Genomic DNA, 456,335 nt, shown 5'->3' with positions numbered 1-456,335 from the left:
CCTCCCTTTCCTTCGTCCTCTCTTCTCTGAGAACTGAGAACATTTTAAGCTTGTGGAAGCTCCTTTACCTTGTATGCCCATGACCATGCCCAGGCCCAAGCCCATCCGTGTCGTACCCCCAAAAAAAACTTGTTCAAAAATTCATTTTTCTCGATTGCAGAGCACTAGGGCTTTACTCTGTGTGTGTGTACCCTCTATAAAGAGGGTATTACGATTTGACTAGCAACCAAGAAACTCTTTATACCCTTTGATAATTGTATGGGATTGGAAATATATATTCTTGATTAGCATAGAAAGTCGGTCTAACAATCGATGATCGGTATCTTCTTCCAACTCCGATCCCTATATCATACGAATCCCCTTAAGAATGATAGATCTTCCAGGGTATCAACAGTTTCTGCACCAAAATCTCGGCTTTCTATCATTCTAGTCATTTTTTGGTGCTTCCTCTTCTCCCATGCACCGCTTGCATTCCGTACCACGCTTTGCATGGCATTTCTTGTTGCTCTCCACCCCAGGCCCCCCTCATTTTCCCACTCCCACTAACCCTCTCTCCATTTCCAACGCTCTAGGTACTCCCACACTTACATCCACCGTTCGCTTGCTATTTTATTTGCTGATTTAATCGCGTCTTGAAGCTTCCTTCCTGTGACTGTTGCTGCTGACGTTGGCGGAGAGCTAAGACGCTGCCGCTCTCTGGGGGAGCGGGAGGGGGAGGGGGAGGGGCAGTGGCAGAGACACGAGCACATAGACCCATAATCAAATGTAATGTTCCGTGGGGCAAATCCCCATAGCCACAGGCCACGGGCCGTGCAACAGCTTGCCCCCAAGGAGGAAATGCTAGAAAGACAGATGGAAAGAGAGGGCGACTAGGGGTAAGAGATTGAGAGATTGAGCAGCAGCAGAAGAAGAAGAAGAACAAAATGATTACGAAACTCAAGTGGCGAAAAAGTGGCCAAACGAGACTTGAGTCTCGAGTTTTGAGTCTTTGGGCCATAAGAACATTATATTTCTGTTATCGGCCACTCGGATTTGACGATTTTCTGCGAATAATTTTGCGAATTTTTGTAGTTCTACGAAAATATTTAATGGCACAACTAAACGGCAAAAAAAGAAGAAATTCGATTGAATTCGTCACTCTGTTTATTTTTTAAGAAATTTGTGCTGTATTATTTGGAGTACCCCTAGACACACCTGTATAATATTCGTGTACCTGTCTAAAGGCAGGCAATCTTAACAGCTAAAATTATGGTAATCCAGTCTGAAACAGTCCAAAGGTATTAAAGCCCGAATGGGGATTCCTTAGACTTTGACACCACAAGATGTTTTCATTCAGACTTGATTCAATCAATGAAACTCAAAGAAATACACTTATTTTATGCGAAAGATTCGAATCTGCCTCTCCTTCAATCAATCACTGAAAGTCTGAAAGAAATTCAGTTGTCAAATTAATAATTCAATTATTTAAATACAGAAACAAATCGGAGTACCTTTTACTCCAATTTGTAATCCAATCAGTTACCAAACAATTTTTAAGAGCAATTATCGTTGCACTCGAAAGGCGTTTTACTCATCAAATAATGACATTTATCGCAACAGTTTGTTATTTGTGTTTATTTCTGGCATTTAGCCTTTTGTTTGAGCAAAAATACATTCATTAATCCAATTAAACAGATCAATAGTCGAACGCCGAACAGTTGCAGCAGCAGAAAGTGAACCATTGACCTTCCTTTCACTGCTTCCAATAGTAACAATATACAGAGATGGAATAATGCCAAAGTAAGAACATCTTAATCTTTCCGCCGACCCTCGACCCACGACCCACGGCTCGACTCGAGTTCTCTGCAAATTGAGTGAATTCGAGGCTGGTCAATGCCTGGTCCGACCCGGACCGGACCCGGACCCAGCAACAACGGACAGTAGAAGTCTTTGCTCTTTCCCTTCCCTTTCCATTCTGTTTATTTATTTTCACTTTTCATGATTTCCACTTTTCTATTTGCCTGTCTGTCCCGAAAGACGGACAGACAGACAGAGAGGCGGACTATTGCTAGAGTGTATTACGTGTGCACAGACATATGGATGTAACTGTGTGTTCTCTCCGCGTGTCGTCAATGCGGGTGGCCACGGGGCGTATGCTTGATGTGGATGTGGATGGGGATGGGGATGTGGCTGTGGATGGAAATGTCGATGTAGATGGATAGATGCAGGGTTCTCCATGTGCCACGCGACATTCGACGGCAAGTCAAGCGAATGTGTCAAACAGTAATAATCAGCTTCAAGGCAAAAGCATTGACAATGCCTCACTAACAGACAGAAGCAAAAACACAATACAGTGAGCCCTCTTCGAAGGGAAAAGGATCACCCTCTAACCTTCGTGTTGTTCCATCGAGGGCTTCCTCACTGTATACTCGTACCACGTGTCGTATACGTTTCGTTTGTGCCAGCTTTCACAGCCTTTGGCATTTGTGAGCATTAAACTCACATTATACTCTCTCATTGTATATGACGCTCTCGAATGCATCGAATTTTCCGACTGCCAAACTGCCGACTGCTGACAAGGGTTACCGGGTTCGACATAAGCCCACGGATTGCCCACAGATTGTCTCCGGGGCCAGTCGCCGCATTAACATCTGTACGTCAGCCTCGTTGACGCTGTCGCTCTGACGCTGTCGTCGTCTCGGTGTCTCAGCGTCTCTTATCAAGCGAATTGAGCTTTCCATTCGCACGCAGCGAATAAATTTACGAAAAAACAGAAAAATAACAAGGCCTACGGCTGGGGATAAGCCGCAACGGAAAATACTCTTCTTGGTTTTATATATGGCTAGAATTTGAGAGTAATGAATTCTTTATTACTCCATTAGCAATGCTTATTGATGGACACAGGCACAGAGACACGGCCAGATATTTACGGACGGACTGAATCACGGGATAGATAGATTGACGTACATAAAAATGGAAAGGTTAATGGACAGATACGAGACAAATATTTACCTACATGAACAAAAACACTGATTGAATCCATATGTTGAAGGTAATTTCTAGGAGGGAAAACTTAGGGACAACACTCAGAGACATTCTGGCTAAAAAGACAGCAAGAACGGACAGATAGACGGACATTAATAGGGATTAGACATAAGGACACACATTTATATGATAAAATCTAAGCCTTCTAAGCCTGGCAAACCTCTTACTTGCGCTTTAGTACTCTTATTAAGTGTAGGGACGGCAAAGGCAAATATTTATATGCCTACATACTGGTAGAGTAGGTACATACTCGTATGTAGTGCACAGTATGGCTGGAGGGGCTCTAGAGGTTAGAGGGCGGGCCTATACTATGGGTGAGGGGAGGGGTAGCCAGAGGTATCGTCGACGATGTCGCGCGTTTGACTGCACTTAATGAAGTCTGTCCCGGACTGACTAAATTGACTTTATTGTTGTGCAAATAGGCAGGAGACGAAGAGGGAGAGAGGGCCCCTCCACTACCATCCTCCTTGTTAAGTATGTATTATAATAATACGAGTATATTTACATACTTAAGAGGGGGGTGGAGGAGTGGAGGAGCCTATGTGGAGGGCGGAGGCCTATGCAAACACTCATTGCCAGTGCGTGCCAGTGCGTCTGTCTGCTCTTTGTAGTTAAATGTTATAAATAAATAAAACATGGGCACTACCTCGCTACCATGCCCACCTCCCACCTTCCATCGCCCATCCAACACCCACTTTGCACGCTGTAAATGCGCTATAAATATTTCATGGCAACGCGCAACGCGCAACGCGCACCGAGCCGTCATTTAAATAAATAATTTTCAATAAGGTTTAAATAAATTAAGTGCAAATTGAATTAAATGTGTGTTGGCTGCACTCGTGTGCTGTGCCGTTGTCGTGTGGCTTTTGTCGCTTTTGTCGCTGCAGCACGCAAGCAAAAACTAAGTTATTTCATGCCTTTTCATGTTTTTCCATTTACCGTTTTCCATTTTCTTCGTTTTTTTTCTCCCATTTTCCATTTTGCCACTGCCACTCTATGCACTCCATGAAAATTCCATAGAAGAGGAGCCTGTGGGTGGGGGACTGTGTTAAGGCTTCAATTTGAAGTTTCAGCGTTTCAGGAAATTTCGTTTGTTTATTTTGGCTGGTTATTGAAATTTTCAATAAAAATATGAAAACTATTTTAATAAAAACGAAATGTTTATGCCTGGTAAGCCAAGCAAATATTTCAATATTTGTGAAGCGAGCATAAAACATCGATTGAAATGTAGGACAATGTAAATATTTTAAATTTCATTGTGCATATGAAAGTTTCCTATAAATACGTGTATGTCAGGAGGAGCTTTACAATAAATTCTGGTTTAAATGTTTGTGCAACCAAGCAAATATTTGACTTGTCAAATTATTCAATTGAGAGAATGCACAGAATGGCGGAATACACATAACTTAAATACATTTTACCTGTTTGCGGTTTACATTTTTTATAAAACATGGAAATAGTGAAAATAATAATTATGTTTAATTTTTGTAGCCAATAAAAACAAACACCTGGAAAAGCCGCATAGCAGAATTAAATATGGGTTTATTATTCAGTGATAATTATTATTTTTATTAATTATAATTAATTATGGATAATTATGCAAACAAACAAAGTTAAACTACAAAATAATGGTTATTTGACGGCTTTTATTTGTATTATAACTAATTGTGGAGTCTATGATTTTTTTAGCCAATAAACTCATCCACTTGGATTAGCCGCACAGCAGACATTTTTAATCTCTAACATTTTCCATGAAAACCAAAAATTTAGGGTTTTGTATAATATAAAATAAATATAATTCAAATAGGCAAAATAGTTTCAGGTCATTAATAATTTTTGGATATAGTAAAGGGACTTCTCTGACAAATTTAAGAAAACTACATATGATTCGTTTTATCTTCATGAAAGCTTGATTTAAAATGGTATAGTTAATGGTGAGTCATTTCCTTCTGTTCTCATCAAGTCTTTCTACACTAAAATGTTTAAAAAAACCAATATTAGTAAGCAAATTTGTTTACCCTCCCCCGGGGGCTGTCACTTCAGATCTGACTGTTCAGGTTTTATGTTGGAGCCCCCTAATCCCCAAGCATTTGATATAAACGTATTTTGGGCGACCATATCAGCTATCCGGCAATAACCCAACAATGTCAACGCACATCAGATAAGACCTCCTACCATTTGGATACATATATTTGTACACTCTTATCTGGGAGTAATAAATTACACGTATGGAAACGCCTTTTATGAATGAAATACATTCAGGGGACAAAAATAAATATATACTGTTATTATTCTGGTCCCATTGGTGGGGAAATGATAACCATTCATTGATCTGGAAGTTGTCAATGTAAATAAACATTCGGTAATTTTATTTATAAATAAATAAATATTATTACCTCAAACAGGATTCAGTAGGCGTTCAATGTTCTGAGCATATACCTTGATTATTCCAAAATCAATCTAAAGTGCAAGTCCTGATGCGGAACACATACATATGTATGTATTTCAATCCCCTCACTACAGAGTATTTTCTTCCTCAAAAATGTTTTAAAACCAGATGTTGTGTGGGCGATGTTCCGTGCAAATCCATCAATAAACGTTAAAGAAATATATCATATCACATTTTGCACCATGAAACATTCTACCAATCCCCAAACACAGGACTTTGTGTGTAAACAAGCAGACAATTTGAAATGTTTGATTTAATAGCGACACATAAATTTTCCCTTTTTTGCGAGGATTATGATGAATCCAGACAGGGGGATATGGATACCACAAAAGGGTCTGCTGCCCCACGCATTTGTGGCAGGCGCAGTCATTAATCTTGAGCATTTCAAATGAATTTTCACACATTTACAGCCAGACAGACGTAAAGCCACAGCCAGACGTAGGCCTCCGGAACCCTTATCAGGAATCATAATCTATAATCCACAGTTACCCCTTACCTAAACACGTCACAGCACGGACACAGTCGGCCTGCTGTCCCGCTCCAACTTTTTACAGTAACGTCATTCACGCGTCAAGCGGGAGGAAAAAAGTTTGCCGAAATTGAAACACTTTTCGGGTGATGGCGAGCTGGGAGCGAGCTTTTAATTAATATTAATTTGCATTCCCTGACACTGACACTGTGACGTAATATGGGCGCTCGCCCCAGTCCGAAGGGAGGAGAGGGACAGCTGTTGACCCAACGAATCCATTTGAAAAGGTGACGGAGGTGAAACAACAAAATGATCAATGGACCCAATAACTCTCGTCAAAGCACCGCGTCACGGCAGCAGTGCGTGTAACTGTACACGAGCTTAGCTCTCTCAAAGTGACTTTGATTGAGGCTTTGGCCTCACTCCACTTGGAAGCTCTCATCTATGCTCTCTGTCGGCTCTCTGTCTGCATATGCTCTTTTTATGCACATTACACTGAACGTCCCAAGGGGTATATAAGCACTGCACATGGAGGAAAAGGTGGTTCGATGATTTGATGCAGGTCCAGTGGCAAATATCCAAATGGCTATCCTAGTACTTGCTGGCTTCCATCTTGGGGTACATTTCATGGTCGTAGTGTATGCTTCTCTGATGAGAGCCCTGTCACACTCGTGCTAAAGGGTATCTGATAGTCTTGTAGCCGCAATTGTTTGCCTGTGGGCTTTTGGGTTGTTTTTTTTTTGATTGCTTTAAATTGCTTGAGCTGGCTTGACAATCGGCGCCGTTCGCCAGCCGCGTGTGTGTGGGTGTTGGTATGCGCCTTTTAATCGCCACAATAGATTTGACATTCAGTTAAAAGAACCGTTGCCGTAACGTAGTAGAGCCCAGAGTGGAACCGAGTAATTTTCATTTGACTCATTGTCTGGGGATGCCACTTGACGGCGCTTAGTGGTGCGTGGCTCATAATTTACCTTTTTCAGCGGAAATTCCCACAAGGTGGTCTCCCTTTGAGTTTCCCCCCTTTTTCGGAGAGTCCAAAAAGAACCGCACAAATTACATACACGTGTTGGAAGAAGACAGCAACAGAAGCAATTTACAAATTTACGACATTCCACACTCATTACACCTTACGGCTTTTTTTTGTGGTTCGGTTCTGTGGCCACGCCTCTAGTCCGGGCAGGGCAGGGCAGCGTACGTCCACGTACGCCCATGCGAAATTTCGCATACAACTTCCGCGCGACTTTTTGGGTTTTTATATGCAAATTTTCATTTCTTATTCTTACGTTTCTTACGTTTTCTTTTTTTGTACGTTTTCCATTCTGCCTTTTCTTGTATTGTTTTTGCTGGGAATTTTTCGACGTTGTCGTCGTTTATTCTTGACTTGGACTTGGGTTTCGGTTTGGAGCTGTCCGAAACGAAAAGCATAAAAAACAATGGACGAAAAGGTAGAAGCAGAAGAAATTTACTTTTCTTATCGGCTGCGTTGCCCGAGTAGGAGGTATGCACCTTTCCCTACCTGCACCCCTTGTGGACGTTCTTCGAAGTCCGAGTATTTGCATTATTGCTTTTGCCCCGATCCCCTCCCCCACAGCTCCCCCGAGCTCTGACTTTGGGGAATTACCTATAATGACGGGCACTTGCGGCTGGTGGATACGGATGGTAACAGTCTCTCCCGGTGATGGAGTGCTTCCTCTAAGCAGTAATTTCAAGATCATTAAACAGCTGAGCCCTGCCCAAATGGGAGAATCAAATCACATGGTACTCTCTGCGTTGGTTGTGGCAGAGGAAGAGGCATAGATGGCATAGATTGAGATACATTTACAGGGCAGTGGTACATCTCTGCAATTATTTAATCAAAAACTTTACATTGAACAACATTTAACTTTAATTAAATTTGTATGCCTTTGCGAATCAGAATAATTTTGCATTCTTTTAGTCTCATTATTTGCTCTCTCAGTCGAAACTTTTTCTCTTTTCAAGGAAAGAAAAGGAAAAAGTGCAGATTCAGTTTTCTCGCTCTCTTCTTTGGCAAACATTGTCTGTCCTCTCAACTTAACTTTCCACTCAGCCTCGGGACACTCTGCCTCCAACCACCGCTACCCACTCCATGCACTCTTTTATTCCCACTTATTCTTATGACTCTTGTTCCCATTGTTGTGGATCTGGTCGTTACCATACCCTAGCAGGAGGTACAACGATTAGGAGTACTCGTAGATGTTTGCCAGGCAGATCCGATCATATAAAGCCGATAGAACTGCGATTGAGGTACAAAGGATAGTTCTTAATGACCTTTAGTGATTCCTAAATAGTCCCTTTGGGGTATAGCGTCCATTGGCAGCATGGATTTGGTAGGGTATCAACAGTTTAGCGTTCCTTTGTCCTGTGTTCTCATTGTTGGTCTTGTAAGTAGCTCGAATTGAGGAAATGGTTGGGAAAATATGGCTAGAATGGAGGGAACGGGAATGGAGGGGGGTTCAAGTTGAAGGACATGACTAAATTTTGGGTGGTTGTTGTTGTTGCTGTTGCCTCTGCTGTCGCTTTTGCTTTATGAAATTCAAATTGGAAATGAGAAAATGGTGGAAATGGGAATGTCGGAGGCAAACGAAGGAACGAACGGCAAGAATCCGTAATGACTTCTCCGGAGTCCAACTTTATGGAGCGTAAAAACTAATTAATTACACGTGCAAATTGTGATAAATTCCATTTTCTGTGTCACCACAACCCCCCCCCCCCCCCCCCCTTTACCACACCCCCATTCAACCTAATTATTCCAACTTTTTAGTGCAGTTCTGTGTGTTTCATAATTTCATTTACATACAAGTTTCAGTCTTTTTCACTTTTCCATGCAGATTTCCATCGATTTCTTCTTGTGGCACTCAGGGGTGGAGGGGGAGGGGGGTCGTAGGAGGAGGGGGAGAATGTTGACCACAACAAGTGTCCTTGGGCCACTTTGCTGGTATCCACACAGCACTGCAGCACATCTCATTTTGGAGAATTTTCTATTTATATGCACTGGCCTCTAGCGGTCACAGCTGGTCATCTCCCTCTTTAGTGCCCCTCCCATATGCATGTCCAGCCCCCAGAGACCCCCCCCCCCCCCCCTCAGATTCCTCTACCAGATTAAAAATTCTGCATTTGTTGCGCTGTTTTTGTTATTTTTAATCAGACGACATCCACGCATCTAATTATGTTCTTAGTGATTCACGGGCGCCACGCTCACTTGGCTCTCTCTCACGGGGGCCTGCACTTTTCGAATTTGTTTTGAGCGCCAAGAGTGCCAAGTCCTTATAATTAATGTTTGCAATTGAACTTGACCCAAAAATGTGTGAATAATTCACAGTCGAGAGCAGATGCCAACGACTACTGGGGGCAAGCCCAGATACTATCCTAGTGGGAGGCAGGCGGCAGGAGGCAGGAGTCGCAGGCTGCCTGGGAGATTTCAAGTGAAATTGCTTTGGACTTGGGGCCAAGTCCTATGTTACGAAACTCGACACCATCTGTACTGTCTGTAGTAATTTATACGAGGAACAAGAACAAGCCTGTAAATGGGTCAATGGGAATGCGTTGTAAATACTACGAGAATTTATGCGCTAACGGAATGAACAGCAGAAATGTGTTTTTTGCTTTTGCTGCAGGGAAGGGATTTCTTGGGAAAAGTGTTTACTTTTAGAAAATCATGAGACGATTTATTGGTTTCTAGAAATGGTTTCAAAAATTAGCTAGGTGAAAGAAGGATGAGAGAGAATAATTTCTACTAGAAATATTTACATATTTATTAAAGCCAACGACCGTATACAATTTTTAAATATTTTATACTATCTTTATGAATATTTGTATTAATTTAATTATGTGACAGAAAAGACAGTTTATTTATAGAGTAGATGTTTCGACTTTTGTTTAAACTGCTGTCACGTTTCAATTAACATACTAATGCCAATGCAAACGATTTTCTGTTAATTTATTCATAACATAGTCTGTCATGGAGTCGTGTTCCCTCTTCCATATCGGATTGATTTTTTGTTACATTTTGCTTTTGTCCACAAACTTAGTTCTGCCGTGACATAATAATGTTATTCCCTTCCAATGAATTTTATCTGATTAACGAGTATTCCTCTGCTGTTTTGCCACTTAATCTCTCAAATTGCGTGTTTATTTAGTTAAAAATAGAGCTGATATTCTTTGTTTTTATTATTGTTTGGCTTTCTTTTGTTACTTGGGAATTGTGATTTTGAATTTCCGCGTAAAAAGAATTGTTTTCTTTTTGACCAGGTTCTCTGGAAAAGAATATAAATACAATGCAAATAAATTTTAAAGGATATATATATTTAATGTGTTAAAGAGACTGCCAATTCGCACTTCTGTTAGAATTCCCCGTTCAAGTCAACAGCCTGCTTTAAGACCCACAATTATCACCCAACAATTGTTCAACTTTTGTTTGAAACTTTTCCTAGAAACATTTCGCGCACTCATTTTCCATATTACCCCTTTTTCTGCTCTTTATGCAAACATTTTTGACCTAGTTATGGGATTCCTTTCACTTTTTTTGCTGTCGAGCAAATGGATTCATCTTTGCAGAAAAATAAACTTGAAACGCTTTCGAGTGTGGAACTATCCCACTCCCGTTCCACTCTTCCCTACGGCACTATATCTTCTCCCATTCCCTTTTCAGCCCTATACTCCGTCACGTCCTTTCAGCCCTATACTCCGTCTCGTCCTTTCAGCACTATATCGTTCCTCGCCCCTCCAGCACTATATCCTCCTCATCCTCGTCTTGCCTCACTCTGGTATTCTGTTTCTGGTGCCATTACTCTCTCAAATTGCCAACTGCACAAAGTCGTCGCTTCTGTTCTCGTTTGATATCAGATGCATTCATGTTTAGTTTTGTAATTAAAACTGTAATTCTACTACAGTACGCACCCGCAGAGTGATGGAGGGAGGGGGAGTGGAGTCATTAGCATGCAAATGTATGCCTGACTGAAAGGGGAACCAACTAAGGTAACCCCCAACTCGCACAGAAACAAGCAGCGAGCGAGAGCGAGCCTGTGTTTGTGAGATAAGTGAGAAAAAGTGTTGAAGAAAACCGTCATTGGGGATAGTTCCGCCAAAGAATACCCCTTACATGTACCAATCAAACACTATTATGCCAACGAAAGGCAAAGACAAGATCGTAAATTACTTTTTGATGGAAACAGTGTCATGATTCGTCTCATTCTGCCTATAAACTTTATCTTATCACAAGGTGATATTCAGTAGATAATTGCTGTATGTCTTTCGAGAGATTGCTACCACAGCTGCCACCATTTCTGTGTTTGAGGAGAATGACGGCGGAGGGACAAGCAAATAAGAAAGATCTTTGCGGTATCTGGCAGTAGAAAACTCTTTTTAACAGCTGTAACCAACCCACCCGCAACACCATCATGCTCTTCGACCTCACATGTATGGCGTATACAAATTTCATTGCATACTTTTCAGCGCCCGAACGAAATTGCGGCTGCCGCCTGCGGGGCACATCTGTGACAGCTGGCCCTGGCATGTGAATGTAAATGTGAATTTAATTGTGCTACCCACTCACGCACACACACACGGACACGCAACCCACTCTAAGCCACAGCCGCAGCCGCACGAGGGAAAGGAGTGTTGCAGCTGTCAGTCAATCAGAAAGATGGCGTCGCCTGTCGCCGACTTGCCCTGAAAGTTGTGCCAAGCCAAGCTCCAAGGGGGGCACGGAGGGCTTTTATAATAATTTCAAATGTTTATAGTGCGAAATATACACACACACACACGTACATACTCGTATATTTGATATGCACATGTATACTATATTTATATGCTGGCATAGAACTGGCATATATCTATAACGCCTTGTCGCCTGCCCGTTGGCTGGGTTCAGGCTTAGTCGCTTTTGCCTTTTGCTTGCTTCCTTCCTGGGCAACTTCCTGTCACGCTTGAGGGCGGGCTGGCACAACCGATTGCTATATAAACATTGCCCCTATGCCAGCCAGCTACCTCTTTCTGCCGCTCTCTTCCCTGCCATCGTCTTCTGCTCTGTTTGCCATTTCAGTGTTTTATTGAAGACGACGTGCAGGAAATTTGAGCAACGCAGAACCCGAGCAGCCAGCAACCAAAAAAAAATGGGAAAGAAAATCCATTTACGTAATTACTTGAACCTAAAGGATCCGCCAAAGGATGCGCGCAACGAGACCTTTTCCTTATTAAATTATTGAGGAATTGCTTAGTCGCTTATTGGAATCTGTTCTGCAACTAAGTCCCATCGATTATCCTGAAAGTTTTCTCATTTTCCCAGCCCTCCAGAGCCGTTAATTATATTATACTTGGAATACATATTTTTGCACAAGGGATTGCCTCGCTCCTCGGGGCAGCAAAGTGAGTCGAACTTTGTTAAAATTAGCATAATTTATGGTCTTAGTCCTCTGGCATCTGCCAGCCCTTCGGGGGGTTATTAAGACCCGAAATTTATGATTTCTGGCCAGAGGAAAGGATCTTAAATCATTTTCCTTGTAATTTGTGATGCATCAATGAAGATTTCACACAAGTTTTCTTCTTTACAAAACAAACACACGGAAGGGACCACTAAACGAATCAATCCCCCACAATTGCTTAACTTTTGTTTAAACTTTTGCCAGAAACATTTCCGACCAAGTAACACAATCCTCTTAGACGAGTATATCTGTTCAATTTGTATTTGTATCGCCTTCGGAAGGGCACCCACCAGCAATAATAGAAATCAACTTCGTGGAACTTTCTTCTCTTACCAAAGTTTTGTTTGCCATTGCAGGCGTGGCTCTTTGTGGAAAGCATTTAATAATGTAAGGCGATTCCGGCCCTAAGACTAGGACTGGCCATTCTGTAATTACACACGAGTTCAGCGAGCAACAGGAAGAGGGACAGACAGAGCTGGATTGTCTGGACGGGCAGGATATACCAGGAAAGGACTCAAGAGAAACCCAGCCAGCGAAACGGCGTCCAACAAGTTGTCTCCAGGCCCAACCAAGAACCCTCAAACGAACTTGGACTCAAACTCAAACACAAACTCAAACACAGCTCGCTGTCCAGGGCGCTCTCTGACTGCCACCCGCAACCCAGAAGGGACCACACCCCCAACACCCCAACACCCCCACACAGAGGAGAAGCAAGCAGCAAAACGGCAGCCGTGGATACCAAAGCGCTGCGCAGTTCAGCCGCCACTGTGAAAGCGACATCGACGCCGTCGCTGGCACCGGCACCGGCACCGGCATCGTCGCAGGCACCGTCGCTGGCAATCTGTCAGCCGCCCCCACCCACACCGCCCTATCAGCGGCTAACCAAAGCGCTGCAATGCGATCCCCGCTGCGGACACGAGGTGAGTGCAATCTGAGGTGGGTGGGCGTGAGGCGGGAGTTAGTGGGCAGGGGCCAAGAGGGCACTAACAGGCGATTCTCTAGCAGCAAATTTGAGGTAAAGTAAACAACGTGTATCTGTATCTGTATCTGATAATCACCCACATACCTGTAACTTTTTCAACTAAGTGTGAAACGGGGGCAAATACTTGTACATTTCTAAGTGATTTTCAAAGAGCGATGGGGCTAAACGGAAAGAGCTGCCTGTTCCCTTCTAAGGCGACAAAATTGGCTAAATTTCAGGAAGTTTTTTTATACAAAATAAACTATTCTGTATAAATTTTTTGGTGTTTTAATTTTAATTAAAAGAGGTGTTTTATTGAATTTTATTTATTTGAAAATATATTTCAAGATGGCGGCTTCAGCCACCACCAAAGAAGCCGCTCTCGGCAGGCGCGTTACCTTCCAATGCCTCCGCATGTGATATGATATTAAATATTTATAAAATATACAAATGACTATCAATTATATTTATTCATGCTTTGCGCAGCCAGGGCAGGGTCCCCAAAATTTCATTTGCTTTAGTTTGAATAAATAAATGCAGTATTTGTTTTACAAATAGAGCCGTTTGCCTAATACCCATATTTAATATTTGCGAAATGCAATCATAAAGATAAATATAAATACCCATAATTTGTAGGCGTTAAACAAATTTCGAAAATAGATAAATGTAGCACAAAGTTTGACAAACAACATTATCATTCTACAAATCTTATAATTTCTAGTTCTAAAAGGAAGCCAAATTTGTGTAGTTCTCGGTTAAAGTTTATTTAGCAAAAAAATGTCTTTGGGGAATAAACATAATCGAAGTAGTATTTTCCTTAGGAAGATTACGGCTAATAATATAGCTACCCCTTGAATAGGATTTCTTCTTTAAGTAAAGGTAAAAGAGTCATTAATTCAAATGAAATCTAACTGCTGAAATCTCATATTCTTAAGTCCTATATCAAAAGCCCTCTCCTATTACGTCTCACTTTACCTTAAGGATCCTTAATCTCCCATTGTATGTGCATAGTAAACCATTTGACGCTCAACAACCCGCCATGAATTTATTCCGCATTTCGAAGCTTCCGCTGAACAAACAAATTTCCACTTGGCCCAGTTTCTGGTGTCAAAAGCATCTAAATTGGTAGGACACAAATTTCATCTTCACAAAGTGTCATGCCAGGCCACGGAACTTATTGTGCCAGATTAGCGTGTCCTTGCGGATGATGAATGGTCTGCTTGTTCATGCTACGAGTATAGGTAGAAGACCATGCAACCTGTACAATGTACGATGTATGTGGCATGCGGCATGCGGCGACGGCGGCGGCACAAAAAGAGTTCACCTCTGACATGCTGACGTCACGGCAGCTCAGCTCCAGTGTAGGCCAGACCCGGCCCAGGTCCAGTTCCAGGCCATTGTCGCCCCTTGTGTGTGTTAGCTAATACACAAACCCTCTGCAGCAGCGCTGCAATTATGCGGAGGTTCAAGGCTAATTTGCTTGTGCCCCAATGGCTTTGAAAGGGGGGAGCGCGAGAGCCCGAGAAGAGAAAACTGTCTGTATGTGTGTGTGTGTGTGTGGGCTCATGCACCGTGGAATTAAGCTCTGTGGGGGGGGAGAGAGGGGGTGCTTTGTATGTGCGCGTGTGACCGAATGCAAGGCAGCCGCATTACGTATACGCCGCGTTTCGTTGCGTTTCGCCTTAATTAACGCCCACACACACACAAACCCCTCTCGATGGCTCAAAAGGTGGATTAAGCCAACCAGCCAACAGCAGAAATAAAACAAGAAAAGCCTAAGCCTTAGAAGCAGAGGCGTTTAATACTCTTAGAGAAAAATAGGTTCTAGGGAAACCACAAGGAGATTTGCATAAAATATATCTTTTGAAAGTGAGATTTGTATGATTTGTTCGAGATATCTTTGGAAACAAGCCAAGCCCTGTTTTCCTTATGATATATACAGAAGGACCTTTTATTTTCGACTCTGAAAGAGTATAATATGCCTGCAATAAGCAACAAGCAGCGGCAAGTGGAAGCCACGATAAGTGCAGCCACAGTTCAAATTACATTAACAAAAAAAATGGTGCCCCCTTGACCTTGACTAATTGTGAGTCCAGCAACAAGAGCGAGGGCGAGTGCGAGGGCGCGGACGAGGGCGAGGGCGAGGGCACAGGCACTTTTCGAAGACCACATTCAGCGCACACTATAAATGGGGGCAGCACTCGTATAACAATAAATTAGCGGCCAACAAGTTTCGGCCCGGAATATGGAGGCAGTCAATGTTAATTGTTACAACATGTGTACCCACCGCAAATAATCGCTGCATTCAATGGCCCAAGCTCAAGGCGGTCTTTAGTGGACTTTTGTCCCTGGTGGAAATCAAACAAGGAAATTGCTCATACTTTGAGTGCCTTTTGCACATGCAAATACTTGAAATTTAAGTTAAATGAATGCCAAAATGTATTCCAACAAAATACCAATTTATTATCCTTGCGGAAGTCCTAGGATCTCTTTGCTTTGTATGGTTTCAGCCCCTAGTGTTTGGGGTTAATGTGGGGTCAAAACAAAGCCAAAGACGAAACCATAGACTCAAATGGAGTGTGGGAAAGACAAATTGTTTAACAATTGAATGGAAAACATATATTCACGTATATGAAAAGGCCAAGCCAACAATTCAACTTTGGTTTACTTTTGTGGTGGCAATGGGAAGCGGTATAAATTTGATTTAATTATATCCAAGCCATGCCAAATGCAAGAACAAAATGTGTGCGCTTGCTGTTAAGTAAAGATACTGAATATGGAATAATATATTGCTAGTTGTTTGCCCATAAGAGAATCTTGTATCTCTCACATCCGTAAGTCTACGCACGGTCATCGGATCGTTCTGTATCTCAAATAGAAGAAGCGCAAGCCTGCAGATACTGTTCTGGAAAGCTTTGCTTTCTTCGAATGAATGATGAATGGGCTCTATTCCGTGCTGTGGAGATTCAGAATCATAGAACCTGAGTGAAAAAAGTATTAAAAGCGTCAAACCCCAGCAGCCTAACCAGGTTGATTAATATAAAATGTATAAGAAACAAAAGTACTCAGATGTTTAGAGTATGTAGCAGAAATCAATGGAGACCTATTGTCCTGTTTAATATCATATAAGGACTAAAATAGGATTTTATGTGAAAATAGCAGATATAAATTTAAATATTTCTACCTTCCTAATTCTTAATTTTTCCCACTTGGTCTTATCTTCCAGGTGACCATTGGCCGTCGCATTGGTCTCTACAGATTCTGTGGCGACATCGGTCGCGGCAATTTCTCAAAAGTCAAACTGGCCGTCCATCAGCTAACGCGTGGTAGGTTTCTATATTAGATTTCCATTGATTATATATTGACATCCTCCTATTCGATTGCCAGACAAGGTGGCCATTAAGGTGGTGGACCTGGATCGGGCTGGACTCGATGCCAAGGCGCTGCGGATGCTGTCCAGCGAGATAGCCACTCTCGAGTGTGTTCATCATCCGAACATCTTAAGGTGAGACCAAAAGCGTACACTGTGTAATGGCATTCCTTTAACCTTCCATCTCTTGTAGGCTTTTCGAGGTGGTTGAGACTTTGGGACGTGTCTATCTGGTCACCGAGTGGATCCGCGGCGGAGAGCTCTACAACCACATCACCCAAGGCGGTCCCCTGAGGGAGATTCATGCGGCGCCTCTATTCAAACAGCTCCTGCTGGCCGTCAAGCATATGGTAAGATCTAAAACCGAACCCCATCGAGATCCTTTGATAACTCTAGTCCTGAAATGCGCTTATAGCACAGCCTTGGCTATGTGCATCGCGATATCAAGGCGGAGAACGTGCTGCTCCTGTCAGAGGATCGCCTGAAGCTGGCCGACTTTGGTTTCAGCACACAACTCATCAATGGTAAGCCATTACCACTGCCATTGTTTTACCTGTTCTAAAATATCACCAATCGATCCCTCGGATAGGTGCCAATCAGAAGCTCGACACATTTTGCGGCTCACCGCCATATGCCGCCCCAGAGCTCTTCTCCGATGATCATTACATAGGCGCCCCCGTCGATGTCTGGGCCCTGGGCATTTTGTTGTACTTTATGGTCGTAGGGAATATGCCTTTTCGGGCCCCCACCATACCGGGCCTCAAGGCAGCCATTCTTAAGGGGGACTATCTGCTGCCGGGACAGCTCAGTTTGCCCTGCATAAGATTAATACGTAAGTGAGAGATCCTTGAGAGAAATGGAGAGTCCTCTATCTTTTGCACTCCCTTGCAGAGCGCGTTCTTATCCACATACCCGCCCAGCGGCCCACCATCGATGATATGCTGAACAGCCAGTTTGTGACTTGCCCCAAGCTGAGCGCCGACCTCATGCAGTACGAGATCAATCTGCACAGCAAGCCCGTCAAGCGATCCATCTTCTGGGTGCGCACCAAGTCGCACCGCCTGAGAAAGTCCGCCTCGCTGAGGGACCGGTATGCGGAGGTGGTCAAGAAGCCGGCTATTAGCATGAACACGCGCCAGCAGGACGAGATGTTTGTGCAGAACTTTCTGCAGCCCATTGAGCTCGGGCACGAGCTGCTCCTGCAGGTGCCGAGCCAAGTCAAGGAGGCAACGGCCGAGCCGGCCAAGCGTCCTGGCAGGCGGTATCTACTCTGCGGAACGCTCAAGAAGAAGGTCACGCCCATGGAGACGGAGCCCGAGAAACAGCTGTCCTGTTCGAATGGCAGCCAATGCCCCTCCGCCAAGATAAATCCCTGGAACGTCGAGGTGGCCGAGGATTGTCCCCTGTTCAAGAACTACGATGCAGAGACGGGCAGCTGCGTGATGCTGCCCACCGCCACCGAAGATCTCAGCAAGTTGGGGGCTCTGGAGTTCGAGGCGCGCCAGCTGCTGGCCGAGCTGGGTCTCTCCTCGGAGATGCTGCTCAATGCCCGCCAGAGTGGGCCCCGCTCGGACATCATTGGGGCCTATCGGATTGTGGTCAACCGGCTGCAGAAGCAATCGTGGCTGGCCCGCAAACACGTCGAGATGGCCCTGCACATTGAGCCCAAGGTGGAGAAGCGAATCGAGCGCTCTTGCTGTATACTCTAAGTAGGGTCATAAACCTGTTGAATGTTTATATTACTCACCTGGTTCTGGTCGATCTTGGGGTTCCGTTCCCCCAAAGAAAGGTAATCTTAGTTGTCCATAGCATACTTAGTGGGGCTACAGCAGATGATTGTCTAGGATTGAATGTTTTTTATATAAAAGAATGCTCAAAATGTCTCAGAGAGATGGCTGCTATCAGTCGAAAGCCTTGGGATCGGGAAGTTAGAGCTTTGTCACTTTTAAGACCAAATTTTACGATGCCAAAAGTTGAAATCGGAGTGTAGTGCCTCGATGGAGTACCAGTTTCAGACAGCAATCATCTCTGACTCCTTCGCACATGTATCTTAGATCCGATCCCAATGGTCCTGCACTTGCCCAAAGAAGACACCCCTTAAGGCCAGCCACAATTACCCCTAGAGATGTATGCTATGGGTAAGCCTTTCTTTGGGTTGGGTTTCAGCCACAGGACCTGCCACAGGCCATGCCCAATTAGTGTCAATTTTGCCAGCTGTAAGAGTCGGCAGAAGTTTGTTGTTAACGTAGTCTCGTTTTTCCTTTGGTTTCCTCCTCATTAACCCAGCAGCATAGCGAGAAAGTTCCTTATTTCAAGTAGTTTGTGTTGTTTCAAACTGTTACAGCCGGAGGCGAATAGTGAAATTGATATATAAAAATATATATATATACCTACATATAGTTATACCATACATATAGTCCAAGTATTATGTATTTAGTTGTTGGTCCATTTTTGAGCATACATATACAGGCGAATATACGAATATGAATATGAATATGAATACATCTATAAATATGAATATTGCGATCTTTGAAAACCCTCTCAATGTACAACGTTGCATAAAAATGTTTAATTGATCATCAAAAAGCATGAACAGTGTGTTTTTTGTGTATTGTCTCCCGTGGAGTCAATCTCGTACTCGTACAATAAAGCAGCATTATGAAAGAATCGTAATCGTACAAATCGGAAACATATTATAAACTAAGTCTCATCCAATCGCCAAGGTATATTCACACATACTATATATAATGTGAGGCTCTACCGCTCTCCTCAGCTATCAAACGTTTTAGGAGCAATCTCATTGGGCATTGGGCCTTGCCCCTTTATGAATACACCTTGCACTCTCTATCTAGCCTTATTATATTGCATTTGCAGCATCCGCCGGGCTCTGCTCTCTGCCGCTCGCTATCGCTGTCGCTGCCTCTGTCGCTCCACTTTTGCTTATTGTTGTTGCTTTTGTTCTTTTTGGCGCAGGGCAGAGAGCGAGAGAGCCAACTAACTGGGGCTTCTCTCAAACGACGGCTCTCTCACTGGGTTTGCTGCCGCTGCTGCTGGTGCCGGCAGCGTCGCCGTCTCTTACGCTCTCTTCTGTGGAGTGGAATGGATTGATAAGACGTTGGTTTTGAGTGGAAATTGAGTGAGAATTTTATGGTAAGATGGAACAGATGGAACTCTCGATTTAAGAAAGAAATATTGTGTGCAGCAATCTCAGACGGACGCGACTGTTAAACCTAATCAAGATCTCGCCTCTCCACATTACCGATTACAACAACAAATACTCACCTACTATGGCAAACGAGTCCGAGTCTGAGGTGCCGGCCGGCCAGTCAATATCCGGCATGGTCGGCCATTCAATATCCTCCGCCGTGTCCCAGTCAACGGCGCGCGTCTGGCTAATCTCGAAGAGCGCCGGCGAGCACATGCCCAGCACCTCCTGGCGCAGTTTCTCGAGTAGCTGCTGAAAGCTGTCACTGGTCTTGCACAGGAAGCAGACGGCCAGCGAGGGATCCATGGCGGAGAAGCTCAAGCGTGCCGCATGCTTCTGATGGTAGGTCTCGTCGTGTTCCTGTTCGCCTGAGGAGGTCTTCTGGCCCACCACGCCCGTCCTTTGCGTGGTGTGTGGATCCAGGTACAACACTTCGTCTTCGACGTATCCAAGGAAGTACAGAGCCTGATTTGGACGGCCGCCGATCATGCCACAGCTGCTGTCCAGCTCGAGACAGCGTTTCAGAGCTGGGATGTAGATGGGATTGATGTCGCTGATGCCCAGCCGCAGGGGGATTATAAGTAGAAGTGGCTTCCAGGCATCTCCTTCCAGGCAGAGTGAATCTACAAAGAAATAAGCGAGGAATAAGCATGGACTCCTTGGATTCCAGTTCAGCCATCACTCACAGACATCATCGAGGACCACAGTGCTGTCCATAGCCACATGGACCACCAGCGAACACCAGTCATCGAATAGCACCAGTTTTCTGAAAGCATCAGAGTAATCTCAGATTACAATCCCTCCTATATACGAATGGATATCTCTTCTCCACTTACTTGAGGATCTGTGCCACTGTATTGGGTCCCAGCCACTCGCCCACCGCCTTGTTCTGGGATTCACCCATAAGGGCGATCTGGTGTATGGAGTAGTAGCTCTTGCGGACATCTTCAAAGCGATTCACAATCTTGAGGTAGGTGGCATCCTGGCACTCGGGTGTCCAAAACCAATCGCGTCCCAAATGCAGGTCAATAAGGGCCTGAGCGAGGACCATCTGGCCGCAGCGCAGCATGCAGCCCCATCCCCTATCCGTGGTGAGCTGCACCTCACCTAAGGGCATGAAACCGTGGCGATAGGTACACCACAGTCGGGACTGTATATCCCTTCGGATGACTTCTAGTTCTGTGGAAAGGAATAAACGATGATTGATGATTTGCCTCTAGTGTTGGCGTCCACCACTCACCCTGTATGGCATTGTATCGTCTGCCCAGCACCCAGACGTCAGTGTTCCGTTTGGGTATATCCTCTGGCTCGCCGCTGCCCACCGCCTGGCCTACGGCACTGGCCAGGACGCTGTCCGGACCCAGATAGGCTTCGAAGACGCTCTCCATGATTCGCGTTAGCTGATCGGCGAGGATAACCAGCATGGATGGAGGCGGAGTCCTAGATTCCCACCTTCGTCGCGGGCGTCGCCTTCCGTTTCGTTTCCGTTAATTGCCTGCCAATGACGTTTCGGTTTGTCTCTGGCTCTGCCTCTGCTCGGGCTCTGTTTCTGCCTCTGCCAGCTGCCTTTGTTTTGGCCTTTTATTGTCGCCTCCGCTGCGCCCTGCTCCAACACCCTGGGGGGGTCACAGCAAATGCATTTGTTGTTGGCAGTGTCTGGTGCTGATTACACCTTAAATTCGTATTTTCTGCTTCCACTATGTATTTTTTTTTAGAACTCGAATTGATTACAACGATAACAACAGCGACGTCGCTGCGCTGCCACGACGAATGTGTTGACGTCGTACCGCGAAGTATTGGAAAACGTCATAAGGTTAACTAACAGTGCGCCTAACAGCACCAGCTGTGCTATTCTTGAGTTCAAGGTATATTAGCCGAAAGGGGTGGGTTTGGCTAGCATGCGTTGCATTTTCTGGGCCGTGTTGATGTTGTCCATACCCTCTTTTTTCTCAGCAAGTTTGTAGCGGGCGGATTTGAATGTCGAGCAGGAAGCAACGCCACCTGAATAGCAGTAATATGATGGAGAATTTATCTCAGTCCCAGTGATTCCTAAAAAGAGAAACCAGTTCAACAAACAATGGAGGTTCAGCAGAAGACAAAGCTCCGCCTGAATGGGGAACGACACTCCTCCATAGAAGAGCGCTGGAAAAGCGAGGCTGCAGAAAATGACACAAGAAGAATTCCTAAACAATTTAACGTTGATTTAATTAGCAAAAAAAAAAATGTACGTGCGCTCCTCAGTTAAGCAACTTTAAGCGCACAGAATTTGTTATTTAAATCGAAAAAATCATCCTCGGGCTCGGGATCCTCTACCTGCGCTCGTAGCATATCCGCATTAGGATCTGCTGTCTCTGTGGAGGCAGTCGCTGCTGCTGCCTTTCTCGCCGCCTGACGTTCCTTTTTGAAGCGCTTCTTTTGCTGGACTTTGAGGGCGGCCTGATCCACCTCCGTCTGCTTCCAGGAGGGAATGAAGTCCGCACACCAGTCAAACAGATAGCAATAGAAGTCGAAAATCAACTGGGAGTCGGAGAGCAGGTAGTGCTCCACGTGGTAACGCACATCCGGGCGATTCCTCAGCAGATCGTACAGATTGTAGAGAAAAGCTCCGCAGTAGAGCTGGTTCATTCGAGGACTCGGCAGTGGGTGATCCAGAAGGGAATTCAGGCCGTTTAGTTGGTAGACCACCGCCTGGAACTCTGCGAAAGCATGGAGCACCGTTGTGGAGTATAGATCGAACTTCTTCTTGAAGATCTCCTGCATGTGAAAGTGGGGCAGGAGACGCTCCTGCACAAGGTAACAATCCGATTTGGGCACATGCGCCATCCTCTCTGGCACGGGCAGATCCAAGAGGGAGGGTTTCACACCCCTCTTGATGCCCTCGGCTGCTTCCTTGTCCCGCACGGCCCTCTCTTGCTTGAGGATCTTGCCAAAACGTCGATGGAAGGACTTGACCTCCCTCTCGGCGGGAATGGTCACATCTATGGTTCGCAGGGCAACCAGACAGAGCAGCAGGGCATGGAGATGCAGCAGGTCGCAGTGCTCCGAGCGATGCAACCAGTAGACAATGGCCAGAAAGTACAGCCGCAGATCCTCCGGCAGTCTTTCCAGCTGCGCAAACAGTTGCTCCGTCTTGGCATGAGGCACTTTTGATTCGAACACCGCTCTCAGGTGCCGGGCATCCGGTGCGGAAGGCACAAAACTATAGGCAGGCGGCTTCTCGATGGGCATCTTATGGTATCGCACATTGGTCACCCTCACAGCCCGCGTAAGGTATGTGTACTCAATGGGCAGGACGGCACCCTCGCCATTCACGCGTGGCTCTGTCTCGGAGCCCTCCACATTATGGAGCAACGCAAACACATAGTTGAGAATGGGCAGAGCCAGCTCGTTGGAGTCGTGGTGGGGAAAGTGCTCGATCTGTGGGTTATTGATGTACTTTCGCAGGTGCAGTAGGTCCACAAAGAAGCGGGATAGGTGCCCCGGGTAGAGTTTGTCCAGGAACCATTGCGGGAACAGCAGGGTTTTATCTTCCACTTCTAGTTCGGGGCCGCCTTCCGGTTCCTCTTCATCTTCCTCGCTGTTTGATTTTGCTTCGTTTTCACCAGGAGCTGGCTTGTTTTCGTTCTCTTCCTGCTGCTCCTCCTCTTCCTCTGCTCCGTCTGCGTCAGAAGAGTCATCATCCAAGCCCAGAGGGTCTTCTTCGTCACTCTGTTCCTCCTCACTGACTGGCTCGAAGTAGGGGAAAGCATTCTCATAGTGATCCTCAAAGAAGTCGTACGCGTGGCACAACTCATTTGAGTACCCCTCAATGGCGGCGTTCACCTGTGCCACGAGCGAATCCCTTTGCGACTGCAGAAAATCAAAGATTATTAGAGAAATCTGGAGGATCAAGAGGAAAAACCAACCTTTTTCAGCCTGGAAAGGACCTTGGCCAAGGCGGACTCTGCTGTCTCCCCGCGCAGCCATTGGAGGGTTACCCGAATGCGTCGCTGTTGCTGCTTCAACTTCTTGCTGCGGCCGGCTTTGCCCATTCCTGCAGAAAAGAAGTTCCTGAAGGCAGAACGGGCTATATAATCGTTGCCCAAAAGGGCGGCGAACAGCGGCAGCTTTTCCGCACTGAGGGTGCCACGACCGCACAGATGCTCCACGCGGTAGATGCAACAATCCAGATATTTGTAGGTCTTTCCAGGCTTCGCAGAAACCGTAGCCGCAGCCGGGGTCTGTATGCCGCCCAAAATTTTGTTGGCTTTTGTCCGCTTTTCCATGTGCTTCGCCTGGGCGCGACGCAAGTCCCGTGTATCCTTCGGTTTGGAGTGCTGCTTCACCTGCTTGGTCAGCACCTTGACGGTGAGCGTGATCAGGGGTATGTACTTGACGTTGTGGATGTAGAAGTCCGAGTCGTACGAGAGCACGGGGCAGTTGAGCTTCCTGGCCAAGGCCGCCAATTCGTCATCCGCCTCGAATACGCAGCGCATGATGGGAACTCCACAGTCTCTAACGGCATCCACAAATACCTCCTTCAGGTGCAGCGGGAACAGGGTAATGGAGGCATTTGGATTGATCTTCTTGATGACGGAGATTTTGCCCCTCAGTCGCTTACCAACGGTTTGCAATTTGCGCTCCTCGTAGCCACCATCCATGAGCACATAGGGACGGATGCTGCACTCGTCCAGGACCTGAAAGAACTGCAACACAGCGCGATAGAAGTCATCGTAGTCCCCGCCAAAGGCCGAGTAGCAGCCGGTGACATCTTTGTACAGATTGCAGGCCAAATTATCCCCATCGATCACCAGGGCTGTGGAGTGCAGCTCGTACGGCTTCAGATAGATCTCAGCGCGCTGCGCTATATAGCTAGTAAGGCCGCGAACTCCCATAATACCCCCTGCACTTGTTGTTTATTTTGTGTTTTTTTTTCTCCGCGTGTTTCACGGCAGTGCGACCGTTTCGTGGGTGATAAGAATTATAGCCAAAAGGTGGTAAAAAATACCCAAAAATACCAGCTACCCACTATTTTATGAATATTTAAAAAAAAAAAACAACCCATTAACCGCGAGTATATATTTAAATGAAGAAGTTTAGCACCGAACTTGTGAAAGATATCGCAACAAAACTTTTTTTGATCTACAAGTGTCGTAGGCTCCAAGCTGTGTATCGGGATCAAGACATTTATACAGAATATAAATCAGATGCATGGATAGAGCTAAGACATGTTAATCTGAGAAGAAGTTGTTGGTAACGTTTAAGGTCAGCTTGGCAGCAGAACTTTCATATTAATTGCAGCAAATAGGGTATACAAACGCCCATAACATTGGTTAAATGCAACAAGTGTTCAAAACCTAACCTCATGCTCACTTATATTTTATGCTTTGACCTTTCTCATTTAAACCTTAATTTAGATGAAATCCACTTATCCTGTAGAAAATTGATTCATTAATCGGACAAAATAGTGGGTTCAAGCTTGCGTGCCTTAACTAGCTAGTAATTTTCAACCGAATATCAAAATCGAAGAATATGATTTCTGACTTAACCCATTGTCGACCAGTGGGAATTATCATACTCCTTAAGAAAATGATTTAACCTAAAGTATTTTGCCGCAGTTAATGGGAAAGATATGGTGGATGAATCTACAGCAAGAATGTACAATCAGTATTGTTTTCCACGATTTTATTCAATCTGCCGAATGTTTAAAAAGAGGGGGCACAAGTGGGTTAAGTTCATGTGCCCACCGGTATATTTGCGGTATATTTGGAAAATTTGACGGTATATTTCAGACGGTACGTGGCGGGCACACTGCCGCACCAAATGTTCCGCAACGCGCAACATAACGAAAAAAATTTCATCGAGACTGCGCTGCCGACGAGTAAAAAATCATCAGCAATTTAAATACCAAGTTAAAGATTGTGCCCTGTTTGAGCTAACTACGAAAACACACACACGAAAAATACCCGAAAAATATATTCAATGAAAGTGTGATTTGGAAACGCCGTTTAAAATTGTCGAGCGCGTGCATATATACGGGTTCCGTTGGTTGGTTTTTTCTGCTGCCTGTGCTACCACTTTACCTTTACGTTTACCTTAACGCAGCAGCAGCAGCAGCAGCAATACACTCATTTTGTTCGTGTTAATAACTTTTTGTGCGTCTTTGCTTTGTGGTCGCCATTCATTTCATATAGTATTATTTTTCTCTTGGATTTTTCTTCTTTCGGCCGAAACAACTACAACAACAACAACAGAAGCAGCAGCAGCAGCAGTAGCAGAGAAACAGCAACAAGCAGACAACATGGATGAAAGAGCGAGCGCGAAGATCATCATATACTTACCGTAATCGTATCGTGAATGAATATCTTGTCTATGTGTGAGAGGCGTGCTCTACGTGTGCGTATGCGTATACGTGTGTGTTCGTGTGTGTGTGGGAAACCGACCCCCCAAAGCATTAAATAAATAATCGTGTGTGCAAATAAATGTTCCAAAAAATAAAAGAAATTGGCCAAAACGTAGCAAAGAAAAGTGTGAAAATTTATACCCGACTTGGATCAATCGACAATCGCCATTAAGTGCACAATCGTATGGAAAAGCTCTCTCACTGTAGGTCCGGTCCCTCTCTCTCAGTCACTCGGGAGTGTGTTCGTTCTCAGCGATCCGTTTACTGTTTCCCGTGAGTGCGCCTGTGTTCGTGTGCGTGTCTGTCCCGAAATTTAGACAGTGTTCCCCGTAAGCTCTCAGTAGAGTTTGGAGCTGCCTCAACCTCGTCATTTGTTGGATACGGATCAGACTTGCAGCTTCCATCAGGATCAGCATCAGCATCAGGATCAGGATCTTTTGCAAAAGGTACGTTATAGTGTAATAGAAATTGCATTCCCATTGGCCTGTTACCCAAGGCCATTTATTCCAGGAATGCCACACAGGGTTCGAGGCTTCTCTCTCACGTTTCCTGTCTTCCGCACATTTTCACACGTTTCTGTTTCTGCTTCTCTTCCTGCAATTGCAATTTTTCGTCGCTTTTCTTTTTTGATGATTCCCACGCCTTCCGGGGCCTGCCTTGGGCGCAGGTTTTCAGGTAGTCAAACCAAGAAAAAACCCCGAAAAACTCTCATTTCGTTGAAAGATTCCACTCTGTTGAATGCCACCGTAGGTGGCCCTAGCGATGGAGAAATCCAAAAAGAAAAGAATTGAAATGTTTTCTGGGACAGGAGGAGAAAATTAGACACACAGCAGCGAAAATTGAGTAAAATTAGCCACCCGCTGATTCCCGGGCCAAATCGCTGGAAAAATATGAAAATTGTATTCCGCACAAACGCACTGGATATGTGTACTTATGGATAAATCATCGTTATTATAATCTGAAACTGCAGCAGCGGCAATTTGGCATCAATTTGGATTAAACGCCAGGCGGTCGATGCTGATTTTGTAGGATATTATTGCTCCCATTTTTCCGAAACCCCATTATGTAATTTTCCCCAAGTGCTGTTGTGCTGCGAAATCAGGTTGATTGCAACACAGATAGGGTCGTGAAGAAGGAGGGGGGACAGTGCGACGACGACGATCTGGCGACCGCCGACAGTTGCCAGCAATTTCCGGCGCTTTTTTGGCAACTCGAAAAATTGGGCACAAAAGTTCATCCCAGGAGTTGAAATGGAAAAATGGGTTCACGGAAAGGGAGCAGGATAGGCGTCGCCGCAGAGTTCTATTCCGTCTATTCATATACCATTGTCCCCTTTTCCCCATTGCCCAAAGTGGTTTATAGTTTTCCTACAGCTGCTTTTGGCTGCGATTTTTATAGTTTTTAGTGCTAACCCTTGAAGAGAAGTCAGTGCAGAAGGTCGACGCATTGATACCTAAGGAAAGAAAATAACTTCAAACGCACTGTTGTAAAATATTCAGCCATCTTTATTAAATGGAAAACTTGACTCCATTTAGCTTAAAATATAGAATATCATTTAGGAAACCAGTTAATATATAGAAATGTGTGTCTGTTGCATACTAATTCGAAATGAATTGACACCCTTGATACCCTCTGATTGCTGGGTACCATAAAAAGAGTTTGAATTTCAAATAAAATCCACACACATCGGCGTGGAGGAGCAGCTGCTGCTGCCTTGCTGCATTTGTATGCGAGTGTGTGTGCGTGCGTGTGTGTGTTTATGTCTCAAATGACACTTGCGCCAACGTCGCTGCTGCTGCACAATATTTCTGTAGAATTTCATAGTAGGAAGTGCAGAACCACCAGCAGCAGCAGCACCAGCAGCAATAACAACAACAACAACAACAACGCACTTGACGATTGTCCGGAGAGTGGTGGTGGTATTGTTGTCCCACTCTCACCTGCCCGCCAAGCGCAAGCAAATAGAGAGTTAGACAAAGAGAAATGTACTCGTGGTAGATGGATGCTCGCCAGCCCTAAGCCGTGTAGGTGTCCTACCTTGTAATACTCTCGTCGAGGGAGGGTATTATCGGTTCGATCGGTTGTTTGTAATGTCGAGAAGGAAGTCTTCTATCTACGAGGCTATCAAATGTCTCGCCTGTTTGCGATTTCCTTGGTTCTTACTCCAGTTATTTGGCTCAATTGTCCAGCAGTCGGCAATTATTCAATTGTCTTTGATTAAATGTGCAAATTTGTCTAATGTTCTCTCGCTCGCTCTTTCTTCTCTCTCTATGGAGTAGCGGATGTGGTCGCTTAAAGCTGCAACTAATTGCGATTATAATTTGTCACTGATCTCACTTTCTCAATTGTGATTTGTCTACAGTTGGACAGAGAGAGAGAGAGGGAGAGAGCGGGAGAGAGCAATTATGCGTCATTAAACATTACACACATGTGTATTTACCGTTGAATGGTACGTATCTAACGCCTGTCTGTAATAAAAAACCATTGCAACACTCGCCAACAAGAACCGAGAATAAGAAGGAACCTTTGGTTCTGCTTCTTGACCTACAAGCCAGCAGCGACTACGCGGCCAGCTCCCAGCATTTCCTGCCCATTTATATTTACTGTTAATTATTGTTTATTTTATATACATATCCATGCATATATGGTGTGAGGGAGAGGGTGGTGGTGCGGGGCACATTGGGCATTAGCTAATAAAAGCTTGCAAACAATATTCCAAATTTCCAAATTGTTTGAAATGCAGGCCCCAGCTGGCAACAGACACCCACACACACACACACACACACGCATACATGAAAAACCAACAAATAAAGTAATTATTTCCTTTCACAAGCTCCAAAATCGGAAAAACATAAAGAAACAGAGGGAAAACCGAAGAAGCCTCAAACCAAAAATAACATCCAAATACCCCCATACGCCACTGTGTCGGCGTCGACTTTTGTAGTTGTGTGCCGTTGTTGTTGTTGTTGTTGTTGTTGCTGTTGCTGCGCTGCCTCTGGTCTCTGCTGCAGCGGATCCAACACGTGCAGGCGCAGGCAAAATATAGTGAGCGAGTGCAAGAGAGTAAAAGCAAGAGAGGAGTGGAAAGCGCGAGCGGAGGGAAGTAGACAAACGGTTTTGCATTAATCTCTTAATGCACACGACAGAGAGAGAAGGAAGTTTTGCGAACCGAAGCTTGCAATACCCTTGCACAAGCAATATATGCATGTGTGTATATGATCTTATATTATACTTTGTTGACAGCAAAACCAACATACTCTCCGAAAGAGTAATATACAAACGGAACTCGATGTGATTGACAAGTTTCGTTGGCGCGAGTGTGCCTGTGTGTGAATGGAGTAAGTGGAGTGAGTAAATGAGTGAATGAGTGGAGTAGAATGCATTGTGAATGAACCGCACACCACCGCACTGCTTACGTATGTATTTCTATGATTGATTCATGCAAAATAGCTTTATTTATAGACCAATGAGATGACTAAATTGGCTGTAGGCACCTTTTCCATATCCGTTATGCCCGGCCGTTGCTGCCACTCCTTTTATCTATATTTGGCCGCGGCCACGGCCTTGCCTACGCTCTACTTCGGCTATTCTTTACGTTATCGTGTGTCTGGACAGGCATTGATCATGTACCCTCGTTACCTTACCGATTGACAAACCGGAACCCTCTCCAGCAATATCATTCGCGTATATGTATCGGCGCTAGCGTTAGCTCTCCCTCCGCCTTGGCTCTCTCCTGTGTATCCGTCTCCGTCTGTGGGTGTGGGTGTGGGGGGGGGGGGCGACGGCATCGGCATCGGCTTGAGTTGTAATTTCGCGAGTCGTATCTGTCTGTCCCTGTCTGCTGCCCATAAATCATGCGTTTTGCAGTCAAGTTTCTTTTATTTTTTCGCCTCTTTTTGCCTATTTATGCGACGCAGCGGCTACCGTGAGCGATGGCGCTTACGTCATGGGGGCCGGCTACCGTACATATTTGGCCATGTTTTACTGTTGTCAATTGGCCAAATGAGAGCCAGCATCAATGCAAAATATTGAAAGTAGGTAAAGAGTGTGGCACTGGCAACAGCCGATTCCGATTGAGTCATCGTCCCCATATTTTCCACAGTTGTGAAATCGCACTCGCGTATCCATCAGATATGTACTACAAGATGCTCCACACATTTTTGTAATTAATAATCTTGGATAAACAGCTGGAGAGTAGAAATATCTATCTCAATCTCTCTGTCATCCGTTGCCCATTTGTTCCATTTTCTTCGGCTCCTGCGATTTTCATTGGAAATGCAATCATTTTTTGGCCAACATTTATCCATAATTCAATAAATTTATGTACAAACAGCCTCGTTAAACGGAAAATTATAACAACTCTTTCGTTCGCATCGATCGTCTCCTTATAAATCTCCTTTATATAGACATTCGACATTTGTTTTGATTTGCCTACGTTCTGAATAGCATATAAATCGTGCAGCATTCATGAATGGAATAATGAATGGGATGGGAAATGGGTAATTGGTTATTTTTTTGCATCTGCTTTTTTTCTTTCTTTCTTCCTTCGCTTTTTTCTGCGGTCTGTGGTCTGTGACGTCAGGGCGATTATAGAGTACTTTGTAGGCCTTTAATTTAAATAGTTTTTGTAATTCTTTGATGGGTTGAACGATGGAAACAGTAAGATGTAAGGAACGGAGAGCATTCCATGCGTTCCATTTGCAAATTTATCCTTTCGCTTATGCGAAATTTACACAGCAAGCTTGTACGTCATTCGACGAATTTCCCCCATTGCAATAGGGATATAACGCTTATTCATCGACACAGATATTACAGACTTAGTGACTCAACTCTTGGGCCTCGTAACAAACAACCTCCCAAGTTCTTCCGAATGAATGCCCCATAAAGCCACTAGGTATGATTAACCGAAAATATCCATCCATTCAGCCGAAAAGCGAAACCCACTCATCATAGCAGCCAAACAGCTGACTAACCCACACTCTTGATCGATCCGTACAGTGCGATCGGGTACAGTGGGTGGTGCATACGGAGTAGATTACGAGTAGATCCAATATTTACACTACATTGATGGACATATATGTACCTCATACGAGTATCTACAATATGTTTACCTAGTTTTGTGTTTTGTGTTTTGTGTGCTTTGTGGGGAGAGGCGGCCTGGACTGAACCGAATGTTCTCTCTATAGGATCTTGCAGCTTATTTATTTATTTATTTATGTGTATAGATATTTTGTTGCTATTTATAACTGGCATACTAATTTGTAATTTGTTTAATGATTCACTTAACGCTCACTTTATGAAGTGTGGGAATTTGAAGACCCAAGAGGAGGCCCCTCTAGGCCCTGTCTACGCGTATTGTATCGGGAATCCGTTGAGGAAAGAGCTTCACAGAGTGTTGACCCAACGAGTTATGGCTGATAAGATTATTTCCAAGAAGGCCATAAAGAATATTCCCCGAGGTACTAGCAGGATGGATCCGGAGTGGGAGTGGGAGGAGTCTCCCCCTCTGTCTCTGCCTCTGCCTCTGGTGCTGCCTCAATCAATCAGCATTACCTGCCGCTGGGCTTCCCATCTATTTCCGAATGTAAACAATGTCTCTGGGATCTCGAGGATCGCTCCCCCTCGCTCTCTCGGCCGCTGCTGCTGGAACATAAACAACTCATTTCAATGGACCATCAAACATTTATTCGCAATTACTGGATCCCAGTTTTATTTTGGCAGACCTTTTTCACGTTCCCAGACTCGGGATTTCTTATCAACGGATTACATCAAAATGTTTTGGGATGTGTCTCCCTCTCCCTCTCTCTCTCTCTGGCCAGCAGAACCAGTTTTCTTGAGGTTTCCTTTGCCACAAACCGAGTGAAAACCACAATAATAATTCCCATAATTATAACAATGCCCCACAACAAGAGATACAGATACAGAAATCCAACCAACGAAAAAAAGAAGATATCCAAGTGTCGCCGGCCCCAAAAAAAAAAAAAAAACACAACCAAAAACCACAACAAAGCGAAAGACACGAAAAAAGAGAAGACCAAGAGAAGACGCGAGTAGAATCACAGTGCGGTTTGGACTTTGAAATACAAACTTTTGTGGTTACAAGACATTTTTCTAGACCACAGAGAACTGTCTCTGGCTCTATCTCTGTCTCTGTCTGTCGCTCTGTATTTGTGTCTCTGTTATTTCTTTCGTTTTTCATGGGCAAAGCCAAAGAAGTTGTCAAAGCCAAAAGCGAGAAAAAACAGAAGGAAACAGGGTTGGGTAGGCTTTGGGGCAAGCAGCTTTAGATACCCTTTTGGGGGAGGGCCAAAGTTCTTTGGAAATAATAAAATTAAAGCCTCAGAAGATTTGTCTCTCAACCGATTGATCTTTGAGCTTTGGAAGTGTCTAGCGAGCCCATCGACACCAAACCAAACCGCGACCAGATCGCAGACAGATACACTAACCGACCGAGGGGCACTGCTGCATGACACGCTACACGGTACTTGTATAACCCAGTCGGTCTCTCAGGTCTCAAGAACAATCTGTGGAAGGTTTTCAGATATGTAAAGATTTTTGGGTAAGCTTCTCCCAAATCAAGTGCTTGATCAGAACTAGAATACCCTCTAAAACGAGGGTACCCTCTAAAAAGGGTACCCAATGAAAGAACGACAAAGATACAGCGAAGAGGAAAGATACATGAGGAAGAAAAAGAAGGTGTGTTGTGTGTAGGAAATGATATGGATACAAAGCGACGCAAAGTCGGAAGAAGAAGTATTCCCCAACAACAAAAAAGAAGTTGACGAAGAAGTGTCGAGAGAGAGAGAGAGAGGAGTAAGAGGAGAAAGAGCCGCAGAAGCAGAGCAAAATGGTCTTAGTTTTTGTTTTTGTTGTTGTTCGGTTTGCGGTGGTAAAACTTTAACAACTTCTTGAGAGTTTGAGAAGGGTGGAGGGGGGCGGGAGAGGGCGGCGGAAAATCAAGTTTCAGCCCAGAGATAAACAACAGAATGGAACAATCATACAATCATGCACATAAGTATGACAATGACAAAGCAGAATGGAAAGCATTACAAAAAAAAAAATGTTGAACAAAGTTTTATGAAGGGAAATGTGCCGTTAGTAGAGTTTAAGCTCAATTAAAGTTCCATTCCAGCAGTCAGCAGGCGGTAGCACCATTCGCATGTCGCAGATGCGACAACGTTTACGCGTGACTGGCAAAAAAAAGCACAACAGTTGATTGAATCGCCGAAAAAACAGCTGATTTTGTATTTTTCCGCAGTTACTGTTTCAGAACATGAATATATTTTTGTAGGAAAAACATCGAAAAATGTACGAGTACCCCTTCGCTTATGGGAACATTGTAAAACGAATCCCCACGAATCATTCGAATGTGGAACAGGGGGGGTATGGTTTTAAACTACAATTAAAACACGTCGCCGTGGTCGTCGTTGTCGACCATTTTGGCTTTAACTTCCATTTCAATTACTGCCAACAAAAGAATGGTCTTGCCACTTGATGGCACTTGTCGGAGAAGGGGGGGGAGGGGCGGGAGACGAGACGCTGCAGTTTCGTTTCGTTTCGCTCCAGAAAAAAAGGCCCCGTAAAAATGTGTCATGGCTGGCAGTTGAACTAAATTACTTTTTGGCTCGAAGCTTGCCGCCGACTCCGTCGCCGACTCTGCTCTCGACTCTCAATCATTGGACGTCGTCGTCGCACCTGATGAGTGTTGTGCTGTGCTGTGCTGTGTGGCCCGTAATTTGTTGGCTTCCTGCTTCTGCAACAAGCCGCTGCACATGCACCGCTTGGCTACACTTTATTTTAGCCCTGCCCCGCCCCCCTCTCTCCCTCTCTCTCTATTCCTCTCTGCCGTTTGGGTTCAATGCGCCCCAGGTGCTTGGAGGCAGGCTCCTGCTGCCGCCTGCCACACGCAAAAATTGATAAAGCAAATCCATCATGTCCTTCGTTTTTATCCGTATTTTTCGGCAAATTAAGGTGCCACTCGGTGTCTGACACGGCCCGAGGCAGGGCGGCGGCAGTCATGCCACTAATTACGCCCACCCACATCATCTTGACCAAAGTTGAATGCCTCCGATGACGACGCACGTGCCCTCACATGTTTCCCAAAGCAAAAAGGTTAGGAAAAACCTAAATGAGTGCAGAGACAGTGGAGAAGAAAGGGTTAGGATAGGGGCTTCGAATGAGGCGATACCCTGGGACTTTGTGTGATTTGTATATGGTTTTATGAGTGCCTGGCCGAAGCAATGCTGCTTTTAAGCCTGCTAAAGTCAAGATTTGTGGCTTAAGAGAGAGAATTATCGTAAAAATATGAAATGGAAATCATCCAGAAGGTATTATTTATGATCCTATAAAACAACGGTGGGCAGTCCTTTAGCGAGACTCTAGTCGAGAATAAATATGCCGATTTGTGCACACGCTATGTATGTTGTTTTTTCAATTCTCGGACATTCTCGAGTCGAGCATCAATGTGCCGTATCATGGGAGAGCTGAGGGAGCAGTTGGCAGCAAGGACGTGCCCTGCTTCAGTCAGAACCATGACTCTTTCCATTAGTCGTCCATTACACGGTATTTAAACGAAGTTTTGTTAGAGTATTTTTCCTCTCTGGCTTTCAGAGTTTTGTTTTCTTGCCTCTGCCTCTGACTCTGCCTCCTCTGTGGCTGTGGCTGTGGCTGCTCTGTCACTCTTTTGTAATCCGCACGTAAACCGTTTTACTTTTCCCAGCGAGACTTTTATGCGAATTTCATAGTTGTTTTAACCCTTTTCCTTAATGTTTCGCACACGTCAACCTACAAAAACACAAAAAACGCAGAAGAAAGAGGAAAAAATAATAAAAAGGCGCAGAAGCAACCGAAGAGGTTACAAAAGCGTCAGAAAAGGTCACACACCTTGATTTCTTGTTGGTGGCTTGTTCCATTCCCGAAACGTTTCCCCCACTGCGAGGATTCCGGAATCGGAATCGGAATCCTGATTTGCCCAAAGGAGAGGATGAAAAACCAGTCCAGGACGACACCCTGTGCGCAGGTGCACCTCATCGTTTAACCCTTCTGCGTGCAGTGCGGCGGCGGCAGCGGCGGCGGTCCGCTTCAATTTCAATTTTGTAAATTGAGTTTATATTTCGATTTATTGACACGACAACCAGTCCTGACTCCTGACTCCCGACTCCCGACTCCTGACTTCAATTACGACTGTCCTGTCCTCTGTCCTCTGCCCTCTGCTCTCGCTCTTCCGCTCTCCCTCTCTCTTCTGTGCTTTGCACTTTGACTGACATTTATTACCATTTGTGCGCTGCTCTGGGTTTCCTGGCGCTTTTGCGATTTATGCAATGCGCAGAGCAATCGATGAACAACAATGGCGTCCCCCCAAGGTACAGTACAGCCAAGGGGTACAGGGTCTGTGTGTGAGTGTGTAAAGGGAAAGGATGAGTGGGAATTGTTTGGGTTTTGAGTGGAAATTGGTGTACTCTCTGTGAAGAGAGAAGGGGAGAAGCTTTTTGAAGATTGAAGACTGATTTTTTGGTCAGAATATCATTCCAAATAAAAACCTACTTTTCAGAGAACAGTTCTTTGTACATAGATCCCTGAGCTCAAAGAAAGATTGATCATGAAACCCACTTCCTTCGTCCCGCTCATTTGAATTTTCCTCGGCCAAAAGTATTTCCTGGTAAATCCCTGGAATTATCTTTGAGCGATTCCTTTATTTGAAAAATCAAAAGAAAAATCTGAAATGTCATGCTGCACTCGTATTCAGGCAACAACGTGGCATGCCGCACCAGCAGCAGCGGCACCAGCGAACGTGTTGCAAACAAAAAGCAAAAGAAGTGCACATGCAAACACTGGACTGGCCCCGGCCCAAAAACCATTCGGATCGCATCGCATCGCATCGGATCTTTTCATTTCCATTTGAGGGGAATTTTCCACTTGAGTTTTTCCTGTGTGGACCCATTCATGCATACCAAAGTCCCTCTTCCGTTTTTCGGCCCAAAAGAAAAAAAAAAGAGCGACATGTGTTTGAGATGTTGTGGAATGGAAGTGACTGGAAGGTGGAGGAGTAGGAGGAATGTGAAGAGTAAGGGGAGATTTCTGTTAAACATAATCTCAATTTTCATTTTTCACCTGCCGCCTGCCCGCATCCACTTACCGCTTCTCCCTCTTCCTCTCTCGCTGTCTGCCTGCCTGCTTGCTGCTTATCAGCGGCAAAACGGGCAACAATTTGTCTATTATCGGGTCTGGGCCAATTTTCGGTTTTCTTTCCATTATTCTCTGTCTTTCTCCTCGTTCTCTTGTTTCTCTTTTGCCGCTTGCCGGTGCTGCTGCTGCTGTGATAAATGTCCAGAGTCGGTAAATCCGCTCAAGCCTGATTAAGTGAATTATTATGCCAGCCTCGGCTCGGTTCCTCTCTCGGGATCTCTCTCTCTCTCTCTGGAAGGCTACTCTCTTTGCCATTCGTCATGCATGTGCAGGCACACGAGCAGCAGCAGCGCTGCAGCAGAAGCCACGCATCAACATCAACAGGAAAATGCAATGGCATCTATCGAGGCTTGGGATACCCTTGAATATGGATTGCCATAGAAAACATATGTAACAGAAATTCCTCAAGCTTTGTTGGAATGTATTGAGATATGTCGCCTGGCATAAAGATTCGCTTTTGATCAAGACTAGAATTCACTTTAAAGAATTGCAAGGGATTCCTTCAATCATTTCATAGAAAACAACATACCCTCCGCAGCGAGCATAACCAGAAGCAACGGCACTCATCAAATAGTGTTTATGTTGCACACACATTCGACTGGCGAGAGAGCGATGCGATGCGATGCGATCCGAGCCTCTCCCGACACGCACATTGCACTCTTTCTAATCAGCCGAGCCATGAGCCGAGCGAGGGAGCGCTTGTTGCATTTGTACCTGCTTGACCTGCTGTTCCATCGTGCTGCCTCTCCCTATCCCTCTCTCGCACTGTTGCTCTTGATCCATTTCCATTTCTATGCATTTTGTGCGTGATGCTCATTACGCATCTCTCTCTCTCTTTTGCTTTGGATTGTTTTTGTTTGCCGTCTCTGCCGCTGCTTCATTGAGCTTTGGTTGGCTGCAGTCACGTCAGCTGAAACAGAAGCGGCAGCTGCTGCTGCTGCTGGAGGAGGAGGAGGAGGAACACCCTGGAAGTGTCTTGGAAGCAACGTGGAAGTGGGGAAGGCGTGGAAGGGGGGGGTACAAATTAATATAACGTTCTCTGATTCCATGGAAATGCGAGTACGCGCCAGCAATTGACGGTAGAGTAGAGATCATGTGAAGTAGATTATGGTCTTGAGTTTAATGGCGAAATTATCCAGAGAAATTGCATAATTATCAAGAGCCAGCATCTTGGCATCTGATTTAATTTGCAGTTAACTTGGAAAGAAAAACACATATGTAGCTCCCAGGTCCCTGGTGGGGGGCGGGTTTTGTGGAAATATGGAAAATGTTTATTGCTAGTTTCAGGAATATTTACGAAGGCCTTTTTCCCGGGAATATCTGAAAGTCCCCCCGGAAAGAAGAGTGATCTGAATCATCATAGATTGAAGAAGGAATAATAATTCGGGAGGTATTCTTACCCAAAAATATCAATCATTCCTTGACCGGGTTCTTCTTCAGTTTATCAAAAAATTCACATCTGAAAAAGTTCTCATACTTTTCTGTACCTAAAAATAACCTCGAAAACAGTTTTTCTGTTTCCAATAAATTAGAATTTTAATTGGAAATGCATTTGAAATTTCTTCTCTAAACAAAATGTCATTGGGGGGATCTTGGACCAAAAACAAAAACAAAAACAGAAGCAACTTGAACGAAATTAAGTTCTCAACAAAGTCATAACGAATGGAAGTCTATTGATGAACGAAAGGAATCAACGGATAGCAATCGATTGGTATCAGACCCCAGCAAATGGCGGCACAGCGCACACACAGAGAAAGTAAACAATCACGAGGCTGAGGCTGAGGCTGGGGCCGAGACTGTAATGCCGCGTAATTGGCCAACTAACTCCCACAATTTTATTGCCTTATTCTATGGACTAATGGCCATAAATTTGTGGGCTATCTGCGCCACTGGCAGTGGAACTTTAGCTGCATCCTGCCTCAACTTCTGGGAGATTGTGTGGCATGCAACCCCAGACACGTCAACTTCTCGTTAAGATAAGGCACAGCCCAAGGAGCCAGAGGTTCCTGCTTCGGGATGGAAATCAAAGTGGAAATTGTCGCATGCAATGCACTGTTTCGGGGTACGTTGACGTCTGGGAGTCCTCGGCCTGGGATCCATGGCTGGGAGTCCTGCGCGCTTTTGGCACACGCCATCTGTCGTCCCTCGGGGGAACCCAACCAACTGCCAAATGCAGTGAAGCCTATCCTCTTGAGGCCTCCTGCTGCTACTTCTCTTCTTTTCTTCTTTTTTTTGGTAATAAATTACCAACATGCAAAAGGCGAAATGCAGCAATAAAATAGCAGCAGTAGACACATTTGCCACGTTCTCCCCCGCCCCACAACTTTACCCTAGATTCGCGTCCCTGCTGCCGCTCTTTATTTGGCAACTTTCCAGCCCCAGCCCCAGCCCCGCATTTCCCCATTTTTTGTTTTTGTTTTATGTGCTAATTTACTAGAACGACTTGCTGAAATAACTGTTGGTGGTTACAGGACGAAGGGCGGTGCCTCTGTGGCCGAAACTCCTACGAACCGACCGTCGCGACGGACGCCTTCGGCACAAACAATTAAAACGCCGGCGACGAGCGGGCCGACCGATGGACGGACGTTTCTCCGATAAACAAGCCAAGATAAGGCGACGACGACGACGACCACACAGGTCCCACCACACACCGACCCGAACCGACCCGACCCGAACCGAGGCGAAGCGAAGCGACGAACCCATTCGCAGGTCTCTCAAGACTGCAGCAGCATATGCTACACATTTGGTCAACAGTTTTTTGTTGTTGCTTTTTTGTGTTACCAATAAATTTCCGAAATACTTACCTTCTTAGCGTTAACATTAACGTTAACGGTTACCTGTGTGGCCAACACGAGAGGGCGAGGGGCGAGAACGAGTGCATGGCAATTTTTTCATTAGCGCTTTCAGCAAAAGAGCTCTTCGGGGTAGCTGCCGGTCCTCTAAGTAGCCCTCCAGGAAGGTGTGTTCCCGTTGAAGGATGAAGGTCTTTGGTCTTTCGACTTTTCGGTGGCAAGCAATTGCTGCAATTCCTGCAATTGGGAAAATTTCAACAACTTTTTAAGGGTCTCTGCCACACAGACACACAAGAGAGAGAGAGAGGGCAGGGGGAAGAGTTCCATAAGAACGATAATAGGAAGTGGGATTGGAAATGGAAAATAATAATGATATGGCGGGGAATCTAAACTGAATCTGAATTGAATATCTTTCAATTCTTCGAAGTAGGAGTAAAGTAGTAGAAAAGTAGTAGAATAAGTTGGCAGAAATCGACAGAATCTTTTTTAAACAAAATTCCCCAGTAGAACCATAAATAGCGACCGAATGGGAACTTTCACTGTGCTAAAGATCATTAAAATTAATAAGAAAGTAAATCAGAAATGATTTTTAATTAAATTATTAATTATAGTTATCACAGATCTATGGATCTATTGATAAATGATCATTCAAGTCCAACAAAATCCAAGAAAATGGCCAAAAATAGAAACTGTTTCGCCATTTGGGATACATTATAATGGCTATAGCCTCTCTTTCTGGATATCTCTGGCAACCCTCGCTTTTTGGCAGTAATATCCCCAGCAACCCATCCAAAACCCATTTCGTAATCAACATCATCGCCTCTTCTTGGATCGCTCTTCATTCCAGAGTCCAAGACTCGAGGAGAATGTGGCAGCCGCAGCAGAAAAAAAACGTATAAGAATTCCTCCGTGCAACGTGCAACGTTCGTTGGGCTGTTGTTGTTGTTGGCTGGTTTTTTTAGAATTGCATTTTTATTGTCTGCCACTTTGTTGTTACCAATGTTGGTCGCCGCCTGCCGCCTGCCTCTGCCTCTGCTGCTGCCTGATGCCTTTTTGTATAAATAAACCATATGGTTAAAAGCGTAGCAGAATAATTCTACGAGCGCCTGGCCTGCCTCTTTTTTTTGTGTGTTTTGTTTGTGTTTTTGTTTTTTTTCTTCTTACTCGACTGCCCATCGTCTCATAGGCATCGTCTCTTGTCTCCCGTTGGCCATCATCGTCGTCCACATCGTGGTTCTGTTTCTCTGCTGCTCCTAACTTCTTTTTCTACTCTGGCTCTGTGGCTCTGTGGCTCTGTAGTTCTGTTGTAGCCGTGTGCTGGTTCGAGATGGGATGATGGAGTTATGCTTCAGTGCGTTTGTAAATGTTTTATCAAAATGTCTTGTGCCGTTCGCCCTTCCTTGCTATGCCCCCCCCATGCCACTCTTACAGAGGGTAGATGCAGGTATTTTGGTATTTCTGTACCATAAACTATATGAATTCCAACTGAATTTCATTATAAACCATGTCCTTGGGAATGATATGAGAACTTGGAGACTTTGAGAGCCGCAAAAATGAACAAGAAAAGATCAGAAAAGGATCGCCTAGTCCTTGGAGGCCTCGTTGGGGAATAAAGATTCTCGGAATCAATATAGAACCATAAATTTTGACTCAGGACGCAGTCCGTACTAGATCCATAGTCATGAAAAACATCGCCACTTTTCTGCTGTCTACATAGAAAAATCCCTTACCCTAGATTGTTGTTTTCTTATACTTTCATTAAGAGAGTATTTCCTCAAATAAGTCTCATCTGTGGGTCCTCCCATTCGATCACTTTTCGTAGCTTAACAGGGTATCCCCTTAGTCGCATCACTCTTGCCCGCTTCATTCGTTAGAGCTTCCCTCTCTTTGTATTTGTTTTTGTTTTTCTGTTGTGTTGTTGTTACTTTTTGTTACATTTTCTACGTCCATCGCATTTTACGATCATTAACCGCAAAACATTATTGTGGCATGTTCTCGCTCGCTGCGCTGGTTCCTCCACTGCTGCCACACCACTTCTGCCACTCTGCCACTTTGGCACTCGGTTTGCCTGCTGTCTTGGTTTGTGCCACCTCTGAGCTGTGCTCACCTTTCCTTTTGATTTTCCTGGAAATTGGCCTGCGCCACACAACACACAAATGTGCTGAAAATTGGCGGGGCCTGCACCTCCTCCTCCTCCGTCGCCGCCCCAGCCCACGAGAAGGCGCTGCCCATCCTCTAAAAATTTTGTTTGGTGACCTCTGAAGAGATGGCGCCGCCCTGGAGGTTCCTCTGCTGCTACCGATGATGATGATGGGGGATTAGGGTTGGGGGGATGCTGTTGCCAAGTGAACAATTTCCCAGACAGCAAGCAGACACAAACAAAGGGGGGAAGCAAAGGGGGCAGCAGCATCAATGAAAGCGCACACACAAGATATAGATACAGTGCCAGAAACAGATACATCCACATCTACATCTGCAGATATATAGATGCAAAGATACACATCCGTGCGGCTGTCGGCTTCCTCTGATTTTATATATATTTCTTTTTCTCTTTCTCTTTTTTTATAATCGATCGATTTCATGCGCTGTGCGACAAGCCGTAAATCACACGCTAGACACAGACGCATCCACAAGATACTTTATCTATAGCAGCCCTCCTCCCCATCTCCCCATCTCCTCTGTCCGTGTCTTGTATTTCGATTTCATGGCGCTTTAGCGCGTACAGCGCACCACAAATCAAATGCCATCTCCAGCTAATTACTGAATCAAAATCACATTAAACTCTTCCCCAAACTTGGCCCCCGGTCGGGGGCTGGGGTCTCCTCTGCCGTCTTCTGTTGTCTTCTGCTGGAAATGCATCTTAATTGTTCCGAATGGTCTCCGACGGCGGCTTACAATTGTTGGCCATCATCTAAATTATTTGCCAAAAAGTGTAGAGAATGCGATTCAAAGTTTGAGCCACGTGGGAAACTTTTTATTTTCGGGGGGAAGAAGTCTCGGGAAAGTGACCAGAATTGATATTCCAAGCAGAATATTTCCCATAAGCGAACGGATACATCCAGTGCTAATGCTAATGGAACTATGGAATGGAACAGAAATCAAAGTAAAGCTTAGGAACTGTAATAAACTTTTCCATTACTGCAGATTCGTAAAATGTACGAATATCCCCATAGAAATATTTCTGTAAAAATGTTCCATAAGCGAACGGATACATAAGCTGACAGGGGAACTGTGGAATGGAACAGAAGATAGCCAAAATATCTACGGAATATGAAAAATGAATGTAAAATTGAAAGGAAAGCCATGGATGTGTAATACTGTGGTACTTCCGTGGAATATCTGTGCAAATGTTTCCATAAGCGAATGGATACTCTGTCAAATGGAGCTGCGGAATGGTTTAATTGGTTCTGAAGACTTTTTGCCTGAACTGAGAAATCTGTAAACCAAATTTAGATTTCATGTTTTTGCTGTCAAAAAAAAAAAACATCTCCTAATTGGTTAATAGCTACCCTGGCATCAAAATGGATATCGATTAAATGGGATACAGCCCTGAGAAGGCAAGGCTTTGGCTGGCAACCCACATGCCTGCCACAAGTTGCAATTGCAACAAGAAGCAGCAGCAGCCGGCCTGAGTTATCTTTAAGAAGGGGTTCCATTTAGATGCCTCCTCCTTGCCTGGATGATCACATTCCAAGAACCATATCGTTTAAAGAACGCACTCGAAACGGGGTGGGGGAGGGGCACGAAGTATCATTAAAGCAACAGCAGCCGGGCATTTAATCACAGGTTCGTTCTCTCTGCTGCCTCTGCAGTCGCGGCTTTGCTGGGGATATGTTTCAATAAATTCCAAGCAAATCAAAACATACAAAACACATCCCAGCTCCAGTGGAAAGAGGGAGAGAGGGAGAAGGGAGTGTGTTGCGGGGAATCGGAGAATCTGAGAACTGGGCGCACGCGTAATGGCTAATGAATGCGCGAATGCCTTGCGGCATCTCCACACATAAGTCAATGTGCAACCCAGAGAAACACAGAGACGGAGACGGAGAGGGAGAGGGAGACGGAGTGGACTCCTCTCTCGTTGATGGTCAGCGATCTGTTGCTGCAGCCTTGCCCTTAGCGCAAAAGGAGCCCAGCCCAAAAGGCAGCAGCAGCAGCAGCGATATGGATGATATGGAATGATGATATGCTGGAGTAGAAGGAGGGTAAGCCAGAAGACGTTATGGTTCATAAAGCAAAAACTACAGAAGGCAAAAAATTGCAAGGGAAATTGGATTTAGGCTCAACTGAAAGTGGGAATACTCTTTTCGGAATTGGGAGTTGTATTCCGAAAAGTGAACTTTTGAACGATAAATAATGCCATTCTAGGGTTAATAGTTTCAGAATTCTTTCAGAATTCGAAATCTAAGGTAATTCCAAGTTTTTCTTGAGCTAAATTTATAATCATTTTGTGTCCTTAGCATATTCGGATCGGATACTCATTTGGAGGACTTATTGGGAACATTTGATTTAATTAGATTAGATTCAATTCCCTAAAAAGTATAGCATTTTGGGTACCGCTTCCTTCAATATTTTAACGGGTTTTTGAAAAAATGGAAAAATGGTATGAATGGAAATTTCTAGGTTCTATAACCTGTACGAAATCTTTAGGTGTAAAATATTCCTAAACGTTTTCCTAGTTTATCCTTTATTCCGATCCTTTGTTGTACAGATTATAGTCTGCTGATCAGACATTCGACTACTTGTCGAATCTTTTCTTTCTGTGCCTTTTGCTCTCTTTTCTCCACCGCAAATCTCTTGTTAATTTGTCAATGCCCTTTACGCAGGGGAAGGGCATGCCTTAAGACTGCGGAGAGAGAGAGAGAGGGGAAGAGACAGGCGGCAACAGCCGCCAAACATTGGGAGAAACATCTGCTGCGCTCTGCCGCTGTCGCTGCCGCTGCCGCTGCCAGGGTCTCTGCTGCCAGTTGATGAACTCGATTCCACTTGCTTGCCGTCTCGCTTGCACTTTTCAAAGCATGGCTTCTCTTCCCCTTCCCCTTCTTCTTCTTCTGCTTCGTTCGTCTGTTGCGCAGGCGCACAAGTACACACTCACACACACACACACGCGCGCACATGAAACGGCTGGCACTCACTCCCCCCTCCCTCCCGTGCTCTTCACTCAACGATCGGCTTGTTCCCTCTCCTCGATCTTCGCTCTCTTTCGTTCTTTGTGCATCGTCTACAATGTCTTTGATACCCTTCGCAGAGAGAGCGAGTGAGAGAGAGAGGGGAAGAACCGAAACCACTGTAAAACAATCAATCAAAAAACTGTCTATTTGAAAGCAGTTTTCTTTGAACGTAAAATATTTGAAAATTCCTCCACAATTCGAATCGAAAATCTATCAACAATTCGGTGTATCGTAGACCTCAAAGGGTATCAAATGGTTCGGTACGTTTCTGGTAATCCATTTATAATTCTCATGCCTCGCTGCAATGCATTTTTCACCCCGCTTTGGGCCCTGGCTCTACTCCACCTCACTCACTCCTTCCTCGTTCCGCGCTCCCTCTCTTTCGCTCTTGTGTTGTGTCTTTTTTAATTTGGTTCACAAAATACCTCGCGTTGTTGTTGAAATTCTTTAGCAATCATTCCGTCTTCCTCTCCTGCACTTCTGCCTCTCCGGAGAGTCTTATGTGTGTGTGTCTCCCTCTCTCTCTCTCTCTTTTGTCTGGCAGCAGTCTCTCGATTTTTGACAGGTGGTGGAGTTTTGTATTCAATTTCTTTTGGGAGCGACTTTTGCTCTTGGGTTCGTTTTTGGGTTCTGTTCTTCGGTTCTTCATCTTTTTCTTCTTCTTCTTTTTTTGCCTATTCATAAAAATGAAAATGTGTGGCAGGCAGACAGCACAAGGAGCAGAAGGTGGAGAAGGAGCGACAAGGGTGGGCAAGGGGGTTGGAGGGGGGTCTGAAAGAAGGACCAAAACGCAGACAAAAGATTGCCCCAGACAGCAGACATATGGAGCGAAGAGCAGAGCACCACAGATGAAGGATGCTGTGGGTCTTCCATGCTCGATTCTCGATACTCGATTCTCATTCCTTAGTTCAATGCACTCTTTGAAATTAGTTTTTGTTTCGAGACTAATTGGATTCTCTTTTCTCTCTCTTTCAGTTGAAACCCTGGCCAGGATGCGGCTCTAAGCGAGAAGGAGACAATTCCCCCCGTCCCCCCCACCCGGAGAGTAGAAACCAAAAGCGATGTCCAAGCAAGTGTTCTCGGCGCATCCAGCGCTGGCCGTGGAGCAGCTGCAGCAGGCAGAGCAGGAGGAGATCAGCAGCTGTAATCCTCACCAGCAGCAGCAGCACCAGCAGCGATCATCCACGGCGCCGCAGAGCAGGCGGCATGGCAAGGCCACGCCCAAAAAGTACACCATGAGCAGGAGCTGTGCAGGCGGAGGCGCCACCAGCGCCCCTAGCACCACTGTCCATCAGCCTAAAACAACAACGATACCCGCCATCAGTAGTCCCCCGGAAGCGATCAGCAGAAAGACGCTGCCGGTTCGAACGAATTACGCGGCCGTCGACGACGACGACGACATCGAGTGCGAGGACGTGGACGAAGTGAACTTTGGGCAGCCCCGCGATCAGACCGAGACGGAGACGGAGACGGAGACTAGACAACAAAACACCAAAGACTGCGGCACGGATGAGACGGATCACGTCCAGCAGCGGCACAAGCGGCATCCACACAGCAGCAGCAGCAACAGCAACAGTCGGCACCATCCGCAGCTGGAAGACGTTGGGCGCGGAGCAGCAGCACCAGATGAGAGCGATCTGAGTAGCGTGATTAGCTCCCCGTCGGTCAGTACCGTGTCCTCGCCCCTGTCGACGCCCACGCGGCTGCCACAGGCACTGCAGCAGCAGCTCCATTGCTGCCAAAAGGTGTCCGGATCGGGGGCATGCATAGCCGGAGGAGCCAGGCCAGCGGCAGCAGCTGGTGGCGAGTCCCGAGCGCGGACGCAACACCAGGGCCAGCACTCACACCGTCACCATCACAGTCAGCAGCACCACCATCACCACCACCATCATCATGCCAACGCCGCAGCGGGTTGTGCGGGCGGAGGAGGAGGTGGAGGAGGAGCTGCAGCAGCCAGTGGATCCTGCAACAAGAACAAGAAGCTCGATCCCCGGCTGAGTCCGTCGCCCTATCGCCAGCTATTGCCCATTGCACTGTGCCTGCTCTCGTTTGCGACAGTCTTTGCCACATTGATTGTCTACATGGACACGACAGGTGAGTGGCTCCACATCCATCCTCTAGGCAGATCTCCCCCTCCCCACTACCCTCCCCCCTCCATCCATCCACAAACCAGAGAACCTTCGTCCTAACTGTGTTTATATTTAAATTTGATATCTTTTGGCATATGCCTCTCGTGTGTTTTTTCTTTCTTTCTCTCTTTTTTTGCCTATACCGGATGTAGGCTGTGTTTGTTCTGTCGATCCTTGGGATCCTTTGGGTTCCTTTCCCGGTAATGGGCACACTTTTGAGATTAGTTTACGCATCATCAACACTGTCCACTGTCCACTGTCCCTCTTCCCTTCCGATGATGCCATCTTTTGTCATAGATCGCTGCCAATCTCCTCTCTCCTCTCTCTTCTCTCGTTTGTTTTTTGTCGTGGGCGTGTGTTTAGTGGCAGCATTGTCTTGTGGCGCTGTGGCGCTTCCTGTCTGCAACATCACTTGGCAACAGGCGCAGCTGTCGCTGTCCCCAAAACGTTGCCCCTGCCCTTCCAGGGAGAGAGACACGTGCTGCCTGCCACAAAGACAGCCGCCTCCACGTCGAAGGAATATCTAATTGCCATTCGATAGAGTGTGTGCTTTCAATGCTGGAAGGTCTGAAGTCTAGAGTGGAGTTGTAGAAACAGAATGATTCCATATTATCACCTCAAGCAAAAAAGAATTCCACAAATGCTTGAAGGCAGATACAAACTGTATCTAAAGCTTCGATAAGACAACAGCAGAAGATTATACGATTATGGGGGTGATATTTGTCTAGTATTTCCAGCAAAAGCCTTCCCTTGAATAAAGCGACAGAGAGACAACCTTGTCACTTATAGATCTCTAGATCTCTAGATCTGTTGATCTGTAAGTAAAAGATGACTCATCTCAGAGTCGTATCTGTCGTATCTTTTTAGTTAGCTAGATGGCCATCTATCCACATTACGAGTATTTCCAGATCACAGACAAAAACACACAATCTGTCGGATGAGGCAATTTCTTTTAATTCGCTAAAATACAGACGACAGTCGGCGGTCGTCCGTCGGTGCCAATGCCATGCGAGATACGAGATACGAGATACATCCCAAGCGGATCGAGTAGTACGAAAAAGTATGTACAAAATAAATTTGCTTAATGAAAGCGGAAAGCATTTTTACAAGCGAAAATTAGTAGTTGATTTTTTTTTTTTTTTTTTGCATATGAAATGTGCTGTGCTCTCTCTTTGGATGGACCGTCGTGTGACTCATGCAGCCAAAAAACGAGTGACTAAGGGCCCAGAGAGGCCTAAGATACCCCGAAAGACAGAGAAAATCACTGTCAGACCATTGATTGTTGTTGCAGCTGTTCAAAGTTCTTCGACTCCTCCTGCCCGGACTAGAGACATTTTAAAATTCCACTCAAGTGTTGGCAATTTTCTCTGTACTTCCTTCGGCAGGCCTGTCGCCTGCCTCCGGCTTCTTCCGTAGCGCCAACATTTCTTCGTTTTGTTTTGTTTTGTTTTGTTTTCTTTTCTTTTGTGTGGAATATTTTTGTCGGCACTGTCTGGAGAACTGGAGAATATGCAAATGCCATTCAAAGAATGGCAATTTTACAGTGCCATTTGTCAGCTGTGCCGCTCAGCTGATGGAAATGGAGGCAGTCTGTGGGCTAGTGCAACGGGGGGAGGCTCTTTTCTTTACAAGGGTTCCATTTTCAAGTATTCTCCATCCAAAAGCAACTTTTCTTAATCTCTATTGTTCCATTCAAAGAGTTCAATTCTTAAAGCGTCTTTTATCAGTTTATATCGCTATAATCGTTCCATTTTCTTGTGTAGGAATAATGGTTATGGAATTTTTTGATAAGATAAGATAAGAACAGGAATTTCTATAATTTAGATACAAGAAAATACTTGTAATTCTAGGAATCAAGTTAGATATAACTTGAGCCCTTTAGAGTAAGACTTTCCCTTCGTTCCAAACTTGAAAATAGTCTACCGTTGAAGGCCCGCCCTGTAATGGCCTATCTCTGGGACCTGCCTACCCGTATCGGTTATTACATGAGTTTGCCAGCACTCCATAGACCCTTGGAATGGTGAAATCTTAAGTCTTTGTTTGTCACCAGCGTTTAGTCAATCAGTTGTGTGATGATTAACCGAGTGTTAACGAACCAAATGAGTGTCCCCCACATGCATTTGTTGCTCATTCGATAGGTATGCGTGACTACAGTTACTTGTTGCCTAAAGTAGAAATATTAAGAGTTTGTGCATGCCAATCGGTTCTTAAAAATTGCATTCCACAAATTAGTTTTCCAGGCAAACGAACGATGTAGTTTGGAAGCATGCCGATGAGCCAAATGTTTAATGGTTCTGGCGCTGTTTCAATTTCTGGTAGTTGCATTTTTCTGATGTGCAGCTCATTTCAAGCGACTCTTGTTTGAATTTGAGCGGACTGCAATGACGACATTCTTTGTCCATAGCACCAATCAGCACTTTCGGATGAGCGTCATATTCAGTATCTGGCTCGTACTCGAATGCGAGGCGAAGGAATAAAGTGGATTCTAGATATCATTATATAAATTATTGATAAATTTATATTTTAAGCGATAACTTTTCCACGACTCGATACCATCGATAACTAAACAATTTAACCGAAAACTAGATAACTTTATCGACTAACTTTAACTAGTTTTATCGATCATTAGATAAGGATTTGTCTTTAGTTATCTGTATTTATATGGTATCCGTTCGCCTATTTTTCTTTAAAAGGTATCCCATAACGAAAATAATACTTTGAAAAATCCCTCTCGATGACTTCTTCATAAATATATTCTTTATGTCTTTTTCATTCAGTTCCCCATGAAATTCGATATTAAAATGATTATTCCGAATGATTTCTTGTCATAAACGTAGACAGAAATGCAAAAATGTGGCTGGCTATTTTTCTGTTTTATTTTTTTGGTGAGGCATCATCAGATTGATATAAAACTGGTGCTACCCCGTGATGATGATTGCTGTGCTATAAATATGTCGTTTCATTTGCCGAAAGGGGTTATATATCATCCTCTTATTGGTCGATAATATACCATTCGTACTCCTCTTTTGTTTCCCATCAAAGTCGTCGCCACATCGACTAGACACACGACTGGGGAGAGCTGCCACTGGATCTGGACTTGGAGTTGGACTTGGAGTTGAAGTTGGGCGTGTCACATGTCCCAGACCCAGACCCAGACCCAGACTCATTTTTATGGCTCATTGATGGCTCTATTAGGTTTATACGAGCGAACGGATTCATAAACAAAAATAATCGTAAATTAGCCAGGCATTCCTCCTCCTCCTCCTTCAGCTGCTGCCTGCTTCTGGTGCTGCGGAACAAAAGCGACTGCTTATAAATTTAACACGTTCCAAGATTGGAGGGGAAAAAGGTTGAGGGCAGCGAGCGGAGCTTTGTGGCAGACCCAAAAATATTTCCCCAAATCATGCACTTGACACAGACGGAAACCCGTCTTGGAAACCCGAAAGAAAAATGATCCCAAAACCCCAAACCAAAGTAAAACGAAAATCCGTATCAAAGTGAAACGAAAAAACCCCGCAGCAAAATGCGCTTATTAAAATGACAAATTTGTTTGTCGGTGGTTCTGGAATGTGTGTCGGCTTCCGATCTCCGACCAAAAGTATTCCCCATCTCAAACTCCAACTCCATTCCCATTTCCCAAGCTGCCAAAAACCTTTTGGGCTCATGGATGACTCTTGAAAATCCCAAAAATTCCAGATCTCACAATTGGTTTTTCTTCAGATTTCTTGTGTGTTTTGTTTTTTGTGCTGGCCTATGCGGTGTCTTCTCTTCTGTTTTGTTACACATGCCCTCGGCCGCTTTTCTACTTATTTTTCTGCCACCAAACCATTCTTTCGTTCACTTCTTCAGAAACTGATGATGATGATGGTTAGAAGGGCCCCCAAAAAACTACAATCCCTAGATTTGTTGTAAGCGTCACGTTTTGTGGACGGCAGACTGTTGATTGTTGCCATGACCCAAGCACTTTTGATGGTCTCTCTTTCTATCTCTCTCTGTGGAAAGATTCGGAATCGGAAATTGCATTTGATGTTTTGGCGGCAACCTTAAATGCGATTGTGTTGTGCGATCCTTGATGGATAGTCTTGAAAAAGGATGAGCCTTTGGCTACCAAGAAGTTATGGAAATTATGGGGATTTTCTTACACAATAAATGATTAAAAATAATTATAATTGAAATAGAAATTAGGGGAATTACAACCGGATGTGGTTTAGAAATTAAAGAAAGAAATTCTTGAGAAAATCATTAATTCAATTTACGTTAAAAACTTAGACAAGTGAGGCTTGAAATGTTAAGCAGGTAAATACAGTCTAAGAGCGGAAAAACGGTCCACCTCCCATCGAATTAACCGAGAGGCGATGCTGGATGACGCGCGACACGTCTGATCCAGGAATATAGTAGATTTACTATGAAATATGTTGAAAAAAATAAGGATCTGTAGAGAAGGAACGCATGAAACGGACTGGCCGAGAGGCGCTGCTGCATGACGTGCGATTGGGAATGATGGAATGAAACAATTGGACTTTCGAGCCTGTGGAATGTTACTCAATATGGAAATCGATATCTGAACATAATCGGAACAAGGCAATCATCAATCGATTCTCGTGGAATCCCTGGTTGTCCACCTCTTCCGCCTCTCTTAGGCGGAATGTCCGTCCACTCACAGAAGCTTTCACTGTATTTACTCGGGGTATTTGTTGTTTACGTTTCACTTTTGTTTTTTCTGTTTTTCGATTACATCCCCAGTGTCAAAAGTGGAGGCTAATGACACTGCAGCACCTGCAACCTCCCACCCCCTGGACAAGCAGCCAAAAGAAAAGCACGAGCCAAACAAGTGAAAAGCGGCAACGTTGCGTGGCATGAATGGATGATGGCAACGGCAACACACCAACAGCCAACACCAACATCAGTGGTGCAGACATGGCAGCGAGCGGTGAACGGTGAAAGCCGCCGCCGCCGCCGTCAGCTAATCGATGACTAAGTAATCGCATGGCGTCGATAAGTAGGCTATGTTTGGATTATGACACAAAATGGTGCAAGCAGCGAAGGGGAGGCCGCGGGGGAGTGGCACAACCAGAAATCAACCAGAATTATGTGCGGGGCGGCACGACACGTATTTGGGGTAGGAAAAAGGTATTGGGGCTATGCTTTGCCGCCGTACGAGTACACGTGTATTTGACAGTTAAGATAAATGGTAATAAATTGATGGATTTCATGGAATTCGAATTGGGTGTTTCAAAGGATACGCGTACATTATGGAACTGTGGAAAGATTTATGCACATAAATCATAGGAATATCAAATTCATATAATAGAAAATCGATTTAGATAGAAGACATTTGAGAACTAGTCTCTAGGATTCCATTGGAATAGAGATTTGGCGATGCTTAGGCAAGGATTTACCCGAAAAGACTGAAAAATTCAGAAGAACTGATAAACATATTTGTCCAATTCGAATTTCTTATTCCAGCGAGTTTGATTCTTCTTTCCCACGCGTTCCCCAGTGGAATGCCGCGTGATGCAGCAGCGCCTCTCGGTCTGGGAATTGCGCGTAGCCAGAGCGTATTTCTTGAAGTGCGTGACACCTCTTAAGATATTTAATTTCCAGTGCAATTTCTAGTAAATGGAAAACAGCGTTGACAGAATGCTCTGTGCAACGCCCCCCTTCTAAAAGTGGGGGCGTGGCTGTCTGTCAGGGGGCATTAATCATGTTAAGAAGGCATTATCTTTGCACTTGAAGGCGATTACATGGATGTCACATTGTCTGTCTGTCTGTCTCTCGGTTGCGGTTCCGTTGGTGACAATTTGCAAATTGCAACTTTAATTGAAATTCACAAAAACACACATACACACACACATACCACCACCACCACTACTACTAATGACTTAATTCCCGTTAAGCACGCAGCGACAGCGACAGTTGAGGTCGCGGACAAGCCCCTCATTTGGACTGCTTCTAAGCAGTTTTTACAACAACAACAACTACAACTACAACTATTACTACAACTACTACTACCCTCCCTTTTGCGACCCATCCACCGGATGTCATTCAGCCGCCACCGACCACCACCTACTCCTACTCTTCGTCTGGCCATGTGATTCATAATTTCGTGTGCAACATTGTGTTGCATGGGCCCCCCCTTTCGGCACGCCACTCTGAACATCAGAGAAAATCCACCCCCGCAGCGTCATCGTGTCGTCGTCTGCTGTGTCATGGTTCCCTGGCAGCGACTCTCCCCCTCTCACCCGCTATCGCAGATGGAGAATGGAGATCGGAGGAGGCCCCCGCCGCCAAAGCGCAGCGAGTGCTCAATTTGAAAAGCAAAGCTCAAATGGCATTATCACAGCATGCGCCAAGAGAGTGTACGAGCCACCAGAGCATGCCACAGCCACAGCCACAGCCTTCTTGCGGGTTGGGTATAGGTCTGTGCCACCCGCATTTGGGTCTCGGGTTTTGCAACCCTCCCTTGCAATTGCGCAATTTCTTTTGCGTCGTCGTCGGCGTCGTCGTCGTCGTCGTGTGTGTTCCCCATCGATAAGGTTAACGGCAAGGAAAACTGATGGAAAACTGCCCTCGAGGGCGATTTCGTTTAGAGATATTTCAATCAGGGCCCTGATAAATGGGAAAGAAACGTTTAACGCATTAAAAGAGGCTCAATCGAGGGTTTACTCGTTAGTCAACACTGTTTTTGGGGGAAGGAACTTTAACCGCTGCTCCACTGTTCCAAATTTCCTATTCGTTTCGCTTATTTTTGGTATGAAACGTGAAAGTATCAAGAAAGTACCGAATTTATCGGTAAGATACAGTCTCGCAGAGAGTTCAAAAGGTTTTCTTTAATCACTGTTCCACTGTTGTTCCAAATCTCTGAAAAAACACATTGAATGTTCCCTTCTTTCAGAGCCTAAAACGTTTTATACTCTCTGATTTTCCAACAGTAGATAGAACACGTCACCGTCACTCCTTTAACCGTTTTTTTTTCCAACAACAGGAAGGCACTTTTCTTGCGTTCTTGATAAAGTTGTTTCTCGTCCCGCCCCCCTGCCCCCGCCCCTGCCCTGCATTCAAAAGTGCAGTTTCACACTTGATCACGTGATGCAAAAGTTTACCCTGCATTGCCCTTTTGTATTTCGCCACTCTTTAATGGCCGGGCCTTGTGCCAGGCGGTGATTAAGATCCGACCCACATAGATTAGGCCCCCACACACACACACACACAGAGAGAGGGAAAGAGAGAAAGAGAAAGGGGGGGAGGCGGGAACACACTTGTGCTAATAAATCAGCGTTGTCGCTGGTTCTGTTCTGTTCTATTTGTTGGAACACAGAACACATCACCATTTACCAATATATAATCGCACAGTCGTACATCTGAGAACGACACAGAATGGAAATGGCCCATTTAGAATAGCGCCAAACGGGCAATTACCCGATAGACCCAGAGCCAAAAGAACCAAAGCGTTGCACAAATCAATAACACAACCAGGCAATAGGCACAATTCTTATTATACAATACAATTTAGTGTAGAAGGAGGATATCCCCCGCCCCCCGAAAGCAGGCACACAACTCCAGGACCCCATCCGTAACCATTTTAATTCTCATTTCTGGCTCGTTTTTGGGTACGGGCTCTGGGATATTATACAACATTCGACTACGACGTTGTCGTAGAGCCCTCAAACAACAAAACAAACTGGTAAAACATTTAACAACATCCAAGTTTCGGGTACTTTTATGCACATATTTACACTCGAAAAATGCACAAAAAAACGAAGACAAAATAAGGAAAAAAAAAACAAAAATATAAAATATAAAAATATAAAATAGATATAAACAAAAAATAAATTTTCCAATATTTTCAAAATAATAAATTTATCAAAAATTAACAAAATACAAGAACAATTATGAAAATTAAAGCAAATGAGACACGTGTGCCTCAAGAATAAAGTTTTAATTTTACACGCTCCAAAAATAATTTTACACTTAAAAAATTCAAACATCAATCTCATGTAAAGAGGTAAAGAGCGATCAATACCAATGTTCAACTAAGAGTAGTGCTCGAATGATTCGCTCCACAAATTTCCCATAATCGAACGGACACAATCGTTTCCTTTGTTCCTACGGGAATTGTGGTATTTAAACGTTTTGCATCGACTTGCCTTTCAACTTACTCATTTTCCAGTACCTCCCAAAACTGAAACCCCATTTTCCCCCAGGTGTATCGTAATTTTTTCTGCCAGTGTATAATTATTTGTTGTTTAACAACTTTTATTCGTAATTGAAAATGTATAAAAGTTGTGTGGGTTTTACTTTGGCCAGAGCTCTGCGTTCCTGTTTCTTTATTTGCCTTTCCTTTTGTTGAATTATTGAATAGGGCAGGGCGTGTTGTATGCACCGGCGCGGTGGCAGGGAGGGCAGGGCAGGGCAACGGCAACGGCGACGACTGCGCTACCCCTGGAATAATCTGAATAAGTCAGCGCCTCAGGACGACGACGACGACGGCGACGAGGTCTCGGTTCAACTTAAAGTTTTTATGCCGCCACCGCCGCTTAACCGCAATTAAACGTTGTGTGTGTTTGCTCTGTGCCCCAGTCGTTTGTCGAGCCGCCATTGAATATAATTTTCGGGGCCCTGTCATTTGTCTTGCCTGCCACCCTGATGGCCCTGACGACCGACCGACCGACCGACGAGGACCGGCGACCCCTTGTGCAAATTAGAAATGTCAGCTTTTGACACCAAAATTGCGCTGCCCTGCCGCCCCGAGGGCAGATTTTTGGGTACCCCCCGAGTTTCTTCAATTTCTTTTATCGGATTTACATGTGCCCTCGCATTTAACCGTTTTAAGCGGTTTTTATTGCACAGAACAGCTGCCGTCGGATCGGGGGGTGGGGGGGAGCATTATATAATGTTTTGTTCCATTCCCGTTTTCATGGCATACCATTTTCGGGGCTGGCTCTCGAATTCCATGCTGGTTGTGGCAGACAAATGATTCAATAATTCTCTTGACTTCTAATGGCACCATAATACGTCGGAACCTGAGACGCGGACGCGGACGCAGACGCAGACCCGCTATCAGATTTCCACACAACGCGCGACTAATAGTGGTATATATTTTCCTCGTTTTCTTACGGTTTTGGGCACACTTTCCCTACCAGTCCATTACGAAGGTTCGACGGTTCGGGGGCTGCGACTGGGACTGGGGCGTTAATTAGTCAAAGTTTTCACTTGGAAATTACTGAAATGTCTACTCCGTTCAGCTAAATTGTGGCCTGTTCGGCCCGTTCGTTCCTACCACTCGCTTATATGTGTACCATCTGTAGCTGTATCTGTATCTGTATATCTATTATAATAAACTTTATGGCCATTTTGTGACCGAAACATAAAAAAAGTTTTAGTCGCAAAAATTTGCATGGCACATTTGGGCGTTGAATAGACAGCAAAAATACAAATAAAAAAAAATATAAAAAATATATGTATGTAAAACGGCTACGGTTTTTGGGTGAGGCGCTCTGCATAATGATGGGAATTCGCTTTTGACGAGACCCGAGACTGAGGACTGAGGGAAAATATACGAGAATTATGGGGTTATTAGAAGTAGCCGAAATGGAAGATCGATTTGAGTGGATGTGCAGCCCACGCGGACAACTTTTTCTTGAAATTTATTGCAATATACTTTTTAGATTGAAAATGTGTCCCGTTTTGGAAAAGAATTTTTGTTAATCTCAAGCCGGATGAAAATCTTGGAAGTAGAAAATACAGAGTCTTGTCCTTGTCCATAGACATAGATATCCTGCCAGAGAAAGCCGTTTAAAGATTTCTTGTTTCATTTCCACAAGTTCCAAATATCAGATGGACGGTGCTTTTTTTGGAAGCTGTACCTGAAATAAATTCTGACCAGTTCTCCCCTCAATCGGCTCACGAAAACTTAAACTATTCCCAAAGAAAAACTTTCAAACCTTTCTTCATATGTTTTCCATTTCATTCCTCGCTTTTTTTTGCTCCATTCCCCTTCATTCCTAACCTCATACCCTTGACGCTTTAATTGTTGTATAATTCGGGCAAGGCCTCCCTTCTTTTTTGGCCGCTTTGGCTGACCAGGTGACTGCCACAAATTGCTGCAAGTACATTTCGTATATATTTTAATTTCTTTTGGCCGGCTTTTACGATTGCACTGTTTCTTCGGCCGGAGGGCAGGCAAAACGAAACAAAAAGTGGAAATTGGCACAAGGAAAGTGTGAAAAGCAAATTAAACTTAGTTTTTTTTTTTCTGCACGTGGAGTGTGTGGCAACTGAAACAAAACTATGGCAAATCGTTGACTTTTTGTTGCTATGGTTTATGGACGGACAGGTTGGGCCACAGGCCCCCAGTCGCCCAGTCCCCCAGGCCCTGTCATGAGTAGTCAAGTGGTAGGATAGAAACGAGGCAGGCCCGGTCATGTGCTAAATATCAAAGGCCGTGGGCCCATTATATTGTATGGGGCGGCACAGCAGCAGCGGCCAAGCCGGCGGGTGAGGGGGGGGGGGGGGCTGGCTTCGTTTCAAGGTGAGGTCGTGGCTGCCAAGTCGGATGTTTCCTCTCGACCTTCGATGGGGTCCTCCCACCTGTCACGCCCCACGTTTCACACTTTCACCTTTCAAGAAGTGTCTTGGCATTTAAGCTAACAATTTGGCTAGGCGCTGGGCTTTAGATCTGATTGCTTATACTTTAAGGCGTTCTACTATTAAAGTGAACATTTCTGCTTGACTTTCACCTGAATTCCATTTTGATTCGTGCCTAACCTTGAATGTTTCATTACTGCATTCCACTCTGTTCCTAACCTCACATTTATCAACCTTCAAACGTTGGACGCGTCGAAGCGTGCAACCGAATTCCTTGAATTTCTTCTCCTCAACAGCTGTTTTCGTTTCTAACCTCTTTCTTCGTCGTTCCATTTTATTTTGTTCCTAACCTCACATTCAGAATCAGCAATCGCTTAATGGATATTACTATTGTTCTCAATCAACATCCTTTATCTCCCAGTGTTCACTTTCATATATTTGGTCCATTCCACGCTGTTCCTAGCCACGCACTCCTTCTATTAGAACAATTCACTCTCAAAATATCATGACACTTGGCCATATTTCTGCCAAGTACTTCCCCCAAGCCCTTGGCTTTACATCTCTTTGTAGTTGCAAGAGCATGTTCCTCCGATTGAAGTGCCCTCAATTTGCCGAAATGCAAATGTGGTGGTCAATGCGCTCCAATTGGCAGCGAAGCGTGGCCAAGTTGGTGCCTAGCACGCCATGCCTCCCACTCCTACTCCACCTCCTCCTCCCACTCCTACTCCTCCTCCAGTGGTGCAACAGATTTTAATTAAATCCAATTACCGACCAACGAAGAAACAATATCAGCTCCTCCGACTTGAAGCCTGCCCCATAACTAATCTTTCAATATCTCGTTTCTATCTTTTCTCCTCCGCCACACAGAGATCCGCCATCAGCAGTTCCGCCTGAGCATGTCGCGCGACTACGAGCTGAATGGCGTTGCGCAAGACGATCCCAAACTCATTGCATTCCTGCGCCATTTCGAAATGGGCAAATATATGGGCAAGCCATCGGTCAAGGCAGCTGCGGCGGCGGCACAGCCCAACACGGGACTGGGCGTTGGAGTACCACCAGCAGCAGCATCAGCAGCAGCAGCTGGAGGATCCCTCAGTTCCTACGGCAACAGCAGCGGCAGCACAGCTGATCAGTTGGCCCACTATGTGGCCGATCTGTTGGGCGGAAAGATGGATGGAGCTGTGATCCAGTCGCTGAGCGGTCCGCTGGCCCATCTGATCACAGCGCCCTGGCTGAACGAGCATCTCAATTGGATGGGAGTGCTGGTGGAGCCGGACCCTCGCTGGTACTTCACGTTGCGCAACCAGAATGCGCAACGGGCGCGCATGCAGGTGGTGCAGGCCTGTGTCTCTCCCAACACGTATCCCAAAGAGGTAAGCCCACGAAACTCGAAAGATAATGAAGATTTTAAGCCAACTATTTCGTTTGCGTTCAGATTACCATACACAACGAGGATGTGCGCATCAACAGTCTGCACGACGAGGAGACCTCGTGGTTCAATTCGCGTGTCAAATGCTTTCCGCTCTACACAATCATGCTGGCATGTGAGCGCACCGAATACGATTTGCTCAGTCTGGGCGTGCAGGGGCATGAGCTGGAGGTAAGTGAACCCGAAATAATTGTAACACTTTCACTAAACATCTCCTCTTTCTTTTTTGGGTTGTACAGATCTTGCAGACGCTGCCCTTTGACAAGGTGAAAATCCAAGTGATATCGATCCATCTGCTGGAGGATCACGAGGATGTGCACGACTATGTGCTGGACATAACCAGGTTCCTGGCGAGCAAATCCTACAAGCTGCAGCGTCGAATGGGACGCAACTACTTCTATCAGCGTCTGAATGTCGGTGCCACGCGTACGCGCAAGAAAGACATCCTCCTGCTAAAGACGCCCTAGACGCTCCTCTAGAAACGATCATCGACATCGATCCATCAACTCACGAACAACGACCTAGGGCCCGAATTGTTAGAGAAATCCGTGTAGAAGAGAAGTCCCGGCTAAACTTTATGTTCTAATGATAATTATTACAATACCGTATGCTACACTATATATACTATATACTATATATATATATATATATACAGATATATACATGTTGAATATGATTATGTACACGCTAAAAAACATACATATATATACTGTATACCGATTATGATATGTAGGATTCTTAGTTTTTGTAAAACTCAAATCTCTCTTTATTCTTTCCGATTTCTTGATGTTATTATTTCATTTATTATTTTGTCGAAATTTGTTTATTACTATAAATATATATATATACCTTATACTATATATATATATATATATGCATATATAACGTATTATGATTTGCTATAAGCTATGCTAAATGAATGTTAGGCCTAAGCCGTCGTGTGTGGCAGCCAGCAGCATGCCCAGCCCCAGCCCCAGCCCACTTTCGATGTATAAATTATAAATTGCAAGGGGCCCTGGCTCTGCTATTAGTCGTAGTCCTCCCTATAACACTATCCATCTATCTATACCCTTACCTATACCTATATGCAAGTCTATATGTTATATCGAATGCTTTATCTAGTAATCCCTAAGTGAACTACTACTAAGCGCCCGAAACGACGACGATCGATGAATGATGAATGATGAATGAGAAAAGCGCAGACTACACAACACAACATTTAAATTATATTAAATTATTGAACCAAAACGAAGCACATCCATATACACACACACACACCAACACAACCATTGTACACACCAACAAACAAACACACAACACAAACATAAGCGCAAGCGAATAAATATATAGAAAAAACTCATTTGCAAAAATCTGCTTTCAAACTCATCTCATACGCATAGTTAAAACATAAGAGAACCCACAAACACATAAACATATTAAATTAAAGAGAATCGAAACTATAGGCAGCATTCATACACACACACACACACACTCATGCACATTTTATATGTACTAGAAAATAAATCAATAACTAAATAAATAAATGTAAATGTAGCAACGATGCAACGATGATTAAATGTAAAAACCAATTCGTATTTCAATTACATTTTAGTAATTATGATGTATTATTATTTTTTATATATGAATGCACACTGAAATATATACAGAGAGAGAGAGTCAAATATGCTACGGTGTGAACTCGTTACACCTCGCCTTAAACCCCCCACACACACACACCTCCAAGAAAGAAGGAGAAACTCCCATTAACAGAGACACAGACACGCACCACACACAGAAAGATTGACGTAGAGAATCAGTGCCTTCGACTTAGACTTGAATAAAAGAAACCAAAATCTAAGCATACTCATAGAAACTCAATTGAAATTGTTGTACATATAGGAGAGCACCACATAAATACATAAACACATACTCGCAGCAGCAGTCCCCAGAACAAAACACTAACTAGTTGCCGTCTTGTTAAACTTGCCTTACCCCTACCCTTACCCGAATGGGAGGGAGGAGAGGATCCAGAGGATGGACGATCCAGCCCGAGAAGTCTTTAACCAAAACCAAACTCAAATCCGTCACAAATCGATCGCTATGCGAGATACGAATTAACAATAGACAAATACAAAACACAAACACACATACACATCACACACCACACCCTTAAATTTTAAGTACAGTGCTAATGTCTGTTTTGTTTTTAAGACTAATTCTACAAATTTAGTTGTATCTTGTGTAAATTAGCGTTTAAACCAAATTTTAAGTAGGCTATTATGATAACTCCTTTTGATTTGGTCTTGTCCACCCCCCATGCCACATTGCATCACCCCCTATACCCACACAAACACACACATACACAAGAAAAAGGCTAACTCATTGCTAAGCTCGAGATCATCTAGAAATTGTATTTAAAGCGAGCGATAAACGTAAGAGAACAAAAACAATTTATAGTTAAAATACAAAATAAAGAGTACACAAAAATTATGAAAAATTCATCGACTTTTGGTTTTGACACATCAATCAATCAATCAATCCCCTTCAATCACTTTCAGTTCACATTTCAATCCTTACCCATACCGAAATACTATGATATATCTATGGAATATACCCCAAAACAATTGTTTATCTTATGAAATTGACTTGAAAAAACTGTTGGAATACACAGAGATACGAGTACATATTCTAAACTACTAGCCTAAAGGAAAAACCGATCAAAACTGATCAAAATCGATCGAAACTGAATGCGAATGGAAATTTTGAGTGCATCTTTGCCAGCAAACCTTATTCTATATATAGTTAGATATTTGCTAACAAATTGATTGAAAAAGCCGGCAAACTACTATGAAAAACCAACTAAAGAATACCAAACAAAATTTACACAAATTCAATGAATGAAATAAAGATTTACATGAAATGTAAAAAATAAAAAATCAAGATTGTTTGATGTGGAGTTGAGGGGGTTCATTTAAAATAGGACCTAAAGAGTTTCAAAAATCACGGAATCATGGGAAGGGACCTCTGAGAATAAACCTGTACTCAAACTTTTGAAAGATCTTTAAACGTAACTTAGAAACAGGATTACAATATTCTTGTAATAGGATAAAGAGGTGTAAAGTAGCGCTGCAGAACATCCATTTAGGAACGCGGCAGGTGATTAAGTACATTTAACTCATAACTTCGTTAATATAACAAAAAGTCTTATACGTAGTCTGGCCTATAACTCTGGAGCCTAATGATTTGATTGGTTTTCAAAATATTCTCCAACATGCATCCGCTGAAACCAATCTTTAAAGCAATTTTTGCACTTATCTTAAACGATTGTTGTGTGGCCAAATGTAAAATTATGCTGTATCTGTGTTGAATGTATCTTGGTGCATTTAATGGCCAAAGATACATCTATCTCATGGTATGGCATATGACATAGCCAATAGCCAGTGGCCAATCCAACACAGCGAACCAAGTTGAATCCACGTAAACAATCATAAGACAACATTTCAAGCTTTTTCGAAAAACTCGAGGCATTATTTGGCGAAAAATTACCAATCTTATAAATAGAAGAGGCGATTCTGACCTTGTAATACAAAAAAAAGGAATTAAAAGGCAGCCCTCGTATACATAGCGATTTTAACTGATTTGATTTTGCGTCGATTTCGATTCTGTCAGCTGTTTCCAGACCACTCTTAAAATCTTTCCGACTTACGAAACTGATTCTGATTGGGACTTGCTTGAAGTCCACAGTGTTTTATTCTTTGATAGCGTTTTATTTGTGATTTCTAAGTTATTCAATCAACTGAATAACTTGATTTCCTGCATATTTTCCAGGCCAACATTCCTTGTGAATAGTCTCAAAGGCCAGGCAGGCAGGCAGGCCCTATGCCAATGCCAATGGACAACCTGTTGCAACGCTGCCAACCCCACCGGAGAAGTCAAAGTGCAAAGCTCAACTTTTATAGTGACTGAGCGCTTAGCCTCGTAGTCCGGGGCGTAATCCCTCACCATCCGGGCGGATGCAGAACGGAACTCATTAAAACGGCATTAGCATGCAGGTCGCTTTTTATGTCGAGTGATCAAATTAATATGCCATGAGGAGTGACGGAGCCGAGTGTAATGCCCACCCAACTGCTACGCCTCGGCATGTGGCACGGTCATTGTCTAGGCCTGGGGGTGGTGTTGTTGTGCAACGGGTTTTAGGGGACGGACTGACACTGCATTGGCGCCACCAGAAAAAAGGGTACCTGGGAGGTTGGGCGTGTGGGGATAGACGTTATACGCCTCCGTTTGCCGCCTACGTCGGCAACAGGCTGTTGTTGCTGCTGCTGCTGCTGCTGTTGCTGGTGCTGGTGGAGGAGCTTTTCTGTCCGAAATCCCCAGCCCACACACAAAAGGAAGACCAGCGCAGGCGCCTCGCTGACACACTAACACAAATGCATGGGACAGGCGCAGTGTGTGGCACTAAAACACTGGACTGTGTGGCGGAGCAGGGATTCCGTTCGGTTCTGGGCACGAAAGTGAAAGCTGCGACTTTCAAACTGTTGCGTCGTCCAGGCAGGGATTCGGGACTTCGAGCAAAATCAATAGCAATCAAGTTTTGGGCCAACAACCAAACAGCTGTCAAGCCAACCTACGTCAAAGGGAGACATTGTTGTTGCTCTGGAGAAGCTTTTGGAACTGACTGCGGTACAGTTTTCAGAGTACATTGGTGGCCACAGCCAGTTGGGAGCATTAAAATTGATTGAGCTGGAGGCTTGATGGGATATTTCCAAGAGAAAAGTTTTATATTTCCTATGCGTTGTGTGGGCTTAAGAAGGTGTCCTCACTTTTTCGGACACTACTGTATGACAAATGACATTTAAACTTCACACACACGCGCCCACATGGACAAAGCTTTCAAAGCTTTTGCCTTAATAAGTAATGCGTGTGGTGTGCTTGCCCTAACCTACAGCACTCACACACACACACACACACACTTACAGTTACGAAAGCGAGGGAGGGAGGCAGGGATGGGAGGCCCTAAGCGAAATGCGTAGGAATTTGAATACTTTTTGTTGTATGAATTGACTCTCACATATGGGCGAGTGTGTGTGTGTGTGTGCTTGTAACTGAAACTCCGAAGACCGCGACCGAGACACCGACAGAGACAGCGACACAGGCGACCGAGACCCCAACAGCCAAAGCTGCCTCCAAACGAACGGCTTTTTCAGTAGGACAGGCAGTCCTTCGGCTGACGGTCAAACGCGAGCGACAAGCAAGACAGTGGGAGCAAAGATATAACAGCAGTGGCAGCAACGAAACAGAATCGAATCCAACAGTGGCAGTGGAGCAGAGCGGCGGAGCAGTGTGTGCAAGAAAATCAAAAAAATTAAAATGTAAAGACCGCCCCCTACCGACCCAACACAAAATGGTGTTATATACCAAAAACAGTTAACAATATTTAATGGAAAAGCCAAAAAGCAAACCGAACAAATATGGCGACATTCGAAAGAAAGCTTTTTGATTCCGTGACAAATTCCATTCCCTCCAGCGAAAAGTGTGCGCTGTGTGTGTGTTTTTCTTTATTATTTGGTGAAAAAAACGAAAATTTGACACTGAACTTCATTAAAAAGACTCTTACATATATGTATATCCGTGTTGGCTTGCGTGTGTGTGTGTGTGCGGACAAAAGCAGTGCCACAGACAGGATGCTATTTAAAGTGACAGCCCAGAAGCATGCTACAGAAAAACACCATATGCTGGGGACACCAGCCACCGTGCATGCGATGTTCGTTGTTTTCGTTGCTTTTGTTGTGGGCGTCGTTCTTGAGCTCCTTTAAGATGTGACGGGCACAGCAGCATGCAGCTGGAGACCCCCTCTCCGACTTTCCCTCTCTTTCTATTTCTATTTTAACCGAAACGGTCAACTTTTGGTGTGTGTTCCATGTGTGTGCGTGTGTGTGTGTGTGTTGGCTTATTGCGTCGTTAGCCTGGCCCCCTGGCTTCTCCCTTGCCAGGACCCTATCACTACCCTTGTTCAGACGTAGGCGTGGAATAAATTTCTTTTGTTATAAAGCAAAAAAAAAATAAAATTCAAACATGTTGGCCATATCAACAGCGAGGCGGCAATTAGACGCCACCACACACACACACACACACACACACACACACAAACAGTGCCTACAAATCGTACGTCATCCGTGCGCCTGCGAACACCTGCACTGTAGACCGCCCACACACACACACATACACACCCAGAGAGACAGGGACCAGAACACCCACACAATCAAATGTTACCGGCGCTCTCGTAAGCTCTTCGACTGGCTCTCTTTTACACTCTCTCTCTCTCTAGAGCCACACACACTCTAATTCATGCTCTCTCCTAACGTAGTTTTCTTTCGGCTTTCTGCTGTCGTCAGTCGCTGACGTTATTTGTGCGTCAAACAGAAGTTTCCGGCCTGGCCATAAGAATCTTTCTCGAGCACAAATTGATCACAAGTTATTTATTTTTGTCTCGTGTTACGACTCTTTCCAGTACGTGTCCATTCATAAGCCCAAACAACCACCAAAGAAACAAAAAAAAACGAGAGAGACAATATAGGAGAGTCCCCCAGGCCCCCAGAAATCGAGAAAACCCTTAAACATCCATCAAGAATTTGCATGTCTTCGTTCGTTTGCGCTGAAAATGAAATAAACAACTACATGAGCCACGCCATAAATGTCAAACTGAGGTAAGTTACTGCAAATTGCATGCATATCTGCCATATATAGTGTATATATCGTATAAAAGAGCGCCCTTTGGGCGAGCTGGCTAAGTGTTTTGACCTTTGGTACAATATACGTACAATATATGGCAACAGGTGCCGACTCTCCTCCTGTCTCCTGACTCCTGACTCTACCCTCGTTCTGTCCTGCAAAGGAAAGCAATTAACGGCGCGTGTTTCTCGATTACGAAAGTTCTTGAACCGTGTAATTCTAGACATTCAATTAGGTTCTAAACAAGGGATTAAATAAGTTCTGCCTGGAGTATCTTTCTGGGTGTGGGTTTATGGGTTTTTCTGCATTCTACGCTACAGATTACAAAATCGAAGGCTTACATTATATATTAACTTATCGCTTATCTGATTAATTATAAGTCGTAACTTATTGGGACTTTAATTTAAGGAATCTGCATTAAGTCTTAAGCACTCTGCCGATTAAAATACCTCGAGTATCCTCACCAGACAGATTCTCGGTAAGTTTTTGCGGCACAGCAGCAGTAGCAGTTAGCACTGACCATGCTCAAATTGCAGCAGCAACCGTGTTTTAAAGCCCCAACTGTTTTCATTCCGATATTGGGAAAATTTTCAAGAGAAAAATGTCGAACGAGACAGCCACCACAAGCATACAGTCCAAGCAAACCGTCTCCAAGGTCCAGGAGTACAAAGATACTCTGATCCAGATGACAGAGCTGCTGGTGACCAGGCGCTTTCCGGAGATAATCGTGCAGCTGAACGAGCTGCTCACAACCCCCATGTTCAAGGAGCGCAATGTCGAAGAGATACATCAGGATGTTAACATACCGGTCCTGCCGCCGGATCTTGTACAAAATCATAGCGATAGCAGTGATAGCGATAGCGATGGCCATGGCGATGACCAACCGGAGAAGAAGCGTGCTCGCAACGATATTGTGGTGGGGTGCCCAGTACTGGCGCTGCCAAGCGGCTCCGTGTCTTGCAACCAGTCGATCTGCGAGATAATCGACGTGGTCAAGCCCAAGATCCGCGCTCTGATAGAGCATGCCAATGTCTTGAAAATGTGGATATCGTTCATGATACCGAAAATCGAGGACGGCAACAACTTTGGCGTCTCCGTCCAGGAGGACACTCTCACCGAAATTCGAGCCGTCGAATCGGATGCGGCCACCTGGTTCTTCCAGATCTCGGCCTACTTCCGCTCGCGTGCCAAGATCGTGTCGAGTCTGGCCAAACATCCGTACATCGAGGACTACCGACAAGCCGTCACCGAGCTGGACGAGCAGGAGTACCTCAATCTGTGGCTCGTGGTGTCCGAGGTTCGCAACCACTACTCCTCGCTTCACGATTTAGTCGTCAAGAACTTGGAGAAGCTTAAGAGGCCGCGCAACGCGAACACCGAGAGCTTGTACTAGATATATCGAGGATGTAACATCTAAAACTATAAGAGATCCTTCCAAAAGAGTAATAATAACAATACAATTCAAAGTAAAGTTAAAAGTTAATTAATTAACCCATTAATAATTATAATAACGTACGTCTCGTGTCTATAATGTCTTGTGGCTAAATGTCTGCTTTTTTTTTGTTATTAGATCGCTGCTAGAGCGAATTGAATGGCTGCAAAGAACTTAATCTGCAATGACCAGGTACATCAATGTTTTTTTAAGTTTTAAGATGTTTTAACTTAGACAAAACAAAACCGAATTTACCTATATTAAGAGGATTTTGGTTTGGAATAACATGATATTAAATTATTAATACAATTAATGATAAGTACTACTCCCAGCTGCTGGTTATTTATCTATTCCATTTCAAATTTAAGTTTCCATGTCATTTGATTGGAATTTTAATGACACATGATACAATTTTTTAATGAATCAAATGATATTGATTTCCTCAGAATAAGAATAATAACAGTACAGAAATTGATTTCCATGAAAACATTCATAAATTGAGCCAACTTTTGTTGAAAGAAACCTTTTGTTGTGGAAGTTGTTTTTCTTGCAAATTGTTTCTTTATGATTCTCTTCCGAGACTGCTCGGTTCTAAAAAGTGGTTAAAATCCAAATTAATTATTCTTTAATTTCAAATACGAGTAAGGTATGGATATGTATAAATGTATATGTATAAGTATATCTTAATTAAGTCTTTTAGAGTTCCTCTACAGAAAGACGAAGCAGAAATTTGTTCTTCCTTTTCTGCCATAAAGCCATTGAAGATTATGGGTATATGGCCGTCCCAGTTCCCACAGTATTGTATCTGTGTACTTATTAAACTCAAAAATGGTGCATGTTTCCATGGTTGGCAATGGCTCGCCTCCACAAATACTCGTATCATTTCCTATAAATCTTTTTGGCTGATAACGAATTTGTTTACATAAAAGTTTTGTATGATATATGTGTGTTGTGGTATTGATAAGTTATCTTCACAGCGTTGTAAAAATATGATAAGAAGGATACACAATATATGAATCGACGAAAGCCTGAACCAGATTGTTTTCGCTGCTCTGAGCACCGCGGCATCCCTTTACGACTTTGTTTGTGGCAGGACGCTGATGGCGTACCAGGGCGGACACGTCAGTTGTTGTCTGCAGGTGGCAGGACATGTAGCTTGGACATAATTTGAGTCTGAATATCGTTGCCATTGACGTTGGCGATGACGATGATGGCGGGACGGAACGGGACGGTGCGCTGCGCTGCGGCAGCCATGGAATGCCTGGAGCAGCATTCATTCATCAATCGGAGGCCTGCTGGGCGTGGGCTTTGTGTCAGCTCCATTGCGTTTGATTGGATGATATTGACATTGCTGTGATGGGCCGTATGCAGCAGGCAGCAGTCCGGGAGCAGCAGCAGCCGCAGCAGTAGGCACAGCAGCCACAAGTGCGTTAAATATAGCCTGGCCTGATCCGGGCCAGAGCAGGACCACTTCTCTGGCTATAAATGTCACACAAAAGCCCGCTGTTTGATTAAGAGCTGCGTAAACAACCGGAAGCGGTGTCAGCACAGAGGCGGATGGTGCTGGATGATGGCCGTGCAGGCGTGGACAATGGGCGGAGCCGCAGGAGGCGGTTCTGGTCTGATGGACAGCTACTAAAAATGAAACGAAAATATTTTCGCGTAAACATAAACAAGTCGCCATATAAAACTGAAATTCATAAGCGGACCAATACTCGTATAAAAGCGCGCTCCGGATCCCGTCCTAAAAGCAGAACTTACGACGCCACTTTGGTGTAATATTAAGCAAACACAGATACACACAAGCACTCACACACACGCTCAAACACTCGAACAGTGGGGCAGCTATGAATGCATGAATATAACATTATGTTTTGATGGCCTGTAAAAACAAAGTCTAGCGAATGCACAAATATTTCTATACTGTCCGGCCGATAGCCAAATACACAAACAAGTTTCCGTTTTTGGGGGGCATACAAACAGCCAATGAATCCGGTCTTGTCTGGGAAATGGAGGCGAAAGTAGGCTAAAACTCGAGTGGATTTCATCCACCTAAACTTTAAGAAGAAAATGTTTAAGGTGGTTTATGGAGGCTCAACGGAGTCTCGTTTAAAATTGCATTAAATATTCTGCCCATCAGAAATTTAAGGTTTAAGTTTCCTCTTAAATTTGAAAGGGTCAAATATGAGTTTGCCTGTATACATATAACTAATTGCACAACCTTTTTTCATTGCATAGGACGAGGGTTCCAGATCAATCCTTGCTTCGATACTTTTCCTGTCCCTTTCCCTGTCTGCTACTGTCTTGACTTCAGGAGCAAGGAAATTCCTAAGAAAGGAAATAACTATGTTAATTTCTCGACAAAAATTTTTCTTTGCAACACAGAAAAAAGGAACGGCTATTCCGAGAACGGAAAAATTCCTATAAATTCACAAATTCCTATAATTGTCAAGACTTTTCTGTCTCTCTTGCTCTTTATGTTAATAATTATGATAATCATAATCATGGATATACATGGCTAGTGCAATCATCATTTGGCATTCATTTATATAACTTTTAATTGCAAATAAGAGCTCTGTCCTTTCACGGAGCGCAGATTCCCGACTGCAAATCCACCTGAAACACGAATTAATTACCAGCTTAAGTCCTGTTTTCCCGGAAAGCCAATTCAACCCCATCCGACTGCTGATGGATGGGTGTTAAGGTGGGGTGTTGGACTAGGATCAGGGTACGGACAGCTACTGAATGCAATTAATTTTAAACTAAACAAATATTAATCATAATTCCCATTGGCTGGAGGAATCCCCGTGCGATATCAGGCACGTAGGACCTAGCTCAACAAATACCCCCCACCCACAACACACGCCCATGAGGACACACACGCCTCGGAGCAAACACACACACATAATGACATCAGAGTAGGGTCCTGGTCCTGGTCCTGTAATGCCGTCATATGGACAAATGTCTGTATTACAAAAACCTCGACTACGACGAACGACGACCGACGACGACGACAATCCATTTACTTAATGAGATTGCAAGCGTTTTGGTGACATTGAAAACGCGTTTATTAGGGTTGCCCCCATTCCAGGCAGACCCTTCTGCTAGCCTGTAGGGGTGTGCCAGGCGGCAGCAGCAGCAGCAGGGTGCAACATCCCCCAACCCAAGACGGGGGCATAACAAATGCTTATGTGAGCCAAGTTCATTCATAAAAGGAGCTGCGTCAGGCGTCAGGCCAACAACAGGAGGAGAAAGGCGGGCGAGGAGACAAGCGAACAAAAACAGGGAGAAAAGCACTGGGTACACCCAGAAAATGCTATAAATAGCCCAGGGAAGGCACACCAAGCGAGTGCGGGGGTATATCAAGTTATAAATTTTCGGAAAAATGAAGAAATCAGTGAAGTGGGAGAAAGTAGGGGGCAGGCAAGCAGCAGGGAGTATAGAAAGCTGGGAAGTAGGGCGGGTGGGTGGCAGGATCCATTGCGGTTGGTCGTTTAAGCTTAGCTCAACAACTGACTTGGCACTTTCTAAAGAAGACAGCAAGTAGCCGTGCCGTAAAACGGAAAATGAAAGGAAATTTAGGCAAATACAATGTGCCTAGGAGGATGGTGCGAGTGGGAGAAAGTTCGCGCTGTTGCTATTTTTGGACCCCCAGCCAGGGGGGGCTAAGGAGGGGAAAAGCCCAAGCAAGACAGAGACGGAGAAGTTTCGCGAATGCTCCTCTCTACTCGCACAAGCACCGCCTCCACAGAAAGCTACACGTCGAAAGCTTTTTCGTGGGCGTCGCGTCGCCGCCGCTGTCGCTGCCAACGCAACAGGAGCGCTAGGCAACAGCAGCTGCTGGCGAAGCAACAGTGAAAGCTTTGAGCTTTTACCACTTCCCCAGGCCAGGCGCACTTTCCAAGCTGGAAAACTGGAAAAGTCTTCGACTCGTCGTCGGTTCGCCGAAGCTCGTGCGTGGGCTTCGGAGCCTCGGGACCGCTGCCGCTGCTGCTGCGTGCTCTGCTCTGTCCGTTGCTACCTGATGCTCGGATGCGACTCGACTTTCGGTTCAGTTCAACCTGGGGAGCGCAGCGGAGTGAACGCTGGGCCGAGTGTTGAGCGGTTAAATAAGAAAAGTGCCTGAAAATCCCAGCTAGTGTTCTGCGCCAGCTACTTCATTGCCAGCGGACCAGAGAGTCTGCCCCGACGACTCTCTAGTGTGCCTCTGCCTGTGCCTGTGCCCGTCCTGTTCCTGCTCCAGTCCTGATAAGCAGCCCTTCGACCGTGTAAGCCTAACATATGGCAGCCAGCATCGATGCCAGCCCTCGGCTTTTCATATGGTGAGTGGAAATGGAAAAGGAAAAGTAACAAGAAAAGTAAAGGGGGAAATATTAAATGCAAAACTTCTGCATCTGCATCTTTGTGACTGTATAATTTTTGGGGCATAAGAGCAGGGCCAAGAGTGGCCCTGAAAGTGTGCACATACTTTTTCAATTAAGTGTTTTTTAAACACAAATCCGACAGGCAGGGTTGCAGCGTTGTAACGGTGATCAGCGTTGACAGCTGCGCCGCAAAGTAGGCAACTGTACTTACGATGCACTCAGGCAGAAGCGAAGCTGCCAACTCGATTCGATTCGGTTCCACAAACTCAATTATAAAATGTAAATGAATCTCATCTGGCCGTCCGGTCCCGTCTTGTTCCGTCCTCCATAGTTCATTAATTCTCTCGACTCGATGACAATTGGCATGTGTTGCACGATTTTAACAAATTATTACGAAATTGCGCAGCCAAATGAATACTAATTTGATTTGCAGCACTGTCGAAAACAACAATATAGCGCAGAAAGGCCAGTCCAGTTAGTGAAGAGAGAATATTATTTGTGACAAGCTGAAAATGAATTATCAATTTCCAGATAGATAGATAGATAGCCGCGACCGATAGATACAGATAGAAAATAATAGGGAGTAGGCAGGGAGTAGATACAGATAGAACACAAATTTATCTACACGCACAAAAGCCGTTGGTGGGAGGGAGCATAAAGCCAATGTGCAGCGCAACAGTATCGGGTATCCAGTACACCTCCGACCTGTAATTTTCATGGGATTTTCCTGGCGGCGAAACTGCGCAATTTGTTTTTCAAAGAATTCGAAAATTGATTCCACTTCCACCCTCCAGTCCCTCGCACACGCACACACCCACTGGGATGCACAATCAGGAGTCCGCATTAACAACATTATCAGTCGTGGCCTTCGCTGGAAAAACCCTCTGCTTCATTATCCTTGGGTCCGGGCTCCTGGCTCCTGCCTCCTACATCCTCATACACGACAGCTGCATTTATTAAGGGCCAACAGAATAAAAAATATGGCACATAAATGCCAGCAAACGGAAATGCTTATGGGCGGAGCAGAGTGAATACCCGAGCATGCAGCGGGGGCAATTTGTTGCAAACTCAAAGGGTTCGCTGGAAGTAAGCACGTAAGCAGCTTTGCAGCAGCTCCACAAAGGGGTCCAGGGTCCACTGCAGTCTGTACCTTGCTAAATTCCTTGAGTACTCACATTTCCTGGGATGCTTATAATTGGTGGGCAAAAGCGCTGGGAAATGGTGTAAATGGCCAAAAGGAAAATCAATTTTCTACAAGTTTGCTCTAAGAAAATAATTCTTTCAAATTAGAGTTTATAGACCAGTATCTGGTTTCTGCATAACAATCGCAAGAGGCTCTTGGTAATTAAGAAAATAAATTTGATTTGCATTTCGGTGTAAAGAGATTTCAAGGAATTGTTTTCTTTTGAGCCTCAAATGTAATTCCATTGAAATCGTTTCACAGAGGGTTAAATAAACTCAATTATAAAATGTAAATCAATTTCTTTCGACTGTTTTTTCATGCGAAATGGGAATTGCATTGCAATTAAAATATACTGAAAAAGTGAATAATATACGTACAAATGCACATGCAGAATACTAATTGTTTGTATGTATTATGAAGTAAGTGTAAGAGTAAGAAACTTATGGAATACTTTAAGAACACAAATACCGATTGTATTCATTACAATATCACAGAAAATCTACTTGTTGCATACTTAAGTATTATATAAAACGAGTTGGTAAAGGTCCACGACAGTACGGTACCGAAAGCACCACCGCATGCTCTCTCGCTTTCTTTGTGCACTCTCTGTTCGGAAAAGGTCCAGATATAATGGTGAGGAAAGGGGCAGGAGACATGGACAAAGCAGACCGCGCACCTCCAACAATTTTTATTTCATTTGTCATGATTGGGGAAGAGAGAGCGAGAGAGCATGCGGTGGTGCGGACCTTTACCAACTCGTTTTAAATAATACGTAAATTGACATGGCTATGTACTTGGCAATCGATGCTAATCAATAATAACCCACTAACCCAAACTAATGAATATATAGTATATATTTTAAAGTTATAGTTATATTTGCTTTATATACGAGTAAATCTATATACTTGAAACGAGAGTTCACTCTGAAATAATAATATATGTATTAATTCGATTAATTTCCGCTCATTTCTTGGCCACCCTGAAGTTTAGGCAACTGTTGATTAGGGAAAAACCATTCGAAATCAAATAATTTCCATTAGAATTTCGACTGAAATTACTAAAATACTCATAAGCGTTATTCCAAAATCTCTCTCAATTCAATTCAGTCCACTTAGGAGAATAATTATAAGCTGATCCTCCTAACTCGGCAAAATTGTGGAATTACCCGAGGCTGCCACTTTTGATAATTGTCCTGCCACACACAGCTGGAGCACCACTCCCGACCCCCTCCCGCCCACACCCGAACCACTCCGACCCACACCCCGCCCACTCCCGGACCACTCCCAACCCACTTTCAATTGCCGAATCCAGCTGGCAAGTTATCTAATTGCTTTTCACATTGTGTGTGTGTGTGTGTGTTAGAGAGAGTGTATGTGTGTGTGTGAGAGTCGGCGGAAATCCCCTTTCATGCTGTGTGGGCCCTAAAAAAAGCGAATTATGAATTGTGTATTTGCAGTCGTAGATGGGTTGAATGGTGCACATTGTGTAGGACGGAAACGGAGTCAGGATAAAAGCGATTTGTTATCCTTTAAGCGGGACCAAGCATGTCCCCCTGCCCCTGTGCCTCAATTACACAAAAGGATCTGAGGAAACTTGAGCCTGTCGAGGCCTTAAATCAACTGTGCCACCTGCCACTCCCACTCCCACTCCGACTCCCACTCCCACTCCCACTCCGAGTAGACACACCTCCACTCAGGACCTTCGTTTTACGCGCTTTTGTATCAGTCCCGCTCTGTTTGCCACCGCTCGAGCTCGATATTCACAATAATGGAACCCTAAAGAGCTCTAAAGTGCAGGCAAACACCTGCCAGGGCCCTCTCGAATCCCTCTCGAACCTGATCCAGAACCTAAGCCCAGAACCCATTTCAGCCGCACCAAAGGGCAAACACGCATCAAATCAAATGGCAAAAAGCTTGCAAACACTTCACTTCACTTCGGGCCAAAATATATCAGCGAATACCCAGAGGCAGTGGCAGAAAACCCACATTTAACCCGACAGATGGAAATGGATATGGAAAAGTCAGAAAGAAGAGGCAGTGGCACAGCCAGTGGGAACATGAAGCAAATACAGACTGCCACATCATCGGCGTCATGATTAGCTCAGCAGTCTATATACACAGGGAGCCCCAAAAACCTTATGTGATGAACTGTGCCAGAGGGGAAGAGCCACCGAAGCAGAAGAAAAGCCAGAAGCCAAGAAGGAGACCCTAAGCCAAACAGCAAGCAGGTTTTCATACTCGGGCGCACAGCGGACCGACAGATGGCACGGGGCTGACGGGAGCGGACAGGCGTAAGGACAATGGTAAATCTTGCAGATTTTGGTCAAGAAAATACCCAACGAAATGTGAAACCCAAATCAACTTGAAAGTGAATAAAAACCACCAAAAAGGAATAACTTTGTAAGTAGTACAAGCACTAGGCAAGCCACCTCCACCGCCACAGCCGCCAGGAGGCCGCAAAGCGAATGAAAACTTTTTAAATGTTGCGCCTGGACACACCTTCACCGGAAGGAAAGGAAAAGGAGGCTGTGGCCCTCAAATAATCTCAGAAAAAATGGGACTAGCGACTGATGTACCTACGAATCCTAGATATGTGGCAGGTCATTGGAAATCCCAATAAGGCAGAGCGGGAGTAGTAAGAGGAGAACGAAGGCCTGGCTGGGACAACAGCTTGAGACATTCTTGCAACAACTTCTGTGTTCCAGCTCCTGGTCAGTGCTCCAAGAGGCAAGCACTTTGGATTGGCCTCTAAATTGAACGGAGTGGCTGTTGGGGTTGGTAGTAAATTATATTGCCCCCCGCTGCCTTCTGCTTACTGTCAACTGATTTGTATTTCAGCGGTGTTTTCAATTCCGCTGATTAAAGACGACCCGAGAGCCCGAGAGCGGCCAACTTAATCAATTTCCGGAAGAACTGTTCCGTTCTGTACTGTCCCCCTCTTTCTTCTTGAAACTGTGTGGGTGTCCTCCCACGGTGTGGAAACTCTGCCCCTCTCCACAGAGCCTCCTGCCGACACGCGCGAGCATTTTCCAGTCATCCACTATAAAGCCAAGAAGCCAAGAATACAAAGTTTCTACTTTTCCGCTGAAAATTTTTGCGCAAATAGCAGAAAGAAAGAACGAAGCAGCAAAGGAGCAAAGAAGCGAAGAAGCGGAGCAGCACCACCCGTGCACGTGCCCAACCAACCCAGCTACTATACGGTCTGGTGAATCCCCACAATGCAAAACTAAAGCCTTTTTTACGGCTGCTGACGACAGCTGCAAATTAAATAAAATTAAGCCGAAAGTTAGAGCCAGCTATTTATTAAGTGGCTTTGCGTATTGTCTCCGCCAGGCTCTAACGGAGGCCCAGCAGGGCGACGGGAGTCCCCCCCCCCCCCCCCACCATTTTAATTGAACGAGTACCTACCGAGCATAGCTTATAGGGCCGCGGCCGTCACCAGCAGCAGCAGTGTACCACTTGCCACATGCCACCTGGCAGCAGGAGCATCGTTCCTTTTGGAACGGTGAGTGCCCGCAAAGTAAAAATGCAATCATCGTCAAAAATGTGTCACAAAAACCCTTAAAGGAAGGATAAAGCTGCACAGAATGAACCTCCGGACCAGCATAGACTATGGCAAACAGCTGCAGCTAAGTGAAGAGTAAACTGAAATGCAGCGTCAGCGGTACAAAAGAATAAACTAAGCGATTACTTTTCCCCACAAAAAAATATGTAAAAATAAAAGGAAAATGCCAGACAACGATAGTAACTGCAGGCAGGTGAAAATTGGCAACAGTGCGGCCACGAAGATGCATATGAGCGATGAAGTAATAATCTATGGTAAATGGATCATATGACGCAACAATATTTGACGACGAAGAAAAACGTACACATACAGGCACGCAGATCTAGTATGTCTGCGAATACGTGTGCACACATACAATCAAATCTCAGTCGTCCGATGCCTCACGAGTGATGTCACCGACGCGCACTTCCCCGAAGCAAACGCGCATCGATGTAGAGCAAGACGCTGCTTGTTCTAGTGCGAGGCCACCCCAGTAAGGGCATGTGCAGGCGCGTGACAGCTTGCGGACGAAGCCGTGGACACAAAGCAGATTCTCCAGGCCTGAAAAATGTGTAACCGAAACCAGAAAGAAGCACATGTACAAGATCATGAGATCATTTTTATTGTTGAATCAATCGTAAATTGTTAAATGAAATGATTAGTGGTTAAATGATTCGGCGCTTAGTTGCTGGCCAGGGTGAGGGCCATGATGGCGTTCACCACATCGTTCTCGTTATCCAGCAGGGCTTTGATGGCCTTGGTGCGCGAGCAGGTGGCCTGCATCTGGACCAGATCGATGTCCTTGTCGTCCAGTTCCATGAGAAGTTCCTCGTCGAACTCCGGCTCCTCCTGGTCGTTTTCATTAGCTTTAGCCCAGGCAAGGGCCTCCCGCTCGCTCTGATCGGCTGCGGTGGCGTTCTCGCGAAAGCGCTCGGCAGCCTGAGCGGTGGCCATCTGGGTGATGTCCTCGACTTTCACATCGCCGAAGCAAAGGTAAGAGTCGCCGACCTTGAAGACATCGGGCTGATCGATATAGAGCAAGATGTTCTTGTTCTTGCGCATCGTCACGCGGCTGACGTTCTCCACGGGCTTCAGGTCTAGCTTCGAGAGCAAACGGCGGGCCTTCTTCTCGCCACGCGACTGCCTATGTGCGCCGAGGGGCATGGCCCCAGCTTGCGGGTCCAAACTGCCCACAGCATCAGTCACATCGTCATCAGAGTCCACCTCGTCATCAGACAAAGCCGTGCAAGCATGGTCCCCCAGCTGGGGGTATTTCTTGGTCATCTCCATCAGTTGCTGCATTGCTTCGTTGTAGTCCGGGTTTTTGCTCTTCTTTGAAGTGGAAGGGGCTTCTTCGTCCCGGCCAAAGGTAAGCGCTTTGTCCAGCCACATATCTTTTGTGGCAGCTTTAAAGGCAGCTTCGCCGACATTGATAGCGGCCGTGGCAGCGGCGGTGGCAGAGGCCGTGGCAGCGGCGGTGGCAGCGGCCTTCTGATTCTTTTGCTTTTTTCCCATCTCGTCTTTAAATTTTCTGCAAAATTGAGAACTAAATCGAGACTTGTACGTGAACAGACCCACAAAATATACGCACTAGTTTTTTGGATTTTTTTTGTGATGTCGTGACGACCAGTTGTTGTAGAAGAAAAAAGAAAATGTGCTTCCGGAAGTTTGACAGCGTTGTCAGGGTTGCCAGGATTGTAGAGTGTTTCGACACTGAACTGTAACTGAGAATGTTCTAGAAAACAAATAATGCAATGAGTGGGTAGATCTATAGAAAGATATTCCGTTTAGCAGCTAAATATTTTGACAAATTATATTCCTGAAACCGATTTTTGCTCAGGATTTCGCTCAAACCAGGGCTGCAGTGGTACTGCGCAAAGTGCTCAAAAGCGCAAACGCGGCCACACCAGCTGGTTGTTTACATTTTGTGATTTCCAACATGGCGATCGTTAACGTTTTTTTTTTGTTTTGTTTTTTCGTTGTAGACATTTCTTTGTAAAAAAAAGTGCGCCTTTCGCAATGAGGGATGAAACAGGCCAATAAAAGTGGTACAGATCAATATCGATTTATAAATCAACTCTGTACAACACTAGTGTTGTTGTACGCTCATTCCTATTTTTTATTTCGCTCGTGCTTCTCTTTCTGTTGAGCCGCAAAGCTGATTTGAAAGCAATTATTGGATTAATGGCTGGTATCTCTAATAGTATTCAACAATAGCATTGTTTCAAGACCTTATAAATTAACTTGGAATCAAATACAGGCATTAGAAAAGCATAAACTCTGGAATCTTAGTAGGCCTTCTTTCAACTTTATTTTAGCCAAGTTTCGTGTAGGTTTTGGGCAGTCAGGTCTCATAACTTTTTGGCTGTTCATTCCGTTCACATCAAATGTTTCCGACAACATTTATTTTGGTTCTGTACAACAAAATTCTGAAACCAAACCATTCGAGATGCCTTTGAAGTGCATAGTCCAGTGCGTCCACAAGATAGCACACAACCTAATCGCAGCCCGGCCCGCAGTGACGATTACAAGCGGAGTAAGTCCTGATGTGAGGTCTGATTTGATCGAGTCCTCATGATCTGTGATCTGTCTTTGCAGGGCTGCCAGGTGCCCGCTAAGAATGGCCCTATAGCCAATATGATCTTCTTCGCGGCAATCGCCTGGCCGCTGTACGTGTGCCTCATGCAGGACGTAATCATCATGCTCAAGGAAATGACCAAGAAGATGACGCGCAAATAGTTGGAGCGTCGTTTATAGGGTGATCAAACACACATCCATACAATACACGGGTCATTCCATTGACCAACTAATACTCAAGATTTTTCGTGCTCATACCGTGCACCGCCTGCTCCTGTTAGGATGCCACCAGTTACCCAATTCCAGCATCTTTCACATTTTTAGGCCATTGCTGTTGCTCTGCTGCCCTGGCCGTTCCTTTGGGTTACAAAAAACTACACTGATCAAGTTAAGTTCTATAAGCGTTACTATAATCAAGCTCCTCTCCATAGAACCGAGGGTTGAGCGGTGGCAGAAGATCTTCAAAGCCTTCTGCCACATACAGATACAAGAGTTCTTTTTACATTTTACAAAAACTTCGACCATTCAAAACTTACATAATACTGCTGCAAATGTAACCCGAAACCACAATTACTAAAATAAACTGTTGGTATTGCGTGATTTGTATTCTTGTTCTAATTCCCCACCTCGAGGCCATAAAAGACTGTCTTATCGAGGGATACAACTGGTTTGAAGATTATATTAGTACCTTTCATCTGTTGTTCTTTGCAAAAAATGTGCTGCAAGGCGCAAAAATAATCGAAAATCGTTCGAAAAGAACGGAAGTTTTTGCCACCACTAGGCCCGTATGCCCCAACGAATGTGGTGTGATGCAAATTAAAAACCAATCGGGTCGTCGCTTTAAAATCATTTTATATAGAAGTTTAATACCTTAATAATTTGTGAACACAAGTTTGAATTTAATATGCATGAATGTGTTATGCGTTATTTAGCAAATGGAATGTTCAGTTGGCGAAAAACTTTCATCTGCAACCGACGGAAGAAACCGCACAGCAGCGCAATTTGTATTGCAGCATGGTAATAAAAGTTTTGCGTTAACAAATTTGCAATTGAAATTGAAATTGATGATTGAAAATCCGTAGTGCAGACGTGCCACGTGCCAGCTACGAAATTTCGGGCCTGACAGGGCCAATGGATGGAACTGGCGACGGAGTGTTAGCGGAAAAAGCGAAAGTGCAGCTGTCCCCGCGGCACGCCAGATCCTATCCGATCCCGGCGGGGTCTGAATTTGTATTTGGTTGGGAAAACACGTAGCTTGTCGCCGCGGGTGGCAAAAGCCAAACGGAAAACAGAGTGAAAATGAAAATGGAAATGGCATTGCCAAAGGAAGAGGAAAAGGAAAAGAAGCTGTGGTTTAATGTCCGGGGTCAAGCGGTGAGGCGCGGATGGGGTGCCGAGTGACCGTGCAACAAATGTACGTTTGAAGCCATTTTCATCCATTTTAATTGCAGCTGTGGCAGCAGGATTGTCTGCGGTTCTGGCCACCGAAAGTGCCGCACAAACAAGGAGCTCAGAGCCGTGCGGCGGCGCCCGTGGTTGGTGCCTGCTGCGGTTTTCGGAGGCGCATTGCCAGCGGCAGGCCAGAGTCGTGTGTGTGTGTGGAGAGTGGATCCCTAAAAGCCTGCCAGTTAACTATATTTAAGATAAAAGTGCCACACCCTATTAGTGGACCCATTCCGCACTTGTTGCAAGGTCCAGGGCCAGCAATCCGTTGCACATTGCATTCATATCCGATTCATATGTCTTCCTCCGAGATCTGGATGTCTCTGGCGCGGCTTAACCCTCGCTGATGCGTTTTTAATTGCTCGGTTCTTTTAATTAAAGTATGAGGCGAAAAAGTCAGGCGCAACCCACCAACGACCAACGACCACTGGCATTGCCCCTTCTCTTTCTCCTTTGGCAATAATTAAACTTTATCTTCGGGTCAGCTCCTAATTGAGTTGCATAAATTATGTAATGGGGAAGAGGGGAAAACAACTGGCAACTGGCAACTGGCGGATGATGCAACCGCCGCCCCTCCCCACTTGGCTAAGTGGCTTCCACCTTAATTGAATTCAAGAGGAGAGGCCATCTAATCAGATATTCGCTATTGCCAGTCATAAATTCATATCAGCCAGCCCACAGTATTGCCAGGAGTCCAAGGCAGGCCGAAGTCGGCTTTTAACTTTTCGGTCGATTCGATTCGATGTGGAAAACTTTTTGTCTTGGCTGGCACGTTCGTCCCATGATTAATTATCCCGCCCCATATGCTGCAGTGAGTGTCATCTGGGGCTTCGCCCCCCCTCTGTCCACTTTAGTCGAGGCTTAGTTTAGCTTTGTAGTTTGGTTTTCCTTTTTGCTTTTCCTGAGACGCGGCGCGACGGCCTGCGCATGAAAAATGAACCCAAGCCCACAGGCAGACAGGCTGGCAGGCAGGCATCAGCCAGTCCAAGGAGCAGAAGGCACCAAGGAGACATCACCACTGGGTCTGGGTCTTGGCCCGGAGACGGCGGGTCTGTCAAGGCAATAAAGTCCATTAGAGAAGCCGCTGGGTGCTGGCTGCTGGGAGCCAAGAATCTGTAACGCATTAATCATGCAAGTTTCAAGAAATGATTGAAATCATATTACAATATGATGGCCCCTGTTCCAGCCATGTTTCGACGGCGACTGTTTGCCCATACATATATAAAAAGATGTTTCTGTAATTGAGATGTTAGCCAAGACATTTATATTGTACTTCGGAAACGATATACATATGTACACACGAGTATCTATCCTTCTTGTCTTGCCTGGCTTCTGTTGATGTTTAAGTTTCTGTTGAACTAAGAGCTAAAGTTCAAGGAAAGTAAAACAGAAAACTAGTAAAGATTCTTCACTAGCTGCTGCTTAAAGTGCATGAAAGAACTTACAGTAAAAGAACTTACAGAAACCATCTCTTAATCAAATTGTGACTAAATTTATGGCTTTTTCCTTAGTTTTTCCACAAGTTGTCTATTAAATTAGGAAAGTATCTTTTAGTATGGACTTAGTAGGGTGTATCCCTTAGTCACATGTCTTTTTCCTCCTTCTTGACAGGTTATTTCATTTGGTTTTCGTGTTGATATTGCTTTTGTCTTGGTCCATAATTTGACGGTTCTTTTTCGGGTTGGGGCTTAATCTGCCACATCGCTGCGGTCGAGCTGTTGATGAGCTGGAATCCCATTTTGGGGGGCGGTTTTTGCGGCTTGGAGCGAAATGAATGTCGGACCCCCATCTGAAATATGTCAACCTTGAGCATGGGGCTGAAGCGCTTATCGCCAAATGACCCCAGACGACGTCGACGACAGCCGAGCCTTGTCCTGAGCCACCCAACCGCATCCGAATCCGCACAGAACCACCTGCCCCACCGCAAACCTGAAGCCAGTGAAGCGGCAAAGAAAATCAATTTCCTTTGCCTCCGGCTTCTGGAGGGGGTAAGAGGAGTCTGGGCCGAGCTGAAGTCTGACATTTATTACCATATAAGGAGCCAGGGACTATTCGGAGTATCCGCGGGCCAGGACCCACACAAAAGACGAACAACTAAAAAGCAGCAAACAGGAAACTGCAGCGCGACAAATGGCGCACACCCACACCAACAACAATAAGGAATCGCTCCACCCACTACCACCGCCACTCCCACTCCCGCTCCCACTCCCGCTCCCATTCCCGCTCCCACTCCCAAACCCCCAAGCATTTTCCTTCCCTTTTAAGGTGCTCCGGCATTGTGTGCATATTGTGTGAAAATATGAAATATGGAAATGCCGGAAAGCGAAAAGTTGTCCCTGGCACAATAAAATGCAATTTCCCTCAAGAGGCAAACGGGGCGTGGCCATGCTGCGAATATACATTGCTAATTTCCGTTAACAACAAGGAGGAGCATTCTCTGTGTGTGTGTGTGTGTGTGTGTGTGTGTGTGCGGATTCCGCCCAGATCATATTCCACACCCCTCCAGAGCCAAGCGGGAGAGCAAGGCTATTAGCAGAAAATGTTTGCATACATTTTTGAAATTTTGTAAAGAAATATGAGGAGTTATGGGCCAGAAAACAAGCGGGTTTTTCACTCAAAGAAAATGATTAGTTCTGAAGCCACGGTGTTTCCATAATAGGACTAGTTTTTAGATATAAATTAACCCCTTATCTGGAGCCACAGATACTGATTTTCTCTATGGTTTTTCCAGGTGTGCCGATTATCATGGCAAGCAATGTAAAACAACAACAGCAAGATCAATGCACAACCAGTGAAGAGCCGACGCTACAGAGAGTACGATCAGTAGTCGAGGGTCGACCGTCTGGACCCGGAGGATGCCAAGATTGGCCTAAACAGCGATCCCAGCAGCAGCAGCAGCAGCAGCAGTACCACCACCGCCAACAACAACAGCATCAGGGGCAGCATCAACGGCAGCCGCGCCAACACGAGCTACTGCATCATCCGCGTAAGCCGCTCCCGGCACTGACCGCCCGTGGCCGCCTGCTAGTCAGTGAGGGGGCTCGACGGCGGGAAGTGCGGGGCTGTGGCCGAGCTGGTGCCGAGGGTGGAGTCGGAGTTGGCGGCGGCGGTGGCCTGTTGTGCTGCAGCCTGGACGCACTGAAACGGCCGGCCAAGCTGCTGCAGTTCGGCTTCCTGCTACTGATCCTACTCCTTGCCAGCCATGGAGATCTTGTCCAAGCGGAGGGCAATGTTGGTAAGTGCTCTTCAAAGTTAACCCATGACCTATCTCCATCGGAATATATCCCCCCATGGCCCTGCCACACATAAAGTGTTGTGCTAACTTTTTGCCCGCTTCTCCCATTGTGTGTTGCGGCAAAAACATTTACAAGTTTAATTAAAACTTTGACGCACAAAACAAGCACGCAACACAGCCTCTGTGCTCCGTGCACCGAGCACCACCTCTGTGCAGCTTCCTGTGCCACCAGATTGTCCATATCCACGTGCCCCTCCATCTGTCCACATGTGCTCTGCAAATATATTTTTAACTCGTTTATCCAGCCCATGCATAATCCAATTGGTATCGCCAGGGACCAGTGACCAGGGACCTGGGACCAGGGACCAGGGAATGCGGCCCACACTCGGCCTTTGTCCATTTGCATGTGCATCTGCATGTGTGTGTGTGTTTGAGCGGCCAGGAAATGGCCTCTACGGCCGGAACTGGACCAAAAGCCAGCTAAACGAGTTACAGTTGCCAAACGAAATTATGAATGTGCAACAGGCCCGAGTCATACGACTACCAGCAGAGTCACTCTCCTCTTAGGCAATTATGTGTGGGTCAGAGGACTGGGGGGTATGATTTGGGTCCAGCTAGTGGTCTGTGAATAGTAGGTGGTCGATTAGTACTGTCAACCAATTGATTAGGACATCAATTTGTCTGATTTTTGAAGATTAAATTGAGTTTCCAGGGTTATAGGACTAGAAGGAGATTAGGTAGTTGATTTTCCATTGCTCTTGTTGATTGATAGATGATGAAAAGCAATATCCAAGTACACCTTGTAGGGATTGTTTGTATGACGAATTGAAATCTGAAGTCTTTGATTTGATTAAGAGTGTATTTTATCCAAATGATTTTCTTTTAGACACAAGTATTCAAGTTCTGCATGAATAGGTAACCGAATAGATTCGATGGAATCGATTCTACATATCAGTACATCGGATTGAACGAAGCAGGCATCGTTCCCGCAACGGTTCAGATCCGAAAATTTCGGGTTTTTTTTCTCGCTCACTCTCTGTTTGGCTGTTATGCAGAAAGAATGGGCAAGGCAGTGCTTTGCGCTGCAATTCCAGTCACACTTCTATAAATCGTTCTATAAATTCGAGAATCACAATATTGGTCTTCCACAGAAAGTTTTTCTTCTAATTTCATTGCTTTATGTACATTTTGTACTTAATTTTAATACATTTTAAGCGACATCGGGGGAGGGGGGGGGTTTGTTTCGCCCTTTTTCCTATTTGTTAGAGCTGCTCTCCTTTATTTTGAGAATCAGAAACTTTGATGAAAGACCACTGCTTTATCAATAAACAAACCCCCTCTTCCGAGCTTCGTTTGCTCTTTTAAGCCTCAAATTGTTCACCTTTTAACAACGTTTTTGTCACCTGCCGAATGCACCGACCCGTACGAATAAAAACCAACCGAGCGTTAAAACCAATTGCATATTCGACTGCTCATGAATAAGAAGAAATACTCATGCTAGTATATAAATGAATAAATACAATAATTTCATTGATTGCAAAATTGAATTTCCATATAAATACGGATATATGCATATCTGTTTTTTCCACATACCCGTAGTTTCCATATACACACGTTATCCCGCTGGCGTAATCGGATTGTGTGTGCTCTTTGGTTTCCATTTAAGTAATTTCCATATATTCAATTTTCGTAATTATTTCATCCACGCATAAATTATATTCCACCGCAAAATGTAAGATTTTGCCATCATGCCTCAAGTCGTGCTTTGGTTGAGCACTCGCCAGCTTATCATATTCATCTTTGCAACATCCTTACGTATTCATGGCAGCAACTGGCGGTAACTGGTTTAAGCCCCACAAGGAGTGGGTGGTGCGAGCTGCCACAGGACTCACAGTTCGTATCCTGGTCAGGGTACAGCTGCACACCGATTCACTGCTCGTATCCTGGCCTGGAACAGCCTCGCAGCTTGTATCCTGGTCAGGGTACAGTCGCGCAGCTCGTATCCTGGCTTGAAAAACCCTCACAGCTCGTAACCAGGCCTCGTTGCACCCTCTCCCAGCTCGTTTCCGGATCCCGGGCAAGGTACAGCTTCCCGCTGCCATGACAACAACTAGTTGCTGCTGTGGCAATGCTGCCACTCCCACCAGCCACCAGCCACCAGGGGGCTGGTGCCCATGCAAATTTGCAGCTTTCGCTTCATGCACGTCAGCAATCATCCCACAGCCCACAGCCCACATGCAAAGTTAGGCACGGGGGTAGGCGGCGGGGTAGGGGGAGCTCTGCTCTGCACATCCATTTATGCACAGCCTTGCGCAAATATCAACAGGAGCTAGGTCCTGGGATTTATTGATTGCAACTGGTGCTGCTACGCCCACACGTCCTGAGTCCTGCGTCCTGCCTCCTGCGTCCTGCCTCCTGCCTCCTGTGTCCTGCAGGGGCTCTCACTCATCCTGCAGGTGTCTGCAGCACAGACGAGCACAAGTACACACAAACTGGCAAACAGATAAATGTTCCGGCAGTGCAGATGACTGCTCCTGACAATGGGAGACATTGTTGTTGGCCGTGTCATGTATGTATAAATTAGCTGACGGGCGGGAGGCGCCACCAGCACAAGCAACATCATCATTAGCAGCAGCTGATGCTCCGCTCCGCTCCGCTCCGCTCCGCTCTAGTCCGCTCCGATGGTTGGCTGCTCCACACCGAACCATGGGTCCTGCTTGGGTCCCGGTCCTGGCCTGTTGTGCAACTTTTGATGGCAGCACAATAAAATTTAATTAACAGCTGCAGCACGAGGAGGAGCTGTCGCTGTCGCTGGAGTCCCTTGTGAGTGCGGTGGGCTCCCTGTTGCATGCAACAGTCTCACACATTGACCTTTGCCCGCCAGCGAGGCATGACAGGATCACAGAATGGCAAAAACAACTTCATTAAACTGACGTTCCAGGACAGGGCCACACCCATCGTAATGGTGGAAAGGAACTTTATCTGCCCGCCTCTGCTGCTGCTGTTGCCGTTGCCGTTGCTGTGTGCTGCATATCTATTAATTTCATTTGTAAAACAAATATTTGCACTCACCGACAGGCCAGCCCGAGGAAGAGAGGAGGAGGGAGAGACAGTAGAATTCTCATATTTTGCGCAGTATTTTCTGCATTTTCTGCAAATGAAAATCCCAATCTCGGTCATATGCAAAGCCTGAGGCAGAACCAGAGCCCGAACCCGCTTTGCCTTGCTTTTGCAGCGAATTGGTTTTTACAATTTCGCGCATTTTCACATTTTCAAATCAGACCCGAATGCATTATTAATTAGTTGGCTGTCGGACTGCTGAAAGGCCCCGGACATTGAAAACTTTTTAAATATATGCAGTGCGACGTGGACGTGGACTCGCCTAATGCAATTCCCATGTAGAGCCCCAGCCCCAGCCACGTTACGTATACGCCATGGAGTTTTTCGACGCATCATCGAAACCACAATTGTCCATAGGTACTACCACCGAGTGTCTATGTAAATGTACAAAGGGTTAGGATTAGGTTTAGGCTTAGGGGTGCTCTATACAATGGTGGAATGTTGGTTGTGGCTGCGATCCTAATACCCGTCAGAAAGGTCTAACCAATTCCGATTGCATTACTCGTAAGTGCTTTTGCGGTGTGCAGCTTTCAGCGGGAATTATACCCATTCAACATGATAGATGCTGGCTCTTGAAATCCCCAAAAACCTAACGCCTTAAATTCAAAGCTTTGTGTACCTATCAACTGGTTTCTGGTTTTTCTGCTAAAAAAAACTTCCGATTCCTCAGAGAATGTGTCTCGAACAAAAAAACAGACCAGAGGACTCAAATTTTTGTTTTTTTTTTTTTAATAATTCTTTTGGGACTTTGAAGTTTGAAGCCCGAAAAATCTCTTCTACTCAAAAAATCTCTTTCTCTCTCTACACATCCTTGTTTTTTGCCACTTCCAATCCCTGAGATATATGCTGTTGATCTCCGGGCATCAAATCTAAACTGGCACAAGGCTCTTGCCATCCTAGTTGCAACTTCCAACTGTGTGTGTTTTTTTTCTCTGCTTGCAACAAATAAGTTTTGCACAAGGCCCAAAGCATAATGGATGGATGACTGCGTTGAGTGGCGCAAATGATAGTTGGTTTTGGATGAAAGTTGGCATCCCCCCCGGTCCACCCCCGGCGCCAGTCTCCAGTTGGGGAGAACTCTTATCGCGAATGTGAGCCGGAAAAATAATTGCTGTTCAGCAATTTGAGGCGCTTCTGCTTCAGGGTTTCCCTTTGATTGCAGCTCCAGCTTTTGGCTTTAATACGATGTCGGTACTGGCTGCTGCTGCTTTCCCCGACGGCAATTTAATTTATCAAATGGTGCGGGGCCCAGGCCATGCCCCCGCTCGTGCCCCTGCCCCTGCCCGGCAAACAACTTGCAACTAATGAAAATGCACTTAATTTGCGCCACGCTCAAGTCATTTGGAACAAATTGCTGTCTGTTTATAAGGCGGAGTGAGGGCTGCCAGTGGGGGGGTGTGGCACGACCTCCTCCCTGCATTGTTAACGTAAACATATTGCCGACATAATCGAAGAACAGCGAAAGGAGGACTCCTTCCTTGCACTCGAGTGCTTCCAAAAGTTTTGCAAGGGCGCTCGGCTGGGTGCCCTATTACTTTTCGGCTTGTCAACTGATTGCGCGCTCAATTCTCGAGCAAAATGTAACGAATGTACAGAGAAAACAGCAGAAAATACCGACTACCTCTGTAGCAGAGTTCGAAACTCTTCTGCCATTCTGAAAGCGTTTTAAGCGCCGCAATTACAGCCAGAAAGAAGGCTCTAAGCGCATTCTGTGTCTATGTACCTTTAGGGCTCAAAACGCACTATGTTTCCAAGTTTTTGTGTAGCTTAGGACGCACTCTGTATCTGTGTTCTCTCTCTCCCTCTCTGCCTTTCTCTCTGTGTGGCAGTAGCTGTTGCATGTTGGTGCGTTTCCGTCCCCGTGCCATTAAGACGGGGAAAAAGATTTATGCCAGTTTTCAGTTTAAGTTTCTCTTGAGTGGATTTGACCAGGAAAAGTGGAAAAGCTTGCACTGTTGGATGGCAATTTGTTGCTTAATTTGTGGCAAATATTTCCCAGGAAATGTCTACTTGAAAAGAAGCAAATTTCTCAAATATCTGGAATAAATAAGAGAAAAATTTGTGGGCCACAAAGGAAAGCTTAAATTTGTATTTGCACAAATTCTTTGAGCTCTCACAAATGTTCCAAGAATGGTTTTTGATCCTAAAAATAAATATAAAATTCTTTCATCTGCTTTGAAGATTCAGATAATTTTAGTACCTATGAAATTTACACAAAATAAATGGGAAGTTCAATAGATATTGGAAACATGCAGCTGCCTCTTAAAATATAGTATTTTGTGTGCTGCTATAGAATTATGTCGGCTCTCTAATCCAGTCATGGCTACAATTTGTGGCCCCGTCTCTGTCGGATGTGGTGGCCATCGTGGAAATTCAATTATATGGCTATTGGAGCGCATGATGGCCAGGCAGCCAGTGGCTGCTGTCTTCCATCAATACTTGAGGAAAGTTAATTAAACTTTCCGTTCTGAAAGGCCTTCAATGGCTAGATGAAGATGTAATTAAGAGATAAAACTCAGACAATGGAGCACACACATCATCTCGTATGAGTACAGTATTCGAGATGTGTGCGGTTACGCCCACCTGTACTGTCCCTGCCGCCACCCCTGCCCCGCAATTCTCAGGAGCCGAAGGAGCAAGGTCCTCGGTCCATCCTTGCCAGCCAACTGTATCCCATTTAAAGATAAGCAATCGAGCAGAAATAAAGATATTGAATGGGCAATGAAGCATTTCCAGACACGCCCACGCCCAGGCCCACTCCCAACACCCACCAGCCCCTACCAAGGACCCGCCCGAGTGGCAGCAAAAATTGCAGATAATGACGAGAGCGAGAGAGAAAAGAGCAGCTGGGCGAATGACAAAAGCCTGGCTAATGAATAATAACCGTAATCATCGTTAAGATTCAGGCACATCAAAATATACAATAACCAAATAAATAATAGCAATAAAAGAGGCAGACATAACGAATGGCCTCGACGAGGTGGTACCGAGCACAAAAGGGGGGAAAATAATAATAAATTGAAGGGGATTCCCAAATAAATGGTACATAATTGTGGCTACACAAATTAAGCAATGGAAATATTGATTATAAAAGAACAAATTGATTCCCATCTATTTGACTGAGAGTGGAAAATCTCAGAGGTTAAAATATTTGTGTTATTACGAATTGAATTGATTTTTACATAATCGTTTTATTTTGCTTTTAAGAAGGACCTTTTCCGTCTTATTACACAAGTCCTTACATTCCCCTCTCAATTTTTACATATTTGTCTGCTATTTTCTGTAATTTGTAATACAAAATATCATTAATTTGAACTATAATCCCCTATATTGCTACTTAAAATTCATGGGGATTCTCGTAAGCCTATTCTACGACACTTTTTAAACAAGTTTAATGGATATATTAGCCCTCCACCTCTGCCTCTGCCCTCCCGACCTCGAAACAGTCAGTCCCCGGATGCCCCGTGTGGGTAATGGGCATCGGAATCGCTGTCTGGCGGCGGGCATCGACATCTGAAGAGGCGACCGAATTGGCAGCGAGAGAGTGTCATAAAAATTAACGTGGCATCGTAAATATTTTGACATCGGGCTCAACAGAGTACCTACATACATGGCAAATGTTATATTTGAGTGAAAATATGCGTAAAATTGTTCGAAAGAACTCACAAAACAGACACAAACACTCGAAAATGCAAAAAAAGAAAAACCTATAAAAGAAAAAGAGGAAAATGGAGAGGCAACTGGTTGCTATCCCCAACGCCACTCCTGCCCACTGCCTGTTTTTTCCGGATTATTATTTCCTCATATGGAAAATGGGTGTGGCCCCCACCGCGTCGGCAGCCGCAAGGCAAATCCCAGCAATTACTTTGTTGGCACTTTGTTTTCGGGTCGGGTCGGGTCTGGTCTGGTCTGCCTTTTGAAGTTACAATGCCATTTTTGTGGCTTTTTATTCGGTCGCCATTGGCCGTGGCTTCCATTAGACCATTTTAAATGGAACAGAAACTAGCGGAAGCCATTCATATGTTGCGTAATGTATGTAAATGTATTTATTTGACACAGAAATGGGGGCAGGAGGGCGGCGAAACCTTTGCCAAAAGCAAATAAATGTTAATTTAATGTTAATATTGTTTACTTGGCCTGCAAGGTGTAACAAAGGCTGCTCCAAGGGCTCCAAGGGCTCCAAGGAGGTTCGGTGTTCGGTGTAGGGGTGTAGGCAAATAGGAAACCAAATGTCAGGCACTGGTGTGTGTGTGTGGGCGAGTGTGTATCTGTGTGAGAGTGCTTTGCTTGCGGCAAGTGTAAAAAACACAGATGCTTGGGCCAGGGCCCGGGCTGGGGCCAACAACAACAAAAACCATGTAAAATTCATTGAGCAAATGCCAGGAAACCAGCCCCCGAACAGAGCACAGAGCGTGGGCGGGGCAGCAGCTGCTCTGGGCGGGATAGGAGGGGCTGGTAGGATGTGTGCTTACCCTCTCCAGGAATCGTAAGTCTCCAGAATGCCAGGACACCATGCCCCAGGACACCAGGGCCTAGGACATGTGTAGGCGTGCGGAAATTTAATAAGGACTGGATTTTTATGTGTTACGCATACGCAAATAAATAAGTTCCCCCATGCAGCCAGGCAGGAACACAAAATGTGTATTTATGTGTTTGGTATACAAGTATTTTGCCTCCTATAATCATGCCCCATTGGGCCTCCCCTAATTTGTTCTTAATACACACACACACACACACACATAGAACGGGCCATGTTGAGTGACCTTTTGAGCTAATGATTTGATTTATCGGCCCAGGCCAGGCCAGCGACAGAAAGGCACAAATTAATTTTCTCCACCTGCGTTGCATACTTTGCGGCCTGGGCTCGTAATTGATTCGAGCCTGGTCGAAAACAAATTAAGCTCGAAAATAAAACAATTAGAGCCGCTTAATGGCCAAACAACTGCGGACATTGTGCCTGCTCATATGGATTATTTAGATTAATATACTCCATTAAAAAAGGATGACATGTAACATTAAAATTGTGCATAAATTTAATGAATTTAAAAAGGGCGAGAGAATGGACGGTGGAGTATTTTAATTGTTTTTAAATGCTGTTTGAAACAAATTTGCGCATTCAATCCATCCCCAACTCAAATGAGGCTTGAAATAAATAATGTGAATTTATAAAACATTTAAAAATGGTCCAAATCTGAGTTACTAAATGATTTCTACCTCATTTGCATAATTTTTGGTCATATTTTCAACCACTAAAATTAGTCAAAAGCGAGATTTGGCGATACACACATTAATGGATAAATAATGGGCTAATAAAAAGAGCACCTGCCACAATAGAAGCTCATACCCTCAACAATTAAAGTCTTTAAATATGAATGCATTTTTGTTATATTTTGTAACATCTTTAAATCCCCACAGGAGAGAGTTTTGATGGTTAAAAAAAGTTCTCTACGAGTATATCTAATGTTTTTATGGCAAATTAAACTTAATCCTAAAGAACAAAGTTCCAGCTTACTCAATTTATTCATGCTTAAATTTCCCCTCATATTCCTCGAGGTATAAGAACCTTCTGTAACACTTTGTTAGACATTTAGCCAAATGCCTGAACAACATTAAATGGTCTCTCGGGGGAACTTTGAAAAAAGGTACAAACTAAAACACACTGAAAAACTTTAAATGGTTTTCGGTTTCTGTTTGAACAAGGTGGAAGCACTCGAAAGTAGAGCGTCAAATGTTTGGCCAAAAGTATTCCGGCAGTTCAATGATAACACTTGGCCGGTTCCATCCGATTCTATCGGACACCCCCGGCCCCCACCCAGTGTTTGAGCAAAAGTTTTTCGAGCACTTTGCAGTTGTTTTCCTTCCTTGTGGACTCGACTTCGGTACGACAACGGCCATAATTTATGCAAAAAATCTAATGAATTTTTCATGCCCTGGGAAACAAAAAAATAGCACAAACAACAAGAGCACAAATTAATGAAAATTCATGAACGAGGAGTCCTGGTGATGGGCAGCGCCTTTCTTTTCCTTGGGCCGGGGGCCCTGCCCTTCCCTCCATTAATGAGCGCAAATTAAAAGCTGCCTAAACATTCATGAAAATCAAGGCAGAAACGAAGGGCAGGGTGGTGCGAAAATGGTGAAAAATGTGTGCCCAAAATAATAAGCAATCAGGATCTGTGCGTATTCCTTTATGGTAGATTGGAAAAGTAATTGCACATTAAAGCCATCGAAGCGCGAAGTGACGACAACAAATGGGAAACTTATTTGCATTTAATTAAATCAATTTGGGCGCATCGTAAATTCGTTGGATCCCAGCCTTCTCAGACGCCCACAGCCATTGCCACAGCCACGGCCTACGGCCGAAACCACTCCCACACCGATGATTGTGGGCGTTCAACAATTTATTTTATTTTCCGTGTCTGAATTTCGTATAAAGCCAATTGCTGGGGGGATTTGCATAGAGGGGGGCCCCGATTGATCCTGCTTATGCAAGGGATACCTATGCCTGCTATAAATGCAAGGTGGGTGCAGCAGTGGGGGAAGGGTATTAGCAGGGCCCTGCTTTGGGTTTGTTTGCTGACTGGCATCGACTGGCAAAATGCAATGTAAGCCTCAGGGGGTCTGGTCGGGTCTCCTCTTCGGAGGCAACCTCTGGCATTAGTACTACGCCCAGGGCACCTGCAATCAGGCATCATATTTGAAATTTTTTATTGCGATTTCGATTCAACTGCGTTTTCGATTGCGCAGCATCCGCCTTCGCCTCCGCCCCCGACTCCGCCTCCGGATGCGTTTCCTACTGCAGCTTTTGCTTATCCCACGTTTCAATTTCAGTTTTGGGGCAGATTCGTTTGCAGAGGAAGTCCTTGCTGCAGGTCCATTCCAGGTCACTTTCGAAACGGAATTTCTAATAAATCGCACATAAAGAGCCAACCAAAGAGTGAGAGAGAGGGGGGGCAGGTGGTACTCTGTGAATGAATTCAAAATTGATGTGCAATGCGGACACCCGGATCCCGGACTCCGACTCCGACTCGGCTTTGGACTGGGGTTGGGGCTCAATTTGTTCCACAAAGGAGATGGAAAAATCTTTGCAGCTGCAGAGACATGGTAATTAGACGGGCGAAATTCGTTTGGAATTTCTGTTGGCCATGACGACAGGACATGCAGAGACAGTGGCTAATGAATGAATGAACGAATGAATGAGTGAATGAAGTGAGGTGAGGTGTAAGGGGGGTATGAACATAATAGAGAGCTGCCACTCTTCATTCTCTGTTTTTTCATTGGGATTTTCATATTGGATTTTCAGAGCTTTCAGAATTTTGTTTGTTAATTTTTCTGCTTAAGAAGAAAGAAGGAAAAATTAATTATGAATCTCTTCACTTATCCCCCTCTTATCCTTGCATTGTTCCTAGCATTCTTTATACCTCCTCTTGGATTGTAGCCTTTTGAAAAGTACAGATTTGTTTCGGAGGCCACTTGACATTTATCCGAACAATGCTGACATCCAGCAGTTTGTTGTTTGATGAACCGTCCCAGCAAATAAACAGCTTCGTTTGACTATAGTTGTGGAGCGACCACATGAGTCGGTCATATGTCCAGGACTCGCACTCATTTCTCTCCTTGTAGCTGCCGGTCTGCGCTTTTGTCAGGCTCTTTATCTTCCTCGTGCTGGCCCTAGCCCTGGCCAGAACTGGCACTCAATTTATTAGTGCTCTTTGGGAAGGAGCAAGCAGAAGGAAGAGACTCAAAGTGGCTGCCATAAAAAGTTTATATTTATGCTGGACGTTCATTTGGTGTCGAGAAAAGAGCGAGAAAGAGAGAGAGAGAGAGAGGGAGACAGAGAGAAACCAGGGCCTCCTAATTGCGTGCCAAATTTGTGTGGGTCTCGGTGGGCGGGGAACGGGGATGGAGCTGGCAGTGGGCGGCGGGTCAGAGTGCGGGGGCCAAAAATATTTGTTTAGAAATGTGGCTAGATAAATCAACGAACCCGCACAGTGGGACAGACGAGGGAGACCACCTCTCGACCCCCGACCCCCATGAACGACGTCAAACGTGTTTAAAATTTATGAATAAAATGAGTTGGCATAAATCAAGGGGCCGGCGGCGGCACAGATACAGATACAGATACAGCAACCCAAATGGAAAAAAACAAAAAAAAACCTGCCCAGCAACATGTTGGAAAAGGAAGCTAGGATGTCCTGTGCCGTTCCGCGTGGAGGTGGAGGCGCTGGCTGGGATGTCGCCAAAAGTAGGTGGAAGCTAGTTCCATTCCGAATGGGGTGGAGGAGGCGGGGGAGGACGTAGAATGCTCCACTCAAAAGGAATGTGGCTGGTAAAAAGTTGGCGGCCCAGCAGCTCCTCAGTTGCTGTGAAATGCCGCCGCTTATTTACACTTAATAAAGCTGCCAAGCCAGCGACAACTTTTTGCAGCAGCTGCAACTAAGCCGCCATTGAAACACACACAGTTGCATGGGGCACACATTCTCCCCGCGTGGAGGCACTGCATCCACTAGAAGCCTTCTCCCTGGTGTTGTTTTGTTTGCTTTGAGCGGCATAACGCGGCAGGTCACGGCGGGGCGCTGTGCGGTGCGGGGCATGTGTGGCAGAGCATTAAACGCTTTGCAAGTCAAGTAGGCGAAAGCGGCGGCAGGAGCAGGACTTTAATGCATAAACAGGCATCAAGGCTGCCTGGCACGGCCCTGCTTGCCGGGATATGGGAGAGACATGCCCGTCTCTGTCTCTGGCTCTGGCTCTGGCTCTGCCTTTTGTGTACTTGTTGTGCTGCCCTTTAACGAGAGCTGTGTGGAGGGAACACTTGCATCGTGTTGGCTTTGCCACAGGCCCTGTCTCCTTTTCCTTTCCTTGTCTTTGTCGTGATTAATGTCCTTTGTTATTATTTATTTTCTTTGTGCCTCCCGCCGCCTCTTTCTGACAGTTGTTTGCCCTAGAATTGACACGTACTGTCAACGCGTTCCATTGAATATTTGTGGCCCGAGGGGCGTCTGTAATGCGAGTGCTACAATGTCTTTCCTTTCATCCTTTAACGTATCCATTTTTTTAAATTTTAATAACTTTTTAAAAGATCCAAGATCAAAAGTTGAAACGAAATACGAGAATGTAATTTCTTAAATTTTTGCTTCGTTTCCTAAAGAAACTTTGAACTTTTCAAAGATTAAACGCTCTTCTGTGACCCAATTTTTGTTGTGACTTTGTTAAGCTTTTAATATAGCATTAAATCCTTGTAAATTTTCTTTTGGGAAAAGTTTTGTTTCTGTAGTACAAAAGCAATAAATAATATAATATTCTCATACGAGTGCGTTTGAACAGCTTCCATTTTTCCAATTAGAGCAGATTTTATCGCCATCCCAAGAGTGTATCTCATTCTCATACATTTAATATGTACGGGTATTCATTCATTTTATAGACTGCCAAACAAGCCACGCCACGAGCACAAGTATCTGGAGAATACCACTCGCATCGCACCACTCACCAAAACTGTCCCATAAAATGATTGTTTGCATGCTTTTCCGGGAAGGGATGTTGCTGTTGTTCCACCAGCTCCAGTGTGCACACACCACATACACACGTAATCGTAATCGGAGTGTGGACATTCGTTACTGTCATTAAAGATGTCGGCGGGCCTTCGACGCCCGTTCGCCGAGCATTACACATACCACACGTTGTACACATAGAGACACGTGCCGTGTCGTGGCCGGCAGAACAACAACAAAATATGTTGTTATGAAATGAAAATCTGGGTTTCTTTAAAGAAAAAAAGAGAACGAAAAAAGAATGCCTTGACCCAAAAGCAAACAGAAGCTGGACACCGCCTGGGACACCGTGCCGAGGCGAGGCGACATTCTCAGAATAAACAGCCGAGGAAAGATTCCATTCCAGAAGGTTCTCTCCTGCTTTTGCGGAGGAGCAGCAGCAGCTTCCTTTTAACTATGTGAAGCTGTGGACATCAATCAAAATACAGGGGCAACCACACAGGACTGGAGCATGAGCAGGAGCAGGAGCAGGAGTGGCTGTGCGGTGCGGTGCGTTTGGAATTTTCAATTTCGCTTGGAGGCGGAAAATTTATTAAATTGTTGCGTCGCTCTCTCCCCCTCTTCTCTGTCCCTCTCTGTTTGCCTCCTCAGCCTGTGGCATAATTTATGCTTAGAAAATGAAATACGATTTCCCGCACCCCACCGCATCGCCCCGACCAGCCCACTCTCTAGAGCCAAGGATTCAACCGCAAAACTTATCAATCAATCCAGACCACAATAGAACGATTGCCTCGACTGACATCAGAGATTTTGATTTGTTGACTGGCCGGACCGGCTCGATGAATGCATTTCCAGTTTGCAATTTCTTTTGCGGATCTCCCAGGTCCTCGCAAATCGAACGCTTCACCCGCATGATGTGCGGGGCAAATCGAATACTTCACTCTTGATGTGTGAGGGGGAAATGGCAGCCTCCATAAATAATAGGAGAGGAGAGAGCTGAGAGTAGAGGGTAGAGGGTAGAAAGAAATAGCCAGACAGACAGGCAGGCAGGCAGTCTGATAGTTGAACCGACAAGGATACTGTTGCCATAAAAGCTTTTAGCCTCGATTCGCATGTTTCAGCTGCTATTTTCATTGCACCTGGACCTGGACCTGAAACTGAAACTGAAACTGGCCTGTGAGGGCGTCAAAATGGCCCACGAATGTGGCATGAATTGCGGATATTGCGCATACGCCGTGCGGCCTTATAATCAGCCAGCCGTTGAGGCACAGGGAGAAACCGAAGAAGGCAACCAGAAAAAACAGGAAAACAATGCCCGTACTAGACCCTCGACATCGGCCATGAGGCCGCATATTTATGAGAATGGTCTAGGGAGACCCTTTCAGGCCCTGGATCCCAGGCCCTGATTGGTCTCTTAAAGCGTCATTGTTGACAGGATGAGGGGGGCTCACCTCACCTTTGCTGCACTCGCAATTAGACCGCGCACTTGCCACAAAATTGCCCTTGCCACTGGACTGGACTGGAGCACTCATTTAATTAGTTTCTATTTGCCGTTCCTCTTCTGGCAGGCAGGTCACGTCCCGAGCGGGTCTGGCCTATTGATAAATAGACAGATGGATGTTTTCCCCACATTTATTGACGGCTTTTCCAGAGTGCCCCAAGAGGGACACAAATGGAAGTTTATAGTACTTGCCCCGGACATGGAGTGCACTTCAATCTGTCGACTCGACAATGCTGAAAGGAGGAGAAGAATTCTATAGAATGCTCAACACTGTGTCACATGGCCAAACAATGTGGACACTTGACTGCTGACTGTTCCCCTGTGTTGGCCAAGAAATGTCTATGTATCCACTTGAGCGGCTCTTTTTCTCGCTTTCTGATGAATTCATTAGAATATTTACCACTCCCCTCGCTCATTGTTTACCAGTTACCTAATTTTTGGGGCATTCAAAAAGGGTCTAGGTCCAGGTCCAGGTCCAGTTTCCAGCCATGTCCCATCGCACGTTGGGATTAATTTTCGCTGCTTTTTTTGTTGTTTTTTATTTTTAGTCGTGACTGCAATTATTCAGCAATTAAAAGGAAAACAGCGGTAGGAACGTGACCGTGGGTGGAAAATGAGAGGCGAAAGAGAGGGGGCGGGACGCTTTGTGGGTGGTGGCCAGCCAGCCTGGCCGAAATGAAATTACTTTGGCTTAATTAATGGCCAACGAATGTCGAAAATGCTGTCGCTGTCGTCAGCCCCAAAGTAAAAGCCAGGCAAAGACCACGAAAACTGTTGACAACAAAGTTCCAAAGTGACGCCACTGGGGCGTGGAGTGGAGTGGAGACGGAGTGGGGTGGGCTGGAATGGAGGAGTCTAAAGAGGCGGACGTGCGTTACACATGAGGAAGCCATTGGAGGAGGCAAATTTTTCAGTGGCAAATTCCTGGGAATCTGCTGCGATGCGGGTGTTGACGTCACACACAACGAGACAGCAGCAGCAAAGCAGCAGGACGACAGGCATTTGAGTAACGGCGAAGGATATTTTTCGGGGCATCCTTATAGCCTGCCTGGATGGCAGCTCCTGCTGCCGCCTCCCCTCCATGCCTCGGGGCTACGGAATTTGTAGTTGTCTTCGGAGGGAATGGCAGTTGTTGTAGATGTTGCTGCTGGTGCTGGTGCTCTGACGCGGCTACGGCTGTGTGTTAGACATGTGCGACAAGCTCATAAAAAGCGTTTATTTAGCCAAGAGTCAAGCAAGCGGCACATGACACCAAGCAACGACAAAATGCCGAAGATGAGGAGGGGGCATTCAAGCCGAAGCTGAGGTGGAATGGGGCATGAGTGCCACGGTCTGGGGCGGATGGGGCATGAATGTTGGCACTGAATTGGACAAGACCTGTGCCTGGGGCTGGGTTTTTTGGTTTTTTTTTTTTGGTCTGGGTCTGCTTAGCGTCGTAATGCTGATTTGGCTCTTACCACATCATTATGTCTCAACTGAAAGTCCCTTCTACCCACTGCCTCGACGCCTTTCTTTTACCATTTCACCCACACACCACCAAAGAACAACTCTTTCATGTGCTTTCTTTTCTCTCTTTTTTGTGCCTTTCTTTGCAGGCTGCCAGTTTGTTAGGACGCTATGCATACCGCGCTCCGAGGTCTGCTATGATGGTAAGTAAGCGATAAGACCAACACCAACACCCAGTTAAGATGGACTTAAGCCCCAGATTGTGGCTATCAGTGGGCATGTACAATGGCCTCAGCCTCAACTTCGTGGAAATTGAATTTCCCCCAACTAAAAGCGGATTAACAGGATAGTTTTCGGGGGCGGGCCGAATGGGAATGATGCCAGAACATGCACTAAATACATTTGGCATTAAGGATGTTAAATGAGGGCTAACGTTTCAGGTTGGGGTTTTTATGCGAGTGAATAAAAGTTATTCGCGGTACACGGGTTTTGTTGAACTAAAACTTTTTTGAATGAGCGAATAATAATACAAAAGTTATTACGCATATAAGAATTAAAAACATTTTAATTGAGAGTGAGTTACATGAGGCTATGAAATACTAGAGAAAAAGCCCTGAGCCCTTCCCACAAATTAAATATTTAATTTAATTTATATTTAGTTCCAAATGTATTCTATTTAATTTCACTAATTTTGTATGGTGTTTCTTTTTACTATTCCACTTTTCATTTCTTTCAGTGCAGGGGGTCAAATGTCTGAAATTCAAGGAACTTGATATTCCATATAAAGTCGCATAGAAACACACAGGGTTAGGGCTAGGGCTAGGGCTCTGGCCTCAATTGCTTTAAGTGCTGGAAACCCAAATACTTACAATGTCAGTTTTCACTGTCGATTTCCGCTGCCATTCGCAATCTCTTTGCACTGCCACTCCCATTACACTCCTGACTGGATGGCTGTTGCCGAAATGCATCTCGAGACTCTAGCCATTTTGTGGGTCAATGTGCAAGGAGTGGGGAGTCCGATTCGAGCTAAATTTTAGCCCCGTGCATATTATTCGTATTTGCAGAGCTCTTCAATGCTCTGATGCCACAAAACGACACCAAGACAAAGTGTAAAAGTGTAAAAGGGTAGAATATCAGAGATGGGGGACTGCCAGCTGCGACGGCGAGTGTGTTGACTGCCAGTGCATTATCGAGAACACACTCAATTACTTATGTAAGCCGGATGTTTGGGGGGGGGAGGGCGGCAGCCCGAGAACAATTGGAAAAGCAGCTGCAGCAGGAAAACCCTGCGAAAAATGGCGAAAATTGCAGAGAAATGGTTGACCTGAATAGGGGGGATGGATAGGGTTAGGGGACGCGGACGTCCCACACATACGAGTACTCGCATGTGTGCGGACTGCAGTCACAGTCGCAGTCACAATCGCTGCAGTCACGGTTCCGCTCCGTCCCGTTCCGTCCGCAGGAGAAGCATTTACATTATGCAAATTACGCTCGAGACAAGCAAGCCACAAGGATACAGGGATACAAGGATATGCATTTAAATGGTCGTAAATCACAATGAAAACAAAAGGTGCTGATGGAGGGCGCTGCGGCAAAGGAAAACCGCCTGCAGCCTGCATCGTGTACCCTGCAGAGGGGTTCCATATCTCCATTGTATTACCAGCGGAATTAATGCAGTTACACGCCCTATTAATATCGAGAATAAAGATGACAATCGCGTACTTCGGAATGTAAAACATTTCCAATTGGTTTCCCATGGAGCTGCCATGTAGGAACGTAGGAAGACCCAGTGCAACAAATGATTTGAATGATCTTTCTTTATTTCTCGTTTTTCAAGACAATATCTTTGGCAAGTGCATCCCTACCACCGGCGTCGATGTTGAGGACATTGAGAAGTAAGCAACCGGTCTCCAGGCTTTCCAGTTAGCCAATTAACATATTTTTGAACCCCCTGATTTATAGGACACCCCTCACTGAGGAACAGTCTCGTCTGCTGGCCACCATGCTGGAGGAGCTCCAGGGCGCCGGCTTAGGCTGGGACCATCCGTACGTGCAGTGCCGCATCCAGGGAGCGCTCTTCTCGCTGCAACGCCAACAACAGCTGCCTCCAAATCTGTGCGCGAACCTGGCGCCGGTCCCCCCGGAGTTTGGGGATCCGGCCAGCGCCATGGCCTATGTGAGGTTCACACCACCCGAGCCGGAGGCCGATGTCGAGTACTACGATCAGCCGAGTCCGAGTCAGGCGCAGTTCTATCCGAGGCTGCGAAAGAAGCAGGCTCCTAGCGCCGATGGGGATGATGGCTACCTGGACAGCATGCTGCAGCAGCAACACCAGCGGCAGCTGCAGGACCGTCGGAGACTGCGTCACGATCCCCTGGAGCTCGAGCACTTTGGCAGCCCGGATGGACATGGGCATGGGCAGGGCGCTCAGCTGGAGACGCCGAGCGTATTGGACGCCTTCTTGGACACCGAGCGGCAGCGCATGGAGCGCGAGCAGCAGTTGAGGCTGCAGGCCGAGCAGGATGCGGATCGGAAGGCGGAGCAACAGAACCGGCTGGAACTCTACCAGATACTGGCCGCGTCCGAGCCCGATCCGCAGCCCTATCAGCGCAAGCCTCAGCCCAATGCCATGGACCAGCTGGAGGCCATGGTCGAGCAGCAGCAGCAGAAGGAGAAGGAGCAGCGGGAACTGAAAGAGCAGCAGCAGGCCAAGGTCCCCGTCCCCGTCTACGTGCCCGAAGAGGTGAACGATTCCAGCGAGCTCTACTTTCCGGATAACTTTACACCCTTCAAGCGGACCAGAGGGCGCGCACGACAATACGGCCCCGCAGTCCGCGCACCACTAGTGGGAGAGGAGGAACAGCCGAAGAGTTCCTTTTTCCGGGAGCTCGCCGAGGAGCAGGGCCTGGCCCAGGAGCCGCTGACTGTTCGGCATGGCGAGCTGGCAGCCGAAGCCGATCTCGCTCCCGAGTTGGCTAAGCGACGTCCGCCGGCCTTCAGTCAGCTGGATCCGAGTGACGTGAACTCCCAGGAGCAGGGCCTGGCTTTCGAGTCGAGTCTGCTGCGCAACTCCCTGACGCCGATCGAGGAGGAGGCTATGCTGGCTTCGAACAGCTACCCTCCGCGCGCCAACAACCAGCGGCTGTACACGGAGGGAGGACTCCTTCTCATGCCGCAGGCCGATACAGGCATGGATCAAGATCCAGGCATGCAGTCTGACGATCCGCGGGCTCTGAAGAAAACGCTGCTGGCCAACATGCTGGGCTTTGCGCGGCACGAACGGCTGGACGTGAAAAAGCCGGGGCCTCAACTAGGCCCCCCGGCACCTGGCCCCGTGGATACCGTCGAAATGAGCAACCAACTGGAGACGGAGAAGGTGCACAAGGTGGATGGGAACAAGGAGGTGCTGCCCGCACACATCAAGGGCAGCGACGAGGACGAGGCATACAAGAAGAAGAAGGTCGTCATGGAGCAGCACTCAGCCGAGGATCATGCGCCGCACACCGTAGACACTGAATATGCTCATGTGTTCGTCAAGAACCCGTAAGTGGTGCTTGGTCCTTTACAATGATGATCCTTTGATATAATCCTTTCGGTTTCTTGCAGGATCGACAGTTGGTACGATGGGCAGCGCATAATGAATGAGCTGGCGCAGATACTACACATGCAGGGATACTTTTCTTATTTAACGTGAGTTCCCTTGCTGCCCTTGAGTCCATATATTTCACTCCAATCTCCTTCAGCGTTCAACCACACGAAGTCAGCTTCCGGGTGAACTCAGACAATCCGGAGCGCAAGACGGCCGGCGATGTGGCACGCATCATCAACGAGAACCGGGGCGTCAAGAACAACATCCAGCGACGCGTCGGCTTCTACGTGCTGCATGCCGGGGTGGGTGACAAGGTCAAGGATCTGCAGGACCCGAGTGTTTCGGCCTCGCGCATTGAACTGGACGAACAGGGTCCTGATGTCACCCACATCATGGCCTACATGTTCGCCGGAGCCGGGGCGGCTGCGGTGATCGTGATCTTTGTCACCCTGATCCTGATCAAGCGGCACGACCGAAAGCGCGACAAGCTGGGCGGCCTGCAGTCGGGCATGGCCGGGGCGGAGACCTGCAGCAAGGACTACCAGGAGCTGTGCCGTGCCCGCATGGCTGGCAAGAGTGGCAGTGGCGGCGGCGGCGGTAGCTCAGTGGGTGGCGCAGCCGGAGGTGGTGGTAGCTCCACGGAACCCGCCCAGGGTGGACGCATCACATCGCTGAGCAAGGAGAACGAGGGCAGACCACCGTCCTCGCGCTCCAGCACCTCGTCCTGGAGCGAGGAGCCCGCCCTGACGAATATGGACATCTCTACTGGACACATGGTGCTGGTATGTTCTCACCTGTCACCTGTCGCCTTTTAAAGAACTAAGACTTAAGCCGATTCTGTTCTGTCTGCAGTCTTACATGGAGGATCACTTGAGGAACAAGGGACGTCTGCAGCGTGAATGGGAGGCTTTGTGTCGATATGAGGCTGAGCCAAGTGCTCGAGAAGCTGCCTCCCAGTCGCAGTGCGTGGGTCTGAATCGGCCCGGAGCTCCCTTGCCGTACGATCACTCACGAGTTGTCCTCAATCATTTGGCCAATGCCGAGGGTCTAGACTATGTGAATGCATCGACGATTGTGAGTGATTCAGCCTCAACTTTTGCACATATACATATGTATGTCATATATTTATTCCGATTTCAGACCGATCATGATCCTCGGGCACCCGCTTATGTGGCTGCTCAGGGGCCACTACCATCGACCCTGGCACACTTCTGGCAAATGATCTGGGAACAGGGAGCCGTTGTGATTGTGGCTCTATGCCGTCTGCAGGAGAACGGAGAGGTGGCATGTGCGCGCTACTGGCCGGAAGAAGGTGCCGAGGTCTATCACATCTATGAGGTGGGAGAAAACTGGAATCCTTAACCCCAATTACTAGTAATTGTTATTGGTATTGCTCCAATAGGTTCACCTAGTTAGCGAGCACATATGGTGTGACGATTACCTCGTACGTTCTTTCTACCTGAAGAATTTGCGCACAAGCGAGACCCGGACCGTCACCCAGTTCCACTTCCTTTCGTGGCCGCAAATGGGAGTTCCTGCTCAGGCCAAGGCACTGCTGGACTTTAGACGGTGGCTATTCCATTCCCATTCCCCCCTTTTCATTTATTTTCCACCCTTTTGAATATTTTTATTGAATTTATCTTTCAGCAAAGTGAACAAATCCTATCGAGGTCGTCGATCCTGTCCCATCGTGGTGCATGGCAGTGCCGGAGCTGGTCGAACCGGTGCCTACATCCTGCTGGACCTGGTGCTCGAACGAATGAACAAGGGTGCGCGTGAGATCGACATTGCCGCCACCCTGGAGCACTTGAGGGATCAGCGGGCCGGAGTGGTGGCCACGCGGCAGCAGTTTGAGTTTGTTCTGATGGCCGTCGCCGAGGAGGTGCACGCCATCCTCAAGGCCCTGCCGGCCAACACCTCGGGGGAGAAGCGAGAGCTGGACAAGGATCCTGTTGTGGGCACCGGCGCCGTGAACAACAGCAACGGCAGCCACACCAAGGAGCCGCTCAAGGAGGACAAAGCACAGGAGGCGGCCGAGGAGGAGGCGCCCACCAGCAGTGCGAAGGCCGCAGCAGCAGCCAAGGAGAAGGATAAGGAGAAGGAGCAACCCAAGGCGGCCGAGCAGAAGAAGCAGGCGAAGAAGTAGGTCAGCCGGATCCGGGATCGAGATCGGGATCAGGATCAGGATCAGGATAGGATCGGGTTGGAAGGAACCTCAGGTTAAATGATTGTTGCAGCGTTTCGGGGGTCTTTTTTCGTTGTAGTTAGAACTTTGAACTTTGTGTTCCCTTAAGAGCGTATGATTTGGCGTGAGCATTTGGAAGGTTCGAAAAAGGCTAAATGTGGAGCGATAGGAGTTGGCCTTTTATTAAGCTGTTGTTTCTCAACGCACATCTATCGGTTATAGGTTCTAGATTATAGGTTATCTGTTATCCGTTACATGGTTCTTGAGTTAGCCACATTGCACCGCGAAAGCGCATGGAGCACGAGGGGGCGGTGCTTGCCCCCGCCGATACGCTGCTCCGGGGCGTGCACCAGCCCGTCACGACCGGGGTGCGTCCGGGGTGGGGAGAGAGCCGTTCGCTGGCCCCATGCGTGGTGCTAATCACTACCTAATTGCACCTATTAACATATACGTATATCTATATACAGATATATAAAGAAGAAGAAGAAATTATTTGATATATGCAAGAATATTTACAAGCATACATATACTTACGCATATTTGAATGTCTAGGTGTTAAGCATTGGATTCAATTACGGGGCATTTTACTTACAACTTTATTAACCACTTACTCTATTCGATATTTGATATTCGATGTGCTTGATCAAAAAACCCAGCTGAAAACAATCGAGCTAAATGGTATACATATGCCGCTAACAACAAGCCCCAAAACCATACACCCACACTGTACACTGTACACTGTACGTCACGGCAACACACAAAACACTTATCCCCCAAAAACACTGAACACTGACCCACAAACATGGAACACAACATACAGTCGAAACATACATACATATACCAGAAACATATATATACCTCCATATCCACGTGGATGTGGAGGAATGGAATGCAAAATTCGTACCTAACAAAAATCTATTTACAAAACAAACATGACGCAACAACATATTGATGTGTATGACAATTAATTATACAATGTTATATACTTACACTTACAAATATATATGTATACAATATATATTATATATTATTATTCATATACAATACGGTGAATGTCATTGTCTATCTAGCCAACTAATGAGTGTCTAACTGAATTGAATTACAAATTATAAATTAAATTGAATTGTATTGTATTGATTATTGTTTTACCACACCATGTGCAATGTATCAAGTACGTATATAAAGAGAATTATCAGTTTAAGAACGCTTCACTCTTTACCCCTCACACAGTTGAATATACGTATCTATATATACAACACATATATATATATAATTATCCAACAGATATATGTACGATAATGTAACAAGTCGAGTAGGCACCGGGGAGCCCGGCGCCTCGTCTCCCGCTCCCACTCCCACTCCGTTTGGCGGACCAGTTTTCAATTCATGATATGATCTACTCTCATCAACTGGGGCAGCTAGAAGCTGGGCCGCAGATGGGGTGGTGTGGGGTGGCGACTCGCCGGGGCCTTGGGTGCGGTTAGGGAGTATGTGCCACATAACAAGCTTTTTGAAGACAGCAAGAAACCGTTAAGCCATTGGATTCCGCAACAAACTGATCAAAAAAAAGAAAGAAAAAAACCAAAAAAAAAATACAAAAAATTAAGAAACTTCTACTCGTATCATCACAAGAAACTCCCCACTCAGGCATGACCTTTGAACGATTCAAACGGACAAACAGTAAACGAACTAAGAGAATATATAACTGCTGCGACACACGGTATTATGCGGTCGATCAGCTGCATGACACGCTACACGAAACACCCCCAGGAATGGCCACAAAGATACAAGAAACCGGACCGATTAAATCAGACACAAATATCCGACTACGAGGCAAACGATCAGAAAAAAAATCACAAAAAAGACCAAAAAAATATACGAGTAAAACCAGCAGGAGATCCCGAAGAAGATACGCTGTTTAATGCAAATGCTGCGAATAAGCAACAGAAAAAATATTCAAAAAAATTATCGACTATCGATTAAATAAGAAAGTACCGTAATTAAAGAGTTTTATGTAGAAGTTGAACTAAAAAACTAAATGAAAAACGCGTTACAGTAGTTCCATGTACTAATTCAAGATAAGAAACAGAAACAAAACATTTCAACTAACTTTAAGCGAGAAGCAAAAGCAAAAACCAAAAATAACAGAGTTAAAGTTATAGTATATACAAGAATTATTATCTCGACGCAAACGTTTTTGTTGTTTACATATATCCTTTGTTTGAACTAAAACTAGAACACAACTGACACTACACTACAAAATAAAAGCAAATGAGAAATCAATATTACAATAACTGTGGCAAGTCCGAACAACATCCAAGGGCTTGCAAAAGGCAAAATTATTAACGTGGTAGAAAAACAAAACAAAATATGACGAGATGTTGAGAGGAGAAATTATTACATTACAGATTACTGTTTTAGAGAAAAATATTTAGTAGTGAGTTTTTCGATTGATTTACGAGTACTTGAAGCAACGTTTTTCAGAGTTAATTAAAATACGATACGACAATTTCAATTTAAAACGTCTTCGATGAATCAAATTAAATAAGTGTACTAAAACTTATCGTATTGTAGTCGAACACACGTAACGACAAAATTATTGATGTATATTTTAACATAACCATAAACATAACCATAATCTAAATATGTATTATCTTAAAGAAGGAAAACAGCAACCATGCGTAGAATATTGAACGGAACTTACACATAACACAAATAACAAATAACGTATAACATAATATAATTGAAAAAAAACAACACTAATGTTTAAACGGATTTCTCCATTAACTATATACATATATGTATAACATTATATCGATGTGTAGTATCAATATGCCCAATATATAGGGCTTGTCTACACACAAACCCAAACCCAACAACAAACATTCCAAATCGAATCATTACCCAAAACTAGTTTCATTGATGGTGTAACATAGATATACAAAAACATTAACTAACTAACTCACTAACTATATTCGATAAGACGAAGGATGCGGACGAACGTATAGCTGAGACATCTCTAGCAGATATCAGCCGAAATGATCTCCTCGTACAGAGGAGCACAAGTGTAGAAGCAAACAAACAAAAGAAACAAACAATTAAGCCCCTGGAACTTGACCTTTTCTCGCCGCGGAGACAGAGTCGCTTTGTGGGCCACAGTAGAAAGATCTATAGGAAATGCGGGTGTTAGAGAATACAAACTTCAAACCAAACCAAACCATCGACCGACTGACCAGACGAACCCCAGAACGACAAACAGAAAATGGTTCGAGTTCCTAAACAAACGTAACCCAGACCCACAACAGCCGAACGGACGCCAGACCCAGGACCACGACCACGACAAGGACCAGGACCAGGACCAGGACAAGGACAAGGACCAGGACGGGCTGTAAATACGCACATCTTCGGACTCCGGACCGGCAGATACGGACGGACTACGACTACAACTCCGACTACGACTACGGTATAGATATACTGAACCGGAGCGCGACTCTTCGGACCGAATCGGACAGATCTTAGTCTTAGGCCTACACAATGAGATTCTACTCGTCAAACGGGATAGCTAATGGGGATTACGGGGTGAGGGGCAACAGCCCGGCCTGTTCTCCGTCGGAAGGAAAGATCAGGTAACGAACCAGGGGACTATTTGATAGCTTAGACGGGAAGAGAGACAGGACATTTAACATGACCGAAAGTACTTGCTAACTTGCCCACAAAAAAATGAGCGCAATTTTCTTAAAATCTCGATGTGCTTAATATATATATATATATATTTACATATATTTTAAATCAGTTTGAGTTTGGTTAAAACGGAAGATAATATACAAATACAAATAAATACAAAATACAAAACACACAGAGGGCAACATTCGATCATAGCCGCCGATATCTCCAGCATATATATGGGATCATTGAGATCAGCATGCGTATAAGGCATGTTAAGCGATCCAACTAAATTAATTACCTACAAAAAAGACAAAAGAAGAGCAGGCTTTCATACATTTTTGGAAACAAAACTAAACCAAAAGTGACAAAATATCTGATTAAGAGGGGCGATTAGCAGATAAGTGAAACATTTAACAATATCGATGTGTATACAATATGCTACAAACAAATATAGATATATATTCCGCAAAGTACATATATACTTAAAATATATACCTACATATATTATCCATTTAGCCACTTGGCAATGATTGTGTTATTAAGCAAAACAAGAACAAAAGAAAAGCAAAGAAAGCAAAAAATACAATTGAGAAAATGCAACAAAAAAATGGTAAAATCCAGCAAAAAATTATGCTGGCTGAGGCCACTAAAATTAACATTAACTAAAACTGATGACATGATAAAATGATAAATTATATATACATACATATATATACTATAATACACACGAAAACGAAAAAAAACACAACCCAAAAACATCCAAAACACACACAAGACAAGAGATCACACAATTCCAAGACATGGAGCATACCTATTAAAGGTTTTTTGTGCAAAACTACATAATTAAACTATGCAATTTAAGTGTTTTAAACATAAACAAAAAACATATTATATGCAATTATTTATGAGAATTATATAACCGATATACATATATATATATATATGTATACATATATATATTTAAAGTACATATATTGATGCTATTAACCACTCTAAATTTATTGGGAGAACACACGGAACGATGACAAAACAAACAAAAAATGGTAAGAAGAAACCCCCAAAACAATACGAATGTATGTACATAGCGCCATTGTGTAATATGCGCTACAAATACAAATAAAAACTATGAACTAAAAGAAAAGAAAAGATGAATTTCGAATGTAAAACCATATATACAGATATATGAACCTATATAATGTGCTGCATGTGTAAATGATATAAATGTAAAGTAAACGATACCTACCCCACACAGAACAGAACAGAGCAAAACAACAGCAACGCTGAAGCTGATCTGTGGAAGGTACCGAGATGCAGAACAGACCCGGTAATAATTACGATTACTATTATAATAAAAAGCAAACAAAATAATAAAGAGACCCTCTTAAGAAACTACAAACAACAAACCCCGACAAACCCGATGATCACAAAATCGAAGTCCATACAATGATATTTTGGTAACATTCCCCATTTCACTCACTGTGGAAGAAACCATAGTCTGTTTGTCAATTTAAGAGAACAATAAATTCGGGCGCTGCGGGCGCTCTAGTTGAATATTTTTCCAAAACACACAAGACGCACAGCAGCAGTAGCTGGCTCTAACAAATCACTGTAACAAAACACCACTTACCGCCTACACTACAGGGCCTCTGAAAAGGTATTGTAATACTTAATAATAATCTGTAGAGTTGAATAGCGCAATGCAATGCGAAATACTGATAATATCATACCCTGATAACCTGATAACCAGATAACCTTTACCATAGTCCACCTAGAATACTTAGCACACTTGCACGCGCCCAAACTCGATTCCTACGATGTGCATGCTTACATAGAGACGTTTCTCAATTTTCTATTTTATTTGCCTACTAATTTTTACATTGTCCAATAGTCGCATGCATGCCTACACACCAACCACACTGAACTCTGGGCGACTCAAAAATCTCCCAAATCACACGTATCCACAAAATGAACACATCAGAACGGTATAGAAAATATGTGGCTTTGACCCCATATCCCCATATATAAGGTACTACTACTCGTAATGATAATTGTAAATTGCAAAAACAAAAAAGCAAAACTGCTCTGCAGGAAAAGCCACCACAAATCTTCCCAGGAAGGATCCAGATCTATAAAAGTGCTCAGCGCCTGATAGGCAAGTACGGCGACACTAATTTTATAAGATTATAATCACACACGCAGATGCTTTTGAGCTATTTAGCTCATGCAAAAACACATGCTAACTAACTATATACTAACCTAACATATATAGATAAATGCGAATGCAAAAAGCTACTTATGTTATTTGTTGGTTAGTTGCGAAAACAGCTCTTTTTCGGCCCACAAGTGGTGAAAATGACTCAATAGACAGGGTGCACGCGGTTATTGCAGAGAATCTTCTCTTGAGCGATCCACAGAAAGTGCACACGGTAAGCATATATTTTTCGATCTCATAGAGACGCAGAAAATATTAACCAGTACATACTCTTAAACAATACAATAACGATAACCAATAGAGTAGTGCACGCGGCTTATTTCAGTAGTTTCTTTTTATTAGCGATCCGATCCATAAAAGCGCATCAAATAATAGAGACAAACCATATGACCTTAACCAATCGAAATACATATAAAAAGGTAGAAGTAAATGTGCACGCGGTTTTTTCAGGCTAGAGAATTACGTGAAAGTGCACTAGTAAGCAGTTCGCTTCGGTCTGAAAACAGACTCTTAAAATATCCACAATATTTAAACATATAACCACAAGAATTTATTCAGAATCTAATCAATTTATTCAATATTATACATACTCAAATATATAATTAACATGTTTGCAAGCATTAACAAAAAAATCGTAAAAAAATTATAAAAGTAGAGAGAAAAAACGTACAAAAAAATTATAAAAGTAGTGAGAAAAAAAACGTAAAAAAAATGATTAAAGTAGAGAAAACTCAATTAACGAGAGTTTTATTTGATGCAAGAAAGAGAGGAGTGTTAACTGAAAATTTCCAATTAAATATAATGCACCTTTTTTGTTCAGTCAGTTTTCGGTCTACCGAACGAACCTACCCCAAGAACAGCAAGACCCAGAGACCCACAGACCCAGAACTAGACCAACACCTTCGTAGAACTAGTATTAGTAGTAGCACCATTTTTTTCGCTTAGCTAAACTTCAACCCTCTTTGCGCCTGCCTTTTCCGCCTTTTCTTTTGCAGTATTTTTTTGTCAACGCGCCACCCATTGCGGCGCGGTAGAAGAGTGGAGAGGAGAGGGAGGAACACCTAGAATAAAATCGGGGAACAGCCAATTTTATACGCCAGCTGCCGGCCGGCAGACCGGAGGTGGTTCGGTTTGGTGGTTCGGTGGCGTGTGTATACTGTGGGTACTGTGTGTGTGCCTCGCGTTTCGATTTCGATTTCATTCACTTTTTGGCACACACCACATCATCGTCGGTCTGGCTGTTTCTGTTCGCCTGGTAGAGATGTCGGAACATTTCTTTGAAATGCCGAAATGAAAGGCAAAAAGCCGCCGTGCAAACGCTTTGATGATTTTCCGCATGCCGACACTTCCACCACCACTCGGTGCCACTGCTGCTGCCACTTCCTCCATAGCCAGACAGCCAGGCCAGCCAGCACAGCCAGCCAGCCAGCATTGACGATGACGACAAGGAACGGGAACGCTTTGATGACGCTCTTCTGACCGCTGGATGATGATGTTTGCTGGTGTTTGGCCATGGAAGGCATATCAATTTAGGGGAGTGGCATGCGTGACGCTTAACCGAACGAGATTATAGACTCGACGTCGACTCTTCTTCTCTGTTCCTGTTTTTGCCACTCAGGCGGCTGGGGCTGAGGCAGGGACTCTACTCTGGCAAAACCGCAGGCGCGGCACTCTCTTTGTTGTTCCAAGCGCTGGCTGATGGCTGCTGGCTGCTGGCTGGGCGTTGCCTAACAGTAACAGGAGCAGGAGCCGCAGCAGGAATAGCTTTCTGTTTTCTCTGGTGCATTCATATATCCATTAGAGGCATCAGCATCAGCACCGGCACCGGCACAGGCACCTCCTTGCGTAGCCTGGGGCATGCAGCATTCAGTAATTTGATTCTAAATGTTGGCTACACATAACAGCATTGTGGGAGGCCTTACCATTGACTCCTCAATAAGCTGGGGAGTAGGACAAGTGCTTTTTACGATTCATCAAAGCCTACCCAAAGGTGTGGTGGGGAAGAAATTGAAGAACTATAATATCGAAAATGTGCATAGTCGTCTGAACACGGTGATGGGGTGTTCAAAAATATAATTATATTTGTAGTGGTTTTTTTGTTAATATGATACAAATTGAATATGCAAAATAATTTCTGATTTTAATTATTAAAATCAGGAAAACCTCCCATTTTGAATATTTATTATTGTTCAAGTTGTGAAATGTTTTATCCTTGTTATCTTAGAATAAAGGTCTGTTAGCCTATTTGCTGATGTGTTAGGTTCATATTTATAAATATGAAATACATAACGTATTTAGATGTATGATACGCACTTTAAAAATGATTTTGGAGAAAGTTAAGCCCCATCTGCGTATTACCTCAACATTAGGCACATAGAGATCCTAGCTATTGATGCCAGTTACCCCGGTTTCTGCCCGGACTCCTTCATTTGGGAGCGATCCTCCGCTAGGGAAAATCTGTCCTGGACCATCGATGGACTTTATTTCGCTGATTCGGCTTACACTCTAGAGAGTTTTGTGCTGACTCCCTAAAAATATAATAATAACTCCCTTAAATAATTGACAGCACTGAAAAAGTCGTACAAAATTGAACATCTCTTCTTCAAATCAAAAATGGACCGCCAAAACCAGTTTCATGGCGGCCAGCTCGTGTCAGACATCGGTATATCGATAGAAATTTACTCAGAGTTGTAGCATATTTTTGGGAGTAAATGTAAAAATCAAGTGAAAAGCTTCGAAAAAGTCAGCGCGATTCGGCGTGCAGTGCTGGAAAACAAAAAGTAACAAGACAATTTCAAAACTTGCGCGCGTGAATCTGCCTGATCAATACCAATTCCACTTTGACGAGCAGCTCCAGCGGTGTTGACCGCCTATGTCTTCAAGGCTCAGGAAATTTTCCATATATGTATGCACACAATTGTCCCCACAGAATCCGTGTCGTGATAGGCGTCATATGAGTAGCCGAAAACTCGCGGGTGCTAAAAAATTAATTCTCAAAATTGAATAAATTACGCGAATTACGTAACAGGCGAACAGAAATGGCAGCAGAAACAGAAGCATTTTGTGGCAGCTGAGAAAACCGCTTAGGAAAACTCACTCGCTCGTTCTCACACACAGACACGTTCACCCCGGGAAATGCTTTTCCTCCAAAAAGTCAAAAGTATTAACAAGTACGTGAAAGAAGCAGCAAGCAGCAGCAGCAGCAGCCGGCGTGCCACTTGAGCAGATAAAGAGAGCAGAGCACTAGGGAAACACACAGGGAACAGGGTGAGAGAGGAGAGTGAGAGAGAGAGAGAGGTAGAGGTGGAGGGAAGGAGCCATAAAACATTTTTCATTGCCACATAAGGCGAGGGGTGGCTTCTTGAGGGGGTTGCAAATGGATGTCGCACTATCGGGAAATGTTCAGACGGAGAACCAGAAGGAGAGAGAGAAAGAGCCGGAGCAAGAGCCAGAGCCAGTAAGGGGGATGTGATGCCTGCCAGGCGACGGCGATGACGACAGCGGTGCTGTGGCGTGTGTGGAGAATCATCAAAGGTTACCGCTGCGGCTTTTCCGCCTTTGTGGCAAATCCTCAAAGGAATTTTCCGATATTTGTAGCAGGCGACCAGCATGCAGCAGCAGGAAAACTTGACCAAAGAAAAACCAAACTCACACATACTGTCGACCCCGCCACATCGAATTTTCCGACGTTTTCTTTTTTTTCGTGTGTTCGTTTTCGTTTTTGCGCTTGGGGAGAAAATTCGCTTTTCATATGTGGCTGCCACACACACACACAAGCAGACAGAGAGAGAGAGATAAACAGACACACACATACGTGAGTTATCGATGGGATGCTGTCGGAGCCGAGGCGGAGAGGCAGATGGAGACGGCGTGCCGTCTGACGTCGATCCATTTGGCGAGCGAGAGCTTTTCCCAGTGACGCCATGAGACCACTGCCCCCTGATATCGGGAATGGATGGGGGTCTGGTCCCAGGTATTAGATTAGGCAGCATTTTTACGAGCCGGCAAAAGCCTTCGGGCTGCTACCAAATTTGGCAGCCCATAAAAAATCTCATTAATGTGGCAAACAAAAAAGGCCTGACATAAACGCACAAATGCGCATAAACATTAAATTTTATGAAAAGAAAACATGCCAACACTAAATAATAAAAAAACAGCGAGACCCAAAGACACCCAAAGACACTCAGAAACACTTGGAGCCGCCATCCATCCGCATAAATTTAGCGAATCAATGAAATCGATTATCAGGCTTCATAATGATAGATTTTGAATTCGAATTGAAAGAGCTGTGTGAGTGGGTGAAGGAAGGCATCAATGGGAGAGGGAGCCGGCCGATGAGTGTGCAATATTGAGTGTAATGTGTTTATTTTATTGTGGCGTGTGGCTGGGGATTAGGTATTCCCCACTGTGTTGAGGAGTTGCAAGTAATATGGGAGGGGGAGTGTGGATAGGAGAGAGGGGGTCCGTTGGATATCATGCCTAATTGGTTGAAATGGCATCAATATCTATTGCTTAGTATATAGTAGATCCGACGATTCGGTTACTGTCAAATCAGAAAATTCGGTTAGTTTTCTCGCTCACTCTTTGTATGATTTTCTTGTATAGAGAATACTGAGGATTATATGGACTTATGCACGACTCTAATATACCATATTTTAAAATTTCAATAGTTTCATATAGCCTTAAAAGGTGTTCCATATTTTTATATTTATCGAGTGTAGCCCTTCTCCATGTTTTTCTGCATATCGTATAGTTTCGCGAACCTCATAGAGTGTATATGAACTTCGTCACAGCTCACTGAGCATTCGCCTTTTATTGGTGTTGCTATTGGCACACTGTTGTGGCATTTAGTGTGAGTTTATGCCAGTGTCAGCAGCTGGCCCACAACCATAACCCCATCTCTCATAACACCAGGCTGGCTATATTTGGCCCATCACGGCTGCCCGACCCATGCCCGTGCCAGGGGTGAGGGTTGAGAGGGTGAGGGTGAAGGAGAATCATCACAATCATTCCGCTCGCCGAACCATTTGGCGCGTGCTCAAACAGTGCCATCAAAGCACTCACAGTTGGCCAAATTCCGCTTTGTTTAGTCTGCGATGTGCTCTCCTCTCTCCCTTTTTTGCATCAAAACAAATGTTCGATTGAAACTTTTTCTTTGTTTGCACCAAACTCCATAGAGCCGGAGATGATATGTTGATGTTTTTTCCTTGTGGTCGCAGCAGACTGCGAGGCGTCGGAAATTTTCGCACGGAATGGCCCGGGAACGTGCTCAGAATCAGCCTTCAAATAATAAAAGTACTAGAAGTTGTATGGTAACATATGGATGGGAATGCATATCATATGGGTGTAGAGACGGGGTAGTCCATAATGAGATGACTTATTTTTGTAGATATGGTATTTTATGAGTGTAGAGTTTAGGAATAGGAAAAGGTTCTGACAAATTTTAATTCATTTTAAATAAAGCTCTGAGTGCAAAAGACAGTATTCCCTTCGTTTAGAATGCTCATGCGACAAAGAAAATCATCATATCATATCTGTCTCAACATTCCTCTCCCACAGAACTCTACCATGGAGTACAGTACTCAGAAGAGGGCCAGACAAGTGTTGTGGTTCACAAATTGGCACTTGTTTTAAGCACCCAAGAACATGGAAGAACAGCGCACATAAATTCAATAAATATCAATAAAAAATATTTAAACAGCACAAGCTCGAGCAACATCAAAAGCAGTTCGGCCGCCTCACAAAAGGGAGCCAGCCAGAGCAGAAAAGAGAACCAAATTCTGACTCCAACAGAGTCAGAGTCAGAACACGGCAACGGAGGCAGAGCCAGAGGGGCAGCAATAACGGTAATCATATTAACTAAGCGAGCGAAAAGTTTAATTGAATTGCCCAAATAAAGGGAGAGAGGAAGAACAACGGATGCGCTGAGATGATTATAAAATATGCCAACTGCTCGACGACAATGTGAAACGCCAAAAAGGAATTTTGCTTAATGGCAACAACAACCGCGAGAGCAACAGCGACAACAGCAACAATGCTGGCAATTAAGTGTCATGAATGGCAGGAAGTTTGGGGAGCTGGAGAGCTGCACCAGAGGCGACCTTGCAATGTCGCAACGTGAATGGAGAGACAGCAGAAGGAGGAGATGTGGAAGAAGTTGGGGCTGCCTGTTAACTTTGCCGCCATTTGTCTGCTGCCTGTTGTTCACTGGCAGCCGCTAACTGTTAACTGGGCCTGTGGCTGGGTCTGGGTCTGGGCTTGGCCGCCCCCAACTGCATTCCAACATGCCATGCGAAAGACCCGAGTCGTATCTAACTGCATGTTGCATGCCACTCCATGACAAAGTACCCCTCTATTGCCTCTGTGGCTGGGCTGTAAAATTATTGCTAATCATAATACAATTTGGAACCGTTTTTTGAGCCAGGCTAACACTGACATTTGCATTGGCCGCTGGAAGCGGTTGATTTTGTCTCCCTTTCCCTCTCCAAGGTGGCGACCGCTAATTGCTTGGCTCAAAGAGTGCCCAAAGAGAATGTTGAGATACGGTTTGATTAGGGTAGGGAATGCTGCCTGCAGAACAATGTATTCAATTAAACAGGAACTCTCTGGAAACTAAAGAAGTAATGTGAACAAATGAGGTTTAATCGAGGAGAACTTAATTGGCGTGAACAAGTACATGGAGATGATGTTTTTTACAACACAACATTTTGTTAATTTGAATGCATTTCAAGAAGATTTTCTTAAGCCAATAATATGAATTATTAGAGCTTATTACAAGATCCATAGAAGTACTATAGAAGCATCGGAAAGATACTTAACAATGAGGGAACCAACGGTTTTACGTTTATACGTTTTGAAAGGAGATCTATGGGAACATTGCCACCTTTCTGATAACAGATGTTCAAATGTAATTCTGCCATCTTGCTCCGAACTAACGTTTTTAAGCTATGATCCGCAGAAACCAAATACCGCTTTGTCCCATATGTTGGCAAATTCAAGCGTATCATTTATTTGCGCAGACGCATCGGTTGAAGCATATGTATAAGAATCACACAACAAAATGGGAACAGTTGTGTGTGATGAATCCCTCCCTTAGACGGAAACCAGAATCATGAACTCCCTCTAAAGCAACATGTACAGATCGTAGTCCTGTGCGCAGGCGCCGCCCTCTCCTGAGCTGGATAACAGTTGGCCAGACCTGATCAGGACCCCATTGTTGCTCTTGCTGATATTATCTGGCCTTCTAATGAATTACGGCACACTTTTCAATTAGATGCATGTTTATACAATAATTTTGATGATTCCAGGGAACGCATAGAGATGTGCCCCTACGACAGACAAAGGTCGTCACGTTCAATATGCCAGGAAAGACACAGGGGCGGGAGAGATCTGTCTGCGGGTGAGCGATGCCTGTGGACTCTGTCAGCTGTTGCCACTTCTGGTTTGGGCTGGGTGTTGACTATAATGCAGCCACCCTGTGGTCCCGGTAATTATTTAGTATATTCGTAGTGTGTTGTAGGCAAGGTGAAACGTTGTTGGAGGTATCCATAGAATGTGTCAGGCATACGGCATGATGAAAAGTCATTATGTGTTCAACAATACAGGGAATTACTTTTAGGTAACTATAATTGGATTGCCAAATGTAGTTAGATGATATTTTGGTACGATATATTACGGAGAACTCAGGAAATTCATATTATACATGCAACATACATACATGGAACTTTATCAGTTTATAATATAACCAAGGGACCTTTAAGTGAAGTTCCTTTTCCGAGTCTTTTCAGAAATGAATGATACTTTGGAATCCCTGTTTGCTGTATGGATTAATTTGTTTCCTCAATTTTAATCCACTCATAATACGAAGTACTTAAGTCTTAATATCCCCAGGGGGTAAAGTACACATGTACATACTTGGGAATGTGTTCAGATAATCGCATAACTTGTATTAGTTGGCGCCTGGCTTTGTCAATGTGTCAAGGCAATCTGACAGGCATCTCCGTTCGCGCTGTCCCACAATTGGACTTGGAATACCCGCACTAGTACTCGTACTCGTTTGCCTACGCACACGGCGACGGCGACTCGATTGAGATTGCAATTGCAATTGCCATTTGAATTAAGTATTGGAAAAGAGGGGGAAAAACAGAAACAGAAATTAAAAAAATACTCGTGTCTGCAGCTGCAGCAGTTTTTGTCGCACTTTTTCCGCTAAACTTGCAATTGTGAAAAAAAGTAAGCATAGTATTTTGTGGTCTGAGTTTTTTATTGTTTGGTGCAATATAATTGCAGCCTCTCTGGGGGACAATGACGGCGACGGAGACGACGATGATGCTGGCCCTCAAGTGCACACTTCCTGTCATTTACATTAACAAAGTATTTTCTGCTAGTTTTTTTTATTTTTATTTATTTTCATAACGCACTCAATGGGTTCTGAAAAGCCTGTGGCCATTGTTCGATTCGTAACGGGGCCTGGATCGGGGTCGGAGTCGGAGACCCTGGGGTCGGGGTCCCTGGCTGTTGGCTGCGACTGCGCGTGACGCACGTGGTTCGTGGCTCATCAGAGTGGTGCAGTGCGTAGGGGTTGCGATTGGAATCGGTTCCCTATGGCCCTTGTGGGGACCCTTGGGGTTGGTTGCTCGAGCCCGCAGCATTTGCAGTTTCCATTTCGAGTTTTATGTGCCTCGCCTGCATTGTTCCAGAGCCTCGCTTGTGCCTGCCACACGCACTCGGCTGTGCCCTGCCTCCTTGACCCAAAACCCAAGACACATTAGACCCATTACCAGCAGCGGAGGCAGCCACAACAGCAGCTGCAGCTCCTTGGCCGGAGATCAAGACGGGGCAGGCGGACAGGACGGGCGTGTCAAATGAACAACCGGCTGTTGCCATTCCTCTAAATCAAAACGAGCCGGCGAGCAAACAAATTAAGAATGGGAAACTCAACCTCATTGTTGGACAGGAAAATGGGAAAACTCGTCCTCATTGTTCTGTGGTCTTTCTTCGCCCTTTCACATCGACATATGTGCAGCTTCACAGTTGACTTGGAGGCAATTAGCAGGACTCGCACTCGCACCCTTGCTGGCCACCGCTGCCACACCACTTTTCACTTTCTGGCCACCGCCCATGCAAATAGGCCTGAGTGGCTGTTGATCACAGTCCAACCCACACCAGCAGCACCACCGACTAGTGAGTGACTCCTTTCATCCACTGGTTCGCCACCACATTTGCAGCTGGCATTCGTGTTGTAGTCGTCGTCGTTCTCGTTGTCGTTGTCCTTGTCATTGTCAGGGTCTAGCTGTTTTTACTTTTTTGTATCCTTTCTTTTGTGGATAACATTTGTCAACAATTTGCTTTTCGGCTTCGTACCTTTTTCAAGGGGTATGCCAGTATGTAACAGGGATATATTGCCGAATGTACAGTTTGTCATAAATTTAGAAGGAGTAGATAAAGATCCAGGGTATATCGGGATCTTGTGCCCCTGCTGCACCCATTTCAAAATGTTGCACCTCTATAACCTTTTACAGGTCATCAAGCAATTCGGTGCTTTGCCTCTTTCTCATCTGGCACAATTTTGTCTGGTTTTCGGACTGTTGCGTGATTAATTGCCATATTTTGTGGCATTTGAGGCCCTGCTGTTGCCACCGCTTTGTGTTTGGCATTGCCAAAAAGGATGCAGCTTTCCTTGGGGCAAGGCCAAGCTGCAAATGGGCCAGCCCATATAATTGCCGTCTGCGGCTATCCACCAACAGCTGCTGCAATCACGCAGCCTGCTCTCCCGACAGCCTGTGGCGATATTAAAATCCACTTAGAGAGGCGCGTGGCGCCGTCAGACAAACCAATTAAAGTAAACATTGAGTATCTGTAAATCCTTTTAGCACTAAATCTATATGCGCTATAATTGCAATATGAGATGCCACTCGAGCCTCCGGATGGCCACCCTTCCGCTTTCCACACAGTATCCTTTCCTAGGGTGCTACCCCTTCCTTGCCACCTATATATATTGTTTAGTCATGTTTTGTGTACACTCGCAGTTGCCATGGCAAATCCCTGGGCTCCTGTGTCTGCGCATGCGCAACGGAACGCGGCAGCTGTGTGCTGCTGACCTGCCCCCGCCGGGCCAGGGCCAGAGCCAGGCCAGGTCGCTGACTTTGTAATCCTGCGGAAGTTGATTTTATCACGTGGGTCCATTAGTTACCTTTGGTACCACAAGGCAGCGGCGCATAGTTCAAAGTTCAGTCTGGAAACTGAAACCATTCGATAGGATGGAAAGGGGCTATAAGTTTTTCCGGCTAAGAGCTGTGGTACAGAAAGTGGTCATCAAGAAGAGGTAGAGCCTTCTGTTGAGTACCTTAATATTTTAATGTGGAAATTCAAAGCCGACAAACCATTTACCCCCACTCATTGTACACTATTTGTGTTGCTCCGAAGGATGTCATTTGGAAGCATCAATTTAATGTGCGAATGTACTGCAGAAACAGTTTTGAATCTAGATCAGTGCCGATGAGCAAGACATTTAATGATTCGGATGGTGTGTCAATTTCTGGTAGATGCACTTTTCCATTATTTCTCCATAGCACCAATCAACATTCGGATGAGCGGAATATTCGATATCTGACTTGTACGAATGCGAGACAATGGTTTCTGGCTCCAGCAGGGCACTTAGGTCTAAGACTTTTAGTCCATTGAATAGCTGAAGCTCCATGATCTTGGGAACAAGCTGGAGGGAAATATTTCAAAGTGCGGTGCACTTCCAATGGTCGCTGACAGAGCTCCCATCAATAAGAATGTCTGTGGAGTGGAGTGAGTGTCTGTAACCTCCGGAGGTTAGACCAAAAATGCCATCAGTCATTAATCTAATTTTTCTATTTATGGCGAGCGATTGATGGGCAACCACGGCAGAGGGCAAACGGGAACCGCCGGCCGGCGACGACTTGACAATTGGCGGCTAATTATGCAATGGCATCCCGAAAACCAGATGCCTCTCTAATGAAACGGAGAATTCTCGTACTTGGACCGCTGCAGCGGCTGCAGCTAAAATTAATTGGCCTGCCCGACAGCCCGACAGCCCAACAGCCGCCATGATGCATTCGAGGCGATAAGACCCGCTCCCGAGACCATTTTCCATTGGAAGCGATGCCATCTCTCCCCTCCCCAGTTGGCAACGTTAGAACACTCAGAATTAATGGGCCGAGTCAAGAGGCGACAGTTTTTTCAGTCAAATCAAATTACATTACATTCGCATTCGGCTTTGTTGCTACTCGTATGTAAATCTGTGAAATGGAACAACCAATTAATAAAATGCGATACTATCTGAAGGATGAGACTGTGCTGCATAACAAGAAGGACGACTGCTGGATCATTATACACAATAACGTCTATGATTTGACGCCCATGATACGGGATCGCTTGGATCACTGGAATACCGTAGGTCTTAACAGAAAAATCTCTAAATTCTTTGCTCTATTCCCATCTTCTATCGAATCTTCTGCAGAACATGGATTACTTGGTAGCTCATGCGGGCAAGGATCTAACACATTTCTTCCATGAGAATGGGGAGCCCCGCACGGAGATCTCGGTTAGGACTGGCAGACCGCGTGTCCTCTTTCCACCTATCCTGGAGGTGGCTATCAGTGAGTTTGCCAAGACCAATGGCGCAATGTGGAGTCAGGATCCCTTCTATCACATTGGGAGACTCACACGACGTGCACGCCTTATTCGAATCATCAATGCCCTGACGGCCCAGACCCTGTTCATGACCGTGTGCGATGAAGACACTATCTACGACATCCAACAGAAGTACAAGCAGCACTACAATCACCATGCGGGCAGCTACGAGTGGCGCAAGTTCTCCAATGGAGTAAGTTTATCTCTGTTCTCCAGAGACACCCCTTCTTGAATGATCTCTCCCGCAGGGAAAGGCCTGCGGCCAGCTCGACCTGAACGGCACCTTGGACGAGAACGGTCTGATAGATGAGGAGGACTGCGATGTGGAGCTACCGCCCCCCTCCATTTGGCTCTACTACACAGATGATATAACCATTGCTTGAGTTCGAGTGGTGTCAAAAGTTTACAGGTTTTGGGTTCAGTTTATTGGAAATTCGTTGTGCTGCAGCCAAGTAAAGCTCATTTCAGGCTAGACTGCAGTTAGAGTTGGAGTTGGTCCAACCATTTATATAAATTTTAAACAAATTTCAACAAATGTCATGGTCGACAGAAGAGGGTAATAGGTCTAAAAGTGCAGCGGAGTTCCATAGGGTCGGGTCGGATCTATCTCTGGCTCTGAATATTTACGTGCATTATTGCTCCTGGGTGCTGCTCTTGGACTTGAATTGGCTCTTGGACCGGGTTCTGGTCTGGCTCTTGAACGGACTCTAAATTATGCGGGCTGGTGGAGCTGGAGCTGTGAACTCGTGTATGACGATCGGGGTGGTGTCTGTAGGTACACCGCCTGCAGCTGCCCAGTTGGCACGCGTTGCAGCTACCACTGCCACTGCCACTGCCACTGCCCCGGCCAAAAGGGGGAGTGGAGTGTCGTGCTTACTGAACTGTGAACTGTTTTTCCAGTCCTATCCATATACCAGTACCAGTACCAGTATACCGCATTAGCCCTGGCTAGAGTTATGGCTTATGGTTCTTGGAAGCTCTCCTCCTAGCCACTGGAGACGCCCACTTGTGTTGGATCTGTCTTGGGGCTTGTGGTTTGGGCTTGGGCTTGGGGTTCTTTATTCTGCCTCCTTCTCTTGTGCGCATAAATAATTAATTTCAGACTCATTTTGCTTAATAATTTTTTTGTTTAGTTGTTTAATTGCAAACCAGTTCTCTCGGCCTGGGTTGAGGTTGAAGTCGGGCCATAAATGGTCGTCAGTGCGGCTGTGTTCTTAATTTACATTGAGCAAGCGACGTGTGACAAAGAGGCCAAGATACTAGGCACTGGAGCAATCGAGGTATGTTGTGAATTATTTTAGCCGCGATGTGTGTAGGATTTTTGACAAGCCGCTGGGTTTGGCACCCGAAGGTTGCGGATATATCAATCCGCAGATCCGCAGATACTTTCCCATGCTACAAGTCAACAAAAACAGAGGCGCAGAGGCCAAAAGGAAACAGCCAAAGAGCAAAGGGAATCAATAGCCAAAGCCAAGCCAACCTGAGCTAAGACATGCACAATCTTGTGAAATACTGTTCTCTCATACCTGTTTCTGAATCTGTGGTACCTGGCACCACCTGACAGAGAGCGGGCACGATGACTCATCTGCGAACGAACACGTTTGTGCATGTCGAACCATGGGAACAGGAGCAACGCAACTCCATCCAGTATCCAGTACCCAGTACACATATCGAACATTGGTAACCTGTCCTGTTGTCTGTCTGGGCATCAAGGTACGGGGGAGCATCATTGTTAATGGTGGGTGTGGCATAGGGGGAGCACTGCCCAGGGCTGCTCTATGGAACTGCGTTTGTCGTTTGGCCAAACCCGTTTTTGGCATGCCTCCGCGCCAGTTCGTTGCCTAAGTCTTTTGTTTGAAGCGCCACAGAGTTCAATGCGCCGCCTGGGCGTATAAGTAAGCGAAATGCATTTGCGTATTAAGTATTCATTTGTGGACAGTGGTAGCTGCCAAGATAGGGAGCAGGTGTTACCAGTAGGAATAGAGTAAATGATGCTATTATCTTATGTCATTTGTTTGCAACTTACAGCTTAGTTGATGAAACTCAAATATCTGAACGTAAAATCTTCCTGCTGAATCGCATTTTCAAAGTTTGTCATGCCACGGCCCCGACCTGGCTTCCAAGTACATGCCACTGGCTGACAATTATTCTAAAAGAGACCAACAACGGCGACATCTGCCCTGACAATGGCACTGACACTGACAAAGACAAGATCCAGTGCGCTTTTCACGGCATTCCTTAGGATCAACCAACATCAGCGCGGATCGACAGCACCCACAACCACAGCAGAAGTACGAATGTATGGAAGATGTAACCCACTTCAGATGTGACTGTGACCCATTCCCACAGTCCTCTACCTCCAACAAACAGCCATGCGTAGTCGTCAAGGCAGCTAAATCTGAATTCTATGCCGGTCGCATTCTTTCTTTCTTTCATTTGTTCCTCTTTCCCAAGGCATTTTCCAGGCGGAAGTGGAGGCTCTCTGGTATGCGAGCAATCTTCGTCGTCGGCGTTTTCGTCTAAGCCCCCGATCCCGCTCCCCCAGCGATTTCCCAGCTAAGCGAGCTAATTTAGTGCTTAGCTCGAAATAAACTGTTCGCTTGGCGGTTATTTTCTCAGGTTGTTCCTGCTCGTGTTGTTGATTGTGTGTGGCTGTGTTTGTGTCTGAATCCGCTTTGGGGGCAGAGGAATTTATGCAGATTAGCAGTAGAAATAGAAAGCCGAACGAGCGGAATAGTCGAAATGTTGTGTGCCATGAAGGTCAGCCACACCCAAAAGGAAGTACCACCATTCCAGCAGCCCCAAAATAGCCATCCTATACGTACTAGTAGATACATCCGTTATGGCAATCAGTGTCATTTTCAATTTCTTTTACTGTTTTAATGTAGAGAACTCTACTGGGCCTCCGTCTCCGCCTCCTGCTCCGCACCTCTTCAAACGATTCTGTTGGGGCGTTGGTTTCGACTTCCCCCATTGGACCTTTGCATTTGGCATACAAAGCATTGACCGCTGCCGCTGCCGCTGCCTGCCTGCCTGCATTTGGCACTTGGAATTCCACACCAGCTACAACAAATTAAATAATAAATACGAAGGAAAAAAGAGTATGCGACAATAAATAGCGGAACCAAATTAGGAAGTGGCCACGCCACGCCACGCCACACCACACCACACACCACAAAGTCCCCAACTCCATATTCGGGTGACCACCGTACAGGACAGCAGCAACCGCAGCAGCAGTCAAGTGGGTCTTTGTACGGTCGGGGAGCATAGACTGTCATTGGCATACTAAATATGATGGAAGTGATTGATTCGGTGGCTTCTGGGCTGTGGCTCTGTGGCAGTTTGGTTAGAATTGGGATTATACTATAGCATTGGCCAGCGGCTCTTTCGAGTTGCAAATAAATTATAAATAGCCACTTAGAACAAATAGTTACGCTTTAGACGATGTATAGAAGATATACTTTCAAAGGGAATTTACTCCAGGAATATATCCTGTAAAAATTATGCAATCAGTATATTTCTAAAGCTGGTTGGTTCGAACAAGTCACAAAGAGATTTCACTACATATAGCCAAAATGACTTATAATATCTTTTTGCTGATTAGGTTCATCTTCTCCGAGGGTATTCCCTTTAATAAAATTCACATTCGAGAACCGAAAGCAAAGAAAAAGTGTTAAAATTAAGTTCCTCCAATCTGGAACTTCCCTCAATATAAGTTTACATATACCCGAATGCCTCCTTCGAGTTCTTTCAAATTGATATGCAACTTTTGCACCTCTTGAGCTTGGTGAGTATTCATAAATTATTCAAAGCTTAACTGCTTCCGTTTTGGACGAGTGTCTGTCGGTCTGTCTGTGGCACTGTCATTTCTTCGATGTGGATGTTGCCTGTGCCCCGCCCCTGTCTGGTACTCGTATTCTCTGGCAGATTGACAAGGTTCGACTTGGCCTGCGACTGAGAATGGGAGTGGGGATTGGGTCTTCGAGGGGGTCGGGGTCAGCGGGAGGACGCTGCACTTTCTTGTGGTTGGATCGGCTCGCAGCTGTTTGTATAAATATCCATTGGCAATAACAATTTCGAATGGCTGCCAACAACGAGTTTATTTTACATTTTATTGTATAATTTTCGGATGTGGTTTTCGAAGAGAAAGAAGCAAAGACAGAGGCAGAGGCAAAGGCAAAGACGTGGCATGGTCGCTGTTCTGTTCTGTTCAGTTCTGTAGAATAAATTAACGCGTGCAACTAAATAAAAATAAATATATTTTTATATACATTGGGGTATGGTCTCCGGGGCAGAGTTCTGGTTCTGGCTGAGTGCCCTCAAGGTATGTCGCAAACGGAGCTGGACTTGGATGAAAATGGATGTGGGGGGGAAAATAGAGGTGGAGACGGAGACAATGGGGCGGTTTTGGTTCGCAGCGTTTCGGAGGCCAACATTCTATGCAAATTTAATGACAGCCAAACCGTCACTCAGCAAAAGGGTTAAGGTTCGGCTGGGCCCGGGCTTCGCCTCAATTTATGGATATTAACACAATATTTGTTGTCGCCTGTCGCTTCTTGGTTAATTACCAGACGAGCCGGGCCCTTTACTGGGAATCCCTTTGCCCCCGTGCAATCAAATGTTTCCCATGCAAATCGCCTGCCAGAAATCAATTAAAAGCACACGTGACATTCAAGTTCCCACATTTGTATCCTTCCATCCATTCCTGCCCCGATTGTCATTCGGCTTTTCCTCTGGGGCTCTGTTTTTTGAGTTGACCAAATACTTCCTGTGTCCCGTGTCCTGTGGCCTGTGCCCTGTGTCGAGGGAGTTTCCTCACCCGTTCGCTGGCCTTGTGCATCCTGCAGAGCGTGGGAGCGGCTCTAGCGGCTGGCAATAATTTCCATAGACCTAAGTTCTATTGATTTATGCCCTCGCTTCTGCGGGTTTCAATTGATTTTTTAAGTGGCTCTGCGGATTATCAAATTGTGATCTGAATTTTGAGTCGTTTTTTTGGTACAGGGGGAGGGTTTTGCTGTGGGTTTGCCAAATTGAATTGTTTACTTGGGCTTAGGGGAAGTGTACTCGTCCATTAAATGGGATTTGATTTATGCCAGACAAGTGTCTGGGTGGCTGGGAGAGGGGCTTACAGATTCTAACAATTTATGAGTGTGGAGAGGGCCTGAGAAGGGTTAGAACTGTGTGAAATGAGGGTTGGTCTGATGATCTGTCTTTCGATTCTTTCTCCTCCCCACTGACCACAGTTAAAGTCTTTAGCTCGAAATGGAAAGGAAACCATCATCATTCTCATCCATACAGGTCTCAATCTGGTGTATACATTCACTTATTTGGATGGTAGACTCGTGTAACTCGTTTGGCCAACATAAACTGAAACAACAACGACAACTTCACTTTCTAACAATGATTAGTTGGCAATCTTCTCTTTTCTTTTCCTCAGTTTCTTCTATAGAGTTTTTCCCCACCGAGGAGTAATGAGCGCTTTTTCAAGTTGATAATTACGATGAAACAGCAGAAACAGAGCCAAAAGCAGACAGACTCAGACTGAGACTGAGACTGAAACCCATATGGAATAAGAAAACCGAAGCTAAATCAGAGGAGGAAACAAACAGAAGCTGAACAGGGAGGAGAACCACAAACAGAAGCTAAATCGGAGGGAGAATCATGGCCAAGACAACTACACCTCATTTGGTTAGCCCTAAAGGGTCCGGCATGGCCTGGCCAACATGATTTGTCTTTCTTAGTCCATTCCTTTGAGAGGAGGGGTGCAGAGGCTTAGGTAAAATATTTGTTTGTACATGAAAATACCAGTAGCCGATTTCATGTGCGTTTAATTCAATTATGTATAGACCTGGGTGGAGTGTGAGTGTGATATTCTGAGAGCAGCGTGGGAACAGCTGGGACTTATGTAACTCATTTGGGCTCCATTGTAAGGTGTCCATCAAATTCCCATAGACTTATTAAATACAATGAGCTGGTTGTAATTTCTAAGCTGATTTCGAAGACAAACCCTTTTGCAAATCAATCAAAGGCGCATCGCCCTGACAATCCAATTACGAATGCAAATGTTGGAAACAGTGTTCCCAGAACAATTCGCAGAAGAACCCGAGCACCAGGCGCTGTTCTTCTGTGAATAGGGGAACCCTTGTGGATGTTCAGGAGAGAGAGAGAGGAGGATATACATTTAAACTCGAAGCTGTAACACTTTCCTTCAATTAAATAAAAACTTTCAAGCCTCACCCGCATGCAAATACATTCAAATTTTAAAGAAATTTTGAATAAATCAAATGGAATTATAGACATCAAGCCAGCAATTAAATGATGTTACACTTTCATAATTAAGTGGAATTGCCTTTTAATTAGTAATTATTCTCGCATTTATGGGGGCACGCTTTTATGGTTTACGGACAGATTGACAGAGGATCAACCCCATTCATGGCGGGAAAACTTAATCTTCCTGTGTGTTCCATGAGGATCAACATCAACCCCATGAGGGGCACTTGGAACTCCAACTCCAGCATTAAGGCCCGGTATGAGGCCCGCACTTGGTCGCACCACACCACACTCTTGCTTTCATGTCAACCAGCCATTATAATTATCGCGACGAGCCTGCTCTGCTCTGCTCTGCTCTCCATCGCTCTCTCTCCACCGCCACCTCTGTCTTTTGGAGCATTTTCCAGAGCTCTTTTCATTACATTTAATGCCACAAAGGAATTTGAAAAGCATAACAGCAACAAAGGAATACTCGAACGAGCACTGACGTCGCACTGGTCGGCCAAGTAGAACCCATGGATGGAATGGCTGGCAATGTGGCTGCTGGTGCTGGTGCTGGTGTAGGGGGATGGTGCAGGGGGTTGGTGCCGGGGGATGGAGCTGTGGACGCGCTCGGTTGAGTTTCATGGATCAGTTGGGGCGGGCTCGGCCTCGGCTTTGGCTCCAGAGAGCAGCTCCAAAGTTGTGGCATGTTCTGTTTTTCTCGTTGCTGCTTTTGTTGTTGTTGTTGATGTTGTTATTGTTATTGTTGGAGTCATTACCGGCATGACAAGCACAAAAATGCGTTGTTCGTGCGCAGACGGAGCCACAGGCCGCAAAAAGAAAATAAAGTTGCATTTAACTAGTTGGGGAATAGGGCTAGGTCCAGTCTGCTAGTTGCTCTAACTATGCAAGCACACACTCGTCCATGCACATATCGATTAATAGACTGAACTCGCTTGAACCCAGTGCCGGACAACACGTGTCGCAGTCTGGAATGGGACCTGGACAGGCCGAGCTGATTTCCATATCTATCTCTATCTCTATCTGTCGGATGCACTTGGCTGGCTCAAACTGAAGACACTCGTACTTGTGATAAAGAAGAATAAGTCTGCATTCAGCCAGGCGTGTCCCTATAAGACCAGAGACAGATGTACAACCAAATGAGCTACTAATTTGGAACGACGAATAAAGTTCGGAGGAAGATACTCGTACTAATGGATGCAGCCAACAGATTCTAATTTTAATTTAACCCAAATTATAACTTCTAGAAACGGTTGAATTGTTATCTTGAAGAACAGATTGAGGTGGCTGAAATCTGGTAATTTCTCTCTTCAGCAAATCCGAGTATATCCACATAATTTGCCTAGAAAATAAACATCTTTCCAGGTCATCTGAATCGGCATGAAAGTAAATTCTTAAAGCTTATGATTCTCTTCAATCTTCAAGGCAGCTATGGTTATGGCCCGACAATAACCTGAAATCTAAGCCAAACTATATTTGGCAATAGCCAACATCAGCTCAGCGGCCGCACCTCGTCCCAGTTGAGTAGTCAGGTTTCCACTGCCGAAATCGAAATCGAAATCGAAATCTCCAGCGATTGTTGCCGGGCGAGTGAGCAGCTCCAATCTCCTCCAATCTCTATCGAGTGGCACACGAGTATAAAGTTTAATATTTTGGAATCTGGCTGGATAGCTGTTATGATTATGATACGAGTAGCAGTGGATCAGTCGTACCTTAAGGCATTTATGAAAAAATGCACAAAATGTTTCAGACTTCCGTTTGGGTAAGTCATCCTGGGGACTGGATCGTGTTTCAGGGCATCCAGTTTTCGGAGGCAGTCCCATTCTGAGGCTGGACAACCGCAAAGTGGAAACGGAAGTGTCGCGCCGCCGTGTAGACACTGGATACTGGACATAATGGAGCCGACAGGTACTCGCATAAGATAAGATGCCATCTATTCGCAATGACCTTTAGGACTCGCTTGGCACAGAAACAGAAACCAAAGCAATGCGGCACTAGCCTCAACTTCAGCCACAGAATGCAGTGCAGCCACTGCAACCTGTTCCAGTGCCACTTTTTGTGACCACTTTGAAGCTAAGTTGGATCTAGTCAACTCCAAGCGGGCATGGTGATCATTTAGCAGCAAAAAGGTAGCTATGAATGGTAAATGGCAGTCCAGTCGGTGCGGGCCGCTGAAATTACATGTCCAGCAGCATGAAAACGCCGCCAGCTGCCAGTTGTGCCACTCGATGGGGCGAGCGGGCAGTGGGCAGTGAGCAGTGAGCAGTGGGGAGAGGAGAGAGAGTCTGCAGAAGCCCTCGTCACGTATTGGGAGGTAACATACATGGGCATACTTAAGGGGCAGTAATGTGGTTTATCATCAGCAGTCACTGAGTACCGGACCAGCACGATACGGTCATGTTATGACAAGGATGAGAAACCGAGAAGGCTCGAGCCCAACTGGTTGAATAACCCCCCACACACATGGATCTCCAGTGATGCGCAATTGGTCGGGCGGAGTCGACGGAGAAATGGTTTTTGAATGGCACTTGCCGAATATCTATTTCAAAGCAATAAGCCTACTGTAATGTGGTTGAAAGTTATACACGAGATACGAAGTTAAGCGTCTTCAAACGACTATAATCCTGTAATCAAAAATTGTTCAGATTTTGTAAGACCCTTTTCTCCAACTCAATGTCAAGCACATCCTCCACATGTGGCTGTCCTGAGCATATCTTGAACCTCAATACCGCCAGATCTCTACGCATCTTTTCTCAGCTCTTTTTCTGCAGTTCAGTTCAGTTCAGTTAAGGGCAGATCATTAAGACGCCAGACCAAAGAGAGAGGGAGAGAGCACATCCGTAGAAGGACATCTGATCGCTTTTTGTCGTGGCATTACACAACCGCAACAGAAACAGAAACAGATCCGGGGAGGAGTGGCAAGTGGCAAGTGGCAAGGGGCAGAGCAAAAGATGAAAGTGCAGAAGAGACGATGGTTGGGTCCCCAAGCCGAAAGTTGTTGCCATTTCTGGTTGCTAGTTGTTGGTTGCTGGTTGCGTTGCTCGTTGCCTCTTCTTGTGGCTTCCTGCAGCTTACGACGTGTGACGACATGTAGAACTAATTGTCGTCCACTCTTCGTTGGCAAGCTGTTGGGTAGGGGGACTCAGGCTTTGGGGGGACAGGGTACTGAAACCGGGACCGAGTCTGGCTCTGGCTCTGGCTCTGGCTCCGTCGCTGTCTCTGGCAGCAATTGGCTGCACTGTTCGCCTTGTGACAGGCATAAATCAGTTTTGTTTTAGTAATCGGCGCAGCAAGAAGTCACTCAAAGTCGCCGCATGCAGCCCAACACCTGCCGCCACGCCACAGATATTGGTATCGGCGGTATCCGTATAGCTAATGTACGGATTCTGAGTTCTGATCTTGAAATTTTCGCGTGTGTTGCGTCATAATTGAAAACGATCGTCGCGACACCTTAAATGGTCTCCCTAGTGACAATCCCCATCAGTTTTTTGGCGGGGACGAGTTGGAAACGAGTTAATTAGTCGTGTGCTCCGGGGACTACTTGATTTTGTTTGATTTATGTTAGAGTGCTGGCTTGTCTGCCATTCCCTGGCCAAAAAAGGCGCAGCAGCAGAAGCAAGAGCAGGCTTGGACCGAAAAAATTAGCAACATTTAGTTAATGCACATAAATAAGATACGATACCGAGACGTGAACCAAGATTCGGCATTCGGTATTCGAATTGTGTGTGCGAGCTGCGAGACACCAAATTGGGCAAGTCGTTCGTGTGCCGTGGCGCTCTCCGTGTGGGCAGATTTCCAACAAAAGGAAAATAAATGACGAGTTTAAATAACACTAACAATCGGCATCGGTAGAGTGTCCCCAGAGCCCCCGAGAGTCTCGCGGCTTTGTTGGTTAATGACTGGTGCGCCATATTTGGCCAGATCGAAGCGGTAGGCCGCTCCCTCTCCCCCGGCAAGATGCCCGCCCCGGCCGCTATAAAGGCGGCCTCTGGTCACACGACCAAGCTCAACAATGGCAAATCTAACACCAGCCACAATACAAATAATAATACGAATACGAATATTAACAACAGCCACAACACATTATGCAATTCGATCGCCCATCTAAGCGACTCAAGGACCAATCTCACTGTCAACACGCCCACCACCTGCCAACGCTTAAGGTAAGGCATTTTTACAGCTCTTCTTGGTCTATGCGCCAGCTATTCGAAACAAGTTTATCTACTATAATTCCTAAAGTGTTCTTCCCTTCGCAGTGCGATTGCTGGATTAATAAATTATGCTTCAGAGTGGGTCTGTCTTTTGAATGTGCAAATATGTGTAATTTGTCGTGTACGAAATTAATGAAATATTGATTGAAAACTATCCAGGCTCTCCCGACTTTATAGCTGCCTTTTCAAAGACATTTTATGAGTAGATTATCATCAACAGCATTTCATTAGATATTCCTATAAAATGTTGAATTTTCTTGTATTCCACAGCGAAATGTTTCGACGTTCGATAGCCAGCAGCACCCAATCGAGTTCCAGGGAGAATACCTACGAAGAGGTAAGCTGAGCCATAGATAAGCCATGCCAATTGTAATTGTAATTATGTAGATCGGGATCGCGATCGAAAAGAAATATTAATGAAGTATTGTAAGGGAAAACATTTCATATTTCAACCCTAGAAAAATAGATCATTCTTGCGAGTACCTGCCTTGGGAATCCTTGCTTGAATGCACATCAGAATTCGACTAATTAATCAAACAGAATGCCATTCCGAAGACCAGGGAAAACAAATTGGAGTGAAGAAAGAGGCGACAGCAGAGGGGGGAAGTTTCCTTTACCCCTGCGGAAAACTGGAAAACTGGCTCAAATTTCCAGGCGGTCCAAGTTGATTTACTTTTCATAATAATAAAAATCTTTTAGCAAGCCCCTTCACACACATCAAAGGAACATAATTTACAAACAACTCAAAGACGGAGACTGCCTACCGTGTATCTGTATCTGTAGCTATGGCTATGCATATCTATGTATCTATAAGTGCGTGGCGTGTAATCCGAGCCAGTGGCCTAAGATTCAGGGAGCAGACGCGCCCAGAAGCAGAAGCAGCCGACGACGCGTTCAATTTATAAACAGGCCGAGCGCTCAAGTGTGCCAGCTGCCAGCCGATGTATCTTCGAGATACCTTTTCTATGCCTTTTCCTATTGCTAAGATGCTGCGGCAGGACCAACGTACCGCGCCGCATCCAATGGCATGGCATCCTTCGAGGCGGCAGGCAATGACCTGCTTTGGAATGTCAGACAAAAACATCTGTCGCCCTGTCTCTGTTTCTGTACAAAAGGGATCGCCTTGGGGTATATTCATGGATCCGTCCGGGTGTCCGGGTGTCCTGGTGTCCTTTCCCTTGTTGTTACAGGCATCGGCCTCCTCGATTTGGCGCGCAGTTCGACAGCCCGACTAGGATGTCTTCGATTCTGGTTTATGGAGCCGCTGCCCTCCGCACAGGTTTCTGCCTGTCTTCTGACTCTTCTCTGCCTCGCTCTCTCTCTCTCTCTCTCTCTCTCCTGGAGCACAAAACATCTGCCTGGGCTGGGTGAGTAGTCCTTTTGATAGCTCCGGGGCATTAATTGAAAGTAATTTTCTTCTTGGACTCTGAAGATGGCGGCATGGTGATAAGCCAGTCATGGGCATCAGGGCCAAGGATTGTTGCTGTTCCTTGTGCCTTGACAGTTTCCGGTTACAGGAGATGACAACCCCCAGTTTAAGATCAAGATCATATCCTACCTATGATGTGCACTTAACTTAAGATCTGCATTGTATTGCTCATTCCAATGAGTTATTTCAAGCTCATGCGTATCTCATCTGCTGGCTAAGTACCATTCTCCACTCCATTATGATCTGGATTATATCCACATAAATGAATAGTGATTAGCTTATCGAAGAACCATTGGGACCACTTATGGCACATCTGTTTCTTCACTCGACATTACACAACAACCAATGTGTCCGACTTCAGAGTATTTTCGATGCCAGACGACCGCAAAAGTCTTGGCTTGCGATCTACATAAGGCAAGCCTCATGGGCACTGCAGTTCTTCCACTGCCTGCCAATGTATCTGGCAGATATGCTTGCCATAGATATAGATATAGATGTGTGTAAAACGCATAAAATGGCAGATTACCACGCTCGAATGCCTTTCTTATGTGAGCTTTGAATCGATTTCATTTGGAGCTGCAACCGCAGCTTCGGGCGAAGATGCAATTCGAGCTGGGGATTGAGATGCAGATGGAGGGGATCGCATCTCAAGTTGAGCGTGTGGCAGGCAGACGACGTTTTGCTTTTCTCCGAGCTGATTCTGATCATCAGCATCAGTAGCGTCATTGACAGTTGGTTTCATGTTGCAATTAGTTGCGGCAACTGATAGATAGCAGTTAGTGAACCCTAGCCCAAGTTCAGCTCGGTTTCTCCTGCTAATCTAATGTGGAAAGTGCAAGTGAGTGCACTCAACTCAAACATTTCTCTCCGCTAAGTCTTCTTTGCCCTCAGTACTCGCTCGCTCGTATATTTGTTTGCGTTTTATTGCAGCGGCCTAATCAGAAATCAAATATTTTTCTACGCCTCTTGGGTTTTATGGCTGCCGTTGCGGTTCATTCGCCTGCATCGCCTCTGAATCGGAATGGGGATCTTGGATTGATTGGTTGCACTCAAATATTTGACAAGACTCCTCCATAGATTCAAACTACTGTGTGAGACTCGAGTCGGGAATGGAACTGGAAGCCGGGAGCCCGCTTACTTTCGGGGGAGCCGATAGATAGATGGCCCCTAATCGGAACACTTGTTTGTCCCCAAAAATGGGCCCATAAATTACATTTACTTTGCATTCTCAAGGGGTGATGAACCTGCTCGAGCAGTTTTTAATTTTGTGCTTAATTGTTTGATTTACGAGGCTAAGAAACAATTTTCATATTTTCAAATAGAAATATATTCTATCTATGAGAACCTATTGATAAATTCCTATTCCATTTAAAAACTTTTGGATCGTTTTAAGTTGTGCGACATTATTTGACACAATTTCCACCCTTTTAAAACTTTTCCCACTTATAAGTAATATAATAAATGTCACCTTCTATAAAAATGTCTGTTTTTCAATAGACATGCGATGGCAGCCCGGACTCCAGTCATGTCTAGGGCCTGAAATCGCGTCTTGGGTTCGCCCTCGCGACCTCATTGAAATGCAAACAGTTACAAACAGTATAGGGTGTATGCCCCTCTACCTCGATCTGATGATCTGTTCATGTTATTATTAAAAACACCTAAATGGGTCGCTTCGAAGGGGATTGGGTGGGGTTCTAGGCACTGGGTACTGGGTACTGGAGACTATGGATGGGTCGTGTGTTTGTGTGCTTTGTAGTGCAGCACGTACAATAAATTAGTGACATTATAAAAAAATTAAAAACGTGAGCTCCTCTAGCGGGGAATATTTTGACAATAATAAGCAGCTTTGTGTGTTGGCTTGTCTCCACAGCGAGACCCCAGCCCCAAGAGCCGCCAATTCACAACTCAAATAACGTGACATGGAATGACCAAACCCCAAGCCCCAGGTCCAGAGCAGAAGATTGGGAACTGGGAAGAAGTTCGGGTACGAGTGTGGCGTATGGAGATGGAGTGTGGAGTAGCAGCTGGCTTTGTGAATTTGTTGTGTTTGGCTTTTGCTTTATGCGTTTTTATGTTTTATAGTGTAGGCCTCACAGGCCCGACTCGGCCCCGCTCTCATTAGCATGCCGAGCACGAGAAGTTTATACTTTTCAGCTCTTCTTCGTTTTGTTGGTAGCGGACGGACAGGCACAATTGTCAATAAAATTACTAGCCCGGCTTACAGCACGCACTCCACTCAGTCCGGGTCGGGTCTCACTTTGAGACATTTACAATCCGTACCTCCAGCTCCAAACAATTAACGAAATGAAAAGGCCGTTCGGCCTGATCCCACGCTTTTTCAGCTGATCGCGAGTGAATCTCACAGTTTACAAAAACCAGGGGAAATGTGCGGCATTTAAATAATTTTTCGATGCCAGCCCACACAGCCGCCACAAGCTGATGATTTGTATAAATTTTATTGTTGAATTTATATGCGAAAAATGCATTCCAAATGAGTCTCAACAAGATTGTTGAACAAACTTTTGTTGGCGTGAACTTTTGCGCATCTGTATCTGTATCTCTGTATCTGTATCTACCTCCATGTGTGTATCTGTATCTGCTTCTCTGCTTGTTTATCATAATCGTATACAGCGGAAATAAAGAAGACACAAAATGTTAGATACAAACCCATCGAATTCTACCTGAATCTCATCCAAGAATTCTTTTCCCGCAAACTGGTGAATGAACTGAGGAATTATATCTTTCTCTGTTTCTCTCCTGCCTATCTGGGGTTTTCTCTAGCCCAACAAATCTCTTGGCCATTACCAGCTTTTTAGCTGGAAATTAGTATGTCGTCGCACTTGACTTTATCTACGCACAGCGGGTTGGGTTTGGCAGGGAAAGTCCTGGGACAGGACCGGACCCGATGTTTTGCACACATTGCCCTTTGGGCAAATCCTGTGTGTGGCATGTGACAAGTGGCATTTGGTAGCACGGCATGTGGTCCGCGAGTGCATTCAAATGAAGCGTGCAGTAGTCAGGGGATTCTTCTGGCCCAAAAATAAATGTATTATCATTGATGGAATGATCTTTGGGCGAGCTAATCTGTAAAGCAGAATATCTTTCTTTTTGGCATTCGATGTACTCGCTGACTTCTTCCACGAGTACCTATATAAAACAACTTTCTATTATGGCTTCTCACTATTTTTAACCCCAAAAGAGACAACAAAATTCACAGCATTTCCTCATTAGTTTTTTGTTAGGTGGGGGCACAATGGTTGATGGCTGCTGCTGCTGCTGCTGCTGATGATAATTAAATCAACGTTGCATGACACAACTTAATCAAAACTGAGCCAAGCCGAGCCCAAGCTCAAAACTGAAAGTGAATTCAACTGGCAAAAATAAAGTATACTACGACAGATACGAAGAAACCACAAATGAGGTCAAGGAACACGGTCCAAGCCCAGGGCGAAGTTTGGAGGGGAGAGGAGTGTCGTCAACTTCCACGGTGGGCAGAACCTCTTCCCAGTGGCTCTGAGCTCTAACATTAATGATATTTCTGGAGATTTGAATAGTCTCCCAAAAACAAAGACAAAGCTCTCGGGAGGTGACTCGGGGACTGATGTCATTGTCTGGTGTTTATCAGCCCATTTACGTGCCAAATCAGCAGGTGAAAGTGTTGCAAAATGAGAGGCGCACAAGCAAAGCAAAACAGCGAGACGACTTTGAAGTGAAAATTGTTTTTCCCCGCTCCAAAAAGGAAGGAAAATTCGCAACGAAAAGTGCACTCCGCCAGGCAATGGAAATTTTCCCACACTCTGGAGTTGGACGTGTCTGAACTTTGATTAAACCGAATTGGATTCCATTCCGGCGCGGCGCGGTGCGGATCCCAGGTCCCAGGTCCCAGTCCCCAGGTCCCAGGCTGTTTCTCGGGTAATAAATGTGTAACATTCTGTAATAGCTATCGTGCCACATGGAACCCCATCCTCCACTCCACGCCTCCTCCATGTCTCTGAGTCATGGGTGATTAGTCAGCTGCGTGTTGCCAGAACGGAGCAAGAATTTCTGGACAAGTGAACGGCCTTTGAACAGCCCCACTGTCGGTCCAAAAGTTTTCCTTGCACCCAGCCTTTTCCCGCGAGTTCCCCGCGTTTAACGAAGCGAGTGTCACTCGCACCAATCGCTGCCATACCAGTCGCTGCACCTGTTTCCGTTGCATAATTTTCCAGAGCAAACACCACAAATATGTGTGTTCCTTTATGAGTCTTTCTTCGGACTACCATAATATTTACATGCACCTCGAAGTAAACGAGCCCAAGCGAGGCATTCCAGGCGAGGCGATGGTTCTAATGAAGTTGTGAGGGAGTGTGGCAGGTGTCCGCCGTTTCTGGGGCAACCTAAGATCCCTGTATGCACCACGCTTACCTTCTAATAAGGGATCAGAGAATAGTTCTCAAATTAGTTTATATTTATTGTTCAATTTGGGTGAAAGGTGCAGGAAAAGGTCGCAAATCATTAGGAAATATGAGTAGTTCTATAACTATCTAAAAGAGTCGTTGGATAAGAAAAAGTTGCAGAACAGCTTTCCAAAGTTATAATGCAGAAACCAAGTATGAGTAAGTGAGATATAGGAAGAGATCTTTGGATCTATTTCTATTTTGTTTTTCTATTTTACACTTTGAATCTGGATCACACCTCCAGCATTTACGTCTCATCTTTGTTGCCACAGCTTGTAGTTATTATTTTCTATTATCTCTAGGGCCTTTTATAGCTGTCAATCAATACCCCGATCTGCATTTACAGCCTTGGCAAATATAATTACAATTGTTTGCCTTTCTTTCCATAAATCTTGCTACTTTATCAGCCGAACCTCTCGGGCCTATTCTGAGAAGTACATCGCAGACTATACCTCGTGATTCTTTTTTGCACTGCTAACCATCCGCAACTAATGCAGGAGAAGAGCAAGAGCACCAGCAACCGAAAGGAGAAGAGACCTGAAAACGAGAACGAGGACTTCGACTGGATCGGGAGGAGAGCGGCGTGTGCGGTTGCCCAGGCCGTTTATTGTTCAGAGCCTTGGTCCAACTGTGGAAATCATAAAAGATCATAAATAAATAGCACAGAAGATTTACATTTGCCCGGGTATGTGCCGACTGCAGGGAGCAGCAGAGTCTGAGGGTCGGTCACACTTTAATTACTGGAGATAAAGCGAGTCTAAGCGGATCTCGGGCTGGGAAACGCACACAGAGGAGACCAAACCAGAGACAGAGACAGAGTCCGGCCAGTCGAGTGATTCATGCTGATCTGTCGCTCGGTCTCTTTCTGTGTATATCATGCTCCGTGTCCGTCTCCCTCCGGGTAATTGATACCCGAGGTGTTGATTTGGAAAACAAAAAAAACTGTTTGCTTATAAACAAAAGGCCCTGCTATGTGCTGAAGCAGCAGCAGCAGTCAGCAACAACTGAATTTTCGGGAATTTAGATAAGGAGAGCCAACACTTTTGTGTTTTCATCTGAAACCGGGGACCCAGATAAGGAAGCCATCGGAATCCAGCTTCGGTCACACCCATTGGAATAAGTAAAAGATCTCTGAACCCCACCTAAATGCAAATCAATGAACCATTAGAAACTCTTTTCTTTACGGTAGGTCCCCCACATCTCACTCCCTGACAGACTGACTTTCCTGACAGCCTGATTGTGGGTCTTCAGCCTCAACATCAACTTTAACAGCCTCCTGATAAGCCAAGCGGTGGTGACTTATCAGTGGATGGCCACAAATATTTGATCTCCAGCTTGTTATGATTTCTTGAACAAATGTTGAATGTTGAATGTTGAATGTTTATGCAAGATTAATGGTCAGGCGCACGCCTTCCGACTCCTCCTGCTCGGAGGGCCACCGAAACTTAATTTCATATACAAATTACATCACCGCCGACTTTTCTCTGATCTTGAACTATTAATTAGGCAAATTTCTGTTTGATTGGTGGCTGCGCCAGACAACGGATGTGAATGTTAATGGGGATTCAAGTTTGAAAATTGATCTGGGAACGTTTTTGGATAGGAAACAGTTCAGTTTTGTACGGGAATATTTAACTTTTATTCAACTCAGAAGTTGAATGTTGCATAATCGCATCTATACGTGCATTTCAACAGAACGTTGGGTATAGAAAAGAAAGGAAAAGAAAATATTTTATATCAAGAAAGATCTTATTTAAGCAAAAATTTAAATATTTCAAGCGTTTAATCCTTAAACGAAAATAGAAAATCAAACAAAAAATATTTGCGTACTTAGGAAAATTCAATATGTTCTCAACAAAAAAATGTAGATAAAAGAATCAAATGAACTCCGGAAATCTGCACACAGCATCTGACATATTTTTAAACACAAGAACCCATGGCAGAATAGGATCCTTTTGGTATGAGACCGATCGGATCCTCTTTTGTGCGACACCTTTGGAAATACTGTCAATAAGCGCATTGTTCGATGCCAGCCAAATGCAGCTGCTGCGTATCATTTGCTAGGCCAGAGAACAATAGAAGAGAGCTGAACAGGACCGAACAGGAATGCACAGGATCTGGCAGAAACATGTTCCAGGCAAAGGACGACTTATTGGCCAGGGAAAACGAGAGAGGCACAGACCCAGAGCATCTGCATCTGTCATGGCCGACATGTGCCAGCAAGATGCTAACGAATATTTGGCGGTAAAAGCAAAATGGAATTAACACGAACCAAAATAATAACAGTTATACTGTGGGCAGGAGGCGGGGGGAGACGCACCAATTAATCACGAGCTCTGGAAAATCTGGTCAGTCTGGAGAAACTTTCGGCTCAATGATGGCTCTGAGCTTCTAAGCGGCTTTCGGGCCATTAACAGAGAGTGATAGAGAGAGAGAGAGAGAGAGCCAGAGCCAGCTCTCTCTCTGGCTGTTGCTGCCACTCTCTCGATGCTCTTACTTGGCCAAAAGAAGCAGCAACTACTTTTCTTGGTTTTATGACTCTTTTTTTCGGCAACGGCAACATGCTCAGTCAACCTTGGCAAGGCCGTTGTTGCCGGTTTTTTATGCTGCCTGTATGGGTCTGGTCTGTGTCTGTGTGTGTATCTGTGGGCTGGTCCATGCCTGTGTATTGGTTTGCGTGGGTCTCTCTGGTATGCGGCCAACGGAAGTGCGTTCGGTCTGTAATTGCCCGGCCAAACGACATCCCTCTAGCCCCTCTCGACCGACTCCTGGCCAGCAGATGGTGCGGCCCTTTGGTTAATTGCACCGCCAATGCATTGCTGGCATCATTAGACCACCGTTTGGGTGTTCGACTATTGGGTAAATATAGCAATTACTGTATCCGTAATATGTCCTGTTGCCAAATTGAGTGGAAACCGTTGCCAGCCCCCACTAACAGGATGAGATAAATTGGAAATGGTCAAAGCACATGTAAAAGAGGAAGTAATCGCTTAAAAATGTATAGTAAATTTAGGAAAATTGCTTGGAAAACGCTTTAAGATTGAGGAATTTCAAATCGGTTGGAAAATTTGATATACTAAGAGCCAAAATAGAGGAACATGTGGTACAAAAATTTCAAATGTTCACTTGAAACTGGCTCAAAATGAAGAGTCATTTTATTATTTTATTTGCACCTTGAACTCTGAGAGCTCTCTATAAATAAATACAATAAATACTGTTTCATTAACAAAAACCACAATTGAAAGAATCGAAAGATACCCACCAAAGGTGGTCTATAAATTTCAGCAAATGGAAACATTGAATTACTACTTATTTGAATTGCTAGATTTGATGTACTGCAAAATGTATCCGCTTTCGTATGAACAGTATTTCATTATTGTACGATTTCAACCACCAGTCCAGTCTCTCTCATTCATCTTTGTTTCTCTGGCATTCTCTCTCTCTCTGTCTCACTCTCCAAAACAACTCTCCCCCGCTGTAGGCATGCAATATTCACTCTCTCGCTCGAAAGTGCAATGCCAGAGCTGATCAACGACTGTTGTCCCGCTTGCACAACCCCCGAAGATACAGATACTATATACTGTAAACCTTGATTGTGTGAGTGAGCGAAGTATCTGTGTGTGTGTGTGTGTGTGGAGTCGCTACCAGGCCCGCCGCTGCTTGCCACTGCCTGCCGCGACTGCGTCATTTCAGTTGCTTTCAAGCAGGCAACGCAAACGGTTCGTTTTTCGGTCTCACGGAAAGAAGTATCTGAAGATAGAGTATCTGTAGCTGAAGCTGCAAACGATACGCGTGCGCCGTGCGAATTTCGCCAAGTTTTGAAATAGTTGAAATCAGTGATATCAGAAAGCCAGACAACAATCAAACCAAACTTATCATGTCACAGTGCCTATAAGCAGTGAAACAATCAATAACAACAAACTAAAGAAAAAGCAAAGACTTGCCAATTGAAACACTTTTGGATTAGTTTCAAGCTACCAAGTGAAGCTACCAACGAGCTACCGGAGATCTACCAAAATGGTTCGCAGCCTGGCCCAGTGGACCAAGACGCTGAGCTTTCCCTCGCGCCTATCGCCCAACCGCAACTCCAAGGATTGCTCCACATTGGCCAGCCCCGTGCCGCCGCCGACGCCGCCACGCAACAAGACGCACAACCATTGTGCCACCTCGAGGTCCTCCTCATCGACAGTGTCCTCGTCGCACTCCTCGTCGGCCAATTCTCACAGTTCACCGACGCCAGGAAGCAATGGCACCAACAACAACAACAACAATATGCCCATAACGGAACTGGAACAGATTGTAAGTTATCCAAAAAAATGCAGATATTTCGACTGGGAGTACGAGGAGTATTTTCTCCCCCTTGGGGCACTTCCTGTTTTGGCAATCCTCAGCTGAGCAAACAGCAAAGACAACATAAAAGCTACTATGCAAAGCCATGCATTCCCTATCATCGGTGCATTCCATGCTGATAAAGCTCATTGACCCAGTTGAATGGGCCATATGGCCGGACAGGCAGGGCTTAGCCGCCACTTACCACCATTATCAATCAATCAGTTTCATCAGTTTCGTAAAACAAATACCCGTAGTCGTACCCGTATGTAGACCAACTGGGAAAGCAAACCAAACTGATAGCGAGGGGCATACGGATTTCCACACTAGATAAGCGGGTTTTTTTGATTTCAACTATCGAATATTCGTGCCCACTCCACCACATCGATCTGATCGATCTGATCGATCTGAGGCTATGCAATTACAAAGAGTCCCCACTGTTTCATGGCCAAGTTGAGAGCAATTTGCACAATTTGCTGTTTGCTGTTTGCTGTTTGACAAAATGCCGCTCACTCAGAGAGAGCCCGAACAGAGGCCCGGGCCCGCCCAGAGAGAAACCCCTGCCTGACAAACATATGGCCGGGAAAATAGACATAAAACAACGCGTCGGACGGAGAAGAAATTGAAATAAAAATCCGAAAAGCAAACAGGATGTAGACACGCTTGAACAGCCCTGAAGGGAATGCTACGGTATGGAGTATGATATGGGATGTGCAGCAGGGACAGCTCAGACAGAGAGAGAGAGAGAGACTCGGGTCGGTTGGGTACACATCATTGGGCGACACATGCACACATGTGCACAACGTGGCTGACAATTACGCGTACCCAGGGCTCCACATGGTATCGAAGGCCTCGACTCTGTGGGTAAAGGCTTACGAGTGAACTATGGAGGAGTATAAACCAGGGAATGGGCATGGGAATACCTAGAAACTATTTGTTCGTTTTGTGGAAGTTCTGATTGCATTGAAAACGTGGAAGATTCGGGGATTTTGTATTAAATTTACATGCGAGCTAAAATAAGATTCTCTTGGGATAGTATGCGATAGAATGCGGATCTTGTGCAGCAATCAGAACCCCCGTAGACCATGGTCAGACCTCGTTGGCATTCTTTTGCGAACCCCCTTTGGACATTCTCTATGGTCAATGGATTCTCCATAAAACGAGCTGCATTCATCGGAGGCCCAGCCGCACCCATAGAGCACGACAAAGTGGCGCTGAGCAACATGCCACACTTTTCATTCGTTGAGTGGAAATGGAAAATCGTGAGCAACAACAGTGGCGCCTGCGACGCATCCGCGGCAAATGGCAAAGTTGAAAAGCCCGTAGCCCGTAGCCCGTGCGCTTCAGCAGACCGTTAGACAAAAACAAAAGATACAAAAGATAAGTGGCAGAGTGGCACAGCAGCAGAGCTTATGTAAGTCAGAGTAGCGCATATTTGCCATTTGCGAAAAGCGAAACAAGTTTCTTGTTTTGGTTCGTACAAGTATTTGGCCTGCAGCGGCGTTTTAGACTAACGATGTGGATTGCGGATTGGGCCAGCATCTGGAAAAGTTGCCCAACGGCTTTTCAGCCACGGTGCAAAGTACAAACATCCTTGGCCAAAGTTAACCAGTTGCCCCAACTAAGCCACCACACCAGCCACATTACTGACGGGGGCGTCTGCCGCTGCCGCTGCCCCATCTAGTTTCCCAGTTCATGCCACAATCCCAGTTGGAATTCGAAGCATTCCTCAATTATGGGCCGTTACCTCTTGTCTCTGGCTCGAGAGAAGCGAAGCACTTCCGTCAGTAGAGAACAGACAGATACAGATTCCCACAATCTGAAGAGATCCTGTTGCTTTTCCCACACTTTCAACGGATGCCAATGCCAAGCCTGCCTAGAACGTGCTCTAGCAATGCCTTACATTTCGCTTTCGATTAGCATTCGATTAGCATGCCGTTGATAATGACACATTTCACTCTGAGACCCACCGAACCAGCCGAACCCGCCGAACCCGCCGCTGACTCAACAGATTTCTTTCTTTCGCCAGGGACCTTGTCAATGCGAAAGAATTGCGAGAATTATTGCTAATGCCGGCAAGAATTTCGACAAGAGTATGACGACCCCACTGGCTAACTGTCGTTTCCTGTCCCAGTCCAGACGGCCGGCAGCTGCTTATTCGGGCCAACAACAGCAGCGGGAAAAGGTCAGACCCGCATTTTACAGACACCAAAGAGCCAAGCAACCAAACAGCAGCTGCCAAAGGCAACAAAAACCAAAATAATGACAGCACTGCACAAAAATTCACCTGCCTGCAAAATACCAGTACTGAACGCTGCCTCTGAAGTCTGGCAACAATGCAATGGAAATCCAGAACATCAGGGGATCGTAGTCATAAACCTAGATATGAGAGCACAATCAATGGAAAATACGATCGATTCACCATGATTAACAGGAAGAGTATAAGCAGTACAGGCTTCTCTATGATTACCAACAGTACAGCAATAATGTGTGTTATTAATCCCGATCCTGCTCGAGGACATGGCTGATGATGCTGATCCAGAGCACATGCCTGTGTCTGTGCTTGTGACATCTGCTCAAAGTGATAGTACTCTTTGTGAGGGTATCAGATGCACACACACACACACACATCTTCGATGGCTGCTGTTTCCATGGGCAAAGGCAGGTGCAGAGAGGTACGGCGGGAGCAGCATTGTCTACTTGTTTGGAAATCAGCTGCTCTGAGCCTTCTCGCCCCCCGTCTCGGGCTCAGGTGAAACCAGTTTGTGGTATTGGCCATGTTATGTTTTCGTTTTTTTGCAGCTGTCTGGCTGTGGCTCTGGCTTTGGCTCAGCCATTGAATGATGTTGGTTGTACGAGTATTTACTGCTGTTGCTGCTGAAATTACATACAAGCCGAACCGAGACCGAGTTTTTTCTTTGTGAAATTCACAAAACTGCACATCAGCTGTTTTGCCCGCTCGCTTCGCATGGAAATTCGCCAGCGCTGCACTTTTGCTGCATCGGGCATCGGAGGTATCGATGCATTTTATTGGGTCACTCGATAACATCATCAGCAGCAGGGAGCAGGGAGCAGGCAGGCAGACCACAAAACAGTTGGAAGCTCTGTCGTGGGAAGTTTTGGCCTTAGGCAAACAGCCAGAAGCGATCTAATTAGAGCTCCAGCTGCGGGTAAATAAAAGTATCAAAGACATTTAGCACAGTTTTCATAGAGCTTATGCTGTTGATACGCCTCGTACTAATGGCTTACCCCTCCCCCTCCCCAAAGTGTCTTATGAATGTTGAGAATTTCTTGGGCAAACACCAACCAGAAACTCCAAATAAAAAAAACTAATTCCAATGCTCACGTACCAAATAAAAAGCATGCCAGAGGCATCGTTGGGCCCATGCCAAGATTTCCCTCTCCAGTACATTGCCCTGTTGCTGGGGACACAAATGAATGTTGGTTAGGAAATTCTGTGTGTTAACAGACGCAACGGAAGTTGGCCCAGAGGGGGCCTTAGGTGCTAAGTCCCCACTCCACAGGCATCCCACTGATGTTGATTGCATTGATGATCTTTCTGTTAGCGACTGACAAATCGTGTTACCCTAAAAGAATGGATCATTATTCATGAACATTCATTATTAAACTGAATACAATCAGATGTAGCTCTAATTTGTTTCACAAAGCTTTACTTTGCAATAAAACATTTCCATTGGCAGTGTATTTAGATCATTTATTGATGTACCTTCAGATCAATTGATTACAGCTCATGTTATATCACTTCTAATCATATTTATGGCTAAGAAGACAATTACAATAAATCCCCAACTAATTTCAAGATAATTTAAATAAATCTACAAATAAATCAGTAATTCTTACCTCCCCCCAAAACGAGCCACCCTTCAAATGAAAGTGCCTTCCGAGATCAATTTGTCTATTAATAAAAACATGACCAAAAAATGTTCCCTTTGGGGCTTTCAACAGAAGCATAAACAACGCCTTGGCATGGGATGGGTTGCTGTTTGCTGGCTGATTGAAGCCAGTCCAGACCGAAACCGAACCGAAACCTCCCCGATCTGCTGGGTCTGAGGCTGAGGCTGGGGCTGGGGCCATAAAAGCCTTAAAAATAAAACAAACTTCTTCGTCTACGAGCGCCTTGAACTTTATGGGAACTTGTTCGGATCTACTCTGGAAGGAGAGGAGGTGGAAAGTAGACTAGACCCATGCCAAGAGAGATCGGGCAAACGGGCACATGTCTTACACGGAATCGAATTCATTCGATGTCTAAAATTATAAAATTGTTTTCCTGCTTATATCTAACTTAATTTTTATGATCTGCTGTGCCCCGCCGCAGTGCTGCAAAGTGCACCCAAGTGGAGTGGAGCATCGTCTGCCACTCCAGGAGACTCCAGGGGTAGAGATGGTCCCGTCCCCCATAAAAATAAAACACAATCCGGCAACTGCTGCGGCTGCCGTTGTCCATAAATAATTATCTTCACTCTTTTTATTTCATCTCTTCTGTGTTTCCACTTTCATTTTGCTGAACATTGATTTGATTTTGGAGTTGGTGTCTATCTGTCTCTCCGTCTTTCTTTTTTTTTATTTTATATAGTTTTATAGTTTCTTTTTGTTGTACTCGTATTTCCTCTGCATGAAATTTGGCCACGCTTTCGTGTGGAATTTCAATTGGATTTGTCTAGAGCTTTACATAAGAACCAATCAAATGGAATGACGGTCTCTGGGCGGTTGAATAATGCTTCATAATTATAGGAAATACTCGCGGTTCTCTGCTACTTTTTGGCACTTTAAAGAAAAGCAAAAGTTGCCTAAAGTCATATAATTATATTATTATATTATATAACAAGCAGCAAACGACCTCAGCCACTCCGCCGGAGAAGTGGAAGTCAAAGTAAATTAACCTCGACAAGGAGGGATGGGCTGGTAATTGCCTCTAAAAAAAACTTCATCTGCTTTATAATTGTTTGGTTTCCCTGTAAACAGTCGGTATTCGTTGACAAACCGTTGGAGGAGAAACCATCTTTTGATCTCTGACTCTGTGCCTCTCTGCTGCTGCTCCGTTATGCTCCGGGTGCTGCGGCTCCATATCCATGTTCTTCATTAAAACATCGACATGAAACAGGCAACGAATATTTGTGTAAACATGAGCACAATTTGTTTATGGTATCTCCAGTTGAGGTTGAGTGGCAGCTACTTCCTCCATGCCCCAAGCTGTGGGTGGCTTTAAGCTTCATTCAAACTTCATTTCAAATGGATACGAGTAATTGGTCCATGGCCCTCTAGAGAGTTCAAATTCGATGCTACAGTTCAGCGCCTAATGGTCTCAAAGTTGACATAAAACAGAAACAAAACTCGTTTTCACGTTAAATGAAATTACCAGCAAAAGGCAGTTCCATAGAAATATGTGCTCGTATGTATTATATTTTACTTCTTCTCTGTTTTATACTCTATGCCCATTCGGACGCACATGGGATCCGATCTCAACTGAACCATACAGAGACTGTATCTCTCTCTGGCTCTCTGCTGCGGCCCCTTCCCCCTGCACCCTGCCCCATGCTCATGTGTTAATTGCTTATTATATCTTCGTTTTAATGTCGCGTCTACAAGTTGTCTCTTTCTCTGGGAGTTGGGTACCCACAGACTCATGCCCCGACCCATGCCCATGCCCATGCTCATGCCGGGGGCAGATGCAGCGACATGTTCATTTATCAAAAGTCAAGCCACGCTCTGGCTGGGGCTGGGCGCCCCCCACCCCATGAACAAAACTGCAGATAAGGTCAATTAAAAGAGTCAACCGGAAATGTCGCGACGCTCGCTTAGGAGCTGCACGGAGCCGTTAGGGGGCGCCTACCATAAGAGTCTCTCGTGCTGGCATATTCCCCGAATTGGTTTGTCCTCTGCCCATCTGTATATATTACTCATATTAATGATTACCCAAATATTAGATGTCGAAAATCCATATGTATCCATGGTTCGGAGCCCAGAATGGGGGCGTTGTAATTAGATTAGGAATCCAGGCACTCAGCCAGCAACAGGCTGTGGCATGCAACTCATAAATATTTTCGCACAACAACGCAATTTATTATTTTAATCTGCCGGATGTGAAGTCGCACTCCTCGGTCCCATTCCCCAGCTGCAATTAAAAGGAAAATGAAGCAAAGAGAAATGCAGAATTGCAGTTGGAAAAAAAACGATATCTACTGGGGAGCCAGTGAAAAGCGGGTGCAGTTCTTATAGGCAAGAGGCAGTCAACCGATGAAGATGAAGTCCAAGTGTTCGGGAGAGTGCCCAAAATGATCGTTAGAAGCAACGTCGCAGTAGGACAGGGAGGACAGGACAGGAAGTGTCTGTCTAGGTGTGCCTAAGAACATGATCGCTCATGTGTAAAATAGTTGACGGGTTTTTTCCGTTGAGAACAACCGTGAACGAGAGGAACAAAGAGGAAAAACAAGGTGCAAAGCAGGTAGCCGGAAAATCAATATCATTCAGGTTGGGTTGATCGAGAGATAAGCAGGGGAAGCATCCTCGAGGGCTGCTTATCGGGTTTTGTAGGCGATTTCCAGTCACCTATAAATGGAGGGAGGAACCACTCAGATCACAACAGTTCCCGTCCAACTTCCGCACTTGAAAAGCCGGTTTTTCTTAGATGGGTTTTTGGCAACGATTTGGAAAATTTCAAAGCAAAGTAAAGCAAAGTTTTTTATACCAAACGAAAGTGTGAAAGTTTTCTATTCAATGTATAGATCGTGTCCATATATCAACCTGCATATATTCCAATATATCTCATCTTGAACGATGACTAATCTCCGAATTTCCCTTTCTTATATTTCCAGATCTATCCCGGTCCAGATCCCAAGCACATCATGGGCTCCCTGGTGTTCTGCATCCACCACAAACAGGGCTGCAAGTGGTCCGATGAGCTCCGCAAGCTAAAGGGCCATCTCAATGCCTGTAAGCACGATGCCACACAATGCCCCAACAAGTGCGGCGCCCAGATCCCACGGATCATGATGACCGATCATCTGCAGTACACCTGCACAATGAGGCGCACGCGGTGCGAGTTCTGTCAGAGCGAGTTCTCTGGCGCCGGGCTGGAGGAACACAACGGTAGCTGTGGCCAGGAGCCAGTCTACTGTGAAGCCAAGTGCGGACAGAGAGTTCTGCGCGGGCGGATGACCCTCCACAAGTCGAAGGACTGTGCGAAACGTCTCCGCCGCTGTGCCCATTGCCAGCGCGAGTTCTCGGCGGACACACTTCCGCTTCATGCGGCCCAGTGCCCAAGGGCTCCATTGGCTTGTCCGCAGCGCTGCGATGCGGGTCCGATTGCCCGCGGAGAGCTGGAGGCGCATCTGCGCGATGAGTGCCAGTCGCTGGCTGTGGCCTGTAGCTTCAAGGAGGCTGGATGCCGCTTCAAGGGCCCACGGCAGATGCTGGAGGCGCACCTGGAGAGCAATGCGGCGGCTCATCTGTCGCTGATGGTAGCGCTGAGCTCGCGCCAGGGCCAGCAGATCCAGATGCTGAAGTCGGCAGTGTCCAAGCTGTCCATCAACTACACGGGCACCCTGCTGTGGAAGATCACCGACTGGTCGGCCAAGATGACCGAGGCGCGGGGCAAGGACGGCCTCGAGTTGGTCTCGCCGCCCTTCTACACCTCCCAGTACGGCTACAAGCTGCAAGCCTCCATGTTCCTCAATGGCAACGGACCCGGCGAGAACACCCACGTCTCTGTGTACATTAAGGTGCTGCCCGGAGAGTACGATGCTCTTTTGAAGTGGCCCTTCTCGCACTCCATCACGTTCACGCTGTTCGAGCAGGGCGCCCAGAGCGGCCAAGGGGGCGTGGCCGAGTCCTTTGTACCCGATCCCACTTGGGAGAACTTCCAGCGACCCTCCAACGAGCCCGACCAGCTGGGCTTCGGATTCCCCCGCTTCATCTCGCACGAACTGCTGCACAGTCGACCCTTCATCAAGGACAATACCGTCTTTCTGCGCGTGAAGGTGGATCCCAGCAAAATTGTGTCCGTCTAGGTACCAGAGACGAAGGACCCCGACCCCACCATTAGCCCTAGACATTTACTCGACTTCTGTAAATACTGTGTATTTAAATTTATGAGTAAATCCTACCGTAGCCCACTCCCTGTACAGCCACGGGCCCTCAGCGACAGCTTCGGGCGGCAGTTAGCCGGAAAGTGCTAACTGGCCTTGGAATGCTGTCCCAGACCGACCCCCGACTGCGTATTAGTCATATTCACTCGTATTCAGCATCAGCTTCAGATTCGTGGACTAGGTTCTTGCAGTGCTGGAATTAAACCAAAGCATACATACATACATACATCTATAGAATATAAAATAATAACTTAATGAAGATAGTACTACCGCCTTATGGGTACGCCTAAGTTTGTGTGTTAAGTCTTTTGTTTAGAGATTTGTATTTTTGCGCGCAATGCGAACACTTTCAAAAGATCTTCAAACTAGACCGTACGCTCAAAAATCAGTTTGTGGATAATAAGTTGCATGTACATAGAATAACCGAGATACCGCAATCGCAATCGTAATCGCGACCGCAACGGCAATCGCACCGCAGCCCTAGTTCTAGTTCTAGTTATAGCATCTAGCATCTAAACCAACGCATTAGTCATTAGTACCATGAACATGAACGTAAACCATGAGAATACAACTTTCAGCATAGTCAGAGATAAGTTTGTGTTTAAAAACTAAGAAGTCAAAACTACAATAAAATCAACTATTCGAAGAAAAGAATCTTTACATCTTTACAAACATATTTTAATATATAAAACGATAAGTTCAGGGCAGACCTAAGGAACTGCAAGTGGATTACAACATAAATTGGAAATGGTTTTGGTATGCTATCTTTCTTTCCAGTTAAATCTACATGCGATAACTACATATGTATATCGAAACTTTAAAGAACTTTGTCAAACTCAAAGGTGCTGCTAGAACTTAATGGAATGATGGGTCAGAAGGGATTACAAATACTCGTAGTTTGACTAGGGAAAGCGTTTCTTCAGCAAACTTTCCAGCTTCCGAATGCCCGTCTGGGAGCTGCCATCCGCATTCTTGTCCGCACTGCCCGTGAAACTGCCGACGCTGAAGATGAAGGCCCGCTTGGGTGTGGCGGATGAGGCGGTTGTCGTTGTGATCGTTGTAGAATCACCTGTGGCACTCGAGGCACCTGGCTCGGCATCATCAACAATGCCTCCCGGATGAGTGTGATCTGTGCTTTGGGTTTCCTCATCGCCGCTGGCGACTGGCTCAATTAGACCACTAACCGCTGCCGCCGACGCCGTGTGCTTGAAGAGATCTATCAGCTGCAGTTGATCCACTCGCTTGACCGCTTTCATGTCAAGAATCTTCTGATACTCTGCAATGGTGATGTCTGGCAGCAGCTTCAGCACCTGCTGCGTAAAGTGTGCTGGCGGCTGGACTGGAGTCATGACCACCTTAATAATCATTTCGGCCCGCGTCATGTCCTTGACCACCACCTTGGTGTAACTGGTGGGCGCTTTGCGATTCACACTCGACCCGACCGAAGGCAGCTCCAGTAGCGCCGTCTTCAGCGAGTGCGTGTCCAAGAGAAGCTGTTCACAGCCCAAGACATTATTTGAGCCATCCGAAAGGGTGAGCTTGCATCTGTACAGCACATTGATGAACTTCGGAATGAAGGCGGCCACGAAGCGATGGCAAAATTGTGTAAAGTATTTACGTGAGCTGGCTAGCGTGTCCCGGATGGTGGGCACTGTCTGCTTAAAGTTGCTGCAGATGCTGTTGATGAATGCGCTCTGATCTCCCACGTTGTTGATATGCTGCCATTGCACCTTCGCCATGGCCTGCAGCGAGGTCTCGCATCCAGCCTCCAGATCCTGAACCAGCAGTTGGATGCAGTTGGAAATTATTCTACGAAAAAAATCATATAATATTAGCATTGCATTCTGTAACGTATACAGAGAGAGGAGCACTTACCGATGGAACACATCCTTTTCCTCACTCATATCGATCTTGGCGACATAGCCAGCGGTGACTTTCTCCTTCAACTTGTCCTCCAGCTGCTGGACCGTCTCCAGGCAGTACTCGCCAGTTGTCAGGACGCAACAGATCCTCACGAGATCGTCGCGTGTAAATCGTTGCGTATCGCCCTCCTTGAGGAAGTTGTGGAACACCTGGCCAGCAGCCGAAGAGAGGTTTTGCATGTCGCGGGTGAGCAGAGAAACGCTCTTGCCAATGGAACTGCTGGTGGTAGTCGGAACGAGCTTAGGGGTGCTCCCCTCGAGCACCTTTGCGGCGTACTCTCGAAGGTATTTCTTGAAGACCAGAGCCAGGTCGTACATGGGTTGCTCGTTGCTCAGTTGATTGCACTGTACCATGCACTTCTTGTAGAACACGAACAGATCTCCAGAACTGGGGTACACGGTGGTCTTGGCCTCGGCGAACTTGTACGGCTCCCGGGACATCTCCACGAACTTGTCCATTAGCTCGGACAGATTCCGATCGATGCTGCGTATGTAGATATCCAAGTGGGATTTGAAGCACTGTCCGATCTGGTCATGGAACACAGAGATGGCGACAGGCGCATCTGCCCCAGAAGGCGGCACCAACACACGCGTCTGCTCCGCGGGCGTGGCTCCAAGAGTAACTCCCGTGAAGCGTTTTGATAGCAGTTGTTCGAAGGCCTGCGTCTTGTTGATGGCAAAGAGTAGCAAACGAACATCGATCTCATTGCTCCGCTTGGCCATTATCTGCGACAGCTGCTCGCGCGTCTGCCGACAGAACTCCACGGTTATGCGCTCTGAAACTTCCCAGTCCAGTGGAAAGACGGGTCCGTACTTGTCCTCAAAGTCTAGCAGGTGGCGCTTGAGCCATGCATATCGCTTGTCGATTTTGTCCAGCCAGGCTATGTCCTGGTTCTCATGGAATAGGTGCATGTACTCTTCCAGCTGCTGGGCAATGAACCATTTGAGCAACTCCTTCTTCACTTTTGGATCCAGCACGGACATAACCTTGCACGCATCCCCCAGTTGATTCAGTCCCAACCTATACTGCTTCTGGCCCGAAGGCTTGGAGGCAAACGCCTCCTTGAAGTCCTCGGTGATTTGCTGCGCCAAAGTCACCTGTATTTTGTCTACGCTCTGGGAGAGATTCTGCAAAAAGAGTATGTATGCATGGATGCATAAGGTTCAAAGAGAAATCCATAAGCACTCACCTTGATTTCCTCAATGTCGGAGAACTGCTGGAAATGCTGATTAACCTCTGTGATGGCCTGCAAGGGATTCAGAATCTCCCCGTATGACCGCCGCTCAATCAGCTGGTTAAGGCTCTCGATTCCTCCGACCAGCATATGGAGATGATTCAGCGTAGTAATGGCCGATGTGAGGTTCCGCTTGGCACAGTCCAGCTGCTTGATGTCGCGCGTAATTTCCTTGACCATCTCTTCCGTGCGCTCGGCACGCGTCTTAACGTCGATAATGTGACTGAACAGGGAACTAATCACCTTCTGCGCCTCGCACAAAGCCAGTTGTCCGTCCTGCCCCGTGTTGGTCTGCCCGCGCACCACGGATCGAATGTTGTCATCTATCAGAGACACCTCGCACTGCATCTTCTGGATGGTCTCATCGATGCCCACCAGCGATTGCTCGTTGGGGAACAGCTGGTTGATGTAGTCCACGGTGTTGAAGTCGGGTGCATCCATAGGATCCTCCGTTTTTAGGACCTGAAAACCGACCCACAGCATTGCGCTAGTATAAGGTATTTTGCGGCGTTGGCGGTTTCTCACCTTGTCGATGACCTGTTTCACCTCCTTCGAGAAGTGTATCTTGTTGTTGGCCACCATTTTTTCGGTAGTAGCCTCCGTCTCCACAGCCACACCAGCCTCGCTCATTTTAATTCGTACGTTGAAATTTCTTAAATTATGTTTTTTTGTTATGGTTTTTTGTACGTTTCAATGTGACCGCGGATTTATTTATCAGTCTGGCCCTCAGAAATATACCAAAATATACCGTAAATATACTGACGAATTCAAGTTCTATATTCCGTGGAATATATTACCAGCAATATCATAAAATGTATATAAAATATATAATAAAAATATATTATAAAATATTATACAAATATAATATATATATAAAACTAGCCACGCCTACATAATTTCCTAAAACAGAGCACATTTTTAGAACCCCTTCCCCTCAACGGGAAAAATTTGGCATTAGGTTTGGTCAAACGGCTGCACCTTAGCATTGGACTAAAGAAGCATCTACGCGTCCACGCCAGCGAGAAGACATTCAAGTGGTCAACTGGCACAGGTTCCTTTAGCTTTTGCTCCTTTCTCTATTGCAGTTCCAATACAAAGTTGAGCTGGAAGTTACGAAGGCCACTGTCAGTGGAGCTATATTCCATAAAGTGGCCAGAAATGGTGACACTGCGCACGTGAGAACTGGACATCAGGACATTTACCTTGGCCCCTGGGGGATGGGCTTCCATCATTGGCAAGCGACGCAGGGCATGGACCACACACCAACCAGCAACTTTGTCGAGCGAGCTAAAGAAGATTGTGTTCGGGTAAGCCCTCAACCACGCGTATCTGGGTATTCTGGTCGAGATTTTGATGCCGTTCGGCAGTCTGGATCCTCACGATCCTGGGAGAGTTGGTCCTGCACCGATCTGGCCCTATTTACCCGAGATATAGCGTTCCGAAGAGTTGGATTTTGCATTTCATTATTATACTGGCTTTTCCGTAGGCTATATTTCTGCTATCCGTCAGCCGATCGGAGTGCGGCATGTCTTTTCGTGATCGGGAGAGTCCTGACAATCGATTGCAATCGGAAAACGGGACATCCATTTTTCCACGATTTTTGCAAAAAATCATGATGGTTACATCATTAAATTTGCCAAAAATCGGCCTCATTTTCATAGTCGAGATTTTGATGCCGTTCGGCAGTCTGGATCCTCTCGATCCTGGGAGAGTTGGTCCTGCACCGATCTGGCCCTATTTACCCGAGTTATAGCTTTCCGAAGAGTTGGATTTTGCATTTCATTATTATACTGGCTTTTCCGTAGGCTATATTTCTGCTATCCGTCAGCCGATCGGAGTGCGGCATGTCTTTTCGTGATCGGGAGAGTCCTGACAATCGATTGCCATCGGAAAAAGGGACATCCATTTTTCCACGATTTTTGCTAAAAATCATGATGGTTACATCATTAAATTTGTCAAAAATCGGCCTCATTTTCATAGTCGAGATTTTGATGCCGTTTGATTCTCTGGATCCTCACGATCCTGGGAGAGTTGGTCCTGCACCGATCTGGCCCTATTTACCCGAGATATAGCTTTCCGAAGAGTTGGATTTTGCATTTCATTATTATACTGGCTTTTCCGTAGGCTATATTTCTGCTATCCGTCTGCCGATCGGAGTGCGGCATGTCTTTTCGTGATCGGGAGAGTCCTGACAATCGATTGCCATCGGAAAAAAAGACATCCATTTTTCCACGATTTTTGCAAAAAATCATGATGGTTACATCATTAAATTTGCCAAAAATCGGCCTCATTTTCATAGTCGAGATTTTGATGCCGTTTGATTCTCTGGATCCTCACGATCCTGGGAGAGTTGGTCCTGCACCGATCTGGCCCTATTTACCCGAGATATAGCTTTCCGAAGAGTTGGATTTTGCATTTCATTATTATACTGGCTTTTCCGTAGGCTATATTTCTGCTATCCGTCAGCCGATCGGAGTGCGGCATGTCTTTTCGTGATCGGGAGAGTCCTGACAATCGATTGCCATCGGAAAAAGGGACATCCATTTTTCCACGATTTTTGCAAAAAATCATGATGGTTACATCATTAAATTTGCCAAAAATCGGCCTCATTTTCATAGTCGAGATTTTGATGCCGTTCGGCAGTCTGGATCCTCACGATCCTGGGAGATTTGGTCCTGCACCGATCTGGCGCTATTTACCCGAGATATAGCTTTCCGAAGAGTTGGATTTTTTTTTTTCCGTAGGCTATATTTCTGCTATCCGTCAGCCGATCGGAGTGCGGCATGTCTTTTCGTGATCGGGAGAGTCCTGACAATCGATTGCAATCGGAAAACGGGACATCCATTTTTCCACGATTTTTGCAAAAAATCATGATGGTTACATCATTAAATTTGCCAAAAATCGGCCTCATTTTCATAGTCGAGATTTTGATGCCGTTCGGCAGTCTGGATCCTCAGAGAGTTGGTCCTGCACCGATCTGGCCCTATTTGTCTAAGATACAGCATTTTGAAGATTTGCATATCATTAAAATACCATTACGTTATTTAGCTCTTCCTTTTATCTTGGCAGGTCGCAACCTCGGGTGGCTAGGAATGCTTCTTGCGTGTCGTAATCACCGATTAGCCCACCACTGTTTACCAGGGATATCACCCTTTTAGCCTTCCGGTTCATATGACGATGACGGCTGTCCACTCCAGAAGCCTGACGCCGGACACTACGCCGTACGCCGCATGGGACATGATTACTGACGAGCGAGGCTGTGTCCTTTGGCTCCAGCAGGACAGAAGCGCACCCCTTGCAAGACTCTAGCCAAACAAGCCATCGCCATCCTTCGACCTGTCCATCGAAAACAAGACTTTGACTATGCATCCAACGGATGGGCTATTCCGGCTACTAGAACCAAGAAAGATATCCTTATTGTTAGGTTTAAGGATATACGCGTCTATATATTTAGATAGTAGATACAAATGTTTTCCAATTGTTTATTTGTTTATACTAAGCTAAGTTATGATGAATAAAACCATTGAAAAATCATCCTTGCTGTATCCTGTTTCGGGGAAAATATGACGGGGAATATAGGGAACAAAAGAGCAGAAAATATTTAATATTTTTTATTGGGGAACATGTCCTTGATCCTTGAGAAGGACTTCATTAAATCAGGGACATTTTTTAGAGCACAGGAAGCCGTCGCATGTCCTGATCGGGCAACAATTCTGGGAGAAAACCAGAAATATGTATCTGGCGAAAATATCCTTGGTCCTTGGTCCCTGATAAGGACTCCATTAAATCAGGGACATTTTTTAGAGCACAGGAAGCCATGACACGGTCCATCCCACAAAAAGAGAAAAGAAAGTATATTTGTCTGTAGAAAGTATCCTTGATCTTTCGTCCTTGACAAGGAAGCTATTCTGAACACAGGAAGCCGTTGCACGTCCCGATCGGGCCACAAATATTGGAAAAAACAACAAATGTTGTCAATTGTACAATTGTTGGACAACAACAAATTTAAACTTGCGGCCGCTCAAATGTCCAAAATCGAGAATATAATAACTGGGATACCAGGCGAACAGAAATCAACAGAAGGTCGCTCATTTAAAAAAAAATCTTTTAATTTAATTTTTATTAACATGTTTTTCAAACCCCAAAAGTATGCCACAGCATTTTTTTCAATCGCTAAAGTTGCTTGCTGCTGATTTCTGTTCGCCTGGTATTCCAGTTTTGAAATTCTCGTTCATGGCCACTTGAGCGATTGCATGTTGAGAGTTATTGTTGTACAACAACAAAAATTTGTTGTACAACAATTGACAACAACAACTTTTGTTGTTTTCTCCGTTATTGGTTGCCTAATCAGGGCGTGAGACGGCTTCCTGAGATCGAAAAAATGTCCCTGATTCGATGGAGTCCTTATCAGGGACCAAGGACCAAGGATATTTTCGCCAGATACATACATATTTCTGGTTTTCTCCCAGAATTGTTGCCCGATCAGGACATGCGACGGCTTCCTGTGCTCTAAAAAATGTCCCTGATTTAATGAAGTCCTTCTCAAGGATCAAGGACATGTTCCCCAATAAAAAATATTAAATATTTTCTGCTCTTTTGTTCCCAATATTCCCCGTCATATTTTCCCCGAAACAGGATACAGCAAGGATGATTTTTCAATGGTTTTATTCATCATAACTTAGCTTAGTATAAACAAATAAACAATTGGAAAACATTTGTATCTACTATCTAAATATATAGACGCGTATATCCTTAAACCTAACAATAAGGATATCTTTCTTGGTTCTAGTAGCCGGAATAGCCCATCCGTTGGATGCATAGTCAAAGTCTTGTTTTCGATGGACAGGTCGAAGGATGGCGATGGCTTGTTTGGCTAGAGTCTTGCAAGGGGTGCGCTTCTGTCCTGCTGGAGCCAAAGGACACAGCCTCGCTCGTCAGTAATCATGTCCCATGCGGCGTACGGCGTAGTGTCCGGCGTCAGGCTTCTGGAGTGGACAGCCGTCATCGTCATATGAACCGGAAGGCTAAAAGGGTGATATCCCTGGTAAACAGTGGTGGGCTAATCGGTGATCACGACACGCAAGAAGCATTCCTAGCCACCCGAGGTTGCGACCTGCCAAGATAAAAGGAAGAGCTAAATAACGTAATGGTATTTTAATGATATGCAAATCTTCAAAAGGCTATATCTTAGACAAATAGGGCCAGATCGGTGCAGGACCAACTCTCTGAGGATCCAGACTGCCGAACGGCATCAAAATCTCGACTATGAAAATGAGGCCGATTTTTGGCAAATTTAATGATGTAACCATCATGATTTTTTGCAAAAATCGTGGAAAAATGGATGTCCCGTTTTCCGATTGCAATCGATTGTCAGGACTCTCCCGATCACGAAAAGACATGCCGCACTCCGATCGGCTGACGGATAGCAGAAATATAGCCTACGGAAAAGCCAGTATAATAATGAAATGCAAAATCCAACTCTTCGGAATGCTATATCTCGGGTAAACAGGGCCAGATCGGTGCAGGACCAAATCACCCAGGATCGTGAGGATCCAGATCGCCAGATTGCTGCAGGATCAACTATCCCAGGAGTGTGTGGATCTAGACTGTCTAACGGCATCAAAATCTTCACTATGAAATGAGGCCGATTTTTGTCAAATTTAAGGATTTTTTTGCAAAAATCGTGAAAAAAAGGATGTCCCTTTTTCCGACGGCAGTCGATTGGCAGGACTCGCCCGATTGCGAAATGACAATTCCGCTGTCGATCACTGCTGCAGCGGACGGAACGCCACATTATCAACTCAGCGACACATCAGCGGCATCATGGCTATGGTCCGCAGCAGGAAAGCCAATGGCTGCCACAGAATCATCCGCGGAGGGGGTACCGATGGCAAGCGGACTGGAAAAGCGGAGAAAACAGCGTGGGACTCAAGGAAGATGGCCATGGCAGTGTCCGGACCAGGTTGGTCCAATTACCGCTGATACAAAGTCCAGAGCTTGTAGCTAGCCACTAGCTTGTCCAGGATGGCTGCAACACTGCTGGATGGCTATTTAGCACAATCTCTTTTTTAATTGACATCTACTTATGGTTGATTAGTTTAATTTATGAATATGAGTAAACCATGACTTCTATCACTGCGAAAAGAGCGAATTGCTTCCTGGTCCCGTACTCGAACCAGCCATCGAAGCGCTCAGCATAGAAGTATCACGCTGGGAGGCTGTGGCCGTTCGCTGGTAGCGCGCTATGTGATCGAGGGAGTAGGGCAGAATGGGACGCACGCTGTGTATTTCCAGGAGCGTCAGGTTATCCAGCTTGGCGTATGTGCCTTCGCCCTTGATGAAGGCATCGATGGAGGTGCGCAGCTTCGACTCGCGAATGTCAAATATATCCTTGATGACAGTGCGTAGCTCCTCACAGCGAGGCACATCATCCGGTGCGGTGCTCATGACCAATTGGGCCACAACCATGTAATGCTCGGACGGCATTTTGGTAAAGAATCTGTGTGGGGCCAAACTATAGAAAGAGCTTTCTGTACCGATATGATATGTAACTTACTTGGAGCGTTTCTCTTCTTCTTTGATCTCCTCGAGTATGTCCATGTCCATCCATTCGGGCGGCACTATGCGGCACTTTTGTTGTTTTCTTAAATGCGTTGCCATCCACAGGGGTACGAACACAGGGAAGCCGGCTCGGAACGGGCCCACCGAGCCATAGATAAGGTGCAGCGGCTCGTTGGAGAAGTTGGGAATTATGCTTATCATGCACTTTTCCCCAATAAACTCAATAATGGCCGGATCCATGGATGGTTGGCTCTTTTGTTGTGGATATAAACAATTCAATTTGATTGGTATGGGCACACTTTTGAAAATACGTTCACACTTAGAGAATGGAATTTCTGTCTATCGAAAAGATCGATATGAAAAGTGCTAGGAGAGCAGGTTTTCAGCCCTGGTAAATATTCGGCCGTTACAAGTTCCAAACAAGCGTTATACGCGCAGCGCACCTTTGCTTACATCACGAATATCAGGGCCCGACGTAGCTTTTGTCGCCTCAAACTATTGACGCATGTGGCATTTATGGCTACAACTATCAAAATGTGCAAGCGTAATGCATCGACCCTTGGCCAGAGGTTATCAGTTATGGACCGCCCGAAGCGCAGCTGCATCGAGCACACCTTACCTTACAAATCTGACTAATTTGTGCTCTTGATTTGAAGTGCAAATTTGTTATTGCAGATTCCGATTCTGATTCCAGCAACTATTGCCAGCCGCCAGCCACCAGCCACCAATCACGTAAAACGCAAGCGGAGCGTCGTGATAAGCGCATGAATACCAAACATGATCAAGTGATCAAGTTCAGCAGAGTTTTCCACTTAGTATAATCCAGCCAAAACAAATCCCCTTTGCATCACTCCGCCTGCAACCTACAATTAACCAACTCAGAATAAGAATCTTGTAAAGTGCATTAGATAAACAGAATGCAGACGCAGAGAGCGGACAATATCTTATCAGTGGGATAGCAAATAACAATCGTCTCAACCAGGTGGGGAGGAAATGACGGTCAATACAAGGTTAGTTCTGTGGGATCGCCGAAATGATTTAAGATCCAGGTATCGCACGGCACTGTACTCTGTTTCTGCCTTCGCAGACTGCAGACTGAAGACCGCAGACTGCAGACTGCGGGGAACTACAAACATAAACGAAACCCGAAAATAGAAATAAATATAAATATTCTATGTACTTTTCGGATGTTCTTTAGAGAGCATCCAAACTAAAGCTTGTTTACGCTTCGATTTGTTGACTTATCGCTAGGAAAGGCAATATTGCCACCGCCATCGATCTCTGGGCAGATAGGGATGGGAAGGCGGCGGGCGGCTGCTGTTGCCGTGAAACATTCTCCACTTGATAATACCAGGCGCGGCCAGTTAATTCTAGAAAAACTAGCACGGATTTGCCTGCCGGCAAACTGCGGCTCCGAAACCCCAATATAACATATTAAAACCTCGATCGTAGACCCTTGAGGGATCCTGTCACAACCCAGGATGCAAGTGGGTCAAAAGAGAGACTTTGGATTGGTTCTTACTTGATTCTTTTCTCTGGCCATAGCCAGGCGAGCCAGCGAGTGGAATTAGCAGACTCTGGCACGTTTCACACACTCGTAATCAGTTGGCTATACTAATAGACTAGAACGCTGGACTATTTTCTGATAAGCCATAAGATGAGATGAGAGGAGAGGGCTGTGGGCTCTAGGTTCTGGTCTCTGAGTGGACGTGGACTGTGGAACCCAAGTGGGAGGTGGAGAGGTGGGGTGGGCTCGATGCGCATCAATTTTTAGCAGAAAAGTGCGACTTGAGCGAGTAGTTGGCTTAGTACTTGTCTATTTTTGGCAGGGTACGGAGCTGCTTCTGGCTCCCGCGAGAAAACTATATCTCAACGCTGCTAGGAAAACTGGAAACAGTTTTTCCAAAGTCTCCAACACAGAGTAGGTTCATCCGTAAGCGAATTGCACTGGACAGATAAGGCGAAAGCCCTCGGCAGTTGCTCTTCAATTTCAATCAGCATTCGAAAACGTTTTCGGCTCCTGGTCGTGCGCTCTTGTCTCGACCGTCTATATAAGTATAGGCGATAGAAGAGGCTCACTGATAGATCGTCAACGTCCCAGGTCCAGTCAGTGCAGTTCATAAGGTCCAACAGGCAGGTGTTTATTCTCCACATTCCCATACCATCCCCGGCTGTTATAAAAAGCGATCTCACAACCAATTTAGTCACAAATTATGTGCTAATTTTGGCCCTTTGCATCCTCGAGCAGTTTCTATCAACGTTCCACCAACACATTCTAAATCGATCGTAGAGCATCTCGAGCTGATTCTCAGCGGAACGGAACAAAATGCCCGACACGGAGATCATTGTGACCAACGCCGGCGAGCCCTCAACCAAGGCCAGCTTGATCGTTGTCTCGAATCGCCTCCCCTTTGTGCTGGTTCGTAATGCCAAAACTCAGGAGCTGGAACGTAGGGCCAGGTGAGTGATATCTGATATATCCTTGTAAATCAACGACTATTCAAGTGACTATAAGATGAGAGTATCTGAGTTAAAATTGTGTTAAATATTGTTAATTTCCTTTACGTAATCGGACAGAGGCTGAATATTCATTGTATGAGAATATCGACTCAACTGTTCAAAAAGTTTAGAAATTATTAACTAGCCCTAAAGGTAGACTTGCTCTGATCCAATCCAATCCAAGTCGATTTCACAATTTGAACGCTGCAATAAGGACAAGCAAATATTTAGTTCGGATTGCACCCATACAAAGAAAACCGATTAATTATATTCAATAGAAAATAATACGAATAATTCAAAAGTTCCATAGTTTTTCTTGTCAATATTGAAGAGGTCGACTTTCAAAGTTTTGTCAAGGCAAACTTTCATGTTCGTCGCACTCCCAAAAGAATCCAAGTAACCCAATTCAGATCGCAGGCCTATAATTTGCATTGAAGATAAGTAACCTGGCCGCCACCCAATCCCAATCCCCGATAGGGAAATCAACCTAACTACGTATGCTTCAGTTCATCTACGAGTAGCAGTTGAGGTTGTTTCGACACGCATGCCTTATAGGTTGTCAACCTTATCAGCGGAGAATACGAACACACACAGGGATGGATGGAAGCGAAGGGAACTGAACTGAACTACAGCCAGACGGGACCAGAGCCCAGACCCATGGAAGCATATGAAATTAGAAAACAAATTCAATACGAATGGCGGGCGACGACGACTCGCCTTATCAGCGAGGTCTATTACGCGTTTTTGACCCTTCTAGAGTCTGTGAAAGGGGTCAATACTAGTCAGTCGGAGGGGCATTATATCAAGGCATATGTTCGGAACGGAAGGCGAGAATTGAACCTGACACTGAAAAAAGTTCGTCACGTGTATGGAATGGGGGCTGGAGAAGGCGAAGCAACAGCTCCCCGACCTATGCCAGGAACGAAGTTACAGCCGTAGTCGGTCTTGAGGTCTAAGCATTCGATTGTCTCGAGGGCAGTCCGGATCCAGAGACCCGTAGCTTGTTTACAATTGCCGTTTGAGGCGCTGATTTTATGAGCTGGCTCCTTATCAGCGATCTGGTGTCGTGCACTCTGCATAAAATGGGCGGGATATTTACAATCACATCGACGTAGGCGCGAGTCTGTATGCGAGTATGTGGCACACCTTATAACGTTCGCTTCTGTTCTGCTCTGTGCTTATTTCAGTGCCGGTGGCCTCGTCACTGCCGTCTGTCCCGTGGTTATCAAAGGCAAGGGTCTCTGGGTGGGCTGGTCCGGCATCCATCTTGAGGACCCCAACGAGGCTATACCCGAGTCGAATCCGAACGATCAGACCCCCACCGCCGGCCTCAAGTCTGACCAAGTCGTCTCGGTGAACATCGACGCGAAGATTTTCGACAGCTACTACAATGGATGCTGCAACAAGATGTTCTGGCCGCTGTTCCACTCGATGCCCGGGCGGGCGAACTTCGGAGGGGTGCACTGGGCTGACTATGTGACGGTGAACAAGCACTTTGCAGTGCGCACCATCGAGGCCCTGGAGAAGTGCCTGGCCAATAATCGGGGCAGCGAGAAGAGTCCGCCGATTGTGTGGATCCACGACTACCACCTGATGCTAGCCGCCAACTGGGTGCGCGAGCATGCCGAGGAGAAGAACCTGCCTTGTCGTCTGGCCTTCTTCCTGCACATCCCGTTCCCACCATGGGACATCTTCCGCCTACTGCCCTGGTCCGATGAAATCCTACAGGTGCGCCTCCCTATCTTCCGCCCCATTCTTATCCATAAATCCGTCCTTTATCGTTTCTTCGTTTTTTAGGGTATGCTCGGCTGCGATTTGGTCGGGTTCCACATACAGGACTACTGTCTAAACTTTGTGGACTGCTGTCAGCGGAGTCTGGGTTGTCGCGTCGACCGGAATAACCTGCTGGTGGAGCACGGCGGGCGCACAGTACGCATCCGACCACTGCCCATTGGAATTCCGTACGAGCGGTTCGTGAACTTGGCGCAGAACGCACCCAAGGTGCTGAAGACCTCGAAGCAACAGATCATCCTGGGTGTGGATCGACTGGATTACACCAAAGGCCTGGTGCATCGTTTGATGGCTTTTGAGGCGCTGCTCCTGAAGTATCCGCAACACAAGGAGAAGGTGAGCCTGCTCCAGATCTCGGTTCCCTCGCGCACAGACGTCAAGGAGTATCGCGAGCTGAAGGAGGAGGTCGATCAGCTGGTCGGCCGCATCAACGGTCGCTTCACCACTGCCAACTGGGCACCCATCCGCTACATCTACGACTATGTGAGCCAGGACGAGCTAGCCGCCCTCTATCGGGATGCGGCCGTGTGCCTGGTGACACCTCTACGTGATGGCATGAATCTGGTGGCCAAAGAGTTCGTTGCCTGCCAGATCAATGATATTCCAGGAGTCCTCGTAATTTCGCCCTTCGCCGGTGCAGGGGAGATGATGCACGAGGCACTGCTCTGCAATCCGTACGAGGTAAACGAGGCCGCCGAGGTCATCCATCGTGCCCTCACCATGCCAGACGACGAGCGCGCCCTGCGCATGGCACGTCTGAGACGTCGCGAGGCGGAGTGTGATGTCAGCCACTGGATGCGTTGCTTCCTCAAGGCCGTAGGCGCTTTGGAGATGGATGATGTGGGAACCACCACCATGCAGCCTGTCTCTGTGGATGACTTCGACGACTACTTATTGAAGTGAGTCGAATGTGACAGGGTTAAAGAATCCTCTCTCAAACTAATCCGTTAATCAATTAGATACATCGGGTACAATCACAAGCTAGCACTGCTGCTGGACTACGACGGCACCTTGGCACCGATTGCTCCGCATCCGGATCTAGCCACGCTTTCGCCAGAGATCAAGAATGTCCTTTACAAGCTGTCCAACCACTCCGACGTCTATGTGGCCGTCATCTCAGGCCGCAATGTGGACAATGTAAAGAAAATGGTCGGCATCGAAGGCATCACATATGCCGGCAACCATGGTCTCGAAATTCTCCATCCAGACGGCAGCAAGTTTGTCCATCCCATGCCCATGGAGTATGAGAAGAAGGTCAGTGATCTTCTGAAGGCTCTCCAGGATTCGGTGTGCAAGGACGGCGCCTGGGTGGAGAACAAGGGGGCACTGCTCACATTCCACTACCGGGAGACGCCCAATCATTTGCGCGGGGACATGGTGGATAAGGCGCGCTCTCTCATGGAGAAGTACGGCTTTCGGGCAACGGAGGCGCATTGTGCCCTGGAGGCTCGTCCTCCAGTTCAGTGGAACAAGGGTCGCGCCTCCATTTACATTCTGCGCACATCCTTCGGTGTGGACTGGAACGAGCGTATTAAGATTATCTATGTGGGTGATGATCTTACCGATGAGGATGCCATGGTGGTACGTACAGAGAGCCAGCACAGCCCCACTCTGGGAAATCAACTTAAAAAATAATCCAATCCTTTAATCCTATAATAGGCACTCAAAGGAATGGCGAGAACTTTCCGAATAACCTCGTCGGACATAGTCAAGACCGCAGCCGATCATCGCCTGCCCTCGACGGATTCCGTGTACACGCTCCTCAAATGGGTGGAGCGACACTTTATGGGTCGGAAGGCGCGGGCCAATTCGTTAACCTACAGGCCGACCAAGGGCGATGGCGTGCAGATGCAGATGTCGCTGGAGGTGGCTTCGACGGCGAACAATCTGGACGTGTAGTCTCATATATACTCGTGCATACTCGGATATACATATGTGTGCCCTCATAGCTCTGATAACTTGTAAGATTTTAAGAATAAACAAACAAAAATTGTAGCTTAAACAAATTTACAATTGATTAGGGTTTTCATTTTCTTTGTTTTTGTTACTCTATGGAACGTTCACTGTTTTTCTCTCCGGTTGATTTAAACACTAAGCGATGCATTAGAAATTGACCTAATTATGGGACAAGACTAGCCACGATATGATAAAGAAGAACAAGAATATTGGATAGACTGCGAGCGGTTTGCGATGCGGAGGCTGACTCTGGCCCAGGAATATAAACGAAGCTGCAATGGAAGTCAACGGCAGATTAGTCAGACAGTCCATAGAGTAGCTAGAGTTCAACTCACCGTACGTTGCCCAGGCAAAGCCCATGGTGGTGGTGACAAAGCGCAAAAAAAAGAGCAGCCGTGTCTGTGTGGAAAGCAGGATGATGCGGCAAACAATCAGGGAAATGGCCACGGGCGTCAGACAATAGCCCAAGACGCAAACGGACTGGAAGAATGAGCTGCATGTGCAAAAATATGTCAAATAATCATGTAAACATGTCTATGGAATTGTTGAGTAAATAATACACACATATTGCCACCTAGAAGCTTGGAGTTGAGTGTAACAATGGCAGCTCCTATCCACACAATGACAAAGACCTGTGCAAATTCGGGGCCATTATCGGACATGCTGTCGGCGGAAGAGGAGCCCTGCAGTATGGTGGCCATAAAGGTGCACAGCACCAACGGACCCCACAAATCCCCTGAAACGGCAACGAAAGGTTATGAGTAAACTGCTTACGACTACACTTCCTGGTAACGAGCACACTGCGATGACGTACAATCACGCAACAGACTTGACTTCTCCTTCGGGTAGAGAACATGGTAGAATTTTACGCCCACGGCTCGTATATCCCTGAGCACTGTCTCCTTGATGGGCTCATCCAATGTGTTGTAGTCCGGCACTCCATTCTGCGATGTTGTCGTTGTGGTTCGTTTGCCTGGTATGGACATGTCTCCCTCCAAAGAGGGCGACGGCGACGTGTTTACATCTTCGAACATCTGTGAAATCATCACAAATAAGTTAGGGTCCAATTTTGTGACACTGTCCGTACTCACATCCAACTTGGCATCCATTCCAATCGTATTATTTTTGATAAATTAAATTACGTTAATATTAATATATTGTAAACAGTGTGACCGCGGCTTTATCGCCAAAATATACCGTCCGACACTCATAAATATACCGTTTCATTTTAAAAATATACCGCAAACATACTGACGAATTCAAGTTATATTTTACATATTCCTCTATTTTGATATTCCGTGGAATATTACCAGCTAGATATCACATTTAGCCATGGCCACGTAATTTTGTCAAATTGATGAATTAATTTTTTACCTAACTGACTTATTTAAAATACTTACTTTTATAGGAAATAAGTCAAACAAAAAAAACGAAACAGGATAGTCGTTCATATTGCTAAATTTTTATATTCCGTTTAATATTGCTGGCTAACTAGTACCGTCAGCGCTGCCCATATAGTTTTATACAATTAATTAATCAATTTTCTACTTGACTGGCTTATTTTCAACACTTGCATTTATTGCATTTTGCGTAAAAAAAGGTTTTCGTTGACAGGAATGATAAATGCGCCGGTGGTTCATTATATTAGGTATTGAGTTATCGATATACATTTTTTTTATAATATATTTAACAGTTTCCAACTGAATATTTATTATTATAAATATTATAAGAATAAACCTCTTTGACTACTTATAAGAATAAGCCTCTTTGACTACTTGGCTTAAAGGTGGCGTGGATTAACAATTTAAACAAAAAAATCGAGCACCAGTGTTACCCCAATTTGCACAAATTTAAACGCAATCCTCTAATTTTTTTCTAATTTTTAGAATTGGGACTACACTTTTCGCAAAAGAACTCTGGGGACTACCACGAACAGGAGAAATTTAGTTTTCGAAGCATTGCAATCGACTAGTCCAAAGAAATGACTGAATATACTATTATTCCATTGGAAGATTCGTTCCTGGTGGAAGAATCCGAATGGTTGTTGCAGTGGACTAAGCTAAACTCTGAAAACTGCGACGATGGAGCAAATAAGAGCGACGCGGAAATGACTGAATATACTATTATTCCATTGGAAGATTCGTTCCTGGTGGAAGAATCCGAATGGTTGTTGCAGTGGACTAAGCTAAACTCTGAAAACTGCGACGATGGAGCAAATAAGAGCGACGCGAAGCACTCGAATTTGATGTTTCATTTAAAAGAAGTGAAGATCTACAGGGAACAAATAGACGAGCTGAACTCAGAACATGCCTTCTTGAACAAAGAAATGGAACTTGTTAGAGATTTGGAAAAACAAAAATGTGACCTGCAGCTTTATAACGCGCAGAAGGAGAATCTAACTATTGAACGTGATGGTCTGCTACTGCAGTTGGAAGAGGCGAAGGAAAAGTATGCAAGTATTCTACAAAAACTGGATGGGCAAAGCAAATCGATGGTGGAGATGAATAAAAATTTTCATCTGGAAATAGAGGAGTTTGAGCAACGGCAAATTGATATGCTCCATGCCATACAGCTCCAAGACGAAAAACACTTACTCCAAGTGGATATGCTTGAACGAAATCTTCAAAACAAATATTCGGAGGTCAACGTTGAACGAAATCTTCAAAACAAATATTCGGAGGTCAACGTTTGCGGCATTTGTGTCACCCCCTGGGACTCGGGTGGCGTGCATCGATTGGTTTCGTTGCCCTGCGGACATCTCTTTGGTGACAAGTGCATCCGGGAACACCTACGTCGAGTGTTACAATGCCCAATTTGTAAGGTGATGGCATCGGAAGAGCATCTTCGTTATATCTATGGTATTAACATCTTGCCTTATGAAAATTAAAATTAGCATTGGAAACTTTCATCTTAAATTGTCACTAAAAAATTTGACACTAAGTCTTGCAACAGTTGAAATGTTGAGTTTAATATTTAATGAACACCTTATAAATTCATAATAAACGTATGCTGTAAAATGTAAAAGATTTCAAGTCAGAAATTAAAACTGGTGAATGATTTCTATTCAGTATTCCTTTCCTTTTCCAGCCTTTTTGGTGATAGTTTTTCTTCTATAAATGCGGAAATATTTATCATAATTAATAATACAGAAAAAAAAACGAAATTTGTATACCCTTTCCGTCCTGTCAGCCAACGTTTGGCTGCTTCAATATTCATAAGTCAAGAATCTAGTCTTCTTGCTTCTTAATATACGATTCCAGAGTCTAAAATTATAGTCTTTATTAGGTATAGGATGCGTCATTAAATGCATTACCAACATCATAATAGTAATACCCTACGCAAGGGAATAAAGGAGTATACCGAATTTATCCAAAGCAAAAGTAAAATCCAGAAACAGTGTCACCCCACCATTTTTATAATGTACTTTTGGGCAGTGCGGCTAGACTTTTCGCAAAAAGCATTCAGGGGACTACCACGAACAGGAGCTACATACATCTTTAGTTTTCAAGGCAGTGCAAACAACTAGTTCAGAGAAATGGCTGAAGAGATTATTATGCCAATGCATGATCAATTGGAAGATTCGTTCCTGGCGAACCCTGAAAAGTACAACGGTGATGAAAATAAATGCGACGGGAAGCACTCGAATGTTTTGATGCACTTAAAAGCTGTGAAGAAGGAGTGCGGTATCTTAAAGAAAAAAGTGACTAGAATGGCTAGAGTAAATAATGACTTGAGGAACAAAATCCCGGAAAATCTTCGTGAAGATTTCGAGAAGCAGACATACAAGGTTCAGTTTGTTCAGCTGCAGAAGGATCAACTTGCTACTGAACGCGATGGTCTGCTATTACAACTGGAGCACGAGATGGACAAGTATGCAAGTGTTCTACGAAAACTGGATGAGCAAAACAAAACAATGGAGGAGATAAAAAACGAGTTTCTGCGCGAAGTTTCTGAACGTAAAAAGCTGCGCGCAGAAGCTCTCAGTGCTCTAAAGGAGCAGGAAAAAAACCACTCTCTGGAAATGGATAAGCTAAACCAAACAATACTGGAGTATACTTGCTCCATTTGTCTCAGCCCCTGGGACACGTTTGGCGAACACCGATTGGCTTCTTTGGCCTGTGGACATCTTTTTGGCGACGACTGCATCAAGATCTGCTTAAGCCGTGCGGGAGAATGTCCAACTTGTAGAAGGTCGGCCCATACTGGTGATCTACGCTATATATGTGATCGTTACCATTCGCTATAATATATCGAAATGTACATAGAACATTAAATATTGTGCATGTAAACGCATAATAAATGTATAAACTAAAGTTTGCTTTTTAAATTGTATTTTGTCGCTAATTTCCTTAATGCGGGGAATTTTTTGTTTTCGAGAGATATGGCAGCACTGTTTTGGGAATATTTTCCGAGCTCGGCTAGGTCACACTGTGGCGAACAGCTGATCGGCAAAAAACAAAAACTCCAAATCGGAAACAAATGGAAAAACTGTAAAAACGATGGTATAGGCGGCAGCGATTACTTAAAGTGCATCCGAATGCGAAAAAACACTAGCAGTAGGTTACGGAAAAAATGCAACGGAAGCAGCCGATCGACCCGGCATGCAGCACCGCCTTCGAGTCGGCGGAACACCCGCACCCGCACCATGGTCTCAGCACAAAGATAGCGCTTCGGCGACTGTACGAGGAGATTGAAAAGGTGCTATTAGAGCATGAGCAGCAATACGGCGCGGAAAGGTGAGGCAGTTATTAAGCCTGCAAATGACACCCAGTAAGATAACTCCTATTATTCTACAGCTCCTATCGGAAGTTGCGTGCTGCATTCGTGAAGCGTTATGACAGTCCTCTGGGCTGGCTGTCGATTGGGACCAGTTTGCTGACAAGCGGAGCGCTGCTTATCACTGGTATGTTGTGGCCCGCGATCTGTTTGCTGGCTATCTTATCGCTGGACTTCTTCGTGGTCATCAGAGAGAATAATTTGCGGCGCACGGAGATATTCCGAAAGACGCGCTACGCTCTGGCGGAGCTGCAATTGGCGGAACAGCATTTCAGCGACGACTGGCAGCCAACCAACTATCCTCACCTGAGTAATCCCATGTCGCCCTGCGTATCCTTGCAATGGACCTATCGTGATGGCATACTTGTCAACCTCCCTTGGGCTCTATTGGTGCGCGGTGACTGCATTGTGTTGCGACCTGGGCACATATCACCCGGCCCTTGTCATGTGCTAGAAACAAACAAGTTCTTTGATGCCAATGAAATCTACGGTGCGGCGCCCATGGGAGATCCTCCTGTTAAGCCAATGGCGCGTCCCCCCTTGCCCAATCTCGTTTGCTGCTTAGAGAGAACTCCGTACCTGGAAAATTTAAGCATTTGCCTAAAGACCTCCCTAAAGCGACCGCCAACAATCTACAATCAGCAGCGCTATCTGGTATGAAAAGCTCAACAAAATACGTTTAAAATGCTGTGTCCCTAAAAATGTGAATATTTGTGATTTTAGCTGGTGACCAAGTACATTCAACAGTGGGGCTTCATCAGTGCCCTGATCATCACTCTCATATCGGGCTTGCTGCGCCTGCATGGCTATGGGCTGCCCACCGACGAGAAGCACAATTGGCGCTTTGTGCTCGTCGAGTCGCCTGCTGCTGCCATAATTCCCCTGCTGCCTCTAATCTTCCCGCTAATGTGGATATCGATGAATCTTTGGGGCATTGCCCGGCTACAGTGTTTCCTAAAGACCCCGCAAGCTGCCATTGAAAAGAGTCCAACAAAGTCGTTTGAAGAGGACCTTGACACTCCCTCCTATGACTATGAAAACATATCGATGCTGCGCTCAAATGTGCTCCGCATCTGGATGCAACTGTGGAAAGGGGACAGCGAGCTGCTGCCCCGTTCGGCTAATTTGGTACAAGTACTGGGATCCATTTCGGCCCTCTGCTGTGTGGACAAAAAGGGTATACTATCGTGGCCCAATCCCACTGCCGAGAAGGTCTTCTTCCTGCACAATACCGACGAAGACACCAAAGATGACGGGGCGCGCAGCCAGGCTTCCACTCAAAGCGAAAGCGATGACATACCCATTGTAGATGAGGATCACAAGGAGCGGGGCATTGTGGCCGAGGTGTTGGACCTCACGCATGACCAGCACTGTCCCTTTCGACTGGAGTTCGACGATCATGAGTGGAAGGCGCACATCAAATCCCTGAAACCGTTGGGTGAGTCAGTCCTTGGAGGAACTCTCCAATATATTCCCCATTTTGACAATGAATACTGATTGCAGGTCTGGCCATACTGCTAAACACCTGCTCGCCGCTGACCCATGAGCACTATGCCCAGTTCTGCGGACATGTCACCGCTGTGGCGATGCTCGACAAAGATTTGGTGCCCGTGACAAACCGGTATGCGTATGCACTCATTGAATCCAGTAAAAGCTTTTTGCATGGGTACGTAGTTCCTTGCCATACTCATCGCTAGTTTTTGCCTAATCAAACAAGTCACAAAATACAATCGATTATTTTACCATATAATCGTCTATAGTCTAATGATTTTCTCCAAAACGGTATGCCACATACCACAAACGCCAGCCCGATTAGCCCAAAAATTAGTCTATGTTTTGGGTTCTTCGTTTTTTGATTTTTGACTCCAATTGGACGTATTTCCCTCCAAAATACAGTACAAGATACAAGCGATTGGTAAAGTTTTAAAAAATTACTCGTATTTTTGATTTTCAGTAACTCCAGCAGATGCTTACTAAAATATTAGCCGATTATCATTTACCCGCATTGCGCACTCGAACCTTGCACCTTGAAATAATAATACATCGAACCTTGAACTGATTCTGATTCTATTTTCATTTTCATTTATTTGTACTTGTAAATCGAGCCCGTCCACGCCCCATCTCTCCTTAGCCCCCTTCCCATTTGGCATGCTATTTTAAGTAACAAACATTCTATTATTGTCGAGAACGCTTAAATATAGTCGCCCGTCTACCTACCCATCCATGCCTTTCCGATACGCTTGCTTGCATGCTCACGCGGCGACCTTGCATCTTGTACCAGTTCTAATCGGTTCTCTTCCCATTCGTTGTCAGACGCTGCCTGTGCGAGCTGGCCAAGCAGATTGGTTTCACCGATCATGCCACCGATCGCTTTGCACTGGAGGGACAGCTGGCCAGCTATCGGCATTTGGTAAGCAGCCGAATTCAAAAGCAACCCAATTACGACTATCAACTAAAGGAATTTCTCATGTTCCACAGCAACCAGATGTGGTGCGTCGGGATATACGCTTTGCGCGACAGCTGCAGCTTTCGTCCAAGGTGAAAGTTCCATTTCCGCATTCCCTGTCCGTGGTGATGCGTGAGAATCCGGGGGGCTATCTGTCCCTCTTTACGCAGGGCACGGCGGATATTATTCTGGACTGTTGTGACGATTTCTGGGATGGCCAAGACTTGCACCCGTTGTCGCCGCAAGATCGCAAGCGAGCCCTGGACTTTTACCAGCGCAGCGCGCTGACCTCCTACTGCACAGCCTTCGCCTATCGACCGTTACGGCATGGAATCCACGGAGCCTTGAGCGGCCCGCAGCAAAGCGGCGGCCAGTGTTTGTACCTTGAGCTGCCACCGGAGTCAAAATTGCGCATGCAACACGTAGACAAGTTGCACTGCGACTTCCAGGGCGGGCATCATGTGAAGCTAAGCCACAGCATCAGCACGGACTCGCTGCTGTTCTCGGAGAACAAAGACGAGGATTGCAACGATGTGGAGGGCTGCTTCGAAATGCAGTGCCACCAGGTGTTCATCGGCATGGTGACCATGCAGTACCAGGCCCAGAACGACATAGTGCGGCTGGTAGAGCGCCTGGAGCGGGCATGCATCCGCTTCGTCCACTTCAGCAAGGAGAACGAGCTCCGCTCTCGCGTCTTCTCCGAAAAGATGGGCCTCGAATCCGGCTGGAATTGCCATATTTCGCTGCTCAGCGAACCGGAGCCGGAGAGTGAGAAAGAGAAGACTACTGCTACTGCAGCAGTCACCTCCCGAGGCATTTCGCCCAAAAACGCTGGTAAAAATCAAGCCACCTCAGAACCTGCCACCACTGATACCACAGCTGATTGCGTGGGCGATGCCCATGCCCATAACACTCATCCTCAAAGTGCCAAAGTCATGTACATATCGCCTCCCGCACCCGCACCCGCACCTGCTCCCACACCTGCATCCGAATCCGCACCCGCAGTTGAGGCAATAGCCTCGTCCATTGCTAAACCCACTGATATTGTAGGTGACCATGTGGATGCCGCTGCTGGTCCGGATATCAGCTATCTGCTCGGGCCGCCCAACAACTTGGAGTCCTCGAAAACGCTCAGCTCCTCAGCACCCGGGGCCATTTCCAATCCGGATGAGTGCCACCCATTGAATGCGGCTCTGAGGTCTGAAGACGCTAATGGAGGGGATGGAGTTGATGCCGGAAGTGGGGAGAACTCGGAGAGCTTGCAGCACATGGAGCCGGCAGGCGACGGGGAGCTGGAGACGGAGACAGATCCCAATAGGCTCAAGCAGCGACACTCGCTGGACTCTGCCATGGACGAGAACTGCCGCTCCTTGAGCACCCTCACCGAGAGTACCGATCAGAGCGCACCCATCAACTTTGACATGTCGAATCGAGCCAAGCTGCCGCGCGGCATTGAGAACATCCGGCCCCATCTGGAGCAGGTGGACAATGTGCCGCTGCAGGTGTCGCTCTTTACGGACTGCTCTGCGGAGGCGACGCGCCAAATGCTCGACATCATGCAGTCCTACGGCGAAATTGTGGTCTGCTTGGGCAGCTCGGCTAGTAACGCAAATGCCGATATCTTCCTGCAAGCGGACTGCAGCATTGCTGTGGAGCCTCTATATCCGCAGGTCTGTCAAGACGTCGACGCCTACACGGAGGCTAATATCCAGCACAACAAGTGGCTCTGGCAGCGCCAGGCAGACAAGGGCAAGGCGTCGGCGTCCGACGATGAGCAGCTGCTGGAGTGCGGTCTTCACGGCGCCGGGGCACGTGCCATGCAGTCACCGGCTCACACCGTCTCCCCTCTGTATCTAAGCCGACTGCTCAACTCCCTTCCCTGCTCCATAGCCATTTGTCGCGACGACCCACTTTCGTTGGTGGCCATAATTGAGCTATCACGCCGCTTCTCACTGGGCCTGTGGAACTGCATACAGTACTGGGCCTGCTGTGCGGGCACCATATCCATTATGAATGTGCTGTGCGCGTGCCTCTCGCTGCCGCCGATTCTCACGCCCCTGCTGGCCATCTATCTAATGTCTGTGCCCGTGCCGTTGATTGCCATCTCGCTGGCCCATATCGATGTGGATCCCAAGATTATGAATCGGGCGACCAGCAAGAAGCAGACCGACTATGATTCTCGTGCTTTTGCATTTGTAATGTGGTGCTATGGCTGCAAATTCCTCGTTCCCATTATATCTCTGGTAAGTGGAGTTGTTTTTAAATTGATTTTCTCGGGATAGTGAATTTGTTTCTCTTCGTACAGCTCGTTACCTACTGGATGTGCATATCACAGTCTAGCGTCAGTCCCCTATTCAGTGCAGAAGAGCAGATTCAGGTTGGGAGCGAGTTCGATGATGAGAATTTCTATCAATTTCTCCACTTGGCGCGCAGCTGTGCCTTGCTGGCCATACTCCTACACTTTGGTAACCCAATTATTTTTGACTCTGTTAACTGTTTGCTTAAGGCTTTCTAATCAACTTTCAGCCTGCATATCCATTACATTTGTGCATCGGGATCATGCGATCTGGCAGCGAAATCCGTTTACCAATCGCATTTGGGCCATCACCTGTCTGGGGCTGGTCATGTTCCATTTTGGCATCCTAGCTATACAACTGGCACTAGATGACTTCCTACAGAAACAACTGCCAAACCTCTGGATGACCATTCTGATACTTTATGGGAGTAGCCTGCTCAGCTGGATTGTCAGCGAGCTGGCCAAGTTCCAGGAGAACAAGTGGGTACAACAAATAATTGATTTAATTGATATTTAATAAAAATATTTATTCTCCAATTTCCAGGGTCAATGCGCGCTATCAGCGCCGTGCGCGACTCGATTTCGGCACAAAATTGGGTATGAATTCGCCCTTCTAGGCAGTGGCGCCGGCGTTACGTATGTACCTAGGGCCAAGGCTGTATATACATAACCACCACGTTGGACACGCTTTTCTTGATTACTTAATGCTACAAACTAACCTTTAGGATACTTCATTTCGTGTCTGTTGTGCAGAAGCAGCATTTGTTTGATTCGTTTTTAGCTGCGGCCTCGTACTTTTACCCATTTTTACCGAATAGCCTTCCACACGATTGTGTTTATTTTAGTTCTGTGACACCCCCCATCGAAACGCATTTTATGTTCTTGTTTCTAAAACGGTTTGTTTCGTGTTCCTCTCTGTACTAACATTTAAAAAGACTTGCAATTACTGTATGAAATATATATGTATATGTATGTATATCTCTTAAAAAATGAAAACCCAATCTTTAAACAAGTAAAAGTAATGAGAATTTGAAACGTCTGTCGGGAAAGTGGCAAGCATTCTGCGTTATACCGAGAACTGGTTCTCTTCGGATAGCATTAAATTGAGATGTGAACGAGCGGAGACAACAGTATATAGCACGCCCGACCAGGTGCTAATCGGGAGAGACACGTTGCACTAGCAATTGCCGGGGTTTCTGACCCACATCCAACGGATCAGACATCCCCATGCCAAGGGAGTTGACAAATATTTTTGTATTTATTTCAGACTAGAAATCTTTTAATTTGGGTTACTCACGTCTTCAGTTAGACGGACTAGTAACCGTAATTGAATTGGTATAATTAACCATAGTTGGTGTACCGATATTTAGGAGGATGTATTAATATTAAATTTTCATTATCATACGACATTCTTTTCTGCAGCGGGCCGCATACTCGTAAAGCAACAACTCATGGAGATGAAAAATGTTACTAATTAGGTGCAAGATTTGCTGGCACACGCCCCGGCCAGCTAGCCAGTCTACTGACAAAAACAATATGGATGGACATGGCAGTTACATATCTCATAAGCACATGGAGAAGAGATTCGTTTGGTGGCAGAACCGTGCTGAGGAACTTATGTATAACGGAAGATGTGATCAGAAATGTGGAGTAACAATTCATTAGCACCTACGACGTCGACGAAATGAAAGTGCTGCTGCTGTTGCTGCCTCTGCTGTTGTGGACGGATAGATCAGCAGTATATAGATCACTTCTAGTAGCACCTTTTGCCCGGGAATCTGGGTCATGAAAAAACGAAATCACGAACTCGGGCTCCAGGGAGTCGAATAAAACCATTCCAACTGTAGTACTTCGTGGTATTCGAGAACTTCGCGCGACGCGATAAGGTGCCATTTCGGAGCTCCTACCAGTGGATATGACGAGTGTATAGCCCTAATAACTACTTTTCATTAGAGGCTAAGTGTTGAAATTAATCATTTACTCGTATGATAGTGTCCTGAAGTGTGCAAAGAAATACAGATACAGACACAGATACCATACCATATCATGAGAGTCGAACGCGCTAGGTGGGTGCTGCTGGCGTGTGTTGTCCTTTTCTTTGGCTGTGAACAGGTTCGGGCATACTCTCAAGTGTTGATCACTGGCGATCAGGGACCACGGATATTCAAGGCCTTAAATACGGATCTGATATTCCCCAAAACGTAAGTAAATCCTGGACAAAAGGATGGCCGAAAGAGACTCTGACTGACTCCCATCCCGTCCGCACACAGCTTCAACTCCAGTGAGAATGTCTTCTCCACCACTGAGGCGCCAGTGGCGACTTCCTCCTCCACAACAACGATTCCGCCTATTCCCTACAACCATCAACCGGAGTCGGTCGCGGAGACAACCAGTTCACCCGTTTTTGTCACTCCCTTGGGAGCGACCGAAGAGAAGGAATCAAATGCTGCTAATGAGGAGCTCCATTCCGAGCCGAGTATCGAAGGTGCCTCCACAGGACGGGCCGTCGATTATCGGACAGCCTATCCCTTTGGTCAGCTAATAACCCCCTTGCTAAAGGCCCAGCAATACAGCTCCCGACCTGCACAGACTCGCATCTATCCACAGGAAAGTCCCTCCCGGTACTCGTCTTCCTCATCACGGAACCCGAGTCGCTATCCGGCTGCGAAGCCCTATTACAAGAAAGGTATGTGGGGAGAGTCTCCTTTGAATTCAGTCGACGGATAACTTTAAATTTTGTTAAACAACTTTGAACTTTACAGGAATCAGCGACCGCTTCACTCCCGGTGAGAGCACTGCCGCTGGTCTTTTCAAGGGGCAGCACAAACACAATCATTCCCATGGCCAGGATGGCAAGGTTGCCTCTGGTTCCAATTCGGTGCCTTCATATGTCCCGCCAGGAGATGCTTACTCCTTTCCGCCCCTGAACACAAAGTATCCGTCGCCCTCCCAGGACCCAAAGGCGGCCTTGCCATCGGATACCGTAACAAGCTACTTACCTCCCGCATCGGGTGGCCTGAGCAACGCTGGTTATGTCTATCCGGGACCTCCAATGCCGGCTTCCACTGGCTACAAGTACCCTGGGCCTCTGGTCGGAGGTAATGGGGATAAGGATGCAGCCGCCAGTTCTCCCAGCGCGGCTCCGGTAGCAGATGATGATCAAGGAAGTGATGATGTGATTGGCGTATTGCCCGCCAGTGCCATGGATAATCTGCCAACAAAGGATCAGGATGGAAAGGATGCTGGGGATGCCGATGGAGGGGACGCTAACAGTGGAGGCGATATGGGTATGCCTAACACTGGAGATGATGGGGGAGATAACGGTGATAACTCACCTCTTCCTGCCCTCCATAATGACGGATCGCATGGAAACGATGATCACAAGTACGATCCCAGCATGGAGTACGCTACTCCCCCACCTGGATGGCTTGAATCTCACCCTGAATCGGCGGCTCCCAAGCCGGAAGATCACGGTCACGATCATGACCACATTCCAGACCATGATTCCATACACGATCACCACCACGGTCATTACCCGGGACACTTTGATTATCCACTCGCCTCCTATCCAGACGACACCTATCCCGAAGTTCTCTACGATGATCACCCGCACCATCACCATCACGTTCACCACCCACCGCCACCTCCTCCTCCTCCACCACCACCACCACCACCTCCTCCAACTGAGCCCCCACCACCACCACCGCCGCCAGAGCCACGTGTCAAGAAGTACAGTTACTTCTACATTGGCCGCAAGCTCTGGTACATCCCTCTGTACTTTACGGTGTGGTTCAGCTTCTACATTCTGTGGCTGATCATCAAGTCCATTGGACGGCACAAGGTCAACCTGCCAAACCACTACGTTTCGCGGCGCAGTGCGCCGGACTACTTCACCGAACAGGGCCGAGATGAATACATCAATAACATGACGGTTAAGGTGCTCGAACACATAGATAGCTTTAAGCAGAAATACTTGAACTGATAAGGGACTCTACGAATTATTTTTCGGCTAATAAAACATAATTTAATTTAAAAAGAAATTTTAAATATTCTTCGTCGTATTTGATTTTTATTTTACCAGCGAAGGATATATGGACCCTATTCGGTACTGGCCGAGGGGAGGCGGATCTGTCGAATCGTGGCAAAGATTTGGAATCTTCTGCACTTGTACTTCGAAACTCTTATAAATTCCCATATGTGAAAGGACACATTGGCATTTCATTCCGTTTTGTTTCATTAAAAGATGCTTATGCATTCCAAAAAATGTTCCCATAACTAAAAGGACACCGTCGTTTCGAATTATCATATAGTTCCTCTGCTACTTGGGTGGTATTTTTTTTTTGCAGGGATTCATGCAGCTGGAAAAATAGTCTAGAAATTTTCTGAATATTGGATATTTATACATACCACGATATGGTTTGTGCAGTTATCGTGTCTTTCCACTCACTTTGTTGATGGGACACTGAAAGTCTCTTGGCCGCTTGCAGCAGTCGGCATCGTGGACATTGTCACAGTTGTCACAGGTGGTACCATCGCAGCGCCAGAAGACGGATATACAGTCCTTGTTCATGTCACTACTCCCGGATAGCATCAGATGTTTGGGACACGAGCAGACCAGACGTCGTGAGTACTGCGTGTCACACCCCACTGGCTATGCAGTTGAGGAAACAATTTGTGAGCCGTGAAGATACGTGTGATTGCGCAGCACTTTCGCATCCGGTGTCCACACGGCCCGGATGTCGGTGATCTGCGACAGACGATGCAGGTCCGCGGAACGACGCTCTCCGTTGACAGTCTCCGTCCAGCCAGTACACAAATCCCCTAGGCGGCAAGGAAGTGTCCAGACTATCCCCCCAGTCTGGCCCGAATGATGACCTGATGGCTCCCGACATCTGTCGAGAAGAGCAGACGCCTCGCCTTCATGGCATGCACGGCAATGTTGCGAGGCTTCTGCGAGCTCGCCCAGGAAGCAAAAAGAGGCAATCTGGGTGATTGGGCAGGGCAGCGCCGGCTCTACCGAAACCAGGCACCACATTGACTGACTTTAGGACGATGGTATTGCCGGTAGCCAGTGTGTGTCCCAGTTTCCAGGCCAGTTTCAGCGATGGTCTGCTCTGTGGTCGGATTAATGGTTTGAAATGTTTTGCCCGATTTGCTCTTGTGCCACTTACTTGTTGATGAACACTCCGCGTAGAGCACATCCGGGGTGGTCTGGGGGCTGAGGGAGGGCAGAGTAGTGGGCCACAGCTTTAAAACGGCCGTCCACGGGAAAATCGAATAAAAAGATTACTTTGATTTTTTTCCGCAATTCAAATGGCAGTGTTTCGATAAGTCGCGACAGCACAATTCATATCGATTTAATTTTGACCTAAAAAATACCGAAAAGATTAAAATACCGTAGGCAGTCACCCTGATTGAAAATTTATATCGATATATTATATCATATCGACATAATACTATCAATATATTAAGTCCCATCTCTATACACTTTGTTTATGTTTTACCTTTTTCGCTGTAATTTGAATTAACAAACTCTCCAAGATGTCGTACATGCTCCCACATTTACACAATGGCTGGCAAGTGGACCAGGCCATACTCTCCGAAGAAGATCGTGTTGTGGTAAGAGATTCCCAGGCAACTGTGCCTCCTCCGATGTCATCCACACTGTGCTCTCCGCAGGTTATACGCTTCGGCCACGATTGGGACCCGGCCTGTATGAAAATGGATGAAGTCATGTACAGCATTGCGGAGAAGGTGAAGAACTTTGCGGTCATCTATCTGGTGGACATAACCGAGGTGCCGGACTTCAACAAAATGTACGAATTATACGATCCGTGCACGGTGATGTTCTTCTTCCGGAACAAGCACATCATGATTGATTTGGGCACCGGCAACAACAACAAAATCAACTGGCCGCTGGAGGACAAGCAGGAGATGATTGACATTGTGGAGACCGTGTATCGAGGTGCGCGAAAGGGTCGTGGTCTGGTCGTATCGCCAAAGGACTACTCCACCAAGTACAGATACTAAGGTGGATGGCGGCAGTAGGAGCTGAGATTAGTGTTCGAGTACCATCTTTAGGTCTAACAAATTGATCCCAAATACAAACGACTGTGGCACGAAACAAAGACTTTTGTGTATATGCATTTTCTTCTGGTTTATTTTACACTTGTCACAATTCTCATTGATATCGCTAACATTTACATCAATTTTCTTCTTTTATATATGTATAGGTATATATAACATTTAACTAAGTTTTGGTTTTTAAATAGCTCGTACTTTTTAAAAATTTTAATTCTTTCGTTAAAGTAATCTTTTGCATTAATGATTCTGTTTTGTAATAGTACTTATATTTGTTTTGTATCGATTTTCAATTGCTTTCATTTACCAATTTGATCAATTATTCTTCAAGTTTACAGAGCTACGTACATATGTACATACACTCGTATGTACTCGTATAAATATGGAAATTATATATGCATGTAATATGGATATGGAAATCAGGCCGGGCTGTGGCTAAAGTCGGAAATGTTGGTGTTAGTACAAAAGTATAAAAGAAAACGTCGCAACGAAAATGAATCAAAGATATCTAGATTAGTAAATCTGTGTATATATATTCGAAATTCGCTAACTGAATGTTTGGAAACGACATCCAACATTTTGTCTTCATTATGCGCGTCTGCATTTCATTTCTTTTTTATTGTTCATGTAATACAACAGCTCAGTTTTTAAATACATATTCGTTATGCTTAGAATTAACAATTGGTTCCGCTACTCATTATCTTATACAAGTTAGGTTTGCTCATTGTTTTCATTAAATGTATTATATATGTATGTTTATGTATAATTAGCTACATTATTAGTTTATATGTATATTTGCTCATTTGAAACAAATCAACGCTACAATTACAATATTTGCGAACCATCATTTCCTCTTACTCTTACCTACCAGCTTCAATCTTCAGCATATGTATAACCAACAATTAGATGATTTTTTTTTCTTCTATATATTTTTTTGATATACTCGTACCGTTTTAATTCCCAATTTCTAATACCATTTCCTAGGCGCCATTTGAGACGGATCTCATCGTACAAAATACTCACTAGTTTTTAAAAATATTCAAATAGGGCTCGATCTATACATAGTATTAGTTGTATATAAATATACATGCATATACATATGTATACTCGTACTTATGCATAGGAAAGGTACAAATTAGGCTCAGGCTGAGGCTCAGGCATGTGAGAGAAAGTCTCTAGAGTTTCGTTTCTAGCGGTTGCTTGGGTTTTGACGAAATTCAGTTCTATTATACAATAAATGGTTGTATTCAACAACAAACTGTGTATTTTGATTTGAATAATACCAGTTATTTGATTTGTATTCCACTTCACATTAATCTGCTTTAGCTTTCCTCACTTTCGGAGCAAATGCAGTTTCATAGAAAAATAGAGATGCGTAGGTGGGATGAGTTAGGAAGTTGTTTATATATGTATTTTCTTTATATTCTTTTGTAATCATTTTTAAATTTATATTCGTTTTCGTAACACTATTTTCTGACAACAACTCTATTATAATACCAACAATTTGTGTTCGAATAGGCAGGACGAAGGAGATGTGGAGATGTTCCTACAAATTCTGCACATAAGAGACATTTAGGCATTTTTAAGTAAACCCTTCGAGGTCCTTAGGCTTGTTTCGGTCAGAGTACTTCAGTTGCAAGGATAGATTGATATTGATCGTTGAAAAGTTGTCCTTGTCGTGCAATCTATATTCTAATTTACAATACTTTAAGTATTTGGCTGCTGTTTAAGACACTAGAACAGTTTTCATTCCATTTCAGGGATAGAAATAGATAGAGATAGAGAGAGTGATATATTCTAGCTGCTGGCGATCGATATATCTATAGAAATATATATAAACTTTAACCTCCACTCCTTTTGTCTGCATACAAATATATATATTCGTACACATCTCATCTCTTTCTGTAGATATAGATAGTGTGAAAATAAATCCGAGTATCACTACTTAACTTACAGAATCCTATTAACAATAATAGACAACAGTCTCTAAGTACGAATACATTGTTGCTGCTCTTAACCTTCTTCCTAACCTCAAGATATAGCTATACATATAGGTATAGTAGGCGTGTACTATAGCTACTGGTATCTGCATACACACTCATCCGTCAGTCTGTGCCGACTCGGAGTAACCCAAACTAACTTATACTGTGACTAAATGCGCTTAATCTAATCCTCCCAATATTAATATGCCTAAATACTCGTTTCATGATGGCTGGTCTTGAGCAACCCAGGAAATTGGCTGCCAGACCATGCGCTTACCAGTGCGACAGTGAAAACCTCTCCATCATCAAAGACATGATTACTTCAGGGACAAAAGATTGCACTTAGGAATTATAAAAAGGATTCTTATAAATTATTCGGAAGAAAATATCATCAGCTAATGATCAACTTGTGCTAACGGATGGATATATTTACAGAATAAAAGATATTGAGTAGTAGTAACTTTGAGAATACTGAGGAAACTATTTAAAGGAAAAAGTCGTTAGTTAGGGATCCCAATCTTGATAATCTTAGAGTCCGATTCTCGATATTATCACATACAAAATGTATCAGTAGAATCAATCTTGACTTGGCGGTTTTCACTGTAGCCCATCAGCCCATCACCATGCATACAAAAGTCGGTTGCTAAGCTCTTAAATACTGGCCCGGCCCACGGAACTGCATGCGTACTAGCAGCGGCAACAAACTGGGCTAGAAGAGTGTCTCCTTGGACCATTTTCTGGAAGTGCCGGGCAGGCTGGGATCGCGTTTGTCTTCGCCAGCCTCCACATTATCATCGTCTACATCCTCGTTGTCGTTCTCGTTTTCGTTCTCGTCGTCGTTTGGCAGCCTGATCAGGGGAAGCTCTAGCATGACGGCGGGCGTCGCAGTCGTTGTTGAAGTGGTGGTGGCTCTGGCTCCCACCTCATTGCTGGGCAGGCTTAGGTTCGTGGCGCTTTTGCTGATGCCTGCGGTAGCAGTGCCCTTTCGCAGTATCAGGTCCTTGAGGGAGGAGGGCACACAAATGCTCTGTGGGCGTGTAGCTATCACCGAGTCGGACTTGGAGGAGGGGCAGGGATCGTGATCGTGCACCAGTCTAGAGTTGAGTGGCAGTTGAGCTGGTTGCAGTGCCGGAGCCTCGCGGGCCTGGGAACACGCATAGTTATTGTCCATCCGGGGACTTGTGGTGGCGCTGGCGCTGGCACTGGGACTATGGCCGGGACTGGGAGTGGAGCGACCCACGCTGATCACCGTGTTCATACTGCTGTACTGTGTGTGGGTATTGGACTCTCCGCCACCGGTTCCTCCACCTCCGGCCACTGCGTCCAGGAGTCCCAGTTCCGTGTTGAGTGTGGAACAAGTGTCATCCTCCGTGGTGGTGGTCGTTGTGGTTGTCGTCGTCGTGGGCAAGCTCTGCGGATCGCTGTACTGCTGCAGCAGCGGGCCCCGGCGCGGTGGACTGTGGCTTACAATGGCGCCAAAGTGTGTCTCGAGAGGCACCGCCTCGGCAGTCACTGGCAGAACATGGCCCTGGAACTGTTGCAGCGGCAAAGACTGCCCACTGTGTGGCCCAATGAGAGACACACGATCGCTGGAAGCGGTACTGATGGTGCGATGCCGTTGGAGCAGCGGTCGACGTGGCCGGGCGCCCGTTCCTCCCCCACCCGCCGTAGCCACGCCACTCAGGCTCATCCGCTTCAAAGCAATGACCTGGGGCAAGGGATTGGGCTTAAGGTCGCCACTGGCCTGCACCGATGTGCCCTGGCCCTGTGCCGCTGCTGATTTTGCTGCCGCTGCGGCAGCTGCTTCGATGACCGCCATGGCCACGGCCTGCTCCTCGCTGTCGCTGCTCAACTGCTGCATATCGTCGTCGGTGTCTGCGGGACTTTCCAGCCCGAACACAGAGTCCTCCTCGAGGGAGCGCAGCTCGGAGTCGGGGCACTCCAGCGAGGAAATCTTAAAGGAACTTAGTGAGGCGAGTGGCGCTCTTTTTTCGGGATTTCCATTGACATTCAGCGGCACCTTGGCCGAGACTGAAATGGTCCCAAGGCTGAGACTACCATTCAGGCGGTCCAAGCTCACGGGAGTACTGTCCACGCTGATGCTGCTGGAGGTGGCCACCGTACCCGTACCCGTACCCCCATCCCCACCCGTGCTCGCAGGTGCCGCTGCATTGGCCGTATACGGGAAACTGTTGTTGTTGCTCTCGTTCCGCTGAAGCTCCACGAGAGTCAACTTTCGCCTCACTCCCAAACGGAGCTCCTCCGAGGGCGAGTCACAGAAGTGGAAGGCCTGATGTGCGCTGGTAGGCGGGGCCGATTGAATGGGCTTGGGCAGCGGCAGCCCCAGTTCCACAGTGTCCGCCAGCGCGGTCTGGTTGTAGGGATACACGTCCACGGTATCCGCACTTATCGAATGAATCTGCTGCTTACGTCCCGCCTGGGCACTGTCCGGATCGTAGGAGACAATGCTGTGCTTTCGCTTAACGCTGGGCGCACTCAGGCACGAGCTCCGCGGCGGCGTCGATGTCGATATAGCCATGTTCGAGGGATCGTGAATGCTGCGCTCCGACGGACACGGCGAAGCCTTCGGCGTGGGCTGTATCACCTGGATGTCCGGGTAGTAATAGTCCCAGTTCTCGATACTTGATGTGCGCGATGCCGTCGATAGCTTCCTCTGCAGCGTCGGCGGCAGATTGCTCATGCCCAGCGTATAGGCGGAGGTGCGACGCTCTAGGTAAGAGCTGTCCGTGCTGCAGCAGGTCATGGCACTGCTGCGACGTGAGTCGTGACCCTAAGGATGAGAACAAGAGAAGGATATTGGTTGGAGGCATTGTATTTCAATGTGTTGTTTACTCACCGCCATGGGTACGGACAGAAAACCCTGCTTGCTGCGCGTGGAATCTGTGCGCTGATGATGTAGGTGTTCCGGCTCGTCGCGAGCATCCCTCTGCATGTACTCCTCGTGCTCCAGCTCGTCCTCGGTCTCGACAAAGTAGTCGTCGGTGCCAAAACTGCCGCCCATGGGATAGTTGCTGAAGATGCGCGAGGATTCCGAGCCGCTCTTGCGACGTCCTATGGGACCGGGCGGACCGCCGCCGGCGGACATGGCCGAGTAGGAGAAGCGTCGCGGTGGCTCCAGGAGATAGCTATAGCCCATGGGGACACCAGCACCCACGCCACCTAAAAAAAGCAGGAGGATTTAGATTCGTAGATTGTAAGAAATCCCTTGATGAACCTACCCACTGATCCGCAACGATAGCCTCGGTTCAGCAATGGCGGGGCACTCACATTACCCAAGGAGAGCATCCGCTGGCGGCGGTACACCATGGCATCGTACTCATCCGGGTATATGGACATCCCCGTGGCTACAATGGCCTCTTGGATCTCGCGCTCCTCCTCCTCTTGCATGCACAAGGAGGCCACTGCCGCCATCTTGGGGTCCTTCAGCACTTTCAGGGTCTCGTTGCTGCTGCTCCGACTCTTCCACACGATGAGGAACACCATTAGGCCAAAGAAACCGCCCAGCGTGGCCGCGATCCTCACGCCGGTCATCACGTCGTAGGTGGCGAAGAACTCCTCCCGGATCCTTGCTCGCTCAGCGGCATTCTCGGCGTCGGTCAGATTTCGCTCGCCCGGAGGCAGCAGTGGCATGTAGGGCGTGGCCGTGTTGTGGGCGGGTGCAGGTGCAGCGGTGCTTTCATTTCGTGTGGCAGTGTTGTTGTTGCTGTTGGTGTGCGTCGGCGGTGTCGGTGATGGCGATGGAGTCTCCTGTAGGACATCGGCGCTGGTATCAATGAGTGCTGCCGCTCGGGGCCTGCTGTTGTTGTTGTTATGGTTGCTGGTGGCACGGCGGGTGATGCGTTGAGGCAAGCCTGTGGCATGACTAGGATGAGGAGGAGGTGGTGCTGTTGCAGTGTCTGTTGCTGTTTTTGCTGTTGATGGCGTTGCTGCAGACGACGAGGCACGTCGTGAAAGTTTTGCCATCTCTATTGAAACATTTTCTGCAATCGATAAAGAGTCAACAAAAGAATTAGTATTCGTTTGTAATTTCATCAATCTCATTCATAAATCTAAATCCCCAATACTACTATATTAAGAATACGTTTAAAGCAGCCAGGAAAACAAAACGTCGTCTTGTCCGCAAGCTCTACTAAGGAAAAGATTATCGACGACTATCGTCTTCGGCTTCGGTGTGGGCGTCTATAGGGCGTCTCTGCATGAACAAGCTCTACGTGGTGGAAGATCAGCGGCTGCCGGCACACCGCCTCTTATGGCGACCCGCCCTACGGCGGTTTGGTATCGAACCAACAGGAAATTCCTCTGGAGGTGCCACTGGATGAATTCAAAGTGATCCTCGAGTATATTTACTCGGGGACGCTGCCTCAGTCCAAACTGGACTTGCATGCAATCATCGGCATGCTTAATTTGGCCCATCTTTACGGGTTGCAGAACGTCGAGGCTGGCATAAAACAATCTCTGCTGCAGAAACTGGATCTCAGCAATGTGTGCATGATACTGAATGGCGCACGCTCAACCAGCTGATTGAAGAATGCCTTAAATTTATGGACCGCAATGGGTCCGATCTACATAAGCATGATTTCTTCGAAATGCTGTCCAAAGAATCACTTGAGGAAGTTTCACACTGTGTGCAAATGGAGTCGCCACAATCCGAGCGTGGACATCAAGCGGTCATCTCGCTAGTACGTCTCCCTCTTAAGACTATCTATGATCTGGTGAAAATGACCACTGGAAAGAATCTGCCCTACCGTGCACTTGTTTTGCCGGTGGTGAATGATGCAAGCCCGAGATGATGATGTCTTCGATCTGAGCAGCGTTTATATAATCGACTTTATTTTAGTGACTGGTTGTAATGGTGTGTACTTCGTGGTAGTTTCTTTTTACAAGACTCACTGGGATCGTGTAGGATCAAGCAAAAATGCATGCCACTTCTACTTCGAGGCGCCACCCGTGCGCTACATTCGTATCGTAAGAAGGGCTCAAGCCTTGGAGGCATATAAACTGGAGGTCAAATGTCTCTGCAAATAGTCGTTAGTCGTACCGAAGATTAAAAGATAATAGATTTCCAGAATGAAAGCAATTGTTTTGAATGTATGATAAACAGAAATCCAATAAAATCATATTTGAACGACCTTTATGGAGGAAACAATAATTTCTTTCAATCCCCAACACTTCTCACTTCGCCTCCTATTTTCCATGCCCTAATGACTTCCGTCCATCTTCCAGCCCTCATTCTTGTTTTTCGTCACGCACTCCCGCACTCCCGCCCTCCCCTTCACGCCCACAGCAATTAAAACGCCATAAACTCATCCACATTTCTTGGCGCATTCTTCGCCAGCGCCTCAAAGTTTTTAATTGTTTTCAGCTTTTCTCTCCACCCCATCCCACCCATTCCCCTTGTTTACCCAGTCGACGACTCCTCTTTTTCTGCACCTTTCCATTTTCCTCTTGCCACACGCTCTATGTAGCATTCGCTTTGCGAAATAGCTTGGTAAATTTTTAACATTTCGCTAAAAATGAGTAAATTAAGGTATATACATATACATATATACACGAATATGCTATATAGGCGAGAGTTTAGGAGTGTACCATCCTCTCCTTTCTCATTTTCAGCTTTCACTCCCAGTTTCCTTTCTTCTTTCATCATGTCATCTAACCTTCTTTTGGACAGTTTCTACCTAAACTTTTTAGATGCCGGTATTCTTTTGCCATTCGTACTATTCGCAAGGTTTTCCCAAGAGAATTCAGTCGGGTTAAGGTACAGCGATATCCTTGGATTTTTGAACAAGTTGGACGCTCAATAATTCAGAACGACTTTGTACCCACAGTTGCCTGTTGCCGTTTCATGTACATATGTACATACATACATACATTTGCCATTGTCATTGGCAGCTAGTTGGCCAGGACTCGCCCCCTTGCCCACTCTCCTCTTCGCACATAATTGTTCTTTTTGTATTGAAAGTCGCGCATTTGTGGAGCTTCGCTCTGCTGATTTTTCTATCTCAGTTGTTCTTTTCTCCCACACAATTCTATCCATCTCTTGGTCTCGTTCCACATTTTTGTTGTTTTATGTTTTACATAGTTATATGTATGTACATTTGGACCATGTTCGGGGAATGCTTGCTTGAATTTCTGCCAAGGACATGGCCAGTCAGTCAGAGCCGAAATGATTATTGTAAAAGTTTTGGTCGAACACTCGTTTTCCACCTCAAGCTCCTACCTTGGCTTATTCCGCTTCTCCATTTCTTTTCATACACTTTATTTTCCTATCTCTCTGTCTGTTGATACTTCTCTCTCTCTTTCTCTGTTCATCGTTGTCTGGCAAACAAAAAAGTTTTAATGGCTAGTATACATTGGCCATAATTCGTGTCCAACTTCCTTGCACATAATGAGAAAAAATGTAAAATAAAATTTGCAGTCGAAGCAGTTTGAAGTGATTTTTAATGGTCTCACAGTTGCCGCCGAAAACTTTTACCTGGCAATTATACATTTGAGTTCTCCTAATGGCTGACTACTTTTGGTCTACTTTTGTTCTACTAAATTCAAGGTTTGAACAGCACCAGTCCATTTGATAAGACAAATTGAATTAGTATTTCAGAGGGTCAAACAATACTTATAATTTATTCTTAAATATTTCCATACATTTATAATAGATGTATTTCCATATTCCTTCCTTCGTTCGTTCAATATTTACTTTTATGTTCTTCCACACATTCAATTTATATCCAATCATCAAGAAAGAAATGAAATTACATTCAAAAATTGCAAAATGAACAAACGAAAACGAAAACGAAAGGAGAAAAGCTTTTCATCGCGAGGGAACAAAGTTATTGAATACTTCTAATAAGTTGCAGCTTTCGTTGAGCATTCACTGGCCTTCGATGTACGGAAAATTGAGGCAACAACTCGTATATGTACATGCCCCAAAAAAAAAAAGAAAGACAGAGTGTTGAAGCTACAGTTGAGCTGTATTGATGGATTAGCACATTTGGGGATTGGGGCTTAGCCAGGCACCAAACTGAACGGATAATTGCCTGAGGGTCGCCTTCGGTATACGAGTATACAATGCAGATAGATATGTATCTGACAAAAAAAAGAAATATATACATAGAGTACATTAACAAAGTCCGCGTGATGAGTGTGTGTGCGTTCTATCAACGCCATATCGATGGTGGAACAGGGAGACATACTCGTACTGGGGAAAATGAGCGGAAAATGGGTAACCAAACTAACCAGACAACAACAATGGGTACAATGTGTTGCTTGTTGCTCGTTTCTCTGTTGCACGAATGATGAATGATGGTGGTTAGACAATGTACAACGGACAAACGGACAAACATGCTGACAGGCGGCCTCGACTCGGCTCGGCGTGGACTTGAATTCATGTATACGGTGCGTATGCGTAATGTGTATGAGATATGGAAGGATGGATGGAGAGTATAATAATTCATCATGCCCACGGCATGTCTGCCCTATATACATACTTGTACGAGAATCTGGCATTTGTTGTTACTGTCATATTTTTTGTGCCTTTGAGCGCATATTCACCAAACTTTGGCAAATGAAATTGACGGCAAATCAATTGAAATTGTATATAAATATACTTGTACGTGTATATCCGTACTTTTATATATAGATTATGTTTATATACACATACATGTAGTACTCCCCCGCACAACAATGTCTTTGTCTGGCTGTGTGTTGCACATTTTGCCCCCACATAAAATTGAGTTTTGCTTTGAGCTGCGGCTCTTTCCTTCCCTCTCTGCCTCAACAAAGGAAACCATTCGTGTGGATTGAGGCGTACAGAAATAAATACACAGCAGCTGATTTGAATAGAAACAAGGGCATTTGTATTGAAAGTTTCGTGTTTAATGGGATATACTTATTTCAGCGCGGATTCAGCCTAAGGGCTGCTCCTGGGGTTTTCGAATTAAAGAATAATTTTATAATAGTTTTTGATCATTGGTTTTCATTATTGTTTTCCAAGAATACGACTACTTTCTGTCACAATCAAATAATATATTCACAGTTCATATTCCCTATTTAACTGGCCAGGATTGTCATCTCTCCCACACGCACCACCTCCTAAGCATCTCAAGTATGCCGCCCACACAGCCAGACACAAAATACAGAAAGAGACACAGACACAGACACAGAGACATAACCACCTAAGCGGCTTATAGAAGCATTAGGCAAATGAAAATATTCAGCAGCAAAAATTTGTGGCCTTTTTTTGATTCGATTTACATTTTGTACTTATCTTTCAGCTTCTTCCCTGGCTTCGAGCTTCTTTTTAATTAGCTAAAATGTTGACTAAGCGGCAGAATTGAAAATTCTGACCTGCAATTTAAAGAGCCTCCAAAGAGAGGCTACCAGAAGCTTGCAAGCTGGATTTTAAGAGTCTGCCAGGCTTATTAGTGTCTGCTTTGTCTATGGTTTGAGGCAGGGACACAATGGCACAGAGCCAGCCAAATTATGAGCATTATGGCATGCCCCAGCCACACCTACAAGTGCCTACAATACCTACATACCATCTTGCCACAGAGCTTGGGCCCGTCCCGTGCGCCATTTAACAAACATTCCGTTAATCTGCTACACTTGGCAGCGCCATGGCCACGAGGCTGCTGCTGCCTGCCACATCCGCTCCAGTGTCTGTGTCTCCACTGTATGGGGCACTGCACGGCACGGCAATGGGTGTCCTCGTTGTTACTGCTTATTGTTGTGCTTTTATTGTTACGGCCATGTTTTTTTCTCCCTCTTCCCGCCCTTCCCTCCTCTTACTCCTAATCCTCCTCCGTCTGCTGAGCCTTCTGCTTCTCCTTTTTTTGAATGCTCAATAAAAGGTATGAGGATTTTGACGGGATGTTTGCAGCTACGAGCCCTAACTGGCTGTTACTTTCAAATATAGATGTACAGATCGAGAATATATCTGCCGATCTATCGAAAATCAATTTTTTGTAGGAAAAACTGTTTTTTTTCCGAGGCCACAACAAGAGCGATCGAGTCTTTAAGGGTATTAAAAAGTTCGACTTCGCAGATAGTCTGCTTTTCTTGTTGTTTCATTTGGGGGCATTGTTGGCTGCCTCTTCCTTCGGCCTGCCCCCAATACCCCCTGTAGATATAAGAGCATATATATGTTCTTTTTGTCTTTAGGGCTAAGCGTTTTACGTTTATGATCCCAACTCAGACCCCAATACATACCCAGGCACAGACATGAGCCTGAATCCATGTGAGCCCGCCCACGGGCCACGACACGCCTTCAACGTTTTTGTGTCGCTGGCGAATGTTTGTTGGAAACCGAAATGACTTTTGAATTGCATTTAGGTTATTGCCACTCACTGGAGCACAAATTATGCACTTAAAGTCAATTTTTTTGACAAACAGCCACGCATCAGGAATTCCCAATCCAAATCCCTCCTGCCATGACAGAAATTCGATTGCTTGCCCTTAAATGTGTCACGTTTTGAATTTGTTCTACTTTTAATATTTGCTCAAATATTTACCAGGACTACGTGCCTGGCCTCAGCAAAAATCGCCAAGGCCCTATGGATATAACGATAACTGACTGGAAGATGGCCTCGAGGGCCACTCTCCCGTCTCTAAGCTGCTGGTGGAGTGACTTCTGAACCATTTTCCTCCGACTTTGTGACTTTCTGACTTTCTGGATCTCTCTTTTTCCATTTTGTACGTTAATAATTTACTGTCAACTTGTATATTTATTGCTTAATCACTCGGAAGACCACAGATAATATTCGACGAATGTCTGTGCGGAGTTCTGTTTATGTTTACATATACCTATGCATCTGTGTTTGTGGCCTGCCTATAAATCAAATGGGAAAGCATTCGGTTTGGTAAATGAAGTCAATTTGTAGTCAAAAGTCAAACGCTTTGTGTGGATTCAATTGCTGAAGCACTGGGCTTAGGGGCAGATTAAAGACTGCCTGGACTGCCAGGATGTTGAGAAATAAAGCAACATGAAACGGATTAAAGGTGTAATAGAAAGTTAATCCCATACAGAATGATGATATATGGACTAAAGGTGATTAAAATTCCAGTAAACACAATTTAAGAAATTCCATAGGAATTCATTCCAAAGGGTTCTATTGGAGCCGAGGTAACTGAGCAATCATAGATTTATTAGATTTCCAGCAATACAAAGAAATACCAGAAATTACTTGATGATTAATTTATATCCCGTTGTAGTTTTTGCACTCGATAAAACCCATCATTAGTCTATGGACTTAAGTGCCCAAAGCATCCATAAAATAGCATTCACATTTAGTGGCTAATGATTATCCCAGTCTCGACCTAAACTTCCTCATGGCTCTATAAAAAAAACCATTAAGCCTTTGCTATTGCCATTCCGAATGCTGTGAAAAAGAACGCCGGTCGAGCAGCTGGCTCTGGCTCTGGCCACAGGGGCCTGCGAAGTAGTTAAATTAACAACTAATTTAAAACAATTTTTATGTGGCAGCCAGACAAATGGCTCGCCACCCAATTCTTTGCAGTTCCCGCACGAGCAAATAAGGAGCATGGCCGTGGACATGGACAATGCTCGTAATGTCTGTTCTGTCACTGGCTCAGGCTGTCCAGAAGTCCCGTTGATGTCCTCTGTCCTCTGTTCTGGACTGGACAAAGAAGTCTAGACAAATTTATAACGACTCTGTTATCCTGTTTGTGGGACATCGGCATCAGCAACAACAGCATTCCGGGCATTCCATTTTGGACATTTCATTTTGACACAAAGATTGACAAATGGTTATGTGGGGGGTTTTTGGGGTCAGCTGTTGTTGTGACATGTGTGTGACGGGGAGTCGTGTCGTCGAGTGTTAATTAAATGGTGAAGTCGAGCAGCAGTTCGCTTCAGTTAATTTTGTTCACTGGTGTAGTTTATTTCTAGTATAAAACATTAAAGAAGGGCTGGCTTTGGGAGTCGAATGCCGTGATACCCTTGCAGATGCAGCGGTTCAATTGTTGGCTTAAGATATAGTTATCTGGTTGATATTCTTTATAGCTAAGCTATGTACACAAATATCTCAATCTGAAACAGAAGAGTTTTTGCTGTTAAAGACTTTTTCTGTTCCTTCACTGCGTTAAAAAAATATTCTGAAAATCGTAATACCCACCTGCCGGGGTGTAATAAAGAATTGCAGACACACACATGGCGTATACGTAATTTACTTCAACGCCACAACAGATGACATTAAGTATCGCTCTCATATTGTCTCTTTCTCTCGCTCTGTCTCACTTAACTCTCTCTTTACTGCTCTGGCGACACTTGACTTGTGTTTTAGTATATAGTATATGCCCATCTGTATCCTTTACAGCGGCGTTAAAGTGCCAAGCAAAGAAGATATAATGAAAGCGCCACAAAGTATGCAATGGTTTTCCAAGCACCCACCCACATACACACACACACACACACGGACAGAGGCATGAGTAGTTGAGCGTTTTCAAGTGCGGTTGTTTCGAATCACGGGCTCCTGATTTTCCGTTTTCAGCATCCGCGCTGCGCGTGTTACCTGGAAGAAAAACTGTTGAGAGCAGGTTGCTGTCGCACCGGTACGTACTGCGTATAAAAACCGGCCCCACCGGCATCCCGCTCTGTTGCAGGGGCACAATCAGTGCGCTCCATCCAGCAGGGGAAGGGGGGGTGAACCCTTGTTTTGGCGCCTTCCACTTCCACTTTCCACATTGTTGGTGGAGGGGAAAAAAGGAATTCTCACTCAACTTTTCTTCTTTCTTCTTCTTCTCGTCCGGAGCTTCACACACAGCAGCTGACTGCGCCGCCAGACAGGTGATCGCGTAGAGTTGCCACACGGACGGTGTTGCCAGACAGCCCCGATCTACCCAGGGTTGCCAGAGTGTTGGAAAGAGCTGGATTTGCGCGCCAACGGAGGGAGATTTCAAGTTCGAAATTCAAATACTAAAGTAATCAACGGAATGGAGGAGGAGGAAAAGCTCGCCTTCAGGAAGGGTAGCATGCTCGCCCGATCGCCGGCACCCGAGCCATCTCCATCTCCAGCAGCAGCGGCGCAGAGTCGGGACCTTGACTCTAGGGAGACCCCCAAGAGGGTTCGGGACCCAGCCAGCCCGGGAAGTTCCCAGAGGCAAACGCCGCCCAAGAAGAGCAAGGCCCACCAGGAGGCCACCTGCCTTGAGAACCTCTCGGAGCTGGGAAAAATCCTTGATGAGGTTCAGACCAGGATGATGGACAAGAATACGCGTCACATCAACATGGCCACCAGAGCACTGTTCGTGCGCATGAAGGAGCTGCACTCGAACATCATCCAATCGAGCCAAGAGGCCGCAGCGGGTAGGTGCGCGCCGCAGGAAGGCTCCGACGCCCAAGGCCTGTGCCCGAAATGCTCACAGAGCACGCGGAGCGCAGACAAGGAGCAGCAGACAACGACCGTCTGGAGGAAAGATGCCGCAGCGCAAACCGAACCGTGGCGCAGACTTAGCCAGCCATCCGTGGCCGAAGGTCCATTGGGGGAGCCGGGAACCCCACCTACGCGCCCAAGGCAGCGAAAAGGAGCTATCGCAACCAAGAGGACCCTTAAAAAGGCCCCGTTGCGGCCACGCGGAGATGTGGCGACGACCAGCGCCACGAGGCAGCCCAAGAGCCCCGGAATCCCGGACAGCGAATGGAGCGTGGTGGCCAAGAGGCCGAGAGCAGCGCGCCGCGCTCGCCCAGACGCGGTCATAGTTCAGGCCCCCGGGAAGTCGTACAGCGAGGTTCTGGCAATGGTCACCAGACGGCACGACAACCAGCTTTCTGACCTGGGAAGCTGCGTCTCCAAGGTACGCCGTACCACAAACGGCAACCTGCTGCTGGAGGTTGCAAAAGACAGCGTGGAGAGTGCTGAGGGCATGAAGGCCAGCATCGCACGTGTCCTCGGCGATGGAGCGTCTGTGCGAGCAATGACGGAAGACTCGAAGGTGGTCATACTGGAGATACGGGACATCGACTCCCTCGCGACGGAGCAGGAGATCTGTGCCGCTCTAACTCGCCAATTCAACATTGACGAGGGTCGAGTAAGAGTCCGCAGTCTGCGCCGCGGATACGCGGAGTCCCAGCTGGCGGTGGTCAGCTTGCCCTTCTCCCTGGGCCAAGCGGTCCTGAAAGGCGGCAAGGTGAGGATCGGCTGGACCATATGTAGGATCCGGGAAAGAGATGGACTCCCAAGGTGCTACCGATGCCTGGAACCCGGGCATATCGCACGGAACTGCAAGAGTTTAGTGGACAGGAGTGGCTGCTGCATCAAATGCGGGGAAAAAGGGCACAAAGTTGCAGAATGCAAAAAAGAGCCTACGTGCTTTATCTGCTCAGCAGCTGGAAAGAAGGAGGTCACGCACCAGGCAGGCACTAAAAACTGCCCAGCTACGCGAAGCGGGGTCGGCAAAACCAGGACGACATGCAGTTGATTCAACTCAACCTGAATCACTGCAGGGCCGCACAGGATCTCCTGACACAGACGGTGCGCGAGCTTGGCTCTGATGTGGCACTCCTCAGCGAACCACATAAGGTGGGCAGCAGCAGCGACTGGGCCACGGACCTTACTGGCAAAGCGGCCCTGTGGCTCTGTGGCGTCGACGCGCCGCAATTGAGCGACACCAGGTCGGCTGACGGATTCGTCCGAGGGTATGTAGGCGGCATATGGTTCTACAGCTGCTACCTGGCACCCAGCCTCTCACTGGAGACTTTCAGCCGCATTATGGACGAGCTGAGCTGCGATCTGCGAGGACGGAACAACGTCGTAGTCGGAGGCGACTTCAACGCCTGGGCCCTGGAATGGGGGTCCTCCCGTACTAACGCCAGAGGCCGCACGGTGCTGGAGGCTTTTGCCTCTCTGGACGTCGTCCTTCTGAACGAAGGGTCCCAACAAACTTTCAGCAGGGCAGGTGCAGGGTCGGTCATCGATCTCACCTATGCCAGCAGCGCGCTGGCCCGGCACGCCCGATGGAGGATCAGCGACGCATACACTGCCAGCGACCACGAGGCCATACTATGCACCCTGGGCACCCTTGCCCGATCGAGAGGCACCCCGTTCCGGCATGGGAAGGCGTACCGCCAGGACACGCTGAGGGCCCAAGTCTTCGCAAGCGCCCTTGAGGGCTACTCTGCAAACGATGCAGACGGAGCCAACGACATGGCGACCAAATTTGCGGACGCACTTGAAGGCGCCTGCGACCAGAGCATGCTACCGAGAGGGACTTTCCGGAAGCACAAGGATCCAGTTTTCTGGTGGAGCGAAGCGATCGCGGCTCTCCGTAGAACCTGCCACCGGGCCAGAAGGCTGCTCCAGCGAGCCAGAGGCACACCGCGCTTGGCGCGATGCAGCGAGTCCTACAAAGCGGCGAGGAAGGAGCTGAAGACCGCCATAAGGAACAGCAAGAGGGAATGCTTCCTTAAGCTGTGTGATGCCGCCGAAGAGGACCCCTGGGGAGGCGCGTACAGGATGGTGGTGAAGAGGCTGAACGCAGGCAGCAAAGCTCCAACGGATCCAGAGGCACTGAAGTGTATAGTCAGGGTACTGTTTCCTCGAGGACGGCAGATCCCTAGCTCCCTGCAGTTCGAGCATAGCCCAAGCGACATCTGCGAGGTTACGGAAGCCGAGGTGTTGCAGGCAGGCAGAAACCTGATACCTAGGAAGGCTCCGGGTCCGGATGCGATCCCCAACAGCGCGTTGAAGCTGGCACTTCTTCTACTCCCGAGGGAAGTTGCGGGCCTTTTCAACAAATGCCTCCAGGAGGGGACGTTCCCCGAGAGGTGGAAAAGGCAACGGCTCCTACTACTAACCAAGCCGGGCAAGCCGCCAGGGGTGGCCTCTTCCTACAGGCCCATCTGCCTTCTGGACTCCATGGGAAAAGTCTTCGAAAGGGTGATCGGAGCGAGGCTGAGCGCAGCCATCGAAGCAGCAGGCGGTCTCTCCCAGAACCAATACGGATTCAGGAAAGGGAGGTCGACGCTGGACGCCATCTTGAGGGTCGTACAAACGGCGGAGGCAGCCATTGCTGGGACCAGGTGGAGAGGCGGAACCAAGTCCTATTGTCTGGTGGTGACACTGGACATAAGGAACGCCTTCAACTCGGCCGACTGGACCCGGACGCTGGAGGCACTGAGGTCCTTCAACATCCCGGGCTACCTACTGAATATAGCGCGCAGCTATTTCAGCAATAGGGTGCTGACAATGGACACATGTCAGGGCTCTAGGGCATACGAAGTCTCAGCCGGAGTCCCGCAGGGCTCCGTTTTGGGACCTCTGCTCTGGAACGCTATGTACGACGGGGTCCTACGGCTCCCGATGCCAGCCAACACTAACCTGGTGGGCTTCGCTGACGACGTCGCAATAGTGGCGGTAGCGAAGGAACTTGCCGCAGTGGAGGAGCTTGCCAACGTCGCCATACAAGCCGTCGAGGCGTGGCTATCCGCCGCGGGGCTGGAGCTGGCGGCCCAAAAAACGGAGGCGGTCCTGATATCCAGCCGTAAAGTGGTCGAGACCGCCAGAGTACAGGTTGGTGGGACCGCGATCGAATCGCAGAGGTCCATCAAGTACCTTGGAGTCCTCATCGACACGCGCCTTTCCTTCAAAGAGCATCTGGAATACGTCCACACGAAGGCCGGTGGGACCGCGGGAGCACTATCCAGGATGCTGCTAAACACCAGAGGGCCAAAGCAGGCAACGAGAAAACTGCTGACGAGCGTCGTGACGTCGCAGATGCTCTACGCCGCTCCGGTGTGGGCAGAAGCCGCGAAGGTGAGGAGCTACATGCGAGGAGTAGAGGCAACGTACAGACTGTGCGCCATTAGGATCGCGTGCTCGTTCCGGACCATCTCAGACGAAGCCGCGTTAGTCATTGCCGGGCAAGTCCCGCTCAGGGAGCTGATAAGGGAGAGGAAGGAGATCCATGATGCCATGACGGACAGTGCAGCCGAGGCACGCTCCAAAGCAGAAATTAAGGACGCCGCCAGAAGGACCAGCATAGACAGATGGCAGACTCGATGGGACCACTCACCCAAAGGCCGATGGACCCACACCCTCATCCCAAGCATAGCATGCTGGGTTGAAAGGAAGCACGGCCAGGTGGATTTCTACCTTACCCAGGCACTGAGCGGACATGGCTGCTTCCGCAGCTACCTCAAGCGCTTCGGCCACGAGACAGAGGACTGGTGCCCCGAGTGTGGCACAGGCATAGAGGAGGACGCTCGCCACGTCCTCTTCGACTGCCACAGGTTTGACCTCGAGCGTCAGACATTGGAGACAGTAGCAGGGTCCAGGGTCAGCACCGAGACTCTGGTGCCGCTGATGCTGGCAGACCCGAAGGTGTGGGATGCGGCCGCGGAGTTCGCCTCTAGTGTGATGCGCACGCTTAGGTCCTTGGAGAGAAGGCGGAAGGAGCAGACGGAGTAGGAGTCCACGCCACTGCGAAGCAATGCTTTGCGGCAGTACCGCAGTCCGCGGGGCCCCTAGTCCCAACACACTCTTGTCCGACAAATATAAATTGTAAATATTATAGAGCAAATAAATAAGTATATGAATATAAAAAAAAAAAAAAAACAGAGGCAGACACGCAGGAAATAAACGTCGCTTGAGTTAACAATTACACTGACACCATTAAAGTTCCGTGCTGCCACGCCCCCGCCCAGCAGGGGTAGCACGTACCGCCCTCCGTACACACCCATTGTTTAGCGAGGGCGGGCTGCATTCACAGTTTTTTCACTCCCATGGTCTTTCCCCATTGTTGCTCTTGCTCTTCCTCATGCAACTGCCGTTGACATGCCGCCTTGGGTCTGTATGCATGGAAGTGGCAGTGTGCTGGTGACATGTGCCTGTACCTGGCACACAGATTGCACATTGTCTGCATCTGCATCAGACACCTTACATTTTCTGTGGTCTTGCAACTTTTTTTGTCCTACTACAGCTGCTGGTCCTTGTCCTCCTGGCCCGCCTCCTCCGCCTGTGACACTGACAACTTGCAACTTACAACTTACGAGCATTTTATGCAAACGACTGCAAACTTTTGCCCACAATTGAGCAAATTGCTGTCCGGAAACGGAAATGTGCTTTGATTCAATAGCCAGAAGGGACCAGACCCTATTTTCCCATCTAAAACTTTAATTTGGTGGAACCAAAGAGCCCCCGACAAGTAATTTAAAAATCCATTCGCCCAAGCTGGAGCTGGAGCTGAGGCTGGAGCTGATGCTGCTGCCCAAATGTGTATTTATCATAATGCCAATGGCTCTTGCCACCGAGCTTGCAGCTTGCAACAGTTGCAAGGGCAGCAGCTGCCTCCATTAACCCATTAAAAGCCCACAACAAGGACCGCAGCACGTAGATGCAGGAGCAGCATCCGAGCAGCCAGCAGGCATCCGGATCTTGAGAGCCGCAAACACAGCACGTAGCCACTTCTGTTCCGCCGGAGCGACAGACACAGCGAGCTATAGCCAAAGGGTTGCAGAGGGGCTGGTTTCGGCTTGAATGGGATGGTAGATAGTGGAGAAGGATGGCGCACCGAATGGAAGTTACGGCAGGACAGGTAACTATGGTCGAGCACACCGCTTCAGGTAGTTCGCTGCTGCAGCCACTCGCTGCAACATTGCCATTAAATCAGAGTTAACAACTGCCTCTTCCTGTCTGCACAGTGGGTGCCGAAGTCATATTTCTTCGGAACACATTTCCATACCCCAAACGGTTCTTTCTTTGATGCTAAGCGTTTCAACTACAACTACAGCCATGTCTAGTTAATATCTAAGTGCGGGTATCCAGGATATTGGCCTGCCAAGCATTGGATCTCTTCTTTGTTAGAGAGAACGCACGACCTTGGGATTTGTGTATTTGTTCGTTAGATTGCCAGTTTCTCCCATTGTAATCTATTCACGAGACCTGTTTGCTCATGGCACAGATGCTGTTGTGCTGCTTCTTCCGCAACTGCTGAAATCACGACGAAAAAAGTTTAAACTGCGGCAACAACTCGGGCTTTATTTGCAACAGAAAGGAATGAAAAAACGTGCACCGTGCTTCGCGGCTGACTCGCCGAAAAAACAATTATTTGTAGAGCAAGGCTGCGGGAGGCGGAGCGGAATGGTGGCTGGGTGGCGCACACTGTATATTTATTCTAAGGCCAGAAGGAGACACCTCTATATATATGTATATAGACAGAGACAGAGAGAGGGGGGAAAGGTATGAGAGGGAATACAAAAAGAGAGGCAAAATACATTGCAGGAGCAGAATACCAACAGACGCCAGCTAGCGGACGCTGACAGCCACTGGAACATATGCCTGGAACAGGGAAGAGTGGGAGAGGAAGAGCGAAAGAACCGAAAGGGGGAGTGGAAGAGGTAGAGGTAGAGAAAGGAAGAGCGACAGTGCTGCCAGGGCCACCTGTTGTCAGCTGTTCGTGCTGCACTTCTTATACCCTGGCAGAGGGCATGATGATTTTGATAAGCAAACGAGTCAATAGATGCCTCTGCATTTGTTTTCCAAACTCTTAAGTATTTGTTTTCCAATGTTCACTTCCAGTGAATTTTCCCTTTCCGCAGAGTGAGGATCAGGGTATCAAAGTCTTCGATCCCCATATCAGTGTTTCCTTCTTGTTTCACGCTATTTCCGACCTCTGTCGTCGTTGTCGTCGTCGTCTGTCCCTGTCCTTGTCGTTGTTGTTTTTGTTGCTGGCGTCAGCTGGCACGGTGTTTTCTTTCTTTTTGTCCCGCAATTTTATTTCATTTCATTTCACTTAGCCATTCGCTTTGTTGGTTTTTGTTGCTCCCGTTTTTCCATTTCCCATTCCATACACATTTCTATTCTATCCGTCTCTTCTTTTTGCCTTGTTTTACATTTTGTAATTGAATACTTTAAGTGATTCTCGCTCTTTGGCTTTTTGCTAGTTAATTGACAAAATGACTCTAAGCAAGGGCCCATCCTCCCCTTCCCCACCACCCCATTCGGCCCTGTCCACAGCAAAAAGCGTCATTTAACTCTGATTTGAAAAGATTCAGAGTCACAAAACAAATTGAAAGGGTCCTCTTCATTCATACGAGTGGGTCTCACAGATGAGTCGGAAACGTAGAGCAGATAGGTCATGTGTAAATGGAATCTGTAATTAGTGATATTGATTTGATTTATATATGAATTAATTGATTTGAATGGGTTGGACATATGTACATACTATATCTATGTATTTCCATTTCAGAGACCCAAAAGAAGCTTCTTCAAGGAATATTCAAAGACTTCAATTACATACATTTGTTATTTTTCCTTGGAATACTTACAGTACAGTTCCCAAAATATCCCAAAATTGATATGAATTCACAAGAACGTAATCGTAAAAGTTAACCCTACGTTTTTTATGATTTCGTCAAGTATGCCATGAGAAAAGCAATGACCCCTAAAAATAGCTAATTATGCTACTTCCCCGTAATTAATCCCAATTCAAAATAATAAAGATAAGCGCAAAAGAAAAACAAACAAAAATAAAAGAAAAGCCAAAAAATAATGCTTCCAAAGTTGACCCCGACGTGATTTGAACACGCAACCTTCTGATCTGGAGTCAGACGCGCTACCGTTGCGCCACGGAGTCCACATAAGTCACGATGCCTGCCACACAAACCTAAAGCCCCAATCCAGTGCTCGATGAATGCTTGTTGTTGCTATTCGCGTGCCTAAAAATAATACCCCACTAAATAATGCGCTCGACGCTACGTCACTGCATTCCGTACTGTTCTCTCTCACTCTATCTTTCTCTCTCCCTCTCTTTCCAAAGTACTGTTCAGGTTATCTCTTTCAATTAGTATTTGTATTTGTTGCTTTTGGTACTGACATAAGGCGTTGTGGAAATCGCATTTGAAAGAGATTAGATGAAGGTAGAAACCCGCTTCGTTGCTATTATTTAAGTGCAACATTGAAACGGGTTTGCAGAAAAGTGTAGTCACGAGTAGATCGCACCCAACACGTTATTGCAATAGAAAATCGAATGGTTCACTGAACAGGTCTTTGGATAACTTTAAATGCCAGTACAGTAAATTCGGACTATGTGGTACGAACGATTTAAGAATATTTTATAAGAATAATAATGATAGCTTGCTTATAAGGAAATAAGTTAAGATTGGAACACCGTAAAGTCATACAGAATTGATAAAGAATGGTTTTTCAGAAACCAATATCACATCGAAGATATGTACATAAGTAGAAGCGATCGCTAGAGCATCAATTCATATAGCTAATGACAACTCATATTTGAAAATATGAAATATTATCCCAAAGAAAGCCAAATGTGTCAATAAATGTTATTTTCCTATGCCAAAAGCTGACTGAAATTGATTCTGTCAGCCAGTCGTTTGTCATTTTTGCCATTAGTCGAAGAAGAGGAACCGAAACAAACAAAGCAAATACTATATTAACAAAAACCGCATGGATGTCAGACAAATATTGTTGTTTGTACTCAGTATAATGTCTGTATTAAGCTAACCATTCCAAATTGTTGTCACAGAAGCAAATTAATTGAAGTTGCGATACTTCAGAAAGAGCACAAGTTGATGATTGAAATGTATATACGAGCAGTAAGTACTACAGTTAGTGTTTAAGCATATATAATGATGATTACTCTACTCTAGTCATGGTGAATGGTCCTTTCAAAAAATTGTCATTTCATAGTATTCATTATCTCTACAAACATCAAATGAATCTTTCATTATTCCATATCCATCCATTCAAAGATGAAACAGATGAAAACCATTCCCCTTCTGAATATTTGATTTGCTCGCCAATTTATGGAACACATAAAGCGGAAAATACATTGCCCTCTACTGATGGAGAACAAGTTCCATTTATATGATTCCATTTTATATCAGAAATACCAGAGAAAACACCTCAATGAATGATAACCAGGGAAATACTATTTATAGGTTCTTGATTAGTTTGGCCCCAAAACTTTTCATGGCGCACTTGAATACATTCGGCTATAATTGTATGCAAGCGTGAATCCCCCAGGGCGCCACACGAGTCGGAGATCCGCCACCAGATGGAACCCAGCTCACCACAATCCCCCTTCCCCCACACACACAGTGCTATTCAGGCTTATAGGGCGCACACTAATAAATACTCAACAGTTGCACATTTGAAAATTTCAGTGGAAAATGCGAGGGAAAAAGGAGGCTGGTCCTGGACTGAAACCAAATAAAAAGCGAGAGATTCGCTTTACCCTTGGCGCTTCTTATGACCTTTGCTTGCAGAGGGCTTGGTGATTTTGAGCAGTGGTTTGGAACAAACATCATAGGCTTTTGCCATTTTCTGAATTTTCAGAAGTAGTGATTTAATAATTATAATGATATCATATTTGTATCTACCACACGAATGATTGAATTAAGATCCTGCATTTGATCGGTATACCAGTCTCAATCTATCTGATAGGGTATCAAAAGATTCGTCCTGCAAAGATTCGACCTTCCTTTCTGGTTTGTTTTTTTAATTTCAGCCGCAAAAAGTTTTTTCTCTCTCGTGTCGTCCTTTCCCTGGGCCTCTGTTTGTGCATGGTCGTGTGTTCTGTTCGTGTGCGTGCATGGCTCGGCTTCTGTGCGTTTGTGTTTGTGTATCCTGTGTGTGGCTGATGTTTGTATGTGGGAATCACACGAAATTGGCAGCCAGGCGCTCAGATAACTGCGTAGGCGTCGCAGCTCCACGTGGAGCATCAAATGGCGCAATGTGCAAATGTTGAGAGTACTCTTTGGAATGGGAAAAAGAAGTGGAAGTGAAAGTGGAAGTAAAATCTGCCTTTGTTTGCCTCTGTGTGAGTGTCTGGGCATGGTATGTGGGACTGTACTCATTAATAAGTGAGCAAGAGTAGCACAGGACCAAAGAGGGATAGGAGAACAGACTGGGAATCATCTTGGAACAGGAGCAGAAATCATGCAAAACTCACACAAAAAGCTCACATAAAATCCCCCAAGTTAATGGCTGCTTGCCAACTTTTTTTGCTTTTTGCTTGGCAGCAGTTAAGTAGTTACTGCTCGTAGTGCTCGTGCTGCTGGGACCCAGCATAAGCTCTACTTAATTCGTTTAAGGGAAACGCAACACAAGTAGCTTTCCACATCCACAACGTTCGAGGTTGGGTTCGGTTTGGTTCGGTTCGGTTCGAGGCGAGAGGCAGGACCCACAGAGCGTGACAACGAAATGCGGATGAGCGAGGACCCTAGGAAATATCCACAAAGCTCCTCTTTGCATGGGGAACTACGCAAATGAAGTTAAGAGCAAGCCGCTAGTTAGTTAGTTCCGGTTTGTCATTCCATATGTAAATATATGGGCTTAAACTTTAAAGCGGCTTCCAGGCTGCCAGGACCTTTGAAGTGCGAAAAGTTTAAGGATGTTTGCAAGTTCGAAATCATTTAAGGATGATGAAAACTAGTATGGTTCATAGGCATGAGGGGAGTAATACGATAATATGATTATCATTTAATTGTTTTATTAATTGTATAAATAAACAATCAGAAACCTTAAATTTAACTTTAATAAACCTTAAATGGTTAAACTTATACATTTAATTGATGAAAATTGCAATTAATTGTGTTTGCCATAATTTAATGTCATTAAAAAGAACAAATTTCTTGAATTAAATTTATATAAATTAATATTTTTCCACGTGGCAACTAAAGTGCCCTGCTTTTTTCACCCACACTTACTAGAGCACACAAAATCCACCCTAGTACCAGGAAAATTTTTATCGAATCGAACCGAACCGAACCGAACCGAGATTTATGGTAGGCTATTTATATACCACACTTAAGGACACACACTCATAGTGATGGGAAGGTTTTATAGGGCTTTTGCTTGATTAACTGTGACAATAAATGTTGATTAACAACTTGGCCAACGATTTGGAACCTAATCAAGGTTGCCATAACAACAGATAAGATATGATGTGTAGTTTACACTTAAATGTATCCTGAGGATTGAATATGATTATATTTATGGATCCATCAATCAATTCCAGCTTTAGCCGCTCAAAGGACACACACATTTTGGAGCTTGTTTAACACCCCAGGGTGTTTTCACAATTTTATCCTTCACTTACTTCCTTACACTCACACGTGCACTCAGTCGCGTAGGTATGTGCATGTGTGTGCAAGTGTCAACATTTATTTTTTTTAATTAACTCTGCAGCATCAACATCAGCAGCAAGGAGAACGGCAGTTGCACAAACTTATTTAATTAAAATTCGCCATTGAAGCAGCTAATTAGATTTTTTTAACCGCTTTCATTGTGCTTGTTGTTTCTGGCCATGATGATGATGTTGTTACCATTCTTGTTGCCGTTGCTTTTACTGTCGATTTGGCTTGGTTACTCCAATGCCCCCACACCCCCAGTGCCGCTTAACATAATTTTTGTCGAGCTGGCCATAAAATAGTTGAAATTATGTTTGCTTTTGTCGACTGCGGGACACGAGCCACAGGCCACGGGCTACGGGTCCCAATCCAGGGCCCTTTTTGTGCCCCCAGCCCCAAGGCCACAAGGCCGTGTCCAGCTCTAGCCAGCATAAATTTGCATAAATTTTGTGGGTGCACAATGCCAGGGGCCACCACCTGATCCCAAACCCATAAAAGATTGGGCAACCCGAAAATCGATACCGAAACTTACCAGCGAATGGCAACAAATTAATATGATTAATTGGCACGTTGCTGGTGCGTGGTAATGGCAGCCACTAAAAAAGAATGCGAATCGACTTTTATTTAGGTACTCGACTATGGAAATACCTGAGTAATACCTTGATCTATACTAGAGTTGCACGCTGATTGTTCACCCCTTACATATACAGCAATACCCATCACACTCTAGCTGCCCTTCGCCCATAGGCTACTTCTTAATTCGGCTGCCCCTTAGGCCCTTATGCCCAGCAAATACCCTGGCAGGTTGCGGTACACTTTTGCAGCTATTGGCAAAACCAGGCCCTGGCAACCGACCCCTGGGCAAAAGTTACCTCACAGCAAACAGAATCACTGCCCCAAACCTCGCTGACAGCAGGGCTTTCCAGGGCGGGGGAGACAAAGTGTGCGAAGCGAAAGTGGGGGGAAAGAGTGGGCGTGGGAGGAGAAATTGGAAGGCAAAAGTGGCTGTTGTAGGAGGCAGGGTCGATTGGCTTGACGTGTTTGTTTGAGGTTACGCGCGGACGCTAAACTGGATGGATGGAGATGGAGAGCACTGGACTGATTGACACTACGGGTGAAAATTGATGTCGCTGGTTACGGGGCAGGATTCTCTGGGTTCAGGGGTCAATCAGGGGTCGAGCCACTTTGATAGGGATTCACTTTGGTGGGGTAAACTATGTTCAATCGCTATTGAATCTCATAAAATCGAATGGCGACTATTCAAAATATCATCGGCAAATATTGAACAGTCGGTGTTGAAGCAGGTGTGAAAGCACTTGGCTGTACCCGTATCCACGGATGTGTGCTTTGAGTATATTGGGCATATCCATTAATCAGTCAATGGCGTGTTAATTGGATACATATTCCTATGGGTATGTACATACATATATGACTTATTATATGAACGTAATACGTGTGTATACTTGGAAGTCTGTTCGAAACGTGGGCCTTGTCTTTGCGTTTGTTTATTTATTGATCGGCATAAAAAATCTTTCGATATATATAAATATACCTGCAAAATTCTTTAGTTTTTTTTAGACCATGAATTCCTTTAAAAATGTTCACCCTTTGAAGATTTTTCATAATGTATGTACATATGTATATTTGATGGCATCTACCAGACGTCAGGCAGAATATAAAATAATACGATTTTGTATATTTTTTAGGCAATATTTCAAAAGTGATTCCGTCGATCAGCTGTTGGAAGCAATGTGGCTAATAAAGCGATCGGAAATAAGGCATGTCTGGGAGTCACCGAAAGATCTGATTTGCGAAAATATCACAGCATGATTCATGTGCTTTTATATACGTGTACGAATGCTTGATGCACTTGCTTGAGCAACAACAAAAAAATACCCTCAATAGACCGCGATTTATACACAGTTTGCAGGCAGAAATACTTAATCTTGCTCACATATGCTTTCGAATAAAATATCTGGCAACGTCATAGAGTGCAATAACAAGGAATACCCTTATTGAATAGGTCGATGGTAGGTTAAATCATCGATAGTCACCATCGATTAAGCACGAATCGAACAGGCCTTCTCTTGCAAAGTTTCTGCCATCTTTTGGCGCCGTCGGAATTCAACTAAAAAAACGTAAAAAGTAAGTGAAAATTGCATTATTACATGCAAATATAACATAAAGTACAATGTATTAACATATTCCAAAGTCTGCAATTGAAGACTCTTCTGCATACATACGTTCGCACATATTTCTACCTTTTTTCAATCGGGCATATGCAGCACGTGTTTTTCTGTGCATGTGTCTGTGGGAGGCGAAAAATATGCATATGTGTTGCGCGTTTTTGTTGAATTTTGTGCTAATTGGCATTGCATTTTGAGTTTTTTTCAGAAAACTAATAACGAAATATGTCGACTATCGTAAAACTGCAATCTTCGGACGGAAAAATCTTCTGTACGGACATTAATATCGCCAAGACCATGAAAACGGTTGACCCTATGCTAAAGAATCTTGGCGCCGATGAGATTTGTCTGCTCCCCAAGGTGGATTCGACTATTCTGGAAATGGTGCTGACCTGGGCCGAGCACCACAAAGACGAGGATATGGAGAAAGTGGTGACTGCTAAGCCATTTACCATCCCAGAGTGGGATAAGGAATTTTTGAAATTGAACCAAGAAACCCTGTCCAAATTAATGATAGGGAGCCATTATTTGAACATCGAGCCACTGTACAAAACATGTTGGATGAAAGTTGCTAATATGCTTAGGGCTAAAACTACTAAACAGATTCGCAGAATTTTAAACAAACCTAAAATGTGGGATAAAGCAGCCGAGTAGGAAAAGCGCCCAATCGTAGTCACCTGTAATAAGCGAATAAACATGTATACACAACTTTAACCGTTTTTATTGAATAATTATCATCAAGCAACACATTTTGGAGTTTGCGTGGGCAAGAAGGGTCCGCCCTGAAAGAGGAATTGCGGACTTTGCTAAGCTGATCATGACATGCAATCTTATATGTATAAGTAATTGAATTAAGGGAATGTGCAGCCACTAACTCGATAAAAAAAATACAAGAGCATTAATACCTCTCGCTCACACAGATTTTCCCATAAGATTTTTATATCTGGCCCGAATTGTAGCGGAACAACGCTATTGGAGTGTACATCTTACACTCGTTTATATCGTTAAATTCTCACTTTACTTTTAGTTTACATACTTTCGCCATTTCCAAATATATTCACAAAGTTACAATTTAATTTTGATCAAGAACTGAAAAGAAAGTACACTTTTTCTCGTTGCATTCTTGGCAGGAGTTTCCTTACATTTGCTTGGAAATGCCGAGAACTCGTCTCGTCTTTTGCGACAACTAATGTCCGCTGGGTGTTTAAGCGAGGCGACCATTTACGTAGAATTGCAACAAAAAGTTTTCAACAGAAAGAGAATTTTGCATAATATTAGACATTTTCAGAATTAATACGAAACTTAGCGCTGGGATAGCGAACTCAATAATTGCGCTTGTTAAATATTTAGAGGCCCACTCGACTGCAAACAACTGAATAAGGGCCAAGACCAAGACCAGGAAAGGCTGCTATCCAGCTATACAGCAACAGGCAACAAGAGAAAATAGAAGAGGAATCCTGATTTTATATAAGCAAGGACAAGCACGCAGAAAATTTCAGACAGGCGTTGGGCGAAATGTCGAAGGCGAGGGCGAAACTATGAAATTCATTGAGAGCAAAGTTGAGCACAAACTAAAGCAACAAGTTGGGCTCTAAAAAGGGGGATATTTGTACGTACCATGGGGCACGCCCAGCAAGGATGTCGGGCCGTGTAAGCGTCACTTAAAATAAACCCGAAGACGTTGCTAAAATGTGCTCCGTGCATACTTGAAACAAGAACAGATTTAAGTGCACACACACACTCAGATACACGAGCTCACAGATACACTCCAGCTGGTGTACACGGCGTGGAAAATGTGAAGGCTGTTGCCGTTCATTGCGATATATTTTCGTCACTTAGCATTGAGCCAAGGCACTGAGTCCGAAACGAACCGAAACCAACACCAAGACGTTTGCCACATTAAGACACGCAGCGACACAAACACTTGAGGACAGCCAGTCAGCCAGTCAGCAAACGTATACGTAATCTTCCTGTAGTAGCTTTGTGTGTGGCATGAAGCATGGTGTCGTGTGCGTGCGCGTGCCTTAATGAATGTGTGTGAGTGGCACACACAATCAAAGATAAGAAGTCGCCATCTCCACCCCACCATCACCTCTCTCCCACAGATAATGATGAGTATCATTAAGTTGAGCAGGGCACGCTGCTGTTGACATTAAGTTGTGCGCCTTTTGCCATTGTCCTGCCCGGCCCTCGAAGCTGTTGTTGTGCACTTTCAGGCGATTTGGCACACGGCCCAACCTTGATTTTCTCAATTTTCCGTTGTTCTATGTATACCCTGGAAGTGGTTCTCATGACACTGAGCAGAGTTTTGCAATTGAAAGAAAGAAGGAAGAAACTGCTTTCCCATTAGCCATGAACAGACGAGCCTCTCTCTCTTTCTATAAGAGCTAGTCATTCACTTTAAAAGACAACTTTGCACAAAATCCAGATGACCGTATCATTTAAAAAATAAATTTGCAAGGGTATTAAAACCTTCGGCCCCCAAAACTGCCTTCCTTCCTTTTTTCTTGTTTTTTTGTTAGTTTTTTCCATTTGCCAGCCATTTGGTGACATTTCCCGTTTTGGATAAACGCATTTCCCGCGGCCTTCGACGAGTCAAAAAAAGCAGAAAGAAATAGAGGAGGGAAAACCTTTGACACTTTGGCAATCAAGGCAGCGGACACCTGTGCCAGTGGGTGTGGGTTTGGGTAAAGGTGCGGGTGTGTCATTGCCGCAGGTGAGCGAAAAAAAAGAGGAAAAGCGCACTCAGACAGGCATTGGCGTGCATAAATGCATTATGGGGCGGGCATAACGGGGGCGTTTACACCCTTTTTCCACTGGACTGATTCTGCTGGGAAAACTTTGCTGAAAAGCGAACAAGCTACATAAATATTAAAAGTTTTTACACGATTTTACTTTCGCTTTGCGACCAACAGAATCCTGGTCCTTAGAGATTGTTTGCTCAAGCACATTTTTGGTCCACTCATGAAGAATAAAATTTCAAATTAAATTCCAAGTCACTTTCTTTATTTCTTTAAATTTATATCTAGTGGATATAGCAACATCAGTATGTTTAGGTAAAGGTACTCGGATGGACATATGTGCACGAACAGCACCGTTGATGATCGGATGATGATCTAAGATGCAAAGAAGAAAAACTCGGAGCTTAGTTTTACTTAGTTTTTCACAAAAGGAATAATGATACAACTCATATGAAGTTTCACAATTAAAACTACAATTTTATTCCTCAAAGAAACACCGGTTTTTCTTTTGTCTGGGTTAAAGCCAAATTCACCTAAATAATACAATTTCTGTGAATTATGATTATCTAAACAAATTGTATTTATAATTTTTGTATAAAGAAGAATATCTTGGAGCGGAATAGATGATATTCTTTAATATATTAACCTAAAAATTTACCATTTTTGATAAAAGCATATTAAAAAAAAATGCTTTTCAAAGAAAATTATTTATGTGCAATTTCGAGAAAATTTAATATAAATTTGATTAAAATAAAGAAAATCAGCATAAATTTCCATGATATTTTTGAGAAGTGGAAACAAGGCCTACGAATATATGTACCATAAACCGCATCTGGTGGATGGGGCCTTAACGCAGTTATATCGATTTGCGGATGTCAGCTATGCTACGATTATACACACATACTGACACACAGACTCACGAACACACAGGCAGAAACCCACACACAGACACACAACTATGGCTGATTGCTTTGCAGCTTTCACTGGACTTTTTTTTGCAGGTCGTTCTTTTTTGGGTCGCTTTATTTTTTGCTGCAATTTCTTTTCATGTTGCCATTCATTGATACATGTCTGTGTGCTTGTATGTGTGTTTGCGTCAGAGTATGTTTGAGTGTTTTTTCCGTGTCGGTGTGCCAAAAAATATCAAGGCAAAAGCATACGCCTCTCCTCCCCACTCTCATCCGCAAATGCTTGGCAGAGTTTACACGGTTATCTGATAACTTAATTTGATTTGCTGCTCACACAGCTATTCACCCACACACAAACACACACATGTGCACCCTTAGCTACAGCCACTTGCACCCAAACAATGGCATAGCTTCTCATCGTCTATTATGTGGCTTTCTGCTCGATTGGCGCTGCCTTTGATTTCTGCGCTATAATTTTCGGTGCAATTTTTCATTGCATACTTTGGGGAGCATTCTCTTTATATAGTCATATGTATTTGTGGGGTTGCTTGGTGTTGTATTTGTATGTGTTTTTTTTCCATATATACATAGATATAGATAAAATATCGCTGCACTTAAGGGGAATATTCTCCCAGGCTAAGCAAGACTCGCAAGTCCATTGAATGCAGTCGAATATTAAAGGTGATAAGTGCCACAAGTGGAACTATCAAGAGCTTACAGGAACAACTCTGTTGGACTTCTTAATTTGGGGTATCAAAGGAAATTATTTACCTATTATTTCCAATCGAACCAAAGATGTTATAGACATCTTTGTGAGACATGTGAGACATTTATTATTCCATATTTAACAATAACAAAAAAGTGTCTTCAAAAAAGTACGAGTGGCTTTCTGCAGTCCTAATTTAATATGTATATATAAAGTCCCAGATCCCTTTGGCTTGCCATCAAAGTGCGTAAGCAAACAATGGGAAAAATGAGATTATGATTGGGTAAAAACAAAAAGGAGAAACAGCTTTAAATAATCCCCGAAGAGCTCTGAAAATTGTGTCAACAAAAAGGGAGTATTCTTTCTGTTAAACCATTTAAGACCATTGTGTAAGGTACACTTTATTTATTTATTGAATTTTCTGCCTTGAATTAAACAATTTCTGAATTTTCTGCTCTTACGCTCTGGCTGATTTTCTTGCCGTTCGGCGCGACTTAAGCTGCTTTCATATACAGAGCCGACGAGCATGCAAAGTTTACACACACTTACATTTTTCAGTTTCCACATTAACATTTTTTAATTAAAAACGTCAGACGGAACCGAGAGGAGCAGAGCAGAGCAGACAGACATATGTACGTCTACGGCGAACGTTGCACGTGGCGGCTGAGTGATGTGAGTTGGAGCCTTATTTTTAATGTGGCCGTCCCTCACCTGAAGCATTTGGAGCTATTACTGACTGCTGCTGCCGCTGTTGTTACTGCCGTTCCCGCTGTTGCTTCTGCTCCTGGCAGTTTGTACATTTTTCTTGGCTATTAAGCATGCATAATAAATGACAGATGCTTTTCAAGCTCCTCGCACAGAAGGCCATTTAAATTTGTTCTTCGCTCTTCGTTCGGTTTTTTTTTTCTTTTGCATAAATTATTGAAATTTTTTTTCCATTTGGCTGCTGGTACCCGCTGGCACGTGTGTGCCCTTCCCCTTTACGAGTACGGGCCGATGCATGCATGCACACTTCCGGTCAATGAACGTGCCGTTCCAGTTCTTGGTCTTTTTCTTGTTCTTGTGCTGATTCCCACTGCCATATTACGGAGATAATTTGCCGTAGTTTGCCATCGAAAGGGGTCCATTCCCTTGAGAAGCTGGCCAAAATGAGTTCGACCCACAAAAGAAGGGATAATGGAGAGCAGCAGAAGAACCAGCTGGGGAGCAGGCAGTGGAAGGCCCAAGAAGAACCAGAGTAATTACAAGTAAACAGCGGCAGAAGTCCCAGCCACACTCAGGTCGGGACACGGAGAGCAAGAACGAACAAGAAATACGGGTATACGCCGACAGAAGAAGAAATTCAGCTTCCATGCAAATGACCGGAATGGCACAGTGGGTAATAAACGAAAGAGTGTGCGACGAAAGAACGAATTTTAGAAAAAGTTCCCCTAAAATTCGAAAAAAATTCAGTTTTTTGTAGCACATTTGGCAGTCTCAGTTTTGTCTGCCCCCCAAGGTGGATTCGGAAATGGAAATGGATTTCTGGAAATGGTGCTGACCTGGGCCGAGCACTATAAAGACGAGGATATGGAGAAAGTGGCGACTGCTAAGCCATTTACCATCCCAGAGTGGGATAAGAACTTTTTGAAATTGAGCCAAGAAACCCTGTCCAAGTTATTGTCCGGATGCATTTATTTGAACATCCAGCCCCTGATCATGATATAAGCTATGCGCAAGATGAGTATTTCACTTTTCGGAATTCCGCCGGATGTGAAGGCTAAAGAAGACAAGTAAGAAAAGCGAACCATCAGCTATAAACGTTATGCTGTGAATAAATAAAACCGAACGCATAAATTTTTGAAATTGTAGCTCCATGTGTCGGGATAAAGGGATGAGAGGAAACGCTGATCATTGCTGAATTGCTGATCAAATTCATGTACATATGTGGAGCAAACTACAAGCGGATGTAGTAAAAACATTACAAATGCAGTTCACGTTCCTTTTACCATTGCCGTGCACATTTTTGGATGCATTGGATGCCACGCAGGGCTTTGTGCGTCTTCCAGTATGTGTCTGTCAGTGTTATCGCTTACCTGTCTACATATTTGGCTAACATACATACGCCCATTCATACACAAATGTGTAGAGCTAACAACACACAACAAGCTGAGGCCGTGGCCCCGCGGGCGCCAAAGTCAAAGTCGTTTGCGATAAAAGCCCCCTGACATGGACAAATTCAGTGGAAATTGAAAATTGAATACGAAATTGAACTTTTACCTTTCGGATGCCCCGGCATGCAGGGCAGCAGAATCGTGCAAAATTTCCGTACGGGAAATTTGCCATAATTGTATCGAATGTCGATGACATTGAGAACAGGAAACAGTTGCTCCCATTTCTGCAGCAACTATAACCCGAAATTAGTATGTGCAACATTATATTTCAATGGAATATTGTGTCCCCAAAACGGGAGAAGATTTATGAGCATAGACATATCCTCGGAAAACTATTAAATCTAAATCAGCCAGAAAATACATTAAAAATATATTTTTCACTGGAATACAATTAAATTCGGTGTTCCCCAGCATTTGTGACTTGTCACAATCAGCTAGAGCCGGGCAAAGCATCTTTGAGGCCTGGAGATATACCCGAAAATATTCGTTATCGTCGCGCCTCAGACACAATCAATATACACGACGTATACGCAACGTGCCGAGACGCAGCCGCAGGCCGCAAAGCCACCGCCAAGTCGCAGCACAATTCATAACTGCCACACCTCACCTGGCCAGGGTGAACAATTTTTTAAAAAATTGGATCAATATTCTCCAGCAGCAGGAGAAGCAGAAGAGCTACAACAGCAGCAGCAGCAGCCGCAGCAGCACCAGCAACAGCAGAAGGAAGAGGAGAAGTGAGCCCTTGGCTAAGACGTTGACGTGGCAGCTGTATGTCCTTGCAAGGACAATTGTGTGTCGCCGGGTGGCCCCAACACTCCGTACCCCCACCCAGTGCCACCACATGTCGCACCCCTGGCCCAGATTTCTTTCTGGAAAATGTGTGAGCTTTTTTTGTATGATTTATTTTGGACTAAATTCAACTCATTTCAACTCAACGCTCGCTCGACTCTCAGCACAGCTCTGACCTCAGGTCGGACTTCATATTTGCACCTTCAAGTGCCAATTAGTGGGACTGTGCCACGTGCCGCTGCCACGTCCCACAGCCACAATGAAATTAACTTACAAATGCCCCAGACCAGTGTTTGCCTTGAACGCAGACCCGAAAACCAAACAAAAACTCACACACAAAAATCCAAATACCAAACAAAATATCGACATCCAGGGGCTCCAGGGGATCCAGGGGGAGGGGCTGCCAAAACAACAAGCGAAACAATGTTAAAATAAGCCGGATTGTTTACGAAATTCGAAAAGTAATGGCGTTTAAATTACAAATTTTCGATTTATGTCCGAAAGGAGAAGCTGCACAGAACAGAAGCAACTCAGAAAGAAAATCCACACGGATGAGAAGGAAAAGGAAAATGGGGTGGAAATTGGTGGGACACACATCTCTGTAGATGCAAAAATGAGCTGCATAGTGATAGTGCGTATAAAGTGGAAGTGAAATCGCTCGAAGTCATTCCACAGAAGACTGGCCAATCAATGAAAACCCATTTGATTTCTTAAGATAAAACTCATTGGACCATCCCATTTGGGGTAGGGTATTCAAAGACACCACACCGCAGCATTTTACAGACCGCAAATGTGAAAAACGTTTGGCAAAAATTGGCTCGGCTTTGATTAATTAACTTAAAACAGCTATTGACATATGTGTGGCTGAACAAACACACAAACACACGGACACACACAGTAGAGAGCAGACCGGACAGATAGATAGATAGAGATGCAAACGAACGCGTATAACCAGATGCAGTCACACAGATACGAGTACTCGTGGCTGCACCCATACTCGCACACGGACATTGGCATTGGCATAAATTTAATTGAATCGTGCGGCCAAGAAGGGGAGGGGTCTGTCGCTGCAGCTCTCCCTCGTCCATTAATGAACTGGGGCACACGGGCACGGAACACGGGGCACCCACAGAAAGCAACATGTGTGGCAGAGAGCGCGACAAGGGGCATTTCCTGAGACATGTCCAAATGGAAACAGAAATTGGCGTTAATTTATCGTATTTTTTGGTGGTTAATTTTCAACGAATCGATATGATGATATGCTGGTTAAATGTTTCAGTGATAGTTTTTGGGTTGGAAATATTTATAAAAACAATAATGGTATTCCTGAAAGTTATATAGATTTTCTTCTTATTTGTTAGGTATTTCTAGTGTTTGAATCACATTCTTTACTATCAATAAAATTAAATGAATTCCAATTGATAACATTAGCTTTTCCAGCCACCCTACAACGTTGAAATGTTTGCTCAAAATATTTTGCAATCTCCCACTGAAATCGTTCAGATCGATTGAGTTTTCGAGTCCATTAGGCATTCGCACTGACAGTTATTGAGAGCGAGCCATAGGCGCGTAATTGTTTTGTTTTGCTTAATTTGAACAGGCTTTTGTTTGTTGTACAAGCACCTAAAAATAACCCACAAATCTCACGAAAATGTAGCCTGTATAAATCTGTACATATGTATAATATCTACAAGATGAGCAGGTATGTATACCCACGCCACGAGTACGAGTACGTGTATAAGCAAAGCCAGAGGAGGAAAGGGAAAAGCATTTAGCTGATGACTATAGACATAAAAGTGAAATTGACCAAAAGCAGAACGAAACGAGCCATCAAAATTGAATGGGAATCCTGTGACTGAGGTTCGGTTTCACTTGGGGCTCGTATTGCTCCTCTTGGGCGTTGATTGGCTTGGTCCCCGCCGGCCAGCTCCCTCCCCTGCTCATCCAACAGACAAAAGTCAATGGCAGACAAAGTTTTTCGGGCCACCTTGGGGCACTACTGCCTTTACCGACTTTGGTGTTGGCAATCATTCGCAGGATTTGAGCCAAAACAAACAATATAAAATATAAAAAAAATCCTCGTGGAACCGAACTCGAAGCCCCATTAACTGCGCTCGAGTGGATAACCTTTTTCGGGTGGCTTCGAGTGGAATTTTTAATTGCGAGAGAAAAGTGCGTATTTTTCTGGTCGGGATCGGGATGGGGGTCGGGTCGGGTTCGGCTCCGGGTCCGCTGGAAATGGGAGCAAATTCATTTCAAAGAAATCACTTCCTTCAAGACGAAATGTTTTGGGCCAAACTTATTACGTTCTCATTGTGGCCAATGGGGAGTGCTAGCAGGGCGCATCCTTCGTGTTTGTGTCCTTGCCCCGACTGGGGCTTCAGCCTTGTGCCGCCTTCACGGACAAGCAAACAAAGCCGAGTCGACCCACACTGAAGAAAAACGAAAGGGTTCCCTAAAGCGGCACGGAGTGGAGATGTTGGGAAAGAATTTATCCAGAAACGAACATATTAGGTATGTATAGGCCTTATTCACGCTTTTGAGTTCAGAAATGGAGATGAGAAACCCTCAAAATGTTTAATCTAAGATAAATATATTCTTCCAACCAGATAGAGTTTTCATTCTCATAAGTAAAAGATCCTTGAGATCTTGCTCCACCAATATTTTGGATTTAAGAATACCTGATAAATCGTAAATTAAGAAATAAGATTACAAAATGAAAGTAATTTTTCATAAAGATACCTCACAGATGCTCTATAGATTCAACCTTACTTGAAGATATATTTTCGAGTTTTCAAAACTCTTAAAATCCATTTCGGAAACTATTGTCTATCTTGCTTTTTTCTCTCAGTGTAGACGATGGAAGAAGGGCAGAGTTAAGGGGTTGAGGGTGTGGCAGAGTGCTGCTTTGCATTTAATTACGCTTAAAAATTAATTAATTTCTTTTTTGTGTAGCCGGGCGGGCCCTGTGGAGTGACTTGAGACATAATCAAGCTGCCGCTGCCGAAGAGGACTTCAGTGGCGTCGACGTCGTCGCCGGCACCCTAATGTATGCTACACTCCGGCCACTTTTATCTGCCTGGCCTGGCATTATCCTTGTACTTGATGCCCCACTGCCTTGCCGTTCAGGGCAGGCACAGGTACAGGTACAGAGGTACAGTTGTATGGCCTGTCCTTTCAGTGGGTTGTGCGCACTTGTGTGTCTTAAATAATTCAAGAAGCGCAGTTTTCGCGGTTTCCAACCACAACAACAGCAACAAATGCCGGGCCAAGCATTGTTAAATGCCAAGGATAAATGGCCGTGTCTGGGTTAAGCTCTACCCCACACCATTGACGGGATATACATACGTATGTAAATAGCCACAAGTCCATTATCCTTCGGATTACAACGTTCAGATATGGCTTTAATGTGAGATAATATATATTACCTTAAAATATCTACCAAAGCTTGTAGTCACCTAAAGCTCTTGGAATACCTTAAATAGTTTGGAATCACTCAATGGGAAGAGACAGGTACAAATGGAGTCCATTGCGGGGAAGAACTTTATTAATTAATTGTTAAGAAAATTAATAGAAAAGCATCAATTTAAGATCAAAGAGATGTCTATATTGGTTCTGTATGTGCTCGAAACTTTAAAAAATCTTCTATAAATTGCCCACAAATACTCGTATGAGATTGTCCTTTAACTTGACGACTCACCTGTAAATACAGAGAAACAATTTCATATTAGCTCATATGTACAATTATTTTTCAATATATTTTATAGGCTAAATAAGTCATATCACATATATAATGCCTGAGTAGCGGGAATAAAAGTATAGCCTCGGCCCTTGCTGCGGCTCACAACGTTCCCGTTCTTTTACTAATGGACTCTGAGGTCTAAAACTTCTTTGTTCCAGTTTTTCCCTCCCACCCCACTCGAACCACCTTTCGATCTCCCATTTCCATCTCCCTGTAATTGTTTACAATTGTTTCTAGACACGAAACAGAGATCCATTTTCGACAGTATTTCGTTTTTCGAAGTGAAACAAAGACTACTAAGCGGTTTACAGAATGCAATTGCAGAAAAACAAAATTTTTAATAACTCGCTATGGCGCTGTCATAAACAATAGCGGCAGAGGCTGCAGCACCCACAGCAGCCACAGCAACAGTAAACCTCAAGCAGTGCCAGCCGCAACAACAATTGAGTCAATTTTGCATTTTCAAGGTCCCCTGGCAGTGGTTTATGATACCCTTACCAAGGGTAAAACGATTATACGTTTTGCCTAGATGATTGCAATGCAAGAGAGGGCATGACAATGGACTATTTAAGTGATCCGCCCGGCTAACTTTTAATACGGAGTCCTCACAGATCAAAGCAATAGTTCCCCCACTTTCCATGAGATTGAAGTTGTCACATTTACAATCCACAAACCTTATTATATCATTCAAGTGTCTTATTAAAATAAACCAGTCTAATGATAGATCTTTTCGTTCCCTTGTAAATCTGTAAGCGTTCTTTAAGATAACACCTAGTAGATTTTTGTAAGCGTATCTGATGCTTCGACCTTTTATTTCTAGTTTATATTACTTTAGGTGCAGTCGAAAGCAACGGAAGAAGCACACGAACAGCACGGACAAACCTGGGGACGGACGAACGGCTTGATGGACTGAATGGGGATTTTGTGTGGGCCACAGCTGCTGATGCTGCTGCTTCGGCTCCTCGTTTCGCTTTCCTTTGTTGCTGGATGGCAGCAGCATAAAAGTCCCGAATAGAAAACTGTTTGTTTACTGCACTGTGTGTTGAAAATTTTTCGCTGTTTTCCAGCAGTTTATTTTGCGGTCATGCATTATTTAGTGAAGCGAAAACTCTGCTGAATATTTCATATTTTGAATGGCAAAATATATTATTATAACAGGGTGTAAGTCCACTAAATTAATGTTCAGCGAAATACATTGTAACTGTATAGATATCTGAATTGGATATGGAAATACCCCGCATATACGTAATGTGAAATAAATTGCTTGCATTTGTTAATGAAAATTGATTGCTTACAGTGGGTTTTTATTTTTAGAAATTTGTTCCTAGATGGTAAACAACACAATTAGGAGTATAGTGCATTAGAATGCATTCCTTGGATAGGAACTGTAGGAATTGTATTTTCGTATACGTCATCTTTAATAGTGGTCTTTTATTTGGTTGCAGGAGCTTTTCTTGCACTACACTTTCGTCATTCATCGCTTACACGTGACTGGCAAAATGCCAATCATCTAAAATGTAGGCACACGCTGTAGTTTTTGTATTAAATGGCAATTCTTTTCTTCATCGTTACTCATCGCATAAACGCCACTACAATCTAGTCCTAAAAGAATAAGCAGTGAGCCAACATCTTCATCGTTAGCTGTTGAAGCCTTTTAAACACATATATCATTGAAGGGTAGAACATTTTCCAGACTTTAAAATGCAAACCTCTCTTATTCTGCCCAAAAAAGAAAGTTTCTGTACGAAAATTGTGAGCGACCTTGAGGTTACACATTCCCCAGCTTGACGCATACGAGTATCTGTTTCCTCCACTATAAATATCCGTCGAAAGCTATAATTACAAACATACAAAAATGTGTACACACAGATACATACACACTTTATATGAATGACTTTGCTTAAAAGCATTTCTTCTATCGTATATACTACATATGTACGTTGAGTTGGTTTTTTGTTTCTTGCAAACGTAAATAAATGCCGAATAAAACACATGGCCGTTGGCCTTTTAACGCAGACGTCCCTCCCATTCCCGCGGGGCGGAACAGGGACAGGAAGCAATTTTGTTTCGGGTATACATATACGGAAAGGTATATGTATTGATGTATGTGGTATGTATGGTATGTCTGCATCTGGTGGGGGGAGTAAAGCGGGCAGGCATTCCCCAAAAAATTAAAAGCGCTGAAAGTATAATGCAAAAGTAAAAGCCACACAAATGGCAATAAAAATAAAGCATTTCGCGTGTATCTCATTCACTTTGATATGGACTTTAATATCATTGAAATTATAATGATGTGTGTTTTTATGTACGACCATAAAAAAAAGAGAAAAGAAAGCGAGTCGGAGGCGCAATCTCTGGCCCCAAGCCTCGGGACACCCCGACGTGGGGGACCAATTTTCATCGCTTGGTCACCTGAAGCCACACAAACACACACACACACACACATAAAGAGAGAGCATAGTGATGGCCCCTGACCGTTGGTTCAGTTTTTGACCCTTATTTAGACACCTTTCCGGCCCCCCCCGACCCCAAGTCCTCGTACAATTTGTTCACCTGGCCGATTTGTTATTTATGCTGCGTAGCCTCGTACGTGTTGATTCTTTATATATGCAAATTCCATATCCGTATGCGTATCTATGTGGTAGATAGCTCTATTGCTGTATCGATCGAAAGTTTATATTTATGCCAAAGCGAAAATTTGGTCTACATGAGAATTGTTAGAACGTTGTGGATAGAGGTACATATGCTCTAGAGGTGAAATCTACCCACTATTTTCTGATGAAAATTATCCAAATGAATACAATACATATTCCGGTATTTAAAACCATTTAAATAAACTTGAACGGTGACTGTTTTCTTTCTACTTCTTGAACTTCTTAAGATTGCCTGTAAGCAATACCCACCTTGCCTTAGACATGCCATAGTTTCCAGGAAATCGAGAGACCTCTGGCAAGCAAATCACTTGCAAATGTTCGACTGCCTGTAAAAATTTGCCAACACATATACATACATACGTATCGCACTCAGATGATTTGATGGAAATGTATATTTCAAGACCAGATCCATCTGAGGCCACTCTCAATTCAATTAATCTCGACCTGGGAACAACGCAGGGCCATTCGCTAATTAGGAGAACGGCCTGATTTAATCAAAACAAAACACCAGTTACATAGATACGCAAACACACGGGGGAAACCTAACCCCATACTCGTATACCTCGAATATGTGTAGGTAAACCCAGTACGTGTACTCACAGATGCATCAATTATGTGGCCCCACTAATTTGTCTATATTTTGGGGGTGCCCGAATAATTACTGACAGCTTGGCTTTGGGGTGGAGATGGACTCTGGGGTGGACGTGAACAATCAAACCAATATTTGCACTGGCACCACAAAACCCCATGAAAACCCCAAACGGGGAAAGACAGCGTCACATAATCGAATTATGCAAGGCGACAGAGCAGCAAACGAATGACACAAGTCGATGGCATATAACTGGATTAACATATACGATAACTTCATCAGCATATATATCCTCCATCGTGGGCATATTTGTCTGTCTCTCTCTCTCTCACTCTCTCTCAGTTTTAATTTAAATGCGCATACCAAACAGGCAGGCCCTGCTCTTTACTGTCATCCGAGTATTACTTATTCCATAGCACAGCATAGCACACCCGACAGACAGCTCAGAAAATCGAATCTTTTAGTCAAATTTCCGGCAACACAAGCGATACAACAACTTGGAGCGAGAGAAGAAAACAACAAGAATTATGCCGCAGTCCACAGTTTGCACAGTCCTGGTTTTGATGCTGATGCTGCACTCAATTTGCTGCACTAGTTTGTTCAATTTCCAGATATTCACCGACACAGGTATGTAGCCATACGTTGTGTAATTGCAAACGGATATAATTGAAGGAATATCGCCCACAGCATATCCAGATAAATGTGTGGTTGATGGGGCAAACATTCGCTTGATTGTCGACAGTGGGAAAACGCAGAGACATCCTGATAGGTGTGCTTTGATCGAATGCCATCAAAATGGCTGGGCCCTGGTGTACGAGTAAGTATTTGATTAGTATTCGATGTACAGTACGCGCTAAAACAATGGTCCACCCGTATGTTTTCCGTTATAGATGCACAAGGAATGCACCACCGACCTACTGCAAGTATTCCGAATTTAAGAACCCCGACGCCGCATACCCCGAATGCTGTGAGATGGACATAACTTGCAACGATATTGCTTGGGAATGATCTGGAAGTGGCCTTATCTTACCGTCTAGATGTGTTTAAATTTTAAATTTATGTTTGTTTTTGGAAAAGGAAAAAGTAAAAATAAATTATTTTTGTTGGGCACCTAAAAACCATGGTCATTCAATTGGCAATACTTCCTTTGCTCCATAACTTATTGGTTTCGTTACCATATTTAAAACATTTTTCAAACGAGATCTCTGCGAAACCTGTCAGTATACAATTTGCTTATAAATTAAACACAAAATTAAAGCTTACGATGGCCAAAGGATACTTTAACCTACTGGCACTAATGGTGCTGTCCAGCCTTCTAATCGGTAGCCAGACGGCCGAGTGGCAGATACGCTACCACAATCCCAGTGAGTACCCGACTTCCGCACTCCGCGTTTGTATATTCAGAAGCATGTGTTTCCACAGACTTCCCAGGCAAATGCACCATCTCACCCGGCCTGGTGCTCAACGGAGGAGTGAGTATCAAAGATCCGACGCACGAATGCCGTCAAATTGTTTGCGGATCGGATGGCATGACGTTGTTCCACAGGTAAGCAGGGGAGTGGGGGAGACGGACTCTCGACTAATTGACACGACTCTCGACAGCTGCGGAGTGAGTGACCTGCCGAAGAGTTGTCGTTTTGGGAACTACACCCATCCGGAGCTGCCATATCCACAGTGCTGTAGTCGGCAACGGCTCTGCTTTTGAACAGAAGGCCGATCCGTAGATGTCATCACATATATAACGGATAGTATTCTTTGGTTTTCAGTCCGTAGTAATCTATAGAAACAAAATGTTCTCTCTGAAAGTTTTAATTTTTTTCGGTTTGCTTTTTGCCTCCAAAGCAACAAAATCTGAAAATTTCCTTAATTTTGATTTTTCCCTTAACAGCTATGTGCATCCAGGTAAATGTATTATCAATCAGAGTACTATAGCAAATCTAATAAAAAAATATTCTATCGTTTCTTTTCAGCCTATCCCGGTCGGTGTGTCATCGATATGGAGCCTGCACTAATCACTCTTGAATTGGGGCAGTCGGTCAGTTTACCCAACCTGCCCTGTGTATCACTCCTTTGCGTTGGAGACGGCTATGGCGCGCTCTACAAGTAAATATTGTATTGGATAACAACGCTACATTTGAGTTACCCTAAGTATCTATCCACAGATGTAACCATTCCAGCCCGCCAGAATCATGCCGTTACGGAGAATTCCTGGATTTGAATGTTGATTTTCCGGAATGTTGTAAACGCAAAGTTGTATGCGATTAAAATTTGCCGTCAGTAAAATTTGTAGTCATAAATATTTGTTTCGAGTGGGGTAAATAAAATAACAGAATCACCACCATTCTTTTGCTGATATTATTTTTTGATTTTATGGCCCATCAAGGATGCTTAAGTATTGAAAAAGCAGGCCAGGCCTATCGTTAGCTGTCACATATCTTAACATCATTGTATAGGACATATCATATTCATACTCTCCACAGAATGTTGTTCGCTCTGAAATTGCCAATTATTTTCGGGCTCGTCCTGGCCGTTAGGATTGGGGCCATTTCTGCTGCAATGTCCGTAAACAGCTACGAGAATCCAGGTGAGATATTTCATATACGGGCAGTGGGAGTTCTATATCAGATCTAACGAGCTACGAGTCCTCTTCAGGCTATCCCGGTCGGTGTGTTATTGATACACCGTCTTCCGTTGTTCTGCTCGAGTCGGGCCAGGCCTTTAAGCTGCCGAACATCGACTGTGCCACAATATTCTGCATTAGCAATGGCTGGGGCTCGCTCTTCACGTAAGTATTCTGGCAAATAATATTGCTAAAAAGGATTTAATATAGAGGCTATGCCCACAGCTGTGAGAACAAGGCACCGCCAGATGATTGCCGTTTCTCAGATGCATTGGATCCGAATGCCCTCTATCCAGAGTGTTGCAAGCGTCGCGTTATATGTGATTAACGGTTGCAACCATTATTTTGTTACCAGTTAAATTTCAATCCAAATTTGCCTACCAGAATTAAATACCATAACATCGCAGAGAGTCACTGCGTTTTACTGCCTGAAGGACATGCATAATTTTGCTTACCATATACACTTGTGGGCCATAATTTTCGTAACTCTTTTTATTGGTTTTTACGAGCTTCTTGGCAGCTATTCCCGTGGCACATTTCGTCGGCCAAGGTTCTGTCCCTTCAGCTCTGTATATTTTTGCTATCCTTGCCGTTGGCCTTCAATGGATGGATGCTTTGGCATCCCAGGGGATGGAAAATATTTCCAAATCAGCCCGAGGGCCACAACAACTGCTGCAACTCGTATTGCCGGAAAGATAAAGGGCAGCGGAGCGGCGTGCAGAAATTGAAACCACAACAACAACAACAACACTAATTGACATTTGAATGCGTTTGTGGGGGCATGAGGGCGAGGCGGATTAAGCTCCATTGCGGGTCAAACGTTTCAGCCTCGACCATCCGACCATCCGACCATTTGACCAGTCGGTCCCATGTCCCATTGGCCATCCCAATTTACGGCCAATTGCATTCTGACCTTATACGCTTTTCCACAAAAGGGTATAACAATTTTTCAGCATTTAAGGGATATTTCGGCTATATTTATGGAAAAACAATTGTAAAAGTCAGAGCGAATAAATAGTACGGGTATGCAGGGGAAAGTCTGAGCCTAATTAAGGTATTGACCTAGAGTTCTACCCTCAGATGATTCAAGCGGAGATGCAGTGAAATATATTTCATATTTCAATTAATTCGGTAAATCGATAGATATATAAGTCCATTTCCTGGCATTATTCTGCCCAAGTCAGGTATGTACTTGAGTTAATCCGCAACACAGGAATGGATTTGGCTACCGTGTTAAGTGCATTTAACGGAAACTAATTAAAGTCCCTGTCGTTGGAGATGATTGGTGCATGTTTGCAATCCGTACATCGAATAAATTAGTAGAGGATTTAACTGCATATTGAAGTACGTGGAGTACATGCAAGTTTGCATGAATTAAGACATATTGTCATTACACATTTGAGTATTTAAGGCTTTCATTTCAATGCCTTCGAATGCTAATCGGCGTCTGCTATTTCCTAATCGATTGTGACTCTCTTGAATCGAAATGCCTTGTTCCCCCAGGACGTTTCACGCCATAAATTGGATTCATTCCACGAGTAGTCCTGGGGTTTTTTGGCAAGTGAAAATCAAGGATATTCATTGTGGCTCCACCGAGGGCCTGGCCATGGGCTGGACCAAAGTTCTTGGAAAACCCCTGCAACCTATACAGTGACCGCAGTAAGTTTTCCGTCGCAAGCCAGAGAAACAGCAAGCCTCAGCATAAAAAAAAAAACAAACGAAAATGAATATTACAATTTTTTGTGCTGCACAAAACTTAAAGGCAGCATATGCCCGAGATTTTATGTGTGTGTGTGTGAGTGCCAACGTGTGCTTGTGTTTGTAAAAACACATGTACATACAACATTTATAAATTGGCTGCAAAGGGGGGCATAGGATTGAGACCTGCCCGCACCCACTCCCACTGTCGGAGAAAGATGTGTGTGATGTGTGTGTGTGTGTGTTGCGTGCGGGCCAAAGGTGAAGGTGATGTTGGCTGTTGGTTGTTGGCCAGGCTACAAATGTGTACATAAACGGAAACTGAAATAAAAGGACAAGAAAAAGAGGCAAAAACGAGAGAGCTCACTGAAGAGAAAGAGAGACGGCCGAAAAACTCACAGACGAGAAAGAATGCAAAAAAAAATACAGAAACAGAAACTGAAACTCAAACTCAAATTTACCCGCTGCATGGCATATAAAATGTAAAAGGTGCAAAGGAGCTGCTTAAAATATGCAAAACACACCGAATATCCCACCAACAGGCAGACAGACAGACAGACTCATGGTCGTAAGTATGTGCACAGGGAAAAATGAAATGGAAAGTACTTAGAGAAAAGAGCGACACGTACAAGTACTATCTCATCGAGAGGAAAAGTAATAGAATTTCTGCCAAAAAGTAAATTTGATTTGCCAGCAATATTTATTATTTCCTTCATTTTGTCTGCAATCGCTTAACACTTTTTATTAATTGATTGATTTTTGGTTCTATATTTTAAATAATTTCGAAAACAATAAAATGATTGCACCACTAAGGGTTTTTTATACGCGATACTCAAAGAAACACTTTATGTACATGAACGTAAAGTGTATCCATTATTTGTTTCAGTGTATTTACATTTACTATATACCTCCTTTCGTACGTACATTTTTGGTGTAAAAATCGGCCAACTACTGCGAAAGTTTATTTATTCATTACCTTTCACGCGCTGTCTGTGCCCCGGTCGCACTCACCGCAATACGCAAATGGAACTTTAGTCGATTCTCCGACCAGGGGGATGCCCGCTCTATAAGGAACAAATCGGTACTCGAAAATGCACGAACTATTCACAAGATTATCCTTCAAGTAGAAGAGATGAAGGTTAAAATTTCAAATACTAGAATGCATAAACTGTGTCATCTTAGTTTTCTTATTCTGGCTGAACAGTCTTGAACTGTTCCTGGTTATAAATAGATCCAACAATAGCCACACGAAACTTAGATTTTCAATCAAATAGTTTTCATAGTCTCACTCAATTTTAGGATAAACGACATCAATAAATATTTAACTATTTAGGCGATGGATTATATTGAAATAACACAACCGCAAAAGCGCACCATTCCGTCTGGATACTCGTATTTATGTGTATTTTTGCCAATAAATGAACAGTACCCGGAACTATGTATATATCAATCAATTTTTGGCATAAAATGCCGGCATTTAATTTATTTTCATTCATTTATTACCAATCGCTATTTTGGCTGGAAAATCAACTAGTTTTAGACAAATAATTGACAATTCACGACGAAATCTGAACAGGTGATATCCGAGCCGAATAAAAATATATTTTGAGGAGAATTTTACCCTTTTTATTTGTTCCTTTACAATGTTGGACGGTGAGGGTGGGTCCTCTGAAATTGAATTTTATCCAACCAAATGTCTGTTTGCGTGTAGTGTATTGCTGGCTCCATTCCTTTTTTATGTGGACATAAATTATGGGACTGTTGCTCTTGTTTTACGAGCTGTTGCCAAAGATGGCTGCCATAAAAATGTCTGGGGCGGAACGGAGGAAGCACCCGCCTGATTTGTAGTAGTTGAAACATGAAGTTTTGCATGAATTATGAAAGAGACATCTTCCTCCAACCCATCTACTATTCTATTCTATTCTATTATTTATAGGCAACCAATTGGACGTATGAGTGGCATCAGTGGGGTGTATAAATATCATTGAGGGAGAATTTTATTTGCACTTGGTTATGGGGAGCAAAAGTTAAAGGCTATAAATATGTTTTGTTGCTTTATATTCAGTCTATTCAGACGAAGATTAACTATAAATATAGTTGAATGCAATATATAATTTCTACACTGTATTCTAATCTCTAATATATCCATTGAAGTTTTGTGAAATTCTAATGAAATGAACATCAGCCATCGAGCATTGAAAAGCAATTAGAAAACATTGCCATTATGCCGTAGTCCGCCCTGTTGTCCCACCTGTAGTTTGCTCAAAAGTAGGAAACACTAATGCCATTAGACACTAACCAGTTTCGGGCTAATGGCCACGGCCAGGCACTTGTTGGCCATTGGCCACTGGCCACTGGCACTGTTGGCTAATTTTAACAAACAGTTTCCATTACACGACCATTAGGACCAGACGGGGGTGTGATATGTCTAGGGATCTGAGCCACGTTAATGACCATTTCTGGACAACTTGCCACAAATCAAAGAGTTTATGGACATTTAACGCTGATTTTACGGGGCACATGCATGGCGTCATTCGTGACGAGGCATGACCCTGGTATGAAAATATTTGCTAAGAAAATATCCACAGAGGGCGATGGGGTTTATAGCTAACCAAAAAAACAAATTAAAATGAAATGAAATCACAAATTACAAAGGCACACAATGAAGTCAATCGGCGTAAACACGCAGAAAAAAAACGAGCAAAATTTATGAACAACATGAGAAAACGATTGAATCAAATAATCAAACGAAAATTATTCTAGCCTTTCAGAGCAGTCTGTGGAACAATTTGGGGCGGGGGCACTGCCCCATGAATGGAATATGGCTATACCCTTACAATTTTAGAATATTTTCAAGACTTTCGACACCAATTCATCTGTTTCCTGTTGGTGGGACTTGTAATTTCATCGAAAAGTCAATGAATATTAAGTACTTTATTAAAGAAGGACTCAGTGGATATTATTTCTTTATTTCATTATGGGAGATTTCCTGCTTAATTGTGGTATGGGAAAATAAATACTTATACTGAGCAAACAAAATGAAAATATACGTAGAGTATGCTCGTATTTAATGTATGATTATTTCTGGTTAATTCATTGATGCGGTCGTTTTCATTTCAGATTTTAATTATGCGCGTAATTTTTCAAGCAAATGCGTATACTATCCGCGGATGAATTGTTTATCTGTCTGCTTTTTTATGAGGTTTTATGGCTAATTTAAGTCGGTGGCTGCTGCTTCAAGAGAATTCGGTTAGGGAATAATCGATTGAGCAAATGAATTTGATGGGTGGATGGAGTGAGGAATGGGCATTGAGGAATGGAAAGAAATGCTTGCACTCACCTTCAGAGTAGGCCACCGACTAGAAACTGCTGTGCTGCGCCCAAGGATTCACAAAAGATGGTTTTTCCAAAACGTGAGGCCGCACAAAAAACGACTGACGCTGAGGCTGAGGGCGAGGACGATGAAAAAGCCAGAAACCAGAACGCGGATAGATGGGGTTTTGTCGGACGGGAGATGGAGATGGGGTGTCTATGCCGTTGCGAGTTATTCTTGTCCAAGGTAAACACCACCACACGCGTGCTCCACGGTAAAACGGAAAACGAATCCGGGCCGTATAGCCTGCCACGAAATGTTGCCAATTCTCTGTTGTTGTTCAGCTAAATTCATGCATCACCACCTGGCCTTTGTTTCTCTGCCTGCTTTTCTCCGCACTCTCTGTCTCCGAAACACTTTTAATTAGGCTTAACTTTCACATGAATGGCCTGGAATTGTCTGGAATTATCTGCTGGAATCGGAATGATGATGATTACTGTTTGGTATTGTTCTCGAACAGAACACCTTTCGCCTCATAGATATCAATCCTCAATGCCAGATTGCGTATACGCCGCGTCTGCGCCGTGACCAGAATGAAAATTCAATGAAATTCGCTAATGGCATTTCAATAAAGGACCAAAAAAACCAACAAGCAAAAACAGAACAGCCTAACCACAATGAAGCCTTTGCATGAATAATGCATTTTATTTATTATACAACTCGAACACAGACATCCTCTGGGCCAGGCTGCACGGTCTGTACGGGTGTTGAATAATACAGAAGCTGTCGCTTAATAATGCACAGCCATGATGAGACTCAGGGCGGACCAGAAGATGAAAGAGGAGGAGCTGGTAGCTAGTAGTTGGTAGTTGGTATTAGTTGGCCAAAACCCTATTTTGCATTAAGGTCATCCAGCCATACGACAAACTTTAGCCCAGATGTGCAACAGTAATGAAAAAGTTTCAGACTTTGTTTAAATCTGCTCTCACCACCTCCCTGCCTTCCATTTTCTCTATTTAACTTTTGGACAGGCAAAAAAAGAGATTAAAACAAATCTACAACAGATTGGAAGAGTACCAGTAATACCCGCCCTGAATTATAAATAAAAACTATACAAATTATACGAAAATAAAATTGTTATCAGTTATATGATAAAAAATGTTTGACCTTCAGCTAAAAGTGTCCAGCGTGAACTCTTTAAAACTGCTAAGATATGGTTTTTGAAGATGGCATCATTTCATATGCAGCTCATAAAAGCCGTATAGAAGGATGACCTACCAGCACCTTCTTAGATGACAAGATTTTAAACCTCTGCACCACCTATTTGCCCTGTAGTAAGTCTTTGGCCGACAAGAAACGATAATCAATGAGATCGATCAATCGATAAAAGCCTCTTGCTAGCAGTTAGAGTTGCATTCAGGAATTTAAATCAAAATTAACTTGATATTGTGCATCCTTCTAACGAGTACTTTTGTGATGTCTTGCTGGTAGTCTCCTTTGCGGTTATTTTATTTAATACCAACTTAACATCATTTTATGTCATTGGAATAGCTCGTTGTTGCAACTCGTATTGCCGCTATTGACAGAACGTGTATTCCGTTACCGTTACAGAAGCTTACCTGCCACAGAACAGAGAGAAAGAGAGAGAGAGAGAAAGAGAGAGGAGAAAACGCAAGAGAGCGTAAGGGTACGACAGAGCGAGACAGGTGTCAATTGTGTTGAGTTACCTGTTACATGCCCTTGGCTAACACTACGAAAGTACTCGTATGTGTGTGTGTGTGGCAGAAAAGCCGCAGTTTCAGCTCAGATTCAGAACCCACAACGACTGTTGAGGCTAGTGAGACATGCTACTCGTACAGGAATCGTAAATTGCATGCAAATGCCCCACGTATTGGCATAAAAAAAGAAAGCGACAAGAAAGGACATTAAAGTTTGTGGCCTGGCAACTCCGTAATACAGAAAAACAGAACCCTAAGAGACACAAACACGAGCATAAAATTGTAATATTTTCGCGTCACCATCATGATGCTGCTGGCGATGATGATGATATTTTCTGATATTTTTCATTACATTGTTGTACTTTTACGACTGTTATCCTTGAGTGAAGAACTTGCGACAGGATGCTAACCCACACATACAAGCCAAATGGCTGAACACACACACAGTCACACACACGTAGACGCATGAGCGAGGTGAGCGAGCTTTTCTAAAACCGTTAGTTTTCCGCAGCAAGAGAGAGAAAAACTGGAGGCAGACAGGGAGAGAAAGAGAGAGAGAGCGGAGCGCGTGGGAGAGCAAGGCTGTGACTGGGAGAAAGAGTGTGGGCGGACTTTTCACCTTCGCACTTTGAATTTTTGTTATTTTTTTGAATTTGAATATATTTTAAATATTTTTTTTTTTGGTTAGGATTAACAAAATATTTTTTTTAACAGTAGCCACAAATAAAACCTTTGTTTTAACACTGGCCAGACTTGAAGCACGCACTAAAAATCACTTGGATGTTGGCATTCGCTGAATGTTTTTAGTTTAAACAATTTATGAATATATTTTTTAAATATTTACAGACGCGCCTCGACAAAATGCACAACACACGGGATGTTGTTCCGTCGCTCGTCGAATCACAACTGACCTACGGAAAACGGCTCGGCTCATCGAGTCCCGCGGTCTCGGAGCCGTATACGTATTCAAAGTTTCCGAATTCGGCGTAAATTTTACTCTGCACAATTTCCATTGAGCTTTCTTTGAATACGAGAGACGAGACTACTTTAGATGGACATCACTAGACTCTGCTAATCATGATCTATAATATATACTATGCATATTTTATGTGCGTTAAAAACCAACCGATTTTATTAATAATAATATATCCTCTTGAAGGCACACACACACAGATACAAAAATATTATTCTGCTTTTAAATAAATTCCGTTACATGGCAACTACACAAAGGTGAGCTTACAGAAGAGACACCTGCCGACGAAGCAAGTTCAGAATATTTACCGGTAGGGCTGCGCCACTGTCCAAACATATTATTACAAGAGGAACAAAATATTTTCTGGGTCGCGTTTAATATTTATTTCATTTTTCAAAGATCGTTTAATTAGGCATTAAGAATTTCACGATTACAGCATTCGGGATAGTCAGCATTCGGTGCTGTGTACTTGCCAAACTTTTGTTTGGGCTGTAGGCCAACAACTCCACATCTAAATAAATAATTCATAATTACTTTCTCATGAAAATCGAATGTTTCAGTTCTTAAACTCACGTCTGTATCTGTCCCTCGCTATTCTTTCCGCACACCACACGGGCACACATATTGGGGTGACGAGCCGACTGCCCGTCGTTCAGAACAAGTCCATCGACGACACATTTTCCTGGATGAGCAGGGTCTTTAAAGATGCCCCGAGAGACGGCTGCCTCAGTCTGAGTGCCGACAAGCATAAGAGCGGCGATCACCAAAACGATTCCTGTAAGCAGCTGCATCTTCACCTCATCGATTCAGAACTTTGACTAACAAACTGAGTGTAATCTCAGACTTAATATGCTTCTATTTTGAAGAGGGCTGGTCGACCGGTTCAGCGAGCAAAAATAGATCTTGATGTGAGAGAGTACAGTGCTTATGGATCGACTAAATTATCGCTTGAATGCTAATGAAATTATCAATATTCTAGTATGGGATGTCATAGTTCAGGAAAGTACTTTTAGATTGTCTTTTGAAAACAGACAATGTGTGCATTTCTATTTTTCAATTTGCTTTTATTTAGAAAATTCCCTTATTCTCAAGTTACTCAATAATTTCACGACGACAGCATGCGGGATAGTCAGCTTTTGGGTCAGTGTATTCGCCAAACCTACTGCCGGGCGGTGGAGAAACCTTGCCACATCTAATTGAATGTTCAATTATCACATTATTATTGAATGTATGCCATATCAAAACTCACATGTGTATCCCGCCTATGCTGTTCCTCCCGCACCACAACAGAGCGCACATCTTGGGATGTCGTATCCATTGTCCGTCGCTCAAAATGAGGCCATCAATCACACATTTGCCAGGATGTTCTGGGTCCGAAAAGACCGCTTGCATTGAATCTGCCTCAGTGCCAGCCAGGAAAAGTGCGGACAGAACCAAAAGGATTCCCGCAAAATGCATATTTACTATAGTAGTTCAGAGCTTCGACTGACAAGCTCAGCGTAATCTTGAATTATAATTTAATCAGTTAAATGCTTATAAAATTTCAAACCAAATTTTCAAGAGTTGGGTGCCTCTTCTCTTCTCAGCGGCTGCTGCTGGTCCATGTTAATATGATAAATGATCCCGGGCTTAGCGCTTGGAGCTCCAATCCTAGCAGGAGCTCTTTGGGTGTGTGAAGGGTCGCTGAATAACTGAAAGGAAGATCCACTAGATTATAGATCAAAATATGATCATAAAATAACAAATGAACGAACAAATAATTACTGGCAAGACGTTCCAATTTAAGGACAATTTTGTTCGAAAAGGTTGAACCAGGTTTGACTTCTCCGATGTATCTTGGACTTTTTATTTCTGTGTTAATTTGTTTTAGTTAGCTCCAATAAAAGCAAGCATTTCAAATAAGCCAGTTAAGTAAAAAATTGATTCATCAATTGGATAAAATTATGTGGGCAGAGCTGAGAGATCTATTTAGCTAGTAATATTCGACGGAATATCAAAATTTACCAATATGTAAAATATAACTTTAATTTATCAGTATATTTTACGGTATATTTTAAAATGAGACGGTATATTTTTGTATATTTCTGCGGGTGGGTTGGTATATTTTAACGATAATCGCATATCGATAATAACATCAATAATCGCAGAAAAAACAAAACAAACAAAAATAAAATAAATAAATAAAAATAAAATTTGTTTAAACAAAAAATGTCCGACGAATATGCGTGTGTGTCCAAGGGAAAGCTTAAGCTTAAGAACGACACAGACCTGAAGAAGAAAAAGAAGAAGAATAAGGGAAAGGACAAGGAACGCGAGGCACTGCAAAAGTCATATGTGGAGCAGCAGATCGCTGAGACGAGTACATCTTCATCAGCAACAGCAGTCGGCAGTGGGTACGAGCGTAAGCTAACCAAGGCGGAGCTGGCCAGCAAGAAGCAGCAGGAGAAGATGCGCAACAAACGGATCATGGACAAGGCCCAGACCACACACAAGGAGCGGGTGGAGAAGTTCAACGAGCACCTGGACTCTCTGACCGAACACTTTGACATACCAAAGGTTTCCTGGACGAAATAAACGCAGATACGCTCCCAATGCTGTTATTGTAACTTAAATATTAGGTTTACCAATAGAAGCGTTAAGTAATTTCGACTACAATGTGGGGGGTTCATATAAGAGTGGCCGAAATCGAAAAATCAGGATGGCACTACTAACCTAAATACACATTTTCATATGTAGTTTTGATAATCATATACAAATCAACTTAAAGAGGGTTTTATATAGTTTCCAACTTTCAGTCCAGTAAACCCATATGCTAGTGCTGGTGTCCCGCGTCTCCGTCTTCTTAAGAGGCTGCTTAGCGAGGCGATATCAATTCGAACATGGCATACTTCCAGGTCCATGAGCGCACCAGCTGCTCAAACCGCTCACGTTCGTGCTCATAGATGTAGCCCACTTCTGGCTCCATGCACACCTCTGTGTACGGATCGGTGAGTAGGCTCTGTACCGACAACAAAACCTTGGCTACGTTTAACGCCAGAGACCAGTTTTGCTGCTGGAAAATGTCAATTCCCACATCGCCATGCCGCGAAACATTTGGATGTAGAATTTTGGTTAGAAAACGCACTGTGGGTGGTGCCATGGGATACCGGTCTGGGAAGTAGATGAACAAGAAGAATTTTCCGCCCTCGTAGGGACTGCCCGGTGGCCCCAGTATCGTAGCTTGCCAATAGTTGTTCTGTCGATCCAATGGGATGGCGGAAATGCCCTCCGACTCGTAGCTGTTCACAAGATTAGCCTCGCCGCGCAGAAAAATGTTTCGGATCGGATTGTCCTGCTCGTCGTCTTGCGGAGATTGCCCGCGTCCGCCCATTTCGATTAGGCAGGTGCGACAGAAGCATGACGACATCAATGCTCCGTACAGCTTGTGCCAGTCCGGCGAGTCCGAGAGACTCTCGAACAACGGCCAGCGCTGCTTAATGTATGCCTTCCACATGCTTTGCGCTGTGTTTTTGCCAATAATGTCGTGCCACTGCTTGCACACTTCGCTGCACATCCACAAGGACATGTCGTCCAGGTAGGCAAATATTTTCAGCAATATCTCAACAGGTATCCGGTTGATAATACTCTTATTGTCCGCTGCGTTACTACTGCCAGCACCATTGGCATTATACTCATGAGACCGCAACCTTCCATCGGCCAGCTCGTTCATGAAGTGCGGCAGACCCAATGGTGCCATAGGCCGTGGCCTCTTAACGGGTAACAAGAACGGATTTACGGCACGCTCGTTGTCAAAGTCACGTTCAGGACTTTCACGTCGTGCCGGCGGTTGCAGGGCAACCAGATCTTGTGCCTGCTGTGGCAATTCCAGCTGTTGGACCACCGCATCCGCCTCATTGTTCACTGGGAGCGGGGGCTGCGGTTGGTGTGGCTGTGCTGCGGGCTCTGCATCTTCCAGGTCTTCGAATCCCATTATGTCCACATCGTTTTCAGTTTCCTCATCCTCCTGCTTGTCCTTAAACGGTGGCTCATCATTGCCAGAATCCTCGTCATCAGACAGTTCCGTCAGCATCTCTTCGGCCAGTTGTGCGTTGTATAGAAAAGCATGGCAGGCCCCGCAAAGGGGCTCCCCAAAGTTGGGACCGTAATAGCCATTGCACACCCAGCAGGTGTGGCTATTCTGTGGACGGTTAAATTCCATTATTCACAAATTGATGACAAAACCCGGGTTCGTTGTATACACACCGAAAAAGAGAATGTGGGCTCTGTCAGTTGCTCTTTAGCCTTGTCTGCATCTTCTGCGTCGTCCATTTCATCGTCGCTAGCGTTTAGCTCATCCAACAACTGCTCCTGATCTTTTTGCTGCTGCGCTGACACGCAGCTAGTCATTTTTTCGGGGCACAAAAATCTAATAAAAAAGAATTCGGAAATCAAGAGTATTAGGGATGTAAGATCGTCGATACATTAGGCCGCCAGATGACAGAAATGGCTAACACTGCAAATAAATAAGCTAAATGCTAGAACTGTATGTGTATGTATCTACACCCCTAGAATAATATTTTTGTGGTTTCAATGTATTTATTTCAATTGACGAGCGTCCACTTCAACATCAGCCCTGATTTGACCTTTTATAAGATCTTGATGATTTTACATGTACAATAAACAAAATTAGATTGCTCTAGCCGCTCATCAAGACGGACAGACAGACATATGTAGTTATTAAAGCTTACTAAAATATATGTACACAGTATACAATTCTGGGTGTAGCACAAATCCATTTGCACGTTTTGTCTCTCACTGTAACCCTTTTTTCGCAGAAAAGTTAGCAAAGTCTATTGTCAAAGGGCTACTTGAAATTCCACTTATAAAAATGCTAGATATAGATTGAAATATGCTAAAATCGCAGCACTGGTGCGCATCGATATCGTTGTCCTCGATAAGCAAAACAAATCAGCTGCAACGCCACACGTGCAATATTGATGCGAAAATCTGCTAGGAAATGAAGCCGAAAAAGAAGTTGGGTAGGTTTGCAAATACACAATACATATGTACTGCTTCAAGTGAGCAACGTGTTTCCTTTTCAGGTGTTGGTCTCAGTCGTGAGGAGCGTCAGGTGCTTGTTGTCGGGGAAATAATTCAAGAGCTTCTGGCCGCACACGAAGCCAAGAAGGATGTGAATTTGAACCGCATGAAGTCGCTTATATCTTCCAAATATGGACTAGACAGCTCGCCACGATTGGTGGACATAATAGCCGCAGTGCCACAGGACGCCAAAAAGATCCTTCTGCCCAAACTGCGCGCCAAGCCCATACGTACAGCGAGCGGTGTAAGTTGATAGAGACCTTTGGCAATGTTTCTATTCCACTTAAATCTTCGTTTCGTACAGATTGCCGTCGTTGCAGTTATGTGCAAGCCCCATCGTTGTCCTCACATCAATATGACCGGCAACATCTGCGTCTATTGTCCTGGCGGGCCTGACAGCGACTTTGAGTACTCGACGCAATCATATACCGGCTATGAGCCCACCTCCATGCGCGCTATACGAGCACGGTACGATCCCTTTGTGCAGACGCGCCATCGCGTCGAACAGCTCAAGCAGCTGGGTCACAGCGTGGACAAGGTGGAGTTTATTGTAATGGGCGGTACCTTCATGTGTCTGTCGGAGGAGTATCGCGACTATTTCATACGCAATCTGCACGACGCTCTCTCTGGTCACAGCAGTGCCAACGTGGCCGAGGCTGTACGTTACTCTGAGAAATCTCGCACCAAGTGCATTGGCATTACAATTGAGACACGTCCGGACTACTGCCTCAAGAGGCACCTCTCGGATATGCTCAACTACGGCTGCACCCGCCTGGAAATTGGCGTGCAATCCGTCTACGAAGATGTTGCCAGAGACACAAATCGTGGCCATACGGTGCGGGCTGTGTGCGAAAGTTTTCAGCTAGGCAAAGACGCCGGCTACAAGATTGTGGCCCACATGATGCCCGACTTACCCAATGTAGACTTTGAGCGTGACATTGAGCAGTTCATCGAATACTTTGAGAATCCTGCCTTTCGTTCGGATGGCCTGAAAATCTATCCCACTCTCGTCATTCGCGGTACCGGGCTCTATGAGCTGTGGAAGACCGGACGCTACAAGTCCTATCCACCCTCTATGCTGGTGGATCTGGTTGCCAAAATCCTGGCCCTAGTGCCACCCTGGACACGAGTCTATCGCGTGCAGCGCGACATTCCCATGCCGTTGGTCAGGTAAGCAAGTAGCCGATGAATTCTGTGACAAGCTTAACATGAGTACCCTTTTCAGCTCTGGGGTAGAGCACGGTAATCTTCGAGAGCTTGCCCTGGCTCGCATGAAGGATCTGGGTACCACATGTCGTGATGTAAGGACACGCGAGGTCGGCATCCAGGAGATTCACAACAAAGTTCGGCCCTATGACATAGAGCTAATCCGACGCGATTATGTGGCAAATGGAGGTTGGGAAACGTTCCTCTCGTATGAGGACCCCGAACAGGATATACTCGTTGGTCTACTGCGTCTGCGCAAATGTTCGCCAGATACCTTCCGGCCGGAGCTGAAGGGCGACTGTTCCATTGTGCGGGAATTGCACGTCTATGGCTCGGTAGTTCCGGTAAACGCTCGTGATCCCACCAAGTTCCAGCATCAGGGATTCGGTATACTGCTGATGGAAGAGGCGGAGCGAATTGCAGTCGAAGAGCATGGCAGCCGCAAGCTGGCGGTCATCTCGGGTGTCGGCACTAGGAACTATTACCGGAAGCTGGGCTACGCGCTGGACGGACCCTACATGTCGAAGATCCTATCAGAATGAATTTCATGGCATTGAAATATACATATATATTTTATCACGCCAGGAGCCGTAGGATTTCGCTACTTAAGACTAATGGGCCTTATATATATATATCATACAAATACATAAATAAATATGTTCTTTCCTGACCGGGAAAATGTCGAAGAGCATTCTCTTGCACAACTAAACAATGGCCTCCGCCGAGCCGAAGACCAGGAATATTATCCAACCTACTAGATTAATGCCTGCCGCTGCGCTGAAAACCATCGGCCAGCTCTGGGTCAGCTCCAGTATGTGACCCGCTAGATAGACGCCGAGAAAGCCGGGAATAGCTCCCACCGTGTTCATGAGGCCAAAGACACTGCCCGAGTGGAGCGGAGCCAGATCCTGCGGATTCACAGTCACAGCATTGTTGTGGAAGCCCGTGCCGCCAATGATGATGGTCATGCAAATCAAAGCCGTGTGGAAATCAGACGTACGGCTCATCACAAACAGGGCCAGATTCTGGGCGGCAAAACAACAACTCTGGATGAACTTTCTCACTGTAGTCGTGTGCCAGTCGCGAGCTAGCAGTCGCGTAGTCAAATATTTGGCGAACAATGTGCACGGCGGCAGGGCCAGCCAAGGTATCATGTTAACCACCCAACCCTTGGCGTGCGGGAAGCCATCGTGGAAGTAGGTGGGCAGCCACGAGAGCAGCACAAAGAAGCAATTCATCTCACAGGCATGCGTCAGGACACAGGCCCAAAAGGACAGGCGACTGAAGTAGCGCAGCCAGGGTACAGTAGTCTCCGCCGGCGTCCTATTTGCGGACAGACGCGAGGGTGTGGCAATGTTGATGATTCGATTCCGCTCTCCGGCCATGGCATAGTAGCGCAACACCAACGCCCAAGCAAATCCCATCAGGCCAATCACACGGAACACATACGACCAGCCAAAGTAGTCGAGCAGAAAGGACCCCATAATGCCCGTGAGTAAGGTGCCCAGTGCAGAGCCGGCAGTCAGCAGGCCAAAGAAGCTGCTGCGCTCGTTCGGGCAGAGGTTCTGAAACATAATCCAGATTAGATCAGATTACATCAATGTTAAGACATTCCGACTCACCTGGCTGGTAAGGCTTATCATGCTGGGAAAGTGGACGCCCTGAAAGGCTCCGTTCAGTATGCGTATAGCCACAATAAAAGGAATGGCATAGCTCTTGATTGACCCCGCCGACCAGATGATCGTGGGCATCAGGAATGTGATGAGCGACCAGCCAATGGCTGCAATCAGTATAACCCTTTGGCCACCGAATCGATCGCTAAAGTAACCGCCCACCACCTGCGTCAGAGTGTAGCCCCAAAAGAACGAACTGAGGACGGTGCCCGAATCGGTTTTACTCCACTTTTGTGCGGCGGCCACCGCTGGCACCAGCAATGGCATAGTTGTCCGTGTCGAGTAAAGCATACATGTGCCTGTTATCAGTGTGATGAACCATACGCGTTTCTCGTGCCTAGAAAGAAGAAGGGACGATCAGAATTACTTGGATCGTCGTGCATACGTACACTGATTCTCACCTTGTCCATATGCTTTGCGTGTCCACCAGCTCACCACGCAGCAGCGAATACTTTAGTTTTTCATCCATGGTGTTTAATAAACGGTTTGTGCTGTGTGTTGTTCCTATTCCAAGAGCTCTTTCTGGCTTTTCACGTCACACATTTCACCTGCCAACTGCTGTGTCGCTTGGCGCTGTGGCATGTTCCGATATTGGGGCGCGCGCTCTGTTGTTTACATTCATTCAGTTTCGGGTAACACTTTTTATATTTTCATAGAATGGGGCTGTGCGTGGCTTCGTTTTTACGTGGCTGTTTTTCACGCAGCATCAAAGCAAGCGATAGAAATGGAAAATAGTTCTGGCACAGTCTAGCCGACCAGTCAATGCACTACGCTTCTCCGTAGTTTCTGACTCCAGCCATATATTTAGTTTGCTGCAAATTAGGTGCTTAATTTATGTATTTTCGACTCAAACTCAACTTCAAGAACTAAAAGCGAACGGAAAGCGAATATTCCTCAATGTAGGGTGCAAATAAAAAAGTGGCCATATTCTTCGAAACAGACAATAAAAACAGCTGCCTGTCAGTATTGCCACCCTGTTTGAAAATAAAATCCTCTCCAACGGTGCTCTGCAAACCGCGAAATCGAATCCATATATCAAACGAACCGAGTAATAAATAAATAAAAGGCCTGCACTTAGTTTAGTAGTTTATCTCGAGAAAAGCCTATTAGAGATTCCAAGCTAAACTGAATGAGAATTCTGTCACACCTATGTTTATTTGTCATTTGATTTGAATTTAATTTGTTTTTTTGGGTTGTCAAACGAACTAAACTAAGTTCATTGTATAAATCCGAGCATTTTACTGGTATTCCGACAGCATCGAACACACGAAATGAAAGACAAAAAAACAACTGACTTGAGCTCGCAGCAGGAAGAGAAGATATTGGTGCCCCAGTGGTTATGGCGGGAGCGCATCGAGCAGCGTACTGTGCCACAGCACCAGATCGAGGCTTTGGTCCAGGAAAGTGGCTTTGAGCCGAACACACCGCTATCAACACAGTCAAAGCTAAGCCCTCCGGAATCTGATCCATTCAACATGGGGCCGGAAGTCCCCTTAAGCGAAGCAGATCGAACTTTTTTCGGGATTTTCAATGCAGCGCGCCAGCACAGACTGGCTCAGACCCACAAGTTCTGGACTTTACCCACTTCCATGAGTGCCAAAGGGGGGCCACGGCAAACAAAGACCCTGAAAGCGTCGGAGACACAAGAGCCTCCGATACCCGTTCCCGACTATGAGGTCCTGTGGCGGTTTGAAAAGATTTCATACACCGAACTCCAGATGAAAAGCCCTCAGTGCCAGCTGGGTAAGTTTGCCACTTGTCTCGGGCGCCAAAAATTATTCCAATCCATTCCTTTCAGCTCCCGCTAATGTCATGCTGTCGGCGATCCGTAATTACTGGTTCGACAACCTGGAGATACTGGTCGAGTCACAGTTCCTTCACGTCGATCGGTTTCTGTTCACGTACTTTGCCAAGAACTTCAGGAGCTGCAAAAGCTCTGTGTTGCAGATCCCCGTGTCGAAGGTTGACATGTGCATGCTCCGCCGGATCTACGACTGGATGCTCGGGAATGAGCAGGTCATTCAGATCAACAGAGAGCTGATACCCTTCTTTAAGGCAGCCAAGTTCCTGGGTATTGATGAGCTGGTCGACCACTACCGTTCCGCATTCAGTCGTAGCCCTAGCGGCGGCGTCTGGGAGCAGAATGCCCTCCGCACCTATCTGTCCGCCGGCAGTCAACGCTGCGAGGAAATGATGATCATGATGCTGTCTCGGGTCCGGAAGTGCTTCCTGCCTCTGGTTGCCGCGCAGGAGTTCCTTGAGCTAAACGCCCGGGAGATGGTATACCTCCTCCGTTTGAAAACGATCTGCGTGAATGGCGAGGAGGAAGTCTTCTTCGCCTGCCTCCGCTGGCTAGAGCACGCATGGGAGGAGCGGCAGCAGTACGTCTTCCAATTGATGTCCAACATGCATGTCAGCCTTCTCCCGGCCTGGCTGCTACGCTCTCTCGATACTCAGTGCGATAACCAGATGATCGCTGAGGTTTTCAGGTCGCCCGACTTCCAAGATTGGCTGTTCGAGAAGATCAAGGAGTCTTTAGCGATCTCCGCCAGCATGGAGTCGGCTCGGAACGCAAAGATAATCGAGATGCCAAATATCGAGGAACTCGAACGCTCGTGGGTCTACTGCGGTGTGCCCCACCACCATGACAGTCGATGCCCGAACTACCGACAGCTCAACTACCGGACATTTAAGCTCTTCCTGCAGCGCTTGCAGGAGCAGTCCGAGACCTATATGGAGAGCCTCCAGAGCATTCCAAACAGGGCCTGGAACAGCTTTCCCTGCTGCCCTGCTGTGCTGACCTCAAGGCGTCATAAAAAGCGCACCTAATTATAAAACGAAACGGCTTTTATTTCGTTTGTGTTTTTTCTCGGTCTGTCCCCATTTTGGGCGCTTCCTCGCAGCTCGCTTTGTTCGACAGGACATTCTCAAGAAGCAGGAAGTCGGTATTGTGTTGGCCGGTACAATACATGTGCATAGAACTATAATAGTTCACAGCCCATACGTGGGCTTTAACATGGAATTGTAAAACATCAGTCGCCGGGCTTTTGCCTGCAGCTAAGAATAAATTCTTGGAATAGTTTACAGCTGGAAAATGTGTAATGTAATGGGAATTTCTTAATAAATTTAATCGCCGGTATATAATTGCAAAAATCGAATAAAATAATCAGTGGAGATGGTATCTATGGTACAATTATATTATAAGATAAATTCAGATTCTATTTTTTTGGCAGTGCATCTTCATCTGTGGGATCACAGTCGGCACAGTGCCAGGAATATCCGCGTATCTTTGGGGACTTCTTCAGCGGCGGATCCAGGCAGGCAAAGTGATAATGCTTGTGGCACTCGTCGCAGGTCACAACCTGGTTGGCTTTTCCGCTTTTGGTGCACACGCAACAGTTGATCTCCACTATGGGCTTAGGATTGGAGACACGCGGCCGTCCCACCCGCGGTGTCCGAGGAGTCGTCTTGCGCGGACTAACCTTGCGTTTAGGCGATGGGCTCTCGGGCAGGGGTGCCGCTGCCTCCTTGGGATCCTTCAACTTTTGCGGCGATACTGCCACGGCTGGCATCACAACGGGCACCAGTGTTTGCTCTGGCGGGACGATGTCCTCGACCGTTTCGACGGAGGTGGGGCGCGACGCTTCGTCCACCGAGCGAACTGCATTGGCGGGAACATAGAAATACTGAGATTCGGGGGCATCCTCTCCAGGCAGGCGCATAGTCTTTAAAATGATTTTAATGGTGTTGCGTGCGGAATTGGCCAGATTCTGATTCTGATTTTGAAGCAGTGACTCATTGAGATGAGCGCGCTTTTTCCGCTTTCGCTTGTGCTCCTTGGTGAAGGACTTCTCCGTATCCGAAGAGAGATTGTGCTTGTTTTTATGCTTGTCCTTGCGCTTGCCCTTACGCGATTGTTTACCACTCAATTCATCAATGGAGTCCTCGCAGCCAGACAGCATCGTGGTGCTAGCCGTGGGCGCGGCCAAGGCAGCTGCCACTACAACAGTGGCGGAAGTAGAAGCCACTGGAACTGTGCGAGTAGAAATCATGAAACGATGCCATTTTGTGAATATTTTATGTACCTAATCTTACCATTTATGGGGGTTTTGCGCGGCGACTGTTGTCTTGGTCGCTTGGGCGACATGGTCAAATCTACGAAGAGATCTGAGTTGCCAACAGCAACTGGGATGGATTTGTTGAGCGCTCGCTTGGCCGACGTATCCCTGGGAAAGGCGGAACCAGGAGCAGGTACATCGTCCAGCGAATACCGATCGACGTAGACCAGACTACCGTCCTTGTTGAAGCGAGTGCGAGATTTCCTGGGGCCAGGCGATATCTCCGTCACAGCATCGGATCCATCCGACTTGTCACAGCACTCGGAGCACTGCCAGCCATACTGCTTGGACTTCTTCGGGGGCCGGGTCAGGGGAGGATTCAAACAGCCCAGATGGTAGTGCAGATTGCAGGTGTCACACTTGACCAACAAATGCTGGTCGTTGTTCCTCTTGCAGATGCCGCAAGCCATCGCTGCAATGGCGGTCGGCGTCCCGGTGTCACACGGCGTCGTTATGGCCATCCTGCCCTGTTTCGCCTGTGTGCTGAGCATACGCGAGGAGTCCAGTTTGGTTCCCGGTGGCCCCAGGTGCGCCAGTGGAAAGCCCACGCCCATTTTAAGAGCCGCTGCCGTTGGCACCGATATGGGGCGCTGCGGCGGAGTGGGTGTGCTGGTTCTTTGCGGCGCCTCTGGCTGGGGACGGCCAATGAGGTCCACATTGGGAAGAGTGATCCCGGGTGCGATGTGCGAGAGGTTGCCATGCAATGTTCTGATGGTGGCCAGGAGTGTGTCTCGCGTAGACTTGACTGCTTTGCGCTCCTCCAACGACAAATCGTACTGCGCCCGAAGATTGTCCTGGTCCTTGGACAAGATGGCATTGTGGCTGATCAGCTTCTGCTGCTGCTGCCGGAAGTCCTCCATCCGTACAATGCGATCCATATAGTAGGCGGTAAACTCAACGCTGAAGGCGGGTGTAATGTGCCACTTCTTCCGGATGTCGGTCAGGGCATTGATGTGGGCCTCACGCTGCTCCATATGCTGCACATCGACGGACATGATCTCGGCTTTGGCCAGGAGGCGACGGCAAGCAGAGGCCGAAGTAGTCAGCAATCGCGACATCTTCTGGGTGGGCACCCATGGAGTGGGCTTTAGTTCCTTGTGCTGGGCGTACTTGAGCTGGATCTTCGAGAGCTTGCGCTGAATGCGAGCCTGGGCGGGATTCGTGTTCGGTTCGTCCACGGGCTGCTCGCTGGAGGCCAACTCTTTCTCCCTGGCCTTCTGCAACATGTTGAGGCGGAGAGTGTGATAGTTTCGTCTTCGCTTCTTGATCATCTCCTTCTCGGAGTGCACCTTGCAATGGGCGTAGAAAGGATCTGCCGCATCGTCCTCGTGGTGGGCCTCGATGAGGAAGCCCGCCACCTGGGCGCACGTGACATGGAAGTAGGTCTTGCACATGCCCGCATCGCAGCCAATGCAGACCCCAGTGCGAGCAAAGAGCGAGTTCTCGCACAGGGAGCACACCTTGGCCCCCCACTTGCTATACTGCATCTCGAAGAGCGTCACCGATGACAGCTGCTCCACCTCACCGAATGCCACACCGGGCACGTAGAGGGCACAAATGAGATGCACCCACTTTCCCACGTCCGTCTCCTTGTAGATGCCGCCCTTATTCGGGCACAGTTCGCAGTCCGGCTCGGAGACGCCGGCGCGGCAGGCCTCACAGAACCACGGCTCCGTTGAGCAGGTGGAGTTGGTGCTGGAGATGCTCACATTGTCACTGACGCCGTAGCAGCCCTCGTGGACCGACACGCCGCAGGCATCGCACTCTACAATCTCGTTGACGTCGTCACTTCTCTCCCCGAGACAGACACAGCACATTCGCTTGGCGGGAGCACTGGAAAGTTGCACCGCACGTATAGCAATAGCCGCTCCCGGGACTGTCCCGTAATCATTGCCATTGATTCCATTTTGCAACGGTACCTGGCCCGTGCCCGTGCCCCCACTATCAGCCAGGAGCTGTTGCAGCTGGAGCGTGGAATCGTCACTTTCAGCCTCGGAATCCGCATTAGAGTCCGATTCACTGCTGCTGGCATCACTGCTATCCCCCTCGCCATCACTCTCGTCCTTGCAGCCATCAATGTCTGGACAAAAGTCACTATCCGATGAGCTCTCTCCCAGATCCAAGTCGAGCAGGGCCTGCGTCGATATCTTCGGCTGGCGCGCCCGCTTGAAAGATGCCATAATCCAATAGCAACAAAACAGTGGTTTTTTATATTTTCGAACTGTTTTGTTTTGTAAAAATTGAACTTTTTCTCGTTTTTTTCGCGGAGTGTGACCGTACTAAGGGGAGGAGGACTGGCCGAGACCGCCTTGTATAATTGCATCATGGGCCGAACAGCTGAGCGCTTATGTATGCAACGAAAAAATGAGTCGGGTGAAAAACTTTGAATGGGCTATAAAAATGGGTATAGACAACAGGAAAAAAACAGCAACAAAAAAATTGGGTATAAAAAAAAAACGATAAGTCTCGTACGATCCTCACCTCGCAAATTGTTTCTTCATGGTATATAATTCAAATGGGGTGGGCTTTACCTTGCATGCGTTGCAATTTCTGAGCCGTGTTGCCTGTTGTCCATACCCCTCTTTTTCACAGCGACTTCAGCGGGCGGATTTGAAAGATCGGTTGCAATTTGAAATTACTATTAAGACGCAGGGTTTTTAATTCCCCAAGTCCCCAATTCGATTTTTTTGTTTGTCCGTGTTTGCTCGGATTATATGAAGAAGAGACAATATGAAGGCAAGAGGTAAACAACCACACTCGGCGGACTAAAGAAGAATTCTGCGCAGCGTGGATTACCGTGGAACCGCTGGCCCCCACATGCATTTTGCAGGCGGAGCTGTTCGACATGTACTGGAGAGGGTCGGACTCTATACGCTGCACTACGATGGACGCACCCCAGCTGAAAACTTTCATAGCGGGAGACGAGACGCCTCTACTGGATGGCAAGCGTCAGATACTTGTTGGCGGCCAGGACTACGTGTACTAAAGAGCGATCTAAACACCGAATACCGGAGCACATCGTCCATTCGGGCATCACGTACATAAACTCGCTGTTGGTGCTCCAGATCGAAAGCAGAAGTCACAGCATCAAAGGTCAGCCTCTTGACCACCTATGGACAGCCGTTCGACATTGTTATAGCATAGTCATTGATATAGACAGCGGGGAGGGTGTGGCCCCAGTAACTGGGAATAGTGACATGAACAAGGACTGTATATCCGCCTCCTGACGCTGTGACGGCCAAAAGGAATGCCCAGCGGATCAAAAAATGTAACTTATTAATTATTAAGACGCTTCTAATGTAATCTAAAAAAATTGATGTTTTTCCAGCTCTAATATGATATTCATATCTTATCGTATAGGGATTGTACTGGGACAGAAGTGCATACATGCACGCAATATGTATGCAAATATAATTTTCTGTCAAACTTAAAGTAGGTATTATGATAGGTCCATAAATTTAATGTATGTTATGACAATAGCCTAAAAGACCTCCAACTGCTCAATGGGCAGCCACTTGGAGCTCTCCAATGCATCGTATAGACGACGATCAGAATCGATAGCCTCGCGATTCATTTTATCAACGTCCAGGACGAATTTGTGTTCCACTAGGCCAAAATCAGGATCAGTTTCACCATTGGAGGCGGCACTTTGCTGCTGCTGCTGCTCGTACTGAGCGCTCCGCTGTGCGCTCCAAGCCTCCGCATGCTGGGCCAGCGTCTGAGGGTTCGAGTGGGACTGTGACATGGCCTGTTGGTAGTAGGCGGCCGCGTCTGTGATGGAGGGACCAGCCTGTTCGTAGTATCCCTGCCAGGCGTTGTAGCCCTGCCAATAGGTGCTGGTGGGATCATAGTACTGTGAGTAGTCCGCACCGGCGGCAGGAGATGATGTTCCTCCAGCGCCAGAGTAGCCGTAGTTGGTGCTGCCACTAACGCCAAGGGCAGCGCCCAGCTCCGATTTTGGCTTTGGCACAGCATTGCATATTTTGATCGGTTTTGTTCCCAGGCCGATGAACCCATTCATGTCATACAGCGCCGACTTCTGCTCATCTTCGATGCCGAAGCGCACGAACCCGTATCCTTTGGAGAATCCCAGACTATCCAAAATCACTTTGGCAGTCTTGATAGACGTGAACTTGCTGGAGAAAATCTTGTACAGCTGATAGTCGTCCACGTCGGAGCTAAGGTCGCCAACCCAAACGCTAAACTCGCGCTCGTTGCCCGGCAGCTTGTACGAGTTGCTGGCGGAGTTAAGACGGAAACGCACGATGGGATTGGTGCCGGGAATTGGTTTGCCATTAAGCTTGTGCATGGCATCAAGAGCGTGATCGTCGGATATGAAGTTGACGAAACAGTAGCCGGCTGGCTCTCCCGTATATTTGTTACGCATCAAACGCACTGTAGTCGGATCCTCGCCCATTTTTCGGAAGGCAGCAATTATAAAATTCTCCGTCATGTAGGACTCCAGCTGCATTTAGTTTTGAATGTTAGCAAAGGTTTTTCAACGAATACTTTATGGTACTTACACTGCCCATCCATAGCTGACAATGTACGGATGTCATTTTGTAGTTTAAGATTAATTAATAACAAAATTTTATTTTTCCGCGTTGTCGAGATAATAAAAACAATCAGTGTGACCTTTATCGACAAAATATACGGCCTAACCCCTAGAAATATACCTAAATATACCGTATCATTTTCAAAATATACCGTCAATATACTGACCAATTCAAGTGCTATCATACAATTCCCCGTTTTTGATATTCCGTGGAATATTACTAGCTAGATAGAACATTTAGCCATGCAGTCATAATTTTATACGATTGATGAAACAATTTTCTATTTAACTGGTGTAGTCTTAATACTTGCTTTTCTTCCTTTTTAGCGAAATAAGACTGGCGACTGACACTATTTTTGTATTGTTTGGTTTTCATTCAGCTTATCGATGCGCAGTGTATATCGGTACTTGAATTTTGACAACACTCTTTCGCAATCGATTTGGATCATTTAAAACAAAACAAAACATTTGGAAATATGCGTCTGACGTTGACCCGCCTTGCCGCGCTTACGCCGAAACTGAAGGAGCTGCGCATCGTATTGGATCCAACCGGCGATGCCTCCAAAGGAGCAAGGTTCGCCATGGAATGGTTGCTCTTAGCATTACATAATTTAACAAAATAAACCAATAATTTCAGGGAATTTGTGCAGAAATTCTATCCCAATCTGAAGAGAGACAACCCCAACCTGCCAATCATGGTGCGCGAATGCGCCGGAGCCCAGCCACGGCTGTGGGCACGCTATGGTAATTATATAAACTGCACCCAGAACTCCAAATGGTCATCTGTAAATACATCCTCTCCAGGTAAAGGCAAGGAAATCTCCGTGTCGCTGACTAACCGGGAGGCTCCAGACATTCAAAAACAGTTGGAAGCGGTGGGCAAGTAAACGGAGACGCTTAACTAAAGGGAAACGAAACCATATCTAGGCGATATTAAAATTCAAAATAAAAACACCCATCTCATCCACTGTCGGCACAAATTGTACTACATCTTGTTATTTTAGTCTGAAAATCTTACATACATATGTAGAGATTCTCTGGGCTACATTAAGTAAACAGGTAACAAGCTCAATCGCTAAACGGCGGCAGACCAAACTGCTCCGGCTTGAAATCCTCCAGGGACCGCAGCACTTGTGTGGCATGGGAGCATCGCTCCTCGGACAAGCGTGGATCTGGTACCATAATCACCTGCATGCCAGCACTTTCACCAGCCGTCACGCCGTTGGGCGAATCCTCAAACACCAAGCACTTGGACGGATCTGGCGTGTCACCGAACCTTCCAGCGGCCACCAAAAATATATCGGGCGCTGGTTTGCCGTTCTTCACCTCGGCGTCGGTGGAGCCGCACACCTTGTGATTGAACAAATTGAATAGTTCCTTGTGGTGTGTGGACTTCAGCTCCACCATGTCGGCTCCGGAGCTGGTGGCCAGGGCGAAAGGTACCTTATTGGCATGCAAATGACGCAAAAGGCGTGCGGCACCTGAAAGATATTACGAAACAAAATTACGATTGGTGTAATTCTCGGTTTCAGGTAACATTCGAATGGGAGGGCATGCTGAGAGCGCGCAATAGATGATGAACGGGAAGCCTTTTAGAGTACTGGCGGTGCTAACCTTCCAGAAGCGGAACGTTTCCAAGACGCTTGTGGCACATATCCGAATAGCGCTTGAGGAAGTCATTCAACGAAATGGGCAAATTGCATTCGCTGATGACGATTTCGGCCGATCGCTGTTCCGTGGTGCCCATAACCCGAAACCGCGTTGCCACCGGATATGGACGGCCATAGGAGGCGGCTATTTGCTTAGTGACCTCCTCGTATATTCTCTCAGTGTCTGGAATGGAATGTTAGATACCAAAACATAGATTAGTACCTGGCATCAATTGGGCATTCCCCATTAAGGTTAGCGCATTGTCGCGTTGTTGTTTGGCATACTCCTCCCAGGTGATCGGCAGTTCGTATGTATTGACCATAAACTCAGCCACCTGCTGTGTCTGCAGACCCATTAGCTGCTCCTTAACATCGAACGTGAACGTCTTGCCGTACGGATCGAGTACTTTTTGCGCGGCCTCCGTGTATAGGCGCTCGGTGTCTGGTTTGTGTAAGAGACGCTAATTCAATCACAATCACAAACGCATGCGACACTTACCCAGCAACAGGCCGTCCATATCGAAGATGCAGTGGGTCACATTTCTCAATACCTTTTTGGCCATTTTGTCTTCCTCCAGTACGGCTCTTATGTAATGCGGTGGTTGTCAGTTAGTAAATTTGTCCTAAGAGCTGCAATAAACACACGTTAGAACGTAACTTCACTTCGATACACGTTCAGATCAGATGTTCTGCCAATCTCCGCCTCTCTCTTTCACCCTTGCCAAGGTCTTTCGTCTTCTTATTACATTTAATTCGATGGTGTCCTTGACCCAAGGACGTTCCACTGCCAAAATATGATAAGCCTTGACCTACACGTAACGTTTGCCTCGATTCCTTCGTGAACAGTGTTTACTGGGGCTTAGCCCACTTAAACCCCCTGCATTTAAAAAGGATGCTAACTAGATAATTATTCTTGTGGATTCATGCAAATCTTCACTTCAATTCACCTTTACTTGAAATAAAACCACGATATCTTCACCTGAACTGCGCGAAAAATCTCCAAGACCCATAATTTTCGTGAAGAATTCACACTGGTCGACAATGGGTTAATCCCTGTCCACTTCGGAGAAAAAAATAAGTGTGACCGTGTGGCAACGCTCGTCTGCAAAAAAAAAAACAAACACAGACGCCAATTTTTAATTATTTTCAATTTTTCCGAAATGGGCGAACGCTACAATATCCACAGCCAGCTGGAGCATCTCCAGAGCAAGTACATCGGCACCGGGCACGCGGATACGACCAAGTTCGAGTGGCTGACCAACCAGCACCGGGACTCGCTGGCCAGCTACATGGGGCACTACGATATACTCAATTACTTCGCCATTGCGGAGAACGAGTCGAAGGCCCGGGTCCGGTTTAATCTGATGGAGCGCATGCTGCAGCCTTGTGGACCACCCCCCGAGAAGCTGGATGATTAAGCACTCATATTATAATTCATGAAAATAAATGTACAAAAATTTCCTTCTATTTGAGCGTCCTTTAATATAGCCCCCACAGACAACGCCCCACGTTGTGGTTTCTACGGCGCACTTATCGGATCAGAAGTGCTCTTGCAATTGCATTCTGGCACAAGAACTCTCGGTTGGAGCAACTGATAGTCTCGAAACCCTATTGAGGACCTTTAAGCAGGAACGCTGTGTAGTGCTCTGCAAAGGTTTCTACGAATAGCAGACGTCTGGATCTGGATCGATTGTTAAGCTCCAGCGGATGGCAGGGCTCTTTGATGGGTGGGATAACGAGAGTGGCGAAAAAAATGTATAGCCACAGTATTATTACCTTCCAGTCCAGCAAAATCGTGGACTGGATGCACAATCAAATGCCATTTATACTATAAACAGAGCAGCAAATGAATGACTCGCAAAAATATTATTTCTAATTGAAATAATGTGCCGTCACCAGGACCGCCGGGTGAACGCCACAATGTAACAAGCCCATCGAGCTGGCAGCAAGACCATGATGGCTAGGCTAGCGGTTGCAAAAATCAAAGCTGAACAGAGGGAACCCAGTGATGACGGGGAAAGAGATGGTGAAATCCTCTCTGGATCGCTCTCCTGTTGGTAGTCTTGCCAAGCGGCCACATTACAGAGTTATAAAAAAGGCAGCCAAGAAACGTAGCTGTGTCACAAGTTCACGTATTCTAAATTTTCATAGAAAAAGATTGTTTTTCTTTTAAATTTATTAAAAAACAAATACATTTTTGATGTTCGAATGTAATCCGTTTGCTTTTTTCTGACGAAGAGGAATCTGAAAAGAAAATGAAACATTATAATGGGGAATACATCCAAGGAACATAACATCTTTGAACTACAGTTTATCTATAGTAATTGCATCTTATATATTAAAGCACTAAACGCACCTTAACTTAGGCGCTCAGCAAGCACACACCACCGGCCTTCTTGATTTTGTCTTCAGCCTTCTTGGAGAAGTACTTGGCCTTCACAATGACGGGGCGGGCGGGCAGATGACCACGACCCAGCAGCTTGTAGTAGCCCTGCAGAAAGAAATTGAACTGATATTAAAAATTGTTCTTCATGCGAATCGGTAGAGGCTCCATTTGCTTGTGGCTGTGTCTTTGATCTGTAAGGCTTTCTCTACATGGTGAGAGCAATTGTACGGTCGCATTCAGTCCGCCCATCGCCTTGGGGATATCTTCATGTTCAAAGACACAGCAAACAGCAGCAAAAAAAAGAAAAAGGGTCAAAGGTTTCAACTCACGAATTTCACCAAATCGATGACGGGAGCCTTTGTGCTCTTCTCCTTCTCCAGCTCGACGAATTTCTCGGGACCGACCAGGGACCAGAGTTTGTCCAGGTTGATTTCGGGCCTGAACTTGTGCTGGCGGCGCAAGTGGAAGTTCCTCATACCGACCTTGCCGAAGTAGCCAGGATGGTATTTGTCGAAGTTGATGCGGTGGTGGTGCATGCCACCAGCGTTACCGCGACCTCCGGGATGCTTGCGGTGCTTGCCGATACGACCATGACCATGGCTGACATGACCACGCAGCTTTCTGGTCTTCTTCCGCTTGATATTTGACTACAAGTAAAAAAGTAATTCGCTTTTAATTCATGTTTTCCTGCACGTGTGACAGCTGGCACGACTGCGGCCAATGGCACGTGTGGAGGTTATGTTGCCACGCCGAAGTCGCTTTCACCGTTTTCCTCACTTTCACATTGCACACTTTTCTTTAAACTATGTTCGGCCAAACAGCAGCACACTTAATTAATCCCAGCCATACACAGGTGTGTTTATTTTCCCCTAAATCGAATTCAAAATAACACAACGTACTCACCATCTTCAGAGTTTGGAAAAGAAGGAAATAAGTGAAGTTGGCTGCGCTTAGATGGATATCGATATCAGAAATATACCGAAATATACCGCATCATTTTCAAAATATACCGTCAATATACTGACCAATTCAAGTTTATTTTACATATTCCTCGTTTTCTTTCTTCCGTTTAATAATACTATCTATATGGAAGATTTAGCCATGCCCACTCAATTTTTTACGATTGATGAATCAATTTTCTACAAGATTGGCTAGTTTTTAATCCTTGCTTTTATTGTATTTTGACTAAAACAAGGTTTAAGCCAAATAGTTCAACAAAAAATCAGTCGCAATGTTGCTGGTATTTAAAGACATTATGCGCGTATAGGCCTTTGTACACCCTATTTCGTTAATTTTATATGAAGATCAAACGCAATTTATTAAGACCTTTTCTCAAATTGGTATTCTTTAGACATATTCAAGTACATTATTAGTACCTTGTATATATTTATCTCGACCCTGAGCCTTGGAAGACAAACGTATTCACAATTCTATAACATCCATTTCCCCCAGGGTATGTGTGCATGGAATGGGACTCATTGTTGTCAACCGGTTATTACTGATTCTACCCGATTCAAATAAATACCAAAATATACGGTCTCATTTTCAAAATATACCGAGTGGTGCGCGCCAAATCGAACTTTTTTGAATGTGAGCGACAAGGATTTAAATGTTGTCGACCGGGCCTTTATCTATGCCCACTCAATTTTGTACGATTGATGAATCAATGCTATACATGATTGGCCTATTCGAAATACTTGCTTTTATTGGATTTCTATATAACATTGAAAATTAAGTGCTGTTAGGCGCACACTTATTTCGAAATCAATTTTGAAATATTTAATAAAACAGCGCTTTTTCTGGCCAACAATTTAATGACATTTTAAACTTCATCCACTAAGCGAAAGCGCTGATGCTGCTTTTCTGGAATAACGTTGAAAAACTTCTTATAGATTGTTTGGTTCTGTCGTCCGGCGTAGTTTCTCTGAACCCAGGAGTGGTCCCAATTTGGCTCGATTGCCTCGCAGGTCACGTAAACTTTTCCGTGCTCCATGGCAAACAGAGTTCCATTGCGTCCAAAGCCCACCTGATGGATAAACATTGATTAATTGACATCGATGCTGCTGTGGTTAACCTTACATTCAAGCCCGGATGGAATCGAGTTGTCAGCTGTGTGGCCAATATTGTGCCTTCAGAGACAATGTGTCCGTCCATCACCCGCCATCCACGGTGCTTTGGTCTGGGATGTCCTTTCTTATTCCGGGTGCTGCCGCCGGTCTTCTTACTGGCATTACGTATGGTGGCTACGGAAGCACTTGCAATTAGATCGCGTCAGCAGGTTGGGACTATTCAATACGTACTTATCAGAGGCTGGTCTGCTTTGAGACACTGCAGCGACAGTTTTTGCATTATAGTAAACGACATTTCGGAGTTTTTAATTCAATAAATAGCGACAGGTTTTCTTTTGTTTATGCAATTCCAACTCAAGTGTTGCCACACTTCACAAAAGAAAAAAAATATATGTTAGACGCTGTGCTGTTAGACGCATACAGCCAGCTGTTCAGTTCAAGCTGTTGATGTGATTTTTACCCTAATCCATTAGAGCAACACTCGCCGACAAAGAAAATTGTTTTTTCCGGCGTTAGAATTAAGTCTTTTGTTTATGCAATTCCAACTCAAGTGTTGCCACACATCACAAAAGAAAAAAATATATAAAATCCCGAATTGCAATGGATGAAGAACTATGCTAACTACCCTATGCTGCTTAAATTATACAAAAATCTAGCAATTTGTCTCTTTATTTGCATCAAAATAAAGAAATATTTAAGCATTGCAATATAAGTATCTTGGAATGTGCTGTTAGACGCATACAGCCAGCTGTTCATGACAAGCTGTTGATGTGATTTTTACCCTTATCCACTAGAGCAACACTCGCCGACAAAGAAAATTGTTTTTTCCGGCGTTAGAACTAAGTCTTTTGTTTATGCAATTCCAACTCAAGTGTTGCCACACATCACAAACGAAAAAAAATATATAAAATATATTTAAGCATTGCAATATAAGTATCTTGGAGTGCATTGGAAAATGTGCTGTTAGACGCATACAGCCAGCTGTTCAGTTCAAGCTGTTGATGTGATTTTTACCCTTATCCACTAGAGCAACACCCGCCGACAAGAAAAATTGTTTTTTCCGGCGTTAGAATTAAGTCTTTTGTTTATGCAATTCCAACTCAAGTGTTGCCACACATCACAAAAGAAAAAAATATATAAAATCCCGAATTGCAATGGATGAAGAACTATGCTAACTACCCTATGCTGCTTAAATTATACAAAAATCTGTCTCTATTTGCATCAAAATACAGAAATATTTAAGCATTGCAATATAAGTATCTTGGAATGTGCTGTTAGACGCATACAGCCAGCTGTTCATGACAAGCTGTTGATGTAATTTTTACCCTTATCCATTAGAGCAACACTCGCCGACAAAGAAAATTGTTTTTTCCGGCGTTAGAACTAAGTCTTTTGTTTATGCAATTCCAACTCAAGTGTTGCCACACATCACAAAATAAAAAATATATAAAATCCCGAATTGCAATGGATGAAGAACTATACTAACTACCCTATGCTGCTTAAATTATACAAAAATCTAGCAATTTGTCTCTTTATTTGCATCAAAATAAAGAAATATTTAAGCATTGCAATATAAGTATCTTGGAATGTGCTGTTAGACGCATACAGCCAGCTGTTCATGACAAGCTGTTGATGTGATTTTTACCCTTATCCACTAGAGCAACACTCGCCGACAAAGAAAATTGTTTTTTCCGGCGTTAGAACTAAGTCTTTTGTTTATGCAATTCCAACTCAAGTGTTGCCACACATCACAAAATAAAAAATATATAAAATCCCGAATTGCAATGGATGAAGAACTATACTAACTACCCTATGCTGCTTAAATTATACAAAAATCTAGCAATTTGTCTCTTTATTTGCATCAAAATAAAGAAATATTTAAGCATTGCAATATAAGTATCTTGGAATGTGCTGTTAGACGCATACAGCCAGCTGTTCATGACAAGCTGTTGATGTAATTTTTACCCTAATCCACTAGAGCAACACTCGCCGACAAGAAAAATTGTTTTTTTCCGGCGCTAGAATTAAGTTTAAAGTTTAAAGTTTAAAATGATGCAGTGGGGCAACATTTGTCGCATCTGCAGCAGCCCCGCAGACTATGAGATTTTTGCCAAGATACCAACGTATTTGCACGGTACCACAAATGAGTTTCTCAATTGGCAGAAGCCGATAAACATATTGCTTGAGGAGACGACGGGTTTGAAAGTACGCCTCGAATATTCCAAAGTTACGAAGTCTTTCAAGTGCTGTCTCTTTTCTAGAACTCTACAGACGATGGACTGCCACGCAACATATGCGCACCATGCATTTCGTATCTAAAGCACGCCGTCACATTCCGCGAGCAGTGCATTAAGAACGCACTCAGTCTTAAGCTGGCGGCGCTCTATCAACAAAAGTCGGTGAATATATCGGAGAAGAGTCAACAAGATAAGGAGAGTGCACTGTTCACGGCCGAGGATCTGCGGTATGTGGAGCAGCGGCCTGTGCACAACCTGTTGTTGAACAACGCCGTGAAGCTGGAGGGGACAAAAGACAAAGTTCACAAGCAACTGCTCAACCAGAACGTGCCACAGCTGAGCGTCAACTCCGAACAACGAACACAGTATTTAAATTTATTATACGACAAGAATCAGCACTGTAATGCCTTCCAGAGGCAGGCAAAGCACAGTAGAGACATGGAGCTGCCGAGCACCAGCGGAAACGTCAACGGAAATGGTGTTGTCGAGGACGAGGAAGACTATGTCGCTGTCAGCTCTAGCGATGAGAACGAGGAGGCTGCCCTGCTGCGAAAGCACAAGAATTGCTACAACTATAGCGAAACGAATTTCGAAGAAGACGATCCCATGGAGCAGGACCAGTTGCGCGATATTAAGGTCACAATTCCAGAGCCCATGTGGAAGGAGCGCAAATGCCCTGCATGCCTTAAGCGGTTCATGTTCGAGGACTCCCACCAGACGCATCTGGACAACTGCGTTGAGTATCAGTTCATCACATTTGTGACCGAGACGACTAAGTTGCTAGATATAAGAAAACAGAAGATGGTCTCGCCCCACGAGTTCATCAGGCGCATGATCTTTGCATTGCACAAAACCTGCACTTGGCTGCAGGAACATTCCATTGACACGCTGCTGGCCGAAAAACTGAACCAAGTAAAGGTCTCAAATGGTGAGAAAACAGCCGAAGCACCGACGGTAGAGTTAGAGGTGAAACTTGACGATATGTTCGTCTATGTTAGTGGTACGACAACGCCTATTACGGCGGAGAACAATGTCCTATATGCGATTGCCCGCTCGGAGAGTACGAATTCTCAGTGTAAGCCAAAAGCGATTGAGCGCGAGAGTACTAATTCTGCGATTACTGATTCCCCAAGAGCCTCGCTGGCAGGGGTGAAGAAACCCATTCCCATTCGCGTGAAACCCGCAAATAGTTCGATCGGAATGGGTCTTCGACCCTCGCCGCAGCAGAGTCTGCGACCCTCACCCCCGCAGCCCAATGGGAAAAAGCGCAGGGAGCCTCTCGGCTTGGGACTTCGGCCTCCAGCGCAGCAGCAGCCAGACGGCGACAAGCACATGGAAAGGGTATCGTTTCTGGAAAAGCTGCAGCGTGCTGCAGTCACACCCGGTTCAGCCACTCCTCCTGCTCAGGCGGCCCCTCCATCATTCTCGGCTCGCTGCGGGCAGTGCAATTTACCCTTTGACTCTGTCTCCGACTTGGAGATTCACAATAGTAACTATCATAACAGCCAAAACGAGAATGAACCTACTATTAACTCAGACGACGATGCCCAGAGGCGTCGTATAATTGCCCTTTTCGAAGATGATATATAAGTTTTCCAAGTGTATATCGTGATATCCCCATAGTTTTGTTTTTTTCCAAAGATTTCATAAGTTTAAAGTGTTTATGTTCGAGATTCCAAACGTATTCTTAGCTTTAAGGTGTATTCATGTTGTTTTTAAATCCATCTGCAATATTTATATTTATTTCATAAGCCTATTTAGTTTTTCGTAACAACTTCTCATATAAAGTACGCACTTTTTAAAGACCAGGGCTTGGAACTAATGGAAATTAATCTAATCCTCAGACCAATAAAGAGATACCCAAGACTTAACCGAAACTACTTATGCGTACACTTTTAATTGTTCCAACAATAAATTGCTGTCCACAATGTTTAGACTTAGGAAATTCTTAAGCAATCGCATCAAGTCATATCTAAGATTGGAATCTTGTAGAGCAAACAGCCGGTTTAGGGCATTGACAAAGTTCTCGGGCTCCGCCAAGCACCCGAGCAGCTTTGGGTCCCCCTTGGCCAACAGGTTGGCCATCACTCGGACACCATAGTAGATGCGCATGCTGCCGCCGGCGGATGAGTCCCAATCGGTTTTTAAATTGCCAACAAAGAAGTTGACCAGACTTTCAGCTTGCTGCACGGAGAGATCTTCTTCTGAGCAGACGATATTTAGTTGATATATAATATACATATAATAATCGCTGCCTGGATCTGTTGGGAGCTTCTCATGCAAGTGCTCGACAATGTACCTGCGATCCACGGCGCTCACAGTGCAGGCTGCGTGGGTGGCAATCAGGTACAAGCAAATGCCAGCGTCATCCTGGAATCTGTTCAAGTCATCGGTGGGCGCTGTGTAGAGTTTCCACAATTTTGGGACTATCTGCATTTGCAGCAGTGTTTTGGCTGCCTTCTCGCAAGTGGCCAACATGTTGGCCAGTGTCCAAAGACAGCTTCGTTTTAGCCGCTCCTCCTTTCCATCCAAATATGTTACCAAATAGCTGCCCGCCAACGCTGTGATCTTCTCCGACACGTGACCATCGCCCAGCGACAGGTTGCAGAAGCATTCGGCGGCATCGATTTGACGCTGCATGTTTGGACCTGAAACGCATAATCTATATAAACTCTGGGAATAGTTGGGTGGGGGAGATCGATTTATAAATACCACTTAGTTCCTTAACAAGCACCTGTATGGCTCCCGGGATCCCAGAGAATGTATTGATATTCTCGTTTCCCTGTAGGAAAGCATGGCTCAACCGGTACATATCCTCCGATGTGGCATGCTTGCGTCTCTTGATCCTGGCAGCCAGTCCACAGACATCCTTTGCACTCAGATTCTCCAGCTCGCTAATCTCGCTCTTGATCTGCCCCAAGCCAAAGCGCAAGGCATCTGTTGCATTCGTACGAAATATCTGGCGTTGCTCTTTGGCATAGCTGCGGATCTTAAGCCGAAGCATGGAATCCTCGTTTCGAATGGTTGTCTGCGAGTCCATTTTTTTTGGTTTAAAATTTTAAAATTGTAAATTCACAACAAAATTAAACAACAGCTGTTTCGATAAAATTCAGAAATATACAGACGGCATTCAAGTTCTATTATACATATTCCTCGTTTTTGATATTCCGTCGATTATTACTAGCTAGATTGGACCTTCCGCCCTGCCCACATAATTTTATACGATTAAAGAATAAATTTTCTACTTGACTGGCAAGTTTTAAACACTTGCTTTTATTGCATTTTGCGTAAAAAGAGGTTTTAGCGAAACAAGTCAAACAAAAAACAAATAGCGAAATAGGTCAATCAAAACAAACGGAAAAGGAAATTCGTTCATATTGCTAAATTTTGATATTCCATTGAATAATGCTGACTAACTAAATCTCTCAGCAATGCCCACATAGTTTTATCCCATTGATGAATACATTTTCTACAAGATAGGATGGGTTTTAATCCTTGCTTTTATTGTATTTATTGTAAAAAAAGGTTTAAACGAAAAAGTCCAACAAAAAAAGAATCACTATGTTGCGTGTAGGCCTTTGTATACCCTATTTTGTTAATTTTATATGAAGATGAAACGTGATTTATAATGACCTTTTCTCAAATTGATATTCTTTAGACATATTCAAGTACATTATTAGTATTTTGTATATATTTATGTCGATCCTGATACCTACTGAGCCTTGGAAGACAAACGTATTCACAATTCTATAACATCATTTGCCCCAGGGTATGTGGGCTTGGAATTAGCAACATTTGTGTATGGAATGGGACTCATTGTTGCAAAAGCGAACTGCGGCGCAGCAATTGGAACATCTGTTTCGCGCCTAACAGCACATTTTTCATACATGTGTGTTCGCACATAACAGCATAACATGGTAACAATTGGCGCCAAAGGCTCCTTTTCAGTTTCAAATTCAAACAATATATATATGTGGAGGCGATACATTCTCCATAAATGAACGCAGTTTTTGTAGTATAAAAATATAATTATGTAAGTTCAATTCATCATTCTCCAAGAGCTCTTGGTGGATTAGTCAACAATTAGATAACAATAAAGTTATACAAATATTCCGATACGGTGGGCTGGTGTGACCCCCCCACGAAGGGTTAAACTCCTGCAGCCGATCAGCTGGTTGCAGTTCGGTTTTTTTTTTTTTTTTCGTGAAATGTGTTGGTGTCGGTCAGTGCGCGGGATTTTTCGTTAAATTGCTTGAAATACTAATCAATAACAAACAATTCATGAAGGACAATACAAGGAACAAAGGACGGTTCGATTTGGACTATGGTTTTCGTGTTTTAAGTAAGTTTTCCGTAGAATAAAAGTAAAGGAAAGCGAAGCCCTAAACTTTTGTATGTGTGTGCCGGCTTCAACAGGTGCATATGTGTGTGTGCGTCTGTCGAGCGTTCAGTGGCTTTGGCGGCGTGTACGAAAAAATATAATTGTGGCACGTCCAGTGAAGCTCTGCAACGATCGCAAGATTGGACTTGCATCGCCTTGGCATAAATGTTCGGCCACTCGCACACACACACCCACTCATGGAACGGGCTCACTGGACAAAAATTTGCCCAGTCTCAAGAAAAAAGTAAAGCCTCTTCAGGAAATTCACTGGCCCGGGTCCGGTGGATGTATTCCGTGCCTGGCTATGGGGAAATTGGACTGCGTTAAACCCTATTCGAATGGCCCGTCTCATTCTTGACACTAACATTCAAATTTCGATCACTAACTCTTACACACACTGTGACATATTTAACTTAGTCCACGTTTTTTGATTTTTGCACTTCTATATATCCCTTCGCGGCCTATCTAATACATCTTGTCCTTATATCCCCAGTAATGGATCCTGGCTCCCCCTAATATCATCATGCACCATGGAGCATCTCTGGAATTCCCATGGATATCGTTCAGGTGGGACTGGAACACGTTATATATCTGATGGTAAGAGTTTTTACATGAAAAATATATTTTTTAAGCGACAAAACGCACTCCTCTGTAAACAATTCTGAATATGAACGAAGTGTTTCGTTTATTTCACACTTTACTGGGAATTTTCGATAGATAAATATTTCTTAATCAACATAACCAACCTTTTGGGGTTCGAACTCACATAATTCCAGCGCCTTGACGCGATTTTTGTGGCTCAATTCGTATTTTGTTTTGCTGGAATCTCTTTCGATGGAATCTGGAAATGTTCTTTCTGTCCAAGGAATAGTTAAATTTATTCAATATATACACGTGCTACCCTGATTTTTACACCCAAAAGCCCATAAGAAAGTGTTGTTCAAACATAAAAAGTAAGTGAAGAGCACAATTCAGTGTACTCTCCGACAGAAATTTGTATATTTTATTAAACGTTCAGTCGTGTTCTTTATGTGGCGTATCAGGCAAATGAGTCATACCGGAGTCAAAAGGGTAAGGAAGTCCAATGTCCATCTGCTACACTTTCCACGATGAAATGATTTCAATGAACTTTCTACTAGAATACCAAAATATACTCCAGATTCCGAACCTAACTATTTACTAAGATAAAATAACAGAACGAGTGAATGCCAGAGCGGTTTTCGCTTTCCGCCTTTTCACAGGAATTTCTCCGTAATCGATTCAGTTTCACCTGTCCGGTATTCCCTTTCGCCTCTGCCCAGTTTTCATTATCTTTTGCCGAGTTGTTATTGCCTTGGCATCTTAACAACCTTATCCCAACTCATCCACATACACATCCACCCTCCTGGAGCACTCAAGTGCAACTTTACTTTTAAGTGTACGAGCGACAAACTTTATGGAATGGAGAAGCAAAAACTTTCGTTCCCTCAGTATCCTCCTCGGCTTCTGCGGAGTGTTTATTATTAAAAAATTTGTTGCCATTTTCTGCCCTCAGGAAACTTTGGCTCCAGGGTTTATGACCAAATTGCGTGCACACGTGTACAACACCAGCAGCAGCGGCAGCGGCAGCCGGATGGCCAGTGAGGGCCAAAGGGTGTGTCTGGGTGGGTGTTTGGGTGTTTGGGGAGTGCAGCATCCGTGACCGAGAGAGTGTCGGAGTCCATGAAAGGCGATTAGGGTCAACTGGCTTTGGTTAGTTGGGCAGAAGGCAGAACCCGAAAAGGAAAACCCCTAGACCACCTGTTGGCTTATCGTTTTGATGGCTCTCTCTCAAAAGTTTTTGGCAATTAGTTTCATCGTTTTTTCTTTCAGTGTTACGGGGGTTACTGTGCTTTAAGTTGAGATACATCTTGTTCTGGATCTCAGACATAACCTTTTCGGCTTGGAATATAAACGTTGGGACATCAGGGAATATCCCGCGTCATTCAGCAGTGCCCCTCGGTTGGTCTTGGACCACTTGAAGGTGCTGATTTCCTAATATGTGAAAGGATATGGGAATTACTCTCTGTTCTGTGGAGATTACATGATTATGTGATAAAACACCTTTTATCATTTGCAAAGGGTATACATGGCTTCATATCTCTGAAGCACAGCATCCTTGTTTATTCTGATGTATTTTTTTTGTTGCTTTTTCACATTAATGCAGTTTTACTAACTATAAAGTAACACAAAAACAATTAAGCTTAGTGCTAAAGTTAGACAGGAAGAAGCGTTGGCGCTTGACTGGGTTAAGTTCTTGGCATAGTTTTGCTGTATGCTTTAGCAGGGAGACGATAGAAAGCGGAAGAGTACGAGGGGCAGAGTGGCAGAGGGGAAGAGAGGGGCAAACGAGCAGAGTACTCAAAGCGTCACCGAAATCCCCAAAAAAAGTAAGACTAATATAACACAAGAGTCGACCTATAGCTAAGGCAGTGGTAAGGCTTAAATGCTAAACATAATCATTGTCCAAGTTTGAAGATCGTTGAGGTCGTTGGTCGTGGCCCGTTGGCTGCATTTTGAGTTCAGTTGAAGTGTGGTTGTTGTTTTTGTGGGTTGGTGTCCCCACCAGGTTCTACCAGGCATTGTGCCGGCTGTTGCTGCTGCTGAGGCGTTCGGCGCTGCCAGAGCTCAGTTCCTCGCTATCGCGACGTAGCAGCAGATCCTCCCGACGAGTGTCCTCGCGACGAGTCTCCTCTCGACGGTTCTCCTCTCGACGGTTCTCCTCTCGACGGTTCTCCTCTCGGCGGTTCTCTTCGCGACGATTCTCCTCCCGACGACTGTCCCTGTCCTCGCGACCATCCAGTCTCTCCAGCTGCCAGAGATCGTTGTTCAGGAGACGGCGACCATTGGACCAGCTCAAAGCAGCCCCAGCACGACCCCCGTTCCCGTTGAGGCGCGTGGATATCAATCCATTCAGATTCGAGTCCAGCAGCAGGGGCGAACCACTGATCAACTGAGCCTGGACAGAGGCACTGGCGGGCTGGGCGAGGATCAGCTGCGGCTGCGAGGTGCGTTCAATGGTGAGGCGGGCGCTGGGCAACTGCCGCCAGGCGTCCAGATCGCGTTCACGGGTCAGCAGAGTGGTGCGGGACGAAGAAGAGGATGAGGATGAGGATGGCAGGCGGGAGAGCAGTGTGGGTGGATGCGATACGACGGTGGCCTGGACGCTCTGGCCGAGCAGTTGGCTGGCGCTGGGCAGGCTCTGGGCCAGGAGCAGGGTCTGCTGGTCTCCGCTGAGACGCTCGAGGAGTCGCTGGCTCTGACGACGCTCCTGCTGCTGACGACGCTCCTGATCCCGCTCGCGCTGCTCCCGCTCCCTTAGCTCACGTTCCCTCAAGTCCCGATCCCTAAGCTCACGTTCTCTCAGTTCCCGATCCCGCTGCTCCCTTTCGCGCTGCTCCTGCTCCCGCTGCTCGCGTTCGCGCTGCTCCTGGAGGCGCTGGATATCGCGGAGCTGTTGCTCCTGCTGCTGGCGCTGCTGTTCCTGCTGCTGGCGGAGCTGTGCCGTCTGCTGGACCTGCTGCTGGAACTGCTCCATCAGCTGCTGGGCCTGGACTCGGGCCTGGTTCTCGGACTCGCGACGGCTCTGGGCCTCCAGCTGCAGTTGGCTGGCCTGCTGGGCCTCGGCCAGGCTCTGGGCCTCGGCAATCGCTTGGGCGGTCAGCCGCGACTGCAGCTCCTCGATGCTGCTGTACCGGGAGGAGGACGAGGAGGCGCTGCTGATCCTCTGCTGCTGGTGCTCATCCACACGCTGATTCGAAACGATGGCATTGAAGCCGCTGGCATCATCGGCCGTGTACTCCACAATGCGTCGCGTGCCGTCGGGCTCGATCAGGGAGTACTGTCCCTTGACCAGATCCCCATCCCGCTTCTCCTCCTGCCGCTTATCGTCGCCGGTCAAGGTGTCGCGCACATCGTAGGCGAAGCTGTACTGCGGACGACTGTCGTAGTCCTCGCTGGAGTTGGGCGTGATTGTGGTGGCATCGTCGTCGTCCTCGCTGTTCCCATCGTTGCCGTTGAGATCCCCGCGGAGCTGCTGCTGCAGGCTTGAGGAGGATTTGCTCAGCTGGCTCAGGGCCGATTCCAGGGGTCGCAGGTACGAAGCATGGGCCACATTGCAGGTCAGCAGGCTCAGGCAGAGCAACAAGTAGGTCTGAAATCAGATAAATGAATGTCCAATAAATCATTCGATGACAGCATCAATTGGCTATTGAATTTGCGGCTTGCCTTCCCTTTTATTTGGCCATAAATTTGACGTGTCTAAAAGCGTTTTACAACAAGATATCCCTAATTTTGAATGCGAATATTCGTTCTTCTAAATTTTGGGACATGTTCTTGCAGAATTGTCCTAAAAGCTATCCCTAGTTGAAACGATATTTTGATGGTTTTATTTTTATTTCGCAGATTTTCAAAGGGCATTTACACTTCTTTCTTTCTTTGTTGGCCCATTCTAAATTGGCCCAATACGCTTTTGGCTTTTATCGTTTTGTAATTTTGATTATCCTGATTTATGGGCTATGGGCCCTTGTGGCCAAAAGCTTTTAACATGACACCACAACACAAAACACGGAACACAGAATCCTGTCGGTGGAAATTTATGGGCGATGGAAAACTTACCCGTTTCATGGCTGCTGACTGGTTGGACGGTCGGTACTTGGCAATTTGTTTAGCTGGTGCTGCTTCGGTTTGGCCTGCTGGCTGGTCTGCTATACGACTGATGGCCGTCCATCAGCCATCGGTCGTTTTATATCATCTAAAAAAACTATAACCCGAAAACACTTGATATGCAGCAGCTTTCAAATTTGTTTAGTTAAGGTTACAAATGACCTTCCCCAGAAACAGATACGCGTACGCTCTTCGTACCTGGCATTCACTTTTCAAGCTGCACAAATTGTCACCCACTAGCCCCCAAAACAACAGTGAAAGAGAAAGATATACACACTGGAGGAGGAAGTGGCCGGCGGGAGACAGAGAGAGAGAGCAGCTGATGAAAATGGCAGACGGAAATTGGAAATTGGTTTGGGCCTGGTCCAGTCTCTCATTGACCGAATCGCCCAGTTGTTGTTGGTCTAATGAATTTTGAAATTTTTCGCAACTGCAGCTCCAATTGCAGCAAAACGGTCCGGTGCCATCCAGCATAGAGCATAGAGCATGGAGCATAGAGCATGGAGCATACAGCAGTCCATGGACAAAGGGGAAATACGATATCTGGCTGGTGGCAACAAGAGGCGGCCGGCCGGAACGGTAACTTTAATGGACTTCCACTGTAACCAGAGCACGCTTTATCGATTAGTCGGAGATTCATTATACGACAGGTTTTTCATCATTGTTACGGCCCGAGCCCCGACACATTTGTTTGTTGCACATCTCTCTGGAGGGACTAGAAAGTGCAGGGCGGAAGCTGATTGCGGATTGTGGGGCTTACGGAAGATTGATTAAGCGAATGGATATTGTTTCTCAATCAGAAGGGGAACAATTTTGAGGCCCAGGCTTTTGATTGTAGGAATGCTTTCGGGGGGAGAGGGGCTGGTAGAAGTTTGAAGGAAAGTCTTTTGCTGTTGGAAAATTCTGGTTTATGCCAACTGGGAGAAGGACTCCTTCCCTCCTTCACAGAAGGATCTGCCAAAGATCTCTGGGGGAAATTCCTGCCTGGACCTCCAGAAAACCTCTAAGAACAACATTTTTCACAAATTTAGAGACGATCAGGACAGCGGACAGAACTAAACCGGAAAATCCCCCCTCGCTTGTGCGAGATTTATTAATAGAGACCCAACGGGGTTTAAGGATGTGACACTGGGTAAAGCGAAGCGTACAAACTTTATCAGCTGTGAAAACAAAAGCCAACACATCCCAGCCAGTGGCAGAAGCAACGAAAACATCGGCCAACACCATTGTGTCGGTGCGTATACCCGTGAAAACAAGGAGAATTCATCTAAAGAGGGGCCCAAACAATGGGAAGAGCAAAAATAACAAGGGCTGAAGCGGAGGCGCAATGAAAAACAAAACAAACAGTGGGAAGGCGTTAGGCGTCGACTGGGAGGTACCCTGAAATCGAATGTGGAAAATACATTGAAATAGAGAGGAGCACAGACGGCTTAGGAATACTACAGAAAAACAAAGAACCATGATGATTATATGGGTATTTCCCCCAAATTTTCCACCACTTTCATATAGTTTTGTTTCGATATTATTTTCTAAATTTATTGAAAGTTAAAATTTAACCAATTGACATATAATTTCATTAATTTTGATTGGTAAACCTATTAAGATACTTGAAAGCTTTTATTACCTCGGAATTCGTTAAGGAACGCCAGGAACGACCTCTGCGGATTTATAACAAAAAAAAAAAGTTTTTGGTATTTAATAACTTGCAAAATGGAAACTCAATATTTCTTTTATTAATACAAAAAAGTTGTTTACAGATAATCCTACAGAATTCACAGAGTTGTGGTTTTTTGGTCAGGTGGTCAGGTCATATTCAGGCTCATATCTTTAAAACCGTATGTTCGATTAGTGTCGTTTTTTGGGTGAATATAGGACTATCTAATTACTATTCAAACTGGAAATTTATTTTTGAAAATTGTACTTTTTTCTTTATTTTTTTTGTAGCGCCAGAATGGAAATGCCCATATTCTCTGTCACTTTACTCTAGCGGGGTATGGCAAGAAAACTGGCTGCAAAGGAAAAAATTGTCATGCATGACTGAAATACAAGAAGAGGCCGAAAGAAGAACATAAGCAAAAAACCGCCCACCCCCACACACACACGCATACACACACACACACACACATCCAGAGGGGCCGAGCTCTTCTGTTATTCATGCCGCGAAGCATAGTTTTAGGCGCCGCGCGGCACCTCTCGTTCGGGTGTCCGTCCGCCCGAATACGGTAACATGTGTATCCTGCCCTGCCCTGCCCTGCCCCATGCCATACCCCATTGTTGGACACTTTTTCCTGCCCCAATTCGCCGGCCGTGTGTTTGTCTTTGAAGCGCGTTTTCCGCTGTTTTTTGCCATGTTTGGCATTTGGGATCCGGGGATGAGCTGTGGGCAAAAAGCGGGGTAAATTGAATGGCCAGCAGTCGACAGCCGGCATCAGTCCCTGTTGTAATTGAGTTGGCTGCACAGAATGGGAATATAGTTTGGCCAATTCTGTCATGCACTGCACTGCGGAATAGTACATGGAGAAAATCCCTCGCCCGGGACCTTTTTCCGGGCTAATTAATCACTTCTCACTTTTGTTGCCGGGCCACATGTTTTTTGAACAATTTTCCACAATTTTCCAACTCACAAATAATCAATTTCAATTGTCGATTGCCCATTGCCCATTGCAAGTGCAATTAAGTTTCTTGTTTTCCCTGATGGAGTTTTTATTTGTATAATTATATAATAATTTGCAAAATCTAAAATGAAGGGAGTGTGTGGGTTTCTATGAGGGTTTGTGCCTGTGGATCATAGGATTTATTTATTAATTTTTGCTGGATTTTATTTTCTTCTTCAAACCAGAGAAAACGTCCCCTACCTTTTAAGAAAGATCAAGATCTATATAGATCTCAGCTATTGTGACTTTATGGAAGCAAAATTTCAGCACAAAGTACCCAAAATCTGGTATATATCTCATTTAGAAAGGGTATTTTACCTCTGGCATATTTTTTTCGGGCATTAATTTATTTGTTTTTGCTTGGGTTTTGTTTTAATTGCAATTACAAGCACACTTTTAAATAAATGATGACAATTAAAACGCAGCTGCAATTAACATTCATTGAAATGTAGAGCCTATCAAATCTATACAAATATTATGAGGGGATATCTATTTCCCAAATGAAAACCTAAGCATAACCTCTACTAAAATATTTAGGTTTCTGTTGATTTCTGTTGATTTTTGTGGAATTTGTTCCCTGCAACAAAACAGATTCCAAATGCAATGGAAATTGTGATTGCATGGCTGGGCTGCCTGCCGCTGGGCATTGCTGCAACCAGAATCCTGTTATGTTCTGGTCAAAAGTGGAGGCAATTCCATCTGCGGCGACCAGGCGGATGCCTCTCCATGTCACCAATGTCAGGAGTCGAAGTGGGGATCGCTTGGGGATTTTTGGACAGACCGAAAATAGAGCGCACTCTTGGCCTGGCTGAGAGTGTTTCAATTTATTTTTCATATTTTTGTTTAACCGCTTTTTGTTTTACTTTCCCATCGCTGCAGTGTGCGGGGGGGAGGGGGGCTCAAATTCCCCCAGCACACACAGCAGAATGCCAAAAGTTAAAATAAACAGCAATAGACAGCAAAAACGCAGGAGGATAGAGCCAGGACAACAGGCAGGAAGGCAGGAAACACTTGAAAAAAGTATGCCAACAATATTTCTGCCATCTCGCTGGCTCTCTCACTCTCACTCGCCCTGTCTCTCTTTCTATCTATCTATCGCTGTGTGCTTTTGTGCTATTGAAAAGGAAATGAATGGCAGGCAGAAAAAGTTAAATCACCTCCAGCAATTGGGCTCTGACTGTGGCTCTGTGGAATGGTGGAATGGGGGGTGGGGGGAGGGACTGGTGTCTGTGTGGCACACCAGCAGCCACTGCTCTACGGCTCCCTCGGGTGGCGTATGCGCAATATTCGCGCATCGGCCCCTAAGCTGCGGCCTGAGCCCTGGAATTTGTCGCATTTTCTTGGCCTACACTTACCGAGAGTATAACGACTTCGATCCGAACTTTGGGGAGCTTCGAAAGAACAAGTTTCAATATCTTTTGGATGGGTATCGATATGGAAACTTAGACCCTTCTTTTCCAAGGAAAGGGTAACAAATCTTTCGGTTGTTGGGTTCCAGCTTTCCATTTCTTATGTTCTTGCTTGATTTTATTTGGTTTTTTGTTTTTTGTTTTGTCGATTTTCTATTTTCTATTTGCTGTGGGAAATTGCTTTCAATAATGACGGAAAAGTGTTGTGCTGGTGGGACACGGGCTTAATGGCTGCTGCGTCGCTCTGGAGATGTTCGCACTTATCCTTCAGTCACTCCTTCATTCAGGCAATTGGAATGCACTCATCGTTGTGTTGGGCATCAATAAATTGCCACGTTGCGGTGCGAATCCTGGCGTGTCCTTGGCCACACTCACACACACACACAAACACACCTCATGTGCATGTCCGGCAGCGCCTTCCTGCCTTCCAGCCTTCCTGGTTACTTATGCAGTCCGTTGTGTCCGCCTGCAATGCCAACGGCAGGCTCATCGTCATTTGCATTTGTTCAGAGGACGGATAGCGGACGGCCAGAGAGGTCCTGGTGCCGGCGAGTGGAATATATTAATATATTTCGCATTTCCATGGCTGCAAACATCCTTAATGAAAAGGGATCCCACACACACACGTCCATATCGATTCGTTTAATCACGTTCACGCCTGCTTGCTTTTTTTAATTTATAATTTTGAGTGCTTCAAGTACGTAACTCGTCAATGCCATACGTTCTCTCAACTTTGAAGATTATCCATCAAGAGAGCATACATTTCGGAAGAGTTTCCACGGGGTTTTGCCCCAAGCCGATTGCCAATCATTGTATGGAATGCAGTGGAAACATATGATCCCCCTTTCGCGAGAATTTTAATTAAAAATCAGCCATAAAATACGAGTGTGTCGGAGCCCTTAAAAGTTTCGTACAAATTCGTCGATGCTCTTAAGCCCAATTCAATTTGAAAAGTTAAAGAACGGTTTAAGGCAGTGGAAAATGTGTTTGCAACACGTACGTCTTTCGGGTGCCCCAATAAAAGCCCCAGCCATAAGTCAATAAAATGTGAAAGGGAAAACTCCACTCGAAACGTTTCCCAATGATAGGGCCCAGAGCCCAAGGGCTATGAATTTCACATGAAGGAAGGACAGACAGCCCATGGATATCTAAATTTCCATCACCAAAAATGCTTGTTGAATTTTGTGTTGAATTTCAGAACTGCAGAAGGGCCGTTGCGCAGGTCAAATCCCCTTTTGTTTGGGCTATAAAAGTGTGTATAGTATTTTTTATTTTAATTACACGAAACACGAAAAGCAGCCCAGATTTCATTCAGATTTATGGAGGGCGAAATTAAATCTGGCGGAAAATCTGCGACTGTGGAAATTAATGAAAATCTCATTGGAACGAGGAGAACAAAATCAATTACTGGCAGACTCTGGACTCTAGATATCTTTCACCTGAACGACGAGCGCGAAGAGGGAGTAGGCCGTCTTGAGGGTGACGAAGAAGGCATTCAAATTGAGTTCAATGAGACCCCCAGCCTTAATCACACGACTCCGGCCGACCAGCGTGAGCTGCGTGAAGATGAGCAGGTCACGGCGATGCTCCCGCGACTCCTCATACCATTTGCTGGAGAATATGGCATAGGGAAAACTTTGCATCTCTTCGGCGACCACGCTGGCGAAGTAGCAGGCGGGAAACAGCTGAACGCAGATCACGGCAATGAATATCATGTAGTAGAGCAGTGTGATGATGTCCCTGACGAAGAACAGCAAATAGCACACAATGATGCAGAGACTGGCCCCAGAGCAACCCAATTGAACGAGCTGGGCGAGACTCACAGTGTGTCGCGTTAGACGATGGAGCCTGAGAAGAGAAGGAACTAAAGTTCTGGCTGATTAAATGGGTACTCTCCCACCTCATTAGTATTTTGTGCTGTTCTATATAGTTCCAGAGCTGCTGATGATGATTAACACTAGGAGACTCCTCGTCCTCCTCTTCGTATCCCAGTTTTCGCATCCGCAGGCCCCACATATGGATGTGACCGCCCAAAAAGCATAGCGTCAGTGGACTAAAGGTGTCATTGGATACACCCTGAATGCCCTCCAGCACTAGGCAGATGCTCTGATATCCAAGGGCGATGGCATACAGATATCCGTTCCCCTGCCAGTCGAACGGGAAATAAGCGGGATACACCAGCATCCGATCCTCGGAGGCAATCAGAATCATCAGGTTGAGCAGAAACAAGACGTAGATGACGACAAAGCTGGCGTACAGACACCGCGTGAACCGTCGCGCCTGGCACTGCAAGTGATCCACGTAGTAGCGATGCTCCTCCTCGCTGTCCACGTATCCGTCCAATTCGATGAGCAGCTTCTGGATTTCCGCAATCTCCTGCAGATGGTACAGATGGGCCACATGCTTGAGGCTGCAGGCCGCGCAAGTCATCGAAATGGAGAGGTTCTGGAAGAGCTCAGCGGAGGTGGGCTGCATAGCCAGATTGACCAGCAGATGCACCGGAAACAGGAACGTCACGAGCAGATGCAGCAGCCCCACGTAGATCTGGACAGGTCGCTGCGTGGCCCCGAAGAATGTGGGTGCCATCAAACGCATACACCACCAGAAAGGCTGATAGACGCGAACACTATCGATGACGGCGGCCATCCTGCACCTAATGGAAGCGGCAGCCGCACGCTTGCCACCTTTTATGCGCAGCGTGTGGCATGAATATATACTGACGAAAATCAGTACAATTTTAATTTTTCAGTGTGGGCTAAATGACATTTAAACGGCGCCAATGCAATTTTCATAAAGCCTCCCGTTAATGGCCGTCCATTAAGCGGTAATTAAAATTAAATGAATATTCAAATTTCCACTTATTTTCGCAGCGACATGGCCAGCGTGAAGAAGGAGTAGGCCATTCGAATGGTGGCAAAGAATGCATTCAAACTAATGCCAATCATGCCGCCCGCCCGGATCTCCACCTTCGCCAGCGTGAGTTGCATGAATATCAGCAGAGTGCGACAGTATCCGCGGTCCATTCCCACCCAATTGCTGGAGAAGATGGAGTCCGTCAGTCGATTGAGCTCCACGGATATCAGGGTCCCATAGTAGCAGCAGGGGAAGAGCTCCAGCAGCATCGCCATAAAGTACACGCCGTAGTAGGTCCTTGCGAAATTGTTGTCCGCAAAGAAGAGAATGTTGACGAGCGTCATGGAAATGTTGATGCCACTCGAGATGAATTGTCCGAGTTGCGAGAGGTGCATGGTGCTGCGCAGCAGTTGCACGATTCTGGAAGATATATCTTTAGAAGCCGGACAGATACGCGTATGCGCTTACTTCATTAGCTTTCTGTGATCCTCGATGTTGTCCACCAGTTCTCTGACGACTGTCTCCTTGGGTAATTCCCTTTTGTAACCCATCCGATTCAATCGCATGGACAGCAGCCTCACATGCCCTGCAACCACACAGAATGTAATGGGGGGATACGAATCGTTGGCTAGGTTCTGCAGAATTTGTAGACTGACGCCAGCAATTTGGTAGGACACACTGAGCCAGTAGATCTGTTCGGATGCCTGAACATCATAGGGAAACCAAGCAGGATACAGCAGCTTGTGTCCTTTGCCGAAAAGAACAGTGGCTATGGCCGCCGCATTCGACAGGCCGTAGGCGACAATGAAACTCTTCCACACAAAATTCGCCTCACGCTGGGTGTTTCGGTCAAAGAACGCCCGCTCCTCCTCGGTCAGAGCCCTCTGATCCAACTCCAGGAGCAGTCCCTCGATGCTCCTGATCTCCTCCAGTTTCCAGCGAAAGCAGACAAACTTGAAGCTGGCAAAGAAGCAGGCCGCTGTGATGGGCAAACCTTTGCACACATCTCCCAATGTTGTCTCGTAGAACAGTCCCACAATCAGATGAATCGGATACCAGAAGGTCACAAAGATGGTGATTAGTATATCGAGTACTTGCAGAATCAAGTGCTCGCCCCCCACACCCAGCAGACGCCAATAGAGCCAATAGGTTCTATAGATGTCTTCACTCCTGACAACCGGCGAGGATAAGTCCATTTTCTGAACAGTGGAGCAGCCACCATGACGGCTGCCGTTTTATAGAATCGGTTAAGGTGTTACACGCCTATCATTAGATGAAGGTCCACCCACTATTACTCGTGTGTGAAACCAATCATTATCATTATTAGTGTTAAACACTTAACACCTGCTTTGGACTTGCTCGAAGGTGCCCAAAGGCTTTGTGGGAACCTCCCGCTGGCTGGCACTTTCACGGAAAATTCTAGGTTTTTAAGCCTTTTACGAGTAGCCGATGAAAAGTACCAGTTGCAGAGTTATACCCTTTCAAAGGGTGTTTCAATTTTCTCTTAAGCGAAGCCTCCACGACCCCATCAAATATGTGCATGCATATGTGTGTTCTCAGTGTATTTTGGTCTGTTTGCTGTCCACGAATTCACTACGAGATTGCTTGCAGTGTTATTTTCCGTTGCCTTCCTTACGATTTACCGTTTGTTAGTGTCCATTGTCTGTCCCATTGTTGTGCATGTTTATTCTTGTTCATCGCCTGTCCTATCGTTGTGGAGGTGTTGAGAGTGAGAGAGTGCGTAGGCAGAGAGAAGACTCGCTCAGAGATGATCGACAGGGACAAAAAGAATAGAGCGCGCGTTGACAGTGTTCCTCTGAGGCAATGTGTGTGGGTTAGACAGAGAAAGAGCGATATGGTAGGCCAGGATTGTCTTTGAAGGATGGTTTGGCAATGCTCTGAGATTAGTTGAGTCATTGGAGTCCCCAGACAGTTGCCCCGCGGAGTATTTCACTGTTTGACCTATGTATTTCAATGGCAACAGATCCCAAATCTATTAGAAACCCGACATCCATACTACATACAGTAACTATGGTTTTCTGTTTTTATACAAAATAGCCTCTAACTTTTAAAATAGTCCCAATCAAATGTTGCACTTCTGTTAGTGTACGTGTAGATAAATACTAAAAAAATACCATATAAATACTAGTTATTATTGGGGAAAATACAGAAAAGTATTTGATCTAAGAGACTTGAAGAGATAGAGAAACCTGCGCTAAATATTTTTTGGTATTTTCTAGTAATTTCTGGTATTTTCTAGTATTTTCTGGTATTTACTGGTATTTCTGGTATTTTCTGTTATTTTCAAGTATTTTTCTCTTTTATTGAGTTAAATAAATAATATTTTTTAGTATTTTCGGTATTTTCTGGTATTTTCTGGTATTTACTGGTATTTCTGGTATTTTCTGGTATTTATTTTTCTCTTTGTATTGAGTAGAATAAATAAACTTCACGGGTCAAACGCTCTACCATTTGGCGGCCCCCAAGCAAAAGAGGAGAAAACAGGAACAACACAACGAGAATTTCCTCTTTTCTGCTCTACAAATGTTTTATATAATTTATGATAGGCATAACTTTCCTCATAAATGCCTGATGCTCAATTTCCACAATGCTTGGAGCTCACTGGACAAGTACACTGCGAAAAACCCAATAAACGTCGATGGGGAAATCATGTCACTTTCTCAATTGAAATATTTAATTTGTGAGTTTTTCTCAGTGTTGAATCTGGTCCGAATAAATGAAATTTAAGCGGCCACAATGCAATTTTCAGAAGGCCTCCATTAATATCCGCCATTAGGTGGTAATTAAAATTAAACGAATATGCCACGGAATGCCACTCATTAACGGAACGACATTGCCAGGGTGAAGAAGGAGTATGCCATTCGAATGGTGGCAAAGAATGCGTTCATGCTGATGCCGACCATTCCGCCCGCCTTGATATCCACCTCCGTAAGCGTGAACTGCATCAGTACGAGCAGAGTGTGGCAGTATCGTCGGCCCATTCCAAGCCAGTTGCTGGAGAAGATGGCATATGGCAGCTTATGGAACTCCATGGACATCAAAGTGCCGTAATAGCAGCTTGGAAAGAGCTCCAGTACCATGGCCATGAAGTAAACCACGTAGTAGATAATCGCAAAGCCGTTCTCCGCAAAGAAAAGTATGTTGATGAGGACAATGGAAATGTTGATGCCACTCGAGATGAATTGTCCAAGCTGTGAGAGGTACAGTGTGCTGTGCATCAAGCGGACAATTCTGAAAGAAAAATAATTAGAAAAGAATGCCGGGCTAAGGAGACAGCTCTTACTGCATTAGCTTCCTGTGATCCTCGATATTTTCAATGAGTTTCTTTGAATTTCCATGCTTTGATGCCTCGTCGTGGTGTCCCATTCGTCTCAGGCGCATGGCCAAGAGTCTCACGTGTCCAGCAACCACACAGAATGTCATCGGGGGATACGAATCATTGGCCATGTTCTGCAGAATCGTAAGACTCGCTCCAGTGGCCTGATAGGCAAAACTAAGCCAATATCTAAGGGCTGAGGCTTGGACATCGTAGGGAAACCACGCAGGATATATCAGCGTTCGTCCGCTGCTGAACAAAACAGAGGCTGTTCCCGTCACTGTGGCCGATATTCCAGCTGCCACATAACTTTTCGATATGAATTCCGCCACACTTCGAGTATTCTGATGAAAGAATACACGCTCCTCTGGACTTACGGCTCTCTGATCCAACTCCATGAGCAATTGTTCAATTTTCTTGATCTCTGCCAGTCGCCAGCGAAAGCAGATGATTTTAAAGCTGCAGAAGAAACTTTCCGCTGTGAAGGGTAGATTCTTGCACACATGCCCAATGGTCCGCTCTTGGAACAAGCCAATGATTAGATGTGTGGGATACCAAATGGTCACAAAGAAATTGAGTATTACATCGAGTAGATATCGCAATGGATACTCGCCCTCGACACCCAGGAGACGCCAGTAGAGCCAGTAGGTTCTATAGATGTGTCCACTCCTGACATCCGGTGGGTCCGACGCCATGTTCACGACAGTCTAGGCTCCTCCCAGACGGTTGTGGCTCTTATAGTCGGGCCTAGGAATAATTAATTATGACACCTTTGTTGGGTGGGCGTAATTGTTGACCCCATAATTACACTTAATAAGTTTTTAACCTTTTCACACTTGTCTTTAAATAACTAATTATTTAAAATGACTGTGGGTATTCCGACGTGCGTCTGGTGGTAGAGTTTCACGCAATTGCGACGTGCTCACACGCACAATTTCGTTATCTTTGTTGGATTCGTTCGATTATTTATTCTGCTCTACCATTTCGCCACCATATTTTTAGTTAACAATTTCGTAACTAAATGAGCTTATTTTCGCAGCGACATGGCCAGAGTGAAGAAGGAGTAGGCCATTCGAATGGTGGCAAAGAACGCATTCAAACTAATGCCAATCATTCCGCCCGCCTTGATCTCCACCTTCGCCAGAGTGAGTTGCATGAATATCAGCAGAGTGCGACAGTACCCGCGGTCCATTCCCACCCAGTTGCTGGAGAAGATGGAGTCCGTCAGCCCATTGAGCTCCATGGATACCAGGGTACCATAGTAGCAGGATGGAAAGATCTCCATTAGCATCGCCATAAAGTACACGCCGTAGTAGGTCCTTGCGAAATTGTTGTCCGCAAAGAACAGAATGTTGACGAGCGTGATGGCAATGTTGATGCCACTCGAGATGAATTGTCCGAGCTGCGAGAGGTGCATGGTGCTACGCAGCAGTTTCACGATTCTGGAAGATATATTTTAAGAATTTAGACATAAAAAGAAGACAGATAGTTCCAGATATGCGCTTACTTCATTAGCTTTCTGTAATCCTCAATGTTGTCTTTTAATTCTCTGACAATGAGCTCCTTGGGCTTTGTGAGATCATATCCCATTCGACTCAAGCGCATGGATAGGAGTCTCACATGTCCAGCAAGCACACAAAAGGTCATCGGTGGATACGAATCATTCGCAAGATTCTGCAGAATCGCCAGACTATGTCCAGCTGCCTGATAAGCGAAACTTAGCCAAAAACGCTGATCCGATGAATAAACATCGTAGGGAAACCAACCGGGATATAGCAGCTTTCGTTCACGTCGAAACAGGCCAAACGCTGTGCCCGTTATAATGGCCAAGAAGGCGGCCACGAGAAGGCTTTTCCAAATGAATTCCGCCACACGGATCGTTTCCCTATAAAAGGACGAACGCTCCTCTGCAGTGGCTATTCGCTGATCCAACTCCACAAACAGCTGTTGGACTTTCTTGATCTCTGCCAATTTCCATCGGAAGCATATGATTTTGAAGCTCGCAAAAAAGCAGGAGGCCGTGATGGGGATACCTCTGCAGACCTCGGCCAAGGTTCCGTCGCAAATGAGGCCAACGATTAGGTGTATGGGATACCAAATCGTCACAAAGAAGAACTGCATAATAAGCAGTAGATATCGCAGTGGATGTTCGCCCTCGACGCCCAAGAGACGCCAATAGAGCCAGTAGGTTCTATAGATATAATCACTCGCGATAACCGGCGAAGGCAACTCCATGCTTGAGACAATGGAAACGCCATCGCAAAGTTTCTGCTCTTATATTTAGCTCTGGGGAATAATTAATTATGACATGTGTATGACTAAATAATTAATTAACCACAATTACACAGCGTTAAACACTTTTAAGCATGCAACGTCTGTTCTGTAATAATCAGAAATGGGCAAAGGATTAATTGAAAGAGCTATCGAGAGTGTGAGGCTAGACAGTGAAGTGCCTTCTGGGAGTAGGGGTATTAAAATATTCTTTATAAAAGTTTCCTTTTCTTGTAATCTCTGTTTTATTAGCACGGAGCTCCGTTGCAACGGCAGCGGCACGGACAAAGTTGTCTTAATTCGACATTAATATCTTCCAGTTGCAGCTGCTGCTTCTACTGCCAAATGACGGGGCAAAGGGCTAAGACCAAGTTTTTTCTGCCGAGGTCATTTATGGTTTTAAGAAGAGCCACAGAGACAGAGACCGACGAGGAGCTGCATATTTTGCACTCGTTTTATGGCCTGTACTTTGATTGTCATTGCTTTATGACCGCCCCAACCATCGATGGCTCTTGCATGCAAATTTCCAAAGAGCAAGACATGGTTTTAGCTGACATTGTCTTCAGCAGAGAGGCTCCTCCCTCCTCTGAAAAGAGAGGCCATGTCAAGAGCATTTTACGCTTACTTATCTGTGTAGAGTGCACATCCTCTCATCCCACTGTTCTGTGTGTGTGTGTGTGTGAATTTTCGACAAAAAGTTCACTTTTTTCGTTTGGTTTAACTCTGCGTATACGTAATCTCACGAAATGAGGAAATGAGGAACCGTGACAATGACGTGAGAATACCGCAAAATAAAACGTGGAAACAAAAAAGTGGAGCAAAAACGAAAGTCAGTGCTAACACTTTGAGATATCCTGTAATGAAAAAAACATTTAAGAGCTTCCCTTTCCTGTAGGGGGAATCAATCCATATTTTATTTATTGCTTTCCATGTTTGAGTACATCCTTTCAAGATGTTTAACATATACCTAAAATGACGAGTAATGGAAGTAAGTAATAAAAAGCAGGATTTTGATGGATGGACAGAAGCCAATGAAGACTCCAGGAAGAATTCGTCTCGGTCGAGCAGAGTCTGCAGTATGTACAGGTGGTTGAAAGCTGTGGGTCTCAGAAAAGCACCAAGAACTGTGTAATTTTATAACAGCTATATAATTCGGGGACAGATATTTCTTCACACTCTCACATACATTTAAACTCCAAGAATCACAATCGAAGTCGGTTTAAATCTCGCTCATATGACCCTCTTTCTGAGCGACTCCTGCAGTACTTACTTAGGCAAAGGACAAGAGTAACGGACAGAACATTTGAGATTTGAGTCCATTCATGCTCTGAGAATAATCCTACGACCCGACCACACACCAAACCCATATACCCTTACGACCAAGGGGCACAATAAAGGTGAGGGATGGAAAGGGAAGGGAAAGGAAGAGCAGTTAAAACTTTTTGCGGTTTCTCTCCGCCCACTCCACACCACTCCACACCAGGGGCAAAAATGTTGCAAAAGTTATTTGATTTGGAATTTTTGTTAAAGTTTGTTGCCTTTTCTATACGATTTTTCGACTGCTGCGAATGTGTTTTACTGTACAACTAAATTAATGAAAAATCACAACTGTGTGCAAAATGTAATTTAATCTGATATCTTCTTTTTTTCTGTGCTGTGACGAGGCTCGAGGGCAAATGGGGCACGTGGCATTCGATAAACTTTCGCAGGAAAGCGTCTGACAGTTTTCAAACATTTATCAAATGGCAGAAGTGAGTCCCCCCACAAAAACTTCGAACTTGTTGTATTGTTTGTACTGTAATTTATTTGATTTTTCCTCTTAGATATTTTTTTGTGCAAGTGTCTAGCTTTTATTAGCATTCCGCGCCACAAAAAGCAAACAAGAAGGAAACATCAAGTAAACAAAATGATGCAAAATGCATCAGTTAATAGTTTAATGCCCATAAAACAGATCCCTTTCATCTCTAGAGCCAGAAAAACTAAGAATTTCGGAAACAAAACCATGTCTCTGTCTTTTTTTTTTGGCAAAAGCCAATGTAAATTTTGTGCTGAATATATTATGATAAATAAATTTGAATGTGTATAAAACAGAACTTTGCAAGGAATAGAATTTTCATCTGTTAAGTATCTTTAGTTTTATGTGCTTTCGGTTCTGAGAAATACTCTGTATGGCTGATTGATAGGTTAGATACAGATACTTGGGGTTTCATTATGGCCTCCAATTTCCCCTAGCCTTATTCCAAGTCTTTTGTTTATCTCCGTTTCGAGGGCATTGTGTCAAGTATTTATCGCTTTATCGCTTTATTGCTCGTTCCGTTATGCTTTGTTCAACTCATTTTAAACGATTTTTCACTGCGAAAATATATACTTAGTACGTACTACGTATTCCCAGGAACAGCGCACAACAAAATTGTGTTTATGTTTTCGATTGTGGTTTGATATTTTCTAATTTTTTAACCACCAGGAGGTCAGGGGGGGTAAAGTGGAGCCAAGAAATCGCCCAGCTGCGTTTGTTTACTTCGGTCTAGTCCCGGGGGGGGCGGGGTGTCTGTACGATTATCTGTGGGTGCTGCAGCCAGAGGTGTAGCGCCAAGGGGGGTTCCAGAAAGAAGATAGAAACCCCCTTGGGTCGCCGCTCCTCTTGCCTTCCTCCTCGTTTTCTGTGTATCCGCAGTACTTGCGGCAAACTCTGCTAATCGTCTAATTTTATCATGTGGTTTTCCCCATTTAAGTGCCTCCAAGTGTTGAACGATTTGTAGTGTAGTTCTCTTATTTTCTCCAAACCACATGCCCAACGCCCCGCTCCCCGCCCCTCGCAAGTGGCTTTCCCTTTGCTGGAATTCCTTTCGAGTGCATTTTGCTTCATTCTTTGCTTATCATTAGGGTAAGTGCTTGCTGCACATTTGACCTTGCCACGCCTACTCATTAGAGGGTGAATGTATGAAATGTATGAATGTGTGACCAGGCCCCCCCAGGCACCCAAAAGGGGTTTTGTTCTGTATGAAAATTAATTTGAATGCCAGAAAAGTGGATGTCGAGCGAAAGCAATGCTGGTCACGCGCTTTTCATATTTGTTAGCTTCTCAAATTGCGCATACGCCCTGTCTGCCGGGCTGCTACGCTGGCAATCAATCAAAAATGCGCTAACATTACGGAGCCTGCCGCCCGAATCCGATTGCGGGCTGTCCTTCGTCCGTGGCTCATCTGCGGAATCCGTACAATGTTTCCGGCTACAATTTAGCACCAAACAAAAGTTTCGCTTAGTCAGAGGCCGCTCCGCTTGCGAAACAGAAGTTGTGGGTCGCCGTAAAGTTTGCCCCACGAGTGGAATGGAATGAATTTCGAATGATGGAAATAATTTCTATTCATACTGGAAGATGATGCTGAGATTTGATAGAACTTTTGGAGACGGAAATATGGCACCTTCAAGGGGTAGAATCCACAGAATCTATCGCCTGAAATCCAATCCCCTTTGAGATGTAATAACTGACACCCTTTGGGCTATGTAATTCCCCTTCAATCACACCTTTCTCAATGGTTATCCCCATATGTCCAGATCAGCTGTTATATCTCTAACTGTCATATTAGAAACCTAATAATTGCTCTATTTCTAGGTGGAGGGTGGAGGCGTTGTTCCATTTCCTTTCGACCAGCATATCGTTGTCGTAGCAGACGCCCACAAATGCAGACATTTCAATTGTTGTCAGTGCCAAATAATGTTTGGGGGTCAAGCCTCAACCGTTCGGGACATTATTTGGCACTCGACCGACTGGGTTCTGAGCCTCTGCTCTGCTCGTCTATCCTTCTCTCTATTCGAGCCGCCTTCGAGAGCTGCCTGCCGCATGCTCCTTCGACACATCCGTGTCGACGTGGTCGTCATCGTATCCGTAGCACAAAGCCTATGAAATATGAAGCAATTGACGTGAAATTGATTGTTCTGCTCCAAGCAGTGCGTGCCCAGCTCTTTCCCTATCTTTCTCTTTCCCTCAGTTCTCTCTCTCTCGCTCTTTCTGCGATGGCATCTTGCGGTTTCCCGTTTGCGCTTTATTAACTACAACAACCATAAACTGCAGGGCATGCCACTACCCTCTCTCTGTACCACATGCCACGTCCTACCCCCACCTCTCCATCAGAGCCAGAGCCAGAGTCTGTACGAGTACGTCTGCCACTTCACCGTGTGCCACACTCTGCCCCACAGAGCGGCTGCCTCTCGCTTATCGCTCATTTTACACGCTGCCAGCTATGCTAGGCGTTGCCGCAAAATTCCTTTCAGTTGGCATATTTTACGTGCCAGGACGACGGCCAGGAGACCTCCTGAGTGCTCTGCTGCCAGGAATTACGCTACTAAGTTCTCTATCGAACTATTTGTACTTGCAGGATTCTATGCCATTCCCTGGCGTTCGCTCCCTTAATTAATGTGATGACTTGGGGGTCAAACAAAAGGTCCAGAGCATCATCAATACATGGGGCACTGGGCGCTGGGCACTGAAGGGCAATCATTCATCACGAGATGAAAAGGGCACAGGGTTAGCATTGGTCGAGGAAGGTACAAACCATGTTGTTCGAATGGGATTTCTAATGAGAGTTCTTCAAGTTATTCCTAGAGGAAGGGTTGTGTTTCTAGAACTCTGGATTCCAATCGAAGATGAGTAATTGTTTGGATAGTTTTTTAAAAGTATTCCCCATCCCTTAATTACGAAACACATTTTGTGGCCACATCTTTGGACCCTCGAATACGGCAGTTTTTCCTGAGTTTTTAAAGTCCAAAATTCAAAATGAGCTGCCATTTAGCCAGCGACCAAATCCTTCGGCTTTCACCATATGTCAGACATTCCTCAACCTGCTTAGGGCCTTAAGGACGACAACGGCAATGGTTGGTCATTTATTCCCAACCCAACGCCCAACGCTACTCGTACTTACCTTTACACACACGCTCCATTTCCATTTGTAGGCAATTTTTCAAACAGAGCGACAGAGACAGACAGAGCGCAAAGTCCGTGCGTTCCCCAACGAACAGTGGGGCCTTGGGTACTTGCAACTGGCCAAAATTTAGCTTCTGAGAGAATAAAAGAAATCTTCATGAAATGTACTGCATTGAAACTGCATTCTTCCAAAATTTCAAGGGTACTTGGTTCCAAGATGAAAAGAAAGCTTACGAAACATCAACTTTGTAGTCTTTAAATGGTAAATTTCAACATACCCAATGATACATTGGTTTTTATGTATTTTTAAACATTAGCTTAGATAAAAATCCGATTTTCCAATTTTCCATATTTTATATTATCAAAACCACTCACTCTGAAAATTACCCACCCTTTTTCCAGTCAGGCCCCACTGTGCTCGAAGCACATGGCGCGAGCTAACAACATGTTTCCGCAACATGTATCAGGCCAAACGTTTCTCGTAACAGTTTTACAAATGAGAAAAGTTTACCACTGCAGCAGCATTCAATAATGTTTCCGCAACATGTTTGCAGCTCAACGCAGAAATGAGTATTTTCACTCAAAATCCACTCAAATTTCTCGATCCAAGCAGCGCTGCTGCCGTCGCCGCCTGCCGCACGCGGGCAAAATGGTCTCACAAATTTTTCGGCCGCGTACAATGAAACAACAAAACAGTGTCGAATTTTGCTTCGAATTCTCGTATTAAGAATATCGCCTGGAATCTGCTCTAAGCCAAGTTACACGCATATTACATACATACCTGTTTATGTGGAAATATAGAGACGAGTTCGTGATCTGTGTTTTGTGTGCCGAAGAGCTCGGTTCTCCCCGTTCACTCTGCAGCTAACGGTACGCTTGCTCTCTCAATCCTTCTCTTTGATCAGCAATAAATAAACGTGCTGGAGAAAAACAACAACAGCATCTCTGTGGCCGTGCGTGTGTGCGAAAGTGTGACCAAAGCAAAGGACGGAAAGAGCCGCCAGCTCAAAAGGAATGCAAAAACAAAAGTGCAGCAAGTGCGAGAAAAGGAAAAGATAAAGGAAAATAAAGAGAAATGTAAAACTTGGACATGTGTGGAAAACGCTGACTCTGATTTACTTTTGTTGTTGTTTTTCAATGGTTTTCAATGGCCGCAAAACAAATGCAAGACAAGATAATGCCACCTTTTGTTTGGCGCTTTGGCGCATTTCCTTTTGTATTTTCTTTTTGGCCTGCAGTCAACGCCACTTGTATGGCTTCAAAAATAACCATAATTTGTCCTTGGCCATCGAGCGGCTATTTTTAATGTTTCTGTTGTGTTTCCCCGCCAAAAGGTTTCGACCCAGCGACAGAAACAGTATAAAAAGTGAATGAAAAATAATATATATTTAATTTAATTGAACAACAAATGCCAGAGCGCGGGGAGTGCGTCTCTCTGATTGACATACAGACATACAGAGGGTGCCCCAGGCGCCGCAAGTGTCCTGGACTCTGATGGATGGCCCCCCGTGTGATTTGTGTGTTCTCTTGACATTTTCCTTGCACTCATTTTTCCCCATTTTCCTATTGTTTTTCTTCAATATGTCACAACACAGTCCATAGAGGGGTGCGGGCAGGAGGGGGCTGAGCTAATTTCCAAGGGGAGGGGCAGAGGCATGTCACCAAAGCTGACGATCTGTTGACGGATTTCTTTTTCATTAGCGTTCCGGCACAGTTGTACAATTTACAATGGATTTTCCAACGCCCTCAATAATTGATGTGTGAACGGCATTTGGGAATTCGGAATTGTCGCTTCGAATGCCAGTAATTGTTCAATAATTTATTTATGACAAGAGGAATATTTTAGAATAGATAAATGGAGGCACGTTTTAAAGAAGAAACTAGTTTAAATTTATCAAAATTGTTAGGAAAAACAATGAACTTTCAAGAGAATCCATTACCATTCTCAGATCTGATAGATTGTACTCTTTTCAGGGGTTAATGATAGACACTACAGTCCCTTGAAATGTACAACCTTCCGTTTAAATCCAAACATTTAATGTTTCTATTACCTTTTCGTGGCTTTACCCAAGGATTGAACGAGCTGTAGCGAAATTTCCCAGAATTGCGAAATAAATTATTTCGGTTAGACAATCGATACCCAACTTTTTGGTTGATTTAACGACCTTTTTTCATTTTCGCTACCGGAAAATGTGCATTACAAATGAGAGGGGAGTGGGGAGGCCTCCTTGACACAAGGAAGTAATGCAAATTTATAGTCGCACCCACGCAGCCACACGGTGCCAGGCATTACGTACATGTACGCCCCCCCGCCACAGGAGCCCCTCCCCCCCAAGAATCCGAGCCTATGTCAGGGATCGCCTACACGGAGAGAGGACACGTTCTCAATAATTTGCACACGTAACCGGGCACCGACCCGACCCAAGTCGACCCGGCCCGACCCAAGTCGACTGTAATTAATTTATGCAATAATTTTTCATTGCTGACATAACTTGGAGCATTTTTCCACAGGAGAATGTTTTAATTTTAGAACGAGTTTTGTTTTAGTTGCCTTAACCCTTGGGGTCGTCCACTAAATTTTGCTGTAAGCCAATTGAAACGTTACTCGTAGCAGGGGGGAGGGGGGGGGGAAGTCCCAAAAGTTTTGATAAATGACTAAAGACAAGGAACATAAAAGGTGGAATGGAGACAGAGTTTCGAGCCGTCACGAGAGGGACATGGCCATGAATGCCGGCCATTAGGTTAACTGTTCGTAAGGACAGGAAGTCGCACCGTTATTCTCCCGCTCCCACTTCCTACTCTATTAATTCTAATCCTCTTCACTTTCGTCATTGTGCTTGGCACTTTTTTTTTTTTGGACACTTCACTTTCGATGATTGGCGGCGCCACTTGGCAGCCCCCCCAACAATAGTGTGGCATGAGAAATAGTAGCAACCAGCGACAGCTGCTCTTTTAGGGGTCGCACTTGACAATTGCCATCAAGGACAAAGGACAAGGAAATGCCACGTTCCCTTTGTATTTTTTGATGTCCGAACACGCAATGCGATTGAAGGGCCACACGGGGGAGTTCTCTAACAAAAATTATGGAGGGCTGTTGTGGACGGCCTGGGAATATCACAGAATCAAGCTCCTTCGGAAAATAATTACAAATTCAATATTTCTATTCTCTATTCATGATTTACCTTCATTTCCCAACGAATGCTGGCAGTTTTTGGGTGCCCCCTGCCACCACGGCCACTGTGGCCTACCCTCGATGTGCCTGTGCCCCCCCTTTGGTTGGGGACACTAAATGTCAAGTGCACGTGCTGCTACAAAGGTAGGCAGCCAGGCACCCCTTCCGCCTCTCCCTTCTGAAAACTGGTAGAGGAACGTGACGTATGACTGATACGTACAGATCTTAACTGCTTTTTTCCTGTGGAGGTAGGGCTGCGGGTGTGCCATCTGTCCCTATATTTGTGTGCGTGTGTGTGTGTGTGTGTCTGTGGTGAGTGCTTATTAAATATTGCGCATACGCCGCATGTGTCGAGTCGAAATTTTACGAGGCCCTGCAAATTGATTTCGCGATACGGCAGCTGCCAGAAAAAAACTGACAAAAAACCAATCAATCGGTATCTAAGCAAAAAAAAACCGTGTTTTACACAGCCCTCAGCCCTCAACCAGAAGCAAAACAAGTCGCAATATTTTACAAAAGCAAACTAGCTCTGCGACCGCACAAAAACGGAGAAAACTAAATACCCGAAACGGACAAAAAACAAAAGCTAATTACGTTTTGAGGCACAATTGGAGTGGTGGAAGCCCGGAGAAAAGCTGAGTAAGTAAAACCCTGCCATGACCTTCCCCTACGCGTAGTTTCTCAATCCGAAATCTGACCCAAAAAAAAAGAAGAGAGAATGGAAACCCGAGAAAATGCATGCATAATGCAAATGCAAGTCAAGGATAGTTTTTGGCAGTGTTCTGGAGGAGGAGGAGGGCCGTGGCGTCGGCCTGGCTCGTGCCTTGGCCCTGTTCTAATGCACTTACAATGGGGGGAGCGGAGCCAGCCCCCAGCACCCAGCCCCCAGCACCCAGCTGTTTGAGTTTCCAGCTCTTTTGTCTGCCCGAAAGTTTTATTTGGTTTCTGGCAACAATAATCTTACATTTAATTATACAGAAGATTAGGTTACCAGTGGGCGTTACACGGCTCCTGGAAAGTATTTAAAAATGTTCATTTTTCTAGAGGAATGAGTAGAGAACCTGCTCAGGCATAATTGGGAAATATCTAGTTGGAAAAATGTGTACAGGTAGAGAAAATTCAATGTTCAGCAGAAAATCTCACAAAAATATACAATATTCAGGGTAAATATTTTGTTTATAACAAACCAAAAGATTTATTTCTCTCCTTGGTTGTTTAAAGGCACTAAAAATCTAAGAAAATCTATGAAATTTTATCATCTAATTAGCAATTTTTGAGGAACAAAATAAACAAAATATGGCAAGATATTACGTACAATGTTGCCCAGAATTTTCGAAGGTAGCATTTATTTTTGTATTAAATATTTGTAAAACTCAAAGACAGGTCTTGAGGCATCTTTATATCTTCAGAAGTATCACATATGATTTATACCTCTAGGTATTCCCCTCCCCCCTTGCAATATGCATGTTCCCCCCTCTAAGAGGTAGAGTATAGCCACTTCTCCTTGAAAGCTTCGCTGGTATTCTTTTTTGCGTTTGTAAAGCGTGTTTTAAATTTTCTATTTGCCTTTTGATTTGCCTTTTGCGCAGTATGCAAAATAGCAAAAAACACAGAACTATGTATATTGCAGGAAAACAAATTCTTGCCTTGCACTACCCTACAAATCATAGGGTATATTTACTCACAGATGCACCCACAGCCACAGCATTCAAGACTCTTTTTGAGGCATTTTTAGAAAACAGATCTACGCCTTTTGCTTGGAATGGGCTTTAGGGATTGGAAAACCGAAGAAATCCTGGGATATGACTTTTGAAAAGTACCCAAGAAATGTATCATATGATCTGCTGAAGGAGGGGTCGAGAGATCGGCATGGTTCTGCCTGGAAATTCACTATATTTGCTCCATCCTTTGGCCTTTCTCTTCCACATATGTACATGCCTTGTAGGGTACTCTTTAGTCTACTCCCAGCTCCACCATTCCGTTTGTTTTTCTGCGGTTCAATGGCTCTTTCAGTTTATTTTTGCGCAATGCTCCAATTAGGAATTTTGCGCATCTTTGTAGCGAATACTGCCCGCCTGCCCGCCCCCCGCCTGGCCCCTCTCTTGCATTCATTTCTCGATTCCAAAACTAATTAGCAAAAGACTGAATTTGAATCATTTTTCAAAATTAATGGATATTTTCTGGCACTGTTAATCACCTGCAACCAGAAGCCGAGGCAAAGATCCAGCGACAGGAGGCAGGAGACAAAGGACGAGTCCTTTGGTGCCTCGTTGGGACCCTTTGAACTTTTGCACTCTTGAACAAAAGCGCTGAAAACTTTGTGGCAAAGTATTTTCCATTTTCTTCAACCATTTTCCATTATGCATGTGAGTGTGTGTGGGCGGGGGGTGGGGTGTGGGGGCCTCCTTTTGATTTATTGTATGGCCTGTGCCACCGCCTGCTTCTGGCAGCGAAACTTTTGATATTTCATTGTGATTATTTGATGATAGTTTAAGCACTGACTTTCCCGAACCCATAACTTTTCCACAGCACACATTTTCTTTTTTTTTTTTTGTGGGCGAAAAACCCGTATCTACAATGGGGAAAATGCATTGAAATTTGTAAAGCTGTCAATGCAGGAATACACTCCAATATTCGTTCGATTTGAAATGAGAGAAGTGGTTCTTACAAATGTTTTCCTTCCCCCCAAACGAAACAGACAATATTTTCCATTGATAAATCGTTTCCGTTTACAATCGCAGCCCCCATTCCCCCATTCCCCCATTCCGACGGAATATTATTTATCTGGAGCAGCAGCCAGAAATTCAGAATTCAATGAACTGCAGTTTGCCTTACATTTCGAGCTGTTTGGGCGGTGGAGAGGGGGGAGCATTCGAGTGTTTCCCCCATGCATATTACGTATACGCAAATTTTGTGCTGATGATAATGAGAGCACGTGGTCTCGGTCTCGGTCTCAGTCTCGGTCTCTGCCGCTTTCGTAATTACACATTTAAGCCATGTGTCATGCATATTGAGAGGCTCATTAAAATGTAGTGGCAACGGTGGGTCGGTTGGGTGCTTGAGGAATATTTTTTATGAATCTATTTATACGGAAACTAATGGCTCGTTCTCTTGAACACATAACTTTCTTTCCTTTCTTGAGGACTTCCTGCTGGCTCTTCTCGTTCAGGTGATTAAATTGCCGCCTGGGGGACAGAGGGTGAGGGTTTTTGTGCCTAGGAGCCAGAACGAGATCCACACAACAATGGGGCATGGGGGCATGGGGCATAGCATACATTTCAGGGCATATTTCATGAGCTGTTAATTTCCTCCATGTGTGAATGCAGAAGACGGGGAAAGCGCTTTTAATTGAAAATTCACACGAGAAAAGCGTGGCAGCGGGGCAGGAAACGGCGGGGAATGTGCCGCTTAAACATTCTGTTTTCATTCTTTCTTCCGTTTTTGGTAAAACGGCCAACAATGGAGGTGCCGCTTAAGTGGGCGTAAGGACAGACAGCGGGGAAAGCCAAAGCGAGAGAAAGTCAGAGCTAGAGAGAGAGAGAGAGGGAGAGCGCACAAAAGGAGGTTAACAAGTTGAAGCTGTTTTGCTCTCACATCTAGAAAGTCGTCGTTTATTCTCTGGCTTCTCGCCTGGAAATTATGTGCGAGAAATATTTTTGCAGCACAGTGAAACGAAGGATTACAGGGTGCACCCTCCCCCCCGCCACCCTCTCACATAACCCCCCCATCAAGTAGGCCAAAGTGAGCTTAACACTCGGTCCCGCCACGCCACTGGAGGAGGCAACAAGGCAAGGCGAAATTAGATGACGCTGCCTCTCGCACACACGCGTACTTATAGATATGTGTGTGTGTGTACATCTGCCGAGTGGAAACTGTTTCCACATTCAGTGCGGCTCCACCTGCCGCATGCCACCACCTTCGGCTGCCCCATGCCGCAGGCTACTCACGTGAAAAGGCCTGCAGCCTAAATGGGCCACTTGCATTGCCGCTGCCACCAAAAGGCGCTCATGGTGTGTGGAGGGGCGGCTGGGAGCCTTGAAACTAACGGGAAGTTCCGACTCAAATGTCACATGGGTTTTCGTTATGTAAGTGCAAAGCTTTAAACAAATACGGGGAACCCATGCATTTCGGGGTGCTCTGATAGCATAAGAAAGTGCTCTTTATATCAGTTTATTGTATGTTCTTCTAACCCTCTGCCATTTATCTATCTATCATTTCATCATTGTCCAAACGGTAAGCAGGAATCTTGGAAGGAGTCATAGATTTCCTATAATACAAAAAGCAGAGCTAACAGATTTTATTTGAAGGATTTCCTGTGATATCATACTGAAAGATGTGTCCCCTTTCGCTTCCTCATATCGAAAAATCTTAGGGAAATTCTTTATTATAAAGATACGAAACGTGAGACAATGATTTTATCCATTAGATTCCCAAAAATCATGGCAATGGGATCATTATTATAATGAGAATGAAGAAAAGAGTTCCAAAGAAGGCCTGCATCCTACGCTTCTCACTCCTTGCTCTCTCCCAGAGTGGCTTTTTTCCGACTGTAAATATTGAAACATCGACTGAGGCTAGACAAATTTATTAATAGATTTATTTTATTCATCTCTGACTAATATTTTTGACCGAAATATACAGTGTCGGACTTAAGTGTAGGCACAGCAATAACTTTCCAATTCACTCCTGTATTTAGAGCTTTTCCATCTCCATTTTCCAAAGAAAAATAGTTTTAAACAATAAATTAATAAATTTCCTATAAGTTTAGTTAATTTTTAATAAGCATGACTTTATTACATAACTTATTACAATTTTTTAAATGAAAAATGGTCTAAAATTTGTCTTAGAAAAGTGTTGTATATAGAGCCCGAACCCTAGAAGCACTTTCCCTCTAGCCAAAACAATGTTTTTCGTTTTGTGTTTTTGTTTTTTTGAATTGATTTTGCACTTGTTTTTTAATTGCTTTTCGCACGAACGAAGCCAACGAGAAACAAACGGAAATTGAAGCAATTACCAACGAAAATGAAACAATTTGATTTCGAATTCAGTTTCGCATTTGATTTCAATTTATTTAATCAATTTTCTCACAGCTAATTCAATGAATTCTGAATTTATTTTGGATTAAATTTCAAGTATTTACTTAAGCCCGAATATTTGCTAATTTTTGCTCAATTGTTGGACAATTTTGGCTTTTAATTTGGAGCTAGAATTAATTGTAGTTTGAGTGGAAATTTTAGTGCTTTGCTGGGAGTTTTGTGGCCACTTCTAGACTCTGAAACGTCTGTTATTTATGTTGGCTTGGAGTTAAGACCAACTTTCGTGGAGCTCCATTATGTTTTTACACTTGCCAAATGATTTATATGAATCTAAAGATCCATACGTTCTGCAGAATGGCTTTCCTTCGGGTAGTCCTTCCTTGGCGTTAAATGTCAACGTTTTAGAGAGGACCTGCCTCCTGTGGCCCCAAAGCACCTTGTCACTCAGCCATGGCCCCAGGCGAAGGTCGGCCAAGCGGGTCTTTGGTTTGGAAGTCTCATTAATTGCCTGGCCGTCGTTTGGGCCGTCAGGAGGGTATCTGTTGCCCAGCAACCGGACAGCCGCAACCCGTAACCGTAACCGTAGCCGTAACCGTAACCGTGTCTGTGGCGTCTCCAGGCCTGGTCGCTGGTTAAACAAATCAACGCTTTCATGGCCACTAATGCAATCAGGCCGCAATAATTTTAACGCTCAGCGTACTAGCAATTTGTCATTTTCTATTGCACTGCCGGCTGCTGTCGAGCAGGGGATGGGGCGATGGGGGGGAAAAGCTTTGGCATTTTCATTTCCATTTTTATGCGCTTGTCATCGTTGGGAGCTTCAATGGGGAGGGAGAGGGGAGGGCATGGTAAAGGGATTGGCAAGGGGATTGGAAGGCATGGTAGGGGGGGATGGGGATGGAGATGGGGCTTAAGTGCTGCCATTTGCAGCTAGAAAGCGCCTTAGTTGCCTTAGTCTCATTTGAGATACTACGCACACAGAAGCGCACACACACACACACACGTGCACATGGATACAGACAATACATAAGTGTGTGTGTGTGTGTGTGTGTGTGTGGACACACGTTGAGATGCTTTTTAGTTGATGGGATTGCTTAAGTTTTCTCCTTTGCTTTGGCTCCTTCTTGGGTCTTCTGTCTTTTTTTTTGTATACCCGGTAATTGGAGAGTATTAGAAGGGTATGTTGTGGTTGGGCAAACCCAAGGAGGCCATCCTTAAACGGTGTCCATAGAAAGAGGGAGCTTTTATCGCACTACTTTTGGGAAAATCACCAATCAAACGGCTAAAAGTTGTCGTGGAAACATCTTTCGATATCTGCCTGCATGCCAGGGTATGCTGTGGTCCATCCTTTTGCCCCAGTTAGTTTCTCCTAGCTGTCGCAGCACTTAAATGGCCAGCAGGAGAATATATATGTCCTGTCAACACAGTAAATTTTAAACAAAAATACCGCCAGCCGCTGGCCAGCCGAAAGCCATTTGTGTGCCGTCCAGTGTCCCGATTGGATCGATTGGTTCTATTAGATTGATGCAAATGAATCACTTCCTCGAGAGTGTCTGTGTGTGTGTGTGTGTGTCTTGTGGCGGCCCAAGTCAATTGGAATACAATTATGTGTGTCCCCAGAGCAGAGGAAAAAACACAAAAAATCAATTTAATTTTCCCCCGAAAGCCACGCCAGAGAAAAGTCAAAGTTGTTCTCAGTGTTCGGGCACTGGTTCTGTGGTTAGCCAAGCGTTCAATAGATAACACACACACACACGCACGCACACAGATACCCCACACCACAACCACATCTATCACACACACACACACACTCACTTAACATCCATTAAACACTTCATAAAATGGTCATTTCTTGTTCTTGTTCTTTTCTTGGGGTTTCTTGATTATTCCCCCCTTTCACCACCCCCTTTCTCCGCCCCTTTCTTTGTGTTTTTGTCATTTTATTGCGGCATACTTTCGGGCTTTTTTTTTTTTTTTGGGGGATGTCTGCCTGCCTTCACCCTTCTCTGCCGTCAATGCGTTGGAATTTTTTTTCGGCAGTCAATAAATCGATTTCTCTGCATTATTTATAATCACTCTGTCACGCAGGAGGCGGGGGGCAGGCGACAGTAGGCCTAGCAGCAGACAAAAGGCAAAAGTTAGTTACCGAAAAAACCCCTTTGGGAGCCTTTTTCCCCCCACTCTTTTTATCCTTCGCTCTCGCTTTTCATTTGTATCTGTCGATCTGAACAATCAGTGATTTTCCGCGGTGCTTTGTTTGTGGATTTTCGTTAATTGTTTTGGCTTGACTGATTACTTTTATTGATTCCGGCTGAAAGACACAACAAATCACACAAAGGGGAATACAGGATTTTGTATTTTGTGACTTGTTTGGATTGCGTTCATCAAAGGGCTGTAAACCTTAATGGACGATTGGCTATAAAGACATTTGAATGTCATGAACAAGTCTGGCATGAAAATGGAACTAAAATAGAGTCTTTTGTCTGTCCACAATCCTCAAACCGGAATTACGCAGAGCCGAAACGTAACAATTTATGGGAAATCAAATAAACTACAGCTATGCACTGAGAGAAAAGGGGGATAGTAAGAAGAAATGTACCCAAATTTGAATTAAATATTTGGGTTTTAAATACAAAAATATTTACATTAAATACAATTCACTTGTTTTATTTAAGAAGGTATTGGCAAGTCTTGTAAATATTAAATTTTATGGGAAATATATGGGATATGGGCACTTCCATGAAAAAGTCCACCACATTCCAGAGCGACAGAGGTTTAAATTTTCGTCAAATTATAGCCATTTTAAAGAGACATCAATGCCCAACATTTATCGGGAATTCACTTCAATATATTGTCTCGACTTTCGCTGAAATCTGAGTTCGAATTGGTCGTCGCGAAAACACGAAAAACATATTTTTGTTCCGTGGGAATGCATTGGCTAAAATCTAGAAAACGAATAGTTGCCCAAAATCTACTCAGGCAACAATCCTAGGGCTAATCAAGAGTTATTTCATAATAGAATAATACTTTTGAAAATTCGTTTTATTTTGACATTTTTGCAATGCGTATCCTCTCGTTCGAACTTTGGGAAATGCCCATATATAAATATACAAAAAATATACAAATATTTTATTTAAATATGAAATATTTTTAGATCAAATATTTTCCAAGATTTTATGTTTCCACTCTCTGGGAAAATGTAATGGCATCAATATTTATATTTAAGTGTTACACTCGGATCTCAGAGCGCTGTCTTCTCCTTTCTCCCGGTGCACTATGGTCCAGAAGTCGTTTTTTTTGGCATAAAGTCTAGTTTTAAAGCTATAGCCTTGAAACTTTGCACAATTATTTTGAGTATTTTTATAAAATTTCGGTTTTTTTTTGTTTTAGATTCGACCACGCCATCGACCCCCTTCCCCAGAGAACCTCAGATTTGTTTAACACAGAGCTCGAAATTAAAGCTAGAGCTTTTAAATTTTGTACATATACTTGTATACTTGTACTTGTTCTTGTTTTTTTTTTTGCATAAAGTCGGAAGTTTATATTACATAATTTATTACATTTTGTTGTTAAATCATTATATATAATATCTTATTTCAAATTATCTATATTTATATATAAACTATGGAAATTTATTACACACTAATTTTTTTCTTAAATGACCTCATCTTCTTCTTCTAGTTCTATGTCGTATATATTATAATCAGAATCAGAATCAGATTGCGAGTCATTTTCGTATTCACATGAATCTTTGCTTTCGGTAGACGGCAACTCCAGAAGGCTTAATACTTCTTTGGAAAGAGGCTTTTTCTTGTTTTTCCTTTCCCTCTCCTTTAAACAGACACTCGATAGTAATGGATCCGAGGAATCCATCGCTCTATAAAAAATGTCAGTCATAGTATTTACCCGACTATTTTTTCTTGCATGTGATAATCTGTCTTTTTTGTACATTTTATTCCGTGCCTCTGAAGCATTTTCTCCTAAACATCCAAGTGGAACCAACGTCGAATTGTTTATTTGAAAACCGTGGACTAATACTTTATGAATCGTAGGGGACATTGGGTACCACGGATATGTTTGCATATATAAGCAAAAAGTACTCTCACAAAAAGAACGAAATTTTTCCGAATTTATATAATAGTTACACGAAATTGCGATTAAGATTATGTGAAAATTATTTAAAAGGGCTACGCTAAAGTTGGTTATGGATGATAGTAGCTTAGTGTTCGCAAAAGCTCTTCTTGCCGTATTCCCATCATTGCTATTTCCGTTGCCATTCTGCTTTGGCATGCTTATACGTAGACCCATATCTTCCCAAATCTTTTCCTGAATATATTTTTTCCGAATTCTCATTTTTATCTTATTATCACCTTTTATATGCCATTTTTATACCCGATACTCAAAATGAGTATTGGGGTATATTAGATTTGTGGTAAAAGTGGATGTGTGTAACGTCCAGAAGGAATCGTTTCCGACCCTATAAAGTATATATATTCTTGATCAGCATCAATAGCCGAGTCGATTGAGCCATGTCTGTCTGTCCGTCTGTCCGTCCGTCCGTCTGTCCGTCTGTCCGTCTGTCCGTCTGTCCGTCCCCTTCAGCGCCTAATGCTCAAAGACTATAAGAGCTAGAGCAACGATGTTTTGGATCCAGACTTCTGTGATATGTCACTGCTCCAAAAATATTTCAAAACTTTGCCCCGCCCACTTCCGCCCCCACAAAGGGCGAAAATCTGTGGCATCCACAATTTTGACGATACGAGAAAACTAAAAACGCAGAATCGTAGAAGATGACTATATCTTCTAGAGTGCAAAATCTGAACCAGATCGTATAATTATTACAGCCAGAATCACGAAAACAATTTCACTCTTTCTCGCTCTGTCTCACTCTAACACACAGGTTTCATGGTCGGTTTTGCCAATTGCAAAATATGAGTTCAAGGATCTCAGAACCTATAAAAGCCAGAACAACCAAATTTGGTATCCACACTCCTGTGATATCGGACCTTGACCGTTTCCTGTCCAAATTTCGCCACACCCCCTTCCGCCCCCGCAAAGGACGAAAATCTGAGGCAACCACAAATCTCAGAGACTATTAAGGCTAGAGTAACCAAATTTGGTACACACACTCCTTTAAGATGTCACTATAAAACGTATATCTCAGAATTTCGCCCCACCCCCATCCGCCCCCACAAAGGACGAAAATCTGTTGCATCCACAATATTGCAGATTCGAGAAAACTAAAAACGCAGAATCATAGATAATGACCATATCTATGAGATTGCTGAATCTGGATCAGATCAGATCATTTTTATAGCCAACAGGAACAAATCAATTTTCACTGGCTACGCAGCGCCCGACGTCACGCTCAGACTGATTTTCTGTCTCTCTCGCACGCACTCTTTGTCGTGTCGTTTAATATTAGCGGCGTCTGCCGGAGGAGAGCCATACTGACTTAGTATCGGGTATAACCGTAGAGTTGCGGTGTCCGCAGCAACTCACAACGTTCCACCTCGTTGTATCTCTATTCTGTATGATATGTTCAAGACAAATTCTAGAAACCGGATCCAAGCATGTAATGGACTTACTCCAAATTTCAAAGCTCCAAGCTTTGGGGTAAAGGTTTCTGAACTAAAATCTGTAATTTCCAATACTTTTGTCGGGGTGACCCCACATATTGGACAACATTGAGTAGATTTAGTTCCAGTTAATACGTTCAGCACTTTTCCATCTATAAGTGTCATATGCATTTCATAGGTAACTACTATGTCAACATTCTCAACTAATTTATAAACAAAGGGTTTAAGAGTGTTAATTTGAAAATCTAAATCTTTTTTTTCTATAATTATGTGCGCAGTAGTTTCTTTTACTAGATCAATTTTTAGCGGTCTGCAAAATCTAATAGACTGCGGTGTTCTATTTGTCCAGATGTTCCGATGATAGGTGTCTGTAATTTGTATGGGTATAACAGAAGTTACAAATAAAGAATGATCGGAAAGCTGACTGCCAGGTATTTCAGTTAAAAACTTCTGCTTGTATATACTATGACCCGTTGAGCCATCAAATCCGTAGCTGCAGATTAATTTGATTTCAGATGCATCCGGGAACTGCTTGAAAACATCGGACTGCAATTTAATTATTCGATGTGCTGTATGATCCAAAAGATTTTGTAATGGCACTCGAGCAGTAGTTTCCATTACTTCTATGCACTCTGGTCGGCACTGTAATTTAGCTTCCATTACTTTATTATAGCTAGGATAAATGTCGCAGTTATGCCTTTTATTTAAAAGCCTAGTGTTTGTATACTGCTGTTTGTTGAGTGAATTTTCCAGGAGGTAAGCTAAAGCTTCATCTGGTGAAAGTGCAATGGGCTTTTGCAATTGAAGATGCTTTTTCGATTCAGTCGGGTATTCAGGTGTTCTAATTGTTTTTGTTAGGACAAAAGCCACGTCGGTCTTGCGTTCTTTCTTAGCAGAAACTGCCGCCGCATGCATAAGAAGATTCGTGTTATTATTATTATCATTTGCAAGATCAGACGCCAGTTTCCTTTTTAATCTTGTCCCTGCATTTGTATAATGTAATGTTGGACGTCCCATTTTCTTTGGTGTCTTACAATTTTCATCAACAATAATTGTTATTTTAGAAGCCATCCATTTAGCATGGGTGGTCATAAACCGTTCCATCATTTTGTTGCACTTCAGAAGGTTTCTTTTAATGAAGGACTCAAAATTACTGATTTTTTTATCTATTTCTCTTTTTTTTTCATTTTCCAAATGGTTGTTATTGATTTTACTGTAAATCCAATGTGAGACAGATTTTTTTTGGCGATTGTTGTTGCGCCAAATATCGATGAGATCGCTATGCAAAAACTCGAACTTTCCTGAATATTAACAAATTTAAAGAAAAGGGGCCAAAACGGGCCAAAGTTGTTACTTTCCAGTCAATTACAACATTTGTAGGTACAAACTCACATAGTTAGTTTTTCTCAGCAGAACTCAGTTCATTTGTTATATTCTACGAAACACAGGGGACGCAGTTAAATTTTCTACAAAAATTCACATAAATTGGACATTGCACAACACTTAAATCTTGGGACTACACATAAAATAACTAAATACATTAGATACTACAAACCTTTATCTTCATTTTCCATTTTTAGCCGAATTTATTTGAGCAAATTTACTCGATCGCCACGTAAAAATGTAAACAAGTAATTTGGCGCCAATTTTTTTTCCCACAATCAGCTGATCGATTGTTCACTTTCAAAAGCTCGCCAAAATCTTCAGGGGAGCTAAATAATTTTTTTTTTTTCATTTTTAATATGTATGATGAATTTACTTTGAGAATTTGCAAGAAAAAACCTAATCCATTCACATAAAAATTTCGACTTTATGCCAAAAAAAACGAACTCTGGACCATAGTGCGGTGTATGGAATTTCTGAAATTACTACATAAATCGAGTGGGTGCCTGGCGAAAATCACGTGGCAAACAGAGCCATTGAACCGCAGAAAAGCAAACGAAAGTCGGAATATGAGAGTCTACCGAGGGATACCCAGGAAGCGATTAAGCTAAGCACACTGCTAATAAAAATGAGGAAAAATGACAGAAAATTGTTCCTATCTTTCCTGCATTTTCGGTTAAGACGTTGCGCGTCATGCGGCAGCGCCTCTCGGTCGGTTGGGCGGAAGCAGCGCTGCGTTCTTGCCTGGGATCTGCGCGTAACAGCCTTGTGCTCGTGTCGCATGGGCAGCCTGTAAATAATTGTTTCAATCTTAAGCCTCTATTCCAGAAAACATTCCAAAAGTCGGAAAATTATAAAAATGTTCTTAATCTCAATCCTTAATAATTCCTTGGATTACATTTGCCTCTGCCCAAGTCGGAATTCATTTGAATACATATTCCCAATGAAGTTTCCCTCTTCGACACGCCCCCCCCCTCTGTATTTGTACCTTTCTGGCCAGAACATCTGCTGCTTGGCCAATTCTATTTTATCTAGAAACATTTTCCGGCCATAGCCCTCTTTGTTTTGCTAGCTTTCGAATCGTTTTAACTTGGCCAAGAACTCAATTAGAGTTTTGTTGTGATTCCATTTGGACAGCGGGCTACGTACAGAATTTTCATATAGAAAATTTCGGGCTGTTTCGGTCGTTGGGTCCTGCCTTTGGTTTGGGGTTTTTGGCTTTTCGATTTCAAGGCTCTTGACGCCGGCTTTGCGGGGGACTGGAGTGCTTTGGCAGTTTTCCTTGGTAATGGGAAAAGTTTCGCATTTCTCTTCTTTGCCCCATAAGTTTTTTTTTCCGGCCATACTAGTTTCGTTTTTGAGGCGTGCTAAATTTTGTAATTGGCCAAGAGCAGAACCTGTTGGCCAGAAGGAGGGTGGGCGGGAGGTGGCTCCTTCATCGGATCTGTGGGGGAACCGCAAAAGTGCGGCCCAATCATACATTATGTATGACATGATTGGCGTATTTGTGGCGGCATCGAATGGGATTATGGCCTTGAACTTTTTCCGCCCCCCCATCCACCCATCAATCCATCCACCCAGCGTGGGCCCTTGTAGGGCGCCCTCCAGTGGCTTTGTCATTGATTTATTGGCTTTCAGCTCTCTTTCTCCGTCCTCTAAATCATGTACAAGTGTCTGTGGTGGGTGGTGGGTGGTGGTGGGCGGGGGGTGTGTGTCTGTGGTGAAAGAAATTTCATTTAAACTTGTTCTCGACATATATTACTTTTATCTAGCAGCCCCACGGGGAACATTGTTTTAAAAGCTCAGGAAAGTTGTCGTTTTTCTTAGCCGAAACACCGCCCACTTTTGCATAATTAAAAGCCGCAAAGACAGGTGCGAATGAGAGCAAAGTTTTTGTGCCCCTGACACGGTTTTTGTAGGCTTCACTAAGCGCCTTTTGGTCCTTTAACTATGCAGCCTGACAGGCAGTTCCGTGTCCCCACAAATCCCATATACGCTCTGCCACTTAATGCCCAACAAATTGCCAGCGATTGACATAATTTATGTCAAACACAAGTCGGGTTAGGTGTGTGTCCTCGTCTCTGGCTCCCGGGGGATCAATAAAGATGCCCCAAAAAGGGATGACAAACTCTCCGAGACCCTCGCCCACGCACAGGCATCCTTATTCGCTTTAACAGCAAAAAGAATACGAATTGTGTCCTGTGTCCAATCATCTATGTAAAGTTGGTGCATGGTCCAGAGATTAGACGACCTTTGTCCTTGTTTTTGCCACCAAAACGGGGTGGTACGAGGTGTGCGGTTCAAGGGCTGACAATCAATTTCTATACGATTTGAACAATTGATGCCAGTCGCTCCATCAATCGGCTTTGATTTGAAGAAAATCTCTGCCGCAGATTGATGGATGCATTGAGAACGAGCGCAGGTTTTTAACCATTTTATTGGCGTTTGATTTGGAGTCTTAGAAACTGTGAAATGGGGAAGGCAAGAGGAGTCAATTCAGCCAAGAATTTGCGGCATTAAGTCCCTCCCACTAGGGGCTGGGATGAAGATACTCTCGAGGCAAGGCACCGCTTGTGTGCAGTCAGGATCGCCTGCGCGTTTGGGACTAGATGGTCATCGCAGGACTAGGTTCAATAGTAGAGAAAGTGAGGGAAAAGGCCGAGCTATCCCCCAGGGATACCCACAATCCTCCCAAGAGAGCTGCGAGGGAATCCCCCAGGCACGAAAGCATCAAGAGATGGCAGACCAAGTGGGATTCTTTGACCAAAGCAGGGTAAACCCATGGACTTATGCCAGACATCAAGCTGAGAAAAAACACTCTCGTTGGCAGTCGATACCTCAGCTCCTTCGACCTCTCTCTCGATAGAGAGTTCACATTGAAATATCTTTTGTATTCCCTGTATTCCCTTCATAGAAGTACGAATATCATGTGTATATTTCCTACAAGTAAGCGACCAGATAGCCGTTCAATTTGATCATAAAATTCAAGTAAAATTCGTTGACAAAATGCACCACCTTACACCGAAATGCAAATGGTGCGGCATCTTCGTAGTGTTGATGATCTCCGTTGCCCTTTACTACGACACTCAGATCAATGGCCAGGGGATATTTGCGGAGTCCGCCACAGGAAAAGCCTTGAAGGACGCCGGAGTACTGCCACTCCTGCAGAAGGGCTGCGATGTGGCCTTGGTGGCCGGCGCTCGGGGCTTCCAGTGCTATGAGAAATACGTGGATCCCTATGTCGTGATAGTGTCCCAAATGGTGGAGGATCTCGTGCGCCAGTCCTTGAGCGATGCGGGAAACGTCTACGATTGGGCAAAGGGATACTTCAACCAGAGTTGGACCCTGCAAGTGGATGTCGTGGATCAGTATGCCCCGAATTTGTCGAAAAAACTCAAGGCCTTTGCCTCGGGGGCCATGGAAAGCTACAATGAAACCGCCACGATATTGGACAATAACTTTCATCAAATGATCATCTTTGCCTGGAAATGCAACAGGGAGTTCCACGAGAAAGTCGATGAATATGCCAAGCGGCAGTTGTTCTAAGAGCAGAACCTTATAGTCGTTAAAACTGAAGGTTCTTCTGCCAACAAAACACTATGACACAGAGAGAAGGTCACCGAAGAGATATACCCACAAAAACATAACCCAAGGAGCAGATCTTAAAACTTAAATTTTGTGACATTTTTCCCCAAATGAAAATCAATTATAATTCATTTTCCTTCAGCAATTTCCTTGTACATTCAATTATCTCTGAAACTCTTCATTTTTCCTTAAACAAATTGTGTTTCCTGTGCAATTTGCTTGCTGGCCATCGTTTGAGATAAACAAAAATGTCTTTTAAATGTTGGCCATTAGGCAGAGTGTCCCTAAAACAGACACCCAAAGGTATATGCCTGATAAGGACAATCCTTGGCAGGGGACAGGGGGGGGGGACAGGAAGCAGGCACCGTTGAGCCGCCTCCCTCGACGTCATCGTCCGTCACCCATCAGCAGCCATCAAATCCCGTCGCAGTCCCCCCGTGCCCCGTGCCCCTCCTCACTCCCCTCTCCTGCATGTGCTGTCCAGCATCCTGCAGCCCGGCCCGCCCCGTCGCTTCAAAGCAATGAACTTTAAGTAATTTGCTTTTACTGCCTGACAAGTGACGAGTAAAACAAAATGTGGCGCTCACTTTTCTACTTTTTATTTCAGTTTCAGTCGAAGGGCAGGGCCGGGGTATGATCTATTCTAGGGCTAGTATGTGACGGGGATTTTCGGATGAATTTCTGCGAGATATGTGCCAAAGAAAGTCGCGAAAAGGGGCTACAAAGCTATTTCCTACCAAAATCATCTGTATCTATGGATTGCCTAGAGGCAAGGGGGTATTCTTTAGTCGTAACGCCTAGCCCTCGCTTCATATTTGCTTTTCTCCCGTGGCAAGACTCTCTGGGAGCATGGTGGCCTGGTGGCATGTTATCAAAATCAATTTGCGGGGCGTCCGGGAGACAGCCGGCTGCCCAGCATCAAGCTCAGTTTGTCGCCTATTTTGGTGCTCTATTTTTGAGTTTGCAACTTGTTGTTGCCACTGCCGCTGCCGGTGCTGCCATTCTATTGTGCAATGTTCCGGAAGGCTGCTTCGTTTCAGCAAAATGCGCTATAAACAAGAGCCATCGCATAAAAAGCGAGCACAAGTGTGTGTCTAACCATTTGCCAGATACGTATCTCAGCCGGCAGTCCGCCTCCCGCCTCCCGCCAGTGGGAGTGTGTACTGCTACCAGTACAATGTTTGTCGGATGATTGAGTTGGTCGCAGCTGCAATTTATGCTCTGGCCTCGCAGCTGGGGCTCTGGTGCTGGTGCTGGTGCTGGTCCTGGCCCTGCCACTGATTGCCTGGTGGGTTATTTTTCCTACTTTTCAAGCTTTGTGGCTTGTAAGTGGGAGATTAGCCTGGGATCTGGTTGGGAAAAATTAAGGGATACAACGTTCCTCCCAAGTTTAAGCTCGTCTTTAGAGGTAGTTCCTCTGAAGTACAGATGTTGCCCAACGAGGCTTGAAATCCTTTGAATTCCATTAACGTAAGCTACCCATGAAATTGCCAATTTATTATATGTATAAATATGTATGAGTGTGTGTGTGTGTGTGTGTGTTTATGCCTATAAATATCGTGCATATATTAATAGCTTCCGCTCTAATGTATCTCCTTTCATAGCCGCCCCACTCCCCCATTCCCCCGCACTTTGTGTACAGCTGATTAAATGACCGCAAAAAATAAAAGCTCAACAAGAAAATACATACCTCATCACATTTCCCATTTCCCATTTCCCAGCGGAAAAACACCAGACCACAAAAGCATTATGTTCCTTTTCCCAGGAAGGCAGGAAGGAAGGAAGGAGAATGCGACTTTGTATCTTGGAGATTGGAGATTGTTTTTTTTGTAAGCTGCTTATTACAGCTCAAAAATTTCACCGGGCCCTGGCACTGGCCTGCAATCTTCGCAAAATTGTCAAATATTTTTAGGAAAAAACACAATGAAATAGAGTTCACTTTTGTGTCCTAGAATTCCGCAGAGGGGACAGAGGTCCTGCCGAAGGTGGACTGCTTGTAACATTGTTTTAAAAGGACAAACGTCTTGCCTTCTATTTGGGTCGCCAAGCACTCAGGCAGGGGCCAACAAGAGAGAGGGAGAGTGGTGGGGGGGGGGGATGTGAATTCCACACATCCACACTGTGACATAGGTATGGGTGTATCTATGTGTGTGCCTTAGCCAGGTGACAGACTAAGCGCCTTAAGCCGGTTGAGAGAGCACACCTAGACGACACCGAGCAGAAGAAAAAGAAGGAGGGACAGGGTACAGGGCACAGGGCACAGAGGTTCTGGGTTTCACTTTCACTGGAATTTCATTAGAATTTCGTCGCAGAAAGATGTACTTGAATTCGAATGAGAACTCGCTTGAATTCGACTGCTTTTATGGGCTCCTGAAGGAGTCAATCGGAAACAAAGAGGCACGAGTGAATGAGCCTTCATTCGTTCCACAAAAACTTCTTCTTAAAGGATTTTTGTAGATTTCTGTGGTCCCCCGTTCACTCTTGACATCCTGGAACCTAGATTTAAAACTTTTCTATGCGTGGGGCTACAACTTTCCACTAAATTGAATTTTCTGTGGACCTGAAGTGGGGTCTGCCAGCCAAGGAGGACTTAAACTATCGCCAGGATCCCGGCAACCCGGCAACCCGGCAGCCCAGCATCTGTAGTTAATTTCCACTTCCGAGGCAGATTGTCTAGCAAATAGAGTAATTTAAATAAAGCGTTGCACAAATGTGCCTGACAGTTTTCTTCCTGCTTGGCATTCGCTCCAAGCTGCTCCCCGAGCAAAGTTACAGGCATGTCAACACACACACACACACACACGGACAGCGAGGAGTCGATGCTGTAACAGATAGAGATACACTGGCAGATACAGATACATTCCGTAGCATCTGCCCGTTGCACTTGTGCTGACGTTTGGTTATTTGATACAATTTGCCAGTGCCAGTGCCAGTGCCAGTGCCAGTGCCAGGGCCACTGCTCCCGGACGTTGCTCAATTTTTGAGGCAGTCAACTGTGCAACGTGTCGGTGGCAAGCCGCAGAGCGCAACACCGAAAGGGATGGCGATAGATGTGGGCCAACAAAGTGTCCTAGCCCGCAGTATCTGCATCGGAAAGTCTGCTACGCGACCAGCAATAAATTTGCATATTTCCTGCCCCCCAAGCGGAATGCTGAGGCAGCACTCCAAGTGAAAAACAACGACAAAAACAAATTGTTTTAAAACGAAAATAGCTAAATAATAAAAAAGCGCCTGAAAGCGGTACAAGCACATTGGGGGCTCCTCCTCCTCCTCCTCCTCCGGCTCTGGCTTTGCTTTTCTTGTGCCACTCATCAAATTTTCATGTGTTGAGAAAATTGAGCCATTTTCCAGTCTCCATTCTGGCATTTTATTTTTGTTTATTGCCTGGCCGTGCCGTGTCCGTTTATGCGCATAATTTATGCATAAATTTCAATTACCTTGCGCCCCAAAGTATGCCCCGGCAAATTTACACACAGCTTGCGACTCGCTTTAATTCACTTACACTCGAGAGGGAAGGCAGGGAATGGGGCCGGGAATGGGACAGCAGCAGCATTATGTCATAGTCATGCTGGGGGCAGACCCTCTCCCCCCTCTCCACCCTCTAGTACTTTTGTTTGATTTATAATCGGAGGTGTTCATGGGGAATCTACCCGTAAATTGAGATCTTTCGACAGTCACGAAAGGTGTAACCGAGAGAGAGAGAGAGAGAGGGCGAAAAGGGAGAGCAAAACCATTAAGATACAAATTTGATTTATAATCCAGAGGAAATAGGGAATGTGCTTCAACGAAAATATCCAATGAATTTCGCTGGGAATTGATACTTTGATACGCAGAAATAAACCATCATTTAAATGGTAACAGATATCGAGGAAAATTCCAGTACATAATATACAAAATAAATATAATGGATTTGCAATTTTTGAGGAATTTTAGGCGGTCAGAAATGATTAATTTTTAATTTTTTTTTTGCCCAAACAAAATTTAAACATATTTAATCAAATATGCTTCTAAATAATACATCAAAAACTACACAGCTTGTGGCTTTTGTTGCTTTTGACTATGTTTATAAATCGGTGGATTTTCGGTTGATTATACAAGCCTTTTGGCCAAAATTTTGCATTGATTTAGGTGCCGCATTCAATTTGCTTTGTAATTAAAACGAAAATTGCTGTAACGCTGCTGGCAAGCCTTTTGGGCAGCGAATACTCGTAATACCCATGTTATTTTATCCGCACTAATGAATTTCACATTTTAATTCTTCATCAAAACGTGCCACACATTTCTACCAGTCAAATTCCAGGCCCTTTCCGCTGACCGTGAACGCCGTTTGAGTCCATATCGTTTTGCTTTTTGTTTTTGGCTGAAACCAACAGAAGTGATGGGGAAAATTGAATGAAATTTGAAATTCAAAGCACGTAAAATGTGCCACACAGGACGAGTACGGGAGTGCCAGGACGAGTACGGGAGTATGTCTGTAATTTATATGGGCAAATATTTGCGTGCCCCCAAGGGTGGGGGGTAGGGGGCAGGAGGTGAAGTAGGAGTCAGAGTGTGGCGGAACCCTTGACTCATTACAACTTCATTAAAATGTTGATGCCCTGCCCCTGCCCCTGCCCCTGCCCACCGGGACACCAAATGTTGCACACTCGGCAGATTTCGCCCTCCAGGGAGAACCGGACCGGAGCCAACACGAGAACTTAATCGAATTGCAGGACCAACAGGACCATAGGATACGTGTGTGTGTGTGTGTGTGGGTGGATGGACGACAGCAGCTGCAGCTTAACGCAATCATTAAATTTTTATTGATGATCAGCCATGGAGCGTCCGCAGAATCCCAAAAATGGAACTTAATGGAAATCCAACCGAAAGGCGACCGGCAAAGAGGCGTGAAAAATATGCAAAGTGACAAAAGGGAAGGCCGGAATACGCCGCTAATTCTGATGGATAATTAATTTTGTCGGGCCCCGATGTCCTGTTCGCTCGTTGTTGCCTCTCACTTTGGCATTAATGAATTTTCACAGCCCCATAATTAGATTGCTCTAAGGGGAAAATGACCAAGAAAACAGCGAGAAAAATAAACGGCAAAAACTTGTGCTAAAAATAAAATGGGACTCACAAATAGATACGAAAAAAAGGCATGAGATGTGGCAACGAAGATTGGATGCTCTGGCGGTGGAAGGAGGATAGAAGCTTGGGATTACCTAACGGTTATAGTGGGGTGTATAGTGTCCGGCTTCGTAGGGCAAAAAGGCCTGAAGCTAATGGAGTATAACTTATGGAAACAGAAGGATCATGGCCATGAATATATATATATATATATATATATATGTATATATATATCTATATCAAGAGCCCTGCATTTGAAGTTAGTTTCATTCATTCTGCTAGAATCTCCGACATAGCTTTATTATTCCATCACAACGCTCGTTTAAAACTTTTCTGTGTCTGATCCGAAATTTTTATTTTGTTTTCTCGCTCACTCTTCACTTGATGTGCTGATTATTTGGCATATCCTGCTCTAGACTAACAAAAAATGAGTTTCAAATACAGTAACAGCATGTTTTGTTCCAAACAAACGAAATATATTCTTTAAAAATTTCCTTCAGGGCCAATAAAGCCGAAAGTGCATAGCCGAAGTCCGACGAAATCCGCAGTACTTCGTAGCACAGTCGGTTTTTAGCGATTCGGTGACTAAACGAAGGATTCGTAATAATCAAAAGCATTCAAGAGGCACGACTATAGCTAAGGAAAACTGTGGATTCCTTCACGGCTCTAATCTATAACTCTTGGAGTGCATAACACCCACTTCCCTGCCTGGCAAACCTCTTAAGAAACCCATTGTACCCTCTCCCACTTGTACTCCTTAGTGTAGAGGAACTTTGTCTGTTCGGGCATTATGCAAACGTTGCAAAGGCCAAGACGATTAGCAGGCGGCAAATGCGTAAACGAAAGGAACCATGGGACGCAGGACTCTCCCTGCTCGGGCTGTACTTTGAGCTGCGTTAATGAGTGTCATTACCACGCTGGCCGGGCCTCAGCAGGGGCCAGCAACCGCCCCCCAACCGCCTCATTAGCCGTCTCAGCGCTTGTTTGGGCCAAGTTGGGATCTCAGGCGAATGTTGCCCAAGACCCATTAAGAGCAGGAATCTAAGCGACAGATTCAAAGGCCAGGGCATATGTGTGGCTTCATAAATCCAAGCTGGCGGGCCCCAATCCATCAGTGGCCACTCGAGTCACACTTCCTCGATGCACGGCTACGGCTGGCATGCTAATGACTAATGGGCGACAATCAGAGCCAAGGGCCTGCGAGTCCTAAGCCGTATTGAGCCGTAACATAATATTTATAAGCTGGCATTTTTATGCCAAAATATGCACGCAGCAGACGACGACACTCGCAGTCAAGTGGGGCTCCAGATCCTGTCCAATGGCCAAGGAATCGGCTTAAGTAACCTCATATCCCATATCCTGTCTGTGTGTGTGGGTGTGTATAAGTAAACAGGCTCATCACTTCAGCAGTTGCCACTCGAAAGAAATCCCTCTCTAAGCGGCAGACTCCGTCTTTCGTTTCTGTTTGTGTTTTTGTGGGGGCCTTCCATATTTTGATATTCATGCGTGGTGTGTCCTGTGTTTATGCTGCATTTAAATCTCTGCTCTGGACACCTCCTAATCGACTGCCTCTCCCCTTTTTCCTCTCTTTGCAGGCGACGACGACAACAAAGCGACTAAAAGGAGCCAAAAAGGTAAGTCTTTTGGCCATTTGATGTCTATTGTAATCAGGCAAAGGTCCTGTTTTGGGGGTCAACAAATAATTTGCATATTTTTCATCTCTTGGAAAAATGTTTCATTTCCAAAAAAAAAAAATATTCACAGAATAAAACCATTTTTCACTGTCAATCTGAATTTGGCATATGGCCATGGAGCGTGCTTTCTCTCTCTCTGGCTGGGCCCCGAATAATGGGATTTTTAAGAGATATTTTAAGAGATTTTCGTTTGGCTTGAATGGCTTTTTGATGAGGCCTGAAAGAGTAGATACCTTGCTGGGAAATGCAACTAAAAATCACAAATAATTATGTGGCTTCTTCATGAAAAGCCCGAGAATCGATGCTTAAATTTCGTTGGGGCTTATAATTGTGATTCATGGGGCCGCACCTGTCCCCACCGCGTATTTGTGTGTGTGTTTGCTTTTGATAATTGTATAAAAAATCCTTGCACACACACATCAACAAGGCTACTGCTGCGTGCGTGATTAATTGCCCGCCGTGTCAATATTTATTAAGCCCCACCGCTTCGAGCCATCAATTATGATTTATGGCTCAATGGGAGGCAGCGCATAATTAACAAAGATTTGGCGCCTGATCAAACAAAAGTGCCACAATGGACCTGCAATGCAAAACAATGCTCTGGCGAGGACGACTACGAGGACGAGTACGAGTACGAGTATTATTTGCACAATCATGTCCTGTTTCTGCCGGCGAAAGGGTTTTAAATAATTAGCTGCTTCCCCACTTCATTATCGCCTGTCATTATTGGCAGCTTTAATTGTATGTGTGTGTGTGGGGGTGTATCCTGGCAATGAATATCATTAATTATTATTACAAAACAATTAAGGAAGGATTTGTGGCGGCACTGAATACAGGACACTGCAATGGCAATGAATTTTTTATGAATTGTTTATCCTTCAGCCTCCAGGAGGAAAGGCAACAGAGGGGCAGGATACTGAGGCTTCTTTGGCGCGGATCTACGCTCCTTTGATCTAACTTTAAAGCAAATTTAAGGATTGATAGAAAGAGCAGCCATTAAACTAGAGATTTTCCCTCCCCGCTCCCCCCCCCCCCTCTCTCTCTCTCCCTCTTGGCCACAAATAATTAAAGCTGTCGCCATAAATGGAATAATTATTTCTGCATTAAACTTCCACGGGGCTCCACTGGGCTCCACTGTGCTCCAGTGTGGGCTTAAGGACACAATTTTCAGATTTTAAAGCTGCCATTAAAAAAAAGGCAAAACCGGAAAGACGCAGGCAAAAGCCACTTTACGAAGAAGGCGTGGCCATAAAACGGCAGTCGCGAAGGGGGGGAGGGGGAGGCATTTGAGTGTCGACTTCTGGTTTTCCCGGGGAGGACTCCCCGCCTCCTTGTGTTAATTTTGCACCAGCGGCACCAGCGGAATCGCTAAGGCTAAATAAGTTATGTCATTTTGGGGCGCATTTCATTTTACTCGGTTGCCATAGAAATTTAATAAAGCAGCGTCGTGGAATTATTAGCATATTTAAGGCAGCCCCAAGTGCTCCGGACATAAACATGAAAGCCGGCATTAAAGCCGGCAAACCCAAGGAGTGGGGGGACGGGGGGAGCAGCGCTCATGTGGGGCTCAAGAAGCAGTTAATAAAATGAGGCGACAGAGAATTGTCTTACATTATGCAGAACCCGCCACACGATGCGGGGCAGCGACTCGGGTACCTGCCTGAAGGCCAAGGCTTTCGACGGCTGACCATCGCAAGGATGGCTCCTGCATAGTGGAGCGGATTAGCAATGGAAATGTGCAGAATTTCAATTGATGAAAGGGAAAGTTATTTCATTTCAGTTGATGACGTTTTTGCGTTGAGAAAAGGTAGAATTTCCCTTTGATTTTTGTTTTATTTATGCCACAAAATGCAGCCATGAAGCCCATGGTTGGGCTCCTGCCTGCTGCGTCGTGGCTTGTGTCCTGCCGGTACAATAAATACAAATACAGTTTAATTGCATCAATTGCAAAGTGCTGGGGAAATCTCATTTCCTCAAGCAGGCCACCCACATCCTTTGCTTGACCAAGAGAAGGATGCGCAGGAGTCTCCAAGGAGATGGAGATGGAGAGGGGGAGTGGCTTGGCTTGGCTTGGCATATTGACCAAATCCGAAATCCATTAGCCAAACCGATTATTTATGAGGGCTTTGGTTTAGAAACTAGGCTTTTCGTTTGTTTGGTGGGGGGATGGTGGGAGGGGGGGTTGGGGGGATGGAGATACAGATTGAGGCAAGCAGCGGTTTCGTACAGCAGATACGATAACGTACAACAGATGTTAATGCCTCACTAGGCAAAGTGCGTTTTGCTGTTGGCCTTTTGTGTTGACCACGTTGCCTCCCCCCCTCCCCCTCCATTGTTATCTCGATGATGATGATGATGGTGTTGTTGGTCAGTATGCGGCATTTGGCCCGCCCTTGCCCTTCCCCAGTTTTTATGGGAATGTGCCGCTAAGGGCATTATATCGAATTATGTTATAAATATGAAATATATTTTCGGGCATTCCTGCAAATACGTGTGAGCATGTTTACTCACGCTCCATGCCCCAAGCCCCCCAAGCCCCCACGCCCCCCTTGCCATGTCCCACGAAAACTGCTGTCAATGGCATTTGCCTGGGCTTTTATGGTATTTTATGTGAGGTTCGTGGCAGGCAAAGAGCGAATCCTTGTTGAATAATTAAGGCATTATCATTGTGCCCTATGTCATGTCCTGTCCAACGGCCAGGTCCAGGGACAACGGCCTGACACTCATTTAAGGACGAACATTCATGAATATTGAAAATTTTCAACTGAGAAATGAATGCTGCCGACAAACGACCTACGAACACTGCAATTCGCCACTATATGTCACGTTTTGCCACTATGTAAATCTAACTTATATTCGCGACACGCACTGTAGCAAAAAGCATGAAATACTGCCTCGTATCGCATGCCATTTCCATGCAAATTTCGGATTCTGTATTCCTGTGTTGCACTATGGAAATTCGCTCATGACATGTGTACTCTGCAGATTATTTAGAGGCTTTAAAATAGAGGGAAATTTAGCATATCAGAAGGCACTACAGGAAAGAGGACTGCATGATAGATAATAACCTGCAAGAACCCATTGTCGAATATACTCTCAGGTGGACTCTTCCGGTCCCTTAGGTAACGCCCACAGAACCCACAGGCAAGAGTAAATATTTCTCTGTTTCCTGTAAATATTTATGGGTTGACAGATTTGTTGAAAAAAGTATGAACCGATTCGGTGGGAATCGGTATTGGCGCCTCAGAAATCTCATTATTTCGAAACGCTCTTCCAAAACGGATTGAAAGACGCATTTATTCTCATTTTCGCTCTCATTATTTCGTAAAGCCCCTCTGAAACGTACTACAAGACGCCGGTGTTGCCCTTTTTTCTGTGTCAAATCCGCAAATTTCGGATTTTTTTCCTCGCTCACTCTCTAGAGACCCTCCCTTATGTTTTCAGGGCGAATTTAACGAACTTTCTAGTGGTTTTCTTCGGACTTGGGGATCTCCCCGAAGTTGTAGGGTCCCTGAATGGCAGATGAATGATCTCTGGCCTGAGTATAGCTGTATTTTTTCGGGTAATCTGGTCTATTCTTTCATTTGCTGTTTGTTGAAAATGAAATTCCCACTAAAAATGGGTTTTAATTGAGTTTTGGAAGTATTCCACAAAGATTAAACTTCCATTGTTCTTTCCTTTGTTCAGACCATTAACCCTTTTTGTTTTGTATGCCTGTAAGCCTTGTGTTATCCCTTTATATGGGGGCCAAATCCTCTCAGGCATGCAAATTAGTTATCAGGAAAATTTTCAAATAAAACTGCCTCCAAGCCCAAACCTGCATAAAAACAAACTACTATCGGAGCACACCCATAATTGCGCGTAGCTCCTAGAAAATATTGTGCAATTTGCGGTAAAATTAACTGCAAACCGCAGAGAGGAGGGGCAGGGCGGGGCGGGGCGGGTTCAAGGAATCCATAAAATTGCCTTTTGCCAATCGTTATACAACATTATCGTTGCATAATTTCCGCTAATTTGTGCACCCAATAGCCCCAAAACAGGGACAAATGCAGTCACCAACGAATCCAGGATGTGAGGCGCAGGGCGTGGGGCGTGGCGGGTGGCGTGTGGTTGGTGGCAAGGAGTCAGTGCCACCACCGGCTGTGCGGGTCATTTGTTGGTTATGCGGTCACCCTTCGGCCCGGTCTGGCCTGGTCCGGCCCTTTACATAATGAGGGCACAATAAGTGACTCATAAATGTTATATTAATTTAGTGTGGCACACAGACATGGCCCCTATATCCCCCCCACCCTGCACTGGAGGGAATTGTCGCATTAATCGACTCGAAGAATCAATATTTGGCTTGCAATATACGAGTATTACATCAAAATCCCAGAATACCAATAACATTTTAGGAGAGGAGCGATGAAGGACATGAGCCACGAGGTTGCTAGAAGAGGATACTCGAGAAACGAGGCTGTCGACCAGGAGGCCCCATAGTCGCAGACTTGATGCTGAGGCCGCCCCAAAGTCTTGCAGCCTCGAGTAGATTTTGTGCCCGAGCATGCCGTGCCTTTAGTTTTATTGATTTATACCTTTCGCCTTGATTCAAATACTCAGTTTACAAGTGCCTGTTGCGGTCTATATTTTGTGGGTATTTCTGGGAAACTATTTTGATGGGGGGGAGGGAGGGAAACGAAGGCATCCTATCCGCTCTTTTCGATGAATGGAAGTTCGGGGTCCTTTCTTCTTTTTTATTCAACTGCAGCTCTCATTGAATCACAATTTCATGGATTGTGGGCTTAAGAGACTCCCATTTTGGGATCAATATCGAAAGCCAAAGTAATTCCTTAATTGCTCCATTTCAAGGTGCCATAAAGGTGCCATAAAGGTGCCATAAATGTGCCTCAAATCGATGAGGCTTTTGTAGGTCAAAAGTCTTCCGTTTTGGCCGTCTTTGCATGTTGTGCCCCCTCCACAGATGCTTTGTTCTGTTGTGCCACTTGTTATGTTGCATGTTGTCTTTTCTTTTCTCTTTTCTCTTCTTTCATTTTTATTTTATTTTTGGGTTGGCTGAAGCTCTCCGGCAATTTGTCATGCAGCACACACATTTTTTGTTGTGTGTTTTTAGTTTTTCTTTTTGTTTTAAGTTTAGGTTTTTTTTGTGTTTTTTTTTTGGCTGTTTTTGTTTTGTTTTCCGAGAGCAAAGCAGAGCAGAGCAGAGCTGGGCTCTAATTGCTGCGGCTGTCGCTGTTGGGGGCGCCGCCATTGTGGCACGAACAAATTATAAAAACACGAGAAGCAGGAACCTGCCACAGCCGCTGCCACTGCCACAGCCACTACTCGTAAAAGTGAGTAAAGGGCAGCAACAATTGTGTGTCGTCCTTGCCTGACCTTGCAACCAGAAAAAATGCTCATTATGCTGTGCTTTCGGGGGCACCGCCAACAGAGTCGTCGCCGGTGGACCGTGCGCCTGCATTTTAATGGTTGCAATCAAAATTTCAATGCATTGTTAAGGGGCAAAAGTCTCGCTGTAATAACAACAGGAAACCCCCTTGAGGGCCCAAAAGCCACAGGAAAATATGTGGCTCTCGAGAGCTCTGGCCCGGCCTATGCTGCGTATACTTAACGTTCTAATTGGAAAGTTTACCGAAAATTATTGCCTCCTAAAAACAGACACAAAAATTGTTGCAAGACTCTCGCTCTCTCTTTTATGGGAAGCAACAATGAGAAAGTTTCTCCTCGAGCTGTAATTAGACCACGCCCCAGTGCCCTTTAACCTCCTCCAGGCAGGGCGTGAGCCGTGGGGGGGTGGGAAAACGATGAGACAAATGAATGAGGGAATATAATAGTAAAGGCAAATAAAAGGAAAGCAAGTCAAGAGCAAGAGCTCTAGGACCAGGCAGGAGGCGGGGAGGAGCAATTGCTTTTGAACCAAGGACCATCTCTAGCAAGGATCCCAGGACCAAAAGCAGTTTAATTTCATCAGAAGATGATGCTTCTTTTGTTGGCAAAAAAGATGGGGAGTTGTCCTCCAAGAGGGGGCGGAGGAGCAGGAGGCGGATGTGTAAGCACATCAGCAAAATGCCTGATGATAAAATAAAATGCCAAATGTGCTCGCATTATTCAAATGTCATGATAGTCTAGTGGAATACACTCACAAACAGAAGGAGACAAAAGACAGGACGCAGAGGAGAGAGGAGGGAAGAGAGCAGAGACAGTGCATTACCAGGAGACAGTTCCGAGCCGAGGGAGACGGACAGGACACACATCAGCAGCACAGCACGCACCACACAGCTTGAGTCGGAGCGAAGTCCTGACTTGTGGCGGGGACACCCAGGATCTATGGCCAGACGAAACCACAAACACAGTGGTGAGGGGGCGGTGGGGGGTGGAATCTAGAAATTTGAACTATTGTTTAATTTACCGTGAAATTTGCAATTTAAACCCACTTGATGACTTGAGAGAAAATTGTTCTCGATGGGGCATAAAAACCTAATAAATGCCAGGATAAAGAAACATCATTTATAAACATGAAAGCCTAGTTTTGATTAAATTAGAAAAGCAGCCAAAGAGTAAGAGCCTTTGATTAAATTGTGTCGCAATAACCATGGCAAAAAAAAGCCCCCAAATGTGCCGCAGGAAAAACCCGAATCCTGGTGTGGGCAACATGCCAAACATTTTTTTCCCTCAAAGCCTCAACACGTTGTTAAACAAGTGGTTGATTGTGCAGCCTCCAGGCGTATGGGGAGCATACACTTTGGGGGATATTTTTAGACCAGAAAATGCTGATAAATATGGGATATATCGAACTCCATTCTGGGGCCCCCCCAAAACCCAAGTTTGTCAAGCTTTCAACGCCACAATTACTGACTTTGTTAATTGCAATTTCATTTCATTTTCCCCCACTTATCCTTGACAATTTTCTTGTAATTTCCACAACTACTTTTCCTGCTGCAGGGATGATGATTCCGATCTAAATGCAAATGCAAATGCAGACTGAAGAGTGCATAAATATGCAAAGCCAAAGGATTTAATTAGGGCAACAAGTCTGTCTCCTCCTTCAAGTTTTTCAATTAGAGTTTGCTTGTTATTCAACGGCTCATCCCCAGCCACATCCATATATCACTTTGCGCCGGCAAGGATGCTTAAATCCTGCCCACAATAAATGTTTCACTCGAGCTTTTTCAGCATTTTCTTGGCAGCAGTTTAAACGCGAAAAATGTTGCCAGCAGGAGGGGGATCATTGGGTCAAATCCTTTATGGCTGTGTGCCGTGCCTCATTCTCATCCTCATGATGTCTGCAAGCACTCAGCAGGATACGCGTACATTTGTTCCGTGCAGACTACGACGTGTGACAAGGCATAAATAACTAAACACCTGCAGAACGAAACCCATTCCCACAACCTCACCCACTCCCCATACCCCAGCCCCAGGCCCAGCACCACTCTTTGGTGGCGTCATAAATTACACAGGACTCTGACGTTTGCCGTCAATATACGTATCCTTGGGGCTGCCTTGGGAGACAACAAACCCAAAACGTTGCGTTGATTTTTAACCGCCAAAAATGCCATGAAATTCCTTCGATTCCTGTTCGTTCTTGGCGCCCCCTGGCGTGCGGCGGCAGGAAACTCCCATAGCTTTGTGGTGAAAAGCTCTGGGGGTCCTTAAGAGAGCCGTACAACCATAGAGTCCTGGCCATCAGCTGTTGGGCTGGGTAAATAATATCAGAAGGGAATACTAGGTAAATCAATAGGAAAAAACGCATCCTCAAGGTTAATTTTTGTGATAAGAAAAAATGGGAAGAAATTATTACAAAAATTAAGGAAAAATGTAAAAAAATAGGTTTTTTATATGCCTTTTTTAACATAATTTTTCTATAATTATAAGCCTGCTTCTTCGAGTAAATTCTAGCCCTGCATTACTCCTCTGCCTCGCTACCTCTTCCTCTCTTCCAAGCCTCGCTCTTTGCTGTGAAAAAAAGCTTTTATCAGACGCTCTGATTGAGGCTCTTTGGGGGGCCACGCATCAGAGCTTCCGCTCTTCGTTGGCCTGCCCTGCTCTTTGAAAGGACATGATTTGCTGGTCTCGTCAGTTGATTGGCAACACGTTTGCCGGAAGGTAATACCCCGTAGCAGCAACAGGAAGCCACCGCCGTGCCGTGTCCGTGTCCGTGCGACGACGCTCGTAGTTTCTCGGGAATCTCGGGCAATCTCGGGGAATCTCGGTTCTCGCACCTACAATCGTGTGTATGCATAGTTCTGAGCCTCGCAGGGCCAAACAAGTTTCCGTGTTTCGAGTGGCAATATTAATTACTTAAAATTCCCCAAAAAAATCACATGAAGAGATAAGAAAAGTTTGCTTTGGCGAGTGGAGTGATTGGAGTGGAGGACCTTGTCAACTTGTTGCTGGCAGAACCTGTTGCCCCGGTTGCCCCTTGTTGACCCTTTGGGTTGCATGAAGTGGACCCAACAAATCGCTGGCTTACTGCAAATATTTGCTTAACAATTTGTCTGTCTACCAGGCGGCATGTGCCGTGCCTCATGCCCCATGCCTCCCCGTTTTGTAAATCAAGAGCTTAAGGCCCGAATGGACAACGGCTGGCACTGGGACGAAGCAATTAGGGGCTCAGAGGCAGAGGGACAACTAAATTTGCATTAAACACATTTTAAATTAACAATTATGTAACCCAGGAATAGGAAATCCACGAGAAGGGGGAGGGGGAGTGGCAGACACACCGCTTAAAACCTGACCGTAAGGATGGATCCTTTCTTCCCGCTGGCAGGCTGTATGCCAAACAATAACAAAAGCGGATTAACACTTAACTCAACGGCGATGATACGACCCACCCAGAAACAGAGCTGCTCTCCCCCTCTCCCTCCCCCTCTCCCGGCCCTTCTCTCCTTCGGGCTTGGTCTTGACCCAACCCATGACCCTTTTGTTCAGTCAATCTAAAAGTGGGGCAGGTTGGGCAGGCAACCCTTTTCAGGTAGAGTTTTTCCAGGGTTTGTTGGCCCAAATAAAAATCTACAAAAATTACACTCAACTACAAAAAAAGGGCGAAAATTTAAAGCATTTTCCCCATTGGCCCCTCTTTGATTGTTTTTGAGGGGACATTTTTCCGCATTAATTTTGATTATTTATTCAAAAGCTGGTAAATTTTGTGTGTTGTGCAGTGTTTTTGTTGTTTTTTGCCTTGTTTTTGGTGCATCAAGAAGTGAGCAGCCAATTGTTGTCCTTAAGCCGCAAAATATACCCAAAGTTTATGTTTGCTGGCCCTTTATTTTTATTTACGGCCTGAAATTTATTTCTGGACCCTGGACACCACCACCGAGCACGGAGCAGACAAGTGGCCGAAGAAGGATCAGAGTTTGGCAGCCCCAAAAACTCCGTTCCGTGGTCCATTGTCCTGGCTGGTGGTCCACTTTTCCGGGTATCTACAATATGTATCTGCTGCTGTCGGTTTTGCAGCTCCAAATGTTTCCAACTGAGTTGATTACTCTCCATCTCGCGCGCGCTCAAATCAAAGGCAACAGCAGGCTGCCCCATGCCCCCCCATGACCCCAGTGCCCCAAGCCCCCCCTGCTAACCGATGGGTATCCTTAAATTTTCAACATTCTCTTTGGATTTGGTTTTGGTTTGTGCTACACTTCTTTTTTATGGCGGGATACTGCGGGAACAAGGGGTATATGGGGCTTGGGAGGGGTATATGTAACAGGCGGAGGGTAGGAAAGAGAATCTTAAAGATTCAAAGAGCTCTAAGCCCTGGCTCTAAGCCATGTAGTTGATATCTGGAAGTGTTTTGCCTATAGATATTATCGAAAGATCCACGACATGGGCTCCATTTCAACCTATTTCCATCGGATATCCTCCTATATTTCCTCTGAATATGTTCCATCTGCTTCAATTAAATCCCTGCCAACATTGGGTATCCCTTAGTCGAGTAAGGACCTCCTTTTATGCTCCCCTTTGTTCGATATATGTTGGTATATCCCTGGCTGGTCTTTCATCTGTACCCTTATGGCGTGACCTTGCCGAGTGGGACGATGTGGGGACTCATGAGGGTTTTAGGATATTTGCGAGCTAAATATTTCAGAATTAATTTACCAAATTAAAGCCGGTCTGTCGGTCGGTCGGTTGTCTGCTTATCCAAGCCACTGAGCATCGCAATTTATCTGCAAACATGGACGCACACTCCCACAGATACACACACACAGACACACACACACACACACCTAGGCAATGATGAGAGAACGCCCCAAAGGTATTAATTAGTATGGAACAGCGAACAGCTACAAAAAATACAAGCGAATGGAACTAGAACTTGTTATAATGCAATAAAGCATAAAACACACCCACAGATGGTCGTGGGGGAGATCCATAATATCCTTCTCGAACAGCCAGAGTCTCAGATTTTGCTCCATTTCGCGGAAGTCTATCTTTTGTGCCACTCGTATGGTTACAGTTCCACTCGGTAGGTGTTGACATGCCACACAAGACACACACAGCACAACAAAACAGAGACAGAGACAGACATAGACCACATGAGCCATGAGGCATGAGGCATGATAATAAAGTGTGGGGCAAGACAACAGATAGTGGAGGAGGATGGTAGGAGGAGGAAAACGCGGATACTAGTGGGAGAAAATCAGCATAGAAAAGCAGGGAAATAGTAGATAGCAGAGGCGGAACAGCCCGAGAGTAGAGATGGAAAACAGCAGATACTCGTGGAAGCAGGGGGGGGGGAGGGGGGGAAAGAGCAGCAGCTATCATACAGTATTTCTCATATTTTTATTCGTAAATATTTTACCAAGAAAATGATTGAATGCAAACGCAAAAGACAGAGCCCACGAGAGCGCTTTTGCGGCGGTTGTGTGTGGATTACGATACGGTTCTTTGTGGCAAATAAAACCACAATTTGCGAATGGAAAGACCTTTTGAAATGCGTTTAATTGTACGAGGAAATACTAGGACATTTCGCACTTTGAAGGTCACGCCCCAGCCGCAAAAGGGAAAACCTTTATACCGATTTTTTATTGTTTGTCTCATTTGATGCGGCAATTTCCGACGCCTTTCCCGCCGGGCGATAAGCGGGGAAAGCCGAAAAAGAAAAACCGAAACCTCTAATGTATACATTTGAATGCCATTATCACACAACCCCTGCCCCGCCCCGCCCCGCCCCGGCCCCGTCCCGCCCTGCCCCAGATGGAGCTGGCGGCAATTTAGCCACAAAAAGCCAGCAGGCACTTGTCTGTATTGTCTGTGCGGTTATGCCCTGCGTATCTGTATCTGCAACTGTATCTGTATCTGTATCTGTATCTGTGTGCTTTGTGGGCTGTATCTCTGTGTCTGTGATTATTTCCAAGCAATTTACTTTCATTCGTCGTTCATTTTAGAGAGCTCCCAGAAATATGCCAGCACAACCCATAGGTCCTGCCTGCCTGCCACATTCTCGTTTAACCTGGGCTCGGCTCTGGGTAATTCCGTTTTTATTGACTGCAATCATCAGGGCACTCGGGTTTATTTCGGGCCAAACCAACACGTGTATTTGTGCAGTAATTCCCCCCAGAAATTCTACCTCTTCCTCCCTCACTCCCACTCCCTCTCCCTCTCTGTGTCGTTTTGTAATTGCAATTTTGTTAAATATTTTTGGTCGAATGTTAATTGAAACCACGCTTAAATTATGGCCAAAGAGGGTCGACAGATAAACTGCTGGCCAAAGGGATAAATCCGCCCACACACAGCGGGTTTTGCTGTTGCACAAAAAACGCTTTCGGCATTTCAATTAACGTTGGTAAATGACATATCTGGTGGGGTTTTTATGGCTTAATTTGGTGCCTGGAAATTCTTTTTTCGGGGGGGAGTTATTAAACTACTTTTAATCAACGAAAATAGTTATAGATTAAGAGTTTAAGGGCCTGATCCCTTGCCCTTGCCTCGGCTTGGGTCCACTTCTAAAACTCTATTTCGGGTCAGCAGGTGTCAAAATGTTTGTTATCAAGTGAGTGCGACTGCGATTCCAGCGAGTGCCAAATCTATAGAACCCTAGCTACGTGGCTCTTGTGTGTGCAAAATGTCAAATTTGAATCTGTCGAATGTGCCACGTCGCCTGGCCCCCGGCACGGCCACACCGGTGACCAGCAGCGGCAGTCGAGGGCCTGGCACAGCGGTGCTGACGGCACGCCTGACCTCGGCCAACACGGTGACCAGCAGTGTGGAGTCCTCCCTGGGGCACCGCGAGCAGGAGCAGGTGCAGGTGCCAGAGCCGAGCCAGATCCCCACCCAGGAGCACCATCATCGGCCCGTGATGGCGGCCACATCCTGTCCGGACTCGCCCATACGACGGGTGTCGTCGAGCTTGAAAAATTCCGCTTTAGATTTCGCCTCACGTTTCTTCAACAAATGCAAAGCGGCCACATTTACGGTGGATGGTGCCACCTATACAATCGGTGAGTGAAACGACAAAAAGAAGGGGTATACGGATTAGGCAATCAAGGCCTTCGATCGTGCAGTCGGGAGACACTGGGGAGTGCCTAGAATCATTGGATTTCCCTCTGGAATCTGCCCTTATCTTCCCTCGAAACCAACATACCCTTTCGCCCTCTCTGAATACCCTGTAAATGAAACATGAGGTCAACAAGTGTCTGTGGACACAGCGGGACAGAGAGAGAGAGAGAGAGAGGCGCAAAATAATGGCCCGAGAATGAAGCATTGAAAATTTGTTATTTTGGCATTTCCTCTTTTATTTTATCACCTCTCCCCCCCCTCCACAGCGCCCATGCTCTGCGGCATTGATGGGCAAGGTCATCGATTGACATTGGCCAGGTGTTTGCTTTCCCTTTCCCTTTCATTTTCGATTTTTCGTTTTCGTTTTCGTTTCTTTATCGATTCGGTTGCAGCAGCAGTAAAATTTGTAATTCAATGTGGTTCCACGACGACATGTCAGAGGGAATGTGTCCTACGTCCCACGTCCTACGTCCTACGTCCTACGTCCTGTGTGCCGTGTCCTGTGTCGTGTGGCGTGTGCGGAGCTGATGGATGAAAGATTGATTGCAATTTAATAAGCTGTTTATGGAGGCTGGCCACAAAGACACAGACGCTCTGAAAGACAGAGCTGCGGCATATTAAAGGAAGGCGAAATATATTTATTTTTAGACAATTTTCATGTGAAAAATGAACAGATGTTTCAATGCTATTGATTTTAGGCGCTGGAATAATCGATTTGGGAACTAAAAATAAATAAGGCAAGCCCCACCTAGACTTTCGCTTGATTAACCACAAATAAACAAGGAATTGGTTCCTTTATTGATGGAGCCACACACTGATTGAAGGAGACATTTTTGCCATTTCTTATTCAATTAAATTCGAGCCGTGAGCCGAGAGACGCGGGACGAGGGACGTGTGTGTTGGCATAGCAATTGTCGCTGAAATTGGAAACTCACGTGCCAGGCAAAGGGCGTTAAGTGTATCTCAGGTGTCCCAAACAGAAGGCCTTGCCCCCCCCGCTCCCCTGCCAAAAAGGTGGCCTGGAAACCTGCCCCAAATCCTGCCTTTTCCCACTCCCAGGAGACGTATTCGTAAACAGATTTTGCTGCCTGTGCGTTTATCTGCCGAAATATCTGCGTGAAATCATCGGCAATATGTAAATTGTCTGCTGTCGAGGCTGAAATGTAGATTGAGAGCAGATGCAAATGCTTTTTTAATTGCTGACTGGCACTGGTTAATGATATATGTATCTGAATCGATAGGTCAATATATGTATCTGTATCTGTAGCTGTATCTGTACTCCTCTTAACGTATTTTTAATGATGTCAATCGAAGTTTATTTATGGCCGAAGGAGACAAAGCAAAAGATGGAAAATTGCATAGAAGACATGCCTTTTCCCCAAGGAGCTCCATGCTGCAGCTGTGTGTGTGTGGCATCAATTAAAACTTGTGGAGGCAACAGCAGGGCTCCCTCGTAATGCAATTAAAAGTGCCACCCAAAAGGAGAACCAAAGAAAATTCCAAGCAATTCCCAGGTCCAGTGACGAGCATGTGCGTGGCTCTCCTTCTATTAATAAGCCCCCAGGGCCGGCCTGGAGGCCCAACTTTCTCTGTGGCGCTTTAATCTTTAATTGTTGATTATGTATGCACGAGTGGCAGGCGGCGGAAGCTGCCACAGAACTGAGCAGCCATGCAACCAACAGGAAACACGGCCCAAGTGCAGTTGGCTGTGTCACCCGCCACTTTAACCGCCCATCATCCTGTATCCTTCTCCTTCTCCTTATCCTTCTCTATTCTCTATGCGTTCTCCAGCCGTCGTCTTCGGGGTCTTGTGTACTTTGCTGTTGGCGGAAATTGCATTGTCAACGCTGGCAATGGCAGTGCGAAACGTAGCTGTAGACCAAGTAGGCACCGGGTCCCAGCTGGCCCTGCAGCACTCACACCTCCTGCCTCCCACCTCCCACCTCCCACCTCCTGCCTGATGCACTGATGTCATAGAGCTGTAAATTAAAAATAATGACACAGCAGATTGGCCAAGCCAACCACGACTTTTCCTGCACTCTTTAGGGACTAAAAGCTAGACCAAAAGCCAGGAAAACGGACTGAAGAGGTGCAGAGGCAGAGTCTAGGATACAGCGTAGAGTATCCCGCAATCAACGCCCAGCCATTGGCAAATCGGAAACCTCGAGGACATCGTTGCACCTTGATTGCAGGGGCAACAAATCAGAAATGGGAAAACGGAATAGGAATCCAATCCCGATCCCGATCCCAGGGCGCAATCCGCATTTCCCGAACCCGACATTAATCAAGGCATTAAACGATTGCAATGCCATTTGGCGCTGGCCATTACCAAGACAGAGTCCGTTGATTTAGCTGCCTGTTGCCACCAGTTCCAGTTACAATCGTTCTACCTGTTGCAATCGAGAATTTATCGATTGGCCAACAGCCAGGAGGGCCAACAGGGACAATGGGCAACAGGCAACAAGCAGCGACAGGTAGAGCCCAATGGAAATCGATTTCACGCTCAAATTGATTTCGTTTTTATTGCTTGGGCATTTAATTTATGTCCTTCCAGCGACAGGACGCGTCGGGCACAAAAGCTGGCTGCCGATGCCAAGGGATAACAATGCCCCGGAGGACACTGCCAGGAGACACGAAATTCTTTGTTGCGATACGCTTTGACAATATTAGCGCTTATAAATTTAAATTGCTTGTACGGTCCGGAGCCCCAGCCCCCCCCCCCCCCCCCCCCCCATGTAAGGAAAACAAGGAAACAACTCCAGTCGGTGGGTGGGAAAACATTCCTTAGGCAGTGGCTGTGGCAGTGGCAGTGCCTGTGGAGGAGCTGACATGGCCCCGACAAGATGTCGTTGTTGCTGGATAACATTGATTTTCTGCTATGCCACCGAATGCCAGCAGCAGACGAAACCAAACCATATCATACCCAAACTCCTCCTGCCCCTCTTGGACTCCCTCCCTCCCCCACACACCCTCACACACACACACACACACACAAATCCATTATTTTGCTGGGTGGGGCAAAAAGTGGATTTGCCACTAACTCGACCTGCCACCTACCACTCTCTATCCTGTTGAGGTTTGCGGGCATATTTTGGCAAAAATGTTTGTGTACCAAGTCAAAACCGGAGTCAGGCGCCCCCCAAGAGGGTATATATGACCCGTCGGCGGGAATGGCAAAGAGTGGAGCTGCCAGAGAGAGTTTATAAACGCAAATATAGCATCGGGTAATCACAGAAACTATCGCTGGTACTGGATATCGATCTACATTTTCAGTCTGCACGTTTTAGGCGATTAATCGATAATTAATCGATATAAACCCAGCAAATAAACCCAAAAAATGTTCAATTTTATATACATTTTTATCTAAAGCTGACTTTATCTGAAGACTAATGGATTATTTATCGATAAAATACTAAAAAAACACACCTAATTCAATTATATCGATTATTAATCGATAATATCACTCCACATAGAAACATTATTCAACGATAAGAGGCATTAAAATTACCCAAAGCTTACTCTATTTAAAGGATCACTTACTTTAATCGATAATTAATCGATAACTCAATTTACTTTCTCTCAACTTTCGCTTGCGAAAAGCGAGTCAATTTCCTGCCTCAATTTCCCTACAACACTCCCTAAAAGGTCTCATTCGGGGTATGTTTAGGGTACTGCCCGCTTCCATCATTAGTGGCGCCTCCAAAGCCCTGCACCACGGACGGCAGACTTCCTGTCGGCATCCTTTACTTCCTGTCCTACCCGTCAGCCCTGCTGCTGGCTGGCTGGCTGGTTGGCTGCTGTTGTCGTTGTCATTTTCAACACCCTGCCACCGCCTTTTGCAATTTGTTTCGAATTTGGCATTAATTTTTCACACGGCACGGGACACAGGAAATTGAAATGTTGCCATAACGGTAGCTCGAAACGTTACGTTACATTACGTTACGTTGCGATGATGATGATGCACCATCAAGACAATTTTAGAGGGACTTCTAGCTACCAGCGATGGCTCAGAAATTCAATTAAAAGTTTATTAGTCAAGCCCCCCTGTATGGAAGACGAAGATGAGGTTAACTCTGTGGCCAAAGCTGTGTTAATCGTGTTAAACTACTTAGGGGAAAAGTTTTCGGAGCTCAAACAATATCTGACAGGAGCTCCGCTTACCAGCAGCCCTTCAAGTGCGCTCATAAAGCTGTCAGTTTAGCCGAGGGATAAATGCCTGTTCCTCGCCCCAAAAATATTCTAACAACAAGTTTCCATCTCCGTCGTGTGCCTGCTCTAATGGCGTTTGGCATTCAATTTAATTGCCATCGTTTCCGCAGCTGATTGCTCTCAATTTCCGAGGACCAAGGGCTAGTCCTTGGCGGGTCCTTGGCCAGGTGTTTGGCAAGTCATTTGGTAACTTCAATCAACGGAAATTGAAACGCAAACGTTGAGCGAGGCCCACGCACCGAAGTTCCCACCCTGTTCCCTCCACAGAGATACATTCTATCCATTCACATTCATGCGGTGGCACTCTCATTGTTGCTTCTGTTGCCAATCCATCCATCCACCGGCTGCATATTTATTTTATTGCCCCCCCTTCCCTCGGTCCGACCCGGTCCGACCATCACCCACATGAATTTCCAAGTGAGGATAACGAAACGAAACTTTTATCCACCGAAAAAAAGTGAAAAATGTAATTTTAAAAACAACAACCAACTCGATTGGCGTGTGAATGGGTAGCCGAAAACCCATAAAAGAAGACTAAATAACAATAAAATTAAATTGTTGGCATTTCACTAGGGCCCAAAGCCAAAGCCTCGATGTCCACGGTCCAGCGTCCATCGTCCTCTTTTTTCGGTGACAACATTTTTTCGCCAGGGCTTAAAATACGGCAGCACTATTTTAAAAGGCAGACGGGGGGATCTGTGTATAAAAAACCGACCTGGCATTGCTTTAATTCTGTCAGGATTTAATTAAGAGACAAAATATATTTTTGTATATTTTTTTTAGTCCTGTAAACCTCTTTGTTGAAGCCCTTGGGTCTAGATTTGTGGATAAATGGTGTGAAAAAGCAACGAAAACATAAAAACACGAGGCCTTCATGGTTTTTTTCACCTTTGCAGTGCCATTTAGAGGCCCTTCCTTACCTTACAGAATTGTATTCCATATTCGCAGCGGCAATAAGTGAATAAAAATACCATTTATAGTGAAGGTTCATCTCTCCAGGCAGACAGGCAGGCAGGGACAGCCCTCCCACCTAATTGAAATTGTAGTCGCATCATCAATCATATCCACATAACGTATACGCAACGTATGCGCACTTCAGTGGGATGCTCCTGCCTCGTATCCATGCCCCCCAACCGCAGCCTATGCCCTATATAAATTATTACGACAATCATCGGTGACTTTCATTCAGTCTGAAGGCAGCCCGAAGGAAACGAAGAAAATTGGGATGAAAATGTGCTGCCGAACTGAAAAACAATAACACAGCAGGTGATATTTTTTATGGCCATCGCTTCTGTTGCCTTTTTTCTACTTTTTATGGCTTTCTTTCTTGTGGAGAGAACCCTGAAGGAAACGTGCCAAAGATGTTGCCACTGTTCTGTGTTCTGGCCATTCATTAGGGCCCTTGCATTTGCCTTTGCCTCAGTTCCTTTTCCTGGATGTGGCTGCGTCAAATTTAATTTAAAGTAAAATCCCCGCCGGAAATGCACTGCTGCCGGAATGAGGAGCATGTCCTGCTTCCAGCACTTAGCGCGCCAGTGCTTATTGAATCTGCCACCTGGACCTTCCTGCGGGGCAACACAAGACATCACCACGAGTATCGGAGACTGAATAAACGAGCTTATCACTCTGCCACGCGACCTCCAGGTTCTTGCATAATTTGTAGCCGCAGGGCAGCCTCCGCCGCCGCCGCCGCCGCCCTCCCAGTTGCCTCTCTTCCTATCAGGCCTTAGCTGTATAATGTCCCAAAGATAGTTTAGAACTTTCAGCTCGAGGAATATTCCTCTTTTCTTGTGGTTTCACCAACTTGTTGTGACCCGCGGACTGGGTTTTCCATGGGTGTGTCGTCCACAGTGGGGAACGTCATTGCCATCGCACACGCTACAGGATTGGGTTGGTTTTTTCTTTGCTTTTTTCAGGGGCGTGTCAGCCAAGTTAGTGTGAGTTTTTGGCCTGGGCTTTAGTTTGTTTATTGCCCAACCCGCAGTTTTGTTCTAGTTTTTTTTGTTTGTTGTTTCTTGTGTCCCTGCTGCCTGGCTGTTCTTTCTTGTGTGGCAGATAAAAATCTACTAAACTTGGCGCCGCGTAATTGAAAGGGCGAATGGTTGCACGTTTTTTTTCGGGTGGGATTTGGGGAATGTCGGAAAATATTTACATTGAGCGAAACCATGTGATGAATGTACGAGTTTTCGAAGAGCAGAAGTCGTACATCACTTGAAGAGTATTTAAAAGGAGATCCTTTAGTTTATCGGATTAATTTACTCATAGAACCATAGGAAACCAAAAAACTTGTACTGGCAAGCTTCATGTTTCTTCTAGCTAAAAGATACTCTTGTATCTGAGAGTTATGGCCTCTATTTAGCTCTCCACCACCTGCCAGCATCTACCCATAAATTACGGGAATTTCCTTCCCCATTTTCACCTAAAGTTCTTCTATTTTCTCTTAAATTTCTATACAAATTAGTTACAAAACAGAAAATGCATAAAAAAGAACGAAAGAATAGCCATAAAAAGCTACAAAGACAGCCAAGACGTGGCTCAACTTTCGTTTTCTCCCTCTCTCTATCTTTGGCGCTGTTTTTGCTCTCTCCTTTATGGCCATCTTCATTTTGTTGTCACACACTGCGTATACGTGGCGCTGTTTCCTGTTGTCTTTCATTTTTTATGGAACACAAATCAAATTTATGCGCTGGTCAACGATTTTGATGGCCCCACTCCCCATATCTCATCGCTTCACCCCCCTGGACCCCCCGCCTGCCCCTTGCTACGTGTTTGGAAAATTGATTCGACTGCTCTGCTGTTATTATTACTTCTACTCGTATTTCTGCGTTATTTGTAGATACATTTGAATAGATATACGACCCAAAATGATTCCTATTCCTATTCCCATTTCCATTTCCGTTTGGTTGTGGCTCTGTTGCCGTAACTGCTGCCTGATGCACAAATTGAAATTGAATTGCAAACTTTAAAAAAAGTTTATGGCCCAAACGAGGCGGGGTCCTGCAGCGCACTTAACCGGGGCTAAAAGAGGGAAGACTCTCTGTGTGTGCGAGATTCCTGTTGAGCTACAAAGTTGTACTGTGCCCTGCCCTGCCCGGCCCTGTCCTTCGTCCTCCGCCGCTCTCTGGGAAGTTTTATGTGGTCCTCCAGGACTCTTCTAGTTTTGGCTTTGGCCCATGTCTAACCTTCCGTATCTTTACCTCTTACACTCGCACTATAGCACTTACAACGTCTATATTTGTTTCTGTTTCCACACAAAATTTCATTTTTATTGTTGACTGCACACTCAATTACTTATTTATTTACTTTTTCTCTGCTCTATTTCTATTTCTATTTCTATTCCTCTCTTAGTCCGCAACTAGACAAATGTCCAGCAAATGATTCTGATTCTGATTTGATTTGTTTTGTAAACCCAAAGAAAGGAGAGAAATGCAGAGGGCACGGCGATTGAGCTGCTCTAATGATATGTGGGTTATTAGGCAGTCGAAGAACTACAGACCAATGAAGCGATTAAGGGAAAACTTTCCCTCGAAAGGCCACAGCCTTTGAGTTTATACAGGGTGTTCCAGGGTTCCTCAAAGTACTCAACTTTATGGGTTATCATCTCTTCTACTCTCCCATCAATCACCCTGTACAACGGCAGTGCCTTAGCCCCAGCTTTTGGGCAGTAAATCATGCATGAACAGAGAGACTCACTCACTTTTTTCCCCAGCTGTCAGGCTAGTGGGCAAAGGCTTGCAAGGAGCAAGGATACATGTTTATCCCCTTTCGGCAATCCTCTTTCCCTTTGTCAGTGACTCCTGCTGTGTGTGTGTGTGTGTGTGTGTGTGTGGACCAAAGTGCATGGGAATTCTGTTTGCTTTTAAGCAGGAGTCTTGACCCAGGGAATGCCTCAACGAATCCATGATTACATCTGGGTCTCTGCCCTGCCATCGATGAGCACACGCATAAATAATCAAGAAAAAAAAGAGATGCGATGAATGCCGAAATGTTAAACAAATCAACGAACCATCTGCCATGCAAGCGAATTAAATCTCCTCTCAATAATTCAGCGGAAAAATGTATGAACTTTTTTGTTCGAAAATTAACTCAATCTTTCCATGTAAAAAAGGCATCTCTCTTCCATATTTCATATGCAGAAAATACTATATGGAAAGGCGAAATGAAATGTTGTCGCTTCCTGGTAAATATTTAATATCTTTTTCGTATAACGGAAGGGAGAACCGAACCCTGCGTTCTGCAGGATGGTTCTGGGGCAAGGCACTTGAGGCAAACTAATTAGAAGTAAAAATATACCCGAGTGCTCTGCCTGCCCTTCAGTTTGTAACTGAATGAAATGCTCTCCTGCATCCCTTTGGTTGCTTGGTCGGTTGGTCGCTCTTTAGAATTAAGTCCAATAAAGCTTAAAGGCCAGGTGGCATGTGGCATGTGGCATGTGTGGGGGCGACGGGACCTTTTGCTCGTCAGGTGAATTGCTGGCAAGTGTCTGGCAGCTCTTTAACACCCACTTTACATGGGTACCAGGTCCCAGGCCCCCTGCTCCAGCCCAGGACTTTTAAGTGCATTAATACATAAAGTTGCCCTGCTGTTCCTGCCCCTCCCTGGTGCTCCCTACTACTCTCTCGCCTCATAAAGTCAAGTGCGACAGAAGACTGAGATTTCAGAAGATGAGTGGGTGAGAACTCTGCATTCCTCACGTAGAAGCATCAACATCAGCTGTGAGAAAGCTGTCCCAGACTCTGAGCGACCCTGGCATGGCACTCGGATTCAGATTGGATTGCAGCTGGCAGTTTTACAGGCCATGGTCCTTAATAAAACTTTTATATTGCATGCCAATTCAGCAACAGAGAAGTGAAAAAGAAAGGAACAGGAAAGGAATGGCAAGGAAAGTAGAGGAAAGGAACAAAAGCAAAGTTCTGTGTAAGGAAAAATGTGATACTCTTTTGTTGAAAGTTGGAAGAAAACAACAATCCATCAAGGAATCTTTAAACTTTCGAAAGCATATTACAGGGTACTCCACATCCTGCCATAGCACATCCTTGTATGAGCAAGAGGCCTGTTGGCAGACCCCTTTTTTTTGACAGCCTTTAAAGTCTCGATAAAATTAATTCAAATTCTTTCCTGACAGCGAAATCGATGAAGGAGAGGTGCGGAGCGGCAGGATACAGGCCTGCTCAGCATATCCTCTCGCAGTCAATTCAATTTAGACCATTTGCATGTTATAGCCACCAATGGGAGGAAGTGCAGCAAAGTGGCAAAGTGTCTGGCCAATTGCCTTTAAATGTTCCCCCAGCAAATATTGATTTATGCCACTGCTGCCTCCTGTATCTGTATTGCGCCTCGGCTCCACATTCTCTCTGTCTCTGCCTCGTGCTGTAGAAAATCGAAATATGAGATCCCAAATCCAGCTCTCTTGCTCACCTTTTTGTGCTGTGCCACTGACGCTGACGGCGCTTAAATCCTTTGGGGGTTGGGGCTTGGCTGGAGTGGAGTGGAGCCTCCACCCTGGTATGCTGCAGCGGGATTAACATTTGTGATTGGAAAAAGGGGGAACAGGAAACAGTCACGCAGCAGAGCAGTCTCAGGACTCCTCTGGCTCCTCTGGCATTGTGTCCACAGCTGACAACGAAGCCGTACAATTGGCTAGCAATTGTTGCTGCTTAGATTGTCATTGTGGCAGCCATCGTTGTTGCTGTTGCTGCTGCTGTGGCTGTTGCTGCTACCAATCGAAACGTGGGTGGACACGGACATGCGGTTTCCTGTGGCATTGGCAGGCGCTTGGCAAATGAGATTGCCACAAGGGGCACACTGGGCCAAAGAAGTTCCCATTGACTTGTGGCAGTGACAGTGACTGGTGACAGTTTTGCTCATTTCAACTTGACTTCGGTTTTGGGCAAATGGCTGCTTAATTGTTTGTCTCTCTGGCATATCGTTTGTTGACAACAGACTGTCCGAAATGTTGTGGTTACTTAGAAGAGTTCTGATGACATATATATGACTCGTATTGGTAGAGCAGAGTAGAGGGAATAGTCGTGATGTTCGTGGGGATAGTTTTATCTACTAGAGCACTGGTGCCTGGATGAGGAGTAGTGGCATTGGGTAGTCCCTTTCTTCGATTAGTTGGGCACCGCCTCTCAGCTCTTGGATTGCTTCTATAATGAATTCTTTGCTCTTCAAGGAAAGCCACAAAACTGAGAAACAGAGCTGCATGCCAGGTGCTTCCATATAGCGAATCTGAAGAGGAATTCGTTTTACCAAAAATTCGTAGAATTTAGCATTGCAGTGTTCTGGAAATAAATTTGTTTATATAGAAAAGTTCGTAATAGAGTAGTTCGACTGTGCAGGCATACCAGAGATCGGCAAAACTCACATTTTTCTTGATTTACTCCAACTCACACTCAGCGTTGATTAAGCGCTACTTGCGGTGGATCATTTTAACTCAATCACTCACTCAAATCACCTCAAAATGCCTGTCGGGTCTTTTCACAATTTCCTTAAATAATAGCCAGTGGTGCAGTAAACCCACCAACATTGTTTTCTATTTGCACTGCCCACTGTACCAAATCATTGCTTTACAGCATTTTCCCACGCGCGGCAGCTGCCGTTCATTCGCCTCTCCATCCTCCACCTTCTTCGTGCCTGCAGCTCTATCGCGCTTTATCATTCGTTTATTCTCGGCTAAGCTGCAGCCCGAGCTGCTCTAGCGCTCTCTTTCTGTCGTTGTTTTTTCGTTCCCTCAATTTCGTTAGGGCACGGACGCTTCGGTTCGCTTGCTTTCGGTCCGCCTCGAGCTGATCTTCGTTGCCATCAGAATCGCATTGTTGTTCATCACACACAACCAGCATACAAACATACATACTTTCGCTTTCGTCTGCCCATAAATAGCAATATACATATGTACATACGCGTACGTCGGTCCCCGGTCTGCATATAACAATAAATTGTGCCTTTTATTTAAGTCAAGCTTCAACTGCTGGAAGGGGGCTTTCGGCTCTGGGAGTTCTCGCGCCCAGAGACCACGAATAAAATCAAACGAGTGGACTTTGCTTTTTTCGTTTTTACTCCTCTATATATAATCTATACGATCATTGTTGAGCCGAAGTGAAGTGGAAGCCGCAAGACAGACACAGTTTGAGAGATTTAAAACCAACAGCGAACATTTGTGCTCTTGCTAGTGGGCATCCCGTCTGTGTTTTTGCATTCAACCAAGGTCTATACATGTGCACGCATGTGCACGCACAAGAAGACTTCTTCCTGGAACTAGGATGTTGAGGGTTTTCTTCGGAGAACTTCAAAATAATCTGCCTGATTTGTATCTTTCTCCGAACAAGTACTTCCAAGAAGAAAACAAACAAACTCTTAAGTGTTTCCCAAGAAATATGCGAATCTGTATGTACGAGTAGGTACTCCAATGAGCCTCCCCCCTAATTGTGGCTTGTACTTCTCCTTTCGTTACGCGTATCGCATGTCTGGCTGCACTATTTGTGCACTATTGTGGCTCGTTCGCATACCCCGCCTGATTTATGCCCTTGGATAAGCATGCAAATGACCCGACTTTCGGCATAAATTGTTGCTATATTTTTTAATTATTAAACAACGTCGCGGTCTGGCCAGTTATGAGCCGCCGCCGGCCAGGACGCGGGACGCAGGACGCAGGACGTCAACGAACTTGCTCATTACGGCGGAGGGCCCGGCCCGGCCCGGCCTGGACTCGGGCCCGTCCGGAGAGTGAAAGCAATCAAAAGTTTTCTTCTATATTTTTGGGTAAAAAAGTTTCCCTCCCGTCAATTACAGGACTTTTGGGTGTGGCTTAAGTTTTCCTGCTGTAACTCCTGTTTCTGCTGCTTTATTTGTCAATGACTTTTACTCTTTAACTGTCGGCTGTGGAGCAATTCCCCGGGGGTGCCAGTGGGGGCGCCCGGAGACATGTCCTTAATGTGGCACGCCTTAAGCTTTGGGATTGTCCTTGACATAATTTACAATTTCAATAACATTTCTTGTACGCAGACCGTGTGCGTGTCCCGGCAGCTAGGAGGATGTCGGGCAATTTATTTAAGCATTATCCTTTTGGCACAACTCCTTGGCAGCGACAGGGACCCCAACCCCAACCCCAACCCCAACCCCAACAACGACCCGTCGTAAGTCGCCATCATCATTGTGATGATGGTGTGATGGCAGAGAGCTGCAGATGGAGATGGAGATTGAGATGGAGATGGAGATGTGGCTCGGGCATTTGTCATCATTAAGAATGGTTTGCCAGGCTCAAAATTAGTCCTGCCAACGGTCCTGCCGGACACGATTTATGCGTGTGCAGTAGTTTTCTCCCCAAGAGTCACGCCCAGTCGTTTGTCCGCTGCTTATTCTGGCTGTTGTTGCTGCTGCTGCTGCTCCTCATTATGGCTTAAAAAATGTTGAGCACGTCGACGCTTGTTTGCATGGAAATCGTCCTCGTTCTTGCCGTCGTCCTCGCTCTCATTCTGGTCCTCGGACAGCACTTGAAACAGGTCGCTTGGGTCCAAGTCTAAGCCACCAGCCACCAGCCACCACCACCAAAGCCACTTGATAGTCAGGCGCTGACATCTCATTATGGTTGTCTACCCGTCAACAGTGCGTATGCGTGATGTCTTCTTTCCTTTGGCCGCCCCAAAATCCCCACCCATCGGGGTGGGTGGCGTTCATGTGTAAGCAAACTGTCTACAACGCGAATTATTCTTATGTGCCATTGAGGACCAATTTCTGTGTGTGCCACAGAAAACATTTACAGGATCTGGGGACAAATTTAAATCTCTATCAATTCTCGTCGCGCAGGAGGAGTGGCAGACGTGGAAAGGGTTGTACTTTACTCTTAGATGTTTCCTTTTATGTGGAGTATTTATCAATGGTAGATATTTCCTTGGTCTATCGTTGGAGAAAGTCCTTTTGAATTTATTTTGCTTGTACTTGATTCAATTGTTGGGGCAAACAATTGTCTGCCTGTAGAAGAGGCCAATAAATTCTATTTAAATGTTCATAAATTATCAAAAGGCAAATCAACTTCATTTCGATTGTGTTTAGAGAATAATCAAGAGAGACATATCCATTAGGATATTTTGAAATATTGTTTATTGGCAAAAATATTACTCTGAAATCACAATCCGTAGCCGTAAATGAATGATTCAAGAGTTTCTTGTAGGTCTTACTGGTTTCCTTCTACTAAAATGACAATTTTAAGGTACAGATCTGTAAAAACGATGTTTTTTCTGTATATCATGCTTTGATGTTCCTGAATGAGAAAAAACACCCCAAAGCGATTTCCTTGTTCAGAGTTGAAAATTGTTCTTTTTCAAGATTGGATATCTCTCGATTCTTAAAGTTTTCTCCTTTGTCTTCAACGAGATTAAGACAATGAATGTTTGTTCTAGAGTTTTCATGATTCAAAGTCCAATCTCCCAGCAGTGCTGTCTGCCCAGCCTCCCTCCCGACCCCCTGCCCATACGTTCTCTTTCATTTGGCTCCGAGTGCAGTGAAGTCAATCATGGCCCACTTGACCACAAAGCACTAAATCACTTTGAATGAGCTTTGAGCCTCGATTCTGGCTATTGGCCATGCTGGGCTGGGCTGGTTCCGAGCCCACTTATCAGATGTTTATCTCGGCAGGGGAATACCAGAGAGGGAGTTCGGCTCCCTGGTATGTCCTGTCCTGTCCTGCACGCTGACAGCGACATTTACATAGCCGGCAGACGCAGGAGTCGTCCTGGAGAGGGGAGCGGGGCAAAATCAATTGCATTGTTACCCGGGGAGCAGTAGGAGCAGCAGCTGTAGAGGAGGCCATTGACAGCACATTAACCCACAGACACAGACAAGGACACGGACACGGACAGACAAAGTACACAAAGACGCATGCATTATTTATTAGCATTTTCCGCTCCAAAGACAAAGCGAGCGAAAAATGTGTTCAGAGAGAGAGAGAGGAAAAGCCTCGACACAACAATGAATCCTAAGAGGCGCTGGAGCTGCCGAAAAAGTGCTCAATCAGCAGGTCGAATGAATCGCTGACTGACTTTGTTCCTACGCACGAATTGACACTTGAGATGGATTAGCATGACGCCTGAATGGGCTGCGGGGCTGAGACCCTGGAGAGGCAGAGGGACAGAGATAGAGAGACACTGAGACCCCGAGATACTGATGGAAAGAGACAGCACTAATGCTGCCCTAAATCAAAAGTCACACTCGAGAGTAAGTGAAATATATTTCACATTTTCGAGGGGGTTGTTTAAAAGGAGAAGGGACTCTTAAAATCTACTAAAAAGGCTCCCTATAAAATGTCGAAGGGAAGCAGAATCAGTCCTCCTTTCATTACTTATTCCCTTAAAGAAGTAGGTCCTTATAGGCTGTATGGTAGATGATAAAAATTATTCCAAAATCCCAATCCTCCTTTCCTCTATAATCATTTGGCTTTATTTTGGTAGATGGAACATTTTCTGCTCAAGTTTTCAATAATTTAAATATAAATTATAAAAGTTTCCGCTCTTTCGCCTCTAATTACGACGGATTAACGACAATTTGTGCTGTCCAGGATGGCCAAGGATCCTTCTTCTCTGCCGCTAAACCTTTTGTTATCCCTCAGTGCCCGACGAAACAGGACAGCAGACCAGAAACCATTATATCAAAGTGCTGCCACAATTCGTGTCTTGTGGCCGCAGTTCGGGCGTTAAATTAGAACAGCTGTTTTGCTCCGCGGAATGGCTGTGGCTCATTTAGTCGAGGGCTGCGGCCCTTGAAAACTAACCACTTTCCGCCTCCTTTGCCTGCACCCCCCCGAAAAATCTTTTAGTACCTCCTCCATTTCGGGCGCGTTTCATTCGCTTTTCATTCCGGCTGGTTCCTGCTCCGCCGTCAAGCTATTTCCCGTTTCCGGCAGTTCCGCCTTTTGCCTTCTGATACCGCAGCGTCACAGCAAGAACAACAATTACGCAGCATTTTGGCCCATTATTCTGTAAATTATGAATTAGCTGGAAGAGTGCTACCTTTCAGAGTATCCTTTCAACTGCTGTCTGTCTTTGACTCGGAATCCCGGCTCCCCCGGCTCTCCCGCCCCCCCGCTCCCCCGTGGCCAATGCTTAATCCTAAGTGAGTTTTCCATTTTCCCAGCAATCCACTGTCGGCGTTGATTTAAAATTAACGAAAATCCAAACCATAAGTAGATGTACTCGTGTCCTTGTCACTCCACAGGTTCGTCCTGTGTGCTCTCTGTGTGTGTGTGTGTGTGTGGGCCATGTTAAATGCTCTGTCATACATCAAAATTATGTCGGCATTTATTAATGAACTGTAAATGTGATTGATGCCACGGGTCGCTGGTGCGTCTGCCGGAGGCTGCTGCTGCTTGTTCATCATTTTCATTTCGTACTCGTCTGCGGCTCTCGACATTAATATATAGAACACTTTAAATTGTATTGCATGCAATTTGTTTCATCTAGAATGAAGCAGAAAGCAAATGAACTCTGGGCATCCCCTCCTCCGCCCCCCATTTGTCTGTCTGTAGGGCAGCTTTGCGTCTTGTTTTGGGAGTACAAGCGCCCAGGGAAGATAGAAATAATGGGGGTCCTGCAGGAGGACATGGTCTCCCTAAGCAATTCCTTCGATCACTTAAGGACCGCATCTCACGCTGAATCGGCTATAAAAAGCCTGTAAAAAGAAGGTATATCTTTGCCTTGACATGACAATTTTTTGAGTGCAAATTTCTCAAAAAAAGTTCCACTAAATGACTGTTGATGGGCAGTAGAACTAGAAACTTGGCCTCCAGTGGTACAGGAGCATGCAACAACCTGCTTCCCACCCGGACAAGCGGAAACCTTCGCCTTTTTTCTGACTTCTTTTGGACAAAAGGTGCCCATCATTTGCAGGCTTGGCTGCAGAGCCTGTTCCTCTTTCAACTAATGAAAGACTCAACGTTGAACCAGCTCCTTCCATTAGAGGGACGTTTGCTGCAACGCTCCCTGGAGCGCTCTTTTTTCCGTACGCAGAACCCAATGAATATTGCAAAACCATCTATACGGAGCTTCGACTTGCAAGGCTTTTTCTTTATATATTTTTGAGTGTTTGCTACAGAGAAGATTTGAAGCTTGCACTGTCTTAATTAGTATAAATCCAACCCAATCTTAAGGTCGAATACCCACGAGCTGGCAGACCCCCTACTAATACCCCAAAGGTCAACAAGTCACGTGCATTGGCTTACAGTCTTATGATTAGAGCTGAGAACACAATTAGTCATTTGTGTAGTCAGTCTGCAATTATTTTGTACTTAGCCGTGAGGTGTTCCCTTTTCGAGGAATTGCGTAAGAGACACAACAAGAAAAATGTATAATTAATGGCACTAGACATACTGCTCGAGGATTATTAATAAAGATGATTACGAGGCAAACATTTATTAAGTTATTCATTTAATACTTCCGCCTGTAGGCTCGAAGGTGAAACACGACTCGTTCCCTGAGCTCTCTGTATCTACGCTCCCTTCCAGCCACTGTTCCATTTCTTATTTCCCATTTGCATGCCAATGGAATATGCATGAGTACACAGACCGAGGAGTGGATCCCAAAATCAACATAAAACCTGACACGAATCCCAATCTGTGGCCTGCAACAACTGCAGAACAATGTCATTGCCAATGCCCCGAACAATGCAGTTCATTTGGCTTAAAAACTTCCACTCCTTCGGTCTGTCTGGCACGGTCTGTAGGTTTTTGTATGGCAGTGTAATTAAAGCCAATTAGGCAAATCATTAGAGCGCAAACACAGGATGAACAGGAAAAACAACAATAAACAACAGACAAAAGGATGGTCGAGTCCTAGTGTTGTCTCCTGGCTGTAGATAGAATCTGGCCAGAGAACTTTCATCAACCAGCACCTGAGAGTACGTCGAGTCCCTGGCTGAGACAGGGGCTGGGGACTGCGGGCTGGGGCAAGGGATTTGGCTTGGATTTTGGGGGTGTGCAGCATTAAAAGTGCATTACAACAGCTGCCATGGAAGGTTGCTGGGGAAATGCAAAAGGAAAAGCTGGAAAAACAACAGACAACAAACTAAGTGGAACAGATTGCAGCTGAAGCAACTGAAGGACCCACTCAGCCACTCACCCTTTAACCCACCCATCCACCCTTCCACCCTTCTACCCTCTTGGGACACACACAATTTAAATTAATTAAGTTGCCGCCTGAGAAAAATGGGCGTGGGAGATTGCGGAGAAGAGAGGGAGACTGGGAGACAGGCGGACAGAGACATCTGCCAGAGACTTAAGACAGTCAGTTGTCCCCAGGGGCGACCTCCTGCTTTAAATGCAGTCAATGTATTCGTTAAGCATACGCACCGTGGGCCGACATTGTCTTCAGGCTGAGGGACGGGAGAGGCAACGATAATGGCTGCTTTAGCACCTGACATAATTAAGCAATCAGCTGTAGCCCGTACCTAGGACGAGGAGGGGGGGGAGAGAGAGTCTGAAAGGATTGGATGTCAGTTTCATAATGCGCGCCGCTTGACCTTCGCCGGTGGGGCGTGAAGTGAATCCAAGAATCCAGCAAGACGGATGTGTACACAGCGCCGAGCATTGTCGGCAAGGACTTGGGATATACAAACACTGGTGCAGGGCTACACTGAAAGGAATAGTAATGCAAGATGGATCCTTGAGATAGTCCGAATAATAGAACTTTACAAGAAGACTTCTCTATAAAAATTGAAGCTTGAGACGATTGAGCATCTATCGCCCTTCAAATCAACTCTTTCTCTCTCTTGCCGATCGTTTCTTGCAGTGCACTCACACATACTCGTAATGACACACGTACTACACACATGTATGTATGTGTCGGCGGAGGGCACTAAAATGCGCTTATGAGTTTTTGCGGCTGGCGCAACAACAGCAACACCAGCAACAACTTAAATATGCAAATATTTGCACAATGGCAATGCAAAGACGAGCTGGGAGATAGTGAGAGGGGGTGGGGAGTGGGGCGGGGAGGAAAGGACCCTGTGATGATGACACACAACGCCACAAACTCTCGTCGTCATGTGGCATGTGGCCGGGTCGGGACAGAACGCCACTTGGCCGCGTCAAAAGCTCGAATCCATCCAACCGTTTATGATTTACTATATACTTATTATCCCCAAGCCGCCATCAGACATCCTTCCTGTCCATGGCTCAAACCCCCAGCTAGCCCGCACTATCCATGGCCCCGACACCTCCCCTGCCATGGCTGGGGGCTAGACCCCTCATTTTGTGGCTTCATTTCGGGCCAAAAGGGAAATGAAATTGAAACATTTTTATGAACATTAAAATATCAATTTTGATGGGGGAACACACACACATAATGGCGGCAATTAAGACGGATTAGATGATGAGATTTGGCCATAGGAAAGATGGTGCGGGGGGGGAGAGGGTGTGGGGGTGCTGATTCCTTATCTTATCTTGTTATCAGTGCCTGCCTCTTAAGAGAGTGGCCAAGAATGCAAAGAGAAACGAGAGCTTTCATTAGCATTCGATTGCCTCTCTGGCTGCTGCTCTCTCTCGCTCTGAGTGCAGCTTTTCACCACCTTTTATCAAAGCTCGCAGGAAGCTCTTTTTTTGTTTGCCTCAACAGCCAACAGCTGGCGCCACTTGAGTGGGTTGGAATTTGCGATAAAGTTTTCTTTCGGATGATAGTTTATGAAGGGGGAGAGGGTCTGAGACCCTTATAGTTTCATTTTATTCGAATACTAGAGGGAAAGTCCCCTGAGAACTTGCTCGAGCGCCAACCCCCCGCTCGCGCCGGTGTTTTCTTTTATAGAAAGATGTTTTTCATTGCTTCTGTCAATGAAAATGAAACATCTCTAGTGAAATATAATAAGAGGTAGTAATATATTTGAGAAAAACTAATTGATTCCATATTTTAGCCATTTTATTCATGTAGGACCCATAAAGAATATTCCAAGTGTTACTTTTCAGTGTCACTTTGTCTAAGAACCCACAATCTTTAAATGGTCTTCCACCTCCTCAAGCCCAAAGCCAACTACTGGGTGCTTCTAATAGCCTGCCCGAAGCCACTCCCACAGTTTTCAACCACATCCAAGAGGCGGCCGCGGCGGCGCACCTATTCGAACGGCTCTTAGCTCCCCGTTGACAATCGGAGCGATAACAAAAACCCGAATACCGTTAACCCCACTGTCAGACGTGCTGTCAGACGTTTAGGCGATGGCCAAAGAGCGATATGGCAACGCTGAGACGATGGCGATGTCACCCCTGGGTGCTGTGCCGAGGCTCGCTCTCATTAGGCAAAACATTGAAAGTTGTTAGGCGGCGAACCCGATCGCCACAATTTGTATCGCCCGCTGATCGGTTGGCTTATTGAATTAAATTTAATTGGCGCCCTGGTAAACAGTCACTCAGTCGGTCGGTCGGTCAGTCCGTCCGTAAGGCTTCTCCCGATCCGCAAACACGCGTTACATTGCCTTATAGTTGCGGCACTCCTCACGTGCCCCTCGCTCCTCGTGCCACCCCATGTCGATCTGCGCATGCGTGGCGCGCATATTTCATGGCAAGGCGATAATTAATGCAACCAAAAACCGAAATACAAAGTGTCTCTTGTTGTTGCTTGCTCGCTGTCCAAACTAGCGGCAAAAACAAAAACAAAAACAAAAACAAAACACACACCGTTTTTATTAAATCTGTACGTTTATGGATACACTACATAAAATTGATTGATGTGGCATTTCAGCAATGTGGAGGCATTAAATTTGTAGAAAATTTTCAAAGTAATTTCCATTACAAAGAAATATTTCGGCAACAAAATAATGCAGCTTTTGGGTGTTTCTATTTTTGAATATTTTTATGGGGTACACAATGTGGTTTTTCATGAATAGGAGACCCCAAAACGTAGGTCTTTGAATTTTATTTACTTAACCATTAGCATACATATTTCTTCCATTAAAAAACTATTCTTTTTGGTTCCCCTTTACCAATGAACTATCCAGAACTGTAGGGCAGTCCAGGGATCAGGCAATTGCCACCAGAAATTGCTTTCATGTCCGTCAACAGGTTTTTCGGTTGACGTTTTGACTCTCTCGCGGGGACAGAGACCTGCGATCGGGGAGGAGGGGGGGGGGGGGGGGGGGGGGACTCCAACATCCATGCATGATGATTTATTGCCGGTGGCCCGCTTTTGGCATTTGACGCATTTGTGCAACATGCGTTTTGACATTTAAAGCTGATTTGTGTGAAATTTGTACAGAAAATCGAGGGAGCCACAACAACAGGAACAACACCTCGCATTTGTCGCCGTTTGTTGGCTTCTAATTTTAATTTTAATTGGAATTCGCTATTGATTTAGTTGTTGATTTATTAATAGCTTTGATTAAGTGCACAGGCTTAGACTTTGGCGCCTGCAGCTTATTTGCCTGACACGCAATGCCAGGCCGGGCCAGGCCGGGCCAGGCCGGGCCGGGGCCCCAGATCCGCGAGATCCCAGAACCGAGCGCTGCGATCCAGTGTCCAGTTTTGGCTAGGCCTCAAACCAGCTCCGGCAGTCGACATGCAACACACGTTGCACGCAGCTGCAGAAGTCAAGCGTCGCTTAAGCTGAGCACAAGGCTCCGCATCGGGTCTCGCATCTAGCTAGAAATCTTAATAAAGTTGAACCAGAGCACGACAATCATAATTATTCAGGAAATCAGCTCGAAATATAATCGAATATTGGATTTGAGATCAAAGATCTTCGGTGTGTTGATAATCCGAATAATCGCAGGAATCTGTACAGCATAATTAGGAATCAAATCGGTTCCAACTTTGTGTTCTTCTTCGGTGAGATATTTAAATGTTTAATTTATTCGCAAGATAAGTGCCCAACCAACCCTCAAAGCCCCACAAGATCTCTCCCTCCTGCATCTTTGAAAGTGTGTTCATCAATTAAGCCAAGTGCAGGTTAAGTTAAGCAAACTTTGGCCTGCTTCTCGGGCGGGTTTCGGCGGTGTGGTTATCATCAGTTAAGGCTTCCTGCAAGCATAACTTTGGCTAATTTACCTTGTCTTGGCATTCGGCAATTAGCATTTGGATAATTGTGCCGAAACCTCCGCTGCAATGGGCAATGGCTGTGGCTAATTGACTGCAGACTGCTCTCCCTCTCCCTCTCCCCTCCCTTGGCATTTCATCCGCAATTTGCCAGTGCATTCCTCTCAGTCAACGTGGCGTATGGGCAATATTTACATTTCTGCAGCTGTAAATTGCATTTCTCTGTGCTCGGCATACGAGAAATTAAATCCTAAATGTAATTATCCCCGAAAGTAATAAACATCGTGTTAGCCGAGCAGCCAAAAAATATTTAATGGATGAAATCATGCACTTAAATTCAATTTTCGAATGCCATCGCACACTCGGACTCGCCGGGCGACTGCAAATCCAATTTATGGGCAAAGAAATTTGACAGCCTCTCTGGCTGATGTGTGCAATGCAATTTGTCAGGCAAAAATGATGTTTCTGCCTGAAAATCTCATTCAAAAATGGCACAAAAAAGAGAAAGGCTTTAGATATTTATACCATAAAATTCTATGCAAGCCAATCCATGGTATAGTTTACTTAAACTCAACTCAAGGCCATTTTTGTTATGCCAAATGCGAATTGTGGCCATTATTTTTTGCTGCTTGAAAAGGAGCGAGCAATTTGCTGCCTGCTGCCTGCTGCCAGTGCGTACTCGCACACATAATTCACATAAAGTGTGGAAATAATTTGGCATACTATAAGAATTTTCGTTTGCATTTGCCGGCAACAACAAAGGCAAAATAAAACTCATAGATTTTCTGCGATTCGTGATGTAATTTGTAACCGCGAACAGCATGAGATTTGGCATATATATCGACCATCAACCAAATATGGATTAAGAGCTCTTTTCTGAGAATTAATTCCACATTTATTTTGTAAAGCATATTGACATATTTCCGCTTTGATTAATGGTTTCAATGGCCACAAAGGCAGGACCCCGCACACGTTTCCCTATTGTTCGCTTTTGATATACTAGTGGAAGCTGTAATTATATGCTACAGCCCCTGCGCCCACCTGTTCTGTGTCTCACACAGTGGCTGCCCCAGCTCCCATCTCATGTTTGGTCCAATTACATCAGGCTCCGTTCCTGGCAGAGAGAGGGAGCTTTGTTTGACCCTAATGAGGGTGCTCCCTTGCAATCCTTGTAGGGGTATTCCATTACAACATCTCCACGTCCCTCCTGTAATTATTACTTGTATTACTGTGCATTATAAATGTTTTGCTAACTGATTCTCTCTTGATTCCAGGTAAGTCCCTGCTGTGATACCTGCTACCTTTTGCTGCTTAAAATCTTCGACAAGCTCTGTGTTTATTTTCGGATGCCCCGGTAAGTCAGCCCTGGCAAGCAAATAATATGCTAAACAAAAGTGAAAAAGGGACAGAGAAGGAACAGGGAAGTTGGAGAAACACTTGTACAACTTAGGGGGAAACAAGAAATTCGGTGAATATTTTTATTCATTTTGGCTTCCTTGGGAGGGCCTGGGCCAGGCGCTTTCCAAAAATCTTTTGTGTGTGTCTCTGGCCCTTGGGGTCGTCCTGTTGAAAATGCTTTTCATTTTGTTTTGGCTCCACCACCACCACCAAACCACACTCGGCTGCGGCGAGGTGGCAACCTGTTGACGGCGCCCCAGCCAGAGAACACAGAGAACAAAAAAGGCGGCCAACAGCCCAAAATAAAGTGACGCTACGCTCCGAATAGGAAGCCCTGAAATGAGAGAGCAAAAGCCAAGGAGCACACAGAGGGTATGAGAACAATGGGAAATCTCATACCCGCATGATACTTACTTACTGAAAATTTCGAAAGAAGTTTCACCCAACACTTGAAAATATAAAATCTTGAATAAGACTCTTAAAGCTCAAAGACCATCCAAAAATTGTCGCCTTCGTGCGTATATTGTCTGAAGTAAGTGTCATACTGCTTTCATTACCCGCTATTTGCGGAAGCTTTTGCCAAAGTTGTAGGCTTTAAAGCAAAGTTTTCCTACCAGAAAAAAAGCTCTGCTTAAATAGCGGGAAATGTGCAGCAAAAGCTGCGGCTCCCATGCTCTCGTTTCACACAAATTTTCATGCGCAGATTTCTTTCGGGGAGTGGGTGGTCTGGCCACAAGCTTTTGGCCGAATGAATGCTGTTGTTGTTGTTGCTGCTGAGGACGGGTTAGACGTGTGTGCGTGTGTGTGTGTCTCTGTTTGGATCTCTGTTGGTGTCTCTCTGGTCGGTGGCGGTGTCGGTGTCGGTGTCTCAGTGATTCTCGCTATCAACTCCGAAAAAATCCAGTTAGTTTATCCCCAACGCGCAGCATGTGCGGACGTTATTGCTGCTTCTGCCGCCGCGGTTCTTCTCCTCGGTCTTGCTCTCCCATCACGCACACGTACGCGTACGCATCTCTCAGCATCTGAACCGTTAGTTTGGCCTATCGGCCGCTTATCGTTGATCGAAAATTGCGATATTCATAATCTGTTTTTAAGTGAAAATCAAAATAAAATCGAATCAATCAAGTGCATAACAGAATAAGTGTCTTTCTGAGCAAAATACTTTTGTTAGAAATTGTGCATCACTTTTCGTTTATCGTTTCGTTTATGGATTCCCTGTGTGCTCCCCCCCCACAGAATTTTGTTTATCATTATCAAAAGAGTCCACACCCAGTGCCTAAACATATGTACATATATATTGTTTATCTCTCAGTTTTTATAACGCCCCCACACCCATCGAATAGTAACCACAAAAATAGAATAATAAATCTATAAAAAGTATCTCCATATTTTTTTGTAACATATATTTTGTGTTATTTATGCGACATGCATTCACTAAATGCATCAATTTTTCAATAAAAGTAATGGTCTTAATAATAAAAAAAAAAATATATATACTTTATATGAATCAACCTCCAAAATTAAGTGTGAAATATAACACAGCGAGAAAAAATGTGCTGCTAATTTGATTTGATTTGAGGGGCCTCGAAATCTATGAGATTTTACGTCATTATATTTGCATAAATAAATACAACAAATTCATTTAATGTTTATTAAAAAATACTTAAAAAAATCAACATAAATTGATCCGAATGATTAACGCAAATCTCAATATGCTTTATGGTTTATGATATCATAAAAAAATCTTGTAAATCCAATAATACTCGCGTATATGATACGCACTTGAGGGCCTCCGCACGAATTTATGTTTTTTTTATCGCATAATTTGTACGGGGCGGAACAGAATCGAACGGAAGTCTGACTTCCTTTCACGGGGCATTAAATACAAATCTGTGGCCAATAACAATATTGGTTTGCACGTATCGAAAAGTGAAATTCATAAAAAGAATGTAATAAAAATACTATAATTCATATTTTCACTGTGCGAATAGTCGAAGGAATTATTATTAGTGGAATAAATATGTATTTAGTATAATTGAATCAATCTGTGGGGTGCTTAAGGGGTTCTTAAATTGTTTTCGTGTATTGTGGCTGTAAGCGACATTTAATTAGTTGGATGGATGGATAGATGGACAGATAGATGGATAGATAGATGGACTGATAGATGGACAGATAGATGGATAGATAGATGGACAAATAGATGGATAGATAGATAGATGGATTCTTTAAAGTTTTGTTACCTTTTCTAAAAATTACCTCTATCAATTCTAGTTTCTTGAAAGAATATCTGTTCATAGGGACAGACGATCAGTGGCATATAATGCCATATGTATCTGTATCTTTCATGTATCTCGAGCAATCATATATATCTTAAATGCTGCCAATACATTCTTTTAATCCTAAAATTCGAATATAGTTCATTAATCCCTGAAATTGAACTACATTCCTTCTTTAACCACTTTTCACATTCGTCTAACGCAACTTCATTAGGAATAAACCCGCCATTTAGACAGCCCCGAGACAGATATCATCAAATTGAACGAAATCAAATCTAAATGTTGCAAAATGCGCAAATTGTTTACACAAATCTCGAAAACTGTGGCCACATCATGTTGCTGCTCCATGCCGAAGCAGTGCCGATTGTATCTACGTGTATTTGTATCTGTATCTGTGTTTACTTGAATGCAAACAAAGTTGAAAAACTTTTTGGCCAGCACTCGCCCCCCGACCACCCCCTCCCTCCAACATGTTGATCAAAGCCAACTGCGCACCGGACGCACGCGTCGACGCTGACGTCGTCGTCGAATAGTTGGCCGAAAATTCACATCGTTTGCATTCAGAGAAACACACATCTAACGGATGCAGCAGCAGGCAGCATACAGCACACGCACGCGGCCATAAAGATACAAAGATACAAAAAGTATCTAGCACGTTTTTGGCGTTTTTTGCCTACGTCACGCTGCCCAAAACCAGACGAAATATTTAAATAAAATATATAAAAAATATACATGTGTGTATGTGTCTGTGTATCTGTGTATCTATGCGTATTGTTAATTGCCCGTAGCAGTGGCAGCCAGCAATTGTCGCCTCCGAAAGCGGTGCGGCACAGTGGTCAAGCGAAGGCTATCGATTCCACTGTGCGGCGGTGATCGAATCCATGATGTAATTGAAAGAGATACGCGAGACGATAAGTGAGATACTCTAATGGAGGGGGTTTACCTATGGAATATTTAAAGGCAATCCCGATTAAGACTAGATGGAAATATCTCTTAAGAAGAGGGCCAAAAGTCTGTCTCCTATGACAGTCTCTTTTTCTCCATTAATCCATATAGTCTCTCCAGTTTCCTCTGCCCAAAAAGAGTATCCAAATGTGTGTTGCACAGCTGTGTTGCAAATGCAAAAATTTGCAATGAGACATCGGTCTCCAAATACTTAGATCTGTCATACTCGTTGCTTGGCCACTTGTTGTCGTTGTCTGATTTGGACTATTGTTAGACATGGCCAAGATGCCGGCCAGACCGCGTCAGACCGGGCCAGACTCTGGCTTTAAAGTTTTCAAAGCAGCAGTGCTGTGAAGTGCTGTGCTGCGTCGAGTGTTTGCCAGTTGACCAGCTAATTGAGCCCATGCCCAGGGGATCAATTAGAGAGCCACTACAAGGTACAACGACGACGACGACGACGACAACGGCGACGAGTGCCTAGTCTAGGCCTAGTTTGCCTCGAAAAAAGGCTGAGAAATACGTTGAATATTTTTGGAATTGGAATGCAATCCGAACAACGCGTGTACATTGCCCGATTTTGGTTACCCTTTTTAATCGGCGGCGCGACGGGGCGACAGGCACTCGAGAAATGCCAAAAATGTTTGACCTACATACAAAAAAAAAAAATACAGCAAAAAATTATGATATACAAAAAAAAAGGCAAGCAAGACACAAAATCTCATTAAATTTCATGCAGCATTCGGGCGCAGATACAAAGATATAAAAGATACTTACAACAAAACGTTACAAGACAGCCAAAAAGATATTGAAGCGGCCCATCAATTTTCACTGCCCATCAGAGGCTCGAACTCGTTTTCGGGCTTACACGCAACGTTGCCAAAAAAAAAACGTATTATTTGGGCAGGAGGCAGGGGGCAGGGGGCAGGGAAGGGCGGGCTTCGGCCAGACACTGGCCACAGGCCGCAGGACAGCGGGAGAGGCAATTTAATTAAAGGCATTTATGTTTTTTACTGCCTTTAATTTCTGTTTTTATTTTGGAAGGAGCACAATCGCATGTGAGAGCAGGTCTCTGCTTAATATCCAACTTGTTAAAAGGAATATAAATTATTCCCGCCTCACACAACATCGACTCCCTAGAGACCATACATTTACTTATTCGCTTACGTTTATCATTAATCAATGTAGCAGTACTTTTGGGGATTAAAGACTTGAGCAAGGGCTGGGTTTAATATTTCTGAGAGCAAGATACTTCCCTCCTTGTTGTACCCAATTCAAAGGGTATTCCGCTATCGATTCGGCGGCCCTTGCCATATTCCAGCCCCGCACCTCGTGCTCCAATTGCTTTTTGTCATCATATCTGCGTTGGCATCCCCACTTGGCAGCTTTACATTCCTCGAGATGAGGACAAGTGCAGTCGAAAACTGGTTTCCATGAAGACGAAGGTATCGACGACCCCTCGCTGTGTGCGCCTTTTCTGGATCTGTCCTAAATGATGTTAACGATGCCCTTTGGGTGTTAATTACGATTGCGATTTAATCTGGTCAATCGAGTGACAATTAAGTGTAGCGCAAATGATCCCCAGATACGAGGGCGAGCATGTGCTAATTAAACCACCAGACCACAAAGAAATAAACGGAAATTTATGTTTAAACAAAAGGGGAAGCCAGAAAGCATTTCGCATGAAGATGCGCACAAAATTACCCATTCATTCAATCAATTAGCCAGTCTGTCATAGTGTTTTCGCCTTTAGGCAAACAAACAATGTTTTATACGCATTGAAAACAGATTTCTATATATCGGCGGCAGGGTATGACGTATTCGTTGGAATACGGGGAATCGGGAGAACAAAGCTATCCTTGAAACAGAGATCACAGACGATCATTAGCCATTAATCGGTGTAAAGGCAACGGCTTTAAAGATTTTAAGAGCTGGGGGATAGATGGTGTACTAGGGATAATATTCTGTGATTTTCAGGAAGGGTTCAGGGTTTTGATGTGTGCGAAACTTGTCTGACAATCGATTTAATGCTTCGATTCCGTAGTTTTGATTCCAATATTCCATACTTACTCCTGCTTACCATTCTTCTGTACATAAATCTCAGACATTTTGTTGATTACAGGGCATCCTTCCTTCGTTATATTGCCTATAAGTATCACACTTGTGCTTTCTTGTTTATAGATAAATTTAGATGTCAGCGAGCGACCTCACAGAAGTTCACACACACCGAAAGCCGCAGCCAACAAAAATATTTTCTACTTTTCATTTCAAGAGAACGGGGGATTTTCCGTCTTGTTTTTCCTCAACTCTCGCATCTTTTTTTAAATTTTTGTGTTTCGTGTTTTGCGTTTTGCTTGACGGCGTGGAAGTGCTGCCCCGCCGCCGCTTTTCTTTTCTTTTGTTATTGTTTTTCTCCCTTTTCTTTGGCATTGTTTTTTGTATGCTTTTCTTTTGTCGGGTTTCGTTTGTTTTCTGCCGAGAAGTGAGGCGGAAAACCGCCTGCAATAAAAATTAAACGCCATTTGGAGCGTTTTGATTGACTGACAGAAAGTTTGAAAATGTCGGGCAGGTGTCAGGCAACAAATCAGACATCAGGCAGGACATTTATGCGCCTTAAGCCGTGAGCCTTGCCCTGACATTAATCGAGTTTTATTATCGCGGTTTGTGGAAGGGGAATACGACTCTTTGCTAACCGCAGTTTTGGGAGGAAGGTTTAGGGAGGATACTTAAAGTATTTACTTATTTTCTGGCTAAAAATATAATTAATTTTAATACAAATCTTCGCTTTGCCGATAAAACTCTTCTGCATACATAGATTCACGCAACTGCGACCTGCTCACACGCACATTTTCGTTATCTTGCGCTACTATACATTGTACAGTCCCTATATCCCACATTGCTTTGAAAATAATCAAAGGACAACCCGGCAAAGCCTCACACATTCATTAGTGGATCTCTAATTATGCTCCCCCAACCATATTTATTGTATTTCCATAAGTAAGAGTACTCGTAATAAACATTATATTTTTCCCTCATTCTGCCACCCCTTTTAACCCCTATTTGGCACCAGGATATCTCCCTGTTGTTCTTTTTCGCTTCATATTGGGGTTATTGGGGTAAATTCATTATGCCATTGAGTGCAAGCCGTCAGAAGTGGGAGAGTGGGTGAGTGGGAGGTACGGCAACGACATACTGTCTGATGTACCGAAAAATCGTTGCATATCGTTAGGCGCAGGCACGTGTCCGTCCGTGTGTGAGTGCCGTGCCCCGCCGACGCCATAACCATTAAGCCAACGCCTCGGTTGCGTGGACCCGGACCCGGCCGGATCAAATTTCAGTGCAAGACAGCGCCAGAGTCCCGCAAAAGTATGCTACGGCGAAATAACTTCATCAATTCCGTCGATATCCCATTATCGTTTGTGCCACACGCAAAGTGTCAGTGTATGAGTATCTGTGCGTGTGCATATCTGTATCTGTGCGAGCACATGAGTGTTCCGATGTGTCCATGAGTGCCGCTGATGTGTGGGTACCTAAGTGACGATATGTGAGTGTTTTTTGGGTGTGGGTGTGTTGGGTCACTGCCTGCTTAAGTGTGGGTGTGTATCTGTGTGTTGATTTTATTAGGCCGCCGAGTGCCGCCGCCCAGCAATTGTTTGCTTAAAAGTTTTTCACACACCGAAAGTCAACGCTGTCTGCTCTTTGGCTTTGGCTTTTGATTTTCCTCCAGAGTTTTTCCTCTCAGTGCCAGAGCCAGAGGACGAGCACGTCCTTGCCCTGGCCCTGGCTTTGTCCCCAAAGATTTGGCACGTTTGCTATTTGGACATTTTCTTGCGATTATTGATTAGATAAAAACACACTGAAGAAAACGTACCGCACCGTACCCCAAAGAAACAAAAGAAGCGTAAGGCCGTCGCCAAAACGAAGCAAACTTTGACAGGCACTTAAGTCACTTAACATGGCCAATGGGAGAGACTTTGTTGCCGGCTTTTATCTACCCGTCGACCGGGAATTAAACAATGTGCGAAAGGACGGAGAGACAGCGAGAGAGCGACTTAGTAAATCACTCTGATTAGCCGATAAGCTTTAAGAGAGGGAAAGAAGGAGGAGGAGGAGTGCTTATTCAATCAATCCAAAAGAAATCATCATCAATATTAATTTGAAGTTTGTTATGTTCGAACATAAGGCCAGTGCTTTAGGGATTTTTCCGCTCTTTAAAGGTGAACCAATGATGTGTAAGACCCAGCCACATTTCGATGGCCTAAGCCCACAAATACCTTAAGAGCTCTGGCCCAGAAAACTTTCAAAGTAATTAAAATGAAATATTATTCTTTCATTAGTTGACACGCATCTCTGTGATCAACTTTGAGCCCAATTCATCTCCAATTAACCATTAGACAGACTTGTGAAATTTGCATTTAGTAGATGACTTTTCCCGCCCATAAAACCGTAAACTTTTGTGCAATCTTTGGTTCGTTAGTAGCTTCCTTCTATGGAGATATCAAGGCTTTAAAATGCAAAACAAATGGCAGATGTGGATGTGGCTGGTGATTGGCTGATGCTTTCGGGATTTGAAAAGTTTTCACTGACAATTTGAAACATTCATTGCCTTTTGGCTGTGTTTGTGGGGGCACAGACGAATGGTTTCACATTTCAGCGCGCCTAGAACTAAGCCACAATCGTGTGTCAGGCACTGTGCGAGTGTGTGCGTGTGTATCTGTGTGAATTGGTTGCCTGCCAGCCACAGAACGGCTGCGAAACGAGGACAGAGTAGATTAAGTTGTCAATGGGACTTTGGGACACACTTAAAAATGTATTCTCTCTGCTAGTAGGGATACATTTCTTATAAATAACTGATATACGATGAATATTTCGTACGATATACGATTGAACACGTTTTCGGGGACTAATTTCTGTTCCTATATCTATATATACGTCGAATCCAAGCTTCAAACCTATTTAGAAGCTTCTGAATATGTATCTCTCCATCGAAAAACACTGAATGTTTTCCCATAGATACAGCCGACTATCGCTTTATTGGGTCTTCTTTTGAGGCCTTATCAAACATCTGATCAAAACCCTGTTACCCTCTCTTTAAGCGTAGGAAAACAGGGCCCCGGGACCCTTTTGCTTGTCGGGTAAATATATTTAAATTTTTGTTTGGTCTGATGGGCGCGACCCGTCCACACACCCACGCCCCTGCTCCTCCCTCTTCCTCTCTCCCTGGCCCTGCCACTGGCTTCTGTTTCCTGTTTCCATTGACAATTTTCTGACAGTTTTCGGCCAGCTTTTTTGCGTTTGTGATTTTCGGTTTGCGGTTTATTGTTGGGAAGCCACTTTAATTAGGAAAACTTCGGGAAAACAAACCAGGGTCCAGCTGTCGTCCTGGGAGCCCGCGCAGGTGAACGCGAAGGACGAGGGCGGAGAGGAAACGCATTTGAATTGCTAATCAAGTTGTTGATTCATGAAATGTGACGCAACCTACGAGTGAAAAAGAAATCAACAGTCTTAAGAAGTTTTTAATGATGCTGCAGTGAAAGTTTTTTGCAGCAAAACAAAAAACGAAATCAGGAAAAAACAGAAAAAGAAAAAACCAAGTGTAATTTGCTTTTAATTAATGCTGACAAAGGAGTGCAGAGTAGAACTTGGCTGATGGCCAATTGGGCCAAACGGTTCGAGCGGGCGATAAACATGCCAAAGCGTCAAAAGCCGGCCCTGGAAAACTAACTCAGGAAGTTAGCCATCGCAAGGAATGGCCCAGAAGTCCGGGAGGTACTGAACCGAAAGGGGCTTCTCAGAGACAGAGCAGAGCTCCGTGCTCCGTGCTCCTGGCATTTCAATGGGAAAGTTTCAGGCTCACGGAAGCCAAAAAGCTCTGCGGAAAATGTTGCATATTTTCGCGGCCTTAGCTAAAAGTTTGTTGCACTATGCAAATAACAAGAATGTCGGAAAGTTTGCGGCAAAATCCACAGCCGGCAACTTTGTCCAAGATATACATAATCACAAAATGATTGTAATTTCTGGCAACAAAATCTGGGTGGTGGGGGGGGTGGGTAGGGGTTTAAGGAATGGTAATTGTTTTAGCTACAATTTTACGAGCATACACAAAACAACAGTTCTCCTCTTGGAACCCAGAGCACGTTCTCCAGAAACGAAAGAAGGTTCTCAAGAAAAAGGTACCCTTAAAGGTGCCCTAAGAGGTGATATTTGTAGCTGAAAGAGCGCTCTCCTCCCACAAATCTTCCAGTATTGCATCATCCTCCACTCTGTACACTAGACCACAAATTTATGGCGCCACTTGAGTGTGCATTTGATGATGTCACTAATGTGTTTTTTTTTTCAGGGGGGATACACGTACAACCTCATAAATCGCATTTAATTGCTCGAATACCTTAATAAATGAATAGGCATTCCCATTTCCGGTTTTGGGGGGTGCCCCCGCTAATAAACTTGATAAATGACTGTGGAGCCATGCAGCCATTTTGAATTTCACACCATTACAAGTGCGAACACAGGGGCTTGGGGGCCCCAAAAGATTTTGAGAAATTGCGCATCATTTCGCAGGAGCACAAAGGGGCCAAGTGGTGTCGAGTGGAGACTCTCCAAGTGATTTGCCAAATCATCAACACAGATGAGCAAAGGAGTGTGGGTGGGTGTGGGTGTCTGTGTGCGTGTAGGGTAGAGCATGGGCATGTTGATTCGCCCAAAAAGTCACAACTTTTGTGTGTTGGGCAAATACAAATACAAAATAAGCAAACATCAAAAAAGGAGAATATACGCATCCTTTGGGGGTGGGTTGTTGTTGATTTTCGCTGTATTTTCGGGGAATGGCCTTAATCCTGGGTCCCTATCCGAGGAGCACATGTATCGTATGCCTTTGTCAGGCACAAAATCGAAGTTGCATTTCCATTTCGAGGCAAATCCACTTCTTTTGGCAATTTTCCGCTTGAATGCAACAAAGTAAAAGCGCACTCAAAGAAAATGTTCGCCATGAATGGGGAATATTTATTCTTTAATCTGGTTTTTCTTGGGAAAGTTGGGAAAACACGTTTTCCTAGGAAAATGTACTTTGAAGTGCAATCAAAAATCATTGAACACACGAGTAGGGGCACATCCTTCAGCTATGAGGCACTATCTATAGGATTTATCCCATCTTTTTCCGAGTGTACGTTTCTGGCCAAGAAACACAAAGAGCACAAGTTTTATGGCCAAAACAGCTAACTGACTTTGTTCGGTTGGCCAGGGCCCCCCAGGAATAGTTGGTTAGCCATTCGGCATTGTGTGGCACTGTGTGCCTGCCACTAATCGAAAGTTTCCTTCTTTTTGGATAGCCAAATGAAGTGTTTGCAGCGGGGTGTGGGTGGGGGTGAGGGGGGCAGGGGCTCTTATGCAAAACTGTTGCAAAAAGTTTTCGCACTTTGCGCAGAGAGAAAAGCCAGCGAGAACGTGCCACACAGAAACGGCATCAGCAACAGCAACAATGATGTCGTCGCCTTGATTTGTTTGCTTCCCCACTCGGATTCAATGAGTTGCACAAGAACCCCAACTTCCAAGCGAACTTCCAGACAATCAACTGTGGAGCATGGGGGCATGGGGCATGGGGCAGGGGGCACGGAGAGTTGGAACGTTGGACAGCTGCAACAGCTGCAAGTGCAAACAAAATGAGGTCAGTTCTGGTGTTGCATGTTGCCGGGGCATTAGGGTAAACTGTTGATAGACGTTGAACGACGGACGACTGACTAATCACCAACTGCATCGGAGAAGCGCCACCAGAGGGGGGCACCAAGGGGGGGAGGGAGTGAGGAAGGGCCATATGCAAATGAAGCCGCATTAATGTCTTTAAAAGCAGTGTCCGCAGGGATCTGCAGAATACTAGCCATCTAGAAGAAGGGTCTACTTTGTGCTCTACAAAAGAGATAGATACAGATAGACTCTATGGAACCTTCTGTGCAAGCATTATCAATCATTATAGCACTTATCGATTATGAATGCTTTTTCCATCTATCGATTATCCTTTTATCCCTTAACGCCCCGAATGCTTGTGGGAAAGATCGCCAGCTGCAGGACCCTGCACTTATTATAGCTTATCCTTCCGCTTAAACTCTTTCCCTGCGGACAATCCCTGCGCAATCCTTGCGTCCAACCCCCCACTATTCTCCACCCCTTTTTTCGCCCTTTATGCACTGCGTATGCCATAAATAATAGATTTATGAGAGTCCCTGCATTGTGTTTTGTGGTTCCTTCGGTGCAGGTCCTGCCCGGAGGGGCAACCGGTTCCACCAACCTTCCATTTAATTGACAATTGTCGGCAGCCGAAACAGAAATACTCGCTAAAACCCATAAAACATTGACAAAGTCAACAGTGTGCAAAAATAAACACGACGCGGGACGGGACAGCATCTTCAGGAAGGATGCCTCGAGAAATAAGTTCTCACAGAGGCATACCCCCGCTCCCCCGCTCCCCCGCTCCCTGCCCGACATTTCTATTTGTCGCCTGGCGCACAGGACACGGAGTACATAAAGCAGGGCCAAGAACCCTCCCCCTCACCCGTCCGTCCTGCCCGCTTTGTGCGCACACATATTTTTTGACAATTTATTTATGCGTTTAATAACGACATCATCAGCATGTAAGCGTGCACACAGACGAGCAGTACATATTCGCATTTACATATATGTGATGTACGTCCAAGGAGGGGAGTCCTGAGTGGGGAGCTTCGCCTCCCAGCCGCCACCCACCCACGGGGTAGCAATAAAAATGTCGCTGATTTGACAATGTGCTTTATGTTCAGGGAAGTTCTTCCTAAAAAGCTTTCAGCATACAGTACCCCTCCCCATCCGAAAGCTAGGGGGCGGGGAGGGTCTCAACTCATTATGCAGTAATTTTAAATGACTTAAAGCTGTTGGAAAAAACTTATGCAGCAAGGGTTAGGGTTTCTGCTGGGAAAATTCCTCGTGAAAAATGTGAAAGGTGGAGAGTGTACCCCAGTCTAGGGTCTTTGAAGGGTTGTGAAAATGGTGGATATTTGCCATGGCCCCCCGACTTTAAAGACAGGAGTATCCCCCCCCATAAATATCCATAAATGCATATATTTTACCACTTAAAGCGGATGATTCCCAGTTCTATGGCCAGGGTCCTTTGCCTTGGCACAACTACAATTTATTCAGGGAATCAATTCGAAGTTTAAGTACTCTTCAGCACTGAATCCTGCCCCTTGGAAGGACAACTGTTGGACCTATGTATAGTTGATTGCCAATCTTGAGCAATTATTTTGCCTGAGAATCGTTTTCGCATTGTTTATGTTGGCTGAATGGGACAACGAGTAAACAAACATGGCCATAAATAAGCAGCTAATAAGGATAATTGCCTCCTTTACAAATTGTGGCTGGAACAAGTCAAATGCAGAAAGAGAGAGACGCAGCCTAAGTCCTGCGTGCACAGGAAACAGCATACAAAGCAGGCGCACACAGACACACACAGACACCCAGACGGGGACACACAGATACCAACATATCTACAAGTCAAAATAGTAATAAATTGCTAAAGAAAATTGCGTGGTGCTGCGTTGAGAGCAAAAACCGAACGGGAACGGGAACCGGAGCCAAGTTGAGCCGCAAAAACAGAACATATGGACAAGGCTGTGTGGAGGAGGTCCTTTGAATTTTATATGTGTGCAAAAAGTGCGAAGGGTGTGGGGTGTGGGTGGGTGTGGGGGCCATAGGGTACGGTATGGGGCCAGAGTCCAAAGACAGACATCCTTATTTATGGTCGTGCGGTGCGGCAAATTAATAATGCGACTTTTCTCATTTGTTTGCCCCGTCGTCGTAGTCGTCGTCGTCGTAGTCGTCCTTCTATGTAAATGGGTATTTGTGGTAGGAACTGCATTTAACCAGCACAGTTGGGTGTCCAGTACGCAAACGTACAAGGAAGTGAGCTGGAAGGAACTCTAGATACCTATGGGATACCAAATACTTGGATTTATTTCGAACAGTGGGGAAAAAGGCCAAGAATTCCCAGAATCATGTGAAAAATACAGCAACCAAAATGGGGACAACTTCTTACAGAACCGTCCTAGAAAATGGTAATTCGTAGCTGTGAAATTTAGCTGATGATAAAGTGTATTCAAAGATACAAGTATTCCCTATAAGACCACCAAAATTGAGTTACATATCTCTAAAACCTGGGACACCACAGCTTTTCCTTCCAAGAACCTCCCGAACCTTTTCTAATCTTCAAATCAACCTCTGGCTGTCCAGATATACCCTCAATGCCCCGCCGCATACTCTGTACCAAACAAAATGTAGAAACAACAACAATTTGCAATTGAAATGCGAAGAAGCAGTCGAGTCGGGTTGGGAATGATGATGTGGTTCCCCATAGGCGATGATCATGATGGGAAGTCACAGGCTGGCTGACTGCAGGACTGGCTCTTGTTGCCTTTTTTTCACATGTCCTGATGTTTCCTTTGGCCCAAAATGCTAATGAGCCGAGTCATGGAATGCTCGCCCTCTCTCTGCCTGAGGAGTGTCGCGCTTGTCGGTGGCAGTGGCAGTGGCAGCGACAGTGGGCAAATTTATAGCACTTCCTGTTGGGAAGGACGAGGGTCTGGGAAGGACTCTTGGTTTCGTACAGTCCTCCTTTCAATTACATGCAATTTCTTCTGCTTTTTTATTGCATCCCATCGATCCGATGGGGAATGCAGTGTGTGATTAACGGGGCACAACAAGTCCTTGACGCTGGTGTCGTGTATGCCACGTCCACGTCCTCTCCTGTCATGTCCTGTCCTGTCCTGTCCCGTCCTGTTTGGTGGGGATGGGGGGGGGCTGTCCTGCGCAACATTCTTCGCACAAACTATCGCACTTTAATTCATCTTTTATTTACACAAGAGACGAGACGACAAACCCGCAATGGCGTCACACTGGCGCCCATCAAACAACAACAAAAACAACGCGGAAATTACAGCAAAAACCCCACCAACATCCAGGGGGCAAGGGGCAAGAGGCAATAGGCAAGAGGCGCATGTCAAGAGGCGGTGGCGATGGCGGTGGCGGCAGGAACAGCAACAACCACGACAAAATTACAACAATTAAAATAAGGGGGTATACGAGGGAGCACTCGTAGTGCTGTAAGGGGGAAACCCTAGAGGAGGCTGATGAAGATATGTGGGTGTGGGTGTGGGTGTGGGTGTGGGTGTGGGCGTGGGTGTTGTGTCTGTGTGTAGGGAGGGAGGGAGGTCACAAAATGCAGCTCTATTTAGGATACACTGTGACAAAAAGGGGGAAGAACTTAATGGTAAATGTGAAAAAGAGAGGAAACCCTTTCTATTTGGGGCATTCATACGTTTTTGGACCGTTTGGGATCCTGAAATATTGCTCATCAAAGCTTAAAAGTAACCAATTTTTTATCGCTTGCATCTATCGATAAATATTATTGCCCAAGCTTGCTTCCGTTTGCTATCGATTAGGATTATATGCAAAGCCTTTTAGCATTAGAATTAGTTACTCTTTTTCTTATTTCTCATACATCTTTAAAGATCATTGAAAATCATCTAAAGAAATTGCCCTCACATAAGCTTTTGTGGCAAAAATGATTGGGGGTTTGCTTTCAGCCAGTATTTAAACCTCCTCTCCTGAAGAAATTTTCTAAAATTTCCTACAAATTAAAGCAGTTAAATAAACTTTGTTCCTGTCTTTTAGTATATCCAGGAAAAGAGTTCGAATTTCTCTGAAATATTCTAAGAATTTTCAATTCACTTTAATTGGTTTTGTGCTACGAGTATCTCGATTTCATATCTCAAAATGTGCATGCAATTATTTGTATCTCAAGCTGTAATTTAATACCACTATATCTACCCCTTGTGCAGGTACAGTGAGGCCTGCCTAACTAGCAGTTATATAGAGATAGGAGCTCCTTGAAATGATTGGTTCCCAGAGTTTGTCCCTTGCAAAAGAAATACAATATAACAAATTGCCTCCGTATTTGAAGTATTTCTGTGTGTGTGTGTTTCCTGTGCGGGACATTTTCCTCATTCCGAGGGAAAACAAACGTCACTTGTGTGTATGCGCTTTTAATTATTGTCGTGTGATGTTTCTGTTTCGCTTTTATTATTCCACTGTTGTTTGGCAAAGGTCCCAGCTCTCTCGGACTACTTCTGGGCTTAACACTCACATTAACAGCCGCATGGAGCAGAAGCTACCGACAGCTTTTAATTAAATAATTGACTTGTGTCTCTGTCTGTCCCTGTGCCTCTGAGTCTCTACCATTTCTGTGCTTCATCCTGCTATCATCTGTCAATCCAATGAGACACAACCAGACACAAAACAAGACACAAGAGGCCGCCTGGGGTGGGAGATGCTGGATGCTGGATCAACAGTATCTAGATAGACACGTTTAAGTACGATGCTGGCTAAATGTCTGTCAGGAATTGGGTTCATTGAAACTTTTCGCCTGCTGACTTTTGTCCGAGCAGAAAACAAAACAACTGCGAAAAAAACTATCATAAGCTGTATTATTTATGGGGGTTGGGTCGCCAAACTTTTGTATGGCAAAAATTTAAAAATATCTTCCATAAATGGAGTTCCCTGAACCGGCACTAAGGGTTGTCCACCCTGCCACATGGTGGGGGGAGCTGCACAAAGATAACGTGTACTTTGTACGATTTATGATGCCGCAGCGGAGAAATGTTCCTTTGTGTGTGTGTGTGTGTGTGGCACTGGCATTGATTCTCCATCGAATATCTTTGCGTTAATTGAGTCATAAAGGCGGCGGTTATTGATACCTCATTAGGCAAGCCGATAAACACGGCGTATGCGCAATATTGCCACCCAAAACGCAACTTTGAGCGAGCTCCGTGGGAAATGGCAGCTGCTACTGGCATTTTCCATTCGATTTTTAAAGCAGCAGCTCCATCAAGTGGACAGAACGAACTACACAAAAGGTTAAGGGGCACGCCAGGCCATGGGGGTTGATGCGGGCCTTGCCACAACAACAACAACAACCAAAGCAAGAGTTATGTGTACAAAAAGAGTTAATTAAAATTTTGTGATTATCATTTGAAATTAATCTGGTTCGACATTCTTAGGAGGAGGCGGTGGAAAGCCAACAAAAGTCATTAACTTTTTTTTAACATATCATTTTATTAGCCTTCGCGGGTAATGTTTTAACCATAAGCCGATTATAGGCAGAAACTAGATTAACGTGGGGTTTTTAATGATCCAAATTTGATTAAAGTTTGTAATTTAGTTTGTAAATAAAATGGGAGGAAATTGGATGTAAATGGAAAGGGGCAATAGTTCATGGCCTTGCCTGGCAACAACCATAGAATATATAGAATGATGAATGCATATTTTGGGCATAGAAAAGAGAGAAATATATAAACTCTGAAGTAGAATTTCTCTTTTGAGAATCATCCGTAAAGTATTTCAGAATTTTTGCCCTAAATATTCAACCGAAGCCCCGAATTTCTGCACTCAAAAATACCTTTGAGCTGCTCCTCTTCAACCACAATAAAATATTCTTTGGAAAATATTCTTCTTTTCGTCTGACTCGTCTCTGCTCTGGGCAATAAAGATTCTTATCGTATAATTGCTGCCAGACAAAATAATATAAATTTCACTAGTTTTCAACTTTCCGAATGAATTCCATAGCTTGAATATTTCACAGCTCTCACCTAATTAAGGCTCCCAGCTGTGCTGTTTGTTTGGCTCTTAATTAAGTGGCTAACGATGATTGAGGCGCCTCGTCTTTTCGCATTAAACTTATAATAGTTTTTGGGCAGAAAGACGCCTTGCACTATTCCCCAAAAGGCGAGCACGTAGTGCAACTGTCTTTTTAAACAAATTTCGGGGTGAAAGTGAGGTCTCAAAGGCATGGAGAAAGTGAAATGCCTAAGGCCATTGTGCCCCAAAGAACGGGGGGCTGCCTCCATGAGACACGTGACGTCTTAAAAGTGTCGCCATTTTGCTTTATTTGAGGGACGTGACAGCCCCAAAGAAATTCGTTGCAAATGTTGCAACTTTTGTGGAGTTGAAGAGACCTTTAAAAAGGGGGCAACACACACCCACAGAGTGTGTGGCATTGTGGCATTGATGGATTTGTGATAAATGGACTGACATTATGGCCAATATGCAAACGTCAGAACGAGAGGCGATAAAATCTGAATCAAATAAAGCCAAACAACGCCAGTCAAAACAAGTGAAACGGACAGCAGGGGGGACGATGGGTGGGGATAGGAACTCAGCACAGCACAGCAGACAGGCGAAGCAAATAATTGACAACAGCATGGACAAAAAACTGCAATTAGAGACGGGGGTGGGGGAGGGGGGGCTGCGACAGGGGCACTACACTGTACAGCCAAGAAAAACAATATTTTCGCCTGTCAATCGAAAAAAGCCATTTATCCTTCATAAATACGAGTGTCTGTGCCAAAACAATCAGAGAGACACAGAAACCATATTTTTATTCACTAAAAAAATGCCATTTTCTGATGGAAACTGTCATCAGGGATGTACGGATATCGCGGTTAGGGGAGGAAGGGTGGTGGGGTGGTGTGAAAACTCCACTACAAAATTCGATTTATTTAACTCAATTTTTTTCAATCAATTTCTGTTGAAATATAAGGCATATATGGAGATGTATGCTGATGGATTTATCATTTTTTATGGCCTGCACAACGCTGCGTATGCGTAATATTCGCATTTGCATTTACGAGTATTTATGTTCCGTTCCTTTTGCCAGAAAGACACCCATAAAAAAGCCAGAAGAAATTGTGATTTCAAGTGAATTTTAATTGTTAAATTGTTGAAAAGAAAAGTAATCAAATATAAATTCAAATCTACGAGTTTTTGGCGCACATCGACAAGGCACAAAGGTTTCCCCCACGGTTTACGGTCCAAGCAAAATGCATTTTCATATATAATTCGGAAAATCTATTCGGAGATCTATCAAAATGGGTGACACTATCGATGAGGCGCCCACGCCGACGCGACGCGATAAACCGCAAAGTTTGAACATTAGCCAGGAGGAGGCATCGGCAACGGCAGCGGCAGCGGCCACCTCCTCCTCCATCCCAATACCCGCATCACGCAGTCCGCGCAGCAAAATGCGACTTGCGGAACGCGACCAGAAACGCGAACACTCGGCGGACGGACTGGGATCCGCGGTCGGTTGTCGGGAGGAGTTCGTGGGCCTCGAGGCAGCGCCGCGTCGCGAGAGTCTCAACAGCTGCGAGGCGGGCAGTCCCGGCAGTGCGCTATCCACCAGTTTTGGCAAGTCTGCTGTTGGCCGTCTCAACTCCTCCAGGTACTCGTCCGGCGTCACGGGCAGCGTCAGTGGCAGCCTCTTGGGCAGCCTCGTCGGCGGCGGCACCACCACCCGCAAGTGTGTCCTGACGCTGGACGGGTACTCCTACGTAATAGGTAAGTGTGGGGGGGGGACACGTACAAAGAAAAGCCTTAACAAAGGAGATATCGAATGAAAGGATAGGATGCCAGGGAGTACAGTGGCTGTAGAAGTCACCTTGGCGCCAGCTGCCCTTTGTTCGAGACTCTGCCCCGAACAGAGCCCAGCGCTTGTCGAACAATAAGAAAAATGAAAGCCGAAGCAGTCTTAAGCTCAAGTTTTAATTTCATTCAACTTTTACCAGTAAATAATACGTACACTTTTATATGCACATATGTTTGTCTATGACTTACGAGTATTTTTCTATCGTTTCATTGCAGGTAAGTCAACCGAAAGGAAACCAAGAATAAGAAACAGATTGAAGAGCAGGTCTGCTGCTGCTGCTGCTGCCCCTCTGTGGCAGGTAGGTGGCTGCCTGGCTCGTTGCAGCATTAAATTGAAAATGAAATTGAATTTCCAACGAGTTGGACTATCATAAAAGTTAGCTCTGCCGCGTAGCCCTGCCCCCATTTGGGGCTCGGGAAGATACAAATTTATGAGAAACTTTTTATGCTTCTTGCATATGCCACGCAGCAAGCAACAACAACAGTCGCTTAGGAATAATGGAAATGGAAACTCCTTTCAAATAAGCAAAAATGGGGGAAAAGTCTCTGGCCAGGTGGAAAAGCTGCTGGGGCTGCGGTTCGTTTTGAGTGGCAGCCTTTGTGACCCACGTCCGATAGCAGCCCTCTATCCTTGCCTATCCTTTCCTCTCCCTCATACGAGTAGTATATGGTGTACATAGGTATTTACCCTACCGTGTTGTGTGTGTGTGCAGGAGCTCTCTTTTGGCCGGTCAGTTGGCAGTCTGTTTTCTTGGCTAATAAACTGCCAGCAAGCCACAATGTAAGCACATTGTGTGCGTTGCAGGTCTGCTGGCCCGTGTGTCCATTCGAGATTAAAATTCATGAATTGAATTTTCGTAGGAAATGAATTTGCCAGCACTGATGAAATCCACTAGATATTAGCCAACAAAAACATGCAACTTTTGAAGCGAAGCGATTTTAAGTGGGTTTCGATGCCCATATATTTGTGAAATTCAAAACGATTGATTGCCTTAAATATTTATGGTGGTCATTTCCCAAGAACTGTCTCCTTTTGTTCGTACATTTTATTGATTTCTGTTTTAATCGCTTTATGCCCTTGAATACTGTGTAGATTTTTCTCTCATAAGTAAGCCGATCAAACAACAACAAAACGATTATGTTTTCCATGTGTAAATGCCTGCTGCCTTTAATTTCTTTATTGCTTGATTAAATCCCTCTTTCATTCGCAATCGTGTTACCTCTTTTCAACTTTTCCCAAGAATTCAATTCGATTTGGCCAATTCCTTTAAGCCAAGGTCATGGACTGTGCCCCCAGCCTGTGGTGGTGGTGGTGGTGGTGGCTCGTTTACTCGCTCACGTAGCGGCCACAAATCGTGCGGCGATTTTGAGACAAAGCCAAGAGCCAAGTCCCTAAGCCACGCCCCTCGTTTGCTGCTTTTTTGGATACCCCATGGTCGGCGGTTGGGCAGGGATGTCTCTGAATGAATGTCCCTTCGAGACTACATTTTTTTCCCCCTCTTTGAGAACTCTTCCTAGGTTCTTTACAAGATATATTGCACACCATTTACTGGCTTTGGTTCCCGAAAATTAAATCCGATTACCAGGTATCCCACAGTCGATATCTATGGCTAAAAATCCTGCATTCTAGTGTCTTGTTTTGCCGAGGCTGTTGTCGTCGGGCCGACCCCGTCCTTTTGGCTTTCAATTTATGGGCGCTGCAATATTTTGCAAATATCCGTAGCATATCCTGCGGCGACAGCGCAGACAGCATTGCAATAAATAGTCAAGTGTTTGACTCGGCTTCGGGGGGTATCCTTTTGTGTGTGTGTGTTCTTGTGGTGTCTGTGTGTGTGTGTCTCGATGGTAGAGTGTCCTTCAATTGACATATTACACTTGTTGTTGGCCCGCTGTTCGCGGCTGTTTTGTCTTTCGCCCTGTTACTGGTTATGGCCCTCGATTTGTCTTGTCCGTCACGGGGCCCCGGGATTGCCTGTTGGTGTACGGCTGAGAGATACACGGCTCTGCTCTTGTCTGGCCTCGAGCGCCTGAGCGCATGGCCGATCAAGCGTGGGACCGACAAGTTGAACGCATTGACAGGGACATGGACAGTGGTCCCCCCCACCCCTCCAATAGGCGGCTTAATTGATGTTCTGGCTGGCAGACAGCAGCTGGTGCTTCTTTCCCAAAAGCAAAAAGGGTTAAGTGGCTCATTTAGCTTGTGGTTCAATGGGTTTTTCGTTTCGCCATTTTGGCTAATTTGGTGAAACGATTTTTAAGTAATTTGATTTGGAAATAATGGAAAGTTCAGAAAGGATTAAAAAGCATTAATCTAAGATTAATATTACGTATCTTTTGAAAGAAAAAAACCAGAAATCGGTAAATAATTTCAGTAATTTAAAGCTAGAAAAATAAAAGTCATCGAAAAAATCGATACAAATCGATAAAAATATATATATATACTCAATTTCGATATTAATCGTTTCTTAAAAGTCGTTTGAAATCGATAACCAACTCTACCAGTGATCGTCTCGCACACGATCACACGTTTAGAAGGCCTTTTGTGTGCGTAAAGAGCAGGCAAAACAGACTGTTATACACCCACTGTTATACACGTATAACAGGGGCTTGCCGATACCTATCTACACCCATTAGCCCCTTCTTTTCCAGGAGAAGAGCCAACGTAGATCTCACTCAACTCAAGTGAAATGAGAGACCCAGACATATATAATCCCCTAATCCGAAAACAACGAAAATAATTCCACATTCATTAATATTAAAGCTGAGACAGGAAGTGGGAAGCCCGGGCGAACAATCATAAATTACTGGAATCCGTTGCATGCCCTCAGGCGCGGCTGCGACCGCATTACTCACATGCCTTGACCTTCCCGCGCTTTGTTCTTAGTGGCCAAAAGGCGACAAGGAAATTTCATCAAATTTGCATAAATTCCGCTCAGACACAGAAAACGCACAGACATTTTTCGAATGCTAAAACGACAAAAGCCAGAGACGCACACATCACACATAAAATTTTATTGGTGTTTTGAGAAGGGAAAAGTTGGCAGCTTCATTGAATTTTCCACCGACCAACCGAGCAGGACTTTGAGGGATAATATATGCAACTTTTTTTCTCTCTCTCCCACTCTCTCTTCGATCCTTTTATGGCAATGGCCTCTCAATTGGCTATCAATTTGGCTTAGTCTGTGCGGACCAACTTCTTCTTTCAAGTGTCAGCGACAGCCATAATAATAAAAAGGAGAGAAGAAAAAGAAGAGAAAAAGGCTTAAAATCAATTTTCGTTAAACCCTTTTGAGGGCACACTCGCATGGACATAAAACTGATTACCAATGGCCCGAACGTTGGAAATTTTTTAATTAAAAACAGTTAAAACTGGCGCCATCCTTGCCACTGCCCCTGCCCCTGCCCCTGACACTGTCTGCGAAATTTATGTAGCCAGCAGCCCAGCAAAAGTGGAAGGAGCAGAAAAACAAAGCCAGAAAAGTTATACGACCAAGAGATACCCCCTGGATTTGTGGCCCTTTCTGCCCGTTGGCCCACCAATATACCCCCCCGGCTCAGTGTTGGGGGGGGTATTGAAAAATGGCGGCTGCCAGTAACAGAAACACACGCGCCGCACAGACCAAAGGCACAGACAGTGGCAGGCAGGCAGGCAGGTTAAAAGGCTGCCAAAAAGGATGCTGCTGCAGCCTCGAGCGGTGCGGCACGTCTGCCTATTCTGTCAGAGATTTTCCAACATGTTTGCTACAATTTGGCTAACTAGCACAGAGGCTTAAGCACACATTTGAGCCCTTCCACCTTCTTGCCGGCCTGCTCTCCGATGTCGGAGCGAACAGAAGCCAGACAGTGCGACGACGATGTGTCCTGCGTTGTCCTGGCAATGTCGAGAGGTGTTCTTGCCATAATTTGCAACTCAATTTCGCCCACTTTCAAGTGCAGCAACAAACTGGAAAGTTCGCTTAACGAAAATGTATTTCCCGCTGGACTCAAATGTAATCTAAACTTTTTAAGTATGTTCCACCAAAAAACATGATTTTCTTAATTTTTTGTTGAAAAACTTTGCTTCTATTTCAAAGACGTTTCAAGCTGAGCTAACAGAGCTTTTCCAGTGAATGTTGGGAAAGTGTAGGCCGGACCATTCGTTTTCTTCAGTGTAGCGAGAAGCCCTCTGCCTGTTGTCTTTGACTGTTTGCGCTCGGGTTAATTTTCAGGCACTCGGCTGTAATTTCCCTGCCATATCCGCTTGCTGCTGCTGCTGCTGTCCCTGGCAGTGCCATCAACTGGCAATCATTGGCCCAACTAGGCAGACACCATCCACTCGCATTCAGGGCTGTCCTCTCTTGTGCCGGGGCATCAATGCGTTAAGTTTCCACCGACAGATGGCAGGCGGTCCTTGCAAAACGCGAAACTATTTGAATGCGGCAACAAATTGAATGAGAACGATTGTTGGCACTTTTTCCCCGTTTCGTAGTGAATGGGGAAAAGTGCCTTTCCCTCTACCTATGCGGGGCCCTCCCTGGCATCCGGGGCACTTCCAGTTCTCTGTCTCTGTCACTCTCTCTCACTCTGTCTCTAGTGGAGACAATTTTTCAAGTTTGTTCACGTTCAAGTGCAGGACAGGGCTGTGCAGTCTGCAGTCTGCAGTCTGCAAGTCGCTGACAAAGCGGGTCGGATCAAGCACGGATTTGTAAAGTGATACGGAGGCATGCGGATGCAGTCGTTGTCGCAGCGGGCGGGATGACACTTACATTTATCTGCCATAACAGAGTGTCGTAGGAGTCGGGCGACTGCTGTTTTTACACACTTTGAATAGTCGAACAGCATGTGGGGGTCGAAACGAATAAAAACTTGGAGGAGCAGGAGAGCGGGGACTAGCTGAAAGATATATTGATGATTGTCGATTAAAACTAATTTGTAAAACTTGTCCGAATCCAAGAAGATTCATTGTATCCGTACGGAGAGAGACTGCAAGAGAACTCCGATTATTTATTTGAAATCTTTTAATGCATTTATCTTTTTACACATTTATTAATAACAAAAGTCCAACAATGCCATTACAAAATTAAAGGGAAACCCCGCATTCCTTGCCTTGCAACGGGAAAACCCTTGACAAAGGCCATCCATCAGCGCCCCTCGACGTTTCCACTTGACAGATCTACTGGTGGAGGAAATTAAATTTCCAAATCCCAGCGGCCACATTCAACCGAAGCCGTCCTAGCCGCCAACTGTTAATGACATTTAATCTGATGTTCGTTTTATTAATTAATTAATCAATCAATCAATCAGCAAACAAGCAGCCATCCACCCAGCCACACAGCCAGACACTGGATCTGGAGCTGGAGCTGGAGAAATCAGTCAAAAGCGATGCTGATTGATTTTCACTTTGGTCCATTTGTGACGCCACAAATTGTAGAATAGCAGCGCCACTAGCACCACTTGGGCCGACTTGATGAGCTGCTTAACGAAAGTGCGACGCTGTTCGCTGGAAGTATTGCCAAAAAGTGGTAACAAACACAAGGATAATGGTTAATGGAAGGCAGGCACTCACCTCATTACCGTCGAGCAGCGTTCGCTTAACACCAGACCTCCTCTCGGCGGCAGATTGAGCTCGAAGGCCACCGCCAGAAGGCTTTCGCTGAATTATTCAAATAGTTTATATTTAATACCAGAGACCAGCGAGCAGCGACCAGCGACATGAACGAGACACATTCAGTGAGTGAAACGCAGCGGGGCAGACAGAAATAAGTATATCTCTTAATCCGACGAAAGCCTCGGGCTCTGGCATCTCCTGCGCAACGTGGCGTATGGGCAATGATTAAATGTTTAAAGCCTTAAGCACTTTTCCATGTTCTGGGGAGCATTGTGGACATTTTGATAGTGAAAAATGCAAAAAAAAACTATTAAATTCCATTTAAAAGCTTACGAAACTCATTTTTATCCGTTTTTAATAATTTTTGCATTTTTTTGATAAATGAATTATTTAAGTACTTAACAAGAAAACTATGTCGAGCGGAATATTTTAGCCAGAACCAGAATATATTTAAATACTTTGGGGTTTTAATAGAATATTTCAAAGGAGTGCTGAAACTTTTGGTGAATTTTTGATTGAATTTTACTGAAAAAGTCGAAAAATTCTCCCATCAAAAATCTGCATAAAGTAAAGCAACTCTCTAGCAAAGAAGAGCATCATCCACCATCAATTGTCCAACAATTTCAAACTATTAGACAGACTCTTATCTAAACAAGTTGTTCGAGAATTTTCTAGGAGGCAATCAAAACTTTGCAACAAGCTATTGAACACCCTGGAAAAAGTTTGCGGACGATAGTTGCAATTCACAAACATTTAATTCAGTTATTAAGCGACATTTGCAAGAACTTTTTGCATCCGAGAGAAATGGAAGAGAAATGTGCTACATAAATCTTGTTCCGGCTCCGGTCCTTCCTTCTCCACGTACTCGTGCATGAAAAATTACACTGGTCAAGCGAGCATCAGAATTGAATTGGCAAAGTCCTGGGCAAAGTGCCAGGCAAAATGCCGGCAACCGGTGACCGGCGACGATGTGGCCAGCAGTTCCGGCTGGGAACCCCCTGCCCTTCATTAGCTCCGAATTCAATACTTGCTGGGCCCCCGAATGGAAAACACACACATCGCTGGCTGTAGAGTCATTAATTTTCCACCCATTTTGTATTCAATCGCGTGACATTTTGAACTGGAAATGCAATTAAAGAGGAAAGTTCTCCGTCAACAGCAAAGCGTGGGTAATTCCTAGACGAGTCGGCAGACGAGACCCTCGTGCGGAGCCAGGGACAGGGCGATTGCGGCCAGGGATTGACTGAAGAAGCAGGGAAATGGAAATGCATGAGGGGGGGAACGAGAGAGGAATCAAAGCCCTTGTTCATTGAACTTACCCCGGCTGATACGCGGACTCCACGCCAGCCACTTCCACGACCAGTTTCTTGGGCTGATTGAGGAACTCTGAGAGATTGACCAACTGCTCCTTGTCGCTCACATTGATGACGGTAATTATCGAATCAAAGTTGGCAAACGATCTAAGGAGAATCCATCTTTCATTTGGGTCTCGTATTTGCTGTTCACGTACCTCTTGAAGGCAAACACCCAGCGGGAGATGGGTTCGATGGTGAAACGTCCCAGCCGCATAATGGCCGATTTCCTCAGCTCGATGAGCGCCTTATAGACCTTGTAGTGGCTCTTGGGGGCTGCTTTCTGGGCCTCCAAATTGAGCTCCCGATAGTTGGGATGCACTGGCAGCCAGGTCTTGGTGGCCTCGGAGAAACCTGGAAAAAAGGAGGGAAAACGTATAATTGAAACACAAAAGAACAATCCTTTTCTTTACCCGCATGGCTGGCATTGTTCCATTGGAATGGTGTACGCTCTGGATCCCTGGACACGTTCCTAAAGAGCTGCTCTCCCACATTTCGGGCAGGCGGATCCACTGTGTCCTCCCAGCGCATGTCGCGATAGTCCTCCATGCCCAGCTCCTCGCCCTGAAATACGACCAGAAGATAGCCCCAAGAGTGACCTTTGGAGAGTGCACAACTCACATTGTAGGTGACGGCAACGCCGGGGAGTGTCATCAGCAGCATGTTCATGGCATCCACGGCGGACGGACCGAAACGGGAGGCGACACGGGGATTGTCATGGTTGCCCATGACCCAGTTGGCCGCGTGCCCACGGGGCATGTAGATCAGCCACTTCTCCACATTGTAGACAAAGTCACGCGCATCCGAGTCGCCATTCACATCCGTGATGAAGTGGAAGTTGAAGGGCAGCTGCGAGCCCCGGACGCCGTTCCGGTCCTCATAGTAGTCGGCCAGAGTCGTGAGTCCGGCATACGCCTCCGTCATCATGATGCGCGTGGGGCCCTCGGGATGTTTGGAGCTGAAGTCATCGAGCAGATGGCGCCAGTGCTGGACCATCTCGAGCACCTCGGGGAGATCCTTGGTGTAGATGTGTGTGGTATAGTCGTAGGACAGGGGGTCCTTGGTCTTTCCACTCAGCGGCTCGTCCTCCAGGGACTCCTTCTCGAACATATGATTCACCGCATCGATGCGGAAGCCGGCCACGCCCTTGTTCAACCAGAAGAGGATCACATCGTCCATGGCCTGGACCACGGCGGGATTGCGATAGTTGAGGTCCGGCTGCTCCTTGGTGAACTGATGCAGGTAGTACTGCTGCCGGCCCTCGTGCCACTCCCAGGCAGACCCATAGAACACCGATTGCCAATTGTTGGGCGGCTGCCGGTCCCCGTTCTCGTCGATCTTCGGATCCACCCAGACATAGTAGTCCTCGTAGCCGGGCTCCTTGGCCGCCGACTTCTTGAACCACTCGTGCTCATCCGAACTGTGATTGGGCACGAAATCCAGTATGATCTTGATGCCCAGCTCGTAGGCCTTGTCTATCAGCTGCTCAAAGTCCTCCATGGTTCCGTACTCGGGCTGTATCTGCCGGTAGTCGGATATATCGTAGCCAAAGTCCACCATGGGAGACTGGAAGATGGGGCTCAGCCAGGTGGCTGTGATGCCCGTCTCCGCGAGATACTGCAGCTTCGACGTGATGCCCGGTAGGTCTCCAATGCCATCGCCGTTGCTGTCCTTGAAGGATCTCGGATAGATCTGGTAGAACACCGTGTGCTGCCACCAGTCTATGAAGTCCTCCGCATCGCTCTTCACCAGACTGGACATGCTGGATCCCTGACACAGCAGCAACGCCAGCAGTAGACTAAAAAGAGGGATTCGGATTCGGATGAGTGGAGCGTACATTTCAGGCCGCGTTTCGTTTTGTTCTGTCGAGCGCAGCCGCCTTTTGGTTCACTTTTAAACCGATTTCTAAGCCAATAATTAAAATAATTTTCCCATTAGATTCCAGGTTTTTTGTTCAATTATAATTATAACTAAGCAAATTGTTTGCACTGGCTATAATCGGAGGGCGTCGCATTAATGGACTGCCACCTCGCGCCAATCTGCTTATCATCCGAGGCTCAAACCAAAACAAATTGCGAAACAAATTAAATGAGTAAACAAATGTCACGATTCGCTGCACTTTAGCCATTCAATATATTCCACAGATTGGGATGAGCTTTGGCTTTTTATAGAAATCTTGATACAGAATCTCTTCTGTCTTTGCTCACCTCAAAAAGCACAAATTGGAATAAAATTAAACACGTTCTTGGCTCGAGCAGCTGCCGGCTATTCACAGAAAGCTTTCAATAGATCATCAGATGTGATCTGCTCTGCTGCCAGCTGATCGCAAGCTTTCAGTCCACAACTAGAGCAGAAGGGCAGGGCATGGCATGGTGTCAGTGATGGGTGAGGTGGCGCAGCACTTGGAGGTTACTTATCTGCCCAACGTTGGAGTGAATATATTTGGAGGAAATTTTTTAATCAATTTAAGTTTCGAAAAAGGATAAATAGGATAGTATTTTATATATGGTAGAACAATCAATATACTGTAAAATGATTATTTTCCAATTTCATAACATTACCTTTAAAGAAAAGTGAATTTTCCTCGATGTTTTTTTATAAACTAACTTTATTCATATCTTGGAATTGACAGTGCCGCTCAATTGAATAGATTCAACCAACTTACCGATTTATATGAAATAATTTGTTTGCATAGATTTAAAGGCTATTTATTAATATTTTCAAAATATTACAATAAATGCCTGTATTAAAATTACTTAATTTCTTATGAAAACTGTAAAATACAACATTTTGACGTCACTCAGTCGTTCTCAGCGCCGACGCTTCTTCGGACCACCTGCTGATCCTCCACCCTTCGCTGCAAACACCTGATTGAAAGCATACAATCCGCAAACGCCTATTGAAACAGTTGAAGAACCGCAAATATTATATTAAAACGAGGCCCAAGCGCCTTTACGAGTGTTTCTGCAATCACGGAAAGGGGAATTTTAATTAAAATCAGCGACAATAATTCAGAAAACACACAGCAGGGGATGCCGGCGCCGCACCGCGCCGCAGCGTTGACATTTTTGAGTCTCTTTCGGTGAAAGTGCGACAAGAACGAACACGTACCGAAGGGCAGACAGCCCAGAAAAGTGGTCTTGCTCTGGCAATTGCTTTGCTCTCCCTTCCTCTCTCCCTCACTCTCTCTCTCTGCCTCGCTTTAACTCAATTTAAAATTGTTTCTAACGCGCAGAAATGCAAATGTAAATGTGTTTTTGCTGTCAAATGGAATGGAAACTCAAATTAGATTGGCCGCTCGAGATACATATTAACGAAAACGAAAATAGAAAAGCTGCATTACTCGTATAATTAATGAAATACAACAACATTATACAAGTATGTTAATTATTTTCGCTTGCTCAGCTGAATGACCAGACCCTCGTAGGGTGCCAGAGCGATGGCCTCGGGACTGAGACGCTCGCCCGCACGATGCTCGGAGTCGACACCAGCGACGAGGACATGCAGCCGATTGGGCAAATCGATAAAATCACTAATGTCCACCTGCTCCGTCTGGTTCTTCACGTTGATGATGGTCAGAAGAGTGTTTTGGCCCTTGATCTCACTGCAAATGAATGATTATGGCTAGAGAACTGTCAGGGACTCTGTCTTCGCTTACCGCTTGAAAGCAAACACCCTACGATTCACCACCTCAGGTATGAAGGCTCCGTTCTTCAGGGCCGACAGCTGTCTCAGTTTCAGGAGCGACTGGTAGACCTTGTAGTGACTGCGCTGGGCCTGCTGCTGGTTGCGGAGATTCAGCTCCTTGTAGTTGGGATGGACGGGCAGCCAAGTGGCGCTGGCATTGGAGAATCCGGCATTGGCCTCGTCGCTCCACTGCATGGGCGTGCGCTCAGGGTCGCGGGAGATCCACTTGTAGTTGTCGATGCCAGCCTCACAGGCGGGTTGGTCCACAGTTTCCTCCCAGCTAATGTCACGGTAGTCGATCATGCCCAATTCTTCGCCCTAGAGGTAGAGAGACTCGCCTTTAAAAGAGATCTCCTTGGACAGATAGACGCACTCACATTGTAGGTCACACCGATGCCAGGCAGCGTCATCATCAGCATATTCATGGCATCCACGGACTGGGCACCAAAACGCGAGGCCACACGGGGATTATCGTGATTGCCCATCACCCAATTGGCCACGTGTCCACGGGGCATGTAGATCAGCCATCGCTCGATGAAGAAGACAAAGTCCGCCGCCAAGGAGTTGGCATTCAGTTCGGTTATGAAGTCAAAGTTGAAGGGAAACTGTGGTCCCTGAACGCCCTGCGCATCCTCGTAGTAATCCATCAGCTTCGTCAGGGGGGCGTAGCCCTCGGTCATCATAATCCTCAGAGGACCCTCATTTATGGCCGAGTAGTTGTCGAGGAGCTGTCGCCAGTGCTGCAGGAGGCCATAGCCCTCGTCTTGGTTCTTCGTGTAGATGTGATCGAGGTAGTCGTACGAATTGGGATCGCTGGTGGTGCCGCTCAGGGGCTCGTCCCGCTGCTGTATGTCCTCGTAGATGTAGATGATGGCATCGATGCGGAACCCAGCGACTCCTTTGTTCAGCCAAAACTGCAGAGTGTCGTCCATGGCCTGGACCACGGCCGGATTGCGGTAGTTCAGATCGGGCTGGGCGTAGGTGAACTGACGCAGGTAGTACTGTTCCCTCTCGTCGTTCCACTCCCACGCAGAGCCGGAGAAGACAGATCGCCAGTTGTTGGGCGGCACGCGAGTGCCGTTCTCCAGGAGAGTACCGTTCTCCCAGACGTAGAAGTCCTCGTAGCCATCCTCCCTGGCGATCGACTTGGCGAACCAGGGATGCTTGTCGGAGCTGTGGTTGGGCACAAAGTCGAGGATGACCTTGATGCCCAGCTCGTTGGCCTTCGCTATCAGTGCATCGAAGTCGTCCAGGGTTCCGTACTCCGGGTGAATGTTCGTGTAGTTGGAAATGTCATAGCCAAAGTCCACCATGGGCGATTCGAAGATGGGACTCATCCAGATGGCCGTGATGCCCGTCTCCTTCAGGTACTCCAGCCTTGAGGTGACGCCTGGCAGATCGCCAATGCCATCGCCATCGTTGTCCTGGAAGGATCTCGGATAGATCTGGTAGAACACCTCGTTCTTCCACCAATTGTTCTTCTCCTCCAACGCCTTTTGCTCCTTCTTCGACGGTCCTCCCTGCACGAAGCACACAACTAGACCCACACTCACCGCTAGGGCAATTATCTTCCCAAAACCCATCTTCAATTGCTGTAACTTCAGTTGACAACTGAGTTGTCTCTGGGCTTCCCGTTTCACAGCTCTTTTATACCTTTCGGCCGGCCACTCAATTCCGGTTCTGTTTATTTGGCTAAGCACGGCGATCGCCTCTCAAATATTGAGACAACTGTCGGGCATTGTCAGGTATTTGTACTGTTCGTGAAGGGAATATTACTCCATTTACTCTCCGCGTAACCATATAACATTTGAACTTGTTTGTTCATCGAAACTTCTCCACTTCCCCCTCCCACGGGAGAAAATGTGTCAGCTTCAAAATGAAAATAAAGGGAGAGCAGATGGAGTGGTAATACCAGTATTGGAGGATGTTGAAGGATCACAGATGGTGATTGGAAGCTAATTTTGGATTCATTTTGGGTTAGAGATAAAGTAGAAGCCAATAAAGAGATGATAGAGTCTAGAGATAGAAAAATGGAAGTTAGAATTACATATAGAAGCATTAAAATTTGAGATAGAAGTAGAGTGGCACCAAGCGGAAGCTTCCATCCCTAACGAAGGGCGCTGCTGCATGACGCGCGACACGTTTGATATTTGGTTAGAAATAAGAATAGAAGTTGTACTGGAAGATTTAAGGGGAAATATGAATCACACTGAAGTGAAATATATATTAAAATTCGTATAAATAATTACAACGAGTAAGAGATAGGGATTTCAACTTCTAACCATGAACAAATTTTAATTATGTTAATTAGAAAGAGTTCACTAAAAGCCTGCTCCGCCATGGCAACACACCGTAAATTGAGCCATAAGTTATTAGCTCCGTTTCCCAATTTCAAAACCGCTTTTCAGAACAAATCCCAAAGCTTGTATTTCCGCCAAGCCCAGACCCAAGCCCACCTCCAACCATCAGCTCATTTATCACGCTGCAATTTCGCTTTCCAAACCGCGAACTTCCGTTGCGTGACCAGGATGTCCAAATGGAACCGTTCCGCATCTCCTATCCCCCCTCCAGTGTCCCAGCTCCCAGCCCTACCGCCATATTTCGAATGGAAGATGAAGGCTGCTGCTGCTGCTGCTGCTGGCAGCTTAATTAAAACATGTTGCCAACATCAAAACAAACCAGTAAGCAAATGGCTGTGATGCCATTGTTAAGCAGCCACATCCACGTGCGGAAATGTTTGCCTCTAGATCCTGTGAGAGTGCTCCTCTGGCCGTAATATTGGCGGAAAATGGTGCACAAATATGTGCAGAAATCTTCACATGAACCGTGGAAAACTTGGCATAATTCAGCTACTTTCGCCGCTCGACATGAAAAGGGTTTGACGTGGGCGTGTCTCGAGTCTTTCCTATATACATATTGGGATTCCTTTTCCGGGCCAAATCAAAGCCAAGAAAATTTGCTATAATTTCGAGGGCCCCACCCCCGCACCGTCGCTGGGGAAAACTTCAACGAAATTGGTGTTGTCCGGGGATTGGGGAGGAATACCTGACTAATCCTGCGCCTGTCGACCGTCTGTCTCGCAGAACTGTGCCAACTCACTCACCTGTCCCGGGTGGTATCCCCCACCGTTGCTGCCCCACTTTTTTGGGGCACCGGCGGTGGCACCTGTCTGTCCCTGTCTGCCTGTCTGTGGGCTTGTCGGTCGGGATGGTAGGACATCAGGGTTTACCTTTCATGTCGCGACTCTGATTGAATTGCTTTCGCTTTCGCGTCTCCTCCGCAATGGAGGAAGGAGCTTCAGCCTTTTGTGTCAGGATATTTTTTGGAATGGGCCGCAAATTCTTTTCGGAGCACTTTTCAATTTGACTTCTGACTCCCCGAGCACGAATAAATAAATACACACAGCCTACATTTTTTATTATGTAAATATTTAATCATATCAAAGTTTTTCGGGGGCACGGGAGACACCCAGCCTGGCATATTAAAAATCAGTCTCCGTCTAATCCCCGGTACCCCCAGATATTTACGAATTTAACACACGCGCCTAAACATATGCTACGGGTTTCGGAGTCCGTCCGCCCACCCCCCATTTCTCCCACTTATTTTCTCCCATATTTTCCCTCTTTTTCCAAGGGGTTTCTGTCCATTGACAACCCTTGAGCTTCAACAAATTTGAATTGGGCGGCGTGTTCTCTCTTCTCTTTTTGGTTTTTTTGGGACTTGCTGTTTGATGTTGTCAATACGTTTACGCTTATCAAATACTTGTTATCACAAATCGATTGCAACAACAACAGCAGCAGCAGCATGCTGTCGTTTTTTAGAGGTATGTAAATTTCCATATATCTCTAAGATAACAGTACTCGTATTTTTATTCGTTTTTAGCCCCCTATTTCACCTTTACTATCGCTTTTATTTTTATGGTTTTTGGGGGCAGGTCCTAGAGGCAAAATTATCTGCTTTCAATCTGTTGGATAGGCCCCAAATTCGTGTTGCCTTCTGCGGTTTTCGGTTTATATTCAAGTAAACAAACAAAGTATTCGAAACAACATTACGGCGATTATCTCCAGGAATACGCGACAGACATAGAGTGTCTCTTAGGCCTGGTCTATAATGATGTGCCAGCGAATTATTTGGAGAGGTACCAGATTAAATATTTTGCAGAAGGCATCAAGAATGTGGATACACGTTGCGCTAAAGAAAGATGATGCAAAGAGAAACATTCGATGAAGCTGTTGGCATGCTAAGACATTGGGATTATTTACCAAGAATTATTAACGATAGGATCGTAGTGGCTTCAACGAAAAGGTACAGGAAAAGGCGACAGTACAGCATTGGAAATAAAATGTGACATATTTCAAAATGGAATAATGGTGGACGAAATTCGATTAATTTAATAGAGGCCGCATCAAATTGGTGCTTTTTGCGACAGAGATTTGGTTGTTCATCCTTTAAAATCCATACCACAAAACTACAGAAAAATTGGGACGTACCCATAACCATTTTTTGGTTGCTTTGCTCTGCCTGGCAGAGATTATACGTGATTTTATGGAGCATATCCATATCCCGATTCCAGGGTTCCATATACCAGGGTCTGGGTATGCCCGTGCCCTGGAGCGTCTACTTGCTGGCCAGGGAACCTTATTCGGATGCACAATTAGGCGATCCAAGATATTGTTATTTCAATTGTTTCAAAAAAGAAAACAAAAAGTTAGTTAGCAAACAGATATCTCTTTTCCTATAAACTCCAAGCTGTTCTTGCTCCTTGCCACTCTGTCGCTCTGTTTTCATTTGTCACTCTGTCATCAGTCTGTTTAAAACAATGCTCTGCACACACTTTAATTAGAAAGATGACACCTGTGCTGTGCTGGCTGACAAATCATGATAAAATCCCCATTTCAGCTAATTCGCTATGACTGCTGCTGTCTGCTGGCAGATAAGACCCCGTTCAACCCGCTCGGAGTTATCTTTTTAATAACATTCCGGCTAGCCGAATTCCGTACAGCTGACAGCAGCTTCCCGTCATAAAGCGAACGGTAGTTCTATGCTCCTGGGCCTCATAAAGGAATACTCTGTTATGGGTCTTGTGATTGTTCCTGTTTGCGGCTTCCTGTTTGTGGCAGTGGCATTGTTTGCACCCGATTTTGACGTTTGCGGCGGCACCGCAATACGTGAGTATTGAAATTCAATTAGTCAAGCCGCTCCGCACAGAGTTAATAAATCACATCGCAGGCAATCAGAAAATCAGAGGCAAATGGCTGCTGGCAAACGATTAATTATGCATAAATTTGATTGATGTGCGTGCGTCGAATGCTCAAAGCGACAGAGCCCCCAGAGAGAGAGAGTGTTCCCCTCAGAGTCTCATTCAGAGAGTGCCAATGAAATCGCACTGAGGTCATGTCGCCGATCCGTTTGATTGACTGAGAGGTGGTGACGCACACGTCAAAGTGGCTTTTAATTAGCATTGAATGGCGCTATTTGCATACTTATATAATATTGGTTCCGATGCGACTCAATGATGAGAACTTGACTGGAATTCAACAAACACAAAAGAGAGCTTTCAAGTGCTTCATTTCAGAGATTCGAATGGGGGATGCACTGTAAGAAATAGTTGGAAACTTGGGACATTTTTTAGGCGTATATTTGTATGTGTTCTTGGCTTTAAATAGTTTCCAAATGCAACAGCATTATAAAGTATTCTCTGACAGAATATTTGAAAGATGATCAGCCCATGTCGTTTAATTCATATAAAAAACATTGAAATTGTGAAAGTGAAAGCAATCAAAACATATTTCAGTAAACATAGAATATATATTCATTATTTCCAGGGGTCCTTTATCTCACAGCACTTATTTAAATTGGGAAAATTGTCCTCAATGTCTGTCTCGCTCTAGAGAGAGCATCTCTTTGGGTTCTCCACTAACAAGGCCCCTCCTTCCTGATATTCAAGTTGCGGCCCAGCTTCTTGTAGTCGCGTTGTGTGCACTCGAACTCGCAGCGATTCTTGTAGGTGACCCCGTTGGAGCCGCACACCTCCGTCTTCACCGTCTTGAGGTCGCACGGACAAAAGCTGGCCGCCGCCGGAGCCAGACACATGGAGGCCAGCACCAGGACGAGGATGGATATCAAAGCAAAGTACTTCATCTTGTGTGTTGGGTTCTGTTCTCTCCTTCCTGGCCAAATGTTGCTGAATTTGTGAGAAGCAGGTTGCCGTTTGCCGTATCGCGTCGAGCGTTCAACCAAGACTGACGCTCGGTTTTGGGTTTTGAGTGCAGGCCGTGTTGCCCGAGTGTATGCGTAAGTTTTTGCTAATTAGTCAAACAAGCTGCTGATTATTTTGCTCACACAAAGAGCCTCTTATCGCCCTGCCGCCCCCCTTCCCACACACACTTGGGTTGAAAGAAAACAGCAGTACACACATTGTATGTGTACTCGCTCTGTGGGGTTGTGTCAAGGAAGAGCGATTTATGTGCGGGTCGGATGAGAGGTTGACTCTTAAACTTCAGCCACTTGTAGTGTATAAATGCTAGAGATCTTAACAAATAGCATGCCCCATAAACGGAAGTTCTAATTGGAGGAAAAACACCTCATTTCACATGGTTTCGGTACTTGTTTACACCACAAACCATATATACGTAATTCTGAGAAAAACTTTTCACAGGAAATGCCAGACATAAATTTTTACTCGAATAAAATCGAGCATTCATGCATGTGCTGTATGTTTACTATTATTTACTAAATATTGCAATTGTTTAATTAACTTTTCAATCAATGGAAACATTTTATGTGCTCTACGATCGTTTCTGTTTGTGGTCGAGTTTCTTTTCACTGGATTTAGGAAACCAAGGTCCCATATGTCGTACCTGGAGGTACATATGTACGTCCCCCATCATCCTGCGCTGATCTCACTCGAAATGGCAGGTATTTTGGGTCCGGGTTCTCCTCCATGAGATTGCAGCTCCATGAAAGCCATCGAATTTGTGTGAATTCCATGCGGAGGTGTTTTATTTCTTATCCCCTGGCTTGTTTCTGTGTTTCGTTTGCATGGGTCTTTCGAGCCTCCAACAATTTACAGGGCTGACAGTTCAGGGCGCCAGTCCCCAGGAAAAACCACAGCACGAGCAGCAGCAACAGACCCAGAGGTATACCTCTCATGGTGGCTCCAAATCGAGAACTATGTATATAAACCTCCAGAGGAGCTCTTAGGGGAATTTCCCCAGGGGCATATATTTATCGCTCGGCTCGTTCGCTGGCTTGAAGCTAAATTAATTGAAAATGAAATTGGAATTAAATGGAAATGGAAATTGCAATTGAAAGGCACACATAAGCTTGACAATGCGAGTGCGGTGTGGTGCGGTGTGGAGCGGCGTGTAAATGGCCTGACAAAAAATTCAGGCTGTCCATTAATTAAATTAGGAGCTCAATAAAAAAGAAGAAAAAATATACATACCACTGTGAATATTTTCAAATTACATTACATTTGCCGCCCACACTTCAAGGGTTAAACTTTGATCGTTGATAAAAGAGCGAAAGATATCCATAAAGAGAGGGAGAGAGAGACAGAAACAGACAGAGAGAGAAAGAAAGAGAGTCGTATTAAGATAGTGGGAGGCAGAAAAAGAGAGCCAGCCAAAGAGAGACCCAAAGCTGCCAGCCCGGTAGCGTAAAAGCTTAAAGAGAGCAAGCGAAAGCTTTATGAAAGCTCTTTTCGACTTTAAACAAATGCGCCTTTAGTTCTCTGATAAAGCAAATAATTATATACAAAATAAACAAACAAGAACAAACCCATAAATTATTCAATTCATTTGAAGTGAATACATTAAAGACACAAAGTACTCGGAACGGCTTTGTTTTGTTTGCTCACAGATATTCCAGAACGAATCAGCTTTTCTGCCTTATGGAGAGCCCAAACAGAACCGATAAGATAAGCATTCGATGCAAGTCGATCCAGACCCAAATCAAAACCAAAACCAAAGCTCTCAATGAAAGCATTTTCGGCAGGCCAGGCACTATCAAAAGTGTCTACCAAGTGGATTAACCTCAACGAAAGCCAAGACGAACACAATAATATAATGAACCATCGTGAACGAGATATGGAAATCCTACGCACTGGTTCATGTTAAACCAAGAAAGAAAGCCTTCCTTAATATATAACAATGAATAAAAAGAGGGAGCCCGAACCCCAGACGAGGGCTGGACTGGTGATATTTGCGAATCAGTTGATCCGAGGATCAAGTTCTCTGATAAATCCAATAATTATATACAAAATGAACAAACCCGAACAAACCCATAAACTATTGAATTCATTTGTTGTGAATACATTAAAGACTCAAAGTACTCGGAACTGTTCTGTTTTGTTTGCTCACAGATATTCCAGAGCGAATCAGCTTTTCTGCCTTATAGAGAACCCAAACAGAACCGATAAGATAGGCATTCAATGAAGCCCGATCCCAAAATTCTATGAAAGCTCTCTATGAACGCATTTTCAGCAGGCCAGGCAGTATCGAAAGAGTGTAGCAAGTGGACTAACCTCAACGAAAGGCGACACAAAATTACATCATAATGAAATTCCTGTGCATTCTGGTGGCCCTGTGCCTCCTCCTGGCCCTGGCCATAGCACCCATTCAGGCGGACGACGACTTATCCGCAGAAAAGGACGGCCAGACACTGCGCAAGTTCTGTCCCTGTCCCAGGAACTACGATCCCGTGTGTGCCTCCAATATGGTGACATATCCCAATCGCTGCGAATACGATTGTGTGCGTCGGGAGGCGGAGCGTCGGGGACGCAATCTGGGATTCCTACGCTCTGGTCAATGCTAATCCAAGAAAGGAAACCCTCCAGAGTGCAGCTTAATATATAACAATCAGAAATAAAAGATGTTCTGTTCATACGTGTACCAAGTGTTTTGTGTATTAATCATCAATGTGAAATATATATTACACACAGAAATATAGAAATCAGCTTATCAGCAAGAGCATTTGGCATTGCAATTGATAGCAGTCTCGCCTTATCGCACGAATGAATCGTAAATAACGGCACATAAATCAGGCGGAGCGGGAGCCCGAGGCGAGGGCTGGACTGGACTGGCGATATGTGCCAATCATTAGCTCCGAGGATCAAGTGGATCAACGTGGAAGATACCTGTAGATAGCTGCTTCCTCCTCAAGTCTAATCTATGAATACCATGATTCACCTAAACAATTTGATTAAAATTAGATTGGTCTGGAATAAATGGAAACTGTCTGAGATAACGAAATTGCAGATATTTGCAAAGCTTGCAAAATAAACGTGATAAAAAGAATATACTATAAAAGTTGTATTATCTTGTTGGAATTTGAAACCGGGACAGGTACAATCTATACAGAGTGCAAGATCTCGATGGGCTGTATCTTTAACCCTCTGCGGCGGACTTAGTTAATTCTCTTTGTAGTTAGATCTAGAGCTCTCTAAATCTCTGAGACAAATGTTCACCCACTTTCAGTTTCATTTCATCAGTTCGCATGGTCTGCCATCCCTGGTCTAACTTTTTAGTTATCGTCTGGGACTTAGTTGTGCCAACATTTGTCCAAATAGCGGTTGAATCCAATCCAACACCGCATCGCAGCTAACCAATTGGGTCAACAAGAGAGGCCACAATGGAAAAAACTCTCAAACTCATGTACAAACGTCACATTAGACACGTATTTATTTTTTGTTGTATCATAAATCGGTTATGGTTATGTCATTATTGAGTGCTCAGCATCTTCCCTCTTTGATGAGCGTGATGCTGCGGCCCTGACGGGAGGCCTTGGTGGCCTGGCACTCCAGGTCGCACTTGTTGCTGTAGGTCCTGGAGTCCGAGCCGCAGACGGGCTCAAAGTTGCGGGGACACGGGCAGAAGTCCGCCTCCTGGGCCACGGTGAGCGACAGCAGGGCGAACAGGCAGAGGGCGATCAGAGCAAAGAAACGCATGGCTGATTGTATGATTTGTGTTTTTTTTGTTGTTTAGTGTTTAGAACGCTTCCACTCGACTGGTTAGACAAGACTGGGGCTTTGCCCGCCCGATTGGCAGTCATTTATAGATAACCCGAGCCCCCGAGCAAACGTAACCCGCGCCACACAACTTCACAATACTGTGTTTTCCCCTGTCTCTCTCACAGAGAGAGAGAGATAGAGTGAGAGCTCGCTGCTCTGCGAGGTGTCAATAATTATTCAAGGCATTTAAACCTCAACAGAACTCTTTGTGTACTTGTTGAAGTTGTTTTTCTGTGGAAAACTGATTGAGCAAACTCTAGTTTTCTTTTTAAGCGGGGACTTTATTCCGCAGCACGTGGCGCGTGTCCATCATTACAAATAAAATATATTAATATGAAAATGTATTTGTTTTGCCTCTGGTTTGGTTGTAGCTCGCCAGCTGTTGGCCTTGGCAACTGGCAGGAAAAAAAAACACTGCCCTAGCTTGTCCTAATAAAAGTCTTTCAACGCATAAAAAGCAATTTCAATCTAATCTTCCAGTGCGAGCGAGGGCAGAATTAGAGGAGAATCAAAGGAGAGGATAAAACGCGTACAGGATGAAGCATAAAAAGAGCCTTAAGGAGAAGAGAAAGTATTTTCATTTTCTTAGTTTGATTAGAGATTTGTTGATGCTCTTTGTTTGGAGAAATGGAAAAGATCTATATAAGAAAACATATATTTTTGAATTTTTATATTTTTAAAAAAAGATAGAGGAACACAATGATTGCCTGTAGAAAATATAAGTAGGTACCACCTCGTCTGTATTTCATAAAGGAAAAAATCCTTTTTCCCACTCAATTTAATTCCTATTTTGTAAAAAAGGTATACCCACAATTTTAGGGAAATATTAATATATGAAAGGATCGCCAGAACCTATATAAATTATCCAAAACCACATCTTTTTTTGATTTAAGAAATTGCAATGGAGGTTTATTCAATTCATGTACGGAAAAGGTTGTAGTTAAAGCGATTAAATATTCAGTAAACTGTTCCCATATTAAAGTCTTTTTCTCCTACACAAAGCCGCAACATGCCTTTGCTTACCCTTTTGGCCCGAAAAACAAAACACAAACACACACAAAAATACACTTTGGCTAAGCCCCACAGCCATAGAAAAGTAGGGATTTCCACAGCAGTGAGACACGACAAAGGGATTTGGGATTGGGTCTCACATGGAGAGATACATATGTATAACTATATATATCTCTGATTGCTATTCAGAGACCTGTTGTTGGAGCAGACAAGCCATCAACAAAATCCCCCGTACTAAAGTCGTTTTTGCATATCCCTTTTCAGTGGCCAGCACGCCGGAGAGTTTGCCCAGCAAGCGAGACGAGGCCAATAGTGCCAATAGCAGCAACAGCAGCGGTGTTGGTGGTGGTGGTGCGGCGTCAGGAGGTGCCGTTTGTGGAGCAGCGAGCGGTGCAGCGAGTGGTGGAGCTGGTGCAGGAACAACAACGCCGGGCCACGAAGCCGCCGGCAGTCCCACAGTCTCCGAGCTCGGTGGCATCGGCCCGAATGCGACAATAAATGGTCAAGTGGCAAGTAAGTAGAGCTCATGGCATTTTCTATTTTTTTCGCATTTTGCATATTTCATCCGGTCGGGGACATCGGGAGGTCGCTTAGTCGCTTGGCCGCTTGGTCGCATTATAATTTCTACTTCATGCAGCTGACAGGAGACCGCATAATCCATCTTGCACCAGCTGTCGCGCTGTAGTTGGGGCTTGGACCATGAAAATCTCAGGATTTGAAGGGGAATTCATTTGGGTCGAGTATAGAACAGGACTGGCTTAAATCTGATTATAGAAATTTGTAGAGAAAGTACAAATCTTCTTAATTAGACACGGAATTTCCTCATATATGTTTTTGGTACAGTGAACCACAAGACGTTCAGGCAGCTGTTACTAAATCGCCTAAGAATTTCGATAAAGGAAGTAAGACAGATATTTCTTAATAAATTATGTACCGATACTGCTTGATAGATCATCAATAGCTCGATAACTTATCGATGGATACCTGTTAAAATATGAACACAGATAACAGAAATTGTGATAGCGAACAAATATAATAATTATATCTCATTTGAGTCAGTAATTGCGTTGATTTACATCCAAAAAGTTCATGGAGTTCACACAGCTTGTACAGACTGATGAGTCGATAAATGATGATGAATCGATGACGCATAAAAAGATAGCAGATATAATCGTTTTTGTGTGATAACTCAATTCAGATACCGAATCATATCTATGTACATACTATCATTTGGTAATTTGCTAAACTTTGAGATAATACTTAAACCTCAATTGATATTTGACGTAATTCCATAAGCCATTTGATTCTCCAATTGAGATCAATCAATACGTAATGCCCTACAAAATAGTAGACCAAATTGGACACTTCCCACTAGATAAGAAAACATAGATCATCTAGAGTCGCAGCACTGTCTTAAAGACCCAAAAGACAAACACTTTTAAAATGAAAAATAACCACATTTAATGGTCCACAGTTTCCATTACGCCTCTCACCTGGCTTAAACCACCTGGCGTGGCTTGTCGTGGCTTGCCGTGACGTGGCGTGTGTTGTGTTTTCTCCGGCTGAAAGGCGAAGCCCCAGTCATTTTCCTTCCAACTTTGTGCGGTAAAATGAAGCGTTGAACGCCATTAAAGCCGTGAAGAGTCGCCAGTAAAAGCAACATAAAACATTTCATCCCAAAACTTGAGTCGATAAAGAGCCAGCCAGTATCTAGCAGTTAAGGAAAAGGAATCTGGGGTGTAACATAAATTTAAGTGCAGCATAAAGCGGATTTTATGGCTGCCCCTTCACCCCGAGGACTGGAGCACCCGACCTGCACTGTCAAAATAAATGGAATGCAGTTAACGTACCCCAAGCCAAGCCAAGGCAAGCCAAGCCAAGACACTCGGTCCCTCGTTTAAGGCAGGGATTGGTGGATTGCTGGATTGCTGGATTGCTGGATTGGAGGCGACTAGGGACCACACACACAGATAGATTGCCAGAGGAGCTGGCGAATCACTCGAGCGCCTTGTGTGTGTGCTCCTCAGTTCTTGACAAACACACACCCGGAGATAAATCCTTTGCCATTTTTCGACACACTCCTGGGCGCAAGGCCTTCCCCAACTTAAGGGAAAAGTAGGAGATGATGCCACTCAGGCATCCATGGAGAAGGAGAAGGAGAAGGCGTTTTGTTCGCTGCTCGTTAAGCATTTTTCCCTCACTTGGGGTTAAAATAAATAAGCAACTGTATGCTACAATGCCCCTTAAATGATGGGAATAAATTATTGATTTCTTGTCGATTGCATGCGAAAGATTTTTCGAGCCCAAAAGCCAAAGGATTGAGAGCGGCTCGGCACAGTGGAAGCCAGAAGAGAATAAGAGAAACCCCTAGCATTTCCTAGGGATTTTCCGATGGTTGGGTCTTTCAACCACTGTGCCTCCGGTGCCTCCAGTGCCTTGAGTCGTCTGTTGTATGCTTCGTTAGATCCCAGTAGGAGCCGTCTGTGCCTTAATCAATGTGTCAATAGGGAGAACAAAAACATAACTAAATCAACGGCAGGCAACTAAATCAGTTTCTGAACAACTCTTTCTTTCTTTCGACTTTTTGCAGGACACGGCTCATTGACCATTATTCGACGCACGAACAGCCGAAATTTCTCGCAAATAGACGCTGCACAGCTCACCTCGCCCTCGACCTCGACGACGGCCTCCGGCAGCATCAGCTTCGCCCAGGCACCGCTCAGTGAACCACTTGCAGAGCGTCTCAGCTCCAGGCACCAGGCACAGTCCGGGGCCAACGGATCAGCCCGCTCCTCCTCCTCCAACGAGCAGGGGGGCAGCAGTCAATTGCCAGTCGCCGCCGCCGCAGCCGCAGCCGCAGCCGCAGCCACCAGCAAAATGCAGCCCTCGTCGCCGAACGCGTCAAACTATCTGCCCGAGAATGTGCCGGTCTCGTCGGCCAATCCGTCAACAACCGATATAAACGCCGGTCGCGACTCCTTGGAATATTTCACTAATCAATCGCTCAATCCCACCGCCCATACCTCGATGTCACGGGAGAATGACAATCCGCAGTCGCACCATTCGTACGAGAACGCTTCGAATCTATCGTTCGGGGCGATACAATGGGAAACCGAAAGCCTTCCGCCAGTCGATACGCCAGATGCCCTTAACAAAGCGGCTGGGAGGTGAGTTTTTTCGCTATTTAAAGTGTATATCCTCCTTTGAGAATCAACACTAACTCGATCTTTTCATCCCCAAAACAGAATACGTAGTCTTCTCCGCCGCATGGATCACGAGACCGTTGCCTACGAGGACATGCAGCGCAATCTGCATTATGCGGCTCGTGTGCTCGAAGCGGTCTTCATAGACGAATCAAGGTAGGTAAAGCCCACCCATGCACCCCTCTATGCACCCCATAAATTCCGAAAAATTTCTTTGGCGGGCATTTTGTCATCTGGATAATTGATCTACCGGACCTTTTTGCTTCAGCTTCCTACGGCTTCTTTGGGGCTCAACAAATTCGGTTTAGGCTTTGTAATGTATTTCGATTCGAGTAGGTTCTAGTTTCAAAATTAACGGAATTGCACTCAAGGCAAGCTTATCCTACCCCCCCAAATAACAACAACCATCCAATCCATCTATCATCTATTCATTTCTAACCCAAAATGACCTCCGATGGCGTTTTCCCCCTTATGATTACTTTAGAATTACATAATTTGTTTCTATATGCATACATATATCTGAATACTTTTTCTTTTTATATCCGTTTCCGTTTCGATAACTGTTACTCTCTCTGTGTGTGTGTGTGTGTGTTGTACTACATATACTCCTCATATATTGAGCAGAAGCCCCACAACAGGTAAAACAAAGTTGGGGCAGATTGCGTCTTCATCCGTTGAGAACGAAGAGTAAGTTTTCCCATAGACACAATCTAGTCGCTTTGGTTTTTGTCGTTAACTTTGTTGATTTTTAACTCTAACATCTCTCTTCTACAACTCGTAATAAATAATAAATATACGTACCCAACGCGTGCCTCACATCAAACATCAAACCAGAACCAACCAGAACCCCAAATACCCACAATATCTACTACAACTATTCATACATACAAATCTTTCTTCCTAACTTTTTCAAACTCTATTAACTATTTTCTATCCTCATACTTTGTAGTGCTCTCTTCTGTTCATGTGTCTCGAGATGCCTTGCTCTGCCAGTATCAAAACAAAAGACTAGCCCATTATCATCTATCTATCTACATATATTCGATATTCTGTCTATCTATCTGTCATCCCACTATCATTCATTTACAGAGAATCCCTAGCCTAGCCTTCTAGCCTAACGTAACCGTAAAAACTCTGTGTATTTATCTGGTACGAGTACGAGTATCCTCAGGATATCCCGATCACACAATCCCCTAATGAAACGCAGCACCGTATTATTGAAGAACTACTGTCTATAACCTCACATCCTCCTGTCTGCTCTCCGAATATTCTCTCGCTCTCCCTTTATCTCTCTCTCTCTCGATGTCCTCCTTTTCTCTCGGTGTATCTGCCATTTATTTATGGAATTTAAGATGGAATTCTGTGTGTTTTTTGGATCGACTTCTTCTATTTCTGCTCTAACTTCGCCTTTCAAAAGCTTCATCTGCTCTGGGTGTTGGATATTTTTGAAGGGTTTTGATTTTTGACGGGAAAGGAACTGCAAAACGATTTGGGATCCCCCTGTATTACACCTATCCCATTATATTTAAACTCAGTTTCGAAACAAAGATTCCCAATAGCTTTGCATTCCCATTCCTATCTCTAGCCCCAACCGCAATATTCCCTGCTCCATCCATATACAATCAGTGCATTTTAATTATTTAACACACATTCAATTAAATCCCCCGAACCTCTACAGACCCCAAAATGTCATCTGCATATGTATGGAATACGCGAGGTATCCATTGTATCCGGTTGATGTTCTACGTGAATTATTTACATTTTGTTAACCCAAACCGCTACCACATGACACGATTCTTCGATTTACATAGCCAAGTGAGATGTGTTCGCCAGGGAGGACAGTTGTTCCGCCTTTGGATTGCCCCCAACGGTTGCCCCCTTTTTCAAGTTGTTTTTTTCATTTTTTTGGCAACTACTAGAGATGGACGTGGACTGGAAAAACACTGACAAACCAATCTGTTCTGTGAAAATTCTTTATGGGAGTATGGATTTATTAGATCGTATCTTCTTTCCGAAACATTCAAGTTTCGAAATTCACGCTTGACGGTTTTTTCCATTTCCCAACACCCAGCCCACGCCCATCTCTAGTACGAGTAACTAAAGACAAAGTTTCGACGAGTTGAAAAGTCTGACCAACTTTATCTGTTGTTATCAGCTTAGTGAGACCTGTGGCTTCTTCTTCAGCTTCTGTTTTGGGGAGTGGGACTAATCCAAATAATCCAAAAAAGAAAACTAAAACTAAAAGCTTTACCAAAAACTCTCAACTGATGTACTATTTATATTTTTTCTTTCTATTGCCAAACATATATAAAAAATGAAAATCATAAAAACTAAATACAAATTCACACATACCCATAATCTATCTGAATACAAATGCAATTGCCAAATGCAACAACAACAACGTGTCTCGTTTCTAACATTATTGTCGCCTGTACCGGTTCGCTATTTACTCACTGCCAACTGCTGTGCGAAAAACACTCGACCGCCCTGCACTTGACTCGCTGTCACCCACTCGCTGAACCAGCAGCGAGTCGGCCAGGCAGCGTTGCAACGGAAACTGCAAGAACCTCAACTGCAGCCAACACAGCCACAGCCGTGACCAGGCGGACTCGACGGTATCCGGCGGGGAGCAGCAGCAGGATAACAACAACTCCAACAGCAGCTGCTGCCTGCAGAAGAGGTCAGAGGAAGAGGAGGCCCAGCCGGGAGGCACAAAAACTGTGGCAGCTGACAATCAGGCCAGCATAGAGAGTCGCACCAAAGGCGTGTCTATGGCCCCACAGACTCACAGCGGGCCCACGGGTCCGCCACCGACAGCGACTGTGACACCTGGCGGCGCCGAAGAGACGCTGACAAAAACAGTGCCAGCACTCGAAACCGTGACAGAATCTGCTCTGGAAGAGCACTCCATGGAAACGATGACAAAACCTGCAGCGACAGATACAAGTGCTCCACCTCCTCCGGCTGTTACCAGCAACACGACGGCGACGGCGACGTCGACGACGACGACGGCAACCAGTGGCAGCTCCACTGGGGAGGCGGTTGCGGCTGAAAGTGTTTCCAGCAGTAGCAGTTGCAGTAATAAAGCGACCGTGCACCGACAAAGACGCCTGCGTACACCGGTCTGGGCGAGATCTATGTCGACGAATAAAACGTACTTGAAAAATGGTTTCTTCTAATCTAACAACAAATTAGCCTTACCGTTAATTGTATGCTTTTTCCGTTTAACCCTTACGTTTCGTTGTCGATTTGTTCTATGATTTACCTTGCGTTAACCAACACTGCTCCAAAATGACTTATCCTCTCTCTCTATCTCTCTCTCAACTCTGTCACTATCTCTTTCTCTGTCTACTGACCTTTGTCGCGACTTTCTACTTTCTAAAAATATCCCATATATAAATGCTGTAATCCACTGTCTAGCCTCTGTCCCTCCCAAATATTTTGCTCGCTTCTACTCTGTAAATATGTTTATATTTTTAAACCCCCAAATCCACTTGTTTCTTACTCCCAAAAATCCTGGCTCTCTACGTATTTGTAAATGTATTGTCGCTGTGACTTTGTACAAAGTAAAGGCCTATAGATAATTTTTCTATGTATGTACATAAATGTAAATGTTTTTTCCACACATGAATTCATGGCATGTTCTTGTCCAGTTTGTCCTCTTTGTTTTCGTTGTTTTCCCTTCTTAAAAATAGCTTGAGCATGTGTTTGTCATGTAAGCGTTTAAATTTTCAAATCCGCCCGCCACGCGCGCCGATCGATTTGTGTGTGGTCGACCGCCTATCGAAAAGTGTGACCACACGCCTTGATCGATAGCTGAGTATTTTCGCGATCTCCAGCTGCGGCCACATTGTTGCCGCCAAAAGTGCCCGAACAGATATTTTTTTTTGCATTTTTTAAAAACATTTTAAGTAGACTAAAATCAATTGTTAATTGCATCGGACGGCCTGCCCCGCACAACCGACAAGTGTGCGAACGTGTCGAGTATCGAAAATGAGCAGTGATAAAGTGAAAAACGGCAACGAGCATGACTCCGACGACTCATGTGGCGTAAGTACAAACCAAACACAGAAAAAGAAGAAGAAATGACAAACGATGGATCTTGCAAAAGTGAAAATGAAAATTAATAGCATGTGGCTGGCAGGATGAGTCGGCCAGTTTTACCACAAACAGCACCACATCGCAAAGCAAATCGCCGACGTCCAGCACGCGGAGCAAGCGCCGGGGGCGACGCTCCACCAAATCGAAGCCAAAAACCGTAGCCGCCTACAAATACGAGTAAGTGTGGAGCAAACACAAAAGAGGAACCAATACCAATACAGTAAGCCCCGCCACATTGTCTACTTCAAGCACACATGCGAAGGAGAACCATGGAGCCAGCATTTTCGGCGTGGCCTTCAACACCCTGCTGGGCAAAGACGAGCCCCAAATGTTTGCCACAGCGGGCAGCAATCGGTGTACAGTGTACGAGTGCCCCAGGAAGGGCGGATTGCAGCTAGTGCACTGCTATGCCGATCCAGACGTGAGTGGGCTGGACAGAGTCCTAGACAACAGATGTACAATTACTGATTACTGACCGATCTCTTGTTGCATTGTTTCGCAGCCCGATGAAGTATTCTACACCTGCGCCTGGTCATATGATCTAAAGAGCTCTGCTCCGCTCCTAGCTGCTGCCGGCTATCGGGGCGTCGTTCGCGTGATAGACATTGAGCAGAACGAGGCTGTTGGCAACTACGTAGGCCACGGCCAGGCCATCAACGAGCTCAAGTTCCATCCGCATAAGCTGCAACTGTTGCTCTCCGGCAGCAAGGATCACGCCATACGGCTGTGGAACATACAAACCCACGTCTGCATTGCCATCTTCGGCGGAGTGGAAGCCCATCGCGATGAAGTGCTCTCGATAGACTTCAACATGAAGGGCGATCGCATCGTTTCCAGTGGGATGGATCACTCCCTGAAGCTGTGGTGCCTCGACAGCCCGGACTTTCAGCACAAAGTCGAGCTATCGAACACATTCAGCCAGGAGAAGTCGACAATGCCGTTTCCAACAGTGACCAGGCATTTCCCCGACTTTTCCACGCGCGACATCCATCGAAACTATGTGGACTGCGTTCAGTGGTTCGGCAACTTTGTGCTGTCAAAATCCTGCGAGAACGCCATCATCTGCTGGAAGCCGGGACAGCTGCACCAATCCTTTGAGCAGGTCAAGCCCAACGACTCATCGTGCACCCTCATCGCCACGTTCAGCTACGACGAGTGTGAGATTTGGTTTGTGCGCTTCGGCTTCAATCCCTGGCACAAAGTCATCGCCTTGGGCAACCAGCATGGCAAGGTTTACGTATGGGAACTGGATCCCAGCGATCCGGAAGGAGCACACATGACGACGCTGCACAACCAGCGCAGTGTGTCCACGGTGCGGCAGATAGCCTTCTCCAGAGACGCCAGCATCTTGGTCTATGTGTGCGATGATGCCACCGTGTGGCGCTGGAACCGACCTCAGGCGGCGGCCATTTGATTAGCCAAGCCGCATCATTGCCCAACAACCACAACCAAATCTCACGTGGCCAAAACTCACTTACATTTCCTCACTTGTCTAGTTCCTAGATTGTTACAATTAAATCAAATCGAATGAAAGGCCGCTGCATTTTCCCTAGAAATTCAAGCTCAAGCCGGCATTCTGTCGGCATCGTTAAGTTCCCTTCAAGTTGTGCGTCCCCAGTTGGCCATTTCTAATTGTGGCGCAAAGCAAAGCTCCGCATAACAAATGGCTTTCAATTTCTCCGTCATTTATATGCATTGCTGCACCAGGAGAGACTGCTGGCATGCCATTCCCTGCCGTGGTTGAAATAAATGCGACGAAATTGAAACTGCCAACGGGAGTGCGCGCGCCAACGTATCGCCGGCATCGCCTCAGCCAGCAATCCCAGCAGCCATAACAGCTCCCAGCAGACTGATTAAGAGAACAAAGTCCCGCAACGATTTGGTATACCCTTGCCGGATGGTTATGGCACACTGACTTTTACTTGCAGAATGATACAATGAAGATTATTGATATTCTTGGGGTACATTTTGGCAGATTTCATTGGTAGTTCATTGAGTGTCTGCCCAAGAGATGTTTTGTTTACAAATATAGAAGTACTTTTGATCCACGCCCATCTCTTTGGGACGCAAAGTATTGAGACCATCAACTCCTTTAATACACATAGATATCCATTCCAAGTGAAGTCGAATAGTACTCCACTCGTTGCAAGGGTATACTCGTACCACATTTCGATTAGCCAAATGTTCCCCGATTTTTCGTAACATTGTTCTTGGCTGATTGGGTTCTGCATCTCCTTTGTTCGACGTTCGTTGACCGCACCGCACCGCACTCCCCCTGACAACTCCGCCTCCTTTCATTCCACTCCATTTGCCTGCTATGAGTAATTAGCTAAAGTTGGCTTGGGGCTTGGGGCTTGCCAGCGGTATTAAGTTGTCAATAGGAGATTCCGAGAACTCCAGGCAACAACCAACCGTCTTGTATGGGGTTTTGGGTTCGGGGTTCGTTCAGCCTTGACACGCAAAGTCGAACGACTACTGTCACCGGGCGGCTCTTGGTCGGGCTAATCCAAAGCCGTTGTTTCTAGTTGGACGAGTGTTTTCCTTTGAGTTCTTCGGTTGCCATGCTGATGCTGGGTAACCAGCGGGCCATATCCTTGGCCATAAATCGCTGGCTGAAATTATAGCTGGCGGGCGTCCTGCCATTGTCTGAAGGAGTACCAGTGGCGGGGCCTCGTCTGCTGCTGTTACTGCTGCTGCATCATGTTTGTCGTTTGTTTGTTTGCTTGCATGTACGCGTACATCAGATGCCAGTCCGCCAATACCGCCACCACATCCTCGTCCTCGTCCACGTCCACGACCACGGTCTGTCCCAGCTCCACGCATGTCCTCCGCTACGCCCGTCGTCACTGTCACATCCATGAGAACGACTACAGCGACTGCAATAAACGACGAATCATTCGCTTGCGGTTTGTCCTTACCATCTCCCTACGCATCCTAGTTGTCATGTTTCACGTTTCATGTTTGTGTGTTCATCGGTGTCGTCTGTGTGATTCTGATTGCTTGTGGTGACCCATTATACCTGGTACTTCTAGGAGAAACACACAAGGGTATATTATTTTTGTGTAGTCTTAAAGTTTTTGCTCCTATCGTCCGTTATATCGTATAGAATACGCTAATGAGAATCCAAGTACCGGGTATCCTCTAGTCGGAGTATCGTCTATACCGTTCGTACTTTTTTTGTGTATCTTGAAGCTTTGTTGTAGCTGTTCATTCCGTTGATGTTTCACTGTCAAAATACGCAATTACCCGCACTCGCAGGATACTTGTTTCACCCACTTGTGCACCACGAAACCCCCACAAAGTACAGTACGAGTGTAGATGATGATTTGCGTCTTCCACTTGCGGTTCTAAAAATTAATCAAGCCAAACGCCTCTGGCAAACTGAGAGCCTCCTCCTCCTGGCTGTCACTCTAATTCGGTTGACACCGAAATTAGTTTAGCATGTCATTTCTGGCAGGGCTCAAAAGTCAGTTAGTCAGTGACAAGTCGAAAGGTCTCGGAAGGTAGGATGCCGGCGACTAAAAGCCCCCTAATCAGGCTTCCGAAAATCCTTCGACTTCTCTCTAAGCTCTTAAAAGGTGGGCGTATGGCACGCCTACTTTCGATTTATGAAGACAAATCGTCAAACAGCAGACCCCCTGTGCACACTACAGTAATCACAAATGAAAGAAAGTCTTGGGGCCACAAAAGTGGAAGCCGGAATGCCACTTTATATGGAATGCCGTCTGGAAATATGTAATGCGTGGGCGGTAAATGACAATGGCTTCCGTTATAGTCATAGGGAGATTAGATATAAATTGTATTTTACTTTAAGAAATATTTATGATAATTTTAGATACATATACGTACATACGTATATAGTAGAATACCAGATATAGGAACATTTGCTAAAATTTAATTAGGATAATATTTATTTTTTTGTAAGTCTCTTCTCGACTAGAACATCCGTTTTGGATAATCTATCCAGAAATACAGAAATACTTTAAGGTTCTATTCACTTACACTAATATATTCTTCTTTGAAGAGCTCTCTTACGTATTAAGTATTATGTAAATATATTCCAATTTACATATCGCACGTCATACACTCGCGTCCCATAAAATCGTCTGGCAATACTCGTACTCTAGGCTTTTCTTATCACTGAACGCATCGCTGACGCAATTTTGGCTTTGTTTAATTATGATAAAAAGCAAATAATAAAACTTCAAAAAAGACAGAAACGCATATTGAAGTCACAATTTCTGTAAAATTTGAGGTAGATATACGATATATTCCCCTGTATCTATAGGCATATGATATGACTGTGAGTGTGAGTGTCGTAATCATGGACGCAGATATCTTTAGTTGAAAATTCACAAATTAAATGCCATTTGCGGCTCCATTCATGCCGATAAGGTTGAAATAAATTTAATGTGTTTCGGTTTTCGGACCCGTCACACACTCGCGCGCGCTGATGATCGGCCACAAGAAAACCGTGCAGAAAATATGTGAAAAGGCTCCAAATAAAATACGAAAAAACAAATTACAAATTATTCAATAAATCACAATTACGAAAAGGGAAACTCTGCAGTTATGATGCAGCCCCAGCGAGGGATAGGCAGAGGGACCGACAAGTAATTGGCGACCGTATCATTAATAGTCATTAACTCTGATTGAACAAGTGGTGTGGACTGTGTGTCAGGTCGCGTTAAGTGATGTATGTGCATTATAATTAATGGTATACCGACCGGCTACTGGCCTGCATGCCAGTACACCTGCAGATCGAAAACCGTAAACCGAAAACCGAAAACCAATTAAAATTGCCAACTATGTACTATATTCAAATGAGTCAGACGTAAACCCCCATCGACTGACTCTCTACAGAAATTGGGTCAGCACTTCTCCCCTGCCCCACTCCGGCCACAAGTTGAAGGTTATTCTATATACCTAGGGTTAACAGTGGCTACGCGTCGGCGTGCACTCATCAATCATCTTTCCGCGAGCACAATGGGAGTGACCCAAAAAGAGAAAGAAAGTAAATAGCCTCGGCTAAGGACCACTCCACAGAATGACCCCAAGGAGACGTCGCAGCGAAGACGAAGACGGACAGCAGCTGATATTACCCAATGCGAAAATCAATAACAAATGATGTTAACTGCCAATTTTTGCCACATAGGCAACTGGGAACTGGGCCCGAGCGAGGGGCTACATTTCGGAAATGTATCCAAAATAGGCGCATCAAATGAAAGGACCTTCGGGCTGTTGTTCTGCTACTATTAGGTATTGTCCTGTCTTCCGCTTTGCTGCTAATACAAAAAGAGAATACGCACTTTAATCGCACAAAGTCGTGGGCGGTCACGGGCGAGGGTTGCTTGAAACATGGAAAGGTTGTAACAGATGGAAAATAGGCGATGGCCTGCAACATTTGTTAGTTAAGGAGATCTGTTTAGGGAGATCTTTGGTTTGTTGTTAGACGGAGATCATCCTTGGCTCTAAAACCATTCGCCCTAGAATCGCTGATTCGAGTGGACCGAACCAAGGGATTACCGCATCCCACCGAATCTCTATCCTTTTCTACTTGTAGACCAGGCTTATCTGTTGATGAAGCATAACTTCTGTTTCCATGCTGGGATTATATGGAATTCTCTTTCTTGTGTGGAAATTCCATTTACTTTTCATTAGCCGCAATTACCACTGGCAGCCCTCGCTGTGGCATTCCCAGCATTCCCGCTTTTCTCTCGGCTTTTGTGTTATACTACACGCTTGTGTCCTTGTGTCCTTGTGTCCTGGTGGCACAGTCACAACAGACCTTCCTTGCCACCGATTCCATAACTATGGGGTCATGGGGCGGGCAGGGGGCAGCGGGCAGCGGGTAGCGGGTCGAGAGCTAATGGGACATGTGAGCCGATTTTGTGTGTGAGTTTTCAAAAAGCCGCCGACAACACAAAATCATTGGCACAAAACAAAGCTGTCAATTTGCCAGCAATTTCCCGTGTGTCGACAATGGCAGCAGAACAGACGACAGCGAACAAGAAGGGGCAAGATTGAACAACGACGACAAAAACGCTTGGGGCACAAGCACAGGAAATTGCACGCATAACTATTAAGTGGCATGCGCCAAGGGGAAATGAACACACCAAGGAGAGGCGGGACGGGGCGGGGTGGGGTGGCGTCCTGGGCAACAACGCATTATCATTGGCCCTTTTATGGGGCGATGGTGGCATCATTTCTGTCTTAGTCCTTGCCATTAAATGACCCTTAAAATCAACCAACACCCACAAAAAGATCAAGGAAAGCATATTTCATCAAAATTGCCAGACGAAAGTTTAAGTTTGTAGCATTTTCCAAAGGAAACTTGAAATCATTCTCATGAATTTTCCACGAAGTTGCTAAAAGTTTTTGACAGCAAATGTTTGACAAATGAAGGACTAAGTGGGCAAAAAGCTATTGACCTGGATATGGTGTTCAGAGGTTTAAATTTAGTTGGTGTTTAATAATTATGACAGATTTAGGAGGCTAAATGGTCCCCTAACAACGTTCAAGCCACTCTCTAATATTGTTCTTTTTACCTCTAATAAATAGAAATATAATTATCGTTGCACTTTTGTGTCTTTATCAGTTCAAATATTCCAACAATTTCAAAGCTGTTCGCTTAAACTGCAACCTGTTGCAGCCTTTTCAAACACTTCTTATCGAGATTAAAGCTCGCGTGATATCCGACTGCATATCATGGGGTAAGTGAGAGGAAAACTCCATGGAATTCTTATAGGAAAATCATGCAAATGTGCCAATAACTGATGCAATTTATTTAACAAACGCCACAACACGCAATTCGCCGCACGCTCGGCTCCGGCTCTGGCTCCGGCTCAGGCTCTGGAGAACTGAAATGAAAATTGAATCCAAGGAAAATAAGAGAAACCAAAGGAGAATGAAATAAGAGAAAAAAATGAAAAAGGGAACAGAGCACAGAGCACAATATAATGAAAATAAAAATGAAAAGGAGAAAAACAAGAGCTGAAATGAAATGCAATTCGTGGAGAAAATAAGGAATTGTGTTCTATTGGTGGAAGCTTCTCTCTTGGCTTTAGTTTTATGGTAGCCACCAATCCACCTTAAACCCTTCCTGCCTCAAGATCCAGCGGAAAAGTTGCAGAGTCGCGGAGTCATTAAACAAAAGGCAAACGCCAAGGCCTCGAAAGGAAGTCGGTTACGGCTTATAGTCACTTGTGCCCGCCCGGGTATAGCCCGTTCTTTTAGCCAAATTCGTGACGTTCTCGTGTTTATCAGGCTCCAGCAATTCCCTGTTCTGTTCTTTGTACGAGTGGCACGAGTATTATTACAGTTTGTGCTCTTCCTCTTCTTTTTTCCCTCCTTTTTTCCAATGGCTGGTGATGCCTTTTAGCATTTTGTGTAATTGCTTTGTGGGAAATAGTAAAAATATATATGTTTTGCATGGCTGTATGTCTTTGTAGCTCCAGCTTGGGAATACACTGTAAGAAAATATCCTGGGGGTTGCTTAAAAGGGAAAAAGAAAGGTTTATTGTACTAGAAGGGATCGAATCGAATCGAATAAATTAACATTTTTTTACCTTAATATTTCCTAGACTTTAACATGAAGCTATAAAGCGTTTAGGTTCAATATGAGCGTTTCAGAGTGGAATGAAAGAGAACCACTTCCCAAATAAAAAACATGAAAAATACCTATTTTTTTTAGGAAAAAAATCTATAGTTTATTGAAATGTTTCAAGCCCCAAATCTCTTGCAAAAAATCGGGTTAATTCGTCGAGTAAAAAAGAGTTCGGTATTGTTTGTCTAGGGCTATCAGAGAAACCCTATCAGAGTCCCTTCTTAGCCCGCCAGGCCATGGATTTTTCTCTCAGCGCTGGGTCTTTTGGTACATAATAGTTCTGTGGGCTTGGCATGACCCGGCGATGTCTTAGTGCTGACATAATTGATATGGCCACCTAGCACAGTTTTCCATTCCCCCACCCCCCGAGTTTTCCATTCTGTTGTTTCATTTTTTTGCAGTTGGCGTGCGCCAGGCCATGTACACGCAATCGAGAGCTGTGTGGGGGAGTGGAGTGGGGGAGGGGACTCTCTCCGGGGGACCTGGGCACGCAAATGGAGGATTCCAGCTGAAATGTGGCTTCTTCTGGCAAAAGTTTTGCTAACCATTCGCTGGCGCTCTGGTGGATTCCCGAGCAATTCAGTTTAAATTTAACCCGCGACGGGCCAAGTACACAAAAAAGTCGAGCCACCAGCCAGCGCCGTGCCTTTTGCCACGGGCGGGAAAGAATAAAGAACAGAACAGAACAGACACACAATTTTGGCTGAGAAAAGTGCTGCACAAATATTGGTTGTTGTCTCATCATTAAAAGCGCATTTTGCCAGCTAATTACCGCGGATAGGGTGTGGATCCCCCCACCAGCCTAAGCCGAGTGATGTATTAATTTCAAGTGAAAGTAATGTAAATCAACCGGGCACGACATTGCCGCAAAGTCAATTTCCGTTGGATTCCATGTTGAGGCCAGGCACTGGAAGGGGCGGCCAGCGGTGTAACGGTGTTCTAGCTGTATCTGAGGCAGGAATCGAAAGAGACGACCCATCAAAGAGTCGAATCACCAGGCGGCTAACCGTCATTACAATCGTGGTCGTCGTCGCCGTGCGCGCCATGAGTCGTCTGCGGCGTGAGAGTAGCCGACAAAGCGTCATCACCGTCGAGCTGATACAGTTCATAATTCAGTATCGTGCCCAGGAGACGCAGGACAAGAAGAAAAGGTTCGATCCAGCTTCAATCCTGACCTTCCTAAAATCAAAAGAAAAACAAAACAAAAGCCATACAAAGAACTTTCCATTATGTTGTCTGTCTCTGAAGCGGAGCATGCCATGCTCACCGAATGGTACTCGTTTTTAAATACAATATAATTCTACAAAACCAAAACCCCTAAACCACAACCAACAAAAAAGTACAATTAACCAACGGTCCCATGTAGTGTGAGGGTCCGAAGGCAAAACTCTAGCTCTAACTCTGTGAAATGTCAACCAACGTTGTAAATATCCGTCCAAACCGCAAACCGTTCAGTCCTGGCACTTTGGTGGGAAATGCACACAAATAAATTCACTTGAAAAATGTTCTTGCGTGCGGTGCGGCGTGGTGTGTTATGCAAGAATGATGAGATGTGTGGAACATGCCTGCCAGATAGGGTTAATGGTGTTCAAAGAAGTTATCGGTACAGGAAGTGCCCAGTGCCAGGGGAAGTGCAAAAATGAAAGTGTAATAGAATGGAAAAATATATACTAGGTATATATTTCATGAACTTTGAAATGCTTTTAGTTGAATCATTCCTGTAAAAGGATACTCTCTAAATTGCGTTGCTGTTAGCTATTACTTCCAGTTCCAGTTTTCGTGGATCATCAAGACCATCAAGACGAAGAACACCCAAAGTGATTTAAACTCTAAAGACCACACAATAGCGCTATGGCTACATTTGAAGCCACCTCAAATGCTGTGGTTCACCACCAGATTATTCACTGCGGCAGTGCGAGTACTCATATAATCTCGTGTCAGTGCAAAATGCTAATCCCAACGCCAAACAAGCTGCAGACCAGATCCTGCCAGAGCCTTGAAGTTTGTCTAATTAACCATAATTGAATATTTCGCTAATTTGCTTAAGTCGACTCGACTCTGCCTCGCACTCTGCCACAGTCTTGGCCCTGTTTTTCAGTTTCTATAGAGCGCTTAAGTGCTTTGCAGCTCTTTGGATAGCATGTAATGAGAGGCAGATGTTTTTCCAAGAACAGTTCTCTTTGATACGCAAGCAAATTCAATGAAAACGTGTACGAATGACTCCGATCTCGACTAGGAAATGCCCTGGAATGCTCTGGCTAAAATTATCTTCTGATGTAATATTTATGGGTTAACGACGTTTGGAAAATGGGAAAGTATGAGGTCTACGATAACTCTGGATATTCTACTATTTCATTCGAAGACATCATGCCTGATAATGGATGATTGAAAGACCTTCATGACTTCTTGGCCAGAATAGTTGTAATCCTATAGTTCCAAAACATTTACCCTTCCAAAGGCAGTTTTTCGCACAAGTGGAACTCAGCCTATTAGACACATAACAGCCTCCCTTATTATCCCACACTCTTTTACAGGGTACAATATAATATTTTTTAAAGAAATTTTACACGGGTCTGAAACTTAATAAGGAGGGGAAAAAAAATCTCCTCAAGGCGTTTCCATGGAAATGCATTGATTGGGTCTCTGGGAGCAGAAGGACACTGCACCTAATAGACCAATTAGTGAGGGATTTCACTATGCGAGTAGATGTGTATGCGTACGGGTGTATACTTGTATGAGGGACTCTTGCCAACGCCAATTAGGATGGCTTGATGGAAAGTTCCTGGAATGGAGTCGACGACGTTGCTCCTGGCACGTTTCGTTCTCAGTGTTGTTCCTGTTACCGTGTTGAACGAGTAGATGTTGCACCTATCCGTATATCGTAGCATGTACATACTTGGCATGCAATTAAGAAAATCCGACAAGTCACCACGCCCATGGAACCACCCACATGCCACATGCCATATGCCACATGCCACTCGATGCATGCTGCACTCTGCCTGCCTTTGTCAGCTTTTTGCTAAGTAGCAAGTTTTTACTGTACCGCATTCCCACACCACACAATCCTCAATCCCCTCCCCCTCCCTCAATATTCTCCTCCCACTCCCACTAGTTGAGATGTTAACTAACTGTAGTATCTGTAGTATCTAAAACTGTATCTGTTTCTTTAACCAACAAACCAAACTTTATTTTCCGCTTTACACAAAATAAAAACTAAAGTTCTGTTCTTCCCCGAATAAAACAAAGCAAAGATTTCCTTTTTCCGTACCAATTTTTAACCCACACAAAAAAAGTTCGGTTTATATTATTTCTTTTAACTAATTTCTTATTATATTAAAACTTAGCTTTAAACTATTTTTAATTAAAGGAAGAAATTCAATAGAAATTTCTATTTTATTTTTGTACATTTCGTGAATATTGTTTCTGGTAATTTCGTTTAACAATTAATCTAGAGAAAGTATCTTTAAATGCAGCCAAACTAATATATTGTTTTCTTTTCCCATCCGCTCTGCCCCCTACCCAACCAATCCCCCAAACCCCCTGCAGGCGCCTGGCCGACGAGGACGATGAATTATCGGAGGTGCAACCGGATGCAGTGCCACCGGAGGTGCGCGAGTGGTTGGCCTCCACGTTCACGCGCCAGATGGCCACCAGCCGCCGCAAGAGCGACGAGAAGCCCAAGTTCCGTTCGGTGGCCCATGCCATACGGGCTGGCATCTTTGTGGACCGCATTTACAGGCGCGTATCCAGCTCCGCATTGATGCAATTTCCACCCGATGTGGTCAAGCTACTTAAGGTGAGTCGAGGTCTATTCTAATCGAACATTAAGTCGATGAGGCGGGGAGAGTTCCCAGGAACGAGAGAACTTAGTCTTAGGCTAGAAGGAGTAATATATCTTCTCTATATGTACCTCTGGATATATTCAAACATTTGATTGCCAACAGAACCTGGATGACTGGACATTCGATGTTTTTGCTCTGACGGAGGCGGCCAGCGGACAGGTGGTCAAATATGTGGCCTACGACCTCTTGAATCGCTACGGAGTGATACACAAATTTAAGATTGCACCCGGCGTGCTGGAGGCATTCCTGCACCGCGTGGAGGAGGGCTACTGTCGGTACCGCAATCCGTACCACAACAATCTGCACGCGGTGGATGTGATGCAGACGATCCACTACTGTCTGTGCAACACGGGCCTGATGAACTGGCTGACGGACCTGGAGATATTCGCCTCGCTGCTGGCCGCCCTGCTGCACGATTACGAGCACACGGGCACCACCAACAACTTCCACGTGATGTCCGGCTCGGAGACGGCGCTGATGTACAACGACCGGGCGGTGCTGGAGAACCACCATGTGAGCGCCAGCTTCCGGCTGCTGCGGGAGGACGAGTACAACATATTGTCGCATTTGTCGCGCGAGGAGTACCGCGAGATGCGCACCTTGGTGATCGACATGGTGCTGGGCACCGACATGACCAATCACTTCCAGCAGATGAAGACAATGCGCAACCTGCTGACGCTGCAGGAGGCGACCATTGACAAGTCGAAGGTGCTGTCCCTGGTGCTGCACTGCTGTGATATCTCCCATCCGGCCAAACAGTGGGGCGTGCACCAGCGCTGGACCATGCTGCTGCTGGAGGAGTTCTTCCGCCAGGGCGACCTCGAGAAGGAGCTCGGACTGCCGTTCAGTCCGCTCTGCGATCGCAACAACACGCTCGTCGCCGAGTCGCAGATCTGTTTCATCGACTTCATCGTCGAGCCCAGCATGGGCGTCATGTCCGACATGCTCGAGTACATCCTGACCCCCATCGCCCCCGTACTAAAGACGAAGCCGTTGCCGCTGCTGGAGCAAGAAGGGGCCAGCCTGGTGGGCGGCTCCCGGCCCTCCGACCGTCGCACTGATGAGAAGTCCTCCGACTGCAGTGCCCCGCCCATGGCCCGCAAGAGCCTCACCGGCGGCACTACTACCAAGTTCGTAATACCCAAGCCCTGGCTTCTCTGTCTCGCCGAAAACAAAAAGATCTGGAAGGAGCAGGCCGTCAAAGGTGAGTTCCCCTGTCCCTGTCTTTGTCCCTCTCCCTGTTGCTGCTTCAGCCTAATGCTTTATTAATTATCATATTAATTGGCTGCCTTGTCGCCCATTGGACCATCGTCCCGCTTTCTATAGTCTGTACTCGAGTATTAGGCTCGTTAATTGAGTTTGAATGGCCTTCGCTTTGATCTCGGCCAACCAGCCACCCACCCAGCCAGCCATTTGTTATTAATGCTAAAACCATCTTACGCAGAGCTCTTGGATCGGCGCCAAAAGAGCGGCCATCAAACCTAGCATCAAGACCAAGCCCCGAAGCGAAAACAAAAATCTCATTTGAAACTAAAGTAAGCTGTCCCCGACACAAGTAGGGATAAAGGCAAAAGAAGTGAAGACAGAATGAAAGAACAAAATAAAAAATCTAGAATGCAACATAGAAATCATTATGGACTGAAAAAAGGAGCTCATGCTGTCAGTACTCTTCTAAATGTATACCCAAATAAATGCTCTATCGTCTAAGTTTTTCTTTGAGTCTAGCCCGTAGAATATATTTTAGAAATAACCACGATTAACATGTATGCTATTCTTCAGATGCCGAGAGCCGTGCTTTGGCCACCGCTGCAGAGGAAGCCGCTGCCAACGCCGCGGAAGACGGAGACAAGCCTGCAGCGGAAACGGAAGCTGGCGGCGAGGAAACAGCAGCAGCAACAGAGGCGGAGGCGGCGGCAGATGGCGGTGCAGCCACCTAAACATACACATAGGAAAAAAATAAAACAACAAAAACTTGAACAAAAATTAAAAATGAATTAGCAAGCACACAAACAACCACAATTCCAAATGAACAAAAGAAAATGGTATAATGTTATATACGCTTAGGAGCAACATAGAAAATATGATTATAAAAACCGCTTCAGATGCGCTCTCTCTATGTGAATGTTGGTAGAATTAGAGATGCTTAGGATCTGTAGTTGGAACAGAGACAAGATACAAGATAAATACTAAAATATATATATATTATAATACATAAATTGTTGTTGCAAGAATTAAGAAATTATTAAGGACAGGCGGCACAAAGCATATGGATATGAATACGAATTAAAGTTCCAGTTCGCGTAGAATGTACTGAACGAGTACATATGTGTATAGGAGGATGGGATGGGAATTCGTTGGTTCGTTTCGAGAAGCATTTATAGTTAGATTTGAGTTATAGGACACTCTAACCTTAACCATGACCTGTATTTGCATTAGTTTTTAGTGACATGTGGAATTTACGTAAATATATAATTATATGATTTCTATAAGTTTGATTTATGGAATTTTGTTCCAATTAAAGTACATATATTTTTGTAACCATTTCCATTGATTTGTTCTGCGTTTCTTTTTTTTTGTTTTTCTGGTTTTTTGGTTTTCTTTCTGTCTTTGCATTTAATAAGCATTGAAATTGCTCAACTTTAAGTGTTGTTTGCTCGATGGGACGACAGCCCAGAGTCAGATTCTAGCGCTGTTTAGATCTTAAGTACCTTAACTAAAAACTAACCGAAGAAATACCTGAGAACCTAGCTATACGACTTTGTATATATACTCTCCCTTAACCACTAACAGACTTCGACTTTCCTCCAAAGCAAAAAGGATTTCTAACCATTTTCCACTCTACAAATGCACATAGCTACCTATACGAAAGAATATACACTATACATATATGATTAAGGATATAATAGTCACGATTTCTACAAAAAAACATATTTATTTTTATACATGAGCGAGTGAGAGAGAGATAGGGAGGAAGAGAGAGTGGGTGAGGGCGAGAAGGGAGAAGGATTTAAATCGCAACCGAGTTTTTATTTCCTTTCGTTTGGGTTTTTCTTTCCTTTAACCAACTTGAAATGTTTTCAAACGTTTTTCAAAATGTCTGATAGCGGGACCATTCTTTTAAGATTTACCACTGTTCTTTACTACCAGTGCAGCAGAGTGAAGCCGGGTGCAGCAGCAGAAAATGGGGCCGAAAATGAAAAACAACCAGCCGTAAGCAACCGTTAGCGAAACCGGGCAGAAGGAGAGTCAAAGGGCAGTGGTAAATGTGCTTAGCAGTAAGGTACCAAATTATCAGCTGAAATTGGGATCATAGCTTTATTAAGGTAGTCAATAAATGTACGAACACGTGGCAAGCCATACATACCCGTACATGTATGTATGCAGGATGTGTATAGAGGAAGGAGAGCATGCCATATCTACTGGTAGCTACACAGCCACACACCACACAATAAAAGACAACACAACACAACACAACAGAATACACACAGCAAAATAATCTACTCCTAACCATTAAAGTACATATAGCAACAAGTATATCTATTACATATATAATAACAAAACCAAAAATATAAATACGAGCATGTATCTTAATGTATATCAAACTTGAACGCTCAAAGCGATACGCATATATACATACATATATATATCGGATATATTTAGAAAATCTCTCATAAATCTGTACAAAAATTCGTATATAACATAGAGTTAGTAGTAGAGGAAAATGTTGTGCAAACTTCAACCGAAAAATGTTGTTATTAATCTCAAACTACAGATAAATGTTTAACAAACTATTCGAACATGCATACATACGAGTATGTGGAGATATATGAGATTAATGATTCAATGTTATTAGCAAAATGTAGCTTAGTAGTAACATACGAGTAACACATAAATACATACATATGTACATTAATACGTATATGTATATGAAGACCCTACGTACATACATATGTACATACACGTATGTAATGCCAGACAATGCAAACCACTTTTCTGAGAAGTTTCCAAGCAACTTTCAAATCAATCCTAGCCATCCTTTTAACCTTTTCCTTTAGCTGGTGAAAGAATATAACATACATACAAGCATACTAAACACTAAACACACATATATAAAACTATATAAGTTGAAAGCAATCATTACATTTAAATATAATATATTATATACATATATACTATATGTTATATGTAACAACAACTAACAAGAGTACATTTTGTGTAAATAAAAGTGGCACAGGATGCAATATTTGATTTAGAGCATTAGCCGAGCACAGTAACTAAAAGAGCCACAAGAACCCCTCCTCCCCCAGTCATCGTATCCTATCCTATCCTACAGTTTCACATAATACTAATATACTGTAAATAACTTTGTTTCATCTTTTTTCATTTATTGGCCAGTTATTAATTATGTATCTTATAAGCTAACTAATGTGTACTTAAAAAGTTTTCGCAAAACCAACTAAAATCAAAAACCAGAAGAAAAGCCTACTAATGAAATGTTTTTAATTTTCCTACTACGTTAAACTCAACATTTAATTATGCATATTCAAATGTGTGTATTTATGGGCCTGGCTGGTAATGGTGAATAGCGGAAAACCCATTTGAGATAAAAGATAAAATGAATATGGCTGAGATGTATGCTTATTACAAAATACTTTCAAGTAAATTATAATAACACCATATGACTTTTAATATACTAATAAAATTCTTATTAAACCTAATCAAAATAACTTTAATTAGTGTTCGACCGAGGAAAATATATAATTTTATCCGAATAGCAGCAAATATTTTGACCACTTTTTGAACAAATTAACCTTTTTTTGATATATTTATTTGAGTAACTCCAGCAAATTGCGAGTAGCTAAAGCCAAGCCAGCTTCCAAACAGTTTTTAACAGGTATTTAACTTAGGCGCGCAGTTCAACTATGCAGTCGATAACATCGAAAGTCGATTGTTCGGACTTGCTCAATGAGCCCGTATATTTCGGTATTTATTTTGTATTATTTTCCCTGGCTCAACTCAAGCCGTTATCCTGTTTAATGAAAGGGGCTTACGTGGGCTAAGGTCGTTTTTATAATCGGTCCGGTATATTTTGGAAATGAGGCCGTATATTTCGGTATTTATTTTACTCTCGAAATCGGTTATAGGGTATCTTCGAATTGTCGAATTTCTATCTTCGAATCGGGTTTTGAATCGGTAGCAACAATTTCGTAGTACCCTAGGGAAAAGTATATAATAAAATAGAGAAAATATTTCTTATCTCAAGCTCCAATGAATCCCCAATCTGAGAGAGCAGTTTGGAAAACAGTTTTTCATATTAATTAATGAAATAGGGTATAAATACGCCTATACTCATAGAGGATACCTGTTGACCAGCAACAATGACGTAACATTCCAGGCACAGTTACGTTTCATTCTGTACACACGTACGTTTTATGCTTTTACCTTTTTTGTTTAAACCATTTTTTAGACAAAATCAAATATAAGGGAGTACTTAAAATTAGCCAATCTTGAATGAAATTGATTTATCAATCGTATAAAATTACGTGGGCATGGCTAAATGTGCTATATAGCTGGGAATATACGACGGAAGATAAAAAACGAGTATTTATTGGTGAATAACCGGTTGACAACAATGATTACCGGCAACACTAATTTTCATACCCTAGGGAAAAGGATGTTATAGAGTTGAGAAAATGTTTGTTATCCTATATACAAGATACTAATAAATAATGAATATGTCCAAAACACATCAATTTGTGAAAAGGTCTTAATAAATTACGTTTCATCTTCATATGAAATTATCGAAATAGGGTGTACAAAGGCCTATACACGTATCACGTCTTGATGTTTTTTTTTGTTGAACTATTTTGTTTATGCCTTGCTTTAGCCAAAATACAATAAAAGCAAAGACTAAAGACTAGCCAGTTAAGTAGAAAATTGATTCGTTAATCGGATAAAATTATGTGGGCATGGATAAAAGTTCTATCTAGCTAGTAATATTCCACGGAAGACCGAAAACGAGCAATATGTAGAACTTGAATTCAGTATATGTCAGTCAGTATATTTACGGTATATTTCTTAAATGAGACGGTATATTTCTGAGGGTCGGACGGTATATTTTATAGATAAATCCGCGGTCACACTACTGAAAACGAAAAACAATGAAAAAATGTGTGAAAAGTGTTTAATTAATTAAGTTAAGTGTCAATCAAGTAAGAATCACTTAATACAGGCAACCTGGCTGCCAAATCTGTGGGGAGGAAGAAACGAGAGCCATAAGCGTGTCGTGGGTGTTTTTCCTCAGACTGCGCTGCCAGCGACACTTTGCCGACGATGAAGCCAGCCGTTCCATTCATTCATTTATTCATTCATTCATTTTTGGACCGTGATTAATGTAGAGCCCACCGTTTGACAGTGTGATATAGTAATCTAAATCTGGGCCATCAGTTTTTGGTGACAGTAACACATCACTCGCCTAACGAATCAAAAGTCACAAGCCACCCAGCCCCGCCCCAAGAAAAAAGCGAAAACCAAAAACTGAAGAAAAAGAGAGAAAAACCCACAAAGACCTCGCCAAATTAGGCAACCTGCAACCCACCTACTGTCGGGTGTCGCGCCCGGCCTGCTGTTGTCGTGCCTGGGGTTAATTAATTTTTGCACAATAATCCGGCTGGCCTTTAAGCTGGAGCGATATTCCGCTTTTGGGCAAACAAAACAGAATCTTATCTCCGAATAAGAAAAACGTAACTAATAATGAGTGTAGAGCCGCTAGATAAGAGTAAACCGAGCAAATGGAATCCCTTTTCTAATTGCCTATCTTCTTTTGCAGTGCATATTCTTCGGTTCGGGGTCAGCAGCGTTCAGTAGTAGTAGCGGCAGGTTATTGTGGAACGATACAAACGCCAGCGCCATGCTGATAGACAACCAATCGGTTCACCCAAGACGACCAAGTGCCAAAAACGAGATCCGAGCGTGAACGAAACGACATCAGAACCAGAGCCAAAGCCAGGACTAAAGACAGAGAGACAGCAAATTGCATTTAAACTGCCAACCCACTCCAAACTACTCCAATCATCCATCAATCATGGGAAACAAGAACTCGTGCTGTGCGTACTCCAGTCCGCAGTCGGACCGCAAGTCCAAGGACATGCCGCCAGTGTTTGAGGAGCGCCACCAGCTGAATCATCCGCCACACACCTCGCAGCACCAGCTGGACGGACATCATCATCATGGCTCCACGGCGGCCGTGCACCATCATCATCATCACCACCAGCAGGGCAGCAGCGACAATTTCGAGAATCAACAGAATCTGCAGCACATCTCGGAGCGAGAAGCTTTGGAGGGTGGCGATGAGGATCCATCGGTGGATCCCTCGGCAGCCACCATGTTCCTCGAACGCTCGAAGGTGGAGAATGGCGGCATGACGCGGAAGCGCTCTCAGCAGCAGATTGCCCAACAGGCGGGCAGCATTGGAGGCGGTGGCAGCACACCCGGTGGCAACAGCTGCGGCGGTGTTGGCGGTGGCATGAAGAAGAGCTCTTCCTGCTCTACAATCTACCTGGACGACAGCACTGTTTCGCAGCCAAATCTCAAGAACACCGTCAAGTGCGTCTCGCTAGCGATTTACTATCACATCAAGAACCGTCAGTCGGATCGGCGGCTGGACATATTCGACGAGAAGATGCATCCGCTGACGCATGACCCAGTGCCCGAGAACTATGACACTCACAATCCCGAGCACCGCCAGATCTACAAGTTTGTGCGGACGCTCTTCAATGCCGCCCAACTGACGGCGGAGTGTGCAATCATCACGCTAGTCTACCTAGAGCGACTCCTCACCTACGCGGAGATGGATGTTGGGCCATCCAACTGGAAGCGCATGGTGTTGGGTGAGTACATCGCATGAAGCTGGAAGCAATCTACTCGAGATTCCATTTAATAATCCCTGCATCTCTCCAGGTGCCATACTGCTCGCCTCTAAGGTGTGGGACGATCAGGCTGTTTGGAATGTGGACTACTGCCAGATACTCAAAGACATTACGGTGGAGGACATGAACGAGCTGGAGCGACAGTTTCTGGAGCTGCTGCAGTTCAACATCAATGTGCCCTCCTCTGTGTATGCCAAATACTATTTCGATTTGCGGACACTGGCCGAGGCAAATGAGCTCAACTTTCCCACAGAGCCGCTGTCGAAGGAGCGCGCCCAGAAGCTGGAGGCCATGTCGCGGGTGATGCAGGACAAAGTCACAGCCGAGGCTCTCAAGAATGGCATCAAGAAGTGGTCCTCCATGGACAACATCAGTCAGGGCGGTCCGCGTCGCAGCGTGGCCATATTATCGTGATTTATATTAGCTTACTAAAAACAAGAAGAGATCTGTATTCTGTAGTCCGTAGTGTGTCCGATTGAGCAGAACTGCGAGTTTTTCTTTTTGTACTTGAGAACTTCAGTGATTCATTTTGTACTTCATTTCGTTTGAATAGCAATAGCACCCAGCAAGACACACAAAAAATACATAATATATATATATATATATACATATATGTATATATACATACAAACGTTTTAGCCACACGTCTCGAATTAAGGACCACTTTTTATATATACATTCGAGCAGTGTATATTCTTGTAAGCGAAACTACCGATTGCAGTCAAGGATTTGGATGATTTTAACAGAATATAACCTACTAGAACTACAGCAAAACTTTGAGAAGCGAAGCGCGTAACCAATTGCCAAAACGAAACGAAAAGAAAAACAAAACGAAAACGAAAACCACAAGAAATAGAAAATTCTTTGTAAAAACAAAACAGCTTAAATATTGTAATTGATTCAGACAGCCCTATGGCATCTGGCAGCAAGTTAATCTCAAGACTAGATCTAGATCTAGACTAGATCGTGAAACTATATTTTTTTACATCACTTACATTATTTCCCTGTACATTTGTTACGAATTTAATTTGTTTCCCCGCATTTTCACTTGATATAGTTTTGTGTGATTTCTTATAGTTTCCATTTAGATTTATACGATGCGAGATATATAGCTTCCCCCGATCAGGCTTAAGGCACAAATTGATAAATATGTTTTTTTATGGTTTATAGCATTAGAAAACAAAGAAAATCTGATAAGAAAGCACAGCGCAGCGCAATATTAATCCAAAAGATTTGTGAGTAAATTTATGTACTAGAATAGACATTTAAGGATACGTGCGTGTGTTTCCAGCAACATTTTATAAGTCAACCCAATTATTAAAATGGTTGATCTAACGATAAAATTAGTTTAACGTATTTTGTATAAGTATTGGCTGGTGGCGGTCGACACGGATGGTACAGCTGTAGCTGCTGCTGTGAGAGCCAATGGCGCTAATGGAGCGCCGCCGATCAAGTTGCCTGCTTCTGCGGACGGTACGGGTAGATCTGGTTCTGATTTTGGTTGAGGTACCGCTGCTGCTTCAGGAATCTAGGATGTTATGCGCGAACTTCTGTAGGCGTACCAACATTCTACACCAGCTCCTCCCTTCTCGAGGGTCTCCAGCTGCTGCTCTGCATGTAAATAATCATGATGGTTACATCAAGCAAATTGCCAAAAATCGACCTCATTTTCGTAGTCGAGTCGGCATCATTTTGATACCGTTCGACAGGCTGGATCCTCGCGATCCTGGGAGAGGTGGTCCTTCGCCGATCGGCCCATAAATAGCCGAGATATAACCTCCCGAAGATTTGGATTTGCGTGTCATTAAAATACTGGTTTTTTCTTCAAGCTATATCTCGGCTAAACGGCACCCGAGCGGGGCGTGGCATGTCATTTCGTGACCGGGAGAGTCCTGCCAATCGATTGGCATCAGAGAAAACGACATCCATGTCCTCACGATTTTCGCAAATAATCATGATGGTTACATCATGCAATTTGCCATAAATCGACCTCATTTTCGAAGCCGAGATTTTGATGCCGTTCGATAGTCTGGATCCTCGCGATCCTGAGAGAGGTGGTCCTTTGCCGATCGGCCCATAAATAGCCGAGATATAGCCTCCGAAAGATTTGGATTTGCGTGTCATTAAAATACTGGTTTTTTCTGCAAGCTATATCTCTGCTTAACGGCACCCGATCGGGGCGTGGCATGTCATTTCGTGACCGGGAGAGTCCTGCCAACCGATTGGAATCAGAAAAAAGGACTTCCATGTCCTCACGATTTTCGCAAATAATCATGATGGTTACATCATTAAATTTGCCAAAAATCGGCCTCATTTTCATAGTCGAGATTTTGATGCCGTTCGACAGTCTGGATCCTCGCGATCCTGGGAGAGGTGGTCCTTTGCCGATCGGCCCATAAATAGCCGAGATATAGCAAGTCCTGCTAATCGTTGGTCATCGGAAAAATTGCATACATTTTTTTACGACCATCGTGAACTCTACATAAATCCTACATCGATTTAGCTACACGAATTAAATGCGCCATCTATATCAGTAATTATGAACCGCAACAGTAGTTATCTCTATTTGTCAATGAAATTTCTCCGTAGTTTGACCGGCGCCATCTGCTTGTGGTTTTCGGCTATTTTACCAACTTGCAGGGCTTCAACCGTCAGCTATTTTTCTGGGGTCTGGCAACGCTGTGCATAAACGAACATAATCCAATGCGATTTTTAAAATTCCAATACCGATTAATTTCGAAACCTGCCGTGGGTCTGCCGGACTCCAATTCCGATTCCGTTTCGGCGTGTTCTCTGCCGTAAGGGAGAGGCGTCCTGTGCTTCTCCCAGATTAAGGGCGCATTATAATATCCGGATATCATATCCTGCGTGGAATTCAATCACGATGGCGAGCTGCAGGTAGTGCCATTTAAGGTGGTGAGGAACATGAGCCGCTCAATTAGCAGCCAGCGCGCTGCAGCGGAACCGACGCGGACGCAAGCTGAAGCAGAGGCTGCGGCCAGACAAGAGGCGGAATCGATCATGGGAGGAGGCATCGACCAGGGAACGGCAACAGCCGAGTTGTCAAGCAGGAGTCCCTGGAGGAGAGCTCCACTTCCGACGCCGAGGAGTAGGCGGCCGCTGCGGCGACGAGGAATTCTTGCAGTTCCTGGCGGTGGCATCAGCATTAACCGCATCAATATCCACACAGGACTCGACCTTAGATAAGGTTTAGGCTAAGACTTTGTGTATTTTTTAACCCGAATACCAAAGAAAGCCGCCTCGGGAAATCTGACTTTTGCGTAGGCCGTCAGAGACAAAACTGTACTTTCTTCCAGGAACTCCTCCCTCTCTCGCTCTCACTCGCCTCGCTAATGAAGATGTTCCATGTTTTCTTTTTTGGCCAAAGGGAGACGCACATTTACGTGGCCAAGACAAATGTGATGCCATTTATAATCCTGGCAAAGAAATGCCTCAAATTGGGGCATGGCTAACAAAGAAGAGTGCCCCAGTGAAACATTTGTGGGTCAGCGAGTATGTGGGCGTGGTCTGAGCATTTTTTCGACACTTTTTTCAGGCGAAAACCTAATTAAGACGTCGCTGACGTCCGAGACGCTGCGAAGACAGTGCAAATGGGTTTCTGTTCTGTAATCCTCACCAGCAGCGGCAGCAGCAGCAGCAGCAGCAGCAGCAGTAGCAGCAGCAATAGTCGCTGGAACGCGGATCGCCTCCTACTCTTTGGTCACGGCCATTGGATCACGACGGACGACAAGCGACGACAACTGCGAGCGAACGACCTTTCTAATGCCTTGCCACTGCATAAATCATGGCCCAAATGGCGGCCGGCCACCTGCAGCCGAAGCGAAGCAAAGCAAAGCGCGGCGGCGGCTAATAAGCCGCAGAGAGAGATGCAGTCAGAAGCTGTAGTGCAACGGGAACTGGAACGGGAATGGGAACAGTGGCATGGGGAAGGGGCATGGGCACATTCACATTCAGCGATAAAAGTTTAGTCAAATCGGAATTGAGATTTCACTAGAAAGAAAGAAAGTATTGCTCCACCCACAAACGAAAACACAAATAAGAAAAAAAAGATATCCCCAGGAAGAAGAGCGGGAACAGAAGCCCCAGTAAAGCAGCACAAAATGGCTGCCCTGTGGCATGCACCCCGCCGTCATCGAGAAGAGTGTGTGAAGCAGAAGCCTCTAATTAAATGGGTGGATCTGTTGAATGTGTGGCTAATAACCAGCAGACGGCTGCCACATCATGCGGCAACATCCCAGACAGACAGCCAGATGAGCAGCAGAAGCGCAAAAACAAACCGAGAGCCAAGAGAACTGACTGAAAGGTACATTAAAGGACAGGTAGGGCAGTAAGAGAGAGAGAAGATGCGTTTCCCTCTTCCGTGAGTGCGGGGATGCTGCAAAATACTCATAAATGTAAAGGCACACGTACCTCGACATCAATCATAGAATCCATATAAGAAATACTGTGCTAACAGGTTTGTATTGCTGTAGATTCATGCAGTAGCCTTACCTTTTATTTCCCATATCTTGTGACTGACCAAAAGGGCCGCCTGCACACCTGTTGCAAGCTCCAACGCTGTACGAGTATCTCTCTCTCTCTGTCTCTCTGTTTAGCCGCCATGTTTTTTTCAGAGAGATTTGCATGAGATTGTGGTGTGGAATACGATACAAGCGATCGTATGGTATGGAACGTATGCAAGTATGAGAACACCCCCAACAACATCTTGAGATATGAATATTTTATGAGGCATGTGAGGAAACCGGCTGCGCTTGGAGGCCACTCTGAAAAGCCTCTGAAGTGGCAGACAAATTGTTGCCTACAAATCAATTAAATTGCTAATCAACAGCGACAACAAACAAAACGGCAGCCACAGAACCAGCAACAACAAAAACAACAGCTGTGGTACAGCAACAACAACTGTGTTGCAGCAACAAATCGTGTATTAGGCTCCACAATTTAATGGAGCCACATTCCAGAGGCAAAAGGCTAGAAGCCATTGTTGGGCCGCCAAAGCGACCGCAAGAAATGCATAAACATATTGCAGATTGGGGACCAAGAAAACACCGCTGAAAAACACCGCGAAAAAGGGGCCAACACACAAGACAAAGCTCGTGGACTCGGACTCGGACTCGGACTCGGACACCGGACAAGTGCACCGCACTTAGATCCCAACAGGATGGTAGAGGGGATCACCGTGAGGGCGGAGAAGGAATCGGAATTGGAGTCCAAGACCCAAAACAGAAACAGAAGCAACATGGAAACACCGCAGGCGGCATTTGACAAAAAAATAAATAAACTACGAGCCACAGACTCGTATTCGCACGATATGTGGCATATACTCGGTCGATAGATATACGAGTGCAGAGATATATCGCTTGGTAGGGGGAGACCTGTCACAGCATTCACAGAGAATGGTAGATAACAAGGAGATTCGATGGTAAATAGGGAGAGTGTGAAGTGATGTGATGCAGAAGTTTGAGAGATCTGATGAAAAAGAGAGGATATAGTAATTGTGAATTTTCGGGGATAATTTGTACTTGTGTGAGGCGATCATTCATTTAATAAGGGCAAAAACAAGTCCGTTGTCAAGAGCAGAAAGAACAAGAAAGAAAGTCTAATCAAATCTGGATGGAATGGATCCAATTTTGGCCGCTGCTTCCTTGCAGACCCAGAGGTACTCTAAGGTATCATCCTCATATGTTCTCTAAAATGTTCTCCATTGGATTACCGAAAAAGACCTTTTTCAGTTTTTCAGCTGTGCTCTTTGGGAAAATTCTATTAACTGCTGTGTTATTACACTTTTCGGTAATCTGGTTGCTCAGCACCAGAGATTTCATACTTTTAATCTTCTTTCAGAAAGAGAGAAATGTCTCTCATACATGTCCGCAGACAGAAGACATGTACAAATGGAGATACTTTCAAATTTTCGCACTTTAAAGCTAGGAAATATTAATAATAACAATGTATGTTTTCAAACGGAAAAAAAGAAAATGGATCTTATGTGTTACCGCATATCTCATAGTTCTTGTCTGAAAAATTTGGGAAAAAACATGTCTCTTTACGTTGTGCTGCCACCACCACCACCCACTGTTCTAGCGTTAGTGGTTGGTGCTGCAGTTTGCAGTTGTCACCACCATTAACAGGAGCAGCGTCGGGGCGGCAGCAACTTGCAACTTGGCCTGCTTAGGTGCTGGCTGAGTCGCTGTCGAAATTCATTCAATTCAAAGCGAACTGAGCCCGATCCAGTCCCAGGCTCAGCCTCGGATTCAGATTCAGGCGCGGACCTGGGGACTTGGGGAGTCGGTTCCAGTTTCAGGTTACACCACGCATGAGGCTTTTCCATGTCGTTCTCCATTTGTCGCCTGGCACTTTTCTAACTGAACGAGAAACGAGAGGGCTTAACATCGACGCGCTTGGTACCCTATAAGCTATGAGTAGAATATGGAACCTCAATATATATTTGATGGGAATTCGTGGGATAATTGACAGAAATGCAGGGATGAAATGGCTACAAACTAAAAAATATATTTAAAAGAATATTCTATAGCTCTGAAGATAGTTCCTGTCGTTGGGTTTTCAAAACCATCATAGCCCTCTCCTCACAGGGTACCAGAAAAAACGGCGCTTGCTCTATGAGGGAATGGGAGATAGAGAGAGAGAGAGGTAGAACAGGGAGAGCGGAGGTGGGCAGAGTTAGGAAGGAGTGGAGTGGTGGGATCGGGAGGGGAGGGCAGAGGATGAGAAGCGTGAGAGTCGACAACAAACTGCGCCTGCGCACGCGTTCAATTAGCTGCAAATTGCAAATCGTGCGGCGCATGCGCAACGTCCAACGTCCCCAATGCGATGTCGCCACAAACGGCGGCAACATGTTGCTGGCTGCAACACCAGCACTGCAACAGGGAGGAGAGCCCCAGTGCCACAGCAACAGCCACAGTTGCTAATGTGTTGTCAACAAAACTCATGTTGACAGCAGAATCGAAAATATTTCATTTCAAATTTGCTGCCGCTTGTTGCAGGTGTGTTTGAGTGTGTGTGTGTGTGGGAAAGAGAAAGGCAATGATGTCGTGGCAAGGAGGTGTCGATGTCCACTCTTAATTGGGGGATTCGGGGGGGTGGGTGGGTAGTGGGTAGGCCTTGAAAGAGAGACACATCCTGTCTAAGCGGCTACCGCTACCATAACTCACCCGCAGAGCAGCAGGCAGCAGTAGGGGCAGGGGCAGACAGCTGCAGGGGCAGCGGTAGCCACAATTTGCATCGGGGCACTGGAATCGAAGGATGGGAATCGAATTTCGAGCAAGAGATTCGAATGTTTCTTTGTTGAATGTTGAGTGAATGATAACTGACAGTTAAAGCAGGTAACGGGAGGAGGGAGGAGGGAGGTAGCCCCAGAAGCCGCAACATGTTCCAGTGGTGTCTCTGTTTGCTACAGATGCTGTTTCGCCGAGAAACGGGGTATATCCAGTATTGCTGCTGCTAGGAAGGAGTCATTCAAGAAAGTCTTTTATCCATAAGTAGATCTGTGTAGGATCTCTGAATGGAAAATTGAACATTTAACAGTTTTCAAAACGTTAAGGGGTCTAAGGGGGTTTGTACAACGAAACGATTCTTATATGCAAAACGAAAAAAATAGATGACTTATTGATGCATTGACATATCATTCACATCACTATCAGAGCCATTGAGCGTGTGCCTTCTTTATAAATAATTTTGTTTCAACCCAACCTCAAAACCGGAGCCAGCCTGAATCTATTCTGTTTCTTTGATTACACTCTTCGTCGTTATTTCATCCGATTAGTGGGTATCCTGTAGTCGAAATGGCTCTGCCACAGAAGGGAAGCTGTGTGTTTTTGCTTTTTGCTTACTCTCGAGTCAAATGTCAATAAATATTGGTCAGTCGCATTCGCTGTCATTGTCATGGAGGCCAGAAGCCTACAGAAGCAACATCAGTAGATTGGAATGCTGCCTGCCTGCCCCTGGAATGATACTCTCGAAGATTCCGAATGCGCGCATAAATTCTATCAAACAAGCAAATGGAAATATTAAGGAAATTTAGCATCCGATCCAGCCGAAAGGGTAACGAAGGAGGAGTAGGAGTTGGAGTAGGAGGTGGCTGGGCTTTTGTTTATGCGCTCAAAAGCATTCGCCGCCGCCGACAATTTTCGAGGCGCGGCAGGCGCAGCATAGAGTCAAAGGCTAGACGCGATTGCCAGAACCAGAGCCTGCCGCAGAGTGGAATCTATACTCCGGCCCGAGGAACCAACCGCAGAGCCACATACATCATTTTCACACCGAAACGCAATTGATGATGATGAGGATCGGATGAGAGGATGCATCGGAGGATGGGGGATCTCTGGGGCCTGCGGCTGTGCCTCTGTCTCTGTGGCAAACCTCAAGGCGAGAATTATGAGCGACAACACGGCAACAACAAATGACTTTGAGAGTGAATTTGCAGCTAATAATTTACACAAAAGCATTTTTAATCATCGAAAGCCAGTACCAGTGCCAGCCAAAGAGAAGCTGCTGCTGCGGCAGCGAGCGACGGCCAATAAATTGCAACGTGCCACAGCAACAAAGTAATCAATCAGCGCGGTCAATAGTCAATGATCCCGCAGAGAGGAGCAGGACGGAGCAGGGAGGAGCGATCGAGCATCCGATGGAGGTGGACAGAGGTGGCAGAGGTTGCATTTTGGACCACTGTGTGGACCACTGGACCACTGGCATTGTGTCAGTCACAACGTTGCAATGGGAATGCAGCAGAATGTTGCATGCCACAGAGCGGAGATGGAGATGGAGATGGCGATGGCGATGACGATGACGATGGCCAGATCATTGATAATGATCAGCAGCGAGCGAGCGGCTGCATCTGTGGCAAGAAAACATCTAGAGTGCAACCTCCTCCAAATGAGAAATGAGAAAATCAACTCCAAAGCTCAAAGTATGCGTAATGGCCCCAGGGAGCAGCGTTGAGACTCCGCGCTGCTCTGCTCTGCTCCTCCAGTGGGGGCCGCTGCGGGCCAGATTCCGATTCCAATTCCGAGAGAGATTCAGCCAGTGCAGTGGCAGAGCCATAGCCATGTCGATAGATCGCCAGTGAATCTGCGATGAGAAAATGCGTCATAAATGCGTAAACCCGACGACAGCAGCTGCTGAAGACTGGAGAAAAGGGGGAAATCTAGCGATGGGAGGGATAATCTAAAGGAAATAAGAGTCTAATAAGTCGTTTATATAAATAATGGTATTTAAGCATACTGTAGTACAGATCTTGGAGCCCATATGGAGGATTAGTGAAAATTTGTATAATGATCTTTAAAATGTTAAAAAGCATCGACAAATAGAGAGATATAAGTCTAGAGAGATAAGATCCCTACCATCAAAGAATGATTACAGCGAGGAAGGTGAAAATGAGTGACTGTCTGGAAAAGAAATCGGTAGAAATTCGGTTGGGATAGAATAGATAAGGTGTGGTCTGAATCAGAGGTGTCTTTGCAGAAAGAGGTACAGTCACGTCTCGAGAATGCCACTCACGGTCACGTGACGCGTCCATCTCTATCCGCGGAACACTCCTCATGCATCGCATCGCACATCGCATTGCATTGCATTGCATCGCTTTGGCAGTCTTCATCATATTTAATGGTTGTGTGATAATATGCCACGTTTGCTGCCGGTTGCTGTGTGGATGCCACTGGCTGTTGCTACTGGCTACTGGGCTGCTGCTGCCGCTGCTGCCCCATGATGCGGCCATGGCATGGCCATAAAGAGTCCGAGTCGCCGAGTCCGAGGCAGTTGCAACGCAAAACTCAATTAAAGAACGCATTGCAGCAGTCCATGATACACCTCTCTCGCTGTTGTCTGTTGTCTATCTTTCGCGGCGGATGATGATGATGATCCCTCCTCGCCAAGATGATGATGAACAACTGACATTGAAGTGCCAGATCGACAACTGAACGAAAGAGCCATGCTCATAAATATGGTTGCAACTGCAACTGCAACAGCAACAGCAACAGCCACAGCAGCTCCATGCAGCATTTCGCATCTCTCGTCGCATCTCTGGATCGACTGCATCCATACATCCATCCATCCATTTGCTGTTGTTGTCTACAACTTGGTTATTAGTCGAACGGAATGCTGGCGATGCGCGTTAATTAACTCATCAATTTTTTCATGCCCCCCCTCTGCCATATGCTGCCACGCGGAGGATCTCTGCTAGCAACTATCTGATGGATGCATTTACTCCTACTTATGCATTGTCTCCTCTCTTCTGAGTGCACCCAAAAGGATCAGATCAGCGTAATCAGCGTCCGTCCTGTGACGATGACACAAAGCCGTGGCAATCCAATCAGCTCGTGTGAGGTGGCATGCCACATGTGGTGGTGGCCTCTTGTTTCGAGGCAAATTAAGTACCCTCTAGAATGTAGTTGAAAATGTCTTTAATAATGACAGCAACTATGTGTGGAACTTGAAGAGCGCGTAAGCATCCATGGGCTTCGAGAGAGGGAGATGGCGATGGCGATGGAGGGGTTGTAGTAGAGCTCGAGGGAGGTGGCACGTTCATGTGTCGTCTGCAACTCCTCTGTGGCACAGGAGATGTGTGCGTGTGTGTGTGTTTGTGCAATAATCTGGAACGTCATTTTTATTGCTGCCACTCGACTGTGGCATTGGCACTGGTACCGGCACTGGCACTGGCATTGGGGCATTCCTCTGCTCTGCTGAATCCTCTGTCTGCCTCTGCCTTTGAGAGGAGCAGGATTGTCTCTCAGCCTGCTCGTTGTCATCTTAAGCAATCATCTCATAATCGGCAGTGGCAGTAGCACACACTGTGCCAGAGGCAGTGGCCACTGGCAAACAGCAAATCCCCACCAGAGCCCACAGGCCAGAGCATCTACAGGGAGACAGACACCACACACAGATCTTCAAAGAAAGATCTACGCGCCCGGATCTGGAGCGCGCCTTTTTGATTGATTGCAGCGGACGGACGTTTTTGTCGCTGCTGCTTTTGGTGTTAATAATAATTATTATTGAACGAAGATGCTGCTGCTGCTGCTGCTGCAGTTGTTGCAACGTTCGTCGATCTTCTGCGATGCAACGAGAGCGGAAGCGACGATCTGTTCATGGGCGACAACGTGAGAATTCTCGACGGTGATGGTTTGTCTTTGTCTCTTTCAATGGGATTGCTCTGATTTGATGGGGAGCTCTATTCCTGCTGCATGTTGCACGTGTGGCACAGGAAGTGTTGCATTGCCGTACCTATGGAGTGTGGAATTGTAGAATTCTGGATTTTGTTTTCGAGATATTTCCCCCTCTTCTACCATTCTCCCTACAACTATCTATACCTTCTCTTTCCTTGCAGTTGTTTTGTGCTATTTGTGGGTCGCCTCAAGGACACCGCTTCCCAATCCCTATTTCGAAATGGAAACAGCCACGTAGCCACGTAGCCACTCAATCGATTGGAGCCAACGCGATCGCCATCGCAAGCCACAGCACTCCAGAGAGCCTCCAAAGAGGGGAAACTGCAACTACAACAGAAAACAGAGTCTAAGCCCAAAAACAGTGTGCCACATGCGGCGTTGTGGCTGGTCGGCCATCAATAAAAACTTGTAAAATTGATTACAACAATATTCCGTTTGCTGTTTTCTGCTGTTTTCTGCTGTTTCTCTGATTTCTGTTGACCAAAAAAAGTTGTCGCTATAGCGACAGTGCCCCTCCCCGTGACACTGGACTCTCGGCTCTCGGCTCTCGATTCTCGGTTCCATATCAAAGTCGTGCGCTGTCAAATAATGAAGTTGCCAGATCAACAAAAACCAACAGAAAAACTGCAATTGGAGGGAGACCATGGAGCTGGGAGCCGGAGATCTGGTGATCTGGATGGGGGTCTACCTGTTGGCCCGATGCTGGGACTGGGACTGCGACTGCGACTGGGACTGTGGCTGCAAATCGTGCAGAAGATATCAGTGATCAACATGTTGCACCATGGCCATGGCCACCAGAGTCCGCATCCCTTTTGTTCAGCAGAAGAACATTCAACATTCAACAAAACAATTGCAATTGCTACCGATTTGAATACCCAGTACATAGAGTAGAGTATATTCGTGAATGGAGGATGGCAGATAGAAGGGCTTTCCTTACTCTAACATCGGGATCGCTGACCATCTTTTGGACATAGAAATCATCCGCATTGGATGAAGGGCTATTTCCCAGTAGAAAATGCTACAGATATTCGGATATTCCTCGACTTTATCTTAGGAAAATGAAGAGAACAAGCTCCCAGTGCTTGCTGAATTCTATCCCATACTTGCCTAATGGGTATCTCCTAGTCGAGGTAGTACAGTGTGGCGTTCCTCTCTGGTTATTATTTGCAACAGAAATCGACTCCGGACTCTGCTGCATCGAGAGCTGAGAGTCAAAGTTGCTGACAAATGTTTGAGTTGCAGTTGTGCTACCGTGCTGCTGATGCTGCAAGTGCCCCAGCGTTCATTTGTTTCCCTCTCTCTCTGTCTCTTTCTCGCTGTGTGTTTTTTTTCGTGGCAGATACTCTTGGTATTTGCTCTGCCTCTAATTACAAGGAGGGAGACGCTGCGCGACGCGATATTCCGCTTTTGATTGCTGGCGACAGCCGAAAACGCGTTCCCAGCTAATTTAGACACCTCGCATGCCGCAGATGCCCCGATCTGTGGCTCATTAAACAGCCAGCAAGCCAGTAAGCCAGCGGCGGCAGCAATCAATTGCCTTTGCAACATGTCCTGCCCCGAGAAGGGGTTGCAGCAGGGAGCCGAAGAGAGAACAATTATGGCGACAGTGAGAGGAATTTGCAGCGCTTGTAAGCGGCTGCCCCAAAGGCTCCGTTGCCCCTGATACTTGCTACTTGCAACATCGACAATTGTTGCCGCCGCTGACCTTCGTGTTGGAAAGGAAATGAGGGGCAACGGCAACGGACACGGCAACAGCGACCGACCAGTGCTAGAAAGGCAATTATGTTCGCTGTTTTCTCAGGGGCACTTATTTAAATTGCAACGCCGCCGCCACATTGTTGCAGCAGCAATGACAACCAGCAACATTGCCACACACGCAGCGCAAACGCTCTCTGAAGCCTCTTCTATCCCTAAGAATGATGCTGCAACAGCCATCCTGCAGCCACACTTTATGTATTCCATCATTGGATCATGAATTCAAGGGAAATCTTATACATTTTCTGTGGAAACCCCTTAAATTTTAGATCGTAGCTCCTTGGAAATGGATCCTGTCCTGTTTTATCTGAAATAATTGGATAGTACATCACTGAGGATTATCGTTTGGCAACTGATCTTCAAGTGATCTTCAAATTTCGAAGAAAATAGGATCTACAGATGTTCTTCAAGGTAAGTTTTTCTCATGGAGAGAACTTAAAGTGATCTTTACTCGTGAATTGGTCCTTTCCTGTAATTAATCTAAATTCTCTAAAATTCTCTGAGCGATCCTTCGTTTTGGCTAAGGGAAAAGTCAACGATCTTCGGACTTCTGGCACATGGCAGTTTCCTTTTTCCCCTGCCCCTGCCCCAGACCCCCGAATACTTCCCTCTTGTTCCCCCTTCACTCTCTGTGTGCGGTCCTCGCTGGATGCTGCAGCGCTGGGGCAGCAAATGGACCAACTGACACCTAGACACATTTTTCTGTGGCACAAATCAAAAGGCAAACATTTTCACTTTCAATTACAGCAATTAAAGCGAGCAATGATAATAACTTATTTAAGAGGCGAACGTGGATGCGGCAGAGGATGCAGTCGCGGACCGTGCAACGTGCAACGTGGAGCGTGGAGCCATGGTCCGGCCACAGGCCAAAAGCGGAGGCACGCAGAGACAGAGACGCGTTGTAACGAGAGGATGGCAGAGAGTGGAAGGAGAATGGGGATAGTAGAAGACGAAGGAGCAGGAGGAGGCGCAGGGACAGGGGCAGGGGCAGTAGATACTACATGGGGGCATGTGGATGTGGTTGATGAAAAACTAGTTCATGCCTTAAAACAGGCCTCTCGCCATCTCCCTTCCACTTGGATTGTGGCATGCCGCATGCGCAAATTGAATTTTCGAGAACTATGCAACACTCATACGCCCCGTGGGTCTTCCCCCGCTTCCTGCGCCCCTGCTGCTGCTTCTGGCACTGCTGCTGCTGCTGCAATTGCGGAATAAACGCTTTTTAATTGAATTCGAATTCTGGGTCTCCTCTGCTGCACAGCCCCTCCTACTGCTCCTCCCGCTCCTCCTGCTGCTTCTGCTGTCCTCGGATCGATGTTGTCGTCGCTCGTTTTGAAGTCGTTGCCCAGTGGCTCACTTACAACTTGGGGCACCGCCAGAGTCATCCTTTTTGGATGTGGAGCCTGCTCTGCTCTGCTCTTCTTGTTTGTGTCGCAATGCCCTTGACCCTCAGAGGAGTCCATCAGCCAATGGATCGAACACAAATAGAGAGCGCAAGAGTGATGCTCCTTTTGGAATAGAGACCAGCAGTCATCTTTCCCCTAAGACTAATAGATGGAAGGTATCCAAAGTAAGGTGGATTCTGTTTTTTGAAAGATCTGAGTTTGCCTTGAATGGAAAGTGACACTTTTCCCTCAAAGAGGGAACAGCATTCCAGAGTATGCTTAAGAGCATTTCACATTCGTTGCTCTTGCAGCTCGTTTTCGCACTCTTGTTTTTTCGTATCTATAAAGTTTTTCTTTATCTTTTTGTTTTATTTTTTATTGTTAATTTATAGAATTTTTTTTTGTGTTGCTTCGGTGGCTTCTGCTTTGGAAATGCCTTTGACTGCAACGGCGACGGCGACGGCAACAGCGACTGCGGTCTCTCGTTGTCATTAAAACGCGCGATGGGACATCGATTTGTTGTTGCTGCTGTTTCTGTTTTTGTTGCAGCGATCGAGGATCGTTGATCGTCCATCGTCCATCCAGCGATCCATCGCTCCTCCTTCGATCCTCTCTCCGATCCTCCAGCGATCCTTCTTTCCATTTCGCCTTGTTGTTGATTTTTGTCGTTTGCCTTTTAAATGAAAATAACGATAAATCAAAGGTCGGCGTTGAAGCGAATACCCGGAGAGGGAGAGACCCAAACAGAGATGATTTCTGTGAGATCTCTCTCTATCTCTCTCTCTCTCCCCCTGTCTCTCTCCCTTTTTTCGTTGTTTTCTTCGTAATTTGTTAAGCTTTTAATTGCCCCAAAAATAGGCACAAATGCAGGTGACTGCCACCCACAAACAGGTGGCCTCGAACTCCCCAGAGAGAGATGATGAATCTGCGATAGAGACCACGGGCTCTCTGGGGAGTGGGAACAATTCTCTGATCCTCCGTTCGATCAAGTGCTTTCGAATCCAAGCTAAATGGCGCGAAAGTGCACTCGCAGAAGCGTCTTTAAAGAGGGGTTTACTCCAGCATTGGAGATTCCTTTTCTTGGCTCTCAGAAGTACATGGATGTTAAAAGCAAAACACGTCCCAAGGTGAGAAAATCTGTAGAGAGTAGAGCACTGTGCTGGAGATATCCATCCCCCTTGAAGGACACCTCTGCCAATGGGAGCGCGAGTAGGTGGCCTGAGATTTTGTGATTTTGTGTCTGGGGGGAGCATGAGAACCTCGTGCAGAGGTTAGCAGATAGATGTTGCCATGGAATGGGGATGGATTGTGGGTTTAATTAATTATCCCCAGCAGTTGCTGCTTGCCGCTGGCTTTCTTTCTCTGATGGTTGTGGCAGGGGTTCGGGGGCTCCTTCCTGCGCTCTAATGTAGATATTCCATTTGCCATTAGAGGAGGCTGAGAAGCAGTCGACGAGTCGCTCACTCTGACGACGTCATCAGGCCGCCTCCAAATGCGTTTTTTGACGAGGCAGCAAGCAGCCGGCAGTACCTCCTGGTACCTCCTCTGACTGCTGCACTTAATCTCGGTCGATCGTCAACGTTCCATCAGCATCATCATTGGCATCAGCATCAGCATCAGCATGGGCATCGCATCCCCTCCTGCCCCAGAGTGGGGGGCAGGCTATGCTCCTCTCGCAAAAGATGGTATCTCATCAAAGGCGCACGTTTTCGAAATTACCGTACTAAGTGGGCGTCTAACTGTGCCACAGCCGAAGTTGCAAGGCGAAGGCTGCAAGTCGAAGCCTGAGTTCCAGATGTTAACCCCCCTCATCCTCCCCTCTACCTCTGCCTCTTGTGTTCCAAGTTTTTTGTGTGCGTTACCCTTCGACCTCCCTCTTTATGCGAGTGCTGCTCCGCTTCTTCTCTCTTGCAGCTCCTCTGTTCTTCAGTCATATTTATGCTCAGACTCCTTTCCTATCCTCTTGAACTGCTCCTCTCTCCTCACTTTTTCACATTTTCCACGCTTGCTTTATGCAATTTCTCTCCACTTGGGAGAATTTTTCATTAACACTCGCCTGCAGGGAATAGAACATTGACAGATCTTCCCGAAACTACCAGAACTATTTAGAAAAAAAACAGTCAAATAAGGTAAGGAGTTTTCTCTTCTGAAACGCATTTCCTCTTCATTGATGGATTGTACTAGTAGAAGATGTCTCTAGAGTATAAAGTTCCCTCCTCTATACTCAAATATTATTTCATAGTCATTTGGAAACCTGCCTAAGATGGCAGATGACTGTGTGATCTGATCTTCTTAATGTATATATCTCGCGCGTCATGCAGCAGTGCCCCTCTCTCTGTGGCCTGCACCTTCTGCCTATGGCAGTCTCCTCTTGGACATTGGATCCTTTTTTTAGTTTCTACTGCATCCGATAATCGTAGATTTTCTAGAGAAATATCGGCAATACATTTATGACTCTTTTTTCCATAGGGAACTATGCCTTTTCTTTTGATTTTCTTGATAGTTTCCTTAACAATATGGTTGGTTTTTCGAACGACGCACCATTTCCTTGTTGTTTAGTGTAATTTTCCCCATCAAGAAAAGCCAATTTTCCCCCGCACGAATCGTTCGTTCTCTCAGAATTTCGCTTGGAATCAAAGTCAAATATGTTTTATTAAAAATATTTTAATGCCATTAAGTATTAAACATCAGCCTCATCCAAGTGTATTAACCCCCAAATGGGGGATCCCGAAGGCATGCAGAGGGAGGGCGGGTGGCGGGAGAGACCACACCGAAGTGCATTGGTGCGATGGGGGTCTTCCACCTGGAGAGGCACAGAGGCCATTGGCGTTTCGCATTTCGCGCGGCTTTTGCCTTTGGGTCGGGTTCAATTTTTGGTGCGTTATCTCCCGCAGGGGCGAGCAGGGCGAGCGGGAAGAGAGGCAGGCAGTGGCAGTGGCAAGTGTTGCATGTTCTGTTGCAACCCACTGAAGATGACCACCAGCTGCAGCAGCAGCAGCAGCAGCAGCAACAGCAACAGCTCCCCACAGAGCCACGCAGACACAATTTCTGGCTAATTTCTGGCACAAATTCTGGCTGCAAGATCGAGTCCTGGAGATGCGGCTCTCTAGATGGTAGAGCGGAGCTTGTGGCATGCCCCACAAGATGAGGATAACCTTTTGGTTGCCATTATTCAAAAGATATATAGGATTTCCATCCAAGTAGCATTGTTCTTGTATCCCAGAATCATGTTTTACTCACGCCTCATCATTCGTGCCACACGCTCTCCTCTCTAATGCAAATCGCTGCATCTAAATCTGTGGCACAAACAGCAAAGAGCACACAATGAGAGCGAGAGAGAGAGAGAAGCAATGGAGCTGTGGAGACCAGAAAAATGTCTGAAATGCTTAAATAAATAAAATGAAGAAATTGTAGAATCACGACCAAAGAGGAGGCACAGTCTCAGCAGAAGCTGCTGCAACAACAGTTGCAAGTAGCCTGCCTCTGTGGCAGCCACTACCTAGTGCAGTGGCTTCTCCTTTGCTATGATTTTCCCCTGATTTTCCCTGTGATTTCATTAAGGGGTTTATGCAAACAAAACAGAAACCTCCTGACAATCGTCACTGATGAGGCGATTCTTTCTACTCCTCTTTCTCTCTCTCTCTCTCTAAATTTCCACCGTTTCCTGCATTTCCATTCCCTTCTGGTTCTTTCTGTTTTCCTGATGAATGAAAATTGTTGCCCATAATGTGCCGTTAGGCAGTGGTTCTTGGCCTAACGGCAACATTTGTACGCTGTCCAAAATGCTTGACCAACTCTTCATTCTCCTGTTGCTCTCTGGTTTCCAGGTTTTCCCTGGAAATCTTTTCCCGAGGAGGTTTTCCAGAGAGTATGTTGTGCTTTTGGTGCTGAATGTTACAGTGCATGCGATCATGTTATACAGATCTTGAAGGAGTAACGATATGAAGGAAGAGCTTTTCGAATATATATTATTGTTCAGGAGTCGATCAAGATCGAGCTATCACAGAAGAAAGATCTTTTAGAGTATAAAAGAAAGCGTTCGTATTCCTGATCTAGAATCCATCCTTTAGTTCCTAGAAAGCTAAGAAATAAAAGACTATTTTCCACCTATTTACCGAATACCTTTCACATAAGAATTTCTGATATAATCCAAGCATTTTGGAGCCTGTGGTATCGATAGTATATGTATATGTAGGGCTTATTTTTGGTATAATTATAGATAATAATACTCTCCATATAAATACCAAAAATCATCACGTTTTGACACAATTTCTATGATATAATCCCACACTTTGAAAGGTTGTGGCCTGAAAATATCGATGATGCCGGGTTCCTGGGTTATCTTCGAAGTAATAAGTATTATATGAAAGAATATTAGAATCAGGCGGTATTCTGTCGTCGTTCTTTCAGCCGATGGCGCTCTCTGCTTTTTCCCCCGAAAATATTCTCAGAGGCGACAACAGTAACAGCCACAGAGGTAGCGGCTGCAACAACTCTTCTAAACTCTAAACTGGATGCCGGGAGTTGTTGCATTTGTTGCTTGTGTGATCTTATCGCTGCGTTTAGCATTTAATACCAAATTTGTTTTATGCAAATGAGCAGCAGCAGCCACACCATTGCGGCAGTGGCAGTGGCACCAACAGCAACAGCACAACTTGCGAGTGTCTCTGTGGCAGCCACACTTGGTGACAAACTGCAAATGAAATCAGCGTCGCGGAGAGGCATTCCAGAGCTCCCACAACTTGGTGCTGGCGGGGTGTTGGGGGGCGGTTGGGGCTCAGCATTAGATCTGCGACAATCCATTGAGGCAAGACCAGATTTTAATTGATGCTTAACCTTGGAGGCACACCTCCTCCTTCCTCCGTTAGATGCACGCTCTCAGATTTCCCCCCGCAGTGCCATGTCCCCCGCCTTGCAACTGCCACCGAGATCCTCCGATTCCGATAAGAAAACCGATTCGAACCAGAGCCCCCCAAAAAAGTGCGATTTCATAAATCTTTTTATGAATTCAATTTATTTTTTGCGATTTTTCAAGCTGTGGGTCAGGGCAGCAGCAGAAGGGGGGCCCGCAGACTGTGTGTTGGGGCATGTTGCATGTTTCATATTTAATCAATTTTTTGTCTGTTTTGGCGGCTGTTGCAACAACTGCCTAACCGCTGGAGTCACACGCTTTGATTATCCGATTAGGCTTCAATTTCTCAATTTACGTAGTGATTGGTGGATTACTGGATTGGTGGCATGAGGCAAGGGGCAGGCATCTGTCTGGGATAATTTGTTGTTAACATTGAACTTTCATGTTGCCACAGTTTTCCAGTGGATCGTTTCTCATGGTTTTTCAATGAAAATGGAAAATGGAAGCAATGAATGGTGTCCGTTCAGGTCGTGGCTTCCAGAAGCGGAAATCGGACAATGCTCATGACTTTTCCGCGAATTTTCCCTAACCAAAGGGCTGGCCGGGGTGACAACGACAACACCTCGCCCCTGAAGGAAGCCTCAGGGCCTCTGAGATCTCTCAGACCCAGTCTCTTCCTGACTTCGTGATTCAAATGCCAGTGCCACAGAGTCGCAGTCAGAGTCGCATTCAAGGCCAGGAAAACAAAGGGGCAGTAGCAGCCACAGCCACAGCCACAATGGGAGTCTGAGGCAAGACGTAGGCCATAAATTAATCAAGCGTTTCTTTCGGTGGTTCTTTTTGGGCTGTGGCTGCGGCTGGGGCTGGGGCTATGGCTCTGGCTGTTGTCTTTTGCATTTCACGGGGCAGTGGCTGCCATCCTTTAAGCCACGACCCATCGATCCCCAATCCCTGAGACTCATTTCCCAGGCGCACTTTTGCTTTTGCTCTTCATCCGAGATTCATCCAAGAGATTCATCCGCTGACAGGCCTTTGCTCTGCCTCCGTTTCGTTTCGTTTCGTTTCGTTTCGCTTTGTTTCGGTCGCTCGCCAATTGACAGGCAGGCAGCCAGGCTGGCAGACGGCGGCTCCTTCGACGATTGTCGGACATTCGAAGCTTCTGAAGATTTGTCCGCCGTGCGGACCCCGAAAGATAATTTATGTCCCCGATCCCCCGATTCTCTTTGCATATCGATCCCCAAACCACTCTCCCGAATTCTGATTTCCCTTTCCCCACCGAATGGCATGGGGATGCTGCTGGTAATCGCTGGCGCACTTATTTTACTTTTACTTTCCCGCACTGGAGATTGGAGGCTTCTTCAGTGGCTCCGGCTTCGGCTTCGGCTTCTGTCCGGCTACTGTTGTGGCCCCGTGTTGCACTGTGTTGCCTGTGTTGCACTGCTCTTTTGTGGCTGCCAGAAACGCCGACGTCTCTGCTCCAGTTGCACAGTGTCCAACAGGGTATGGTATTCATATTTCCTGGATCTCTGGCTAAATAATAATATTATTTCTTTAAGGACACTGTGCCAGAGACAGCGGCGAGTGCTGTGTCTGCCCCGTCCCCCTCCCCTTCCTGGAGATGTGCTCTGTGATCCCTTTCGTTTTTTGTTCTTTTGTGAAAAATATCCCCTTTGTCCTGTCACTCAGTGCGCGGATCTGCGCGACTTTGGAGTTGTGTGTTCGGCTTTCGGTTTCGGTTTAGGCTCTGGCTCTGGCTCTCGGTTTCCTCTGTTCCGATCCCCATTCAAGCACCCCATTCCTGTCCTGCCCCTCCTATTATCCGCCTGCTTTGCATACATAAATTCATCTGTGTGCCAAGTGCATCCTCTCTGAAGCCCAGACCCATCCTCATCCTCTGAGACCCATCCCTAGCACAATCATCTGTTGCCCGTTCTGGTCGCATCTGTCGCTGTTAGGGTTAATGTCAATTGCTTTCCCAATGCCATAAATTCGTAGAAGGCAGAAGAGGGCAGAAGAACTTCCAGTAGAAGGAGATCCCCTCGAAGAGGAAAGCAGAGGCACAAACAGAAACAGAAGTTGCTCCAAACAAAGAGAAGAAGCTAATTTCGCCCTAAGGTGAGTCCCGGACAACAACATCCCGCCTTCCATTTAATTAGCAGAGAGAATCCCAGCGATTGTTGCGCTCTTTGGATTCGATTCGATTCGATTTGACTTGACTTTCTAGTCCGCAAAGTGTTGACCAAATAATCATTGTTGACAATCACGAAAAAGGCACCAACAGCCACAACAGCCGCAGGAGCAACAACAGCAACCCACAACAGAGAAACGGAGAGAAACAGCAAGCAACATTTCAATATCGTGAGCCACAAGATACAATTTATACAAATCCGAGTGGAAAAGTAACAAAATGCCAATTAATTGCCAAATAGAATGTTTATCTATGGAATCGCCAAAGGCAACAGGCAGTAACAGTGAGAAAAGTGGGAAAACTTCAAGGCCGCAGCATGAGATACACTTCGCAAGGTGTTGTTTCTATGTAAACCATCTTTTAAACTGCGATTCTGTGCAATTTTCTTTGAAATATCTAAAAAGAAAGCATCGTTTTTTTATGAAAAGACTTAATTTTTGGTTGCTCATTCACATAGAAAGCTATGGATTTGTTTTTGGTTTATTTGGTGGAGCCAAATTGAGCCAATTTGAGGTGTGATTAGAAATAAATAAATTGAAAATATTAAAAATTTTCAAGTATATATATATACACTTAAAGCATCAGAAAATATATTTACTTTTGTTTCAAGCTCATCAAAATTTGCGTTTAAGTGCTATGCGCCTTGTAGTTCCTTTCTTTCTTTATTCATAGAGCTCTACATTTCTTGATTTTCACCATCTTTTGCAACCGTCCTACGGTTATGATCTTTCTCCAGATGGTTGTTGCTATTAGAAACTTAATAAAACATACTTTTTCTGGGTAGTTTATTGTTTAATGTTTGGGAGAAGAGGAAGTTGAAAGCTGAGTGTGAGTAAGAATTATTTCCCTATCGCTGTACCCTCTGAAAGGGTATCACTGCGTGAAGGAGTTTCAGGCAGCAGCAACTGAAACAGCAATCACTATTGACTATTAGTAAAAGTTAAGCATTTGTGACCGTAACACATTCAAAAGAGAGTCTCCTGCCAATGGGAATTCTTGCTGGGAAGATGAAGGAGGGGGAGGATAAGCTGCGGTAGGAAGAGTTGCCAATGGAAAAGCACCAGAAGAGAGACTCGACCATCTCGATATGTCGACCATGGGATACCCGGTACTCACTGGAGGGTTTGTCAATCAAATAAAGAAAATAGAACTATATAGAAGCCATAGGAGTGGAAAAATGAAGCTAAAGCTTGTTATCGTTACTTATCGATAACGTTCGATGAGTGCAAAATTACTCTCTACGATTACAGGGTACAAACATTTTACTGGTCGGCTAAGCAAATGATGGTCAAAATGTTGCTGCTGCCGCAAGTTGCAAGTTGCAAGTTGTGCTGCTGCTGTTGTTGCAAGCAACATTGACTTCGGGTCAGGCAGACGCCAGGCAGCAATGGTGACGATCTAAACGAGCAGCAAGCGTGGATCGGCAGGCGGCATCTTAGATGCTAACACACAGATCCTCTTGGAGACACACACACACACAGATACACATGTAGAGAGAGAGGGAGACAGAGAGAGACAGATACATGTGCAAATTACACGCTCTCTCATACATATGCAAAAATGCCTGCTAGAAAAAGTCGTGTCGCCTTCGTCTCCGTCGATGGCGATGCGGATCGCTGGCTTTTTGGCCATTGTTGTTCTTCTTTTGTGGTTGGCCCGAAAGAAATGGCCTCGTCTTGCGGTTAAACGAGAGGGAGACAGAGACAGACAGAGGGAGAGAGAAAGAGAGAGTTCAAGCGAGAGGGAGGCGCGACTTAACTGCAACTTAAATTTTAAATGCCACTTTAATAGCATCATTTGCACGCGGCGGCATGCTTGTTAGCCCCGTCGAACCGAAGCGAAAACTTTGAAGAGATCATTGATTCGGACTATCGTATCGAAGAAGCGGGGCAACAGATACATGGGATAGACAGACATATAGAGGGGGAGAGAGATAGATAGGCGTTGGAGGCGTTGGCAGCCTGTGATCAGAAAAACCAACGGAACCATGTGTCGAGGCATTCATTGTCTAGCATAAACAGAAGCGTGACTTGTGGGATACCTAGGCTACTCGAAAATATTAGGAAATGGAAGGAACATCTTGTGGCTGTACGCCCAAATAGGAATTTCAATCTTACGTATATTTACCATAAGTATTCGATACCATGTCAGTGATCAGCAATGGCTGAATAGTGTAATATGAGTTATCGATATTTATCGAAACAACTATGAACATACTATCAGCTCTGAACATCTACCAGTCATAGGGAGGCAGAACACACCGACATCAGCTATCGATACTCATCGATATTTATCGATAATCATAGCCATAAGCAGGCGATACTAGAGGTGATCTTGTTCCCCATCGGTAGCCCCGTATACCCATTCATTCAGAAACTACCGGGTATCATAACAGTTTCATGTGTGAAATTCCTGAACATTTGGGTATCCATAAGGGGTGGGGGGATGGGTTTGGATTTCTCTATGTAATCCCGTTTCTGCAGCCACAAATAAATCAGACTCTTGGCAAATTGCTCAATTATAAATTGCCCAACCATTCAGTCGCGGATTCAGTCTTCAGCTTCAGCTTCAGTCTTAGCCTCAGTTTTAGCTTCATTTTCCGCGCGGGTTGCCCAATGGTGGAAATTAGCATTTGGGCAACAGGCAGCAGGCAACAGGCAACAGGCAATGGCAATCCGCAAGCCATAAGCCTTGGCAGCAAAAGCTGCCGTCATGTAAGCGACTAATTAACATGTCACTCAGCGCAGCAGCACAGCGGAGACTGCGACTGCAACATGCCACATGGCTGTGGCTATGGCTATGGCCACGGCAATGGCTGACCATTCACCAAGGAGTTACGCACTCAAAAGCTGAATGGAAAATAGAAGCAGTGTGTAGCAGCAGCAGCAGCTCCAGCTCCGACCTGCTGCATGTGTTGCCCCGCGGAGGGAGCCTCTCTCTCTCTAAACAAATCTCTCACGAGTTTCGAATTTGCCACAAAACGAGAATTGCCGAAAATAAACGTTTAACATTTTTGAATTTATTAGCCACAAAAATTGTGGCCTGCCACAGAAAGGCAAGGCACAGCAAGCCAAGAGGCACAGAAACAGAAAGACCAGTCCGTCAGAGACCGAGAGACCCATCGTCTCGTCTCGTCTCGTCTCTGGCTCGCTCTCTCTCTCTCTCTCTCTGTGGAGGCAATCTCTGGGCTGTCGTTTGCACGGCGCTAATTATCGCTGCTAATGATGCTTTAAAAGGCAGTCGTCGACGACAGGCGGTCCCAGCTATAGCTTCGTTTTTGGTTTTGGTTTCGGTCCCAGCCTCAGCCTCAACTTTGGCTTCAGATTCAGCTGCAGATGGAGTAGGGGGAAATGGGGACTGGGGACTGGTCCTGCCGCTGCATGCCGCAATCTCCTGCCTCTCCTGCTTTTGTGTGGGGCTTCCTACCTGACTGCTGCGCGGCTGCTCCTTTCGCTCATCGCATGAGTAATTGACAATTTGCTGAAGTCAGCGTGTCTCCTGCGCCTCGTTCGTCCGTTCGTTCAGGGGTCCGCCTGTACCTGTGCCCCTGCCTGTACGTGACCGTCCACGAAGATGACTTCTCTCTCGGACTGCAGCCGCAGCAGCAGCAGCAGAAGCAGCCGCAGCCTCCTTCCCTTAACAGAGGGACATGCATGCGGCTCCTCCACGGCCAATATTTGTATATGTTAATTGTGTGACTAATGACAGCCAACTTGTCATATTTTTATCAACATGTGAAGTTAACATTTTTGTTTCGTTTCGTTTCGAACGTGCAGCGGCTACAGACAGGGCTTCAACATCATTTCAAGTGGAACTAGAACTGAAGCTGGCTCTATTTAGTGGTTCACTGGAGGAAGATGTGCAAAATCGACTAGAGATTCGGCATAAAAGACAAAGATTTAGTGTTTTAAATATAGAACTGTTTTGGAACTGTGTTTTTCACAACTTAAATGAACAGGGCAGTGGATACTCCCTGCGATAAGTGGTAGAATCTTTATTGGAAAAGTAATAAATGGAGTTTTAAGAATAGAAATACTTGTGGTATTAATAAAGAGAAAGAGAGAGAGAGAGATCGAAAGAGAGATATAGCTTGTGTATTCAAGACTTCTTATATTGATATATTCTATGATATGATCGTCCTTTTTGGCCCTTTTCGGAACTTCTCCAAACAGAGTCTGTAAAAGTGATAAAAGACGATTAAAAAAAGATTCATTCATTCAAAAGAACGTTTTCCAAGTTGGAACTACACCAAAAGGAAGAATTGCAACAGAACAAAACATATTACTATCAAGTTTTTATAGGCTAACAATACTTTGAATCAATGGGAACTGTTTTCAAGAACGGATAATGCTCCCATTTCTGAACTATTTCCATTTTGAGTATATTTTCATGCACCCAGTTCGGAACTAGTTCCCTTTTGGAGTTTCATTTTCCTCCAGCCCTCGCATTGAGACATTAATTTCGCTTCGCTTCGACTTTTGATCGCATATCTGGGGTTCAGTTGTGTGTCAAATTAACGCTCTTTAGGAGCCAATATGCAAAGATATCACGGATATGGGGGTCTGGTAGACACAAGAGACGCCCACACAGATGCAACGGCACCAACACTCTACTCCGAAGTGGAGGTTTCTCCAAGACAAAAGCAACAACAGCAAAATAAAGAAAAAAAAGAATTCGTTAGTTCAAAAAACTCAATCAAATGTCGAAACTTGAAAATCGTGATCATAGTCCTGGCTCTGCCTCCACTCCATCCACTGCACTCCTCTCCTCTCCTCTCCTGTCCATCCTTCCTTCCATCCGATCTATGGGCCTGGGCCTAATGGTTGTTGCCTCGAGGCGGTGGCAGTGGCAGTGGCAGGGGCAGCTACAGGGATAGGGGAAAAACCAAAGGAAAAACAACAAACGGTAGCTGCAAACAAGACAAAAGACAAACTTATCGTTTGAATTATCGGCATTCATTTGCATTTTGGGAACCCTGTAGCCCCACTGCCCCCGGCTTCCCTTCTTCTGCCCCTTGAGTACACTGAAAATGTGGGGAAAATAGTGGTAAAAAACGAGTGGAGCTTACAGCGGGGAAGCAGCGGGAGGAGATAGGAATACAAACAAAAAGCAAAAAAAAATCATTCGAAATCGAATGACAATTGTCTCGCAAAGAAAGAGAGGGAGACAGAGAGTGCGCGGAATGAGAGAGAAGGCAGTAAAAATATCACCCATAAGAAAAAACAACAAATGTGAATGGTGAAATCACCAAAGGAATGAATGCCATGGTTACCCCGTAATTTTTAAAGGCGAAAAAAAGGCGGTGTTAGGCGAAATCTAAAGTTTTTCTATAAGAAATTACGATAAATTTCCTGAACCTTTCCATTCGATTAAATGGAAAATATTCCAATATCTTGCGATACAAAATAGAAAGGGTCCTTTCAAATGATTCTATAAACAATATATGATTCATATTCAATACTTTTATCTATCGCTTCTTAATTATCTGCTACTAAGTACCTATTAACCGATGGGGAAACGATTATTTCGATAAGTAGAAGTAGTTTCCATATTATTTAAATATAATGGAAAGGATAAACTCGTTAAATCGAGATTCCTCCTTCAGAGGGACTGTCCTTCTTCATTTATATGATTTCTATTAAATTTGTAAATAAATTATATTAAGTTTAAATCGCAAGATTATTTACCCTTGAGGTTCGGCAGCCAGAATCCATGGGAAAGTCAGCGAGCAACTGTTCTCGATAGCCAGAAAATTATATACAAGCCCTTCTTCCCATTCCTAGACTCTTCCCACCACTTTATAGGGTATCAAAATCACACATGTGCCTCTGCTGCTGCTGCTTCTGTTTGGGCTTTCATGCTTCATCGCTCACTTGCCACCGCTGCCACTGCCACCGTTGCGCCTTTTACAGTTAGCCATCGAGGGCCGCCTCCTGCTGCATCAGACCCTGGATCCAAGGAGTGGTCCAAGGGAGGAAGAGGGTATCCCAGCGAGAAATTAGCATGCGCGAAGCCTCTGCTACTGCTGTTGCTGCTGCTGCTGCTTCGGGGGAGGTGCAACAGTGGGAGGAGAGAGCCTTGGAATGTCAACGGCAGCTGAGATTTTTTCCAGCAGCTTCTTTTTTTTTCTCCCGCTTTTCTCTCCAGCGAAGCGCTTTTCCCGAAAGGATTTCCAGATTGCAGTTGTTTGCAGGAAAACGTGATCATTTTAACATTTTTGCTTGTTTCTTCTGCTGCCTGTGTTGCCTGTGGTGTGTCTCTGGGTCTCTGCGATGATTTTGAGTGGCTTTTAGCAATTCTAATGTTGTAGTTGTTGTTGCCACCGCAGCCACAACCGCAGCTGCAACTGTGGCTCTGGCTGCAGATGAAGACACGATAGAGGAGAGGTTCTCATATCGATAGATGCTCCAATACCGTACGACAAGCGGTTGCGTTTCACTTGATAGATTGTATGTGAATATCCATGCCATCTTTGAGGATCGAAAGAGTTCTCTTTTTAGTCCGGAAATGTCATCAGCTTTCGGGGGAAGGAATGCCTGAGGGAAAAACAATTGCCATGTCAAACAAGAACTGCCTCCAAAAGAACAATCCTCCTCATCATTTGGGCTTGTCGCCGCGTCTTTTCATTTATGCAACAACTACGGGAGATCCACTCCACTGCTCTCCACTGCACTGCACTGCACTCTCCCCTCGAGAGCTGCGTCATATTCTCCACCCACACGGATCATCCACAGACAGACAGATAGACAGATAAACAGATAGATGTTGCAGCAGCACTGTGAGGCACGCAGAAGAGACATCATCTCGGGGAAAAGGTTCGTTCTCGTTCCTCTAATGTCTGTTGGCGGCACGGCAATTAAAAGGCACGCTCTCATTGTTGTTGCCGCAGATGAAACATTGGAATCAACGACAATGTCGACAACAAGCCATAGGCCAGAGCAGAGCCCATCCTCCCAGTCGGAGACGGAGACGGAGTCGGAGTCCCTCTAACAATCAACAAACGCGCACGATTGCGATTACCTGAAGAACTCTGGAGATCTGCAGGAGGAATAAAGCGTGTTCGGAGGAGAACCCTGGAGGACGGGTACCACTGGAGCGACTATCTAATGTCGCGATCTGTGTACCGTAAGTGATGTCGATGTCGGCAGCGCCACCTACATCTTCGGATAGAGACAACGACGACGACGACGACAAAGACAACTCTTCTGAAGCCTTCAAGGCAATCGCTGCAGAGCTGCTCGCTGTCCCTCAGCGGAAGTTGGGGCTGGAGCGGAGGGTTTTCTGGAGGTTCATTGCTGTGCCGCATAATTGTGCATAATTTTAATCTATTCGGAGGAATAACAAGAAGAAGGAACCCTTGAGATTATGAAGAGCATCTGAGCTCATTATTCTTGCAACACTAATGGTCACAGTCTACTAAATGTTGGTATTTAGGTATTTCAAAGGTATAAATATTGCAAAGAATGCAAAGAATGTGGACATCTATGGAATCAAATTAGGGAATTAGGCTTATACATAAATCTTCTATAGCTCTTTGTGGCATCGCTATATCACAGACAGTGGTCTAAAATCAACGATGTAAAAGCGTCAAGAATCGGTAATTCGATAAATACACGATTTTTCTCTGCAAACATTACTACGAGTTTCAAAGACAATAGTTATGTAAAGCCTCGATGCTTGTGTTTATCAGGAATTATCGCTATTTCGATAAAACTTCGTAATTATGCATTCTAAAAACAAGTCTCTTTGATTTGCATCTAAGAGGAATCCAGTCTCGCTGTTATCGGTAGTTACTCGATTGTTATCGAGTGATCAATTCACACCCAGGAAGATTAATCGAAATTCACTTTGTTGCTTTCATCTTGCCGAAGCTGTAAAGCTCTCTGAAAAGGGTATAAGCGCTCTCTGATTAGCCTCCGTTGGAGGGAGGGGAGGCTTTTCTTTTTCTCGCTTTATAGATCTCTTTCTCTCGCTTGGGCGTGGGGCGTTGATTGGCAACTAAATTGTATTGAATGCTAATTTCTATGGCGAGAAATCAAAGCGCCGTTAGAGGCAGCGAGGAGGGGCATGGCGCATGGGGCATGTGGAAAGCATGATACAGACAATGGCGCTCCATTAATAACTGACAGGACAGACAGGACAGGAACTCAAAACTCTGGCTCAAAAGCCACCGACAGACAACAGAGCCGCGACACAAAACCGACCGACAGACGGACAGACAGACAGACAGACAGTCGAGGAGTGGGCGCGCATTAGTTGGCTTTTGTTTTGGGGCAAACCCTTTTGCGCCTTTTCGCCTGGCTAGAGGCGACTCCTCCACAACAGCAGAGCCACACAATAAATAATAAAATGTTGACACGACAACGTCATAACCTTTGAACGTGAAATCCCCACCAGAGAGCCATAGAGCCACAGAGAGGCCTCATCTCAAAGGGAAATGCGAAACAAAGCCACATCTCAGCGAAACGAAACGAACAGCGAAATGCGAGCCTTCCTTTTTGTGACTGGGCTGCGTGGGCTGAGGTCTTCATCTTCATCCTCGTGGGCTCCACTCTCCAATCTCCATTCCTCTCCTCTGCTCCGAATGGATTCAATTAGTCGTTGCCCCCCACTCCCACTCCCACTGCGGTCTCGACCTTCACGCCACATTTACCAGATTCGATTCAACTTGAGTTATGTCCAACTTGTTGACGTCGCGCCCGATAGTCATCTTTCTCACAGACAGTAGCGTAGGCCCTCGAGCACACAAGGGGGGTCGCCTAGTCCCACTGTAGATCGATAGTTGTTTTAGTTCGGGTTTAGTTGTGGGCCAAAACTGGTGTATTTTTAACTTGATTACTAGTTTGAAAAGGTTTTAGAAAACCTATCGATTATCGAAGGAATAAGCGGTTCGAAAACATTCGAGGCACACGTCCCGCGACATTAAGATTCTCGGTACCTAGTATATTTATCTCTAGAAGAGAGCTAGCGATAGAGAGAGAAAGAGAGAAAGTAGGAGCCGCATTGGGGAAAAAAGAAGATCCTATAACCCCTCTGGCTACATATTTCGGTGGGGGGATACTACGCACCTGTTGACTGTCGGATAATTGGGAGCAGGAGCTGCGAGACAATGGCGGAGCAGTAGATATCGCTGCAGGTGGCAGCCCCCACCTTCCACGTTCCACGTTCCACTTCCAGTTGCACTTCCAATTGGCAATCGAGTGCACGCCAGAACGACTACGAAGTGCAGGCGAAATGGCAAGACAGCGAGACGACAGCAAGAGGCAGTGCAAGAGTGCAACAGTGCGGCAGTGCGGCAGTGCGGCAGTGCGGCAGTACGGCAGTGTGGCAGCAATTTAGCAATTGAGGCAAGTGAACATGTCGTTTGCTCATTGCAGCGGGTCTACAGGCTGCAGCCAAATATCGCAGAGCAGGCAGCACCGAATGCTGGTTTATGTTTTGGGGCTTAATCGCAAACGAAATCGAAAACTGAACAGCAAACATGAGCTGAAATGTGTGGTGGCATGAATGAGGAGTGGAGTCGGATCGGATCGAATCGGATCGGGTGTCGGGGGTACGGGTATGGGTACGGGTACGGGTACGGGTTACGGGTAGTGCAGATTTGTTTCTCGACTTTTTTCGCTTCACATCAAATCAAATTAAAACGGCAGCCTGTCGATTTCTGGCTGTCTGTCGCGTCTGCGTCTCTGTTTCTGTCTGTGTCTCCGACTTTGATTTCAATTTCGATTTGCTGACAATTTTCGGTTTTCGGAGTTAAGTTTTTTTTAGTGTGTCTTAATTGGTTGCAAGATAAGATGTGTGTTCATGTGCTCATGTTGATGTGTGGTTGCCATTTAGCATCTGGATAGACCTTGGATGGGAGTCGCTCTGAATAGAGATACAGGCAATTAGCCTGCGAGTTGAGGGTGCAAAAAGAGACCCAATGAACGGGACTAAGGCTCTGACTCTGACTCTGGCTCTGTCTCTGCCTCTGTTTGTGGCACGCAGCCCCGCCACGCAGTTCCACCATCGCACCCGTTCTATCTCTTTGCATAATTCTCTCATTAGTCAGCCTCCCCGTTCATTCGTTCACTCGTTCACTCGTTTCGTTCGCTGTTTTTCGAAAGTCGAAGTTCAAGTTTTTGGACTGCAGCCCGGGTCCCAGGAACCAGACAACGCAACACCACCCTCGTTCCGTCCTTCCGTCGTGCCGTCGCTACGTCGCGCCGTGAGTGGACCCCGTTCGGACCAAATACGGTCGACAAAATAAATCAACCGCCGAAACACTAAACGATTTGGCTGCAGGGCAAATATGAAACATAAGCCAAATTAAGGAGTCGCCCGCCACAAATCGATCAGGCTTCAGACCAGATGCAGACCGGACCCCGATTCCAGATGGGCTTTCCGATCCAAAGCCACAGACAGAGCCTAGGCAATTATTCGAACAATGTGGCGGGGAGGGGGGGAGGATTGCTGTGAAAATGTGTCAACGCTTTATGGAACACGGCTTCCAATTGTAATTCCACAATTGAAACTAAAAGTGGAACTGGAGTCTGGAGCTGGGACCAAGACTCGCCTCTGGGCGACAAACTTTTCGCCTTTTGTTATGTAAATATTATATTTTGGGTTACTTCGTTATTGTGGAAATTTATGAAGGGTATATGGTATCAAGGCAGAAACTGAAGCAGAACCTGGAAGCTCAGCAAACGGAGGCAAAGGGATAAAACAGAGAAGTTTCTGGGCAAGGAAAGGGAAAGTAGGATGTTCCAAGGAACATCTGTATTTTTCAGTATTTCTAAGAGCTGAAGAACGGAATCAGCAGAAGAGTGGATTGCTCCATTCAGTAGATCTTTTCAAGTGACTCCAGAATCTACCAGACTCCAAGAACTGAGGTATCAAAAAGAAACAATCTTGATCCTAAAGAAGAGCGCATCAGACACTGTGTAGAAAACGCCAAATTTTTCTGTAGGTCTTGCAAATTAAGGATCTAATACTTTAAGACTGTAAAAGCTACCTTTTAACCCTCAACCAGAGATGGTTCTCCTTGCCTCTTTTAATTATATTTCAGGCTATTTTTACCTTTTTCTTTTCTTTGCTCCTTAAAGTCCCTCGATCTATCGGAGTATAAGAGTACATCTGGGTCTAGTATCGTGGGTATCCATTAGTCGCAATATCTCCATGTTCTTAGTTACGTTTTCTGTATTGAATATTTTCCATACTCGATGCAAAATGCAAATTTTAAGCTCAGTGCCTCAAATATTTTGGCATTTTGCGCATTAATTTTCAGGTACCCGCCCCACCGCAATGATCTACTCCGATGCTATCCACTACACTCTGCTCCATTCGATCCATACGCGATGCATTCGATCCATTGAGAGTGGCCCAGAGTCTGGGGCTGACGCTGAGGTTGGTCGACCAACCGGTTGTCGGTCCGTAGGATCGTCGGTCCGTCGGTCCCGCCGGTCGTCTCATAATTCTGAATGCAGTTTGTCGTCGTGGTGGCTTCGATGTTGTTTGGTTGCTGTTTTGCCTAATACGTGACTATCATGTCATAATAGCGAATTATTAGAATTTAATGCGGTCACAATGCTGCGCCGTGAACCCCGGGCTGAGGCTGATGCTGAAGCCGAAGCCGAAGCCCAGACGCGAATGCTGATCTCCTCCTGTCTTCGGTCTACGGTCTATGGTCTGTCCCATATTTACTAACTGGGTCGACAGTTGGCCGACTCCTCTCGTTTGCGGCACTGCTGTGGGGGAGCATTACACAGTTTGGAGTAGGAATTTATCCGTAGCGATGAGAGAATATCGATTTGAAATAGATAATGTATCAGAAATGTGTAGAAAATATAGACACCTTCAATTTTTTGTAGGAGATGAAATATTTATTTAAAAAAAATCGATAGCGAAAATTTATCGAGTTTTTATCGAAAAGGTATCGATTTCAATAGCGAATAAAAATGGATAAAATATTTACAACATATATTGAAAATGGAATAATATTATTTATTTTTATTATTACTAATTATTATCGATATAGTGATAAGTATCGATAACAGATGTAAGTATATATGGAACAGAAGAGGAAGTTTATGAATAAAGAACTAAGGCTTGGCGATATTGTTATTCCGATACCATTCCTCGAGCTAATGATTGCGTAAAGGTGCCAAGTGTAGAGGACTGGGCCTGGAGGGCCCCATCATAAGCCGCTCAATCTCAGCGATTGTCGCTTTTAAACTCCCATTGGCTCGGACCCACCTTTGGCCACTGGGCGTTGCACGGATCGGATCGGATCGGACAGTGGCTTTCGCCAGCCGAAAGAGCCAAAGATCGATCGAACGTCTAAACGGCCTAAAGCAGATTAAATGCGGCGGCTTAAATAATTTCCCATGGCTGCGATCTGCATCTATATTGGCATCTCCGTCTCCATCTCCATCTCGGAGTCCGAGTCGGAGTCGGAGTCTAATCATGGTGATCATTCGATTTGCGATTGAGCGTGCCACATTGGGAGATTAGCTCTGGGGGCATTCAACGATCGACGAACCAACGATCCATCGATCCATCGATCTCTGGCGATGATTTTATGTCTTGATTAAGTATACGCCGCGTGCTTATTGATTTAGTTTCACTTGAATTGCGTTTTTCACGCTTTTTCAAGCCAAAGCCAAAGACCAACGACCAAACCAAAGACCAAAGACAGTGGCATGCCGCACTGCAAAGTACTGCGCTGCACTGGGAACACCTGCACGATCTCTGTGTGCCTCTTGGAGTCGACTCCACTGACACTTACATGTTCACACTTGCTGAAATTTCTGTTTGTTCTGTCTCGCGGAGTCTGTACTTTTTCGGGGATTCGTGTGTTGCAATTCTTTAGGCATTTTTGACAACTCCAAAAGTCTGTGAAGTCGGAGTCAGAGCCACAGCCAGAGCCAGAGCCAGAGTCGGGCCTTTTATGGTGGCAGCCCCCCCCAATTGTGGATTGGGGGCGTCTCCCCTCGCTCATTTATAAAGAACGAGCTGGCGAGGCGTTAAGTTTCATGTAGGTATTGATTTCCATTTGATTTCACAGCCAAAAAGCAGCAAAAGCAGCAAAGCCTCCCGCCTCTTGGCTCCAGCCAAAGCATTCGACAATATTTCACAACATTTCACCTCATTAATCAAACAAAACTGCAAGGGTCTCCGCTCTCAGACGCGACGCTCAGATGCGACTCCCAGGTCAGTTTCAGCGACTCCGACATATTTTCGGCAAGTGTCAGCGTTTTACAGTTAACATTCGAAATCTGCTTCGAAATCTTGAGGATCGTTGACTTTTTAATTGATTAAAATGAGAAATCGTTACGATTTGTGTGCGTTGATTGTGCGGGACTCCTCTCCTTCGAAAGGATCTGATTTCAGCAGGGCAGGAGGATCATCTGCAGCAGCATGAAAGCATGGAGCATTGGGGCATGGACCATGGAGCATGGAGGATGCAGCAGATGGAGGATGACCTGGTGGCTATTGTTCGTAAAATCATAATGACAAGTGGAACGGCGGGGACACAGGAAATGAAATTCGATACTTTTTCCCGCACTTTTTCGCAGCATTGTTGTTCTGCGAAATACGAAATACGAAAATTCGCAATGCAATAATAAGCAATAAAAATTCTTTCAGATGTGGAATGGATTTTCTCGGCTTATTCTGTGGAAGATTTACGATCCACGGGGCGGCTTGACCACTTTGATGGCTAAACCGAATCCCCAAATATCTTTCGAATCCACGCCATCCTCTGGAGTCCACTCCTTAAGCCTAATTGTGCCTTTTGATGCAACTGTTTCGCATATTTGCTTTCTATTGAAAGAGAACAATCTCCTGCTCCTCCTGCCCCACTCTTCTGGTGTTGCTGCTGTCCTGGTTAGCGACCTCTGGCCCCTTGAATGCGATCCACCGATCGCTGACAACTTTTGTACATTTCTCGCTAAATTAACTGAATTTCTGACCTCGTCGTCGCTCTGATGGCCAAAAGGGAGAACTGCCAAAAAACAACACAAGAGACAAAACCAGAACCACAAAGAACGAAAGAGAGAAGTAGAGACTCTTCCTCCTTGTGCAACAGCAACAACAAAAGCGAATCGTTAAGAGTCCAAGGATCGCATAACTCGCACTCTGTCCCTCTCTGGCTCTCTCTCTCTCTCTCGCTCTCTGTCTCTCTGGGACTGCAGTTTCAACTGTGAATTTCCGAAAAAACCCACAGAACCCAAAGCCCAAAGCTGCCCGAATGTTGCTGCCACTGCTGCATGCAGCTGCTCTGCTCCCCTTCCCCAAAAGGCGGAATGGCAGTACGGCGGGGGGGAAATATGCGCAAACTGCTTGATGTCCACTTAAAAGTGTCAACGTGAAATTCTTGGCACAGCCACAGCCACAAAAAAATACAGCCTCAACAACTGTGAGTGTTGCCTGTTGTTGCCTCGTGAGCTTCCACTCATTGGGGCAGCCAGTGGCCAGGGGGGGACCAGGAGGGGCAGGCACGGGGATTGGGATAGTGAGGATTGGGACAAGTACCGCTTTTCTCTCTTCACGGCTGTGTGTGTGTGTGTGTGTGTGTGTGAGTGTTTGCTTGTGCTGCAATTTCTACAGTTTTTTCCCTTTGCGGTCGACTTCTGTTTGCTGCCTGGCGGGGGATTCGGGTAGGAGGAAGAGAGAGCTCTCAGCCTAAAAAGGGAGCTACTCTATCGAGAGAGAGAGATAGTAGGAATATTCGAAAATAATTTAAAATTTTCATTAGAATAATCTGAAGAAATATTGAAGATTTCGATATATTTTCATACTTCAACAAGAAATGCTCCTGAAAACGTTGCTTGAATGAAGTCATATGCTTGTTAAATTTGTAAAACGTAGTCGATACCATCCTTAATTCGATTCCATTCCATTATGTATCTCCTGTATTCATATTACTGGAAAAATTACACAGAAAAGAAGCACAATCTCACACAGAAGAGATCGATGTTCAGATGTTGTATCTTAAGTGCAGGGATATTTGTTGCATTGGAATATCTTACAAATAGAGCTGTACTGGAAAAAACAGCAGATCAATCATTGATTTGGAGATATTCGCTTTGTTTTTAGGGAATCTCTATTATATTTTAGTAAAGCAATTAATTCAGAGATTTTTTGATATATTTTCCGAATCTTAAAGGCCAGTAACTTCTACTTTAAGAGCGTAAATGAAGAATGTACTGCCTATAGCGATATTCAGATGTGCATCCAGTTCAGTGGAGCCATTTTGAGTGGATTTCTGATGGATCAAATAGGATTTGCACTGCTCTGCTGGACCCAAAACGATGCTAGGAAGAACAATATAAGCAGCTAATTAATGCCAAGCGATGGTAAAAGAAGGTTACTCCATGCCATAGAACTGAATGTGCCAGAGCTCTCTCACTCTAAGTCCGTGTGTGTCCGTCTTTAGCAGCTCTCTCTCTGGCTGTCCTTTTGCAGTGCAGGGCATTCTTCAGGTCGTTCCCACATGTCCCTCCGTTGCTCGATGCCTCGATTCCTTTGTGGCTTTTGTTATTTCTCCCGCTGCTGCCTCCCGATGTATATATACTATATATATCTGTACCTGTATATATGAATGTGTGTTGGGTTTTTTTTTGGCAGTTGAATTGCGCCTTTCGCCAAACCAATTCCGTTCATTTATCTTGAACTTTTCCTTCGTTCATTTGGGCCTCTGTTTCTGTCGTTTCTGCTGTTTCTTCTGTATTTCTGTGGTGCATTTCTGCGGCTGTTTTGCTGCCGCTTCTTTCGGGGCAAAGTTGCAGCCAGCATTTCGGGAATTTGGGTTGCTCCTTCTCTCCACCATGTCTGTGTGTGTGTGTGTGTGTGTGCTTGTGCCTCGCTTTTTGGTGGGGCAACAAAAATATCACACGAGTATAATTGAGTTTGACACAATAAATTGCTCATCGCGGGACAAGAAGCTGCGGCTGGAGCTGCGGCCAATCCCCTTCTCGGAGCCCGTGTATCGCTGCTGACCTTTAGAGCCGCCACTGCGCTGATTTATAAATTGATTTCTGCTTAAGTTTGTGGCAGCACAGCGGGGCTCCTTGTGGTTTGTGGCTACTTGCCACCACATTCGCTGGCCGTTCCTTAGCTGGCTGACCGATCATTTGATTTTCAGCGCATTAACACATTCGAGTCGCTTAAACGAATCTTAATGATTAGCCTCCACAGTCCAGCATTCAGCATCCGCAGTCCCACAGTCCCACAATCCCACAATCGAGTCGCCACAATGAGATCCGTCGCCTGACACTGACGATGCAACGGCACGAATATTTCAATTAACTGACATTCGATGATGCCCCAAAATGAGGCGCATTGAGGAATCATCATGGATCATGGCAGCGCGGAGCAGGAGAGGCACTGCGGAGGCTGTCTGTCAGACGGATGGAGACGACATCCGATGGCTGGCAATCCGCGATAAAATGCAAATCTCTCTTGAAGCTTGAAGCTAAAAGGACACCACCACCAGAACCGCAAAAATCGAAGCCGAATCCGTATCGGAATCGGTATCCCGACAAAACAATGGATGGCCATTGCTTGTTGCAATGTTGCTGCTGCCGCTGCCGCTGCTGCTGCTGCTGCTGCTGTTGGTGGCACATCAATGTCGTCTCAGTGGCATCGACAGCAGGAGTGGCGGGGGCAGGAGGCAGGAGGCAGCGGCTGCGGCTGCAGATGCGGACTCTAATCTTCATCAGCCGCCGTTTGTAGTCTTCGGCGACGGGCGCAAAGTGTAAGCCTCACACAGAAATCCCCAGGAGAGAGAGAGCGAGAGATGCGGATGGATGCGGCTTTATCTGCTCAATAGATGGACATTTGGATAGATTGTTCTTGTTTTGGCGTTTGACGTTGCTGCCTCCTGCTGCCTCCCTCTGCTTCGCATTATGAGATTCTATCATCGAAGAAGGAGAAGAAGATCCAGGCATCCAGGGATCCAGAGAGAGAGTGTCTGTGTGTGTCATGTCCAAATTGTTTGGGGGGCCACCAGAAGCTGCAGCTCCTTTTGCTAGAAAGAAGAACAACTATTATTATATTTTAATGGTTACCTTTGTTGCAACATTGCTGGCGTATGGGGCATGGATAGAGGCTCGGATGGATGGATGGATGGATGGATGATTCTATTGCCATTATGGCCGAGGCCAGAGATTGAGCCCCTTGTTCCATTATGCGGCGTTTGCGCTTGTCAGTCCTCTAATGGATTCCTCGATTCCATTCCATTTCGCTTCCATCACCAAAGTTTCAGTGCCTCTGCTCTCCCTCTCTCTCTCTCTCTGTTGCAAGAAACACAAGATGGGGTACACACAGACTGTGTGCCTCATCTTTGGCCGCGTTCTGCTTCTTCTTCTTGTCTCTTTCTGCGGCGCCACAAACGTATCGAATTACATTTGGCGGCAGTCAGTCGGTTTCTGCAGTCGGCAGGCGAACCTTTGATGCAGCCACTCATCTGTGGCTCGTCTGTGGATCTTTGATCTCTGAAGATCTCTTCATTCAAAGAGGCGATCGGGATTGGATCCTTCTCTAACGGAAACGGAAATGGTCAATGCAGGGGGGGAGGGCGAAGCGGCAGGGGCAGGGGACTGTGGTGTGCCCCCAAGGTCTCGCTTTGCTGTGCTTTTTTTTGCATTCATAAAAATCTGTTTATTGTGATTGTGTTCCTCTTGGCCTCTGCCGTCTGTGGCTGCCCCAATCAAGCAGCCTGGTGGCAATTAGCTCTTGCCCCGCGCTGCTGCAGCAATCGTGGTATATTTCGTGGTAGCAATTATTTTCGCATTTGTTGGCCACTTGGCCCACGAAATGCTAATGCGAATGCGGGAATGCATGTATCTTTCGCTGAGAACGTGCAGAACGAGGCTTATTAGTGCAATAACTTTGGACAATAAAACGCAGTCGTCGAGCAGTGAACTTCAAAGGATCTCAGAAGTGTTAAACTGACATGCGAAAGATGTGGCAGCAGCGGCACGAGAGAGACGTGGCAGTGGCAGTGGCAGTGGCAGACTGGAGTGGAGTGGAGTGCAAGAGGCAGAGCCATAATTCCACAGCCGCAGTCTGCCGGTGATGACGGACCTTGCAGATCGAGGCAGTGCCTTCGCCAGTCAGTTTAGCGTCATTTCATTCTGCATCAAGCTGCCGCCCCGCCGCCTTGCCAGGCTGCCCCTATGCCCCTCACCTCTTGCCACATGCGCCCCCATATCTGACACTTGCAATGAAGACATTAGCCGCTAATGGAATTGTTATTAAGCCGCAGAAGCGCGCCTCCATCAGGGAGGATCTGGGTCTGGGAAGCTTTAATTTCATTTTGAATTTCGCCAAGGATTTGGATCCTGAATCGCCATTCGCCATCCCTATCTCTGTGCAGTAATCACTTTATTGTGCGCTTGATGTATTGACAAATTATAAAAACATAAGGCCATGGCCATGGCTGTGTCTCTGTGGAGATCTACAACTGAATTGAGCCTTAACACGCATTCCCCAAATCACTTATTTTGCAATCAGAGAAGTGGCCCTGACAGGGGGGCAGGACAGGGGGCTCACCCCCGCCCCCTCCCACTCCAACATTTGACAGGAGATGTGAAAAATGTGTAGAACAATGCTCTCTGGGATCTGGTGGGACGCTACGTGCGCCTACTTGTGGCTCAGAGGCCACTTAAATGGCTTTAAAAATAAACCCAAACCGATGCCCTGGACTATCCTTCGGTCCTTTCCCTCGTTCCACAAAATTAAGGCTTTTCACTTTCCGTCGTCGACGTATTCGACGTCTTCGACGTCTTCGAGGCCTGTTGTCTCGTGTGTACACACCCCAAAAAATGTGCGTAGCCCCCCAAATGAATGCCTAGGACATCATCGATGGAGCCCAGCGCCAAACAACCCATAATCATAATCATCATCATGATGATCGTCCGCTCGCTCGCTGGCTCGTTCGTTGGTGCCACAGTGCAACAGTGCAACAGTCTGTTCTTTGGCCACAATCATGCCACATCTATAGCCACATCCACATCCACATCCAGGTGGCTTCTTCGTTGTTATTTGTATTCGCTGTAATGTGAATTGACTGCTACTAATAATAACCACGAGCGTTTACTCGTAGATGCCCTCCCTCCCTCCTTCCGTCCTTCCTTCCTTCCTTCGTCCAAGGATAGTGCGTCCACTGCAGTGTATAGTCTGTACTGCGTCTGTCTCTCTGTCTGTATCTGTGAGGCGGTCCCTCCCGAGATGTGACCGAAAAAGGCAAAGACTAAAAGGGCACCAGAATGGCTGATCGAATAATGGAATGCCCTAGAAATTCCATCAAAATGATCCTAACGTAAATTCTAAAAGTACTGAAAAGTCCAAAATATTCTCTTAAATGTTATAGATTTAAAAATATTTGAGCTTTAGGATCATAGATTGACAAAATGAACTTATTAGATTTGATTTATTTTCCCTTATTTCATATGAAAATACATATCTGTTCAGAGCTAATTAAAGGAAAGTGCGGACTATATACAATATTACTTTCGTTACAATTTGGAATTTAGATCCTCAAGATCAATGTTGCTTTTAGAAAAATTTCATACATCTTCATCAATAAGTAAATATCAGAGAAGTTAATAAAAAATACCAATTTCAAGGGTTGCAGTGAGTATATGATATAAGTATATTCTTCTTATGATAAGAAAAATTATTATATAGGCTCTTGAAAAGTTAGTTTAAAGAAATTCTAGAATATATATGGCAATTGTAAGGCATCTAAAGAGTGACTAAAGACTTTTCTTAGGGATATTCTTACCTCATTTGCAGACCATTTATTACAATTCCTTAAGAATAGATCAAGTTTTAGGTTATTTTTTTCCTAGGGAAGTTAAAAGGTTCCAGCCAATCGGAGCACGTGCCTTAACATCACGAGACTTGGCTTCGTTATGGATATTTATTTATCTCCCTGAAAAAGTGCCTCCCTCGTATACCAACCCATATACCCTTCTGCCACATAGGGTATGCAAAAAAGGCGAAAAACAAATTTCAGCAGCTCTCCTCGCCTCTGCCTCTGCCCGTTCCTCTTCCTCTACCTTTCCGCTTTGTTGATCTGTTGCAATTGATACGAGAGTCGAACCCGCGACTTGCGACTCGCGACTGGCAAATGGAAATAACTCAACTCTCGAGATCCGCCGCATCGGACGCCGAGTCTGAGGCCGAGTCCGAGTCCGAGTCCGCGTCCGACTCTGTGGCACAGACGAAGCTGAAGCTGAAGCTGTGGCAGAGGCACATAATGATAATGGCGACAGGCAAAGGGGCAGGAGCCGTGGCAAGGGCAGCCAGGCAACAGGCGGTGGAGGTGTGGTGCAGGCCAGAAATCAGCAACAAATAAATGAGTTCATGCAACGTCTTTGAAATGAAGACAAAGTGGATGTCGGTTGTTGGATGTTGGGGTTTATGCCATTCCCATTGCCATTGGGATTGTTGCAGAGGATGCTGCTGGGGCACGGGACACGGGACACGGGGCAGAGTCTGCCGAGTGTCTAGAACAACAAGGAGGAGGCCACCGCCTATCGGATTGTGGCAGGAGTCAGGCTCTGTCTCTGGCTCTGGCATTGGCATTGGCACTGGGTGCGATGTGTGTTGTGGCAGTTCAAGAGTTCAGCCAAAACTTTGCCACCTACTACACGAGGGACCAAGGGCTTCCCTTCGATGCCTGCCTCCCTCCTCCACTCGACTCCTTGGGTGCCGTACATATGTATGTGGGCGTGTCTGGCACTTTTGCTTTCCCAAAAAACGATCCCCAGTCGTGGATCCATGTGGGGTCTTTCCAATGCCAATTAATCACAAATTCTGGGGCTTATTTTTTATTTTTCGTTTAAATATTTATTCTCTTGATTTCGTTTCGCTATTACAAACTATGGTTCTTATGGATCGCACAGTTCTTGGCAGATCCTAACTATCGAAAACATTTTTACAGCATTAAGATTACACAATTAGCATCACGCACAAGTGAAGAACTATATAATATACGATCTATACACATACGTACTACACATAATAACTATCTTAAGCAAGCTTTAGGCTATACCTTCGTTTCCTCGTTTATTTGCTTGTGTTTATACAAGGGTCGTCGTTCTCCCTCTCTCAAACAATTACTAAACAAAACTTTATACAATTTTCCCCTCAACATTATATCACCCTCGTTATACGATATATATCCTACGAATGGGAAGTGGAAAACGCGAATGTTGTATGGGAGATTGTGCGGCCGTAAAACTAGTTTAGGTTTTAGGGTTCTATTGGGGTTCGTCTTCCGCTTGGAGCTTAATGTCTAGGCTCTAAATGCTTACAACTTATGGCTGTTCTACCTGCTTCATCTCTCTCCTGTCGCTGTCGTCCTCGTGTGTGCAAGCAGATGAGTCTCAGAGAGTCTTTGTTGGCTTTGTGGTTGTCGTTTACTACTCGTTAAAGTTAACTATTACGATAATACACTCGGAAAAACATATCAACTGAAGATTTACTTTCTTCCCTTGGCTTCAGAAAGTCCCCTTAGATTAAAAGTGTAAAACTTGACTTAAATTAAAAGCTAAGTATCAAAATAATATGTTTTTACTGGCTAGAATCTGAATGC

The 456,335-nt window shown here is 45.1% G+C and overlaps 54 protein-coding genes, 1 long non-coding RNA gene and 1 other non-coding gene across 92 annotated transcripts; 27 read left to right on the top strand and 29 right to left on the bottom strand.

Moving 5' to 3' along the window:
* The first annotated feature begins 12,846 nt into the window (after positions 1 to 12,846).
* Positions 12,847 to 19,386, top strand: LOC4817594 (serine/threonine-protein kinase NIM1). 2 transcript variants are annotated; one of them, XM_015180879.2, is made up of 7 exons: positions 12,847 to 13,302; positions 16,570 to 16,669; positions 16,731 to 16,848; positions 16,907 to 17,063; positions 17,129 to 17,237; positions 17,303 to 17,545; positions 17,605 to 18,422. In XM_015180879.2, exons 3-7 carry the CDS (start codon positions 16,793 to 16,795, stop codon positions 18,420 to 18,422), a joined length of 1,383 nt encoding a protein of 460 aa, XP_015036365.2. In that variant the 5' UTR covers positions 12,847 to 13,302; positions 16,570 to 16,669; positions 16,731 to 16,792. The 2 variants fall into 2 exon arrangements, with proteins under 2 accessions (XP_015036365.2, XP_001356997.4); XM_001356961.4 differs by lacking the exon at positions 12,847 to 13,302 and adding an exon at positions 16,333 to 16,421 and having other exon boundaries at positions 17,605 to 19,386.
* Positions 19,387 to 19,684: 298 nt separating this feature from the next.
* Atg4a (Autophagy-related 4a) lies at positions 19,685 to 21,717 on the bottom strand. The gene is made up of 5 exons (XM_001356960.4): positions 21,159 to 21,717; positions 20,755 to 21,097; positions 20,605 to 20,684; positions 19,996 to 20,541; positions 19,685 to 19,800 (listed from the first exon to the last, which is right to left on the bottom strand). Exons 1-5 carry the CDS (start codon positions 21,340 to 21,342, stop codon positions 19,724 to 19,726), a joined length of 1,230 nt encoding a protein of 409 aa, XP_001356996.1. The 5' UTR covers positions 21,343 to 21,717; the 3' UTR covers positions 19,685 to 19,723.
* Positions 21,718 to 22,098: 381 nt separating this feature from the next.
* Positions 22,099 to 24,873, bottom strand: ast (protein asteroid). The gene is made up of 2 exons (XM_001356959.4): positions 23,824 to 24,873; positions 22,099 to 23,767 (listed from the first exon to the last, which is right to left on the bottom strand). Exons 1-2 carry the CDS (start codon positions 24,790 to 24,792, stop codon positions 22,160 to 22,162), a joined length of 2,577 nt encoding a protein of 858 aa, XP_001356995.2. The 5' UTR covers positions 24,793 to 24,873; the 3' UTR covers positions 22,099 to 22,159.
* Positions 24,874 to 25,679: 806 nt separating this feature from the next.
* On the top strand, positions 25,680 to 59,359 carry S (EGF receptor activation regulator Star). Of its 2 annotated transcripts, XM_015180877.2 has the most exons (5): positions 25,683 to 26,746; positions 45,421 to 46,539; positions 58,029 to 58,534; positions 58,597 to 58,761; positions 58,830 to 59,359. In XM_015180877.2, exons 2-5 carry the CDS (start codon positions 45,507 to 45,509, stop codon positions 59,055 to 59,057), a joined length of 1,932 nt encoding a protein of 643 aa, XP_015036363.2. In that variant the 5' UTR covers positions 25,683 to 26,746; positions 45,421 to 45,506; the 3' UTR covers positions 59,058 to 59,359. The 2 variants fall into 2 exon arrangements, with proteins under 2 accessions (XP_033235417.1, XP_015036363.2); XM_033379526.1 differs by lacking the exons at positions 58,029 to 58,534; positions 58,597 to 58,761; positions 58,830 to 59,359 and adding an exon at positions 48,807 to 48,949 and having other exon boundaries at positions 25,680 to 26,746.
* Positions 59,360 to 65,160: 5,801 nt separating this feature from the next.
* Positions 65,161 to 109,487, top strand: IA-2 (tyrosine phosphatase IA-2). 2 transcript variants are annotated; one of them, XM_015180875.2, is made up of 11 exons: positions 65,161 to 65,297; positions 82,596 to 83,099; positions 98,801 to 98,854; positions 100,489 to 100,546; positions 100,614 to 102,194; positions 102,258 to 102,341; positions 102,395 to 103,022; positions 103,093 to 103,314; positions 103,381 to 103,578; positions 103,643 to 103,809; positions 103,888 to 109,463. In XM_015180875.2, the coding sequence occupies exons 2-11, from the start codon at positions 82,610 to 82,612 to the stop codon at positions 104,384 to 104,386; spliced, it is 3,981 nt and encodes a 1,326-aa protein (XP_015036361.2). In that variant the 5' UTR covers positions 65,161 to 65,297; positions 82,596 to 82,609; the 3' UTR covers positions 104,387 to 109,463. The 2 variants fall into 2 exon arrangements, with proteins under 2 accessions (XP_015036361.2, XP_001356992.4); XM_001356956.4 differs by lacking the exon at positions 65,161 to 65,297 and adding an exon at positions 70,799 to 71,076 and having other exon boundaries at positions 103,888 to 109,487.
* Positions 65,178 to 67,357, top strand: LOC6903172 (proteasome activator complex subunit 3-like). The gene is made up of 3 exons (XM_002132836.3): positions 65,178 to 65,297; positions 65,731 to 65,800; positions 65,859 to 67,357. The coding sequence occupies exon 3, from the start codon at positions 65,924 to 65,926 to the stop codon at positions 66,713 to 66,715; it is 792 nt and encodes a 263-aa protein (XP_002132872.2). The 5' UTR covers positions 65,178 to 65,297; positions 65,731 to 65,800; positions 65,859 to 65,923; the 3' UTR covers positions 66,716 to 67,357.
* gNacalpha (germinal nascent polypeptide-associated complex alpha subunit) lies at positions 76,444 to 77,557 on the bottom strand. The gene is made up of 2 exons (XM_033379296.1): positions 77,436 to 77,557; positions 76,444 to 77,375 (listed from the first exon to the last, which is right to left on the bottom strand). The coding sequence occupies exon 2, from the start codon at positions 77,357 to 77,359 to the stop codon at positions 76,526 to 76,528; it is 834 nt and encodes a 277-aa protein (XP_033235187.1). The 5' UTR covers positions 77,360 to 77,375; positions 77,436 to 77,557; the 3' UTR covers positions 76,444 to 76,525.
* LOC6903171 (uncharacterized) lies at positions 78,173 to 79,021 on the top strand. The gene is made up of 2 exons (XM_033379297.1): positions 78,173 to 78,380; positions 78,443 to 79,021. Exons 1-2 carry the CDS (start codon positions 78,294 to 78,296, stop codon positions 78,581 to 78,583), a joined length of 228 nt encoding a protein of 75 aa, XP_033235188.1. The 5' UTR covers positions 78,173 to 78,293; the 3' UTR covers positions 78,584 to 79,021.
* An 11,995-nt stretch (positions 109,488 to 121,482) lies between the features above and the next one.
* On the top strand, positions 121,483 to 122,443 carry LOC4817588 (cytochrome b5 domain-containing protein 1). The gene is made up of 3 exons (XM_001356955.3): positions 121,483 to 121,724; positions 121,792 to 122,157; positions 122,213 to 122,443. The coding sequence occupies exons 1-3, from the start codon at positions 121,578 to 121,580 to the stop codon at positions 122,345 to 122,347; spliced, it is 648 nt and encodes a 215-aa protein (XP_001356991.2). The 5' UTR covers positions 121,483 to 121,577; the 3' UTR covers positions 122,348 to 122,443.
* A 9,736-nt stretch (positions 122,444 to 132,179) lies between these two features.
* On the top strand, positions 132,180 to 151,401 carry Traf4 (TNF receptor associated factor 4). 5 transcript variants are annotated; one of them, XM_015180873.2, is made up of 3 exons: positions 132,180 to 132,400; positions 132,719 to 132,785; positions 149,476 to 151,401. In XM_015180873.2, exons 1-3 carry the CDS (start codon positions 132,195 to 132,197, stop codon positions 150,667 to 150,669), a joined length of 1,467 nt encoding a protein of 488 aa, XP_015036359.1. In that variant the 5' UTR covers positions 132,180 to 132,194; the 3' UTR covers positions 150,670 to 151,401. The 5 variants fall into 5 exon arrangements, with proteins under 5 accessions (XP_015036359.1, XP_015036360.2, XP_033235394.1 ...); XM_015180874.2 differs by lacking the exons at positions 132,180 to 132,400; positions 132,719 to 132,785 and adding an exon at positions 141,986 to 142,612; XM_033379503.1 differs by lacking the exons at positions 132,180 to 132,400; positions 132,719 to 132,785 and adding an exon at positions 148,890 to 149,105.
* A 2-nt stretch (positions 151,402 to 151,403) lies between these two features.
* Vps53 (vacuolar protein sorting 53) lies at positions 151,404 to 154,617 on the bottom strand. Its single transcript, XM_001356953.4, has 4 exons — positions 154,430 to 154,617; positions 153,860 to 154,366; positions 152,623 to 153,797; positions 151,404 to 152,556 (listed from the first exon to the last, which is right to left on the bottom strand). The coding sequence occupies exons 1-4, from the start codon at positions 154,532 to 154,534 to the stop codon at positions 151,650 to 151,652; spliced, it is 2,694 nt and encodes an 897-aa protein (XP_001356989.2). The 5' UTR covers positions 154,535 to 154,617; the 3' UTR covers positions 151,404 to 151,649.
* A 5,337-nt stretch (positions 154,618 to 159,954) lies between these two features.
* Psf2 (DNA replication complex GINS protein PSF2-like protein) lies at positions 159,955 to 160,705 on the bottom strand. The gene is made up of 2 exons (XM_002132833.3): positions 160,461 to 160,705; positions 159,955 to 160,403 (listed from the first exon to the last, which is right to left on the bottom strand). Exons 1-2 carry the CDS (start codon positions 160,703 to 160,705, stop codon positions 160,037 to 160,039), a joined length of 612 nt encoding a protein of 203 aa, XP_002132869.3. The 3' UTR covers positions 159,955 to 160,036.
* A 1,571-nt stretch (positions 160,706 to 162,276) lies between these two features.
* On the top strand, positions 162,277 to 166,765 carry Tps1 (Trehalose-6-phosphate synthase 1). 5 transcript variants are annotated; one of them, XM_033380379.1, is made up of 6 exons: positions 162,277 to 162,386; positions 162,756 to 162,925; positions 164,152 to 164,692; positions 164,762 to 165,654; positions 165,715 to 166,336; positions 166,415 to 166,765. In XM_033380379.1, exons 2-6 carry the CDS (start codon positions 162,792 to 162,794, stop codon positions 166,652 to 166,654), a joined length of 2,430 nt encoding a protein of 809 aa, XP_033236270.1. In that variant the 5' UTR covers positions 162,277 to 162,386; positions 162,756 to 162,791; the 3' UTR covers positions 166,655 to 166,765. The 5 variants fall into 5 exon arrangements, with proteins under 5 accessions (XP_033236270.1, XP_033236268.1, XP_001356988.1 ...); XM_033380377.1 differs by having other exon boundaries at positions 162,277 to 162,598; XM_001356952.4 differs by having other exon boundaries at positions 162,277 to 162,598; positions 162,714 to 162,925.
* Positions 166,746 to 167,957, bottom strand: LOC4817583 (protein YIPF6). The gene is made up of 5 exons (XM_001356951.3): positions 167,803 to 167,957; positions 167,526 to 167,745; positions 167,276 to 167,447; positions 167,047 to 167,204; positions 166,746 to 166,983 (listed from the first exon to the last, which is right to left on the bottom strand). Exons 1-5 carry the CDS (start codon positions 167,818 to 167,820, stop codon positions 166,871 to 166,873), a joined length of 681 nt encoding a protein of 226 aa, XP_001356987.1. The 5' UTR covers positions 167,821 to 167,957; the 3' UTR covers positions 166,746 to 166,870.
* A 199-nt stretch (positions 167,958 to 168,156) lies between these two features.
* On the top strand, positions 168,157 to 169,705 carry LOC6903167 (E3 ubiquitin-protein ligase RNF8-like). Of its 3 annotated transcripts, none has more exons than XM_002132831.3 (2): positions 168,157 to 168,359; positions 168,598 to 169,699. In XM_002132831.3, exon 2 carries the CDS (start codon positions 168,693 to 168,695, stop codon positions 169,596 to 169,598), a length of 906 nt encoding a protein of 301 aa, XP_002132867.2. In that variant the 5' UTR covers positions 168,157 to 168,359; positions 168,598 to 168,692; the 3' UTR covers positions 169,599 to 169,699. The 3 variants fall into 3 exon arrangements, with proteins under 3 accessions (XP_002132867.2, XP_033236272.1, XP_033236273.1); XM_033380381.1 differs by lacking the exon at positions 168,157 to 168,359 and adding an exon at positions 168,481 to 168,497; XM_033380382.1 differs by lacking the exon at positions 168,157 to 168,359 and having other exon boundaries at positions 168,530 to 168,734; positions 168,861 to 169,705.
* A 541-nt stretch (positions 169,706 to 170,246) lies between these two features.
* On the top strand, positions 170,247 to 170,957 carry LOC6903166 (E3 ubiquitin-protein ligase rnf8-B-like). Its single transcript, XM_002132830.2, has one exon. The coding sequence runs from the start codon at positions 170,247 to 170,249 to the stop codon at positions 170,955 to 170,957; it is 711 nt and encodes a 236-aa protein (XP_002132866.2).
* A 153-nt stretch (positions 170,958 to 171,110) lies between these two features.
* Positions 171,111 to 177,218, top strand: l(2)k05819 (transmembrane protein 94-like protein l(2)k05819). Of its 3 annotated transcripts, XM_015180870.2 has the most exons (10): positions 171,111 to 171,447; positions 171,508 to 172,141; positions 172,211 to 172,925; positions 172,991 to 173,153; positions 173,801 to 173,897; positions 173,966 to 174,767; positions 174,984 to 176,176; positions 176,239 to 176,398; positions 176,460 to 176,709; positions 176,774 to 177,218. In XM_015180870.2, the coding sequence occupies exons 1-10, from the start codon at positions 171,284 to 171,286 to the stop codon at positions 176,844 to 176,846; spliced, it is 4,251 nt and encodes a 1,416-aa protein (XP_015036356.1). In that variant the 5' UTR covers positions 171,111 to 171,283; the 3' UTR covers positions 176,847 to 177,218. The 3 variants fall into 3 exon arrangements, with proteins under 3 accessions (XP_015036356.1, XP_015036357.2, XP_001356986.3); XM_015180871.2 differs by having other exon boundaries at positions 172,991 to 173,108; positions 173,966 to 176,176; XM_001356950.4 differs by having other exon boundaries at positions 173,966 to 176,176.
* Positions 177,219 to 177,342: 124 nt separating this feature from the next.
* Positions 177,343 to 180,504, top strand: LOC4817581 (histone-lysine N-methyltransferase SETD1A). Its single transcript, XM_001356949.4, has 3 exons — positions 177,343 to 178,430; positions 178,500 to 178,915; positions 178,992 to 180,504. Exons 1-3 carry the CDS (start codon positions 178,276 to 178,278, stop codon positions 180,209 to 180,211), a joined length of 1,791 nt encoding a protein of 596 aa, XP_001356985.3. The 5' UTR covers positions 177,343 to 178,275; the 3' UTR covers positions 180,212 to 180,504.
* LOC26534319 (uncharacterized) lies at positions 180,277 to 181,634 on the bottom strand. 4 transcript variants are annotated; one of them, XR_001451257.2, is made up of 3 exons: positions 181,401 to 181,633; positions 180,677 to 181,343; positions 180,277 to 180,611 (listed from the first exon to the last, which is right to left on the bottom strand). It is a non-coding gene; the product is annotated as an uncharacterized lncRNA (long non-coding RNA). The 4 variants fall into 4 exon arrangements; XR_001451256.2 differs by having other exon boundaries at positions 180,279 to 180,587; positions 180,637 to 181,343; positions 181,401 to 181,634; XR_001451258.2 differs by having other exon boundaries at positions 180,279 to 180,600; positions 181,401 to 181,631.
* A 45-nt stretch (positions 181,635 to 181,679) lies between these two features.
* Positions 181,680 to 182,375, top strand: Dim1 (thioredoxin-like protein Dim1). The gene is made up of 2 exons (XM_001356948.3): positions 181,680 to 181,848; positions 181,909 to 182,375. Exons 1-2 carry the CDS (start codon positions 181,771 to 181,773, stop codon positions 182,257 to 182,259), a joined length of 429 nt encoding a protein of 142 aa, XP_001356984.1. The 5' UTR covers positions 181,680 to 181,770; the 3' UTR covers positions 182,260 to 182,375.
* A 1,311-nt stretch (positions 182,376 to 183,686) lies between these two features.
* Positions 183,687 to 234,424, bottom strand: LOC4817579 (uncharacterized). Of its 3 annotated transcripts, none has more exons than XM_033380376.1 (5): positions 233,848 to 234,424; positions 231,538 to 231,979; positions 187,532 to 188,293; positions 187,150 to 187,472; positions 183,687 to 187,083 (listed from the first exon to the last, which is right to left on the bottom strand). In XM_033380376.1, exons 3-5 carry the CDS (start codon positions 188,274 to 188,276, stop codon positions 185,002 to 185,004), a joined length of 3,150 nt encoding a protein of 1,049 aa, XP_033236267.1. In that variant the 5' UTR covers positions 188,277 to 188,293; positions 231,538 to 231,979; positions 233,848 to 234,424; the 3' UTR covers positions 183,687 to 185,001. The 3 variants fall into 3 exon arrangements, with proteins under 3 accessions (XP_033236267.1, XP_015036351.2, XP_015036350.2); XM_015180865.2 differs by having other exon boundaries at positions 231,538 to 231,982; positions 233,959 to 234,424; XM_015180864.2 differs by having other exon boundaries at positions 233,959 to 234,424.
* On the bottom strand, positions 203,823 to 203,894 carry TRNAW-CCA (transfer RNA tryptophan (anticodon CCA)). The gene has a single exon. It is a non-coding gene; the product is annotated as a tRNA-Trp (tRNA).
* Positions 224,275 to 224,978, top strand: LOC26532421 (uncharacterized). The gene is made up of 3 exons (XM_015180868.2): positions 224,275 to 224,506; positions 224,567 to 224,696; positions 224,770 to 224,978. The coding sequence occupies exons 1-3, from the start codon at positions 224,407 to 224,409 to the stop codon at positions 224,885 to 224,887; spliced, it is 348 nt and encodes a 115-aa protein (XP_015036354.1). The 5' UTR covers positions 224,275 to 224,406; the 3' UTR covers positions 224,888 to 224,978.
* On the top strand, positions 225,074 to 226,222 carry LOC26531978 (uncharacterized). 2 transcript variants are annotated; one of them, XM_033380383.1, is made up of 5 exons: positions 225,074 to 225,243; positions 225,302 to 225,425; positions 225,482 to 225,781; positions 225,850 to 225,982; positions 226,042 to 226,220. In XM_033380383.1, the coding sequence occupies exons 1-3, from the start codon at positions 225,144 to 225,146 to the stop codon at positions 225,582 to 225,584; spliced, it is 327 nt and encodes a 108-aa protein (XP_033236274.1). In that variant the 5' UTR covers positions 225,074 to 225,143; the 3' UTR covers positions 225,585 to 225,781; positions 225,850 to 225,982; positions 226,042 to 226,220. The 2 variants fall into 2 exon arrangements, with proteins under 2 accessions (XP_033236274.1, XP_015036352.1); XM_015180866.2 differs by lacking the exons at positions 225,074 to 225,243; positions 225,302 to 225,425 and having other exon boundaries at positions 225,609 to 225,781; positions 226,042 to 226,222.
* On the top strand, positions 226,305 to 226,909 carry LOC6903163 (uncharacterized). Its single transcript, XM_002132828.3, has 3 exons — positions 226,305 to 226,463; positions 226,532 to 226,664; positions 226,725 to 226,909. The coding sequence occupies exons 1-3, from the start codon at positions 226,361 to 226,363 to the stop codon at positions 226,825 to 226,827; spliced, it is 339 nt and encodes a 112-aa protein (XP_002132864.3). The 5' UTR covers positions 226,305 to 226,360; the 3' UTR covers positions 226,828 to 226,909.
* Positions 234,425 to 234,569: 145 nt separating the features above from the next.
* On the bottom strand, positions 234,570 to 235,030 carry LOC6903162 (uncharacterized). The gene is made up of 2 exons (XM_002132827.3): positions 234,775 to 235,030; positions 234,570 to 234,712 (listed from the first exon to the last, which is right to left on the bottom strand). The coding sequence occupies exons 1-2, from the start codon at positions 234,990 to 234,992 to the stop codon at positions 234,610 to 234,612; spliced, it is 321 nt and encodes a 106-aa protein (XP_002132863.2). The 5' UTR covers positions 234,993 to 235,030; the 3' UTR covers positions 234,570 to 234,609.
* Positions 235,031 to 235,275: 245 nt separating this feature from the next.
* On the bottom strand, positions 235,276 to 236,135 carry LOC26532189 (uncharacterized). 2 transcript variants are annotated; one of them, XR_004469336.1, is made up of 3 exons: positions 235,956 to 236,135; positions 235,451 to 235,892; positions 235,276 to 235,393 (listed from the first exon to the last, which is right to left on the bottom strand). XR_004469336.1 is itself a non-coding variant. In XM_015180863.2 (2 exons), the coding sequence occupies exons 1-2, from the start codon at positions 235,657 to 235,659 to the stop codon at positions 235,294 to 235,296; spliced, it is 309 nt and encodes a 102-aa protein (XP_015036349.2). In that variant the 5' UTR covers positions 235,660 to 235,917; the 3' UTR covers positions 235,276 to 235,293. The 2 variants fall into 2 exon arrangements, 1 of the variants encoding a protein (XP_015036349.2); XM_015180863.2 differs by lacking the exon at positions 235,956 to 236,135 and having other exon boundaries at positions 235,451 to 235,917.
* Positions 236,136 to 236,361: 226 nt separating this feature from the next.
* On the top strand, positions 236,362 to 236,813 carry LOC4817577 (protein FAM32A-like). The gene has a single exon (XM_001356946.4). The coding sequence runs from the start codon at positions 236,410 to 236,412 to the stop codon at positions 236,773 to 236,775; it is 366 nt and encodes a 121-aa protein (XP_001356982.2). The 5' UTR covers positions 236,362 to 236,409; the 3' UTR covers positions 236,776 to 236,813.
* morgue (modifier of rpr and grim, ubiquitously expressed) lies at positions 236,814 to 238,685 on the bottom strand. Its single transcript, XM_001356945.4, has 2 exons — positions 238,444 to 238,685; positions 236,814 to 238,378 (listed from the first exon to the last, which is right to left on the bottom strand). Exons 1-2 carry the CDS (start codon positions 238,585 to 238,587, stop codon positions 237,056 to 237,058), a joined length of 1,467 nt encoding a protein of 488 aa, XP_001356981.1. The 5' UTR covers positions 238,588 to 238,685; the 3' UTR covers positions 236,814 to 237,055.
* Positions 238,686 to 239,015: 330 nt separating this feature from the next.
* Elp3 (elongator complex protein 3) lies at positions 239,016 to 241,172 on the top strand. Its single transcript, XM_001356944.3, has 4 exons — positions 239,016 to 239,219; positions 239,283 to 239,524; positions 239,585 to 240,450; positions 240,506 to 241,172. The coding sequence occupies exons 1-4, from the start codon at positions 239,198 to 239,200 to the stop codon at positions 241,026 to 241,028; spliced, it is 1,653 nt and encodes a 550-aa protein (XP_001356980.2). The 5' UTR covers positions 239,016 to 239,197; the 3' UTR covers positions 241,029 to 241,172.
* Positions 241,040 to 243,085, bottom strand: MFS18 (major facilitator superfamily transporter 18). Its single transcript, XM_001356943.4, has 3 exons — positions 242,561 to 243,085; positions 242,109 to 242,496; positions 241,040 to 242,051 (listed from the first exon to the last, which is right to left on the bottom strand). Exons 1-3 carry the CDS (start codon positions 242,626 to 242,628, stop codon positions 241,191 to 241,193), a joined length of 1,317 nt encoding a protein of 438 aa, XP_001356979.1. The 5' UTR covers positions 242,629 to 243,085; the 3' UTR covers positions 241,040 to 241,190.
* A 53-nt stretch (positions 243,086 to 243,138) lies between these two features.
* Positions 243,139 to 245,306, top strand: LOC6903161 (uncharacterized). Its single transcript, XM_002132826.3, has 2 exons — positions 243,139 to 243,902; positions 243,958 to 245,306. Exons 1-2 carry the CDS (start codon positions 243,431 to 243,433, stop codon positions 244,986 to 244,988), a joined length of 1,503 nt encoding a protein of 500 aa, XP_002132862.2. The 5' UTR covers positions 243,139 to 243,430; the 3' UTR covers positions 244,989 to 245,306.
* Positions 245,267 to 248,579, bottom strand: LOC4817573 (PHD finger protein 14). The gene is made up of 2 exons (XM_001356942.4): positions 246,255 to 248,579; positions 245,267 to 246,192 (listed from the first exon to the last, which is right to left on the bottom strand). The coding sequence occupies exons 1-2, from the start codon at positions 248,455 to 248,457 to the stop codon at positions 245,378 to 245,380; spliced, it is 3,018 nt and encodes a 1,005-aa protein (XP_001356978.3). The 5' UTR covers positions 248,458 to 248,579; the 3' UTR covers positions 245,267 to 245,377.
* Positions 248,580 to 249,593: 1,014 nt separating this feature from the next.
* On the bottom strand, positions 249,594 to 250,958 carry Secp43 (tRNA Selenocysteine associated protein). Its single transcript, XM_001356941.4, has 2 exons — positions 250,801 to 250,958; positions 249,594 to 250,742 (listed from the first exon to the last, which is right to left on the bottom strand). The coding sequence occupies exons 1-2, from the start codon at positions 250,834 to 250,836 to the stop codon at positions 249,759 to 249,761; spliced, it is 1,020 nt and encodes a 339-aa protein (XP_001356977.2). The 5' UTR covers positions 250,837 to 250,958; the 3' UTR covers positions 249,594 to 249,758.
* A 281-nt stretch (positions 250,959 to 251,239) lies between these two features.
* ND-B8 (NADH dehydrogenase (ubiquinone) B8 subunit) lies at positions 251,240 to 251,813 on the top strand. Its single transcript, XM_001356940.4, has 3 exons — positions 251,240 to 251,406; positions 251,470 to 251,576; positions 251,637 to 251,813. The coding sequence occupies exons 1-3, from the start codon at positions 251,309 to 251,311 to the stop codon at positions 251,717 to 251,719; spliced, it is 288 nt and encodes a 95-aa protein (XP_001356976.1). The 5' UTR covers positions 251,240 to 251,308; the 3' UTR covers positions 251,720 to 251,813.
* On the bottom strand, positions 251,796 to 253,430 carry Gs1l (pseudouridine 5'-phosphatase-like Gs1l). 4 transcript variants are annotated; one of them, XM_033380746.1, is made up of 4 exons: positions 253,295 to 253,430; positions 252,981 to 253,111; positions 252,447 to 252,665; positions 251,796 to 252,313 (listed from the first exon to the last, which is right to left on the bottom strand). In XM_033380746.1, exons 2-4 carry the CDS (start codon positions 253,042 to 253,044, stop codon positions 251,901 to 251,903), a joined length of 696 nt encoding a protein of 231 aa, XP_033236637.1. In that variant the 5' UTR covers positions 253,045 to 253,111; positions 253,295 to 253,430; the 3' UTR covers positions 251,796 to 251,900. The 4 variants fall into 4 exon arrangements, with proteins under 4 accessions (XP_033236637.1, XP_015036346.1, XP_015036347.1 ...); XM_015180860.2 differs by lacking the exon at positions 252,447 to 252,665 and adding an exon at positions 252,705 to 252,923 and having other exon boundaries at positions 253,295 to 253,428; XM_015180861.2 differs by lacking the exon at positions 252,447 to 252,665 and adding an exon at positions 252,705 to 252,923 and having other exon boundaries at positions 253,228 to 253,370.
* A 127-nt stretch (positions 253,431 to 253,557) lies between these two features.
* Sf3b5 (splicing factor 3b subunit 5) lies at positions 253,558 to 253,948 on the top strand. The gene has a single exon (XM_002132825.3). It carries the CDS (start codon positions 253,642 to 253,644, stop codon positions 253,897 to 253,899), a length of 258 nt encoding a protein of 85 aa, XP_002132861.1. The 5' UTR covers positions 253,558 to 253,641; the 3' UTR covers positions 253,900 to 253,948.
* A 666-nt stretch (positions 253,949 to 254,614) lies between these two features.
* Positions 254,615 to 255,852, bottom strand: RpL27A (ribosomal protein L27A). The gene is made up of 4 exons (XM_001356938.3): positions 255,771 to 255,852; positions 255,197 to 255,514; positions 254,838 to 254,972; positions 254,615 to 254,725 (listed from the first exon to the last, which is right to left on the bottom strand). The coding sequence occupies exons 1-3, from the start codon at positions 255,771 to 255,773 to the stop codon at positions 254,844 to 254,846; spliced, it is 450 nt and encodes a 149-aa protein (XP_001356974.1). The 5' UTR covers positions 255,774 to 255,852; the 3' UTR covers positions 254,615 to 254,725; positions 254,838 to 254,843.
* A 779-nt stretch (positions 255,853 to 256,631) lies between these two features.
* On the bottom strand, positions 256,632 to 257,337 carry mRpL27 (mitochondrial ribosomal protein L27). The gene is made up of 3 exons (XM_001356937.4): positions 257,168 to 257,337; positions 256,947 to 257,110; positions 256,632 to 256,893 (listed from the first exon to the last, which is right to left on the bottom strand). The coding sequence occupies exons 1-3, from the start codon at positions 257,229 to 257,231 to the stop codon at positions 256,690 to 256,692; spliced, it is 432 nt and encodes a 143-aa protein (XP_001356973.4). The 5' UTR covers positions 257,232 to 257,337; the 3' UTR covers positions 256,632 to 256,689.
* Positions 257,338 to 258,880: 1,543 nt separating this feature from the next.
* On the top strand, positions 258,881 to 261,047 carry LOC4817567 (uncharacterized). The gene is made up of 2 exons (XM_001356936.4): positions 258,881 to 259,141; positions 259,198 to 261,047. The coding sequence occupies exons 1-2, from the start codon at positions 258,986 to 258,988 to the stop codon at positions 260,761 to 260,763; spliced, it is 1,722 nt and encodes a 573-aa protein (XP_001356972.3). The 5' UTR covers positions 258,881 to 258,985; the 3' UTR covers positions 260,764 to 261,047.
* LOC4817566 (uncharacterized) lies at positions 260,802 to 262,304 on the bottom strand. The gene is made up of 2 exons (XM_001356935.4): positions 261,886 to 262,304; positions 260,802 to 261,821 (listed from the first exon to the last, which is right to left on the bottom strand). Exons 1-2 carry the CDS (start codon positions 262,211 to 262,213, stop codon positions 261,055 to 261,057), a joined length of 1,095 nt encoding a protein of 364 aa, XP_001356971.3. The 5' UTR covers positions 262,214 to 262,304; the 3' UTR covers positions 260,802 to 261,054.
* Positions 262,305 to 265,675: 3,371 nt separating this feature from the next.
* Positions 265,676 to 268,285, bottom strand: Crys (Crystallin). The gene is made up of 2 exons (XM_002132824.3): positions 268,190 to 268,285; positions 265,676 to 267,725 (listed from the first exon to the last, which is right to left on the bottom strand). Exons 1-2 carry the CDS (start codon positions 268,196 to 268,198, stop codon positions 266,145 to 266,147), a joined length of 1,590 nt encoding a protein of 529 aa, XP_002132860.2. The 5' UTR covers positions 268,199 to 268,285; the 3' UTR covers positions 265,676 to 266,144.
* Positions 268,286 to 273,641: 5,356 nt separating this feature from the next.
* Positions 273,642 to 274,970, bottom strand: Or33c (Odorant receptor 33c). Its single transcript, XM_001356934.4, has 2 exons — positions 274,201 to 274,970; positions 273,642 to 274,148 (listed from the first exon to the last, which is right to left on the bottom strand). Exons 1-2 carry the CDS (start codon positions 274,944 to 274,946, stop codon positions 273,725 to 273,727), a joined length of 1,170 nt encoding a protein of 389 aa, XP_001356970.3. The 5' UTR covers positions 274,947 to 274,970; the 3' UTR covers positions 273,642 to 273,724.
* An 84-nt stretch (positions 274,971 to 275,054) lies between these two features.
* Positions 275,055 to 276,375, bottom strand: LOC4817562 (odorant receptor 33b-like). Its single transcript, XM_001356933.3, has 2 exons — positions 275,622 to 276,375; positions 275,055 to 275,573 (listed from the first exon to the last, which is right to left on the bottom strand). Exons 1-2 carry the CDS (start codon positions 276,347 to 276,349, stop codon positions 275,159 to 275,161), a joined length of 1,143 nt encoding a protein of 380 aa, XP_001356969.3. The 5' UTR covers positions 276,350 to 276,375; the 3' UTR covers positions 275,055 to 275,158.
* A 1,559-nt stretch (positions 276,376 to 277,934) lies between these two features.
* LOC4817564 (odorant receptor 33b-like) lies at positions 277,935 to 279,190 on the bottom strand. Its single transcript, XM_002132823.2, has 2 exons — positions 278,458 to 279,190; positions 277,935 to 278,405 (listed from the first exon to the last, which is right to left on the bottom strand). The coding sequence occupies exons 1-2, from the start codon at positions 279,183 to 279,185 to the stop codon at positions 277,994 to 277,996; spliced, it is 1,140 nt and encodes a 379-aa protein (XP_002132859.2). The 5' UTR covers positions 279,186 to 279,190; the 3' UTR covers positions 277,935 to 277,993.
* A 327-nt stretch (positions 279,191 to 279,517) lies between these two features.
* LOC6903157 (odorant receptor 33b-like) lies at positions 279,518 to 280,736 on the bottom strand. The gene is made up of 2 exons (XM_002132822.2): positions 279,998 to 280,736; positions 279,518 to 279,932 (listed from the first exon to the last, which is right to left on the bottom strand). The coding sequence occupies exons 1-2, from the start codon at positions 280,723 to 280,725 to the stop codon at positions 279,518 to 279,520; spliced, it is 1,143 nt and encodes a 380-aa protein (XP_002132858.2). The 5' UTR covers positions 280,726 to 280,736.
* Positions 280,737 to 303,858: 23,122 nt separating this feature from the next.
* Positions 303,859 to 304,398, top strand: LOC117184004 (uncharacterized). Its single transcript, XM_033379854.1, has one exon. It carries the CDS (start codon positions 303,859 to 303,861, stop codon positions 304,396 to 304,398), a length of 540 nt encoding a protein of 179 aa, XP_033235745.1.
* An 18,876-nt stretch (positions 304,399 to 323,274) lies between these two features.
* On the top strand, positions 323,275 to 408,000 carry Pde1c (Phosphodiesterase 1c). 10 transcript variants are annotated; one of them, XM_015180849.2, is made up of 9 exons: positions 323,275 to 323,665; positions 386,962 to 387,210; positions 389,288 to 389,864; positions 389,943 to 390,056; positions 390,525 to 390,587; positions 392,425 to 393,054; positions 405,154 to 405,403; positions 405,552 to 406,653; positions 407,229 to 408,000. In XM_015180849.2, the coding sequence occupies exons 1-9, from the start codon at positions 323,290 to 323,292 to the stop codon at positions 407,384 to 407,386; spliced, it is 3,519 nt and encodes a 1,172-aa protein (XP_015036335.2). In that variant the 5' UTR covers positions 323,275 to 323,289; the 3' UTR covers positions 407,387 to 408,000. The 10 variants fall into 10 exon arrangements, with proteins under 10 accessions (XP_015036335.2, XP_015036338.2, XP_015036339.2 ...); XM_015180853.2 differs by lacking the exon at positions 323,275 to 323,665 and adding an exon at positions 364,282 to 364,961 and having other exon boundaries at positions 392,428 to 393,054; XM_015180850.2 differs by lacking the exon at positions 323,275 to 323,665 and adding an exon at positions 364,282 to 364,961.
* On the bottom strand, positions 369,999 to 370,939 carry LOC26533915 (uncharacterized). The gene is made up of 2 exons (XM_015180859.2): positions 370,594 to 370,939; positions 369,999 to 370,527 (listed from the first exon to the last, which is right to left on the bottom strand). Exons 1-2 carry the CDS (start codon positions 370,596 to 370,598, stop codon positions 370,401 to 370,403), a joined length of 132 nt encoding a protein of 43 aa, XP_015036345.1. The 5' UTR covers positions 370,599 to 370,939; the 3' UTR covers positions 369,999 to 370,400.
* Mal-B2 (Maltase B2) lies at positions 371,697 to 374,280 on the bottom strand. Of its 2 annotated transcripts, XM_015180858.2 has the most exons (6): positions 374,195 to 374,280; positions 372,609 to 373,785; positions 372,401 to 372,551; positions 372,146 to 372,341; positions 371,955 to 372,095; positions 371,697 to 371,878 (listed from the first exon to the last, which is right to left on the bottom strand). In XM_015180858.2, the coding sequence occupies exons 2-6, from the start codon at positions 373,746 to 373,748 to the stop codon at positions 371,812 to 371,814; spliced, it is 1,695 nt and encodes a 564-aa protein (XP_015036344.2). In that variant the 5' UTR covers positions 373,749 to 373,785; positions 374,195 to 374,280; the 3' UTR covers positions 371,697 to 371,811. The 2 variants fall into 2 exon arrangements, with proteins under 2 accessions (XP_015036344.2, XP_001356966.4); XM_001356930.4 differs by lacking the exon at positions 374,195 to 374,280 and having other exon boundaries at positions 372,609 to 373,972.
* Mal-B1 (Maltase B1) lies at positions 375,316 to 377,302 on the bottom strand. Its single transcript, XM_001356929.4, has 3 exons — positions 376,052 to 377,302; positions 375,646 to 375,992; positions 375,316 to 375,591 (listed from the first exon to the last, which is right to left on the bottom strand). The coding sequence occupies exons 1-3, from the start codon at positions 377,255 to 377,257 to the stop codon at positions 375,375 to 375,377; spliced, it is 1,770 nt and encodes a 589-aa protein (XP_001356965.3). The 5' UTR covers positions 377,258 to 377,302; the 3' UTR covers positions 375,316 to 375,374.
* LOC4817557 (uncharacterized) lies at positions 381,362 to 381,930 on the bottom strand. Its single transcript, XM_001356928.4, has one exon. It carries the CDS (start codon positions 381,813 to 381,815, stop codon positions 381,591 to 381,593), a length of 225 nt encoding a protein of 74 aa, XP_001356964.1. The 5' UTR covers positions 381,816 to 381,930; the 3' UTR covers positions 381,362 to 381,590.
* On the top strand, positions 384,145 to 384,637 carry LOC4817556 (serine protease inhibitor Kazal-type 1). Its single transcript, XM_001356927.4, has one exon. The coding sequence runs from the start codon at positions 384,234 to 384,236 to the stop codon at positions 384,489 to 384,491; it is 258 nt and encodes an 85-aa protein (XP_001356963.1). The 5' UTR covers positions 384,145 to 384,233; the 3' UTR covers positions 384,492 to 384,637.
* Positions 385,327 to 385,708, bottom strand: LOC4817555 (ovomucoid-like). The gene has a single exon (XM_001356926.4). It carries the CDS (start codon positions 385,621 to 385,623, stop codon positions 385,408 to 385,410), a length of 216 nt encoding a protein of 71 aa, XP_001356962.1. The 5' UTR covers positions 385,624 to 385,708; the 3' UTR covers positions 385,327 to 385,407.
* Positions 393,712 to 395,534, top strand: esc (extra sexcombs). The gene is made up of 4 exons (XM_001356924.4): positions 393,712 to 393,950; positions 394,045 to 394,178; positions 394,251 to 394,422; positions 394,504 to 395,534. The coding sequence occupies exons 1-4, from the start codon at positions 393,894 to 393,896 to the stop codon at positions 395,413 to 395,415; spliced, it is 1,275 nt and encodes a 424-aa protein (XP_001356960.1). The 5' UTR covers positions 393,712 to 393,893; the 3' UTR covers positions 395,416 to 395,534.
* Positions 408,001 to 411,602: 3,602 nt separating the features above from the next.
* On the top strand, positions 411,603 to 414,521 carry CycY (cyclin Y). 2 transcript variants are annotated; one of them, XM_015180844.2, is made up of 3 exons: positions 411,603 to 411,661; positions 412,279 to 413,338; positions 413,409 to 414,521. In XM_015180844.2, the coding sequence occupies exons 2-3, from the start codon at positions 412,534 to 412,536 to the stop codon at positions 413,789 to 413,791; spliced, it is 1,188 nt and encodes a 395-aa protein (XP_015036330.1). In that variant the 5' UTR covers positions 411,603 to 411,661; positions 412,279 to 412,533; the 3' UTR covers positions 413,792 to 414,521. The 2 variants fall into 2 exon arrangements, with proteins under 2 accessions (XP_015036330.1, XP_001356958.1); XM_001356922.4 differs by lacking the exon at positions 411,603 to 411,661 and adding an exon at positions 411,698 to 412,192.
* Positions 414,522 to 456,335: the final 41,814 nt, after the last annotated feature.

This window comes from Drosophila pseudoobscura, chromosome 4 (assembly GCF_009870125.1).
Source record: "Drosophila pseudoobscura strain MV-25-SWS-2005 chromosome 4, UCI_Dpse_MV25, whole genome shotgun sequence".
Classification (NCBI taxonomy): Eukaryota; Metazoa; Arthropoda; class Insecta; order Diptera; family Drosophilidae; genus Drosophila; species Drosophila pseudoobscura.
This window is presented reverse-complemented; position numbering and strand designations above follow the sequence as displayed.

What these genes read in the sequence shown, in the direction of transcription:
- gNacalpha (XM_033379296.1), bottom strand. Translation starts at nt 77,359, where the DNA reads ATGGGAAAAAAGCAAAAGAATCAGAAGGCCGCTGCCACCGCCGCTGCC.
- LOC4817566 (XM_001356935.4), bottom strand. Translation starts at nt 262,213, where the DNA reads ATGGACTCGCAGACAACCATTCGAAACGAGGATTCCATGCTTCGGCTT. An exon ending in GCTTGTTAAGGAACTAAGTG is followed by an intron (nt 261,822 to 261,885) that starts GTATTTATAAAT and finishes TATGCGTTTCAG; the next exon opens with GTCCAAACATGCAGCGTCAA.
- S (XM_015180877.2), top strand. Translation starts at nt 45,507, where the DNA reads ATGTCCAAGCAAGTGTTCTCGGCGCATCCAGCGCTGGCCGTGGAGCAG. An exon ending in TGTCTACATGGACACGACAG is followed by an intron (nt 46,540 to 58,028) that starts GTGAGTGGCTCC and finishes TCCGCCACACAG; the next exon opens with AGATCCGCCATCAGCAGTTC. An exon ending in CCAACACGTATCCCAAAGAG is followed by an intron (nt 58,535 to 58,596) that starts GTAAGCCCACGA and finishes GTTTGCGTTCAG; the next exon opens with ATTACCATACACAACGAGGA.
- morgue (XM_001356945.4), bottom strand. Translation starts at nt 238,587, where the DNA reads ATGACTAGCTGCGTGTCAGCGCAGCAGCAAAAAGATCAGGAGCAGTTG. An exon ending in AGCCCACATTCTCTTTTTCG is followed by an intron (nt 238,379 to 238,443) that starts GTGTGTATACAA and finishes AACCGTCCACAG; the next exon opens with AATAGCCACACCTGCTGGGT.
- esc (XM_001356924.4), top strand. Translation starts at nt 393,894, where the DNA reads ATGAGCAGTGATAAAGTGAAAAACGGCAACGAGCATGACTCCGACGAC. An exon ending in GTAGCCGCCTACAAATACGA is followed by an intron (nt 394,179 to 394,250) that starts GTAAGTGTGGAG and finishes GTCTACTTCAAG; the next exon opens with CACACATGCGAAGGAGAACC. An exon ending in ACTGCTATGCCGATCCAGAC is followed by an intron (nt 394,423 to 394,503) that starts GTGAGTGGGCTG and finishes ATTGTTTCGCAG; the next exon opens with CCCGATGAAGTATTCTACAC.
- LOC4817556 (XM_001356927.4), top strand. Translation starts at nt 384,234, where the DNA reads ATGAAATTCCTGTGCATTCTGGTGGCCCTGTGCCTCCTCCTGGCCCTG.
- IA-2 (XM_001356956.4), top strand. Translation starts at nt 71,052, where the DNA reads ATGCCAGCCCTCGGCTTTTCATATG. An exon ending in CCAAGCGGAGGGCAATGTTG is followed by an intron (nt 83,100 to 98,800) that starts GTAAGTGCTCTT and finishes CTTTCTTTGCAG; the next exon opens with GCTGCCAGTTTGTTAGGACG. An exon ending in CTCCGAGGTCTGCTATGATG is followed by an intron (nt 98,855 to 100,488) that starts GTAAGTAAGCGA and finishes TCGTTTTTCAAG; the next exon opens with ACAATATCTTTGGCAAGTGC.
- LOC6903162 (XM_002132827.3), bottom strand. Translation starts at nt 234,992, where the DNA reads ATGCAGCTGCTTACAGGAATCGTTTTGGTGATCGCCGCTCTTATGCTT. An exon ending in AGCGAGGGACAGATACAGAC is followed by an intron (nt 234,713 to 234,774) that starts GTGAGTTTAAGA and finishes TTATTTATTTAG; the next exon opens with ATGTGGAGTTGTTGGCCTAC.
- LOC4817583 (XM_001356951.3), bottom strand. An exon ending in GTCAAGTCTGTTGCGTGATT is followed by an intron (nt 167,448 to 167,525) that starts GTACGTCATCGC and finishes TTGCCGTTTCAG; the next exon opens with GGGATTTGTGGGGTCCGTTG. An exon ending in CTTTGCCTGGGCAACGTACG is followed by an intron (nt 166,984 to 167,046) that starts GTGAGTTGAACT and finishes CTTCCATTGCAG; the next exon opens with CTTCGTTTATATTCCTGGGC.
- LOC4817577 (XM_001356946.4), top strand. Translation starts at nt 236,410, where the DNA reads ATGTCCGACGAATATGCGTGTGTGTCCAAGGGAAAGCTTAAGCTTAAG.
- ast (XM_001356959.4), bottom strand. Translation starts at nt 24,792, where the DNA reads ATGGGAGTTCGCGGCCTTACTAGCTATATAGCGCAGCGCGCTGAGATC. An exon ending in TCCTTTCCAGGCTGAAAAAG is followed by an intron (nt 23,768 to 23,823) that starts GTTGGTTTTTCC and finishes GATTTTCTGCAG; the next exon opens with TCGCAAAGGGATTCGCTCGT.
- Gs1l (XM_033380746.1), bottom strand. Translation starts at nt 253,044, where the DNA reads ATGGCCAAAAAGGTATTGAGAAATGTGACCCACTGCATCTTCGATATG. An exon ending in TATGGACGGCCTGTTGCTGG is followed by an intron (nt 252,666 to 252,980) that starts GTAAGTGTCGCA and finishes ATTCCATTCCAG; the next exon opens with ACACTGAGAGAATATACGAG. An exon ending in AAACGTTCCGCTTCTGGAAG is followed by an intron (nt 252,314 to 252,446) that starts GTTAGCACCGCC and finishes AATATCTTTCAG; the next exon opens with GTGCCGCACGCCTTTTGCGT.
- ND-B8 (XM_001356940.4), top strand. Translation starts at nt 251,309, where the DNA reads ATGCGTCTGACGTTGACCCGCCTTGCCGCGCTTACGCCGAAACTGAAG. An exon ending in GATGCCTCCAAAGGAGCAAG is followed by an intron (nt 251,407 to 251,469) that starts GTTCGCCATGGA and finishes CAATAATTTCAG; the next exon opens with GGAATTTGTGCAGAAATTCT. An exon ending in ACGGCTGTGGGCACGCTATG is followed by an intron (nt 251,577 to 251,636) that starts GTAATTATATAA and finishes CATCCTCTCCAG; the next exon opens with GTAAAGGCAAGGAAATCTCC.
- LOC4817567 (XM_001356936.4), top strand. Translation starts at nt 258,986, where the DNA reads ATGATGCAGTGGGGCAACATTTGTCGCATCTGCAGCAGCCCCGCAGAC. An exon ending in AGGAGACGACGGGTTTGAAA is followed by an intron (nt 259,142 to 259,197) that starts GTACGCCTCGAA and finishes TCTCTTTTCTAG; the next exon opens with AACTCTACAGACGATGGACT.
- LOC26532189 (XM_015180863.2), bottom strand. Translation starts at nt 235,659, where the DNA reads ATGCATTTTGCGGGAATCCTTTTGGTTCTGTCCGCACTTTTCCTGGCT. An exon ending in AGCATAGGCGGGATACACAT is followed by an intron (nt 235,394 to 235,450) that starts GTGAGTTTTGAT and finishes ACATTCAATTAG; the next exon opens with ATGTGGCAAGGTTTCTCCAC.
- LOC4817579 (XM_033380376.1), bottom strand. Translation starts at nt 188,276, where the DNA reads ATGGCAAAACTTTCACGACGTGCCTCGTCGTCTGCAGCAACGCCATCA. An exon ending in CTATCGTTGCGGATCAGTGG is followed by an intron (nt 187,473 to 187,531) that starts GTAGGTTCATCA and finishes TGCTTTTTTTAG; the next exon opens with GTGGCGTGGGTGCTGGTGTC. An exon ending in TTCTGTCCGTACCCATGGCG is followed by an intron (nt 187,084 to 187,149) that starts GTGAGTAAACAA and finishes TCTCATCCTTAG; the next exon opens with GGTCACGACTCACGTCGCAG.
- Psf2 (XM_002132833.3), bottom strand. Translation starts at nt 160,705, where the DNA reads ATGGATCCGGCCATTATTGAGTTTATTGGGGAAAAGTGCATGATAAGC. An exon ending in GAAGAAGAGAAACGCTCCAA is followed by an intron (nt 160,404 to 160,460) that starts GTAAGTTACATA and finishes GGCCCCACACAG; the next exon opens with ATTCTTTACCAAAATGCCGT.
- LOC26532421 (XM_015180868.2), top strand. Translation starts at nt 224,407, where the DNA reads ATGCCGCAGTCCACAGTTTGCACAGTCCTGGTTTTGATGCTGATGCTG. An exon ending in CCAGATATTCACCGACACAG is followed by an intron (nt 224,507 to 224,566) that starts GTATGTAGCCAT and finishes TATCGCCCACAG; the next exon opens with CATATCCAGATAAATGTGTG. An exon ending in GGCTGGGCCCTGGTGTACGA is followed by an intron (nt 224,697 to 224,769) that starts GTAAGTATTTGA and finishes TTTCCGTTATAG; the next exon opens with ATGCACAAGGAATGCACCAC.
- Mal-B2 (XM_001356930.4), bottom strand. Translation starts at nt 373,826, where the DNA reads ATGTACGCTCCACTCATCCGAATCCGAATCCCTCTTTTTAGTCTACTG. An exon ending in TGGGTGTTTGCCTTCAAGAG is followed by an intron (nt 372,096 to 372,145) that starts GTACGTGAACAG and finishes GATTCTCCTTAG; the next exon opens with ATCGTTTGCCAACTTTGATT. An exon ending in GAGTCCGCGTATCAGCCGGG is followed by an intron (nt 371,879 to 371,954) that starts GTAAGTTCAATG and finishes CTGCTTCTTCAG; the next exon opens with TCAATCCCTGGCCGCAATCG.
- LOC6903166 (XM_002132830.2), top strand. Translation starts at nt 170,247, where the DNA reads ATGGCTGAAGAGATTATTATGCCAATGCATGATCAATTGGAAGATTCG.
- Mal-B1 (XM_001356929.4), bottom strand. Translation starts at nt 377,257, where the DNA reads ATGGGTTTTGGGAAGATAATTGCCCTAGCGGTGAGTGTGGGTCTAGTT. An exon ending in GCATCGGTGTGACCTACAAT is followed by an intron (nt 375,993 to 376,051) that starts GTGAGTGCGTCT and finishes CTCTACCTCTAG; the next exon opens with GGCGAAGAATTGGGCATGAT. An exon ending in AGGGTGTTTGCTTTCAAGCG is followed by an intron (nt 375,592 to 375,645) that starts GTAAGCGAAGAC and finishes ATTCATTTGCAG; the next exon opens with TGAGATCAAGGGCCAAAACA.
- RpL27A (XM_001356938.3), bottom strand. An exon ending in TCATCGATTTGGTGAAATTC is followed by an intron (nt 254,973 to 255,196) that starts GTGAGTTGAAAC and finishes TTCTTTCTGCAG; the next exon opens with GGCTACTACAAGCTGCTGGG.
- Tps1 (XM_033380379.1), top strand. Translation starts at nt 162,792, where the DNA reads ATGCCCGACACGGAGATCATTGTGACCAACGCCGGCGAGCCCTCAACC. An exon ending in TTCGACGACTACTTATTGAA is followed by an intron (nt 165,655 to 165,714) that starts GTGAGTCGAATG and finishes TTAATCAATTAG; the next exon opens with ATACATCGGGTACAATCACA. An exon ending in CCGATGAGGATGCCATGGTG is followed by an intron (nt 166,337 to 166,414) that starts GTACGTACAGAG and finishes ATCCTATAATAG; the next exon opens with GCACTCAAAGGAATGGCGAG.
- LOC4817564 (XM_002132823.2), bottom strand. Translation starts at nt 279,185, where the DNA reads ATGGCGTCGGACCCACCGGATGTCAGGAGTGGACACATCTATAGAACC. An exon ending in GATCACAGGAAGCTAATGCA is followed by an intron (nt 278,406 to 278,457) that starts GTAAGAGCTGTC and finishes TTTTTCTTTCAG; the next exon opens with AATTGTCCGCTTGATGCACA.
- LOC4817562 (XM_001356933.3), bottom strand. Translation starts at nt 276,349, where the DNA reads ATGGACTTATCCTCGCCGGTTGTCAGGAGTGAAGACATCTATAGAACC. An exon ending in GATCACAGAAAGCTAATGAA is followed by an intron (nt 275,574 to 275,621) that starts GTAAGCGCATAC and finishes TATATCTTCCAG; the next exon opens with AATCGTGCAACTGCTGCGCA.
- LOC6903172 (XM_002132836.3), top strand. Translation starts at nt 65,924, where the DNA reads ATGTCGAACGAGACAGCCACCACAAGCATACAGTCCAAGCAAACCGTC.
- LOC4817557 (XM_001356928.4), bottom strand. Translation starts at nt 381,815, where the DNA reads ATGAAGTACTTTGCTTTGATATCCATCCTCGTCCTGGTGCTGGCCTCC.
- MFS18 (XM_001356943.4), bottom strand. Translation starts at nt 242,628, where the DNA reads ATGGATGAAAAACTAAAGTATTCGCTGCTGCGTGGTGAGCTGGTGGAC. An exon ending in ACGCAAAGCATATGGACAAG is followed by an intron (nt 242,497 to 242,560) that starts GTGAGAATCAGT and finishes TCTTCTTTCTAG; the next exon opens with GCACGAGAAACGCGTATGGT. An exon ending in TGATAAGCCTTACCAGCCAG is followed by an intron (nt 242,052 to 242,108) that starts GTGAGTCGGAAT and finishes ATTATGTTTCAG; the next exon opens with AACCTCTGCCCGAACGAGCG.
- Dim1 (XM_001356948.3), top strand. Translation starts at nt 181,771, where the DNA reads ATGTCGTACATGCTCCCACATTTACACAATGGCTGGCAAGTGGACCAG. An exon ending in CCGAAGAAGATCGTGTTGTG is followed by an intron (nt 181,849 to 181,908) that starts GTAAGAGATTCC and finishes TGCTCTCCGCAG; the next exon opens with GTTATACGCTTCGGCCACGA.
- CycY (XM_015180844.2), top strand. Translation starts at nt 412,534, where the DNA reads ATGGGAAACAAGAACTCGTGCTGTGCGTACTCCAGTCCGCAGTCGGAC. An exon ending in CTGGAAGCGCATGGTGTTGG is followed by an intron (nt 413,339 to 413,408) that starts GTGAGTACATCG and finishes GCATCTCTCCAG; the next exon opens with GTGCCATACTGCTCGCCTCT.
- LOC4817588 (XM_001356955.3), top strand. Translation starts at nt 121,578, where the DNA reads ATGGAACAACCAATTAATAAAATGCGATACTATCTGAAGGATGAGACT. An exon ending in GCTTGGATCACTGGAATACC is followed by an intron (nt 121,725 to 121,791) that starts GTAGGTCTTAAC and finishes AATCTTCTGCAG; the next exon opens with AACATGGATTACTTGGTAGC. An exon ending in GGCGCAAGTTCTCCAATGGA is followed by an intron (nt 122,158 to 122,212) that starts GTAAGTTTATCT and finishes TCTCTCCCGCAG; the next exon opens with GGAAAGGCCTGCGGCCAGCT.
- LOC6903171 (XM_033379297.1), top strand. Translation starts at nt 78,294, where the DNA reads ATGCCTTTGAAGTGCATAGTCCAGTGCGTCCACAAGATAGCACACAAC. An exon ending in CAGTGACGATTACAAGCGGA is followed by an intron (nt 78,381 to 78,442) that starts GTAAGTCCTGAT and finishes CTGTCTTTGCAG; the next exon opens with GGCTGCCAGGTGCCCGCTAA.
- LOC26531978 (XM_015180866.2), top strand. Translation starts at nt 225,670, where the DNA reads ATGTTCTCTCTGAAAGTTTTAATTTTTTTCGGTTTGCTTTTTGCCTCC. An exon ending in TAACAGCTATGTGCATCCAG is followed by an intron (nt 225,782 to 225,849) that starts GTAAATGTATTA and finishes GTTTCTTTTCAG; the next exon opens with CCTATCCCGGTCGGTGTGTC. An exon ending in GGCTATGGCGCGCTCTACAA is followed by an intron (nt 225,983 to 226,041) that starts GTAAATATTGTA and finishes ATCTATCCACAG; the next exon opens with ATGTAACCATTCCAGCCCGC.
- mRpL27 (XM_001356937.4), bottom strand. Translation starts at nt 257,231, where the DNA reads ATGTCGTTTACTATAATGCAAAAACTGTCGCTGCAGTGTCTCAAAGCA. An exon ending in AGCAGACCAGCCTCTGATAA is followed by an intron (nt 257,111 to 257,167) that starts GTACGTATTGAA and finishes GTGCTTCCGTAG; the next exon opens with CCACCATACGTAATGCCAGT. An exon ending in GATTCCATCCGGGCTTGAAT is followed by an intron (nt 256,894 to 256,946) that starts GTAAGGTTAACC and finishes TTTATCCATCAG; the next exon opens with GTGGGCTTTGGACGCAATGG.
- Elp3 (XM_001356944.3), top strand. Translation starts at nt 239,198, where the DNA reads ATGAAGCCGAAAAAGAAGTTGG. An exon ending in GAAGCCGAAAAAGAAGTTGG is followed by an intron (nt 239,220 to 239,282) that starts GTAGGTTTGCAA and finishes TTTCCTTTTCAG; the next exon opens with GTGTTGGTCTCAGTCGTGAG. An exon ending in ATTCCCATGCCGTTGGTCAG is followed by an intron (nt 240,451 to 240,505) that starts GTAAGCAAGTAG and finishes TACCCTTTTCAG; the next exon opens with CTCTGGGGTAGAGCACGGTA.
- LOC6903157 (XM_002132822.2), bottom strand. Translation starts at nt 280,725, where the DNA reads ATGGAGTTGCCTTCGCCGGTTATCGCGAGTGATTATATCTATAGAACC. An exon ending in GATTACAGAAAGCTAATGAA is followed by an intron (nt 279,933 to 279,997) that starts GTAAGCGCATAT and finishes TATATCTTCCAG; the next exon opens with AATCGTGAAACTGCTGCGTA.
- LOC4817594 (XM_001356961.4), top strand. An exon ending in CATCATCCGAACATCTTAAG is followed by an intron (nt 16,849 to 16,906) that starts GTGAGACCAAAA and finishes CATCTCTTGTAG; the next exon opens with GCTTTTCGAGGTGGTTGAGA. An exon ending in TGCTGGCCGTCAAGCATATG is followed by an intron (nt 17,064 to 17,128) that starts GTAAGATCTAAA and finishes ATGCGCTTATAG; the next exon opens with CACAGCCTTGGCTATGTGCA.
- LOC6903167 (XM_002132831.3), top strand. Translation starts at nt 168,693, where the DNA reads ATGACTGAATATACTATTATTCCATTGGAAGATTCGTTCCTGGTGGAA.
- LOC4817581 (XM_001356949.4), top strand. Translation starts at nt 178,276, where the DNA reads ATGAGAGTCGAACGCGCTAGGTGGGTGCTGCTGGCGTGTGTTGTCCTT. An exon ending in GATCTGATATTCCCCAAAAC is followed by an intron (nt 178,431 to 178,499) that starts GTAAGTAAATCC and finishes GTCCGCACACAG; the next exon opens with CTTCAACTCCAGTGAGAATG. An exon ending in GAAGCCCTATTACAAGAAAG is followed by an intron (nt 178,916 to 178,991) that starts GTATGTGGGGAG and finishes TGAACTTTACAG; the next exon opens with GAATCAGCGACCGCTTCACT.
- Sf3b5 (XM_002132825.3), top strand. Translation starts at nt 253,642, where the DNA reads ATGGGCGAACGCTACAATATCCACAGCCAGCTGGAGCATCTCCAGAGC.
- Vps53 (XM_001356953.4), bottom strand. Translation starts at nt 154,534, where the DNA reads ATGAGCGAGGCTGGTGTGGCTGTGGAGACGGAGGCTACTACCGAAAAA. An exon ending in TGAAACAGGTCATCGACAAG is followed by an intron (nt 154,367 to 154,429) that starts GTGAGAAACCGC and finishes GTCGGTTTTCAG; the next exon opens with GTCCTAAAAACGGAGGATCC. An exon ending in GAAAAGGATGTGTTCCATCG is followed by an intron (nt 152,557 to 152,622) that starts GTAAGTGCTCCT and finishes TTTTTTTCGTAG; the next exon opens with AATAATTTCCAACTGCATCC.
- LOC117184004 (XM_033379854.1), top strand. Translation starts at nt 303,859, where the DNA reads ATGCACCACCTTACACCGAAATGCAAATGGTGCGGCATCTTCGTAGTG.
- Atg4a (XM_001356960.4), bottom strand. Translation starts at nt 21,342, where the DNA reads ATGCTGGTTATCCTCGCCGATCAGCTAACGCGAATCATGGAGAGCGTC. An exon ending in ACGATACAATGCCATACAGG is followed by an intron (nt 21,098 to 21,158) that starts GTGAGTGGTGGA and finishes TCCTTTCCACAG; the next exon opens with AACTAGAAGTCATCCGAAGG. An exon ending in TGTGGTCCTCGATGATGTCT is followed by an intron (nt 20,542 to 20,604) that starts GTGAGTGATGGC and finishes ATTTCTTTGTAG; the next exon opens with ATTCACTCTGCCTGGAAGGA.
- LOC4817555 (XM_001356926.4), bottom strand. Translation starts at nt 385,623, where the DNA reads ATGCGTTTCTTTGCTCTGATCGCCCTCTGCCTGTTCGCCCTGCTGTCG.
- Or33c (XM_001356934.4), bottom strand. Translation starts at nt 274,946, where the DNA reads ATGGCCGCCGTCATCGATAGTGTTCGCGTCTATCAGCCTTTCTGGTGG. An exon ending in CAGCACAAAATACTAATGAG is followed by an intron (nt 274,149 to 274,200) that starts GTGGGAGAGTAC and finishes TTCTCTTCTCAG; the next exon opens with GCTCCATCGTCTAACGCGAC.
- LOC6903163 (XM_002132828.3), top strand. Translation starts at nt 226,361, where the DNA reads ATGTTGTTCGCTCTGAAATTGCCAATTATTTTCGGGCTCGTCCTGGCC. An exon ending in AAACAGCTACGAGAATCCAG is followed by an intron (nt 226,464 to 226,531) that starts GTGAGATATTTC and finishes AGTCCTCTTCAG; the next exon opens with GCTATCCCGGTCGGTGTGTT. An exon ending in GGCTGGGGCTCGCTCTTCAC is followed by an intron (nt 226,665 to 226,724) that starts GTAAGTATTCTG and finishes CTATGCCCACAG; the next exon opens with CTGTGAGAACAAGGCACCGC.
- LOC6903161 (XM_002132826.3), top strand. Translation starts at nt 243,431, where the DNA reads ATGAAAGACAAAAAAACAACTGACTTGAGCTCGCAGCAGGAAGAGAAG. An exon ending in AAGCCCTCAGTGCCAGCTGG is followed by an intron (nt 243,903 to 243,957) that starts GTAAGTTTGCCA and finishes CATTCCTTTCAG; the next exon opens with CTCCCGCTAATGTCATGCTG.
- Pde1c (XM_015180850.2), top strand. Translation starts at nt 364,493, where the DNA reads ATGGGTGACACTATCGATGAGGCGCCCACGCCGACGCGACGCGATAAA. An exon ending in GTCTTCATAGACGAATCAAG is followed by an intron (nt 390,057 to 390,524) that starts GTAGGTAAAGCC and finishes TATATTGAGCAG; the next exon opens with AAGCCCCACAACAGGTAAAA. An exon ending in GAAGGAGCAGGCCGTCAAAG is followed by an intron (nt 406,654 to 407,228) that starts GTGAGTTCCCCT and finishes GCTATTCTTCAG; the next exon opens with ATGCCGAGAGCCGTGCTTTG.
- Traf4 (XM_015180874.2), top strand. Translation starts at nt 142,331, where the DNA reads ATGGTTCGCAGCCTGGCCCAGTGGACCAAGACGCTGAGCTTTCCCTCG. An exon ending in TAACGGAACTGGAACAGATT is followed by an intron (nt 142,613 to 149,475) that starts GTAAGTTATCCA and finishes TTATATTTCCAG; the next exon opens with ATCTATCCCGGTCCAGATCC.
- LOC4817573 (XM_001356942.4), bottom strand. Translation starts at nt 248,457, where the DNA reads ATGGCATCTTTCAAGCGGGCGCGCCAGCCGAAGATATCGACGCAGGCC. An exon ending in GCGCAAAACCCCCATAAATG is followed by an intron (nt 246,193 to 246,254) that starts GTAAGATTAGGT and finishes CTACTCGCACAG; the next exon opens with TTCCAGTGGCTTCTACTTCC.
- Secp43 (XM_001356941.4), bottom strand. Translation starts at nt 250,836, where the DNA reads ATGACATCCGTACATTGTCAGCTATGGATGGGCAGT. An exon ending in GTCAGCTATGGATGGGCAGT is followed by an intron (nt 250,743 to 250,800) that starts GTAAGTACCATA and finishes AACTAAATGCAG; the next exon opens with CTGGAGTCCTACATGACGGA.